Raw genomic sequence first — 576,716 nt, forward strand, 5'->3', positions numbered from 1 at the left:
TAATTCAGATTCCAAAACCAGGAAAAGACAACACAAAGAAAGAAAATTATAGGCCAATATCCCTGATGAATTTAGATGCTAAAATCCTCAACAAAATATTAGCAAACTGGATCCAGCAATATATGAAAAAAATCATACACCATGATCAAGTGGGATTTATTCTTGGGAGGCAAGGCTGGTACAATATTCGCAAATCAATCAATGTGATTCATCACATAAACAAAAGGAAGGAGAAAAACCACATGATAATTTCAATAGATGCAGAAAAAGTATTTGATAAAATCCAGCACCTATTCATGATCAAAATTCTCAGCAAAGTGGAAATACACGGAACATACCTCAACATGATAAAAGCCATCTATGACAAATGCACAGCCAACATCATACTCAACGGGCAAAAATTAAAAGCAATCCCCTTAAGATCAGGAACAAGGCAGGGGTGCCCCCTCTCACCACTCTTATTCAACATAGTTCTGTAAGTCCTAGCCACAGCAATCAGACAAGAAGAAGAAATAAAAGGCATCCAATTTTGAAAAGAAGAAATAAAACTATCATTATTTGCAGGTGATATGATATTGTATATAGAAAACCCTAGAGTCTCAGTCAAAAAACTACTAGACCTGATAAATGAATTCAGCAAGGTGGCAGGATATAAAATTAATACTCAGAAATCAGAGGCATTTTTATACACTAACAATGAACTGTCAGAAAGAGAATTTAAGGAAGCAATCTCCTTCACCATTGCAACCAAAAACATAAAGTACCTAGGAATAAATTTAACCAGGGAGATTAAAGACTTGTATTCAGAAAATTATAAAACATTGATAAAATAAATCAGAGAAGATACAAAAAAGTGGAAGCATATACCGTGCTCATGGTTAGGAAGAATAAACATAATTAAAATGTCTATATTACCCAAAGCAATTTATAAATTCAGTGCAATAGCAGTTAAAATTCCAATGACTTACTTCAAAGATATAGAACATATATTCTAAAAATTTATATGGAACAAAAAGAGAACACCAATAGCCTCAGCAATCTTGAAAAGGAAGAATAAATTGTGAGGTATCACACTTCCAGATATTAAGTTATACTACAAGGCCATTGTACTCAAAACAGCCTGGTACTGGCATAAGAACATGCATATAGATCAATGGAACAGAACTGAGAACCCAGAAATAAACCTACACTTTTATTGAAAACTGATATTTGACAAAGGAGGTAAAAGCATACATTGGAGTAAAGACAGCCTCTTCAACAAATGGTGTTGGGAAAATTGGACAGCTACCTGCAAAAAAATGAAAGTAAAGCACCAACTTATGCCATTCACAAAAATAAACTTAAAATGGATAAAAGACTTAAATGTAAGCTGTAAAATCATAAGCATCTAAGAAGAAAACATAGGCAGTAAGCTCTCTGACATCTCTTGCAGCAATATATTTGCCGATTTATCTCCACAAGCAAGTGAAATAAAAGACAGGATAAACAAATGGGACTATATCAAACTAAAAAGCTTTTGCACAGCTAAAGACAATAAGAACAGAATAAAAAGACAAAATACACAATGGGAGAATATATTTGACAATACGTCTGATAAGGAGTTAATAACCAAAATTTATAAAGAACTTGTAAATCTCAACACCAGGAAGACAAACAATCCAATCAAAAATGGGCAAAAGAAATGAATAGACACTTCTCCAAAGAGGACATACAGATGGCCAATAGGCATATGAAAAAATGCTCAACATCACTAATCATTAGAGAAATGTAAATTAAAACCACAATGAGATATCACCTCGCACCAGTCAGAATGGCGCTCATCAACAAAACAACACAGATTAAGTGCTGGCGAGGATGTGGAGAAAAGGGAACTCTCCTGCACTGCTGGTGGGAATGCAGACTGGTGCAGCCACTATGGAAAACAGTATGTAGATTCCTCAAAAAATTAAAAATCAAACTGCCTTTTGACCCAGCTATACCCCTTTTTGGAATATACCCCAAGAACACCATAGCACTGTTTGAAAAGAAGAAATGCACCCCCATGTTTATGGCAGCATTGTTCACAATAGTGAAGATCTGGAAACAGCCCAAGTGTCCGTCAGTGGACGAGTGAATTACAGAGGTTTGGCACATATATACTATGGAATACTACTCAGCCATAAGAAATGATGACATCGGATCATTTACAACAACATGGATGGACCTTGATAACATTTTACTGAGCGAAATAAGTAAATCAGGAAAAACTAAGAACTATATGATTCCATATATAGGTGGGACATAAAAATGAAACTCAGAGACATGGACAAGAGTGTGGGGGTTACGGGGTCGGGGGGGAGGGAAGGGAGGGGGTTGGGGGAGGGGAGGGGCACAAAGAAAACCAGTTAGAAGGTGATGGAAGACAATTTGACTTTGGGTGATGGGAATGCAGCATAATCAAATGTCAAAATATCCTAGAGATGTTTTCTCTGAACATATGTACCCTGATTTATCAATGTCACCCTATTAAAATTAATTTATAAAAAAAGCAAATGCATACAAAATGTCAAGCTGGTTGTTTTTTTTTAAGAGCAGCTCAATGATTTGGGGAGTTAATTACACAATACAGAGAACATAGGGGAAAAATACAAAATAGCACCTAACACCAATGTCAGGACTATCTCATGCTTATAACTGAGAATATTTAAAATTTTTGTGTTATTCACTTTGCTTTAGAGTGTACATTAAGCTATCAATTTAGTTTGAGATATACACACAATACACACACAATTGTATGAACCATACTTTTCATAAGGAACATCACATTTTAAAATATTGTAAACTGGCCCTAGCTGGATAGCTTGGTTGGTTAATTAGAGCATCATCTTGAAGCATAGAGGTTGCCGGTTCTGTCCCCTGTCAGAGCACATACAGGAGTAGATTGAGGTTCTTGTCTCTCTCTCCTCTCTTTTCCTCTCTCTAAAATCAACACAACACACATTATAAAAAATAAAATAAAATACTGTAAACTGAATATCAGCTGCTGATTTGATTTTGACTTAATGGAAACAGAGACCAACATTCAACTAGGAATGGTTATACTGATGCTAAAGCTCTCAAATGCACGTGTTCCTCTCCCCTTGTACTTACTTACACAGGCTGTGCATCATCTGGGGAGGATTCATTATGAGAAAAATGTCAACCATACCTCTAAGACAGGGGTTGGGAACTTTTTTGGCTGAGAGAGCCATGAACGCCACATATTTTAAAATGTAATTTCATGAGAGCCATACAACAACCCGTGTACCTTACGCATTATCTAATAAAAATTTGGTGTTGTCCCAGAGGACAGCTATGATTGGCTGCAGCCACCCACAACCATGAACATGAGTGGTAGGAAATGAATGGATTGTAATACATGAGAATGTTTTATATTTTTTAACATTATTATTTTTTTTATTAAAGATTTGTCTGCAAGCCAGATGCAGCTATTAAAAGAGCCAGATCTGGCTCGCGAGCGATAGGTTCCCGACCCCTGCTCTAAGACCTTACTAAGGAAGGAATTTAGGAGAACGCAAATTGGAAGGCATGACTTCTTGGTTTTTAAAAAAGTGATCTTGGCCCTGGCCGGTTGGCTCAGGGGTAGAGCGTCAGCCTGGCATGCAGGAGTCCCGGGTTCGATTCCTGGCCAGGGCACACAGGAAAGGCACCCATCTGCTTCTCCACCCCTCCCCTTCTCCTTCATCTCTGTCTCTCTCTTCCCCTCCCGCAGCCAGGGCTCCATTGGAGCAAAGTTGGTGCTGAGGATGGCTCCATGGCCTCTGACTCAGGCACTAGAATGGCTCTGGTTGCAACAAAGCAATGCCACAGATGGGCAGAGCATCGCCCCCTCGTGGGCATGCCGGTTGGATCCCGGTCGGGCGCATGCGGGAGTCTGTCTGACTGCCTCCCCATTTCCAACTTCAGAAAAATACAAAAAAAAAAAAGTGATCTTAACTTTTATTTCTATAAAAAAGTGTAATCCATTTTATTATAAATATATGTAAACTATTAATTTCACAGCTTCCCAGTAGAGTTCTGTATGTCTTTTTTACTAATTAACTTCTTTTAGTAGATCTGGCAGTGCAGGTCATCAGAAAATAAATTTTTTCATCTTTTATTTGTTTAAAAGTATCAATTTTACCTGACCAGGAGGTGGCGCAGTGCATAGAGCGTCGGACTGGGATGCTGAGGACCCAGGTTCGAGACCCTGAGGTTGCCAGCTTGAGCATGGGCTCATCTGGTTTGAGCAAAAGCTCACTAGCTTAGACCCAAGGTCGCTGGCTCCAGCAAGGGGTTACTCAGTCTGCTGAAGGCCCACAGTCAAGGCACATATGAGAAAGTAATCAATGAACAACTAAGGTGTCGCAATGTGCAACAACAACAAAGTATCAATTTTACCTTCATTTTTGAAGAATACTTTTGCTACAGATAGAATTCTAGATTGGCTGGGATTATTTCCCTTTACCATTTTTTTAAGGTTTTATTTATTGATTTGAGAGAGGGGGGAGGAAAGAAGAGAGTGAGAGAGCTCATAATTGATTCACTTTAGTTGTTCATTGATTGCTTCTCATATGTGCCTTGACCAGACAAGCCTGGGTTTCAAACAGACGACATCAGCATTCCAGGCCAATGCCGTATACACTGTGCTACCCCAGGTCAGGTTCTCTTTACCTTTAAAGATGCTAACACATTATCTTTTGGTCTCAATAATTCCTGATGAGAAGCTGGACATTCTTATTGTTTTCCTGGATGTAATATAGCCTTAGTCAGTTTTCCTTACCTTTGTTAGCAATTTGACTTGGAAGTGCCTTCATGTGATTTTCTTTGTATTTAACCTATTGTAGAATTATTGTATGTCTGTATGCTAATGTCATTAATTAATTTTAGAAAAATTCTCAGCCATTATCTCTTCAGATGTTTTCTGCTCTATTTAATTCCTTTTCTCCTTTCGTGACTCCATTCTAATATACATGGAACTGTTCAATATTGTTCTACACAACTCAGACACTTAGTTCATTTTTATTTTTACTCTTTTTCCTATTTGTATTTTCGTTAGGGTGATTTTTAATGACTTGTCTTCAAGTTGGCTGATGCTTGTGTCTGACCTGCCCTTTAAAATAATTCTTTATCTGTTATATCCTGTTTTTAATTTCTAATATCGGTTCGTTTTTATAGTTTCCCTCTCTCCAGGGAAATTCCTGTCTCTTAACATATGTTGTCCACTTTTTCCACTAAATCTTTTATATATTTAATTTAAATTATGGAGTCTGATTATGTTAATATATGGGACAGCTCTGTGTCTGGTTCTACTTCCTGCTTTCTCTCTTGACAATATATTTAATTTTCTTGATTAAATTTTTGTTGTTTTTCTCATCTCTTTTTTATTTTCAATCTTTATTATTGTCTTCCTTCTGCTAGCTTTAGATTTACTTTGTTCCCTTCCCTAGTTTCTTTCTTTTTTATTCTCAGTAGTAAGATGACATCACTTTTATCCTTTCCTAGTTTCTTTTTTCTTTTTTTTTTTTTTTTGTATTTTTTGTATTTTTCCAAAGTTAGAAGCGGGGAGGCAGTCAGACAGACTCCTGCATGCGCCTGACCAGGATCCACCCAGCATGCCCACCAGCAAGCGATGCTCTGCATATCTGGGGCGTTGCTCCATTGTGGCCAGAGCCATTCTAGCACCTGAGGTGGAGGCCATGGAGCTGTCCTCAGTGCCTAGGCCAACTTTGTTCCAATGGAGCCTTGGCTGAGGGAGGGGAAGAAAGAGATAGAGAGGAAGGAGATGGGGAAGGGTGGAGAAGCAGATGGGCACTTCTCTTGTGTTCCCTGACTGGGAATCGAACCTGAGACTTCCATATGCTGAGCCGATGCTCTACCACTGAGCCAACCAGTCAGGGCCTGCCCTTTCCTAGTTTCTTAAAGTGTATAGTTAAGTTATTGATATGAGATCTTTTGTTTTCCTCTGAGCACTGATTTTGCTGCATCCCATAAATTTCATGGTTTATTTATTTTTTTTATTTTAATCTATTTTATATATGGCAAAAGAGAGAAAGAGAGAGACAGACAGGGGCTGACAGACAGGAAGGAAACAGAGATGAGAAGCATCAACTAATAGTTGCAGCACCTTTGTTTTTTCTTATATGTGCCTTGATGGAGTGGGGGCTTCAGCTGAGCCAGTGACCCCTTGCTCAAGCCAGCAACATTGCATTTAAGCCATGGGGTCATGTAGTGATCCCATGCTCAAGCCAGCAACTTCTGTTAAAGCTGGCAACCCAGCACTCATGCCGAATGTGACTATGCTCAAGCCAGAGACCTCAGGGTTTCTAACCTGGTTCCTCACCATCCCAGGCTGATGCTCTATCCACTCTGCCACTGCCTGGTAAGGCTCACTTTAATTTTTTAATTAAAAAATGTTTTATTTAATATATTCTTATTCAATTTATTGGGGTGATATTTGTTAATAAATTTATACTGGTTTCAGGTGCACAATTCTACATCTATATATTTCATTGTGTGTTCACCCCAATGTTTTCATTTGTTTCAAGATATTTTCTAATTTCCCCTGTAGTTTCTTCTTTGATAGGTTGATTATTTTTTTGAATAATTTTATTTTTTTAATGGGGCGACATAAAAAAATCAGGATACATATATTCAAAGATAACATGTCCAGGTTATCTTGTCATTCAATTATGTTGCATACCCATCACCCAAAGTCAAATTGTCCTCTGTCACCTTCTATCTAGTTTTCTTTGTGCCCCTCCCACTCCCCTTTCCCTCTCCCTCTCCCCCCTCCCCCCATAACCACCACATTCTTATCAATGTCTCTTAGTTTTACTTTTATGTCCCACCTACGTATGGAATAATGCACTTCCTGGGTTTTTTCTGATTTACTTATTTCACTTCGTATCATGTTATCAAGATCTCACCATTTTGCTGTAAATGATCTGATGTCATCATTTCTTATGGCTGAGTAGTATTCTATAGTGTATATGTGCCACATCTTCTTTATCCAGTCATCTATTGATGGGCTTTTTGGTTGTTTCCATGTCCTGGCCACTGTAAACAATGCTGCAATGAACATGGGGCTGCATGTGTCTTTACATATCAATGTTTCTGAGTTGCTGGGGTATATACCCAGTAGAAGGATTGCTGGGTCATAAGGTAGTTCTATTTTCAGTTTTTGAGGAACCACCATACTTTCTTCCATAATGGTTGTACTACTTTACATTCCCACCAACAGTGTATGAGGGCTCCTTTTTCTCCACAGCCTCTCCAACATTTGCTATAACCTGTCTTGTTAATAATAGCTAATCTAACAGGTATGAGGTGGTATCTCATTGCAGTTTTGATTTGCATTTCTGTAATAACTAAAGAAGATGAACATCTTTTCATTTATCTGTTGGCCATTTGTATTTCTTCCTGGGAGAAGTGTCTGTTCATGTCCTCTTCCCATTTTTTTATTGGATTGTTTGTTTGTTTGTTGTTGAATTTTATGAGTTCTTTGTATATTTTGGATATTAGACCCTTATCTGAGCTGTTGTTTGAAAATATCATTTTCCATTTAGTTGGCTTTCTGTTTATTTTGTTATCAGTTTCTCTTGCTGAGCAAAAACTTCTTAGTCTGATGTAGTCCCATTCATTAATTTTTGCCTTCACTTCTTTTGCCTTTGGAGTCAAATTCATAAAATGCTCTTTAAAACCCAGGTCCATGAGTTTAAAACCTATGTCTTCTTCTATGTACTTTATTGTTTCAGATCTTATGTTTAGATCTTTGATCCATTTTGAGTTAATTTTAGTACAGGGGGACAAACTGTAGTCCAGTTTCATTCTTTTGCATGTGGCTTTCCAGTTTTCCCAGCACCATTTGTTGAAGAGGCTTTCTTTTCTCCATTGTGTGTTGTTGGCCCATTTATCAAAATTTATTTGACTACATTCACAGATACAGAAAATATGAGGGAATTTATCATCAGAAAACCCCCACTCCATGAATTACTAAAGGGGGTTCTCCAATCAGATACAAAGAACAAAAAAACAACAACAAAGCCACAAGTAAAAGCTCCAAGCTCCAAGAAGAACACAATAAAATCAAATTTAAACTGTGACAACAACAAAAAGAAAGGGGGGGAGAGGATGGAGATTAACAGTAGCAAAGGACGATGGAGTGCAAAAGTACTCACAAAATACTGCGCTACAATGAACAGGGTAGGAACCCTTTTCATTACTTAAAGGTAACCACCATTGAAAAAACCACCACAGAAGCACATGAGATAAAAAAGATAGCAACAGAGGAAAGATGTATGGAATACAACCAAATAAAAACAAAAGATAGAAAAACGAAAGAGAAGGATCAAACAAGACACAAAACTAACAGAAAGCAATATATAAAATGGCAATAGGGAACTCACGAGTGTTAATAATTACACTAAATGTAAACGGATTAAACTCAACAATAAAAAGGCACAGAGTAGCAGAATGGATTAAAAAAGAAAATCCAACTGTATGCTGCCTACAAGAAACTCATCTAAGTAACAAGAATAAAAACAAATTCAAAGTGAAAGGCTGGAAAACAATACTCCAAGCAAATAACATCCAAAAAAACCCAGGTGTAGCAATACTCATATCTGATAATGCTGACTACAAGACAGCAAAAGTACTCAGAGACAAAAATGGCCATTTCATAATGGCTAAAGGGACACTGAATCAAGAAGACATAACAATTCTTAATATATATGCACCAAACCAAGGAGCACCAAAATATATAAAACAGCTATTTATTGACCTTAAAACAAAACCTGACAAAAATACAATCATACTTGGAGACCTCAATACACCGCTGATGGATCTAGATCAGTCATTCAAACAGAGAATCAACAAAGATATAGTGGCCTTAAACAAAACACTAGAGAACCCGGATAGGATAGATATCTACACTACATTTCATCCCAACGTGACTGAGTATACTTTTTTCTCCAGTGTACATGAATCATTCTCAAGAATTGACCATATATTGGGCCACAAAAACAACATCAGCAAATTCAGAAAAACCGAAGTTGTACCAAGCATATTTTCTGATCATAAAGCCTTGAAACTAGAATTCATCTGCAAAAAAGAGAAAAAAAATCCCACAAAAATGTGGAAACTAAACAACATACTTTTAAAAAATGAATGGGTCAAAGAATAAATAAGTGCAGAGATCAAAAGATATATATAGACAAATGAAAATGACAATACGACATATCAGAATCTATGGGATGCAGCAAAAGCAGTGATAAGGAGAAGTTCATATCACTTCAGGCATATATGAACAAACAAGAGAGAGCCCAAGTGCACCACTTAACTTCACACCTTAAGGAACTAGAAAAAGAAGAACAAAGACAACCCAAAACCAGCCGAAGAAAGGAGATAATAAAAATCAGAGCAGAAATAAATGAAATAGAGAACAGAAAAACTATAGAAAAAATTAATAGAACAAGGAGCTGGTTCTTTGAAAAGACCAACAAAATTGACAAACCCTTGGCAAGACTTACCAAGGAAAAAAGAGAAAGAACTCATATAAACAAAATCCAAAATGAAAGAGGAGAAATACCACGGACACCGTAGATATACAAAGAATTATTGTAGAATACTATGAAAAACTTTATGCCACTAAATTCAACAACCTAGAAGAAATGGATAAATTCCTAGAACAATACAACCTTCCTAGACTGAGTCAAGAAGAAGCAGAAAGCCTAGACAGACCTATTAGTAGAGAAGAAATAGAAAAAACCATTAAAAACCTCCCCCAAAATAAAAGTCCAGGCCCTGACGGCTATACCAGTGAATTTTATCAAACATTCAAAGAAGACTTGGTTCCTATTCTACTCAAAGTCTTCCAAAAAATTGAAGAAGAAGCAATACTTCCAAACACATTTTATGAGGACAACATAACCCTCATCCCAAAACCAGGCAAGGATGGCACAAAAAAAGAAAACTACAGACCAATATCTCTAATGAATACAGATGCTAAAATACTAAACAAAATACTAGCAAATCGAATACAATAACATATTAAAAAAAATAATACATCATGATCAAGTGGGATTCATCCCAGAATCTCAAGGATGGTTCAACATACGTAAAACGGTTAACGTAATACACCATATCAACAAAACAAAGAACAAAAACCACATGATCTTATCAATAGATGCAGAAAAGGCTTTCGATAAAATACAACACAATTTTATGTTTAAGACTCTCAACAAAATGGGTATAGAAGGAAAATATCTCAACATGATAAAGGCCATATATGATAAACCATCAGCTAACATCATATTAAATGGCGCAAAACTGAAGTTTTCCCCCTTAAATCAGGAACAAGACAGGGTTGTCCCCTCTCTCCACTCTTATTTAATGTGGTACTAGAGGTTCTAGCCAGAGCAATCAGACAAGACAAAGAAATAAAAGGCATACATATCGGAAAAGAAGCAGTAAAGGTATCACTTTTTGCAGATGATATGATCCTATACATCGAAAACCCCAAAGAATCCACAAAAAGACTACAAGAAACTATAAGCCAATACAGTAAGGTCGAAGGTCGCAGGATACAAAATTAACATACAGAAGTCAATAGCCTTTCTATATGCCAACAATGCAACATTTGAGAATGAACTCAAAAGAATAATCCCCTTTACAATTGCAACAAAAAGAATAAACTACCTAGGAATAAACATAACAAAGAATGTAAAGGACTTATATAATGAAAACTATAAACCATTGTTAAGGGAAATTGAAAAAGATATAATGAGATGGAAGAATATACCTTGTTCTTGGTTAGGAAGAATAAATAAAATCAAGATGGCCATATTACCCAAAGCAATATACAAATTTAATGCAATTCCCATCAAAATTCCAATGACATTTTTTAAAGAAATAGAGCAAAAAATCATCAGATTTATATGAAACTATAAAAATCCCCGAATAGCCAAAGCAATCCTAAAAAAAAGAATGAAGCTGGGGGAATTACAATACCTGACTTCAAACTATATTATAGGGCCACAACAATCAAAACAGCATGGTATTGGCAGAAAAATAGATAATCAGACCAATGGAACAGAATAGAAAGTCCAGAAATAAAACCACATATATATAATCAAATAATTTTTGATAAAGGGGCCAACAACACACAATGGAGAAAAGAAAGCCTCTTCAACAAATGGTGCTGGGAAAACTGGAAAGCCACATGCAAAAGAATGTAACTGGACTACAGTTTGTCCCCCTGTACTAAAATTAACTCAAAATGGATCAAAGATCTAAACATAAGATCTGAAACAATTAAGTACATAGAAGAAGACATAGGTTTTAAACTCATGGACCTGGGTTTTAAAGAGCATTTTATGAATTTGACTCCAAAGGCAAAAGAAGTGAAGGCAAAAATTAATGAATGGGACTACATCAGACTAAGAAGTTTTTGCTTAGCAAGAGAAACTGATAACAAAATAAACAGAAAGCCAACTAAATGGAAAATGATATTTTCAAACAACAGCTCAGATAAGGGTCTAATATCCAAAATATACAAAGAACTCATAAAACTCAACAACAAACAAACAAACAATCCAATAAAAAAATGGGAAGAGGACATGAACAGACACTTCTCCCAGGAAGAAATACAAATGGCCAACAGATAAATGAAAAGATGTTCATCTTCTTTAGTTATTACAGAAATGCAAATCAAAACTGCAATGAGATACCATCTCACACCTGCTAGATTAGCTATTATTAACAAGACAGGTAATAGCAAATGTTGGAGAGGCTGTGGAGAAAAAGGAGCCCTCATACACTGTTGGTGGGAATGTAAAGTAGTACAACCATTATGGAAGAAAGTATGGTGGTTCCTCAAAAAACTGAAAATAGAACTACCTTATGACCCAGCAATCCCTCTACTGGGTATATATCCCCAAAACTCAGAAACATTGATATGTAAAGACACATGCAGCCCCATGTTCATTGCAGCATTGTTCACAGTGGCCAGGACATGGAAACAACCAAAAAGCCCATCAATAGATGACTGGATAAAGAAGATGTGGCACATATACACTATGGAATACTACTCAGCCATAAGAAATGATGACATCGGATCATTTACAGCAAAATGGTGGGATCTTGATAACATGATACGAAGTGAAATAAGTAAATCAGAAAAAACCAGGAAGTGCATTATTCCATACGTAGGTGGGACATAAAAGTAAAACTAAGAGACATTGATAAGAGTGTGGTGGTTACAGGGGGAGGGGAAAAAAAAACACTGTTAGAATTTATTTTCTAGCCCGGCGTTTCCCAACATGGGGCCCACACCCCACAGGGGGGCAATTCGATAGTTAAGGGGGGCAATTTGAAAATGGACTCGACACAACTTTAACTCTTTCGCCCTGGGCCATTTAAATGCAATGCTAGATATCGGTGCGAAATTTAACAAAAAATGCAATTCTTAAATAATTGCCGTAAATAATTATTAAGTATAATTTCGTTTGATGAGGCCAAAATATCAACTGGGTGGTTCCCCGGACATTTTAAAAACTCACTAAACAACGCAGTTATTCTCACCTAATTGGCCCATCGCAACTTCTGTAGTGTTTCACATCATTCAGTTGGTGTTAATTTGAAATAAGTGTCAGTCAAAACTGTTGTAAAAGCTCGTTGATTTAATAAATATACATATATATATATATTGTATAGATATAATTGGTAAGTATTTGATTTTATTTTTATCAATATTAAACTCTTTATTAAGTATTTCTTACATCAGGGCTAGAAAGCACTATTATTTTATAAATATTATTGGGGCTATAATAGTGCATGCACGACAATTTTAATTTTAGAAGCATAACTTTCCAGAAAATTTTGTCAAGTGGAAAAAATATAGATACCTTTTGATATGCAGTGTTAGTGTAGTAAATGTGTTATATACATTTAAATAAATATGAATTTTTAGTATGTGTTTACTCTATATCACATTGAATATATTTTAACACATATTTTAATATTAGTTTTTAATTTATCTTATTTTTTTTTTCTTATAGCCCATAGTAAAATGAGTGGTGCAAGCAAAAAAAAAACTCGTCAATATTCGGAGGAATATTTAAAATTTGTGTTCATACCCGCTGTTCACGATGAGCGGATTCCTTTTTGTCTTTTATGCCAGCAATGCTTGACCAACGAATCAATGAGACGAGGTCGTCTTGAGGCGCATTTGAAGGCGAAACATAGTGCTCATATTAATTCAGATTTGAGTTACTTTAAAACTTTAAAGAAAAATTTTGAATAAAGAACAACATTAAAGTCTCTATTTACTGCTCATACTTCAACTAATAATCGTGTTCTTGAGGCTAGTTATCAAATTTCTTTATTCATCGCTAAAACTGGAGAAAATCACACTATAGGAGAGAATTTAATAAAACCATCAATATCAGCATTTCTTAAAATGGTTCTTGAAAAAGATGACAAAGATATAAAAGCTATGTCACTCAGTAACAAAACTGTTAGCAGAAGAATAGACGAAATGAGTGAGGATATTAAAAAACAACTTATTGCCCTGGCCGGTTGGCCCAGCGGTAGAGCGTCGGCCTAGCGTGCGGAGGACCCGGGTTCGATTCCCGGCCAGGGCACATAGGAGAAGCGCCCATTTGCTTCTCCACCCCTCCGCCGCGCCTTCCTCTCTGTCTCTCTCTTCCCCTCCCGCAGCCAAGGCTCCATTGGGGCAAAGATGGCCCGGGTGCTGGGGATGGCTCTGTGGCCTCTGCCCCAGGCGCTAGAGTGGCTCTGGTCGCAACATGGCGACACCCAGGATGGGCAGAGCATCGCCCCCTGGTGGGCAGAGCGTCACCCCTGGTGGGCGTGCCGGTGGATCCTGGTCGGGCGCATGCGGGAGTCTGTCTGACTGTCTCTCCTTGTTTCCAGCTTCAGAAAAATGCAAAAAAAAAAAAAAAAGAAAAGAAAAGAAAAACAACTTATTGAAAAGCTGAAAACAAGAAAATTCTCCCTGCAAATGGATGAATCAACTTTGAGAGACAGTGAGGCAGTATTGATAACTTACGTAAGATATATTGATAAAGGACATTTTGCTGAAGAAATGTTGTTCTGTAAAAGATTAGAAAGCACCACTACCTCCAAAGATATATATAATAAGCTAAAAACCTACTTAGATGTCAATGATATACCAATGAAAAATATAACATCTTGTGCTGCAGATGGTGCTCCCAATATGATGGGCAAGAAAAATGTCTGCTTAAAATTGATGAAAGATGCGAATTCAGAAATGATTCTTGTGCATTGTGTTATTCATAGGGAAAACTTGGTAGCTAAAAACATCTCACCTGTTCTGAATGAAGTATTACATACAGTAATAAAGTGTGTTAATGCTATTAAAGCTAGTGCCAAATGTGAGCGTCTTTTCAAGCTATTCTGTGAAGAACAAAATGAAGACCATGTGAGACTTTTACTTCATACTGAAGTAAGATGGCTATCTAAAGGAAACTGTTTGAAAAGGTTTATGGAACTGTTTGATACTCTTAGTGATTTTTTAAGTGACAAACCTGAAATGAAGTATCTGTTAACAATAGATGGTAAAGCATTTGTGAGTTATTTAGCCGAAATCTTTGAAAAACTAAATATATTAAATAAGCAACTTCAAGGAACAAACAAAACTCTTGTCGATGCAAAAGCAAAGACATTTGGTTTCATTACCAATATTGAGTTATGTCAGAAACATATTAACAACAAAAACTTTAAACAGTTTCATTGGCTCCAAAAATGTGAAGTAACTGATACCGCTTTACTTGTTATTGTCAATCATTTGAATATTCTATCGGCTGATTTAAAAGAAAGATTTTCTGATTTAAAACAAATTGATTTCCCAACATGGATGATGCAGCCAATGTTAGTGGATTTGTCTGATATATCAAATATGCAGTATCAAGAAGAACTCGCAGAATTGCAAAATGATGAGTCAGTTAAAGCTTTATTTAATATCAAAGGAGTGATGGCATGGCTTTGTGAGGAAACAGAAATCAAATACCCAAATTCAACCAAATGTGCAAGAAAACTATTGCTACTGTTTCAATCTTCATTTTTAGCTGAATGTGGATTTAGTGTTGTAAATGATTTACTGGTAAAAAAAAGAAATCGGCTGGATATAACACAACGTGGAGACTTGAGACTAAAGCTAACCAAATTGGAACCTAATATAAAATCTCTGTGCACCAAACATCAAGCGCACGGATCACACTAAATTAAAATAATAAATTGATATAGAAAAATATGTATTAAAATTATTTGGAATTTAAATTTCTGTTTTTCATTATATGTTTGGAAATTTTACCTACTGTATTTTGTTAACAATTTCATAGTGATTTCTTCCTAGAACCTATCATTTTTTATTAAGTGAACAAACAATTTTTTAATGTTAAAAATTATGTATGTTACATGGGGGGGGGACATAAAAATTTTAGAAGGGTTAAGGTGGGGCATGGCACAAAAAATGTTGGGAAACACTGTTCTAGCCTGTCCTGTGGTGGCACAGTGGATAAAGCATCGACCTGGAACGCTGAAGTTACTTGTTTGAAACCCTGGGCTTGCCTGGTCAAGGCACACATGGGAGTTGATGCTTCCTGCTCCTTCCGCCTTCTCTCTCTCTCCTCTCTCTAAAAAATGAATAAAATCTAAAAATAGAAGTCCAAAAATAAAAAAATTTAATAAAAATTATTTGACTATATATATGTGGTTTTATTTCTGGGTTTTCTATTCTGTTCCATTGGTCTGAGTGTCTATTTTTTCTGCCAATACCATGCTGTTTTGATTGTTGTGGCTCTATAATATAGTTTGAAGTCAGGTATTGTAGTGCCCCTAGCTTCATTCTTTTTCTTTAGGATTGCTTTGGCTATTCGGGGATTTTTATACTTTCATATAAATCTGATGATTTTTTGCTCTATTTCTTTAAAAAATGTCATTGGAATTTTGATGGGAATTGCATTAAATTTGTATATTGCCTTGGGTAATATGGCCATCTTGATTTTATTTATTCTTCCTAACCAAGAACAAGGAATATTCTTCCATCTCATTATATCTTTTTCGATTTCCCTTAACAATGGTTTATAGTTTTCATTATATAAGTCCTTTACATTCTTTGTTATGTTTATTCCTAGGTAGTTTATTCTTTTTGTTGCAATCGTAAAGGGGATTATTCTTTTGAGTTCATTCTCAAATGTTGCATTGTTGGCATATAGAAAGGCTATTGACTTCTGTATGTTAATTTTGTATCCTGCGACCTTCGACCTTACTGTATTGGCTTATAGTTTCTTGTAGTCTTTTTGTGGATTCTTTGGGGTTTTCGATGTATAGGATCATATCATCTGCAAAAAGTGATACCTTTACTGCTTCTTTTCCGATATGTATGCCTTTTATTTCTTTGTCTTGTCTGATTGCTCTGGCTAGAACCTCTAGTACCACATTAAATAAGAGTGGAGAGAGGGGACAACCCTGTCTTGTTCCTGATTTAAGGGGGAAAACTTCAGTTTTGCGCCATTTAATATGATGTTAGCTGATGGTTTATCATATATGGCCTTTATCATGTTGAGATATTTTCCTTCTATACCCATTTTGTTGAGAGTCTTAAACATAAAATTGTGTTGTATTTTATCGAAAGCCTTTTCTGCATCTATTGATAAGATCATGTGGTTTTTGTTCTTTGTTTTGTTGATATGGTGTATTACGTTAACCGTTTTACGTATGTTGAACCATCCTTGAGATTCTGGGATGAATCCCACTTGATCATGATGTATTATTTTTTTTAATATGTTATTGTATTCGATTTGCTAGTATTTTGTTTAGTATTTTAGCATCTGTATTCATTAGAGATATTGGTCTGTAGTTTTCTTTTTTTGTGCCATCCTTGCCTGGTTTTGGGATGAGGGTTATGTTGTCCTCATAAAATGTGTTTGGAAGTATTGCTTCTTCTTCAATTTTTTGGAAGACTTTGAGTAGAATAGGAACCAAGTCTTCTTTGAATGTTTGATAAAATTCGCTGGTATAGCCGTCAGGGCCTGGACTTTTATTTTGGGGGAGGTTTTTAATGGTTTTTTCTATTTCTTCTCTACTAATAGGTCTGTCTAGGCTTTCTGCTTCTTCTTGACTCAGTCTAGGAAGGTTGTATTGTTCTAGGAATTTATCCATTTCTTCTAGGTTGTTGAATTTAGTGGCATAAAGTTTTTCATAGTATTCTACAATAATTCTTTGTATATCTACGGTGTCCGTGGTATTTCTCCTCTTTCATTTTGGATTTTGTTTATATGAGTTCTTTCTCTTTTTTCCTTGGTAAGTCTTGCCAAGGGTTTGTCAATTTTGTTGGTCTTTTCAAAGAACCAGCTCCTTGTTCTATTAATTTTTTCTATAGTTTTTCTGTTCTCTATTTCATTTATTTCTGCTCTGATTTTTATTATCTCCTTTCTTCGGCTGGTTTTGGGTTGTCTTTGTTCTTCTTTTTCTAGTTCCTTAAGGTGTGAAGTTAAGTGGTGCACTTGGGCTCTCTCTTGTTTGTTCATATATGCCTGAAGTGATATGAACTTCTCCTTATCACTGCTTTTGCTGCATCCCATAGACTCTAATATGTTGTATTATCATTTTCATTTGTTTGTATATATCTTTTGATCTCTGTGCTTATTTCTTCTTTGACTCATTCATTTTTTAAAAGTATGTTGTTTAGTTTCCACATTTTTGTGGGATTTTTTCCCTCTTTTTTGCAGATGAATTCTAGTTTCAAGGCTTTATGATCAAAAATATGCTTGGTACAACTTCGATTTTTCTGAATTTTCTGATGTTGTTTTTTTTGCCCAACATATAGTCAATTCTTGAGAATGATCCAAGTACACTGGAGAAAAATGTATACTCAGTCACTTTGGGATGAAATGTCCTGTAGATGTCTTATCATATCCAGGTGCTCTAGTGTTTTGTTTAAGGCCACTATGTCTTTGTTGATTCTCTGTTTGGATGACCAATCTAGATCCATCAGCAGTGTATTGAGGTCTTCAAGTATGACTGTATTTTTGTCAGTTTTTGTTTTAAGGTCAATAAGTAGCTGTCTTATATATTTTGGTGCTCCTTGGTTTGGTGCATATATATTAAGAATTGTTATGTCTTCTTGATTCAGTGTCCCTTTAGCCATTATGAAATGGCCATTTTTGTCTCTGAGTACTTTTGCTGTCTTGTAGTCAGCATTATCAGATATGAGTATTGCTATGCCTGGGTTTTTTTGGATGTTATTTGCTTGGAGTATTGTTTTCCAGCCTTTCACTTGAATTTGTTTTTATTCCTGTTACTTAGATGAGTTTCTTGTAGGCAGCATACAGTTGGATATTCTTTTTTAATCCATTCTGCTACTCTGTGCCTTTTTATTGGTGAGTTTAATCCGTTTACATTTAGTATAATTATTGACACTTGTGAGTTCCCTATTGCCATTTTATATATTGCTTCCTGTTAGTTTTGTGTTTTGTTTGATCCTTCTCTTTCATTTTTCTATCTTTTGTTTTTATTTGGTTGTATTCCATACATCTTTCCTCTGTTGCTATCTTTATCTCATGTGCTTCTGTGGTGGTTTTTTCAATGGTGGTTACCTTTAAGTAATAAAAAGGGTTCCTACCCTGTTCATTGTAGCGCACTATTTTGTGAGTACTTTTGCACTCCATCGTCCATTGCTACTGTTAATCTCCATCCTCTCCCCCCCTTTCTTTTTGTTGTTGTCACAGTTTAAATTTGATTTTATTGTGTTCTTCTTGGAGCTTGGAGCTTTTACTTGTGGCTTTGTTGTTGTTTTTTTGTTCTTTGTATCTGATTGGAGAACCCCCTTTAGTAATTCCTGGAGTGGGGGTTTTCTGATGATAAATTTCCTCATCTTTTCTCTATCTGTGAATGTTTTTATTTCTCCTTCATATTTGAAGGATAGCTTTGATGGGTATTGTATTTGTGGCTGAAAGTTTCTCTCTTTCAGGACTTTAAATATTGGGGTCCACTCTCTTCTAGCTGTTAGAGTTTCGTTGAGAAATCTGATGATAATCCAATGGGCTTTCCTTTATATGTTGTATTCTTCTTTTCCCTGGCTGCCTTGAGAATTTTTTCTTTGCCGTTGGTTTTTGCCAATTTCATTATGATGTGCCTTGGAGTAGGTTTGTTGGGGTTAAGAAAACTCGGAGGACTGTTTGCTTCTTGAATTTGAGGCTTTAGTTTTTTCCACAGGCTTGGGAAGTTCTCATCTATTATTTGTTTGAGTATGTTCTCCATTCCATTTTCTCTCTCTTCTCCCTCTGATATACCTATTATTCTTATGTTATTCTTTTTGATGGAGTCAGATAATTCCTGTAGGGCTATCTCATTTTTTAAAATTTTTGAGTCTTTTTCTTCTTCTCTCTGTTGTGCCTCAAGTTGCTTTTCTTCTATTTCACTAATCCTACCTTCTATCTGGCCTATTCTATTAGCTAAGCTTGTTACCTCGTTTTTCAGCTCGTGAATTGAGTTTTTCATCTCTGTTTGATTTGTTTTTATAGTTTCAATTTCTTTGGAAATATATTCTTTGTGTTCATTGAGTTGTTTTCTGAGCTCCCTAAATTGCCTTTGATTTCTTTTATATCTCTGAGTATTTTTAGGATTTCTTTTTTAAATTCTCTGTCGTTTAACTCCAAGGTTTCCAATATATTAAATTTTTTTCTCCATAGATTTTTCCTCATCTATCTCTGTTACCTCTCTTTCTTTTGTATTCATGATATTTGATTTTCTCTTCGTTAATGGCATCTGAGGGTGGTTTTGTTGATAGTATTAATGAGATTTAATAAAGAATAAAAAGTTAAAAAAATAAAAAATCAGAAAAAGTTGTTTTTTTAAAAAAATTAATAATTAAGTAAAGAAAAATAAAATAAAATAAAAATTTTTAAAAAAGGAAATTATTCCCCCCCTCCTTTTTTCCTCTCCTCTCCTCTTTCCTCTTTCTTGAGAAAATCTTGTGGTGGACTGTTAATTATATTGTACTAAATAGAACAAACAATGCCTGTAATGGAGGGCCTGAATTGGGGAGAAGTAATAAAGGGGCAAAAAAAAAAGAAAGAAAGAAAAAAAGGGGGTATGAACCCACAAAAAGCAAATAAGGAAAAAATTTGGGTCAAGAATAAAATGATTTGCTTTTAGGTATTGGTTGACTAAGAGTTATGATGAGAGGAATAAGAGGGAAACAGGAAAATGGGGGGACAAATTAAAAAATTACTATTGTATTTAGTGGAACAAGAACTAGATAAAATGGAGAGCCAGGGATGGGAGCACTGCTAGTGAGTTAAAAAGGTGAAGTAAAAACTCCCCAAAATGCCACAAACATAAGTTTGAGTTCCAGATAAGATAATTTGTTCGTTATTGAGGTTTGAATGAGAGGAGACGTAAAGGAGAAAGGAAGAAACTAATATAGAGGGAGAAAAGAAAGAGAGAAAGAGAAAAAAAAAAGAGGGAACCACTAAAAGAAGAAAAAAGAAAAAAGAGGAGATAAAGAGAGAGAGAGAGAGTTAAAGGTTTTGGAATGCAACCCTCATAGAGAGAAAGGAAGAGGAAAGAACAGATAATGGGAGATGTAACACTTATGGGTAGTGTAGTTCAAGGAGAGGAGAGAGTAAGACCGGCAGAGAATTAAATGACCAAATTGGAGGAGGAAAAAAAAATCAAGAATAAAGATAAGAGAAACAAACGAACAAATATAATAAAATGGGATAGGTTATAAAGTCTGCGGATTATTCTTGATTTTGAGAGGTTATCTTCTTGCTTTTTCTTTTCTCTCCCTCTTCCTGGTCAGTGACTCTGTAGCACGGGTTCTGCCCCTTTGGCACACTCAGGTAGAGGTTTGCAGTTGATAAGTCTCTATGGTGATGTCATATATTGTGCTTCAGTCTCGTTGGCAGTCGAGGCTCATTAGCATTTATAGGCTCCGCCAGTGAGAGAGTCCGTGTTCCTGGAGCCTCTCTCCTAGTCTTTCCTTCCTCAATTAGTAGCCTGATAACCCAGCTATGGGGTTGCTGCTGCCTCTGCCTGGATAGTAAGAGGCTCAAAGAGCTGGCAACTCCCCACTCTATTCCCATTCAGCACAGGGCTCTGGGTAAGGTTCAGTCAGTCACAGCTGCTAGCATAATCAGACAGGGTTTCCGCCCACTCAAAGACCTCTGGCTCTGCCACTCTGTCCGGTAACATGGGCGGGCACCCACTCCCAGGGTGCTTGGAGGAAACTCTTGCTCACTATCTGTGCACAGACCAGGATATCAGGCTGGCAGTCTCACACTCTGAGAGAAACCCCTGCACGCATGGAAAAGTTGCAGTGTTGGAATTGGCTCTCGCTCCCTCCCCGTGCGCAGCTTTTTCAGGGCACTGGGGGGGCCTGGAGATTCTGCTTTTGGTCCACACAGAGGCCTCTGACTCTGCCCCTCTGTGGGACAACACGGGTGCCCACTCCTAAGGTGCTCGGAGGAATCTCTTGCCCACTCTCCGTGCATGCCAACCAGGATATCAGGCTGGCCGCCTCACTCTTTGAGTGAAACCCCCGCCCGCACGGAAAAACTCCAGCATTGGAATTGGCTTTCACTCCCTCCCCATGCATGGCTTTTTCAGGGCGCTGGGGTGGCCCAGAGATTCCGCTTTTGACCCACACAAAGGCCTCTGCCTCTGCCTCTCTGGGGATAACACGGGCGTCCACTCCCGGGGCTTTCGAAGGAATCTCTCGCCCACTGTCTGCGCTCGCTGACCAGGAGATAGGGGAAAATGGCTGTCCCACTTGTCTTTCTTTGTCTGGATTTGGCACGAGTCTTAGCTTGTATTGCCTGGTTTGCCCCAGGCACAGTTTTTCCTCGGCTTGGATCTCCGTGCCACAGCCTGGTTCGGCCATTTGTGCCATGGCCTGGATCTATTCACCCCCTTTGCCTGCCTTAGTTTCTATATTCTCAGTTCCCAGTGAAAGCAGCCCTATTTAGGTTAGTGAGGAAGGCGGAGCATTTCTTACTCCCTATTTCCTTCGAGGTTTGATTATATATTTAGCCAATTTTTCGCTCGACCATACCTTTGGGTGTATTGCAAAACATCTAGAGGCTCCAAAGATAGATTTTTCTGTTTCTGGTTGAAGATCTTGCTGAGTTTTGGGGGAGATTTATCGGTACCACTTCCTACCACGCCATTACTCTGACGTCATCTCCGATATGTTGATTATTTAAAAATGTTGTTCAGATGCTGTTTCAGGACTTCTGTCACTTTTAATGCCCTTGAAAAAGTGGAATGTGAACTGTTCCAGCCATTCTTTTAATGTGTTACAGTGCTAGAAATTGTTGTCTAGCATATAAAACTATTCAGTTAGCTTAATTCCACTATGCTTCTGTAGTTGAGGATTTTGAATCATTAAGCATAAGTAAATGCTTGCCACTGATATGGTTCTATTTGGTTTTTTTTGTTTTGTTTTTGTATTTTTCTGAAGTTGGAAACGGGGAGGCAGTCAGACAGACTCTCACATGCGTCTGACTGGAATCCACCCGGCATGCCCACCAGGGGGCCATGCTCTGCCCATCTGGGGCATTGTTCTGTTGCAACCAGAGCCATTCTAGTGCCTGAGGCAGAGGCCATAGAGCCATCCTCAGCGCCCGGGCCAACTTTGCTCCAATGGAGCCCTGGCTGCGGGAAGGGAAGAGAGAGACAGAGAGGAAGGAGAGGAGGAGGGGTGGAGAAGCAGATGGGTGCCTCTCCTGTGTTCCCTGGCCGGGAATCGAACCTGGGACTCCTGCATGCCAGACCGATGCTCTACCACTGAGCCAACTGGCCAGGGCTGGTTCTATTTGTTTTTGTAAGCACCTATTGATACTAGATACTTCCCATCATAGAATGCTTAGGTTATAATTAAATTTTCCAATGATTATTAAATATAATAATGTGACAGTTTTTGAAATAAAAGTTTAAGACTTTTCAGAAGAGTACATTATGAAGGAATAAAACTGACATGCCATATGATTTTATTTGTCAATATACTGCCTCTCAATCTCATAACAGATCTTAACATGGGATTAATATATACAATAGTTGTCCCTTACCCATGGTTTCGCTTTCTTTGATTTTGCTTTCCATGGTTTCAGTATCCCATGGTCAACTGCTATCAGAAAATATTAAATGTAAAATTCCAGAAGTAAACAATTCATAGAATTTTAAAGTGTTCAATTTATACTTTATGAATTGTCCCATTTTCCTTCTGCTAAGAATTTACAGTTTTATTCTATTGTGATCGAACAAGATATTGGTATGGTTTCAATTGTTAAGAAATTATTGAGACTTGTTTTGTGGTAGGTGGGTAAATTAAAATGCCACAGTGCTCTATTACAAAAATTTAACAGCTTTTTCAGTTAGCATTTCCCTTCTTGTTATAAATTTTCATTATGTTTCAGAGTTCTGTAAAAGTTGATTCGGACAGTTTTGCCAATTTAATTATTTGAAAGAGGAACAGAGTTTTAAACCTCCCTACCCTGACATTTTCAGTCCTTTGCGATATTTTCATGCATTTTACATTTTATGTCATAAATCCCCAAAATACAGTTTCATTTTTTTGGTTAAAAGTCGATTCTCTATTAAAGAGATTAAAATGATAAGAAAAAAGTTTCATATTTTTACCCATGTAGTTACCATTTCCGGGAAGTCTCAATCTCTTGTTTTCATCTGGTATTATTTTCTTTCTTCTGCCCATAGGATTTCCTTTAGTGTGAGTACACTGGTGAGTTTAAGAAATTTGATTATGATGTGCCTTGAGATAGTTTTCTTCTTGTTTTTATTTTTTAAATTGTTGAGCTTCTTGAATCTGAAAATTTATAATTTTTAAAAAATTTGAAAAAACTTTAGCTATTACTTTAAATATTTTTGTTTTTTCTATCTTCTCTCATTCCAGTACTCTAATTGCACATATATTAGGCCACCTGAGGTTGTCCCACAGCTCTCTGAGGCTCTGTTAAGTTGTTTTATTTTTTCAGTCTTTTTACTCTCTGTGTGTTTATTTTGGGTAATTTTTATTGCTATGTCTTTAAGGTTAATAAATTTTCTTCTGCAATGTCTAATCTGCTGCTAATCTCTTTCATGATATTTTTAACTTTAGACATTGGTTTTTACATCTCCAAAAGTTTGTTTTTCTTTTTTGTATATTTTCTGTGTCCTGCATTCATATATTCCTGCTTTCCCCTATCTTCCTGATAATATGAATATATTGATAATAACAATGTTAATATCCTTGTCTACTTATTCTATCACCTACAAAATTTCTATGTCTATTTCAATTGTTTTTATTCTTCTTATGGGTAGTATGTCTGGTAGGTTGTTGTTGTTTTTTATCAGATGCCAGAAATTGTAAATTTTGCTCTGCTGGGTATAAATATTTTTGTATTTCTATAAAAATTATTAAACTTTCTAATAAAAATGCAGTTAATTAAAAACAGTTTTATTCTTTTGAGGCTTGCTTTTGAACTTGTTAAGTAGAAATAAGCAGCACTTAAACTAAGGTGAATTTTACCACACTATTGAAACTATTAGTCTAAGGCTTATTTTGCCTTTCTGAGGACTCTACCCAATGCTCCATGCATTCTGTTCTGCCTGGTACAACCATAGACTATTCCTGGCTCTTTGTGAGCTCTGGTGATTGTGTTCCCTTCAGATGGTTATCTCCCTAGCTTTGGGTAGTTTACTTACTCATATATGCTGATGAGCATTTAGCTAACTACTCAAGGTAGACCTTTTACATTTGTCCAGAACTTTTTCTTTGTGTAGCTCTTTCTTTCTGGTACTCTTCTCTGAGACTGCTAATTTCTATGACCTCTCCAGCTTCCCAATTCTGTCTGTTTAGCTTCAGGAAAACTCCAGGCTCTGCCTGGGTTCCTGCTCTCTGTATTGTAACCTGAAAGCTCTCTGAAGGAAGTAAGCTGGGGCAATTGTAGGGCTCATGTTTCTCCTCTCTCAGTGATCACAATCCTATACCACCTATTTGTCTGTGTTTAAATTTGTTTCAGGCAGGGGTAAGTCTGGTCCCTGATACTCCATCTTTCCAGAAGCAGAATTTCACCAAAGGTGCAATTCAGATCAGTGGAGGAAAAGATGAGTTATTCAATAAATAGTACCAACACATGTATTAAGCAGAGCTCTAATTTGCAGTTATAGAATCTCATTGAGATAATTTTAACAGAAAAGAAATGTATCAATATTAAGTAGGTTAAAATTCCTAGAAGGGTCCGAGAGTTAGGCTTTCAGCTAAAGCATTTGAAAACAAAATAGCCTTTCCAATCACTCAAAGTAGTGATTGCACCATTCTGGTGCTGGCACCACAGTTTGTGTTCTAGATGTGCTTTCTGCTGCTGGCTTCTCCATGTGTCTCTGCTGTGCCTCATCACCCTCTTCAGAAACTACATTTGGGCAGTACTGTCTCCTCATCATGCTCATTTCCAAATCTAAACCTCACTTGTGCATGCCTGATTGATGTAACCTAGGTCATGTGCTTCACTTCTTGCCACAAGAGGAGCTGAAGAATTGAGTTTGGGCTCAGAGTTTGAGGAGGTCTGGCACATAATATGAGAATATCCCCAATTATAGAAATGAGATTCAAATAACTCTGAGTGGTTATAAAGAGGGTAAATTTTCCCACAGCAAAAACTGGATAGTCATCTGAAAAAGAATAAGGTTGAATACCTACTTCACACCTTACACCAGGTCAAAGACTTAATTGGAAAAAATAAACCTGTGAAGGTACTAAAATAAAACTAAGAACAATTTTTAAATGTTATTATTATTTTTTGCACCTCTGTCTCTTCATCAAGTATATAACAGCTTACAGATCTATAATCTAAAATAAACAGCATTAAAACAGACAAATGAAATGCTAAAGACCTGTGAAATAAATGTAAATCCATCTTATTGGTTCTGCCTTAGGTGTAAACTGTGCTAGTAGGATCTACTGGGAGGTGTTTCAAAAAGTCTACAAAGCTTTGCCATTTATATGACAAAATATCCACAACTAATCAGCTGTGCTTCTGGGTACTATCCCTAGGTCTCTACTTTTGTCTTTAGTCTGTAAGAGCTTTCCTGGAGGGAAGGGGTTTTGTTTGTGGTGTTACTAACAGTGTTGCTGGAGGTTCTTAATTTCATTGGTGGAACAACAGACACAGGAGAGTTGTACAGTGGGAAGGAAAAGGTCTTTGACCATAAGCCCTAATTAGTGCCCTGGTTCCATCATCTACTAAATGATTGGGCACACCATTGGGCACATAATCTTTATGGTGCTCAGTTTCCTCACAAATAATATTGCTTCAGTAATATCTACAACACAGGGTTGTTCACGAGGACAAGATAAAAGAATGTATAATATAAATAATTATATATTTCATGAAATTTAAATATTCAAATATAATATTTTCATGAAAGGAGAAGTGTTTAGTTATGTATATGTATTCTACCACCACATTTATAAAATTATTTTAAAATTAAAAAATTAATTTTCAAATATTTAATATCCTTCAAAAAATGAGGGAAATTATTATTCTCATACATCAAAAAACATAGTTTGAATTGTGGAATTTGAACCATGTATATAAGCCATACACTTTTAACTATCTAGGGGCTCATAGTCGAATTAGTGAAAGAAATGAAAGGATTCAGAAATTTGAGATTGAGTGAACCGTTTTCACCATTGGTAAAGTTTTAGAGTCTGATAGCTTTTTAGAACTCCATCTCATTTGCCTAAAGTGAGGGAGGAATTCCCCCTCATTTCTCATTACAAAGTTCTGCTAAATTAAAACTAGGTTTATCTGTCCCATATTTGGGGAAACATGAGTTTCATCTTTGCAGCTCCTGGTTTAATAAAAGCTATATAGGGAAGTAATACCTGAACTTGCAAAGTTCAGAAAGTATCATGAAAAATGAACTACTCAATAGACCACTTTAATTTTTTTTTTCTAACAGAGAAGTTATGAACATCTCATATTATTGGCTTAATTCTTTGACTTAGCTAACTTGGCTATTAAGACCAACAATAAAGCAGGTTTGAGGATATGGTTGCCATGATGTAGCTCTAGAAAAGTCCCTTCACTGGTTCACTTGCCTGCCATGTGGCATCCTGAAAACCATCTTTCATACCACCACACACCTATTAGACTGGCCAAAATCCAAATCTCTGACATCCAAATATATGGAACAAAAGCAACTCTAATTCACTGCTGGTGGGTGTACAAAATGGCATAGCCACTCTGGAAGAGAGTTTCATAGTTTCTTATGAAACTATATATATACTTCCCATGGGATCTTAACATAAACCTGTAGTTCCCCAACCCCAATCTGATGTTTCTTTTTTGAATTTTATTTTTTAATTACAGTATACATTCAATATTATTTTAATTAGTTTCAAGTATACAGCATAGTGGTTAGATAATCATATAATTTATAAAGTGATCTCCCTGATATTTCAAGTACTCACCTGGCACACTACATAGTTATTATAATATTATTGACTATATTCTCTATGTTTTCCTTTATATCCCTGTGAATATTTTGTAACTGCCAATTTGTACTTCTTAATCTCGTCACACTTTTGACTTTGTCTTCCAACTCCTCTCCCTCTGGCAACTGTTAGTCAATTCTCTGTACCTATGAGTCTGTTTCTATTTTGCTTATTTTGTTCCTTAGATTCCACATATAAATGAAATCATATGGTACTTGTCTTTCTCTAATTGACTTTATTTCACTTATCATAATACCCTCTAGGTCCATCTATGGGGTCACATATGGTAAGATTTTATTCTTTTTATGGCCAAGTAATATTCCTTTGTGTATATGTACCACAGCTTTTTTTTTTTTTTTTTTTCATTTTTCTGAAGCTGGAAACAGGGAGAGACAGTCAGACAGACTCCCGCATGCACCCGACCGGGATCCACCCGGCACGCCCACCAGGGGCGACGCTCTGCCCACCAGGGGGCGATGCTCTGCCCATCCTGGGCGTCGCCATGTTGCGACCAGAGCCACTCTAGCGCCTGAGGCAGAGGCCACAGAGCCATCCCCAGCGCCCGGGCCATCTTTGCTCCAATGGAGCCTTGGCTGCGGGAGGGGAAGAGAGAGACAGAGAGGAAAGCGCGGCGGAGGGGTGGAGAAGCAAATGGGCACTTCTCCTGTGTGCCCTGGCCGGGAATCGAACCCGGGTCCTCCGCACGCTAGGCCGATGCTCTAACCACAGCTTTTTTATCCATTCATCTATTGATGGACACTTGGGTTGCTTCCATATCTTGGCTATTGTAAACAATGCTGCAATGAATATAGAGGTGCATATATTCTTTTGAATTTGTGTTTTATGTTTTTTCAGATATATGTCCAGAAGTGGAATTTCTGGGCCATAAAGCAGTTCCATTTTGATTTTATGATCTTGTTATGATATTTCAAAACCCCCAAATACTAGTTCCACCTCCAAAACCTGCCTAATTCTACTCACTTTTGAGACACAGTTCCAGTGCCACCTCTTTGAGCCTCCCAAGCTGGGCTGATCACTAAGCCTTCATTTTCCTGTTCTTAGAGTTCACAGAATTAGATGGATATGTGAGGCGGGGAGATAGTCAACAGAGAGGGTAGTGAATGCCATGATGGGAAGTACAGAGTACTGTCAGAGCTTCAGGCTTGTAGAGGAAGCGACACAGCAGCTGTTATCCAGGCAAAGGAGATGGAGAGAGAGTTTTAGACCATGGGAAGAGAATGTGCAAAAGCCTAAAAGTGTATCAGGCTCAAATGAAAAGTAATTTTTAAGCCATGTCAAAGAGTTTGGGTGTTATGCTTAGGATAAAGAGTAGCCACTAAAGGTTTAAGCAAGTTTAAGCAGACCTGAATTTGAAGAGCTCATTTCTATCAACTATATCATGAATTATAAAATGGAGGAGTTAAGAGTAGCAGCAGGGATATGAGTCAGGAGACTATTTCCTTAACTGAGATGAGAGATGATGATTGCTTAATCTAAGCTAGTGATGGCAGGTGAGTGGAAATGGAAGGATTTGGAAAATAATAAGAAATAATCCGCAGGACTTGGGGATACTTAGAGAGGAGCTAAAAGTATAGGAGGATTCCAGGAAAAGTCCCAGTTTTCTGGGATGAATGGTGACACTATCCATGAGATAGGAGACAGGTAAGAAAGCTGGGTTAGTGCAGATGTGAACTGGTTTAAGGACACAGTTTCATTTGTATATCTCAGGTACAGTGGAGTCATTCAACATTTAACAAAGATTTACCGAGCATGGCCTTGGCCAGGTTGGCCAGTGGATAGAGCATCAACCCAGCATGCCAAGGTAATGAGTTTGATCCCCGGTCAGGGCACATCTGAGAAGCAACCAATGCGTAAACAACTAAATGGAACAACAAAGTGGAACAATGAGTTGATTGCTCGCTCTCTCTCTCTCTTTCTCTCAATCTTTCCCACCTTCCTCTCTCTCTCTCTTTCTCTCTCTCTCTTAAATCAATGGAAATTTTTTTAAAAAATATTTACTGAGCATCTACTATGTGCCAGGCTCAATTCTAGGCACTGAGAATATTGTAATAAATAAAAGAGAAAAACTTTTGCCCTTCTGCAGAAGTGAATTAAGGTTGATTGAGGCCCCAGGCGCAGAAGAAAATATTGGGCTCTTTAAAAAGAGAGAGGCAGGAAAAATAAAACTACATATTAACCATATAGTTAAATAAATAAAATATATTATGTACTATTGATGTTAAAATTGCATATATGAAACCAAACTTGGTGTCATTAGAAAAAGGTGTGAAGTTGGGATTTTGTGGGGCCCTTCAGAAGTCTGAGCCCAGGCCATGTGCCCGGTGCGCCTGCCGTTAAATCCACCTCTGCCCTTCTGGAGCTTACATTCTAGTAGACAGACGGGGAAAAAATAAGTAAATTATTCCAAAGATCAGCAGACGATAAGTTCTCAGGAGAAAAAGAAAGCTAGAATAGGGTTTCAAGTGAAAAGGCGACATCTGGGCAAAGACCTGAGCATGTGAGCAAACAAGCCATGTGGGTAAGTGGGGAAAGAGTGTTCCTGGCAGAGGGACTGGCAAGTGCCGTGAGGCGTGTGCTGCATGAAGGCCAGAGCAGCTGCCCCAAGGTGAGTGAAGAGGAAAGAGGTCAAATGGGTAACAGAAGGAAGGCTGGCATTGGTCCTTGCAGGCACTGTGAGCACTTTGGATTTTAATCAAAGTGCAATGGGAATGTTTTTCAGACTAAGGTAGTCTAATATTTGTTTGTCCAGGGTCCTCCTTGGAGCAAGAGCAGACAGTGGGGGTCCAGTTAGGAGGATATTGCTTTGCTGTGGTTCAGGTGGGATGGGGCTTGGAGTATATATGTATTTTGAAGGCTTGGCTGGTGAATTGGATGTGAGGTGTGAGAGAAAGGAAGGAGTCAGGGATGCAACCTATGCTGATGTAACACCTCATTTTCTCACAGGGCTTTACTCAAAGATGCTCTACCTGAGTGACTTTCCCTCAGTGGCTGTGCTTGCTTGTGTGGTTCACCACAAAGTCTATTTTTGTGAGAATCTGAGCCTCATAGTGTCAATTGTGGCATCTTTAACATCAACACAAAAGAACTGACCCATGCTTTGTATCCTCTTAGCATGAGCCTCAAGAAGCATGTGCTTTCTGTGCTTATATGCTGCAAAATATTTGGAATTACACATAGCTCTTTTATTCTCCCTGAGTTTTCCCTTTCTCTTTCCTCTATAAAAGCCCCCACTCTCACATTGTTGAACTTGGGGATAACATATATTGGCAGAAGGAACGTGGATTACTTTAAAGCAGAAGCTTTAAGAACTAGCACATGAATCTCCACATGTCCTTTCCCTCTACCACATGGCTGACAATGTTCTATCCACATAGAGGCTGCTCTGTCAGCATAGACCTGGACTGAAAACAACACGGAGTAGACACAGCTTACTCAATAAACATGTAGCATGAAGGAGAAAAAAAAAACCTCTGTTGCTATAAACTATTGAGATTTGGGGCTCATTTGTTGCCATAACATAATCTAGCCTATCTTGACAGATGCACTCACCTAAGCAGGGTTGCTGAGATACTGAGGCTCATACCTAGGCAGCAATATGTAACAATTGCTTTTTTATACAAACACAAGAGTTGAAGCACACAGCAACTTAGGTAAGCAATTGATATTAACTTTTTGGATAATTCAATCTCATTTCTGTTTCACACTTCTGCTCCATCAGGGTGCTTATAAATGCCAGTGCAGTGTTGGAGCTGTAACACTATATTATGGACAACTGTGGATTCAACCTACAGCAGATTGAAAATATTTGGGAAAAAAGCTACATTTTTCCTAACGTGTATGATATGATTGGAGCTGTGACGGTTGTATCTGTAGCAAACATGTACAGACTTTTCTTTCCTGTCATTATTCCCTACAGCATAACAACAATATACATAGCATTTACATAGTATTAGGTGAAAGTAATTTAAGGATGATTTAAAGTACATCGGAGGTTATATGCAAATTATACTCTATTTTATATAAGAAACTTGAGCATTTGTGGACTTGATATTCTGGGGGCGGGGTCATAGAACTAATCCCCTGAGGACACCGAGGATGACTGTGCTTATAAGTTAGTAGATACAGATTGACAGAATGAGCTTCCTAATTTCCATCACTCCCCTGTTAAAAATTCTCCAGTGACGTCCATTGTACTCAGAATAAAACCCAAACCCTTACTATGGCATGCACAGCCTCTTGCATGGGACCTCTGCTACATCCTGGCACCATCCGTACCAGCCTTCGATTACTTTCTAGACACTAGACTGCCTCCATCCTAGAACCATGCCACTTGCAGTCAAGATCAGGACTCTCTTCTCCCAGATCTCCCCAAGATTGGCTTTTCCCATTCATTCATGAAGCTCTCAACTCAGCATTTATTTCTTTAAAGGGGCCTTCCCAGACAAGCACTTCTCTACACTCTCTCCTTTTCCCCCTTTGCTCACTAACACATTTATTTTATTTTTGGAATTTATCATACCTGAAATTATCCTACTGATTTATTTACTAGTTTATTATCTATTTCCACCTTCCTTCACACACCAGAGAGAGAGAAGAAATATGGTGTTTTTTGTTAACTGCAGACAACCTAGCCAAACCCTGCAAGAAAAGGACCCAGCACGTGATAAATACTCAATTGTGGAAATATTTTTAACATTTTAGTGTCTTGATATATATTGTCAAAATGCTTTCTAAAAAGTTGAATGACCTGCATGATTTCCCTGCACTCCTGATAATATTGAAAAAGATTCACAAATTCTGTTTTTGCTAATTTGAGTCCACTCTCTTTTTTTCTTGGTGAATCTGGTTAAAGGTTCATCGATCTTGTTTACCTTTTCAAAAAACCAGCTCCTGGTTTCATTGATTGTCTGTATTGTTTCTTTAGCCTCTATGTCATTTATTTCTGCTCTAATCTTTATTATTTCCTTCCTTCTACTAGCTCTGCGCTTTACTTGCTGTTCTTTTTCTAGTTCTTTTAGATGCAGAATTAAGTTGTTTATTTGAGCTTTTTCTAGCTTCTTAAGGTATGCCTGTAATGCTATGAACTTCCCTCTAAGGACTGCTTTTGCTGCGTCCCATAAATTTTGAGTTGATGTATACTCGTTATCATTTGTTTTTAGGAATTTTTAAATTTCTTCTTTGATCTCATTGCTAACCCATTCATTATTTAATAACATGCTATTTAGTTTCCAAGTGTTTGAGAATTTTTCAGTTTTTTTGTTGTGGTTGATTTCTAGTTTCATGTCATTGTGATCAGAGAAAGTGCTCAATATGATTTCAATCTTCTTAAATTTGTTGAGGCTGGTTTTGTGCCCTAATATGTGGTCTAGCCTAGAGAACGTACCATGAGCACTTGAAAAGAATGTATATTCTGCTGCTTTAGGGTGAAAGGTTCTGAAGATATCTATTAAATCGAGTTGATCTAGTATGTCCTTTAAGTCTGCTGTTTCTTTGTTAATTTTCTTTCTTGAGGATCTATCTAGTGATGTTAGTGGGGTATTGAAATCCCCTACTATTATAGTATTGCTGTTGATCTCGGCCTTTAAATCCATCAAAGTCTGTTTTATGTATTTAGGTGCTCCTATATTAGGTGCGTAGGTATTTATAACTGTTATATCTTCCTGTTGAATTGCTCCCTTTATCATTATGTAGTGACCTTCTTTATCTCTTACTATAGACTTTGTTTTAAAGCCCATTTTGTCTGATATAAGTATTGCTACCTCAGTTTTTTTTTCATTTCCATTTCCATGAAATTTTTTTTTCCATCCTTTTATCTTCAGTCTATGTGCATCTTTTGTTTTAAGGTGTGTCTCTTGTAGACAGCATATATATGGGTCCTATTTTCTTATCCACGCAGCTACCTTATGTCTTCTGATCAGATCATTTAATCCATTTATATTTAAGGTTATTATTGATACATAATTGTTTATTGCCATTTTATTCTTTAAAACTGTATTCCTCTTTTGCTATATTCTTTTTCTCCTTTGATCTGTTTACAACAGGCCCCTTAGCATTTCTTTTTCTTTTTTTTTTTTTTAAATAAATTTTTATTTTAATGGGGTGACATCAATAAATCAGGGTACATACATTCAAAGAAAACATTTCCAGGTTATTTTGTCATTTAGTTCTGTTGCATACCCATCACCCAAAGAGAGATCGTCCTCCGCCACCCTCCATCCAGTTCTCTCTGTACCCCTCCCCCTCCCCCTCCCCCTCTCCCTCCTTCCCTCCCCCCACCCCCCATAGCCACCACACTCCTGTCCATGCCTCTTAGTCTCGCTTTTATGTCCCACCAATGTATGGAATCCTGCAGTTCCTGTTTTTTTCTGATTTGCTTATTTCACCCCGCACAATGCTACCAAGACTCCACCATTCCTCTATAAGTGATCCGATGTCACCATTTCTCCTAGCTGAATAATATACCATGGTGTATATGTGCCCCATCTTCTTCATCCAGTCCTCTATTTTTTTTACAGTGATTAAAAGCCTTTAAGCAAACTCTTGGCCAATACAGCAAGAATCCCTAAAAGAGTAGTGTCCTTAACATGTTCCCCAAGTCCAAGTTGGCCCCATCACCATGCCAAATCCCTGAAAAATGCAACCCAACCACAGTTCAGTCTGTTAGGAGCTGTCACAGGGAGCAGGAGTCCAGGAAAGTTCCCCGCAGGAAAAGTCCGCATGGCACTGGAATTGTTGTCACCATTCTATACTTTGCAGCTCATGTCCAAGTCCCAATGACCACTGCTTCTAGCTGGTAATGATTCAGGTAGACTGGAAAAAGCCATTTGCAGCATGCGTGGATATGAAGCTTCTGTTCTCCTCTGCCTGGAGAGTTGAGACCAGGTTGCTTTTTCCTGGAGCTCTGTGACTGTGGCCTGGTAAAGAGAACCTTGGGATACACTAAGCTGGGTGGCAAAGGTAAATTCATAATACAAGTTGAAAAAAGGAGGAAAGAGAGCTCTAAATTAGGAGTAGGTCCCAGCCTGAAATATGAGTGGGGCATTGAGGTAGGAGGGATAAAGGAAACACTATATATTAAGCAAAGCAGCAGAAAATAGGACTATCAACACCCACAACAAAGATCTTTGAGGGAAGAATAAAAAACCTGACTATTCAGGCAAAACATAGTTAAGTGGCCCTTGTGCGAATGAGATCAGTTTACCTGCTTCTTGGAAGAAATACCCTAGGCTCGTCCACAGTGTCGTAGATGGGGCCGACGGCCCTGGGCACCTTCAGCCTTCAGTGGCAAATCCCAGCTTTCTGGGCAAGGTTAGGTCATAGGTGGCTGGAGCAGGACTGGAAGAGACTGAACCCTCCCTTAGAGGAGCGAGGGGGAAGCCCACCTTCCAGTGTCCCTGTTTCCTCACAGCAGAGCGTGTAAGCCTGGCAGGCTTTAGCTCAATGACCTTCCTTTCCACTATTGAAGCAGGACCCAGATGGCATCCTATGAGACCCCTTTGGGGCATTGGAGCCTTTAAGGGTGTATCCTAAAAGCTGGTAGTTCCCCTGATCTCTATTGGGCTTTTTGTGCCTCTAGGTATCTTAAAAGCCATTCTCAGAAGATCTCGCTGAGGGGTTTGAGGATCCCCATCTGCCTATATAAATCTTTTCCATATATCTGGAGTTGTTTGGAAAAAAGACAGAACAGTGTTATTAGCTAGATCTAATAAAGAAGGTAGTAGTTTGCAGGCGAAAAAGATTTGGTGTCTCCTGTTCATCAGCCTTCAAAAGAAATGTAAATTTTTTTTTTAAGTAAAAAGCATGATATGGTAGACCCGTCGGAGTCATTGGCCTGGTGTGCAGGATTCCCGGGTTCGATTCCTGGCCAGAGCACAAAGGAGGAGTGCCCATCTACCTCTCCACTCCTCCCTCTCTCCTTCCTCTTCGTTTCTCTCCTCCCGCCTGCAGCCAAGGCTCCACCAGAGCAAATCCACCCTGGGCACTAAGGATGGCCCCACGGCCTCTGCCCCAGTTGCTAGAATGGCTCGGGTTGCAACAGAGCAACACCCCAGATGGGCAGAGCATACCCCCGATAGGCATGCCAGGTGGATCCCAGTCAGGCGCATGCAGGAGTCTGCCTGACTGCCTCCCCATCCTCAGAAATATACAAAAAATAAATAAATAAAAGAAAAAATACTAAAAATAAAAAAAAATAAAAAAAATAATAATAATAAAAAAAAAAAGGGGAGGGGGCATTCCCTTGTGCTAAAGCTCCAGGGAGCATGGAGTGAGCTTGAGTATGTCCTATGAAACATGGAGCTCTATGTTTACATATAAGTCTTTGAAGAAGGAGGAACTGCTGAAGTAGTTTATCAGCATTTGTCCCTAAGACAGCAGTCTTTGTAGTGGGAACACCATACGTAAATATTTGCTGTCTGTCTATAGATTAAGGGGGAAATATGGCAAATGCTGAAAAGTCATGATCTTTGTGACCCTCCCCTCCCCCAATCCCCTCCCTCTCCTCCCCCCACCCTGTAACCCCAACACTGTTGTCCATGTCTCTGAGTCTCATCTTTATGTCCCACCTATGTATGGAAACATATAGTTCTTAGTTTTTTCTGATTTACTTCTTTCACTCAGTATAATGTTATCAAGGCCCATCCATGTTGTTGTAAAAGATCCTATGTCATCATTTCTTATGGCTGAGTAGTATTCCATAGTATATATATACCAAAGCTTTTTAATCCACTCGTCCTCTGATGGACACTTGGGCTGTTTCCAAATCTTTGCTATTATGAACAATGCTGCCATAAACATGGGGGTGCATTTCTTCTTTTGAAACAGTGCTATGGTGTTCTTGGGGTATATTCCTAACAGTGGTATAGCTGGGTCAAAAGGCAGTTCGATTTTTAATTTCTTGAGGAATCTCCATACTGTTTTCCACAGTGGCTGCACCAGTCTGCATTACCACCAGCAGTGCAGGAGGGTTCCCTTTTCTCCACATCCTCGCCAGCACTTACTCTGTGTTGTTTTATTGATGAGCGCCATTCTGACTGGTGTGAGGTGATGTCTGGCTGTGGTTTTAATTTGCATTTCTCTAATGATTAGTGATGTTGAACATTTTCTCATGCCTATTGGCCATCTGTGTGTCCTCTTTGGAGAAGTGTCTATTCATTTCTTTTGCCCATTTTTGGATTGGATTGTTTGTCTTCCTGGTATTAAGTTTTACAAGTTCTTTATAAATTTTGGTTATTAACCCCTTGTCAGACGCTATGTCAAATATATTCTCCCATTGTGTAGTTTGTCTTTTTATTCTGTTCTTATTGTCTTTAGCTGTGCAGAAGCTTTTTAGTTTGATAAAGTCCCATTTGTTTATCCTGTCTTTTATTTCACTTGCCTGTGGAGACAAATCAGCAAATATATTGCTGCGAGAGATGTCAGAGAGCTTACTGCCTGTTTTCTTCTAAGATGCTTATGGTTTCACGGCTTACATTCAAGTCTTTTAGCCATTTTGAGTTTATTTTTGTGAGTGGTGTAAGTTGGTGGTCTAGTTTCAATTTTTTGCAGGTAGCTGTCCAGTTTTCCCAACACCATTTGTTGAAGAAGCTGTCTTTACTCCATTGTGTTGTCTTACCTCCTTTGTCAAATATCAGTTGTCCATAGAGCTGTGGGTTTATTTCTGAGTTCTCTGTTCTGTTCCATTGATCTATGTGCCTGTTCTTATGCCAGTACCATGCTGTTTTGAGTACAATGGCCTTATAATATAACTTGATATCTGGAAGTGTGATACCTCCCACTTTTTTCTTCCTTTTCAGGATTGCTGAGGCTATTCGTGTTCTCTTTTGGTTCCATATAAATTTTTGGAATATGTGTTCTATGTCTTTGAAGTAAGTCATTGGTATTTTCATTGGTATTGCATTGAATTTATAAATTGCTTTGGGTAATATGGACATTTTAATGATGTTTATTCTTCCTAACCATGAGCACGGTATATGCCTCCACTTATTCGTATCTTCCCTGATTTCTTTTATCAATGTTTTATAATTTTCCGAGTACAAGCCTTTAATCTCCTTAGTTAGATTTATTCCTAGGTACTTTATTTTTTTTATTGCAATGGTAAAGGGGATTGATTCCCTGATTTCTCTTTCTGACAGTTCATTATTAGTGTATAAAAATGCCTCTGATTTCTGAGTGTTGATTTTATATCCTGCCACCTTGCCAAATTCTTTGATCAGGTCTAGTAGTTTTTTGACTGAGACTTTAGGGTTTTCTATATACAATATCATGTCATCTGCAAATAATGATAGTTTTACTTCTTCTTTTCCAATTTGGATGCCTTTTATTTCTTTTTTTGTCTGATTGCTGTGGCGAGGACTTCCAGAACTATGTTGAATAAGAGTGGTGAAAGGGGGCACCCCTGCCTTGTTCCTGATCTTAAGGGGATTGCTTTTAATTTTTGCCCATTGAGTATGATGTTGGCTGTGGGTTTGTCATAGATGGCCTTTATCATGTTGAGGTATGTTCCCTGTATTCCCACTTTGCTGAGAGTTTTGACCATGAATGGGTGCTGGACTTTATCAAATGCCTTTTCTGCATCTATTGAAATTATCATGTGGTTTTTCTCCTTTCTTTTGTTTATGTGATGAATCACATTGATTGATTTGTGAATATTGTACCAGCCTTGCCTCCCAAGAATAAATCCTACTTGATCATTGTGTATGATTTTTTCCATATATTGCTGGATCCGGTTTGCTAATATTTTGTTGAGGATTTTTGCATCTAAGTTCATCAGGGATATTGGCCTATATTTTCTTTTCTTGTGTTGTCTTTGCCTGGTTTTGGAATCAGAATTATGCTCACCTCATAAAAGGAGTTTGGAAGTCTTCCTTACTCTTGAATTTTTAGGAATAGCTTGAGAAGGATAGGAGTTAGTTCTTTTTTGAATATTTGGTAGAATTCACTTGTGAAGCCATCAGGCCCAGGACTTTTCTTTTTTGGGAGTTTTTTGATAGCTGTTTCAATCTCATTTGTTGTAATTGGTCTGTTTAGGTTTTCTGATTCTTCCAGATTGATTTTTGGAAGATTATATGATTCAAGGAATTTGTCCATTTCATCTAGGTTGTCTAGTTTTTTGGCGTACAGTTCTTCTTAGTATTTTCTTACAATATTTTGTATTTCTGTTGTGTCAGTTGTTATTTCTCCACTCTCATTTCTAATTTTATTTATTTGAGTCCTCTCTCTTTTTTTCTTGGTGAGTCTTGTTAAAGGTTCATCGATCTTGTTTACCTTTTCAAAGAACCAGCTCCTGGTTTCATTGATCCTCTGTATTGTTTCTTTAGCCTCTATGTCATTTAATTCTGCTCTGGTCTTTATTATTTCCTTCCTTCTACTAGCTCTGGGCTTTACTTGCTGTTCTTTTTCTAGTTCTTTTAGATGCAGGGTCAAGTTGTTTATTTGAGCTTTTTCTAGCTTCTTGAGGTATGCCTGTAATGCTATAAACTTCCCTCTCAGGACTGCTTTTGCTGTGTCCCATAAATTTTGAGTTGATGTATGTTCATTATCGTTTGTTTCTAGGAATTTTTTAATTTCTTCTTTGATCTCAATGTTAACCCATTCATTGTTTAATAACGTGCTATTTAGTTTCCAAGTATTTGAATGTTTTTCAATTTTTCTATTGTGGTTGATTTCTAGTTTAATGCCATTGTGATCAGAGAAAGTGCTCGATATGATTTCAATCTTCTTAAATTTGTTGAGCCCGCTTTTGTGCCCTAACATGTGGTCTATTCTAGAGAATGTACCATGAGCGCTTGAAAAGAATGTATATTCTGCTGCTTTAGGATGAAAGGTTCTGAAGATATCTATTAAATCGAGTTGATCTAATATGTCCTTTAAGTCTGCTGTTTCTTTGTTAATTTTCTTTCTTGAGGATCTATCTAATGATGTTAATGGGGTATTGAAATCTCCTACTATTATAGTATTGCTGTTGATCTCGCCCTTTAAGTCTATCAAAGTCTGCTTTATATATTTAGGTGCTCCTATATTAGGTGCGTAGATATTTATAATGGTTATATCTTCCTTTTGGATTGCTCCCTTTATCATTATGTAGTGACTTTCTTTATCTCTAACTATAGTTTTTGTTCTAAAGTCCATTTTGTCTGATATAAGTATTGCTACCCCAGCTTTTTTTTCATTTCCATTTGCGTGAAATATTTTTTTCCATCCTTTTATCTTCAGCCTGTGTGCATCTTTTGATTTAAGGTGTGTCTCTTGTAGACAGCATATGTATGGGTCCTGTTTTCTTATCCACGCAGCTACCCTATGTCTCTTGATCGGATCATTTAATCCATTAACATTTAAGGTTATTACTGATATGTAATTGTTTATTGCCATTTTTTTTCTTTAAAACTGTTTTTCTCTTTTGCTATATTCTTTTTTTCCTTTGACCTGTTTACAACAGGTCCCTTAGCATTTCTTGCAGCCTTGGTTTGGTTGCAGTGAAATCCTTGAGTTTTTTTTTGTCTGTAAAGCTTTTTATTTCTCCTTCAATTTTAAATGATAGCCTTGCTGGATAAAGTAGTCTTGGTTGTAGGTTCTTGTTCAGCATTACTTTGTATATTTCTTGCCATTCCCTTCTGGCCTCAAGTGTTTCTGTTGAGAAGTCAGAAGTCATACTTATGGGGGCTTTTTTGTAGGTGATAGTCTTTTTTTCTCTCGCAGCTTTTAATATTTTCTTTTTATCATTTAGCTTTGGTAATTTAATTATGATGTGTCTTGGTGTTGGTTTCTTTGGGTTTCTCCTTAATGGAGTTCTCTGTGCTTCCTGAACATGTGAGACATTTTCCTGCCTTAATTCGGGGAAGTTTTCCGCTATAATATGTTTGAACAAAGTCTCTATCCCTTGTTCTTTCTCTTCTTCTTCAGGAACCCCTATGATGCGGATGTTATTTCTCTTCATGTTGTCACATAGCTCTCTTAGAGTTTCCTCAGACTTTTTGAGTCTCTTTTCTTTTTTCTTCTCTGCTTCCGTGCCTTTATTTATTGTGTCCTCTAACTCACTGATTCGATTCTCTGCGTCATCCATCCTGCTTTTAATTCCTTCCATTGTATTCTTTATTTCAGATATTGTATTTGTCATTTCTGTCTGATTCTTTTGTATTATTTCAATGTCCTTTTTTATATTTATCTCTTTATTTAGGTTTTCGTAATGGCCATCTATGGTGGTTCTAATATCTTTGAGCATCCTAACAATCGTTATTTTAAACTCTGCATCTGGTAATTTGGTTATATCTGATTCACTTAGGTCCTTTTCTGGGGATTTCTCTTGGTTTATTTGTGTTGTATTTCTCTGCCTCCGCATTTTCTCTTCATGGGAGTGGCTGTGATCACATGCTCGGGTGCTCAAGGGTTGGTGGCCTTGGCCTTTGCCCCACCCCCGTGTGTGACGTTATGCTCGGTCCTGAGGGCACTGGCGAGCACCTTTGCTCAGCTGCGGGTCTCCACCTGTTTCCGAGCTTTCGCCCTGCCCTTGCAGGAGGATCCCACTCAAGGAACAGCTGCTAACCTTGGCTCTACCACCAGGCAGGGCTGCGTGCCCAAGCTCAGCTCCGTAGCGGAACTCCACCTCTTCTGGGCTTTTGGCTCCACCCCCGCGGGAGGAGCCGGCTACCAAGTCAGACAGCAAGCCTGAGTTGCACGGGCGGGGCAGAGATGTGTTCCTCTGCCCTTGCTCCGGGGCTGGTTTCTACCCTTTCCAGGTTTCCCGCCCTTCTCCTGGAGGCTGGATTACAGGCTGCCGGCAGCTGAGCTTGGCCGCTTTTGCACGCCCCCTTCTCCCTAGCCGGGCAAGATTGAGCTCACACCTGAGCCCAGTGGTGGCCAGCCAGCTTCCAACCCTGCCAGCAGAACCACGCTTTTGTCTCCCGCTGCCGCCCGCCCTCCGGCTCGCCCTCAGCCGCGTGGGTGGGGGCGTTGCAGCTCGGACCCTAAGACTCACTACTGTAGACCCGAAAGCTCCCTCCTTCTATGCGACTCTGCTCTGAATGCTGCGGGGGAGCTTGTTTGGCTGCTCTCCTGCTTCCCTTTGCTGGTATTGCTGTTTCCGGGGGAAATATTCACTTCAGCTTTGGGGAGTGACTCGTCCCAGGGGTTAGGGTGGCTATCTCCCAAAATGTTTCTCCCTGTGCCTCCTAGATTATACTCTCTTCCTGTTACTGTGGTCCTCTCCCCTCTCCCTCTGTCTCCAGGAGCCCCGGGTGAGTGGTTGTGAAAGAGATGTTCTGCGTGGTCCCTTTAAGAAGGATCCTGGATCTGAGAAATCAGACTCTCTCACAAACAGTATCCTGACTTGTTTCCAGCTAAATACTGTCCTTACGCCTCTTCTGGGCTCTGGGGCTGCAGGCTGGGGCTTTGTTCCTGGGGCTCAGGACCCTTTCCCCTCTGCTAAACTCACTTCCCGCCACGCGAGTCTCTCCCTGCTGCCGTTCGCTCCGAGGAGCTGGGCAACCCTCTCCGCATTTCCGCTTTTCCTACCAGTCTCTGTGTGGCTTCTTCCCCCTTAGCATTTCTTGCAGCCTTGATTTGGTTGTAGTGAATTCCTTGAGATTTTTTTGTCTGGAGAGCTTTTTATTTCTCCTTCAATTTTAAATGATAGCCTTGCTGGATAAAGTAGTCTTGGTTGTAGGCTCTTGTTTTGCATTACTTTGAATATTTCTTGACATTCCCTTCTGGCCTCAGTGTTTCTGTTGAGAAGTCGGAAGTCATCCTTATGGGGGCTCCTTTGTAGGTGATAGTCTTTTTTTCTCTAGCAGCTTTTAATATTTTCTTTTTATCACTTAGCTTTGGTATTTTAATTATGATGTGTCTTTGTGTAGATTTCTTTGTGTTTCTCTTTAATGAAGTTCTCTGTGCTTCTTGAACTTGTGAGATGTTTCCTGCCTTAATTGAGGGAAGTTTTCAGATATGATATGTTTGAACAAAGTCTCTATCCCTTGTTCTTTCTCTTCTTCTTCAGGAACCCCTATGATGCGGATGTTATTTCTCTTCATGTTGTCACATAGCTCTCTTAGAGTTTCCTCAGACTTTTTGAGTATCTTTTCTTTATTCTGCTCTGCTTCCGTGCTTTCATTTATCTTGTCCTCTAACTTGCTGATTCGATTCTCAGCTTCACCCATCCTGCTTTTAACTCCTTCCATTGTGTTCTTGATTTCTGATATTGTATTTGTCATTTCTGACTGATTCTTTTTTATTATTTCAATGTCCTTTTTTATATTTGCTATCTCTTTATTTAGGTGTTTGTAATGACCATTTATTGTTGTTCTAATATCTTTGAGCATCCTAACAATTGTTATTTTAAACTCTGCATCTGGTAATTTGGTTATATCTGACTCATTCAGGTCCTTTTCTGGGGATTTCTCTAGATTCATTTGTGCTGCATTTCTCTGCCTTCTCATTTTGTCTGTGTAAAAGAAGGTTTTGGCCATTGGAGTCCACTGGGTGTGTCCTCTGTGTTCCCTAGGTGTGGTCTGTCTGCCGGCCCGCACACCCTCTGCTGTTGCTACCTAAGGCATTCAGGTATGGGCGTTGCTAGTGCCTGCCCACTGGGGCTGTTCTGTGATTTCTGCCTCTCCTTCACCTGTTTTTGCTAATTTGCTAGTAACAAATTTGAATCTCATTGTACTAAATCAACTTTTCTTTGATTACTAGTAAAGCCAAATATTTCTTACCCTTTTTCCAAAAATTGTTAATCGTATCTTTTTTCCACTGATCAGTTAGGAAGTTTGTGTTTATAGTACTGATTCGTATGCCTTATTTACAATGAAAGGTAGAATTTTAAATATCTATTGAGAGCTTGAAATCTATTTTTAAAACATCTCACTGAGGCCCTAGCCGGTTGGCTCAGCAATAGAGCTTTGACCAGCTTGTGGATGTCCCAGGTTCAATTCTCTGTCAGAGCACACAGAAGAAGCAACCTTCTCCTTCTCCACCCCTCACCTCCCCCTTCTCTTTGTCTTTCTCTCTTTTCTTCCTTTAGCCATGGCTCCAGTAAAGTTGGCCCTGGGCACTGAGGATGGCTCCATGGATTCGCCTCAGGCACTAAAATAGCTCAGTTGACAAGCAACAGCACAGCAGGCCAGCAGGGAAGAGCATAGCCTGGTAGGGGGCTTGCAGGGTGGATCCCTGTTAGTAGGGGTGCATGTGGGAGTCTGTCTCTGCTTCTCACATAGTAAAAAAAAAAAAAAAAGAAAAAATTTTGATTCTAGTAGTTAGAATCTTCTCTCTTTTTTCTTGGTAAATCAGCTAAAGTTTTGTCAATTTTGTTGAGATTTAATAGGACCAAATTTTGGTTTAATTAATTTTCTATATTTTTTCTATTTTTAATTCATTAATTTCTGCTCTCATCTGCCTTTTGCTTGCTTTAAGTTTAGTTTAATTTTCCTTTTCTGATGTCTAAGATGGAACACATGGTTACAATTTGAGATCTTTCTTCTTCCTTAATATAGGTATTTACAACTATAAATTTTTCTCTAAGCACTACTTTAGCTGCATCCCATAAATTTTGGAATATTGTGTCTTAATTTTTATTCATCTCAAAGTATTGTCTAATTTCTCTTTTCATTTCTTCTTTGACTCATTGGTTATTTAGGAACATGTTCTTTAACTTCCAAATATTTGTGTGTTTCTCAATTTCTTTCTGTTTTTGATTTCTAACATCATTCCATTGTGGTAGGAGAACATTTAGATTATTTCTATCTTTTTAAATTTGTTGGGGTTTGTCTTATGGCCTAGCTAAAGTCTTCTCCTGGATAATGTTTTATATGCTCTTCGGAAGAAAGTATATTCTGGTGTTGTTGGGCTGTATTTCCTCCATTACAAAATTCAATGTGAATCTGTATGGTAGATAATTATTTCAATAATATTTCCATAACAACAACCTTATTCTCATAGTGACAGCCCCTCACTCCCAGCCACATGAACCTGCTATTTTTTTTTTTTTTTTTTTGCATTTTTCTGAAATGAGAAGTGGAGAGGCAGAGAGAAAGACTCCTGCATGCACCCTACTGGGATTCACCCAGCATACCCACCAGGAGAAGATGCTCTGCTCATCTGGGGAGTTGCTCCATTGCAACCAGAACCATTCTAGCACCTGAGGTGGAGGCCATGGAGCCATCCTCAGTGCCTGGGCCAACTTTGCTCCAATGGAGCCTTGGCTGTGGGAAGGGAAGAGAGAGATAGAGAGAAAGAAGAGGGGGAAGGGTAGAGAAGCAGATGGGCACTTATCCCTTGTGCTCTGGCCAAGAATAGAACCTGGGACTTTCACACATTGAGCCGATGCTCTACCACTGAGCTAACTGTCCAGGGTGAGCCTGACCTTCTTGAGACCTTGCACTTCTAGCCAACAGTGAGGTTATGTATTATAAGGTAAAGATTGGGTCAGCAATGGATACATGACCTAAGCCTAAACAATCAGAGGTTTTCCCTGGAATTTGTCTCATTAGAACTTAGAAAAAAGAGCTCTGTTTTCTCTATGATTGTATACTCTGTGGTGTAAGATTGAGGCTGCTCATAGCCATGTCCTTACCACATGGAGGAGCCAAAGCCAGCATGAAGAGGGGAGAAGAGACTTAAGCACAGGCAGAGAGTTCTGGCACAGTGTAAGTCTTGGATCCAGTTGAACCTTAGTCTAGAGTTACTCCTGCACTTTCTGCAGTCTTTATACTTGAGCCAATACATTTCCCCTGTGTGCCCAAGCTACTTTGAAAATTCTTGACTACTAAATCCTTGTAGATAAAAACCATTGTATTCATTTATGTCCCATGGCATCTAGACCAAGTGAGTCTGAAAAGCCTTTATACTGTATGATTCCAACTATATGACATTTTGGAAATAGTAACACTATCAAGACAATAAAAAGATAAGTAGCTGCAGGGAGAATGGCATTATGGGGAGGGATGAATAGGCAAAGCACAGAGGACTTTTGGGCAGTGAAATTATTCTGTATGATACTACAATGAAGAATACATTTCATTATATATTTGTCAAAACCTGTAGAATATAGAACAAGAGTGAACCCTAATGTGGACTATGAGTGATAATGATGAGTCAACATAAGTTCATGGATTTTAACAAATGTACCATCTGGTGTAGGATGTGGAGAGTGGCATTGGGTTCATGGCGAGGGGTGGAGGGGGGAATAGTGATATATGGCAACTCTCTGTACTTTCCATTCAATCTTATTGTGAGTCTAAAACTGCTCTGAAAAGTTAAGTTGATTAATAAGAAAAATATATGTGCAATAAATTAAAAATAAAAATTTTGAATTAAGAAATATATAGGTTTGTATATACATTTATTTATACAAGTGACAGTCCACTTTTAAGAGGGCTGATGTAGAAAAGAAGTAGCTGCACAATCAAACTACAATGCGTATGAACCTCAGTCTGTTCAATTTATTTTCTTTAAACCAACTTCCATTCTAACTCTAAGACCTAGTCCCTCCTACAAGTTGCATCATGGGCGCTGTTGGGCCCTCCACCTGCTGAGGTGTCACGGCATTCCAGAATGCTGATACAGAGCCCTAAGAGTCAGAGAAGCGTCTCTACTCTCCGGTTCTCACAGTTGCCCCTGTCTTCCTTATGTTCAAGCCTGTAATGTTTCCAAATATGATATCTTCTGGCTTCAAGGTTACTTGTGGAACCCTGGGATATTTTCTGAGGTTGGAAATTCCCTAATGGGGTCTCGGCCTCCCTCTTTTTCATACTCAATCATCCCCCTGAGGCTTGGCTACCATCTCATGAAAGCCTGGAGCAGAGTGAGAGTGACATCTCACAGATCCCAGACCTCCTTCTCATTCCACTCCATTTGAGTGTGGAAGGGAGGTCTTCTGTCTAATTCTCAAAGGCCCTGCCCTTGTGCACACTCATCATAATTTCTGCACTGGTGACCTATGTTGTCACAGCAGACATGCCTCTCTCTTAACACTGTCTTGGTGCTCTGCTTCAAGAAAAGTTTAGGTAGGAAGGACCCCACAGCAAGGTGATTCAAGCAAACTAGGAAAGGACTAGAAGGAAAAGGGTGTGAAAGAAGGTGAAAGAAAGAAAAACAATCCCTTCTACTTTTTCAACAGCTGATGGTGCCAGATAAGGACCAGGATGGACCCTGGGGCGCTGCCCTGAGAGGCAGGGTAGCAAATCCATCTGCCTCTTTTCAAAGATCCTCACCTGAAGCTACCCAAGAGACCTCAGGGCAGAGGGCAGAGATGGTTCTTCTGATGCTGCTGCCTTGCCAACCTCTTTCTTTTGACCCACTCTGAGAAATTCCTTGTTTCCACCCCTCCCACACACACCCAGAGCAGCAGGAGCCATGGGCTGCAGAGAAAGAGTTGCTTCCAAGCTAACACTCAAACTTTCTAGAGCTTTCTACAGACACACCCACCTTCAGATGCACTCTGGCAGGTGGCTCACTCCTCTGGTGGCCCCATCAGCACTCAGAATGCACTGAAACCCCAGACCTCACCTGCTTCTCTGCAGAGTTCCCGGCCTGGCATTCTTGAAGGTCCCCTGAGTGTGCAGCTCCAGGCCTTCAGCCATGGGGCAGAGGTGGAGAGTTACCCATTCTGCCCTTGAAGAGACTTGACTCAGATCCCAAGAGCCAGACCTGATGGGAAACAGTCATGCACACATTAACTGTGTGATTATTTATTGCTGGGTAAATAGACCAGCCTGAACTGTATCCCAGTCCACCCAACATAGCCTTGATGCTCCACATGCAGCTCTCCCAGATGTCTCCACAGAGTCACCTACGTTTTGATCTCTTCACTCATACTCACCCTAGTTCTTATGTCTGTGCATGAAATAGCAGTCTGAGAGGTTATAATGTGGTACTTTGACCTCTCATACTTATACCACCTCTATGATTTTTCCCATACATGCCTTCTTATGATTTACTAATTTTTCTTTACCATGAGATACTTTTATTTCTTTTTACCTAAATACAAGCCTACCTCATTTTTTTGTGCGTTTGACTCTGTTGAACTTCACAGGTGTTGCTTTTTTTTTTTTTTTTTACAAATTGAAGGCAAGACCCGCCATCAGCAAAAACATTGTAACTTGATTTGTTGTGACACTTACTTTATTGTGAGGGTCTAGAACAGTGGTAGTCAACCTGGTCCCTACCGTCCACTAGTGGGCGTTCCAGCTTTCATGGTGGGCGGTAGCATAGCAACCAAAGTATAAATAAAAAGATAGATTTAACTATAGTAAGTTGTTTTATAAAGATTTTTCTGCCAAACTTAGCAAAAATCTGACATAAAGTACTTGGTAAGTAATTATTATTATATGCTTTAACTTGCTGTAACTCTGCTTTATAAATTTTATAAAGTAAAGTTACTTTCCTACTTTATAAATCACCATTACTGTGGAACCGGTGGGCGGTTAGAAAGTTTTACTAACAGAGATACAAAAGTGGGTGGTAGGTATAAAAAGGTTGACTACCCCTGGTCTAGAACCTAACCTGCAATATCTCTGACACATGACTGTAGTGTTGTAAGGTATCAAAAGTTACAGAATTAATATTAATATTTTAGGAAGCTTAAAGAACCTTTTATTAATTTGGGCTAAGGCAGAGAGATTTTGTAGATGGGATTTCTATGCTTGTGTGATTAGCATAAAACCAGGATGGCCGATGGCATTGTATTGTAAATGCAGAGGGGAAGGAGAGTTGGATTCCCTGACCTCCCCCCACACCTATGAGGAAGTGAGTGAACAGCTAGCCAAGTACAGGAAGAGAAAGGATTAAATTAAACCTTTTCTTATATTGATGGGCCATTTACAGGCATTTGTCCCCATGGAAACTACCCCTCCCTTCCTGAAAGCGTGTAGTTAATGTATATATCTCTGAACAAAGGAATGACAGGTGAACACTAGAAAATATAGGAATATCTTTTAATATGTAGAGTGACATTTTTACTATTATGTTACCTTGTAAGTTTTAATGTGTAAAAATATTTTTTATGAATCCTATAGACAAATGTTATAAACTTGCTAATGAATTGTGTCCCATCCCCCTTCTTTTCCCAAACCTGTATAGGTAAAAACAAAGATTATAAGCTTATGTCATGATGTAAGGCTTTTCCCCTGCCCATATAACCAGCCCCTAGAATATTAATCGGACACATGATTTGGGACTGCTGCCCCATGTAAGATATATGCAGCCAGCATATTTAATAAATTTCCTCCTTTAATAAAACTCTTCAAAACTCATCTGGACTTGATGTCTCTATGAAAACCCGCAGAATTGAGGACTGGATACTTTACAACAGTACCAATTCTCATAAACAGAAGAAATATAAAAATAAATACATACCTGGTAATGGCACCATCTTCAACACAGAACTGCTAAAGTCACTCAGGGTGAAGAGAAAATTGAAATGGCACATAGGTGGTATCTTAGGTCAAGCAAGCAGGTCTGGAAGTGGCAACAACATTTATGTCTATGGTCCATTGTTTAGAATTCAGTCTTAAGGCTCCAACCGAAAGGCAAGTGGCCTGGGAAATGCAGTTTAGTTGTGTGCCCAGGTGATGGGGACCAAAATATAAACAGGGTATTTTTTTTATATAAATAAATTTTTATTTTAATGGGGTGACATCAATAGATCAGGGAACATATATTCAAAGAAAACATTTCCAGGTTATCTTGTCATTTAGTTCTGTTGCATACCCATCACCCAAAGAGAGATCGTCCTCCGTCACCCTCTATCCAATTTTCTTTGTACCCCTCCCCCTCCCCTTCCCCCTCTCCCCACTTCCCTCCCCCCACCCCCCGTAACCACCACACTCCTGTCCATGTCTCTTAGTCTCGCTTTTATGTCCCACCGATGTATGGGCTCCTGCAGTTCTTGTTTTTTTCTGATTCGCTTATTTCACTCCACATAATGTTATCAAGGTTCCACCATTCTGCTGTAAGTGATCCGATGTCATCGTTTCTTCTAGCTGAATAGTATACCATGGTGTATATGTGACCCATCTTCTTTATCCAGTCTTCTATTTTTTTTTACAGTGATTAAAAGCCTTTAAGCAAACTCTTGGCCAATGGATACAGCAAGAATCCATAAAAGAGTAGTGTCCTTAACATGTTCACCAAGTCCAAATTGGCCCCATCACCATGCCAAATCCCTGAAAAATGCAACCCAACCACAGTTCAGTCTGTTAGGAGCTGTCACAGGGAGCAGGAGTCCAGGAAAGGTCCACACAGGAAAAGTCTGCATGGCACTGGAATTGTTATCACCATTCTATACTTTGCAGCTCATGTCCAAGTCCCAATGACCACTGCTTCTAGCTGGTAATGATTCAGGTAGACTGGAAAAGCCATTTGTAGCATGTGTGGATATGGAGCTTCTGTTCTCCTCTGCCTGGAGAGTTGAGACCAGGTTGCTTTTCCCTGGAGCTCTGCGACTGTGGCATGGTAAAGAGAACCTTGGGATACACTAAGCTGGGTGGCAAAGGTAAATTCATAATACAAGTTGGCAAAAGGGGGAAAGAGAGCTCTAAATTAGGAGTAGGTCCCAGCCTGAAATATGAGTGGGATATTGAGGTAGGAGGGATAAAGGAAACACTATATATTAAGCAAAGCTGCAGAAAATAGGACTATCAACACCCACAACAGAGATCTTTGAGGGAAGAATAAAAAACCTGACTATTCAGGCAAAACATAGTTAAGTGGCCCTTGTGCAAATGAGATCAGTTACCTGCTTCTTGGAAGAAATACCCTAGGCTCATCCACAGTGTCATAGATGAGGCCGATGGCCCTGGGCACCTTCAGCCTTCAGTGGCAAACTCCAGCTTTCTGGGCAAGGTTAGGTCATAGGTGGCTGGAGCAGGGCTGGAAGAGACTGAACCCTCCCTTAGAGGAGCGAGGGGGAAGCCTACCTTCCAGTGTCCCTGTTTCCTCACAGCAGAAGCCTGTAAGCCTGGCAGGCTTTAGCTCAATGACCTTCCTTTCCACTATTGAAGCAGGACCCAGATGGCATCCTATGAGACCCCTTTGGGGCATTGGAGCCTTTAAGGGTGTATCCTAAAAGCTGGTAGTTCCCCTGATCTCTATTGGGCTTTTTGTGCCTCTAGGTATCTTAAAAGCCATGCTCAGAAGATCTCGCTGAGGGGTTTGAGGATCCCCATCCGCCTATATAAATCTTTTCCATATATCTGGAGCTATTTGGAGAAAGACAAAACAGTGTTATTAGCTGGATCTAATAAAGAAGATAGTAGTTTGCAGGCGAAAAAGATTTGGTGTCTCCTGTTCATCAGCCTTCAAAAGAAATGTAAATTTTTTTTTTAAGTAAAAAGCATGATATGGTAGACCCGTCGGAGTCATTGGCCTGGTGTGCAGGATTCCCGGGTTCGATTCCTGGCCAGAGCACACAGGAGAAGCACCCATCTACTTCTCCACCCCTCCCCCTCTCCCTAATCTCCATCTCTCACTTTCCCTCCCGCAGCCAAGGCTCCACCGGAGCACTAAGGATGGCCCCATGGCCTCCGCCCCAGTCTCTAGAATGGCTCTGGTTGTAACAGAGCAACACCTCAGATGGGCAGAGCATTCCCCCCTGGTAGGCATGCCAGGTGGATCCCGGTCAGGCGCATGCGGGAGTCTTTCTGACTGCCTCTCCATTTCCATCCTCAGAAAAATACAAATAAATAAATAAATAAAAGAAAAAATACAACCAAAAAAAAAAAAAAAAAAAGGCATTCCCTTGTGTTAAAGCTCCAGGGAGCATGGAGTGAGCTTGAGTATGTCCTATGAAACATGGGGCTCTATGTTGACACATAAGTCTTTGAAGAAGGAGGAACTGCTGAAATAGTTCATCAGTATTTGTCCCTAAGACAGCAGTCTTTATAGTGGAAACTCCATAAGTAAATATTTGCTGTCTGTCTATAGATTAAAGGGGGAATATGGCAAATGCTGAAAAGCCATGCTCTTTGTGCCCCTACCCTCCCCCAACCCCCTAAACAGGGTATTTTTAAAATTTGGATATATTGGGGACAGGTGTTGGGCCTAACCTTAACAAGGAGCTATACTTGATTTTCAAGCTTGCCCCACCCATGTACTTCAGAAGAGACTGGAAGCTAGTTTCTTATTGGTGTAAAGTTAGATTTGATGGTATGATGAGGGTTGTCTTTGAGTTGTCTTGGAAACAAATGAATTGCTAATGGACCACATTTTTTTCCCTGAATAAAGACAGATGCGCTTTTGGGAGCAGCCATGTTATGGACTGTTCGCTGTGCCAACCTCCCAAACCCATCTGTATGTATATATCTTTAAGTCTCTGTCTATCATTTATTCAATTTCATACCTTTTCTCGTTCGAGACCCTAGAATAGACTTGTCATGGCTGGACCGTGACAACTTCTGTCTTCCCCACTGGATTAGAACTCCTTGGGAATACAGTGGGGACATCAGCTTTCGTGCCTGTCAAGTGTCTGACTCACAATGAATGGTCACTGAATTTGGAGGACTGAAGACAGGCACCAGTGGGGCCTCACAGAGGCCATTGCTGGGGCCTATCTGCTCCCTCACCCCTCGCCTGCCTTGCTCATCAGAGGCAGCCACCACCTCTGCCCCCACTTCTCCATTCCGGCCTCCCAGAGTGCTGGTGCCCCTCCAGACTCTGGACACCGTCTGCCCCAGCTAAATCACACCGTATCACCCCGAGCGACCTGGCCACCCCTCATCAGCCACCTGGTGAGGTCACAGCCTCCTAATTTTTCCAAAACAGACCAATGCCATAGTGACCACAGTCGCATATGCAACCACTGTCAACTCAGCACAGTCCTAAGCGCATGGGGACCACTCTGAAGGCACAGACACAAACCAGGAAGCACCTGATGGGGCTGGAGACGCTTTCTTCTGAGAGGCACATACAGGAAGCATTTTTTTTTTCTCCTCCAAAGGTGTCTCTGCTTACCTCTCTGATCTCAGTCTCAGCCCCTTCTGTCCTCTGGCTCTCTGCCTTCTGCAGCCTCTCACCCTGGGGCCTGTGACAGAGGACTGTGCAGAGGACAGAGGTGGGGCACCTGACATGCTTCACTGCCCCCAGGCCCCAGCGGCTGAGTGCCCTAGCCCTCATCCCTTTTCCCCTGCCAGACCTGAGACCTGGTTACCTCTCCCCACCCCCATCCCTCACCTCCCTGCCTCTCATCAGTGTTATTTCCCAAAGTCCTGGCTTGTAGGGGCACCGGCTGGTCCAAGTGCCCCCAAAAGGTGATTGCAGAGCTGGTACCACAGAAGGCTCATGTCTTCAAAGTTTCCCTCGTCCTGCCTGGGTGAACAAGACCCTCATCCACCCCAGGAGGGCCGAGTTGCCCCCTTCAACCCCTTCCTCCTGGCGAGTGCTCTCGGGGTGGCTGCTCACCTGGCACTGGGCTGTGGCTCCTCAGCTGGTCGTGTCTCCAAGGGCAGAAGCACAAGCGGGGAGGCTGGGGTAGCTGCAGTGTGGTCCTCCCCAAGTGGGAGAGGGGAGCCCCCAGGGGGGAAGGCTGGCTCCCCCAGGGGCGGGGAGGAAGAGGTCAGGGGCCAGGGGCCAGGAAAGGTAGAGCTCGGAGAACTGGGCTCCCTGTGGCAGTGGCTGGCCCAGGGCAGGAGAGGGGATGGTGGAAAGGCAGGCTCTGGGGGTGAGGGGTGGGCAGCTCTTCTGGTCCAGAGTAGCTGGAAGAGTCCCTGGACTCTGTAGGGGATGTGAATGAAAGGCTAGGGGGATCTCAGCTCCCCTGAGATGAGAAGGGGTTCAAGGCATCCTCCTCCAAAGCCCACAGATGAGGCTGTTGGGAGCTGCCGGGCAGGGGCCCATGCCCCTCTCCTGCTGGCTCCTGACTCTGGGGCTCAGGAGCCTTAGGGCCTTCTCCTCTCTCCAGAGCCCCCCAGACCTGCTGACTCTGCAGAGCCGGGCTCTTGGAGGAAGAGAGTATGCGGACAGGACCCTCAGGGTAGCTGGTGAGCAGAGGTAAACAGGGCCCCGACACAGGGGGGCTGGCATCCCCCACTGGTTCTTCCAGGCTTGGCTCGCCCAGCAGGGTTCCAGAACAGCTGTCAGACTCTGACCCAGGCTTCCTGCAGTCCTCCTTGGCCTCCTGGAGACCAGCAACCAGCACATTTGGGGAAGTGTCTTCTCCTGTCTCTCCCCCTGCCACTCAGCCCCAGCATAGCCTTTCCCTCCACCTCTCCCTCCTCCTCCTCGTCTGGGTAATCTGAGGGTGTGGAGAGGTGGAGTGGCTTGGGAGGTGGCATGCTGGGCTGCAGCTTCTTGTCCAACATCCACTTGGGTTTGGGCTTGCACTCCAGCTCCAGCTGGGGAACCCCCTGCTTCCCCTGGAGGTTCACAGGTTCTGATGGCTCAGGCTTCTCCTGGGGAGGAGGCAGTTCATCAGACTCTCCCCGTATGATTGGTGAGGACATCTCAGCTGCAGGAGAAAGGCTGAGAGTTCCCAAGGCCAGGAACTCTCAAGTGTATCGAGCTCCTGCAAAAGCTGGCTTTGCCTCTGGAGACCTCCTCATCCTGGCCCTCAAGGGTGTCGTCCGGGCCAGGCAGCCTCTCCCACACACTGATCACTTCTGGGAGCTAAACAGAGATGTCGCACTGTCTGCTGGACTCTGGCCTGCTCCTCCTCCTGGGGCTGCCTGCTCCCTGTCTGCTTCAGAGTCTGAGGCTCGTGGGTGTAGCAAGGCTGACGTAGACAGCAGGCCGGCCCCTACAGACCCGAGAGACCCTGGGTCAGGGGCACTCAAACGCTGGTGGTCCAGACCCAAGTCCAGAGGAACCATAGACTCCAGCTACTCGCTTCTCCCACCTCTTCCTTCGCCCCCAGGGTCCTCCCGGAGCTCAGCTGCCTCCACTGTCACGGCCCTGGGGCCCGATTCTTGCAGTCCAGTCAACCCTGTTGCCTCCAGCCTCCCTCCTGCAGGGGCCAGGATCTCACTCCTGGCCTCTGGATGCAGTCTGCTGGCAGCAAAGACATTGAAGGTGTCGTCCAACTCAGGAAGGGCTTTTCCTGGGGAGGCCAGGGGGTGGGGCTGGCCCTTGAGGCACTGGGGAGTGTTGGGGACCGAAATATAAACAGAGTATAAGGTATTTTCCTCCAAGGAAGAAAGAAGGATGCTGCCACCAAGTGTGGACAAGCAAAAGCTTTATTTAGAGCACTCCTGGGCGGGGTTCACTGATCAGCAAGACAGGGGCCAGGGAAGTCACACAGCTTCTCCCGCCTGGGGGTGGGGGGTAATTTATAGCATTGGTAGGGTGGTGGTGGTGTGATAGGTCGTGGTGAAATTTCATTGGCTAACAAGACAGTTTCAAAATGCTCCTGGGCTGTTTCTTTTGGAGGTCATAGGCGTGGGTGGTTCCTCATGTGACCTTCCCCTATTGCCAACCGACCTCATATTTCAACCTTTTATGTTAGATAGAGGCACTGATATTCATCTGGCTACTTCCTGCTGGTTAGGGGCATCGTGGGGAAGGGAGGTTGGAAGATGGTGGCAAATTCCCTGTGGGAGGGACAGGAGTAACAGGAGGATCTGCAGGACCCAACGTTTTAGTGAGCCAGAGACGGGTGGAGCCCAGTGGTTCCAATTGCCAGTGGTCCTGTACGGGGGCAAGCTTGAGGCGGGAAGCATGGTACCAAGGTGTTTGCCTAGGAGCTTGGCTGCGGTAGGAGTAGTCAATATTACCGTATGGGGTCCCATCCACCTGGGCTGTAGGGAGCCGGGTTGGAGTTCCCTTAGAAGAACTTTGTCCCCTGGTTGGAGGGGGACCGCTGGAAGAACTTCACTTGGACCCCCTATGGGAGGGAAAGTCTGGTCTGCATGTTCCCTAAGAAGATGGCAGAGTAAAGACAGAAAGGGGAGGTATGTGGCAAGAGGAGGGGGGTTGACAGGTAAGTTGTGATTGATTAGGAATGATCTACCGTAAACCAGCTCAAAGAAGCTGAGTCCAGGGAGGTTTTGCGTGGTTGCTCTGATTCTGGTGAGTGCCAGGGGGAGGAGGTTTGGCCAGGAGAGTCTGGTCTCGATGGAGAGTTTAGTTAGTTGACCCTTTAGGATGCCATGGGCCCTTTCCACCACACCCAACGATTGAGGGTGATAGGGTATGTGGAGCTTCCAGGTGATGTTGAGAGAGATGGACCTGCTAGACTATTTGGGCAGTGAAGGCTGGGCCATTGTCTGACTGGATGGTAGTAGGCAGTCCAAATTGCGGGATGATGCGTTCAATGAAAATGGAGGCAACAGTGTCTGTCATTTCTCAAGAGGTGGGAAAGGCTTCTATCCATCCTAAAGACTTTCAAAAGTTAGGAGATAGTGGGGTTTTTTTGTGAGGGGGCATGTGAGTGAAGTCGCTTTGCCAATCTTGGCCTGGTAAGTGCCCCCTCAGCTGATGAGTAGGGAAGCGGGGGCGAAGACTCCCTTGCGTAGAGGTTTTGGAACAGATTGTGCATGCTGCGTGTACCTTTTCGATAGTCTGCTGGAGGCCTGGGAAGAAAAAGAGTGGTTGCAAGAACCAATAGAGAGCTTTTGGCCCTATGTGTAAGGAACAGTGGATATCAGAAAGGAGAGTTTCAGCCTGTCCTTTTGGTAAGGCAGTTCTATCTCCGAGAAATATCCATCCCTGGTTGCACACATCTCCACCCATTCCGAGGAGGGACTGTTCTTCCTCAGGAGTGTAGGAAGGTTTCAAGGAGGTGGAGAGAAACATGAAAGGAGTGGGGGAGGTCCCTGTGGTGAGGTTTCGAGCCGCTGTGTCAAGGGGTTTGGCTAAGAGAGCAAAATTGGGAATCCAGTGTCAAAAGAAGCCTATTAGACTGAGAAAGAAAGAATTTGATTTGCAGTGGTAGGTGGCTGGAGACTGTGGAGGGTCTGAGTTCGATCTAGAGTGAGACCTCAGGTGGTGGGGGTTAAGGCGATGCCCAGATAGACTACGGACTGAGAGTGAAGTTGAGCCTTAGTTGAGGAGACACAATATCCCTTTATGGCGAGGAAGTTAAGAAGGGTGGAGGTGCCTGCACTGCTGGTGGGAATGCAGACTGGTGCAGCCACTGTGGAAAACAGTATGGAGATTCCTCAAAAAACTGAAAATCGAACTGCCTTTTGACCCAGCTATCCCACTTTTAGGAATATACCCCAAGGACACCATAGAACGGCTCCAAATGGAGAAATGCACCCCCATGTTTGTGGCAGCATTGTTCACAATAGTGAAGATCTGGAAACAGCCCAAGTGTCCGTCAGAGGACGAGTGGATTAAAAAGCTTTGGTACATATATACTATGGAATACTACTCAGCCATAAGAAATGATGACATCGGATCATTTACAATAACATGGATGGACCTTGATAACATTATATGAAGCGAAATAAGTAAATCAGAAAAAAAACTAAGAACTATATGAAGCCATACATAGAAGGGACATAAAAATGAGACTCAGAGACATGAACAAGAATGTGATGGCAACAGGGATGGGGGGTGGGGGGAGGGGGGAGGGGGTGAAGAAGGAGAGAGAGGTTGGGGGAGGGGAGGGGCACAAAGAAAACCAGATAGAAGGTGACAGAAGACAATTTAACTTTGGGGGAGGGGTATACAGCACAATCAAATGTCAACATAATCTAGAGATGTTTTCTCTCAACATATGTACCCTGATTTATCAATGTCACTGCATTAAATTTAATAAATAAATTTTAAAAAATGTTTCAGAAACAGTGATAAATACCTGTTTAACTGTTGGTTGACAATAAGAATTCCCTTAAATGAATATTTTGAATGTTTACGATTTAAAAATGCATTTTAAGTTACATGGTGTTTTGCTGTCAACTTCATTTTTTAATAATTCAATTTTTCTGGAATAATCAAGTAGTATTCTAATAAAGTGCTTTAATAACAAAAAAAAACAAAAAAAAAAACAAAAAAGAAGGGTGGAGGTGTGTTTCCTTGAGGCAGGCAGGGAGGGGCTGCAGAGGAGTATCCATCTACATATTGCAAGAGAGTACTTGTCTCGAGATTGCATGCAGCTAGGTACCACGCTAGTGCCTGCCCAAACAGGTGTGGGCTGTCCCTAAATCCTTGGAGCAGGATGGTCCACGGAAGTTGTTGTGCTGCATTAGTGTCCAGGTCCATCCAGGTGAAGGCAAACAGAAAGTAAGAGTCAGGGTGTAGAGGAATGGTAAAGAAGGCATCCTTGAGGCCCTGGCCGGTTGGCTCAGCGGTAGAGCGTCGGCCTGGCGTGCGGGGGGCCCGGGTTCGATTCCCGACCAGGGCACACAGGAGAAGCGCCCATTTGCTTCTCCACGCCCCCCTCCTTCCTCTCTGTCTCGCTCTTCCCCTCCCGCAGCCAAGGCTCCATTGGAGCAAAGATGGCCCGGGCGCTGGGGATGGCTCCTTGGCCTCTGCCCCAGGCGCTAGAGTGGCTCTGGTTGCGGCAGAGCGACGCCCCGGAGGGGCAGAGCATCGCCCCCTGGTGGGCAGAGCATCGCCCCTGGTGGGCGTGCCGGGTGGATTCTGGTCGGCGCATGCGGGAGTCTGTCTGACTGTCTCTCCCGGTTTCCAGCTTCAGAAAAATAAAAAAAAATAAAAATAAAAAAAAGGCATCCTTGAGATCTAAGACCGTGAAGTGAGTGGTGTCAGAAGGAATGTGTGAAAGTAATATGTATGGATTAGGGACTGAATGGAGGGGGACAACCGCCTCATTAACTAGGCGTAAGTCTTGTATGAGGCGGTAGGCCCCTGAGGATTTTTGAACAGGAAGGATAGGGGTATTACAGGGGGAGTCCATAGGGATGAATAGGCCTTGATTTAAGAGGTGGGTAATTATGGGTTTAAGGCCCTGTCGATGATTTGCCAAAATGGGGAATTGGGGTCTAGATGGGAATTGGGAGGAATTCTTCAAGCGGATGTAATACAGGTGGGTGGTGGGTCGCTACCACTGGGGTCGAGGTGTCCCAAATTTGGGGGTTGACAATGTCTGGTGGAATAGGGGGAGTGATCGGGTTAGAGTGATCTGTGGTAGTGGGAGAGCTTTCAGCCAGGAGTGGTAGGAGTAGGTGGGAAGATGCTGTCAGGGATGCTGTCAGTTGGATAGTGGCTGCGAAGCTTTGTAGAATGTCCTGACTCAGGAGGGGTACAGGGCATGATGGCATAACTAAGGAGTGTGAAAAGGGGATTCCATTCAAACTGCACATCAGGGTGGTGTGCAAAGGGGAAAAAAAGGGGTCCCATCCACTCCTATAACCGAGACCTGTGAGGGAACTAAAGGTCCAGAGTGTGATGGCAAAACAGAGAAGGTAGCTCCCGTGTCCACAAGAAATGAGATGGACTTACCCGCTACCTGTAGCATCACCCTGGGCTCAGCGAGGGTGATGGGGGTCTTCAAATCCAGGCCGCATCAGTTGTCCATGAGACCGAGAAGTTCGAGCGATGGGCCTACCTGGCTGGCTTGGCCACCCATTTGAGAGGCTTGTCCTCCGTGTGGAGGCGCCAAAAAAGAGCCCGTTACCTGAAGGGGGCAATCGCTTCGCCAGTGGCCAGGCTGCTTGCAGTTAGGGCAGGGTTTAGTGGGTGGCCTCGGGCAGGGGCACTGCTGGGCCCAGTGACCCTCTTTGCCACATTTAAAGCAAGCTCCTGGTGGGGTTCCTCCTTGTGGCTCGGACTTGGGTCAGGCACCTCCTATGCCTTGCCCCTGTTGCTCTGCCGGCCTCAGGGCTGCCACAAGAGCCTGGGTTTGGAGCGTTACCTTCTGCTGCATGCGGACCTGGCGAGCAGACTCGGCCTTTTCTTCCCACCCATTAAAAACTTTAAATGCCATGTTCCTCAGGTCTCGGATAAGGGTTTGGGGGCCCTCTTCTGCCTTTTAAGTTTCTTCCAAATGTCCGGGGCCAGTTGGGAAATAAAGTGGGTGGCTAATACAGTGGCCTCGGCATTGGAGGCAGGGTCTAAATGAGTGTGGAGGATCATAGTGTCAGTGAGGCGGTTCAAAAAGGGCCGGGTTCTCCTCAGGTCCTTGAGTGATTTCTCTCAATTTATCATAGTTAACTACCTTTTGGGCTGCGCTCTGCATGCCAGCTATGAGGCATTCAATCATTTGGTCTCGTCGCCTCCTACCTGTTTGTCCCATCTGGTAATCCCAGTTGGGGTCCATGTCGGGGACCGCCTGTACCCCAACTGGCATTCAGTCGTTTGTGAGGTGAACCTGATCGGCATGAGTCCATGCCACCATCCAGATTCGGTCCCGTTCGTCGGGGGTAAGGGTAGAAGACATGATAACATAGAGATCATGCCAAGTGAGGTCATATGCCTGAGATATTGGAATTCCTTGGTATAGGCGGTAGGATTAGAAGAGTAGGATCCTAAACGCTTTTCGATTGCAGACAGATCAGAGAGGGAAAAAGGAACATAACCGAAACAACTCCTTCCACTCCAGTCACCCCGTGGAGAGGGAAGAGAAGGTTGTCTCCCTGTTGTGGCTCGGAGAGAGATCTGGTGTGAGCACTGACAGGGGAGGAGAGAGAGGGACTGGTATCTGTAGGCAAATGAGAAACAGGATCCGCCGAAGGGAGAGGAGGACAGTGATAGGGCGGAGGAGGTCATGCAGGAGGAAGAGAGAGTTCCTCAAGGGGGTCGGCGAAGGAGGAAAGGTCAGAAGCAGAGGGTTTAGCTGAGGTTTCTCTGGTTAAAAGGACCTGTGCCATAGAGCAGGCAGCACAGAGATTAGGACAGGAGTGCAAATACCAGAAGCCCTGAATGTAAGGGATCTCCAACCATTTCCCAGTTCTCTGGCAATAGTTTTGTAAATCAGTGAGGGTGTTAAAGTCGAAAGTTCCTTCAGGAGGCCACCTGGTCTGGCTATCCAGTGGGTACTGTGGCCTAGCCACAGTAGAAAAGAAGATTAGTTTCTTCTTCTTTAGGGAGGAATCTATGTTTGAAAGATTCCAGATAAGGCACCCTAGGGGTGTTTTTGAGCCAGGTTTAGAATCCTGTGCCCCCATGGCTGCCCTCAGCCTTGGGCTGATCAGAGATGAGAATTGGCATCCCACAACTCAATCTCTGGCCACCGGACAGTCAGGCAGAGTGGGAGTGTGCGGGATGTCTCCACAGGCACACACACACTCTGAAAGGGTAGGAGGTCCCTGATGCGGCTGCGATTATGGACAGGGAGTCTCGGAGTTGGAAAGAACTGAGGGGAGGCCGGAGGCAGGGGACTTACCACACCATGTGCTGAAGTGGGTAGGAGGTCAGAGGTCCCTGGTCTTCCTCAGAAGGAAAGGGGAGAGGAGCAGTCCTTGCGGGCTCAAGCTCCTCCTGGGTTTTGGCACCAAATGTAAGGTCTTTTCCACCGAGGAAGAAAGAAGGACATAGCCACCAAGTGTGGACAAGCAAAAGCTTTATTTAGAGAGCTCCCGGGTGAGGTTCACTGGTCCACAAGACAGGGGCCAGGGAAGTCATGCAGCTTCTCCCGCCTGGGAGGAGGGGGTAATTTATAGCGTTGGTAGGGTGGTGGTGGTGTGATAGGTCATGGTGAAACTTCATTGGCTGACAGTTTCAAAATGCTCCTGGGCCATTTCCTTTGGAGGTTATGGGCGTGAGTGGTTCCTCATGTGACCTTCCCCCATTGCCGACCGACCCCACACAGGGTATTTTTGCAATTTGGATATATCTAGGGGACAGAGGTGCTGGGCCCAACCCCCACCTCACCTGCCTAGTTAACAAAGAGCTATACCTGATTCTCGCTTGTCCCATCCATGTTCTCCGGAAGAGGCTGGAAGCTAGTTTCTTATTGGTGTGAAGTTAGATTTGAATGGTATGGTGGGCGTTGTCTTTGAGTTGTCTTGGAAGCAATTGAATTGCTAATGGACCATGTTTTTTTCCCTGAATAAAGACGAATATGTTTTTGGGAGCAGCCATGTTACAGCTCAGAAACAGTAGAGACTGTTCACTGTGCCATCCTTCCGAACCCATCTGTATGTATATATCTTTAAGTCTCTGTCTATTATTTATTCAATTTCATACCTTTTGCCATTCGAGACTCCATAATAGACTTGTCGCAGCTGGACCGCGACAATTGGCGCCCATATGTGTGGCCATCGAAAAAGGGAAAGAAGAAAGGTAATGGAACCCCCCAGAAGTGTGCACATGAAGTAAGTATAAAGCTTTTAGAGAGTGAAGCTTTTAAGTAGAGTTTGGGGGGAGAGTATAAAAATAAAGTAATTTGGGAGTAAATAACCATGGGACAAATAGGTTCAAAAGTGAGGGACCTTTTTCTTTTTGTACAAATGTTTTTATTTGAGAATAAGTTATTTGATTAGAATGAGGTAGAAACAGAGGAATGTAAATATGAGAAGAACTTGGAGTCTGAGAATAACTCAGGAGATGAGAATATCACGGCTGTGGCCATTTTAAACTTTGTGCCTCTGCTGCCCTCTGCTCCCAAGGTCTTTGTCTCAGACCCATGGAGATCCCTGCTCCAACAAGCTTTGGATCAAGCTCGAGATGCAGGGGGAAAAATGGAGGAATTCAGCAATATTAGGCAAGGTCCTGATGAGCAACATCAAGAATTTGTTTTATGGCTGATTCTGGAAGTTGAAAGAATAGTAGTAAAAAAAGAAGTTTATGTCAAAATATGTACTGATATTAGGCCTTCAAACATGAAAGGCTTTGCTTTTACCACAGATGTTAAGGCAAGAATTCCAGAGTATTTTGATAAAAGGCAAAACAAATGAAAAAAGGAAGGTCAGGAAAGTGCTGCTGCTCGTGGACCTTGTTTCCAATGCGGAGGTGTGGGACATTTTGCTAAAAGTTGCCCTACTCCCCCTGGATGTCAGCATCAGCCTCCCCTTCAAGGGCAGCCAGCTCCTAAAACTCCAGACCTTTGTGGATGCTGTAGGAGAGGGAAACATTGGGTGAATGAGTGTAAGTCTAAATATACTGCCAAAGGGCAGGTAATTCAGGGAAACGGACAATGGGGACCTCCCCGGCCCCATCAAACAATAGGGGCAATGTCGGTATTTCCTCAGCAAATTATGATTCCAGCAGGCCAAACATTGCCCAACTATCCTGGGCAACAATAGGCAGGGCAGGACTGGACCTCAGTCCCATCTCCCAATTCGTATTAACTCCAGCGATGAGACCTTAAGCTATACCCACTGAAATTTTGGGGCCACTTCCCAGTAACACAGTTGGACACTTATTAGGCAGAAGTAGTTTAACTATGAGAGAATATTTTATTCTCCCTGGAGTAATAGATTCAGATTATACAGGGGAAATTAAAGTAATGGCTCACACACTGAGGAATATAGTCATTATCTCCTCTGATATGAAAATTGCTCCATTAATTCTTTTAACTCTTTTTTTTTTTTTTTTCCATTTTTCTGAAGCTGGAAACGGGGAGAGACAGTCAGACAGACTCCCGCCTGCGCCCGACCGGGATCCACCCGGCACGCCCACCATGGGGCGACGCTCTGCCCACCAGGGGGCAATGCTCTGCCCATCCTGGGCGTCGCCATATTGCGACCAGAGCCACTCTAGCGCCTGGGGCAGAGGCCACAGAGCCATCCCCAGCGCCCGGGCCATCTTTGCTCCAATGGAGCCTTGGCTGCGGGAGGGGAAGAGAGAGACAGAGAGGAAAGTGCGGCGGAGGGGTGGAGAAGCAAATGGGCGCTTCTCCTGTGTGCCCTGGCCGGGAATCGAACCTGGGTCCTCCGCACGCTAGGCCGACGCTCTACCGCTGAGCCAACCGGCCAGGGCATTAACTCTTTTTAAGATAAGGCCAAACCCTGCAAAAGGGACCCTGAGAGAATTGAGGATTTGGCTCCACTGATGCTGCCTATTGGATTCAAAAAATAGGTCAGGAATGCCCTGAAATGGAATTAACAATATAAGGGTGTAAACTTAAAGAACTTTTAGATACTGGGGCTGATGTATCTGTGATTGCTAAGCTACATTGGCCTCCTTCCTGGCCCACTCATGCAGCAGCCACAGAATTACAAGGTATCAGGCAGAGTAAATTCCCTCAACAAAGCTTTAGTTTTTTACAGTGGGAAGATAAAGAAGGTCATTCTGGACTTTTTCAGCCTTATGTGCTCCCTGGATTGCCAGTTAATTTGTGGGGTAGAGATGTTTTCAAAAATATGGGAGCATTGCTTGTCAGTCCTAATAGTTTAGTCAGTACTCAAATGCTTGATCAGGGATTTTTGCCCACTAAGGGATTAGGGAAAGAACAGCAGGAAATTCTCACCCCCATAGAAGTGGCACCCACACTATTGATAGAAGGCATGGATTAGAATATCAAAATTTAGCATAGGGGCCTTGGTAACTCCTGCTACCCCAATAATGCATTGTGCAGACCCAAATACTTGGAAATCAGATAATCCTATCTGGGTAGACCCATAGCCCCTTTCTCAGGAGAAACTTAAGGCAGCTGCTCGATTGGTACAAGAGCAGTTACAGCTTGGGCACATTGAACCTTCTAATAGCCCATGGAATACGACTATATTTGTTATTAAAAAGAAATCAGGAAACTGGAGGCTATTACAAGATTTGAGAGCAATAAATAAGACTGGAAATTATGGGTCCTCTCCAGCTAGGACTCCCTTCTCCTACTGTCATTCCATGGAATTTTCACCTTGTAATTATTGACTTGAAGGATTGCTTTTTTACTATTCCTTTAAGCCCTCATGATTGCAAGCGTTTTGCATTCAGTGTTAATTTTCAGGCTCCAATGGACCAATACCAGTGGAGAGTTTTGCCTCAAGGTATGGCTAACAGTCCTACCTTGTGCCAAAAATATGTTGCTCAAGCTTTCTCTCCAGTATGAAGGCAGCACCCTAAGGCATACATAATTCATTATATGGATGATATTCTTATTGATCATTCAGATAAAGACACTGTGCTGACCATTTTGCAACAACTAGAATATTCTTTGAAAGAATCAGGACTTTATATATAGCTCTTGAAAAAGGTACAACAATCTTTGCCTTTCTCTTATTTAGGACAAATTATTAAGGGACAACAAATTTGCCCACAAAAATTAGAAATCAGGATGGATCATTTGCAAACTTTAAACAATTTCCAGAAATTATGAGGAGATATTAATTGGCTTAGACCTTCCTTGAAATTAACTACCGGGGAACCGAAGCCACTTTTTGATGTTCTTAGAGGCTCAGCTGAACCAGCTTCTCCTTGCCTACTTACAGCTGCGGGACCGCAAGCTTTAAAGATTGTAGAAAAAACCTTGCAACAAGCACAACTAAAACACATAAATCTTAAAGGCTCAATTGCCTTACTAATTTGTCCCTCGAGTTACACTCCAACGCGACTATTGTGACAAGCTTCAGGTCCTATTGAATGGATTCATTTAGCTGTTACTCCTAAGAAAGTTTTATCTCTGTATTTTGATCTTGTCGACTCCTTGATTATCAAGGGGGTAGGTGACTCTTACAGTTTATAGGTTTTGAGCCTCAAATTATTGTTGTTCCTTTTTCAAAGGATCAACAATAATGGCTCTGGGAAACTTCCACAAAATGGTAAATTGCTTTTGCAAATTTTACAGGCCAAATTGATTCTTACTACCCAGCTAATAAAATAGTTCAGTTTTCATTAATTACTACATTTGTCTTTCCTAAGACAATTGTTTATGACCCTATTCTTTTTTTTATTTATTATTCATTTTAGAAAGGAGAGGGGGGAGAGAGAGAAGGGGGAGAGGAGCAGGAAGCATCAACTCCCATATGTGCCTTGCCCAGGCAAGCCCAGGGTTTTGAACCAGCGACCTCAGCATTTCCAGGTCGACGCTTTATTCACTGCACCACCACAGGTCAGGCTATGAGCCCATTCTTGAAGCACCTACAGTCTTTACTGATGCATCCAGCTCAGGAATAGCAGGCTTAATAATTGATGGACAAGTTTATTTTATTTTATTTTATTTTTGTGTTGTCTGTTGTCATTTTTTAAATTAATTTTACTAGTGTGACATCAATAAATCAGGGTACATATGTTCAAAGAAAACATATCCAGGTTATCTTGTCAATCATTTATGTTGCATTTGCATACCCGTCACCCAAAGTCAGATTGTCCTCCGTCACCTTCTATTTAGTTTTCTTTGTGCTCTTCCCCCTCCCCCTTTTCCTCTGCCTCCCCCTCCCCCCAACCACCACACTCTTATCAATGACTCTTAGTCTCGTTTTTATGTCCCACCTACGTATGGAAAAATGCAGTTATTGGTTTTTTCTGATTTACTTATTTCACTTCATATAATGTTATCATGATCCCACCATTTTGTTGTAAATGATCCGATGTCATCATTTCTTATGGCTGAGTAGTATTCTATAGTGTATATGTGCCACATCTTCTTTATCCAGTCTTCTATTGAGGGCTTTTTGGTTGTTTCCATGTCTTGGCCACTAGGAACAATGCTGCAATGAACATGGGGCTGCATCTGTCTTCACGTATCAATGTTTCTGAGTTTTGGGGGTATATAACCAGTAGAGGGATTGCTGGGTCATAAGGTAGTTCTATTTTCAGTTTTTTTGAGGAACTACCATACCTTCTTCCATTATGGTTGTACTACTTTACATTCCCACCAACAGTGAATGAGGGTTCCTTTTTCTCCACAGCCTCTCCAACATTTGCTATTACCTGTCTTGTTAATAATAGCTAATCTAACAGGTGTGAGGTGGTATCTCATTGCAGTTTTGATTTGCATTTCTCTAATAACTAATGAAGATGAGCATCTTTTCATATATCTGTTGGCCATTTGTATTTCTTCCTGAGAAAAATGTCTGCTCATGTCCTCTTCCCATTTTTTATTGGATTGTTTGTTTGTTTGTTGTTGAGTTTTATGAGTCTTTCTATATTTTGGATATTAGGCCCTTATCTGAGCTGTTGTTTGAAAATATCATTTCCCATTTAGTTGGCTGTCTGTTTATTTTGTTGTCAGTTTCTCTTGCTGAGCAAAAACTTCTTCGCCTGATGTAGTCCCATTCATTTATTTTTGCCTTTACTTCCCTTGCCTTTGGAGTCAAATTCATAAAATGCTCTTTAAAACCCAGGTCCATGAGTTTAGAACCTATGTCTTCTTCTATGTACTTTATTGTTTCAGGTCTTATATTTACATCTTTGATCCATTTTGAATTAATTTTAGTACAAGGGGACAAACTGTAGTCGAGTTTCATTCTTTTGCATGTAGCTTTTGAGTTTTCCCAGCAACATTTGTTGAAGAGGCTTTCTTTTTTCCATTGTGTGTTGTTGGCCCCTTTATCAAAAATTATTTGACCATATATATGTGGTTTTATTTCTGGACTTTCTATTCTGTTCCATTGGTCTGAGTGTCTATTTTTCTGCCAATACCATGCTGTTTTGATTGTCGTGGCTCTATAATATAGTTTGAAGTCAGGAATTGTAATGCCCCCAGCTTCATTCTTTTTCTTTAGGATTGCTTTGGCTATTTGGGTTTTTTTATAGTTCCATATAAATCTGATGATTTTTTGTTCCATTTCTTTAAAAACTATCATTGGAATTTTGATGGGAATTGCATTAAATTTGTATATTGCTTTGGGTAATATAGCCATTTTGATTATATTCATTCTTCCTATCCAAGAGCAAGGAATATTCTTCCATCTCATTGTATCTTTTTTTATTTCCCTTAACAATGGTTTGTAGTTTTCATTATATAAGTCCTTTACATTCTTTGTTATGTTTATTCCTAGGTATTTTATTTTTTGCAATCGTGAAGGGGATTATTCTTTTGAGTTCGTTCTCAAATGTTTCATTGTTAGCATATAGAAAGGCTATGGACTTTTGTATGTTAATTTTGTAGCCTGCGACCTTACTGTATTGGCTTATTGTTTCTAGTAGTCTTTTTGTAGATTCTTTGGGATTTTCAATGTGTAGGATCATATCATCTGCAAAAAGTAATACCTTTACTTCTTCTTTTCCGATATGTATGCCTTTTATTTCTTTGTCTTGTCTGATTGCTCTGGCTAGAACCTCTACCACCACATTAAATAAGAGTGGACAACCCTGACTTGTTCCTGATTTAAGGGAGAAAGGCTTCAGTTTTGTGCCATTTAATATGATGTTAGCTGATGGTTTATCATATATGGCCTTTATCATGTTGAGATATTTTCCTTCTATACCCATTTTGTTGAGAGTCTTAAACATAAAATTGTGTTGTATTTTATCAAATGCCTTTTCTGCATCTATTGATAAGATCATGAGGTTTTTGTTCTTTGTTTTGTTGATATGGTGTATTACGTTAACCGTTTTACGTATGTTGAACCATCCTTGAGATTCTGGGATGAATCCCACTTGATCATGATGTATTATTTTTTTAATATGTTGTTGTATTCGATTTGCTAGTATTTTGTTTAGTATTTTAGCATCTGTATTCATTAGAGATATTGGTCTGTAGTTTTCTTTTTTTGTGCTGTCCTTGCCCGGTTTCAGTATGAGGGTTATGTTGGCCTCAGAAAACATATTGGGAAATATTGCTTCTTCTTCAATTTTTTGGAAGACTTTAAGTAGAATAGGAACTAAGTCTTCTTTGAATATTTGATAGAATTCACTAGTATAACCGTCTGGGTCTGGACTTTTATTTTTGGGTAGGTTTTTAATAGTTTTTTCTATTTCTTCCCTACTAATTGGTCTGTTTAGGCTTTCTGCTTCTTCTTGACTCAGTCTAGGAAGGTTGTATTGTTCTAGGAATTTATCCATTTCTTCTAGGTTGTTGAATTTAGTGGCATAAAGTTTTTCATAGTATTCTACAATAATTCTTTGTATATCTACGGTGTCCGTGGTGATTTCTCCTCTTTCATTTTGGATTTTGTTTATATGAGTTCTTTCTCTTTTTTCTTTGGTAAGTCTTGCCAAGGGTTTGTCAATTTTGTTGATCTTTTCAAAGAACCAGCTCCTTGTACTATTAATTTTTTCTATAGTTTTTCTGTTCTCTATTTTGTTTATTTCTGCTCTGATTTTTATTATCTCCTTTCTTCGGCTGGTTTTGGGTTGTCTTTGTTCTTCTTTTTCTAGTTCCTTAAGGTGTGAAGTTAAGTGGTTCACTTGGGCTCTCTCTTGTTTGTTCATATATGCCTGAAGTGATATGAACTTCCCTCATATCACTGCTATTGCTGCATCCCAGAGATTCTGATATGTTGTATTGTCATTTTCATTTGTCTATATATATCTTTTGATCTCTGCACTTATTTCTTCTTTGACCCATTCATTTTTTAAAAGTATGTTGTTTAGTTTGCACATTTTTGTGACGGTTTTTTTTCCTCTTTTTTCCAGTTGAATTCTAGTTTCAAGGCTTTATGATCAGAAAATATGCTTGGTATAACTTCGATTTTTCTGAATTTGCTGATGTTGTTTTTGTGGCCCAACATATGGTCAATTCTTGAGAATGATCCATATACACTGGAGAAAAATGTATACTCTAACTTTGGGAAGAAATGTCCTGTAGATGTCTATCATATCCAGGTGCTCTAGTGTTTTGTTTAAGGCCAATATATCTTTATTGATTCTCTGTTTAGATGACCAATCTAGAGCCATCAGCGGTGTATTGAGGCCTCCAAGTATGATTGTATTTTTGTCAGTTTTTGTTTTAAGGTCAATAAGTAGCTGTCTTATATATTTTGGTGCTCCTTAGTTTGGTGCACATATATTAAGAATTGTTATGTCTTCTTGATTCACCGTCCCCTTAGTCATTATGAAATGACCATTTTTGTCTTTGAGTACTTTTGCTGTCTTGTAGTCAGCATTATTAGATATGAGTATTGCTATGCCTGGGTTTTTTTTGGATGTTATTTGCTTGGAGTATTGTTTTCCAGCTTTTCACTTTGAATTTGTTTTTATCCTTGTTGCTTAGATGAGTTTCTTGTAGGCAGCATACAGTTGGATTTTCTTTTTTAATCTATTCTGCTACTCTGTGCCTTTTTATTGTTGAGTTTATTCCATTTACATTTAATGTAATTATTGACACTTGTGAATTCCCTATTGCCATTTTATACATTGCTTTCTGTTAGTTTTGTGTCTTGTTTGATTCTTCTCTTTCGTTTTTCTATCTTTTGTTTCTATTTGGTTTTATTCCATTCTTTTTTCCTCTGTTGCTATATTTTTTAAATCATGTGCTTCTGTGGTGGTTTTTTTAATGGTGGTTACCATTAAGTAACGAAAAGGTTTCCTACCCTGTTCATTGTAGTGCACTATCTCGTGAGTACTTTTGCACTCCATTGTCCTTTGCTACTGTTAATCTCCATCCTTTCCCCCCATTTTTTTGTTGTTGTCACAGTATAAATTTGGTTTTATTGTGTTCTTGGTGGAGCTTTTACTTTTGGTTTGGTTTTGTTTTGTTCTTTTTATCTGGTTGGAAAATCTTCTTTAGTAATTCTTGCAGTGGGGGTTTTCTGATGATAAATTCCCTCATCTTTTCTACATCTGTGAATGTTTTTATTTCTCCTTCATATTTGAAGAATAACTCTGATGAGTATAGTATTCGTGGCTGAAAGTTCCTCTCTTTCAGGACTTTAAATATTGGGGTCCACTCTCTTCTAGCTTGAAGAGTTTCTGTTGAGAAATCCAATGATAATCTAATGGGCCTTCCTTTATATGTTGTATTCTTCTTTTCCCTGGCTGCCTTGAGAATTTTTTATTTGTCATTGGTTTGTGCCAGTTTCATTATGATGTGCCTTGGAGTAGGTTTGTTGGGGTTAAGAAAACTCGAAGTTCTGTTTGCTTCTTGAATTTGAGGCTTTAGTTCTTTCCACAGGCTTGGGAAGTTCTCATCTATTATTTGTTTGAATATGTTCTGCATTCCATTTTCTCTCTCCTTTCTCTGATATACCTATTTTTCTTATTTATTCTTTTTGATAGAGTCAGACAATTCCTGTAGGGCTTTCTCATTTTTTTAATTTTTGAGTCTCTTTCTTCTTCTATTTGTTGTGCATCAAGTTGCTTGTCTTCTATTTCACTAATCCTACCTTCTATTTGGCCTGTTCTATTAGCTAAGCTTGTTACCTTGTTTTTCAGCTCATGAATTGAGTTTTTCATCTCTGTTTGATTTGTTTTTATAGTTTCAATTTCCTTGGTAATATATTCTTTGTGTTTGTATTTTGTTTTCTGAGCTCCCTCAATTGCCTTTCTGTGTTTTCTTGTATATCTCTGAGTATTTTTAGGATTTCTATTTTAAAATCTCTGTCATTTAGCTCCAAGGTTTCCAATATATTAATTTTTTTCTCCATAGATTTTTCCTCATCTATCTGTGCTACCTCTCTGTCTTTTGTATCCAGGATATTCTATTTCTTTTTCCTTAATGGCATCTGAGGTTGGTTTTGTTGATAGTATTAATGAGAATTAAGAAAGAATAAAAAGGTAAAAAAATAAAAATAAAAAAGAATAATAATTAAAAAATTATTCCCCCCCCCTTTTTTTCTCCTCTCCTCTCCCCTCCTTCTTGAGAAAATCTTGTGGTGAACTTGTGATGAAAAAAACCTGCCTATACTGGAGGGCCTGAGTTGGGGAGAAGTGATAAAGGTGCAAAAAAGGGGGGTATGGATCCACAAAATGCAAAAAAGGAAATAATTTGGGTCAAGATTAAAATGATTTGCTTTTAGGTGATGGTTGACTAAGAGATATGATGAGAGGAATAAGAGGGAAACAGGAAAAAGGGGGAAAAATTAAAAAATTACTATTGTATTTAGTGGAGCAAGAACTAGATAAAATGGAGAGCCAGGATTGAGAGCACTGCTAGTGAGTTTAAAAAACAAAGTAAAGAAACCCCAAAGTGCCACAAAGAAAAATTTGAGTCCCAGATAAAATAATTTGTTCATGATTGAGTATTGAATGAGAGGAAAAGTAAAGGAGAAAAGAAGAAACTAATATAGAGGGAGAAAAAAAATAAAAGAGGAAAACACAAAAAGAAGAAAAAAGAAGAAAAGGAGAGAGAGAGTGAGAGAGTTAAGGGTTTTGGAGTGCAACCCTCATAGAGAGAAAGGAAGAAGAAAGAAAAGATAATGGGAGATGTAACACTTATGGGTAGTGTAGTTCAAGGAGAGGAGAGAGTAAGACCGGCAGAGAATTAAACGACCAAATTGAAAGAGGAAGAAAATAATCAAGACAAGAAGATAAGAGAAACAAACGAACAAATATAATAAAATGGGATAGGTTATAAACTCTGTGGATTATTCTTGATTTTTAGAGGTTATCTTCTTGCTTTTTCTTTTCTCTCCCTCCTCCTGGTCGGTGACTCTGTACCCCAGGTTCTGCCCCTGTGTCACGCTTAGGTAGAGGTTTGCAGTTGATAAGTCTCTATGGTGATGTCATATATTGACCTTTAGTCTCGTTGGCAGTCGAGGCTCATTAGCATTTGCAGGCTCCACCAGTGAGAGAGTCCGTGTTCCCGGAACCTCTCTCCTAGTCTTTTCTTTCTGAATTAGTAGCCTGATGATCCAGCTATGGGGTTGCTGCTGCCTCTGTCTGGAGAGTAAGAGGCTCAAAGAGCTGGCAAATTCCCACTCTATTCCCACTCAGCACAGGGCTCTGGGTAAGGCTCAATCAGTCAGAGCCCCTAGCATAATCAGGTGGGGCTTCGGCCCACACAAAGACCTCTGACTCTGCCCCTCTGTCCAGGAATAGGGGCGCCCACTCCTGGGGGAATCTCTCGCCCACTCTCTGCGCTCACCAACCAGGAGATCAGGCCAGCCATCTCTCACTCCAGATGAGGTGCCCCGCCCACACGGAAAAGTTCCAGCATAGGGAGTTTCACTCCTGCTCTCTCCCTGCATGCTGCTTTTTGGGGTGCAGGGGCAACCTCAAGACTCCAGTTTCAGCCCACACAAAGGCCTCTGACTCTGCCCTTCTGTCCAGTAACACGGGCGCCCACTCCCGGGAGAATCTCTTGCCCAATCTCCGCGCTTGCAGACCAGGATATCAGGCTGGCTGCCTCTCACTCCGAGTGAGGTGCCCCACCTGCACGGAAAAATTCGAGCGTAGGGAATTTTGCTCCCGCTCTCTCCCCGCGCACTGCTTTTTGGGGTGCAGGGGCAACCCTGAGATTCCAGTTTCGGCCCACAGAAAGGCCTCTGACTCTGCCCCTCTGTCTGGGAACACGGGCGCCCACTCCCGGGGCTCTAGGAAGAATCTCTCCCCCACTATCTGCATGCGCCGACCTGGAGATTGGGGTGGATGGCTGTCCCAAGTGCCTTTCTTTGTCTGGATTTGGCATGAGCGTTAGCTTGTGTTGACTGTGTTGCCACAAGCACAGTTTTTCCTTGGCTTGGATGTCCGTGCCACAGTCTGGTTCGGACATTTGTGCCACAGTCTGGTTCTATTCACACCCTATGCCCGCCTTAGTTTCTACTCTCAGTTCCCAGTGAAAGCAGCCCTTATTTAGGTTAGTGAGGAAGACGGAGTGTTTCTTCTTCCTTATTTCCTTTGGGGTTGGTTATATATTTAGTCAATTTTTTGCTTGATCATACCTTCGTGTTTAGTGTGGAACTGCTGGAGGCTCCAAGGATAGATTTTTCTGTCTCTGGTTGAAGATTCTGTTGAATTTTGGGGGATATTTATTGGTATCACTCCTTACAGTGCCATTTTTCTGACGTCATGCTGATGGACAAGTTTATACTGAAACAGTCACCTTAAAATCTGCTCAAAGAGTAGAATTACATGTCATTATCATGGCTTTTCAGCATTTGCCATGTTCCTCCTTTATACAGACAGCAAATATTTATTTATGGTTGTTTCCACTATAGAGACTGCTGTCATAGGGACAACTGCTGATGAGGAACTATTTCATCAATTTCTCTTTCTTCAAAGACTTGTACGTCAACATAGAGCTCCATGTTTTATAGGTCATATTCGAGCTCACTCTATGCTCCCTGGAGTTTTAGCACAATGGAGTGCCTTTGTTGATCAAGCTACCAAAAAAACAAAATTATTAAAGCAACCATGACAGATCAAGCAATTTAGTCTCATACTATTCATCACCAGAACACTACAGCCCTGTGTAAACAGTTTTAACTTCCTCGGGAAGCAGCACAGCAGATTGTCAAATCCTGTCCAAGGTGTCCTATACTACAATCTGTCCCTTTGTTTGGGGTTAACCCTTGAGGACTCCTGCCAGGACAACTTTGGCAAATGGATGTTACTCATATACTTCATTTGGCAAATGGTCCTTTGTTCACGTTACAGTGGATACTTACTCTGGATTTATATAGTAGCCTCTGCCAGAACAGGAGAGGCTGCTAAGCATGTTATAGCTCACTGTTTGTATGCATTTTCTATTATTGGACTTCCTAAACTGACTAAAACTGACAATGCTGCTGCATATGTAGAAAAAGTATTTACTACATTTTGTCAGACTTTTGGACTTGACCTAAAGACGGGAATTCCTTACAATCCCCAGGGTCAAGGCATTGTAGAGCATATACATCAAACACTTAAAAATCAATTAGAAAAAATTAAAAAGGGAGAATTATACCCTCAAACTCCTGCAAATCTTCTTTGTCATGCTCTTTTTACTTTAAATTTTTTGAATACTGATGTACAGGGTCATCCAGCAGCTGAGAGACTCTGGAATCCTACAAGGAAAGTCTTCTCTGAAGTGCGATGGAGGGACCACTCACAGGAATCTGGCAAGGGCCAGACCCTGTTCTCTTATGGGGCCGAGGATATGTATGTGTTTTTCCTAGGTCTGCTGAGGCTCCTTGGTGGGTTCCTGAATGATTGGTGAGACACCATGATTCTGGATGAGAGACTCACTTCACAAGAGCAACTGTATAAGGCTTATTTTACTATGCTGTCATCCCTTTCTCTGTCAAACCTGTTATCCAGCTAATAATGCCATCCTGGAAAGAGGGCGGACAGGACGCCTGTTTAGATATGGCTAAACAGTGATCTCATAAGGCTGTCTAGAGATTTTTCGAGAGAGAGTTCTGTTTAGTTTTTTATCCTTATTACATTCCTATCAAAATAACCCTACATAAGATAAAGCAGGCCACATTCTAATCTCTAAAATCCCAGGTTTCATTCTTTTTTTTTTTTTTTTTTAAAGAATGTTTTTTATTTATTTATTTATTTATTTATTTATTTTACAGAGACAGAGAGAGAGAGTCAGAGTGGGGGATAGACAGGGACAGACAGACAGGAATGGAGAGATGAGAAGCATCAATCATTAGTTTTTCGTTGCATATTGCGACACCTTAGTTTTCATTGATTGCTTTCTCATATGTGCCTTGACCGTGGGCCTTCAGCAGACCGAATAACCCCTTGCTTGAGCCAACAACCTTGGGTCCAAGCTGGCGAGCTTTTTGCTCAAGCCAGATGAGCCCGCGCTCAAACTGGCAACCTCGGGGTCTCGAACCTGGGTCTTCTACATCCCAGTCTGACGCTCTATCCATTGCGCCACCGCCTGGTCAGGCCCAGGTTTCATTCTTGATTTGTGTAATTCTTGTTTCTGTTTAGTCCAAGGGTCAGGAACCTTTTTGGCTGAGAGAGCCATGTACATCACATATTTTAAAATGTAATTCCATGAGAGCCATACAACATGTTTAACACTAAATACAAGTAAATGTATGCATTTTATGAAAGACCAACACTTTTAAAGTACAATAAGTCTCTGAATTCTTTTTAATAACATTGTTATGCTGTTGCTAACCAATGATGAATAAAGTACTTCTTACCATTAATGCGACTTCTGGTGCTGCATGGTTTTGCTGATGGCTTTGTAGTTTGGTTGATACGTGGTGAGGTTAAGCTTCATGCAGGCGTTGAGACGTCCATCCATTAAACGTGATTATAGGTTGGTCTTAATGTTCTTTAGATGTGAAATGACTGCTCACATGCATACGCAGAGCCAAACATTGTCAGTACAGCAATACTCACACGCTGCAGTGTGTGGTATGTGACGGGAAGCACGTTCCAAGTTTTGACAATCAGCTGATCTGCGGGTTGAAGTTTTTCCATTTCTCCCCACTTGTGTTTGCTCGCCAACTCTGCTTGCTGTCATGCAAGTCTTTCCAAATCTTCATTAAGTGACTTGAACTTATTTACCCACATGTCTGAGGCCTTCAGGTCAGCAGCTTGTAGCTCAAAATCTCTGATAGAGACCCCGGGGATGTAACTCAGGTCAGCGCTCTTCACTGTACACTTGTGTGGATGGGTGATGAACTTAAAAAGACGAATGCGCTCATGAAATTCTCCAAAGTGCACTTTGAATGAATGCCGGAGATTAGATGTGAAGCCTGCTAGCTGCTGGAGATCAAGATGTTGAGCAGGGTCACTTGCTGTGCATGCATCTTTAAACTCTCCCAGTTTTTCAAAATGCAGTAAACGACCTGTTTCAATGTCGGCGATGAAGAGTTCCAGCTTGTTATCAAATGCAAACACTGCTTGTTGAAGGGATAAGACTGTATTTCCAATGCCTTGCATTTTCACATTGAGCTGGTTCAGATGTTCAGTCATGTCCACGAGATAGTAGAATTTCAGGAGCCAGTCAGTGTTAGCTAACTCAGGATGCTTGACGTTTTTCATTTCAAGAAAAGTCCGAATTTCACTCAGACAAGCCGCAAAATGGCTGAGCACCTTTCCTCTTGACAGCCAATGCACATTGCTGTGCAGAAGCAGACCAGGATAATTATTCCCAAGTTCATCCAGCAGTATTTTAAACTGGCGATCATTTAAAGCTTGGGCAACAATGAAGTTGACCACCCGAATGACCAGCGACATCACCTCACCAAGCTACTTGCCACACATCTGAGCACAAAGCGCCTCCTGATGTAGGATGCAGTGAAAACTTAGGATGAGTCTCTTTTCATGTTCACGAAGTAGCACTATGAATCCTCTGTTTTTCCCCACCAAGCATGGAGCACCATCAGTACACATCGAAATAAGTTTATCCATCAGTAGATTTTTTTCTTTAGCGAACTCAGTGAAAGACTTGAATAAATCTTTCCCTCTTGTTGTCTCTTTCATAGGCAAAACAGCAAGACTTTTCTCATGTAGTGTGTCATTGACAGCATACCTTGCAATCATGCTGAACTGGGATAAATGGCTTATGTCTCTTGATTCATCCAAAGCAAGAGAAAAGAATGGTGCATTTATGTCCTTCACTTGTGTTTCCTCAATTTGATTTGCCATCATGATGGTATGATCATGAACAGTTCTTGCTGACAAAGGCATGTCTTTTATTTGTTTGATTATCTTGTCTTTATCCGAAAAGTCATCAAAAAGTTCATTGGCAACATCAAGCATGAATGTTTTGGCATACACTCCATCTGTGAATGGCTTTCTGTTTCTCACAATTGCTAAAGCACCAGCAAAGCTAGCCAAATTCCAGTCACCCTGTTGGGTCCAAACATGGAGTTGCTGCTGACTAGCTTGCACTCTGCACAGTAGCTCTTGACATGCCTTCTTCCTGCTGTCCCCCACTGAATATTTCAATGCAAATATAATATGGCGTGTGTTGAAGTGCCGCTTTATATTTGACCATTTCATCGATGCAATTTTATCATTGCATATTAGACACACTGCAGAACCTTCTCTCTCCACAAAGATGAATTCCTCTGTCCATTCTTGCTGAAAAGTACAATACTACTCATCTTTTTCTCTTTTAGCCATCTTCTTCATCAAAAGGATTTCTGCAATTAGCTAGCTGACTACTTGATTAAAAGGAGGGAAGTTTACTTTCTGACCTCACAACAACCCGTGTACATTATGCATTATCCAATAAAAATTTGGTGTTTTCCTGGAGGATAGCTGTGATTGGCTCCAGTCACCACAACCATGAACATGAGCAGTAGGAAATGAATGGATTGTAATACATGAGAATGTTTTATATTTTTAACATTATTATTTTTTATTAAAGATTTGTCAGCAAGCCAGATGCAGTCATCAAAAGAGCCACATCTGGCTCGTGAGCCATAGGTTCCCAACCCCTGGTTTAATCTTTGTTTAATGTTGTCTAAATGTGACTTTTTAAGGCCTAAGTTAAGTTCTTGCATGCAAAAATTGGAAATGCCGGCTCTAATATTGAAAAAATAAAATATCATCCCTACAAATTTTTAATTTTAATTAGAATAAGTAAAGCATGCTCATTTAAATTTAAATAAAATGGAATGTGGATCCTAAAGACTTGCTAATTTGGCTGAACTGCTCCAAGCTGCAAACTGCAAGCTGCAAAGCTTGAAGCAGGGTGGATTTGCTTAATATAGGAAAATAATGAAAGCCACACTGGAATTTTCCAGCTTTAATGTGCTCTTTTAATTGCCTGTAACTTAATGGGGTAGAAATGTTTTGATAAGTATGGGAATATTACTTGAAAATGCATTTACAATATTTTGTTAGAAATTAACATAAAGACAAGTACTTTTTACAATCTTTGAAGCCAAGGTGTTATAAAATGTGCTCAGCAAATGCTTAATGGTCAATATTAAATAATATTGAAAAGGGAGGGAGTCATATCCTGGAACTCCTGCAAAATTTTTATCATGCTCTTTACTTAAAAAACATTTTTTGAATGCTGATGTACACGGTTATTCAGCTGTGGAGAGACTCTGGAATCCTACAAGAGATGCCAAACCTCTTTCTCTTGTAAATTTCTACCATCTTTTATTTGATCCAGCTAATAATGTTGTTTTGTCTTTTTCCAAATAGTTCCAGATATATGGAAAAAGTTTATGTAGGCAAATGAGGACCCTCAAACCCCTCAGCAAGATCTTCTGAGCATGGCTTTTAAGGTCTATAATGACCAACAGGAACAGAAAAGGCACACAGAGCCCAAAAGAGATCAGGCAAAATACCAGCTCTTGGCATACGCCCTTAAAGACTCCAATTCCCCAAAGGGGCCTCATAGGACTACATCAGGGCCCTACTTCAAGAGTGGAAAGGAAAATCATTGAGCTAAAGCCTGCTGGGCTTCTCGGCCCCCAGTAGGGTTATACCTTTGCTGTGGGAAAATGGGACATTGGAAGGTAAGCTGCCCCCTCGCTCCTCCAAGGGAGGGTTCAGTCTCTCCCAGCCCTGCTCCAGCCACCTGTGACCTAACCTTGTCCAGCCTGCTGGGACTTGCCACTGAAGGCTAAAGGTGCCCAGGGCCATCGGCCCCATCTAACATTACTGTGGACAAGCCTAGGATATTTCTTCCAAGTAACAGGTAAACTGGTCTTGTTTCTTATGGACATGAGGGCCACTTATTATGCCTTGCCTGGATATTCGGGGTTTTATTCATCCCTCAAAGATCTCCATTGTGGGTGCTGATAATCTTATTTTCTGCTGCTTTGTTTAATATATAGTGTCTCCCTGTTCCTCCTACATCAATTCCCCATGCCCATTTTAGGCTGGGACCTGCTCCTAATTTAGACAAATTTACCTCTGCCACCCAGCATAGTATATCCCAAGGTTCTCTTCACCACCTCATGGCTGCAGAGTTCCAAGGAAAGGTTCCCTGGGTTCATCTCTCCAGTTTAAAGAAAACAGAAACTCTGTCTCCATATGTGCTGCAGATGGCTTTTCCAGTCTACCTGAATCATTACCAGCTAGAGGCAGTGGTCATTGGGACTTGGACTCTACCTTCAAAGTGTGGAAATGTGACCACAACTCCAGTGCCTTGTGGACTTTTCCTGAATGTGTGTGACTCCAGCTCCTTGGGACAGTTCTCAGACTGAAGTGGGGTTGGGTTACATTGACAAATAATATGAAGCAGTGATGGTGTCAACATGGACTTGTTGAGATTACATTAACATGTTAAGGACATTTAAGACTAAGAATTTTATTTTAAATCCTGTTGTATTAGTTAAGACTTTGCTTGATAATCTAATAGGCTTTAATCACTTAATTGTATTAAGACACTTGTTATAGTATCTGTTAGCATTGGCTACTTTAATTTTGTTGTTTATTTTATATTTTTCCAGTCTGCCTCCAAATCGGAACATGGGAATTCAGATGTGTATGATCACAGCTCATGAATTGAAGTTTTAAAAAATACAAAAGAATGATCTGTTGGGGACCAAAATATAAACAAGGTATTTTTGCAATTTGGATATATCTAGGGGACAGAGGTGCTGGGCCCACCCTCACCTCACCTGCCTAGTTAACAAAGAGCTATACCTGATTCTCGCTTGTCCCACCTATGTTCTCTGGAAGAGATTGGAAGCTAGTTTCTTATTGGTGTAAAGTTAGATTTGAATGGTATGGTGGAGGTTGTCTTTGAGTTGTCTTGGAAACAACTGAATTGCTAATGGACCACGTTTTTTTCCCTGAATAAAGATGGATGCACTTTGGGGAGCAGCCATCTTATGGCTGAGGAACAGTAGAAACTGTTTGCTGTGCCATCCTCCCAAACCCATCTGTATGTATATATCTTTAAGTTCTGTCTATCATTTATTCAAATACATACCTTTCCCCATTCGAGACCCCGGAATAGACTTGTCATGGCTGGACCATGACACCCAGGAGCAGAAAACAAAGGGATTGGTGGCCACTTAACCAAACTTGGCCTCCTTACTGAGAAAAGCATTATAATAGGTCTCAGGGCTCCAAGGTTTGTCATTCTCTTAGTATTTGTAGCTCTCCAGACCTGTTTTCTCATTTGAAGGATGCAAAGAATAATACCAGCCTTGTCCATCCCACCAAGTATATTTATGAACTAGTAACATCAAGATATAGTTTATAAAAATTCTTGTGAAATTAAACTCTAAAGGGTTTAGCAAGGAGTTACTGTTACTTCTGCAAACTACTGAGGAGAATCTGAACATTCAAAGATCTCAGCAGTGTCTATTCAAATATTCCCATTTTAAGTCTCAGAATTCCACTCCTCTCCTTTGGGGCCCTGACTGTGAAGGCCTTATAGAAAGCCTTCACAAATGAGAATTCAGCACTCTCTGAGGCTCTACAGTTATGATTAAGTCCTCTGCTCTGTCTTCTCTTTCAGCTATGGAGTCTCCTTGAATACTGCCAAGGTGGCCTTCTGGCTTTCACATTTTACCATGAGTTGGTGAGTGACTGATTCCCTATGCTGGCCATTATCTCTCATTGATGATTCATTCTCTTAGCAATGGTCACCCAATTTCATAGTCACCATCCCCCTCATACCTCTCCATGGGATGATTGTGCTTGCTAGTGTGTCCCCTTTTATTGGTATCCCATCCCAGTGTACCACCAAGGAAAGTTTTAACAGTTGCCTAGCTGCAGCATGCCAGGACTGTTTGTATCCCACCAATGACTAATTTTGAGGTCCTTATTGCCAGCTAGCCAGCAAATGACTCATTTCCCAAATCTGTTTTTAAAGTTGGCTCCTTAGGACCCCCCGCCCCTTGCATTGACTATCCTAGAATGAGTTACCATTCTGAGATGGAGAGTTGAATACTGTCAGTCCATCTAGGGTTTATTGAAAACTGTTTGAGGCCTGACCTGTGGTGGCGCAGTGGATAAAGCGTCGACCTGGAAATGCTGAGGTCGCCGGTTCAAAACCCTGGGCTTGCCTGGTCAAGGCACATATGGGAGTTGATGCTTCCAGCTCCTCCCCCCTTCTCTCTCTCTCCTCTCTCTCCCTCTCTGTCTCTCTTTCTCCCTTTCTCTCCTCTCTAAAAAATGAATAAATAAAATAAAATTTAAAAAAAAGAAAACTGTTTGTGGGAAATGAACCTGTAAAGGAACGAGAAAAGCAGGACTGGGGAGAGAAAGAAAAGCTTCTCTGTGATGTGGCTGCAACTGAGGCCTCAGCACAACCCAGGAGGAACTCTAGAGTTGGAGTTCCCGTTTAGAATTGTCCCAAATTGAAGCAAGGGAAGCTGGCCTTTGCATCCCTACATCAGCAGCTCTGAGCTCCTCCCACCTTGGAGGCAGTTTCCCACCGCCAGGGCAATTCACACTGAATTCTGGTTAGCAGCTGGGAGTGGATGCATCCCCCAGAGAAAGCACAAGAGGGGAGCACCACAGTCTCCATATAACAAGGCTTCCAACCCTTGGTATGTATCTGCGTATGACCACTATTCTAGAACTCATGTCACTTTTTATGACAGTATTTCCTCCTTATGACCAAGAGACCCTAGAGGCTAGTGTTTCTTTTTCTAACTTCTGTACCTTTCTGGAGGAGGAGGACTTAGGAAATATGGTGGGATGTTCCTACACGCCACTTCAGAGCCATGGAAAGCTAAGTGAGGTTGTCACAGGACCTCTGTCCCTGGCATTCCATTTTTACTCTATGGCTCCCACCGCATGAAGACATGAGAAACTCCTGTGCATTAGCAGAATGCTGGAGTGAAAGGGCACAGAGCTCCTCTCTACTCAGATGTCCTAGCTTACTATATCTCTTTCTGTGCTGCCCAAATTGTAGCCACCAGCCACATGGAGGTATTCAAATTTAAATAAAATGTAATTTAATTTAAAACTCAGTACCTACATTTCAGGAGTTCAACAGTCACATGTGGCTAGTGGCTACTGCATCAGATGGTGCAAGTATAGAAGGTTTCGAACATTGCAGGAAGTTCCGTTGGACAGCACTCAACTATTGTTTTCCATTCTATTTTGATCTCATAGCGGTGGGAAAAGATACCTTCTCTTGTGAGAACTCCAACAGCCTCCAGTTTTCCTGCTTTTTCTCCAGCTGTGGTACAGAGAGTAGAGCATTGTGCTGGAGCACCAAGGGCGCCAGCTCTATCCTGGGGTCTCCCGCTGGATCCCAAGGGCACCAGCTTGATCCCAAGGTTGCAGGTTCAAGCCCCAATCAAAATACTTATAAGAAACAATCAGAATGTCGGCCTGGCGTGCAGGAGTCCCGGGTTCGATTCCCGGCCAGGGCACACAGGAGAAGCACCCATCTGCTTCTCCACCCCTCCCCCTCTCCTTCCTCTCTGTCTCTCTCTTCCCCTCCCACAGCTGAGGCTCCATTGGAGCAGAGTTGGCGCTGAGGATGGCTCCATGGCCTCTGCCTCAGGCCCTAGAATGGCTCTGGTCGCAACAGAGCAACGCCCCAGATGGGCAGAGCATCGCCCCCTGGCGGTCATGCAGGGTGGATCCCGGTCGGGCGCATGTAGGAGTCTGTCTACCTCCTCGTTTCCAACTTCAGAAAAATACAAAATAAATAAAAAAGAAGAAGCAATCAGTGAGTGCACAACTGCATGGGACAATGAGTTGATGTTTCTCTCTCTCTTTCTCATCTTCCCCCAAAACAAAACAACACAAAACACATCTCTTCCTTCAGCTTTCTCATTATTCTTCCCCTCCCATTATTTTCTCAGTGATATCTGTCATTAAACTGCTAGCTTTTCACCAGACTCATGAGAAGAGGAAGGGTTGGTCACATGGTGATTTATTAAAAGTGTCCTATAAAAATGCAATTCCTTTTACTATGTAGATAGCTATTAATGGATATTAACTAATATTTATTATTTGATCTGAATGTTAGATTTTACTGTTATGAAGCATGCATTTTTTTTTAAACCATAACTGAGTTCTGTTAAAAAGCAGGATTCTGGAACATTGATCTGGCATGTGAAAATCTGAGAAAAAAAAATCCATCTTATCCCAGTAATTGTTTCAGAGGGAACATCAGCTACTAATAAATCAGGAAATGTCTAACAGAGCAGGAGGGAGGTTTGAGAAGGAGGGAGGTTCTGCAGTCACTAAGTACACTGGAATGCCTGCTGTGGGCTCTCAGGAGCAGTTTTATGAAGACCATGCTCATCACACCACTGCATGTTCTTGTTCTCTCTTCTTGCATAGTGAGCGGAAAGATTCAAGAGAGATATGAAGAGGAAATGAAAAGGGCAGAAATAGACCCCACCCCCACCCCATGGAGCTGTAAGTAGGCAGTTAAATGTCTGCTCCGGGAGAGCAATCAGACCTGAATGTGAGCTCCCACAAGGAATTGTGATGTCAAGCATACCTCCTGCTATTGAATGCTGGAGATGTTCATATTCCTTAAAATGTACCATACTTTTTTTTTAATTATAAAAGTAACACATGCTCAGTTTAGGAAACATTTAAAATATAGATAAATATAAAAAAGAAAAGCAAATTTAATCTCTATCCAGAGATAAAGACTATTATAATTTCTTTCTGTTTCATTACACACACACACATTTTTATTTGAACATAATTGGGGATATACTATAAATACATTATTTTGGTCTTTTTCCCCATTTTACATTACATCATGAGTATTTTTCCATTTCATTAAAAATTGTTTAAAAATATCATTTTTAATGATCACCTAATGTCCTATCTTGTAGACACGCCATTATTTATTTAACCATCTTTCCATTATCAGACTTTTAAACACATTTTTCTCATAAATAGCAAGACAATAAACATTTGTGTACATTTGCCTATTATGGGACTTTGTGAGTGGAAATCCTAGATCAAAAAGCATAAATTTTTATAGTTTTTGATTTACCAAAACTCCAGTTGTAGACAAGTTTCAGCTGTTTTCCACAGGCAATGTGAGGCCCACACAAATCAAAGGATACCATTTTTCAATGTCTTGAAAATTCTAAGGTAGTTACAGAATGTGCCAATTACTGCTTTTTCAGCTCCAAATTCACCCTTTTGGATTGTTCTGTGAAAATGGGGCCAGGACCTTGGAACATTTTTCCTTTCCCTGTTGGTGTTAAAGTTTTGTCAGCAGAAGGTGCTGGAAAGACACTGCAGAAGGAAAGAGCTTTGCTTCCTGGTTCCAGTGTGCTTGTTAAACAGGCTCCTGCAGCAGGCTAGTTTCTCCACCCCAAGGCTTCACAGCACCCAAGATTACCAGATTACCCTGGCACCTTACTCGGACAGTTTTGTAGCAGTTATACCTCCCCATGGCAGCTTTCCCCAGCACCATAGAGGGTGATTCCTGGCAAGTTCTATAGTTGCAGTACCTTAGCAACCCTGCCATCCATCCTGTGTACCATGGCATGCTTAGGGGTGGCAGCTGTTCCTTGTATCTCTATTCCTATATCCATTGGAGTTCTCCTTGCTTCTTAGTAGCCAGTCCCTTATTACTCCAATCCATGATTGTTGTTCATAATTCTTTCTTTTCCTAATTTAAGTAGGTTTATTTATTTTTTATTTTTTTCTTTACAGGGACCCAGAGAGAGAGTCAGAGAGAGGGGTAGATAGGGACAGACAGACAGGAACGGAGATAGATGAGAAGCATCAATCATCAGTTTTTCGTTGCGACACCTTAGTTGTTCATTGATTGCTTTCTCATATGTGCCTTGACCGTGGGCCTTCAGCAGACCGAGTAACTCCTTGCTCGAGCCAGCGACCTTGGGTCCAAGCTGATGAGGTTTTTTTTTTTGTTTTTTTTTTTTTGCTCAAGCCAGATGAGCTCGTGCTCAAGCTAGCGACCTCAGGGTCTCGAACCTGGGTCCTCGGCATCCCAGTCTGATGCTCTGTCCACTGCACCACCGCCTGGTCAGGCTGTTCATAATTTTTTATATTGATATTAAACTTTCCCTGTTCAAATTAATGTATGAGCCTGACCTGTGATGGTGCAGTTGGTGGAACTTCAACCTGGAACGCTGAGGTCGGCAGTTCAAAGCCCTGGACTTGCCTCGTCAAGGCACATGCGGGAAGCAACTAGAGTGAATTGATGTTTCCCACTTCTCCCCCCCACACCCCGCCAAATCAATTTTAAAAATGAAAAAAAAAATGCTGTGTTGTTTCTCTTTTCTGATCTAACCCTAAATGATCTAGGGACTAGACTACCCTGATCTCTCTCATTGGTAATACAGCTGACCATTCAAGCCAGCCTGGACCTCAGCTTTGTCCCAGCCCCGAATATTCTATGTTATATGATTAAAAAATTGATAACCTGACTTAAATTTCCTTTTAATTTTTCAGGTTGGAAGCCTTGTTGGCATTTAATTTAGGAGGTGAAGTACAGGCACTATTGAACTATTGCTCTTCCTCTTTTCTGATGGCCTCTACTCGGCAGCAAGTTCAGTCAATTAGTCCTCCATTTCTTCTCTCCTTGTCTCCGTTGGTGTTTCCCTATTCCTCTTTCCCCATTTCAGGCATCTAGTCCTCAACACACAGCAATGCATTCTTGCTGTCACCAGATGATTCGCCTTTCTGCATATTGTTCCTCTACGCAAAATAGGTGACATCTCAGTTAACAGTCCACAGCCATGACCTTGGGTGATTAGTGAACTTGTGGACTAATGGAGGTCATTTGTTAAATATTCCCTTTCCACCAGCAAATGAGGCTGCCATACTCATTAGGCAAATAAGAGATGCCAAGGAAAACAGTTACTCTGCTCTGTTGGATGTAAAGGAAAATCCTCAGTTTAAGCATATTTGAACTGCTATTAATAATCAATTCCTCCCTCTCTGCTTGCTGGAAATCACATACATCCTTCAAGATCCTAATTTTATGTCACTGCTTCAGTAGTGCTTTCCCTCAGCTTATCAGTGGGAATGAGACTTCCCTCTGTCCCTGACAGTGTTATCCCCTGGTTGTAGACCAGCTCACAGTTCGTCTGAGTTAAAGTAAAATCTCCCACCAGATTGTGAATTCCTACCGAGAAGGTATCACATCTTGTTCATTTTTTGGTGACTTATAAGTGCCTTATTAGTGAATGTATGTTGCTATATTAATGGTAATAAAATCAATATTATACTAGAAACACACAGCAGGCAAGAACAACCAGAATAAGATGAACGCTAGACAAGTGCTTCTCAAACTTTAGCTTGATCAGAATCCCTTGGTGAGGGAAGGGGACTTGCTGAAACAGATTCCTGGGCCCACCCACAGAGTTTCTGGTTCAGTACATCTGAGCTAGAAAAATATGCATTTTTAACAAGTTCACAGGTAAGGTTGAACTGGTTGGGGACCTCATTTTGAGACCTCGTTCTCTCAAAATGTGCTTCTCTACTGCTCAGATCAACCCCAGGCGTGAGAAGACTCCCAAGGTGCCCTTTCCCCAGAGCAGCACCTGTTACAGAACAAGAAATTCCTGACACAGAACCTCAGTGAGAGACGCTTCATGGTTTTCTCTTAAGTCCAATTTTGTATCTAAAGCAGGAATCCTTTTGACCATCATGTGGTCCTCCCTACTTAAAATTTCCTCCTCACAATGAGTTGATGCTCTCTCTCTCTCTCCCTCCCTTCCTCCTTTTCTCTCTTCAAATCAATGGAGGAGTTTTTAAGAAAAATAATAAATAATTTAAGAAATAAAGGAATAATTTCCTTCTCTGTAAGAGTCCTATGTCCTCAGGTTTAATACTCTGTGAGTTGGACATGGACACCTGACTGCCTCTGACCAGCTCGGGACTGAAGATGATGTCAGCGGAGCAGCACTAGGGACTGTCGCCTGGGAAGCGGGCTCCTCTGGGAAACTTGTTTTGAAATTCTCACTCACCTATTCTCGAGTCATTCTATATCCCTAAAGGGCATAGTATTCTAACAGTCCTGGTTTAAACTTGGGTTTGACTTGAGGACTTCAATGAATTTTGGATGCTCGTGAAGAGCCAAGCACCTCCCATCCCTTCTCCCCACCCGAGGTAGCTTTTGGGGGGTTCTCTCCTCTGGTTCCTGCAGGGGGCGTCCCCGCTGCAGGCCAGTCAGGAGGAGTCCCTCTCTGCTCTGGGCGGGGTAGGTGGGACACGCGGGGTCAGAGACAGTCCTTGCTGGGGGAGAAATCGGGTCGCCCGCACTTTCTTCTCAGAGGGGGCAGACCGTGAGGCGCAGGCACTACAGAAGGGCCCCCTGCTTGGGCTTGGAATCGGAATTCTGGGTCCAGGTCTGACACTAGGTCCCTCTGCAACCTCAGGCAAGTTACTCACTTTCCCTGAAAGCTGGGGAAATTGCAGGATTAGTGTGGAGATTTAACAAGAAAATGCATTTTAAGTGCCTTCCATCAGCCGGGTACATAACAGTGTTCTAAATGATAGTTGCTATTCTTAAGATTGAATCCGTTGACTTCCATTTAAATTGAGCATTTTCTCATCTGATGGAGAGATGTTTGTTTGCAGGAAAGAGCCAAGACTCAGAATTTGCAATTAGAGGGGGAGATGTGGGTAAATGAGGAGGGGACTTAGCAGACTGGGGTGGTGGAAGCAACAAGAATTTAGTGAATACTGTGTGTCACCTGCTTTATAAATGCCATTCACTATACTCCTCAGAGCAAAGCAAAGGAAATACAAGAACACTGCACCTATTTTACAGATGGTTAGTGGTGGAGAGGTTCAATAACCTGCTCATGGCCAGCACATGGCAGAGATGGTGTTTTAACCCAGGAGTTGAAAAGCTGTGATGCTTCTCATAGTGGCATCCCGTGGAAGCCAGAACACTGAGGAAGCTCAGGGTAAGCGATACCTGGGGAAGGGCAAGGGGGACTCAGCAAGGGAACCTGGGGCTTGGATAACACTGTGCCCAGTGGGCTGCTTCACAAAGGCAATCCAAAGGCTGCCTAGCCCACACATAGCCCAGCAAGCCACCCTTCTCTGCCCATGAAATTATATCCCAGATCGCCTGGTAACTTTGAGTGAGGCAAAGTTTAATTTCTGGTGCCAGGTTATCCAACTTTGCACACAGCTCTGCCACTAACCACCTCTGTGCCCTTAGGCAAGTTACTTAACTGTTCTAGGCCTCAGTTTTCTTATCTGTTAAATAGGAGAATAATAATACCTCCTAGGATTGTCATGAGCTTAAATGAGTTATATTTGTGAGGCCCTTAGCACAGTGTTGGCAGAGGAAGCGTAGGCCAGGGCGATGGGGATGTATTTAACATGTTGAAGCTTGATTTGGCTTGGCTTAGCTTTGCTACGAGCCAGCCTGGCAATCTTGCGGAGCCATTTGCTGTCTCTGGTTAGCAGTTCCCTCCTCTATCAGGTAGTACCAGAATCCTTTTGCTAGTACTAGGGATCAGCACTGTTCTATGTATGCTCTTGAGATATAATCATATACCACTCCTGCCCACACTGGAAGATGGGTACTAATATTATCATTGTCCCCATTGAGGCTCTGAGAGGTGATGTAATGTGCCCAACATCACAGGGCTAGGAGGGGTAAAGCTAGGACTAAGAGGGTTTTTTGTTTTGTTTTGTTTTCAGGCGTGATCTCATGATGAAGCGCTGTAGGTAAAAATAACACAGTTTGGCTCAGGGTGGGGGAGGCAGAGAAGAGCCGGGGCCTGTGATATCTGCCGTCTCTCCTGTCCCCAACACCTCTAAGGACCCTCTAGCTCAGGAAACCGTGGAACACTTTCCCAATGCATCTTCTTTTACTTAGCCATGTATATAGGTTTCCTTCATCCTTATGCTCAGAGTAGACACTTGGCTCTGAAATAAAATACACTCGCTCCTGAATTGCTACTTTTCTTTAGATGATCTCTCCATCTGGAAGGCTCTGGTTCTCTGCCTCACCCAATTTAATAATAATTAGAATACTTAATATTCTTTTTAAAATTAACTCATTTAGGCCCTGGCCAGTTGGCTCAGTGGTAGAGCGACGGCCTGGCGTGCAGAAGTCCCGGGTTCGATTCCCGGCCAGGGCACACATGAGAAGCGCCCATTTGCTTCTCCACCCCTCCCCCTCTCCTTTCTCTCTGTCTCTCTCTTCCCCTCCCACAGCCGAGGCTCCATTGAAGCAAAGATGACCCGGGCGCTGGGGATGGCTCCTTGGCCTCTGCCCCAGGTGCTAGAGTGGCTCTGGTCGCAACAGAGCGATGCCCCGGAGGGGCAGAGCATCGCCCCCTGGTGGGCAGAGCGTCGCCCCTGGTGGCGTGCCGGGTGGATCCCGGTCGGGCGCATGCAGGAGTCTGTCTGACTGTCTCTCCCCGTTTCCAGCTTCAGAAAAATACAAAAAAAAAAAATTAACTCATTTATTTATTGGGGGGTGGGAGGAGCAGGAAACATCAACTCCCGTATGTGCCTTGACCAGGCAAGCCCAGGGTTTCGAACAGGCAACCTCAGCATATCCAGGTCAACGCTTTATCCACTGCGCCACCACAGGTCAGGCTAAATCTATCTTTTTATTTATACTTTGGTTGCTTCGCTATCACCCACCATGAAAGCTGGAACACCTATTAGTGGGCGGTAGGGACCAGGTTGACTACCACTGCTTTAGTGTGTCTCTATGTGTTTTCTCTTTTTCTAGCAGTCCTTGCACTTAGGGCCCAACCTACCCTAGTATGACATCATCTGAGCCACTTATATCTACAAGCCCCTATTTCCAGATAAGATCACCTCTGAGATCCTAGGTAGTTATGAATTCTGGAGGACATTATTCACCCCACTAAATTCCCACATGTCCCCATCCCAGCAGAGGGGTTGCTGCTGTTCTAGGATGGGTCCTGGTCCCTCACACAGAGCTATATGTACATGCACTGCAAAGTGGATGCTACACTTAGATTCCAAGAAACAGACTAGTCATTGAGACATCTTTGCAAGGCTCAAACATAATGTTGAATTGATCTAACTCTATCATTCAAGTGATGGTGGAAGGGAGTAGTAGCATTAGGGATAAAATGGAAAAGAAACAGTATAGTATGACCAATTTGGCACTCATTTCAGACATTTCTGTGTAAATCTTACAGTGCTGACAGGAAGGCTTCCCAATGATTTTTGAGAAAACATTGGATAGTGTTTAAAACATTTGTAAAAGTTCACCAAAGTCAGACTTGGAACCTGTTTAAATTCATCCAGGTGCAGGATTTGGATAAAATGTAAAGAAGACTGTCTTGGCTTGAAAGATTTTTAAATACTTGATTTTCGAGATGCTGCCTGAATGTTTGACATTTATAACTAAGACCTCTCTGCCTCCTGTGTTTTCTGAGACAATCCCCACTTCAAATATTTCACCCATTATGCAAGCAACAAAGGTATATTTGTCAGACTGCTGTCCCCATTTGGGGGTCTAGAAAAAAAAGTTGTCCCCCTTAACACTTAGTTAGTGTTTCATTGAATAAATTGGGTACCTACTATGTGCAGGCACTGGGAGCCAGTAGGGCTGTTTGGCATTCCTCAGGGAGCTCAGCCATTCTCTCCAACTGCATGATCAAAACTGGCGCCTGGCAATGCAGGAGCCTTCCGGGAACTTGGAAGGTGTGTGAGAATCAGGAGCAATGTTCCAATCTGAAAGTCAGGGGAGGCTTTCCTGGGAGAATGAATGGCCTGTCTGGGAAGAAGAAATGATAGGAGTTGACATGGTTTGTGGGCAGTCCCTCAAACTAACGCAGTTCTCCACTAACCAGGGGCTAGCAGGGCTGGGATGAAGGTTAACCAGGAGGAAGACTATCGGTGGCCAAGCTGCAGCGGAGGCTGTACTGAGCTTCCCCTGTGACCCACACCCCACCCTTTCCAGGGGCAGGGAAACCAAGGGCTAAGCTTTAGGGCTGGGCCATGGGGCAAGGCTTGGGTGAAAAAGAGGGGCGGCCAGCATCCAGGCCCAGCAAGCTTGGCTTTGCCACATGTGTCCCCATACCCCTCTTTCCGGAATGTTATAGAGTTAACTGCGCAACATTCTAAATGATCCAGTCTGGTCATATCTGTCTACCTAGATGGGCCTCTACAACCTCACCCCCACCCTAGTTTCCCATTTTGCCCCCACAACCACTGTCACCTAAAGTAGGGTAGCAAACCATGGTGGTTTGGTGGTATACCCAAATCACTAGGCAGGGCTTGTTAGAATGTGAATTTGGGGACCTTACTCTTCAAAGCTACAATATCTTTTGATTTTCATGGACCCTGGGTATGTCTCTCTCCCTCCATAAAAAGTATTAAAAATAGTACTGTACTACTTACTATATTGCCACAAAGCAGGGGTCCCCAAACTACGGCCCGCGGGCCACATGCGGCCCCCTGAGGCCATTTATCCGGCCCCCACCGCACTTCTGGAAGGGGCACCTGTTTCATTGGTGGTCAGTGAGAGGAGCATAGTTCCCATTGAAATACTGGTCAGTTTGTTGATTTAAATTTACTTGTTCTTTATTTTAAATATTGTATTTGTTCCCGTTTTGTTTTTTTACTTAAAAATAAGCTATGTGCAGTGTGCATAGGGATTTGTTCATAGTTTTTTTTATACTCCGGCCCTCCAACAGTCTGAGGGACAGAGAACTGGCCCCCTATGTAAAAAGTTTGGGGACCCCTGCCACGAAGCATAATCCAGGCTACATTATGTGCATTTATTTCTTCTCATTGTAAAAGAGATGAAAACCTTTTGGTAAGCCCTAAAATATTGAGTGCTTTGGGCTCTGTGCGTGCTGTGCTTGGGGGACATTATCAGCTCCGCCACCTCTGTGTGTGTTGGGGTGTGCTGCCGTGAAGGGAGTCATTAGGAGGGAGAGGTAGAAAAAGAACAGAAGATGAGAAGTAGCCAGATACACACCTGGTTTATTTCAGAACATGGACTAGAATAAAGGTTTGTAGATTTGGGGGGCTGGGGTGCAGGAAGAGTTGGCAATGACATCTCTGAGAGTCACAGTCCCTGGAACAATGCACGTATGCTCACATAAACCAATATTTACACAGGCTTTCTGGGGTCAACAAAGAGTCCCTAGGTCCAGGACAGCAACCTGTACCCTGGAAAAGAGAAGCAATTAGCCAAGACCCTCCCCTTCCCACTCCACAGGCTCCCTGCTCCTGGCTTCCAGAATTCAGGTCCAAACATTCAGCAGCTTTGTGGGTAATCAGGAGGTGGCCCCAGCTGTGACCTAACCACGACCACAGCTTCCATGGGGCAATGCAAGCTTGCTTCCACCACAGACTTCTAAAGGGCAATTACAGCACAACAGAGCTTGTAATTTGGGGGCTGGTTGTCCTGACAGTAGTCCACTTTAATGAGCTCAACAGTACAAACAGACAAAGTGGTCTTTTCTGGGCCTTTTCTTGTGGCCTGGTTCTGAGTTTAAATGTTCCCCACCTCTAAACCCAGGATTCTGAAAGTGTATTTCTTTACAGTAACGGGACTCTGGGTGGATTAATTAGAGTTTATGACAGTAATTCATCCAGCTTCCACAAAACCCACTTCTGCCTGGAAAGAAAAAGAAAAGGCTTTAATTAATTCTGAATTAAAATAACTAGAAAAAATATCTCTCCCATCTACCAAGCAGAGAAAGCAAACTGAAAATTAAGCTAACCGTAGAAACCAAAATTTCAACTTTCACATACTTGGCTAGTTCAAATTATTAACGTTGATCTAATATAGAAGTAACCATTTTAAACTAAATCAATTAAAATATAAAAGCAAACGTTATTTTGTTAAAATAATACCTGCTCATTGAATGAAAAGAATATAAATATCCAGAATAAATATGTGTGTGTATTCATTTAAGCTGTCATTTATGGATGTTCATTCTCAATTGTGATGAAATATGTAGATGTTGTAGTAGAAAAGCAGTGGAAATTTAGGGAGTGCTTCCTTTGTGTCTGCACAGGTACTTGCTACCTGCTGCATATGTATTACTTCACTTAATTTTTTTTTTTTTACAGAGACAGAGAGGGAGTCAGAGAGAGGGATCGATAGAGACAGACAGACAGGAACGAAGAGAGATGAGAAGCATCAATCGTTAGTTTTTCGCTGCGACACCTTAGTTGTTCATTGATTGCTTTCTCATATGTGCCTTGATCGCGGGCCTTCAGCAGACCGAGTAACCCCTTGCTCAAGCCAGCGACCTTGGGTCCAAGCTGGTGAGCTTTGCCTAAGCCAGATGAGCCCATGCTCAAGCTGGCAACCTCGAGGTCTCGAACCTGGGTCCTTCGCATTCCAGTCCGATGATCTATCCACTGCGCCACCACCTGGTCAGGCTACTTCACTTAATTTTATCTTGTCAACAACCCTGTGGGAAATTCTCATTTTGTGGATGAGAAACTGAGCTTCCAAAAGGTACAGCTTGTTGTTGTTTTTATTATTATTATTATTATTATTATTATTATTATTATTATTATTATCTTCTTAATCTCTTTTTTTGGATAGTCTAAAATTTATGTTTCCTGAAGGCTGGGGAATGAACCAGGTTACATCTAGTCCAGAAATATTCTGCTTGATGATCTTCACAGTTCTCACGTTTAAAGAGGAGAGAGCTACATACTTGTTTTTCCGGACTTGTCAGCTAGGTTTTCTGGAACAATGGCATTGAAGGAAATGTGAACTTCCTCTACATTTTTCAGTGGGACATTCCCCTGAAATCTAATCACCTCTCTCTCGGGCTTGACTAGAGGATCCTGAACCCTTTGAAAAGAAAGGATGTGCAGGGAGCTCTGCTCAGCATTTGTCCAGCCAGTTGTTCTGTTTGAGCCGCTATTTTTTTAAAAAATACCAGAGGCTGGGTGGCTTAAACAACAAACATTTCTTTCTCACAGTTTTGGAGGCAGAGAAGTCCAAGATCAAGATGCCAGCAGATTCTGTGTCTTGTGAGAACTTACCTCTCAGTTCATAGTCGGTTGTCATTTTGATGTGTCCTCACATGGTAGAAGGGTGGGGATCTCTCTGGAGTCTCTTTTTTTAAAAATATCTTTCTGTTTTTCAATTATAGTTGATATTCATTATTATTTTTTGTTAGTTTCAGGTATAGTGCATAATGGTTAAACATCTATATAACTTACAAAGTGATCATCCCGATAAATCTAGTATCCACCTGGCACTGTAGATAGTTATTACAGTATTATTGACTATATTCTCTGTGCTGTATTTTACATCCTTGTGACTATTTGGTAACTATCAATTTGTACTTCTTAATCCCTTCACCTTTTTCATCAATCCCCCCTGTGGGTCAAATAAGTTTGTAAATATGATATATATGTTTGCTCACTTATAGTTTGCATTGGGTGTGGGGGACAGGCTGTAAGCAGGCAAGGTCGATATAGCATGAGGCTCAGTTTTAAAACTAATCTTTTCCCCACACCCTTGACTGTTGCATGATAGGGGGTGGTGCACTCTTATGAGGAATCCCATTTGTGCCTCAGATAAGTGACTTTGTATCAGAGACTTCCTTATTTGTATATTGGATTAAAGGTTTTGATTTCTACACTATAAAATGGGGCAGAGGAGCCCATGCAGAAAGAGAGCAGAGAAAGGCCACGTGGAGGAGAGGAGAAGCATCCAAGATGGTGGAGTGCTGAAGGAGAAACCAGTTAGTGCAGAGAGAAGGAGATGGGAACAGAGGTGAATAAGGCTGGTAAAGTAGACACTTTTGGTTCTAGGAAACTCAGATAAGTCAGTGGCTTTGGGAGCCCTGAATGGAAAGGGAAGTGTTTTGCCATTGTGTGTATTTCTTGCCCGCTGGGTGCAAGCTAGGATTAAAGCTAATGGCCCACCAGTTCTTGGCTCCATTGTTTCATTACTGTCTGTCCGAATCAAATGCGAACCTGCATGGGTCAGGTGGCTGTGATGGTGGCTGTGGCTACTGGCCTTACACCCCCCCAACCTCCCTTCCATCCTGCAACTGTCAGTTTGTTCTCTGAATTTACAAATCTGCTTTTCTTTTTTCATTTAATTTTGTTCTTTAGATTCCATATATAAGAGAAATCATATGGCATCAGTCTTTCTCTGACTCATTTTACTTAGCATAATACCTTCTAGGTCCATCCATGTTGTCACAAATGATAAGATTTCATTCTTTTTTTATGGCTGAGTGATATTTCATTGTATACGTGTACCACTCATTCTTTATCCAATCGTCTGTGAATGGGCACTTGGCTTTCTTCCATACTTGGTTATTGTAAATACGTAATGCTGCAGTGAGCATAAGGGATGCATCTATCTTTTCAAATTAGCATTTTGGATTTCTTTGGATAGATACCCAGAAGTAGAATTACTGGGTCAAAAGGCAGTTCTATTTTTAATTTCTTGAGGAATCTCCATACTGTTTTCCATAGTGGCTGCACCTATCTTCATTCCAACCTACAGAGCACAGTGTTCCCTTTTTTCCACATCCTCGTCAACACTTGTTGTTTGTTGATTTATCAAGGATATCCATTCTGACAGGTGTGAGATGATATCTCATTGTGGATTTAATTTGCACTTCTCTGATTAGTGATGTTGAGCATCTTTTCCTATGTCTATTGGTCATCTGCATGTTCTCTTTGGAGAAATGTCTACTCAGGTCCTCTGTCCATTTTCAATTGGACTGTTCGTTTTCTTAATGGTAAATTATATAAGTTCTTTGCAAAATGCGGATATTAACTCCTATCAAGTGTATCATTAATCAGTATCTTCTCCCAGCTGGTAGGTTGTCTTTTTGTTTTGTTGATGGTTTCCTTTGTTGTATAACAACTTTTTAGTTTAGTCTTTCTTTTGTTTCTCTTGCCTGAGGAGATATATCAGAAAAACTATTTCCATCTGTTGGTCAAATAAGTTTGTAAATATGATGTATATATTTGCTTGCTTATAGTTTGCATTGGGGCTGGGCAATGCCAGCTATAGTGGTCTGGTCCGTGAGGTTGCAGGTTGCCTTCCTGATTGGGAGGGGCCATTGTCTCGCTAATGTTGACTGAAGGGAGATTCTGCCCCACCACTGAGAGGTGCAGGAGGATGTCTTTCTTGTCTCCTCCCTGATCCCTTGCCTTCCATGGAAAAAGCAGGTTTTCTGCTTTTCCCTTGGCTTTTCTTGTGGCTTGCCTGTCTTGGTGAGACATCAATAAACAGAATGGCCACCATCCTCCAACTCCACCGTTTCTTTACCTTCTGCCTGAATTCAATGAGAACCCACATGTGAATGGCCATGATGGCGGTGGCGGCCCCTGGCCTTACATCATAACTTTATTTTTAGTCTGTGTGTGTGTATTTCAATCTTAAAAAGGTCTCTTATAGACATCCTATATGTGGGTCTTGTCTTATTATCTATTCAGCTACCTTATATCTTTTGATTGAAGTATTTAATTCATTTACATTTAGGCAATTATTGATAGGTAAATAGTTATTGTAATTTTATTATCCATATTTATGGCCCTTTTCCCCCTTTTACTTCTAAAAGAAGTCCCTTTAACATTTCTTGTAATACTGGTTTAGTAGTGATGAACCCTTTTAGCTTTTTCTTGTCTGGAATGCTCTTTACTTCTTCAATTTTAAATGATAGCCTGGCTAGGTAGAGTAACCTTGGTTGTAGGTCCATGATTCTCATCACTTTGAGTATGTCATCCTAATCCCTTCTGGCCTGCAAAGTTTCTGTTGAGAAATCAGTTGACAGTCTTATGGGAACTCTCTTTTAGGTCACTAACTGTCCCAAAAGCTCATTCATTCAATACTTGTTGAGTTCCAACCAAGTATCAGGTACTAATTGATGGATGCTTGGGATCCATTGCAAAATAAAACCAAGCAGGAGCCTGCCTTTGTATGGTTTCTATTCCAGAACAGAGCCCTGGAGACAGACAACTTCTTGCAAATATTAAATGGTAGTTTATTCCTCCACCCCATATTTGTGTCTTCCCGTCAGAATTCCAAAGATATTTTTTTAACCCAAGTTTCAGCCATGGCATTTATTTAAATGCAAATATGGAAGGTTTTTTTTCTTTAAGTGAGGAAAAGGGAAATAGAGAGGCAGATTACCACATGCGCGCCAACTGGGATCCATCCAGCAACCGCCTTCTAGAACTGATGCTTGAATCAATCAAGCTATCCTCAGCGCCTTGGGCTGACACTCAAACCAATGGAGCCACTGGCTATGAGAGGGGAAGAGAGAGGACAGCAGAAAAGGGAGGGAATCAAAGCAAATTGTCTCATGTGTGCCCTGACCAGGGATCAAACCCAGGATGTCTGCAAACCGGCCCAATGCTCTATCCACTGAGCAAACCGGCTAAGGCTGAGATTTTTTTTAAAAATCAACTTTATTGATATGTGATTTTCATGTAATAAAATTTATATACTAAAAAAATTTTTTTGACAGAGACAGTGAGAGAGACAGAGAGAGGGACAGATAGGGACAGACAGGCAGGAAGGAAGAGAGAAGTGAGAAGCATCAATTCTTCATTCTGGCTCCTTAGTTCATTGATTGCTTTCTCATATGTGCCTTGACTGGAGGACTACAGCAGACTGAGTGACCCCTTGCTCAAGCCAGTGACTTTGGGCTTCAAGCCAGCTACATTTGGGCTCAAGCCAGTGACCATGGGGTCATGTCTATGATCCCATGCTCAAGCTGGTGACCCCACACTCAAGCTGGTGAACCTGCACTCAAGCCAGTGACCTCGGGGTTTTGAACCTGGGTCTTCTGCATCCTAGTCCAATGCTCTATCCACTACACCACTGCTTGGTCTGGCAAAATTTATATATTTTAAGTGTATGGTTTGTTGAGTTTTTTTAATAATTGTATACACTATGCAGTCTCCACCACAATATACATAGAGAAAACACTTTTATCACCTCCAAAACTTTCCTTTTGCCCTGTCCCAGTCAATCTTCTCTCACTACCCTACCCAAAAACCAAACTGCTTTCTATCATTGTATCATTTTGTCTTCCTTAGAGTTTCTTTCTTTCTTTCTTTCTTTCTTTCTTTCTTTCTTTCTTTCTTTCTTTCTTTCTTTCTTTCTTTCTTTCTTTCTCTTTCTTTCTTTCTTTCTTTCTTTCTTTCTTTCTTTCTTTCTTTCTTTCTTTCTTTCTTCTTCTTCTCCTTCTTTTTCTTCTTCACAAGACAGACAGGAAGGGAGAGGGAGTAGAAGCATCAACTCATACTTGTAACACTTTAGTTGTTAATTGACAGCATCTTATAAGTACCTGGGATGGGGGGCTCCAGCCGAGCTGGTGACCCCTTGCTCAAGCCAGCAACTTTGGGCTTCAAGCCAGTGACCTTTAGGCTCAACCCAGCAACCATGGGATCATGTGTATGATTGCATGGCTCAAGTCAGAGACCCTTTGCTCAAACTGGTGAGCCCACACTCAAGATAGATAGATGAACTTGCACTCAAGCCTGTGACCTTCAGTTTGGAACCTGGGACTTCAGCATCCCAGGTTGATGCTCTATCCACTGTGCCACCACCTGGTCAGGCCTTAGAGTTTCTTATAAATGAATCACATACATAGTATGTAATCTTTTCTTTCTCAGTATAAAATTTTTGAGATACATCTATGCTGTTGCATATATCAGCAGTTTATTCCTTTTCATTAATAAATAGTATTCCAGGTCATTTCAGTGAATACGAGAAAACCATTGAGTGGGTTAGGAATAAGAGCTCTGTGATTCCTCATAGGTATTTAATGAGTCAGCTTCATAGTTTAAATTTTGTTGCTCAATTCATGCTAACCTACTGAGGTTGAATGGATGCCCCATTTCAAAACCCAATCTCAGAAAACTAAGAGGACTCTTCAACCAAGGAACACTGAAGAAGCCACACCGAGACTGGTAAGAAAAGTGGAAACATGGAGAGGGCTGCCCAGCTCCCCAGAGCGAATGGCAGCAGGGAGAGACTCGCGTGGTGGGAAGTGAGTTTAGCAGAGGGGAAAGGGTCCTGAGCCCCAGGAACAAAGCCCCAGCCTGAAGCCCCAGAGCCCAGAAGAGGCGTAAGGACAGTATTTAGATGGAAACAAGTCAGGATACTGTTTGTGAGAAAGAGTCTGATTTCTCAGACCCAGGATCCTTCTTAAAGGGACCACGCAGAACATCTCTCTCACAACCACTCACCCAGGGCTCCTGGGGACGGGGAGAGAGGAGAGAACCAGAGTAACAGGAAGAGAGTGTAATCTAGGAGGCACAGGGAGAAACATTTTGGGAGATAGCCACCCTAACCCCTGGGACAAGTCACTCCCCAAAGCTGAAGTGAATATTTCCCCCAGAAACAGCAATACCAGCAAAGGGAAGCAGGAGAGCAGCCAAACAAGCTCCCTCGCTGCACTCAGAGCAGTCACATAGAAGGAGGGAGCTTTTGGGTCTACAGTAGTGAGTCTTAGGGTCCGAGCTGCAACGCCCCCACCCATGCAGCTGAGGGCGCGCCGGAGGGCGGGCGGCAGCGGGAGAAAAAAGCGCGGTTCTGCTGGCAGGGATGGAAGCCAGCTGGCCACCACTGGGCTCAGGTGTGAGCTCAATCTTGACCGGCTGGGGAGAAGGGGGCGTGCAAAAGCGGTCAAGCTCAGCTGCCAGCAGCCTGTAATCTAGCCTGCGGGAGAAGGGCGGGAACCCCAGAAAGAATGGAGACCAGCCCCTGAGAAAGGGCAGAGGAGCACAGCCTTGCCCCGCCGTGCAACCCAGGCTTGTGGTCTGACTTGGTAGCCGGCTCCTCCCATGGGGGTGGAGCCAAAAGCCCAGAAGAGGCGGAGTTCCGCTACTGAGCTGAGCTTGGGCACGCAGTCCTGCCCTGCGGTAGAGCCAAGGCTAGCAGCTGTTCCTTGAGTGGTTTCCTCCTGCAAGAGCAGAGTGAAAGCCCGGAAACAGGTGGAGACCCACAGCTGAGCAAAGGTGCTCGCCAGTGCCCTCAGGACCGAGCATAACGTCACACACAGGGGCGGGCAAAGGCCAAGGCCACCAACGCTTGTGCACCCGAGCGCGTGATCACAGCCACTCCCATGAAGAGGAAATGTGGAGGCAGAGAAATACAACACAAATAAACCAAGAGAAATCCCCAGAAAAGGACCTAAGTGAATCAGATATAACCAAATTACCAGATGCAGAGTTTAAAATAATGATTGTTAGGATGCTCAAAGATAATAGAACAACCATAGATGGCCATTACGAAAACCTAAATAAAGAGATAACAAAAGAAAAAAGGACATTGAAATAATAAAAAAGAATCAGTCAGAAATGACAAATACAATATCTGAAATAAAGAATATAATGGAAGGAGTTAAAAGGATGGATGAAGCAGAGAATCGAATCAGCGAGTTAGAGGACACGATAAATAAAGGCACAGAAGTAGAGCAGAAAAAAGAAACGATACTCAAAAAGTCTGAGGAAACTCTAAGAGAGCTCTGTGACAACATGAAGAGAAAGAACATCTGCATCATAGGGGTTCCTGAAGAAGAAGAGAAAGAACAAGGGATAGAGACTTTGTTCACACATATCATAGTGGAAAACTTCCCCCAATTAAGGCAGGAAAACATTTCACATGTTCAGGAAGCACAGAGAACTCCATTAAGGAGAAACCCAAAGAAACCAACACCAAGACACATCATAATTAAAATACCAAAGCTAAATGATAAAAAGAAAATATTAAAAGCTGCTAGAGAAAAAAAGACTATCACCTACAAAGGAGCCCCCATAAGGATGACTTCTGACTTCTCAACAGAAACACTTGAGGCCAGAAGGGAATGGCAAGAAATATTCAAAGTAATGCAGAACAAGAACCTACAACCAAGACTACTTTATCCAGCAAGGCTATCATTTAAAATTGAAGGAGAAATAAAAAGCTTTACAGACAAAAAAAACCTCAAGGAATTCACTGCAACCAAACCAAGGCTGCAAGAAATGCTAAGGGACCTGTTGTAAACAGATCAAAGGAAAAAAAGAATATAGCAAAAGAGGAATACAGTTTTAAAGAAAAAAAATGGCAATAAACAATTACATATCAGTAATAACCTTAAATGTTAATGGATTAAATGATCTGATCAAGAGACATAGGGTAGCTGCGTGGATAAGAAAACAGGACCCATACATATGCTGTCTACAAGAGACACACCTTAAATCAAAAGATGCACACAGATTGAAGATAAAAGGATGGAAAAAAAAATTTCACGCAAATGGAAATGAAAAAAAAGCTGGGGTAGCAATACTTATATCAGACAAAATGGACTTTAAAACAAAGACCATAGTTAGAGATAAAGAAGGTCACTACATAATAATAAAGGGAGCAATCCAAAAGGAAGATATAACCATTATAAATATCTACGCACCTAATATAGGAGTACCTAAATATATAAAGCAGACTTTGATGGACTTAAAGGGCGAGATCAACAGCAATACTATAATAGTAGGGGATTTCAATACCCCATTAACATCATTGGATAGATCCTCAAGAAAGAAAATTAACAAAGAAATAGCAGACTTAAAGGACATATTAGATCAACTCGATTTAATAGATATCTTCAGAACCTTTCACCCTAAAACAGCAGAATATACATTCTTTTCAAGTGCTCATGGTACATTCTCTAGAATAGACCACATGTTAGGGCACAAAAGGGGTCTCAACAAATTTAAGAAGACTGAAATCATATCGAGTATTTTCTCTGATCACAATGGCATTAAACTAGAAATCAATCACAATAGAAAAATTGGAAAACATTCAAACACTTGGAAACTAAATAGCATGTTATTAAATAACGAATGGGTTAACATTGAGATCAAAGAAGAAATTTAAAAATTCCTAGAAACAAACGATATTGAGCATACATCAACTCAAAATTTATGGGACACAGCAAAAGCAGTCCTGAGAGGGAAGTTTATAGCATTACAGGCATATCTCAAGAAGCTAGAAAAAGCTCAAATAAACAACTTAACCCTGCATCTAAAAGAACTAGAAAAAGAACAGCAAGTAAAGCCCAGAGCTAGTAGAAGGAAGGAAATAATAAACATCAGAGCAGAAATAAATGACATAGAGGCTAAAGAAACTAGGAGCTGATTCTTTGAAAAGGTAAACAAGATCAATGAACCTTTAATGAGACTCACCAAGAAAAAAAGAGAGAGGACTCAAATAAATAAAATTAGAAACGAGAGTGGAGAAATAACAACTGACACAACAGAAATACAAAATATTGTAAGAAAATACTAAGAAGAACTGTACGCCAAAAAACTAGACAACCTAGATAAAATAGACAAATTCCTTGAATCATATAATCTTCCAAAAATCAATCTGGAAGAATCAGAAAACCTAAACAGACCAATTACAACAAATGAGATTGAAACAGCTATCAAAAAACTCCAAAAAAGGAAAAGTCCTGGGCCTGATGGCTTCACAAGTGAATTCTACCAAATATTCAAAGAAGAACTAACTCCTATCCTTCTCAAGCTATTTCAAAAAATACAAGAGGAAGGAAGACTTCCAAAATCCTTTTATGAGGCGAGCATAATTCTGATTCCAAAACCAGGCAAAGACAACACAAAAAAAGAAAATATAGGCCAATATCCCTGATGAACTTAGATGCTAAAATGCTCAACAAAATATTAGCAAACCGGATCCAGCAATATATGAAAAAAATCATACACCATGATCAAGTGGGATTTATTCTTGGGAGGCAAGGCTGGTACAATATTCGCAAATCAATCAATGTGATTCATCACATAAACAAAAGAAAGGAGAAAAACCACATGATAATTTCAATAGATGCAGAAAAAGCATTTGATAAAATCCAGCACCCATTCATGATCAAAACTCTCAGCAAAGAGGGAATACAGGGAACATACCTCAACATGATAAAGGCCATCTATGACAAACCCACAGCCAACATCAAACTCAATGGGCAAAAATTAAAAGCAATCCCCTTAAGATCAGGAACAAGGCAGGGGTGCCCCCTTTCACCACTCTTATTCAACATAGTTCTGGAAGTCCTAGCCACAGCAATCAGACAAGAAAAATAAATAAAAGGCATTCGAATTGGAAAAGAAGAAGTAAAACTATCATTATTTGCAGATGATATGATATTGTATATAGAAAACCCTAAAGTCTCAGTCAAAAAACTACTAGACCTGATAAATGAATTCAGCAAGGTGGCAGGATATAAAATCAACACTCAGAATTCAGAAGCATTTTTATACACTAATAATGAACTGTCAGAAAGAGAAATCAAGGAATCAATCCCCTTTATCATTGCAACCAAAAAAATAAAGTACCTAGGAATAAATCTAACCAAGGAGATTAAAGACTTGTACTTGGATATTATAAAACATTGATAAAAGAAATCAGGGAAGATACGAATAAGTGGAGGCATATACCATGCTCATGGTTAGGAAGAATAAATATCATTAAAATGTCTATATTACCCAAAGCAATTTATAAATTCAATGCAATACTGATTAAAATACCAATGACTTACTTCAAAGATATAGAACACATATTCTAAAAATTTATATGGAACCAAAAGAGAACATGAATAGCCTCAGCAATCTTGAAAAAGAAGAATAAAGCGGGAGGTATTACATTTCCGGATATCAAGTTATATTATAAGGCCATTGTACTCAAAACAGCATGGTACTGGCATAAGAACAGGCACATAGATCAATGGAACAGAACAGAGAACTCAGAAATAAACCCACAGCTCTATGGACAACTGATATTTGACAAAGGAGGTAAGGGCATACAATGGAGTAAAGACAGCCTCTTCAACAAATGGTGTTGGGAAAATTGGACAACTACCTGCAAAAAAATGAAACTAGACCACCAACTTACACCACTCACAAAAATAAACTCAAAATGGCTAAAAGACTTAAATGTAAGCCATGAAACCATAAGCATCTTAGAAAAAAGCATAGGCAGTAAGCTCTCTGACATCTCTCACAGCAATATATTTGCTGATTTGTCTCCACAGGCAAGTGAAATAAAAGACAGGATAAACAAATGGAACTTTATCATACTAAAAAGCTTCTGCACAGCTAAAGACAATAAGAACAGAATAAAAAGACAAACTACACAATGGGAGAATATATTTGACATTGCGTCTGATAGGGGTTAATAACCAAAATTTATAAAGAACTTGTAAAACTTAATACCAGGAAGACAAACAATCCAATCCAAAAATGGGCAAAAGAGGCCCTGGCCGGTTGGCTCAGTGGTAGAGCGTCGGCCTGGCGTGCAGAAGTCCCGGGTTCGATTCCCGGCCAGGGCACACAGGAGAAGCGCCCATCTGTTTCTCCACCCCTCCCCCTCTCCGTCCTCTCTGTCTCTCTTTTCCCCTCCCGCAGCCGAGGCTCCATTGGAGCAAAGATGGCCCGGGCGCTGGGGATGGCTCCTCGGCCTCTGCCCCAGGCGCTAGAGTGGCTCTGGTCGCAACAAAGCGACCCCCCAGAGGGGCAGAGCATCGCCCCCTGGTGGGCAGAGCATCGCCCCCTGGTGGGCAGAGCGTCGCCCCCTGGTGGGCGTGCCGGGTGGATCCCGGTCAGGCGCATGCGGGAACTGTCTGACTGTCTCTCCCCGTTTCCAGCTTCAGAAAAATACAAAAAAAAAAAAAATGGGCAAAAGAAATGAATAGACACTTCTCCAAAGAGGACACACAGATGGCCAATAGGCATATGAAAAAATGTTCAACATCACTAATCATTAGAGAAATGCAAATTAAAACCACAATGAGATATCACCTCACACCAGTCAGAATGGCGCTCATCAATAAAACAACACAGAATAAGTGCTGGCGAGGATGTGGAGAAAAGGGAACCCTCCTGCACTGCTGGTGGGAATGCAGACTGGTACAGCCACTGTGGAAAACAGTATGGATATTCCTCAAGAAATTAAAAATAGAACTGCCTTTTGACCCAGCTATACCACTGTTAGGAATATACCCCAAGAACACCATAGCACTGTTTGAAAAGAAGAAATGCACCCCCATGTTTATGGCAGCATTGTTCACAATAGCAAAGATCTGGAAACAGCCCAAGTGTCCATCAGAGGATGAGTGGATTAAAAAGCTTTGGTATATATATACTATGGAATACTACTCAGCCATAAGAAATGATGACATAGGATCTTTTACAACAACATGAATGGGCCTTGATAACATTATACTGAGCGAAAGAAGTAAATCAGAAAAAACTAATAACTATATGATTTCATACATAGGTGGGACATAAAGATGAGACTCAGAGACATGGACAACAGTGTTGGGGTTACAGGGTGGGGGGAGGAGAGGGAGGGGCACAAAGAGCATGGCTTTTCAGCATTTGCCATATTCCCCCTTTAATCTATAGACAGCAAATATTTACTAATGATGTTTCCACTCTAAAGACTGCTATCTTAGGGACAAATGCTGATGAACTATTTCAGCAGTTCCTCCTTCTTCAAAGACTTACATGTTAACATAGAGCTCCATGTTTCATAGGACATACTCAAACTCACTCCATGCTCCCTGGAGCTTTAGCACAAGGGAATGCCCTTTTTTTTTTTCTTTTCTCTCTCTCTCTTTTTTTTTTTTTTATTCTCTTTTTGTTGTTGTTGTTGTATTTTTTCTTTTACTTATTTATTTATTTTTTGTATTTTCCTGAAGATGGAAATGGGGAGGCAGTCAGACAGACTCCCGCATGCGCCTGACCGGGATCCGCCTGGCATGCCTACCGGGGGGGGGGGGGGAATGCTCTGCCCATCTGGGGTGTTGCTCTGTTGCAACCAGAGCCATTCTAGCACTTGAGGCAGAGGCCATGGGGCCATCCTTAGTGCCCGGGGTGGCTTTGCTCTGGTGGAGCCTTGGCTGTGGGAGGGGAAGAGAGAGACAGAGAGGAAGGAGAGGGGGAGGGGTGGAGAAGTAGATGGGCGCTTCTTCTGTGTGCTTTGACTGGGAATCGAACCCGGGAATCCTGCACACCAGGCCAACGCTCTACCACTGAGCAAACTGGCCAGGGCCTAGGAATGCCCTTGTTGATCAAGCTACCCAAAAGAAAATTATATGGAGCAACCATGACAGACCAAGCAAGTCAGTCTCATACTATTCATCACCAGAACGCTGCAGCCCGGTGTAAACAGTTTCAACTTTCCCGGGAAGCAGCACAGCAGATTGGGAAATCCTGTCCAAGGGGTCCTATACTGCCCCTTCATTTGGAGTTAACCCTCAAGGACCCTACCAGGACAACTTTGGCAGATGGATGTTACTCATATACCTTCATCTGGCAAACAGTCATATGTCCACATTACAGTAGATACATATTCCGGATCTATAGTAACCTCTGTCAGAACAGGAGAGGCTGCTAAGCATGTAATAGCTCTTTGTCTGTATGCATTGTTCTATTATTGGATTTCCTAAACTGGCTAAATTGAAAATGCTCCTGCATATGGAGCAAAAGCATTTACTGTATTTTGTCATGCTTACAATCTTTAAAGTTAAGGTATTATTAAAGTGTACTCAGCAAACATTTTAAGGTCAATTTAAAAAAAATTTTTAAAAGGGGGTAGTCATATCCTAGAACTCCTACGGGTCTACCATATCATGCTTTTTACTTAAAAAAAAAAAATTTACATTTCTTTTGAAGGCTGATGAACAGGAGACACCAAATCTTTTTCGCCTGCAAACTACTACCTTCTTTATTAGATCCAGCTAATAACACTGTTTTGTCTTTCTCCAAATAGCTCCAGATATATGGAAAAGATTTATATAGGCAGATGGGGATCCTCAAACCCCTCAGCGAGATCTTCTGAGCATGGCTTTTAAGATACCTAGAGGCAGAAAAAAGCCCAATAGAGATCAGGGGAACTACCAGCTTTTAGGATACACCCTTAAAGGCTCCAATGCCCCAAAGGGGTGTCATAGGACACCATCTGGGTCCTGCTTCAATAGTGGAAAGGAAGGTCATTGAGCTAAAGCCTGCCAGGCTTACATGCCTCTGCTGTGAGGAAACAGGGACACTGGAAAGTAGGCTTCCCTCTCGCTCCTCTAAGGGAGGGTTCAGTCTCTTCCAGCCCTGCTCCAGCCACCTATGACCTAACCTTGCCCAGAAAGCTGGGGTTTGCCACTGAAGGCTGAAGGTGCCCAGGGCCATCGACCCCATCTACGACACTGTGGATGAGCCTAGGGTATTTCTTCCAAGAAGCAGGTAAACTGATCTCATTTGCACAAGGGCCACTTAACTATGTTTTGCCTGAATAGTCAAGTTTTTTATTCTTCCCTCAAAGATCTCTGTTGTGGGTGTTGATAGTCCTATTTTCTGCTGCTTTGCTTAATATATAGTGTTTCCTTTATCCCTCCTATCTCAATGCCTCACTCATATTTCAGGCTGGGACCTACTCCTAATTTAGAGCTCTCTTTCCCCCTTTTGCCAACTTCTATTATGAATCTACCTTTGCCACCCAGCTTAGTGTATCCCAAGGTTCTCCTTACCATGCCACAGTCGCAGAGCTCCAGGGAAGAGCAACCTGGTCTCAACTCTCCAGGCAGAGGAGAACAGAAGCTCCATATCCACGCATGCTACAAATGGCTTTTCCAGTCTACCTGAATCAATACCAGCTAGAAGCAGTGGTCACTGGGACTTGGACATGAGCTGCAAAGTATAGAATGGTGACAACAATTCCAGTGCCATGAGGACTTTTCCTGGATGTGGACTTTTCTGGACTCCTGCTCCCTGTTACAGCTCCTAACAGACTGAACTGTGGTTGGGTTGCATTTTTCAGGGATTTGGCATGGTGATGGGGCCAACTTGGACTTGGTGAACATGTTAAGGACACTACTCTTTTATGGATTCTTGCTGTATTGGCCAAGAGTTTGCTTAAAGGCTTTTAATCACTGTAAAAAAAAATAGAAGACTGGATAAAGAAGATGGGGCACATATACACCATGGTATACTATTCAGCTAGAAGAAATGATGACATCGGATCACTTACAGCAGAATGGTGGAATCTTGATAACAGTATGCAGAGTGAAATAAGTGAATCAGAAAAAAACAAGAACTGCAGGATTCCATACATTGGTGGGACATAAAAACGAGACTAAGAGGCCCTGGCCGGTTGGCTCAGCAGTAGAGCGTCGGCCTGGCGTGCGGGGGACCCGGGTTCGATTCCCGGCCAGGGCACATAGGAGAAGCGCCCATTTGCTTCTCCACCCCCCCCCCTTCCTCTCTGTCTCTCTCTTCCCCTCCTGCAGCCAAGGCTCCATTGGAGCAAAGATGGCCCGGGCGCTGGGGATGGCTCCTTGGCCTCTGCCCCAGGCGCTAGAGTGGCTCTGGTCGCGGCAGAGCGATGCCCCGGAGGGGCAGAGCATCGCCCCCTGGTGGGCAGAGCGTCGCCCCCTGGTGGGCAGAGCGTTGCCCCTGGTGGGCGTGCCGGGTGGATCCCGGTCAGGCGCATGCGGGAGTCTGTCTGACTGTCTCTCCCCATTTCCAGCTTCAGAGAAAATACAAAAAAAAATAAAAATAAAAAAAAATAAAAAAAACGAGACTAAGAGACATGGACAGGAGTGGGGTGGTTATGGGGGGTGGGGGGAGGGAAGGAGGGAGAGGGAGAGAGGGAGGGGGAGGGGGAGGGGGAGGGGGAGGGGTCAATTGCTCTTTGGGTGATGCGTATGCAACAGAACTAAATGACAAGATAACCTGGAAATGTTTTCTTTGAATATATGTACCCTGATTTATTGATGTCACCCCATTATAATAAAAAAATTATTTATAAAAATAAATAAATAAATAAATAAATAGATAGATAGATAGATAGATAGTATTCCATAGATTGGATATATTACATTTTGTTTGTTTATTTTCTGTTGATGGTCATTTGGGTTGTTCACTTTTTTAACAGATACAAATAATGTTGCTATGGACATTCATGTACAAGTCTTGTGTTATCATGTTTTATTTCTCTTAGGTAAATTCCCAGAAGCAGAATTGTTAGGCCATGTGGTAAAAACAGTTTTAAAAAATAAAGATGGATATTTTATGTGTATGTTTCATTTCATAAATGAAACTTTAAAACATGTTGGCAATTTATAAAAGCTGCCAACCTGTTTTCCAAACTGGTTACATCATTTCTCATTCCCATCAACATTATATGAGTTCCAGTTGGACTCACGCTGGGATCTGGGTCGGGTGTGTGGGTGTGTCTTAGGATTTGTTCTGGGCCTCCTGAAGAGCTGTCAAAGGACCCAAAAGAGCAAGTGGCCACCGAGAGGTTTGGCACCAAATATATACTATTATATATATCCCAGAGTACAAGGACTGGAGAGGTAGGATGAGACTGAGGGCAGCAGTGGCATGATAGTAAATGGGGAAGGTGAGAGCGGCTCATAAACTAATGTCACATGCGACACTTGTGATGTCACCTTACGGGACAAACAGTTCATTCATCCTGCTGCCCCTTCACTGTAGCGGCCCTAGCCCGGGCCAGACTGTGCCCACAGTCCCTGCACCGCAGCGCCTCAGTCCGTACACCCGGCCCAGCCAGCGCGACCTCCGTACACACCTGTCTCCTCTCTGCACCAAGAAACACATGAGCAGAGGACGCCTCAGTGTTTGTCCTAGCCATTGGACGACCCTTCGAGGTCTTTTACCAAAGTGGCCTTTACACCTCCCCTTGTGCCCTCCTGGCGACCAAGCCAGAGTGGTGTAATTGAAGAGGCGTATGTTAAGCGCCTCTGCTTTCGTCTTTCTTGGGGCATTGACCTTTCTCAGCAGCTCCACCATCGCACAAGCAAAACTTGTCAGAAGTAGGTCCGTGCACACTGATTGTTGAAAAGAGATCCCACGCGGTTCCATTTTACCGTCCCCACAATTGGTACTCCAGACCCCGTGGAGCTCATTTTGAAATACGTGGCTCACTATTTCTTGACAGATTGCAAGCAAAGGGAAAGATATTGCTTTTCATTATGTTGACAGTAAGATATCAAAAATCCAAAGACTGACTCTTTTTATTGAAGTATAATTTACATTCAGTAACATTCATCCTTTTCAGTATATGTTTTTATGATTTTTGAAAAATGCTTAAAGTCATGTAACTATCACCAAAATCAAGATAAAAAACTGTTCATTCACCCTCCCCAAATTCCCTTCTCCTTAGTAGTTCATTTCCTCAGCCCTTGGCAACCACTAGTCTGTTTTATGTTCCTATAGTTTTGCCTTTTCTAGGATATCATGTAACTGGAATTATATAGGATGTAGTCTTTTGAGTCTAGCTTATTTTACATAGCACAATACAGTTGAGATTCATCCATGTGTCAGTAGTATTGTTAATTAGTCTTCTACTGTTACTTTTCATTATACTGAGCCTCCGTTGATGTTCACAAAATGGAATCACTGGGGGCAAGCAAGGGATAGCAGTGGACAGAACATAACAGTGATGCCTGCTTTTAGAATGCAGGACAAATGTTTCATCAAATATGTAGATTGACTTTTGGAATACATTTCTAAAAACTATATAACCTGAATTATGGTTTTTTGCATAATGAATTGTTTATACTAGACTACTAGCTGTGATTTTCAAACTATTTCTTTTATAAATAATTATGAAATAAATCTCTTTTCAAGTTCAACATTTTCTTAGAAAATCTTATGTTCTATAAGATTCTTTTCATCTTTCTCTCTTTTTTAATGCAGCATTGTCATATATTTATAAAAATTGTGAGCGAAGAGGAAAATGGATCTTCTGTTGCTCCTCTTGCTTGCTAGCACTTGGTGCTATCAGTCTTTTTCATTTTAGCCTCCTCATGGATAGGATGAATAGCTCATTCTGGTTTAAGTTGACTTTCCCAGGCACTGTTTTAAATACTTTATTAACTTACTTCTCACAACAACCTTATAAAATATATACTATTAATTATAATCCCCACTTAATATATGAGAAAACAGAGACACAGAAAAGTTTATTAGTTTGCCCAAGCTTATGGCACATGTATTAAGTGGCAGAGCTAGGGTTCAATCCAGGCATTCTGCCACATGAAGTGAGACTCATAATCCCATTGCTACACGAGCTTCCCAAGAAGTTCTTGGATCCCACTATGGGTGGCCATTTAAAAGAAGGTTTGGAAACAGCAGCCATTCACCTGAAGAGAGAAAGTGTTGCCTAAGATAAAGCTTAATAGCCTAAAGATAGAAGTATGCAGACTCATACACAAGGAAGTAGAAGAAGCTGCAGCTGCCAGCCCACAGTTGGGGGCAGGGCCAGGATGAGAGCCAAGGGACCCCAGTCTCCATCTCTGTTTCCCTGCTGAGCCCTGCCAAAGAGCAATGTGGCAGCTCTGCTTTCAACAGACAGCACATGGTCACCCCTCACCCACCCCTTTCCACTGTTTGAATATTGTCAGTGCCTGGGGAAGGGTTCTGTCTGACTCAGTAACAGTAACTGTTTTAAGAACCTGTGGTGTATCGGGAAATACTATACTGCAGCCTTGAATCTTATTTTTGGAAACAGATGGAGTATAAATCATAAATGAACACACGTGCCAATCCTATAAGGGACAACTAAAGAAAACACAAAACCCTACAATGATATCAAGTTTCCAATGTATCCACCTCTGATTCTGTGATACTCAAGGAATAGGACAGAGCAGTGGCTCCTTGACTTTTGAATTTCAAATACAAGTGAAGTTTTAAAAATAATTACTGAAGGAAGCCCTGGCCGGTCGGCTCAGCGGTAGAGCGTCGGCCTAGCGTGCGGAGGACCCGGGTTCGATTTCCGGCCAGGGCACATAGGAGAAGTGCCCATTTGCTTCTCCACCCCTCCGCCGCGCTTTCCTCTCTGTCTCTCTCTTCCCCTCCCGCAGCCAAGGCTCCATTGGAGCAAAGATGGCCCGGGCGCTGGGCATGGCTCTGTGGCCTCTGCCTCAGGCGCTAGAGTGGCTCTGGTCGCAATATGGCGACGCCCAGGATGGGCAGAGCATCGCCCCCTGGGAGGCAGAGCACCGCCCCTGGTGGGCGTGCCGGGTGGATCCCAGCCGGGCGCATGCGGGAGTCTGTCTGACTGTCTCTCCCTGTTTCCAGCTTCAGAAAAATGGAAGAAAAAAAAAAAATAATTACTGAAGGAAATGATATAGTTTGGTAGCTTTCTACTTTGCCAAGAAATACATTAATAAAACAACAACCACTAATTTCTATCACCATTATGTCATAAAAGAAAGGACATATTAACAAACCCAAAAGTAAAAAAGACCATCTCAGAATGAGATAGTCTTTTAGATGGAATACATTAGCTTATGAACAATTCAGTACATTGTCTTGATTCTTCTCACCAAAAATGTTATCATTGCCAGGTGCTGATTCCCAGAAACTACTGGAAAAGTAGAAAGTTTATGGTATGAAGAATCAGAGAAATAAGTTCAAATCCCACTTCTGTTACCACACCTGACATTTTATATAGCATTCTGGTTATCTATCTATTGCTGTGTAACAAACTACCCCAAAACTGAATGGTCAAAACAACAATATTATTACACTTATGCATTCTATGGATCAGAAATTTAGACAGGGCAGAGTGGGATTACATGTCTGCTTCAGTATATATGAAAACTAAAATAAGAAGACTCAAATGGCTGGGAATGACTCCAATGACTAAGGGCTAAAAACATCTAGAGGCTTCTTCCCTAACATGCCAGTTGCTTGAAGTCTGGGCTCAGCTGAGACTGTCAACTGGAGTACTTACATGTGATCGCTCCATGTGATTTGGGCTTTCTCATAGCATGTGGCTTCAGTGTAGTCACAGTTCTTTTAATAAGCTAAGTGGCTTATTGCTCCAAGAATGAGTAAAACATAAGGAAGAACATGGCTTATTTATTTTTTTATTTTTTTACAGAGACAGAAAGAGTCAGAGAGAGGGATAGATAGGGACAGACAGGAACGAAGAGAGATGAGAAGCATCAATTATCAGTTTTTCGTTGCGACACCTTAGTTGTTTATTGATTGCTCTCTCATATGTGCCTTAACTGTGGGCCTTCAGCAGACTGAGTAACCCCTTGCTCAAGCCAGCGACCTTGGGTCCAAGCTAGTGAGCTTTTGCTCAAACCAAATGAGCCGCACTCAAGCTGGTGACCACAGGGTCTCGAACCTGGGTCCTCTGCATCCCAATCCGACGCTCTATCCACTGCGCCACCACCTGGTCAGGCAGAACATGGTTTTTTATATGTGGCCTTGGAAGTCGCATGATATAACTTCTTCTGTAAAATATTGGTTGACTCATTCACATTTTCACTTAGATTCAATAGGATGGGACATAGGCCACACCTCCTGATGGGAGACATATCAAAGAATTTGCAGCCATTTAGAAATATTTTTAAATTAAATTGTTTGGTTAATAACATTATAAAAATTTCGGGTACACAAAATTATAATTTCACATCTTGCACCCAAATGTGTGCTCTCACCCAAAGTCTATTTTCCTTCTGTTGCTATATACTTGACCCTCTTTATCTACCATTCTGTTGTCTGTGTATATGAGTTTGTTCTTGTTAGTTACCTTTTCTTTCATTTTCCATCTGACTTATTTCACTCAGCATAATAATCTCATGATCCTCACTCCCAAAGAAACCTCAAGATCTACCCATGTTGTCACAAATGGCAATATTTCATCTTTTATGGCTAAATAGTATTCTGTTGTATATATGTGCCACATCTTCTTATTCAGTTATCTGTCAGTAGATAGTTAGGTTGTTTCCATGTCTTGGCTATTGTAAATAATGCTGCAGTGAACATAAAGGTGCATATGTCTTTACAAATAATTATTTTCATATTTTTAGGTAAATATCCAGAAGAGGAATTGCTCGATCATATTGTAGTTCTATTTTTAATTTTATGAGAAACCTTCATACTGTGTTCCTTAGTTGCAGCCATATTTTAAAACCACTATATTGAATTTATCACACTTGATCTTCACAATAACAACACAAGTTGTATACTATTTTCTCCATTTTATAGAAGAAAAAACTGAGGTTCATAAAGACCATAAAATTCACCCCAAACTAGTAAAATACTGAGCTAATATCTGGCTCCCTACATCTTCCTATGTTCATGGCCTCTCAGGTGAGCCTTTAAGTCAACAGACCATCCTCTCACCAAGCAAATGAAGGAGCTGCAGGTACCTAACACTGCTCAAAGAGAGGCCAGGAACCTGCTTTCCACCTTGTTTGGTATATTCCCTAAATCAGCTCTCCAGGCCCCTAGCTCTAACTCTTGTTCTTTGGTTCCTATGATGCCCTTTGAGCTCAGTGATGGGTTTTGCCTCTCTGAGTTTTAACTATATGTTTGTCATCAGGGAGCTTGCCCTCACTTGTAACTGCCTTAAGCAGGCTGAATCATGGGGATTGATTCATTTGTCTTGCACCTGTTGTTAAAAGATTTGGACAGCCTAAGACATTCAACAGTAAATGAGACAGGTATGATAAGTCAGCAATGTCAGCTGGGCCATTCCTTTCTGAGGTCCCTAAGGAATTGGGCTGGCCAAGGGCACAGGGCCCTGTAGTCAGAGTAATTTATTTCTCTTGTTTGCAAGTGCCAGAAGCCCACCCTATGTTCATAGGAGCTAAGAGAGGGCTGCAGCAGCATCAGAAAATATGTCTCATACAACCATGTCCAAAGGCAGGAAAGAAAGAGCAAGGACCTCTGGCATTTTTAACAATGAAGAAATGCTTCCCAGAAGCTCCCTTCCCCCAAACTTTCCCTTACATTTCAGAGACCACAACAGGGTCACCCAAACAAATCCCTGGCAAAGGGAAATCAATGTACTCTGACTGGCTTGACACATTCATGATTTTTTTTCCTCAGGGGCTGTGCCACCTGAGAAAATGAGAGGCAGAAGTAGGAGCCTAGGGAGTGAATTCATGGGAATATATCAGCTACGGCAGAAAGCGGGTCCTTGGCCTCTCTTCAAGCAATGTTAGGCACCTGAGGCAGGCAAAATGAGTAGACAAATAAACACATCCTAAATGAAACAACAAGAGAAAACTAAAAAAAAAAAAAATTCAACAAAATTGAGGCAAGAAATCTACTAGCTACAGAGTCCAAAACACTGGGTATAAGGAGGCTCAAAGAACTTAGAAGAAAAAAAAAATGACTCAGTAAAAACACAAAGAGATAGAAACCATTAAAAAAATCAGACAGAAATAAGAAATACAATAACTGAAATGAATAATACATTAGATGGACTCAACTACAGCAATGATGGGCAATCTTTTGAGCTTGGTGTGTCAAAATTCGCCAAAAAACTGATTATAACTCGGGTGGTGTGTTACTTCGAGAAAAAAACCATAATTTCACAATATTTATAGTTTAATAACAAAAATGTATAATTATAATATCTAACTTTATTTAATAAATCAAAAAAATTATTTAACTTACCTGCTTAGTGACTTCTTTGTTCATCTGTCAGTGGGTTTCTTTTGTTGGTCTTGATATTATTTAACTTGGATGCCGTGAACTAAGATAAGTGAGGGGGAGGGAGAATTCTTTAACTAACCTGCCTATTAGTGACTTTTTTGTTGCTGAATTTCACTGGCTAAATCTTCAATTGAAGGTTGGTATTTTGTACACTTCAAACCCAAGCAAGCGCTACTAACTTCATCTGTCAATCTGTTTCTTTTGTTGGTTTTGATATTATTTAACGCTGAGAATAAGGTCTCACAAAAGTACGTAGAGGAAAAAATTGTGAGTAAAGCCATTGTTATATTTTTCAGGGTGCTAAAAGTGTCTGGTAATCAGTTCCAGGCACTCCAAATTTCCTGTTCGTAGTGGCACTCCTCTTGATTCTCCAGGCGGCACCTTTCCAGATTCTCAAGCTTTGACCTCAAGTCGACAAACACCTGAGCCCAGATGCTGTCTTGAAATTCTGCAAGTTGCATCTTATGTAAATTGAGATGGCTGCCGCTATTTCTAATGGTGGGAAATGGCACCCATAGCACAGGCCCTGGCCTCTCCCAGCCTCCCCCTCACTTATCTCAGTAATGATGGTCAATTAGAAATCCACGACACCCCAGAACAGTAGATTGGATGATGGTTGCTGTGGTTATGTGGCTGCTGGTAATGGTGATCACAGGCCCCCAGAGATGTGTCCCCCACGGCATTCTGCTGCTCCCTGCTCTGCTGGCCAGAAGTGAGGTCAAAGATTCCCTAACGGCCTAACCGGAAGTCTCAGAACTAGATGCTCTGTGCCGGAATTCTGTTGTTTTGGCCTACAGACCTCCGGCACAGAGTGTCTACACTATAGCAAATGTTTTATCCTCGGCTACTGCACCTGGCCATACAGTAGCCGATGATGAAACGTCCTTTTCGGCATGCGGCCCCATACTTCTCTGCTATGTGGCCGCATGTCATCGAAAATGGCTGCGCATGTCAGTGCTGACATGTGTGTCATAGGTTCACCATCACAGAACTACAGATTAAATGAAGCAGGTAATTGAATCAGCAGTTAGGAAAACAAGATAGTGAAAAACATCCGATTGAAATGGCAAAAAGAAAACAAATTTAAAATAATGAAGACAGTCTAAGGGATCTCAGAGACAACATCAAGCATAAAAACCATGGGTCCCCAAACTATGGCCCGCGGGCCGCATGTGGCCCGCTGAGGCCATTTATCTGGCCCCTGCCACACTTCCGGAAGGAGCACCTTTTCATTGGTGGTCAGTGAGAGGAGCATAGTTCCCATTGAAATACTGGTCAGTTTGTTGATTTAAATTTACTTGTTCTTTATTTTAAATATTGTATTTGTTCCCATTTTGTTTTGTTTTTTTCTTTAAAATAAGATATGTGCAGTGTGCATAAGGATTTGTTCATAGTTTTTTTTTATAGTCCGGCCTTCCAATGGTCTGAGGGACAGTAAACTGGTCCCCTGTGTAAAAAGTTTGGGGACCCCTGATAAAAACATTTGCATCATAGGAGTACCAGAATGAAAAGAGAGAGAACAAGGGATTGAGAACCTATTTTAAGAAATAATGGCCTGACCTGTGGTGGCACAGTGGATAAAGCCTCGCTCAACCTGGAAATGCTGAGGTTGCCGGTTCGAAACCCTGGGCTTGCCCGGTCAAAGCACATATGGGAGTTGAAGCTTCCTGCTCCTCCCCCTTCTCTCCCTCCCTCTCTCTCTCTCTCTCTCCTCTAAAATGAATAAATAAATAAAAATAATTTAAAAAAAAAGAAATAATGATGGAAAACATTTCTAACCTGGTGAAGAAAATAGACATACAAGCCCAGGAAGCACAGAAAGTTCCAAACAAGATGAATCCAAAGAGGCCTACACCAAGGCTATCAAAGTTAAAATGCCAAAGGTTAAAGATGAAGAAAGAATCTTAAAAATATTAAGAGAAAAGCAGTTAGTTACATACAAGGGAGCTCCCATAAGACTGTCAGCTGATTTCTCAACAGAAATTTTGCAGGCCAGAGTGATTGGCACAAAATATTTAAAGTGATAAGCAAGGGTCTAAAATAAAGGTCACTCTACCCAGTAAGGCTATCATTTATAATCAAAGGAGAGATAAAAACCTTCCCAAAGGCAAGAAAAAGCTAAAGGAGTTCATTACCACTAAACCACAATTACAAAAAATGTTAAAGGAACTTCCTAAGGAAGAAGAAGAAAAAGAAGAAAGGAGAGCAACAACAACAATATCAAGACCAAGAAGAAGAAGAGATAAAAATATGAATAATAAAATAGCAATAATTATACACCTATTGATAAGTATATTAAATGTAAAGGGATTAAATTCTCTAATAAAAAGATATAAGGTTGCTGAATGGAGAAGAAAACAAGACCCATACATACACTGCCAACAGGAGATCCACTCCAGATCAGAAGACATGTGAAGATTAAAAGTAAAAGGATAGAAAAAGATATTTCATGCAAGTGGAAACAAACAAAAAAAAATCTGGGTAGCAATACTTATACCAAAAAAAAGAAAAAAAATAGACAGTGAAGGACATTATATAATAATAAAATTATCAATCCAAAAATAAAATATGAACCTTGTAGATATTTACACACCCAACATAGGAGCACCTAAATATGTATAGCAAATATTAACAAATATGAAGAGAGAGATCAAAAGTAATACAATCATAGTAGGGGACTTTAACACCCCACTAATATGAATCCATAAATTATACAGACAGAAATCAACAAGAAAACAGTAAATAGCCTTAAATGACACATTATACCACAGGAATTTAATTGATATACTTTTAGAACATTTTACTCCAAACCACCATGCATTATTTTCTATCACAAATGGAACATTTTTCAGGATAGGCCATATGTTAGGCCACAAAACAAGTACCAATAAATTTAAGATTGAAATCACACCGAGCATCTCCTACCACAATGGTGTGAAACTGAAAATGATTAACAGAAAACAACAACAAAAAATACACAAATATATGGAAGCTAAGTAACATGCTAATAAACAATGAATGGCTTGACAATGAGATCAAAAGATACACTGAGACAAATTCTAATGAAAACACAACCCCAAATCTAAAAGACATGACCAAAGCAGTTCTAAAAAAGTAATTCATAGCAATACAGCTCTACCTCAAAAATACATAAACAAACAAATAAATAAATAAATAAAACAAATGAGACTACATCAAACTAAAAAGTTTTTGCACAACAAATAAACCATCAAGAAAATGAAAAGACAATCTGCTGAATAGTAGATACATCTGATAAGGGTTAAGATTATATAAAAAACTCATTCAACTTAGCACCAAAAAGACAACCCCAATAAAAAATGGGCAAAGAATCTGAAAAGACATTTCTCCAAAGAAGACATACCAGTGGTCAACAGATGTAGGAAAAGATGTTCAACATCACTAATCATCAGAAAAATGCAAATTAAAACCACAATGTGCAACATCTCAGATCTGTCAGAATGACTATCATTAATAAATCAACAAACAAGTGTTAAAGAGTGGAGAAAAGGTAACCTTGGTATAATATTAGTGGGAACATAAGTTGGTGCAGCTACAAAGGAAAGCAGTATAGAGATTCTTTTAAAAAGTAAAGATGGAACTACCTTATGACCTGGCAATTCCACTTTTAAAGTATTTATTTGAAGAAATCCAAAATACTAATTCAAACAAATTTATGCATCAAATTCATTGCAGCATTATCTACTATGGAAGCAACCTAAGTGCCCATCAATGGGCAATTGGATAAAGAATATGTGTTACATATACACAATGGAATACTACTCAATCATGAAAAAAGAATGAAATCTCACCATGTATGACAACATGAATGAACATAGAGGGCATTATGCTAAGTGAAATAAGTCAGACAGAGAAAGACAAATATCATATGATTTCACTTATATGTGGAATCTAAAAAACAAAACCAACCAGCCAACTAGAAATTTGACTCATAAATAAAGAGAACAATGTCTGCTTGCTAGATGGGATGGGAGTTGGAAGAATTAAGAAGTACAAATTTGTAGTTACCAAATAGTCACAGCACTGTAAATGACAGCATAGGAAATATAGTCAATAATGTTGAAATAACTATGTATGGTGTAAAGTGGATACTTGATGACTTATCAGGGGATCACATCAAAAATAAAATACACATCTAATAATTATGCTGTACACATGCAACTAATATAAAATAATATTAAATGTCAACTACCTGACCGGTGGTGGCGCAGTGAATAGAGCAATGTCCTGGGGCACTGGGGTGCTAGGTTCAAAATCCTGAGGTCGCCGGCTTGAGCATGGGCTCATAGACATAATCCTATGATCACTGGCTTGAGCCTAAAAGTTGCTGACTTGTGCAAGGGGTCACTGGCTTGACTTGAGCCCCCCAGTAAAAGTACATATAAAAAGCAATCTATGAACAACTAAAGTGACACAATTATAAGTTGATATTTCTCATCTCTCTCCCTTCCTGTCTCTAAATAAATAAATAAATAAATAAATAAAATTGAATGTTAACTGTAATTGAAAAAAGTCTTTTTTTTTTTTTTTACAGAGACAGACAGACAGGAATGAAGAGAGATGAGAAGCATCAATCATTAGTTTTTTGTTGCGCATTGCAACACCTTAATTGTTCATTGATTGCTTTCTCATACGTGCCTTGACTGCGGGCCTTCAGCATACCGAGTAACCCCTTGCTCGAGCCAGCAACCTTGGGCTCAAGCTGGTGAGCTTTTGCTCAAACCAGATGAGCCCTCGCTCAAGCTGGCCACCTCGGGGTCTCAAACCTGGGTCTTCCGCATCCCAGTCCCACACTGCATCCACTGCACCACTGCCTGGTCAGATGAAAAAAGTCTTTTGAAAGAAAAAAAATATCCCCCAAAACGACATAGTCTTACCATTTGTTACAACATGCATGGACCAACATGCATGGGTATTGTGCTAAGTGAAGTAAGTCAGACAGAGAAAGATATATATATATATATATATATATATATATATACATATATGCATATATATGTATCATATATGTATATATGATTCCACTTAAATGTAGAATCTATAAAACAAAATAAATAAGCAAACAAAATTTAAAAAAACTCATGAGATACAGAAAACAGACTGATGGTTGTCAGGTGAGATGGGGTTAGGGGGCCAAGTGAAAAAGATAAAAGAATTAAGAAGTACAAATTGGCAGTAACAAACCAGTCACGAGGATGTAAAGTACAGCATAGGGAATATAGTCAATAATATTATAATAAATTGACATCATCTATATGGTGTCAGGTTAGTACTAAATTTATTTGGAAGATCACTTTATACATGATATAAGCGTCTAATCATTGTGCTGTATATTTGAAACTAAGATAATATTGAATGTCAACTTTAATTGAAAAATTTTTTAAAATGTAATGCCAAGATCCTTGCTAAAATAAATACGTTGTCTAAGTAAGGTGCAAAATAAGTGAGGGAACTCATTAAAAATGTGTACTTTTAATGTAAGGATAATTATAAAACTCAGAAGCTATATAAAATACATAAATATGACCATATAAAACTTTTTAACAGTTCAAAAAAAAAGAAAATGGCAAGAACAATCTTCAAAAGAAAAAAATAGCAAATTGAAAAACAAACAAAACCCCCCCCAAAACCATTTTCAATGTTGACTGAAAGGCTTATTTTTTAATATATAAAAATTTAAGCCAATCAATAAAAGACCAATTAAAAAACATAGCTACTGAGCTTCACATAGTACATACATCATAAAATTTTTTTCTAATTTTTAAAATTAGCTTTCCTGAAGTCTAATGTAGATACAGTAAAATTCACCAGTTTTGTTTTGACAAAGATTTATGGTTATACAATTATGATACAGAATTTTCCCACCATACATAAATTACTTCTTACCATTTCTCAGCCATTTCTCTTTCCCCATACCTTGCATCTGAGAAACATTGATATACTTTCTGTCATAATGATAGAGTCATTATGCAGAAGCAGGTACAACTTGTAGAGCAAAACATTTTGTTATGACCCTGGCCGGTTGGCTCAGTGGTAGAGTGTCAGCCTCGCGTGCAGAAGTTCCCGGGTTCGATTCCTGGCCAGGGCACACAGGAGAAGCACCCATCTGCTTCTCCACCCCTCCCCCTCTCCTTCCTCTCTGTCTCTCTCTTCCCCTCCCGCAGCCAAGGCTCCATTGGAGCAAAGATGACCCGGGCACTGGGGATGGCTCCTTGGCCTCTGCCCCAAGCGCTAGAGTGGCTCTGGTCGCAACAGAGCGATGCCCCAGAGGGGCAGAGCGTCGCCCCTGGTGGACGTGCCGGGTGGATCCTGGTCGGGCGCATGCGGGAGTCTGTCTGACTCTGTCTCTCCCCGTTTCCAGCTTCAGAAAAAATACAAAAAAAAAAAAACATTTTGTTATGTACAGAATATCATGTAAATGGAATTACACAGTGTAAGTCCTATGTATCTGACTTCTGACACTTAGCATAATACTTTTGAGATTCGTCCATGTTGTTGTAATTATCAGTTGTTTGTTCCTTTTTAATGCTCTTTAGTATTACACTGGATATAATACTAAATAAAGGGGATGTTGTCCTCCTTACCTTGGGGGATACACTCTAAGACCCTCAGTGGATGCCTGAAGCCATGGATAGTACTGAATCCTAGATATACTTTGTTTTTTCTATACATACATACATATATACATACATGCAGACATGCATGCAGACATACATACATACATTTTCTCTTAAAGGAAGCACTTTTCCAAAATTGTTGTACCATTTTACATCCCCTCCAGAAGTGCATGAGAGTTCTAGTTGCTCTACTTCCTTGGCAGAACTGAGTATGGTCAATTTTTTTAATTTTAGCCATTCTCATAGATGTACAATGGTATCTCATTGTGGTTTCAAGTTGTACTTCCCTAACAATGTTAAACATCATTTTCATGTCTTTTTTTATTTGCATTTATATATTTTCTTTAGTGAAATAGCTGTTACAATATTGTATATTTTAAAATCTTTATCTGCTAATTTTGTTATTTCTGTCATTTCTTGATCTGTTTTTATTGATTGATTATTTTCCCTGCTTATGAGTCATGTTCTTTTTATATTTATACCTGCTAATTTTTGTTTGCATGTTGGACATTGTGAATTTTACTCTTGAGTACTGGATTTTATTGTTATTCATTAACTAGTAATGAACTGTTTTTTTCTAGAGCATAGTTTAAGTTACTTGGGGATATGCTTTATCCTTTTGAGTCTTGCTTCTGAGCTGTGTTAAGGTAGATCCAGATCAGTTTTTAATCTAGAGCTAATTTTGCCCCAATACTAAGTACTAAGTCCTCTTTTGAGGGCTTTATCCAATGTTTCTCCATATTTTATGAGGTCTCTCCATTTTGGCTGATGTGAAAACAAAATATTCCCAGTTCTGTGTGAGCTCTAGGAAATATTTGGTATACTACTTTCTGTCACTGGCCTCCTAGAATTTCATCCATTCATGCTCTGAACAGTAGTCAGCTAAAGACTTGAGCGGCTCCTTCTAAATCTCTGAAGCTCTTTCTATGCCATGGTCTCTGATACTCCGCTTCACAAATTCTAGCTGTTTCGGTTTTACTGAACTCTGATCTCTGTCTCCTGAACTTTGTGAGATTGTTGGGCTCTATTTGGGTTCCTTTTCTGCAGTGATATCTGGAAACTGCTTTGAGACAACAATCTCATGCTGCCTGTTGTCCAATGCTTGAAAACAGTTGCTGGATGTACTTTTTGTTTGGTTTTTTTTTTTTTCTAGTTGTTTATAAAGGGGGCAAAATTCCCATGGCAGTTAGTGCTTCATGGATGAAAGTGAAAGTCTCTTTTACCTATTTTCAACTTTAAATATCCTAAGGGAAAACTTTGGCTCAGCTTATTTCCAGTGATCACTCAGGAACCAATCAAGGTAGTAAACAACATTTGAGAAAATGACACTTTTTAAGATTGGAGTGCGGTAAGAATCATTCCCCCATACAAAATGGAGAGGACTTCCCAGGAGAAAGGGGAAAGGATGCCAGCAAAAACAGATAATAAACATCCATTATAAATAGCAGTTCATGTGAAAAAGAACTTCAAGTGAACCAACTAATAGGGCTGTAAGAATCCCATTGTCTAGAGAAGGCTGTATCTATTTCCAGGGTGAAGGACAAGCTGGAGGTGGTCTAGAATGGAGAGTTGTTATATCTGTAACAGTTACACTGAAAGAGATAAAGTGAAATAAAAAATCTAGTTTCTTCTCTTTTTGTTCTTTTCTCAACTCTGTCCAATTGAACTTGCTTTGTGGAACACATTTTTCCCCAACCCTGAGTGATCCCTGGGTTTTCTGTTCCTCTTCAGGTAACAGAAAGACCTCCAGATGTTTAAATCCCAGGTAGTTTCATTTCATTAATCAAAATGTCCAGTTCTGAAAAATAAATAGTCAAACCTGAGAATTCCACTTATAAAAATAGGGGACATGCTACAGGAGAGAAACAGCATGTATAGATAGAGCTTCTCTATTTTTCCACTAAGAGGATCTCTTTGAACCACAAAAGTCCATTCCCCAAGATTATTAACAGCATTGTCTGACCTTCTCCTGGAAATGCAGTGGGGGAGAGGGGAGGTCTCTGGAAGGTCCTGTTTGTTTGATACTATACTGATCTGCCTGGTAGGTATTCCAAGCTATTTTCTGTGAGGTATTGTTTTAACCATATTAGCTTGGGTAAGGTATGGTGAGGCTAGATACAGATGACAAGAAAGAAACCAGAAAGTTTTAGTTTCGTTACACTTACAGTTCTCTGGTCAGAATACGAGGCCACTCAGGGTAAACAGTGGGGTGGGTTACAAGCAGCGGGAGAGAGGGTAACTGTGGTTTGTGCAGGAAGAAAAGGGAGAGAAAGGACAAACAGTCTGATTAGCTAATCTGAATAATCTCAGTGGGCTCTAGGACATAGGGGCTGTTTCCGCTTGTCTGGTACTGGACCCTTGGCTGATTAGAGCTGGTGTTTAGTGGCCTGGATTTGACAGCCTGATAGACAGGTGGTTGGGGGAGGGGACCTAATTGGCTGACTAAGAAGGGGAACTGACCCGCACTTAGCCAGGGCCTCAAAACTGGGTCAAGATGGCATTTAAAATAGTATTACAGGTATTTTATGAGTTTTAGAGACCCCTTATCATAGAGGATGTCTCATCTGCAGTCCCCTTATTGTGGTATATTTCCAGCCCCTTTCTGCCAAGTCTGAGGTCTCCTTGCATCTTCTAGGAAACTGTCTTGGGCAGGATTCCTTTAAAGAATGCTTCAAGCTAGCTCCCTCCTGTGCCTCTCACATCTGACACTGAATTATACATAATTTGAGCTTCAGCAGAGAAGAATAGTGCTCTTAGAGAACACCAGAGAGGGAGGTGAGGAAGGCAACAGCAGAGTTGAGGACCAGGGGACAAAGGTTTTCAGAGTATAAGGAAATAATGTACAAGGACTACATATAATAAGGGCCAGGACTGAGGAGAGTGAAGCACTTGCCTCAGGGGAAAATTTAAGGGAGTGTCAGTAATCAAGATAAATAAATTATATATATACATATATATATATATATATATATATATATATATATATATATATATAAAATTTAAGGGAGTGTCAGTAATCAAGATAAATAAATTATATATATATATATAATTTAAGGGAGTGTCAGTAATCAAGATAAATAAATTATATATATAAAACAAAAAGTGTGTATAGGATGCACATTTTCTCATTTGCGTAGGGCTCCAAGATGGCTCAGGACTCAGGACACTGGTACTGTGCATAGCAACTTCTAGCTTCCACCTGGCCAGATTGTACCTCAGGCAATTTCACACCAAAATGCTAGAGCAGCCCCCTATGAAAGGTCTGAACCTGGAGAAAGGTGAGGCATGGAGTATAGTATGCACAGGGAAGAGGGAACAGCACATATGTAAGTCCAAAGTGCCTTAAGTAAAAAGAGCTACAAAGATGCTTGGGGAATGATGGTAGCAGTGAGTTTGGAGGTGGAGACCGGATCAAGTACGGACTCTAGAATTTTCATTAGGGGAGACACATGCCCATATTTGTTTCTTACGCATAAGAAACAAACGAGTGGGGGGGGACATATTGGAGGAGTCAAGACTGGTAAGTCTCTTATGAGGCTAGTGCGCTGTATCTGAGTAACTCAGTCCCAATCAGAACAGGTAGACAGGCTCCCAAGGTCCAGGTCCACGCCTCAGTCTTCCCACCATAACACTGAGGGTGGGGCGACACCGCGTCTCTGCCTTGCCAATTGAGCCACCTCAGGGTTCCACTTGAGTGGCTGGTGCCCCAGGACGCGCGGAGGAACCGCCGGAGATCAGCGGCGGGCCAGGGCAAGGGGGCGGGGCGGGTCAGGCTAGTGCCCGAACCGCTCGCCGCCCAATCGCCGCGGGCCCCCCGAGCCCCAGGGGCTGGGGCCGCCGCCGCCGCAGCGTGCCGCGGCTGCGCCGACGCGCGATCACCGGGGAGCGCGGCGGGCTCGCTCAGTCTGGCGGCGGCGGCCGTGCGCGAACGGACGTGCCCGGAGCGCCGCAGCCGCCCCGCCGCCCGCAGCCGCCCCGCCGCCCGGGCCGCGCCGCCCGCCCGCTCGCCCGCCCGCCATGGTGTCATGGATCATCTCCAGGCTGGTGGTGTAAGTGGCCTTCTTCCCCGTGTCCCTTCCTTCCCCTCTTCTCCGCCCCGGCCCCGGGTGCATTCGCCCCCGGCGCTGCGGCTATTAATACCCGGCGCCGCTAATTTTAGTAGGTACAGTAGCTGCTGAGGTCGCCGGCGAGCGGGCGGCGCGGGACGCGGCTGCTGCCGTGCGGTGCCCGGCCCGGGCGCGGGGACTGGCGGGCGGGGCCGCGGGGCTGAGGTGCACCGGGCCTCCGCTGGGGGCTCGTCTCTCCGCACCCCTGCCGCTTTGTTCCCGAGTTGGTAGGATTTGCAGAGGCCCCGTATGGGTGCGCCGCGGGGACACGCGTCTCTGTCCTTCGGCAGAAATTCTGGCTAGGGTCGGCTGTCGCCGCGCCCCGCCGGCCGCCACGCTTTTGTCAAGCGAAAATGACAGAGCCCAGACGAGCTTGGGGCGCTGCCTGGAGGGGTCAGCGCAGAGAAGGGTGGCGAGATGGAGGCGGGGCTCCCAGTGGGATTGAAAACACTCCTTTTTAGGTTTCTCAAATTGACAGCGGCAAACGCAAGTCGCCCATGTCTGATTCCTTTGGCAGAGGGTTTGGGGGGCGAGCAGGCATCTCAAGGAAATTCAAGGGGAATTTCCAAGTGACAGCCACCTGGGTGGTGGCGGTGACACCTCCCAGGCCTTGCAGGAGAGCACAGAGTCATCTTGGGTGAGGCCTGTGTGAAGTCATTGGGTGTGGGCCTAGCGGTCTTTCTTTTCTGTCAAGCCCCAGAGCTGAAGAGCTCCGTCCCCCGTGGGTTTATTCCTCTTTGCAGATAGACATGGCTGTTCCAGTTCTCTTTCCCTAATCATTTTCATCTGAGTTGGGACAGATTTTGACACCTGCTCAGGAGAACCAGGGCTGAAATTGGTCTGGGGAGCGGAGGCGAAGGTGTGCCTCAGGCTTTCTCTTTGTCTGAGAAAGAGGGGATCTGTACTCCCCTTGATCAGCCACCATTACTCCCTACGTTTTTCAACATTTTCCGTTTCCTACAGTTCTTTACTGATTTTCAAAGAAGTAGTCAGGGGAAGGCTTCTGAAGTCTTTCTCAGCATTGTCTCCGTGGCCACCATTCTGGGCTTTCCTACCAAAGCCAGAGTGTGTGTGCCTCTCAGCCCCCAGGTCTTTCATTCCATGCAGGCCTGCACAGCTGTTGCTGACTGCTGGGGGCTTGTGCTGTACCTCAAGGTGGCATGTTAAATATTTAAGAGATCTCTGCGGTCAGAACTGGCATGAATAATACAGGGGAAAATCTGGCACGCCTTGCCCCACCTTCATGCCTGTCCAAAGCCTATCTTGCCTTTCAGGGTGGTATTTTCTCTCCTAAAGTAATGCTGTGATCTTCATATTTGCCAATGGCTCCTGGGAGGGCTTCTGGTGGGGCCGGAGAATTTAAGTCAGCCTGGCTAGAGGGCTCACTCTCTGGAGATCCTGTTGGGCTGGGGAGTGTGGGCTTGTGGTCTGGGGTCCATGTGACCACTTTTAATTTTATTCACTTACCCCCAACTATACAAGACAGTTGAGGGGTGGAGTTAAAGGTATATATTTAGGAGACGTCTCAGGGACTTGTTTTTACTTTCTAAAACAACCACACTTCAAAGAACTTAAATAATCATGAGAACTGCCTTTCAAGTCAGCCTAAGACCCTCTCAAGTGAAAGTTTATGGGATTCAGGATTGTTATTCCCACTGTCAACTCCAAAAGTTCAGAGATACTACCTATCCCTCCAATTCCTAGTTCTCCATAGAAATTCAACATGGAAGTGTCGGTTTGGAATTATTAAAACCACTATAAGCAGTAGCTGTTTCATGTAAATAATACCTGTTCATTATAGGGAAATTATAAAATATAGGTAAATAAACTGAAAATCATCCAAATTTTTACCACACAGACATAGCTAATGAGGATTTTGAGAGATATATTCTTCAAGATGGTTTTTCCTATGCATATATACACATTTATATTTGTAATTGAAGGAAATTATTGACTAACCTGAAATTTCCATTTACCTCTAGCAAGGAGTAGGAATACCACATTAGGAGTCCCAAAACCCTTGGTTCATATCCCAGTTCTGCTTCTTGACAACAAATTGCAGTTTACAGGAGATGCTAGTTTTCAGGCTAGTTCATCTCATGTTGCTATTGCAAAGATTTCGATGATATACAATATATAAATTTCTAAGCACCATGAAGAGCAATAAACCATTGATTATTTCTTCTTCTGTCCTACCAGGTACCTAAGAGTGTATAAGAGTTCTGGAATGGGGTTCTCAGGGTTAATTTATTTCTGTGGTTTTCAAACTGGCTTCCCTGAGGGCCACTCAGCTCTGGGCTCCCCAGCCCTGATTCAGCACAAACAACTCCCCTTTTGTTTTATATACTGTGGTTCTAGATAAAATAGAATTTACAAAATATATAGGTTTTACCACTAATAAAAACCACTGCTTTTGCTCTTCCCTTTCATTTGTAAAACTGCAGAGGGAATGTGCCTTGCCTGAGAACACTAGGTGAGCTGGTAAAGAAACAGGCTCTGGATTTTGGTCCAATACCCCCTTCACTGCCTGGCCTTGACATTCATCCTAAATTGATCTCTTTCAAGCTTCCAAGACCTCTGATATGGAGTACTATGATTTTGGTTCACAAGTCCCATTTCTAGTAAGCAATCTTTCATGGTTTTATAAGCCTCTATCACATCAAATAATATATAAGGAAGACCTTTCACTATGTTCTAAGGATGGAGAGGTATGTCTTCCTTCTAATCAGAGGCCATAAGACAAGCTGATGGCATCTAGGGACAGCCAACTGGTGCTTGTGGATGTTTGTGTTGCCATTGCTGTGAGCATTTTTAGGTCAATAATTGCAGCTTATTTCCTTCTCCAACCCCTTGCTCCCTTACAGAGCTCTTTTTTGAAGTACTTAACCCCTGAGTGCACTTAGTAAAGGTTGGATGTGTTGAAGGAAATCGAGGTCCTGGGATAAGCAGGGGAGTTGGCTAGTGTTATCCCTAGGAATTATAAGTCAGTGGGCATCAGGACAGGCTTGTGCCTACTGGGCAGAGGTCTTGGAGTGAAAACCAATTTAAGATGCTTTCTAGCAAGCTGTCTTCCTCCTAACTTCCTTGGCTTAGCCTAAGAAGAATTAATGAAGTGATACTAAATGCAGTAGCAAGGTGGGCTTTGTTAGAACTTGGTTGATATCTGCATGGAACATGGGAGCTCATTTAGGACTGGGCTACTTGCCTTCTTTAAAAGACTTTGTTTTCTTCACAGACAACTCAAGACCTAGGCAGGAATGAATTTCAACTGGGGAGAGTATGTTCATGTGCACTGCAGGGGGATACAGAGGTTGCCCTATGCCTTCTTTGGAGAATGCTCTATTTTAAAGCATTTATTCCAAGGAGCCTAGGTGATGCCTCACTGTCTTTGGGCAGAATTTTGGCCAAGGCCCAGAGTGTTTAATCCAGAGCAGCCCCCCGCTGCTGGGATTAGTAGACAAAAACTCCAATTCACTGCATGGGGAAAAAGAGAGTCCCACTTTAACAAATTTTCTAAATAACTTAGCTATGCAGAAAAAAAACAACAACGTATTTCCACATTGTGCATCTTTTAAAAATGTTAGTTTTTAGAAAGTACAGTGTGATATTTAAAACAGAAACTTAGTTTGGTGCTGAAGATCTGGCTAAGTGATAGGGCTGTGATTGGAGCATAAAGTCTGTGTTCCCTGGGTCAGTGATGTACAAGTAGAGCACATTGGAAGGAATGTGGGTTGTCCTCAAGATGTTCCCCAATTGTTGCAAAACAAATGGGAAAAAAAGAAAAGACCATAAATTCTCAAACATAAGCTTGCCTTGTCTTGGGGCCTGCTTTTAAAAAGTAGAATGCAGAAAAATGATCCTGTTATTGGAGGGTTCAGGTTGGTTGGGGAGTTATTTCCTGACCCTGTGATGTGGTATAGAGTAGGAGCTGGGTAAATGTTTAAGTTGAATTGTGAGTGGAAAGATGTTGGGCTTGAAGCATCATTGGGTTCTAGCCCTGTGCTGGTCTGACCCAACATCAGAGTCCTCAGGCCACCGTGTCCTGGGGCCTACCTCCCTGTCTATAAGACATGAGTGTTAGCTGGCATTACTTTGGAAATCTTAAGACTGTTAGTTTTAAGAGCCGTTGCTCCTGTGGGCCCATCCTTTCCCCCTCCTCCTCAGCTGGCTCCAGTGCACCGTGTTTATTTATAAACAGGAGTAGTTTCCTCAAGGAAGTGAAAAATGCCAGCTTAGTCTGACAGGCAGTGGCACAGTGGATAGAGTGTTAGACTGGGAAGCGGAGGACCCAGGTTCAAAACCCCGAGGTCACTGGCTTGAGCACAGGCTCTGGTTTGAGCAAGGCTCACCAGGTTGAGCCTAAGGTCGCTGGCTTGAGCAAGGGGTCACTCGGTCTGCTGTAGCCCCCTGATCAAGGCACATGAGAAAGCAATCAATGAACAACTAAGGTGCCACAACGAAGAGTTGATGCTTCTCATCTCTCTCCCTTCCTGTCTGTTCCTATCTGTCCCTCTCTTTGTCTCTCTCTGTCGCAAAAAAAAAAAAAAAAAAAAGAAGAAAATGCCAACTTAGATTTTTCCTGTTATGCTTTCCTGTTCTTTATTTAGTAATCCTGCTTGCCTGCTGGGAAGTAGCTTTTAAGCACTTCTTCCTGCCGTGTCTTATTGGAAGGTTAGCTGACAAGTGAGGGTCTCACCTGATTGTTATTGGCTCAGCCCTCCCCTTCCTGCTGAAGCGAGAACTATCTCCTTTGGAAAGTGTATTATTTGGTGGGAGGAAGAGCACTGAGGGTTCATTGGTCCTCTGTAGCCACCTAGTGAGGCTGTCATTTTGTATTGTGTATGTGGTTTGTGTTTATATGTTTTCCAAGGGGGTTCCAGAGGCTGGAGCAAGGGGAGACTTCGCCACACAGCAGTCATTGTACCTTTGGAATTTTACTGCAAGGGTGAGCCATGCACATGCTCATCCAGCTACCAGGATTCTTCGTGTCTGTGGGAATTTTTCTGAGAACCAACAAGAGCTCAAAGGGGTTTGCGTTTGGTCTATGAGGATGTTTTCTTTTCAATTCTGGGCTTTGGATGGCCCTGATGGAATGGAAGACGGATGGTTATATACATATAGTTTGTTCTGAACTTTCCCATCTCATCAGCCCTCACACAGAAGCACATTGTTTTCCCTGTGGGTTATTTTAGTCTCACCCAGGGGCTTTCCTGGGATTATAGAGAGAAAGGAAATATACATAAAGAACCAATTTTTTGGCACACAGTAAGAGTGTCTGAAGGAACATTGGTAGGTAATCTGGTATAGGCCTTCAAGCTTGATGTGCATGCCTAGACCAGGGATGGCAAGTGAGTTTCATCTCCTGTTTGAGAGGAGGCTGCCTGGGATACTGTCTTGAGGAGCAGGACGCTGGGTTGGGCTCAGTAGAGGAGTCCCACGAGTGATCATATAGGGAAGATGGTAATGGGGGCACACATGTTGGTTCAGTATTTGCTCCTGCAGACTTAGCCTACTCCCAGTCAGAGAAGGTCTGCACCACTGTGGGAGTTTTATACATTTCCCTAATTGATAAACAGAGAGCAGCTTCCTTGATCTGAGTTAACATCTCCTCCTGACATTTGCCCCTACCAGGCCTTGTTAGTCACCTGGCAGTTCTAGGCCAAATGTGCCTCCTTGATGCCAGCATAGGGAGCTGTCCAGCCTAGTGGCTCTCTAGTCTGACTCTTTTCTCTGAGGACAATCATGCATATACCACATTTTCCCTTTCTCCTTTGCCTTTCATTAGTCACAGCTCAGTTCAGTTATTCCTTGGCTTTCTCTTGTATAGTAATGCATTCACATCCCTTTTCTCTCCTTGTATGGGTCTGCAGATGGTACTCTGGGCTTCAAAACGAGTTTGCCAGCTCCTTCCCCATCCTACTTTCTGTCACTCATGCAAAGGAGTGGACATGCGACCCTACACATTTTTCTGGCCACAGAGAGTATTGGGCCAGAAGTGGATATGTGGCCCAGACTGAGTCACTAGATCTTTCCCTAGAGTTTCTTGATTTGAAGCTGGAAGAGAATAGCTTTGCCTACAGAGCCCAGAGCCGGAAAGGTGTGAAGGTGGGGCTGCCAGTGGCCAAACCTCCTGGCATATGAAGAGAGCCTGTAGACAAGAGGGATGAATATGACAAAGCAGAGACAAGTAGAGATGAGACATGGGCAGAGAGAGAAGGAAGCTGGCAGAGCCTTGATTCTAGTTAGTCAGTCTCCAGTTCCTGCCACTTCTCCTTTGATGCCTTGGGCTGTTCTGTGTTCTCGAAGGAAAGCCTTGACTAGTTTATATTAAATATGTATTATAGTGGTAAGGATGGACTGGGTTATGCTGCAGTAACAACTCCCAAATCCCAGTGGCTGAAGACAGCAAAGGTTTGTTCTTGCTTTATTCTGCCTGTTCTCTGTGAGTTGGCAGAGATACTCTGTTCGTTATGATCATTAGAGTCCCAGGCCGACTGAGTCTCCTTTGTCTCGGGGTGCTGTCATTACCACAGAAGCCACCAGGATTCACTGTGGTAGGGAAACAAAATGGGAATCATTCACTCTCTTGAGTACTCTAACTAGAAGTGACACATGTCACTTCTGCTCACATTTCACTGGCCAAAGAAAATAATATGGCCAAGCCTGAATTAAAGTGGATGGATAATTAAAGTTTTACTAAACATCTGTGAATAGCCCCAGTGACCACCATATATACTGCTCTCAAAAAGTAGGGGATATTTCAAAATGAGTATGAAGCTATAAAATAGCCCCTCGTTTTTGTGAGCAGTATACATTGTATGGATGAATCCTAACCATCTTTGCAAACCTCTAAATTTCATTTCTTTCGCTAAAGGTGTAAAATGAAATATTTCCACTCTTGCAACTGGGAGAGTCCTAACACACTCAACCTTTTTACATTAGAAAAATCTCTTACTCCCCTTTAACTTCTTTTCTTTATTCTGTTTGTGCATATTAAAAGGAGGTCTTAATTTTGGAAAGAAATGAGCAGTTGTAAAAAGCTGATGCTGTTCCGTGGCTAAGCCCTTGAAGGTGCCCTGTGATTTTTATTATTTTCTCTATGTTTGTCTCCATCTGTCTTTCTCCATGAAACCTCCCTTGGGCCCCCAACTGAAGAATGACTCTGTCCTCTGGGTCTCCAGAGTGTCATAGTCACTTTGTACCTTGTGATGTGGTGGTTTGTGCATTTTACCTCCCGTTAAGGACCTCCCGTTAAGGACCTCCCGTTAAGGACCTCCTGTTAAGGATCTCCCGTTAAGGACCCATTTTGCAAGGGTGTAAATTGGTACTGTTTCTTTGTCTCTCTCACAGTTCTTTAGGTGTAGTAGATGCCCAGTGAGTACATGTTGTGTCACCCTACTCAGCTTGTATTCTGTGTACCAGCAACAGTGGCATCACTAGGAGCTAGTCAGGAATGCAGATTCCTGGGCCCCACCCAAGACCTAATGAATCTATCTGCATTTTAACAACATCCTGTGAAGCTTGAGAAGCGCTGAGTCAGGTGCCATGAGTCAGGTGCCATCATAGCCTCAGTGAAATGAAAAGACAGGGACTTGCCTAAGGTCCCCATTATTGGCTGTAGAATCTCTCTGATTCTGAGAGGTTCCAACCCTGACTTTTTGTGAGTTCTGAATGGCATAATCAGACTCCACCAACTCACTGTCCAACCAAGAGCCTCTCACAGATGGGCTACCTAATTGTGATCTGTGTAAAATTTAAGTTTTGCCTCAGTTGGGATTTAGACCTGTGGTAAAATCTGTCAGACAGAATATTGAGCGAGAGGTCCATGCTACTCAGAGGGCAGTGGGGCACAACCCACCTTGAGAAAGAGGCACTGTGAAACGGTCAGCCCATGCCAGGGACTCACAGTGGGTGTGCAGGAACATGGAAGGACTTTTACTCATGGGAACATGAGGCTGAGAACCCCTGCTCCCCATGTGTCCATCCTTAGAGGTCTCCGTCTTCAGCAGCATCTAGATCTTCAGGCCAGGCCCTGTAAGCTGTGGAATTTATAGTCTTACCAATGAATCCTCTCAGCTCTACCTTCAAAATCCTCCCCATCTAGCTGACTCCCACCCCCACTGCCACTGCCCTGTCCATCCTCAAATTATTGCTTTCCTGGGCCATTTCAGAACCTTCCTAATTCTTCTCCCTGCTTCCACTCCTGTTCCTGCAGTGATTTGTTTAGAACATAAGCTACATCATATCTTTCACCTGCTATTCAAAAACTGTCCAAAGACCTCACATCACGCTAAGAATAAAATTCAGACTCATTCTCATTCTCAAGAAGAGTGAACAAAGCATGGCCCCGGCTCCCTGACCTGACCTCACTTTGCATTGCTCTTTCCACCCTCCAGCAGTGCCATTATCCTCACTGTTCCTGAATGGCAAACTTGCAGTTTTCTCTGCTGGAATGCATTCTCCTGGTAGCTTATGGCCGTCTTCCTCTTTCCCTGTAGGTCTCTGCTCACGGGTCATTGTTTCAGGAGGGGCCTTCTCTGACCACCCTCTCCAAAATACATCCCCCTGCCCTGTTCTCTCATCACTCCCTGAAACTGTGCTTTTAATTCATTTGCTTACTTGTTTATGATGTCTCTATACTAGGGTTTGATCTCCATGACTTTTAAGATTTTACCCTGTTCACAGCTGTTTTCTCAATGCCTAGAGCAGGTCTAAGTTCATAGTAGGTGTTTAAAAATTTTTGTGAAATTTGATGACTTAGTATTCCCCTTAGGGTTAGAAGATTATTTTTAATTTATAGAAACTTGGTTTGTGACCATGGCAAATAACCTCTCTTAGCCTCAATTTTCTCATCTGTGAAATGAAAGATTTGATTTCTGTTTCGAACAATATAGTCTGTAAGCCCTCCCATAATAAAACTGCATTTTAAAACTTCTCAAATGTTGGGGAGAAATGTAACAATGATCCCCTTAAAGTGTATAGTTGAGTTAAATAAAAGAATTTTCCAGGAGACAAAACAGAGATGGAATCATTTTGCAAGGCTGTAAACTGGTACTGTAGCAGCTGCCTAACCGAACACCCTGAATTTTAGCTAAAACAACAGCCATTTTTTTTATCATCTCCCCTGGCTCTGTGGGTGAGGAATTTGGACAGGACATGGCACACAAAGCTCACCTCTGCTCCATGATATCTGGGTCTCAACCAAGATGAGGCAGATATCAGTGGCAGGCTGGGCATCCCTTTCATGTGTTCCAAGGCCTCTCCATATGGACTTTCCATGTGATTTCTCCAGCATGGAAGCCTCAGGGTAGTCGAATGTCTTATGTGGTGGCTTAGGACTCCAAGAGTGAGTGTCCAAGAAGCATCAGTAGAAACTGCAAGACTTTTTATGACCTGGTCTCGGGTACCCCAGGGTGATACTTATGCTGCATTCTGTTGACCAAGCAAGCCATTAAGGCCATCTTAGATTGGAGAGGAGGGCGTTAGACCTCTTCTTTCAATACAAGGGTGAACATATAATATACAGGCATCTTTATAATATCAAACTCTGGAGGATTGGCCCAACTTGGTTTTAATAGCTACAGAGAGCAAAGAGGGGCCTTGGGCCTATGGAAGTAATAAGTCAGAGCTGAAAGTTTGCATAAAGCTGAGAATTGAAGCACTATTCCTCACTATAGTCCTGAGTAGAAGGATAGACTCACAAGCACGGAGATATGACAGAAAAGCTTGTCTGTCTCGCCCTGGATTACTGATGGGGGGAAATCTTTCTTGGGAATTTAAAACTAATCCATCGACCTGCCCTTATATGGGTTTAGCGCAGGGGTCCCCAAACTACGGCCCGCGGGCCGCATGTGGCCCCCTGAGGCCATTTATCCGGCCCCCACCGCACTTCCAGAAGGGGCACCTCTTTCATTGGTGGTCAATGAGAGGAGCATAGTTCCCATTGAAATACTGGTTGGTTTGTTGATTTAAATTTACTTGTTCTTTATTTTAAATATTGTATTTGTTCCCGTTTTGTTTTTTTACTTTAAAATAAGATATGTGCAGTGTGCATAGGGATTTGTTCATAGTTTTTTTTTTTTATAGTCCGGCCCTCCAACGGTCTGAGGGACAGTGAACTGGCCCCCTGTGTAAAAAGTTTGGGGACCTCTGGTTTAGCGTTTAAATTAATACATCTTGCATGGTCTGAGTACCCTCACAGCTGAGAGATTCACATAAAAATTTGTCCTGGGCCATTGTTAATTCCTGGAGCATCTGGCAGAAACTATTCTAGTCTCTCTAAAAGGTTTCAATGCATATATGAAATTAGTCCCAAAGAACATGAATTCACATTCCAAAACACATGAAATAACCTCCATAATCATAAGATAACAAACACTGTAGGCAGCAGGATTAGCCCCACACCCAAACTAAATAACATACATATATTATTTTATATATAATATATAAAATAACTATTACTTAGAGATCATAGAATAAGTCTTTTTAAAATGAAAAAAATAAAGGAAAGAATTGAAAATATAAGAAGACAGCAAATCCTGGGGTAAAATGGGCAGAGGAATTGACCCATTAGAAAAGAAGCAATTCTAAGAGTAAAAAATGAACTGTTGAAATTAAAACCCCAATGGATAGTTTAAAATGAGGAGGGGTAGAACCCTGAGGGGGTGATGTTTTCCATGCAGCTTCTTTTAGCTAGAAGGGATCTTAGTGATTTCAGGCTGTTGTTAGACCAGGAAGACGGGACCAGTCTATCCTGTCTAGGCTAGGCCAAGACTTGAGGCCAAGTCTCTAGTTTCTAAAGTGTTTGGATGTGGGTTGGACTAGGTAACTAGAAAACACATATTTTGCTTGATTGAAGGAAAAGGTTTCCAGTAATTGGTGCTAATGTGAGTAATGAGCTCCTGGCTTTGAACCGTAAGAACTTCCAACTCTAAACTCATTATTTTAATCTTTTCTCTCATAATGGTTGAGTAAGAGAGGTGAGAGTTATTGGAACGATTCTCTTTTTCAGTGGTTCATTTATTGATTCACTGCTTACTTATTGACAATTTACTTACTGCCAGGCACTACAGCGGCACCAGGGAAATAAAGATGAATGAGTTTCAGTTCCATCTTTGAGAAGTTATGAGGTTACATAGCTAGTCAGTGGAAAGCTTAGACTTGAAGTCAGGGTTCTTCCTGCCTGGCTAGTGCTCTTTCCATTGGGTGGGTATTTTGTGGGTATGTGTGAATGACTTTTCTGGCTTTGGTTGGAAATTGCTCAGAGGAACCCTTTCAGCAAGGGAAGTGGTACACTGACATGAAAAGATTAAACTGCTGCATCTCTCTGCCTGGGGGACACTGTGGCATCCAGTGCTGGAAGAAAGGAGAAAGTAAAGCAGATATCCTGAGTGAAAACAATGTGGGACAAAGAGATATGTGAGTTTGAGCACCCTTACCTATTGTATTAGTTGACTATTGCTGCTATAAGAGATAACCACAAACTTAGTGGCTTAAAACAACACATATTTAGTCTCTTACAGTTCTGGGGGCCTTAAGTCTGAAATGAGTTTTGGGGGGACTAAAATCAAGGTGTTTGCAGGACTGTTGCCTTCTGGAAGCTCCAGAAGGAGAATCCATTCCTTGCCTCTTCCAGCTTCTGGTACCTATCAACATTCCTTGGCTTGTGGCTGCATCACTGTAGTCTCTGCTTCTATAGTCATTTTGTCTTTCTTCTCTTCTGTCTTCATAGCTTCCTATACTTTTTTTTTAAACAAGGACACTTGTGATTACATTTAAGACCCACCTGAATAATCCCCATCTCAAAATCCTTAATTTAATTACATCTGTAAAGTCCTATATATAATATATCTTTTTTTTTTTTGCCACATAAAATAACATTTATAGGTTCCAGGGTTTCTGGGGGTTCCTGGATATCTTTGGGGGCCTTCATTCAGCCTACCAAACCCACAGCTGATGGCCTTACTGCCAACACATTGAGGGGAGTTCATCTAAGAACAGCTTAGAGAAAGGAGAACACTGCAGTGTTCTAATATTTTATTTTATTTTATCTCCATTTCTGGACTCTTCTTGATTTGTAAAAATTAATTATTGAGTCTGACAATCGATCATCATTGGCACCAATTCAGTGCTAACAGGAATCCCCAAGTTGAGGTACAGTGAAGAAGGAAATTATTTTGTGAAGGCAGCTCAGCTGTGATTCAGCATGGCTGTGGAACAGCTCAATAGTATTACAGCACAATTATGAAGCATCACAGCTGTGGAACAGAACACCTGGGGGGCAGTCCTGGGGTGAGGTGCCCCTGCTCTGCTCCACTCTGCTCTGCCCTGGTCTGATCTTCTGCACTCCATTCTGCTCTGGTCTAACAAGACTTCTTTGATGGTTCAGCTCCAGAAAGAGAAAAGTCTTCTTTCTTCACTGAAAAGGTAAAGTGCACTCCTCATGCCAAAGGGGAGCTGACTTACATAGAGAGAAGTCTCGCCTCTGGTCCCTGACTGGTCCGTCTGTCTTCATGTAAATGAGAACTCCAAATTCTCACAGCTTGATTGATCCAAAAGCACTGTTCTGATTGGTCAGAGTGGAGCTGCTCTGACTGGTTGGTGAAGATGCTAATGAAGATATAGCTGCTCAGCTCTGATTGGACAGGTAAAGTCTCAGTCCTGTTTGTTGAAATATGATTCCAGGAACTCCTTTAGAAGGGTTGGCTCCAAAGACAGCAACACTGTGCAGGCAGGCAGTTCAATGTGGGAGGCAGGCAGTTTAGTGCAAGACTCTCCCTAAATCCTGGCTTCTGTGAGAGTCCCCTGTTTAGAAATAGCTACTAGGCTCTGTTTTTAAATTTGAGCCCACTTAGCCACCAGTGCTCCTTCTTGGTAGGTATCTTTTTTCTCCGGATCTGCAAGTCCAAGTCAATAGTTAAGACAACAAAGAAATGGTCAGTGTATAATGGACTATAATAGCCTAACCACTCAGTTTAAGAAATAGCGCATTACCTTCATTATATCAACATACCACTGTTTAAGGGCATTTGGGCTCTTTCTAGATTTTTGTTTTTCTCTTTTGCTCTTAAAAAGAGTTCTACAATGAACATTCTTATACGCATGTGTTTCCTGGTGCTAGGAATGGAATGGCTGAGGCATAGGGTATATGTATCTTTCACTTGACCAAATAACATAAATGAAGTTTCCAGGGATGTGTGGCTCTGTTTCTGGGCTCTTTATTCTGTTCCATTAATCAGTTTGACCCTGTACCAGGACCACACTGTCTTACTTATCATAACTCTGAAAATTCTTGATATCTGGCCTGGCAAGTCCCCTCCACATTTTGTTCTTCGTAAACTGTTTTCCAAAAAATATTTTTCTCTGCAAAATATACAATTTCAGTTGTACTCTGTCTTTACCATCACTTGATATTGTCACAGTTTAGAATTTTTGCCAGTCTGGTGGGTACAAAATGGAACCCTATTATGGTTTTAATTTGCATTTCCCTGAGTACTAATGAGATTGAGCATCATTTATATGTTTATTGCTCATTTATGTTCTCTCTTCTGTGAAGAGCCTGTTCATGACTTGCCAGTTTTTCTCTTGTCCTTACCTTACTGATTTGTAGTTCTTCAAATAGTCTGGGTGCTAATCCTCTCACACTTACATGTTATAAATGTCTTCAAGTCTGTGGTTTATTTTTTCATTCTCTTTATGTCATATTTTGGGAACAGAAGTTCTAAATATTAATGCAATGGATTTATTAATCTTTTCACTTTTAGTTTATACTTTTTGTGTCTTTGGAAAACCTTAACAACCTGAAAATCTGCATATATTCTCTTGTATTGCTCCTAGCAATTTTATAGTTTTGCAATTCAATTTAATTTATTAATCCATCTTGAAGTGATTTTCCTATGTATGTTGTGAAGTAGGATTCCAGAATATTTTTACATAAGAAAAATGAGTTGTCCTCGCACCATTTATACAATTTATCCTTTCTCTTTAGATCTATCTGCACTGCTCAGTCCTGTAATAAATTTTCTTTCTGTAGATGCCTGAGTCTATTTCTGGGCTCTTGGTTTTGTTCTGTTGAACAGTTTGGCCCTGCAGTGGTACACTGTCTTAATTACATAGCTTTATGAAATTCTTCATGTCTGCATGTCAAGTGCCCCCGCTTTCGAAAGTGCCTGAGCGCTTTTCTCTTCCATATACATGTTTAGAGTTATCTTAGAATTATGTGTTACCACACATGGACACACGCTCACCCAAAAATCTGTAGGCAGTTTGACTGAAATAACATTGAATGTATGGGACAATAGAAAATTGATGTTCTTAAGAGAGCGAGTGTTCTGATCCATAAACATGTTATTTATCTCTATTTATTTAGCCCTTCTTTAATGGTTTTTAATAAAATTTTATAATTTTTTTCTGTAAATTTCTTGTGCCTTATGTTCAACTTATTCCAAGCTATTTGGTATTTGTTGATGCCATGTATTTGGTATCTTATTAAAATTTTCAGAAGACTGCAGTCTTGCTAATCTGTAGATTCTTTTGGGCTTCTCCAACAAATAGTCATGTCATCTGAGAATAGGATAGTGTTGTGTCTTTCTAGTAACTATTTCTTTATTCCCCTTCCTTCCGCTTACTGCCTGGTTATGATTTCTAGTGTAAAGTGACTAAAAAGGGCAAAGGTAGACATTCTTGCCTTACTCCTGATTTAAGAAAGAATGCTTCAACATTTTCCAATAAAGCATTACGCTTACTGTAGAATTTCAGAAATGTAGTTTATCACTCTGTTTTCTTCTCTTCCTAGTTTGTTAAGTTTCTATAATGAATGATATAGTATTTTATCTGATGCCTCCATTGAGATGATAACTTTTGTGGGTTTTTTTGTTTTTTGGTTTTTTTTTGCCTTTAATCTGTTAAGTGGAAAATTATATTAGTTAGTTTATCATTAACCAACTTTGCCTTCCTAGATAAACTCAATTTGGTCATATATTTGTTTTTGTTTTGTTGTTGTTGGAACAATCCTAAATTTAATTTGTTAACATTTAGGTATTTTTAAAAGCTGTGTTTATGAGGAGCATTGAATGTATTGTCTTTGTCTATTTTTGTATCAAGATTATGCTCATCTAATAAACTAAGTTGGGGTGTATCCTTTTTTCCTGTACTACTCTGGAATAGTTTGTGTAAAATGGGATTTCTTTCTTGCATGTAAACCAGATTAATTTGGCGAGGAAATAAAGCATCAAGGCCAGGTACTTTTTCTGGGGGAAGATTTTAAACTACTGATTTTATTTCTTTAATGGTTATATATTTTCTCTGTTTTCTTAAGTCAATATAAGCTTAGGAGTTCATTTATAATATCTTAGTTATTTTTCAAATTTGTTGGGTTCCTTATTAAATCATTTACATCCAAGTACACAATTTTTATATTAAGGATTCATGTTTAAAACTCTTGTAAAGTTAATGTCTTTCACTCAGATATATCAAATGTCAGTGAAAGACCAGTGTGACTTCATTAGATACGTTTAGTGTATTTAGAATGTGTAAGTTTGTGCTTTGAACTATATGTACTTAAATAGTGTAAAATTGCATTATTAAAAAATTGTGTTGATAGTTGTAACATTGTTTCTGCACCTCATTTCTTCTGCTCTCATTTTAGCTCTCTTATTAAATGTGTGTTCTTACTCTGTCTTCCATCTCTCTTCATTTTTTATATCTGATTTCTTTTTGTGTTTCTACTGTATTATAGTCATAATTTTCATGTCTGTCTCATTGGCTATGTCTAATCAGCTGCTGAAAATAGTCACTGATTTTAAAATTTCAATTATATTTTATAAATTTTATTTAGTTCTGTTCTAAAGCTGGTCATATTTTATGGTCTCTGTTCCTTCCACATATTTTTAATTAACTCTTATTCTTGTAACATGTTAAACATTTACTTTATATTCTGAGTCTGATAATTCTAGTATCTAAACTCTTTTTGAAGGTCTAAATCAATGATCTCTTGCTGCTTTTGGCTTTTAATCAGAGTACACTTTATGTTTTACAATTTAAAAGTTAATTACTTAATTATTTATTTGACAGTAAGCTTATATTCCCTGAAACTTTATTCTTTGAGACCTGGGTTCAAAGTAGGTTCCTCCAGAGATTTACATTGGTTTCTCCAGGATGTCTAGGGACACTACCAATATTAGACTACTAGAAAGTAAATTCTGGTGATATTTTTATTTGAGTACTCAGATAATGTGAATTTGGACTGCTCACTTGTGTGAGGACAGACTAGTGGTTACAGACTCAGGGCAAACACTGTTTTCTTTCCACCGCCATCATGGCTAAAGGAGCATTTCCTTTTCTGTATCTTTTGGCATGGCAGCAGGCTTAGCTCTAAAGTTACTTTTTTACATCTTTGGGGTCTGTATTAGATTTCTAGGGCTTCTGTAGTAAAGTATCACAAACTGGGTAGCTTAAAACAACAGAAAATTATTTCTTACAGTTATGAGTGCTTCAAGTCCAAAATCAGTACCTTGGCAGAACTCTGCCTACTCTGAAGTTCTGCAGGACAACGTATTCCTTGACTTTCTCTTAGCTTCTGTGGTCGTTGGCAGTCCTTGGCCTTTCTTGGCTTGTAGATGCATCCTTACAGTTTCTCCTTATGTGGTCACATGGTTTTCTACCTGTGTCTTTGTCTCTTTTTCTCTTCTTATGAGGATACTGGTTATATTGGGTTAGGGCCCACTGTAATGCCCTCATCTTAACTTGATTATGATCACAGAGACTCTATATCCAAGGAAGTAAGATGACATTCAGAGGTATTGGGGGTCAGGACTTCAATGTAGTATCTTCTTAAGGAACACAATTCAATCCATAACAGGATCCAGGCTTTATAGAGGGATGTCCTGTGCTGGTGTTACTCACAATGTGATCTGCAGACTCTCAGCATCACTTCACCTGGGAATTTATTAGAAATTTAAATTTTCAAGGCCCCTCACCCCAAACCTACTGAATGAAAATACCTGTAGGTGGGACCTAGGGATCTGTGTACTAATAAACTCTCCAGGCTTTCTGGTGCAGCTGAAGAAGTTTCAGAAGCATTGCCTTAGACTTTGTCTCCTGTAGTTGACACCCATTATACCTTGTCATCAATGCTTGAACTCAATGCTTCAGTTCACCCAGTGCCCTTAATTTACTTTTCTGAGGACCCTGTTTCAATGGGTTTTTTGGCCTATAAGCCACCTTTACATTGATATAGTATAACGGTATGTTTTTTTAAATTCTTTAAATTAATTACATTTTTTATTTTGGAAACTTTGAAACCCACAGAAACAGTTGAGAGGAAAATAACAATGAATAGCTACCATATTTCCTCATGTATAAGACGCGCCCTATCCCGAAAAATTGGGGGTCTAAAAACTGGGTCCATCTTATACAGTGGTTGTAGAATTTTAAAAAAAATTTTTTAAATTATTCATTTTAGAGAAGAGAGACACTGAGAGAGAGAGAGAGAGAGAGAGAGAGAAGAGGGGGAGGAGCAGAAAGCATCAACTCCCATATGTGCCTTGACCAGACAAGTACAGGGTTTTGAACTGGCAACCTCAGCGTTACAAATCAACGCTGTTGTAGATTTTTTTACTTGCATTTCCTGCTTTTTTGACAATGATGAAGAGTTGTATGAATTTTATAATGAATAAAACTTGATTTCAATAACTTTATGTAATTTTTTTTCAAATTTTGAGCCCCAAAATTAAGGTGCATCTTATATATGGGAGCATCTTATACATGGGGAAATACGGTATATTATTCTTACCTTGGTATACCACCCCCAACTATTTCACCATAAATGTACATATTTCCCTCTTGTATAAACATCTGAAAGTAGGTTGCAGACATCTTGTTACTTCACTCCTAATACTTAAGCATGTCACTCAAGGACAAGATTATACCAGTGGTTTTCAAACTTGTTGGTTCCAGGACCCCTTTATAGTCTAAATATATTAAAGATCCCAAAAAAACTTTTGTTTATGTGGCTTAATATCTTTCAACACTTACCCTATTAAAAATAAAAATGGGGACATTTTGAAATATATATCTGTTGATTAATTTAAAATAACAATAAAAACTCTTTACATGTGGAAATAAATACCATATATTTTACTAAAAATAAAAAAATTTTATAGAACAAAATAAAATAGCAAGAAGAGGGCATCATACATTTTTGCAAGTCTCTTTTATTTCAAGATTAATTGTAATGTGGAGTCTGAAACCTAATTAATAAAGTTTGATCCATCTTACACTTTGAATGGATCTTTTATCCATGTATGATTTTGTAGCGTCATGCATTGGTCATTTGGAAATAATTGGTTCTTCACCAAATTAAACACAAATCTTCTAAATGTTTATACATTTCATTACACAGTATCCAAAACTCCCATTCATTAATATTGCCATCACTTATAAGTGTTGGAACCCTGTTGAGTTCATAGTGGTGGATACCGATTTTCCAAAATTCTAATCTTTGCTTATGGTCTCAAATTTTGTCTTTGGCAACAAACACTATTTGCTTTTCTTGAATTAATGTGCTCATTTCATTTATTTTCTAGAAAATGCTTACCAGATACCCAGGTTTGAATAACCATATTTGACATTCATTTAAGTAAGAGTAGTGTTGCATAAAAAAAAAAGTGAATAATCAGCACACAACTCAACACAATTGATTTTCCTCAAGACAACTATCATACTTCAGTGTGCAGCGGCACTTTATGCGTACTTCCCATTTCATCACAGAATATTAAAAACACTGGTATGAAGGGTTGATTTTAATAAAATTGATGATTTTTTACTGCACCATCAGTGCCATTCTTAAATGAAACAGGCATTTCTCCTACTGCAAATGAAACAGGCATTTCTCCTACTGCAAGAATACAGTGACTACTGGTGAGTTTAGTGCCATAGCCTTGATTTGTACAAAGGCACAGCAGCCTTAACCTCATTATTTTTGCACTATCAGTGTAAATTCAACACAGTGAAAAAGACAAATGTCTTAGTATTATTACTATTAAAATTGTTTTTAACCTCATGGACCCTCTTCAACGGTTCCAGGAAATCCCTGAAAGGCTTTTGGGTCTCCGAGGAGTCCGTGAATCATATTTTGAGAACTACATACTCTTCTGTACGATCAAGAACCATTACCTCACCTAAGAAAATCAACTCTCATTCAACCACTTCAACCTGTGGTCCACAGTCAAATGAACCACAAATTTAGAAAAGATCTTTTACTGTTTTTCTTTTCTGTTTGTTTTTATTTGGATCCGGTTAAAGTTCACACATTGGATTTGGCTGTTACGTCTTTTGACCACTCTAGAACAGCCTCGCTCCTGCCCCTGACTTTATGAAGAGTCTAGGCTATCTGTGGTGCAGAATGTTCTGGATTTGTCAGACTTGTCTTTGTGATTAGTTTCAGATCAAGCATTATGCTGCCTTTTGTCAGGAGAACAGAAGGTCAGGCTGTCCCATAATTGGAAATATTAAACTTGACCACTGGGTTAAAGGTTTACAATTTCTTGAAATCTAGAAATTTTAGTTTAAATGGGAGAGTAATTTGGACTCTTGTCTGATACTGTTGGAAACCATGATCTCCTTTTGATTCTTCCTTGTTGAAATTTTTAAGTATTTTATATATCAGTTAGAATGCTTTGGTTCCAAGAAGAAAAAAACCTACAGCTCATGTCCTGTTCCCCCAAGCTGAAACAAAAAGTTAAGTCTATTTTACTGTAATACAACTAAGTTCTTTGTTGACACATCTATACCCTATGTCTCATGTTGTAACTGGCAGTTTGTATACATTTTTTCACTTAGTATGATTTGCATTTTACAGGTGAGCGAAATGAGTTTAGAAAGGTTAAGGAACTAAGGAATTTGCCCAACTCTTAAATGTTAGAGCTGTCGGGTCTGCCTGATTGCACAGCCTTGGCTCTGTCTTTGAGTGTTGCTGAGTCCCCAGTCACCATGCAAGGATCGTTAGCCGTGGAAAGCAGTGAGACAGTAAGGGTCCAGTGCTTCTGCAAGCAATAAGACTCATGAAAATTCAAAAGTTCTGTGGTCTGGATAGGCTGCGTGAAAGAGGAGTAAATGGTCTTCTAACTGCAGTTTGGACTTCCTGCGGCAGGGAGGGAGACATGTTCCTGGCAGCATGAGGTTAGGTGGAAGGGCGAGAATGTGCCAGTTGTATGTGAAGGACCAGATGAGCTTGAGTTGAGAATTAATATAGTGCCGTCTTGGGACTTCAGGTGAGAAAGGTAGATCTCAGGTCAAGTCAAGTCACAGAGATTTGATTTTAGGCAAGGGTGAACCAATGAAGGTTTTTATATGGGATACCAATGTGAAAGCAGTGCATAGATGAACGGTTTAAAGTAACAGGTATGGAACCAATCTTGGCAGGGGGAATGGAAAGAAAGGACTGAATTAGTAAATCAGTAGAATAGAAATAATTGATACGACCTTGAATTGCACATGTGTAGAATTGGAAGGAATTTTGAAATCATCTAATTTCATCTTATCCTGGTGCAAGGAGGGACTCCTTTGGTAAGATCTGTGACAGCTGTGCACTGAGTCTCACTTCCAGTGTAGGGTAGCAGAACCGTTTATTATATTGCTGTTAGTTTCTAAAACCAACTGAAAGGGTGAGAGTTACTCAGCCTCTGCACTGGGGTGAATAGTGTCCACCCAAAACTCATGGTCACCAGAGAACTCAGAATGTGACCTTCTTTGGGAATATGGTCTTTGCAAATGTAATCAAGTAATAATTAGTTTATACCAAATTAGGATTAACTCCAATCCAGTGGCTGTGTCCTTATAAGAAGAAGGAAATTTGGACACACACTGAGACGTGCAGGGAACTACCATGTGACAGTTGAGGCATTTTGGAATGATGTCGTTACCGGCCAACGAACACCAAGGATTTCTGAAAATCACTAGAAACTAGAAAAAGGCAAGAAGGATTCTCCCTTAGAGCCTTTAGAGGGAGCATGGTCCCTCCAAATCACACATTGTTTCCTTGAAATCACACATTGATTTCACATTTTTAGCCTCTAGTACTGTGAGAGGATAAGTTTGTTGTTTTAAGCCATCAAGTTTGTGGTACTTTGTTGCCGCAGCCCCAGGAAACTAATACAGTTCCCATTATCCTGAAAAATTCCTGTAAGGAAATAATGCTGCCAGCATGATTTGTGCTTAGAGAATCTGTGTGGGCTCAGGTTATTGTCTTTTTCCTTTCTAGCATTCACAATATTTATTAATTCTCTCTAGAATTTTGCATTATGTTCAGAGCCCTCCAAATATAGTTCTTTTTAATTTTTTTATTTTTCAATTACAACTGACATTCTATATTAAATGTTATTAAATTTATTGGGTGACATTGGTTAATAAGATTATGCAAATTTCAATTGTATAATTCTATAATACAAGCGTGCGGAGGACCCGGGTTCGATTCCCGGCCAGGGCACATAGGAGAAGCGCTCATTTGCTTCTCCACCCCTCCGCCGCGCCTTCCTCTCTGTCTCTCTCTTCCCCTCCCGCAGCCAAGGCTCCATTGGAGCAAAGATGGCCCGGGCACTGGGGATGGCTCTGTGGCCTCTGCCTCAGGCGCTAGAGTGGCTCTGGTCGCAACATGGCGACGCCCAGGATGGGCAGAGCATCGCCCCCTGGTGGGCAGAGCGTCGCCCCATGGTGGGCAGAGCGTCGCCCCATGGTGGGTGTGCCGGGTGATCCCGGTCGGGCGCATGCGGGAGTCTGTCTGACTGTCTCTCCCTGTTTCCAGCTTCAGAAAAATGCAAAAAAAAAAAAAAAAAAATTTCTATAATACATCATCTGCATATTGCATTGTATGTTCACCAGCCAAAGTCAAGTCTCCTTCTGTCACCATGTATTTGACCCTCTTTACCCTCTTGTATCTCTACCCCTTCCTCTCTGGTAACTAACATACTGTCGTCTGTGTCTGTGAGCTTTTTGTTTGTTTATTCATTTGTTGCTTTCTTTTTCATATCCCACATATGAATGAAATCATATGGTTCTTGTCTTTTTCCATCTGACTTATTTTGCTTAATATGATAGTCTTAACATCCAACTATCTTGTTGCAAATGGCAGTATTTTATCCTTTCTTATTGCTATGTTGTGTTCCACTCTATATATGTACCACTTCTTTATCCAGTCATCCATTGAAAGACATTTAGGTTGTTTCCTGTATTGGCCACCATGAATAATGCTGCAGTGAACATAGAGGTGCATGTCCTAACAAATAAATATTTTTAAATTTTTCTGGTAGATAACAAGAAGAAGGATTGCCAGGTCATATGGTTCTTAATTTTTTGATGAATGTCTGTACTGTTTTCCATAGTAGTTGAACCAATTTACATTCCCACCAGTAGTGTATGAGAATTATTTTTCCCCCACGAGCTCTAAAAAACTTGTTACTTCTTGTCTTCTTGATAATAGCCATTTTAATAGGTCTAAGGTGGTATATCATGTGGTTTTGATTTGCATTTCCCTTATAGTTAGTGAAGTTGAGTATCTTTGCATACATCTGTTGGCCATTTGTATGTGTCTGTTCAGTTTTACTACTCATTTTTAATTGGATTGTTGTTTTTTGTGTGTTCTATATATTTTGGGTTTTAGCCCTTTATGAGAGAAGATGTTTGCAAATATCTTCTCCCATTTGGTTTGTTGCCTTTTTGTTTTGTTGATAGTTTATTTTGCTGTGCAGAAGCTTTATAGTTTAATAGTCTCGTTCATTTATTTTTACTTTTACTTTTTGTGCTTTTGGGGTCAAATTAATAAAATCCTCTCAAAGACCAAAGTCCATAAGTTTATTATATATATTTTCTTCTAATTTTATTGTTTCAGGTCTTACATTTAGGTCTTTGATTTCTTTGTGTGTGTGTGTGTGTGTGCGCGCGCGCACACGCGCACGCACATGCACACCAGAGACAGAGAGACAGAGAGAGGGACAGATAGGGACAGACAGACAGGAAGGGAGAGAGATGATAAGCATCGATTCTTCGTTGCACCACCTTAGTTATTCATTGATTGCTTTCTCATATGTGCCTTTACCTGGGGGCTACTGTAGACCCAGTGATCCCTTGCTCAAGCCGGCAACCTCGGGCTCAAGCTGGTGAGCCTTGCTCAAACCAGATGAGCCCACGTTCAAGCTGGAGACCTCTGGGTTTTGAACCTGGGTCTTCTGCATCCCAGTTCAATGCTCTATCCACTGCACCACCACCTAATCAGGCAGGTCTTTGATTTCTTTTGAGTTAATTTTTTGTGTATGCTGACAAATAGTATAATTTCATTATTTTTTATATGGCTTTCCAATTTTCCCAGCACCATTTATTGAAGAGACATTCTTTTCTTCAATGTATGTTTTTGGCTTTTTGTCAAAAATTATTTTCCCATATATATCTGGGTTTATTTCCGGGCTTCAATTCTATTCCATTAGTCTGTGTGTCTGCTTTTCTGCCAATACCATGCTGTTTTGATTATTGTTGCTTTGTATAGTATAATTTGATATTCTCAGCTTTGTTGGGGGTGTTTTTCTCCCTAAGGATTGCTTTTGCTATTTGGGGTCTTTTGTGGCTCAGTACAAATCTGTTGATTTTTTTTTTTTTTTTTTGGTTCTGTTTATTTGAAAAATCCCATTGGGAATTGTATTAAATCTGTATATTGCTTTGCCTGATATGGCCATTTGAACTATGTTGACTCTTCCAGTCCTTGAACATGGAATATCTTTCCATTTCTTTGTTTCTTCTTCAATTTTTTTTTCTTTTCCCTTTTTACAGAGACAGAGAGTCAGAGAGAGGGATAGACAGGGACAGACAGACAGGAACGGAGAGAGATGAGAAGCATCAATTATCAGTTTTTTGTTGTGACACCTTAGTTGTTCATTGATTGCTTTCTCATATGTGCCTTGACTGTGAGCCTTCAGCAGACGGAGTAACCCCTTGCTCGAGCCAGAGACCTTGGGTCCAAGCTGGTGAGCTTTGCTCAAACCAGATGAGCCCGTGCTCAAGCTAGGGACCTCGGGGTCTCGAACCTGGGTCCTCCACTTCCCAGTCTGACGCTCTATCCATTGCGCCACCGCCTGGTCAGCCTTCAATTTTTTTTATTATTAATATTTCCTTCTTTTCCAAGTGAAAGGAGGGGAGACAGAGAAACAGACTCCCTCATGCAACCCTAACAGGGATCTACCCAATAACCCTCATCTGGAGTCGATGCTCTGCCCATCTGGGGCCATGCCTGCAACCAAGCTATTTTTAGCAATTGAGGCAGAAGCTCCACAGAGCCATCCTCAGCACCCAGAGCTGATGCACTCAAATGAATCAAGCCATGGCTGTGGGAGGGGAAGAGAGAGAGAGAGACAGAGAGAGAGAAGGGGAGCGGGAGGGGTGGATGGTGCCTCTCCTGTGTTCTCTGACTAGGAATCAAACCTGGGACATCCACACACCGGCTGATGCTCTACCACTGAGCCAACCGGCCAGGGCAAATTTCTTTTAATAATGTCTTGTAGTTTTCAGTATATAGGTCCTTCGTGTCCTTTGTTAATTTTATTCTTTTGGATGCAGTTGCAAAAGGAGTTGTTTTTTTCATTTCTTTTTCTGAAATTTCATTGTTAGTATACAGGAACATAATGGATTTTTGTACATTAACTTGTACTCTGCAACTTTACTGTATTTGTTTATTATTTCTATAGGTTTTTTGGTGGAGTCTTTAGGGTTTTCTATATAAAGAATCATGTCATCTCTAAAAAGTGACAATTTTATTTCTTCATTCCCAAGTTGGATGCCTTCTATTTCTTTCTCTTGTGTGATAGCTCTGGCTAGGACTTCTGGTACTAGGGTGAGAGTGGACACCCTTGTCTTGTTCCTGATTTTAAAGGAAAAAATTTCAGTTTTTCACCATTGAGTATGGTATTAGCTAAGGGCTTTTCATATATGGCTTTTATTATGTTGAAGTACTTTTCTCCTATACCCATTTTATTGAGTGTTTTAATCATAAATGGAAGTTGTATCTTGTAAAATGCTTTTTCTGTGTCTATTGATATGATCATATGGTTTTTATCCTTCATTTTGTTAATGTGGTATATCATTTTGATCAATTTGCATCTGTTGAACTATCCTTGTACCCTGGAATGAAACCATTTGATCAAGATGTGTTATCTTTTTAATGTACTGTATCTGATTACTAGTATTCTGTTTAAGATTTTTACATCTATATTCACCAGAGATATTGGTCTGTAATTTTGTTTGTGTGTATTATCCTTGCCAGGTTTTGGTATTAAGGTAATGTTGGCCTTATTATGAGTTAGAAATTATTACCTCTTCTTCAATCCTTTGGAAGAGTTTTAGAAAAATAGGTATTAGATTTTCTTTGACTGTTTGGTAGAACTTACCACCGAAGCCATCTGGTCATGGACTTGTACTTTATGGGAAATGTTTGATGATTGTTGTCTAGGAAGGCTATATATATCTAGGAAGTTATGCATTTCTACTAGGTTATTGAATTCCGTGGCATGTAGTCTTCTTAGATTTCTTTTATATTTGTATTCCTTTGAATTTCTGTAGTATCCATTGTAACTTTTCTTACACTTCTGTTTTGTCTAAGTCTTTTTTTTCCCTTAGTGAGTGTAGCCAAAGGGTTGTCAATTTATTTATCTTTTCAAAGAACCAGCTCTTTGTTGTATTAATTTTTTCTGTTGTCTTTTTGTTCTCTATTTTGTTCAATTCTTCTCTAATTTTTATTATTTCCATACTTCTGTTGACTTAGGGCTTAAATTTTTCTTCTTTTTCTAGTGTTCAAGGTGAAATATTAGATTGTTTATTTGAGATTTTTCTTGTTTCTTGAGGTAGGCTATAATGATATAAATTATACATGCTATCTATAGATTGCTTTGGGAGATATAGACATTTTAACAATATTAATTCCTCTTATTCATGAGCATAGTCTATGCTTTCAATTACTTATATCTTCAGTTGTTTTCCTCAATATCTTATAGTTTTCTGAGTATAGATCTTTTACTTCCTTGGTTAAATTTATTCCTAGGTATTTTTTATGTGATTTTAGGTGGAATTCTTTTCTTAATTTCTCTTTCTGATAGTTCTTATTGGTGTATAAGAATGCAGCCAGTTTCTGAATATTTTGTATCCTGCTACTTTACTGAATTCACTTATTAATTGTAACATTTTTTGGTGGAATATTAGTGTTCTCTATATATAGTATCATGTCATCTGCCATTATGTAGTTCTAAGTGACTTTATTTTTTATTGATTCCCATGACCATGACTGCATATGTTATGAGCTTTCCATACCTTGACTTGAGTCATTGCTTCGCCCCTCTCAAGCTATATCCCACCCATCTTTTTCTTTTTCTTAAGTGAGAAGCGGGGAGGCAGAGTGACAGACTCCCACATGTGTCCTGACCAGGATCTTCTCGGCAAGCCCCCTACCTGGCAATGCTCTGCTCATTCAGGGCCATTGCTCTGTTGCTTGGCAACCAAGCTATTTTAGTGCCTAAGGTGAGGCTGTGGAGCCATCCTCAGCACCCAGGGCCAACTTACTCAAACTGAGCTGTGGCTGTGGGAGGAGAAAAGAGAGAGAAAGAAAAGGGGGAAGGGTGGAGAAGTAGTTGGTCACTTCTCCTGTGTGCCCTGACCAGGAATTGAACCCAGGACATCAACACACTGGGCCAACGCTCTACCACTTAGCCACTGGCCAGGGCCAAAAAATAAATAAATGAAGACTCAGCTTTGCCCTCATATGCATGTCTGTCTGTCTATCTCTTTCAGCATAAAATTCTGTCTCTATTTCTCTGTGTTCCATTCTCCTTTCTCTCTCTGCAAACATCATTTCTGCTGTAGTGAGCATTTGGCCAGATGTGACCACCCCATAGCTGCTAGTTTACAGTCTTTGTTTTCAGTAACCTGCAGACTTCTCAGTCCTGATTCTAAATTCCTGGGTGGGAGGTCTGAGAGGCCCATGTTGGGCTCAGCATTGAGCAAATAAGTTCTAGCAGGAGGCAGGGTTCTTGGTACACGCCCTGGGGTGGGGCTGGTGGTCCGCATGAGAGAGGGGAATGGTGGCATGGCTGTGCCAAACTCTGTTTGTTCCACAGTGTACCGTTTTCATCTTCAGTTGTGTGATCTGTGGGGAAAATGGTTTTTTTCTTTCATAATGAACTTAGCAGAGGCCTCCAGCAATGATGTGGCTGCTTTCAGAGGGAGGCCTGAAGAGTCCCAGGGGGTGTTTGTGTGCACTAATTATTAGAAACTCTTGTTGTTGGGGATGAGTTTGTTGGTACAGAGAGGGTGGATGTGATTCTTTTTTTGGTGTATGTGTATGGGGGTGGTGACTAGAGAGTCTTTAAAGTCATTCCTCCTACCCTGAGAGTTTGTGGTCACAAATGAGACAAGGGTGTGGGCATCCAGGCCTAAAGGACAGGTTCTTGGCTTGGAAGGGAGAGAAGGACATTGCAGTGGTTCCTTCTTAGCCAGAGGGGTTCCTTCTTTCATGGAAGTAGTGCTGTGCTAAATTTAAATATGTTCATCACTCTGCCATGAAATCCAGGGTTTGGTGGCTAATGGTTTTACAGGAATCAATTCTTTGTTATATTGAAATATTTATAAGTCCTGAGACACCACAGAACATATGGGTGTATGAGTGTCCTTTTTTAAAAAACAAACAAACAACTGTTTATTTTCCATCAGCTATATTTCCATTCTGTTAGGAGTTCATGGAGAACAGCTTAAGACCATTCAGTGGTCATTCTCACCCATTCTGTGGTCTGAGCAGTGGGGATGCAGACCAGTCTTCAGTGGCAAGCACAGTGCTCCAGGCTTCAGCAGGGAACTACTGGACAGGCACAGAGGGCACCTGCACACCTTCGGACCAGTCTGTGGCCTCAGGCTGAGCAGCAGTGAACTCAGGAGCAGGAGCCTGGAGCTGGAGCCGAGAGCTGGAGCGGTCAATTCATCCTGAAATTCTTCCTTGGTCACAGCCTTTTCAGCAATGGCTTGCTCTTCCTTTTTCATCTTTTCAGGATCTCTGTAGAAGTAGAGATCAGGCATGACCTTCCATGGGTGTTCACAGGAGATGGTGCCATGCATGCATAGAACTTCCTGGGCCAGCGTCCACCACATCAGACCCACTGAGTGAGCCCCCCTGTTTTTTGTTGGGGTTTTTTGTGTGGGGTTTTTTTTTTTTTTGGTATTTTTCCGAAGCTGGAAATGGGGAGAGACAGTCAGACAGACTTCCGCATGCGCCCGACCGGGATCCACCCGGCATGCCCACCAGGGGGCGATGCTCTGCCCACCAGGGGGCGATGCTCTGCCCCTCCGGGGCGTCGCTCTGCCGCAACCAGAGCCACTCTAGCGCCTGGGGCAGAGGCCAAGGAGCCATCCCCAGCGCCTGGGCCATCTTTGCTCCAATGGGGCCTTGCGCGGGAGGGGAAGAGAGAGACAGAGAGGAAGGAGAGGGGGAGGGGTGGAGAAGCAGATGGGCGCTTCTTCTGTGTGCCCTGGCTGGGAATCGAACCCGGGACTTCTGCACGCCAGGCTGACGCTCTACCACTGAGCCAACCGGCCAGGGCCACGAGCCCCCCTGTTGTTGCAAGGGATGGCAATGTCCACATAGCACAGAGCAGAGCCTGTGTTACACAGAGCGATAGCAGGCAGGTTAACAGAAGACACCTCTGTGAGAGGCTGGGATCAGTAACCACCAGAGTTCTCGGCTCTTGGAAGGCTGCCTGAATCTGGTCAGTGAAGGTCTCAGGAGTGAAGCTTCAATAACAGGAGTGGCTCCAGTGGCAGCAAACTTCAGCACAGCTCACAGGCCAGCATTCCTGGACGATGTGACACTGATATCAGCGGGGTTTCCAATGACAGCAATGGCACGAACTGCCAGCAGAAGCTTCTTCCAGGTTCTCCTCAGGTTTATGACGCAGACACCGTCGCCTTTTCTTTTGTAGATGTACTGTTCCATTTGGAAGTCAAGGTTGGTGCCACCTATGTGGCTTCCTGCTGCAAGGAATTTGAGGACATCTACCTTCACTTGCAGGACATCAAGGACTCTGGACATTGTGGAAATTTCCCTTTAAGTTACGTGGGACCTGAGAACAACACCATATGGGCCCCTCTCTGGGTAGCGAGGAAAGTCTGTGTCTTTACAACCTTTCTTGGAGGGGAACCTTCAACTCACGAGTTCCCTCCACTGCTTCTCTAACCTCCTCTTCTCCCTGAGCCATTCATTCATTCCTTCATGCATTCATTCAGTCAGTCAGTCATATTTAGCATATACCTACTATGTGGCAAGCACTGTGCTTCGGTAGAGTTTTTACTACTTTGTATTTTCAGTCACCAGCTTTGCCACTTTCCTCTTTTGCTTTCCTTCCTGCCCTCAGCCTTTGGCTGGATGCTTGCAGAATGTGCTCTGGGGAGGGATAACAGGTCTGCTTGTGCTGGTCTCCCTCCCTGGAATGCCTCCTGGCTCCCCTTCCTCCCCAGTCTGCTAACACCCTGCTGCTCTTTTAAGACCTGCTGGAGAACTCCCTGTAAGAAGATGTCACTGATTTAAAAGCAGATGTGATAGTCAGTCTGAGTGTTGTCTAGCTAGACTTGAATTTGGTGATGTCTGGGACTGTCACACTCATCTTTATATCATGACAGTGGTGAGTAAGGGACTGAATGCAACTGTGGGCAATACAATAGGGGAGAAAAGAAAGGATAAAGAAGAAAATTAATATCAGTCATAATTCAGTTACCCAGAAATGCATTCTGGAGGGATCCTTAAGACTTTGTGAATACAAAAATTTTATGTGGTTGAAGTTACTGTGCCTTTTGCTTTTCCATTAACATTAATATATTAGTTTTGTGTCCAAAGAACAGGATTTTAATGACCTTTTTAAATCATATAGTCAATTTTTTTATATTTGGATATTTATTTCAATTTTTTTACATTATAAAAAAGCCATGGAATGCATTTGTGCATTCATCTTTGCCTCTGATGATTTCTTCTGGATGGATTCCCAGGAGTATAGTTACTAGGTCAGAGGGTAGCAATGCTGTTAAGATTTGAGAAACAATGGCCTCCTGCCTCCCAGAAAGGTTGTACCGATCTCTGCTTCTATCTGCAGTTTTTTGGCAGTTGGGTTTATAAATTCTTAAGGAAGATGGAGGTGAAGGCCCCCTAACTGGCTATAGCCTCAGTCTGTAGGGAGCAGCAGCTTTCCTGTGTTTGGAGCCAGGGCTTGGAGAAAAGCCTGCTCCACTGAGGCTGACAGTGTGGCATTCAGAGACAAGGGCCAGCGCTATCAGCACTGCTGTCCTTTCCCCGGGAAGGAGTCCGGGGACTCCGGGAGCCGCCCAGAGAGACCGCCCAGCTTTCCGAAGCAGGGAGGAGGAGAAGCTGCACTGCATTAGCCACACATCCATTAGTGAGGAATTCAGGCTTTGAGAAGAGCACCTGCTTTATAAAGCCTAACGGGAATGAAAGGAAAACAGAGTGGATGAAGCATTTGTTGCTGTGACTGTCCGGGGAGGTCAGTACGGTGCACTGATGCATGGGGTCTCCTGGCCAAGTAAGCCCAGGAGCAAATGTGGGTTCCAAGAGGTCAGTCATTTGCTTGATAGGGAATCAGACCTGCCTGGAAACTGAACTTGCAGCCTCTTGAACGTGTACATCTGTTGAAGTGTCAAGTATACTGTTGGTATTGTGTATTTATACTTCTGGAATTGATGCTGTTTAAAGGACACTCGGAAAATAAAACAAAATCATTCCCAATAGAATTCTTATTTCCAAGCTGGGTTGTATGTAGTGAGGATGAGCTCATAAATTATGTTTTACAATTGACTTTATTGTCACTTAGTAAATCAAAAAATATTAAGATATTTAATATGAATAAGATTTAATACTGGTATTAAAATGTTTTAATAATCTGGTCCCTTTAAAACTCCTTTTTTTACTTAATCCTTAAAATAGGAACTGTTGTTTCTTATTTTTGTAGATGAGGAAACTGAAACTGAGAGAAGTTTAATAACTTAATCAAAGGCATAACACCAGTCGGTGGTAGAACTGAGATGAGAATCTATGTCTGTCTGCTCCAGAGCCCCCGTCCTTCTCAGTGTCCAGGATGCTGTTACTTCTGGCCCTGGTACAGCTGGAAGAAGGGGCGCTGTTGGGGCGCCATTGTGTACTCCCGGGGAAGGGAGGGCTGCTGCCTTAGGAAAACCTGCTGTGGTTTCTACTAGGCCAGATCTGCTCAGAGAAGCACTTAGAGCTGGCTTCAAGGGGACAGATGGAGACATTGGACAGCTTCCAGCCTCTCTGGCCTTAGACCCTCACTGTGGGTACTTTTGTTAGGTGGGGTAATGTGAATTCTTATACAAACATATACTTTTGGTTGCCACCTATTCACTCCTGGGCACTGCTCAACTGGATTTCTGGTTGTCTCAGCTCAGGAATTAGATCCTAACCTTTTGGTACCATCATAAATTGGGTTTGTTAGTGGTACTGAGCTGTGAAGGGCTTTGTGCCCATAGATGCATGATCTACCATCAGAGTGGCCTCAGCAGCCCCGGTAGACATGAGTTCAGGTTGGAGAGGAGAAGGTTAAGGGGCATCAGTTGTCAGTCTGAAGACCTGTGTCTTAGCCAAGGACTCTAACCTTTTTTTGTTTTTGTTGCATGAACCGGATAGATAAAGCCATGTGGACTTTGCATAATCCAAAGGGGAATTGCTCATTGTGAAGAGACAGGGAGTTGCGGCTGGATTCCATGGGGAGGCTAGAACCAAGATGGGAAGCTGTTAGGAAGCCTGCTGTTCTCACATCCTCTTCTTCCCCCAGGTCTTGGTCTTCCTTCTCTGCTTCTCTGGTTTTATCTGCTTTATTTTCTGTGTGTGTGTGTGTGTGTGTGTGTGTGTGTGTGTGTCTGTCTGTCTGTCTGTCTGTCTATGTCTGTTGTTCTCTCTGATTCTGTCTCTTCAGACTTCTGCTTTTCTTGCATATGGAGACAAACATGGGCACCCACAGTAGCAGGCCCTAATCCTGAGTTTATATCTCTTTAGTCAAGTATCCAACAGGAATGACTAACTCAAGTTTGTCAGCCCTAATTCCAGCCTCTGGAGAAGAGAACCTTACTGTTCAGCGTCAGAGAAGTTCATATTGCATGAGCCTGGCTGCTGGGGCCCACCTCAGCTGTTGGAGAGGGGAAGTTTTCAGAGGGAAGGAGGAGGGCTGGATGGACATTACTATCATTGGGAAATAGAGTGAGCAGACCAGTTTGGCTAATGAGACAGAATTTGGATCAAACCAAGGAATGGAAGCTCCCAGGTAACATTTCAGGTCAGTAGAAAAAAAGAACTCCTTGTACGTGGTCCAGAGTGGACCAGATTGCTTTGGGTAATAGTGAACTCTTTGTGTGCAAGGGGTTAAAGTTGGCACACCCCCCAAAGGCCATGCTCAGCTGGTGGCTACTGAGAGTGAATCAGAATGGCCTTCAGGGTCCCATGTAGCCATGACAGTCTGCCTCTGAGCTGCTGCTGCCTTTACTGCAGGTCCATCGCCTGGGCTTTCTACACATAGAAAAAGGTTGGAGGGACATATCCAGTACAGCAGTATCTTAACTACTGTTACTGCTAAGTGGTTGGATTATGGGTGAGTTTGATTTTTGTTTTGTTATTTTTTTGTAGAATAGTTCTCCGTTATTCATGATTTTGCTTCCTGCAGTTTCAGTTGTCCATAGTCAACTGCAATCCAAATATTTAAATGGAAAATTCCAGAAATAAACAATTTATAAGTTTTAAATTGTACACTGTTCTGAGTAGTGTGATGAAATCTCACACCATCCCATTCACTCCCACCAGGAATGCAAATCATTTCTTTGTCCAGAATATCTGTGCTGTGCATATGTGTTAATGTCACAGTATCGCAGTGCTTGTGCTCAAGTGACCCTTATTTTACTTAATAACGGGCCCAAAGTGCAAGAGCAATGATGCTAGCAATTTGGAAATGCCAAAGAGAAGCCATAAAGTGCTTCTTTTAAACAAAAAGGTATGAATACATAGGGAAAAACATAGTCTGTATAGGGCAAGGGTTCCCAAACTACGGCCCACGGGCCGCATGTGGCCCCCTGAGGCCATTTATCCGGCCCCCGCCGTACTTCTGGAAGGGGCACCTCTTTCATTGGTGGTCAGTGAGAGGAGCATAGTTCCCATTGAAATACTGGTCAGTTTGTTGATTTAAATTTACTTGTTCTTTATTTTAAATATTGTATTTATTTCAGTTTTGTCTTTTTACTTTAAAATAAGATATGTGCAGTGTGCATAGGGATTTGTTCATAGTTTTTTTTATAGTCCAGCCCTCCAACGGTCTGAGGCACAGTGAACTGGCCCCCTGTGAAAAAAGTTTGGGGACCCCTGGTATAGGGTTTGGTATTATCCCCAGTTACGGTCATCCACTGTGGGTCTTAGAACATATCCCTGTGGATAAGGACAGACTATTGTATTTAAGACTTTTCTAAAATAAGTATGAACACATTATATTTATGTTAACAGTAAGCAAGCAAACTCAGTGACTCAGTTTCACTAGGCCAATATGTATTGAGTGTCTACTCTGGGTGGCTCTATGGCTGTACAAGATGAAAAACATGGTCCTTGCCCTCAAGGAACTTATGGACTAGTGGAAGAGGGGGCATAATATAGCCACACATAAGTCAGGCTGACAAGAGGCTATATTAAATGCTAATAGAATGTTACAAAGTATGTGGAAGGCATATATATATATATATATATATATATATATATATATATCCCTCCTTCCAAGACGCTCAGGGTAGGTTTTCATGAAGAGAGTTAACCTTGGATCTGGGTCTAGATCAGTGGTTCTCAACCAGGAAGACTGTCCCCAGGGAACATTTGGCAGTGTTTGGAGACATTTTTGATTTTCACACCTGGGATGGGGGAACGCTGCAGGCATCTAGTGGGTGGAGCCCAGGGCTGCTGCTGAACTTCCTACAAGGCCCCTCCCTGACAAAGAATTATCTGGCCCCAAGTAGTGCCAAGGCTTCAAATCCAGTACATTAGAAGTTTGCATGGGATTTTGGCAAGAGATGGGGAAAAAGCATTCCAAGTGAATAGAATGATGACAGAGCACAGGGGCAAAAACACATGAAGTGTGCACAAACTGTGGCAGGCATGTTAAGCTGGTGGGGTGGGCTGTGGCTAGGTGGGGCATGCCCTCAGTGCAAAGGTTAGCAGTCTGGATGCTTTTTCGGGGGCAGTAGGGAGCCATGGAAGTCTTGAGCTGTGGAATGGCTCCAGCAAGGATGATGTCAGTTCTTGCTACCCTGGCTCTGCTTCATTGCTTGCTTGTCTGCACATCCACAGGAACTAAAACATACCTGTATTTTCCTGTTTTCCAGCCCATTCATTCTTTGTTTTCCACCTATCCAAAGGAAAGCTGTGTCAGCACTCTGCCTTGCTGACTCATGATTTCCATCTGCTGGTGACAAAGGGATACAGCAAAATAAATAAATAAATAAATAAATAAATAAATAAATAAATAAATAGACAAATAAATAAATATTAACCCCATTTGACCACTCTACTGCTGCTGCAATTCCCAGGACTATACCACGGAGATGATGACTGTCTATGTCTGTCCTAATGGCCTTGCAACAGCTTTGTTTGCTTTTCTTATCACTGCCATTTGGGTGTTTGCTAACATCCTCACGCTATCTCAGGATGCAGAGTATATTTGGGGGCGGGGGAAAGGGGGAACAGTTCACACTCAGCAGTATCCACTCAGTGCAAGTAGCTGAGCAGAGTCCAGGGCTGGGTCTGGGTGAGACTGAAGTCATGGGATGAAAGAATGCCTGAGCTGGGGCGAGGGGTGCCCCAGAACTCAACAAGGTGCTCTCCCCATCTGTTCACCACTGGCTCACCAGCAATAGAAAAGTGCTTAACACAGACTATACCAGGTCAGGATGCTATTCAGTAGATTGGTATTTTCTGAATGAAAAAAATGGGACTGCCTAGCTCAGGGTGAGGGTGAGGGCGAGGGTGATGACTCAAGATTACAGCTGCAGTTGGGATCAGATCTGAGCCTAGAACCAGGGTTCCTGACCCCCAGGTGGGGGTCCTTCCCCTGTGCCACATTCCTCCTTCAGTGCACAGGGACCCAGAGATGTCATTCTAGGCCCTGGCTGATCTATGTCTTCTCCCAGGCCAGGCACCTTTACCCAGGACCCTCTGCTCTAATCTCTCCTGTTCCTTGAATTCTACCACTCCCCAAGCCAACCAGCCGTCTAACCAATAAACCAACCAGCCAACCACCTCTTCTTCTCTACCTACTGCCATGGCAAAGGCCCTGTAGAACTATCTGCACTGAAGTATGGGAGTCTTCCAGTTACTTCAGTTAGACCCCCAGAGGTATCTCCAGGGATGCCTGAGCCCATACATTTCTCCACAGACCAGTGTGGTGGGGGTGGGAGGTAAGATAATATAGGTGCTGAAGTTATGGCCAAACTCTACTGTTCATAGTAAAGCCTTCTTGGGTCAAATGCACGTAGACCAAGGGAGTGGTGTGAACCTGTCAGTCATTTTCTTTCTTTATTTTGGGAGGGACCCAAACTTGACCTCATGTGTCCTCTGAGCCTCTCCAGAACCGTCTGGAAAAAGGCATTTCCCTGATGCCACATATCCAGAATCAAGGAGTGAATTGGGGGTAGGATACTTTTTATGATTCCACTGAAACAGTGGAACCACTTCCCACACCTCTGAAAGACATTCGTGTTGGAAACGTTAGTGCTCTTTTCCCCACTCCAGCCCCCAGGGAGAAGCTGCTTTGTAGGCAGTGGCTGTCCTGGACCTCCTAGCTATGGGCACAGCTGGGTCTTACAGACACAAGTGGTGGACCCAGCTTTACCCTGGGACAGGTCAAATAACTCCCACAATGGTGTCACCCTCCTGGTTGTGGGACACTACAGACCATGCTCTCCTACTCAGAGCCTTCCCCATAGGGACAATAATTTCACAAATATGTGCAACATTTTCATTTTCAAAGTATTTTACCGTATATTATTCCATTTGACCTTCCTACCAGCACCTGTGGGAACATCTTCCTGTGCAGAGAAAATAAAACAAATGAGGCTCCTGGCTACTTATACAGGGACCCTTCTATGTTCTGTGTACAGCACAGATCAGCACTGAGGTCCTCAAGCTCCTAGGCTGCTGAAGTTGTCCCTCCTTCTGTGTGCAGCTTAGGGTTCAAACGGCTTTACAGCCAGGCCATGTGCCCCCCTAACAGGCCTGAGCAACTCTGTGGACAAGGAGGGCCTCAGGGTGCTGTGAGTATAGAAGTAGATCAAGTGGGTGGTTTGTAGCACAGTGCCCAGCCTGGAGCAGGGCCTGGGTCTGTGGGTCAGATGGGCATGTGGGTGATTCTGAGGGACAAGGGGGAGTCTACGACCCAGTGTTATTGACACAGTTTCTCACTCTTTCATTTGTTTTCAGCAGAACCAAAGCTTGTTACAGTTTGCATGAGTCTTGGTTAAATAGGTTTATGTAAAAGACCATTGTTTTTCAACCACCAGTCTGTGGACCAGTCCACCAGAAATTTCATGCTGCTCTGAGCAAGAGTTAACCACCCTGATGTTGTATGAATATTATAGGCCCAATGATCTTAGTTGAATTTTCTTATGCTCAAGGTGATTTTTGCCTTAATGGTCCCCAAAATAATTCTTCTATTTTCACCAGTCCCCATGGTTGCTGACTTGAGCCCAAAGTTGCTGGCTTGAGCTCAAGATCACTGGCTCGAGCCCAAGGTCGCTGGCTTGAACAAAGGGTCACTGGCTCGGATAGAGCCCCCCAGTCAAAGCACATATGAGAAGCAATCAACAAACAACTAAAGTGCTACAACTCTGAGTTGATGCTTCTCATCTCTCTACCTTTCTGTTTCTCTCTTGCTCTCTAAAAACAAAACAACAACTAAAGTGAGACCATCACTGATTTAGCACCTATGCTTTGAAATCTCACATTCTTGTTCAGCCTTGCCATGGATTTGTTATGTGATCTTAGCCCAATTATTAAGTTCTCTGATTCTTATTTTCAATCTGTGAAATGGAGATTATAATCATGCCTAGTGTATAGAGTTTTTGCATATGCACCTAAAGCCATGCCCAGTTCCCTGTGAGAGTAATAGTTGATACCAGTTATTATGTGATGTTAACATTTACCCCCCGAACTGTGAAGCTTTCTTTCTTGGTGACCTAGTTTGTTTCTTGGATAACTGGACATCCCTCACTAGGACATTCCCTTCCTTGTGCCCACCCTGTGATCATGGCCACGTGGGACTCACAGATGAGGAGAATGTGTATTGTTTTCACTCTGAAACAAACACATTTCCTTGTATCCCCATCCTTGATGCCAGTTCCTTCTGTTATTCAGTCTTGGAATTTCCTCTCCTTCTTAGTGACCTAGTTTTATCCATTCTCTCCAAATCTGCAAAAGCAGATGGCACATTTGTTCAAGAGTAATTCTCATTCTTTGGTGAATGAGAGGGATGTCTTTATTTCTTAACAACGAAAACTGTTCTATTTCCACTTCTTAACTTTCAAGCAGTATTCTACTGGACCCTTCAGAGCAGTACCAAGGGTTACCTTTCCAGCTCTAAGAAAAGTTATTGCCCAAATCAGGGTACATACCTCATTCATAAATAAAATGTTCTGGAGATTCTCCTCTCGAAATTGAAATTTCGCTCACTGGAGGAAGCTGGCTATTTTCCAGCTTGCTTTCTTTTCTCCAGCTTTTGTGGTCTAATCAGGGAGGCATTCTGGGCAGGCGCCAGACAGCCCCGCTTCAGTCTTTGTTCTTCCATGAGCAAGTGAGTTGGGTCTGGCCAGTGTTTGCCTTCCTCTGGCTCCTCCTGCTCTTCGGTGAGATGACAACAGTGATTTTATTAGCTGCCCAAGCCTTTCTGCTGACAAGCCCAGGGTCTGCAATTGTGTTCCCTTCTTACGAGCCATACAATTATTTTTAACCAAGCTGCTTCAGATTCTCTCTGGAATAAATCAAGGTATAAAAAAAATAAACAAAATTTCAGTATCAGGAACATACTTAGTAGTGTAACTTCTGCACAGAACATAATATACAGCATTTTCCCCTATCCAACCAGAACCATTTAAAACATACATATTTGCATATCCAACCAGAACCATTTAAAAGATACATATTTGCATTGCTCATTAATTTTCACTCATTTTCTATCATCGTGTCTTCTATAATGAATTGAGATGGGTTTACAATGCCTTCTAAAATTGGTAAATTTGATTTTGCTTGAAATTTTTGGTAAATTAAATAAATCACTTTGTACTATAAAATAGAACAGATATAATTGAAAGACTATATATTGTTTTCTTATAAATTTGTTAGCATAAAGTTTTTATGGATTAAATGAACTATTGGCCTATACTAATTAAATTCTAAGAAAATTATAAAATTTTAAAGTATGGATGATTTTGAATACTCATATGAAGATTTGGGGGGGGTCATAAAAATCATTTATTTTATTTTAATTGTGGTAAAAAAACATAATAAAATATACTATCTTAACCACTTTTACAGTTTAGTGGTATTAAGTATATTACATTGTTGTGGAACCAATACCCAGAATTTTTTCATCTTGCAAAATTAAAAATTGAAACTCTGTAGTCATTAAACACTACCACCCAACTCCCCTTCCCCCAGCCCCTGGCAACCACCATTTCACTTCCTATTTCTCTGAACTTATCTAGAGAAGTATCTAGGTAAACAGTAGACTTATATGAGTAGATTGACTCATATAAGTGTAGTTATACAATATTTATCTTTTTGGCTCATTTCCTCAAGGTTCATTCATGTTGTAGCATGTATTAAGGTTTCTTTCCTTTGTAAGGCTGAATTTTATACACACACACATACATATATCACATTTTGTGTATTCATTCCTCTATTAATGGACACTTGAGTTACTGCTTTCTCTCAGCTATTGTGAATAATGCTGCTATGTACATGGGTGTATAAATATTTCTTTAAGACAGAACTATTTTTAAATTTTGGCTGAATTCTACTCTGTGAACTTGGGTGATTTTAACCATCAATAAATCAGTAACTCAATATACAAGACCAACCTCATTTGGCAGTATTTGTTCATATGGTATCATAGGACTGTAAGCACAAGAGATGCAGCCTCAGTCTAGCTGAGTGACAGGGTTAGAAGAACCTGAGTTCATACTTGGGCAGGTATGTCTGCCACAGGCCCACATTCCTGCTGCAAGGGAAGCAGGAAAAGAGAGCATCCATCATTTTCAGCATCAGTTACCTAAGGTGAAAACTTCCATACACAAGGTGTGGGGGGAGGTCATTGTTATGCAGGGAGCCAGAAGAATGATAAAGGCTTGCTACACAAGCTTACCATCATCTAGAATTTTCACATCCCATTAGGTCACAGCTTTTCTACCTGCCTAGAATGGCTTGGTGTGGCTGAGGAGATCACACCATGACACATGTGTTTAGGGTGGTAAACATGTAGTGTAGGACTACCAAATTTCTGATACAGGGTGTCTTTGGGTTATGACACAGTTTCATTCCTACGACAGTGACATAACTTGAATTTTAGTGTTAATCAAAACACATCCTAGCCTAAGTCACTTACTTATCCTAACACAGTTGTAAAATCATAATCCAGAACATACAAACAAAACACAGGCCACGTTACTGCATATTTTTCCACATGTGCAATCATTTGCCCATGTAGTCCTTAAGTACGACACTAACAGTGTAAGCTGAAATACTCACATCTCAACTTTTTAAAGTTTTTATGGGAGTGAGCATTGTAAACTCGAAATGTCATATGTCGAGACTGTTGTAACCCAAGGACCCTGTGTACTTGTGTGATCACTGGAAACCTGAGAGAACGTCTGCACTCTGTCCATGCTGGCTCCCCTCCATGGGTTATCTTCTCTACCTCTGTCTCCTAGAACCAGGCCTTGCCTTTTTCTAGGACCCCCATGAACCTGACTCCTTGGAAGCCCATCAGTCTTTCTTTTTCAATCTGTTCTTGTATTTGTGTTTAGGGGTGGATCTAGGTTTTATGGGGCCTGGAGCTTTTACAGAGAACAGGAGCTTTTTCAGAAACAGTCATAAAGAAGAATTTGGTGAAGATGTTGGTGGGATCCCACAGCTTGAACTCCTTTAGCTTCACTGTAAATCTACTTCTGCTCGTATTCATTCTTTCTTTTTCCCATTTAAAAAAGTGGGGTATAGTTTGCAAACAGTGGAATTTACCCTTTCAATTGAGTACTTCTGTGAGCTTTGATAAATGTATAGTTATGTAACCACTATCCATATAAACATGGAACAGTTCCTTCATATCCAAAAGTTTCCCCATGCCGTTTTTTTATTATGAGAGAGGGAGAGAGAAAGACACGCTCGCGCGCACACACACACACAAAGTGAGAGAGGTGAGAAGCATCAACTTGTAAGTGTAGCACTTTAGTAGTTCATTGATTGCTTCTCATATGTGCCTTGACCAGGGGGCACCAGCTGACCCAGTAACCCCTTGCTCAAGCCAGCAATCTTGGGCTTCAAGCTAGCAACCTTTGGGCTCAAGCCAGTGACGTGGGATCATGTCGATGATCGTACGCTCAAGCCAGCTACCCCATGCTCAAGCTGGTGACCTTGGGGTTTTGAACCTGGGTTCTCAGCATCTCAGGTCAGTGCTCTATCCACTGTGCCACCACTGGTCAGGCCCCCATGCCCTTTTGTAGTCAGTTTCTCTCCCCACCCCAGCCTCTGACAATATATCTGTTTTCTATCTGTATAGTTTTATCTTTTTAAAAGAATATCATATAAGTGGAGTCATGCAGCATGTGCCCCTTCTAGTCTGGCTTCTTTCACTTAGCATGATACATTGGTATTTCATCCATGTCACTGCATTATTCCCCACCCTGTGCCTAGCACTGGAGCTGCTGAGATGGGGAAGGACCAGTCCCCGCCCTCGGAGAGTTCCTAGTCTAATGGAGGAGGCACTTGGGCCCATCATCAGAGGCTTTACCTCAATACTTAGTACACAAAGCTTTGCCCTACTGTTATCTTATTCTGATACACCAGGTACCCCAACTCCTTTATGAGCACCCTGAGGATAGAGTCTCTGGCCTTCTTGAGGTATCACATTGGGTTGGAAAGAGCAAGGAATTTGAAGACAGGCAGGCTGTTTGGATACAGCTCACCCACTGAGCAACTCTGTGATCTTATGTTGGACTCAGTTTTGGCACTGAATAGGTACTGAATAAATATCTATTGAATGAATGAATGTAACCCACTGAAGTCCCGATCCCTCCTGTGTGAAAAGAGGATATAGTCATGACTTCACCTGACTGCTGTGAGGATCAGTGCCCAGTATGGCACCTGATGGGCATAAGTAGAGGTCTGACTGTTCCCCCTCACCTTCTGTGGAGCCCTAAGATACCTTCTGCAAAAAGGCACAGGCACATTGTGCTGAGCTCCAAGCTGGCTGGGCAGGATGACACTGGCACCTGCAATGTGGGAGCCAGGAAGGCATGAGCTGAGCAGACAAGTGCCCAGAAAACCCCCCAGGTACCTCACAGATACCCAGCAGGCACCACCCTCCACAAGTCCAGTGCAAAGAGCCAATTACACGTATTGCCCCGCCACTTTCTTTAATGGTGCAGTTCTTTCCCCTTACCAAATACTGTCTATTCCTTGTAGGGGGCTTTGGAGGAAGTCTACCAGAAGAAAACCATAGCCTTTTCCCAGGGGACTGTCTGACTGCAGTTGGGTCTCTGGCTCTCAGACCCTGGGAGAGGGTATGGGCTGGGAGGTGGGCAGCCATAGGGCAGTCATTGTCAAGGAATCTGTTCTCTTCCTTCAAAACACATTCACAGGACTCAACACAGTGGGTATGATTTTTAGTTATCTGTTTGTTAGCTGTGCTCCCTACCACAGCACCAAGGATACGCAGTATATGCTCAACAAATATTTAATGATTGAATGAAAAATATTTTCTGGTTAAAAGAACTGGCATTTGGAGAAGGTAAGGGAATTACTGTTTGTCATTCATCTACAATGTTTCTGGGATTTAACAGTTTTACCTGTAGTCTCCTTGTTTAACCTGCATAATAGCTGCTGAAGGTGGGTGTTTTTAGTCTGTATCCTCAAGGAAACCAGCTCAGGATGGTTGAGAAATGCTCCCTCAGTCCCACAGCTAGTCCAGTGATAGAGCAGGCTAATGCCAAAGCTCAGCATCTGGATTTCTTAAGAATAGAAATTTCTACAATTTAGACTTTAAAAAATATTCAGACTGATACTTGAGCAGGATTTGAGTGGGTTGGATTGCAGAGTTTAAAGCTTAACAGCATGAGCTGAAAATTTGTAGAATGTTTGCTCCATTTTGTGCAAAAGCACACAAGTTGGGTTTGGAGGTACTTCTGTAATTCAATTTAAAGTGGGTTTTTGCCGCACAGATTACACACAGCTCTAAATAAGCAATAACACCCCCCCACACACACACACACCGCCTCTGTGCTAAGAGAGGAGAATGGTTGTGGACTTGGGGCAGGTGGCCTGAGTTTGAACCTTATTGGATAATGGAAAGGCCTTTGGCAGGTCCCTGGACAGTCTGAGTCTGTTTCTCATTTGTTATCTAGGAAAGTAACCCCAGTTATCTGAGAGGGCTGTGGTGTGGATCAAATGAGCAAATAAGCTAATGAAATGTTTGTAAGGGAGTTACCCCAGGAAGAGCTTTATAGTGTCAGCTGTCCCAAATCTTCTGATAGGCATAGGGGCCTGAAATGCCCTGGGAAAGGAAAGACTGCAGAGAGAGGTGAGCAGGATCACATGCCAAAGCGAGAATAAAAGGGTGTGGCTTGTTTCTGCTCTGCAGAGATCTGCCGAGAAACAGCCTTGTTTGTGTAAATAGTTTATGCACTTGGAAGTCTGTAATTATAGTGTAACTGGTCTCAGTAAATATATAATGTGAGCCAGAGTGGAGTCCTCTTAGTCAAAGAAGCATGCAGCTCTTCGTCCTTCTGTCTGGTCCTCATTCATTCATTCATTCATTTGCTCATGTGTGGATTACTGCAGTCCAGTCAAGAAGGCAGTGGAGTCAGATGGACCTAGGTTCAAGTGTGGCCTCCTATTTCATTTCATTAACTCCTAGTTTCCTTATCTGCAATGATATCTGTCTCAGGATTATATGAAGATTAGAAGTGATCATGCCTGTAAAGAAGTTGGTACAGTTCCTGGGACATAGGAGCACTCAGTAAATAAATAGTACCTTAAAATCATCATAATATAATCACCAAGGAGCCAATATGCACAGTCGGCCAGTTCTGCTGTTTTCATATTTTCTGCTTCTGGCTTTTTATAAGGTCATAGTGGGAGAGTAGAAGCTGAGGCCCAAATGTTGGGACCCATGGCAGCCAAATCCCAGGTTTGAGCTGTGTGCACAGCCTGCACCTCTTTCCCAGTTATGCTTCTGGATAACCACTGTAAGGATGGTCCCTGCAGCACTGTGACAGAGGTCAGGCTTGCTCAGGGGCGTTTAGAACCCAGACCCACAGCATATCTGAAGATAGTCTTATCAGGGCTTGAGCATTAACAGGCCCTGGAAGTGCATATGTTTACAGTGTACCTTTGTTTTGTCACACATGGACCCTCTGATACCAGAAGTTGTCTCAGAGCTTGGAGGCTGATGCCTAGGTCACCTTTATCGATTTTTGGAGACACACACACACTCACTCATGACTCTGAATTCTTCCAAATGCTTTTTTTTAAAGGTCAGGTTGAGATATTAGTAAAATTAGTAATTATTCACTCCTGAAATTTATATTGTGAGTTAAGGATTCAATTTAGTAAAATTCACTCCTTAGTGTGATTTTTTTTATTAGGTGTTTGAATTCTGAAGTTTGATAAATGTATACAGTTGTGTAATCACCACCACAAGATGCAGGACAATTCCATCATTTCCTAAAATTCCTTCACTCTCCTTTATGATCAGCCTTTCTTACCATCTCCGAGCTCTGGCAACCGCTGATCTGTTTTTTGTATCTGTAAATTTTCTCTTTACAGAGTAACATGTAAATGGAATCACAAAACATGTTAACTCAGGTTTGGAATCCTTCACTTAGTATGATGCCTCTGAGACTCCAAATGCTTTGATGGCAGCAAGATTTAGTGGTTCTGAGATCAACATGGAAAATCAGTAGCATTCCTATATACCGTATAACCAATAGAAAATCTAACTTTATGAATTTATAGTTTCACCAAAAAACTTCTGAAGTACCTGGGGTAGACCATGTACAAGATCTTTACGAAGAAATGTATAACTTATTGTGAAGAGATGTTAAAGAATGCTAAGAAATGGGAGAAGAGATTGTGTTCATAAGGAGAAAACCTGATGCTGTAAACATGGCGATTCTTCCTAAGTAAATCTATAAATTTAGTGCAATTCTAATCAAAATCCAAATAAGGTTTTCCCTGGAATTTGACAAGGTATCATGAAATTCATATTGAAAAACAAAGGGCCAAGAATAGGTAAGATAATTTTAAGAATATCAGAATTTATTATAAAGCTATACAAATGAAGGGGATTGTCTAGACAGTGGACCGGTGGAACAAAATGGACAGCTGAAATAATACCTACACACATTGGAAAACTTTGTATGTGATGGGTGGAGCTGCAAACCAATGGGAAAGGATTCAGCATTTATTACTGGGACAATTGGGATCCATATAGAAAAGAAAAAAAATTGAATCCTTAACTCACAGCATAAATTTCAGCTGAATTAAAACCTAATAGTGAAAAGCAAATGTTTAAAACTTTTATGAGAAAATACATGTGAGTAAGATTTCCTCAAGATAAAAAAACAAGCTATAAAAGAAAAGATTAATAAAAACATGGTGGAAATGATTAATACCAAAATCAAGATTGTTGGGGAAAGAGTGAGTGGAATGTATCAGGAAAGAGTACGTTGGAGATTTCAAATATACCTGTCATGTTTTCAAGTTTTTATGTTAAAATTATAGCATGTTTATTGGAATGTCAGCAGGAACTCAAGAATCAGGAAGCATCCTTCTGTTAGAGTAGCAGAAATGGTCTTGGAAGTTGATTCTCACAGACAGTGATAAAAAACAATTGATTCATAAGCTTTTAGAAAACCCTTCAGAGTACCAGAATTAGAAATTATATATTTTTATTGTATTAAGAACAAAAAGCACAAAATGTAATCAGTATATATTTTAATGCCTTTTAATGCTCAGGAAGCAGCATGCCTCTGTGAATTGGAAGACTTTTTGTGCAAGTTCATTTTTCTGGATATGGCTGACCATTTCTTAAAAATTATGAACTGGAACATACACACACAGAAAGGATCATAGAACATACGAGCACAATGTAATATACATTTGTAATTATTAAACCAAATTCTGCATAACTACCACACAAGGCAAGAAATTCAGCATTCCAGAAGCCCACATGTGGTATACCATTTCTTAAATTCAATTTTTTTTTGTCACAGTATGAAAACCAAATAGTCCTGTTATTTTTCTTATATTAAAAAGATTAATTTTAAAAATTTTGCTAGCATTGATTTAAAACTTTTTCAACATTACTTTGAATTGGGAGCTGTTGTCTGACACTAGCGTGCCTGTGAAGACTGTGAGAAATACTCTGTTTCATGGTTTATGGAGTTTAGGCTCAGTTAGCAATCACAGTGCCATAGCTTGTCACTGAGCGCCTAGCTAGTGATCACTCCTCTGTGGGCACTGGGGAACGGTGACTATGAACGCTACCCTGCCTCAGTGACTGCAAGTGATGTCACAGCTACAGTTAACTCATGCAAGTAATACCTCTCTTCTCTGGTCCAGGGCTTCAGGAGGTTAGTAAGTAGCTTCAGAGTTGTGTTTTCCCTGACTTTGACCAGTGGGGCAGGTGTGTGATCTTAGCCATTTTGGATTGTTCCCCCCGCCCCTATCTGAGTATTTGCTGTTTTGCCTGGGACATTGGCATTTTTTTTAACTCTCTGGTTAGATTGCCCTTAGTGGTCAGGTGAAGAGTCCATGGCCCAAGGACTGGGAGACGGCACAGTGCAGCAGGGGCTCTTTTCCTCAGTGCTGTCAACACTTTGGGCTGGATCATTCTCTCTTTGGGGCTGTCCTGTGCACTGTGGGAGGTTGAGCAGCATCCCTGGCCTCTACCTATTAGATGCCAGTAGCACTCTCTCAGTTGTGGCAAAGTGTTTTAGGCATTGTCCAAATGGCTTCCAGGAAACTAAATCATTCTTATGTGGGAACCACTGCCTTAGAGAATAGTGTTCACATGAGACTGACAGCTCCTTCTCTCTATGCAGCTCTGAGGAAGTTGGGGAGGCAACCTGGATGAAGGCTTTAACTTGGAGCAAAAGGAGAGAGGCTGGGCAAAGATAGGAGAGATGTGACAGGCAGATAAATGGAGCCAGTAAGTTAGGGGCGGAGGCTTCAGGGTAACAGTAAATGACAGTGGAGAAGGGAGGGTGGGCGCAGAGCTCAGAAGTGGGAAGTGCAGTGTGAGGCTCCATCCAGAGATAACTGATAGCTGGGAGGTGTGTGTTAGCACTGAGCCTAGTCACCTCCCAGAGGCACTCACACCTCCTTCCTCCCCTCTGCTGGGGCTGATGGTGAGCATTAAGTAGTTGTAGAGCCTCCTAAGTATTTTACTGCTTTCCTCCTGACCTGTAGAGAGTTTTGTGAATCTATCAGTGAGCTAAGCTCCTTGGAGAGAGATTGCAATTCTTTCTTCATTCACTCAACAGACATTTTTTTAGTACCCGCTTGGTCAGGGGCTGTGAGGCCCTAGGGACCTCACTAATTACCTAGGACTGTGTCATCTGGGTGGGGAGGCTGACTCAGCCGGCACAGTAGCCCAGGAGAAGACAGCCCGACTTCAGGATGCCCCGGGTTCACATCCCAGCTCTCTCCTCCTGGCTGTTGCCTCCTGGGCCTTAGTGTCCTCATCTGTGAAATGGACTAGAATTCCTACTCCATATGGGTGTTGGAAGGATTGAGTGAGAGAATGTATACAGTGCGTGGAGTGGTCCCTGGCATTAGTAGTACTCAGTGATATTAATATTATTAGTCTTAATATTTTGTTAGTACTACTACATAAGAGCTATAATAGACAAAGAATGTCACAAAAAATTCTGAGGAACAAGTGATCAGAGACTCAGAAGAAGTGACTTTTGAGATGGATCTTAAAGGAATTTTATTGGGAATAAAAGCTGTGGGTTATGGGAAGATTGTGCACCAAGATTCAGGCAGGACAGAGCAGGTGGGAAGGCACAGCTGTGAGTGAGTAAGCATGGCTCGCCGGGGGAGAGCTGCTCGTTGTGAGAGCCCAAGGCTGGCAGGGAAGGCGCTGGGGCCGGTGGGCAAGGGCCTTGCGAGGGTACTTGGTCTGCATGATCGTAGGTCCCCAGCTCTTTGGCTTGGACTTGCTTCGTTTGTTATTTCTTTTCTTCAAAACAGATTTAGAAGAACTTGCTACGTTAATCCCATGCTCTCTTTCCTGGGCGGTGAAACGCTAAGTGTGCTCCTTTACCTGCCAGGGTCATTGAGATTTCAGGGACTGGAAAAGGAAATTTGTCTTGCTCTCCCTACGCTGTCAGGTAGGGGACACCGGCAACCACCTCAGGAGTCCAGCAGATGGAGCACAGTCCTCCTTGTCTGTGTGCCCTGAGACTTCCCAGTTCTGTGACCACGCAGAGCTGCGGCTGCTCATGGAAGTTTAGAGGAGCAAAGCAAGCGGCTGTTGAGTTGCTGTGGACTTTGCACCTGTCTCTCTCCTGCCGGTCACGCGCTGCCTCGGGCAGGGGTTGGACACCTTCCTGGGAGATGTGGCTGCTACAGGGCATCTATGCGAGAGAAGCCATGGCGTGTGGCCCAAGGCTGTGCTGAATCAACCATTGCCGGCTGGCATCCCCCTGGCTGCTGAGACCTCAATCCCAAGGCCATGAATGTGCCCTGGACGGCTCCGCCCTTCACTTCACCACTCTGCAGCTCCACACAGTGAACACCGTGTCCTTATTGAGAATTTGCCAGGCTCGGGGGGTGCAGTTATGAAAGGGACAGACACCATCCCTGGCTCTGTGGGACATGTCGTGTGGCAGAGGCAGACATTGAGTATACCACTGCAAGTGGTATGGGTAAGGGCTAAGACGGGGCTGTTGTGCATGTGGCATGGGGAGAAGAGCCTAATTCTCAGGGGGTGATACGGTCAGGACCGGCCTCAGCAGGAAAGCAGACTCTCTCTGATTATCTGAGAATGCTTGGGAGGGGGCAGGGTGGAAGGGCTGGGTAGACACCCTCCTGTAACTGAACCCTGCAGGCTTCCCCCGGACGTGCCCTCTGCCTGCCTGGTGCCTTCCTTCTCTTTCTTAAATTTCTTTCCTCCTATTTGAGTTTTACTTTTCCCCCTTCCTTTCAGATATTCATTGTCCCCTTTGCTGGCTTACCTGGCTCCCCACACATAATAATCCCAGGCTTCACAAAGGATGGCCTTGCTCTCCAAGTCAGTGGACAGTGGTAGTAAAAAGTCAGGCTTGGAGGAGGCCATCCTGGCTCGGTCCCCAGCAGACATCAGCCAGTCTTCGGATGCCTTAGTCCTCAGTGCTCATGGAACGTTAGACAAGCAAGTGGCTGACCACTCTGTACATTGCTGTCCTGTCTGCGAAAGAGGTTCCTGTGACCAAGGCAGACTGAGGACTGACCGGATGGATGCCTGTGACGCACTGAGGGCAAGGGCTGTGTGAGTCAAGGTTATAAGCCCCCACCCCTTTCAGCATCTTCAGACTGATTTGGTTCAGTTAACTTTGTTTTTCCCTGGCAGCCTGATGAATATAGAATGTCAGGGTGTAACCTGGCCACAGTGCTGTGGGAAGACTGACCACTGCTTGGTAAATTTCATCTGCACTGTGAGTTTTCTGTACGGCCTCTCAATACTGAGTACAGAGCCAGGGCTTTGGGCTTCCCAGGTGTGGGGCAGGGACCCTGGAAGCTCTCTGTCTGTGGGTTGTCACAGGAGATTTTGGCTCCTGTGGGGTGGGGGATAAGCACACCTCCTATACCCTCAGTTTGTACCTGCATTGACACGTTGGTGTGGCACTCTCTGTCAGGTAAAAGCAATAGGCTCGCTCTTCTAGCTTAAAGATCCTGTGATTCACACATTTAGAAATATCCATTGAGCATCTACTATGTGGGAGGTACAGCTCCTATGTGTTGAATGACACAGCTGTTCTGTGCCCTGGAGGCACTTACAGTACGTGGGGAGATCCTGTCAGTGTCACCCAAACAGTAGTAAAAGAGCTCCGTGCTCACGTGCACCCTGGGCTGTGAGAGTTCTGTGGAGCATTGACCTCGTCGGAAGGTCAGGGGAGGTTTCCGTGAACAAGTCATGATGGAGCTGGGGTCTGATGAACAGGCATTAGGAACCAGACAAAGAAGAGGGAAGGAAGGTTGGTGGAGGGATGGTGGAGGGTTGGTGCAGGGTGGAGAGAAAGAGGTCAGGTAGAGCTATGCCACACAGGTCCTTAGAGGCAGGGCTGAGAGTCAGATTCTTTAATGACCCAGTGCAGCACTGGGCATGGATCAGTGAGAGCCAGTGCCCACACAGTCACGCTGGTATTATTTTTGCTTCATCTTAAAAGCAGTTAGAAGCAGTTTAATGCAGGGTGGGGATGTGTGTGGCAGGAGGGGGGTTGGCTTGAATGGGTTTACAGTTAAAAAGCTGATCTGACTGCCGAATGCTGAAATCAAGTATGAGAGGAGTGAAATTTGAAGAAACTTTCATGGCAAAGGAAGCCCAACGTGTGGTTGGGCTTTGTAGAGCATCACAGGGCAATCAGCAGCAGGAAAGTCTGACTTGAATTTTAGGGGTCTTAAAATGCTCAGGTTGGCTTCCCACACCCACCCCATTTTTGGCTTCCATGACCCAAATCATCCTTCCATGTTGCCAAACTGGAGGTTGTGGAGCTGTAACAGGAGGTTCCTAAGCACATCCCAGCCAGGAGCGAAAGACTTTCAGAGCATTCGTAAAAAATAACTCAAGCTCACAGCATTTTCTGTAGCTTAGAGAACTGTTCCTGGCATTGAAAACAGACATTTTCCATCAAATAGAATGAATGAAAATGACATTCTCTTTCTCTCTCTCTCTTCCCTTCAGGCTTATATTTGGCACCCTTTACCCTGCATATTATTCCTATAAGGCTGTGAAATCGAAGGACATTAAAGAATATGTAAGTAGCACCCTTTTGGTAGGGGAAACTGGGTGTGAACTGGTGGAGTAGGTGGGTGCTCTCTTTGATGTGGGTGCTGGCAGCAGGGCCTAGGAGGCCCTTTATCACTATTCTTCTCATGAGACTCCCCTGTCTGACTTCCTCTTTAGAACCAGACTGTAGAAGCAGGAAAGCAGGGAGGCACGGCAAAAGGAAATGGTACCTGGAATCAGAGGTCCCCCGGGCTGCCATATGCCAGTGGATGGCCTTGAATAACTGACCTCACCTCTCTGAGCCTCAGTTTCTTTGTCTGGAAAACACTGTAGACTGCAAAGCAGTGTGGTTGAGAGTCAGTCTGGCACCAGGGGCTGGAGTCCAGCAGACCTGGTTCAACTCCTGGGTCCGTGACTTAGGCTCTGGACCCACTCCAGTTCGATTTAAGCCCTGTGGTTTTATTAGCTTTTCAGGGGCAGGAGTTGTTCCTTATCCTATGACTATTTCCGTACAGCACCTAGCAGAGGGCTGAACATGTGGGAAGGGCCTCCTTGGTACTTACTGGTTTGGAGGATGTGTTACTGTTGGGTGATTTAGGAGCTGGTGTCATGGCCCTAGATGCACTGGGCACCTCTGGATGGGAGAACTGTCAGACCACTCCTGTTTGATAATGACCTGCAGGGGTTGGTTGTGAGGAAAGGAGAGCTACCCAGGTCAAAGTACACAAGAACCTGAAGTCAAGACCTGGCTCTGACATTGAGTTGATGCAATGCTGGGCAAGAAGCTTGACTTCTGAGAGCTTCCTATTCTTCAGATGAGCTGTGAGGTGAATAACAACAATCCTGGCCCCCGGGTTTGTGAGAGACAATGGGCCTCTGCTCTCCCTCTTTTACTCAGAAGGTGTCACTGGGCCAGTTTAGCCCAGGCAATGACATAATTCAGAGTGGGTTTGGAAAGTCATTCTTTTCTTCCTCAGATTTCTTAGAATGTCTTTGTGATGAAATCTGCAGCTCATCTGCAACCAGAAGTCACCCCACCCTCGGTTCCCAAAACTGCTTGCCCTGGCTTGCATTTGCTACCAAGCGTGGGGTCAGAGGGGTAGGCTCTCCCCGGAGACTGGGAACCTCAGAGTGAGGACTGTAAATAGCTGTTAAGTTGTAAGCACAGAACCCCATGACTCTCGGTTGATTTGGCACCAGGGTTAAGCATTAGACAGCCTCTCTCAGGTGCTCCTTCCAGCCTAGGCTGGAGGAAAGCTGTGCCGGGCGAGGACGCAAACTGGGGTCACCATGGTTCAAGGTCTGATCAGCTCAATTCTGTCAGCTCATCTCAGAGAGATCAAATCCTGGTAGATTGTTTTGCTCTGACTAATCCCACAGGAGTCCAGTTTATAACTAGAATGGCAATTCATAAATATAGAGTGAAAAATATAACTGACAAGCAGAGTAGCTGTTTGTGCTGCCAGGTGACACACGCTTTCCCCAGCAGACAAAGGTCAAGAGTCAAGATTAGATGGTGTCTAGGTAAATGGAACTGGAAGAAAGAAGCCGAATAGCTTTAGGGGGGTGCTGGCACGCTCACACTGCACACTCACTTATCCCCTTGTTTTGACCATAGACCCATTTGTCCTAGAGAGAAACCTGGGAATTTCCTTATGCTCCTGCTTCACCCTCATCCTCCAACCGGGTACATGCACCTGGTTGGTGACTGTGTCCCTTCATCTCGGTCCTCCCTCATCATCTTTCAGGCCAGGTTTCTCCTTTTCTGCTGCCGCTCTTAAATGAGGTTCTCACCATGGCTCCCCTGGAATATAGCAGTAGCCTGCATTAATTTCTTATTGCTATGCTAACAAATGACCATGAACTTAGTGGCTCAAACCAGCACAAGCTCTAGGGAAGAATCCACTTCCTTGCCTTTTTCAGTACCCGAAGGCCTCCTATACTCTTTGGCTGGAGCCTCCTTCTCCATCTGCAGTCAGCAGTACTGACCCCCAACTTCTATAGTCATGTCTCTCTCTGGCCAAAGCCAGGAAAGGGTCTCCACATTTAAGTGTCTGTGTGATTACATTGGCTCCACCTGGAAAATACAGGATGCTCTTTCCATCTGAAAGTTCTCCTTGATAGTCAGGATCAGCTGCCCCATCAAAGCCCATCAGTCCCCTTGTTGCCTATTCCCTAGTGGTATGGTGGTCCTGAAACGGCCAGATGACAATCTAGTCCCTGCTTCTGCTTCTTTGGAGTCATTCATATCCCACTGGAAGTATCCATCCTCCAGGTACTAAAATTATTAAAGAGCAGAACCCTAAAGTTTAGGGTTGAGAAGCAGAAATGCTGTGAGTCAGACCAGTGAATCTTGATCTTTAACTTACATATGAATAAACAGAGGATTTCATTAAAATACAGATTCTGATCCATTAGGTCTGGGGTGAGTCCTGGGATTCTGTAGTTTTAACAAGCTCCTTGATGATTCCAGTGGTGCTAGTCAAATACAAGCTGCAAATGTCTGTGTTCTGGGGGTGCATTCACATCATTCCAAAATGTGATCACGCCTCAACACCTGACTCTTAGTCGTCCTGCCCAGTTCCTCATTGTGCTGCCAAATCCTTACCTGGTATTTTAAACTGTACTTAGATTTTGTTTTAATCGGGTATGGTAAGACATTCAGACACAGAAATAACTGTCATGAGGAAGAAATTTTTACTTACTGCTCCTTAAAAGTAGGAGGCACATCACACCACAAGGGTCACACAGAGAAGCACCAGGGTTGGTCAGGAGGTGGGAAGAGGGAGGGGCATAGGTGGGCAACAGCCTCTATTGTGGTTTCTGTAGGGAAGTCACAGTAAGGCAGCGTATAGGATTGGCTAGTTGGAATAATTTCAGCAGGCTGTATAGGGTGTGGGGGCTGCCCCTCAGCTCCTGGTACTTGGCCCTGGAGTTACTGGGGCTGGGGAATGTTGGCTCACCCTGGGAGAGCTCCACAAAGGAGGTCTTTTGGAGTATAGGCTCTAGATTGGTCAGTTTCCATATGAAAAGTATACTCTAGGGCAGGTCTTTTGCTCTTTCTAAGAATTGACTAGTTGTGGGAGGAAGTCTCTCCCCAGTCTTCAAGGCCTCAGATGCCAGAGCATCACGAAACAGAAAATAAGAAAATGAAGTTAGTACACCTGATGACAGTGTAAATGTGTTATCACAGAACAGTTCTCTTTCCAGGCTAAGTGCACTACTCAGAGATCTGTCTGCAAGAGAGTGTCACTTCCTACTTATCTCAGGGCCAGGCTGTCCACTGTAGCTCCTGCCAGCAGATGGTGCAGAGTATTCTGTAAACTAGGCTCAAATTGTTGCTTTCTCAGTCATTTTGCACAGGAAATTCCCTGTGAGGTTACAGCAGGGTCCAGTTGCAAGAAGGAATATGAAAGGCTCAAGAAATAGTGTGCCAGGCATAGGGCAGGATCAAAGGTGAGGTGAAGCTAAAGAGGAGGCTAAGCCTGCTGCCTTCATGGCCATGGGTGAGGCCTCTTGCAGGCTTCCAGGAGCCCTGGGGCCATGGTATTATATGCTGTGGTGTCTCAGCCCATCTCTGTGGCTCATGGATGGTGTCTAGGCTCTGCTTCCCACTCTCTGGCTATAACTTAGGATCACAACTTTTCCCTATGTCCTCATGCTTGGATCCTGCCCCTAATCAGTCCAGAGAGACTCTTAGCCCTGCTGTCAACTATCTATTCCAGAATTGCTCCTGGTCATTTACCTCTCAAATTGGCCACAGCTCCCTCTCTATTCTAGAAGCTGTCCCGCCCATGCTCTGCTCATCTTGTAGGGAGTTTTGGATAAATTCCCTTGAACCTGGCAAGTTGTGTTTCATACCTTGGAAAAAAATAGCCATCATTTGGCTTCTGTACGGTATGATGGGAAAGAACATTTCCTGGTCATCTATTTGTGGTTTCCACATCTGAGCCGCCAGTATTTCATTTACCCTGAGAGACTCAGTGACTCATTCTCAGTTGGCTTTTTTTGCATAAAATATTTTAAAGTGTAGGAGTCCATGATGGAAACTTCTTTAAGCTAACATTTCTTTCTCATTTTTTATTTTAGAGAGAGGAAAGAGACAAGGGGGTATGAATAGTGGGAAGCATCAACTTGTAGTAGTAGTTGCTTCTCGTATGTTCCTTGACTAGGCAAGCACAGGGTTTTACACCAGCAACCTCAGCATGCCAGGTCGATGCTCTATCCACTGCACCACAGGTCTGGCTAAGCTAACATTGCAAGCCCTCTCTGCCATGCCTTCGTCTTTGGCCACAGCCCCAATCTCCCTTATGAGATTTGTTTGCTCTTGCCTTGCCAGAGGCCTGTTGGGCGTTCCTCTTAGATGTCTCCTGGGCCCTCAGACTGCCCTCAGCTTCATGGAGGTCTGCCTTTTCACCCTAAGTTGCCTCTTTCCTTACTTTCTTGCTGGTGTGAGAGGCTCCATGTCATACCATGCCCTGAATTCATCAGGCCCCTTTCCTCCCATGTGCACCCATCCATCCATTCAGCAGGTACTTCTGGGGAGCATCTGTTGCCTTGAACGTATTCCAGACCAGTATTTCTCAAAGTATGTTTCTTCTCAACCTTTATGAAGCTATCCTTTCTTTCCCATCCACAATGCCAACATTCTAATCTAGTCATTCAAAACATGTTTATTGAGTACTACTATGTCCTGGGAACTGTTTTAGGTACTAGAGATATAATGATGTTCAAAAAGTACTGGTTTTCACTCTCAGGGAACTTATAATATAGTAAGAAAAACATAGGAATAAACATATTTTCAAAGCAAAATGATAATTGTTATGACAGGGAGCATATATGACATTATGGGAGGAAGAAAAGAGGGGACTTACCCACACTTTGGACACTTCCTGGAGGAAATGACATTTAAGCTGAGATCTGAGGGCTGAAATCTGGTAGCAAAAGAAGACGCACTGTCCAGGGAACTGAAAGAGGTTCTTTATAACTAGAGTGGAAAATTTAAGAAGGTGTGGGTGAGAAGGAAAGCTTTTTATGGAGGTAATTAGGGTCCAGTTTATGCAAGGACTTGTATGCCAATTTAAGGAATTTGGACTTTGTCTTAACAGTAAGAAACCATTGAAGACCTTAAGCTAGGAAGGAGCATTATTAAATTTGGATATAACAAGATTATTCTGACTGGAATATGGAAGACATATTGGGAAGGAGGCAGAGATATAGAGACCAAGCAAAAAGCTGTAGTTCTATTCTAGACAGGAGATGTTGGTGGTCTGAAGTGAGAAAACAGTAGAGAGGGTGGAGAAGAAAAGATAGGTTCAACATAAATAAGAGGGTGGAAGTGACAGAACTTGTGAATTAGTTGGCTGTGTCATGTGAGGAGTACAGAGTTTTACCCAGGGAAAGTGTCTACTGTAGAGTTTAGAAGAGAATGTCTAGAACAAAGTCCTAGGCGGGAATTGATGGGCCAGAGAAGTAGCCAGAAGCTCAAGAGGAAATCCAGTAGTTGTGTTGGGGGAACTTTCCTGCTAAAAAGAGAATTTAAAAAATGAGGAAAGTCTAAGGGACCTCTGGGACAACATCAAGCATAACAACATCTGCATCATAGGGATACAGAAAGGAGAAGAGAGTGAGCAAGAACTTGAGAACCTGTTTGAAGAAATACTGAATGAGGCCTGTGGAGCCAATGCTTGCAGCCATCCCACAAGAGGGCTCCTCCTGCAAGGGCAGGGCAAAAGCCTGGAATCAGGCGGAGACCTGCAGCTGAGCAAAGGTGCTCACCCCTTCCCTCAGGGCCGAGCATAATGCCACCTGCAGGGGTGGGGTGAAGGACAAGGCCATCAAGGCTTGTACACCCAAGCACGTGATCACAGCCACTCCCGTGAAGGAAAGGCAGAAACCACAGCAACAACCCCAGTGGCAGGCACCGGCAATGCCCATACCAGAACACCCTAGGCAGCAACAGCAGAGGGGATGGCAGGCCTGCAGACAGACCACACCTAGGGAACACAGAGGACACACCCAGTGGACTCCAGTGGCCAAAACCTTCTTCTACACAGACAAAATGAGAAGGCAGAGAAATGCAACACAAATGAATCAAGAGAAATCCCCAAAAAGAACCTGAATGAGTCAGATATAACCAAACTAACAGATGCAGAGTTTAAAATAACGATTGTTAGGATGCTCAAAGATCTTAGAACAACAATAGATAGTCATTACGAACACCTAAATAAAGAGATAACAAATATAAAAAAGGACATTGAAATAATAAAAAAGAATCAGTCAGAAATGACAAATACAATATCAAAAATGAACACAGTGGAAGGAATTAAAAGCAGGATGGATGAAACTGAGAATCGAATCAGCGAGTTAGAGAACAAGATAAATAAAGGCATGGAAGTAGAGCAGAAAAAAGAAAAGAGACTCAAAAAGTCTGAGGAAACTCTAAGAGAGCTCTGTGACAAAATGAAGAGAAATAACATCCGCATCATAGGGGTTCCTGAAGAAGAAGAGAAAGAACAAGGGATAGAGACTTTGTTCAAACATATCATAGTGGAAAACTTCCCCCAATTAAGGCAGGAAAACATCTCACAAGTTCAAGAAGCACAGAGAACTCCATTAAAGAGAAACCCAAAGAAATCTACACAAAGACACATCATAATTAAAATACCAAAACTAAGTGATAAAGAGAAAATATTAAAAGCTGCTAGAGAAAAAAAGGCTATCACCTACAAAGGATCCTCCATAAGGATGACTTCCAACTTCTCAACAGAAACACTTGAGGCCACAAGGGAATGGCAAGAAATATTCAAAGTAATGCAGAACAAGAGCCTACAACCAAGACTACATTATCCAGCAAGGCTATCGTTTAAAATTGAAGGAGAAATAAAAAGCTTTACAGACAAAAAAAAACTCAAAGAATTCACTACAACGAAACCAAGGCTGCAAAAAATGCTAAGGGGCCTGTTGTAAACAGATCAAAGGAGAAAAAGAATATAGCAAAAGAGGAATACAGTTTTAAAGACTAAAATGGCAATAAACAATTACATATCAATAATAACCTTAAATGTAAATGGATTAAATGACCCGTTCAAAAGACATAGGGTAGCTGCATAGATAAGAATACAGGACCCATACATATGCTGTCTACAAGAGACACACCTTAAAACAAAAGATGCACACAGACTGAAGATAAAAAGATGGAAAGAAATATTTCACGCAAATGGAAATGAAAAAAAAGCTGGGGTAGCAATACTTATATCAGATAAAATGAACTTTAAAACAAAAACTATAGTAAGAGATAAAGAAGGTCACTACCTAATGATAAAGGGAGCAATCCAACAGGAAGATATAACCGTTATAAATATCTATGCACCTAATATAAGAGCACCTAAATATATAAAGCAGACTTTGATGGATTTAAAGGGCGAGATCAACAGCAATACTCTAATAGTAGGGGATTTCAATACCCCACTAACATCACTAGATAGATCCTCAAGAAAGAAAATTAATAAAGAAACAGCAGACTTAAAGGACATATTAGATCAACTCAATTTAATAGATATCTTCAGAACCTTTCACCCTAAAGCAGCAGACTATACATTCTTTTCAAGTGCTCATGGTACATTCTCTAGGATAGACCACATGTTAGGGCACAAAAGTGGTCTCAACAAATTTAAGAAGATTGAAATCATATCGAGCACTTTCTCTGATCACAATGGCATGAAACTAGAAATCAACCACAACAGAAAAACTGAAAAATACTCAAGCACTTGGAAACTAAATAGCATGTTATTAAATAATGAATGGATTAACAATGAGATCAAAGAAGAAATTTTAAAAATCCTAGAAATGAATGATAACGAGCATACATCAACTCAAAATTTATGGGACACAGCAAAAGCAGTCCTGAGAGGGAAGTTCAGAGCATTACAGGTATACCTCAAGAAGCTAGAAAAAGCTCAAATAAACAACTTGACCCTACATCTAAAAGAACTGGAAAAAGAACAGCAAGTAAAGCCCAGAGCTAGTAGAAGGAAGGAAATAATAAAGATCAGAGCAGAAATAAATGACATAGAGGCTAAATAAGCAATACAGAGGATCAATGAAACCAGAAGCTAGTTCTTTGAAAAGGTAAACAAGATCGATGAACCTTTAACCAGACTCACCAAGAAAAAAAGAAAGAGGACTCAAATAAAATTAGAAATGAGAGTGAAGAAATAACAACTGACACAAAAGAAATACAAAATATTATAAGAAAATACTATGAAGAACTGTACAACAAAAAACTAGACAACCTAGATGAAATGAACAAATTCCTTGAAACATATAATCCTCCAAAAATTAATCTGGAAGAATTAGGAAACCTAAACAGACCAATTATAACAAATAAGATTGAAACAGTTATCAAAAAACTCCCCAAAAAGAAAAGTCCTGGGCCTGATGGCTTCACAAGTGAATTCTACCAAATATTCAAAGAAGAACTAACTCCTATCCTTCTCAAGCTATTTCAAAAAATTCAAGAGGAAGGAAGACTTCCAAGCTCCTTTTATGAGGCGAGCATAATTCTGATTCCAAAACCAGGCAAAGACAACACAAAAAAAAGAAAATTATAGGCCAATATCCCTGATGAATTTAGATGCTAAAATCCTCAACAAAATATTAGCAAACCGTATCCAACAATATATGAAAAAAATCATACACCATGATCAAGTGAGATTTATTCTTGGGAGGCAAGGCTGGTACAATATTCGCAAATCAATCAATGTGATTCATCACATAAACAAAAGGAAGGAGAAAAACCACATGATAATTTCAATAGATGCAGAAAAAGCATTTGATAAAATTCAGCACCCATTCATGGTCAAAATTCTCAGCAAAGTGGGAATACAGGGAACATACCTCAACATGATAAAGGCTATCTACAACATACCCACAGCCAACATCATACTCAATGGGCAAAAATTAAAAGTCCCCTTAAGATCAGAAACAAGGCAGGGATGCCCCCTTTCACCACTCTTATTCAATATAGTTCTGGAAGTCCTAGCCACAGCAATCAGACAAGAAAAAGAAATAAAAGGCATCCAAATTGGAAAAGAAGAAGTAAAACTATCATTATTTGCAGATGATATGATATTGTATATAGAAAACCCCAAAGTCTCAGTAAAAAAACTACTAGACCTGATAAATGAATTCAGCAAGGTGGCAGGATATAAAATTAATACTCAGAAATCAGAGGCATTTTTATACACTAAAAATGAACTGTCAGAAAGAGAAATTAAGGAAGCAATCCCCTTTACCATTGCAACCAAAAAAATAAAGTACCTAGGAATAAATTTAACCGGGGAGATTAAAGACTTGTACTTGGAAAATTATAAAACATTGATAAAAGAAATCAGGGAAGATACAAACAAGTGGAAGCATATACCATGCTCATGGTTAGGAAGAATAAACATCATTAAAATGTCTATATTACCCAAAGCAATTTATAAATTCAATGCAATACCGATTAAATACCAATGACTTACTTCAAAGATATAGAACACATATTCCAAAAATTTATATGGAACCAAAAGAGAACACAAATAGCCTCAGCAATCTTGAAAAGAAGAATAAAGTGGGAGGTATCACGCTTCTGGATATCAAGTTATACTATAAGGCCATTGTATGCTAAACAGCCTGGTACTGGCATAAGAACAGGCATATAGATCAATGGAACAGAACTGAGAACCCAGAAATAAACCCACACTTTTATGGACAACTAATATTTGACAAAGGAGGTAAGAGCATACAATGGAGTAAAGACAGCCTCTTTAACAAATGGTGTTGGGAAAATTGGACAGCTACCTGCAAAAAAATGAAACTAGACCACCAACTTACACCATTCACAAAAATAAACTCAAAATGGATAAAAGACTTAAATTTAAACCATCAAACCATAATCATCTTAGAAGAAAACATAGGCAGTAAGCTCTCCGACATCTCTCACAGTGATATATTTGCTGATTTATCTCCATGGGCAAGTGAAATAAAAGACAGGATAAACAAATGGGACTTTATCAAACTAAAAAGCTTCTGCACAGCTAAAGACAATAAGAACAGAATAAAAAGACAAACTACACAATGGGAGAATATATTTGACAATACGTCTGATAAGGGGTTAATAACCAAAATTTATAAAGAACTTGTAAAACTCAATACCAGGAAGACAAACAATCTGATCCAAAAATGGGCAAAAGAAATGAATAGACACTTCTCCAAAGAGGACATACAGATGGCCAATAGGCATATGAAAAAATGCTCAACATCACTAATCATTAGAGAAATGCAAATTAAAACCACAATGAGACATCACCTCACACCAGTCAGAATGGCGCTCATCAACAAAACAACACAGAATAAGTGCTGGCGAGGATGTGGAGAAAAGGGAACTCTCCTGCACTGCTGGTGGGAATGCAGACTGGTGCAGCCACCATGGAAAACAGTATGGAGATTCCTCAAGAAATTAAAAATTGAACTGCCTTTTGACCCAGCTATACCACTTTTAGAAATGTACCCTAAGAACACCATAGCACTGTTTGTTTATGGCATGTTTATGGCAGCATTGTTCACAATAGTGAAAATCTGGAAATAGCCCAAGTGTCCAACAGTGTACCAGTGGATTAAAAAGCTTTGGTACATATATACTATGGAATACTACTCAGCCATAAGAAATGATGACATTGGATCATTTACAAAAACATGGATGGACCTTGATAACATTTTACTGAGCGAAGTAAGTAAATCAGAAAAAACTAAAAACTGTATGATTCCATACATAGGTGGGACATAAAAATGAGATTCAGCGACATGGACAAGAGTGTGGGGGTTATGGGGTGGGGGGGAGGAGAGGTTGGGGGAGGGGAGGAGCACAGAGAAAACCAGTTAGAAGGCAACAGAAGACAATTGGACTTTGGGTGATAGGAATGCAGCATAATCAAATGTCAAAATAACCTAGAGATGTTTTTTCTGAACATATGTACCCTGATTTATCAATGTCACCCCATTAAAAGAAAAAAAAGAAAAAAAAGAAATACTGAATGAAAACTTTCCTAACTGTTGAAGGAAAAAGTCATACAAGTTTAGGAATCACATAGAATCCCAATCAAGATGAACCCAAAGAGGCCCACATTAAGGCACATCATAATTAAAATGGCAAATGTTAAAGATAAAGAATCTTAAAGAGTAGCAAGGGAAAGATAGTTACCTACAAGGAAGCCCCGATAGGGTTGTCAGCTGATTTCTCAACAGAAACACTTCAGACCAGAAGGGATTGGCATGAAATATTCAAAGTGATGAAAAGCAAAAACCTACAACCAAGATTTCTCTATCCAGCAAGATGATAATTTAAAGTTGAAGGTAAAATAATGAGCTTCCTAAACCAATTAAAAAAAAAAAAAGAAACCCAAAGGAGTTCACTACCACCAAACCAGTATTGCAAGAAATGTTAAAGGCCTGCTTTTCCTTGATAGAGGATTGGATAAAGATGTGGTACATATATAAAATGGAATACTATTCAGCCATAAGAAATGATGATATCTTGGCCCTGGCTGGTTGGCTCAGTGGTAGAGCATCAACCTGGCATGTGGAAGTCCTGGGTTCAATTCCCGGCGGGCGCACACAGGAGAAGCGCCTGTCTGCTTCTCCACCTTTCCCTCTCTCTTTTCTTTCTCTTTCTCTCTTCCCCTCCCACAGCCAAGGCTCCATTGGAGCAAAGTTGTCCCAGGCCCTAAGGATGGCTCTATGGTGTCCTCCTCAGGCACTAGAATGGCTCCAATTGCAATGGAGCAAACACCCCAGATGGGCAGAGCATTGCCCCCTAGTGAGCTTGCCGAGTGGATTCCAGTTGGGCACATGCAGGAGTCTGTCTCTCTGCCTCCCTGCTTCTCACTTCAGAAAAATACAAAAGAAAAAGAAATGATGATATCTTGCCATTTATGACAACATGGATGGACCTTGAGAACATTATGCTAAGTGAAATAAGTAAATCAGAAAAAGCTAAGAACTATATGATTTCACAACAGGTGGGATATAAAACTGAGACTCATGGACATATGAGTGAAGTGGTTACCAGAGGGGGGTGTAAAGAGTGACAAGTATATAGTGATGAAAAATTACTTGACTTTGGGTGATGGGCGTACAACGCAACCAATGGTTCAAATGCTGTAGAGATGTTTACCTGAATGCTATGTGTTCTTGTGGACCCATGTCACCTCATTAAATTTAATTTCTGGAAAAAAAAATAAACAACCTGCTTTAAGAAGAAGAAAGAAAAAAAGAAGCATACAAAGAGGGAAACATAGATATAAAGAATAAAATATCACAAATAAATTAGTACCCATCAATGATAACTTTAAATGTTAATGCTCGAGTCAAAAGACATAGGGTAGACTGACCAGTGGGGGAGCAGTGGATAGAATGTAGACTTGGGACACTGAAGTCCCAGATTTGAAACCCTGAGGTTGCCACTTTGAGCACAGGCTCACCAGCTTGAGATTGAGATCATAGATATGACCCTGTGGTTGCTGGCTCAAGCCCAAAGGCCACGGGCTTGAAGCCCATGGTCACTGGCTTGAGCAAGTGGTGACTGGCTCAACTGGAACCCCCCCCCCCCCCGTCAAGGCATATATTAAAAGCAATCAGTGAACAACCAAAGTGACTCAACTACAAGTTGATGCTCCTCATCTCTCTCCCTTCTGGTCTCTCTCTTTATCTCTCTCTCTCACACACATACAGACACACACACCTGCACACACAAGACATAGGGTAGCTGACTGGATAAGAAAACATGACACATATATATAGTGATATGGTGTCTATAAAACACCCACCTGAGAACAAAAGATGCACACAGTCTGAAAAAGAAGGGATGGAAAAAATATTTTATGCAGATGGAAACAAACAACAAAAAGCTGGGATAGCAATACTTATATCAGACAACATAGACTTTAAAACAAAGGCTATAGGCATGACTGCTTGTGGCACAATGGACAGAGCGTCTACCTGGGACACTGAGGACCCAAATTTGAAACCCTGAGGTCACCAGCTTGAGCACAGACTCATCTGGCTTGAGCATGGGATTATTGACATGATCCCATGGTTGCTGGCTTGAGCTCAAAGTCTCTGGCTTGAGCAAGGGGTCACTGGCTTGAGCCCAAGGTCACTGGCTTGAGCAAGGGGTCACTGGCTTGGCTGCAGCCCCTCAGTCAAGCATGTATGAGAAGTGGTCAATGAACAACTAAGGTGCTGCAACTATAAGTTGATGCTTCTCATCTCTCTCCCTTCATTTCTCTCTCTTTCTTTCTCTGTCTCTCTCACACAAGAAAACAAAAACAAAACAAAACAAAAAAGGCTATCACAAGGGATAAAGGAGGATGCTACTTAATGATTATGGGAGCAATTCAACAAGAGAATATAACCCTTATAAACATTTATGCACCAGCTTAGGGGCACCTAAATATATAAAGCAAATCCTGGTAAATATAAAGGGAGAGATCAACAGTAATGGATCAACATGTTAGGACGTAAAACAAGTCTCAATAAATTTAAGAAGATTGAGGCCCTGGCCGGTTGGCTCAGTGGTAGAGCGTCGGCCTGGCGTGCAGAAGTCCCAGGTTCGATTCCCGGCCAGGGCACAGAGGAGAAGTGCCCATCTGCTTCTCCACCCCTCCCCCTCCTTCCTCTCTGTCTCTCTCTTCCCCTCCCGCAGCCGAGGCTCCATTGGAGCAAAAAGATGGCCCAGACGCTGGGGATGGCTCCTTGGCCTCTGCCCCAGGCACCGGAGCAACGCCCCAGAGGGGCAGAGCATCGCCCCCTGGTGGGCAGAGCGTCGCCCCTGGTGGGTGTGCCAGGTGGATCCCGGTCGGTCGCATGCGGGAGTCTGTCTGACTGTCTCTCCCTGTTTCCAGCTTCAGAAAAATACCAAAAAAAAAAAAATTTAAGAAGATTGAAATCATATCAAGCGTCTTCTCTGATCATAATGGTATGAAACTAGAAATCAATCACACGAATAAAACTGAAAAACACTCAAACACATGGAGGCTAAATAATGAGTTATTAAAGAATGAATGGGTTAACAATGAGATCAAGGAAGAAATCAAAAGCCAGCTGGAAACAAATGAAATTGAACACACAACAACCCAAAATCTATTGGACACAGCAAAAGGGAAAATTCATAGCATTACAGGCCTACCTCAAGAAGCAAGAAAAATTTCAAATAAACACTTTAACCCTACACCTATAAGAACTAGAAAAAGAACAACAAACAACACCCAGAGTAAGTAAAAAAGGAAATAATAAAGATTAGAACAGAAATAAATGACATTGAGACTAAAAAAAAAAAATACAAAAGTTTAGTGAGACCAAGAGAGCTGGTTCTTTGAAAAAGTAACCTCACATGCACCCTGACTGGGATCAACCTGGCAACCCCCATCTGGGGTTGATGCTGAGATCAACCAAGCTATTTTTAAAAACTTAGGTGGATGCTCGGACCAACCGAGCTATCCTCAGCACCCTGGTCAACACTTGAACCATTTGAGCCACTGGCTGCAAGAGGGGAAGAGAGAGAGAAGGGGGAAAGGAGGGGAAGAGAAGCAGATGGGTCACTTCTCATGTGTGCCCTGACCAGGGATCGAACCCGGAATGTCCACATGCTGGGCCGTCAGGACTTAAAGTCTAATTTAAATAAATGCCTGTGCACCCAGTTTATGAGCCTGCACATTCCCAATACACTGCAGTGACCTTACCTGTTTCAGTCCGTCACCTGCCTCTCCCTAAGGTAACCATGATCCTGAATTATCATTCTCTTTATTTTTACAAACTAAGGTTTTACCAAATATCTGTGAATCTCAATATATTGTTTAGTCTTGCTTGTTTTTGAATAAAAGGTCTCTTTAAAAAAAAAGAAAGAAAGAAAGAAAGAAAGAAAGAAAGAAAGAAAGAAAGAAAGAAAGAAAGAAAGAAAAAGAAAAAGAAAGAAAGAAAATATACACTCCCTATGTTCATTGCAGCATTATTTATTTACAATAGCCAAGATTGGGAAACCGTCCAAGTGTCCAGCAGTAGATGAGTGGATAAAAAAAGCTGTGGTACTTTTACACATTGGAATACTACTTGACTGTAAAAAATAAGAAAATCTTACCTGGCATGTGGTGGTGCAGTAGATAAAGTATCAACCTGGAATGCTGAGATCACCAGTTGAAAACCCTGGGCTTGCCTGGTCAAGGCACATATACAAGCAACCAATGAACAACTCAAGTGAAGTAACTATGAGTTGATACATCTCACTCCATCCCCTCTCCTCTCTCTGTAAAATCAATAAGTAAAATCTTAAAAAAATAAATAAAATGCCCTCTATGTTGATTAACGTTTAAAAAGAAATTAAAAAATCTTTTGCAACAGCATGGATGGACCTGGAAATTATTGTGCTAAGTGAAATAAGTCAGTCAGAGAAAGACATACCATAAGATCTCACTTAAATGTGGAATCAACAAAATAATTTAACAACAACAAAAATAGAAACAGAAGCATTAGATGCATATAACAGACTGATAGCTGTCAGAGGGGAGGAAGGTTGGGGGCCGAGTGAAAAAGGTGAAGGGATTAAACAAAAAAACCAAAAAAAAGAAAAGAAAAAAATATATATGACAACAGTATGGTGATAGCCAGAGAAGAAGGGGGATAAGTGGAGACAGAAAGAGACTTGACTTTGGGTGGTGAGTGTACAATGCAGAATGCAGATGATGTTTTATTGAGTTGTACACTTAAAACCTGTTTGGTTTTATTAACCTGTGTCACCCCAATGAATTCAATAAAATTATATTAAAAAAAGAAATCCTGTTTCTTTTCTCATTGTATCCAGCTTCTCCTTAGATTCTTTAATATATCTATACTCTTTTTTTTTAAATGATGCTTAACCTACCCTTTTCTCCTAGGATAAGTGTCTTGTTAAGTGCTGACAAAAAAAATAGCTTTCATAACAAAAACTTTGTTAATAAGTTGCTGTCTACCTATTACCTGTTTATCTGCTTTGATGAGTCTTCTGTTCAGGTCTTTTTCTTGTTTTATAATTGGATTGTTTATTTTTTATTGTTGAGTTTTAAGAATTCTTTGTATGTTTTGGATACATTATCATATATAAATATTTTCTATCTATATCTATATATAATATCTTCTCCCATTCTGTGGCTTGTCTTTGTATTCTCTCAAGTGTGTTTTCTACAGAGCAAAAGTTTTTAATTTTAATGAATTCCACTTAACAGTTTTTTTCTTCCTTGGGTCATATGTTGCTATTATAGTCAAAAACTCATTGCCAAGCCCAAGGTCATCTATGTGTTCTCCCATGTTATTTAGAAATATTACAGTTTTCATCATGCATTTAGGCCTACGATCCATTTTGATTTAATTTTTGTGAAAGATGTCAGACCAGTGCCTGGATTCATTCATTCATTTACTCATCTACTTATGCATTTACTGACATACTATTGGTTGGTTGACTGATTTCATGTGATGTCCAGTTGTTCCATCATCATTTGTTAAAAAGACTATCCTTTCTCCACTGAATTGTCTTTGCTCTTTTTTCAAAACGATTAGTTGATTATATTTATGGAGTTTATTTCTGTGCTCTCTATTCTAATATTAGATCTATTTTTCTATTCTTTCAATAACATTGTCTTGATTTATTATAGTTTCATAGTAAGTCTTGAAGTCGGGCAGTATCAGGCCTACAACTTTGTTCTTCATTATTGTGTAGGCTATCCTTGATCTTTTATCTTCCCATTTGAACTCTGAAATCAGTTTGTTGGAGTCCACAAAAGAATTTGCTGGCATTTCAATTTGGATTCTGTTGCTCTATAGATCAAATTGAGAAGAACTGACATCTTGACAATATGGAGTCTTCCTACTTATACACATGGAATATCTCTCCATTTATTTAGGTCTTTGATTTCTTTCATCAGAATTTTATAGTTTTCCTTATGTAGACCTTTTACCTATTAGAAATATATATATATATATATATATATATATATATATATATATATATATATGATTATTAGATATATTCCTGAGTAACTCATTTTTCTGGTGTTACTGTTAATGGTATTATTATTTATTTATTATTTTTCTGAAGTAAGAAGCAAGGAGGCAGAGAGACAGACTCCCGCATGCACCTGACTGGGATCTACCCAGCATGTCCACCAGGGGGCGATGCTCTGCCCATCTGGGACGTTGCTCCATTGCAACCAGAGCCATTCTAGCGCCTGAGGTAGAGACCATGGAGCCGTCCTCAGCGCCCAGGCCAACTCTGCTCCAATGAAGCCTTGGTTGGGGGAGGGGAAGAGAAAGATAGAGAGGAAGGAGAGGGGGGAAGAGTGGAGAAGCAGATGGGTACTTCTCCTGTGTGCCCTGGCCGGGAATTGAACCTGGGGCTTCCACACCCTGGGCGGACGCTCTACCTATTTTTTTAATTTTAAGTTTCAGTTTTTATTTTTGGCATATAGTAAGTAATTTGTATTTTATATATTATCCTAGTATCCTGCAACCTTGCTGTCATTACTTATTAGTTCCAGGAGTTTTTTTGTCAATTCTTTTGGATTTTTTTACATAAACAGTTAAGCCATCTGCAAATAAAGACAGTTTTATATGTTTCTTTTCAGTCTGTATACTAGTATTTCATTTCTTGTGTTATTGCATGACTTGGGACTTCCAGTGTGTTTACTGAATAGGAGTGATAAAAGAGACATCTTTGCCTTGTTCCTCATCTTAAGGGGGAAACTATTTGGTTTCTCACCATTAAGTATGATATTAGTTGTAGGGTTTTTGTGGATGTTCTTTATCAGGTTGAAGAGATTTCCCTCTTTCTAATTTGCTGAGAGGTTTTTTTTTAGTCATAAATGGGCATTGCATTTATTAATTATTGATTCCATATCTTTAATAGGTACGGGCCCTTTCCACATTTTTAACTGGGCTATTTGTCTTTTCAGAGAGTTGTAAGAGTTCTTTATATATTTGGATACAAGTACCTTATCTGATACTGATTAAAAATATTTTTCTCCCCTTTTGCATGTTGTTTTTTCACATTCTATTAATTAATTAATTAATTAAATTTTAAGTGAGAGGAGGGGAGATAGACTTCTGTATGCGCCATGACTGGGATCCACCCGGAAACCTCTATCTAGGGTTGATGCTTGAATCAGCCAAGCTATTTTTAGTGCCTAAGCCCGATGCTCAGGCCAACTGAGCTATCCTCAATGCCCAGGTCCAATGCTTGAACCATTCAAGCCACAGGCTGTGAGAGGGGAAGAGAGAAAAGGATAGAGAAGCAGATAGTCACTTCTCATGTGTGCCCTAACTGGAAATTGAACCCTGGACATCTACATGCCAGGCCAGTTCTCTAACCACTGAGCCAAATGGCCAGGGCCTCTTTTCATATTCTTAATGGCATCCTTTGAAGTACAAAAGTTTTAAATTTTTGTAGTCTTATTTATCTATTTTTTTTTCTTTTGATGTTTGTGCTTTTGGTTTCATATCTAAGAAATTGTTGACTAACTCAAGGTCACTTCTATGTTCTCTCTTTTTTTAAAAAAAATTTTTTTTGATTTATTGATTTTAGAGAGAGAGGAAAGGAGAGAGAGATTTGTTCTACTAATTTATGCATTCATTGGTTGATTCTTGTATGTTCCTTGATCGGGGATTGAACCCACAACCTTGACATTTTGAGATGATGCTCTAAGCAACTGAGCTTCCTGGCTAAGACCTATGTTCTCTTGTAAGAGTTCTTCTTAGGTCTCTGACTTATTTTGACTAAGTTCTTAGTGTAAGTTATAAATCCAATTTTATTTTTTCACATCTGGATATATCCAGTTGTTTCAACACAGTTAATACTTTTTAAAGTCTTTGGGTGCTAATTCTAACAGTTAGGTCATCTGTGGATCTATTTCTATTGACCAATTTTTGTGGAAGATTTTACATTAAAGAGTAGTCTGATGAGTTCATGTTTTAGGAAGATTAGTGTGGGGATGGTTTGTAGGCTGCATTGGTGAGGGGAAAGCTAAGAGACAAGGGAAACTGGGATCCCTTGCAGTAATTCAGGAGAAAGGGGACCACGGCCTCAACTGGAAGAGAGAGGCAGTGCAAATGAATGGTCATGTGGGACAAATTTTTAAAAAGATCCAGTTACTGCAAGAGGCTGTGGGGTTTTCCACAGGAAGGGATTCTTAGGTGGCCAGTAACATTACCAGCATTCCATCCCAGAGAGTCTGGCCTTGTTAAAACTCATTCCAGGTGTGTCTCTTTGAAGGTCTGGAGAGTTTACTCACCTGATATTGGTCTTAGAAAAATGACCTCGCTGAATCCTGAGTCATCCCTGGTCTGCAGGTCTTCCTGGCTCACCTGAGGGCTGTTGAAGGTCACCCAGGATCTACATCAATCTTGAGCCTGGGTCAGTTGTGGAATAGCCTGTTTGCTGGAGTGGAACTAGACATAAGCTGGGAAAGATTGGAAGGGCGGGTTAGACATGCAGGAAGCAGTGCCTGGACATACCTCACATGCTCTGTCTGGGCCTTTTCTTCTTGACATCAGGCAGTCATTTATGCTTGACTTTCTCTACTAGCTCTGCTGCTCTTTTGTTCAACAGGTCAAATGGATGATGTACTGGATTATATTTGCACTTTTCACCACAGCAGAGACATTCACTGACATCTTCCTTTGTTGGTAAGTGCTACAAGAATTGAGACTTTTAAAGGGAGAATGTTGCCTAGTGTCAGGGGAGAGGTAGAAAAGGTCTAATAGCAGACCTTTAGAACTGTAGAACAGAGGAGCAGGAGCAAGAATTTTAACTGGGCTGTTTTTAATAAATTAGTCTGTAGAGTTGTTCTTCAAGGAAATATTTATTGACTGATCTTATAAGAGCAGATTTTGTTCTTATATAATTGTGGGCAAGATAAACACAATTTCTTAGTTAATGGATTTGGTAAGGAAGCATTTCTATATTAAAAAAAGAAGGAAAGAAAGAAAAATGCACAAAAGTGTGCAATAGAACTGAGTTTCCCTTCCGCAGAATTCACTCTCACTGTAACTGCTATTCACAGTTGTATATACTGTAGTTTTAAAAACGTATGTATATGTATATATGCATATAAACATAAATAGATCTATGTTTAATGGTCACATAGAATTTCATGGTATCAATGGGCCATAATTTATTTAATCCCCTTTTGAAAACCATGTTTTTCTCTTAAAATAATGAAGCTATTATATACAGCAATGGAGCAAATAAAAATGATAAGCTAGTTCTATGTATTGGTAATGTACCTCCTTAGGTGAAAGGAACTGTGAATAATATAGTATCCTGTTTCCATTTAAAGGGACCGAGTTTGTCTGTATGTATGTGAATGTATACTAACAGTGATGTGGAAAGTACCTGTCAGTTAACCAGTGTTCTTTTCCCATGGGGTTATTTCATCGTCGGTTTGGCTTCACATTTGCTGTGTTGTATGAATGTTTTACCATGATCAAATATCATGAGAAAAAGTAATAGCTATTTCTATTTTAGAGAAAGAAGTTCTTACCCAAAAAGAATCAGTATGGGCCCTGGCCAGTTGGCTCAGCGGTAGAGCGTCGGCCTAGCGTGCGGAGGACCCGGGTTCGATTCCCGGCCAGGGCACATAGGAGAAGCGCCCATTTGCTTCTCCACCCCTCTGCCACGCCCTCCTCTCTGTCTCTCTCTTCCCCTCCCGCAGCCAAGGCTCCATTGGAGCAAAGATGGCCCGGGCGCTGGGGTTGGCTCTGTGGTCTCTGCCTCAGGCGCTAGAGTGGCTCTGGTCGCAACATGGCGACACCCAGGATGGGCAGAGCATCGTCCCCTGGTGGGCAGAGCGTCGCCCCTGGTGGGCGTGCCGGGTGGATCCCGGTCGGGCGCATGCGGGAGTCTGTCTGACTGTCTCTCCCTGTTTCCAGCATCAGAAAAATGCAAAAAAAAAAAAAAAAGTTAAAAAAAAAAAAAAAAAGAATCATTATGAACTTACCCTGCAGGCTGTCCTAGGCCAAGGACCAGACCTAAACACCACTCCACTGAATCCTGTTTTGGATCAATGGCCTTAGTAGGTAATTTTCCCCCTGAAGGAGCCTGGCGTTCATCTTCTCTGGGAGAAATAGACATCTCCGCTATTGTGGTCTCTGGGTTACCTAATTTAATATGCTTGTACCATCCTGCCTTGCCCTGTGCCCAGGTACACGACTTAGGACAGGGCCAAGTGTCTGGGAGTGGAGAAAAGCCTACCGAGCCAGCCTTTGTCTTTCCCAGGCTTCAGCAGCTAGCCCAGGAGCCAGACCCCACTTCAGGCAGACCTACATTGGGCGGTCCCTCTATGTCCCATGAAGATAAGGTAACAGGCCAGGGCCAATGAGGACTATGTAGTTGATGAAGCAGTGTGGCCAGCTCACGTCCTCCAGCTTTCCCTCTTTTTTTTTTTTTTTTTTTTTTTTTTTTTAAATAAATTTTTATTAATGGTAATGGGATGACATTAATAAATCAGGGTACATATATTCAAAGAAAACATGTCTAGGTTATTTTGTCATTAAATTATGTTGCATACCCCTCGCCCAAAGTCAGATTGTCCTTCGCCACCCTCTATCTAGTTCTCTGTGCCCCTCCCCCTCCCCCTAACTCTCCCCCTGTCCTCCCTCCCCCCACCCCTGGTAACCACCACACTCTTGTCCATGTCTCTTAGTCTCATTTTTATGTTCCACCAATGTATGGAATCATGTAGTTCTTGTTTTTTTCTGATTTACTTATTTCACTCCTTATAATGTTATCAAGATCCCACCATTTTGCTGTAAATGATCTGATGTCATCGTTTCTTATGGCTGAGTAGTATTCCATAGTGTATATGTGCCACATCTTCTTTATCCAGTCTTCTATTGAAGGGCTTTTAGGTTGTTTCCATGTCTTGGCCACTGTGAACAGTGCTGCAATGAACATGGGGCTACATGTGTCTTCACGTATCAATGTTTCTGAGGTTTTGGGGTATATACCCAGTAGAGGGATTGCTGGGTCATAAGGTAGTTCTATTTGCAGTTTTTTGAGGAACCACCATACTTTCCTCCATAATGGTTGTACTACCTTACAGTCCCACCAACAGTGAATGAGGGTTCCTTTTTCTCCACAGCCTCTCCAACATTTGCTATTACCTGTCTTGTTGATCATAGCTAATCTAACAGGGGTGAGGTGGTATCTCATTGTAGTTTTGATTTGCATTTCCCTAATAACTAATGAAGCTGAGCATTTTTTCATATATCTGTTGGCCATTTGTATCTCTTCCTGGGAGAAGTGTCTATTCATGTCTTCTTCCCATTTTTTTATTGGATTGTTTGTTTGTTTGTTGTTGAGTTTTATGAGTTCTTTGTAAATTTTGGAAATTAGGCCCTTATCTGAGCTGTTGTTTGAAAATATCATTTCCCATTTAGTTGGCTGTCTGTTTATTTTTATATCAGTTTCTCTTGCTGAGCAAAAACTTTTTATTCTGATGTAGTCCCATTCATTTATCTTTGCCTTCACTTCTCTTGCCATTGGAGTCAAGTTCATAAAATGTTCTTTAAAACCCAGGTCCATGAGTTTAGTACCTATGTCTTCTTCTATGTACTTTATTGTTTCAGGTCTTATATTTAGGTCTTTGATCCATTTTGAATTAATTTTAGTACACGGGGACAGGCTGTAGTCGAGTTTCATTCTTTTGCATGTGGCTTTCCAGTTTTCCCAACACCATTTGTTGAAGAGGCTTTCTTTTCTCCATTGTGTGTTGTTGGCCCCTTTATCAAAGATTATTTGACCATATATATGTGGTTTTATTTCTGGGCTTTCTATTCTGTTCCATTGGTCTGAGTGTCTATTTTTCTGCCAATACCATGCTGTTTTGATTATTGTGGCCCTATAATATAGTTTAAAGTCAGGTATTGTAATGCCCCCAGCTTCATTCTTTTTCCTTAGGATTGTTTTGGCTATTCGGGGTTTTTTATAGTTCCATATAAATCTGATGATTTTTTGTTCCATTTCTTTAAAAAATCTCATAGGGATTTTGATGGGAATTGCATTAAATTTGTATATTGCTTTGGGTAATATGGCCATTTTGATTATATTTATTCTTCCTATCCAAGAACAAGGAATATTTTTCCATCTCATTGTATCTTTTTCGATTTCCCTTAACAATGCTTTGTAATTTTCATTATATAGGTCCTTTACATTCTTTGTTATGTTTATTCCTAGGTATTTTATTTTTTTTGTTGCAATCGTGAAGGGGATTATTTTTTTGAGTTCGTTTTCTAATATTTCATTGTTGGCATAGAGAAAGGCTGTGGACTTCTGTATGTTAATTTTGTATCCTGCGACCTTACTGTATTGGTTTATTGTTTCTAATAATCTTTTTGTGGAGTCCTTCGGGTTTTCGATGTATAGGATCATATCATCAGCAAAAAGTGATACCTTTACTTCTTCTTTTCCAATATGGATGCCTTTTATTTCTTTGTCTTGTCTGATTGCTCTGGCCAGAACTTCTAGCACCACGTTAAATAAGAGTGGAGAGAGTGGACAACCCTGTCTTGTCCCTGATTTAAGGTAGAAAGTCCTCAGTTTTATGCCATTTAAAATGATGTTGGCTGATGGTTTATCATATATGGCCTTTATCATGTTGAGATATTTTCCTTCTATACCCATTTTGTTGAGAGTCTTAAACATAAAATTATGTTGTATTTTATCAAAAGCCTTTTCTGCATCTATTGATAAGATCATGTGGTTTTTGTTCTTTGTTTTGTTGATATGGTGTATTACGTTAACCGTTTTGCGTATGTTGAACCATCCTTGAGATTCTGGGATGAATCCCACTTGATCATGATGTATTATTTTTTTAATATGTTGTTGTATTCGGTTTGCCAGTATTTTGTTTAGAATTTTAGCATCTGTATTCATTAGAGATATTGGTCTGTAGTTTTCTTTCTTTGTGCCATCCTTGCCAGGTTTTGGTATGAGGGTTATGTTGGCCTCATAAAATGTGTTTGGAAGTATTGCTTCTTCTTCAATTTTTTGGAAGACTTTGAGTAGAATAGGAACCAAGTCTTCTTTGAATGTTTGATAGAATTCACTAGTATAACCGTCTGGGCCTGGACTTTTATTTTTGGGGAGGTTTTTAATAGTTTTTTCTATTTCCTCTCTGCTGATTGGTCTGTTTAGGCTTTCTGCTTCTTCATGACTCAGTCTAGGAAGGTTGTATTGTTCTAGGAATTTATCCATTTCTTCTAGATTGTTGTATTTGGTGGCATATAATTTTTCATAGTATTCTACAATAATTCTTTGTATATCTATGATGTCTGTGGTGATCTCTCCTCTTTCATTTTGGATTTTATTTATTTGAGTCCTGTGCCTTTTTTCCTTGGTGAGTCTTGCCAAGGGTTTGTCAATTTTGTTGATCTTTTCAAAGAACCAGCTCCTTGTTTTATTGATTTTTTCTATAGTTTTTCTGTTCTCTATTTCATTTATTTCTGCTCTGATTTTTATTATCTCCTTTCTTCGGCTGGTTTTGGGTTGTCTTTGTTCTTCTTTTTCTAGTTCCTTAAGGTGTGAAGTTAAGTGGTTTACTTCGGCTCTCTCTTGTTTGTTCATATAGGCCTGAAGTGATATGAACTTTCCTCTTATTACTGCTTTTGCTGCATCCCAGAGATTCTGATATGTCGTATTTTCATTTTCATTTGTCTGTATGTATCTTTTGATCTCTGCGCTTATTTCTTCTTTGACCCATTCATTTTTTAGAAGTATGTTGTTTAGTTTCCACATTTTTGTGGGTTTTTCCCCCTCTTTTTTGCAGTTGAATTCTAGTTTCAAGGCTTTATGATCAGAAAATATGCTTGGTACAATTTCAATTTTTCTAAATTTGCTGATATTGTCTTTGTGGCCCAACATATGGTCAATTCTTGAGAATGTTCCATGTACACTAGAGAAAAATGTATACTCTGTCGCTTTGGGATGAAGTGTCCTGTAGATGTCTATCATATCCAGGTGTTCTAGTATTTCATTCAAGGCCACTATATATTGATTCTCTGTTTGGATGACCGATCTAGAGCCGTCAGCGGAGTATTGAGGTCTCCAAGTATGATTGTATTTTTGTTAGTTTTTGTTTTAAGGTCAATAAGTAGCTGTCTTATATATTTTGGTGCTCCTTGGTTTGGTGCATATATATTAAGGATTGTTATGTCTTCTTGATTCAGTGTCCCCTTAATCATTATGAAGTGACCATTTTTGTCTCTGAGTACTTTTTCTGTCTTGTAGTCAGCATTATCAGATATGAGTATTGCTACACCTGCTTTTTTTTGGGTGTTGTTTGCTTGGAGTATTGTTTTCCAGCCTTTCACTTTGAATTTGTTTTTATCCTTGTTGCTTAGATGTGTTTCTTGTAGGCAGCATATAGTTGGATTTTCTTTTTTAATCCATTCTGCTACTCTGTGTCTTTTTATTGGTAAGTTTAATCCATTTACATTTAGTGTAATTATTGACACTTGTGGGTTCCCTACTGCCATTTTATAAATTGCTTTCTGTTAGTTTTGTATCTAGTTTGATTCTTCTCTTTTGTTTTTCTATCATTTGTTTCTGTTTGTTTGTGTTCCATACTTCTTTCCTCTGTTGCTACCTTTTTTAAGTCATGTGTTTTTGTGGTGGTTTTTTCTAGGGTGGTTACCATTAAGTAATGAAAAGGGTACCTACCATATTCATTGTAGTACCCTATCTTATAAGTATTTCTGCACTTCATCGTCCTTTGCTACTGTTAATCTCCATTCTCTCCCCCCCTTTTTTTTTTCCTTTGTTGTCACAGTTTAAGTTTGGTTTTATTGTGTTCTTGGTGGAGCTGTTACTTGTGGTGTTGTTTTCTTTTGTTCTTTGAATCTGGTTGGAATACCCCCTTTAGTATTTCCTGGAGTGGGGGCTTTCTCGTGATAAATTCTCTCATCTTTTCTGTATTTGTGAATGTTTTTATATCTCCTTCATACTTGAAGGATAGCTTTGATGGGTATAGTATTCTTGGCTGAAAGTTCCTCTCTTTCAGGGCTTTAAATATTGGGGTCCACTCTCTTCTAGCTTGTAGAGTTTCTGCTGAGAAATCTGATGATAATCTAATAGGCCTTCCTTTATATGTTGTACTCTTTTTTTCCCTGGCTGCCTTGAGAATTTTTTCTTTGTCATTGGTTTGTGTCATCTTTATTATGATGTGCCTTGGAGTGGGTTTGTTGGGGTTAAGAAAACTCGGTGTTCTGTTTGCTTCTTGAATTTGAGGCTTTAGTTCTTTCCACAGGCTTGGGAAGTTCTCGTCTATTATTTGTTTGAGTATATTCTCTATTCCATTTTCTTTCTCTTCTCCCTCTGATATACCTATTATTCTTATGTTATTCTTTCTGATGGAGTCAGATAATTCCTGTAGGGCTTTCTCGTTTTTTATTATTTTTGAGTCTCTTTCTTCTTCTCTCTGTTGTGCCTCAAGTTGTTTGTCTTCTATTTCACTAATCCTATCTTCAATCTGGGTTGTTCTGCTAGCTAAGCTTGTTACCTCGTTTTTCAGCTCGTGAATTGAGTTTTTCATTTCTGTTTGATTTGTTTTTATAGTTTCAATTTCCTTGGTAATATATTCTTTGTGTTCATTGAGTTGTTTTCTGATCTCCCTATATTGCCTTTCCGTGTTTTCTTGTATATCTCTGAGTATTTTTAAGATTTCTATTTTAAATTCTCTGTCATTTAGCTCCAAGGCTTCCAATATGTTAAGTCTTTTCTCCATAGATTTTTCCACATCTATTTGTGTTACCTCTCTTTCTTTTGTATCCATAATATTCGATTTCCTCTTTCTTATTGGCATCTGAGGGTGGTCTTGTTGATAGCACTAATTAGAATTAATAAAGAGTAAAAAGTAAAAAACAAAAACAAAAACAAAAACACAAAAACAAAAACAAAAACAAAAAAAAACAAAAAACAAAAAAAAACAAAGGGTAAAACACCCCACAAAAAAAAGCAGTAATAATTTATTATTTCCCCCTTTTTTTTTCTTTGTTCTCCTTCCCTCCTCTCCCCTCCTCAGGGAAATATCGTGCCTATAATGGAGGGCCTGGTTTGCGGTGAAGAGTTCAAGGGGGCAAAAAATAAAAAAATAAATAAAAAAAATAAAAAAAATAAAAAAAAAAGGAAGAAAATCTTAGACAAGCATAAGTTGATCTGCCTGTGGGTGACGGTCAACCAAGAGATATAATGAGAGGGACAAGAGGGAACCAGAAAAAAGGACAAAAAAAGGAATAATAAAGAAGAAAAAATAAAAATAATAAGTAAAAATACGTTGTATTAAGTGGGGCAAAGACCAAATACAATGGAGACCTTGGGTTGGGAGGACCCAAAATGCCACAAAAACAAACCAACCAGAAAAAAACAAAAACAAAACCGAAAAAGAAAAACAAAGCCAAAAAAAACCTTGAGTCCCAAATTAACTAATTTGTTCGTGATTGAGGATTAAATGGGAGGAAAGTAAAACGAGAAAAGAAAAAACGAATAGAAAGGAAAAAATAAGAAAAAGAGAAAAACGAAGGAAGAAATAAAAAAGGAGGAGAAAAAAACAAAATAAGGCAAAAAAAAAACAAAAGAGGAGAGAGTGAGAATTAAGTGTCCTGGAGTATAACCCCAAAGGAGGGTGAGGATGAAGAAGAGAAATAAAATGTAACACTTATGGGTAGTGTAGTTCAAGAAAAGGGAAGCATAAGATGGGCAGAGAATAGAAGGACTGAGGTGGAGGAAATAAAGGCAATAAGATAGAAGGAACAAACAACAACAACAACAAAAACAAAACAAACAAACAAACAAAAAAACAGTGGAACAAGCTGCAAAGTCTGTGGATTTTTCCTGATTTTGAGATGTCAACCTCTTCCTCCTTCTCCTCTCTCCCTCTTCCCGGTCGGCGACTCTGCACCCCAGGCCCTGCCCCTGCGCCACACCCAGGCAGGGACTTGCAGTTGATGGGGTTCTATGGCAATGCCACACAATTGGCTTTAGTCATGCTGGTAGTCAAGGCCTGCCGGCGTCTGCAGGGTCTAACGATGAGAGAGTTCGCCTTCGTGGATTCTCTCTCCCAGTCCCCCCCTCCCAAACCAGCAGCCTGGCGATCCAGCCACAAGGCTGCCACTGCTTCTGCCTGGGGAGTAAGAGGCTCAAAGAGCTGGGAAATCCCCACTCTATCCCCACTCAGTGCAAGGCTCTGGGAAGGGCTCTGACAGTCAGGGCCTCCAGTGTAATCAGGCGGGGGTGGGAGTCAATTGTTGTCAAGGTGATTGTTCAGCGCCTAGCATTCCGTTGGACCTCTCAACCCAGGCTTTCCACACTTTGTAGCCTGTTTTGGCCGGTAAGAAGAGACACTAGTCTCTGCTTGCGACTAGTGTGGTATAGATCTTATTATCTGCCAAGTCCTTCTTGTTAGTGTTTATCCCTGAATATGGAGGCTCTATCAATCAGAAGTTGCCCCCGCCCCTTTAGCGAGAGGCACCAAAAAATATCACGCCTCTTGTCTTGGGTCGGTGAACTGAGAGAGATCTTATCAATTAGAACCGAGGTTGCGCAGATTTCACGGGTTAAGTTAATTTTAGTAATTGGGTCGCAGCTGTGCTCCCGAAGGTATTTCAGGCTGCCTGTGCGCGCCCCTCCCCCAACGCTTGATTGTTAGCTTGAATGGCTGGGTGAGGTGCCCCGCCCGCGGAGAGAATCTCCCAAGTAGGGAATACCGCCCTGGGGCCTCTCCCGCTCCCCGTGCGCGGGCCGCTGGGAACGTTAGCGGTGCTCGGTCTGCAATGCTCGGTCTGCAACCAGACCGGGTGCGCGCCAGCGGCTGCTCGCCACTCACTCTGCAACCGATCCGCTGCTCGCGGCGGCGGCGGCGGCGGCAGCGGCGGCGGCGGCGGCGGCGGCTGGCGGCGGCTTCCGAGTGCGGGATGACTTACCACAGGCGCACTTTCTCGCGGCTTGAATGAACATCCCTGCGGTAGCTTCCTCCACACCCTCGTCTCTCAGATTCGAGTGATAACAGTCCTTTTGCTTTCAGTTTGCTCCGAAGATAAATTTTCCTGTTTCTAGTTGATAAATTTGTTGTGATTTTGGGGAGATCTGTCGGACGCGCTGCTCACGGCGCCATTTCCGTGACGTCCCCAGCTTTCCCTCTTAACGATGTTCCCTGTCTGGTCCTGGGTGGCCTTCTGCTGTCTTCCTGTTCCTTCTCATGAACATCAGGGGGATAGTGTTTGTCATGTGAGCTCTTTCCCAGCAATATTGGTGTTTCAGTCTTGCTGCTTCTGGCTAAATGGAAATTCTGTCTGATGATGGATATGTCCCTCCCTGGTGGCTGGACTGTGTCCTCATCCATGGCCCTGGAATTTAGAGTTTGATACCTAATAAATGTTCAACAACCATTTGTGGGGTTGAGTTGATTATGATTTGGGGAGGTGAAATTAGTTTTCTATTACTGCTGCAAAAAAATGGTCACAAATTCAGCGGCAATTTATTATATCATAGTTTCGGCAAGTTATAAGTCCACATAGACTCAACTGTGTCCTCTGTTCAGGTGCTCACAAGGCCAAAACCAGGGTGTCGGCCAGCCTAATCTCCTATCTGCAGGCTCAGGGGAGGTTCCGCTTCCAGGGTGTGGGCCAGCCTAAGCTCCTATCTGCAGGCTCAGGGGAGGTTTCACTTCCAGGGTGTGGGCCAGCCTAAGCTCCTATCTGCAGGCTCAGGAGAGGTTCCACTTCCAGGGTGTGGGCCAGCCTAAGCTCCTATCTGCAGGCTCAGGGGAGGTTCCACTTCCAGGGTGTGGGCCAGCCTAAGCTCCTATCTGCAGGCTCAGGGGAGGTTCTACTTCCAGGGTGTGGGCCAGCCTAAGCTCCTATCTGCAGGCTCAGGGGAGGTTCCGCTTCCAGGGTGTGGGCCAGCCTAAGCACCTATCTGCAGGCTCAGAGGAGGTTCTACTTCCAGGGTGTGGGCCAGCCTAAGCTCCTATCTGCAGGCTCAGGGGTGGTTCTACTTCCAGGGTGTGGGCCAGCCTAAATTCCTATCTGCAGGCTCGAGAGGTTCCCCTTTCAGGGTCATTCAGGTTGTTGGCAAAATTTGGTTCTGTGAGACTGCAGCTCGTTTCCTCCACATGAGCCACCCCTTCATCTTCCTGCCAATTGGCATGTCAAATCCTTCTCATGCTTCGAATGCCTTCTGCTATGAGTCAGAGAAGGATCTCTGCTTTTGTTTTTTAAAGATCATGTCATTAGATTGAATCTACCCCAATAATTCTATATAATCTAAAGTCATCTGTTAATTACACCTGTAAAATTCTTTTCTGCCATTTTAAAAAAAGAAAAGTACTTATAGAAATAACACCAGGATGAGCAAGTCACGGGACCAGAATTTTGCCTACTCCAGGCTACAGGAGAGCATCTGATACCTGGTGCATTTGGAGCATGTGGAGGTCAAATCACCCTCTTTCCTGATGCATGTGGAGACCTCATCTGGCCCCTCTGAGCTGGAACTGTCCGGGTAGTTTCTGAGTGATGAGTGAGGGCCCCTTGCCCCTCTCCTGGCCCCCTGAGCTTCACTTCTTCAGGAGAGGTGCATTCTGGGAACCTTTCCTGTCTGCTTTAGCCCATAGCCTGGTCATGCCTGCTGCCTCACTCTCTCTCTCTTTCTGCCAGTCTGCACTATTACAGGGGACAGTCTTCTCGGGGAGTCCTTTCTCTCCCACTTCCCTCTCACCCTGGGAATCAGACAGAGCCCTGTGTCCTTCCAGGGACATGGACACCAGCTCAGTAGCCCTCATTTCTCTTTATAATAAAAGAAAGGAAAGCTTCTGTCCTAAAATGGATCTTTTGGCTCCCCAGAATCACGGCATCTTCAACTTGTGCTCATATCCAGGGTTGAGGACCGCCCCTTATGTTTCCCTCTCACGCTTCCCTTTCCCCGTTTCCCTCTGCCCACCCCTGCCCTGGGCAGTGCCTTCTTCACAGTTAACTTCTTAAAGACTTTCTATCTTGATAAAAACAGCAATTGTACATGGTCACAGAAGAGGTAGAATGGTGGCTTGTTTCACAATCTGTGTAGGTGATTTCATTTAGCCTTTTAAAAATTATAAAATACTGCATGCACATGGCAAAATAAAATGGAAACAATCAAGTTCCCTCCTCTCTCAGTCTCCCCCCCCCCAGAGGTACTACTGTTAAAAGTTATTTGTGTTTTCTTCCAGAAATTTTCTATACACATTGATTGCATATATTTCTGACAGCTTCATCACCTGTCCAGCCCTCTTAGAAAACATTTACCCCTCTGAAGTGAAGGGGTTATATTGGAAAGGTGGGCCCTGGGCAGCCTAGTGCTGTGCAGATGCTCAGAAGCTGTGGAGGAAATGTGGTGGGAGCATCTGGACTTCTCTTCTCAAACTCATCCTAGAGGGCAGGACCATTCAAGGGCATTCCTCCCAGAATGAGCAGGGTCCTTCTCCTCTTCTTGGGTGAAGGCTGGGATGTGGTAAGTTGGTTGGACTCAGACTTGATTGGTGGTGATTTTGTTGATAGAGCCAAGAGACCCCAAGGTCTCTGGGAGACATAGGGTCTGAGTGGCTCAACCTGGAGACCCCATTGATTCATGTGTGGCAAGAGCTGGCCTGGTGTGATGATTCCTGAGGTAGTTTGAGCAAGTCCCCACATCTTCCTGTTAAGTGTGTGTGTGTGTGTGTGTGTGTGTGTGTGTGTGTGTGTGTGTGTGTCCGTGTCCAGGGAGGAGGGGAGCAAAGTCTAGAGGGGAGTATAGAAAGCTACTGTGTGTATGGTGGTGTTAGGAGACTCATATACACCCACATGGTGATATTTCTTGGCCTTAATCTGCTTCTGGAAGGGTACCCAAGACACTGATGATGTTTATTCTTTAGGAGAAGGGACTAGAGGTCTGGGTTGGGGAAGAAGACTGTTGTATGTGTTTTTGTACATTTAGAATTTTTTAACTATATGCATGTATTACCTATTTTTAATACTTTTTACTTACTAAACAAAAGGGTGCAGTCTGACAGATCCTCTTGGGATTATCTGTGTATCTTGTGTTGAGGCCTGAGCTTGCCAGATTCGTTGGCTTTCCCCTGGCTTCTGGAAAATATATACTTGTTTTCAAGACAAAATTTCCTCCCTCATTGATCACTAGAGTGTTCCAATGTGGGAGAAGCATGCCACTGCTCCTCCAGCCCCTTCCCTGTTCAGGCCCTGATGTTTAACTGTCTTGCGTTACAGCGTCCTCTGGTTGCCGAGCAAGTGTTCAGGAGGAGGACCCGGAGACTTGATGAGGAAAGCAGTGATTTGAGCTGCTGATTTGGGGTCATGTGAGAGTTAAAGGGCTCTGAAGTGACTTGCTAGAAATTGCTGTCTTATCTGGGGAGGAGGCCTGGAAGGGATTTACTGTTCTGATTCCTCAAACTAGCGCAGATGTCATTTTCCCTCAGCATTGCGTTGTCAGGGCACGCAATATGTTTTAATCAGGGTGGTAAGACACATAGACACACAAATAACTGTCATGGTGGAAGAAGTTTGTTACACTCACAGATCCCCGGGGACAGAGGCACAGCAGGACCACACGGGGATCACTGAGGCGAGCTGAGAAGCAGAGACAGGAAATGTGGAGGAGAGCTGTGTTGTGGTGTCCATGGAAGGAACAAGTAAGGCAGGGTGAGCAAGTTTAGAAGTGGCTAGTCTGAATAATTTCAGTGGGATCTGGGGTGTGGTGTCTGGGCTGCCCCAGGTTGTCTGGTACCTGACCCTCTGACCCTGGAATAATTAGGGCAGGTGGGTAGTAACCTAGAGGGTGAGAGCCCAGTGAAGGAGTCAGTTGGGGTTTTGGGCTCTGGACTGGTTGGTTTGCATATGAAAGGAGTATTTGCAGGTGAGTTGTTTACTCTCTCTCTAGGAATTGGCTAACGCTGGGAAGGGCAGTCTCTTCTGAGTCAGCAATGCCCCAAGATGTCAAAGCATCAGAATAGAGAATATATAAAAGACATGGTTAATCCACATCGGGACAGCCAAACATGGTTGCACAGGTTGTTCATAGCACAAGATAGCCAGCCAAGGGGGAGAGTGGGGCTGACATTCAGATGAGACCTGTTTGTAATTGACATGCTTACAGGACTGCCTCCAGTTGAAGGGGCTGGCTTTTTCCAGTGCTTACCAGCATACCCTGTGGATTAGGAGAGGCCTGTATGAGCACTTGTCTCAAGTTGCTGTCTATATTATTTATGACTATTTTCTTAATCTCCGTGTCCCTCCCTGGACTGTCAAGTCCAGGGATGTCAGAATCTGGGCTGTTTCCCACTAGACTGGGAGCTCTAAAAGGGCAGGGACCAGGTCTGCTTTGCTCACCACTGTCTCCTCAGTGCTCAGCACCGGCTGCCTGGGGTGGGTACTGGGTAAGTGCTTATGGGGTGAATGAATGAAGTGCAGGACTTCAAACTCCAGAATTGCATGTTGCCTGTGCCCCAAATTCTTTCTTCTTTTGGCTCCAAAAAGATAAACTCTGTTTGCCTGCTCTTGAGGATGAGTAGCATCCTTTTCCTGACAAGATGAAGGCTACCGTCCCTGCCTCTTTTTGGGCTGAGAAGACTGCCAAGAAGAGGGGGCTTTTATTCTCATAAAAGATTCTTTGTCTGCTCTGCCCTGCTGTATGTCCTCCGGGGGCTGTGCCTTCCTGGCCACCAGTGAAGAGTGAGTAACTGGGCAGGCGACACAGGTGTGGCCTGAGCCTGCAGCCTACATGTGCATAGCCATGCAGGAAGTGCCAGCTGTTGCCAGGCGCAGTGTAGGGGGATTGCTGGAGAGAGAACCTGGGTTCCTGGCTTGCTTTGGCAACAAAAGAAACACAAACCAGCTTTCACAGGCGGCCTTGGGCTCTGGGGTGGGCGAAGGAGGAATGTGGGGCCTTGCAGCTCTGTGCAGGCAGGACAGGTCTGCACTGAGTCTTACCCTTCTCAGGCCCAGGGCAGGGCTACCAGGAAGCTAACGGGCATGTGTGTTTCTCCTCTCTCTCCAGGTTCCCATTCTATTATGAACTAAAAATAGCATTTGTAGCCTGGCTGCTGTCTCCCTACACAAAGGGCTCCAGCCTCCTGTACAGGAAGTTTGTACATCCCACGCTGTCTTCAAAAGAAAAGGTAACTTATGCTGCTCTGCCTTTTCACTCCTTCCAGCGAGTGAAACATTTAAAAAGTGATAAATAAAATAGGCCGATTATTTTATTGCAGGAGACCCTTGGTTGGCTCTTATTTGTCCCCAACAACTTGTTCCTTCTAGTCTTTTTGTTTTTAAGTCTATTTTTCTGACATGTTTAGAAATAGTTGTGAAGTTCTCAAAAAGATATTTGTCATTATTTATTGTAAAATATTTCCATAAGTTGAAACAAAAGACAGAAAAGATTCACTCATAATTCAGCTGCCCAAACTGAACTTACTTTTATCATTTTTAGCCCCTGTCCTTTTGCAGATGTGATTTTTATATAACTATTAAAAAAATACTTTTAAAACTTAACGTAGTAGGGAAACTGAAGCATTGAGAGATTAAATGACTTGAACTGGTGCCTAGGTAGCTACTAACAGAGACTGGAATGTAATATATAGTAGTAATGTAGTACAATATTTGCTTTATTGTTCAATGAGAAGATGTATGCCACCAATGTAGTACCTGTTATTTTGGCAATTATCAGTTGGTAAGTATTAATGAGAATAGTCATAATAACTTGCTTCATGCTCTTTACCTTTTTTGTTTGTTTTGCTTCAAAGTACTTCACAAACATCCTTAAAATGAAAATGTAGATTTATCTAATGTCAGAGGTGGAAAACATAAGACAGGGAGAGCCTGACTTGTGGTAGGGCAGTGGATAAGGCATCGACCTGGAATGCTGAGGTCACCGGTTCGAAACCCTGGGCTTGCCCTGTCAAGGCAGATATGAGAAGCAATGATGAGTTGATGCTTCCCACTCCTTGCCCCACTCCCTGCCTTTCTCTTTCTCTCTCTCTTCTCTCTCTAAAATCAGTATATAAAATCTTAAAAAAAAGGAAAAGACGGAGAGATTGCAGGAAAGGAGCAACAATAAAAATTCAGGTAAGAAATACAACATATCTTTTGAAAAGAAATTTAATTCTAAGCTACTTAGAAGATAATGGCACTATGTATAAAATTACTTTTGTTTAACATTTCCACTGAACCTAATTTGTCATTCTTGCTTTTAATGAATTGTTCTATTTTTTAAAGATATTCCATACAATAATGAATGCAAAGTCCATTAAAATATGCATACCTCTATCTTGCTAATTTGTGTTTGTTTGTTTGTTTCCTGAAGTGAGAAGCAGAGAGGTAGAGAGACAGATTCCCACATGCGTCTGACTGGGATCCACGTGGCACACCCACTAGGGGGCGATGCTGTGCCCATCTGCAACGTTGCTTCATTGCAACCGGAGCCATTCTAGTGCTTGAGACAGAGGCCATGGTGCCATCCTCAGCTCCTGGACCAGCTTTGCTCCAATGGAGCCTTGGCTGCAGGAGGAGAAGAGAGAGACAGAAAGAAAGGAGAGGGGGAAGGGTGGAAAAGCAGATGGGCACTTCTTCTGTGCACCCTGGCTAGGAATCAAACCTGGGACTTCCACACACCGGCTGACGCTCTACCACTGAGCCAACAAGCCAGGGCTTCTTGCTAATTTGATGACTTCTTTTTTATGCATACTAGTTTATAAACCTTTCTTCAAAATGAAAATTTTAAGTGCACAAAAAACCTCAAAAATTTTAACATAGATATGATATTTGTATTCTGAAATTATAGATGTTTGCATGTGATTTATTTTTTCTTGGTCTTTATAATGATTCATGAACACCACCATGAATGGAGTTTAGTTTCGTCTTTTGACTCATCATTTTGACTTATTCTAAATCATCATTTTGACTTATTCTTTTGATTTAGAATAAATTCCCGAGAGTGGTATTATTGGTTCCAAACTGTATAATTCATTAATTATGTGGCTTTCTAAACTGATTAGGTGATAGGATTCTTTAACAGAAAATAGGAACACTATAGGTACCCTGAACTGAAAGTTGAATACTTTGGACTTCTAAGGGAAGGTTTGGGGGAACATATCAATGGGATGAGCAGGCTACTATAGACATTTCTAAGAATCCCTTTAGGAGCCTGACCAGGCAGTGGTGCAGTGGATAGATTGTTGGACTGGGATGTGGAGGACCCAGGTTCAAGACCCCAAGGTCACCAGCTTGAGCGCGGGTTCATCTGGTTTAAGTAAGGCTCACCAGCTTGAGCCCAAGGTTGCTAGCTCGATCAAGGGGGTCACTCGGTCTGCTGTAGCCCCTTGCCCCCCCCCCAGGTCAAGGAACATATGAGAAAGCAATCAATGAACAACTAAGAAACCGCAATGAAGAATTGATGTTTCTCATCTCTCTCCCTTCCTGTCTGTCTGTCCCTATCTGTCCCTCTCTCTGACTCTCCCTGTCTCTGCCACAAAAAGAAAAAAAATCCCTTTAGGAGCTACAACATAGTACTTGCTGTCTCAGAAGGGTAGATTTTGAGGACTGGCAATCCATTTCTTGACCTGGTTATCAAATTCCTTTCCCTAAAAGCTGTGCTTACCTTGAAGGTGTCACTGTAATTTCCATTGAAATGAAGGTGAATGACTCTTAAGAGCTGCCAAGAATCATTTCCAGAGTCAGTCAGGGGTCACATGAAGACTCATGTGGTGACATCCCGGGAAAGTTGAAATATGGAATGAGCCTGAGGTTAACTGCTCACCTGCGTACCTCAAAGCAAAGGAAATGCACTAATATGCTAAACTTCAAAGGAGAATAAGTCCAAATGCATTGTCTTATTGAGCTTTGAGATGAGCTACTGTGATTACACAACAGCTGTTATATATTACAAAACAACCCCAAACAAACTAATGAAAGGAATAAGCCAGAGTTGATTTGAATTTGAACTAAATCAATATTTTACTTAGTTTTGGTTCCTGAAGTCAACTTCGGTCTTCTTTCCCACCTTACCTTTACCTTGCAGTATGATGCTGGGTGACTTCTGATTTGTCTTTCTTTCATTATCTGCAAAATGATCTCCCTTATCTACAAAAATAATACCTATTTTTAGCAGTATCCTAATCCCTCCCATCGATATACTCATGGGGAAGTAATTGCATATAGTATGAAATAGCTGTACAGTAATAGAATTTTAGAGCTGCAGGAGCCTAGCCCCCAGAGATAAGGGAGATCTCAGTGGTTCTCACTATGGAAACCAGCCACTCTGTCAGGTGCTTCGTTGGAACAACCTCATGTAATCCTCACTGTCCTCCACAATTTAGGTGCTATCACTGTCCCCATTTTTCAGGAGACAGGACTGTGTGTAGAGGCTGCTTGCCAAGATCTGGCCACCAGTTAGTGGCAGGTCTGAGGTTAAACACTTTATTCTTGGCTTTCTCTGTACCCCAAGGTCCTTCAGTGTCTTAGAGAGTGTCTGTGTGTAGAATGGCAGGATAGTCCACAGTCAGGACCCCTGGCGCCTCCCTGGAGTGTTAGAGAGTCGACTATAGGAACAACCCTAAGGTGCTGCTTGGACAAAATCTTCCTGGGTCAGTGAGTTGATGTTTTTCCAGAATTTTCTTTCCCATTCCCCTGTACTCCTCTGTCTCTCTCCCCCACATCCTATCTACACACACACCCCCAATGTGCCTATGATTTCAGTCCCAGCAAGAATCGGTCACTGGACAAGGTGCCAAGAACAGCCCTCAGGAGGAGGGAGAAAGCACAGAGATCTAGCTGAACCTTCCAACTCAGTGTGTCTCTGTTTTTTCTTTTACAGGAAATTGATGATTGCCTGGTCCAAGCAAAAGACCGAAGTTATGATGCCCTTGTGCACTTTGGGAAGCGAGGCTTGAACGTGGCAGCCACAGCAGCAGTGATGGCTGCCTCCAAGGTACTGTGCTGGGCCCTGACCACGGCTGCATGAGCTTCTCGATCCCCCCAGCCTGCCCTGCTCATCACCTATGTACCTTGCGCAGGACAAGCTAAGGACCAGTCAGTGGTTCCTCATCCTTTTGGGGTCCCCTTGAGAATCTGATGGAAAAAATGGTGACTCTTGCTCCCAGAAAATTGCACACTCACATGCGCCTGCGCGCGCATGCACGCACACACACACACACAGTGTGCGTAATATTAACAGGTTCCTAGAACCCCTGCAGCTCCTCTATGCATCCTAGGTTAATGTCCTCTAAATTACTTGGAGCTTAGGCCAAGGAGCAATAGGAGAGGGAAGGGGACGGAGGGACAGCTTCTCTGCAGCTTCCCAGGGTGCACTGGGAGAGTCACCTAAACTCCAAACAGACAGATGGAAAGACTGAGTGAGCGGACTGACTCCACGCTCAGGTGGCCCAGCAGATCCAGGGGAAGGGACCCAGGCTCGCAGAGGAAGTTGAGTGGCTCAAACATGGAGAGTGATGATATGTGTAACAGCAGCGACTAGAGCTGGAGGAGATCTGAAATAAACACTGGTCTTGGGAGATATTGTGATGTCAGCTTCCCTTCTCTTTTCCGTACAGCCCTGTTCACAAGTCCTCTTAGTTTCTCCTCACATCACATTCTCCTTGTCGTTGTGTCCATCTCATTATGTGCTCAGCCCTGAAAAATTAAATTTATAGATGTTTACTCTTGGAATAAATTTAGCAGATTGCCCTTGTTTTCCTGGTGATGACCCCTTGCCCCAAATCCACATGCGGAGTCGGAATCTACAGTGTACTGGGGTGGAGGAGAAGCAGTAAGGCTACTGTCTGGGAAATGCTATAGATGGGAGGTGAGTCTTATTAACAAAGGGAAGCTGTAAATCCTAGGTGGCGAGGGGAGGGTTCACAGGCAAAAGGAGGGAGAGCTGTGAAAGGCTTTGTAGAGGGCAATTAATACAGGTCTTGGTGCTCCAATCAAGTCTGGGAGGGAGGAGAAACAAAAGGCTGGTTTCTATTTCTGAAAAGGACCAGCTGCCTCTGCAACACAGAACTTCAGACAGCTGATACTTGCGGGAACTTGCCCACCTGAGTACAGTAGCTGCAGGCAAGAGGATGGGTTCCACCGAACGTCTTCAGAGGGGACAATCCACTTTGGTGTCCCAAGAAATTATTCAGGATTTACAAAGAGCAGTGATCATTCTGATCTTCCAGGATCTTTCTGTTTGAGGTGCAACCATTTGATGCTTTTATTTTTAAGCCTTAAGAAAAGAGGACTCAGAATTGCTAAATTCATCAGGCCAGTTTTACAACTTAGAGCCACAGACACCTTCCCTTAGCCCCTCTCTCCACCCTCATCTCCTCTGCCTGGAGAAAGATTGGCTGCTTGCTCAGCGCAGACACAGCACAAACGTGGTGTAGCTATCAGGGTGGCTCAGTGCAGGTCACCTGTCCACGCAGCCACGTGTGTATAAATTTTATTCCAATAGTAATTTTGTAGGGCCATCCTTTCCAAGTCTGCTTCAAGCTGGAGCCTCCATTGTCTTGATACCATCTTGGCCAATCCTTGCCAGCTGCTCTGGCCACCTGGGAAAGCCCAGGACCTACTCCTAACTAATCTGAAGGAAACTCCAGACAGTCTGAAACTTCTCAGGAAATAACTTTCCATCAGCTCTTTCCAGATGAACCAAAGCAGTGAGGGATGCCCGCTTCCTGCTGAAAGGGTTTCAGATGAGAACATTTTCTGCCTTGGGATGTCTTGTTTTCCTCTCTAAATATAAATATCATGAGAGAAGAAACAAGTCTTCTCTTTCAAAAATACAGCCCTCAATTTTTGAAACAGATTTGTACTAAAAAGAAGAAGTCTGACCAGGCGGTGGCACAGTGGATTGAGCGTCAGACTGGGACGTGGAGGACCCAGGTTTAAGGTTGAGCGTGGGCTCATCTGGTTTGAGCAAAGCTCACCAGCTTGAGCCCAAGGTCGCTGGCTCAAGCAAGGGGTCACTTGCTCTGCTGTAGCCTCCCCTCTTCCTCGTCACATATATGACACATACAACAAAGCAATCAATGAACACCTAAGATGCCGCAATGAAGAATTCATGCTTCTCATCTCTCTCCCTTCCTATCTGTCTGTTCCTATCTATCCCTCTCTCTGACTCTCTGTCTGTCACACACACACACACACACACACACACACACACACACACACACACACATGCACGCACATGCACACATGCACAAAAATTCAATTTCTCAGTTGTACCAACCCCATTTCCAGTCCTCAGAAGGCACCATGGCTGGTGGCTGGCCCTGGTGTGGAACGTTCTATTCTGTCCTCACAGAAGGTTCTCTCGGGCACCAGTGCCCCAAGCCTGTTGTTCAGGCACCCGGGTTTTCCTTCTCCTTGTTTTTACCCCTTTGCCTGCAGTGCTCTCTGTCTTGGCAAGGACTCTCACTTTTCCGCTTAGCACTTTGGGACCTCTGTGTGTGAGATTCGCTAGGAGAATAGGGATATGGAAACTCAGCCTTATAGCATCCCCTGTGGTGTGGCTTTCCTTTCTTCATCCTCTGCCCTGGTCTGGTCCTGCTTTCTTCCACACTGTGACCGCCACTGCTGACTGGCCAGCTGACACTCAGGCACTTTGCCTGCAATGCAATGCAGTCAGCAGCCACCAGGGTCCAGCCAAGTCTGGATATAACCCTAGCATCTGCACAGCTAGGGCCACAGAGATAAATTAGAGTGTTTTCTCATTCATTTTTTTGTTTGTTTGTTTGTTTGTTTGTTTTCAATTTTCCTTTAAAAATAAACTCTACAAAACAATTCAGCATAAATAGTTAAAAAAATTTTTTAAATCCTCTCTCGCCTGACCAGGCGGTGGCACAGTGGATAGAACATCGGGCTGGGATGCAGAGGACACAGATTCAAAACTCCAAGGTCTCTGGCTTGAGCAAGGGGTCACTCACCCTGCTGTAGCCCCCTGTCGAGGTACATATGAGAATGTAATTAATGAACAAATAAGGTGCTGCAACAAAGAATTGATGTTTCTCATCTCTCTCCCTTCCTGTCTGTCCCTATTTGTCCCTCTCTCTGACTCTCTGTCTCTGTAAAAAAAAAAAAAAAAAAAAAAAAAAAGGCTTCTCTCTCTGATCCTTCTCTCTTATCCATCACTGCTTTATCTAAATCTCTTGCTTGAATAAAACGCTGTCAAACCACCATGGAACTTTATTTCTGGAACCAGGAGCTCATTCTGGGAAGCTCATAAGCCTAGTGACTTGAGGCTTCTGACCACACTGGAATCATCTGCCCTTGCCTTTGTTTTTTCCCTAGCAAAAAACTACCTGTTTACAATTAATCAAAGGGCAGGTATTGCTTTTCTTTTCATAAAACCTCCCTCGACTAGCGTGCGGAGGACCCGGGTTCGATTCCCGGCCAGGGCACATAGGAGAAGCGCCCATTTGCTTCTCCACCCCTCCGCCGCGCTTTCCTCTCTGTCTCTCTCTTCCCCTCCCGCAGCCGAGGCTCCATTGGAGCAAAGATAGCCCGGGCGCTGGGGATGGCTCCTTGGCCTCTGCCTCAGGCGCTAGAGTGGCTCTGGTCGCAACATGGCGACGCCCAGGATGGGCAGAGCATCGCCCCCTGGTGGGCAGAGCGTCGCCCCTGGTGGGCGTGCCGGGTGGATCCCGGTCGGGCGCATGTGGGAGTCTGTCTGACTGTCTCTCCCTGTTTCCAGCTTCAGAAAAATGGAAAAAAAAAAAAAAAACAACAACAACAACAAAAAAAAAAACAAAAAAAAAACCTCCCTCGAGCTTAGAAGTTATTTCCAAGGTAGAAGAGAATACTGTCGTCCCCTCCAGGTCCTCATGTCTCACGTCTGTAGTTTCGCATGCCCGTCTGCTGGATGCAAGCGGCCGAGGACTACGGGGAGCTTCATGCCCATCTCTGCCCCTCAGAGGAGCCTGTCCCACCTCGGGACTAGCTTACATCAAGTTAACCTTCTTCTGTTTTAGCTGAAGACTATGTCATTAAGTTAATATTTCGAATTCTCCATGGCAGCTGCTTTTAAACCCCAAGATTATCTAAACTGTTATGGGCAACTTGCTGGAAAAGTTTGGAAGTATTTCCTACCCTCAAGTCTTAGCTTTCCAAAACACATTGAAGCAGAACCAAGCAGACTTTAGACCAGTGTGCTTCTGCCACACTGGTCTTTGTCACTCAATACCTCATCATTCTGGGTCCCTTACCCCTAAAAGTGTCTGCTTGGAATGTTACTTCACCTCACTCCACTTGGTGGGTGGGTAGGCGGATTACACCACACAGAGCCCCAGCCTCACAAGCAGCTGGGAGTGAGGGCTTGGACTCACCCGGAGTTGCTGGTCGGGTGTTACACACCCTCCCTGTTCCATGTTTCCCTGTGGAGATAATGTGTAGCCATATACATCAAGGGTTCTAGTCCTGCCTGCCTGACCTAGGAGGTCTGAGAAAGCATGTTTATGATTACATGTATTGGGGAGCGTTACCAGAAAGGGGACCTGCCCTCTGGGTCTGCCTAGGGCTAGCTGGTAATGTGTGGGTTCCTGACTTCATGCAGGAAAAATTTCACAACACAAGTCCAGGTGATTTTGAGAGGACATTTATTAAAGTGGGGGACAGTGAAACAAAGGAAGGACTTAGGATAGAATAAGTGACAAGAGAGAGCCTAGAGGGTGCTCTGCTTGAGCTCCCTAGAAACTCTATGGGAAAGAAGTGAGCCGAGGTGCGCTGCCCTTAGCTCACTGGAGAGTCAGAGGAAATGGGGCCTTGGGGACAGGTTCCCGGGGTTGGCCCAGAACAACCTGCCCGTTACTCCCCTGGTGCACATCTCATGGGCACTTAGCAGTTAGAAGAAAGGAAGTGAAAAGTTCCTGCCTGAGAAGGGGCGTGGTGTGCTGGGTCTTTGTTTTGAGGGGTGTTATCTCTCTTCTGCCGGAGTCCTAGGGGAGGGCCCCAGCAGAACACTCATAGCTTTCCAGGTGTGGCCTTCAACACGTTGATTCCTCAAAATGAGTGGATAGGGGAGTTTGGGATTGTTCTTTGATCGGCTTTACTGCTTTACTTTTATCTTGGTCTGGCTCTAATTGGGATTTGTTATTTGTTCTCCTGACTTCATCTGTCCTTGGTTTGGCTGGCACAAATGGCACTAATTGGGTCTCTGTCCTCTATCTCCCTGACTGGGGTGATCTAAGCTATTTATTCTCTGGTCAGAGAGAAGTATAAAAAACTGTTTTCAAGTGTCCTTGGTTAGGGAAGATAAAGCTTACAATTCACTAGCTGCCTGTAAATTGGTCAAATTGTTTGGCCTTGTTTAATCTTGTCTCCGATACCGCCTTCACTTGCCCAGGATTTTCCTAGCTCCTCACTGTCCTGCCGAAGGATGAGCTGTTTCCTTGCTGTGGTGATGCGGCAGCTTCTTGGTTACCACTTTCCTGACTCTTCTCTCCTGCTCGCTCCCTTCGTCCTCCCCTCACTCCCCGAGGGTCGGGTGGGATTTCTCGTCCTTGCTCTCCTCTCCCTCCAGGGCCACCTCGTTTCCCTCACCTACAGCTGCCACCCAATGCCCCTGCTTCCCAGACCGGCTTCTCTGCCTGGGTCTCAAGTCCAGTGTTCCTGGTCTCTGCCGAACAGCTCCTTCCCTGTCCCCTTGGTTCCTCCTGTCAGCATTTCCCCAGCTCCAGATCTGCCCTCTCCTGTGTCCCCCATTTCTGGTGACAATGAACATCATCTTCTCAGGCCCCAGGCTCTAAATCTCTGTTGCCTTCAATGCTCCTCCTTCCTCCCACTGACTTTTCAAGTCCTGCCATTTGACATCCCTTCCCTCCCTCCAGGCCTCTTCTCACCCCCCCACCCCCACCCCACCCCCGTCTAGCTTGGACCATTGCAGTAGCTACCCAAGTGCTCGACTGCTTCTCTCTTTCCCTTAGAGGCCTGGGCAGTCAGACCCTCCCACTGTGCACTATTTCTAGAATTTTCTCCTTCCTGCTCATATTGGTCTTTCATCTGCCCCTATTTCTGCCTGTTTGAAATTCTGTCCACCCTTCAAAGTCAAATGCTGCTGCCTCTATAGAAATCTTCCCTGATTGCAGGTGGAACTGGTCTCTCTTACTCTTATAGTCATTTATATTCATGTCTTCTCATCCTCAGTAGGTATCAGTAAATGTTAAGGAATGAAATACCATTGTACCTATTTTTAGCTGTCCTGCCCAGTAGCATGATACCTCATGTCGAGTGGCTTTGTAGATAAGCAGACTGGGGTTGAAATCCCAGCTCCCCTCTTGCTGATGCACCTCTGTGAGCCTCTGCTTCTTCACCTGCAAAATGGGCGTGATAAGAGTGCCTCCCACCAAATGGTTACGAGACGATGCATGTAAAGACTTCACAGGACACAGAGTTTATACCAAATGAGTAATAAAGGTTACCTGTTACTGTACTCACGTTGGTTTGATCTCTGAAGCTGATCACTGTCTTCCGTTCACTTTTGGACAGAATAAAAGAAATGAGTCCAGTGTGCCATTGGGTGGGTATTTGCAGTTCAAACTGTCCTGGAAGAGGCCGAGTTTCCCCATCTGCGTGGATCTCGGCTCTCTTGTCCCAGTCCGCCCTGCCTGTGCTGTCTCCCTGGGCAAGCCACTCTCCTGCCCTAGGAGAGGAGGACTATCAAACCATGGGTCCTAGCATAGGCATGAACTTCAGATGCCATCTTCCACAACGCCTTGCTTCACAGGGGCGGACGCTGAGGCCCGGATGCAGAGTGGCTGGCCTAAGGCCCCACAGCCCCGCTGGGGTCAGACAGAGACTTTCCAGGTCCCAGTCCTGCATCCCACGTGTCACTCTGAGCAACCCTAGGCCCCACGCCCTCCACCCACGCTGGACTGGCAGCCTCTGGCCACTTTAGACTTGGATTACACCACCAGACCCCGAGGGTTGTGGCTGAGTGCCTGGGAGATGAGCTCTGCCACTGAGAACTTAGTCAGCCGTAGCCTGGGATGGTGTAAGTTGGCTGCCCGCTCTTCGGACCACTTTGTGTCAAACACCTCTGGGAGTCAGGAGGGTACATCCAGAGTCAGAGCCTCCAGCAGCGCTGCCCCGCAGGCCCCCTCTTTGCCTTGACGCAAGGCTGGGCAGCATGAAATGCAGAGGTGGCACCGACCTATGAAGGAGTATAGATCACAATGAAATAATTTCTTTATCACTTAGATAATGTGGGCACATTTGTAAATGCATCTATAACCATATCTCCACTTTTCACAAATGGCTGAGCCAATCTGTTGTGTGGGTGCCCCCCCTTCGTCCTTTCTTTCCTCTCACTGTCCCTTTCCAACAACAGGCTCTCTGTGTCACCTGCTGTGGGAGGAAGAGAGATCTGCTAGCACAGTAGCCTCCCCTCAGGGCCTTCACCCAAAGGGAAGCAGGGGACAGGTGAAGCCTGCAGCTGAGACAGTTCATCTCAGTGGTGGACTTCTATATGCAGGGCTGGGACGGCCACTGCGTGTGGAGAGCCCTTCCTAACCCTGAAATCCCGCCACCTGGGAGCTGGCCTGCCTCAGAAGACCGGGCCCTGATCCAGTTCACCGACGGGACTCATCTGTGCCCCGTGGTTACTCAGCACAGTCCCGCCTTGCCACCCGGCCTGCTGCTTAGCTCAGCAGCCGCCTTTGGCACCTCAGGCTCAGCCTGTTCCAAACTAGAAGCACCAACCCAGCCTTCCCTGATGGTTAATGTTTTTTTTGCATTTCGTCTCCCATTAAGGGCACTTCCCAGAAGGGAGGCTAGGGATGGTCTTTACTGCAGACGTCCGTCTGTGTGCCGGCTGCGCCCGAGGGAGGGGAGAGCAAACACCAGGCCAGTCTCAGAGTGTGCTGCACAGTGCACCCAGGACAGTCACCTTATTCTGAAGCCCGCTTTCTCCCCAGTGCTCACTGCTTAAAACCCTCCGCGGCACTCCCGTCAAAGTTCACATGTCGGCAGCCCCAGGGCACGTTCTCCAGGCTTGTCTCATCATCACTGGCACCAGAACACCTGCTCAGATGGGTTCTGTCCCAGTTTCCCCAGAGCACCTCAGGTTTTCCACTCACATGTTGGCCCAAACCACTCACCAGCCACAGTCTCCTTCCCATCTTTCTGATGATGCAGTCCTGGCCTCGCTCTGGTGAGGGCTCTTGTACGAGGCCTCCCCTGGGGTGTTTCAGCCAATAGTAGAGTCTCTCACTTCCATGCATTTCTCTCACACACTTTGCTATCTTTGTCATTTGCTGCCTTGTGCGCTTTTATGTCTTAATGCCCCAGCTAGACGGTGAGTTCCTTGGGAGCAGGAATTGTAGCATGTTCTATGTGCATATTTGTTCCTCTGCAGGGCTTCACACAGAGCTCTGACAGCATCAGTGTTGCTGAGGGAGTGAATGAATGAGGCAGTGAATGAGTGAATGAGTGAATGGGGAAATGTGTGAGTGAGTATAGGAGGCAAGGGCCGCACGGCTCCCTTCAACCCTGTTTTGTAGGCTTGGTGCCCATAGCATTTTTTTCCCCCTTTATCAGGTGGCTCGACTCTTTCATTTTATCTTCTCTTTGGACCTCAGAGAAGGGCAGGTAACCCCGTTGAGAGGTGTGACTAACTCCAAACTGATCCAGTGGGATAAAGAGGCCAGCAGCCTCCTCAGCCCACTAGCGCATGGTCTGCATCAGAGCCAGGTGCCTGTCCCGCTGGCACCTGTGTGTGTGCATGTGTGTTAACTCCAGAGCAGCTCCCACTTCACCGTCCTTGCAGAGCCCCTTAGTGTATTAATTTGGCAGCACCTAACTTATGGTTATGTTCTTCTTCCTTTCTTTCTTTGATGCCTGGAAAATGAATTCAGTTTGAGGATTAATGCTATTGTGGAGAGAAATTCTCTCTCTTTCTCTTTTGTGTGTTAATCCGATTTTATGTCACAAACTAGGCCCCTTTTCCCCCCAGCATGTTGGGAGGGGGCTGCCTGGCACTGCTATGGGGAGCTATGGCAGTGACTCTGTCGTGAGGTGGCTGCACCGTGGGGACGCAGAAGGAAGTGCTAACTCTTTGAATTACTTGTGGGAAATGTGGCTGTGCCGATGGCTTTGCTGTCAATTGCCTGCCGCCCTAAAACCGTTTGTCTTTATTCTCCTTGGCATCCTTTGCGGATATTAGATACATATGAGGTGAGATGGGCTAAAATTTGTCTCTGCCGCATCATTCCCTGTGGCATGGTATATCCCTTTGGAAAAGAGACCTCGTCGTGAGCTTGCAACCACGCCTAACTGCTGGGTTGAATCCGGGCTCCATGGGCCGTCAAGCAGACATTCCATGGGTGGCAAACTGTTTTACTTGGAATACCAGGCTATTAGAGGTCTGGGGTTTCCCTCAACACAACGCTCTCCATGACGAAGCAAACATCACAACATACAGAATTTGCTGTGTGTCGGCTACATGACTTTCTTATTTCTTACAAACTGGGGGAAGATTTAGAAATAAGAATCTCAGATCAGTAGAAAACTTAGTGACACAGTTTACCTCTTGAAGTTCAATTTTCTAAGAGTTTTATCTAGGAAAGAAAGATTAAAATAACCAGGAACATCATTGCCTTTGCTCCCAAGATACTTCTGTGGAATTCCGCGGTTCCATGGATCACGGCTGAGAGAGCACGGGGCTGCATTGTGTTGTTGTGCCCAGGAAACAGCAAGTTGGGTCTGTTGGAGCAAACGACATGTCAACAAGCAGTCTCAACACAGCTGGGTAGACAATGCTTATGACACTGGGGAGCAAAGAGCTCAAGAGTCCAATGATATAAATAGGAGATTCGTTTTCATGGGCAGCTGAGGATGCTGGCCCATGATGCTGGGCTGTGTGGGGTTCTTCCAGGGAAGGACGCTAGGACATTGCTGACTTTGCTGTGACAGGTGCAGGGTCAGGAGCCCAGATGTTACTCAAAAAGGCTGACCTTAGTTCATGAAGTAACCCCAAAAGTATTAGCTTTTCCTGTGGCTCATTCTAAATGGAGGAAACTGATACAAGACATTAAAAAGCACAAACACACACATGCTCGTGCTCTCATGCACACACAAACACAAGAACTTTTTCACTATCATCAGAGTTTACCGTATTTCCCCATATATAAGATGCACCCATTTTCAAAAAATTTGGGGTATAAAAACTGGGTGCGTCTTATACTGTGCTTGTGGCATTTCAAATGCCATAGATGGAACTGAGGAAGAGGCAATATATGAAGACAGTGATTCGTCATCAGACACAGATGAGGACAAGCTAATGGATGAGAGTTTTGACAGTGATGAGGAGTTGTATGAATTTTATGGTAAATAAAACTTGAGTTCAATAACTATATGTAATACATTTTTTTTTCTTTCTCTTTTTCTTCCTCTGAAGCTGGAAACGGGGAGAGACAGTCAGACAGACTCCTGCATGCGCCCGACCGGGATCCACCCGGCACGCCCACCAGGGGCCACGCTCTGCCCACCAGGGGGCGATGCTCTGCCCCCCCCCCGGGCGTCGCTCTGCTGTGACCAGAGCCACTCCAGCGCCTGGGGCAGCGACCAAGAAGCCATCCCCAGCGCCCGGGCCATCCCTGCTCCAATGGAGCCTCGGCTGCAGGAGGGGAAGAGAGAGACAGAGAGGAAGGAGGGGGGGGTGGAGAAGCAAATGGGCGCCTCTCCCATGTGCCCTGGCCAGGAATCGAACCCGGGTCCCCCACACGCCAGGCCGACGCTCCACCGCTGAGCCAACCAGCCAGGGCCAATACTTTTTTTTTTCAAATTTTGGGCCCCAAAATTAAGGTGCCTCTTATACATGGGAGCGTGTTATACATGGGGAAATACAGTAGTTTGTCAAGGCCCCAGAAGCAGAATTGAAGGGAGGCTCTCAGGAGGGCAGATACGTCACAGTTTCTGGAGAGACCACTTTTTCCTTCTCAGCTGTTTTTTTATTTTGTTTTTATTTTTAAATAGTTCCATGTCTTTTCATTTTTTTGTCTAGATGGCATTTCTGAGCATCATGCAACCTCTGTATTTACAAAATGGGGTCCTCAGGGTGATCTTGGGAGAGCGCTGTGAGTGTTGGTAAAAAAGAAATTGTAGTGACTTCTCAATGGTTAATACATGTTTACGGTACGAAATTCCAAAAGTACAGAAGAGCACAGTCCACGCAGGGTAAGCCTCATTCCCCTTCCTGCCCTCCACTGACATGGTTCTTTTAAAAGAAACCCTATAACCTTTCAGCAGGCACCGCCCTAACCCCTTCATCTGGCTGTTAACACACTATAACTTGGATCCTCATCTCCTTAGCAGACAAAACTTCAAAGACCTCATCTGGGGTGGAATGAAGTGGCAGCGCTGAGTGGTGACAGCTACTCAGAGACAGACTTCTCTTTCCACCTGGTTCCCGTGTTCACCCTCCCCCACCCCAAGTCTTCCAAGCCCAGATCAACTGCAGTCTTCCCCGATGCCTTTCCTCTCAGATGCTCCTCTGTCCTCGGGCATCTTTTTTTTTTTTTTTTTTCTTAATTTTTCCAAAGCTGGAAACGGGGAGAGACAGTCAGACAGACTCCCGCATGCACCCGACCGGGATCCACCCGGCACGCCCACCAGGGGCGAAGCTCTGCCCACCAGGGGGCGATGCTCTGCCCCTCCGGGGCGTCGCTCTGCCGCAACCAGAGCCACTCTAGCGCCTGGGGCAGAGGCCAAGGAGCCATCCCCAGCGCCCGGGCCATCTCCGCTCCAATGGAGCCTCTCTTCCCCTCCCAGTGGGAGGGGAAGAGAGAGACAGAGAGGAAGGAGGGGGGGGTGGAGAAGCAAATGGGCGCTTCTCCTATGTGCCCTGGCCGGGAATCGAACCCGGGTCCCCCGCACGCCAGGCCGATGCTCCACCGCTGAGCCAACCGGCCAGGGCCTCGGGCATCTTTGATATATTCCTTGTGGACAAAGCCCGACTCCCCGTTCAGTAGGATGCTCCTTTGGGTCTGGGACCCTGGCTGAGGCATTGAGTTGGGGTGGGGAGATCCTGCTGCCATATTTTACTCAGAAGCTTGCTCAATACATGGCCATATGTTCATTTTTTCAATTCCTTGACTCCTAAGGTGTATCAGGTAGAGTGGTAGATGCCAGGGCTGCAATAGCAAATAAACAATCCAGAGGGGAAGGCAAACAAACAAAGAAGGCAAATAGTTGGATATAATTGCATGGAGTAAAACAAGGAAGTACAGACCGCGCTGAGAGCACAGGACAGGCAGCTGAGATGGTTGGAGAAAGCATCTCCGAGATGTGTAGCCATATTGCATTGACTAAAGTGCTATGTCTCCTAAGACACATCATTATCTTCTGTACCACTAAGAAAGAAAATAGTGCAGTTAAATTAGGACATAAAGCTTTTTAACTTGAAATTTTTACTTCTACTGGCCTATACCTGTGGTGGCACAGTGGATCAAGCATTGACCTGGAACGCTGAGGTCACTGGTTCGAAACCCTGGGCTTGCCTGGGTAAGGTACATATGGGAGTTGATGCTTCCTGCTCTCTCTCTCTCTCTCTTTCTCTCTCTCTCTCTCTCTCTCTCTTCTCTAAAATGAATGAATAAATAAAAATAAAGTGATTGGCTTTAAAAAAAAACATTCAGGCCCTGGCCGGTTGGCTCAGTGGTAGAGCGTTGGCCTGGCGTGCAGAAGTCCCAGGTTCGATTCCCGGTCAGGGCACACAGGAGAAGCGCCCATTTGCTTCTCCACCCCTCACCCTCTCCTTCCTCTCTGTCTCTCTCTTCCCCTCCCGCAGCCAAGGCTCCATTGGAGCAAAGATGGCCCGGGCGCTGGGGATGGCTCCTTGGCCTCTGCCCCAGGCGCTAGAGTGGCTCTGGTCGTGACAGAGCGACACCCCAGAGGGGCAGAGCATCGCCCCTGGTGGGCGTGCCAAGTGGATCCCAGTCGGGCGCATGCGGGAGTCTGTCTGACTGTCTCTCCCCGTTTCCAGCTTCAGAAAAATACAAAAAAAAAAAAAAAAAAAAAAAAAACCCATTCAGGTTTTTATTATAAAAAAATTTTTTTTTACTTCTACTTATTGAAAAGACTCTTAGACTTATTTAGACATAGGTTTTTTTATGTGTCACTTTTGCATATACATTGAAAGGAACATATAAATACAGTAAATTGGTTGAGGGTTTCTTAACCTCACTTCTTTGCTTTCACAATCTGACTCTTCTGAACCAGGTTCAACCCAGCTCATTGGTGGCCGGTCATGACCACACTGCATCACTCTCCCTACATCCCAGAGCATGGCGACACAAAGCTATTGTCTTGGGAATTTCAGTACTGCCGCTAATGGCCACTCTGCCAGTTTAGATGCTGCCACTTTCTTTATCTTACCAGAAGGCATCGGTGAAAAGTTAGACAACCTGGACTCATATTCCTTCTTCAAGTGATTCTTAATTGGTCTGTTTATTGAACACTCAGGGGTTTCAGTGGTTCGGTCACAGCAGGGGAAATAACAACCAAGTGCATTCGTGTGTGGGGTGTGTGGGCAGTGTGACAGAGATGTCAAGGCAGCAGCAATTGTAAGGCCTACCCCCGTTTCAGAGTTGAGAAACATACATCTTAGAATTGATGAAAATCATTTACAAGTAGTTAGAAGTAAATGGGTTCTGTCACTATTCCAGTGACCCAGTGATATCAGGGCTCTGAGTGGATGTCTCAGTTAGTCTCCTTGTCACAAGATGGCAGCTACGTCACTCAAAGGCAGAAGGCCAAGAGCAGGGTCGAGCCTTTCTCCTGCTTATCAGGAAGAGGAAAGCTGACCTGTGATAGCACAATGGATAGAGCATTGACCTCGGATGCTGAGGTCTCAAGTTCGAAACCCTGAGGTCGCCAACTTGAGCGCAGGATCATTGACATGATCCCAGGGTCACTGCCTTGAGCCCAAAGGTCGCTGACTTAAAGCCCAAGGTCACTCACTGGCTTGAGCAAAAGGTCAGTGGCTCTGCTGGAGCCCCCCAGAAAAGGCACGTATGAGAAGCAGTCAATGAACAACTAAAGTGACATAACTACAAGTTAATGCTTCTCATCTCTCTCCTCCTTCTCTCTATCCCTTCCTTTCTCTCTCACATTAATTAAAAAAAAAAAATAGGAAGAGAAAATAACTTCCCCAGAAATCCCTTAGCAGATTTCCCCTTACCTTTCATTGGGCAGGGCTGCATTATACAGCCAGCCATGGCTACAAGGGAGGTTGGGAAATCTGGTTTTTCTCATCATTTCAAGAATGGAGTTGGGACCCCAGTAAATTCAATTTTAAAAAAGAATGGGGTTGGAAATGACTTTTGGCTGGTCAACTAACAGTATATCCCACAGTGGTCAAATTAATTTGGGGTGCACTGAGTTAACCCAAAATACTGCAGGACTTCTCATGTCTTTGAATGTGGTAATGTGGTTCATGGAATTATGGAGACTGTGGTATTAAGCTTTTCCAGACTTAGGGAATCCACATTTATTTTTCTAAAATAAAGAACCTGGTTTTGCAAAATACCAGCAAACAACCCTGTTTGTTTCCAGAAAAATAAAATCAAGGTTCTCTAGAGCAGAGCTGCAGTGGCAGTGTGGGATGGGGTTTTGAGTAGAGACAGCAGGGCTGAGAGGTTTACAAGTGAAAGACAGGCTGAGTTTAGCCATCTCAGGTTCTTCCGATGAGTACAGCTCATTTGTTTTAGAGAGCCGCGTGTCCCTGCTGCTGTGGTTCCCTCTGAGACAGACGAGGTTGATACTGAGCTATTATTATCTCCTCCTTTTCCCTGACGTCTGCCGTTTCCAGTCTTCATGATGCTAGTGATATTGGAGCTAGGCTGGCTGGCTTCCGTGAGGAGAACTGAGGGCTTTGCTAGAATGGACACGTGGGATGCCTGCTGCCACTGTCCTGCAGATCCCTTGCTGAGCATTTACAAGAGCTGGCTGACTCATTGATGGAATTCATTCTTGATCATTTATTTGGGCTTGGGATCATGAAGCCCTTCCTTGTACTTTTGGTCAGAATTACCTTTTTTTTTTTTATTTCAACAGCAACTCATGTGTCTTAGGCAACAGCAGCACTCATCACAAGTGACATTTCTGACCTGTGGTGGCGCAGTGGATAAAGCGTCGACCTGGAAATGCTGAGGTCGCCGGTTCGAAACCCTGGGCTTGCCTGGTCAAGGCACATATGGGAGTTGATGCTTCCAGCTCCTCCCCCCTGTCTCTCTCTCTCTCCTCTCTAAAATGAATAAATAAAAAGAAAAAAAAACAAGTGACATTTGTGGAACACTACTGTGCATTGGGCTTTGTTGTGAATATCTTTCATGGTCATAATCTCATTTAATCCTCACCCCCATTTGCCACATGGATGCTCTTCTGCAAGTGAGCATTGTGAGGCTGAGAGAGGTTAGAGCACCCATCTTTTGGTGTTAAGACTAGAATTTGAATCCAGGTGTGGCTCTAGAACTTCTATTCTTCACTTCTGTAGCTTCTGGTATGGCATTTCTTTGTTATTGGTACATTTGTCTATTTATATTTTGTCAGACATCAGCTGTGTTTTTGGTATTTTGTAATAACAACTAGCACACTGTCTTGCCCTTGATAAGGAAGTTCTTGATAAATAATTGTTGACCAGATAAATGAATAAATGGGAGGATGAATGAAAGAGAGAATCAGGAGTGGTTTTCCTGAATGTTAACCTAACTTCAGATTACTCCATTATAATTGTCAGAATATTTTCTCTCTCTTTTCAGAACCAGCTTTTGTTCTTTAGTCATCTGATTTCTTCTGCATTCTAGATATCTAGACTGTTTCTGAGTAAAATAATCACGAATCGTTGGCTGGTAAATTTGGAGGGGATTACACTGGGCAGCTGGTCCTTCCCTCGTGTTCTTGGCAAAGATCACCCAGTTGTTAATGTCTAGAAGGTGAAGCCTCAGATCCCTTATCCACCACTGTTCCAGAGCAGAGTCTGAGGCAACTAGGGTGCTTTCTGTCTTTTTTCACATAATGTCCTCCTGAACCCCTTTGCCTGGATTTATAATCCTAATTGTATATATTTGATTATTTGAACAGTTTTCTTTTCGTTGGTATTAGTTTCTTGGAGGTATTGTTTTTATATCTTTGGCAGGCGGAGAGCTTCTCTTTTCCTATTTCACCACATCTGCTTTATTCTGACATGTCTTCTACCCCTGTCTGCAAGCTTCGCAGTCCCCTCCCCTCTGAGGACCTCATTCCATGTTTGTGCCTTTGTCTGGCTCTTTTGTTAAGGTCACTGCGGTGAATTGCTATACTTTGGTGGCCTATTTTATGACTATTTTTTTTATTATGAAAGTTGAAAAAATTCCCCACAGCCTTCTGCCTCTCTGAAAGTCTCTTCCAATGATTGTGGGTTTCATCGGTCCCTGTGGCCCTGGCCCCAGCACTCTTGTTAGCTGTTCTCGTTGATTTTGTGCTGATTAGTTGTATCAGTTATGGGTTTTTTAATTAAATTTACTGGAGAGACACTGACCAATAGGGTCATACAAGTTTCAAGTGTACATTTCTATGATATATCATCTGAATATACAACGTGGGCCGACCACCCAGAGTCGGATCATCTTCCATCACCATGTGGTTGATCCTTTACCCTTGACAGCCTCCCACCTCCTTCCTTCTGGTAACCACTATACTGTTGTGTGTGTCTATGAGTTTCAGTTTTATATCCCATGTATGGTTCTTAGCTTTTCCTGTCTAACTTATTTTGCTTAGCCTGATATTCTCGTGGTCTACCCATGTTGTGGCAAATGGCAGGCAGTACTTCATCTTTTCTTATGGCTGAGTAGTATTCCATAATATATATGTACCACATCTTCTTTATCAATCTATTGAAGAACACTTTGGTTGTCTCCATGTCTTGGCCACCATAAATAATGCTGCAGTGAGCCTGACCAGGCAATGGCACAGTAGATACAGCGTCAAACTTGGTTGCAAAGGACCCAGGTTTGAAAGCCCGAGGTTGCTAGCTTGAGCGCGGGCTCACCAGCTTGAGCGCAGGGTTGCTGGCTTGAGTATGGGATTACAGACATGACCCCATGGTCTCTGGCTTGAGCCCAAAGGTCGCTTGCTTGAAGCCCAAGGTTGCTGTCTTAAGCAAGGGGTCACTCCGTCTGCTGGAGCCCCCCAGTCAAGGCACAGGTGAGAAAGCAATCAATGTACAACTAAGGTGCCGCAACAAAGAATTGATGCTTCTCATCTCTCTTTCTTCCAGTCTGTCTGTCCCTATCTGTCCCTCTCTTCGTCTCTGTCTCTGTCCCTCTCACTGCTAAAAAATGATGATGATAATGTAATAATAATAATTATAATAATAATAATAATAATGCTGCAGCGAACATATGGGGATGCATATATCTTTGCAAATAAATGCTTCAAGTTTTCGGGTAGATACCCAGAAGAGGGATTGCTGAGTCTGTTATGTTTGTTGTGCCTTATTGACCCCAAGTCCTCCAGCCCTTTAGATCCCTTCTTTCCTCATTATGCAAATAAAATGTCTCTTTCCTATTCCCCACTGTCCCATGTACCTGTGGGAAGTCTGATGCCCTCCAGTATTTCTGAAGATGCCTGCAGTTCATTGGTTTGCTTGGTGGTCACTTGCCTATCACCTTTCATTTAAATCCCAGCCCAGTTCTCAACAACTACAGTCCCCTACCAGCCTGCCCCCTTCTCAAGTCTCCTTCTCCCCCAAACATGGGTCTCCCTCTGCAGCCCCTGAGGCACACCAAGTACCTCCCTGTCCCTGAGCCTCTGTGATGGTCCTTTCATGGTACAGATTCTTTCATCCAGACAGTGAAGACTGTCCCTTTCAGAACTCTAATGGATTGAGCTTGCTTTCTGAACAAAAGAACAATTTCCTCCTGAGATGAATTATGTGGCTCCCTCAGAATACAAAATGGTGACAGTCAGCAGGGTTTTTTTTAACATCATATTTTCTCTCCTGATTCATTCCCTATGGGTATTTTATGAAGCTCAAATGATACAGTGGGAATACATGTGCTCCATAAACAGTGACGTGAGCAGATAAAAGAAATTGCTGTTGTCATGCATTTAGAAATACTGCCTTTATCTCATTTCCTCTGAAAAGAGTAAGGGCTAGCACATAGATTATTAGGTTCTGATTTTCTGACCAGATTCTTTGTCCTGGGCTCTGGGGATAACGTAGCTCCACGAGAACTTGATTTCTGTAAAGCCAGAGAAGCAGCAGACAAGCCTCAGAGAGCAGAAGCCACAGGCAGCAGTCGTGTCCTTGGCCCTGCGCCTCTCCGAGGCTCTAGCTCATTATCCAGTGCAACATCTAGCAGTTAATCTCAACCTTTGTTGTCTCGTGGCACACATAAACTTGTTACTAAAATTCTACAACACACAAAAAAAATATGTTTTGCTGATCTGACAAAAAAATTGGTATAATTTTGATTCATTCACAGTGGAGGGCTATTGTTGTGTTGGCTGTTGCCATTATTTTATTTGACAATTGAAAAGAAAAGACATCAGCGCCCCTGACTAAAGAGTCAGGTATTATATTGACTAAATAGTCAGTAAAAATTCTCGGGGTGCAGCAACGTGCCTGCCATGGGACACCAGTTGAAAACCACTGATCTAGAGGCATCTGAAGGGGAAGAAGGAGCTGGGAGCCACAGGAACAATTGCTGAACCCCACAGGAGGCCCTGGCACATTCCTGACCTTGACCCTCAGTGCTTCCAGGAAGTAGACTGGGCACCTGGCCCTCTACAGAGTTCTTCCAGGTCTTGTTTTCCACCTTGCTGACTGTCAGAGCTTCCTGTTGGCTTTTGTCATGCACCCCCCACTACTGCCTATGGTCTGTGGGTCTGGCCTCTGATGTGTGCCCCCTCCTGTGTTGTGTCCAGGGACAGGGTGCCTTATCCGAGAGACTCCGGAGCTTCAGCATGCAGGACCTCACCACCATTAGGGGAGATGGTGCCCCTGCTCCCTCAGGCCCGCCCACAGCGGGGGCTGGGCAGGCCAGCAGTAAGCACGGGCAGCCTAAGATGTCCCGGAGTGCTTCTGAGAGCGCTGGCAGCTCAGGTACGTGTCACCTCACTTCCCCTCCTTCCACCTCCCAGGTCTCCCTGTCATCGAGGGGGCCCAGTCCACTGTGTGGCATGTAGCTTGGCCCTTCCCCATGGACTTGACCCCAATGCCTCATTCATCATACCGTGCCAAGCCAGCCCAGGGGCAGAGCAGCACTTGGGCCAAGATGGGAAGCTGGCCTGTGGACTCTGATTGGGGCGGGTTTAGGTCACCTGAACCAAAAGGTCCCACCTCCTTCATCTGAATGTCTGGGCATTGGGGATGGTTGGGTGGTAGTACCTGGACCGGACCTTGAGGCAACACGCACAGTGAACTGGGCCAGGCAGTTTGCTCTGTTCTCTTCCTCTCTGACCCCTCACTCCTATGAGGGCTTTCCTGTCTTGAGCCCCTGAGCAGCACCTCCCACCTCCCCAGGGCCGTGGCTCTCTTGGTTCCTTTTCCCTGCATGGTTGTTTCCTGTCCTCTCTCTCAATCTACCCTCTCCTCCCATTTCTGAGCCCCCATTCACCATGCACACCTCGCCACTCATGCCTCTGAGATCTAACTTCTGGGGAAACTAAAGCTTTTTGGAAACCAGGCACCTACAGAGTCTGCCTCTGGTTGTCAGGCTTCTGATAAGAGGTTGCCTTATTGGGATTGGCCTGGGGACATTGCAGAGCCCTGGGTCCATCTGCAGTGAGTCATCAAGTCTGGGGTGAGACCCGGATGTGTGATCCTGTCGATGTGCAGCCGCGTTTGAGACCCACCGACGTTCAATCCTTCAGTAGTTTCAGGCTGGTGGAGGGGAAGGGCATGGACTAGGGGGTGACCCATGGCCCAGGACCCTCAGTTTCCCAGACCATTCCCTCGGCTCTCAGGAACTGAGTTCTGCTCTTGCTAACAGAGGGTTAATGGTGACGGGGCTGTAGGAGACAGCTGGAGGCTGCCAGCTCTGCCCCTCAGCCGTGGTGGGAAAGCAAGCCTCAGGGTGCGAACTGGGCCACTGATTTGGAATCGGTGGCTGTGATTTGTGCCCGGTGGCTGTCCTTTCCTTAAATGTACAAACAGGGACATCCAGGCCACCTGGACCCTGACTGGGAGGCAAGCCTGGAGGGAGCACCTTGGCCCCAAGTCCCAGGGACCCCACCTAACTTTGGAGGCCTGAGACATAACTGGGAGAGAAGGAGCACCCCGAGAATGGTCACTCACACCCCCTCCAGGGAAGGCTGAACAGCTCAGAGCCAGGCTGGCAGCCATCAATTTCCTCACCTCTCAGAATAGCCCCTTTCACCCCAGCCCCAGGTTTGAAGTTGCAGTTGAAAAGGAGGTGTTTTAACCCTGGCAGGGTTGGGAGGTGAGGCCATGGCTACGGTGTGGAGGTCCACCCAAGGGAAAGGTTGTCTCCTGGGGAACCCATCCTAGGAGAACTTGGAATGGAATCCCAAAGGCCAGGCAGGGAGGGACCTCAGCGATCATTTAGTTTAACCCTCTGATTTTACCAATGAAGAGACAAAGGCCCAGGAAAGGGAACTCTCACCAGGGTCACCTGCTGGAGGTGTTCTCCCATGGCCTCCTGACTCCTGGGCCAGTGCCTTCTGTTTACTCACTCATTGGCCATCCAGGCTTCCCTGAGCCCTGCAGCCTCTGACCTGCAGCACACTTGCCCAGAAACAGGGATGTGAAGTGGAATTAGGTATCGCCTCCCACCCTTGATCAGCTCATTGGCTATTGAGCCTCAGCTTGCAAGAAAAAAGGGCCCCAGTTCTGTGAGGCTCAGAGGGCAGAGAAAGAACCAGTGAGGTAAAGCTCCAAGGGGGACCTACTTACTGGCTCTGTGACTTGGGCAAGGTGTTTGCTCCCTCCACACCTCTGCCTCCTCATCTGGACATGAGGAATGGCAGTTCCCATTTGTGAGGTTGTTATGAGGATTCAAGTGAAACAATCCATGTAAAAGTGCTTAGAGTCACACTGGCACTCTGTGTAGTAGCTGCTGTTATTGTTCTTGTTGTTGTTATTTAATTCTCCTACAGAAGCTCTCTATAATAAGAAGGTGTCCAGGAGAAAAATGGGCTGCCTTGTGAAGTAGTGAGGTCCCTGACATAGGAAGGGCCCAAACCAAAGCTGAATACTCATGCACCATGTGGCTCTCTGGAGGGAGCCCTGATCTGGCCACACACTCCTTCTCCCTCTTAGAGTCTGTGTTGTCATTGTCGAGGTGAAGCAAGCAAGGAAGAGGCTCAGAGAGGTCCTGCACTGGGCCAAGGCCACACAGCACAGGAATCCAGGCCTCCTGCCTAGACCTCACTTTGGTGGCTTATTCAGGGCGGCCCTGGAACTGGGGAAGTGAGCAGTCTGGTGGGATCTGAAAGGCAATGGAAGGGTCCCTGGGATGAACATCTCCCCAAACCAGCCCCAGGTAGAGAAGAGTTTGGTACAATTTGTGTTGGCTCCGCCACCTCCTTTAGCAGTGCAGTGCTCTGGCACGCCGCAGGGAGGCAGTGGGGAGTGCTGGTGCAGGCCAAGCGGGCGGCCTACGTGGAGAACCAAAGAACCCCAGGGGCTGCAGCAGGACCCTCTCTCCTCACTGCCTTCCCTTGGCCTCTGCACCTGTGGTTTCAGGAGAGAGAATGGAGGTGTCGACCCAGCAGGGAGGACAGAGGCCCTGCAGCTTTCGTCCCAGCTGTCCTGGGACCTAAAACAAAAATTAGAAAGACAGGTGAAGATGGCCTGAGCATAGCACAGAGCACCCAGACCAGGGCCATCATAACCCCTGAGGTGAGGGGTGGGGTATCTGGGAGGAAGTCTGGCAAAAAGGGCCCAGCCTCACAGGCTAGCATGCCTTCCCAGCCCCCCCCCCGCCGTGGGCGTAGCCAGGCTTCCGTCCTGGCTGGGTGACACTAGACCTGTGCAGAGACTGCGAGGCAGATATCTATGAGTATCACCACATTTGTTCCCACTGGGCCTAGATTGAGCCTCAGAACCTTTCTCAGGATGATAGCCCAGGAGGTCACTACCAGATGATTTGACCTTGGCACAGAAGATGAGCCCAAGCCCCTTAGGCCTTCTCCTCTGAAAAGAAAGAGCACGACAATCCCTGTTGAGCCTATGTCTTAGGGTTGTAAAGAGAGCAAACAATTTGCAACCCCTGGACAGGGAGCAGGAGTTAAAGGCGGCTTAGGAGGAGACAGGTGAAAGGTGCGGCCACACCCCATGCCGTTGTTTGCAGCCATCGGGAACAGAGTTCCAGCATGCAGACTGATCGAGCATGGACACATGATGCCTGGTGAACAAAGTACAAAGCAGAGTGAGATATTGGTGACAAGTTGTGTAAAATAAAAATATACGCCATTGTGCAGAATAACAATGTGGAGTTTGCAAGAACGCATTGCTCTCCTTACAGATGAACTGGGAGGGATTTTGTCAGACACCATCTGTTGAAAGACATTGGACACCATGAAGGGTACAAAGGGGGTTGAAAGAATGATCCTTGCCTTCCATGAACTTGGAGACACTCAACATGCATTTAATGAACACTTGCTATGTTATGTACCAAGGCCTGGATGTACCCCAAAACCAATGGAATGTGCAAAGCAGCAAATTAAGCTTTTGACCAAATGGCCAGAACTAAGCACTTTAGGGAGGTCAGAGGTCAGTCTGAGGTTTCACAGAGGTCATCTGCACTGGAAGGTGTAGAAAGGAGGAACATCTGCTCAGGAGTGGTTGGAGTTATTTCTCAGGGGAAATTTTGACCCCAACCCCCGCTTTCCTTAGGGCTACAGGATGTAAGAACTGACCTCTGGGCCAGGCAAGGGCATTTCCCTAGCACCCAAGAGGAAGCTGAGTCTGGAATGATCTCCTCCCTTACCTTGGTGTCTCTATAGAGACCCACATTCCCGGGACCCCTATACTGAACACACAGGGATCCCCACACTTTCTGGGGCCTCCCTGTTTGCCTGGGGCTGGTTCCTGTCAAGAGGGGGACATCACTGATGGTGCCCCCCGTCCCCACAGTGTGTACCTGCTGCTCCACCTGCAGGACCAGAAAAGGTGAGTAAGCAGCCAGCTCTGCAGTGTGCTGGGCTCTCACCTCCAGAGGAGGCTCTAACCAGGAGCTGGCACCTGACCTGGGGCTCCCTTTCAGCGGCTGGGCTGAGGGGGGAGGGGTTAGGAGGTTAACTCCTTAAAATAGCAAACCTGTGTGATCTTATGGTGTCTGCAGGCTAAGGATTTGGAAGTGGCTTAACTAGGTAGTTCTGGCTCAGCCTCTCTCAAGAGTTGTAGTCAAGATGTCAGCAGCTGGTTCTGTCCCCGTCCGGGCACACACAGGAACATCTCGACTTTGCTATCTCTCTCTCCTTGCCTCTCTCTTAAAAAAAGAAAAAAAAAAGGTTGTCAGGGCTGTAGTCATCTGAAGGCTAGACTGAGAGGATAGGGGACCCACTTCCAAGAAGGCTTTCTCATGGCTCTTGGCTACAGGCTTCAGTTCCTTACCACATGGGCCTGTCTAATGCTGTTGAGTGTCCTTACAACGTGGCAGCTGCTTTAACCCCGAGTGACTGGAGAAGAGAGAGAGAGAGAGAGCATGCAGGAAGTCATGGCACCTGTGAGAACATGGTCTTTGAAATTGCACACCACCACATCTACTTTATACTGTTTGTTGGAAGTGTATCATTGAGTTCAGCCCACACTGGGGGAGGAGACCTGATCTCCACTTCCTGAAGGGAAGAGTATGAAAGAATGTGTGGGGATGTTTTAAAGCCACTCCAGAGCCATATTTCCTTGTGCTCTGGGATGAGGACTTGGGAACACACCCAGGGCCTCTGAAGTGGCGGAGCCCGCTGCCACCAAGGGAGCCCTGGTCCTGCTTTGCCACTTACAAGTTGAGTACCATGTGTGAATCACCTAACCACTCAGCTTCAGTTTCCTCATCTTAAAATAGAGACAGCTCCCACTTCCCACCCCCTGTGCTGCTATGAAATGGCTGAGGAAGGGCGTTTGGAGGGATGATGATGATGATTACAACCCAGAGTGGCTTGGAAACCTCAGGGGGAGGGCGTGAGCCTGGAGTCTCCAGGTCCAGCACAGGGACTCCTGCTGCAGCGCTGCTGTGTGAGTGACAGCTTGGTGGAGCCCCACCTCCAACCTGCTGTTAGCCATGTTGCTCTCTTCTGACCTGCCTCTGCTGTTTCCCTGACCTTAAGTAGACCAGCCCCACTCTCCTTTCACGCCACAGAGGGCGCCCCCAGGGGCAGGCCCCGGCTTGCAGGTGCCTGCTGGTGTGAGGGGGGCACGCGTCATGTACACAGTGCCCGTTGCTACCATGCCACCAGCCCTGACACGGTCGAGCCATGGCAGGTCCCTCCCACGTCTGTGGAGAGCAGGGGGACATGAAGCTGTCTTATAAGAAGAGCCCTGCTTTCCCTATAGTTTTTATTTACTTATTTATTTTTATGAAGTAAGAAGTGGAGACACTTTATGAGCCAATAAAGGAGGCTGCCACAGCACCTCCGAGTCACAGGACAAAAAAAAAAAAGAAGTGGGGAGGCGGAGAGATAGACTCCTACATGCGCCTATCTGGAAACCACCCGGCACGCTCACTAGGCGGCAATGCTCTGCCCATCTGGGGCTTTGCTCCAGTCGAGCCTTGGCTGCGGGAGGGGAAGAGAGAGACAGAGAGGAAGGAGAGGGGGAGGGGTGGAGAAGCAGATGGCTGCTCTCCTGTGTGCCCTGTCCGGGAATTGAACCTGGGACTCCCGCACGCCAGGCTGATGTTCTACCACTGAGCCAACCGGCCAGGGCTAGTTTTTCATTCTTAAGGCTTCTCAATGCCAACAGGTTTTTAGATCTGTAGAATACTTGGGGGTCTTGGGGGCCATAAGCCCAGTGTGAACTGACAGCCAAGGAATCGTGAGCAGGAGGACAGTGGAGACCATCCTCCCACCCTGGCTGTGGCTCTGACTAGCCGTGTGTCCCATGGGGGCCTCCTGATCCAATCGGAAATGGAAGGGATATATATATATATATATATATATATATATATATATATATATATATATATATATATACACACACACACACACACACACACACACACATATATGTGTGTGTGTGTATGTGTGTGTGTGTGTGTGTGTGTGTGTGTGTGTATATATATATAATTAGTAAGTTGTGCACCTAAAACTAATACAATGTAACCTGTCAGTTATCTCTCAGGAAGGGAGGGAGGATGGGCTGCGGCAGCAGCTTCCCACGCTAGGGGCTGGTCTTGGGCCTGGCGGATGTACCAGTTCTCAGGCACCTCCAGGCAGTCCCAGTGGCCTCAGGCAACTAGTTATTGCTCTCAATTCACCATTTAAAATTTTGAATTTTTAAATACCAGCGGCCATTCAGAAAGCCTTCAATTTTGAGATGATGTAACTTAGGGACCAGAGAGAGTGAGGCTGCCTTCTGCTCCGTTTTTCCTCAAGGGACTGCCCTGTGCTGCTTCCTGGGAAGCCCTTGCCTCCCATGACACCTGGTGGTTTCACAATGAGAGGCCACATGGAAATAGGATTGCAGAGGATTTTAGGAATTTAGTAGAGTTTGCTCTGCAAAAGAGCTGTGGGGACAGAGCGGGTCATTGGGTGAAGGGCAGCACAGTGAGCTCAGAGGTGGCCTCAGGCTGGGAGGGCCTTGCTCAGGCTCGTGGTCTGGGGGCCTTTGTCCCAGCTCTCCCTTTTTTCATGTTCTCTTAACATCCAGTGCCCCTGGTCCTACTTGCTCCCAAAGTATGCTCACAAAGCACCGCTATGACTCCTCTATCCCACTCCCCTCCGACTGCAGAGAAGCCCGCCACCCTCCGGCCTCAGCCCTCCTCTGTGCAGTGCTGGGGGTGGGCCAGAGGCCCCTGCGCCCTTCCAGCTCCTGGTAACTCCAACGTGGAGGGTGCTGGGTGGGAAGTGTCAGCAGATGATGTCAGTGGAGGTTTGTTTTCCAGCTCTCACGGTGATGTCCTGAGCGGGGATTTCAGGGGGTCGCGGATATCTTTGGTCAGAGGGCCGTCTTGGTCTCCAGAACTGATTTTGATCTGCATCTCAGATTCCAGGAAAATGTTTTCTCCTCACTTCTCCATTCCTGCCCCTCCATCAGTTAATTCCCTATAGTCTTCTGCCTCTCTCTCTTTTTCTGTGTTTCTACTCTATTGTGCCTACCTCCCTTCCTCCCCTCTTTTCTCTCCACCTACCTTGATGGAATAAAGAACTGAACTCTCTAGTTTTGCTTGGAATGAGTCATAGAGGTAGATTTTTTTTTTAAAAAAAATCAAGTGTGTGGAACATTGTTTATGAAAGCAAAGTTATCTCTATCCTCTCAATTGGGGGTAGGGGGAGGTGGTTTACCTGAGTGTGGCCTGGGCAGTGTTTTCCCTCGGGCTGGGGTGGGGGCAGCAGGAGCTGTCCAAGGTTAATGTGTGTCTGTGCATGCAGGCGTATGTGCATGCATGCTCACACAGGTGTGTGAGTGTCATCTCCAAAGATCCTTCCTTAACAGAATATTCTTTTCTTCCTCCTCGGTGGCTGTTGGACGTGGATGTAAGTGTTCCGGACAGGTGTGCCCTTCCCCATACACGGTTACTGACTTCCTTTAATGCTCCTGCTCACGTGTGCTGTGTGGGGTGTGTTTGCTGACCAGGGCTGGTTCTGCTACCTGCTGGGGTGGGGGTTCCTAGGGCTCAGCGCCGATGGTCTGCTGGGTCTCTAAGGGCTGGAACCCTGTCTCCGCAGACAGAAGAGGGAGCTGCCTCCCTGCTGCTGTTGTCCTGCAATGTTTGCTAATCCAGTCGGCCAAGGCCACAATCCAATCCCTACTCAAGACAAGAGTGGGCCTGACCTGTGGTGGCGCAGTGGATAAAGCATTGACCTGGAAATGCTGAGGTCGCCGGTTCAAAACCCTGGGCTTGACTGGTCAAGGCACATATGGGAGTTGATGCTTCCAGCTCCTCCCCCCGTCTCTCTCCCTCTCTCTCTCTCCTCTCCTCTCTAAAAATGAATAAATAAAATTAAAAAAAAAAAAAAGATTAAAAAAAAAAAAAAAAGACAAGAGTGGGACCCCAGCCTCAGGCACTGTGGTGGCGGCCCTCCCTGCACACTCCAGACCTGACCGCCACCACCTGAGGTTTGCAGGTGGTTGTGGCCATGACCTTCCACAAGAGACTGTCCTGTGTCAGTTGTCACTGGAGCCATCAGAGCACTAAGACGTAGGTAGCAATGCCCTGCTCAACCACTGCCCTCATCCTCATCCTGCTGCACCCTTAGTGGGACCGTGTTCTGCGGGGTTTATTTATTTATAGTATTCCCTGTTCCAAAAAGAATGTAAGTCTTCTTGCAGAAATATAGATGACAGGTCAAACCAAAATGAGAAAAATGAAGCTTGGAGGAAAGGGGATAGGCAGGTGAGATGGAGGCAGAGGCTAGAAATCTTAAATGCATGCCATAAAGTTGTGAACTGTCAGAGAGGCGGGACATCCTCGCAGCCAGAGCAAAGAGGGAACACAGTTCAGAGATTCAGTGTCACGATAGCCAACCAGAGGCTCGGAGGCTCAGCCTGTCCAGAACGTTTACTCATGGCTCCTGTGAGTAAGGCTGAATATTACAAACAGCATTCCTGGCAGAAACTTTCAGTGAACAGTGATCAGTAGGGTTCTCTCTTCAGTGGGTTCTCTCCATTGCTTCCATCTGAGGCCACTCTGGCCCCCAGGCTGCCCAGACTAGCCTCCTTTGCTCCCAGCCTCTGTTAAGTTGAACACTAGCTTTCTCTTCCTGCCTGTATATGGGTTTCCCTTGACCTATAACTCTTAGTTGCCAGAAGGTCACTTTTTTTTTTACCCTGTAGTCTTTGCATGTTCAGTAGAGAACAAATTCAAAGCCATATTGGTTTAGGTCCTGAGATGGTGGTGGTGGTGGTAGTTGTTACTGTTATTTTGATAACGTGTGATTTCATTGTTCAGTCTCCGTGACTCCAGCCTAGGCGAGTAGGCTGACTTGTTGGATGCTCGAGGATCTTGCTGTCACTTCTGGACTGCCTTCTGAGCCCCAGAGCCATCAGCACAGGGAACCTGGACTGAGATTTAGAGGCAACTGTATATGCAGAGGCAGAGACTCACACTGGCCCCTCCGCCTGCTCCCAGGAGGCAGGATTGCTGGCTGGGACAGAGCTGGCCAGGCCGCTTCTGTACTGTCTTCTCTGATCTGAGGACTTTTGTCTTTTTTTCCTCCCTCAAGCAGGAGGTATCTGTGTCCAGAAGGAATCTCCTTATGGCTGGCTACCAAGTTCTGATTTGGGACAAGAGCCGAGCTCTCTGAGATGATGTCAGTATCCTACCTCGTTTAGTGGCTGAGTGGCCTCTGTGTGCTCTACCCTGGGTCAGTGCACAGAGGGACCAAGGGAAGATCTGCCATGGTCCCCAACCTCATGATGCTCTCTGTTGGGCTGAGGCAATGAGACTGACAGGGCACGCAGCACAAGCCCTGTGGTTCAGGTGCCAAATGCTGTCAGTGTGAGGGAGTGGAGAGTGCTGGGAAGGACCAGAGTAGTCAGGGAGGCTCCTGGACTTGCCAGTCTTCCTATTCAACACCATGAAGGGTGCTGCTGATTTGGGCTGGGGAAGGGACCAGAGTATAACCTAATTCTGAGTAAACAGGCCAGGAGATGCACAGAGCAAATAAAATAAAATAAATCAAATGAATGTTAATGATCTCAGGCTTGACCCTTACTAAGGTGCAGCTCTCTGAGCAGGTTCCTCGACTACAATTGAACATTGAAATTCGTGGTTAGACAGCTATGCTCTCGTGCTGCCACCTGCTGGCTGTGGGGGAGTACAGCAGTAACTGTGGAAGTGGCTCCGCAGAGTTCAGTTGTTAGTTTTACTTAACCCACACCTGGTGCTTTTATAGAGTTCCCTTTTGGTGGAGAGAACACATTTTGTAGCTGAATATGTTTTCAGGAGCAGTAGTAGGGTATCCGAGAAAGAGCTCTGGTTTCTATCTGCAGACCTCAGGTGATCTGACCAGATGATCTGAGAGCCCCTTACTTTGCATTCTGTGATTCTAGGTAAAAACAAAATATTTAAATATAGAAAGATATATCTGTGAATGTCAGATAGGCTGGATATGGGCAGGAAATATTTTCTATCTCGACAAAGATAGGACTATCTGGCCAGCTGGCATGAAATATGCTTGGCATTGAACATTTGAAAAAATGTTGTGTATTCATGATGGAGCTTTCCTTGCAGGTTAGTCAAGGCAGACTAAATAGGAATCCTGCTGCTGTTTTTGAGAAGACTACTACTAGATTCTCCTTCCACTAGGTTCCTTTCTTCTATAGGACTTGGCCTTTGAAATGAAAATCTGACACAGCTTAGCTTAAGGGTCTCTATGAAGCTTCCTGGCATTTTACATGCTGTCTTTTAAAGAATGCTTGGAGCTGAATGTGCAAGTGTAGTCACTGTCCCGTTGCTTCTATGTGGAGAAACCGTGCTATTCCCTTCTTGAGATTACTGCAACTCTCGTTTTTAAAGGAGACGCCCCTACCCCCAGCATCCTTCTGGTGTGGTGTACCAGTCTAAGCAGCAGGGTTTGACATATCTCAGTTAAGCAGCATCTTGCTTCTCCCAGGGAAGCGGCAGCCCTGGTTACCTTGGTAGCCTAGCAGTGGATTCTAAGCCTGTGCTTGCTCCTGTGCATGGTGTGTGGTCAGTCTTAGAGTTGTACCCACACAATCCTGGACCCCCCTGCAAGATCCCCAGAGGATACTGGCTGCCTTGTCTGGCTGAGGAGCCTCGGTTGTCCTAACAGGACTGACGTTCTTGCTGTGTGCCTAACCTTGCCCTTGCCTGCCCTCCCGTGCTCCTTTGTACACTGACGCCCCCTTGCCGTACTTTGTCTCCTCTGTGTAGATTGTAAATGGACATTAAGTGGTTGAGGGAGATGTGAATGAGGGTGGTGTGAAGGCATGGGAGCCCCACCAGGTCCAAAACCCATTGGCCTTTTCTGACGAGGAGGAGGAAGACCTGCTGGATTTCATGTACAAGTATAAGGCACCTCGAAAGACGGAGTTCCCCCTGGAGGTACATGGTGTCTGGGGCTGTGGGTTGAAACAGGTGTTGTACAAGCGCTTTGCCCTGGAGGTCTGGGTGTCCTGGAGCCATCTCTTGGGCACACAACACTGCCTGAGCACCTGGGCTGGGAGGATCTCCCTCTATCAAATAGGCAGGCCAGGCCACTAGGTAGCATCCAGTTACTACCCAAGGGGCGAAAAAAGATCCTAGTAATTTAATTTAGAAACAGGAGATGGGATATAATCTCTAAAAAATTGTTTTTTCAGTTGATTTCTAACCTCTAAGAGTGAAAAGTAACCCAAATGAATTTGGGGGGAAAAAAAATTCACATGCTATTTAACAGGATTTTATAAATATATTAGCTTATTTATTACTGTGTCTCCAAGACACAGCATAGTGCCTGGTACAAGGTAGATATTCATAAAATGTCATTAAAGGGGCACAACCCTTTCAAATGACCCAAAACAATACACTTAATGTACGTGCTGTTGCTAGTTGTAGATGTGGATGGAGTTTTGCAGTACGAGGGCCAAGCCTGGAGCCTCAGCGGCCCCTGCTCTGTGATGTCACCAGCCTTGGGCTCAGCTGCAGGGGCAGCAGAATTGGGGAACTGAGAATCTTCCTCTCTACCCCCTCATGTCACCTCTCCTATTCCCCATCTGCTGAATACTATGGCCTGAGAATCTGTCTGAGGCAAGTTGGAGTCCCCTGTCCCAGAGGAAAGACCCCATAGACCCAGATGGTGGTCCGAGTCCCCATTCACACCAGGACTGTCGTTATGAGCCCTGCAGTATACAGGATTTCTTTCCAAGGTGGGACACTCACGGGTCAATTTTGAAGTTAAAGGTTTTGGTAAAATAAGTTCTGGGTTTGTATACTGCCAGAGGAGTCCATTACAGCTTGGGCAGCCCCAATATGGGGAGAGGGCTACAGGGAAGATGCCAGAATCATTCCAGGGCCAAGGGTGTGTGCTGGTTGGGTTTTGTTTTTTTAAAGCGGCACAAGCTGCTTTCCTGTTCAACAGCCTGAGGCAGATTACTAAACCATAGTTTCCCTGGTCTTCCCACTTGCAAAGGTGCAGTGGGCCCTGTCCCCCACGTCCCCCTGGGCACTGAGCAACCCTGGGAAATGGTGGTGAGCACAGACCTGCCCTCAGGAAGTTCAAGTTGGTGGGGAAACCGAGCAAGCACACCTGCCCTAGGTGCAGAATCCTGCTTTGTCCTCCAATGTGCAAGCCACTGTGAGAACAAAGGTGACAACCGTGGCTGTGTGTGACCAGGCCGTGCGGGAGGGCTTCAGGAGTGACTTTTGAGCTGGGTCATAAAGAGGACTAGAACTACAAGACTGAAGGAGTAGAGGTGTGAAAGGACAGAGTGTGAGTAAAGAGGTTGAGCACAGAGAAGTAGACAGGGGTTGAAGGCAGGTTGGGGTCCTTGTTGAATGAACCCTCTCAAGTCTGAGGCTAGGAGAAAACTCTTCATATTTAAAGGCAGTGTTTCCCTTTGTTGTGTGGTTTGCCATGAATTAAAGGGTTTTAATTCCAGAAAGAGGACTGGAAATTGGTGATGGAGATTTTAAGCCCGTATTAAGAAACAAGAGTCCTGTTCCCAAAGGAAGTAACCATGGCAAGGGTGAGAAGGGGTGGCGGGGCTTTCTCTCTGCTGAATCACTTAAGATCATTTTGCCCCCAAGGCAGAAACAAGAAAGATTTGTCATCCTTGTATAAGCGTAGCTGGAGATCAGGGATTAGGAGAACATGAAGAGGGGCTGCTGGCCTTCCCAACTGGCTCAGTTTCCTGGTGACGCTTGGAAAGTGACTCTGATTCTGTTGTGGAAACTCGCAGTCAGCCACCAGCCCCAACATGTGGCCAAAAGACTAGATGTCTCAACACAAACCCATCCAGGTGCTGTCCTCAAAAGATTCTGCATTTATGGCAAACTGAAGGGTGCCTTTTTCTGTTTTCTCTGCCAGGCACCTCCTAGAATCCTTAGATCTCGCTTCAGGAAGAAGAGTACCTCATCCTCAGCCACTGAAACCACGTGAGTGAGATGAGCCAACATCACCGGATACACAGAATGTGTCTTCTCTGCCTTAAAGAGCTATTCACTGACGTAGACATCTGCAAGCTGGTGTGCTTTGAGTGTGCAGCCTCACAGACATAGCCAGTCCTCTCTCCCTCTTCCACTTTTAGAATATTGTTTTTTCCTTTTATTTCACCGGGGAGAGGCTAAAAGGAAGGTAGTGAGTGTGTGTGGGGTGTGTGACCCGTAAATCCTCTGAGGTTAGTAATTCTCCATGATTGGATTGTCATGCCAGACAGCAGGGCGTTTCTAGAACTAAAGGAGAGTCGCCCCCACACCGCTGAGATGTACATATGTAATTTATTTGTTGCATACTTCATTTTTTAGTCCTGTAAATGCAAACAAAGCAATTTTTTTAAAACTTTTTTGTTGTTTTTGGTACTAATACTTTGGACTACAGTGTACATATTATGGCTTTTGACTTCATATAATGGACGTGCAAGGGCTGCCAGAGGTTCTGCTAATGTAAGAAATCTGCAAAAACAGAAGTGTATTTGTTTTTGATTCTGGAGAATGTCTTAGATTGTGCTTAGAAAGCTTCCAAATACAACTCCAATACAACATCCCTTTTCCTGCAGCACAACGGTCCGTGACAATTGTTAGTCAGTGTATCAGAGGGGTAGAATGAAGAGAGAAGATACTTCAGTGACAGAGGTGAGCGTGATGAGGTCAGGGACACAGCCTAGAATAGGAGAGCCACAGGAAGTGTGTCTTCCCCTGGGATTCAGGAAGAGGAGCTTCAAAACCCTCTCGGAGGTTTACCCTTTGCCTTGGGCAGGTGGCTCACCCTTGGTAAAACTTCCTGGGGATGTGGACTCACAGAGCTGTTGAGAGGAATCATTTTGAATGCATCAGAAGTTCTTGACAAATGGCTATTTCTCCTTATAGTAACTTGTGCTGTGACTAATTTCCCCAGGTAGAGGAGCCTACAATCTCAGCACCTCTTCTAGAGAACACTGAGCAAAAATCAACCAACCAACCAAACCATCACAAAGCCTAGCACCATGTTTTGTCTCAGATATGCTATAAAATACATCTGAGACACTTGTGTCAACACAATCAGAATGCTGGCTCCCAGGACTGTAGAGGTTGAGAGCTTGGTGGATATGATTGCCGTCAGCTCCATGCGCAGCTGCGGCTGACGCCCTCCTGCTCCCTTTTCAGCTGTACAGAATGGAAACCACAGGGAAGTGGCACACTCGGACACTCCAGGTCTTAATGGGCATGTCATGCAAGCCCAGATCACATAGTAGAATAAAGCAGCATCTAAGGGGACTCCCTACCTAGACCGAGATTTTGTTAGAAGAGACAAATCTGGATGAAATAGCAGTTTAGTCCGAGGGAGCCGCTCCCTCCTTGGAGAGCTGACCCTAAAGCAGGACTGTGTACTTGTGCTTTGAGCTGTTTCCTTTCAGTGTAGTGCATGCAGTGGTTCCAGCCTGTTGTTTATAATACTCAGACTGTGTTTGTTCATAGATGTGCCCCGAAGACTAGAGCATTAGTGTTATGTCCCGCATAGAACTTACTGTCCGGCAGCTGTCAGCAGCCCATCAGACTGTCCCACCCCCCAAGCTGTGCAGCTGTAAGTGGTCCTGGCTGATGACACGGTGGCTGGATCTCGGCCACCTCAGAAGGGTTCTATTTGAAGTTGATTGTTGCCAGATATGCGTATTTAAATCCCTTCTTCCCATGATTACTCTGAAGGTGACTTTGTAATTTACAAAAGGACTTAGGAAAATAAACCTGAAAGCAAATTTGTGATTCCGAGGACAAAGCCAAGCCTGTTCACTGTCTGTACCTCACACCCGCTAATCCCTACACCTGGTTAGGGAAGAGTCTGTTTCCTTTAAGCTCACTGGATTGTTTCAGAGGAAAAATATACGCTTTTGTACATATACCTGTTAGTTGGGAATACCCAGGATTATCAGAAACAAGTGCATAAAAAGCTAATTTAAGCAGCTGTATAGCAACTTTTTTTGCCAAAATAATAAAAATGCCTGTAGAAGCAGAGATTAAAATTCTATTGTGATCAAGCTAGACTTTCACTATTTTACAATGGAAAGTTTTAATGAGAACAGACTATCCAGTTGCACTCAACTATGCCAAAAACAAGTTTGAAGCACTCTACTCTCAGACTTGCTGTTAACTTCTCATTCAAGATTTAAAAATAGAAAGGTATCCAAACTGCTGTCTTAATATAAATGTAACTACTTTTCCTTCAGGTGTTGATAAGGGAGTTGGTTTCTCTCTTAAAAACACTCACTGTACAACTGAGAGCATCTGTCATGTTTCTGGCAAAACGTGTTTACTTATCCAACAGGCTTTTATATTTGTGTGTGGACTGACATAAAATGTGAATGCCTCAAAGTGTACATGTAGTGGTGTGGTGTTCTGTCTAGAGGATATAACGAAATATTTCCAATTTGCTGATATACAGACACAAGCTGTTTACAAAATGCTAGCTCAAAAGTCTGTAATCTTCATGTAATAACTTTTGGTTATTAGCTATGAACACCTGATCTGTTTCTGAGGTTAGGTGTGGTGTTAAACTTATAAACTGAAGAGAGAAGTCATAATCCCTACTGGCTTTGTGTGAATAGCTTGTTCATTTTGCTGGCCTCTGAAATGCGTGTTCTCCGCAGTAAACTGTCCATGTCTTTGATAACAGTGCTTGTCCACCATGACCACCACTGAGCACCTTCCTAGTTCTGTACTCGCAGTGTTTGAAGTGGTAAAGGATGTGCTTCGTTCTCAAACAGCTGGCACACTGGACCGGGACTGTGCACTCCTCCCCTAGTTTAGTTCTGTGGGCCCAAAAGAACGATCTGTAATAAAATAGCAAACCGGACTGTGTGAATCAAGGGTGTAAAATCACAGGATTCCAGAGGCTGAAGTTCTGCCGTTTTATTATAATGCTTGATATATATCTTGAATAAAGTCTTAACATTTTTCTTTTAAAAATACCTTTGTAATGTTGGGCTTATGAGGAAAAAGAAAATACTTTTAAAGAACATGTGGAATTTAGCAAGGATTGGAAGCTTAATTCTCAATCCCTAACTGACTGGGTTCCCGGTGATCTGGCCCCGTATCTACTGCAAAAAATTGCTGCAAGGAAAAAACTTAGTGGTATCCGTGTTTAGAAAACCAGCTGACCACATAAATGTTAATCTGGCAGTGTTTGCTTCACGTTTGTCAAGGTCACCAGTGGAAATGTTAGCTGTGAAATCGGGGTGCCAGCTCATCTGGAAGGCAGCTTTAATGCTGCACGCCAGACTTTGGGTCTGTCTTCTTGGAACCCGTTTCCTCCTCTGTAAGTGGGGAGAGCGTGTGCAGGTCAGAGGAAGGCAGTGTGGCAGTGCGCTGCAGGTGCGTACCCGACATCACTGCGACCTGGCCTGTCACATACAGAACGGCACACAAACTTCCCTGGGTGGCTGCAGAGACTTGGAAACTCAAAATCTGAAGTATCAAAATGAAACACTCATTTTCTTTGCCTTTATAGTCTCACATTGCACGTGGTTGACACGAGCACTGTCAGATAAAGCGGCAGCAGGAACAAAAGTCAGAAGACTGGAAGAGGACGAGATGGAAAGGCTGGGGATCCAGCGTCAACAAAACTGAGGATGACCAGGATAAGAAGTGACAATTATAAAATTTAATAGCTGACTTGGCAGTGTCATGAAGAAGTATTCAGTATTTATAATGCTAGATTACAGTCACATTTGATGTTGATATGAATTTTCATATATTGTTAGAAGACTCAGGAAAATACACAGAATTTCAAGGAGTTAGACCTTATCAGCTTGATTTGTCAGCTGTATTTTGGGTTATTTCTTCTGTAAGCTTCAGTTTCTTCAAATATAAACCAGGGATAAATAACATCTCTTTGCAAAGTTGGTATGAGAATTAGCAGCTTTGTAGACATATGCTCATCCTATGCTAGGACACAGGTTTTCAATAAATTATACTTCTGTATATATGTAGATGTCATTTAGGTAGACTCTCTAATGAAAGATGTTTTGTTGTCAAACTATAAAATCAGTTTGATGATAAGCCCTGCTACCCACAAAACAAAAATCACACATATGAAAGTTCCCTTTCCCCTAAATTGTGTACCTGCCAGCTCTTCCATTTCAGTTCAGTCCGTCTCTGGAGGGGTGCTGAGGCCTGCCTGCTAGTCCTTGTCTGTACCTCCCATCCCAGGCCTAGAGGGGAAGCCAGAGTGCTCCAAGACCACAGCGGCCAAGACCCTTGTCCATATCTGCCTTAGAGAAGTCAAGGCAGGGTCTTCCTCCTCAATGCCTTCAGGCACCGAGTTCCCTCCCACGCCAGAGGGCAGGAGCTGGGGGGGCATGATGGGGATTCTTGTCAGGGGTTGACTTCTGCCATCTCCACAAGTCTGAGGGAGTGAGAACCCAGCGACACGGAATGCCGCTCAATGCTTCAGGATCTCACCTCGTCTCAGATCAAATGTCTGTTCTTTATTAACTGGTCTCAAAAATAAGATACACTTGGCCTTCCAGTTTTAGAACTCTCTATTGTCACCCCTTTTCCTTTTAACGAACAAATGCACTGACTTCAAAGAATTCCTCTAACACCCCTAGTACGACATGACACAGAATTTCAACTTGGTTATCTTTCCCTTATTCTGTTAATAGAAGACCTTCATCTTATCATCATCTATTATTATATTAAAGAATCTGAGGCAGTAATTGAGGCATACTTTTATGTAATAATGGTTTTTCAACCAGGTAAAGGACTGTTTGAAAATGCTTTCCAGATGATTGTGTCAGGAGTTGAGACCCTGTTCTGGACTAGCTTTTCCTGAGTTCTCTTACCTGACCCACTTCCAATGAATGCTTAAGTCTTGTTTCATTTCTAAAATGATTGGGATGACTTCTTCTCCTATACTTTCTACAGTTATCTTTGAAAAAATTTATCCTCACAATTAAAAATAAGAAAGCTCAAGTGGATAAACTAACTTTTTAAAAATACAGTTTCTTTCAACACCTGGGTAAAGTTTTGATTGTCATTTGTATAGCCACTCCTGTGTCATGAATGGGCACACTGATATACTATTTCATCTACTCTTCTCTCTATAAAATATCCTGTTCCAATAAACTGAGAACTGTGAGGGACAGAGTGAACCTAGTACACTAGATGTGCACTGTTGCCCCATGCTCACCTCTAAGTGAAGCTTCCCAGACGAACCTGCCAACACAACCCAGAGTCAGGGTGGGCTCCTGCCCTAAGGAACAGCCAATCCTTACGCTGTCTGGTGACCTGAGATGAAACCTGGCCAGCTAAGAGTTTCTTAGTAATTAGAGATAGGAGCTGAGGGTCATGACATATAAATGAACCTCAAAGGGCAAGCTAGAGTGATTATGAGAAAGTAGAAACTAAGCAAAAGCTGTGGATTAGACAGGCTGGTGAGCAGAGAGAGAGATAGAGCCTGCAGATTTAAAGAGAACCGAATCACATGTATGACAGATCCCAAGCCTACAGATCCATTTCCTGCTGCTGAGGCTGCGGGAAGTGCCTTGAATCGGGCTCACCATACAATTTGTGCTCTTCCTGAGGTCTGAGAGTTAATTCTAAGTGGGAGACGTAGGTGGTGTGGTGATTCCTGAGTTCCCAGGCAAGTATCCTTAAAAAGGAAGTCACACGGCTTGAACTAACTAACTTTGGAGTCCTTTTATGTCTTTCCTAACTTGAGATTTCTTGTAACTAAATAAGCCTAATTGGAACTAGTTAAGCCATTACCACTTGTTAAAAGTTCTCAGGAATTTTAAACTTTTATTTCCCTGAATAAACCTGGGAATATTTAATTCACTAAATTTTAAAACTCTGATAAGTTTAATGCTGGTACTGTATGTTTCCATTATCAGCTGGTACAACTTATATCAAGCTTTATTCTTATTCGTGTTTGCAAGGACATCATACATACAAACATACAAAGTCAATAAAATTTCTGATCTATACTTTCAGGTTTGTTCGATCATGATACTTCTGATAAGGATCATCAGCATACCAGTTTCTCCTCTTCCAGAAAGATGTCGTCATTTTATCTAAGAGTTTACTCTGGGTTTTATTGCAGAACACAAATTCCCTCAGGCGTCTTTTTCTTGCAGCTGTCTTCTTCCATAATTTTTTCTTGTAACCAGCCTGTTAGATAATATTACAAGTACTTTAAAACATTATATTATATAGGAAACAACAAACAGCTTTACTACTACTCATGGTATATAGGCCCAATGGGAAAAAGACCAGACTTTCATAGTAGCTGGTATATTTCTCAGAAAGATGTGATTCTTAGTGGGGGTTAGATACAGAAAGCATGTGTGGTTTGAAGAAGAAATATTAATAATTTACCGTATTTTATTAAATATTTTAACACCATTTGGTTCAGAATATTTTTTTCTTATTTTCCTCCTTAAAACCCTAGGTGTGTCTTATGGTCAGGTGTATCTTATGGAGCAAAAAATACAGTAATATCTTGAAAAAATTTTTTAATTAAAACCACAGAGCCTAACTAGGTGGTAGCACAGTGAATAAAGCATTGACCCGGGGACACTGAGGATTCAGGTTCAAAACCCCAAGGTTGCTGGCTTGAGCACAGGGTCACCAGCTTGAGTGTGGGATCCCAAAGGTCGCTGGCTTGAAGACAAAGGACACTGGCTGGAGCTCAGGGTCGCTGGCTTGAGCAAGGGGTTACAGGATGGGCTAGAACCCCCTGGTCAAGGCACGTATGAAAAACCCACAGAAAATTAAGCTAAATACATCTTTGTGTCTGGTGAAGTACAGGGTAAAGACAGATAATAATTTACTTTGTAATAATTCCTTATTATCTCTTTAATAATCTTCAATGACAACATACTACCATTCTCATTTTAGTGGATACTATGTCAACCTGGTACACTGAGGACCCAGGTTCAAAGTCCAAGGTCACCAGCTTGAGCGCAGGCTCACCAGCTTGAGGGTGGGGCCACTGGCTCTGCTTGAGCCCTCCAGTCAAGGCACACACGAGAAGCAATCAATGAACAACTAAAGTGACACAACTACAAATTAATGCTTATCTCTCCCCCTTCCGCCCCCTCAAAAAGAAAAAAAAGAGTTCTCAGGCACTACTACACTACTTTTTTCCCTAATTTGGAGGATGATAGAGTACTGGCTAAGTTTATAACATTTATATTCATTTAAAGGAGCTAAGTATTGTAAGGGCCAAGAGTCCCAGTTCTCAAATATATTACTTCAATTATTCTTTCCACACACTAGGGCCCAATTTCTATAGTAAGTGCTTTTGTAAGGAATAATGAATACAGTAAAACTATTACTAAGAGTGGTGATGGAAGGGTTAACCCATATGTTAAACCAGAACTGCCTTATATACCACCCATGCAGTACTAATTTTGAAGAATTTTTGAAGGAAGAAAAAATTAGATTGAATATAAAAACTATAATATTATCATAGCCTGTTTAAACTAGAAGAGACTGCAGGTGCCACTCAAGTTGATATCTGACTAAAACCACATAGTAAACAACCGGGGAGGTGAGATAGAACCCATGCTATTTGTAAGAGTACTTTTAAGTAAGGGTCCTTTTAAGCCAGGCACTCTTTAGGGTACCACACCAGCTGAACAAAATCATAGCTCTCTGCTGAGAAGGTGCACTGGGTTTCTGACCTGCTTCAGTGTCATCACTGTGATCAGCAAGTTCTGTATTACAGTAATGCTCAGAAATAAGGAAAGACTATTTAAGAGTTCTGATTTTAATCCTTTGAGTTGTACAAATGTTCATGTACATCCTCGTGCCTCCTGACCATCCAGAGTACGATGAATTTATTTTAAAAATGTGTAAGGCAACATTAAAAAACGGCAACTGTATGTTCTTCTTGTTTCCATAAATTGGTTATCAAACAAACATGATTTTAAGTTAATAAAACTGGAACTAGAACTAATTTCATTTTTTGAAAAAAAACTCACTCTGAGGTGTCAGCGAGCATGAAAAAAACTCATTACTCAAAGGGCTAAAAAGCCAGAGATTAGATTTTTACTATTGTGATTACAATTTAAAACTGAAAGGTTTAAATCAAAATCCCTATATTTGTGTAATAATTTTCTAGTTTGCAAGCCAAACTGGGTCCCTATGGCTCTCTGACTTACAGACAGCTATTTGCTGTCCTGGCCATCACCACCAGTATCCTTTGAAAATTATCCTGTGAAATGTAGCAATGTGAAAATGCCTGAAAACATTTTAGACAATCTCCAGGTTCAGAAATGGAAGGAGAGAATAAACAAAAATTGGGACAGTTGGGTGAAACTGTCCCACAGAAAAAACTTTGTTTTTATATATTAGTGTCAATTAACCTGCCCTGATTTTTTGTTTTCCTCTTGAAATTAGATTTTACTGAAACAGACCATTCTGCATATGCAATACTTTTGGGGGCCTGAATGGGGACTAGGTAGTACTACTACTGGAGAATTTGGTCAGGTCCTTTACAACAACATGAGGGCTTCAGGGCCCATAAACAGGACATGGGAAGGAAGGCAAAGGAAACATTTTATCTGGGGTCAGATAAGGACCTGCAAATAATTGGTATGATAAAAGGGAGTGTAAATGTTTCCAATGGTCCAAAACTCCCCAAATTCAGAATTATTAGCTCAACTAATTAGTTCACCTACTAATGGGGTACATGAGCTCTAGTGACTAGAGTAGGAATACCCCAGAGTTGTTCCAGCAGAGAAATGAGTGGAGGGTTTCAACCAACCTATTCACGTACACATTAGAAATGCTTATGACAGGGGATAACCCTTTCACACAATCAAAGTCCGACCAATTGTCTATTTCATTTTTACAGGGAAACAACTTTTGATCTCTGAAGAATCATTGGTTAACTTCCAAGTAGTAAAAGGGAATTAGGATTTGAATAGTTATCAAAACTCAAAAGTGGTTTTTACAAAAGTTTGGACTTTTAGTGCTTTCTAATTATCAACTACTCTGTTTCCATTAGTAAGGATATGAATGAAAAGGACCACAGGCAAGCTCACAACCCTCTGTGGGAGAGGACAGGGCAGTAATAATCTGTCAGAGTCCCCTTAGAGGCTGTGCTCTATGGCCAGAGTACATGTGAGAGTTCTGTCTGATATGGTCCCAATTACACTCACCAACAGAGAAAAAACTTTATTAAAAAGAAAAAAAAGAAAAAAAGGTGGCCCTGGTCAGGAAGCTAGGTTGGTTAGGGCGTCATCCCAATATGCCAAGGTTAAAAGTTTGATCCCTGGTCAGGGGACATGTGAGAATCAACCAATGAATGCATAAATAAGCGGAACAACAAATCAATGTTTCTCTCTCTCTCTCAAATCAATTAAAATTAAAAAAAAAGTGAATGTGGAGTTAATGTTCTGCTATAGAGTAACGGACCTGACCCGGCCTGACATGTCGTGGCGCAGTGGATAGAGCCTGGAATACTGAGGTTGCCAGCTCAGGACCTCGGGCTTGCCCAGTCAAGGTACAGATGAGAAGCAACTATGAATTGATGCTCTCAGACCTGGCCGCACAGCTCCATTGGTTAGAGTATCAGCCTAAAGCACAGAGGTTGCCAGTTCAATCCCTGGTCAGGGCACATACTAGGAACAGATTGATATTCCTCTCCCTATCTCTGTCTTTCTCTCCCCTAACCCCCTTCTCTGGCTAAAATCAGTAAAATAAATAAATAAATAAAAAGAATTGATGTTTTCACCCCTCCCCCCACCTTCCTCTCTTGAAAATCAATAAATAAAATCTAAAAAAGAAAAAAAAAGCTTCCTGGAGAATCCACTACAAGATAGGCTAAAAAGCAATTCAGTCCCCAAATCTGAGTGACGTGAGCCTCCACACAAGTTATTACACATTGGGGTTTCACAGGGCTTCTGGTAATCACTAAATAAGCCAGACATGTAAGAGACCTGAGACGAACCTGTCCTACACTGAAGACTCACCATTGTGAATACTCTTTCCTGAATGTTTAAACACATTTTCTTCACACGGACCCACCTACAGGGCGTGATGCCTGTCAAGCCAGTGCTTACGCACCACAGAGCACTGTGAAAGCTACTGCTATGACGGGAGGAAGGTGTCAGTAGCAGGCTGCATTCTGCTTCGTTTTCAAGTGCTCATACTTCTTTTCAATCAGGTACAGAGTGAAGACTCACCTTCCTCCTTAGCCAGAGGCCAGAATGAAGCCGAAGAAACCTGTAGATGACAGCTTTCACGGTCTTTCTCTTGCCTTTTCGCGAACTGAAGTATGTGACAGTTCTGACTGGTAGCTTCAGGACATTTGGAAGCAAGGGGGCCACTCTAAAATATATTTTTAAAATTTTAACTCAGCAATAAGAGTGGTTAAAGGATAAAATGCATTTCCATACTTAGAAACGAGTAAAGCAGCTTCAATGGGACACAGCTGACTTTTAATATACATTGTGACTTCAAATGACCCAGGACACTGCATAAATAAGAACAGCAACTATCGCCAGCTTGCTGGCCAGTCTGAAATCCTCCCCCATGAGAGAGTTAAGATATTTAAATCATCTAATTTTTAATCCACCGCCCACTAGATTATCACCTCCTAAGGACTTCAACTTGTTTATTTTTGTATCCTTTCTGCCAAGTACAGTGCTCAGCACCCAGGTGCGCTTAACTAAATATCAGCTGACTGAATGAACAGGACATGCAGCCCCCACCCCCCCGTGAGCTGAGCATCTTGTTCCCCCTCCACTTTGGCCGACAGCTTCCATCCAGGACAACACTTCTAGGCCGTCGGAAGTGTGCTGTTGACAGTCCTTGCTGCTGGCACACAGGCATACATATTCTCCCACTCCATCAGGCAAAGTCTATATAATAAACTGTAGGTACACAAAGTACCATCTACTTCTACTTCACGTCTTTGCAGGCATGAATATTTTAGAATTTTTTTCCAAGCCATCATGCCTACTGAAATATTACTATACCTGTTGAGGATTGTTGTAGAATGCCCACATGTCAGGTTTCTGACGGACATAATAAGTCTGGGAGCAGAGGAAACAACTGAAGTCTGACTATAGCAAAAACGTCGGGTGGACAGTATAGAACTAAGACAGCCACTCTTGGCACAGTTTCGATAGACTGAAGATGTCAAAATATTCAGGGGCCGTAAGATTCCTGTAAAGATAAAGAAACATATATGCTTAACATAGTACTCTAAAATATGCATCCAGATATTTAAAATTAAGTAACTGAAAAATTTTAAAAGCAATTAAGGGTTATACATTATTAATGTGTCCTGAAGATCAGACTCACCTGTGGAGCTTTTTACCAACTTTACTGAGCGGTAACTTACATATCACAAAATTACCCATTTGTGCACAACTCAATGCTTCTTAGTAAATTTAGAGTTGTGAAACCATCACCACCATCCAGTCTGATGCATTCTAGTTCAATGTTCAACAGTATGGAACAAAATATACTGTATGTAACATTCCTTCCCACCGGCCAGATCTTATGCTCTGATGATAGATCTCCTGCACACAGTGCAATGGCAGAGGCACGGAAGCTTGACAACTCCCTGGAGACACTAGAGTGGCGAGAGAAGGCTATATAAACAAAACAGAAGAGGTACGTGAACTCTTTTTTTTATTTTTTTTTTATTTTTTTTTTATTTTTCTGAAGCTGGAAACGGGGAGAGACAGTCAGACAGACTCCTGCATGCGCCCGACCGGGATCCACCCGGCGCACCCACCAGGGGCGACGCTCTGCCCACCAGGGGGCGATGCTCTGCCCATCTAGGGCATCGCTCTGCTGCGACCAGAGCCACTCTAGCGCCTGGGGCAGAGGCCACAGAGCCATCCCCAGTGCCCAGGCCATCTTTGCTCCAATGGAGCCTCGGCTGCAGGAGGAGAAGAGAGAGACAGAGAGGAAGGAGGGGGTGGGGGTGGAGAAGCAAATGGGCGCTTCTCCTATGTGCCCTGGCCAGGAATCGAACCCGGGTCCCCCGCACACCAGGCCGACGTTCTACCGCTGAGCCAACCGGCCAGGGCCAGGTACGTGAACTCTTGTCTAGAAAATGGACAGGCCATGGGAGGAGGAGGTACACAGTCTGGGTGGGGTGAAAAAACATATGCCCATACAAGGAGGCTGAAACAAATGCATGTCTGGAGTGGAGACTGGACCTGCCACAGAGGCCGAGCACTGCTTGCCAGACTGTATCGGAATCGCCAGGGAGTAGTGGGAAGAAGTGGTAGGAAGGCAGGTTATGAAGGCCTAGATGTGTGGATGAACACAGACCTCTTTATCCCTCACAAGACGGCCAGACTAAGAGTCCACATGTGTAAAGCACAATCACGCATGGATACTAACTCCACTCATTGATTCTGACTGAGTCTAATGTTCTAGGGACTCAAGAATGTACATGCTAACAAAGCTCCACAGGATGGCAATGTCCTAGAATTGGATTGTGGTGATGCTTGCACAACTCCCTAAACTTACTAAAACTCATCAAACTGTACACACAAATCAGGTAATTTATTTTTAACACACCATCAATGTTTACTGTTCAACTCTCCCCAACAGGCCAGTGCTAGGACTGAGGGGCTAGGCCTCTATGAGAAGCAGGTCTGGGGGCCCAGGGTGACCATTTTAATGAACCCTGGGGTCTTGTGATGGTCCCAAGGCCGGTTGGTCCTCCCCCTAGACTTTCCAGGTCCAGAAGTCCTGTGAGGTCCTAGGATATCTCAGACGCAGGAGAGCTGCCTTCGTGGAGGAAAAAGACATGTGGGACAGGCCACGTGATGTCTCAGAACCTGCCAATTCCATCATCAGCATGTGACAGGAGGGGAAACAGAGGCAGGAGGGTAGAACCCAGAAGTAAGAGTGACATGGGGTTTGAAGGTGAGGAATGGAGGACCAGCATCTTTCAGGACCTGAGCCAAAAGTAAGAGAGGGAGACCTCCAGGTACTTTCTCCTGGCTCTGGAAGAGGGAGCAGGGGAAGAGTTGGGGTTCTGGTCAGTCAGGGTGAGTCCTGAGCAGCTCCATCCCCCAGGAAGGGTATCTGTAAGGCAGCCATGCTTGAGAGGGCCTGACCAGGTCTTATAGGCCCCCACCCCACTATGCCCTGGAGGGGAGACAGAGAGGGGTCAATAGCCTCATCCCTGAGGGCCCTCACTGAGCCCTTTTTGGTCACCTTCTGGTTCTTTAGCATCACATAGGTGATGAACGCTCCCACAAACAGGTGCAGCAGGAGGCTGGCAACTAGTAGAATGGCAATAGCATAGGCTCAGGGCAGGAAATACTCTACTACTACTAGCTCTATTACATACATAGCTGTGTGGCCATGGGTAAGTTATACTCTCTGTGTCCAGTTTACTTAAATTTAAATTAAATTTTATCACAGGGGGTGGTGTAGAGAAAATTAAATTAGATAAAACATGAAGTGTTAGGAAGAGCGCATGGCACAGTGAATAGAACGTTGAACTGGAATGCAGAGGACCCAGGTTTGAAACCCTGAGGTTGCTGGCTTGAGCGTGGGGTCTCTGGCTTGAACGTGGGATCAGTGACATGACCCGATGGTTGCTGGCTTGAGCCCAAGGTCAGTGGCTTGAAGCCCAAGGTCGCTGGCTTGCACTTTCCTTGCTATAGCCCCCCCCCCCAGTCAAGGCACATATGAGAAAGCAATCAATGAACAACTAAGGAGCCACAACAAAGAATTGATGCTTCTCATCTCTCTCTCTCTTCCTGTCTGTCCCTATCTGTCCCTCTCTCTCTTTCAAAAAAAAGAATAAAGACATAGGGAAAACATTTAATAAATGTTAACAGAAGATAATGAAGAGCTGAGGAATGCTTAACAAAGACGGTGTAATGTTAACAGGTGGCAGAAGGAAAATGGAACACTTAAAACACTTATTTTGCTTTTTTTGTGTTCTCCATCAAAGACAAGTTTTCAAACTGGAAAAAAAATAGCATCAATATTGAGTTAGCTGAAATCAAGATTCAGGAGACTGATTGGAAAGCCCTTACACCAGGCCCTTGTAAGTCAGATTCTCTACTTAGTGCAGGTGTTCAAGCTCCAGGTACAATAAATTATATCTCAAAGAACTGAAAATATTCACAGATATAAGTATACTTTGAAAAATTAAGTGAAAGAGCAAGATTATAGACAAGAAAATGTACCAATTTTCACGGGTCATGAGAGCTTGATATATCAGTTAAAAAACAAACAACAATAAAAAAACTCTCAGAAATTCTTGGAAACCAAGCCTGAAGAAAGTGAGAAGATAGAAACCAGAACATAAATGGTAAACCACAGGCTCATCTGTAGAAAAAAAAATTTGTTAAAATGGATAAATAGGAAGTGTGCAGAATAAAATATTTATATATTGTCAACTGGAAGTGAACTGTTCCTTAAAAAGAACTTAATTTAATTTTTTGATACAGTCACTAGCCTTGAAAATCATGAAAATGTCTAGATAGTGTATCCTGACTTTAGGAAAGCATGTGAAAAGATTTGTTTACATCCTACAGAAATTCAGAAATGTAGGCAGCAATATTTTAGTTAGATAAATCCCAAGCTGACTGGGAATTATCTCCAAATTAGTCAATTACTGCTCTCCCAAGGAAAGTCTATTCCAGGCTCCCTAACCGACTCCCTTCCCCCCATTATTATGAAGGTCCTGAAGTTGCATAAGGCATGTTTATGAAATCTGCATAAAAAAACAGGCTAGGAACTATAGCTTAAAAACATATATTTGTGAAAAAATAGACTATATGAACTCAAAGTGATCTCAGAAAGAGGAAAAAAAATCAAAATTAACATGAATTAGAGATGGGCACAGAGGTTAAAAGAGGACTACTGGGCCTGACCGGGCGGTGGCATAGTGGATAGAGCGTTGGACTGGGATGGGGAAGACCCAGGTTCCAGACCCTGAGGTCGCCAGCTTGAGCGAGGGCTCATCTGGTTTGAGCAAAAGCTCACCAGCTTGAGCCCAAGGTCACTGGCTCAAGCAAGGGGTTACCCAGTCTGCTGAAGGCCCGCGGTCAAGGCACATATGAGAAGGCAATCAATGAACAATTAAGGTGTTGCAATGCACAATGAAAAACTAATGATTGATGCTTCTCATCCCTCCGTTCCTGTCTGTCTGTCCCTATCTATCCCTCTCTCTGACTCTCTCTGTGTCTCTGTAGAAAAAAAAAAAAAAGAGGACTACTGGAGTAACAAATGAAATTAGGGAAGGGCACAGAGGTTAAAAGAGGACTACTGGAGTAACAAATGAAATTAGGGGTGGGCACAGAGATTAAAAGAGAGCTACTGGAGCAACAGGAAGAAGGAGAACCTGGCCTGAGAGCAGACCCTGGGAAAATGATTGAGGGGCTTTGTCCATCATACCCTCTCATGAACCAACTGTGTAATTTAGCTTGTAAAAACCAAACAGAGCCTGACCAGGCAGTGGCGCAGTGGATAGAGCATTGGACTGGGATGCAGAGGACCCAGGTTCGAGACCCTGAGGTCGCCAGCTTGAGCGCGGGCTCATCTGGTTTGAGCGTAGGCTCATCTGGTTTGAGCAGGAGCCCACCAGCTTGAACCCAAGGTCGCTGGCTCCAGCAAGGGGTTACTCAGTCTGCTGAAGGCCCACAGACAAGGCACATATGAGAAAGCAATCAATGAACAACTAAGGTGTTGCAACGCGCAATGAAAAACTAATGATTGATGCTTTTCATCTCTCTCCATTCCTGTCTGTCTGTCCCTGTCTATCCCTCTCTCTGACTCACTCTCTGTCTCTGTAAAAAATAAATAAATAAAATAAAAAAATAAAAATTAAAAAAAAAACCAGAGTCAAACTCAGATTGTGTTTGACAAAAGGGCAGCACACAAATCGAGTACAGTTAACTGTGCCTTCAGTCTTCTTCCTGTTCGGGCATTTGAACACAGACCAGCTTTCTCTAAACACACTCTTGTATGGAGAACACAGACTCTTTACAAAGGAGGTGACACAAAACTAGAGTTTTAAAGTAGTAAAAGAAGGCAGGAAGGCAGGTGGCGCAGTGGATAGAGTGTCTGACTGGGATGCAGAGGACCCAGGTTCGAGACCCCGAGGTTGCCTTCCTGAACATGGGCTCACCAGCTTGAGTGTGGGGTCACTGGCTTGAGCCCAAAGTTCACTGGCTTGAAACCAAGATCACTGGCTTGAGCAAGGGGTCACTCGCTCTGCTGGAGCCGCCCCATCAAAACACATATGAGAAAGCAATCACTGAACTAAGGTTCCGTAACAAATTAATGCTTCTCATCTCTCTCCCTTCCAGTCTGTCTGTCCCTATATGTCCCTCTCTCTTTCACAAAAAAAAACAAAAAGGCAGAAGGAACAGGAAAAGCACTGGTGAAGAGGTAAAAATGGTGTAGTTTTGGGGAATTAAAAATAGCCCCATGTAGCAGGAATCAACGGAATGGGGGAGGGAACAGGGAAGTGAGTGTGATATTGTCTAAAGTAGTGATCTTCAAGCTTTTTTGACCCCATACCTTCTAAAGAAATTCTGAAAAATTATGTACCCCCTTTCATAAAATTTTACATAGTATCTAATATTCTAAATAGTTTAAATTGTCAAAAAGGATAGGTAATTTCTAGTATATATAAAATATTGACTTAAAAATAAGCTGTCACATCACTTTTTTTTTTAATTGATTTTAGTCATAGAGGAAAGGAGAGAGACAGGAACATCTCTATCTGTTCCTCTATGTGCCCTGACCCGGGATCGAACCAGCAACCTCTCTGCTTCAGACTAATGCTATAATCAAAGGAGCCATCTGGCCAGGGCACTGTCACATCACTTTTAATGTTTTCAGTAGAATCTACATATTATAGTGAGTTGATAGCCACCTACATTATCTACTTAAAAAACACAAGGACAGGCCTGACCTGTGGTGGCACAGTAGATAAAGCATCAACCTGGAAATGCTGAGGTCGCTGGTTCAAAACCCTGGGCTTGCCTGGTCAAGGCACATATGGGAGTTGATGCTTCCTGCTCCTCCCCCCCTTCTCTCTCCATCTCTCTCTCCTTTCTAAAATGAATAAATAAAATAAAATAAAAATATTTAAAAAAAAACACAAGGACAATAAATTCAATAACAATAAGAACTTCATTTCATCAAAAGCTTCTTTTAATAAACTAAAATAGCAAGCCAAAGTGGGAGACATATTAAATGAGAAATATGGAAACATATTAAATGAGAAAGTCCACATATCCAGAATATACAAAGAACTAGAAATCAGTAAGACAACTCAATAGGGCCTGACCAGGCAGTGGTGCAGTGGATAGAGCATCGGACTGGGATGCAGAGGACCCAGGTTCGAAACCCCCAGGTCACTGGCTTGAGTGCGGGCTCATCTGGTTTGAGCAAAAGCTCACCAGCTTGAACCCAAGGTCACTGGCTTGAGCAAAGAGTTAGTCTGCTGAAGGCCCGCGGTCAAGGCACATATGAGAAGGCAATCAATGAAAAACTAACGTGTTGCAACGCTCAATGAAAAACTAATGATTGATGTTTCTCATCTCTCTCCGTTCCTGTCTGTCCCTGTCTATCCCTCTCTCTGACTCTCTCTGTCTCTGTAAATAAATAAATAAATAAATAATAAAAATACTCTACATAGGCCCTGGCTGGGTAGCTCAGCTAGTGAGATCATCATCCCCATAAGCCAAGGGTGCAGTTAGATCCCTGGTCAGAGCACATAAAACAATCAACCAATAAATACATAAGTAAGTGGAACAACAAATCTGTTTCTCTTTCTCTCTCTCTCCTTCCCTTCCTCCTTTCTCTAAAATCATACAATAAAAAAATACCCCATGTAGCCTGACCAGGTGGTGGTGCAGTTAATAGAGGTGGCACAATGGGTAGAGCCTCGGACTGGGACACGAAGGATCCAAGTTCAAAACCCCAAGGTCGCCGGTTTGAGCGCGGCTTCATTCTGCTTGAGCCAGGCTCACCAGCTTGAGCACGGAATCACTGGCTTCAGTGCAAAGATCGCTGGCTTGAAGCCAAGGTCACTGGCATGAGCAAGGGGTCACTCGCTCTGCTGTAGTTCCCCCCACCCCCATCAAGGCACATATGAGAAAGCAATCAATGAACAACTAAGAAGCCACAACAAAGAGCTGCAACGAAGAACTAATGCTTCTCATCTCTCCCTTCTTGTCCGTCTGTCTCTCTCTCTCTCTCTCTCTCTCTCTCACACACACACACACACACACACACAATACCCCATGTAAACAAGCTCTTCTGTAAATTGAAAATTTTACATCGTAGCTTTTTCTATTTCTTCCAGAGAATTTTATCTAATTTATTTTATAAAATAATTTACTGTAATCATATTTAAATGATCTTTTTGCAAAAATCCTTAGGCTAAATTAAGTTACCTTTAGTCCTGTCATCTCTCTCAGTCAAGAAATCCTTTACACTGCCCCTGTGCTAGGGGCTGGGTGAACAAAACAGCCACATTCCTTGTACTTGTGTGAATCTCACAGACAAAATTACTACCGGCCGGGCCGGGCAAGGCGCTTAGAGTGCGGCAGCTCATTTAGTCCTCGGGTAGATGGTATCTCCATTTTACAGCTGCAGAATCTTAAGTTCCGAGAAATTAAATACCTTTTTTCAAAGTCAAAAGGTCGAGAGTGGTGAGTCCCAGCCCCTTGCCCCACTTCGCCCGTGTCCTGGTTTATTTACCAAGGAGGGCGGAATAGGACACGGAAAGGAAGAGAAACTTTTGAGACAACCGGATGCGCGAGGGTCCAAGAATTTAGGAACAACACTGGGCCTCAAATAACTACGACCCCATCCCCACCCCCAGCTCTTTTATGTTAACCCCCGGCTAAATACCCACCCCTTCCCATCCTGTGTCAGTCCCAACTTCTGTGAGGGCGAAAACAGAGCGCATTACTTGCCCACTGACCCAACGCTACTCGCATCACACCAGTAATAGCCGGGGCCGCCATCTTGCCAGTTCGCGCTACGGCAATCGCATTGGGTCTAAAAGGTTCAGGGCAAAGGTGCATCAAAGAAGGGGGGAAAATTAAATGGTAAAGTCAATCGTGTGTGTGTGTGTGTGTGTGTGTGTGTGTGTGTGTGTGTGTGTGTGTGTGTGTGTGTGTGTGTGTGTGTGTGTGAGAGAGAGAGAGAGAGAGACAGAGACAGAGAGAGGAAGAGACAAAGAGAAGGATAGACAGGGACAGACAGGAATGGAGAGAGATGAGAAGTATCAGTTCTTCTTTGTGGCACCTTAGTTGTTCATTGATTGCTTTTTCATATGTACCTTGACTGGGGAACTCCAGCAGAGCGAGTGACCCCTTGCTCAAGCCAGCGACCTTGGGCTCAAGCTGGTGAACCTTGCTCAAACCAGTGAGCCCGTGCTCAAGACTGCGATCTCAGGGTTTCGAACCTGGGTCCTCCACATCCCAGTCCGACGCTCTATCCACTGTGCCACCACCACATGGTTTGGTTAACAATCAAGTCAATCTTCAATGAATGTCTTATATATACCAGGCTGTCCTTCACCACTGTAAAACAAGCACACTGCTCACAAAAATTAGAGGATCAGGGAATGGGCAGATACTCCAGTACAGTACTTTCAGCCTTTTGTATGGTGCATTTTCACCAATGAAATAAAAGTTGGTTTTGCATCTCATTTGTGTAATTGAACAACTTTCTTTGACTTGTCATTGTCTTGTTTAATAAAAAATAATGACAGTGGTAGAGCATTGGCCTGGTGTGCATAAGTCCCAGGTGCGATTCCCAGCCAGGGCACACAGGAGAAGCGCCCATCTGCTTCTCCACCCCTTCCCCTCTCCTTCCTCTCTGTCTCTCTCTTCCCCTCCTGCAGCGAGGCTCCATTGGAGCAAAGATGGCCCGGGCGCTGGGGATGGCTCCTTGGCCTCTGCCCCAGGCGCTAGAGTGGCTCTGGTCGCAACAGAGCGACACCCCCCTCCCCCGGAGGGGCAGAGCATCGCCCCCTGGTGGGCAGAGCGTCACCCCCTGGTGGGCGTGCCAGGTGGATCCCGGTCGGGCGCATGCGGGAGTCGGTCTGTCTCTCCCCGTTTCCAGCTTCAGAAAAATACCAAAAAAAAAAAAAAAAAAATGAATTGCTTCTATTTTTTTTTGATATTTTTCTGAAGTTGGAAATGGAGAGGCAGTCAGACTCCCGCATGCGCCCGACCAGGATCCACCCGGCATGCCCACCAGGGGGCGATGTTCTGCCCATCTGGGGCATCGCTCTGTTGCAACCAGAGCCATTCTAGCGCTTGAGGTGGAGGCCATAGAGCCATCCTCAGCGCCCAGGCCAACTTTGCTCCAATGGAGCCTTGGCTGCGGGAGGGGAAGAGAGAGACAGAGAGGAAGGAGAGGGGGACGGGTGGAGAAGCAGATGGGCGCTTCTCCTGTGTGCCCTGGCCGGGAATCGTACCTGGGACTCCTGCACGCCAAGCCGACGCTCTACCACTGAGCCAACCAGCCAGGGCTGAAATGCTTCTATTTTTTTTTTTATTGCTTCACATTCATTTTGAAATATCCCTAATTTTTGTGAGCAGTATACTTCCAGAGGCTGTGTTCCTTGGCTTGTGGCCTCCTTCCATCTTCAAAGACCATAATTGTACCACTCTGACTTCTGTATCCATTATTATATCTCCTTTTCTGAGTGACCCTCCTGCCCCTCTCTTTCACTCATCAGGATCTGTGTGATTACATTGGACCAACATAGATAATCCAGGGTAGATACCCCATCTCAAGATTCTTTTTTTTTTTTTTTTTTTTTTTTTTTGTATTTTTCCGAAGCTGGAAATGGGGAGAGACAGTCAGACAGACTCCCACATGCGCCCGACCGGGATCCACCCGGCACGCCCACCAGGGGCGACGCTCTGCCCACCAGGGGGCGATGCTCTGCCCCTCTGGGGCGTCGCTCTGCCGCGACCAGAGCCACTCTAGCGCCTGGGGCAGAGGCCAAGGAGCCATCCCCAGCACCCGGGCCATCTTTGCTCCAATGGAGCCTTGGCTGCGGGAGGGGAAGAGAGAGACAGAGAGGAAGGAGGGGGGCGGGGTGGAGAAGCAAACGGGCACTTCTCCTATGTGCCCTGGCCGGGAATCGAACCCGGGTCCCCCGCACGCCAGTCCGACGCTCTACCGCTGAGCCAACCGGCCAGGGCCCATCTCAAGATTCTTAATCACACTTGCAAAGGTTTTCTTTCCTTGTTTTGTTCATTTTTGTCATTTAAAGCAATATATCCTCAGGTTCCAGGGATTAGGAGAGAGTGTACATATTTGGGGATAATTATTCTGCCTATCACACATTATTTTAAAACAAGAATAAACCTATTACGTTAATATATCGTGGGGCAGCTCTGTTAGGCTTGCTTAAGGGGTTACCAGCAGCAAGCACTTTGCCTGATTAGTACACAAGTGCGTGGCTGCGCCACGTGTATATGGCCTATATAAGGCTATGGGTGCTTGCCCTCAAGAGAGATGAGGGATTGAGGATCTGCCAAATGCCTGGCTGCCACTGTGAGGGGCCATTTTACTGTTTGTTTGCCTGAGAAGCGGTTTTCCCTGCCTGTGTTCTTGTCTGCCGTTTTGAGACTTTATTAAACGGTTATGGACCGACACTTTCTGGCTCTGCAGTTTCTCTACTGTCCGCCCGAATCCAATGTGAACCTTTCTGGCCTCAGCCACCAACATTACACATATTTTTATAAAAAATAACTATTCCAAGATAAGAAAAAATTAGTGAGAAGAGTGGAAATGTTTAACCTTTTTGCAAAGCTCTTTACTGTTTGGTTTAATAGAAAGCTGAATTTTGAAATTTGCTTGTGCATTCAATTTACTGTGATATCTGGAAAACTCTACAAGATAATGAATGAAAACAGCAATTAATAACCTTAATATTATGAAGTTTCTTTTGATTTTATAGACCCTCTGAGAGGGTCTGAGGCTCCCCAGGGATCCCAGATCACTCCTTTGAGGACTACCAAGATGGTTATCCTTCAGTTTCTCTGGGTTATAGGGAATATATGAGTGATGAGCTTGGACTGCTATTGTTGCTGTCTTGATCTCATACCTACAATGGCCAGTTTAAGCATAGAAACCCGCATGTGCTGGAAAAGTATTCTGGGACATTTCATAAAGGCTTTTTGAAATGGCAGTGAGTCACTGCAGTTTTTGAACACAGATGTTGATAGAGTAATATAGTGTTATAGTAATTAAATGTATAGAATTATAGAAAAATATAGATGATATATAGAAATAAGTTAGGATATAATATTAAAAGCCATTAAGGCAAGTGAATAAGGATATACTCTCTGGGTGGGAAGTAATCTAGTATGTACAGATATGCAGAGGTGGATTAAGGTTGGTTGAGGCCCCGGACACAGAAGAAAATATTGGGCCCCTTAAATAAAAGAGACAGGGAGGCCCTGGCCAGTTGACTCAATGGTGGAGCATCGGCCTGGCGTGCAGGAGTCCCCGGTTCAATTCCCGGCCAGGGCACACAGGGGAGGTGCCCATCTGCTTCTCCACCCCTCCCCCTCTCCATCTCTATCTTTCTCTTCCCCTCCCACAGCTGAGGCTCCATTGGAACAAAGTTGGCCCAGGCGCTGAGGATGGCTCCATGCCCTCCGCCTCAGGTGCTGGAATGGCTCTGGTTGCAACAGAGCAGCGCCCCAGATGGGCGGAGCATCCCCTCCTGGTGGGCATGCTGGGTGGGTCCCGGTCGGGCGCATGCAGGAGTCTGTCTGACTGCCTCCCCGTTTCCAACTTCAGAAAAATACAAAAAAAAAAAAAAGAGAGAGAGACAGGGAAAATAAAAATACATGTTAACCATATTTTTATTTATTTATTTTTTGTAACCATATTTTTAAATAAATAAAAAATATTATGTACTATTATGTTAAAATTGCACATATGAAACCAAACTTGGTGTCATTAGAAATAAGTGTAAAGTTGGGGTCTTACAGGGCCCTTCAGAAGTCGGGGCCCAGGGCGCATGCCTGGTGTGCTTGCTGTTAAATCCACCTCTGCAGATATAATAGGCAGACTATGCCTTTTGTGCAGGGCTCATTGTGTGTGTGTGTGAAGTTATATACAGATAAGAAGAGGCTTGATATGACAACTCTGTAATATTGACATAAAAAAGGGTTCCTTTCCAGGAACTCCCAAAAAGTGGCTTGAAGTGATAATCCTGTAGACTGACATCTGTTAGAAGACCTATGCCAGAAAAAGGTACTAAAGCTGAAGGGTCCCCCTGCTGCAGTCAGTTGTCCACACTGCTCTGACCAAAGATAGCCAAGACGACCACGCTGAGAGGTCCCCATTAAGCGGTACCCAGGCACGACAAAAGGATTTGTGCGTAATAAACTGCCTGTGTGATTCTTGAAACGAACCTGTGTGTCAGTCATGTCTTTCTCCTTGTGGCAATTGGTCTCGGTACCAATAAGTAGAATTTCTCATAGCTGTCTCAAGAGTAGTCTCGAAGAGGCTGTGAGCCCTGCTGTTAAGCAGGAGTGTCCTACTACACAGTAACGTTGAATCGGGGACGCCTGATCGAAGTAGAGCTCGGGCTCTACTGGGACAGATGTAATTTGAATTTCTGATTTATTTTAGGAGAGTACATTTAAAGCCATAAATTGCATGTGGAGGAGGAGGATTAGGGACTTGGTTAAATGTTGTGGTTTGAGATTGTGAAGCTAGAGCTGTTAATAATGTTCAGGCTCAAGGTGCGGCTGTGCCACACATAGCTGGAGCAGACTGAAATTGCCTATTGGCAATGAGACTTTTGTGACCAAGGTGTTAGAAAAGTCATCACGCTAGCATCACCAAACATGACAACAGTGGGCAAGGATGGAGTGGGGAAACTGCAATTCAATTGCTAAAATTACTAAACAAGATAGGAGACTGCACTGGGGGCTATTAGGTGATGGTGATATGGACAGTGTGATTACTGAAATACATTGAACATATACAAACATAAGTAATTATTTAATTTTAGATAATTTTCAAATCTATTTCTCTCTTTTATGAATGGAATTAGTAGCCTTGTCTACCTCTAGGAAGAATACCATACTGTGATAAATTATCTAGTTAACATGAAAGTACTTTGGAAACACGATATACAATTTATTTAGCTTCTATGATATTGAACTAATAGTATTGAATACTGCGTTCAATATTTAACTTGCTATACCTTGATTATAGATTCGGTGTAATATTTTGAACAGTCTTTCTGCACTGACCTCATCTTCCAACCCATCCGTAGATTGGCCAAATAATTTATTTTCTTTCTTTCTTTCAAGTGACGGGTGGGGGGAGGTAGAAAGACTCCTGCATGCACCCAGACTGGGATCCACCTGGCCACCCCGTCTGGGGCCTCATGCTTGAATTAGCCAACTGACCAACCAATCAAAACACTGGCTGCAAGAGGGGAAGAGTGAGAGAAGGGGGAGAGGGAGGGAAGAGAAGCAAATGGTCGCTTCTCATGTGTGCCATAACAGGGGATGGAACCCAGGACATCTGCATGTTGGGCCTACACCTATCCATTGAGCCAAATGGCCAGGGCCCAAATTATATTTCTAAAACAAAAACTTGGTGAAGGCTGTGCAGTTTAATCTGGAAGTAGAAACTGCGAAACCTGAAGAATACGGGTTCCTATCCTCACTTTACTATTTTTAAGGTGACCAATTGTCCTCCTTTAGGGAGGACAGTCTTTCTTTTGTAAGTTCCGTCCTCCCTTGAAAAGTGTCCTCCTACATGTCCTCCTTTTTGATATTGGAAAACTAATCTGTAAATGTCCGTATTCCATCGATGGAGAGTTGATCCATTGCGTGTGATGTGATGTATTTGTATCTAAATGAGTACTTTTTCTTACAGTTATTAAAAATTAATAGGCATGTAAGCATAATTACAATATAAAATATTACAAATGGTTTTTTAAGGATGTAGTCTTTTTTTAAAATTAATTAATTAATTAATTTATTCATTTTAGAGAAGAGAGGGAGAGACAGAGAGAGAGAGAGAGAGAGAGAGAGGAGAGACAGAGAGAGAGAAGCGGGGAGGAGCAGGAAGCATCAACTCCCATATGTGCCTTGACCAGGCAAGCCCAGGGTTTTGAACCGGCGACCTCAGCACTTCCAGGTCGACGCTTTACCCACTCCGCCACCACAGGTCAGGCTACAAATGTTTTTTATTGTTTTTCTTTTTTGTATTTTTCTGAAGTTGGAAACGGGGAGGCAGTCAGTCAGACTCCTGCATGTGCCCGACCGGGATCCACCCAGCACGCCCACCAGGGGGCGATGCTCTGCCCATCTGGGGCTTCGCTCTGCCGCAATCAGAGCCATTCTAGCGCTTGAGGCAGAGACCCTGGAACTGTCCTCAGCGCCTGGAGCCAACTTTGCTCCAATGGAACCTTGGCTGTGGGAGGGGAAGAGAGCAATGGAGAGGAATGAGAGGGGGAAGGGTGGAGAAGCAGATGGGCGCTTCTCTTAAGTGCCCGCTTCTCTTAAGTGCCCTGACCAGGGAATCGAACCCGGGACTTCCACACGCTGGGCCGATGCTCTGCTCAGCCAACAGGCTAGGGCTTACAATTGTTTTTATTATACATTTATCATATTATAGTATATTATTGTTGCAATGAATAAAATGTTTCTTTTATTTACGATATTGTTTTCTTCAATTTATTTTTGTCTTTTTCATTGTAAAAAAGTTGGTCACTTTACTATTTATTAAGTTACATGAACGACACATTAGGCACAAAGGTCCTTCCAGTGTTTGTTCACCCAGTCTCCCGCAATCGGGAAGACTCCTGAAGGGCTGTCAAGAGAAACCAAAGCGCAAGCCAAGACAACACAGATTTGGCCAAACCCATTCCTTCCCAGGAACTATCCCCTCTGACAGAGACAGGTGAGAGGCTTTCTTCCTCGACGTTTCCGAAGAGTCACGCCTACCCGTTTTTGGAGCGGATCGAAGAGTGGGGTTCAGATACCCTTCCTCCCCTCCCATTCACCTAGTAATCCCGAACTCGGACTCTAGGTGCCGACCAGAATCCAGAGCGAGCCCCGAAAAGATATATCACCCCTTCCGCCAACGGGAGGCCCAACCTCTGAGAGCTGTCTGGGCGGGGACTAGAAAATGGGATGCGCATGCGCAGTGGCGTTAATGCCCTACGGTACGCCTGGCGCAGGGAAGCGGCACGGACGCACGCACACACGTACGCCCGCACGCCCGTCCGCCCTCCTCTACTCGGGCCGCTCCGCAGCTCCAGCACATATCAGCAGCGTTGTCTACCCGGCCGAGATGCTGCGGGTCTGTCAGTTATCCGGCGTGACCTCCGCCGCCCAGGTGAGCGCGGGGACGCAGGGAGGGAGCGTGTGTTGAAGCTGACTCCAGGTAACCGAGGGAAAATGGGGAGGCTTTCTCTGTGCCTAGCGCCCGGGAGAGAGGTGTGTCTCAGGGCCGCTCTCATCGCGAGGGGCTCTGCCCGGCCTGTCAAGCAGTTAATTCGGGGGTCTGCAGGACTAGGACCCCTGGAGGGTTTTTGCTGAAGCGCGATGGGGTGCTGAAAGGGAAAGGTGGCTGGGCGGTAGACGCAGGACTGGAGGCACCACCTCGGAGAAATATCATCCAATCGGCCCCGCGCTGCCCGGGTCAAGGACCAATCGTGGCTCCTGGCGCCAGGTCGCCGGTTGTGCTTGTGATAGGTTTCGTGCAGCCAGTGGTTGAAGGTCGTGGGGGAGAACTACAATTCCCAGGAGGAAATGCAGAGCCTTGGCTTGTTGCATATTTAATGAGGTGCATGAATTATTGAGAGTTCGCGTTTTAGGGGCCAAGTTTGTAATTATTCGGAAGAGATTTCTTTCTTTTTGTAGCTGAGACCACCTCTGAGCGATTCTTAACCTAAACAAAAATAAAAGATTGTACTTCATGGACTTCAAACTTTTGGTACTTGAAGAAGGACAGGAGTCATGACCTTGTGCTCATTTCTGAGATTAGCCTGAGGATCTGTGTCGACAGGTGCTGGGACAAGGTGCAGACATCCCAGGAGCCTCGACACCCAGTTGCTTTTATTTCATCATAATTATCAAAGTAACTTCCTAAAATTAATAAATCTATTTCCATTGATCACAATTTTCAGAGTGTCGATATTTTGGCAAATGTATTTTTGTAAAACAGGTACTATGACTCAAGCAGTAATTGAATAAAATCACTAGAAGCCAGACTTTCCCAGTTTCCTTACCTCCCCATTTCCTTGTTAGGGTAGGAGAAGCAGCCTCTTCCATAGGAAAATAGTGTCTGTGTTAGTTTCTATTGCTACATCACAAATACCACAAATTTAGCATCTTAAAACAACACCCATTTTATTATCTTACAGTTTCTAGACATGAATGATCTGGGTTCTCTCAGTGTCACACAGGCTGCAATCTAGGTGTTGGCTGTTTGAGGTTTTCTTTAAAGTTCATGCAGTTTGTTGGCAGAATTTTTTTTTTTTTTTTACAGAGACAGAGAGTCAGAGAGGGATAGATAGGGACAGACAGACAGGAATGAAGAGAGATGAGAAGCATCAATCATCAGTTTTTCGTTGTGACACCTTGGTTTTTCATTGATTGCTTTCTCATATGTGCCTTGACCGCGGGCCTTCAGCAGAACGAGTAACCCTTTGCTCAAGCCAGCGACCTTGGATACAAGCTGGTGAGCTTTGCTCAAACTAGATGAGCCCGCGCTCAAACTGGCGACCTTGGGGTCTCAAACCTGGGTCCTCGGCATCCCAGTCTGACGCTTTGTCCACTGCACCACCACCTGGTCAGGCTGTTGGCAGAATTTAGTCCCTTGCAACTGTCGGACTGAAGCTCCTGTTTTCTTGTCAACTCTCGCCTAGATTTTGTTATAGGATGCTTGAAGTTTTCTTGCCACTAGATCCTCAGAGGCAGTTCATGACATGGATGTTTGCTTTCTTGTAGGCTACTAGGAGCTTGTCTCTGACTTCAGAAGCTCTCTTACCCTGGCCAAATAGCTCAGTTGGTTAGAGCATTGTCCTGATGTGCAAAGGTTGTGGGTTTGATTCCCGGTCAGAGCACATACAGGAACAGATTAATGTTTCTGTCTGTCTCCTTTCCTTTTCTCTTTCTCTAAAATCAATCAATTTAAAAAAATTTAAAAAGCTTTCTTAACTTCCCTGTTTCCAATCTGTAGACCCAGATTTCAAGGGTTTCAATTATTAGGCCAGTCCACCTGGATAATTATGTCTACAAAATCTTTTTTGCCGTGCAACCGTAAACATGCGCTTAATTAACAGCAGGGGCCTTGGCCGGGTGGCTTAGTGGATAAATCGTCCTGCCATGCCGAAGTCTCTGGTTCATTCCCCAATCAGGGCAGTAGGAGAAGCAGTCAGTGAGTATACAAGTAAACGGAACAACGAGTTGATGCTTCTCTCTCTGGTCAATAAACCTTAAAAAAAAAATTAGAGGGTGGAGATCACAGGGGCCTTCTTAGAATCCGGCCTACCATAGTACACAAGTGAGACTAGGAGAATGAAGAAAGTACAGTTATCTTTCAGGGCAGAATTGTTGAAGTTTATCTTTGGAGCCCTCCTTTCATGGTACACTTTTCCTAATTCTGTCCTCAGATTACATTATGGTTGTCACTGATTTGTTCCCTCTTTCTGCCCGAAAGTCCAAAATTATTTTTTTCTTTCTTGCCTTTATCAAAATATTTTCTACTTAGTGGGTTCCTAATTAGGATATTAGGAGAAAACAGATTAAGACTTCATACTAAAATGTGGACATTTTTCTGGTTCGCAGTCAAGATTTCTTATCTTCCTAAAATTGCTATCTTAAAAAAATTTAAAAACAAATATTATAAAATTCATTGGTTTACTCTTACTGTCTCCGCAATCATTCTATAACATTTGATACTGTAGCTTTGTAAAACTATTTTTGTTCTTCTGGCTTTTCTCATGTAGTATCTTAGGGCTCATCTTACCCTTTTTCTCTCTCCCATTTTCCTTTGTTAAGTGTGCTTCCATGTACCTCTAGATATACCCCCAAGGTTCATATGCTCTCCCTCTCTCTTTTAAATTAAGACCTAATTTGTTTGAGCAGCTTTAGGTTCACAGAAAAATTGAGTGGCAGGTACAGAGATTTCCCATAAACCCTAAGCCACCACAAACGCATAGCCTCCTGCATTATTGACATCCCCTACCAGAGTGGTACAGTCGTTAAAACTGGTGAACCTACATTGGCATATCATAATCACCCAAACTCCATAGCTTACATGTGTTTCACTTTTAAGTGTTGTACATTCTATGGGTTTGGACAAATGTGTGATGACATTATCCATCATTATGACATAATGCAGAATATTTTCACCATCCCAAAAATCTTGTCTTCTAGCTGTTCATCACTCCCCTAGCCCAAGCTCCACCCCCTGGAAACCACTGATCTTTTATTGTCTCCATAGTTTTTCCTTTTCCAGAATGTCATCTAAATGGACTCATATAATGGGTAGGAATGACTTCTTTCACTTAATAATATGCATTTAAGGTTTTTCCTTGCGTTTTTGTGGCTTGATAGCTCATTTATTTTTAGTGCTGAATAATATCCCATTGTCTGGATGTACCTCAGTTTATCCACTCACCTACTGAAGGACATTGTGGTTGCTTCCAAGTTTTGGCAGTTATAAATAAAGCTACTCTAAACACTCATGTGCAGGTTTTTGTGTGGACGTAAGTTTTCAACTCCTTTGGGTATATACCAAGGAGCAAGCGCAATGGCTAAATTGTATGGTGAGACTGTGTTTAGTAAGAAACTGCCAAATTGTCTTCCAAAGTGGTTGTATTATTTTGCATTCTCAGCAGCAATGAATAAGGGTTTTTCTTCCATGTCCCTGCCAGCATTCGGTGGTGTCAGTATTCGGGATTCTGGCCATTCTGATAGATGCATAGTGATATCTTATTGTTGTTCCATCTCTTTATGTGCTATTGGGCTTACATCAGTTCTCAGAACTTCAATCCCTAAGCAGATGACTCTCTAGCCCCCGGCGGGGGTTGAACGACCAAAACACAGGGGTCGCCTAAAGCCATCGGAAATACATATATATTTTATATATTTTTTTTCTTTTTCTGAAGCTGGAAACGGGGAGAGACAGTCAGACAGACTCCCACATGCGCCCGACCGGGATCCACCCGGCACGCCCACCAGGGGCAATGCTCTGCCCACCAGGGGGCGATGCTCTGCCCCTCCGGGGCGTCGCTCTGCCGCAACCAGAGCCACTCTAGCGCCTGGGGCAGAGGCCAAGGAGCCATCCCCAGCGCCCAGGCCATCTTTGCTCCAATGGAGCCTTGGCTGCGGGAGGGGAAGAGAGAGACAGAGAGGAAGGAGGGGGGGGGGTGGAGAAGCAAATGGGCGCTTCTCCTATATGCCCTGGCCGGGAATCGAACCCGGGTCCCCCGCACGCCAGGCCGAAGCTCTACCACTGAGCCAACCGGCCAGGGCCTGGAAATACATATTTTATTTAAAAATGTATTGTATAATAAATATGTATTTCTGATGGCTTTAGGCGACCCCTGTGTTTTGGTCGTTCGACCCCCGCCCAGGGTCGAAAATACATATTTTATTTCCGATGGCTTTAGATGACCGCTGCTCTCGCGTCTTTTGATCTTTGTAACCAAATTTCAAAATTCTTTTTACTTTTTCAAACCTCATCTTAAATGTCTTCCTGCTTTTACTATTGCCATCCTAGATTCAGTTCTTTACATAGTAGTTAATAGAGGGTTTTTTGTTTTTTTTTTAAGAATTTCTTTTTAAATTATTTTTTATTACACTTTTTATTTTTTTATTTTTTTGCAGAGGCAGAGAGTGAGTCAGAGGGATAGACAGAGACAGACAGACAGGAACGGAGAGAGATGAGAGGCATCAATCATTAGTTTTTCGTTGCGCGTTGCAACACCTTAGTTGTTCATTGATTGCTTTCTCATATGTGCCTTGACCGTGGGCCTTCAGCAGACCGAGTAACCCCTTGCTGGAGCCAGCGACCTTGGATTCAAGCTGGTGAGCTTTTGCTCAAACCAGATGAGCCCGCGCTCAAGCTGGCGACCTCGGGATCTCGAACCTGGGTCTTCTGCATCCCAGTCTGACACTCTATCCACTGTGCCACCGCCTGGTCAGGCAATAGAGGTTTTTTAAAAATTATTTTTATTTATTTATTCATTTTAGAGGAGAGAGATAGAGAGAGAAGGGGGGAGGAGCTGGAAGCATCAACTCCCACATGTACCTTGACCAGGCAAGCCCAGGGTTTTGAACCAGCAACCTCAGCATTCCAGGTCGACACTTTACCCACTGCGCCACCACAGGTCAGGCAATAGAGGGTTTTTTTAAAGCACACTAGATCATGTCATGCCCTTTAGTGACATCCCATCAAATTCAGAATAAAATCTAAACTCGACCATACCCACCAGGTCCTTCATGATCTGGCTCTTTGGATATCTTCATTTTTCTACTCTGCCTCAGTCTGTTCTTCTGCCATCTCTATCGCATACCTCATTGCCTTTTATTTGCTGTTTCTTTTAACCTGAAATCTTCCTACACATCTTTGCTTAGCTCACTTCTTTCACTGAGATATTTTCTCAAATATCACCTTTCCTTCAGAGAGGTCTTCCCTATCTAAAACAGACCTAATTACTCTCCTTCCTTGCATCACTCTGAACTTACCATTGCCCCACTTTTGTTTTACTTTGTAGCTCTTGCCATTACCTGACCTAACTGTATTTCCCATATTAAAATGTATTTACTGTGTATTTCCCATATTAAAATGTGTGTATTACAAAAGGACTGTGTCCATATTTTTATTTATTTATTTATTTTTTTTTTTAATTTTTCTGAAGCTGGAAATGGGGAGAGACAGTCAGACAGACTCCCGCATGCGCCCGACCGGGATCCACCCGGCACGCCCACCAGGGGCGATGCTCTGCCCCTCCGGGGTGTTGCTCTGCCGCGACCAGAGCCACTCGAGTGCCTGGGACAGAGGCCAAGGAGCCATCCCTAGCGCCTGGGCCATCTTTGCTCCAATGGAGCCTTGGCTGCGGGAGGGGAAGAGAGAGACAGAGAGGAAGGAGGGGGGGGGGTGGAGAAGCAAATGGGCGCTTCTCCTATGTGCCCTGGCCGGGAATTGAACCCGGGTCCCCCGCACACCAGGCCGACGCTCTACCGCCGAGCCAACCAGCCAGGGCCTGTGTCCATATTTTTTACTGCTGTATTTCCAGTGCTAACAGTAGTCCCTGGCTCCTAACAGATGCTCAGGAAGTATTTGTGATGTTTGTATGAAAGAACAAATGTGTTCTGTGAGTTTTTCTTAATCTCTGTAAGTGGATGTGACCTCCCTTTCAACCCCCATAGGTTTTAGAATCTTTGATTCTCTCCAGAGGAGAACCAGTAGGATATGTATATAAGTTAGAAAGAAAGATTGATTTGTTATAAGTAATTGGCTTATGCAGTTTTGTAGGGCGCTGCCAAGTTCAATGTCTGGCTTGATATGCAGAGACCCAAGAGAGCCTGTGGTGCTCTTTCAGTCTGAAGGCAGGTAACCCCAAGGCCCAGGAGAGCTGGTGGTGCTGTTTGAGTCCGAAGCCTGGAGAATTTCTTTTCACCTGGGGATGCTGGTCTTTTTGCTTTATTCTAGCCTTCAACTGCTTGCATGAGGCCTACCCACATTATGGAAAGCAAACTACTTTACCACAGTTCACTGATATAAACGTTAATCTCATTCAAAACCCCCTTCCAAGTTGACATGTAAAATTAATCATCACAGATAGTATCTAACTTATGCTTTATGTCAGGACTCATCAACCTTAAATTCTTTACATGTGGATATTCAGCAGAAATGAATTGTTCTCATTTGTGTTTTCTTTTTCAGAAATGTGCTTCAGAGCTTTGGGCCTTCCTTAGTTTGTTTCCCAGATCCAATGCCATCCGTCTTCTTTAGCCCACTCCCATACTGCATCACTTTGCCCAGCCCTTTTTAAGGTGGGCATTGGGTTTGGAAGATCAATGTAGCCCTCTCCCAAGTTATAGGTTTGGTAGTGGTCATCTGCATATGCAGTAATGTTATCTGCTTATCACTTAAACGAAGAGAAAAAAAATTATTGTTCTTGAGGACTGACGAAGCCAGTTTATTTAAGACCAATTTTGATAGCAAAGCTAGTTATTATTGAACTTGTGTGTGGACATTATTAGCTGTCATCTTCTAGAGAACTCTTTCTTTCAGTTAGGTTTATAAAACTGTTAATGAAAATGTCTACTAAGCATATGTGATAGAAAGTAGTTTAGTGTGTCATGCAGCCTGCTGTTTGCTCCTGCCCACACTAGAATCTTTTTCTTTTCTCTAGACCAGTGGCTTTCAGACTGTTTTGAAATAAATTTTACATTATAACTTAGAACACACAAGTAAGACTGTATAAGTAACATATAATATATATTCATACATATATGCAATAAAAACTAAAGTATCAAGTTTTATCTTTTGCCATACTGATTAACATAAGCCATTTCCATTTCCTAACTGAACAGCAGTTTTTCTTCTAGACAGAGTGTGTTTATACTGGGAGAAAATACTGCTGCAGTGTCAAACTTACTGTATTTAATTGTATGATATGTATATTTTTAACCTTAATGCATGACTCTTACAAAATATTTTAAGTTAACTGTAGAAAAGTTGAAATTGTTGCGTAGTACTGCATTTCAAATGTGGAACTGGCTGTTAATTTCTGGATGTCTTTTGTTTGTGTGGGAGGAATCCTTATGACAAACTCACTGAAACATTGTCATTGCAGCAACCAGCAAGTCTAGAGGGGAAACCTGGAACCTCCAGATAAGGTTTATATGAGGGGACTTTAATTATAGTCTTCATTTCCAGGTTGTAATGCTGGATTGTGGTAACTTTTTTCTTTTTGGATTTTTATTTACTATTTTTATTTTTTAAATTAAATTTATTGGGTTGATATCACAGAGACAATGACTACTTGGAGTAGCAAACCTGTCGTTTGGTTCCTGTTCCTCAAACGAGACACTGCTTGTCATGGTGGCAATGACTACTTGGAGACCAGAGGAATGCACCGAGGGGCCGAGAGGAGGCAACAGTCTGGTCAGCAGATTGAAGGACTAAATCCCCATCCCCAGCCTTACTCAGAATTTATTGGCCAGTTTGAAAAACACAAGAAATCAGAAAGAAGAAGTTCTCAGGGGTGAAGTAAAGTGCAAGGAACATGCTGACTCCTAATCTCTGTTCTGAGAGCCTAACCATTTTTTGGTTACTAAATTTTATCCTGTTGTTTTGCTGCCTCCAGCGCGCACTGTTTCCAGTACAGGGTCAGAGAGGCCCCTGGACTCTCGTCTGCTCAGTGCTTTCACCCTAAGGTGCCTCACTGTCTCTAATTGTTATCCTAACTCTTCATGTTTTCACAGCATGTTCCCACAGGTTGACACTGATTAACATACAGGTTTCAGATGCCCAATTCTAGAACGTACCTCATGGCTACTTTTTATATGTTCAGTTTAGTTTGGTATAGTTAAGGAAAAGATGATCTGGGCAAGGACATTACATGGGAACTGTACATTTTATCTTGCCGTTTTTTAGTTTATTTTTCTTAAGTCATGTTTCTAAAGGTTAGAAGCAGCAATAATAACCTTATAACATTTATTATAGGGTTACGTATAAATATATATCAAGGTAAATTATTTTGAAATAGATTGTCCTTTCTCCATCATACATTATTACTAATGAAAAGGAATTCCAGAACTAAGAATTGTCCAATATTTTGTGTGTTAAAGTGGGATACTTAATCTTATTTAGGATAGAAATAAAGAGGCAGTGTAGCTTGGTGCTTGAGAAAGAGAACTCTGGAGGCAGACTTTGGATTTTTTTTTTAATTATTGATTTTTTAGAAGGGGGAAGGGAAAGAGAGGGAAGAGAGAGAATAAGAAGCATCAACTCATAGTTGCTTCACTTTAGTTGTGCATTGATTGCTTCTCATAGAGACCTTAGATTTAGCAGTGGTTTCTTAGATATGATTCCAAAAGAACAAAAGATAAATTGGATTTTATCAAAATTAAATTTTTTTTCTTTTGTATTTTTCTGAAGTGAGGAGGCAGAGACAGACTCCACCATGTGCAGGTGCCCGACCAGGATCCACCCGGCATGTCCACTAGGGGGCGATCTCTGTCCTTCTGAGGCATTGTTCCTTTGCAACCAGAGCCATTCTAGCACCTGCGGTGGAGGCCATGGAGCCATCCTCAGCATCTGGGCCAACTTTGCTCCAATGGGCCTTGGCTGTGGGAGGGGAAGAGAGAGACAGAGAGGAAGGAGAGGGGGAGGGGTGGAGAAGCAGATGGGCGCTTCTCCTGTGTACCCTGACTGGGAATCAAACCTGGGACATCCACACACCGGGTGATGCACTATCACTGACCCAACCGACTAGAGCCAAAATTAAAATTTTTATGCATCGAAGGACTCTGAAGACAGTGAAAAGAATGGAGATGTTTTCAAATCATATATCTGATAAGGGTATAGTATCTAGAATATGTAAAGGATTCCTACAGCTCAACTATAAAAAGGCAGCCCAGATAAATATGGGCAAAAGACTTGGATAGACATTCATCCAAAGAAGATACATAAATGGTGAACAAACACATGAAAAGATGCACTCACGAGGACGATTATAGTAAAAAAAAGAAACACAACAAGTGTTGGTGAGAATGTGGAGAAATTGGAGCCCTCATACACTGCTGGGGAATGTAAAATAGTGGAGTTAAACATAGAATTATCACATGACCCTGCAATTCCACCCAAATGAATTGAAGACAGGTGTTCAAACAAAAACTTGCAGATGAATAATCAGATGGAGACAACCCAGATATCCAACTGATGTCTGGCTAAACAAAATATGGTATATCTGTATGATAAAGTATTACATTCAACCATAAAAGAAATTAAATACTTGCTACATGCATGATATATGTGATATATGTTAGAACATGGATAAACATTGAAAACATTCCAAGTGAAAGAAGCCAGGAATAAAAAGGCCACAGTAGATTTCATTTATGCAAAATGTACAAAATAGCCAAATCTGTAGAGCCAGAAAATACATAGTAGTTGCCAAGGACTAGAGAGGGGGAAAAGGAGAGACTGCTTAGTTGGTGCAGGAATTTCCTTAGTGACGAAAATGTTTTAGGATCAGGGCGGTGATTGTTGTATAGTAGTGTGAATGTACTGAATTGTACATTTTCAAAATGGTGAATTTTACTACATACAGAAAAAAGCTGCCAGGTATTTGCAGATGGCCTGAGGGAGAGGAAAGTAGACATTTGTGTTTGTGTGTGTGTATAATTAATATAAAATGGTGATATGTATTGAAGTGGCATTTATTGGCCAAAGATGGGTCAATTTCAGTTTTCTTTTTTTCTTTCCTTCTCCTCCCTTCCCTCCCCTGCACTTCCCTCCTCACCCCTCCCCTCTCCTCTTCACCCCATCCCATGTGCACTGCAGTGGGAATCCACAGGCTGAAACCAACACTCGAACCAACTGAGCCACTGGCTGCAGAAGGGGAAGAGAAGCAGATGGTTGCTTCTCCCGTGTGCCCTGACCAGGGATCAAACCTGGGACTTGAGCACGTTGGGCCAATGCTCTATCCATTGAGCAAACTGGCTAGGGCCTTAAGTTTTCAAAAGGATAACAATTGCAACTGGTTAAAATCCATCAAAAGTGTTCAGATTCATGAGTTCAAAGCCCTTCCCTGATAGCTTGGTTGGTTAGAGTGTCATCCCGAAGCACAAAGGTTGGCCAGTTCGATCCCCAATCAGGGCACATACAGGAACAGATCATTGTTCCTGTCTCTCTCTCTGTCTCTCTCCCCCCCCTTAATAAAAATTAAAAAAAAAAAGAAAAAAAGATCATGTTCTGGTTAGCTGTAGTTATATAAACCACCACGATCTTGAGGTAAAATAACATTTATTTATTTATTGTCTCAATTGTGGGGGTTGCCTGGGTTTAGCCGGGCTCTTTCAGGAGGTTGTAGTCAGACAGTGGCTAGGAATAGAGACATCTTAAGGGCTTCCTCACTCTTGTGTCTGGCAGTTGATACTGACTACAGCTGACACCTCAGCTGGGACTGTTGGCTGGAACACCTACATGCAGCGTCTATGTGTCTGGGCTTCCTCACACTTTGGCAGGGTTTCCAAGAGCAGCTTGATAACAGAGCCAGGCAGAGGCTGAATCCCCCTTTATGTTCTGGTGTTAGAAGTCACAGAGGGTCACTTTCACTGTCTTCTTAATTAGTAAATTAGTAACAAACTCCTGACCTTGTTCAAGAGAAGAGAACTCACTTTGGAGGAATGGCAAATTCTGGAAGAGCATGTGGTACAGGAATTATTGCAGTCAATTTTGGATAATACACTCTGCCCTCTAACCACAATTTACATACCTTTCATGTGCAAATACTGTACATTGACAGCCTTCCTCAAAACCCTTAAAAAATCTCATCCCATCACAGCATCAGGCTTAGACTAAAGGACCAAGATCTTGTCATCTAAATTAGATTTATTTTTATATTTTTGCAACTAAGACATTTTGGATGTGGATGTGGTCCCTAGGGTATAGCTCCCAAAGCACTTTCTTTTCAGTCTAAAGACCTGTCAACTAAAGAGTTAAGTTCCCCATATAAAAAACATATACCAGGTGGGGCAAAAGTAGGTTTTAGTTCTTTGTATGGAAAATAATACAATAATAATTCAAGAATACTCTGGCCTGACTGATGGTGGCACAGTGAATAGAGCATCAACCTGGGATGCTGAGGTCCCAAATTTGAAACATTGAGGTCGTTGGCTTGAGTCCAAAGGTTGCTGACTTGAAGCTCAAGGTTGCTGGTTTGAGCAAGGGGTCACTGACTCAGCTGGAGCCCTCAGTCAAGGCACATCTGAGAAAGCAATCAGTGAACAACTAAAGTGACGCAATTATGAGTTGATGATTTTCATCTTTCTCCCTTTTTGTCTGTCCTTGTCTCCCCCTCTCTCTTTCATGAGTGCATTAAAAAAAAATGAAATTAATGTAAATAGGTTCTCAAATTCTAGTGTCGAGCTCCACAGAATGGAGTTGTTGACATGAAAGGGGGTGCAGTTCTGTTTAAAACTTCAGTAGGAAAACACCCTTTTCTGTTAAATGCAGTTAAGAAATGTTGAGAATTCTACACTATAGGTAATAATTGAAATACTTTTAAAGTATCAACTATATAGCTGCATTACATGATGTAAAATATCTAGTTTGTTGTTCTGTTTTTTTCCCAAATACCTAATACGTTAATTTGATGTTTAACTTTAGGGTTTGGCAAATAGAGTGTAAATTGCATCTATAATTCAGAGTAATTTCATGTGTCCTCTGATCATGTGATTTATTTTTCAAACTTAAGATAATTCTAAAAGAAAGTTTATTTCTGATATTCCTTGGATGCAATTTCATTAAGGAACCTAAAGAAATTTTTCCCCCTTGACTTCCTGAAGTTTGATTTTGTGCTTGATATAAAGAGAGGTTTTACTTATGAATGCAATAAATTTGAAATTTCAGAATGATAGCTCTAAATGGCTTTAAGTTTATCAAAACCTTTCCCAAATAGTACTACTTGCATGTGCATTTATTTGTTTCAGTGGATCCGCATATTGTTAAGAAACATTTGAGTTTATGTGCTTTACTTTAATCAAATCCCAAAACATTGCCCTGATTATTTACTTTTGTGTAAAGATAGACTAATTATGTGGAGATAAAGATTTACTTGATTATTTATAATGTTAAAGTAATTTATACAATAGTATAAAATAAGTTTACAAAGTAAAATACTCTATTGTTCTTTTTCTTGTCAATTAAGGAAGCATATGGCAAATCCCAATTATATCTAAGAAATAATTAACACATAACATTTAAAAATGCTAATTGATCATAGTCTGATAATCTTTTTTTATCTTAAAAGTTATTTCTTGTGAGACTTGCTGTGCAGGAAACATCACTGTTGTTTTTGTTTGTTTGTTTGTTTGTTTTTGGTGAGAAGAGGGGAGCTAGACTCCCACAGGCGCCCTGACTGGGATCCACCTGGCAACCCCATCTAGGGCCTATGCGAGTACCAAGCTTTTTTTTTAGTGCCTGAGACTGATGCACTTCTATGGAGCTATCTTCAGCACCCAGGGCCACATTTGAACCAATCGAGCCACTGGCTGCAGGAGTGGAAGAGAAAGAAAGGGGAGGGGAGGGGAAGCAGATGCTTTTCCTGTTTGCCCTAATCAGTGATCAAACCCAGAATGTCCATACACTGATCTGATGCTCTATCCACGGAGCCACCAGCCAGGGCCAAAACATCACTGTTTTTAAGGGTCTGTAAATATGTTTTATGGTAAATTAATTTCTAAAAGTAATAAAATAACTTCTTTAATGAAGACATTTGTAAAAAAAAGTATTACTTTTTGAGTTACCAATCCTAAAAGCTCCCCAAATTCCTTTAACTATATTAGCTGTGATGTTTTCTTCTTCCTCTCTAGAGTTGTCTCTGTGGGAAGTTTATCCTCCGTCCGTTACGACCATGCCGCAGATACTCTACTGCAGGCAGTTCTGGGTATGTAGTATGTTCCTTCTAAAAAGGCATTTAACTGTGTGCTGAGAGAGAGAGAGAATGAGAGAGACTGTGTTTTCCTTGAATATGGGAATAGCTGCTTTAAAACCTTTTTTGTTAAGGGGTATGAACACTGGAGGTTTACTGTAATATCTTTGGAGCATTACTTATTTGTAGGTGGAAGTTTGTTATGATGCTCTTTTTGGTCCTTTGATAATTGAATGGTGTTCAAGGTAGATGCTCCATCCCCCTATACCCCACCTACTATTTTCCATTCTATGGCAAGTAGATCTATATCCGGAACTTAGCACATTGTAATTTAAAAAGTATCTGTTAGTTCTATTTGATACTTGTTTTACCTTACTTTTATAAAAGGTTTCTTTTATTTTATTTACATTTATTTTATTTATTTTAGTTGATTAAGGGAAGAGGAGCTTTGAAAGTTAGTGATATTTGGGGGGGATCAAAGGAAATCTCGATTGTGAACATCTTGAAATTTAGGTGTTAAAGGGTAGATTGCTTCATATCTACTTATCTTAGCTATTACTTAGCTATTACTGTATTCAAATTTTTTTTAGTTATCCATAAATAAATATGATTTCCTATTGTGGACATGTTGAAGAACATCAGGGAACAGTGATGTGCAGCCATGCTCATAGATGTTGCTGCTGGGATCTGAATCAGTGTTAGAGGTCTGGGAGTAGGTTTAGGTTTAGGTGAGCCAAGAAATATAAATGTGTCTCCTGTTCTTTCACTTAGGTTGTCTCCTGGCAAGATCGCTGGAGCTGGTCTTCTGTTTGTTGGTGGAGGTATCGGTGGCACTGTCCTGTATGCCAAGTGGGATTCCCATTTCCGGGAAAGTGTGGAGAAAACCATACCTTACTCGGACAAACTCTTTGAGGTGGTTATTGGTCCCCCACCTTATAATGTTCCATTGTCAAAAAAGCCGGTAAGCATTTTACATATTATTCCAATTTACCCTACGGAATACTTATAAAAGCAGGTTATTTTCACCTTGAAAGTATCTTGCGGCCCTGGCTGGTTGGCTCAGTGGTAGAGCGTCGGCCTGGCATGGGGGGCGGAGGTAGAGTTCAGGCTGTTAGCAGTGGCTACTTGAGTGTGCTGGATGGGAAGGGAGCCATTTGGAGACACATTAAAGCCATTAATGTATCTTGATTTTATTTTGCTTGTTATAGTGAGTATGCATTTCATGACTTAAAGGAGTAATAAAAATTTAATAAAAAAAATACATACATGTTTAATTTCTGGTAGTGACAAAGTTTAGGACCATTTCTGTTTTGTTCGAGAACTCATCTTTGGAATATCTGTCCTGCTGCCTGCCAAGTTCTGGCAAGAAGTGGGACAGCATAGGTGGTAAATGAAAATATTACTCAGTAATTTTCTCCAACCCATCATCTGGGAGTCCTGTTAATGAACAGTGCCTTCAAGTAAAGGCAGTTAATAATTGAGAACATGACAATGGGATTATGCATTTTAGTATGTAGTTGCATGAGTCCTGGAGATTAAAGATATAAAAAGCTAATTTTCATTTCTCTCAGAGCCTGTAAAAATCATTTGTTTCTAACAATGTATACAGAAAACAGCATAATTTGATTTAGGAAGCAGAGGGAAATAGCCTTCTTCATGTTGTATGTGTAAAAAGAGTGGTGTTTACAGGAGAAGTCATATATCACATACTTTATTAATTGCCTTAAGAGGTCCTTGTTACTACTAACATGGGTTGATCCTTTGGAATGAAAATTTGGGGCTACATTCTTCTAGTATGAAGATTTCTCTTTCTGTGGTTAATAAACTTACGTTGTAAAGTGTGAACTTTATGGTAAAAGCTTGAAAGACTTGACTTTTGAAATAATACACATTGCTGTATTTACCTTTTTATTTTATTTTTTTTCTCCTTTTTGTATTTTTCTGAAGCTGGAAATGATGAGGCAGTCAGACAGACTCCCACATGCACCCGACCGGGATCCACCCAGCATGCCCACCAGGGGGCGATGCTCTGCCCATCCGGGGCGTCGCTCTGCTGCAACCAGAGCCATTCTAGCACCTGAGGCAGAGGCCACAGAGCCATCCTCAGCGCCCAGGCCAGCTTTGCTCCAATGGAGCCTTGGCTGCGGGAGGGGAAGAGAGAGACAGAGAGGAAGGAGAGGGGGAGGGGTGGAGAAGCAGATGGGCGCTTCTCCTGTATGCCCTGGCCGGAAATCGAACCCGGGACCTCCGCACGCCAGGCCGACGCTCTACCACTGAGCCAACTGGGCAGGGCCTGTATTTACCTTTTTAAATAGAGTATTGCCTGACTTATGGTGGCGCAGTGGATAAAGCGTCGACCTGGAAATGCTGAGGTCGCCAGTTCAAAACCATGGGCTTGCCTGGTCAAGGCACATATGGGAGTTGATGCTTCCAGCTCCTCCCCTCTTCTTTCTCTCTGTCTCTCTCTCTCCTCTCTAAAAATGAATAAATAAAATAAAAATTAAAAAAAAAAGTATTGCATTCAAAATGTTAAATGTTTTTTATTCCCCAGATTGAGTCTGGTCCACTAAGAATCTCAAGTGTATCAGAGGTAATGAAGGAATCTAAGCAGCCTGCCTCACAACTCCAAAAACAAAAGGGAGACACTCCAGCTACAACAGGTACCTCTATTTAGAATCACACTTTTGAAGTATAGCTGAATGAATTGTTTTAATGTATTTGTACTCATGGTTAAGATGCTGGCCATTCCTCATGAAGGACCCATCTGGTCCCTAGCTGTGTCCCGGGGAAGGATTATTCTCACCTACTTTGGCTCTCATTTTTAGGGGTTAAGAGAGATATGGAATTGGGCTTTATTTTGAACAGCTACTGAGTGAGAGTAATGGCAAAAGTTGTCTTGTCTGCAAGAGGCTTTGTATTTTCCTTTGACGCCTAGATATTTCCCTTCTTTAGATTTTAAGATTTATTCTCTTTCCCACACCTTTTTTTTGTTTCCTGTCCAGTAGTTTTATTCTCCTCTCTTCTTAGTGATAAAAGTCTCTGATCTAGTCTAGACCTGTAGATTTTTTTTGCCTTCATGATTTTTCAGTAATCCTACCCTAGTTTACAGCACTGAACCTAACTCCAACCTGTTCAGTAATACACTTGAACTTCATATGTTTCTCCTGAGTCACTTCTGTCCTCAATTAAATCAGCTGACTTTCTTTCATTTGACAAATACTATTCTGCCAAGAATTCTTCTAGGCACTGGGGATATAGCAATGAACAAAGTAGTAAAAGCTAACAAACTCTGGGAATATTCCTTATTGGGATGAGAGAAGGGAAATCATATATTACATATGTAAGTAAAATAATATACGATGTTAGTCAGTGATAAGTGTGGGAGGGAATATTGTACTTTTAATGGAGTAAAGGAAGTCTCACCTGCAAGGTTTCATTTGAGCTAAGGCTACAGAGATAAAGTGTCTCATAAAAGGCTGATGGGGAGAGGCATCCCAGTCAGAGCTAGTGCAGAGGCCTGACATTTTCTAGCAAGGAGCGAATGAAGCTGGAGGGGAGCCAGCGAACACTAGCAAATGAGGTCAGAGAGGGAGCAAAAAGCCTGTTGGGGCAGTCCTGGAGGGCACCGTAAGAGAATTGTGCTTTAAATTCTGAGTGCGATGGGAAGTCCTTGGGAGGTTTCTGAACCAGCGGATTGATATCTGACTTTTATTTTAATAAAATTACTACTGTGGAGAATACATAAGGGACCAGAGGCAGAAGAAGGAGACAGTTAATGGGTTTTGTGATAATCCAGCTTTAGCTTTTAAATGAGACCTTCGGTTTATTTAAAAAAAAAAAGTTTTTCTTCCTTTTGTTGCTGTTTTCCCTCTAGTATTACTCATTTTCTTTTCAACACTTTATAATACTTTACTTATGTTATGAGCTCTTGTGTTTTTTCACCCTTCCTATCTTTAAAAATATGTCTGAAATAATTTTAACTGGATTTTGTTCTTCACTATCTTCATTGTGAACTTTTTGTGTTTAAATTGTCATCTTCTTCCTTTAAATTTTCATCTTCTTGCTCACATCTTGTTTTATCTCTGACACTCTTCAATTAAAATTTTTTTGGCTAATTACTTTCTTTTGTGTTCCTTCTTCATTACAGGCTCCATTTTCCTTTTTTCCATGTTATGTAAATATTATGTCCACTTCTTTCTGACATGTTTGGATTTAGTACCACTTAGTACTGTCACTAGAAGCCTTGCCTGAGGAATAATGAAGGTTGAAATGCAGGTGGATGCTGACGAGATTCTTTTCTCTGGTGTTTCCCAGCTGTTGCCCATCTTATGTGGGTTTGTGTATGTGGTGGACAGTCCCCGTCTATTTGTGTGTTTGAACAGTGGCAGCACATGCCTCTGTGTCTTTAAGGAGTCAGACATGAATGATAGTCGTAGTAGATTCCTGTGTGTTTCTCTGTTACCTCAGGAAACTATTACTACCGTGAGTAACATATATTTATAGCACCTACAGAGGCAGCTCAAATTATTTCTGCAGCAGGTGAGACACTGTCGGTCCCAGCCCCTGCCGTTCAGCATGAGGAATCTATAAAAACTGATCACCCTCAAATTGGTGAAGGAAAACCCAAGCCTGCAACTTCAGGTAGTTTAATTATTTATATTTGTGGTGTTATAAATGATACACTCATCAGCACTATTTAATGCCTAGAAAACCTGTAGACACTATGTAAGTATGCATTTATACTGATTTTAAGTCTGAAGACTTGCTTAGGTAATTTTTGCAATTTCAAAATCTAAAGAAATCTTTGAAAACAAGGGGTTTAAGAACTGATCCTTATTTCTTTATGTTGGAGTCATTGCGTGATGCTCTTGGTTGATGTAACTGGCAAGTGTCAACGATGGTATTTTTATATCCCTGTGCGCTGTTGAAATTCTGTGCTGAAATTTGATTTCCTCTTTACTTTTGCTGCAAGAGGAAACATCCTCAACTTCTGTAAGGGAGCGACCACCCGAAGAAGTTGCAGCTCGTCTTGCCCAACAAGAAAAGCAAGAACAAGTTAAGCTTGAGTGTATGTAAACCAGATGGCTTCCTAAGTACTTTGGGTCATCCCTGTTAGTTGCTCTCTTCTCCAACCATCGGCATAAACTTCTCACCTATCAGCTAGCTGGGGTTTCTTTTGTTCTTTAGTGGCATTGCACTATTCACCACCTGTATTTCATCATTTGTGCTCTTTCCTTCCAAACTTCTCTTACCCAGGTGACAAGAGCTGTTCTTAGTGTACTGTTGGGGAGAACACCGAATGATACATGTACTTCTCCCATTTGTTTTTCTTTTTCTTTCTTTCTTTTTTTTTGTATTTTTTTCTGAAGCTAGAAATGGGGAGGCAGTCAGACAGACTCCTGCATGTGCCTGACCGGGATCCACCCGCATGCCCACCAGGGGGCGATGCTCTGCTCATCCGGGGCGTTGCACTGTTGTATCCAGAGCCATTCTAGTGCCTGAGGCAGAGGCCACAGAGCCATCCTCAGTGCCCAGGCCAACTTTGCTCCAATGGAGCCTTGGCTGCGGGAGGGGAAGAGAGAGACAGAGAGGAAGGAGAGGGGGAGGGGTGGAGAAGCAGATGGGCGCCTCTCCTGTGTGCCCTGGCCGGGAATTGAACCCAGGACTCCTGCACGCCAGGCTGACGCTCTACCACTGAGCCAACCGGCCAGGGCCACTTCCCCCATTTGTTTTTATTATGTTTAGTGCTAAAGGTTCTTTATATACTCTGGTTAACAGAAATTGTTTGTTTGCAATTGCTTGAGTCTTTTTTTTCCTTTTCTTTTTTAAATTACAGTTGACGTTCAATATTACATTGGTTTCAGGTATATAGCATAGTGGTTATAGACATTTATATAATTTACTAAGTGATTTCCCCCCCCAATAAATCTAGAATCCACGTAGCACCATACACAGTTATTATAATATTATTGACTGTATTCCCCATGCTGTACTTTACATCCCCATGCCTATTCTGTAACTACCAATTTGTACTTTTTAACCCCTTTACCTTTTTCAGTAAGCCCCCCGAGCCCTCCCATCTGGCAACCACCATTTTGTTCTCTGTATCTACATGTCTGTTTCTGTTTTTTTTACTTTCTTTTTTTAGATTCCATATATAAATGAAATCATACGGTATTTATCTTTGTCTGACTTATTTCACTAAGTATAATGCATTCTAGGTCCATCCATGCTGTCACAGATAGTAAGATTTCATTCTTTTTTATGGCTAAGAGTCCATTGTATATATGTATCCTGTCCTTTTTTTTACTCTTTATCCAGTCATCTTTTGATGGACACTTAGCTAGCTTCCATATCTTAGCTATTATAACTTATACTGCAGTGAGCATAGGGATGCATATAGCTTTTCAAATTAGTGCTTTGGATTTCTTCAGGTAATACCCAGAAGTGGAATTACTGGATCATACGGTAGTTTTTGGTTTTTGTTTTGTTTTGTTTTTGAGGTAACTCCATACTGTTTTCCACAGTGGCTGCCACCATTGCAGTCCCAACAGTGCATTAAGGTTCTATTTTCTCCACATCCTCAACAGCACTTGTTGTTGATTTATTGATGATAGCCATTCTGACAGGTGTAAAGTGATATCTCATTATGGTTTTAATTTGCATTTCTCTGATTATTAGTGATTTTGAGCATCTTTTTATATGTCTCTTGGCAATCTGTATGTCCTCTTTGGAGAAATATCTATTCAAGTCCTGCCTGTTTTTTAATTGGATTGTTTTATTTTTAATTTTTTCTGTTGATTTTGGGGGAGAAGGGGGAGAAAGAGGAGCATCAACTAGTTGTTCCACTTGGTTGTGCACTCATTGATTACTTGTTCATGCCCTGACTGGGATCGAACTCGTAACCTTGGTGCACCAGGATGACACTTTATCCACTGTGCCACCTGGCCAGGGCCTGGATTGTTTGTTTTTTTGGTGTTAAGTTGTATGGCCTAAGAGTCTTTTAGTTGTTAAACTCCTGAGTTTATTTGTGCAGGTTGAAGGGGCTCACACTCCGGTTTAGTACACAGCCTCTGGACTCACTGCAGTAGTCCTCTTGTCTGACATGGGGGGGGGGGGGGAGTTCCACACAGTTCTGCATTACAGCTATCTGAAACAAAGTTTTGTTTTACATTTCAATTTTGTTTTCTGATGGTCTAAAAAAAGATAATAGATGTATAAAAATGTGTTTTCCTGTCTTAAATAAGGTACAGGGAACATAATTTATTGTACTGTGCTGCAATATATTGATGCCTCTGAACTCAGGATCTTATCTGTTACCACTTAATTTTCTCCCAAACTTTAATTAAAAAATGTATGTATAAAAATTTCATCGAGAATCAAAGCACAAAAAAATCAAGTTGAACTACATCAAACTAAAAAAAATTCTGTACAACAAAAGAAATAGTCAATGAAATGAAAAGGTAACCCGCCCAGGGAACGAGAGAAAACATACTGCTCACAAAAATTAGGGGATATTTCAAAATGAATATGAAGCGATAAAATATCCCCTAATTTTTGTTAGTATATTTGCAGACCATATATTTGATAGGGGGTTTAATATTTAAAATATATATGGAACTCATACAACTCGGTATCCCTCCCCCCAAAAAAGCACACTGAGTAGGATTCTGAAGAGGGTTTCGACCTAGTGGTCTGATCTCCTGGAGTCTGAGTGTCTCTGTAAAGTAGTTACTGTTATTTTGTGCTGGAATTCCCATCATTAATTCACAAGTATTCCTTTGTAGGCTCTATTCCGTGTTTTCCATCAATCCTCAGTCTCATATTTATGTCTTGGTATTTTCTTAGTATTAGCCTTCTCCTTTCATCTGGTGTTGCAGAGAGTGTGTGCTTCATCAGGTTTCACTTATGCTGTTTATACTTTTGCTAAAAATTGCCTTTTGTTTTTATCTCATGTGCCAAATGTATTTTTCTTTTGGTCATCTGATATCTGATAAATTGATATTCTCACTGGCCTTCTTTCTTCAGATGTTCTTTTTCCCATTTTAGTATTATATCTAAAATCATTCCTTGCTTACTTAAAAAATTATGTAGGTTTCTTTTTTATTCTTGAAGCAGCATATAGCAATGTGATCTTGAATACTAGTGTCTGCTGTTTTTTGAGTTCTTTGTGGAAAAGTACTGTCTGTTTCCAAGCTATCTTTTCTTTTTCTGTTTGCATGTTTTCTTTTTTCTTCTTTTTACTACGTGAGAGTAGGGGAGACAGAGAGACATACACCTGCATGCACTCCAACCGGGATCCACCGGTAATCCAATCAAGCCACTGGCTGCGAGAAGGGAGGAGACAGAAAAGGGGTAGTGGGAAGGATAGAGAAGTAGATGGTTGCTTCTCACTTGTGCCCTGACCAGGGATCAAACCTGAGATGTCTGCATGTCAGGCCAACGCTCTATCCACTGAGCCATTTGGCCAGGCCCTGTTTGCATGTTTTCTTGCTTGTCTTTTTGTCTTTTTCTTTCTTTTGTCTGTCTGTAATCTTCCTATATCTTGGTGATACAGATAATTTACTGTGAGTAACCCCTTCCTGCTGAGGAGTTGAAAATGCTTACCTCTTTTTTCCTGTGGATATATATGATACTTAAAATAAAAAATGGCTATGCTGAGTTTATAGTCTCTCATAGGTAAAGGGACTAACTATAGTGCCCTAAATCTTGTTCCTCCCATTTAAAGTAAATGATAGCCTTCTTAAAGCACGTTTTTCCTACTAAAATATGAAACGTTTTTTTAAGTTTATTGATTGTAGAGAGAGAGAGACAGAAACATCTATCTGTCCCTGTGTGTGTGCCCTGACCGGGTATCGAACCCGCAACCTTTGTGTATCAGGATGAGCTCTAACCAACCAAACCAGCCGGCCAGGATACCAAAATATTTTATTTGGAAAAAAATATAGATGTATATAAAAGTAAAAACAGGATAATGAACCCCCACAGATCTATTATCCAGATTCAATAATTACTAATATTTTATTGTACTTTTATTTTTTTTAATTTTTTTTTTTTTTAACAGAGACAGAGAGAGTCAGAGGGATAGAAAGGGACAGACAGACAGGAACAGAGAGAGATGACAAGCATCAATCATCAGTTTTTCGTTGCGACACCTTAGTTGTTCATTGATTGCTTTCTCATATGTGCCTTGACCGTGGGCCTTCAGCAGACCAAGTGACCCCTTGCTCGAGCCAGCGAACTTGGGTCCACGCTGGTGAGCTATTGCTCAAACCAGATGAGCCTGTGCTCAAACTGGCAACCTTGGGGTCTCGAACCTGGGTCTTTCCGCATCCCAGTCCGACGCTCTATCCACTGCGCCACCGCCTGGTCAGGCTATTGTACTTTTAAATGAAACTTTGATTCTCTAAATCTGTGTTTTTTGTCACTTTAACATTTGGGGGGAAATGCAATGGAAAACTAAGCAGAAGAAGAGTGAAAGTTTAAAATAAAGTTATTTCTGGGGGGATCTATTTTTTAACTGTTCTTTTTACTTTAGCTCTAGCCAAGAGCTTAGAAGAAGCTCTGAGCCAAACTGCTCACGTCACTCAGCAGGCCATTGTAGCCCAGAATGCTGCAGTCCAGGCCGTCAACGCCCACTCCAACATATTGAAAGCAGCCATGGACAATTCTGAGGTGAGCCAAAGAGTGACTACACTTGTTGTATTTAAGAAACTGACTTCTTCCGCCTAGTATGGGCTTTCTCTTACTAAATACAGATAATCGAACATAATTGTCTTAAAAAAAAACAGAGAAAGAAAAACCTCTAAATGTTCTTTGTTTTTGTTTTTTTCTTTAGTGAGAGAAAGAGACAGACACGGGGTCAATGGCTCAGTTGGAGCCCCCCGGTAAGAGCACATATAAGAAGTAATCAATGAACTAAAGGGGAAAGGAGATAGACAGACTCCTGCATGTGCCTTGTTGGGATCCACCCAGCAACCCCATCTGAGGGTGATGCTCTGCTTGTCTGTGGCCATGCTCACAACCGAGCTGTTTTTTTGTTTACAACTGTTTTTTTTAAGGGCGTGTTTTTTATTTTATTTTTTATTTATTCATTTTAGAGAGGAGAGAGAGAGGGAGGGGGAGAGAGAGAGAGAGAGAGATAGGGGGAGGAGCTGGAAGCATCAATCCCATATGTGCCTTGATCAGGCAAGCCCAGGGTTTCAAACCGGTGACCTCAGCATTTCCAGGTCGACGCTTTATCCACTGCGCCACCACAGGTCAGGCCACAACCGAGCTGTTTTTATCACCTGTGGCAGAGGGTCCATGGAGCCATCCTCAGTGCCCAGGGCCAACTCACTTGCATCAATTGAGCCATGGCTGCCAGAAGGGAGGAGACAGAGAGAGAGAGAGAGAGAGAAGTGGAGGGGCTGGGGTTGAGAAGCAGATGGTTGCTTTTTCTGAGTGTCCTGACTGGGAATCAAGCCCAGGATATCCACACACTGGGTAGAGCCAGGGCCTACAGTATCATTTTAAGCATTTAAAACTGGTATTCTGAGAAGCTTTCTCAGATTGCCGCAGTGGTCCAGTGACAAGATTCAGGGACTTGGTTCTTTAAACTTTCCATTGATAACACTGGGGAACAAAATTTTTGTTGCAGCCACAAAAACACTTGTTCTTACCTAATTTGAGTGTGCTGATCTCAAATCTGACATTAGTTTTTCTCTGTAAGCTACAGTTTTTTTGCAATTCAAGATTTTAGGTTTTCATCTTATTGTAAAATTTTCAACATTTAGTTTAACATAATGAAGTAGAATGTTTTCTTGGGTATCATCTTTGAAAATATAATTTATATAATGTAGTAAATACGTTAATAAACTAAAAGATATGATTGCATCAGAATTTGTCTACAATTTCAAAATAGAACATATTAAAACACTTATTTTAATCATAAAATTTGCGCAAAACTTATTTAAATTCTATTCAGGCAAAAATTTGTGTTTGTAGCTCTTGCATTTGTGTACTTGTTGAGGACAGTCTCGTTTGATGCTCCAGCAGTAGTCTGCTCATCACTAACAGCTCCAAGATTTTCAGGAGACTTATCAGGGTGACTGTTCAGGAAGTGAATCTTAATTCTCATGTTACACCCAATGTTGTGGAAAGCCAACAGCATCCTTTGAACCAGAAGTTCATAGTTTTCTGCTTTTTTGTTGTCGAGGAAGTTCTTTGTAACTGCCACAAAAGACTGCCATGCTGCTTTCTCCTCCTTATTCATCTTCCCGGCAAATTCTTCATCACGTGTGATGGTTCAAATTTGAGTTCCATCCAATACACCTACTTTTATCTTCTCGAAAGACAAGGCAGGACAAGCAGAAATAATATGTTGAAAGCATTCACTTTCTCTATTCAGAGCCTGAACAAACTGCTTCATTAAGCCAAGTTTGATGTGAAGTGGGGGAAAAATCCTGTCTCAATTAACTACAGGTTCATTCACAATATTTTGCATCCCTACTCCAGAGCTTCACGTTTTAGCCACTCCTTCTGTGTCCAGTGTTTCTCCCGAGCTCCGCTGTCCCACAAACACAGAAAGCAAGGATACTTCGTGAAACCTCTCTGTTGTCCTAGCAGAAAACTTACCATTTTAAGATCCACACAAATGATCCAGTTATGCTCCTCATACTTCAGAAAGTCGAGGACAATTTTTATGTCATTCTTACTAAGTCATTCAATTCAGGTCGTCTAAACAGCTGAGGGGTTAATGACTGCTTGGCATCATAAGAAGACCCTTCAGATTCTACAACCATTTCCTCATACATCTTATCAAAATACACTTAGAAGAAGTAAAACCATTGAAAACTGGAACCGGGAGTGTCTCAGAGTGTGGGATAGGTCGTATTGCTGAAGGAATATTAGGATTTACGATCATATGCCGTTTTTTCTTGCCGATGCCCTTTGTATGGATCAGACAGAAATAACAGTCACTGCTGTGGTCCTTAGGTTCACACCAAACCATGGAAATACCAAAAGGCATTCCTTTGCATTTTCCTTTTGTCCAGTCACGAAGCATTTCCTCACAATTATGACACACAATATGAGGATCCCAATTCTTGTCTTGATCGCCAAAGGGAACTTGAAAATAGGCAACATATGCACGTGTCACAAATGATGAAATATTGCGCCTTTGACGTTGAAGTGTGTAACAGCCACATATATAACAGAAGGTGTCAGGACTATTCTTACATTTACGCCTACTCGAAGAAGCCATGATTCAATCTTAAAACAAAATTAGAGGGTGTTTTTATCAGATAATAATTTTTTACGTTAAAAACAACTACAATTATGTAAAAGTGATGTTTGTAAAACATTAATTGCCTTGTGGTTATGTTCAATCCAAGAGTCGTGGCCCGTTAACTCCAATTTAAAAACCAATGCATGTCATTAACTGTAACAAAAAGAAATTAAAATTGCATAAAAACTAGAGCATCCACCAAAAAACGGATTTCAGATTTGGAATCAGAGATGCAGAAATATATAGAAACAGTTCTAAAACCTCATGCAACAGAAAATGAAAAAAAATTTGTTCCCCAGTGTAATAGATGTACCTTTAAAATGGAAACCATGCTAGATGTCACTGGGAACATAATGTGGAGAATTGGTTTCGAATGACCAAAACGGGAGGCATTATTTTACTAAGCTGTCCTCCCCAAACAGCAGGCCTAGGACTACAGACGCAAACTATTTTAGTTTTTCTAACAAGGGAAGATAACAAATTGGGCATCCATGGCCCAAGACTCCTTACAGAGATGTTGATAGTGTTCTGGGTGTGCAGCAGCCCCTGCAGTGGCCCTTGTAGGGCAATTTGAAATGTAATTATTGAACCAATTCAGTTATTTTTTTCCTAAATAACAGTATTTTGTTCTCTGATAATTTAGTTTACATCCCTAGGGTCCTAGCACAATGTACTTGCAAGAGAAGCCATAAGGTAATTTTGCTTCATATCTGCACAGAACACATTCACTTTAAACTATGCACTTGGCAAAAGGAAAAAGGGGAAAAGCATAAAATCATTAACAGTTAATTTTAAAATAATTGAAGATAGTTCAGACAATGCCAAATAACATTCCACTTTCTGTGCATGTGATGCAGAATGGGGGGAGGATGGGAGCTGGGTCATCGGTGCCTTCAGCGATCTGGGTTCTTGAATCTCCTGTGGTGTGCGTGCCTTGCTGCATTGAGTGTGATTACAGTGTTACCAGTGAGGGTGGGGAGTTATGGTGTGTTTCTTAAATATGAGCCAACTCTGCTTCGTTGAAGAAGTGACAATCAGTTCCAGTGTTTGAGGAAAACTTTGATGGACCTGCATAAGAAATTTTCAAGGGAAACTTATTTATATATGTTTTATCTATCTATATATATTATATAATGCACATTCTACAAAATTCAGGTTGCGAAAGTTGACATTAGTGGGTTTTCACCATATGGATTAGAGAATGTCATTCTTTAGGATAATGTTTTAGAGGAGTAAGGACCTTACAAATATGTAAACTTTTTGCTTATTCTTAAACTATGATATTTGGTAGGCAGACCTGCCAGTTAAGAGAAGTTTAAGGACCAGTGCTTTGTTGAAGAATGATTTAATCAACAAATATAATTTGTGATAAGTTTTTTTCTTATTAACTTTTTCTGCTTCATGTTTTCTTTTGAAACTCTAGTAAGAATGCTCATATGCACAGAAACAACAGCCTGTTAAAATTTTGTGTGTGGAAACAGTGGCTGGTTAATGGGAAATGGGTCATGGATTTCTTTGAGCCTCACCATGCATTGTACATTTATTTATTTATTTACTTATTTACTTATTTAATTTAATTTTTTTTGTGTGGCAGAGACAGAGAGAGTCAGAGAGAGGGACAGATAGGAACAGACAGACAGGAAGGGAGAGAGATGAGAAACATTGATTCTTCATTGTGGTTTCCTTAGTTCATTGATTGCTTTCTCGTATGCGCCTTGACCGTGGGGCTACAGCAGACCGAGTGACCCCTTGCTCAAGCCAGCGACCTTGGGTCCAAGCTGGTGAGCCTTGCTCAAACCAGATGAGCCCGCGCTCAAGCTGTCAACCTCGGGGCATCACCATGCTCTATAGATGAAGAGTTCCTGCTCTGGCCCTGGCCAGGTAGGTAGCTCAGTTGTTTGAGCACTGTCCCAATACACCCAAGGTTAAGGGTTTGCTCCCTGGTCAGGGCACATACAAGAATCAATAAAATCAATAAATTTAAAAAAAGAATTTCTTCTCTGAATAATTATTGTATATAACTTTTTACCTTTGACTTTAATGTCACATGTTTCTGTTTTTGGTCATGTTGGCCTATCATATGACAATAATAGCAGTTATTCATTTTTTATACAATTCAAATGTTTTGGGGCACTAAGATTTGGCTTCTTTTATTTTTTAAAAATTAATTTATTTCAGCCTGACCAAGTGGTAGCACAGTGGATAGAGAGTTGGCCTGGGACACTAAGGACCTGTATTCGAAACCTTGAGTTTGCCAGTTTGAGTTTGACCCTCAAACCTTGGGGTCATCTGGCTTGAGAGTGGGGTCATAGATATGACCCTATGGTTGCTGGCTTGAGCCCAAAGGTCACTGGCTTAGTTGCTGCCCCCCTTCCTCTGGTCAAAGTATATATGATATAAGAAAGCAATCGAACAAAAGTGCTGCAACTACGAATTGATGCTTCTCATCTCTCTCCCTTCCTGTCTGTCCTTTTCTGTCCCTCCTTGCTTAAAAAATATTAATTTTTCAGTTATAATTGACATACAATTTATATTAGTTTTATTTTAGTTGTACAGCATACTGATTATACATTTATATACTTTACAAAATGAGATATATCTAGTAATGAAAACTTTGTGTTTAGATTGCAGGTGAGAAGAAGTCAGCTCAGTGGCGCACAGTGGAGGGTGCATTGAAGGAACGCAGAAAGGCAGTAGATGAGGCTGCTGATGCCCTTCTCAAAGCCAAGTAATTACTCATGGACTTTAACAAGTAATTAGGGCCTCCTGGTTGCTTTCTTTGGGCTGGGTTTTCTTTGTATTGTCTGTATAGGTAGAGGAAGCAGAGAACCCCTTTTGTCCTTCTCTGCCTATTCTTTTTTATTTTTTTATTTTTCTGAAGCTGGAAACGGGGAGGCAGTCAGACAGACTCCCGCATGCGCCCAACCGGGATCCACCCGGCACGCCCATCAAGGGGCGATGCTCTGCCCATCCAGGGCGTCGCTCTGTCGCCTGGGGCAGAGGCCAAGGAGCCATCCCCAGCACCCGGGCCATCTTTTTGCTCCAGTGGAGCCTCGGCTGCAGGGAGGGGAAGAGAGAGACAGAGAGGAAGGAGGGGGGGTGGAGAAGCAGATGGGCGCTTCTCCTTGTGTGCCCTGGCCGGGAATCGAACCCGGGACTCCTGCATGCCAGGCCGACGCTCTACCACTGAGCCAACTGTCCAGGGCCCCCTCTCTGCCTATTCTTGGTTGTATTGGTATTAGGAACACTGAGGTGTAAAAAGGAGAGAAGGAATGAAATGTAATTAGGCCAAAATAAATTTGACAGAAACCTTTGTAAGAGATCTTGTATAAAAAGCAGTTTTTCTTTGGATTGTTGCTTAGGTAATGCTTCACTACAGATTTACTGACTTCTGCCATAATTTCAAGATGTTTCTTAGATGGTTTGAGTAGTTTTATTAGAATTTAGAGAGTATCTCACAATCTCTTTGCCTTAATTACTAAAGTACATATTCATAATATAATGGATTAGTTCTATGCCACCTTGCCCTTGATTTCTGGAAGTTGGCTAACACTAGGCTCAGACATGCAAACCAAGTTCAAGATCAACCTCTGATGATGGAAACATACATTTGAATAAAGGTTCTCATTAACATAATAGAATCATTATATGTCATTCAGAATTTTGTTATCTTCCTTAAGATATTTATTATCGATAGAGAAAGGGAAGCCTTCTAATAACATCAGCATATCTTTTAGACTTCAGGCATTATGCTCACATCACCCTAGACCAGGGGTCTCAAACTCGCGGCCCGTGGGCCGCATGCGGCCCACCGAACAATTTTGTGCGTCCCGCAGACTAATCCACGAAGTTCAAAATATTTTGGATAAAATTAAGTAAGCCTAGGGGCCTACTTGTATTTTTCATTTCTCTAGCATCCTAGCTAGATATTAGCTTAGTTAACAGCAGTTGTGATGCGAACTACAGTTTCTGGTCGTTTTGTGACACTGAGTAAACTGCATGTACGATTGTGCTTGTTGTACTGATTTTTTTTTGTTTTCAACTGCAGTGAGAAAAGTGTTGCGTAACAGTTGCCTTTTGTAGACCTAGTGCGGCCCGCCGAACGGCTGTGATCTTGCTCTGCGGCCCACATGCTGAGTTGAGTTTGAGACCCCTGCCCTAGACCATGAGTCAGGGCTCTGAGTCTATGTTTTGTGGTGGGCAAACCACAGTCCATCTGACCTGTGAAACATTCTGAATAGGGAGGGCTCCCTGACACCCAGCTACCAGCTTAGTGAGCTCTTTGGCCTCCCGCCTTGCTTTTGCCTTCTTTACCCTCATTGGTAGAGGAGTCAGTATAGTCCTTGCAAAAACTGCCATTTATTCAGTGTTCTTCATGTGGCAGGCCCTCTGCCAGGTACTTCTTGTGAATTGCCTCTGATCCTTTGCTGTGCGTGCGGCAAAGGAGAGGCTGATCTGGGATCTGAAGGCAGGTCTGCCTGGTTTGGGAGTTCTAGTCTTTTCCTCTACACCACGCCACTTCCCTGGCTCACGCTAACCTGGCTTCTGACCGTGGTGTCTTTAGTTGTTGGCAAGGACAGCTTTGAGAAAAAGCATTGAGTAATTTTTTTCAAATTATTATTTTTTAATTATATTTGTTTATAAGCTTTAAACAATTGTATGTTGCATTAACTTTAAACTCTTTATAATAAAGTTGGCAAGGAATAATACTAAGTTTTTGTTTTGTTTTATTGGTTTTCAGAGAAGAATTGGAGAAGATGAAAAGTGTAATTGAAAATGCAAAGAAAGAAGAGGTTGCTGGGGCCAAATTACATATCACTGCTGCCGAAGGAAGACTTCACAACATGATTGTTGATCTGGATAATGTGGTCCAGAAGGTGTGTTTTTTAGTTTGTTTACAAGTACTTTTTACTTTTAAATATAGTTCTTTAGCCAAAGGATTTTAAGTAAATTCCTACCATTTCTCTCCCTTTTCCCCTGCAAAGACTATTAGTTGTTACAAATTTTAAAAATTTGAGTTGGACTCAAAGTTGATTGTTCAGTATTGTTGATACATTTTATAATAGGTAACATTTTTGGTCACGGTATTACCACTTACAAAAATTTCCATTTTATAGCAGATCGTCTGCACTTATGATCTGTATGAGAATTTGCGTAGAATTAGAAGGAAACAAAATTAAGGCTTATTGTTTATTTTTCCTGAGCTTTATATTTGTGTAACTCTATGTTTATGTCACTTATTTTTTGGAACGTGTATGTTACTTTTTGTTCTAACCACATAGCCCTTGCCTTTGTTCAGGTTAAAGCAGCTCAGTCTGAGGCTAAGATTGTGTCCCAGTACCATGAGCTTGTGGTCCAGGCCCGAGATGACTTTAAGCGAGAACTGGACAGTGTTACTCCAGAAGTCTTGCCAGGGTGGAAGGGGATGAGTAAGTACAACTGAAGTGTTGGCACTTCTGTTTTAATTTTTTAACAACTGATCAACTAAACTTGCTTCAGCTCCATCTTCTAGCCCTGTGGCATGCAGGTTTCATCTGGTGTACAGTGCAGTGTTGTCAGCATTTTATTCCGATGACACTCTGTGACAGAACTCTCATGATTTTAGCCATAGTGAACCCAAGTCCCAGCCAGTGTTTGATTCCTAATGTATGATTCCATCCTGGGCTTTGCTACTCAAAAAACAAAAAGTTTTTGTTTGTTTTTTTGTATTTTTCTGAAGCTGGAAACGGGGAGAGACAGTCAGACAGACTCCCGCATGCGCCGGACCAGGATCCACCCGGCACGCCCACCAGGGGCGACGCTCTGCCCACCAGGGGGCAATGCTCTGCCCCTCCGGGGCGTCGCTCTGCCGCGACCAGAGCCACTCTAGCGCCTGGGGCAGAGGCCAAGGAGCCATCCCCAGCACCCAGGCGATCTTTGCTCCAATGGAGCCTTGGCTGCGGGAGGGGAAGAGAGAGACAGAGAGGAAAGGGGGGGGGGGTGGAGAAGCAAATGGGCGCTTCTCCTATATGCCCTGGCCTGGAATTGAACCCGGGTCCCCTGCACACCAGGCCGACGCTCTACCGCTGAGCCAACCGGCCAGGGCCTTGTTTGTTTTTTTTTGATATCCAAATAAGTGAGGATGACAACCTTGATTCTATTAGAATATTATATATATTATTTAGAAGCTATGGTACTTTAAAAATATTCATAATGACTTACTGGAGGCCTCTCGCTGCTCTGGGTGATGCTGCAGTCGAAAGGAGGTGGCTGTTGGCTTGCGTGTGGCTCAGGCTGCGGGGAACTTGGATGGCTGAGCAACTACTCATGTCCCTGCAGGGATTGGTCTTGTTTTCCTGAAGTGCTATGAGGGTGGTAAGAATTAGAGGTGACCAGTCTCAACGGAATCAAAATACTATTCAGATGTCAGTGCCTGTTAGAAACTGAGCATCCGGTAGGATCTGAGGATCGGGTGTTACAGGAGGCCTCTCTGGGCCGAAGGTATCAGGGTTGCATCACGGAACCATGGCTGGTCTAAGGAGCTAAGGGAATAAAGACCAGTGCAGAAATTTTATCTGCACATGGCAAAAAGCAGAGTGAAGGCTTTCAACAAAACCCCCCAAAAAACAAAACAAAACAAAACCTCATGCCCTGGCCTAGTAGCTCAGTTGGACTATTGTCCTGATATGCCAAGGCTTGATTCCTGGTCAGGGCACATGCGAGAATCAGCCAACGGATCATGGATGGGGGGAACAACAGGTTGATGCTTCTCTCTCTCTCTCTCTCTCTCTCTCTCTCTCTCTCTCTCTCTTTCCCCTTTCCCTTTGCCCCTTCCCCAGTCTCTTTCTAGAATTCAGTTGATTGGCTTAAGAAGGAGATATCAGACTCAAGTCAAAGAAAAGATATAAAAGCAGGGTTTATAAGAGATTGAAGTGGAGAAACATGCAAAGTTCAGTCTCAAAAGAGCGACCCTTGTTTGCACAGCGGGCAGAAAGGGCAGTGTGGACAGGCTGTATCTGGGCAGGTTTTGGTGAGCCACATCTGCTCTGTTTCCTGCATCAGAATCTCCAAGGGCTCTGCTTCACTGAGGTAAAAACTAAAGGTAGTTGTCACCCCAGAGACCTCCCCTCTTCCATCTTACTCCGGGAGTCACTCGACCCTTTTGAAATTCCTATTTGCTGGTTTTGTGTTTGTTTTAACTCTCTCTGTTAGGCATAAATGTGACACTGGAGGCCAGTACAGAGACTAGGCTGGCTGGAGTAAGTGCAGGAGGTAGACAGGGCAGGACTGGCTGTGTCTGCAGTTACTTGTGAGGGCTATCCCTGGGAATTTGCGTTCTCATTTGAAATACTTGTCTTTGGTCTTCTCACTAGGCTAAATCCTACTGATTTTTGCATCCCAGCCTCAGGAGTTTTCAAATTTTTAAAAACTCTTTGCTGATTTTGAAAACACCCATTGTAAAACATGAGAACATTTAAGTAGTTCCCAATGCAGGCATTTTTGGCTCCCCCAGAAGGACATTTGGCAATGATTGAAGACATTTCTATTTGTCACATTGGGGGTTGCTACTGGCACCTAGTGGGTACAGGCCAGAGATGCTGCTAAACGCCCTGCAGTACACAGACCAACCCAAGGAAGAGTGATCTGGCCAGAATGCAGTACTAATGAAGTTGGAAAACCTGGCATTAAAGAAGTGTGTACAAAGTGAAAGTCCCCTACAGTGCCATCTCTGAATTATTTTTTTACATAACCTCCATTTAATGTTTTATTAATTTTTAAAATAGATTATATATTCACATAATAACAAAATTTTAAAGGGACAGATGTCATCTGGTCAAGTTTCCCTTTTCGGAACACAGCCACCCGGCTCCTTTGTCTGTTACTGGTCCCTTGTGCAGCTCTGGAGATGTGAAGTGCTCTGTGATCACGCCTGCCCTGAGAGAGATCCTTGCCTCTGAGAGCTGAACTCATTAAGACCTACACCAAACTGTTAGTGCTGCACTATATTACCAGTTATTTTGCTCTTATTAGTCTTATTTTCCTAAGTTAGAACTGTCTTGGTGATTTAATGTCTGATATTTTCTTTGTGCTCTCCATAGCTGAGCATGGTGTCAAACATAATAGCTAACATTATTAAGCATTATTACTTTTTTAAAATTTTTAATTGATTTAGAGAGGAAGGAAGACAAACATTAATTTATTATTCAACTTATTTATGACTTCACTGGCTTGTATACACCCTGACCCAGATCGAACCCACAACCTTGGCATATCAGGATGATGTTCTAACCAATTTAGCTACTCCCAGGCCACAGCTGGGGCATCATTTTATGTCTAGCACTGTGTTCTAATTTCTTCACATTAATTATTTAAATTTCATTATAGCCCTATGAGGTAAGTGTTGTTATTACGCCCATTTTACAGATGTGAAAATTGAGACAGAGGTTAAGTAATTGCCCAAGGTTGGGAATAGGGCCAGGATTTTCTTCTTACCCACTAGCCTTGTTGTTCTCTGCTTGATTGGTTTGTTCTGGCAGCATAGAACCCCTTTTCAGGTTGTGGAGGAGTGATATGATTGTAATGAGGAGGAAAATTCATTTTTATGAGATTGAGGTTGTAGGGAGGGATACATAAGGAAAGGAAGCTAGTTAAAAGCTCCTGGAGTAATCTGAGGGTATGTGATATGGGTCACCTACTGTGTGTGCCAGGGGCACTGAAAAGGAAGACTGGGAAGGAAACCATCATTGTAATCATTTAGATTGATTCCTTGAACCATAAGTTACAGTATCTAGTGAAGTTGACTATGTATACTTCCTGATCCAGCAGTTCAACTCCTAGATATATGGTCTAGCACAGTGGTCCCCAACCCCCGGGCCATGGACACATACTGGTCCGCAGAGAAAGAATAAATAACTTACATTAGTTCCGTTTTTTTTATATTTAAGTCTGAACGATGTTTTATTTTTAAAAAATGACCAGATTCCCTCTGTTACATCCCTCTAAGACTCACTCTTGACGCTTGTCTCGGTCACGTGATACATTTATCCGTCCCACCCTAAAGGCTGGTCCATGAAAATATTTTCTGACATTAAACCGGTCCATGGCCCAAAAAAGGTTGGGGATCACTGGTCTAGCAGACTCACATGGGTGCCAAAAGAGAGTCGTCAGAATGTTCACAGCAGCACTAGTTCAAGAGCAGAAAAGTCAGAAGCAGCTCAGCATTCTCACACATGGCAGCACAAATGAATGAGCCAGATGTTGAGAGAGATGAAAAGTTGCAGAAAATTACCACTTACACCACTTATGTGAAGCTTAAGAACATGCATGCAAAATAGAACCATATATTGTTTAAGGATGCATACATATGTAAAGTATAACAAAATGATTGATGGGACACCCACAGTGGCTGAAGAGAGGATGGACCATTAGGAAGTGTGCTGTTGCCAGGGTGAGAGAGTAGGGTGCAAGGTGTAAATTGTCAGTGTTCCCAGGGGACACTTCCTTCACTGCTTAGAGACTAGTGTATATAGCCATATTTATATCCCATGTTAGACTGACGTGTTTTCTTCTTGTCCATCTTTGGTAGTTTTTCCTTTAACACTGGGACAGATTTCTGGTTGAATACCAGATTAAGTGGTTGAAATTAAGAACTGTTTTGATGAAAAATACCTGTCTTTGTACTTTTGGATCCAAGGGTCATACCTAGAATGTTAAGAAGCTCATACTGAGGCAGGAGACTGACTGCTAATTAGTTTATTTTACTTTATTTTAATTTAATTTTTCTCCATTGATTTGAAAGAAAGGAAGGGGGGAGAAAGAGAGAGAGAGAGTGGAAGGGAGAGAAAGAAGCATCAACTTGTTCCACTTAGTTGTGTACCCAGTGATTGCTTCTTGTATGTGCCCTTACCAAGGCTCAAACCACTGACCGCAGGGTCAAGCCAGTGACCCCAGTATCAGACCAGCGACCTCAGCACTCTGTAACAATGCCCTAGCCACTGCACCACAAGCCAGGGCTTTTAGTTTAATTTGTACAGGTTAAACTCAAATTTAATGTCAGTTCACTGTTTTCAGATTTTCAAAGAAAGATTAATTTTGTAATTATTTGAGATGTTAGGAGAAGCCCGCTACTGAGAACAGTCAAGATTGCGTCAGTGAAATACTCTATGAATTAATGCAGATGAAGGGCGTAAGCGAGAGTTATAGGTTCTATGTAAAAACTAAATTGATTGGTTTAGCAAAAATAGAGATGAGTACCTAAAAATGAATTTAAAATCAATGACTCTCATTTTCTAAAATGTTAGGATTTGCCTTGATTTATATTGTTTTACAATCCTTTAAAATTTCAGGAAATAAACTATTATTTTGCTTCCCAATATTAAAATATGCCTTTTCCACTGATTTCTTATTTCTTCTTGTTTCCTTTTGGATATTTCTATTTAGTTATTAATGATAACTGAAATATATATATTATTTTTAAAAACTGTTTTGTTTTCCTTTGTAGCTGTTTCTGACCTAGGTGAGTAATTATGTGTCTTTTATATTTAAAGGCTTTTGTTTTGAGTCTTGGAAGATTGAAGTCTTTTTGTTTTCCCTGAGATTCTGATACTAAACCACCTGAATAATTATAGAATTATGCTGCATGTGATCAGTCTGATTTGGATGCCTTTCACATCCATGTTCTCTCGTCTACAAAAATCATTTCACCAAGTGATTGGGAACCTGTAGATGTGTGTGTGTTTAATTTTTTATTTTGTAAAATTTAAAAAAATTTTATTGATTTTAGAGAGGGAATAAGGGAGCGAGAGAGAGGGACAGGAACATCTATCTGTTCCTATATGCGCCCTGACCAGGGATTGTATCGACAACCTCTGCACTTTGCGATGTCCAACTGAGCTATCCAGCCAGGGCTATTTTGTAAAATTTTAAACAATGAAAAGTAGGAAGAAAACTATAATGAACTCCTATGGACCAATCACTCAACTTCAGCAAATATCAACACACGGCTGGTTTTGTCTCGTTTATTTTCACAGCTTATTAAGAAGCAGATTCCAAATATTATATCCTCCTATTACTTGTAAATATTTTAAGTATTTGTTTAAAAAATTATTTTGATACCATTTTCACATGTAAAACAATAATCCCTAAAATCAAATGTCTATTAAGTGTTCAAATATTTCCAATTATTTTATAGAATGCGTTTTTTCCCATTATTTAATTTTTTTTTTTTTTTTTTGCATTTTTCTGAAGTTGGAAACGGGGAGGCAGTCAGACAGACTCCCGCATGCGCCTGACCAGGATCCACCTGACATGCCCACCAGGGGGCGATGCTCTGCCCATCCGGGGCGTCGCTCTGCCGCAGTCAGAGCCATTCTAGCGCCTGAGGCAGAGGCCACAGAGCCATCCTCAGCGCCCGGGCAAACTTTTGCTCCAATGGAGCCTTGGCTGCGGAAGGGGAAGAGCGAGACAGAAGAAGGATAGGGGGAGGGGTGGAGAAGCAGATGGGCGCTTCTCCTGTGTGCTCTGGCCGGGAATCGAACCCAGGACTCCTGCACGCCAGGCCGACACTCTGCCACTGAGCTAACCGGCCAGGGCCTTTCTCATTATTTTATTCAAGTCAACATCCAGAGGAGCTACACATGTTGAATTTGGTCAGTAAACCTCTTATCCCCACTTTGTTTTTCAGTCTATTTAATACAGAGTTGAGTAATTTATCATATAGTATTTCTCACATTATATTTTGCTGTTAGAACCATAACTCTTCATCTCTGGTAATATATTATTGCAACACTTCTGGCCCTGGTTGGATAGCTCAGTTGTTTGGAGTCTCATCCCAAAGTGGAGGTTGCTGGTTTAATCCCCAGTCAGGGCACATTAGGAGCAGACTGATGTTCCTGTCTCTCTCTCCCTCACTCCCCTCCTCTCTCTCTCTAAAATCAATAGAATAAACAGTAAAAACAAAAACAAACAAACAAACAAAAACTTCTATAGTGTGAAATTAGGGTGGGGGGACAGTGTTTAAGCTTAAATATTGGGGCATGAGTATTTTTATAAACTCCACTAGTGACTCTGGTGGACAGTTCCAGTTGCAGATCTGTCCTAGATAATATCTTATGTTATACAAACTCTTACTAGGGGAAAGTCTGAGAGGCAAAATTATGGTGCGTTATTAAGCCAATTTATAATTAGTTCAGATTAAATGTACTGATTTGGGTTCCTGGAAAAGAACTGACTACATACTTGAAATTCTACCAAAATTACTTTTTTTGGGATTGAAAACACCTTGGTTGTTGGCCATGAACTTTGAATTTCTAATTGCACTGAAGAATCTAAACCTCTTTTCAAATGTTAGCTACTCTTTGCTTTTCTTTACAGCTGATAAATTTTATAATGAATTGAAACAAATTGCCCTGTAGATACAGTTTTGGTGAAATAATTATTTCATTGAATAAAATGTTAATTATAATTAACATTTTTTTTAATTTAATTTTTTGGGGGGTATTTTTTCAAAGTTAGAAGTGGGGAGGCAGTCAGACAGACTCCTACATACGTCCAGCCAGGATCCACCCAGCATGCCCACCAGGGGGCGATGCTCTGCCCATCTGGGACATTGCTCCATTGTGGCTGGAACCCTTCTAGCACCTGAGGTGGAGGCCATGGAGCCATCCTCAGCGCCTGGGCCAACTTTGCACCAGTAGAGTCTTGGCTGTGGGAGGGGAAGAGAGAGACAGAGAGTAAGGTGAGGGGGAAGGGTGGAGAAGCAGATGGGCACTTCTCCTGTGTGCCCTGACTGGGAATTGAACCCGGGACTTCCACAAGCCAGGAAACGCTCTACTGCTGAGCAAACCAACCAGGGTCATAATTAACATTTTAATGTGGTTTTCTGTTTAGCTGACAAGCTGTCTACTGATGATCTAAACTCCCTGGTTGCTCATGCGCATCGCCGCATTGACCAGCTCAACAGAGAGCTGGCGGAACAGAAGGCCACAGAGAAGCAGCACATTGCCTTGGCCTTGGAGAAGCAGAAGCTGGAGGAAAAACGGGCATTTGACTCTGCGGTGGCAAAAGCATTGGAACATCACAGGAGTGAGATACAGGCTGAACAAGACAGAAAGGTAGAATGGGAACGAATGCCTAGCATTTAAAGTGAATCTAACTTGATTATCTACTTCTAGAGATAATACCAGCAGTCACTGACTTAAATACTAGATGTAAGTCATCCCCCCCACCTCTTGAATAGGGAGCTTTGGCCCTTGTTCTAGTCAGAACTTCTAGGGAAGGATTAACTTGCCAGAGTTCCTTCATGCTGAGCATGTGCACAAGTGTAGGAAAGTAACAAGCTCCTGGTGTCTGGATTGTTTGGCGTATCTTGTCCCAGTGAGCCTCTGCCCCTTAAAGCAGTGCTGAAAAAATCTCTGTGGGGGCCTGAGTGTATTTTCCTCTGCCAGTGTTTTCAAGTAGGTGGCAGTTTAGAATGGATAGGATTGCTCTGTATTCTTCTGTCTGGGCGCATCTGTGTTGAATATTGTCTGTAGGCTGATCAGGAGCCTGACTCCCATCCTCCCTCCATGTCTTTGGCTGCACAGTGACCACTCCCTCCTTGTTAAGACTCCTCCTTCCCTCTTCCGCCAGGACACCATGTTCTTCTGGCTTTCCTCCCACCTGCTGGCCACTCCTTGTCCTCCTCCTTTGCCCACCTCTTAAACGCTGGCATTGGTGTTGAAACCCATCCATCTAAACTGTCTCCAAGTGCTCTTAACTAGTCTGTGGCTTTTTTAAAATTTTTTTTTACAGAGACAGAGAGAGAGAGGGATAGACAGGGACAGACAGACAGGAACGGAGAGAGATGAGAAGCATCAATCATCAGTTTTTCGTTGCGACACCTTAGTTGTTCATTGATTGCTTTCTCATATGTGCCTTGACCGTGGGCCTTCAGCAGACCAAGTAACCCCTTGCTTGAGCCAGCAACCTTGGGTCCAAGCTGGTGAGCTTTTGTTCAAACCAGATGAGCCTGCTCTCAAGGTGGTGACCTCCGGATCTCGAACCTGGGTCCTCCGCATCCCAGTCTGACGCTCTACCCATTGCGCCACCGCCTGGTCAGGCACTAGTCTGTGGCTTTGAAGTGTGTTCCTGTCACTTGAGACATTGCTAGCTCTGACATCTGCCTCGGCTTCTCATTGCCTAGCACAGGGGTCCCCAAACTTTTTACACAAGGGGCCAGTTCACTGTCCTTCAGACCGTTGGAGGGCCGGACTATAAAAAAAAACTATGAACAAATCCCTATGCACACTGTACATATCTTATTTTAAAGTAAAAAAACAAAACGGGAACAAATACAATATTTAAAATAAAGAACAAGTAAATTTAAATCAACAAACTGACCAATATTTCAATGGGAACTATGCTCCTCTCACTGACCACCAATGAAAGAGGTGCCCCTTCTGGAAGTGCAGCGGGGGCTGGATAAATGGCCTCAGGGGGCCGCATGCGGCCCGCGGGCCGTAGTTTGGGACCCCTGGCTAGTAGCTGACTTGATGTCTCAGACTGTATTTTCATTAGTCATTTCCAACTCAGCATATTCAAAACGAATTTCTTGATTTTCTCCCTCTGGTCTCCTAGCCCTCCTTTAGCTTTTTTCTTTCTAAATAAACCTCCATCTACCCAGTTGCTCAAACAAGAAATCCTGCTTTGTCATTTCTCCATCATCTTGCACATTCAGACCATTGACACAGCTGACCAGTTCTGGATCTAAAGTAAATCCCAAATCTTCACTTTCCTCTTTGTCCATTCCCAGCATCTTAGTCCAGAATGTCATCTTAACAGGTCCCATGTCTTCATACCCATCTCTCTATGTCGCATGGTCCTTATAAAACGATTGGACACTAGGTGCTGAAAACCCTGGCCACTGCATTCAGTATAGCCTGTACCAAAAGGCCTCTTGAGCTTATTCCTGTTTGCTGTGAGCAAGGCTTCCCTTATTTACCTGGAGCCCTGTTTTTTAGGGGGCGGGGGAGGAATGGTACCCTGGCTACTTCTTTTTTGGAGAGATCTTTGCTCTGACTGGTACATTGTTCTGGTTCCTCTATTTAAACCTTAGTTGTAAGCTTAGATATCACCTCAGTAAGGCCATTTCTATCCCTTCACTCTAAAGGAGAAACTCTGTATTCCTTTCTTTCATATTCCCCCATGTATTTCTTAAAAATAAGTATCACAGTCTAGTCCAGTGGTTCTCAAGCTTTTTGAAGTTGGGGCACATTTACAATCCTACAAATAATTGTAGGTGCACTATATACAAATTTCTGAGAGATGTGTTATAATACATTTTTATGTTACATTTTTTGAGTTATGCTTTTTAGAATTTGTAAAAAGGAGGGGTTAAAAATAAAAGACAAGAGTTATCTTTATATATATATAGATAGATACATTCATAGTAAGATTTAGTAAATTCGGCAGGTCCCAGCACGAATGTGTTAAGTTTTTCCATTCTTATGTTTATGAGAAACATGAGCCTGATGTGTCCTAGTGATTCTTTCAATGTTTGGGCATATATTTGAAAGGCAAACTCTCATTTCCTCGTCAATACATTGAAGAATTCTTCTTTTTACTCTTGTGTTGAGTGCAGAAAACCCCCAACATACATATCATCTTAACTTTACACCAAATAAAGGATAGAAGAAACTTGCCTCCAGTCTTTCTGGGGAACATGGGGGGGTAGTGTAAACAATCCAGCACCACAGCTTAACAGCCTTTTGCAACCTACTCAGACAAGTGAGGTGGGGGGTTGGGCATACTGTCAGCTACAGCCAATTCCCCACACCTCTGTCCCCCAAAAATCTAAACTCCAAAAACCCTGTTGGAGTTTTGATCCCCCAAAGGCACATATTTCTCTGGAATACCATAGGGTGCACCTGGAAATCTTCCAGGGCACGAGTGCGCCCCGGCACACACTCTGAGAACCAGTGGTCTAAGATCTCTGTTTTGTTTGCCTGGTTATATCCAACTATGTAGTAGGCACTGCCTAGTACAGGGCTCATACTTAATAGATATTTATGTGCTAAGAGATTATTTTTTAGAGAGATGGACAGACAGGAAGGGAGAGAGATAAGCATCAACTCATAGTAGTGGCATTTTATTTTTTTTGTGACAGAGAGAGGGACAGATAGGGACAGACAGGAAGGGAGAGAGATGAGAAGCATCAGTTCTTCCTTGTGGCACCTTAGTTGTTCATTGATTGCTTTCTCATATGTGCCTTGACCGTGGGGCTACAGCAGACCGAGTAACCCCTTGCTCAAGCCAGCGACCTTGGGTCCAAGCTGGTGAGCCTTGCTCAAACCAGATGAGCCTGCGCTCAAGCTGGCGACGTCGGGGTCTCGAACCTGGGTCCTCTGCATCCCAGTTCAACACTCTGTCCACTATGCCACCACCTGGTCAGGCTAATCTAATTTTTGCCACAGCTGTGTGACCCTATTTCAGTCTGCCTCATAGAAGTAGAAGGCATGTGGAGGCATGTGTGGCACATCCTAGGGGACCAGGACAGGAGGTTGCCGTCATCGTTGCTACTAGTGTTCTCTTTTTCTACAAACACACATGAGGATTGGGAACTAATCGTTCTTGTTTGGTTTTGCAGGTGGAGGAAGTCAGAGATGCCATGGAAAATGAAATGAGAACCCAGCTTCGCCGGCAGGCTGCTGCCCACACTGATCACTTACAAGATGTCCTCAGGGTACAAGAACAGGAACTGAAACAGGAATTTGAGCAGGTAAAGCATTAACTCCCTTTCAGCCTCCTGCCTCCTTTCCGTTAATAGCAGTCTCCTTTCCTTTTAACACGCTTTGTGTGTCATTCCCTCTGAGGACTCGGAAGACTGAGGGAAGAGTGCTTGTGTCTCTTTGCAAAACTGGTCCTTTTTACGTAAAGGTGTGCCTGTGTGTTCTTGCTCAGATGTGTTTTGTATTTCTCTCCTGTCATTTAGAGCCTTTGAAGTTTTAAGGAGGGTTGGTACATGTGGGATTTCAGGAATGCAAATAATACTTGACATAATTTATGAGTGACTTCATTCAGCCAGTGTATTTTTGTGAGGTGCCAGCCTGTGCCAGGCAGTGCCTCCTAGATGCCTACTGGTTGCATGCTGCATGAGACAGACTGTCAGAGACGAGTAAACAAAAGAAACATCTCAGATTGTGGTACTTGTTTTCTTTTGTTGTTTTTAGATTTTTTTATTGATTTTACAGAGAGAGGAGAGGGTATGGGAAGCGAGAAGTATCAACTCAGTTGCTTCACTTTAGTTGTTCACTGATTGCTTGACATATATACCTTGACTGGGCAAGCCCAGGGTTTCAAACTGGTGACCTCAAGCATTCCAGGTCAACGATCTATCTACTGTGCCAGCACAGGTCAGGCTGTGGACTTGTTTTTCAGAAAATAAAGAGGGCTCTGTGAGAATTGACCCTGCTTTATCTGCATAAACTCCTGTGGGTTATGTGGTAGTTCCTAGATTTTTATATCTGAGGAAACTTCCAAGAAAGGTTCAGTTTGGAAATCATCAGGGTATCTTTAATCATAATTAGTTCCTACTCAGCAAGTCATTTTTAATATACTAACTTATTTTGTCTCACGAGAGTGAGATTTTCCATGCAAGAAAATCTTCCAGAAAATTGAAATTTATGCCCATATCAAAGGCATTTTACTTTAAATTCTGTTTCAAGGGCATTTTTCTGAAAAACATAAAATGAATACATAATCTCTTAAAGAAGATATTGAATATAACTGAATTTAGTTATTTGGCTTTGCATGACAGTACAGAAGTTGGTATTTTCTCATTTTAATAGCCTTTTTTTTTTTTTTAGTGAGGGGGAAAGATGAGAGGCATCAACTGGCAGTTGCAGCACCTTAGTTGTTCACTGATTACTTCTCATACGGGCCTTGATCAGGGGGCTCCAGCTGAGCCAGATGAGCCCGCGCTCAAGCCAGTGAGCTCGGGGTTTTCAACCTGGGATGTCAGAGAACCTGGTCAGTGCTTTGTCCATTGTGCCACCACCATTCAGGCTTAACAGCCTTCTTTAAAATAAAATTTTTTCTTCTCCTGTTAGTCTGCCTCCTCTAATATTAGATTTCATTAGTAAATTTGTAGAAAGTTACACATTAAATATGAGTTTCAGGAAATTTTGAATCCATATACATAATACAGGCATTTCATGACAGTTGTTTGAGGTTTTAAAGGATCTCTGCTTCTGGAAGGGAGTAGCAGGGAGACTTTAGTGTCCTGAAGGTTGACAAGTGTTGAGGTGGCGTCACTTGTTTCTGGACACTTTTACTTCAGGACCTGTCTGAGAAACTCGCTGAGCAAGAACTGCAGTTTCGCCGGCTCAGTCAGGAGCAAGTTGACAACTTTACCCTGGATATAAACACTGCCTATGCCAGACTGCGAGGGATCGAACAGGCTGTTCAGAGTGAGTACATGGAGCTTGTAGATGACATTAGTCAGTCCAGCTTTTTTTTTTTTTTTTTTTAATTTATTCATCTTTAGAGAGGAGAGGGAGAGACAGAGAGAGAAGGGGGGAGGAGCTGGAAGCATCAACTCCCATATGTGCCTTGACCAGGCAAGCCCAGGGTTTTGAACTGGAGACCTCAGCATTTCCAGGTTGACGCTTTATCCACTGCGCCACCACAGGTCAGGCAAGTCCAGCTTCTTACTACAACTTCCTGTTATAAGGAGAATGGGATACCTGCATGGACATTAGGGTGCAGTTGCTGAAGTCACTCTAATAAACGATTCATTTCTTGGAAAATTGGCTGTCAATGGTTGTCTGCAGGTGCTGATCTGCTGATATCCTGCCCACCAAATGGACAGTAGTTATGCTGAGGCCTCTTGCCACATTGAAAGGGGAATGTCCTAACAATGAAGGTGTTGATAGGGGTTTCTTTGGGGTGTTATGGAATCCTTTAGTCAGATAAAGATAAAAAGTAGTCCATTAACTATTTGGAGTCTTCCATCCCTTTTCAGGAAGTTTCTGATGGCCTTAGCATAAGTCTTAGTCTTATCTAAATATTCCCTTCTCAAACATTTCTACAGATAAATATATCTGAATTAGAAGCCATGCATTGTCCTAGATGTCAGAGAGAGAAGGGAGACTCGGTTGTGCGTATGCACAAACATTCTCTTGGTTTTCTCCATGCCATTAGGAAGAAAAGGTCCTCATCAGATTATGTCATGGCCTGTTGCCTCATTTGAAGAGGCCAGCTAGGAAAGAACACTCCAGAAATACGAGGTGGGCTAGGGCTGGGAAATGCTCTTTGCGGCCCTTTCACATGTAGATTTATCTTAGTGAAGGTGCGTCAGTTCTCTGCATGTATAAGGACAAATAGTCGAATGGAAAGGAAAATGTTTTTCTTTGCCTGTTTTCTTCATAGGTCATGCAGTTGCTGAAGAGGAGGCCAGAAAAGCCCACCAGCTCTGGCTGTCGGTGGAGGCACTGAAGTACAGCATGAGGACGGGCTCTGCAGACCTGCCCACTGTCCCGCTGGGTAGTGCAGTCGAGGCCATCAGAGCCACCTGCTCTGATAGTGAATTTGCCCAGGCTTTAACTGCAGCCATCCCTCCAGAGTCACTGACCCGGGGGGTGTACAGTGAAGAGACCCTTCGAGTCCATTTCTATGCTGTCCAGAAACTGGCCCGAAGGGTAGCAATGATTGATGAAACCAGAAATAGCTTATACCAGTACTTCCTCTCCTACTTGCAGTCCCTGCTCCTATTCCCGCCTCAGCAGCTGAAGCCACCAGTAGAGCTCTGCCCTGAGGATACAAACACGTTTAAGTTATTGTCGTATGCCTCCTATTGCATTGAGCATGGTGATCTGGAGCTGGCAGCGAAGTTTGTCAACCAGCTGAAGGGGGAGTCCAGACGAGTGGCACAGGACTGGCTGAAGGAAGCCCGAATGACTCTAGAAACTAAACAGATAGTGGACATCCTTACAGCATATGCCAGCGCTGTGGGAATAGGAACCACTCAGGTGCAGCAAGAGTAAAGTCTAGGAAGCTTGTAATGGCCCAGTTCATGTCAGAGGAAATCAGTAATACCTGAAGGGTTTTCAGCAGGCTCCCAGAATTGTCTAGAAAGGAGCAGCTTACAAATGCTGTTTTAAATGTTAACACCTGTTGCATTTATATTATTTCCATTTGCTGTCATGTCTGAGCTCCAGGAGTACTTTCTTTGCAACTTGTGTAACATTTTTCCTTTTTCAGGTTTTACTGATCAGGTTTGTGAGCCAATCAAAATAATGTTTCTGATCCTTGTTACTATTGATTTTGCCCTTAGAGAAAACTGAATAAAACAAAAGATAAAAACTGTGTAGCTATCCCTTTCAAAAAGTACCATTTCTAGCTGTGTACAGAAAATTTCCTTGAGAAGCAGAACAGAAAAGAGTAGTTGTACACTCCATTTCCAGGCTGTGAATTGGGTCCCACAAGTCCAAGGGTTGTTCTTGGCTTTGAAGGTTGTGGTGAACCAATTCCTGCTGGTCAAACTTGAGTGCTATACAAACCAAAATGCCAAATGTTGACATTTGGAGATGTTTCAGTGACTGCAGGGTACTGGGAATAGTATGTATCCCACTTTTTTGATCGCTACCAGAGAGAATACTTATTTTGGGACTGCATGCATGCACACACACACACACACAATTTGAGACTTTCTTAGTTTTCCTCTCTGAAGATGAGGATAACTGTGAACTCATAAATTCCAACAAAAATTAGTGTTAGGAAGAATACTCATAGTACTTTTGTGGAGTAAACGATAAATGAGTTTGTTAATGTTTACACAATATGGCAAAGATATTGAGGAGACAGTTTTGTTTGATTTATCTGTAAATCATGAAAAACAGGAGGCTCTGCATTTCTGCAAGTATGCCGGCCTGACTTTGGATTGTTACATTCAGGTCCACGTGACACTTGACCGTGTCTTTTGATTTGGGGGATCTATGGGTGGATTTTGGCCCGAGTTCACGTCACTCTTACATTCCTAAATGGATTCTGTGTGATGCCCTGAATTTCTGCAGGTACTCTTGGCACCTGTGGGCTATTAAGATTTTGTGAGAAGTGTTGTGAGAACATCCCAAACTTAGGTTTTCTTGGGAATCAACTCTCCCGTGACCTTTATGCTTCTTGGACATTCTTAGTTTGCAAGAGTAAATCTTGCTGAGCTCTGTGCACTTTTCTTGAGCTTGATTATCCTAGTTCTTTTACAGACCATGGCTGTGCAGGTCGGTGAACAGCATGCTTCATGGGTTCCTTCACTGCCCACTTCATGTGTCTTACATGTGACCATTCTATGCCTAGCACACTGCCTTTTATCACCAATATAAGAGACCCATTTCTCTGGTCAACAGCCACTCTGCCCATCCATGCTAGTGACTGCTATGTCTCAGCATGTCCTAGTTCAATGTTTCTCAAACATTTTTGGCTATAACCAACACTAAGTAAAAGAATTCACATCATGATCAGTTACACTAATATGCGTGCATCTAGATGCATATTTCTATTGCATTGGAAAACATCAAAAACTTATTTTATTAAATATCAAATGTTCTCTTGAAGCCAAAACCTGCTAAATTCCTAATTCCCATACACAGGTAATCTCTGAGGCAGCACCGAAGTTTCTGCACACAATAGACTTGTCTTTGCCCTTCATTCTGGGAGTCCTGACTCCCATTCCTCATCTGATGCTCTGATTTCTCCTGTTCCTTTTTGATAAGTTACTCAGTAAGTTTCATTCCCCAGTTCCAATTTACAAAAGGCCATCATGTGATTCGTTTTTACATATGGTTGCTTTACATGGCATTCACACTGGTGCCTCAACTCTGGCCCTTTAAAACAGTACATCCCCTTTTACTGCTCCAAAGCTTTCCAAACTTGGTTCTAGTCTGAATTGGGTCTCAAGTATAAATCAAATCTTTCTCCTATCATTTTTTTTAAATGTTCAACTGAATCAACTTAATATAATTGTTTCCTATGTAAACAGCTGAGAAATGTTACGACTGTTCTATGAGTGTTTTTTTTTTTACAGGGACAGAGTGTCAGAGAGAGGGATAGATAGGGACAGACAGACAGGAACAGAGAGAGATGAGAAGCATCAATCATTAAATCATTAGTTTTTCGTTGCGACACCTTAGTTGTTCATTGACTGCTTTCTCATATGTGCCTTGACCGCGGGCCTTCAGCATACCAAATAACCCCTTGCTCGAGACAATGACCTTAGGTCCAAGCCCGTGAGCCTTTTGCTCAAACCAGATGAGCCCGTGCTCAAGCTTGCGACCTTGGGGTCTCAAACCTGGGTCTTACACATCCCAGTCTGACGCTGTATCTACTGCGCCACCACCTGGTCAGGCTCTATGAGTGTTCTTTAAAAATGAGGGATCCTATTATATCACCAAGAAGCCACTCATTTAGTAAGTGCCTTTTAGGATTCAGTACCTGAGTTATAAAAGTGTAAAGAGAAGCTAAAAGCAAAAATTGCTAGGTTACTAACTTTGGCAACCCCCCCCCCCCCCAAAAAAAAGAACATCTTTTACTATCAGAGGCTATTTAATTACTTGGTAAAATGTCTAAATGTGAGAGAATGAATAGTTGAATGCAGTTATTTGCCCAGAGAGGGTTTGAAATATCTGTAGCACAGTTAAACACACACAGCTGCATCCTCCACAAATGACATGTCAGTTCAGATGGACTTTCCCCAGCAACTGCATAGCTGCAAAGCACCACGGTGAGATTCACATAGGGCCTGGCAAGGGCGAATGCACCATTCTCAGCAAGTCCATGGCCAAGAGAGGCATTTGCAGGTGCCAAAGAAAGGGGAAGGGGAAGGGGAAGGGGCTGGGTTAACAGAAGTTGCAAGGTAGTTCTTGGAATTCGTAAAGCAAGATCAAATGGCTAACCTGTCCAATCTGTCATTTTGCTCATTTGCTTTGCTATGTCAAGAGGCCAGTTGAGCAATGCACATGAATGCTTAAGTAGCTAACTACTGTGTACCACAGCCCCTTGTCTTAAAATGACATTCTAGAAGAAAACACAAACCAATACAGAGGTTTTGGAGGACATATGAATGGTTCCTGGCCTAGTGAGGATGGTGAATGGAGATGGATACAGACAACACAATATAGCAGCCCATGAATGACAATGCTGGAAGGTAAGGATGAAGGTGCTCATCTGCGAACTCCTGGGATGCCTCATTGCCTGCGCATCAGTTGAGCAAAAGCAGCCTGTGGTGGAGCATCCTGTGCAAAGGGCAGAATGCTCCTGCAAACCTCCCAAGTCATGTCAGCTTCCAAAACGATCTGAAAATAATGGTAAGAGACAAATGCTAGGCACAGAGGTTCCTGACCAACTTAATCACGAGCAACACAATCATGTCAAGACATTTCAATCGGCCTGACCAGGCAGTGGCACATGAATAGAGCATCGGCCCGGGATGCTGAGGACCCAGGTTTGAAACCCGGCCTGAATGCAGGCTCATCCACCTTGAGCACAGGGTCACCAGCTTGAGCTCAGGATCACAGACATGACCCATGGTTGCTGGCTTGAGCGAGGGGTCACCGGCCCAGCTGGAGCCCCCCAGGTCAAGGCACGTATGAGAAAGCAATCCATGAACTAAGTTGCCACAACTATGAGTGGATGCTTCTCATCTCCCTTCCTGTGTCTCGCAAAAAAATAAATAAAATTAATCCTTTTGTCAGCCCAAGCACTCAGACACTAAGTACAGCATAACCAGAGGTGCCAGCAGACAAAGATGGGAGAGAGGGAGATGATACACTCTCATGCAAGCCCCCAGTCCAGTGCAGAGACAATGGCAGAGTCTAAGTAAAACACTGGAACTGGAAACGCATACACGTGTCTACTATTCAGTATTTATTTAGTCTTCATTTCCAGTGGTGTGGCCTAAACTCCTGCCATTGTCCTCTACTCAAGTCTAACGTGTAGTTTTTACCAGAAATAAATACCCCTGTAACTGGGATACTACTGACCCAATAGCAACTGTGATGTAACTATGAAAGCCTCCTTTAGACACCTTCCCTAAGAACAGAAAGGACCAGCATCACGGCATCAGTCAATAGCAGCTGAGGTTCAGAGTGGGAGGATGACACTGATTGCAGCAGTGAGACAGCGGCTGACACCGCAGTGCGTGGGGCTCATGCTGACGTCAGGGCCACGCGCCGTACCCTGTGCATCCATGAACTGAAGGTGGGAGTGCTGCTGTCTACACCACCAACCTTGGACGGATGGCTCAGTGTGTACCCAATAAGGAATTAAACCTTCAAATAAGTCAGTGTTGTATCAGATGTAGTTCAAAGTTTACCAAATCTGTATTCTCATTTTATTCCTAAATGGTTAAGTATTAGCCCCTCAGGCTAAGCCACAGCTGCTCCTGACTGGCCCACTTTCATTTGCCTTCGCTGATGTCGCTGTCGCTGTCACCGGCCAGTGCAGTCGGGCGTCCCAGGGCCTCCCTGTAAGGAAGAGAAACTGGAGTTACCTGTGCTTCAGTCTTGGGGACAGGAAATCTTGCAGCGTCACTAAACTATCAACAAAGGAAAGGTTCCAAAAGCCAGATCTACAGGCCTCCCTGACTTGTGTAACATGAAATAAATCAATACATCCTGCTTTCCGCAAAGAAAGGAAATTCAGGGGGTAGATTTAAATCTGATCATTTGAACAGTTTGCTCTACTTTTATAACCTTCCTTCATGGTGACAATACAAGCAGCCACTTACTTCTGCTCTGGGCTAAGCGCGAAGTCCGCCAGCACTCTCTGGGCGAGGCCCTCACAGACAGGCAGGCTGAAGGCCCTCGCCAGCCTGACCACCTCAATGGCCTGCGGAGGGCTGTGGGATGCTTTTGCGCTGTCCAGAAACTCACTCAGCAATTCATTTCTGTAAAAGGAAGGCAAATTGGCAACCTTCCTCTACTAAAAGCCCTTAACCCCCAGACACAGGTTTACATGGAATCTGGCACTTTAGAACATTTAGTCAAAGTCCTCAAGTGTGGCTCTGGAGGTCAAGTTACATAAAGTCTAAACCTTAAAGAGCCAAAGAGAAAAGGAACACTGGCTCAGTACACCCTCACTGGTCATTTGGTCAGTGTCCCCGGAGCTGTGATCACAGGACATACCAACCAGTGCCTGCCTCAGCTGCCCTAGACCAGTGGTTTTCAACCTTTTTACACTTGGGGACCGGTGAATAGAATTATTTCGGGCACCGCTAAGGCAGAAATCCCCCAGCATACGCGAATTCAACTAAAATCACTGGGTCTACAGCTTCATAAAACATCAGGGTGCTTAACTCTTTCTCGGACCAGCTCAAAATTTCTGGTGGACCAGTTTGTGGACCAGTGGTTGAAAGACAGTGCCCTTGATGGTGCGTGTGGCTGTCCCTGAGAAAAGAGCCCAGGCACTGTGGCTGAAGCGTGTGAAAAATTCCCAACCACCCCCAGAGAAGACAGAAGCCCATGCAGCTAGTTCCAGGACATAGCAGGCAGCCTGTTAACATCAACTTACCTAGGGATCTTATTATGCTTCCTGAAAAGCCCCAACATTTTCCTGTTCAACATGAGAGAGGAGAAGATTATGAACACTAATAGAACCAAAGGCAATCCATCCAATGACCACAGCTGTTCTCCTCTTAGATGCAGAGATTATAGCGGGAGCTCCGGAAGATGCCCATCGCTGAACTCCACTGCCTCCCAGCACTGTCTCTGCACCAGTCCCTTTGGGTGCTCAAGCCCCTCCTCCTAACCTCCACATGTGTACAAGTCTCACAGGCAAATCCCGTTTGCTGTCAGGGTTGAGAACTGCTGGGCAGATCATTTTAAGAGGTTCACTGCATTCCTCCCAGGGAGAGACTATATATCCCAGGGGCAGTCAGAAGATCGAGTATGACTGCTTTCCTGTTACCATCCAGTGTGAGCTCAGAGTGCCTTAAAACCATGTTATGAAGAACAGGCTCAGAATGAGGCATCAGTCTCATGCATGTGCTCGCCGTCACCCTGCCACATGCAGGACTAAGGAGAGGCACATACATTCAGCTCCCATGACTCAGCTGAGGTCCGTACCCCTGCGCCAATCATCACAGCCTGATTCGTAACAAGTGTCTCAACCTGCCTGGGAACACATCGAGCACCGGATGTTTCTAACACTAGCAGCATAGCTGGTTGTGTGACTCACACTCCTAAAACCCATGAGGCAGCAGGCTATCCCCAGCTTTTCCTGGAGATAGTGAACAACTATTTTGGACAATTTTATATTCAAATTAAGTTACTTTCTTGTGCTAAAGAAGCCATGCACGAGTACGCCCCACTCATTGACTCTCAGAACATTCATATCCTAACAAGACACGGCAGAACTGGTCTTCTTTTGCAGATTCCTCTGCTTTTAGAAAAGTGAGTAGGCAGGTCTCCACCCACAAACGCCAGAAATTAGTGTGGCACAAAGTAAAGGCGGGTTCTAGTCAAGGCCGTGTTAAGTACATTCCAGTAAATGCCAGTTTCCTGATATCCCAATACGCAGCCCATACTTCAAGCTGGGGGGTGGGGGGAGCACCCACAAATGAAATTCTTGAATAAATCAAACACTAGAACACTTTCAAAAATAAAATTCTTTGATCATTTTATTCTACTTAAGTGGACTGATAAGTGACTTACTTGCCCAAATACAGAAAACATAAAGGTCACTAATGGAAAGAAAGTTAGTTCATTGAACAATGTCCTCTCCTAAATCATGTACAGTGGTTTTCTTCCAAACTCTACTTTTCAGTTTTTTTGGAAGTTTCCATAGAAAACTCATTTGTCTACTGATAAACTACACAACACACAGTCAAATTTGAGACTCTAAGGACCAGGGTAAATGTCCTCTGAGGTCCTAATTCATACATACTGAGATGGTGCACTCACCAAGCTTCCTGGGCTCTCCCAGCCCGCAGGAAGAGGAGAGCTATACAGTTCAGAGGCTTGGCTGGCCAGTCGGGAGCAGTCTGCCTGGTGTCTGGACTCTCGTAAGTAGCCTTGATGTCAGCAGCACAGTCGGCAAACGCCACCTGAAGCTGAGAGGCCGCACGAGTCAGCACAGCTGCTAACTGACTTTATGAAAATTTAAGTTTCAGCGACTCCATAGATTATTCAACATTTCTGAGCAATGCATTTTACCACTTGCAAACACACATGTAGCACACAAGTAACACAGTAAACACTAAATCAGGCGTCCCCAAACTACGGCCTGCGGACCGCATGCGGCCCCCTGAAGCCATTTATCCGGCCCCCGCCACACTTCCAGAAGGGGCACCTCTTTCATTGGTGGCCAGTGAGAGGAGCACTGTATGTAGCAGCCCTCCAACGGTCTGAGGGACAGTGAACTGGCCCCCTGTGTAAAAAGTTTGGGGACCCCTCCCTAAATCATCCTGCCCTGGAGTAAACTATGAATTTTCTTTTTAGGTAGGAATTTTATTTTAATGCAAGCTGCTATTGTCAGGACAGAAAGAAGCTATTTTCATATTGCTTGCTTTGGACTACAGGAATAAGAATGTCTAAAGAAATGGTATTCTGCTAATGGCTGGATATGTTTCGATGTATTAATATAACTTAAATCCGGATTTAGGCCTGATCTGTGGTGGTGCAGTGGATAAAGCATCGACCTGGAATGCTGAGGTCGCTGGTTCAAAACCCTGGGCTTGCCTGGTCAAGGCACATATGGGAGTTGATGCTTCCTGCTCCTCCCTTCTCTCTCTCTCTTTCTCTCTCTCTCTCTCCTCTCTAAAATGAAAAAATAAAATCTTAAAAAAAAATCCGGATTTAGGTGGCAGAATTCTCCATAATGACAGATGAACCAGGAAATTACCCTGACAGGGCCCCCGCTACTAGAACACACATTGGTTAGTATACATCTAATGATGCTAATGAGCTTGAGCATCAATACAACCTACCTCTGGCGGATGGTGGTCCCGTGCCATAAGCATCAGAATCTCTTCTTTCAATTCACTGCGAAAAGTGTGACCATATTCTTTACTATCTTGAAACAAAAAAGGAATGTAGTGAGAAGTCACCATCACCAGGTAAGCAAAATCTTCTTTGGCTCAAACAGGTTGCTGATGTTACCTATTCTAGGCTTATTTCAGGCTTCCAGAAACCCAGCAGGACCATTTGTGGTAAAAACAGATAAAAGAGCAGCAGAAGCCACTGCCCACTTCCAGCCAAGGGTTACATAGCACACACTGCACTGGAGCGCCACCAGCTGTAAGTGTAAGGTGCTGTTTACAGCATGTGAGCATTGCCAGTGACCTGTGGTACAGAACCGCTAGTGCGTGAAGCAGCAGGCAGGGCAGGGCTCTGATCTCAGTGCTCAGACATGGAAACCTGAGGCAGAGAAACTGCCATCATCAGTCACCTAGTGGAAAGATATAGCATCTTCTGCAGCCAATTTACATACACACATCACACACACACACACAAATGACTGGCTAGCAACTGAACCACAGAGATAAACATGGCAGAGAGGAACAGGCTTTGGGGTTTGAGGTCTGCATTTATACTTATACAATATGATTAGAACTGATTCTAATCTTCTCTTTGTCAAACCACACAACAGATGCATAACACTTAGCTTTTTTCTATTGCTAAATAACTAATTTAGGCCATTTGAAATTTTTACTCATGCAACTTAATATGCAACACAAACATGTAGGTCATCTTAAAGTAGACCTCAATATAATTAATTTAGTCAAAAATGGAAGTTTTCGCCTGACCAGGCGGTGGCGCAGTGGATAGAGTGTCGGACTGGGATATGGAGGACCCAGGTTTGAGACCCCGAGGTTGCCAGCTTGAGTGCGGGCTTATCTGGTTTGAGCACAGCTCACCAGCTTGAACCCAAGGTCGCTGGCTTCAAGGGGTTACTTGGTCTGCTGAAGGCCCACGGTCAAGGCACATATGAGAAAGCAATCAATGAACAACTAAGGTGTCACAATGAAAAACTGATTGATGCTTCTTCTCATCTCTCTCTGTTCCTGTCTGTTTGTCCCTATCTATCCCTCTCTCTTTCTGTCTCTGTAAAAAAAAAAAGAAAAAAAAAGTTTTCAACGTTAATATGTTAGTATGTTTCTTTATCAAAATGTAGGACAGCTTGGCCTGTGGTGGTACAGTTGATTAAGTGGCATCTTGGAACACTAAGGCTGTCAGTTTGAAACCCCAGGCCTGCTTGGTCAAGGCACATATATATAAGAAGCAACCACAAGTTGATGATTCCTGTTCGTCCCCCATCTCTCTCTCTCTCTCTCCTTACTCTAAAATCAGTAAATAAAATCTTTAAAAAAATAAAAAATGGAAGCCCTGGTCGATTGGCTCAGTGGTAGAGCATCGGCCCAGCGTATGGATGTCCCGGGTTCGATTCCCGGCCAGGGCACACAGGAGAAGCGCCCATCTGCTTCTCCACTGTTCCCATGCCTTCTCTCTCTCCCTCCTGTAGGCAAGGCTGAATTGGTTCAAGTGAACTGGTCCGGGCGCTGAGGATGGCTCCGTACCCTCTGCCTCAGGCGCTAGATATCACTAGGTTACCGGAGCAATGGCCCGATGGGCAGAGCATCGCCCAGTAGAGGGCTAACCGGGTCAGGGTGCAGGTGGGCATCTCTATCTCTGCCTCTCCACCTGTCACTTCATAAAGAGGACAGCAAGGTGAGATAGGCCTGGACACATAAGCGTAAACTGACCTTTCCAAATCTGAGGAATCACTTCTAGCCTGTTTGCCACATCCAATGCTTGGAGAAGATCTATCAATGTTTGGGAATGGGGAAAGAAGACCTGATTTAAAAGAAATACAAATATATTTTAAAAATATTAATCAGCAAAGATTCCAAAACAGATATATACAACACTATGTGATAAACAATGAGTCATCTTACTGAAGGTATCAGGTCCTTATACCATTTCAAGGTGATGTCAATTTGTTCCATAAGACAAAGCAAATTGAAGAACTTGGAACTATAATGAAGGAAAAATGCATGTTTAGTCTAAAAACCCTTAATGGAAATAATTAAATTACAGCATAGTTATATGAGGATGTATTATACAGAATTAAAAACCATTTAAAAGTTATAAATAATTTCAAGTTACACGAGCCCGTGCTAACCCACGAGGCATGAACTGCTTTCTGGACTTCCCAGTTAATAGCTTCTGACCCTCACTGGTCATTTGTGGGTACACTCCCGGCTCACGGTGAGTACACAATATAGATCATACTGATTTCAAAGCACTGAATGTGAAGAAAGGATTTGGGCACACAGGAGACAATCGCCACACACCTATAATGAGCTGACTCCCCAAGTTCTCCTTTTTATCTGCCTAAAAGCAAATCCACTTAAGTCTCATGGTGCTCCAGCACCTGCATGTCTAATAACAAAAGAGACTGTGATAAAAACTTTAGGGACCCTCGCTGCTATAAATTTACAAATAAAAAATAGGAGGGCTTACAGGAAAAACATATGTGGATTTAATGTGTTACAAAGAAACTCAGTCTGGCAAATCAGTTTTTCTATTGCTTAAACTTCCCAGGGTTCCGTTAGCATGGACTGCTAAGTCAGGGGCCTGTGCCTGGGATCAGAGAAAAGGGAGGGCCCCCAATAGCCTCCCACTGGCAGAATCAACTAACAGCTGTGGGAAGGTGCTCAATGCCCAACACACTTACTAGTAGTAATTTCGTCGATGATCGTGTCCAATGAATTTCCGGTTGTCTCCAGTGTTTAAAAGGCCATGTACTTGGTAAGCAAGCTCTAGATCTTTGAGAGAGGAGCACTGAAAATTTGTAGGAAATAAACATCACTTTTAGAGATTTTTTTTTTTTTTTTTTTTTTGTATTTTTCTGAAGCTGGAAATGGGGAGAGACAGTCAGACAGACTCCCGCATGCGCCCGACCGGGATCCACCCGGCACGCCCACCAAGGGCGATGCTCTGCCGCGACCAGAGCCACTCTAGCGCCTGGGGCAGAGGCCAAGGAGCCATCCCCAGCGCCCGGGCCATCTTTGCTCCAATGGAGCCTTGGCTGCGGGAGGGGAAGAGAGAGACAGAGAGGAAGGAGGGGGGTGGGGTGGAGAAGTAAATGGGCGCTTCTCCTATGTGCCCTGGCCGGGAACCGAACCCGGGTCCCCCGCACGCCAGGCCAACGCTCTACCGCTGAGCCAACCGGCCAGGGCCACTTTTAGAGATTTTTAACAGTGGCTCATTACATAAAAAAATAAGTATAGTCACTTATCGATATATTTATGCTGATTCAACATATTACTGGTTAACATCAAATGAGATACATGAAATCGAGGGGAAAAAAGCAAAACAAAACCGCAAGTTCTGTGAAATTTAAAGCAAAATTATTCTGATCTAATAATTATATCTTTAAAAATATATCCTACAAGAACCTTGCTGACATGCACAAAGGCAGAATAGAATGCTCACTCCAGCATCAGTGTACAAGCAAAAAGCCCATGAAATAGCTCCAAGCTCCAAAATCAGCCACAGGAGAGGAAGTACTGAAATTGTAGCAATATTGTACTGCTCTCTATAAACAAATACCATGGCAATGTGTCTGGGTGCATATATGAATGCCCAGAGGGAAAGGCCTGGAAGGGTATGCACTAAACTGCAAAGCAGAATCCTTAGGGAGCAGCATTTGCTCATTCATTCTGAAGCTGCTTGAAGTTTTTCCAATATTATGTGATAAAAAACCAAAATTAGTAATAACTGCCATCAATTTAAAAAGTTACCAATAGCCTGACCAGGAGGTGGCGCAGAGGATACAGCGTCGGACTGGGATGTGGAAGGACCCAGGTTCGAGACCCCGAGGTCTCCAGCTTGGGTGCAGACTCATCTGGTTTGAGCAAAGCTCACCAGCTTGGACCCAAGGTCGCTGGCTCAAGCAAGGGGTTACTCGGTCTGCTGAAGGCCCGCGGTCAAGGCACATATGAGAAAGCAATCAATGAACAACTAAGGTGTTGCAACGCGCAATGAAAAACTAATGATTGATGCTTCTCATCTCTCTCCATTCCTGTCTGTCTGTCCCTGTCTATTCCTCTCTCTGACTCACTCTCTGTCTCTGTAAAAAATAAATAAATAAAAAATTTAAAAAGTTACTAATAGACAGATACAAAATACTCTTAAAAACCTTATGTGGGCCTGACCTGTGGTGGCGCAGTGGATAAAGCGCCAACCTGGAAATGCTGAGGTCGCCAGTTCGAAACTCTGGGCTTGCCTGGTCAAGGCACATATGGGAGTTGATGCTTCCAGTTCCTCCCCCCCTTCTCTCTCTCTATCTCTCCTCTCTCTCTCTCTCTCTTTCTCCCTCTCCTCTCTAAAATGAATAAATTAGAAAAAAAAACCTTATGTGGGCCCTGGCCGGTTGGCTCAGCAGTGGAGCGTCGGCCTGGCGTGCAAGGGACCCGGGTTCGATTCCTGGCCAGGGCACATAGGAGAGGCGCCCATTTGCTTCTCCACCCCCCCCCCCTTCCTCTCTGTCTCTCTCTTCCCCTCCCGCAGCTAAGGCTCCATTGGAGCAAAGATGGCCCGGGTGCTGGGGATGGCTCCTTGGCCTCTGCCCCGGGCGCTAGAGTGGCTCTGGTCGTGGCAGAGTGACTCCCCGGAGGGGCAGAGCGTCGCCCCTGGTGGGTGTGCTGGGTGGATCCCAGTCGGGCACATGCGGGAGTCTGTCTGACTGTCTCTCCCCGTTTCCAGCTTCAGAAAGATGCAAAAAAACAAACCTTATGTGAACAAAGGTATGAAAAAAGAGAAAAGACAACGTATAAAATAAACAAAGGGTAGAGATATTATATGATTTAGTATGGATTTTAGAGAAAGAAAAAAAAGAGGCCAAAGACATCAACAGAGAGGAAGTGAAGAACCAGGCCAAGGATGCTGCCCGCTCCCAATTCAGATACATTCAGGAAATGGGTAAAAGAAGTCACACACAATGGTACTTACAACTCTAATAGCCGACTGAAAAAACATATCTGAAAATCAAAGTTCACAAGGGCCTTGGTTACTCTCGACAAAATAAATTTTCAAGTCAGTAACATTAAATACCCTGGCAACAATCCCAAGTAATGTGTAAGATAAAACTAAAGGAATAAAAACTCAAGCAGAGAGGAAGTACAGAGCAAAGTGCTACAGACATTCTGGCTTCCTCCGAATAATCACCGAAAAGATTACCAAACTAAATTAATCCCTGTCCTCACAACAAGGCCTCTAAATGACTGGCAGTTATGAAACAAGCTCTGTACATACCATCATCCGGGTCCCGTGGGGAAAATTTCTTTCCCTTTAGCTCGTTCATGATATCATAGATCAGGAGAGATGATCCTTTTGAAGGGCCTTCTGCAGACCAAAAATGCAAATGGATTTTATCGTGAGTCCACTTCCTGTACCACCCATCAAGTGCATGGCACCTAGTACGAAGGCCCCATTTCTGTCTCTGGCACTGAGCCTGGCATTAGGGCCGGCAAGGGCACATGCTGCTAAAGGAACTAAGGCACTTTAGAGTGAAGCTCTGTTAGATCTGGGACAGCCTTTGTCTATGTGCTCCCGATAGGACTTCTGCCTTCTTTCTTAGTCCTTCGCAGTGCAATATTCACTGAACGGGAGACAGATGGACACACACAAAACACACCCTCACCAAGTGTACATGGTTTTGGCTAGTGATCATTTTGTGTTCCCTTTAATTATAATCAGGATGAGAAGTCCAAGAAAACTGTACAATTGATGGGTATGTGCAGTTCTTTAAAATCACATAACCTGAGTACTAGTAGGTCAGAAACGCACCTACAATTTAGATTCAATATTTCAAAATACACCACATGCTGTCCACATGTTAGCGATAATAGTTTCAATGACAGCACAGGTATGTTTTTAGAATTTCCTCAAGCATGTTTCCACTTGCTAGCAGTCTTATATACATATAATACATATATGTATTATTTCTTTGTTACTTTAGGCTTTCTCCTTTGGGTAAATTCCTAGAAATTATCATTTAATTTATATACACAAGACAAACTTAAAAAAAAAAAAAAAGACGGTGACACTCCTCCTTTCACTGCCCGCACGGTCATGCGTGTTGCTTAGGAAGCACTGAGGACCGCTGATTTTGGTTAGCAGCTGAACCAAAGTGAGATGTGAGGGTAGAGGAATGAGGAGGCTTCGGGCTCAGTTCCACTATAAGGTCACTAAGGTGGAGTAAAAGTAGAAGATACAATTATTGTGGAAACTGTTTACCTATATCCAAGACAAAGTCAGTTACCTGTTTCCCCACCCTAAAAGATATCAAACTTCCTTATAGGTGAGGATGTAGATTTTCTTAAGAGCCCTCTAAAATAGAGACAACCAAGTTCTTCTGTTGTTTTCATACATAAAGTCTAGTCTATTGCAGGACCAAAGGATAAGAGTTGTCATTTCTAAACCCAGAGGGCTCTTTCTCAAGTTGAAGCAAATGAATAAGAACTATGTGCCTCCAACCACGGAACAAAACACTGAACACAATTCATGTAGTTATTACACCCTGAGAGGATCATTGAGTAACGCGGCAGACCCCTCTGACAGAGCTATACATGGCAAAGGTGAAATTTCACTAGGTGAACCCTGCTTCAGAGTCCATTCTATGGAGCATAGCTCCCAACAGGGACTGGCTGACCTAGAAGTAGGTGAAAAATGGAACCTCAAGGTTCTGGCACAGATTTCAAAATGAGGTCAAGGTTACTATGGGACAGCACTATCCAACAACTTCCTGCAAAGATAGAAATATTCTATACCTGAATCCGTGAACAGAATAGCCAGCAGTCACATGTGGCTACTGAGCACTAATTTAACAATGGAATTTTAAATTTTATTTAACTTTAATTAAATAGCCATAAGTGGTAGAGGCAATTGCATTGGAGAGCCAAAGGAACTCCCAACTAAAGCACTTTCCATAATCCAATCACCCACTAATGGACATATAGTTTGTTTTCAACACTTTCACAATTTTAAATATTGAAAACCATATTTCTGATTATTTCTAATTGCATACCAACACTGTGAGTATATTTAATACACCCACTCCTCCTGCTCAAGTTTTAAATCATAAACTTACTACCTTCAAAAATACATTTTTGCTCAGACTATAGATTAATCTGTGAATTCTCTACTCTTAATTCATATGCATGAAGTAGCCTACAATAATTAATCATATAAACTTAAGGGTGTTGGTCAATTTTCTACATAAAGAGAACAATGTCATACATACCATGTTGATAAAACATTTGAATAATATAGTGATATGTTGCAAGTGAAGGCTCTTGAATTACCAGGTGCATAGAAAAAAAAAAAGAAGTTTTAATCAAACACAGCTATCCAATATATAGCTTACTGAATTACATTGAAATAAATACATGTTGATACTCGTATTTAAATAAAAGATGATACATTTCTATTCCTTTGAACAGACATTTCTCAGCTCACCTGATTAAGATAAAGGTGGAAAGGTGTCATAAAGACTGAATCACTTTTAGAAAGCCCAGACACCCACTACTAAAATGTTGTATCTGACATATTTGTATTCTGACCATTTAAGAAGACTACTGCATACCAATATGAAATGATTCCCAAAACAACCTTCAAAAAATTCATTACTAAAAAATAAACAAAACATTAGGCACACACTTTGGTTTAAACACCCGATTATGCTAGAAAATGTCACAGGACTTAAAACTAACTAAATGTAAGTGAACAATTCTCTATAACGGGGTCCGCAAACTTTATACACAGAGGGCCAGTTCACTGTCCCTCAGACCGTTGGAGGGCCGGACTATAAAAAAAAACTATGAACAAATCCCTATGCACACTGCACATATCTTATTTTAAAGTAAAAAAACAAAACAGGAACAAATACAATATTTAAAATAAAGAACAAGTAAATTTAAATCAACAAACTGACCAGTATTTCAATGGGAACTATGCTCTTCTCACTGACCACCAATGAAAGAGGTGCCCCTTCTGGAAGTGCGGCGGGGGCCGGATAAATGGACTCAGGGGGCCACAGTTTGGGGACCCCTGCTCTATAAAATCAAGAGAGGCACCAAAAAAAGCACCTAAAACACTAAAAGAACGCTGCAGTTTGCTATGAAGAACACAAAGGTAATAAAGGCACGCCCACCGTGAAAGGCACGATGTTATACATGCTAAGCGGAAAGGAACTTGCCAACCTATTTTATAACTAGGGAGAAGGAATTCAGTTTCTTTCTTAACTATCGGGACCTGGAACTGCTCAGCACGGCCTGGGTCTTACGAGAGGGATGAGGATGCGCCCTTACCTATCCCGATGGCTTTCATTTCACGTAAGGTCTGCAAGGCAGGCAATTTTCCAAATGTATAAAATCTTCTAAGACATTTCAGAATGGTATTAAAAGTCTGTAGATTTGGTTTCACCTTCTGTGCAACCATTTGTTTCAGCAGCTCCTAGTTGAATTAAAGGCAAGAAGTATTTTTTAAGCTTGGGTAGACAATCTGTCCAATAAACACCTAACTATTCTATACTAAAACCAAACAAAGAAACCACTTAGCTTTTTTGGCTCTGTTTATTTTATTTTACTTATTTGTTTATTTATTTTTTGTATTTTTCTGAAGTTGGAAATGGGGAGGCAGTCAGACAGACTCCCGCATGCGCCCGACCAGGATCCACCCGACATGCCCACCAGGGGGCGATGCTCTGCCCATCTGGGGAGTTGCTCTGTTGCAACCAGAGCCATTCTAGCACCTGAGGCAGAGGCCATGGAGCCATCCTCAGCACCCAGTCCAACTTTGCTCCAATGGAGCCTTGGCTGTGGGAGGGGAAGAGAGAGACAGAGAGGAAGGAGAGGGGGAAGGGTGGAGAAGCAGATGGGTGCCTTTCCTGTGTGCCCTGGCCGGGAGTCGAACCTGGGACTCCTGCACGCCAGGCCGATGCTCTACCACTGAGCCAACCGGCCAGGGCCTTGGTTCTGTTTAAAGCAGGTTAAAATATCCCTAATTTAAGAATTACCTATGACACAGTAGGACCGTGACTCTGCTTTTTAGAGAAGCCCCTTTGTTCAGTCACCCCACCCCAACTGCTCAGCAGGGGTCCCCAAACTTTTTACACAGAGGGCCAGTTCACTGTCCCTCAGACCGTTGGAGGGCCACCACATACAGTGTTCCTCTCACTGACCACCAATGAAAGAGGTGGCCCTTCCGGAAGTGCGGTGGGGGCCGGATAAATGGCCTCAGGGGGCTGCATGCGGCCCGTGGGCCGTAGTTTGGGGACGCCTGGCTCAAGGTATCTGTTTTGCACTCTGCCTAGTTACTCTGAGACTCAAGCAAAAAAGAAGACTAAACTGAATTATGCATTTTTCCTTTTTTAAAATGAGTTGTATGGTGTAAAACACATTTCTATTCTTAAATTACTTTAATCCAACAATTTCAATTTTATTAAACTTACCTGATAAGATAACTGAACAGAGCAAGCCGGTCTTGCTGAATTTCACCTGTATGCTCTGGGCCAAGTAATCAACTCCTCACACATCAGCACAGCTAAACTACAGAGCTGCCCTGACCATGCTGAGTAAGTGCTGTCCCCATCCCACGTATTTCTATTCTAGTAAAAGATATTGCAGGCCTATTAAAAGACAATACAAGGGTTCCTCCTTACCAATATATTATTCCATTTTTCATCAAATTTCTCATTTGTCATCGCTGTTGCTTCAATCAACGAATTGAAAGTGTGTACATCGGCTATAAGAGAAAAAAACTACTTTAACAAAAACTGGTGTTGCAAATTAGCCCTACAGGCCTCAATTTAAGGTAAAGAGATAATGTACACATGGCTCCTGGCTCGATACAATGTGTCCACAAAAGCAGAGACTCTTCTCTGGATACCACTCCTGTTTCCATCATCAATACCCCAGGAAAGGATGAAACGTGAGCCGATGACTGAGGCAACACCTAAAGGTTCTATAGATTCCCAAAAGAAATGAAAAGAGAGAGAGGAGAGTCCACTCAACACACTTACCACGGAGTCTGTTGTTTAACAGCTCGGCATACAAGTTTAATGCCTGTGTAGGGGGAGCTCGGTGCTGGAAGAGGGAAAAAATAAAAACTAAACAATCAAATGTGTTCATTTAAGAAATATTTGCACATTTCCTGTCCTAAGGTTTAACACTACAGTAGTAAACAAAGCAGACATGCTTCCATTCTCACGAAGCTTATGCTCTGGCGCAGTGGTTCTTTACAAGGGGCAATTAGCTCCCAGGTGACATTCAGGGCGAAGCCCAGGGAGCACAACACCCACGCTAACGCAATAGACAGCCCACAACTGAGTATCTGGCTCACTGTCAACAGTTCTGAGATGGAGACACCTGGACTTTAGTGAAAATTATAGATAAAATAGAAATACAAATACAAATAAAACAGACACTACCTTCACCATTCCCCGGATCATTGTGCAATAGGAATGAGCGTTCTTCTCTGGCATCAGAACAAAGATTCTCTCAGCATTGTTGTTTGCTCTACACACGAGAGTAAGCGTGAACCAAGGGAGAAAGGAGAAACAAACAAAAAGTTTACAGTGTTCCAGGAACTGTGCCAAGTGCTTTCTGCATATGATTTCAAACAATTTTTCCACTCAGAGAGGAGATATGAGGTTATCATCATTCTGAAAATGAGAAAAGCTAAGGCTCAAAGACCTTAAGTTGCCCAGGGCTTTGCAGTTAAATGGCAGAACCAGGACCGAAAGGTAATTTTTATGAATAGTGAGATGTACTCACGTGCCACATAATGGTTAGCAACAGACCACATATATGACAGAGATCTCAAAAGACTATAATGAGCTGAAAAATCCCTAGTGCCTAGTGACATCACAGCACCCGCATCACTCCTGTGTCTGCAATAGTGGTATGAACAGACCCGTGCGTGGCCAGTATGTACAGCACGTACAATTCCAGCAGTAGCTGTGCCACCCAGGCTCGTGTAAGGAAGTGCGCTCTGCGATGTTTGCACAGGATGAAATCACCTAAGGAGGCATTTCTCAGAATGTGTTCCCTTTGTTAAGTCACATATGACTATATACAAGGAATTGGACAAAAAGCAGCCTGTACAAGTGTCCAGAGTGAAGTCTGCCCCTCCTCCTTCATCAGATACAATTTCCCAAAAGCAACCAGTTTCTCCCAAAGCTTTTCAGTCCCATTACTGCACACGTACATGTCATAATCTACCTAGTTTTGCTACTTTCTTTTTTATTTTTTACTTACTGCTTTTAGAGAAAGGAACAGAAAGATAAAGATATACAGAGAGAAATATCAATGTGTTGTTCTACTTATTTATGCCATCACTGGCTGATTCTTGTATGTGTCCTGACCAGGGATCAAATTTGCAACGTAGGCATATCAGGATGACACTCTAACCAACTGAGCTACCTGGCCAGGGTACTACTCTCCTTTCTTAAAAAATAAAATAAAATAAAGGTACCATGTAATACAGACTATGCTGTACCTCGAGTCTCCCTCTCACCAGTAAGTCTCAGAAATTGCAAAGAACCAAAATGGTATTCCAAAGTCCATACTCTTCACCACTACATGAAATTATTAACATCTCCTAAAGAACTGTCATCAGTAATTCTATTCAATTTATCACTTCAAAGGAGACTTTAGATATTTATGGTAGCTTTCCTTCTCCAGACACCCACATAACGCGCCTTCCTTTTATTTAGACACTTTTGTTCAGTTAATTTAAATTCTCAAATGTTAAATAATATTCACCATTTGTTTGGCAGTGCTGAACTACACTCTAGTGCAGTGGTTCTCAAACTTTGAAGTCAGGGTGCATTTAAAATCCTACAAAAAATTGTAGGTGCACTATATACAAATTTCTGAGAAATACGTTATAATAATTAAGTCAAATTTTTTTTTTAAAGATGATCTCTTTTGGCCCTGGCCGGTTTGCTCAGTGGTAGAGCGTCGGCCTGGCATGCAGGAGTCCCGGGTTCGATTCCCGGCCAGGACACAAAGGAGAAGCGCCCATCTGCTTCTCCACCCCTCCCCCCCCCTCCTTCCTCTCTCTCTCTTCCCCTCCCGCAGCCAAGGCTCCATTGGAGCAAAGTTGGCCCGGGCGCTGAGGATGGCTCCATGACCTCTGCCTCAGGCGCTAGAATGGTTCTGGTTGCAACAGAGCATTGCCCCAGATGGGCAGAGCATTGCCCCCTGGTCAACACTTTATCCACTGCGCCACCAGAGGTCAGGCTAAAAAACATTTTTATGTTACATTTTTTGAGTTATGCTTTTTAGAATTCATAAAAAAGGGGTTAAATATAAAAAAAAGACAAAAAAGTTCTTTTATATAATATATATATAGAGAGAGACATTCTTAGTAAGATCTAGTAAATTCGGCAGGTCCCAGCACGAATGTGTTTTTTCATTCTTGTGTTTATGAGAAACATGAGCCTGATGTGTCCTAGCGATTTCTTCAATGTTTGGGCATATTTTTGAAAGGCAAACTCTTATTTCCTCGTCAATACATTGAAGAATTCCTGTCTTTTTACTCTTGTGTTGAGTGCAGAAAACCTCTACCATACAGATCATCTTAACTTTATACCAAACAAAGGATAGAAGAAACTTGCCTCCAGTCTTTCCGGGGAACATGAGGGGTACTGTAAACCAGTGGTCCCCAACCCCCAGGCCAAAGAATAAATAACTTACATTATTTCCATTTTATTTATATTTAAGTCTGAACGATGTTTTATTTTTAAAAAATGATCAGATTCCCTCCGTTACATTCGTCTAAGACTCGCTCTTGACGCTTGTCTCGGTCATGTGATATATTTATCCATCCCACTCTAAAGGCCGGTCCATGAAAATATTTTCTGACATTAAACCGGTCCGTGGCCCAAAAAAGGTTGGGGACCACTGATGTAAACAATCCAGCACCACAGTTTAACAGCCTTTTGCAACCTAATCAGGCAAGTGAGGTGGGGGGTTGGGCAGACTGTCAGCTACAGCCAATTCCCCACACCTCTGTCCCCCCAAAATCTACACTCCAAAAACCCTGTATGTCTTCTGGTCCCCAAAAGGACATATTTCTCTGGAATACCATTGGGCACACCTAGAAATCTTCTAGGGCGCACCAGTGCATCCTAGCACACACTCTGAGAACCACTGCTCTAGTGTATGTGTACTCTTTTTACACAAACAGAAGTATCCTATCTTTCAGATTTAGAAGTCTGTGCTGCAAGGGAAGTTACTGATGAACTAACAAAGTAACTGCACACTGGGAAGGGTCCACAGAGTCAAGTGGGGGAAAAGTCAAGAGTGAGCGTTTAGCTCAGAGCAGGGGTTTCAACCGCCAGTCTGCCAGATATTTCCTGTCTGTCCGTGAAAAGAGTGTATATATGACACCAGGATAGTTAATTCTTTCACGGACCAGCACGGAATTTCTGGTGGACCAACATCTGAAAAATCACTGGCTTAGAGCACAACATTCTTATGAAATGATGAGAGTGTACATGAATATCAATTGGGACATTTATATTGCCCACTAAAAACAAATGATATTTTTGAACATTAAAGGATCATATCTTCTTCATAAGGTGATAGGGAACATACCATGCCCCACAGAAAACTAATATAACATTCTAATTATGGGCAACATACCTCCATGTAACTCCAAGCTGATGACCAGCCTTCCTAGATTTCTCAGTCTTTTCTTCTGTGGCCTCTTCCTGAAATGAATCATCATCAACAAAAATAAAGCAAAAGATGATGAAAAAATGCAATCTCCTAATTAGATGACTGAAAATCAAGAAAGCAAAGGAAACTTCAGAAAAGCAAAGGAAATACAGATGTAGCAGAATGCAATGAGGAAACCCAGTACGTTTACTAAGAAATGTTCATTTCTGCCCTGGTTGGCAGTGCAGTGCAGAGCGCTGTCCCAGGGAGCCAAGGTCTCCAGTTCAAACCCAGGGTCACCAGCTTGACCCTGAGGTCACTGGGTCAAGCCCTGGTCAGGGCACGTATGAAAAGCAATCAAGGTGCACAAGTAGAACAACATCAATGAGAAAAAATGTTAATTTCTTAAGCATAAATTAGCTCATTTACAGATGAAAAGTAATGTGGGCCCTTAAAGCAACAGACAGCCTGGATAAGAGATGACATCAGTACCCCACATGGGACCCAGATCCAGAAACTAGAAACTCAAACAACACAGCCTGTTTCCTCAGAAGCTACATATGGCTTCATCCGACAGAACTACTGTTCACTATTAGGGCGAGAGCAAGAAAAAGTGACACATCTGGGTATAGACTATAGCTGAGTCTAATACTAACCTAATACAAGCAAAAGCTCAAGTTTTTCTTTATAAGATTACATTTTGTCCTTTATTATAATTGAGCGCTAGGGTGAGGCTGGTGTAGAGCAAGACAGGGTCAGTTAGAACCGCACAGGTCAGCACTGGCTCTGCAGCTGGGGCTGGAAGGACAGAGGGCCACCCAGGCCCGGGAACCCAGGGGACACTCTGGAAGACAAGGTGTGACTGCAACCTTGTACTGCCCATGTACTTTATTTGTTTATTTTTTGAGAGAGAAATGGAGAGATGGGGGGAGAGGAGTAGAAGGACGAGGGCGGGAGGAAGGAGGAAAAAGGAGGGAGAGTGGGAGGGAGGGACAGAGAGGGAGAGGGGGGAGAAAGAAAAGAGAGAGAGAGAGAGAGAGAGAGAGAGAAGAAAGCGCCAACCCTCTGTTCCACTTAGTTGTGCACCAACTGACTGCTTTTCCTATGTGCTATGACCGCGGTTTAAACCAGCAACCTCAGTGCTCTGGGAGGCTGCTCTATTTACTGAGCCCCCTGCCAGGGCTGCCTATGCACTTTAAAAACTATATATAAATAATCCACATTTAGTGGAGAAAAACTAGAAAAGACAAACTGAAAGAAAAACACTTCTGATTCCATCACCCAGAGAGAAACACTTAAGTTTTTGGTATTTTTCCTCCTACATAGGAAAACTTTAATAAAAATGGAATATAGTTATATATTATTATTTAGCCTATTTTCCCACTTATCAATATTTTCCCATACTCAAATAGGCCTACATTAATTAGTACTCTCAATCACAACACTATTTCCATAATCCAATCACCCACTAATGGACATATAGTTTGTTTTCAACACTTTCACAATTTTAAATATTGAAAACCATACATTTGTTGTTTACAGGAGCCAAAAGGTTTCCTTGAGATCTTTTCCTAGACATCAAGCGCCCAGGTTGAGAGAGGCTACGATGCAGTCACGACAGGCCAGCCCTGGCGCGATGTACTCTGAACCCAGCAGGTGAGCTCAGTCCTGTGCCCAGCCAGCAGGTCTTTCCCTGTCTGCTCCGCATCACATCATCACTGTAAGTGACAACAACATCGGGACTGCAAACAGTCTGGTCAAAGCTCTCCACGTAATGTGGTAGGCAAGGTCAAAACATTTTTAAAGGCAAGATCAAAATAATTGTTTAGAACTCTCCCTTCCTCCACACCACTTTTATCAAAGCTACAGAACCACACATTTCAGAACAAATCTGTTCCTCTAACACATGACACAGAGCCCACCTCACTCTGAGATGTTACTACCAAAAAAAACCTTTAAAAAAACCAGGGCCGCCTGACCGGGTGGTGGCGCAGTGGACAGAGCATCAGACTGGGATGCGGAGGACCCAGGTTCGAGACCCCGAGGTCCCCAGCTTGAGCACAGGCTCATCTGGTTTGAGCAAAGCTCACCAGCTTGGACCCAAGGTCACACCCAAAGTCACTGGCTTGAGCAAGGGGTCACTTGGTCTGCTGTAGCCCCACGGTCAAGGCACATATGAGAAAGCAATCAACGAACAACTAAAGTGCCACAACCAAAAACTGATGATTGATGCTTCTCATCTCTCTGTGTTCCTGTCTGTCTGTCCCTATCTATCCCTCTCTCTGACTCTCGCTCTGTCTCTGAAAATAAAAACAAAAAACCATTGTCAAAAATCATTACCAACTCTTCTGACTTTTCACTTTGTTGAAAATGATAATCAGCTGAGGGCTCTTGGTCACCATAGTAGCACAATAAATCCAAGAGACTATTAGTTGTTTCCAGAGATACAGTGGTTCCTGTGTGTAGAACAGAAAAAGGAAAAGAAACCTTGAAACATCAAAGAACTAAGGCCCATTAGATTAAAAGTCTTCACTTTTCCTATGAGCTTTGACCTTCAGGGCACATATTTACAATGGATACACTCCACTCACTTCAACATAAACACCTAGATAGATACAGACAGGGACACAATCCTGACTAATCCCCTAGTTCGACTAAAACATTAAGATGCAAGATAAAGTTTGACCCCGTGCTCACTTATTTCATGTACTCATACCGCAGACACACTATCTCATGGTTTCTCACTACCATCTCCCAAAGAAACACTCTGTAAATTTGTCACATAGTTACCTTGGCTCCAGTTCCACTTGTACAAACACAAACAGGACTGTTTCACTTGGATCCAGGCCCCCACTGAAATACTTGCCCAGAAATACTAGCTAGCACAAACGTCTACAGTGGTACCTTGAAATACGAGCAGACCAACATACTAAAAAAAAAATTTTTAAGATACGAGCTGCGACTTGGTCAGTATTTTGTTCAAGATCCGAGCAAAATTCCGCGATATGGGTCGTGATTCGGGAAGCTGCCACTAGTTGGCGCGTTGGCACACGGGTCCAGAATCGGCAGCACAACACCAGCATCTTGTTCTTTCTCACGTGTTACCCGCAGAATCAAGTCGAATTTCGTGCGCTGTTCTTGTTCTTGCATCATTTTTGCATTTTTTACTAACTTGTTTTGTGTGCTATCATGGCGCCAAAGGAAGTGAGTGTAAAGGACAGTGGTGAGAAGAAGAGAATGATGTCAATAGAAGTAAAGCAAGAAATAATAGAAAAACATGAGCATGGTGTATGAGTGATTGAACTGGCAAGGCTGTATGACCACAACACATCTACAATTTGTACCATCCTTAAACAAAGGGATGCCATCAAAAGCACAAATCCAGTGAAAGGAACTACAATTCTGTCCCAATTAAGGACAAATATCCATGAAGAAATGGAGAAACTTCTGCTGGTGTGGGTGAAATAGAAAGAGCTGGCAGGAGATAGTGACGTGGACTGTAATATGTGAAAAGCATGTATTATTTATGGTGACTTGAAGAAGAAAGAACCATCAACCTCAACAGAGGCAGAAGATACATTTAAGGTAAGTCATGGCTAGTTTGAAAATTTCAAGAAGAGATCTGGCATCCACTCAGTGGTGAGGCATGATGAAGCTGTGAGAGCTGGCGTTAAGGCAGCTGAGTAGTACATCAGACGTTTTGCTGCACTTATCTCAAAGGAAGGCTACATCCCCCAACAAGTGTTCAACTGTGAAGAAACAGGATTGTTTTGGAAAAAAATGCCCCGGAGGACTTTCATCACCGCAGAGGAGAAGCTGCCAGGCCATAAACCCACGAAGGACCGTCTGACCCTTGCATTGTGTGCAAATGCTAGCGGTGACTGTAAAGTAAAGCCACTGCTAGTGTGTCATTCCAAAAATCCTCGAGCCTTTAAGACTCACAAGATTCTTAAAGAGAAACTGCAGGTTACGTGGCGCGCCAATGCTAGGGCATGGGTTACGTGGCAGTTTTTTATTGAATGGGTAAATCTCATCTCTGGTCCTACAATGAAGAAATATCTTCAAGAAAATAAACTCCCGATAAAAGCATTACTAATCCTTGATAATGCTCCAGCCCACCCACCTGGTCTTGAAGATGACATTCTTGATGAATTCAAATTTGTCAAAGTCCTCTACCTCCCACCCAACACGACTTCAATCTTGCAACCTATGGATCAGCAGGTCATTTCCAACTTTAAAAAGCTTTACACAAAGCACTTGTTCCGCCGCTGCTTTGAAGTAACTGAGAATACAAATCTATCCCTTCAAGAGTTTTGGAAAGATCACTATAACATCATCATATGTTTACGTATTATTGACTTGTCATGGCAAGGGGTTACAAGAACCTTGAACTCCGCATGGAAAAAGTTATGGCCTGATGTTGTTGCAGACAGGGACTTTGAAGGATTCGAACCAGAGACCAAGACCGAGGTAGACGCATTGGAGGAGACTGTGTCCCTCGGAAAGTCGATGGGTCTGGAGGTAGATGAGGGTGACGTAAATGAGCTCGTCAAGGAACATGAGGAGGAACTCTCAACTGAGGAGTTGAAGGAGCTACAGATGATGCAACATACGTAGCTTCTGTAAGAGATTAGTAGTGAGGAGGAGGTAGAGTCGGAGGAAGTGATTTCTACAACTGAAATTAAAGACATGCTGGCAACGTTGGAGAAACTTTCAAGTTTCATTGAAAAGAAACACTCAGAAAAAGTTTCAACTGGTCGTGCTTCAGCACTTTTTAACGACACTTGTTTGTCACATTTCTATAACATTTTAAAAGGCAGGTAAAAGCAAACCTCCTTGGACAGAATTTTATTCAAAAGTCCTGCAAGTGAAAGCGCCGAAAGTGCAGCCAAAAAGGCAAAAACAGGTGATGATTAAATGAAAAATATGTAATGTTAAGCTTAGGTTAAGTTTAAAGTTAAGAAAGTGCATTTTAAGTTTTTGTAGTTTCATTTTAAGTAAAGAAAATGCAGTTTTAGTTTTGTTTAAAGTAAAGAAAATGCAGTTTTAGTTTACATTTAGTGTTAAGAAAGTGCAGTTTTAGTTTACGTGTCTACAGTGCCTGCATCCCTTCCTCCCTCCCTCCTCCTCCGCCATTCACCTGTTAGCTGCACTCGTCTGTCTCCAAGGTAAGAAAACAGTACTAAATAACACTTTTTTATTTCATATATTTTGTTATGCATTGGTAAAGTATACATGTGTGTTTCTTAATTAATTTAGGACGGTTTGGGGATGTTTCACAGGGCTGGAACGGATTAAATCTATTTCAGTTATTTTAAATGGGAGAAATTTGTTTGATATACGAGTTGACTGACATCAAGCGCGGGTACAGAATGAATTAAACTTGTATCTCAAGGTACCACTGTAATTATAACAGCCTCTTAAAAACTGTTGCTCAAAACAGTATGTTCCCATCATGACTATTAAAATGGAGAAAAGAGAAAAGAAAGATTTATGAGATATAATTTAGTTTAAAAAAAAGTAACTGGCCCTGGCTGGAGAGCTCTGTTGGTCAGAGCATTGCCCCAATACACCAAGTTTGTGTGTTCAATCCACGATCGGGGCACACGAGTCAACCAATGAATGCATAAATGGGTGGAACAACAAATGAATGTTTCTTTCCCTCTCTCTTCCTCTAAAGATCACTAAATAAAAAAAAAAATTTTAAACAGTTATCTGCATTTTTCTAAAGAAAATATATTAGTAATAAAAATGCTCATCAGGAAATGTAAAAGCCCAGATAAGAGCAGAGCAGAGCACAGCAGATGGGTGTAGAGCAGTGGTCCCCAACTTTTTTGGGCCACAGACCAGTTTAATATCAGAAAATATTTTCACGGACCGGCCTTTAGGGTAGGACGGATAAATGTATCACGTGACCAAGACAAGCGTCAAGAGTGAGTTTTAGATGGATGTAACAGAGGGAATCTGGTCATTTTTTAAAAATAAAACATCGTTCAAACTTAAATATAAATAAAACGGAACTAATATAAGTTATTTATTCTTTCTCTGCGGACCGGTACCAAATGGCCCATGGACCGTTACCGGTCCGCGGCCCGGGGGTTGGGGACCACTGGTGTAGAATATCACCTGACCGGGTCTTATCACCGCAGAACTGTGATTCTCAAAATGTGCTTCATAATCAGTTAACATTAAATAAATGTTAATGCTTACACAAAATGAAATCTTATCACATAATTACAGGATGTTATATAATGACATAAATTACAGAACTTTTTTTGTGTGAGAGAGGGACAGATGGGGACAGATAGGAAGGGAGAGACATGAGAAGGTTCAAGTCTTCACTGCAGCAACTTAGTTGTTCACTAATTGCTTTCTTTTATGTACTTTGATGAGATGTGCTATAGCAGAGCAAGTGACCCCTTGCTCAAGCCAGTGACCTTGGTCTCAAATTGGTGAGCCTGTGCTCAAGCCAGCAACCTTGGGGTCATGTCTATGATCCCACACTGAAGCCAGTGACCGCACACTCAAGCTGGCGACCTTGGGGTTTCAAAGCTGGCAACCTTAAGGTCTCAAATCTGGGTCCTCTGGGTCCCAGTCCGACACTCTACCCACTGCACCGCCGTCTAGTCAGGCTGTGTTTGGTTGCTTTATATACTACATCACTGACCAGCATGCCAGATTCCATAAACTTAAAACAGTACACCCCTAGAGGCTCATTCATCCAGATCAAATTCAGAGAGCCACAGGACTTTAGAGACAAAAGCTCTGAGGAATTGGGTGACTTCTTCAAGGCGACAGAGCTAATTAGAACCAGAAACAGTGCCCAGGCCTCTGATCCAATACTTCACTGCCCTTCCTTTTTCAAGTATTTATTTGTCTGTTTTATGTCTTCCAGACATACTCACAGAGTACAGCACACCTGGATACGGTATGTACACCCTTTAAGTTAAACAGAAGCTAAGGGAGAATGGCTATATAATTCTCTGCCTGTGGTATGCAGCACAAGGGCACAATAAACAGGAAAGCTGCTACTCCATCTTGCTTGTAATGTTAAAGTGAAGCTAAAGCAGAACATGAAATATAATTAGATATCAAAAATACAAACAGTCATCAAACAGCATACATACAATAATAACACTTGCAATTTTTACTCACAACTATTGGGATCTATAACTGTGGCTCACTTCTAAGCCCATGCTCCCAGAGGCGCTTTAAATGAAGTCAGTCACCTGCTTGTAAGAGCTGATCAAACATGTCCACTGAAGCTTTCACTTTTTTAAGCTTGATTCGTTCCTTCAGGGCAGCTTCACTTATATCTTCAATCTGAGGTTCAAAGTACTCAGGCATTAAACACTAGGAAAAGAAGATGGCTGAAATTACTATAGACAGGGAAAGACGAAAAGATAATGGAGTAGGACAAAATTTTTATCACCAATATACCAAAGTAAAACGTCACTGCTCCAATTCACATTTCATGTATCAAACACCATTTATCATTTTAGCATGAATATCTTTGTAAGGAATACAAGTTTAAGTAAATTATCGAAAGAAACCCTCTCCAGTTCCAAAAACAAGACTATTTAACCATCTCCTAGCTTGGGGGAAAAAAAATTGAAAAGTATACAAACACAAATATCTAATCCATATCTGAAGAATTCCACTTCCAATTAAATTTCCCAACTTCAAGCCAAACTTATTATTTTCCCTGCTAAAACCACCCATTCTCCCTCCCTTCCTCCCAACCTTGGTTAGAATCAGAACACACTTGCTTTCCAAAGGCAGGAAACTTTCACCCTTGATGCTTTGACTCTAAACATTTAATGTCACCAAGGTATGCTGATTTTACCTCACTCAGTAATTTATTCAAATACTTAGTGAATACTACGTCACACCAGATATCGAGGATATAGTTATGTAAGTCATTCTCTACCCTCCAGGTGCTCACACTCTAATGGAAAAAGGAAACAAGGGAATGATTATGAAACCATGTGAATGGTACACAGCATAAGAGATCTCAGAGGTGTGAGAGTGCACCTGCCATGGAGACAGGGAACCCTGGAAGGCTTCAGGCAGAAGTGAGCTAAGCACAAGAGTAACTATTAGTCAAAAACATAAAGCGGAAAGGGTCGGCCGGCCGACAGTCACTCTATAGCTGCCACTGCGTTTAGGATTTCAGTATTTTCACCTACATAATCGCATCGGCTTCCTAACTTGTCTCTAGGAGGCACTACTTGAGAAGCAGCAGTGTGTGTTCTGAGAAGCAGGGAGATGTGACAGGGAGTGCTTCTGGACAAGTCTGAGGTTATATTTCTACTAAAACACTCAGGAGAGCAGAGGCACATCTGTTTTGCTCACACAACACTAACAATACTAAGCTTGGCTAACACAGCGGACAGAGACACTGCTCACTCCTCATGACTACAGAACAAAGAGAGAGCTGGAAATACAATCTGGAGTTCAGTGTACAGAATCTAGACCAGATATATGTACAAGAATGCCAAGGGGAGTACAAGGGTTGCACAAGAAGGATTTACACAGGAAAAACAGAAAATGACTGAGCATGAAACCTCACACAGATTTCAACACTTAAGAAGTAGATGGAAAAAGCTATTAAAGGAACTGAAAAGGAACAGTGAAGCAGGTAAAGATCTAAAAGTAAGGTGTCAGATGCCAAACAGGAAAAATAAGATGAGCCAATACATGCTAAAGGAGTTAAAAGAGAAAGGGGTTAGTATTGTGAGCACACATAACTACACATTAAAACACTTTTACCCAACTATTAGCCATGAAAGCTTAGTTTAATTTGGTTTTATTTAAAATAGTATTGCCCCGGCCAGTTGGCTCAGTGTTAGATTATCAACCTGGCGTGTGGAAGTCCCAGGTTCGATTCCCGGCCAGGGCAGGGCACACAGGAGAAGCGCCAATCTGCATCTCCACTCCTCCCCCTCTCTTTACTCTCTCGCTCTCTTCTCCTGCAGCCATGGCTCGATTGGTTCAAATGCATCGGCCCCAGGCGCTGAGGATTGCTCTGTGGCGCTTACGCCTCAGGTGCTAAAAAGAGCTCAGTTGCGAGCATGGGCCCCAGATGGGCAGAGCATCAGACCCAAATGGGGGTCACCGGGTGGATCTCCATTGGGGTGCATGCAGGAGTCTATCTCCTTTCATTTAAAAAATAAGTAAATAAGTAAGTAATAAATAAATATAGTATTATCTGAAAGTTGCAATTATCTCTCCTTACCGGTATATGAGGTTCAGCTATGTCCTTCTGAAAATATTTAGGATGTAAATTAATAATAAACTTTGCTGCATTCTCCCCAGACTTCTTTGCCAATAAAAATGAACGCTATATAAATAAAAAATACAGATATAAATTGGTATTTACATATAATTTAGATTCAAGAGATCAAAGTTACTTAGCAAGAATTATTATTCACCCCTTAAAACAAATACAACAATACACAGAATCCTAATCAGAAGTTAAAGTACATAATATTAATATATGTACACCACTGCTGAGCATGACATAATTTCAGGTTATGTCTTATACACACATTGAGGTACACTGAAAACACTGCCATTAAACCAAGTAGATTGCTCCCGTGTGAAAGGGCCCTATATGGTAAAAACTACCCCCTTCCACCGCTAAGGCCTAAAACTTTTTGATAAAGGTAGTAAAGGATTCAAAAGTTTACCAATTTAGGTTTTTACAACTAAGTTAAATTACATATGCACTCTTATACCCAAACCAGTAAGAAAAAACAGTACTAGAAAAGACATATGAAAGTACTCACGGACTCCACAGACGATGTGGGTATGAGATACGGATCATCCTGAAATGTGTATGGGGCAGCTGTGGTATCCTGTGGAGAAAACAGTCTTTTCAGCTAAATTTTTATTAAGATACTCTTGTGAGTTTCAGTGATCTCCAAAAAAATTTATGAAATAAATTTGAATATGTAAGTAACACAAATGTGGAAATATGTACATTCATATTTGCATATATATATGTATAGGTATGTATGTGTGTGTGTTTGTGTGTAGAGAGAGAGAGAGAGACTAATACCTAGTATTCTCTCAGCTCTGTAAGACTTGCTTATTAATTATGTACAACTTAAACAACTGCTCAAACCCCCATGACTGTTAAGATTTGAGTCTGCTATCCGTAAGGATTATTGTTGTTTATAATTATGTAAAAATCCTCTAAATTAACTAGTCTGGCACCAGTTTGAGTGCTTCTTTCAAAGCATGGCTACTGACCATCCAAGTCTCTCCTCCAAGTGGAGACCACAAGGCCCTCCCATGAGCTGGAAACAAGCAACAGCTTCTCCGTGTCCTGTCCAAGGTCCTAGACTTCCTTCAGCTCTCCAGCACCACCAGGGGCTCACTTAGAACTGTCCCCAAATCACTTCCTCCACTCCTCTCCCTTTCCCCAGAGCACCCTTTCCTGGGCCTTATGAAACAGAGGTCTATTCTGTTCCATATTCGTTCAATGTCCTGAATCTCTTCTGATTGTCGCCTTGATGCCTTCTCTTGCTGACATGAATTTTCTTGAGGGCTGGGGTGGAAAGTGCTCTCAAAGGCAGCTGCTTATACGAAGGCCTGCAGGCAGTATTTTTGGGGGGTTCTAGCTTCCTGCTGTCACTTTCAAAACTCATATTCCTTCAGACTCCACTTTTTTTTATTATTATTATAGGAAAGGTGAGTGGCAGCTGAAATATTATGGTGACCTGACCATTCAAAGTCTCTCCAGATTGCTCTCACATGCAGTTGGAGACTGCAGACTCCTCTCTGAGGCACATCTCATGTGGCTATGCCACTCACGAGGGAAGGATGAGTGTTGAAAATCTCAATGTCTTGCTAGTGCAGAGATACAGTCTAAAATTCTTCCTCAGAGCCTGACCAGGTGGTGGCACAGTGGATAGAGTGTTGGACTGGGATGCGGAGGACCCAGGTTCGAGACCCCGAGGTTGCCAGCTTGAGCGTGGGCTCATCTGGCTTGAGCAAAGCTAACCAGCTTGGACCCAAGGTTGCTGGCTCGAGCAAAGAATCACTCAGTCTACTGTAGCCCCACGGTCAAGGCACATATGAGAAAGCAATCAATGAACAACTAAGGTGTCATAACGAAAAACTGATGATTGTTGCTTCTCATCTCTCTCCGTTCCTGTCTGTCTGTCCATCCCTCTCTCTGACTCTGTCTCTGTAAAAAAAATTAAAATAAAAAATAAATAAAATTCTTCCTCATAAACCGTTAGGGTATATTAGTACACATTTGGCCCAACACCCCATTAGGTTTGACATCAACAAGAGAAGAATAATTCTGGAAATCTGTGATAATGGCCTTGAGGAGGGTCAAGATTCACATAGATATTGCAGCGAAAGAAAGGACCTAATTATTTTAGACATTTCCCCACAGTTGAAATAAAAAATGTAGTTTCCATCTAATGAAAAATGCAATCAACCAGAACGTGCCATTGGTGAGGCATTTACCAAGCTTTGAGTTTCTCTCAGAGCACAAGCTCTATTCAACAGAGCCAATTAGTGACAGATAAGCCACTAAGACAGTTGTAGTAAGATAAAACATCCAGCATTTTTTTTTTTTTGTATTTTTCTGAAGCTGGAAATGGGGAGAGACAGTCAGACAGACTCCCGCATGCCCACCAGGGGTGATGCTCTGCCCACCAGGGGACGATGCTCTGCTCCTCCGGGGCATCGCTCTGCCGCGACCAGAGCCACTCGAGCGCCTGGGGCAGAGGCCAAGGAGCCATCCCCAGCGCCCGTTCCATCTTTGCTCCAATGGAGCCTTGGCTGCGGGAGGGGAAGAGAGAGACAGAGAGGAAGGAGTGGGGGTGTGGAGAAGCAAATGGGCGCTTCTCTTATGTGCCCTGGCAGGGAATCGAACCCGGGTCCCCCGCACGCCAGGCCGACGCTCTACCACTGAGCCAACCGGCCAGGGCAAAACATCCAGCATTTACTGAGCATTTCCCTTGTGCTAGACACTGTCCTAAACCCTTTCATGTGTACTAACTTATTTCCCACCAAAGCCTTGAGGTTTGGTGCTATAATTAATCCTCATTTTATAGATAAGGGAACAAAAGCATCAAGAGATAAAATAACTTTGTGATAAAGATCACAAAAAGAAGAGTAGAAGGGGAGGAGGGAGTGAGGGAGAGAGGGAGAGAGGGAGAGAGGGAGAGAGGGAGAGGGAGAAGAAGAAAAAAGGAGAGAGAAGGGGAGAGAGGTGCAGAGAGAGGAGAGAGCGGGAGAGGGGGAGAGAGGGAGAGAGAGAGGAAGAGAGGGAGGAGGAGAGAGGGAGAGAGAGGGGGAGAGAGAGAGGGAGAGAGAGGGGGAGAGGGGGAGAGAGGGAAACTGGGAAAAGGGGAGGGGGGAGAGAGGGGGAGAGAAGGGGAGAGAGAGAAAGGGAGAGAGGGAAAGGGGGAGATGGGGAGAGAGGGAGGGGAGAGAGAGCATCACTTTTTGTTTCACTTAAATTGTTCATTCAATGGCTGCTTTCCACATGTGCCCAGACTGGCAATTGAACCCACAACCTTGGTGTTTTGTGACGACACTCTGAGCTAAGCGGCAGGGCCAGGACCCATATTCTTAATCACTTTAACTTTTCCAGCATGGTAGGTACACTACTGCTCAGCTAGTCTACAAATTACTTGCATTATAGCATCACACCCAAACCATCCGCCAGGTACATGCATTTCAACAAGCTGTTCAGAGGATTAGGTTTAAGCATCACTGGTATAGCATAAAATTATTCAATTTGGAGAGAAAAGACATGCAACCTTATAAATCAAGGCTTTAACATCCCAACCAGCCCTGAGTCATAAAATCTAATACCTTTAGATTCTTTGTCACATGAAGAGCCTGGATTAGATAATTTCTAAGAAACTTTCTAGATCCACATCAGTTTAATCATGAATAACAAAGAGGTATGAACATTAAGTATATTATTACCTGAGTTAGATACAGAAACCTGAAATCCCTACTTACCCTGTTTACTGTGGATGCAAGTGCCTGAAGAACGGCCACTTTATCCCTAGAATGAGAATCACAAGTTAACCCTCACCAGGGCTTTCACACTCACAAAATGAACACGTGATTCTACTCTCAGAATAAACCGGCCAATAATGAAGTTTAGGTCTCAAGTAAGCCAATTCTTCTATCTCAAAATCACTAGAACATGAAGGGGAGGGGAGTAAAGAAAATGATTTGACTTTGGGTGATGGGCACACAATGCAATCAACAGTTCAAATGCTGTAGAGACGTTTACCTGAAACTTATGTACTCTATTTGATCAATGTCACTCCATTAAATTTCTAAATAAAAAAATTTTTAAAGGAAAAAAAAGAACTACTAGAATAATAAGAGAACACTAATTCTTTTACCTAGATGGGGTTATACATGTTCCTACCATGCCTTGCCTACCCTCTATGCCTATCAGCCAAGGTGAGGAACTTCCATCTCATCTCATAAAATTCTATCTATCCTGAATCTTATCTCCTACTCATTTTCCTATACACTTTCACTCTCGCTTTCCTTTCTGGACTGCTCTTGCCTTCATTATCTAAATTGGTGGCCCCTAATTCAACTATATATAGAATAAATCACATGCTATACCCTACTGCATCAGAGCCTCCGGGCTCCGTGGAGAGCACTACTACTAAATTCCTAGATGATTCTGCTGTACCCTCCCGGTTTTGAACGACCACTCAACTACATAACCTTCAGGCTGCCTGTCTGTTGTGCCTATGGGAACAGACCTTCACTCAACTACTGGAAAAAGTTTCATGGGAATAATTGATAAGATAATTTGGTTTCAAACGTTCTGACTCCTGTTAGATTTTATGTGCTTCATTTCCAAAAGGGAAATAAAGAGTAAATTTAATAAAGCAAAAGAATTTTTCTAAACAAACTTTAACATGTATACAACAGAAGTCATCTGAGAAAAACAAAGAACACACAGGAAATTTTATATTACATGAAGGCTGAGTAATCCCTGACGTATATAGCATCTATTCGGTTTTCTATCCATTTTTAAAAGTCACATTCATACAACTTCAGCAAGAGACAAGACGTTCTTTCATCTTTGAGCATTCCCTAACAAAATTTGCACATTTAAGTCTTACCAACTGAGCACATCTTCGTACTAAATAAACTGAAAAAAATTATGTCATTCAGATTACTCTAGTTTTTTTTTAAAGGGTTTTTAAAAAAATAAACAATCTCAGTAAATACAGTATCCTTAAAAGCTAAATTAGAACATTACAGATTATGCTAAGAGTATGGTTTCATCTTATAACCCTTTCCAACTTCATTGGGAATATGGTGTTTGTATTGCTAGAATTTTACATATACATATCACCATAAAAACTGTACACTGTCATTCTGTATATGTGCTTTCTAAGTTTGACTGCATTATCCATGTTACAAACAGAAATCTAATAAATTCCTTTAAATGTCTTAGTGTATAACCATTTTTATTATTTACCTAGTTACTGATGGGCACTCAAGCTGGTTCAACTTGTTATTATCCCCAAGTTATGAAGAACTTTCTCATACATGTCTCTGGCTATATATTCAGTTGTTCCTCTAGAATGTCTAACCAGTAAGGTATGCACATTCTGAGAAGCAATTCTGCCAATTTCCCTCCAAAGTATTGTTTCAACTGACTGCCCTATCAACAAATTTATTTGAGCACCCATTTCTCCACATCCTCTCCTTGCCAATCTTCCAAGTCTGAAAGCATACATTCCCCAGCCTGGATTTCAGAGACTTTCTATAAAAGAAGCTCTATCAAGCATTTTTTCTGCAAGGGGCCAGACAATGAACATTTTTTTTTTTTTTTTTGTATTTCTCTGAAGCTGGAAACGGGGAAAGACAGTCAGACAGACTCCCGCATGCGCCCGACCGGGATCCACCGGGCAGGCCCACCAGGGGGCAACGCTCTGCCCACCAGGGGCGATGCTCTGCCCCTCCAGGGCGTCGCTCTGTCGCGACCAGAGCCACTCTAGCACCTGGGGCAGAGGCCAAGGAGCCATCCCCAGTGCCCGGGCCATCTTTGCTCCAATGGAGCCTTGGCTGCGGGAGGGGAAGAGAGAGACAGAAGGAAGGAGAGGGGGAGGGGTGGAGAAGCAGATGGGCGCTTCTCCTGTGTGCCCTGGCTGGGAATCGAACCCAGGACTTCTGTACGCCAGGCCGACACTCTACCACTGAGCCAACCAGCCAGGGCACAGACAGTGAACATTTTAGGCTTTATGGGCTACAGGGACTCTGGTGCATGCCTTCAGTTCTGCCAGTGTAGCATAAGGCCAGCCAGGTAATATTCATCACCAAGTGAGGCTGTATTCCAAAAATTTTAACTGGCACTGAAATTTGAATTTCATATAATTTTCATATGTAATAATATATATAGTCTTTTGACTTTTTATCTTAAAGTAAAAACAAACAAACAAAAAAACAAACAAGGCCCTGGCCAGTTAGCTCAGCGGATAGTGTCCACCCGGCATGCAGATGTCCCGGGTTCTATCCCTGCTCAGGGCACACATGAGAAGTGACTCTCTGCTGCTCTTCCCTCTCCTCTCCCCCTCTCACAGTCAGTGGCTCAACTGGTTCAAGCTGAGGACAGCTCAGTTGATTTGTGCACTGAACCCAGATGGGGGTTGCTACATGGATCCCGGTCAGGGTACATGTGGGAGCCTATCTCTCTATCTCCTTTCCTCTCACTTAAAAATTTTTTTAAAATAATAATTTTTAAATGTAGAAACTATTCTTGGCTCATGGAAATTGGCCTTAGTTTGCTGACCAATGTCAATGCTTTGCATCAACTATATACCTACTGCCCCTATTCTAACACAGCATCTTTCACAGGCCTGGCTGCGTGGCCTCCTGACACGTCAGAATCACATTCTCTGAATCTGTGGGTCTCATACTTAACGGTTCAGGAGAATTACTCGCAAGAGTCTGCATTTTAAACAAAATTCCCAGGTGATTCTGATGTTAATTAAATAATCTTATCCATTTTAAGTTACAGGTAAATTACAATGCTTTTTTTTTTTTTTTTTTTTTTTCATTTTTCTGAAGCTGGAAACGGGGAGAGACAGTCAGACAGACTCCCGCATGCGCCCGACCGGGATCCACCCGGCACGCCCACCATGGGGCGACGCTCTGCCCACCAGGGGGCGATGCTCTGCCCATCCTGGGCGTCGCCATATTGCAACCAGAGCCACTCTAGCGCCTGGGGCAGAGGCCACAGAGCCATCCCCAGCGCCCGGGCCATCTTTGCTCCAATGGAGCCTTGGCTGCGGGAGGGGAAGAGAGAGACAGAGAGGAAAGTGCGGCGGAGGGGTGGAGAAGCAAATGGGCGCTTCTCCTGTGTGCCCTGGCCGGGAATCGAACCCGGGTCCTCCGCACGCTAGGCCGACGCTCTACCGCTGAGCCAACCGGCCAGGGCTACAATGCTTTTCAATAAAACTCACCTTGGTTATTACAATACAATCATTCCTAATTTATATCATATCCTGTTGCCTCTAATAATGTATATAAGCTATGTACACATGTAATATGAGATACAAAGTATAAAATATGAATGGACTGCCCTGACCAGGCGGTGGCACAGTGGATAGAGCATCGAACTGGGATGCGGATGACCCAGGTTTGAGACCCCGAGGTCACCAGCTTGAGCGCGGGCTCATCTGGTTTGAGCAAAGCTCACCTGCTTGGACCCAAGGTCGCTGGCTAGAGCAAGGGATTGCTTGGCCTGCTGAAGGCCCGCGGTCAAGGCACATATGAGAAAGCAATCAATGAACAGCTAAGATGTCACAACGAAAAACTGATGATTGATGCTTCTCATCTCTCTCCGTTCCCGTCTGTCTGTCCCTATCTATCCCTCTATAAATAAAAATAAATAAATATTTTAAAAAATAAGAATGGACTGGACTGGATCATAAGTCATCTGAGAGTATCCTCCAAAAGCTCCTTTTCACATTCCCTGTAGTGTATGTAGTACCTTCCTCAAGGACAGAGGCTGATAAAATGCTTTGGATTTAAATGCTATTAAGGAAAATGACTCATTCGTGGATACATTTATTCCTACTCTTATTTTGTTTTCTGATTCTAAGGCCAAGGAAGACAGAAATGATCCCGAATATATAAAACACCACACAGTAATTAAAAATTAAAAGCAGAGTACAGAACAGTACATTTACCAAATAAATTCTACTAAACTATATGTATACATATAATTTATATAAAAAATGCTATACCCCAGATCTTTAAAATAATAGCTATCATCGACTGAGCTCAAAAATGTGGCAGGCACAAATCAAATGCTTATTTAATCCTTTGAGGTAGGTACACTTATCCACATTTCACTACAGCATAGAGATTAAATAACTTGCCTCTGAGGAGTGGGATTTTTAGTAATCGTTTCCTTTTTCCATGTTCATTTTATCCAGGCCATCTTTTGGCAATAGTCATTAATACTTTTGTAGTTTAAGAAAGCTTTTTTTTTTTTGGCCACACCAGGTGGTGGCACAGTGTTTAGAGCACTGACCTGGGACCCTGAGGACCCAGGTTCAAAACCCCGAGGTCACTGGCTTGACCCCAGGCTCACCAGCTTAAGCGCAGGATCAGAGACATGAGCCCATGGTCGCTGGCTTGAGCACAAAGATCGCTGGCTTGAAGCCCAAGATTGCTGGCTTGAGTAAAGGGTCACTGGCTTGGCAGGAGCCCCATGGTCAAGGCACGTATGAGAAAGCAATCAATAAACAGGTGCTGCAACTATGACTTGATGCTTCTCATCTCTCTCCCTTCCTGCCTGTTTGTCCCTATTTGTCCCTCTTTCTGTCTCTCTCTCTCACACACACATACACACACACACACACACACACACATAATTAACTTTAGTCTTCAAGTCATACTCAGAAAAGATGTGGCTTTTTGAGGGGGCCTTTAAACATATTCAATAATATCATTAATATAAGAATTTTTGTGAAGTTTTAGTTCTTCCATACCCAACAAGTATCGACCACATAAGGCAGTTTGTTCAAGGATTTACCCAGTAGGTTAAAAAAGCTAAATTTTGCAGTCCACATCATTTATTTTATTTTTCCTCACTAAAGACCATTAAGGTAATACTTTGGCCCTGGCCGGTTGGCTCAGTGGTAGAGCGTTGGCCTGGCGTGCAGGAGTCCCAGGTTCGATTCCCGGCCAGGGCACACAGGAGAAGCACCCATCTGCTTCTCCACCCCTCCCCCTCTCCTTCCTTTCTGTCTCTCTCTTCCCCTCCCGCAGCCAAGGCTCCATTGGAGCAAAGTTGGCCCAGGTGCTGAGGATGGCTCTGTGGCCTCTGCCTCAGGCGCTAGAATGGCTCTGGTTGCAATAGAGTGGCACCCCAGATGGGCAGAGTACTGCCCCCTGGTGGGCGTGCCAGGTGGATCCCGGTCGGGCGCATGCGGGAGTCTGACTGCCTCCCTGTTTCCAACTTCAGAAAAATACAGAAAACAAACAAACAAAAAAGATAATACTTTGGTTTAATCTCCCAACCATATGAGAACTTCCTTTAAAAACAATTTTCTAAAGAACAAAAAATTATGCTCATGATTAATCACAATAACATAAATATTTTTTTTAATAAATGTTACCTTTATTATTCAACTTTTTTTCTTTTTGTGGGAGACAGAGAGTCAGAGAGAGGGACAGATAGGGACAGACAGGAAGGGAGAGAGATGAGAAACATCAATTCTTCATTGCGGTTCCTTAGTTGTTCATTGATTGATTTCTCATATGTGCCTTGACCGGGGACTACAGCTGAGCCAGCGACCTTGGGCTCAAGCTGGTGAACCTTGCTCAAACCAGATGAGCCCGCACTCAAGCTGGAGACCTTGGGGTCTCGAACCTGAGTCCTCCACATCCCAGTCCGAGCACTATCCACTACGCCACCGCCTGGTCAGGCAATAACATAAATATTAACCCAAACTTAGTTCAGGAAGTCTTCTGTTAAGTACCGTATTTCCCCATGTATAAGGTAATCCCATGTATATGACGCACCTTAATTTTGGGGCCCAAAATTTGGGGAAAAAAAAGTATTACATAAAATTATTGAACTCAAGTTTTATTCATCATAAAATTCATACAACTCCTTATCACTGTCAGAACTCCCATACATTAGCTTGTCCTCATCTGTGTCTGATGACGAACCACTGTCTTCAAAGAGTGCAAAAACAAGTGCAAAAAAGCGGAAAATGCAGTAAAAAACTACAACCACTGTGTAAGATGCACCCAGTTTATAGATCCCAAATTTTTCGGAAAAAGTGTGACTTATACATGGAGAAATAAAGTAAATCTCACTCCCCATTCTCTTACTACTTCCCACCTTCCTCCTTTATACTGCTCACAAAAATTAGGAGATATTTTATAGCTAGCTTCATATTCATTTTTGAAATATTACCTAATTTTTGTGAGCAGTATATATTCTTAAACTCCCAAGTTTTTCCTCCCTACACTGTCCCCTCCCCAAGAATGCTCTCCATTGTTCTTCATGTCACTGAATCCTTACCTAAAAAAGTTTTGCTAAAAAAAAAAAAAAAAAGTTTTGCTCTTGGCCCTGGCCGGATGGCTCAGTGGTAGAGTGTCAGCCTGGCATGCAGGAGTCCCGGGTTAGATTCCCGGCCAGGGCACACAGGAGAAGCACTCATCAGCTTCTCCACCCCCCTCCTTCCTCTCTGTCTCTCTCTTCCCCTCCCGCAGCCAAGGCTCCATTGGAGCAAAGGTGGCCCGGGCACTGAGGATGGCTCTGTGGCCTCTGCCTCAGGCGCTAGAAAGGTTCTGGTTACAGCAGAGCAATGCCCCAGATGGGCAGAGCATCGCCCCCTGGTGGGCATGCCGGTAGATCCCGGTCAGGCGCATGTGGGAGTCTGTCAGACTGCCTCTCTGTTTCCAACTTCAGAAAAATAAAAAAAGTTTTGCTCTTAATAAGCACTAAGTCACCTGATGAATTAAACAGACTAAATACTCACCAAGTTTTCCTTTTCGGAATGACCACTTCTTCAGTCCCTTAATGTGAAAAATAAAATAAAGTGAGTCAATTTCCCAGTACTACTACTGCAAAGTACTATGTGTTAATATAAAAATGGAATTATTTCAATATATTCCTATATACCTGTTACATCAGCTCCTTCAACCTTTGGGAGGGCTGCACTTTCAGAAAAAAATCTGCAAAAAATAAGAGCCCTAAAGTTAACACTCAGTAGTGAAGTTCCCCCCTCACCTCCACCTATGTGTATTTTGAGCCCATATTTTCCAATTACCATGGATCAAAATGAAGGGATTAATTAATTCATGCCAACATACACTGAAAAGATATGGCCTCAACACCAAGTTCAAAAACATTAAAAATAGATACAGATATGGAAACAATATGGTCAAATTTTTAAACCAAGCAATGCCATTAAAGTCAGAGAAAGAAAGTAAAAATTTAATAGCACTTAAACAACTGAACAGCTGATTTGAAATATCAGGGACTTTCAACTTTGGGACTCTGAAACACTTAAGAGGGACAATTCAATGAGCTAATTTTATATAGATAATGCCTTAATAAAAATTAAAAGTATCTAATTAAAGCAACTCTGGCAAATTATGAAGATCACTACCTTTCAATCACTTTCTTCAACTCTCAGGAAAGTACCAATTATGTATGTCCTAATTTAAACCTGGAAATGCTGATTTTTTTTTAATGCAAAATATAGAATCACTGACCCATGACTGAGTTTAAAAATTTTCTGATCACACTAAAACATAGTCAACATATCACACAGATGATGTGCACTATTATTTTATGTATTCCCTTCCTAAATGGCATTGGTACCATTCCGAAAAATTTCACAATGTGATTAGAAAATTACTTCCTCTACTGGTATCTGGTCTCGGGCATCTCCCCCCCCCCCCCCAAAGCATCTTTTTATTTATTCTTTTTTTTTTTTTTTTTTTTAGAGAGGAGAGGGAGAGACAGAGAGAGAGAGAGAGAGAGAGAGAGAGAGAGAGAGAGAGACAGAGAGGAGAGACAGAGAGAGAGAAGGTGGGGAGGAACTGGAAGCATCAACTCCCGTATGTGCCTTGACCAGGCAAGCCCAGGGTTTCGAACCGGCGACCTCAACATTTCCAGGTCAATGCTTTATCCAGTGCGCCACCACAGGTCGGGCCCAAGCATCTTTTTAAAACAATACTTCTCTAAGGACCAACTCTTTCAAATCATGCTGGAGGATTTTTATATTCAAATACACAGATCACTGTTGTCTTTGACTAGAAAATTCTGAGATGTCTTAATTAAACTAAAACAGATCGGAATGAAAGATACAAAAAGGGGTAACACTCAAAAACCACCCTTAATTTGTAAAAATCTTAAGAGTTCTCCCCGTTCTTTCTGGATCAGTGAAAATCAAAGCAAGTCATTTCTTAAAATTTGGGATGAGATTGGTAACAGACACACTAACTAGAATGCTGCTCCATGATGAGGGGATCTTGGTCCAGCCCACAGTTCTAACTCCTCGGTAGGCCAGCTAACCAATAAATACCTTCCTAATAAATACATTTTGATTTCGCTTACAGGGACGCGGATTCCGCACGCTGATTAACGCAAACACGCGGCTACGAGAGGGCGCATGCGCATCTGCATCATCGTGTCTCGTTCCAGAGCGCTCACGAAAGAGGGGATACATAGGATAGGGTTGACTCTTGAGTCTTCCTCTTAGGTTCCCCAAGCTTCTCTTACCTGCAACTAGGGGCCCATCCACTTGAACCTGCCCGCCGACCCATTACCGGCAAGCAAAGCCTGCAGTGGCCCCTCAGCCAGCGAACAGAAGAGCCCACCGCCATCTTTGACTTTTTTCGCATTGCACGATGGGAAAGCATGCCCTCCACCTACTGGATCAGCAAGGGAGGTTTTAGCTCCCCACTTTAGCTCCCTATTGGCCGTTGGAGCCGTCTTTCCGCGGCGACGCCCTTCAGCCTTTCCCTCCAAAGGCGCTCTTTGATTGGCCGCTGCTAGCCGGGGCCTGGGATGTGGGCGCCCGGTCGGATCAGCTTCTGCAGGGTCGCTTTGGGCTGTGCAGCTGCCCACTATGGATGGAAAGTTCGAGTCCGGTACCGGATGAGAAGTTGCTGTAGCCGAGATGCCTTCTGACTTTTTCCCCAGGTGGGGACTGAGTCTTTCGAGCTTCTGGAGGAGCCTCTGGGCAGCATCTATGCCCCGCGGTCACACTCCCAGTCCACCGCAACCTGGTCCGGGTGCGCGACGGGTCAGGGCCTCGAGCCGAGGCGTGCTCACGGCCCGGCGACTCGGTCCCCTCCGGCGGATGATTCGCTGACCCAGCGAGTCGGCCGCCTGCTGCCCTGTCGGGGATGGAACGAGGACTTGCGGGGAGAGCCGGGTGCCCGGGAAACGCTGTCATCTGCTGGAGCAGGCGGCCGTTGGGAGGCTCTACGTCCCCGGAGCATGCACCAGCCTCCGCTGCGACCTCGGCTAAGGGTCTCGGCACCCGAGCCCAGGAGCCGCCGAGCGCTTGGTTCTCTTGGACCAGCTGGGGCTTTCTGAGGCACCGTGATAGTCCTTGTCTTCTGGGAACCCAGGCAGGGCGTCGCTAACAAGACCTAGGCCGGAGGCGGGGATCGAACCCAGAGCCTGGACGTGAGGCCGGGTCTAGAGGCTGGAAGGGGCAGTTCCCACGCCGCGGGCCGCCACATGCGCTCGAGTCCCAGCACAGGCTCTGGCCCCGGCTGCTTCCAACGCGGAGGAAAGGGACTTGGTTAGGAAAAGGGCAAAGAGGCCTGGCTGAAGTGATCCTGGGCTTGCCTGGGGTTGGGGGCAGTGGAGGCGGACAGTAAAGAAGAAAGGAAATGTACAAAGGTGGGTGCGGTGGGGTTTTTTAGTTGTGTTGTTGTTTGGTGACCGTGATGGTAGACAAACTTGTTCCAGCAAGGCGGTGCTCTGAGCCCCGCTGATAATTAAGGAACTGTGTTCTTGAGTCTTCGGAGAGAATATCCCCACTATTTTAAAACAGGACTTTATTTAAAAAATAAACTATCTCAGCATGTAGGTGTCTGAGGTGAGACGGCCTATTCCTGCCAGGGTAGGGTGCCACCTAGGGCAAGACTGTCAGGGGAACCTTTGCCTGAACTTGAGTGATCCTTCATTGGCTGTCCCCCCTGGGGGCTGTAGGCACTCATTAAGGCTTAGGCTCACCTCCTCCCTTCTTTCCCTGTGACAATTACCCCTGCTGGGACTGACTCTTGCCCACTTCTTTGGCCACCCCAGGTAGGATCCTTATAAGTCAGTCCGCCCTATGGTCCTTTAATACTTCTCTGGTTATTTGGTCTCCTTAACCTCTGGATGCACCTTTTGAGTGAAAGGGCTGATCTTTCTTTGCCCCATCCACTGTCTCCATCTTAACGCTGAGGTGGGGCTAGACATACAGTACTGTGCTGAATAAAGATCTGTAGGGAGGTTTTTCTGCTGGCACCTGTTCAGGGACATACAGTCAACACAACAGACATTGATCAAGGACTTCCAAGTGGTCTGAGCCCTTTGCTGTGATCACTGCTGGAGCCATAAATGCACGTTTGAGACTCCTCTGTTCCCGCAGCCATTGCTGGTATCTCTTTGGCACTGCTCTAGAAGGCAGTGACAGAGTTTGCTTTCAAAGCACCTCTCTTCCCGCATAGTGACCTGCATAAAAAAGCACAGTGCATGTGATTCATCCATGTTAAGGAACACCTCTTCTCCCCCAAGCCTGTTCCCAATCACACTGCTCCCAGCTGTGCAGATGGCCCAAACTGCCCTGTTGACTCCTAAGAAACCTGGGAGTCACTGGTACTTCCCTTCCTTTCTCTCACTTTCTTAATATGGCCAGAGGTCCAGTGTTCTCATCTCTTAAACCGCTCTCAAATCCACTGGTCTCTGCTGCCGGGATCCTAGACCAGGCTCCCATCTATCTCCTGAGCCACTGTGGAAGCCTTGTCATAGGTCTCACTGCTTCCACTTTCAATCTTCCCTCTTCCTCATGGCAGAGTACCGGTGCAGGTCTGGTAAGTGACTCCCCCTTCTCCCACAAACTTAAACATCCTCCAGTGGCTTCCTTTGCTTCTGAAATAAAGACTTCACTTTTGAAGGGGCCCCAAAGGCCTGAATGACCCACCCATGCTGACCTCTTTTCCCCACCAGTGCACCACCCTCAAACCTTCCTTTTCACCACATGGACTGCTTTCAGCCCCTGGAACCATGAGTGGTTCATAATCCAGGGTCCATTCTTAGAGCCCACACCAGGACACGACGCTCAGTCCCCAGCCAGCCTCACCACCTTGCAAGAATCGGCACCAAGATCTTTCCTTATTCCCTGGAGGCACCCAAATCCTTCCTTTAATCCTTCAAGGATCTCCCTGTGCAGGAGGGCAGGGAGGCAATGGCACTGAGCAGTGTCAGAGGGTGGAGACAGCTTGTCTCAATGGCGTTCGGTCTGTGATCATCTTTCTCCCCATAAGATGATGACAATAGCCAGGTATTGTTCCAGCCTTTTTGTATGTTATGTAATTTTCACAACAACCTTGTGAGACAGGTACAGTTATCCCTTATATCAGGGGTCCCCAAACTACGGCCCGCGGGCCACATGCGGCCCCCTGAGGCCATTTATCCGGCCCCCACCGCACTTCTGGAAGGGGCACCTGTTTCATTGGTGGTCAGTGAGAGGAGCATAGTTCCCATTGAAATACTGGTCAGTTTGTTGATTTAAATTTACTTGTTCTTTATTTTAAATATTGTATTTGTTCCCGTTTTGTTTTTTTACTTAAAAATAAGATATGTGCAGTGTGCATAGGGATTTGTTCATAGTTTTTTTTTTATACTCCAGTCCTTCAACAGTCTGAGGGACAGAGAACTGGCCCCCTATGTAAAAAGTTTGGGGACCCCTGCCTTATATTATTGGTAAGAAAACTGCAGCACACAGATGAACTAACTTCCTAGGCATTCTGGCTCCAGAGTCAATGTTTGTTTGCTTATTGTCAACGTTTTTATTATGGGGATTTCCAAACATAAAAAAGTGGAGACTGTTGACAGTGATTCCTATGCACTAGTCACTCGGCTTCAATAATTACCAATGAAAGACTAGCCTCATTGAATCTATACGTACAACCAATAAAATAAGTGAATGATTTTATTATTGTTATTATTATTTTTAAAGGTTTTATTTATTGACCCTGGCCAGTTTGCTCAGTGGATACAGCGCTGGCTTAGCATGCAGATGCCCCAAGTTCGATCTCTAGTCAGGGCACACATGAGAAGTGACTATCTGCTTCTCTCCCCTTTCCTTTCCCCATTCTCTCTCTTCCCCTCTCACAGCCAGTGGCTCAATTGGTTCAAGTGTGGCCCTGGGTGCTGAGCAGAGCTCAGTTGATCTGAGCACATAAGCCTCAGGCACTGAAAATAGCTCAGTACTCAAGCATCAGCTCCAGATGGTGTTGCTGGGTGGATCCCGGCAGGGCACATGTGGGAGTCTGTCTCACTATCTCCCCTCCTCTCACTTTTAAAAGAAAAAGTTAAAATTTTATTTATTGACATTTTTAGAAAAGAGAGAGAGAGGAAGGAAGGAAAGGAAAGGAAAACAGGAAGAAAGGAAAGAAAGAAGGAAGGAAATAAAAGTGAGGGTGGGGATAGGAGTGGGAAGCATCAACTCAGGAGTGGGAAACAACTCGTAGTTACTTCTCGCATGTACCTTGACCCAGCAAGCCTAGGATTTGAACCTGTGACCTCAGCATTCCAGGTCAATGCACAACCACAGGTCAGGCAACGAATGAATTATTTTAAAGCAAAACCCAGGTATCACATCATTTCCTTGTACCTGCTAGTAAGTATTTCTTTAAAAAAAATAAGGACTTTTTTTGTCAGTTGTTTAAAATTTTTTAAATTTTAGAGTAAGTTTAGATTTACAGAAGTCAAAAAGAACAATTCTTGTATAACCCTCATCCAGTTTCCCCTGATGTTATCATCTTATATTTCCATGGTATAGTTGGTAAAACTCAGAAACCAACCTTGAAACATTAGAATTTCCCTCATTCTTAATGTGGCCGAAGGTATCTCTGTGATATTACGGATGTGTTCCTCTGTTCCCTGTAAACTTGAGGCCATGCTTTTAACCTCTGCCCCATATTGCCTTCCGAAGGGGGAAAGATGACAAGACAGCACCCGGGGAAGCTCTGTGACCTGACTGTGCTCCCTCTTCTCCTCCTGTACAGCTCATTTCCTGTCTTGAACCTGCTCTTCTCTTCAGACCTGACACCATTTTTGGCACGTTGGGCCCCCTCGACAGTAAACAAACACATGCTTTTTTCCATTTGTGTTGTAGTCTCTGCACAGATAAATTTTAAAAAAACTTTCTTAATTCTTTGGAGTTCTCACTTATCTGCCAAGATAACTGGGGATAGGGGTGGGCTGTGGTATGCTGGGCTCTGAAATTGCCTATGGTGGCATAGCATATGGGTTGCATAGGGCTCCCCTGGGGTATGGTGAGCTTGCTGGGCAGGAAAATGCACTCTTTGCTCCAGGGTGGATAGGTTTGTGTGGCTGAGATTTGAGAGACATTAGGGAAGTTTCTCATATAGTGTACCTGAAGTAAGTTCTAAAACGAAAGTGACTTGTAAGTAATTATGTGTTTTAGTGCAGTGGTCCCCAACCTTTTTTGGGCCATGGACCGGTTTAATGTCAAAAAATATTTTCATCGACAGGCCTTTAGGGTGGAATGGATAAATGTATCACGTGACCGAGACAAGCATCAAGAGTGAGTCTTAGACGGATGTGACAGAGGGAATCTGGTCATTTTTTAAAAATAAAACATCATTCAGACTTAAATATAAATAAAACGGAAATAATGTAAGTTATTTATTCTTTCTCTGTGGACCAGTACCAAATGGCCCATGGACCGGTACCGGTCTGCGGCCCGGGGGCTGGGGACAGAGGAGCCACTGAGCCATTTCACCCGCAGGTGTTGTAAAGTACCAAAGGCTACAGAATTAATATTAATATTTTAGGAGGCTTGGAGAACATTTTATTAATTTGGATTAAGGTGTGCAAAGAAATTGTGAGAATAGTCTCTGTACTGTGTGATTGGCATAACCAGGATGGCCCTTGGCATTGTATTGTAAATGCAAGGGGAGGAAAACATGGATTCCCAGACATTCCACCACACCTGTGGGGAAAGGGGTGAATGGCTAGCAGGAAGAGAAAAGCCAAAATAAACCTTTTCTTATAGCAATGAGTCATTTGCGGGCATTTGTCCCCACCGGAAACTACCTCTCCTATGTAAATGTGTGTGTGACTCTGGACAAAGAGATAGCAGATAAACACTAGATAATATAGGAATGCCTTTAATATGTAAAGAGACATCTTTCTACCATTGTGTTGGCTTGTAAACTTTGTTTTCCCCAAAATAATGTATAACTTGCAAATTGAACGTAGTCCTATGATGTTAAAGGACATATGACTATAACCAATAGTGGTAAGGGGCTCCTAATTGCAATTTTTGCTTCTGTACTTCCCACTTACAAAACTATAAAAACTAAGTAGAACAAAGGGCCAGCGTGCTTGCTCTCCGTCAGATTTCTGTCGGAGCTGCCGCTGCTTGGCCAAGCTAAACAATAAAGCTTTGGTGTGTAAACTACGGACCTTATTTCTGTCTTTCATGTTTTGGGTCCCTCCGAATTTGGATTAACAGGGACCACTGTTTTAGTCATTTATGTCCCATAGACTAGAGCAGGGGTCCCCAAACTACGACCCGTGGGCTCCATGTGGCTTCTTGAGGCCATTTATCCTGCCCCGCCGTACTTCCGGAAGGGGCACCTCTTTTATTGGTGGTCAGTGAGAGGAGCACATTGACCATCTCATTAGCCAAAAGCAGGCCCATAGTTCCCATTGAAATACTGGTCAGTTTGTTGATTTAAATTTACTTGTTCTTTATTTTAAATATGTTGGGCAGATAAAATGTATTATGCTCACTTTGTTAAAAATGGCACTGCCCACGTGAGGCCGTCGCCCAGGTGATATTAATGTGTGTTGCGAATCCTTGTAGCCTGGGGCTTGGTTTTGGGATTAAGCCTTTCCCACCCTTTTTGATGTGGGGTGGTACAATCCAATCATGCCTCAGAGAAGTGACTTTGTATTAGAGACTTCCCTATTTTATATATTGGATTAGAGGTTGTGAAGCTACACTATAAAGTGGGGGCAGAAGGTGTAAAGCCAGTAGGCACGGCCACTACTGCAGCAGCCTGGCCAGTGCAGGTTCGCATTGGATTCGGACAGTCGGTAAAGAAACAACGGAGCCAAGAACTGATGGGCCTTCATCTTTAATTCTAGCTTGCACCCGGCGGGCAAGTAAAAACACACACTGGGCTCCAAAACCCAATCACATTCAGTGCTCACAAAGCTACTGATTTATCCGAGTTTCCTAGAATCAAAGGTTTCTAGCTCACCAGACTTATTCTCCTCAGTTCCCCATCTCCTTCCTTCTCCAGCATCAAACTGCACAAACTTGCATCTCACTCAGCACTCCGCCATCTTGGCTGCTTCTCCTAGCCACATGGCCTCTTTCTGCTCTCTGCTCTGCTCCCTCTGCTCTCTCATGCTAGTCATCCCAGGAACCAAGAGAGCAAGCTCCCGCTCCGTCCCCATTTTATAGTGTAGCAATCCAAACTCTTAATCCAATATTCAAAATAGGGAAGTCTCTAATACAAAGTCACTTCTCTGAGGCGTGATTGGATTGTACCGCCCTACACCAAAAAGGGTAGGAAAGGCTTAATCCCAAAACCAAGCCCCAGGCTACAACGATCCTGCCTGCCCCCAACACACATTAATATCACCTGGGCAACGGCCTCGTGAGCATTGCCATCTTTAACAAAGTGAGCATAATACATTTTATCTGCCCAACACTAGGAAACTCGGATAAGTCAGTGGCTTTGTGAGCACTGAATGTGAGTGGGTTTTGGAGCCCAGTGTATGTTTTTACTTGCCCCCCGGGTGCAAGCTAGGATTAAAGAAAATGGCCTATCAGTTTTTGGCTCCATTGTTTTTTTACCGACTGTCCGAATCCAATGCGAACCTGCATGGGCTGGGCTGCTCTGATGGTGGTCCTGGCCATGGCCACTGGCTTTACAAATATTGTATTTGTTCCTGTTTTGTTTTTTTACTTTAAAATAAGACATGTGCAGTGTACATAGGGATTTGTTCATAGTTTTTTTTATAGTCTGGCCCTCCAACAGTCTGAGGGACAGTGAACTGGCCCCCTGTGTAAAACGTTTGGGGACCCCTGGACTATAGAATGACTATTTCCCACTGCTGTGGAAAGGGTCAGTCCCTTGTTCAGTGGCTCTCAACCTCTGCTGCACATTACTCACCTGGGCAGGTTATTAAACAGACACTGAAGCCTGGAGCCCACCCCAGGCCAATAGAATTTGGACCTCTGGGGTCCAGATGGTTTTTGGAATACCCAGGTGATTCACTGCACAGCCTGGCACAGCCTTTCTTCCTTTGGGCTAGTGTAAGGCCAGGAGCCGCCATCGTGGCCATTCACATGCAGGTTCCCATTGGATTCGGGCAGACGATAAAGAAATGGCGGAGTCAGAGGACGGGGGGCCATCCTATTTATTGGTGTCTCACCAAGACAGGCAAACCACAAAAGAAGACAAGGGAAAAGCAGAAAACCAGCTCTTCCCATGAAGGGCAAGGGATCAGGGAAGCCCCTGCAATTGTGATAGCAGGAACTGTGTGTCCAAGCTCCTGGTCTGTCCCACTTTATAGTGTAGAAAACCAAAATCCCTTAATCCAATATACAAACAAGGAAGTCCCCGATACAAAGTCACCCATCCAAGGCATAATTGGATTCCTCATGAGAGTGCACCACCCAGATAATACAATCATTCAAGGGTGTGGGGAAAAGCTTAGTCCCAAAACCAAACCCCAGGCTACAACGACCTGGCCTGCCTATAGCCTGTCCCCCACACCCAATATAAGTCACAAGCGAGCAAACATATATATCACATTTACAAACTTATTTGACCAACAGCTAGGTTCAGTGAGTATTTCATTCCTAAGGGCAGTGATTTAGAGATCTGGGTACAGGAGGAGTGTAGGTGCCTTCACAGACCATTGCCCTCAGCTGCTGCTCCCCAGGCCGGATCTGCCCCAGTGGCGGTGGAGGTGGGAAGGCCCTGCCCCAGGGGCGGTGGAGGTGGGAAGGAAGCATATACTGCAGGCTCCAGCCCCTGCACAGAATTAGCTGACTCATCTTTCTTGTGAAAGGCTCTGGAAGGAATCAATTGACTGACTCATTCTTCAGGTCAAGAAAAAGGGAAAAAATATCCACTGATCACTGATTGGGTCAAGAGGGGGCAAAAATTTTTGGGGGGTGAGGGGAAGGCCATACATTTTAAACTATTGAGAAAATAAAAGTTAATTAGACTGAAACAAGCAGAACCTTCCCTGCCATTCACCGGGCCCAGAGAACAGGCATTAGTAATGCAGTAACAAAGAAAGGACCCGCTGCTTATAGACAGTGTCCCAACAACCCACCTCTTGAGTTACCACTCTTCGATACTCACTGAGAAATCAGTTTCCCAGACCTCTGGGGTCTCTTTTATAAGGACACTGATAGCACTCAGAAGGGCCGTGCTCTCAGATCCACCCGCCTCCTAAAGGCACACCTTAGGCATTAGGATTTAACCTGTGAACAGTGAAGGGACACAAATATTCAGGCTGTAGTAATAACCACAGTATAGTTATTATATGCAGGAAATTTAATATGGAATCAATACTTTTATTAATCTATGACCTACATTTTTGTCAGTTGTCTCAATAATGTCCTTGAGAGCATCATCCCCCACCCTTCCCATCCAGGATTCAGTCCAGAATCATGCAATACATTTAGTTGTCTCTTTAGTTTCCTTTAATGTGGATCAGTTCCTATTCTTCCTTTGTCTTTATAACATTGACATATTTGATGAATAGGCCAGTTATTTCATGGAATGTTCCTCAATTTGGGTTTGTCTGATTAGATTTAGTCGTTCCAGAATACTACGAGAGCGATACGGTGAACTTGTCAAGGTGTCATATCCAGAGGCACACAGTTCCCTCCCATCTGCCTGTCCTGATCCTTTTAACATGTCCCCATCATTTGTGGAGGAGGGGGCACTTTATTACTTTCTGGCACAAGAAAATGCACCAGTCATATGTGGTACCTTTCCTGCCCAGCCCCTGAATTAGCTGCTTCTTAAGGAACCCTGATTCATTTTAGTGGACAGAATCCGGGTGTCATTCTGTCTCTTTGCTACCCATTCACTGTTTGTCGGCTCTACTTATTTCCTTATCTATGAATTGGAATCATCCTCTTTATACGCCTGTCACACCATCATAAGCATTTTTCCACATCATAAATGTCTGAAGACAAGTAATTCACTGCAGAGTGTTCAGACTCCCTTCACGTTTACAAATAATGTAACAGTGAGCATCCTCAGCATATAATATGCCTCTGACCAAACCTCTGAATGTCTCTGATTATTTCCTTAGACTAAATTATTAGAGGAGAAATTTTGTCAGGACAACAGTGTGGTCATCATGGTTTAGGCCATTTGAGTTGTAAGAGGTTAGAGAAGCAGCTATTTTTGTTAGGAATGGTGCTGAATCTTGAACCTGTATGGAAGGGCAGCACCTCAGTAGAGGCGGAAGCAGGAGGTAGAGAGCGACTCCAAGAAGGCATGCTATGGTGAGCAGATATGGTGGCAGCGTGGGGCCTGGTGTGTGCAGGGGACTTTGAGGTGACCCGGAACCTACTATAGGCCCTTAATCAGGAAGGGGAAGGAGCAGAAGTTGGCTGCAGGATCTGAGCAAAGGGACGAAGTATGGAGGCTTCCATTTCCTGCACTATGCAGAGGACGGTGCTAGGAGGGCTGTGGGGTCCTGGGAGGATCTGGGGCAGAGCCTGGCAGTGTCACGAGGCATGAGCCCCCAGCATTTGCAGCTTTTCTCTTTGTCCCCTAGCTTGGCACCCTCCTCCTCTTGAGCTTGGCTTTGCCAAGCTGGCCCTGCCCTCCACATCAGCCTTGCTACACCCACGAGCCTCAGACTCTGAAGCAGACAGGGAGCAGGCAGCCCCAGGAGGAGGAGCAGGCCAGAGTCCAGCAGACAGTGCGACATCTCTGTTTAGCTCCCAGAAGTGATCAGTGTGTGGGAGAGGCTGCCTGGCCCAGATGACGCTCTTGAGGACCAGGATGAGGAGGTCTCCAGAGGCAAAGCCAGCTTTTGCAGGAGCTCGATACACTTGAGAGTTCCTGGCCTTGGGAACTCTCAGCCTTTCTCCTGCAGCTGAGATGTCCTCACCAATCATACGGGGAGAGTCTGATGAACTGCCTCCTCCCCAGGAGAAGCCTGAGCCATCAGAACCTGTGAACCTCCAGGGGAAGCAGGGGGTTCCCCAGCTGGAGCTGGAGTCCAAGCCCAAACCCAAGTGGATGTTGGACAAGGAGCTGCAGCCCAGCATGCCACCTCCCAAGCCACTCCACCTCTCCACACCCTCAGATTACCCAGACGAGGAGGAGGAGGGAGAGGAGGAGGGAAAGGCTTCGGTGGGGCTGAGTGGCAGGGGGCAGAGACAGAGAAGAAGACACTTCCCCAAATGTGCTGGTTGCTGGTCTCCAGGAGGCCAAGGAGGACTGCAGGAAGCCTGGGTCAGAGTCTGACAGCTGTTCTGGAACCCTGCTGGGCGAGCCAAGCCTGGAAGAACCAGTGGGGGATGCCAACCCCCCTGTGTCGGGGCCCTGTTTACCTCTGCTCACCAGCTACCCTGAGGGTCCTGTCCCCATACTCTCTTCCTCCAAGAGCCCGGTTCTGCAGAGTCAGCAGGTCTGGGGGGCTCTGGAGAGAGGAGAAGGCCCTAAGGCTCCTGAGCCCCAGAGCCAGGAGCCAGCAGGAGAGGGGCATGGGCCCCTGCCCGGCAGCTCCCAACAGCCTCATCTGTGGGCTTTGGAGGAGGATGCCTTGAACCCCTTCTCATCTCAGGGGAGCTGAGATCCCCCTAGCCTTCCATCCACATCCCCTACAGAGTCCAGGGACTCTTCCAGCTACTCTGGACCAGAAGAGCTGCCCACCCCTCACCCCCAGAGCCTGCCTTTCCACCGCCCCCTCTCCTGCCCTGGGCCAGCCACTGCCACAGGGAGCCCAGTTCTCCGAGCTCTACCTTTCCTGGCCCCTGGCCCCTGACCTCTTCCTCCCCGCCCCTGGGGGAGCCAGCCTTCCCCCCTGGGGGCTCCCCCACCCCACTTGGGGAGGACCACACTGCAGCTACCCCAGCCTCCCTGCTTGTGCTTCTGCCCTTGGAGACATGACCAGCTGAGGAGCCACAGCCCAGTCCCAGGTGAGCAGCCACCCTGAGAGCACTCACCAGGAGGAAGAGGTTGAAGGGGGCAACTCAGCCCTCCTGGGGTGGATGAGGGTCTTGTTCACCCAGGCAGGACGAGGGAAACTTTGAAGACATGAGCCTTCTGTGGTACCAGCTCTGCAATCACCTTTTGGGGGCACTTGGACCAGCAGGTGCCCCTACAAGCCAGGACTTTGGGAAATAACACTGATGAGAGGCAGGGAGGTGAGGAATGGGGTGGGGAGAGGTAACCAGGTCTCAGGTCTGGCAGGGGAAAAGGGATGAGGGCTAGGGCACTCAGCCGCTGGGGCCTGGGGGCAGTGAAGCTCTTCAGGTGCCCCACCTCTGTCCTCTGCACAGTCCTCTGTCACAGGCCCCAGGGTGGGAGGCTGCAGAAGGCAGAGAGCCAGAGGACAGGAGGGGCTGAGACTGAGATCAGAGAGGAAAGCAGAGACACCTTTGGAGGAGAAAAAAAAAAATGCTCCCTGTATGTGTCTCTCAGAAGAAAGCGTCTCCAGCCCCATCAGTTGCTTCCTGGTTTGTGTCTGTGCCTTCAGAGTGGTCCCCATGCGCTTAGGACTGTGCTGAGTTGACAGTGGTTTCATATGCAACTGTGGTCACTATGGCATTGGTCTGTTTTGGAAAAATTAGGAGGCTGTGACCTCACCAGGTGGTTGATGAGGGGTGGCCAGGTCGCTTGAGGTGATACGGTGTGATTTAGCTGGGGCAGACGGTGTCCAGAGTCTGGAGGGGCACCAGCACTCTGGGAGGCCGGAATGGAGAAGTGGGGGCAGAGGTGGTGGCTGCCTCTGATGAGCAAGGCAGGCGAGGGGTGAGGGAGCAGATAGGCCCCAGCACTGGCCTCTGTGAGGCCCCACTGGTGCCTGTCTTCAGTCCTCCAAATTCAGTGACCATTCATTGTGAGTCAGACACTTGACAGGCACGAAAGCTGATGTCCCCACTGTATTCCCAAGGAGTTCTAATCCAGTGGGGAAGACAGAAGTTGTCACGGTCCAGCCATGACAAGTCTATTCTAGGGTCTCGAATGAGAAAAGGTATGAAATTGAATAAATGATAAGAGACTTAAAGATATATACATACAGATGGGTTTGGGAGGTTGGCACGGCGAATAGTCTCTACTGTTCCTGAGCCATAACATGGCTTCTCCCAAAAGCACATTCGTCTTTATTTGGGGGGGGGGACAACGTGCCCCATTAACAATTCAATTGTTTCCAAGACAACTCAAAGACAACCCCCACCATGCCATTCAAATTTAACTTTACACCAATAAGAAACTAGCTTCCAGCCTCTTCCGGAGAACATGGGTGGGACAAGCAAGAATCAGGTATAGCTCCTTGTTAACTAGGCAGGTGAGGTGGGGGTTGGGCCCAGCACCTCTGTCCCCTAGATATATCCAAATTGCAAAAATATCCTGTTTATATTTCAGTCCCCAACAGATCCTTCTTTCGTATTTTTTAAAACTTCAATTCATGTGCTGTGATCATACTCATCTGAATTCCAATGTTCTGATTTGGAGGCAGACTGGAAAAATCTAAAATAAACAACAAAATTAGAATAGCCAATGCTAACAGATACTATAACAAGTGTCCTAATACAATTAAGTGATTAAAGCCTATTAGATTATCAAGCAAAGTCTTAAGTAATACAACAGGATCTAAAATAAAATTCTTACAGTCTTAAATGTCCTTAACATGTTAATGTAATTTCACCAAGTCCATGTTGACACCATCACTGCTTCATATTATTTGTAAATGTAACCCAACCCCACTTCAGTCTGAGAACTGTCCCAAGGAGTCGGAGTCACACACATTCAGGAAAAGTCCACAAGGCTCTGGTGTTATGGTCACATTTCCACACTTTGCAGCTAGAGTCCAAGTCCCAATGACCACTGCTTCTAGCTGGTAATGATTCAGGTAGACTGGAAAAACCATCTGCAGCATGTGTGGAGACATAGTTTCTGTTTTCTTTAAACTAGAGAGGTGAACCCAGGATGACTTTCCCTGGAGCTCTGCAGTGGGGTGGTAAAGAGAACCTTGGGATATACTATGCTGGGTGGCAGAGGTAAATTTGTCTAAATTAGGAGCAGGTCCCAACCTAAAATAGGCATGGGGCATTGAGGCAGGAGGAATAAAGTAGACACTATATATTAAACAAAGCAGCATAAAATAAGACTCAACACCCACAACAGAGATCTTTGAGGGATGAATAAAAACCCAAATATTCAGGCAACACATAGTAAGTGGCCCTTGTATCCATAAGAAATGAGATCTGTGTACGTGCTACTTGGAAGAAATATCCTAGGCTCATCCACAGTGATGTGAGATGAGGCCAATGGACCTGGGCACCTTTAGCCTTCAGTGGCAAGTCCCAGCAGGTGGGCAAGATTAGGTCACAGGTGGCTGGAGCAGGGCTGGAAGAGACTGAACCCTCCCTTAGAGGAGCGAGGGGGCAGCTTATCTTACAGTGTCCCTTTTGCCCAACAATAAAGGGCTCCTGGTGGGAGTGAGAAGCCTGGCAGGCTTTATATATATATATATATATATATATATATATATATATATATATATATATATATATATATATATATATATATATTTTATTCATTTTAGAGAGGAGAGGGAGAGACAGTGAGAGAGAAGGAGGGGAGGAGCTGGAAGCATCAACTCCCATATGTGCCTTGACCAGGCAAGCCCAGGGTTTTGAACTGGCGACCTCAGCACTTCCAGGTCGATGCTTTATCCCACTGTGCCACCACAGGTCAGGCCGGCTGGCTTTAGCTTAATGATCTCCCTTTCCACTCTTGAAGCAGGGTCCTGATGGAGTCCTATGAGGCCCCTTCGGGGTGTTAGAGCCTTTAAGGGCGTATGCCAAGAGCTGGTATTTTGCCCGATCTCTTTTGGGCTTTGTCTGCCTTATGGTCATTATAGATCTTAAAAGCCATGCTCGGAAGATCTTGCTGAGAGGTTTGAGGGTCCTCATCTGCCTATATAAACTTTTTCCATATATCTGGAGCTCTTTGGAAAAAGATAAAACAGCGTAATTAGCTGGATCAAAGAAAAGAGGGTAGACGTTTGCAGGAGAAAGAGGTTTGGCGTCTCCGGAACATCAACATCCAAAAGAAATTTTTTAAAGTAAAAGCATGATAAGGTAGATTTGCAGGAGTACCAGGATATGACTCCCCCCCCCCTTTTAAATATTATTTACAATTGACCTTTAAGCATTTGTTGAGCACACTTTATAATATTTTGATTTCAAAGATTGTAAGAAATACATGTCTTTATGTTAACTTCTAACAAAATATAGTAAATGCATTTTCAAGCAATATTCCAATACTTACTAAAACATTTCCTTAACATTAATTAACAGGCAATTTAAAGAGTATATATTTAAGCCGGAAAATTCCAGTGTGACTTTCATTATTCTCCTATAGTAAAAAAAAATCTTGCCCTGGCTGGTTGGCTCAGTGGTAGAGCATCGGCCTAGTGTGCAGGTGTCCCGGGTTCGATTCCTGGCTAGGACACACAGGAGAAGCACCCATCTGCTTCTCCAACCCTCCCCCTCTCCTTCCTCTCTCTCTCTCTCTTCCCCTCCTGCAGCCAGGGCTCCACTGGAGCAAAGTTGGCCCGGGCGCTGAGGATGGCTCCATGGCTTCTGCCTCAGGCGCTAGAGTGGCTCTGGTCGCAACAGAGCGACACCCCAGATGGGCAGAGCATCGCCCCCTGGTGGGCATGCCGGGTGGATCCCGGTCAGGCGCGTGCGGGAGTCTGACTGCCTCCCCGTTTCCAACTTCAGAAAAATACAAAAAAAAAAAAACCTTTACACTTTTATTATGTGAACTATGCTGCTTCAAGCCTTTCAGCTTGCTGCTTGCAGCTTGGAACAGCCTGGCTAACTTAGCAAGTCTTTAGCATCCACATTCCTTTTTTTTTTTTTAAATTTAAATCAGCATGCTTTACTTATTCCAATTGAAATTATATATTTGTAGGGATAAAATCATTTTATTTTTTCAATATTAGAGCTGGCATTTCCAATTTTTGTATGCAAGAACTTAATTCAGGACTTAAAAACAGACACATTTAGACATTAAACAAAAACTTCACACACAATCACACAAATGAAGAGTGAAACCCAGGATTTTAGAGATTTGTGACCTGCTTGATTTTACATAAGGCTATTTTAATAGGAACATAATAAAGATAAATACCAAACAGAAATCTCTCTTGAAAAACTCAAGACGGCCGTATGAGATCTCTGTTTAGCAACATCCAAACAGGCGCCCCCTTCACCCTCTTTCCAGGCATGGAACAGGAAAGAAATAAAATGATCTAAAACATTAAAGAAAATTAGATAATAATACAACTTTCAAAAACATCCCAGTCTTCTCAACATTCTCCACAGAGAAAGGGATGAGAGCATAGTGAAATAGCCGTGTACAATTGCTCTTGTGAAGTGAGTCTCTCATCCAGAATCATGGTGTCTCACCAATCATTCAGGAACCCACTGAGGAGCTTCAGCAGACCTAAGAAAAACACACACATATCCTCGGCCCCATAAGAGAACAGGATCTGGCCCTTGCCAGATTCCTGTGAGCGGTCCCTCCATCGCACTTCAGGGAAGGCTTTCCTTATAGGATTCCAGAGTCTCTCAGCTGCTGGATGACCCTGTATATCAGTAATCAAAAAATTTAAAGTAAAAAGAGCATGACAAAGAAGATTTGCAGGAGTTCAAGGGTATAATTCCCCTTTATAAATTTTTTCTAATTGATTTTTAAGCCTTTGATGCGCACGTTCTACAAAGCCTTGACCCTGGGGATTATAAGGAATTCCCGTCTTTAGGTCAAGTCCAAAAGTCTGACAAAATGTAGTAAATGCTTTTTCTACACATGCAGGAGCATTGTCAGTTTTAACCAGTTTAGGAAGTCCAATAATAGAAAATGCATACAAACAATGAGCTATAACATGCTTAGCAGCCTCTCCTGTTCTGGCAGAGGCTACTATAAATCCAGAATAAGTATCCACTGTAAAGAGGACAAAGGACTGTTTGCCAAATGAAGGTGTATGAGTAACATCCATTTGCTAAAGTTGTCCTGGTAGGAGTCTCGAGGGTTAACTCCAAATGAAGGGGCAGATTGTAGTATAGGACACCTTGGACAGGATTTAACAATCTGCCATTCTGCTTCCTGAGAAAGTTGAAACTTTACACAGGGCTGCAGTGTTCTGGTGATGTGGTGATGAATAGTATGAGACTGAATTGCTTGATCTGTCATGGTTGCTCCAATAATTTTCTTTTGGGTAGCTTGATCAACAAGGGCATTCCCTTGTGCTAAAGCTCCAGGGAGCATGGAGTGAGCTCGAATATGTCATGTCCTATAAAACATGGAGTTCTATGTTGACGTACAAGTCTTTGAAGAAGGAGAAATTGCTGAAATAGTTCCTCATCAGCAGTTTTCCCTAAGACAGCAGTCTCTATAGTGGAGACAACCATAAGTAAATATTTGCTGTCTGTATACAGCTTAAAGGAAGAACATGGCAAGTGCTGAAAAGCCATGATAATGGCATGTAATTCTACTCTTTGAGCTGATTTTTTTTTTTTCAGAGACAGAGAGGGAGTCAGAGAGAGGGATAGACAGGAACGCAGAGAGATGAGAAGCATCAATCATCAGTTTTTTGTTGCGACACTTTAGTTGTTCATTGACTGCTTTCTCATATGTGCCTTGACCACGGGCCTTCAACAGACCGGGTAACCCCTTGCCAGAGCCAGCGACCTTGGGTCCAGGCTGGGAGTTTTGCTCAACCAGATGAGCCCACGCTCAAGCTGGCAACCTCGGGGTCTCGAACCTGGGTCCTCTGCATCCCAGTCCGACACTTTATCTACTGCACCACCACCTGGTCAGGCTCTTTGAGCTGATTTTAAGGCAACTGTTTCAGTATAAACTTGTCCATTGATTATTAAGCCTGCTATTTCTGAACTGGACCCATCAGTAAAGACTGTAGGTGCTTCAGGAATGGGTTCATTAACAATTGTCTTAGGAAAGACAAATGTAGTAATTAATGAAAATTGAACTATTTTATCAGCTGGGTAGTGAGAATCAATTTGGCCTGTAAAATTTGCAAAAGCAATTTGCCATTTTGTGGAAGTTTCCCAGAGCCATTGTTGTTGATCCTTTGAAAAAGGAACAATAATTTGAGGCTCAAAACCTATAAACTGTAAAAGTCGCCTATGCCCCTTGATAATCAAGGAGATGACAAGATCAAAATATGGAGATAAAACTTTCTTAGGAGTAACAGTTAAATGAATCCATTCAATAGGACCTGAAGTTTGGCACAATAGTCCCGTTGGAGTGTTAATTCGAGAGACAAATTAGTAAGGCAATTAATTCTTCAGGATTTATGCATTTTAGTTGTGCTTGTTGCAAGGCTTTTTCTACAAGCTTTAAAGCTTGCTGTCCTGCAGCTGTAAGTACCCGAGGAGAAGCTGGTTCAGTCAAGCCTCTAAGAACATCAGAAAGTGGCTTCAGTTCCCTGGTATTTAATTTCAAGGAAGGTCTAAGCCAATTAATATCTCCTAATAATTTCTGAAAATAATTTAAAGTTTACAAATGATCCGTCCTGATTTCTAATTTTTGTGGATGAATTTTTTGTCCCTTAACAATTTGTCCTAAATAAGAGAAAGGCAAAGATTGCTGTACCTTTTCAGGAGCTATATAAAGTCCTGATTATTTCAAAGAATATTCTAGTTGTTGCAAAATGGTCAGCACAGTGTCTTTATCTGGATGAGCAATAAGAATATCATCCATATAATGAATTATGTATGCCTTAGGGTGCTGCCTTTGTACTGAAGAGATAGCTTGAGCAACATATATTTGGCACAAGGTAGGACTGTTAGCCATACCTTGAGGCAAAACTCTTTACTGGTATTGCTCCATTGGAGCCTGGAAATTAAGTGAAGGAACACTGAATGCAAAACGCTTGCAAAAATGAGAGTTTAAAGGAATAGTAAAAAAGCAATCCTTTAAGTCAATAATTACAAGGTGAAAATCCCATGGAATGGCAGTAGGAGAAGGCAGTCCTAGCTGGAGAGGACCCATAATTTACATAGTCTTATTTATTGCTCTCAAATCTTGTAATAGCCTCCAGTTTCCTGATTTCTTTTTTTAAAAATTTTTTATTTATTCATTTTAGAGAGGAGAGGGAGAGACAGAGAGAGGAGAGACAGAGAAAGAGAAGAGGGGAGGAGCTGGAAGCATCAACTCCCGTATGTGCCTTGAGCAGGCAAGCCCAGGGTTTCGAACCGGCAACCTCAGCATTTCCAGGTCGACGCTTTATCCACTGCACCACCACAGGTCAGGCTCCTGATTTCTTTTAATGACAAATATAGGTGTATTTCATAGGCTATTAGAAGGTTCAATGTGCCCAAGCTGTACTGCTCTTATACCAATCAAGCAGCTGCCTTAAGTTTCTCCTGAGAAAGAGGTCATTGGTCTACCCATACAGGATTTTCTGATTTCCAAGTAATTGGGTCTGCACAATGCATTATTGAGGTAGCAGGAGTTACCAAGGCCCCTATGCTAAATTTTTATATCCTAATCCATGCCTTCTGGTATTGGGGGCCACATCTAAGGGTGTGAGAGTTCCCCTCTGTTCTTTCCCTAATCCCTAGTGGGCAAAAATCCCTGATCAAGCATTTGAGTACTGACTAAACTATTAGGACTGAAAACCAATGCTCCCATATATTTTTTTTTATTAATTCATTGTTTACATAGATTCTAATGTCACCCATGTTCCCCAGTAAACCTGCCCTGTCTCCCTCCCCGTAACACCTTCCCCCCTTCCCTCCAGGATTTGCTTTCCTGCTCTCGTCCCATCCTATCACCCTATCATCCCCTTTCCCTCTGTCCACTTTCCTTCTGGATCCTTGATCCCGCCTCTGTCTCCATTCCTCTCCTCAGTTCATATTGTTTGTTGGATTCCTCAAATGAGTGAGGTCATATATTTTTCTTTCTTTGCCTGGCTTATTTCACTTAACATAATAGTTTCCAGGTCCATCCATGTTGTCGCAAAAGTTAAGATTTCCTTCTTTTTCATGGCCCCATAGTTATCTATTGTGTATATGTACCACTGCTTTTTAATCCAATCGTCCACTGATGGACATTTGGGCTGTTTCCAGGTCTTGGCTATTGTAAACAATGCTGCCATATACATGGGGGTGCATTTCTCCTTTTCAAACTGTGCTATGTTATTCTTGGGGTATATTCCTAAAAGTGGGATGGCTGGGTCAAAAGGCAGTCAATTTTTAATTTTTTGAGGAATCTCCATACTGTTTTCTACAATGGCTGCAACAGTCTGCATTCCCACCAGCAGTACAGGAGGGTTCCCTTTTCTCCACATTCTCACCAGCACTTACTCTGTGTTGTTTTGTTGATGAGTGATCAACTGGTGTGAGGTGATATCTCATTGGGGTTTTAGTGACTAGTGATGTTGAACATTTTTTCATATGCCTATTGGCCATCTGCATGTCCTCTTTGGAGAAGTGTCTATTCATCTCTTTTGCCCATTTTTTTGATTGGACTGTTTATCTTCCTGGTGTTGAGTTTTACAAGTTCTTTATAAATTTTGGTTATTAACCCCTTATCAGATGTATTGTGGAATGTTTTCCCATTGTGTGGTTTGTCTTTTTATTTTGTTCATATTGTCTTTAGCTGTGCAAAAGCTTTTTAGTTTGATATAGTCCCATTTGTTATCCTGTCCTATATTTCCCTTGTGCGTAGAGATAAATCAGCAAATATATTGCTGCGAGTGATGTTGGAGAGCTTATTGCCTATGTTTTCCTCTAGGATGCTTAGGGTTTCATGACTTACATTTAAGTCTTTTACCCATTTTGAGTTTATTTTTGTGAATGGTGTGAGTTGGTGGTCTAGTTTCATTTTTTTTGCAGGTAGCTGTCCAATTTTCCCAGCACCATTTGTTCAAGAGACTGTATTTACTTCACTGATGTTATCACCACCCTTGTCAAATATCAATTGCTCATAAAGGTACGAGTTTATTTCTGGGTTCTCTGTTCTTTTCCATTGATCTATATGCCTGTTCTTATGCCAGTACCAAGCTGTTTTGAGTACAATGGCCTTGTAATATAACTTGATGTCCAGAAGTGTGATACCACCCACTTTGTTCTTTTTCAAGGTTGCTGAGGCCATTTGTGTTAGTTTTTGGTTCCATACGAGTTTTTGGAATATTTGCTCTATATCGTTGAAGTATGTCCTTGGCATTTTAATAGGAATTGCATTGAATTTATAAATTACTTGGGTAATATGAACATTTTAATGATGTTTATTCTTCCTAGCCATGAACACGGTATATGCTTCCACCTGTTTGTATCTTCCTTGATTTCTTTTATTCATGTTTTATTATTTTCCAAGTACAAGTCTTTAATCTCCTTGGTTAAATTTACTCCTAGGTATTTTATTTTTTTGTTGCAATAGTGAAGGGGATTGTTTTAATTTCTCTTTCAGACAGATCATTGTTGGTGTATAAAAATGCCTCTGATTTCTGAGTATTAATTTTATATCCTGCCACCTTGCTGAATTCATTTATCAGGTCCAGTAGTTTTTTGACTGAGACTTTAGGGTTTTCTAGGTATGGTATCATATCATCAGCAGATAGTTTTACTTCTTCTTTTCCAATTTGAATGCCTTGTATTTCTTCTTCTTGTCTGATTGCTGTGGCTAGGACTTCCAGAACTATATTGAATAAGAGTGTTGAAAGGGGGCACACCTGCCTTGTTCCTGATCTTAAGGGGATTGCTTTTAACTTTTGCCTATTGAGTATGATGTTGGCTATGGGCCTGTCATAGATGGCCTTTATCATGTTGAAATATGTTCCGTGTATTCCAACTGTGCTGAGAGTTTTGATCATAAATGGGTGCTAGATTTTATCAAATGCTTTTTCTGCATCTATTGATATTTTATGTGTGTTTTGTCCTTCCCTTTATTTATGTGATGAATCACATTGATTGATTTGCAAACATTGTACCTGCCTTGCCTCCCAAGAATAAATCCCACTTTATCATGATGTATGATTTTTTTCATGTTTTGCTGGATCCAAATTGCTAATATTTTGTTGAGAATTTTAGCATCTAAATTCATCAGGGATATTGGCTTATAGTTTTCTTTCTTTGTGTTGTCTTTGCCTGGTTTTGGAATCAGAATTATGCTCGCCTCATAAAAGGAGCTCGGAAGTTATCCCTCCTCTTGAATTTTTTGAAATAGCTTGAGTAGGATAGGAGTTAGTTCTTCTTTGAATGTTTGGTAGAATTTGCCTGTGATGCCATCTGGCCCAGGGCTTTTGTTTGTTGGGAGTTTTTTTATAACTATTTTGAGTTGTTGTATGCTCATTTTCATTTGTTTGAGGAAAATTTTTTATTTCTTCCTTGATCTCATTGTTGACTCAGTCGTTGTTTAATAACTTGCTGTTTAGTTTACAAGTGTTTGAGTGTTTTTCAGTTTTCCTATTGTAGTTGATCTCTACCTTCATGCCATTGTGGTCAGAGAAGATGCTTGATATGGTTTCAATCTTCTTAAATTTGAGACTTGTTTTATGCCCTAATATGTGGTCTATCCTAGAGAATGTACCATGAACCCTTGAAAAGAATGTATATTCTGCTACTTTAGGGTGGAAGGTTCTGAAGATATCTATTAAATCCAGTTGATCTAGTGTATCCCTTAATTCTGTTGTTTCTTTGTTAATTTTCTTTCTTGAGGATCTATCCATTGATGTTAGTGGGGTATTGAAATCCCCTACTATTATAGTATTGCTGTTGATCTCTCCCTTTATGTCAATCAAAATCTGCTTTATAGGCCCTGGCCGGTTGGCTCAGTGGTAGAGCATCGGCCTGGCATGCAGGAGTACCGGGTTCAATTCCCGGCCAAGGCACACAGGAGAAGCGCCCATCTGCTTCTCCATCCCTCTCCCTCTCCTTCTTTTCTGTCTCTCTTTTCCTCTCCCGCAGCCGAGCCTCCATCGGAGCAAAGTTGGCCCGGGCACTGAGGATGGCTCCATGGCCTCTGCCTCAGGCGCTAGAATGGCTCTGGTTGAGAATTTTAGCATCTAAATTCATGGTCACAACAAAGCGATGCCCCAGATGGGCAGAACATCGCCCCTTGGTGAGCATGCTGGGTGGATCCCGGTCGGGTGCATAAAGGAGTCTGTCTGACTGTCTCCCCGTTTCCAACTTCAGAAAAATACAAAAAAAAAATCTGCTTTATATATTTATTTGCTCCTATATTAGGTACATATATATTTATAATTGTTATCTCTTCCTGTTGGATTGCTCCCTTTATCATTATGTTGCGACCTTCTTTATCCCTTACTATAGTCTTTGTTTTAAAGTCTATTTTGTCAGATATAAATATTGCTACCCAAGCTTTTTTTTCATTTCCATTTGCATGAAATACTTTTATTTCCATCCTTTTACTTTCAGTCTATGTGTATCTTTTGTTTTGAGGTGCATCTCCTGTAGACACCATATGTACGGGTCCTGTTTTCTTATCCATTCAGCTACCCTATGTCTTTTGATTGGGGCATTTAAACCATTTACATTTAAGGTTATTATTGATATGTAGTTGTTTATTGCCATTTTATTCTTTAAAGTTATATTCCTGTTTTACTATATTCTTTTCCCCCTTTGTTCTGTTTACAACAGGACCCTTAACATTTTTTGCAGCATTGGTTTAGTTGTAATGAATTCCTTGTTTGTTTTTTTTGTCTGGGAAGCTTTTTATTTCTCCTTCAATTTTAAATGATAGCCTTTTGGATAAAGAAGTCTTGGTTTTAGGCTCTTGTTCTGCATTACTTTGGATATGTCTTGGCATTTCCTTCTGGCCTCAAGTGTTTCTGTTGAGAAGTCAGATGTCATCTTGGGGGCTCCTTTGTAGGTGATAGCCTTTTTATCTCTAGCAGCTTTTTTATTTTTTATTTTTTTATTTTTATTTTTGAAGGTAGAAACGGGGAGAGACAGTCAGACAGACTCCCGCATACGCCCAACCGGGATCCACCCGGCACGCCCACCAGGGGCTGACGCTCTGCCCACCAGGGGGCGATGCTCTGCCCCTCTGGGGCGTCACTTTGCCACGACCAGAGCCACTTTAGCGCCTGGGGCAGAGGCCAAGGAGCCATCCCCAGTGCCCGGGCCATCTTTGCTCCAATAGAGTCTTGGCTGCGGGAGGGGAAGAGAGAGACAGAGAGGAAGGAGAGGGGGAGGGGTGGAGAAGTAGATGGGCACTTCTCCTGTGTGCCCTGGCTGGGAATCGAACCCGGGACTTTTGCACGCCAGGCTGACGCTCTACCACTGAGCCAACTGGCCAGGGCCTCTCTAGCAGCTTTTAATATTTTCTCTTTATCTCTTAACTTTGGTATTTTAATTATGATGTGTGTTGGTGTAGATTTTTTTGAGTTTCTCTTTAATGGAATTCTCTGTGCTTCTTGAACTTGTATGACTTTTTCCTGCATTAAGTTAGGAAAGTTGTTACCTATGATTTCATTGAACAATGTCTCTAACACTTGTTCTTTCTCTTTTTCTTTAGGAACCCCTATAATGCAGATGTTGTTTCACTTTAGGTTGTCACAGAGTTCTCTTAGAGTTTCCTCAGATTTTCTCAGTCTCTTTTTTATTTTGCTGCTCCACTTCTGTGCTTTCACTTACCTTGTCCTCTAAGTTGCTGAATCGATCCACTTCATCCAGCCTGCTTTTAATTTCTTCCAGTGTATTCTTCATTTTTGATATTGTGTTTGTCATTTCTGTCTGGTTCTTTATGATTTCCGTGTCCTTTTTGATGCTTTTAGTATCTTTATTGAAGTGTTTATTAAGTCCTTCCATTGAAGCTTTGAGATCTTTAAGCATCCTAAAACTCATTTTTTATACTCTGCATCTGGTAATTTGATTATTTCAGATTCATCCAAAACTTTATCAGAGCCTGACCAGGTGGTGGTGCAGTGGATAGAGCGTCGGACTGGGATGCGGAAGGACCCAGGTTCGAGACCCCGAGGTCGCCAGCTTGAGCGCGGGCTCATCTGGCTTGAGCGAAGAGCTCACTAGCTTAGACCCAAGGTTGCTGGCTCCAGCAGGGGGTTACTCGGTCTGCTGAAGGCCCATGGTCAAGGCACATGTGAGAAAGCAATCAATGAACAACTAAGAAGTTGTAACATGCAATGAGAAACTGATGATTGATGCTTCTCATCTCTCTCCATTCCTGTCTATCTGTCCCTGTCTATCTCTGCCTCTGTAAAAAAAACCAAAAAACAAAAACCCAAAAAACTTTTTCAGAGAATTTATCTTGTTGAAGCATATGACTTATGCTTCTCTGCCTATCCATTATTCTCTATGACTTGTAGGCTTCTTCCAGCTGTGATGCCCTTACCTAGTAGAGCCTCTTTGAAGCCTTGATTTGTTTGTTTTCTTAACTCAGTGGCAGTCTTGTTTACTGATCTCAGCAGGGGGCTTATTTGTAGCTGTATCCAGAAATGTGGTGGGTGTAACCTGAGACTCTGAAGGTCTGGTCTGACAGCTTCTCTCTGGGGGTGGGGTGCTTTCTCAGTTTCAGTAGGTGAAGGTGTATCTCAGATATCCATGGAGACCTGAGTTACTACCCATCCTCCCCACTTCCTTTTTCAGCTGTATATTGTTGCTCTGATTGGAGCTTGAGAGCTTTCTGGACTTGGGTCATCCAGAACCACTTTAGGCTTTGCTTTGTTAAGGGTTCAACTTCTCCCCAAGCTATGGCCACCTCTGCACTGGATGATTCAGCTTCTCATGTCATCCCATGCATTCTCTGCCCATCACCATCTGTCTCTCTCTCCCCACTTTCCTTTTGGAAGATAAGCCAGCCCTCTCAGCACACTTCGTTCCCAGGTCCCCAGGCAAGTGGCTGTGAGCGATATTTTCTGCTCTTCTCCGTATAATGAGAGCCCTTCTGGGATCTCAGTCTCACCCCACCTTCACTCCTGGAAGCAGGGGAGACCCCCATTGTGGCTCGGAGCTCCCTACCCGACTTGGTGTGGTTTCTTCTTTGCTCCTTAGTTTTTGAGACCTGTTCTTTTAAACCAAAGTTGTTTTTTCATGCTGATTGTTCCTAAATTAATTTGTAATCCAGTTTGGTGATGTGAACTGGGAGCCTGTGAGTCTGCCTACTCCACTGCCATCTTGGTTCCTCTGCAATGCTCCCATATTTTTAATAACATCTCTACTCCACAAACTGGCAATCCATGGAGCACACAAGGCTGAAAAAGTCCAGAATGACCTTCCTTATATTCCCATTGTAAAAAACTAGAGCTTTGTTGGGGGAATTTACTCTGCCCTTTATGTTGTAGTTCTGTGGCTGCTGCATAAGTGGGCCAGGAAGGAGACCAATGTAGCTTAGCAATAACAGATATATCCGCTCCAGTATCTAAAAGTCCTTTAAATTTACACCTTTTTATTGTTAGTTCCATTTAAGGGCATTCCTGACCTATTTTTTTTAATGCAGTAGGCAGCATCAGTGGAGCCAAATCCTCGATTCTCTTGGGGTCCCTTCTGCAGGGTTTGACCTTGTCTTAAAAGAGTTAAAAGGATTAATTGAGCAATTTTCATGTCAGGGGAGATAGTGACTATATTCCTCAGAGTGTGAGTCATTACTTTAATTTCCCCTGTATAATCTGAATCTATTACTCAGGGAGAACAAAATATTCTCTTATAGTTAAACTACTTCTGCCTAATAAGAGTCCTACTGTGTTAGTGGGAAGTGGCCCCAAAATTGCAGTGGGTATAGTTTGAGGTCCCATCACTGGAGTTAATACAAATTGTGAGGTGGGACTGAGGTCAGTCCTGCGCTCCTGTTGTTGCCCAGGATAGTTGGGCAATGTTTGGCCTGCTGGAATCATAATTTGCTGAGGAAACACTGACATCACCCCTATTGTTTGATGGGGCCAGGGAGGGCCCCATTGTCCGTTTTCCTGAATTACCTGCCCTTCGGCAGTATATTTAGACTTACACTCATTCACCCAATGTTTCCCTCTCCTACAACGTGGGCAGAAGTCCGGAGCCTTAGGGGCTGGCTGTCCATGAGGGAGAGGCCAAGACTGATATCCGGGGAAGCAGGGCAGTTTCTAGCAAAGTGCCCCAAACCCCTGCATTGGAAAGAAGATCCATGGGCAGAAGTACTTCCATGACCTTCCTTCTTTTGTTTGTCCTGCCTTTTATTAAAGTATCATCCTGGAAGTCTTGCCTTAATGTCTGCGGTAAAAGCAAGACCTTGCATGTATGAAGTCCTAACATCAGCACATATTTTGATATAGTCCTCTATCTCTCCCTTCTTGCGGTGAGGCCAAAGTGCAGCCTGACAAGCTGAATTAGCATTTTCATACACTAACTGCTTTATCAAAATCTTTCCTACATTTTTATCCTCTACTATTCTTACGACTGCTTGAATTAGCCATGAAATAAATTCTTGAAATTGCTCATCTGTGCATTGTCTAATTTTACCAAATTCTTCTGTTTTGGCCCCTGGAGTAGACAGGCATTTCCATTCCTTTGTGGCTATCTGATTAATTATATTATTAGTAGTTAGTTGATACTCTAATTGAGTTGCCATATAGGCATATTGTCCTTCTCCAGTTAACATATCTATAGTAACAGCAACTTCCTCTTGCTGATTTCTCTCATCCTGCTCCATGGCCTTTTCATGAAAGTCTGACTTCCACAGCAAATAATCACCCCTGGAGAGACAAGCACGAGTAATCGCCTTTCAGTTATTTGGGGGAAGAGCCTTTGCACTAATAGCATCTAATAAACCAAGTGTAAAAGGGACAGTAGGCCCATACTGAGCACAAGCAAGTTTAAGTTCTTTCAGAGTTTTAAAAGGTAAAGGTTTATGTTCTCGCACTAGTTTCCCCTTATCGTCCTGTCTTTCTACAACAGGAAAACAGGTAAGGCCATTTATTGTTTACCCTATATTTCGAGCCTGCTCTATAGATTGTTGGAACAGGGATTTCCCAGATTTTGAGCTATAGACTCTGGTATCAGCACGATAAGGGTACGGAAGAGTAGAGGGTAGAACATAGAAAGGAGACAAGGGCGGTGGAAGCCCCACGGTTAAGGCAGCCATAGCCACAAAATTTTTATCCCCCCCAAGTCATCCTCAGACTCCAAGTTGTTCTCATATTCACATCCCTTCATTTCCAGCTCACCCAGATACTCTTCAGACAACGATTCATCATCATATGGAAACATTTCTACAAAAAGGTCCCTTATTTTTTATCCTAGCTGTCCCATAATTTATTACTTCCAACTATACTCTCCCCAAAAACTCACTGTGCATACTTGGGAGTTTCGTCACCTGCCTTTAGTTTAGTTTCTTGTACCCAGGCCCCACGTTGGGCACCACTTGCTGCAAAACAGCGTGGCCAGTAATTCCAGGTCCTGAGGGAGAACGGTGAGGAATTAAGAAAATAGACTCACCGAGAAAAGATGATGGAATCGGGAGGCCTCTGTAATGCTGCTGGCAATATCAGAGAGAGTGAGCCCCCAGTCCTTGCTTTATTATATAGCATAGACAATTAAAGCCTTTAATCCAATAAACAAATGGGGAAGTCTCTGATACAAAGCCACTCATTTGAGGCATAAATTGGATTCCTCATAAGAGTGCACCACCCTACATCATGCAACAATCAAGGGTGTGGAGAAAAGCTTAGTGTGAAAATATCTTAGTATTAAAAGATCTTAGTATTAAGAGAGTGGGAAATGCTCAGTCCCAAACCAAGCCTTAGGCTACAACGACCCTGCAAACCCACAGCACATCTCCCACATACATGCCCAGGAGAGGCTGGGTGAGAAGGAAGGAGAGGTGGGGATGACAGGGTGGCAGCCAGGCCTACACAAGGTGAAAGGAGGGTGTTTCAGGCTGGTGTAGATGCTGAGGGGAAACCAAGTGTCCCAGTTTGGCGAGCCCTTTCCTGGTTTTAGCACAGCAAGTCCCACATCCTGGGAATCCCCACAGTCCTGGGAAAATCAGGAAACTGGGAGGGTTGGTCACACACCTGCCCCCTACAATACAGAAGAGTTGGGAGGGAGGATGGGTGGAGGGGGACGGCCCTGGCAAAGACTGGGTATAGGTGCACAGAAGTTTGTAGGAGGCCTCTGCCGTCCCTGTGAAGGGGCAAGGCCGCCTGGCAGTGGAATCAGGAAGGGGCAGGTGGTGGGTTGCTGAGGAATGCTGAGCGCAGCTGCCCTAAGCCCTGGGTTAGGTAGGGCAGCCACCACCAAGTGGTGGTCTCTGTCCAGCAGACCTGTGTCCCTTCTCCTTGTGTCACCCATCCCTCCCCATAATGCATCTCTTGTCTGTCTCCGCAGTCCCCATCCTGTGAAGCCCCTCAGTGCTGCCCCTGTGGAGAGCACCCCCGACAGAAAGCAGCCCTGCTCCAGTCTGAGCACAGCGCTGAGCAGTGGGCTAGAGAAGCTCAAGATGTCACATTGGGCAGTGTTCAGCCTGTGGCTCCAGCCTCCCAGGCTGGCCAGACCGTGAACAGCAAGAGGCTGAAGGTGAGGCCTAGCAGGATGCCACAGGGGATCAGACCAGACTTGTGCTATGGAGAGAGGTCAGGTGTCCTGAGGTCAGAAACAGGTTGCTGGACGGGGTGGAGCAAGGAGCAGGCCTGGTCACACACGCCAGAGCCCTGAAGCCAGATAGGCCATTTCTGGCATTGGAGACAGATGCCTGTGGGCCAGGGGCCTGTGGGGGTGCAACTGGGGTGTCAGTGGACAGGAAGGCAGGTATGCCTGAGGGTGCCCTGCTCACTCATTCCGTCTGACCTTAGGATGTGGGTTTGCTGGACATGTCAGCCAAGTACTACCACCTGACCCATGATGAGCTAATCAGCCTGCTCCTGCAGTGGGAGCGGGAGCTGAGCCAGCGGGATGAGCAGTGCAGGAGCTGGAGGGCTATACTGACCAGCGGGACGAGCAGTGCAGGAGCTGGAGGGCTATACTGACCAGCGGGACGAGCAGTGCAGGAGCTGGAGGGCTATACTGACCAGCGGGACGAGCAGTGCAGGAGCTGGAGGGCTATACTGACCAGCGGGACGAGCACGTGCAGGAGCTGGAGGGCTATACTGACCAGCGGGACGAGCAGTGCAGGAGCTGGAGGGCTATACTGACCAGCGGGAAGAGCAGTGCAGGAGCTGGAGAGCTATACTGACCAGCAGACGAGCACGTGCAGGAGCTGGAGAGCTATAGTGACCAGCGGGAAGAGCAGTGCAGGAGCTGGAGAGCTATACTGACCAGCGGGACGAGCACGTGCAGGAGCTGGAGAGCTATACTGACCAGCGGGACGAGCACGTGCAGGAGCTGGAGAGCTATAGTGACCAGCGGGACGAGCAGTGCAGGAGCTGGAGGGCTATACTGACCAGCGGGACGAGCAGTGCAGGAGCTGGAGGGCTATACTGACCAGCGGGACGAGCAGTGCAGGAGCTGGAGGGCTATACTGACCAGCGGGACGAGCAGTGCAGGAGCTGGAGGGCTATACTGACCAGCGGGACGAGCAGTGCAGGAGCTGGAGGGCTATACTGACCAGCGGGACGAGCACGTGCAGGAGCTGGAGGGCTATACTGACCAGCGGGACGAGCAGTGCAGGAGCTGGAGGGCTATACTGACCAGCGGGACGAGCACGTGCAGGAGCTGGAGAGCTATACTGACCAGCGGGAAGAGCAGTGCAGGAGCTGGAGAGCTATAGTGACCAGCGGGAAGAGCAGTGCAGGAGCTGGAGAGCTATACTGACCAGCGGGACGAGCATGTGCAGGAGCTGGAGAGCTATACTGACCAGCGGGACGAGCACGTGCAGGAGCTGGAGAGCTATAGTGACCAGCGGGAAGAGCAGTGCAGGAGCTGGAGAGCTATACTGACCAGCGGGACGAGCACGTGCAGGAGCTGGAGAGCTATACTGACCAGCGGGAAGAGCACGTGCAGGAGCTGGAGGGCTATACTGACCAGCGGGACGAGCACGTGCAGGAGCTGGAGGGCTATAGTGACCAGCGGGAAGAGCAGTGCAGGAGCTGGAGGGCTATACTGACTAGCGGGACGAGCACGTGCAGGAGCTGGAGGGCTATACTGACCAGCGGGATGAGCACGTGCAGGAGCTGGAGAGCTATACTGACCAGCGGGACGAGCAGTGCAGGAGCTGGGGAGCTATATATATATATATATATATATATATATATATATATATATATTTTTTTTTTTTTTTTTTTTTTTTTTTTTTTGTATTTTTCTGAAGCTGGAAATGGGGAAAGACAGTCAGACCGACTCCCGCATGCGCCTGACCGGGATCTACCCAGCACGCCCACCAGGGGCGATGCTCTGCCCACCAGGGGGCAATGCTTTGCCCATCCTGGGCATCGCTATGTTGTGACCAGAGCTACTTTAGCGCCTGAGGCAGAGGCCACAGAGCCATCCCCAGCGCCCGGGCCATCTTTGCTCCAATGGAGCCTCGCTGTGGGAGGGGAAGAGAGAGACAGAGAGGAAGGAGAGGGGGAGGGGTGGAGAAGCAGATGGGCGCTTCTCCTGTGTGCCCTGGCCGGGAATCGAACCCGGGACTTCTGCATGCCAGGCCGACGCTCCACCACTGAGCCAACCGGCCAGGGCTGGGGAGCTATATTGACTGGCTGCTGGGTGCCGATCATGGAGACCTCGCTCACACTGCTGCAGATCCCTCCTGCCCCCTCCCTCCCAGTAGCTCTCCTCACTTCCACCTCCCAGGAGGGTTGGCGTGATGCCACTGCCCAAACAGGACTTACATCCTTTCTATTCCTGTTGAACTCACTCTCACCTGGGGTGGCTGTCACCCCTTGCTCCCCCTCCTTCCTGCCTCAACTGGGGCTGCTGGGAGGAGGGCCTTTGGACTCTCATTGGAGGTGGGTCTTACCCAATTGCCTATTTTCATACTCCTTCCAAAAATTGGAAGAGAGCATTTACTCAAGACAGAGTAGGGGTGAGCTGCAATCTGATGTACCTGAGACATCCTTTAGTATACCATGGATAGTCAGCCGTTTCTTCCACAGCTAAACCCTTGTCCTCGCCATCTCCCTCCAGCCCTGCTGGGCTCCTAGTGTTACTAGGGCTGTAGCAGGGACCAAGGTGCCCATGTGCCTGTAAGTTACAGGCAACCAGTGCACTTATTCTTCAGCCTCACATCAGTTCTCCCAAGAGCAAGAACCCATGTGGTCCAACGTCACATCTGCCATGTCCTGAATTTGTCTGTCTGCAGTTGTTTGTGGAGCGAATGTGGTGTGGATGGAGGGAGATGATGTCCATTCTGTAGGTCACTCCCTGCCCTCCTCTTCTGACCTTTCCATGAGTTAATGTGTGAATGTGTGGAGAGCTGGGACATATGTGGGGATATCACCACCTCACCCCCTCCAAGGTATGGGCCCTCCACGCCTCGGAGCTTTGGGTTGTTTATGTTGGGGGATCGAGCCTCCATTCCTGTTCTCGTTGCCTGTCCAGATGCTTAAACTCTGTGCCGCTACAGGGTTTGAACTTTTGGAAACTGATTAAAATGTGCCTTTTGTGGGTGGGATTAAGAGCCTCTGGATGTAGACCTTGCCCCCTGTTAGGCACCTGTCTCCCTTCCTGTTGAGCACACGGGGCTGGATCTGGCAGGACCGTAGGAACGGAAATGGAGGACGGGCAACCCTGTTGTGTGCTCTGCCCTCCCCCAGATTTAATTTTAGGTAAGGGTCGGGCCAAGCTGCTGCTGCTCCCTTACCCTACCCGCTGTCTTCTTTTACTCCCTCAACACTAACTGAGGGGGATCCTGAGGCAAAAATAACAGTCTGGTAGTGGGAGGTGCCTCTCTGCCTATACACAGGAAAAAGGCCTGACCAGGCGGTGGCGCAGTGGATAGAACGTCGGACTGGGATGCGGAGGACCCAGGTTCGAGACCCCGAGGTCATCAGCTTGAGCGCGGGCTCATCTGGTTTGAGCAAAAAGCTCACCAGCTTGAACTCAAGGTCTCTGGCTTGAAAAAGGGGTTATTTGGTCTGCTGAAGCCCCATGGTCAAGGCTCATATGAGAAAGCAATCAATGAACAACTAAAGTGTCACAACAAAAAACTAATGATTGATGCTTCTCATCTCTCTCCAACTCTGTCTGACTGTCCCCATCTATCCCTCTCTCTGTCTCTGTAAAAAAAAAAAAAAAAAAAAAAAAGGAAAAAGTCTTTGTTGTCCTCCCATCCATCCACGACCTGCTGTCCCAGCCTGTCCCTTCTTGCCTTTTGCCCCATAGCCTTGACTGACTTGGCTGCAGTGCACTGTGAAGCGAAGTGTCTGTCCTTTGGCCCAGCCCTGTTTGCTACCAGAAAAACAGGCTTCCCCATGGAATCTGCAGGGGATGTTTGGGGGCTGGGACACCCTACCTTAGCAAACTTGAGGGATGTGGAGAAGCTGAAGGAGGCCAGCTTTGGCTCGGTGAGGAAGTGAGAGCTCTTCTGGGATCGCTTGTTCTCCATGAGCTTACCTGAGGGTCAATCTCTGGGATCAGGCAGAAAGCTTTGGAAGGAGATTTGCTGTGGAGGATATCTTCTGCCGGGAGGGGGGAGAGGCGCCCCACATATGGGGGAGAGTCCCTGTAATGATATCTATCTTAAGGACCATTCATCAAAGCTGAGGGAACTGTCCACAGGGAGTCACTGGGGGTTGGATGGGTATGTCTTCTTGGGGAAGGGGTCACTCCTCTACTAGGTATCCCTCTGGGCTCTATGTGGGCCAGTCCTGACTCTGACTTTCCACTCATCCTCGATTCTGGGCCTCCAGAATGCCCAGGTCAGAGATGTCTTTGAAAGAACCTGAAAGTGAAGCCCAAGGTTCTTGTTGGGTGTTTCTGCTCCTGGCCAACAGTTGGAAGAGAGCTGCAGGTGGGGTGGGCAGGGAGCAGGCACAGTTCTGCTTTGTCGTTTGTCTTTCTTGTTGTAACTTCTGTTTATCAAGAGCTTGTGCTCCATGTTTCGAGCACTTTATGAAGAATAAAAAGTTCACAGACTGCAGGTGGCTCTGTTGTGTTCCTGGTTTGATGAGCATGTGAAGCAGGCTTCCTGGGGGAGAAGGCAGGTGATGAGGTTCTAGGATGACACTGCCCCTGTCCTAACATCAGGGCAGCAGTGCAGTGTTGCCCAGTGGCCTGGATCAGTCCTTTTTCACTCCCAGATACCACATTTATTGAGTACTGTGGGGAATACAGCGGGTAAAAGACTTGATTCCCATTCCCAAGCCTAGCAGGGAGAGAGAAGATACAAATCCAAGATACAAATGGTTCTTCATGGCTAGCTAGAATCTCTCCAGCTTACAGAAAGCCTGGCTGCCACAGATCATGCACTGTTCAGAAACACATGGGCAGGCATGAGCCAACCCTGCTGCACCTCACCACAAGACTAAGGTGACCCAAAGTGGGGTTCCCTATGGTCAAAACCAAGTATTTCTACTGTCCTCTTCTATGAAACCGGCAGCTCGCCTAACCCCAGTATGTTTGTTATCCCTGCTGGTACCTTGCTCTACAATCTGCGGTACGCTGCCTTACCTAAGGTCCTTGTAGTGCTGGGTAAACCCCACTGAACCCCACTCCCAGTTCTCTTCCCACCCAGGGATTAGGCCCAGGAGGGATCTGCCTTGGCAAAAGGAAGTGGAGGCTACCAGGGCTTTAAGGTCCCCCCACCCCACCACGTTTACCTCATCCAACAAATATTTGAGTCCCTGCAGTGAGTTCTCCCATGCCTGGCACTGAGGACTCGGCTATGAATCAAAATGTCACAACTCCTGCCCTGTGAACCTCACAGGACAGATACTGAAAACCATAAATAATTATAAATGCAAGGGCAGCAAAAGAGATGTGCTGGGTGCTACAGGAGCTTGTAGTGGGTTTCATGAAAGTAAGTGACGGATTGGGAAACAGGGTTTAGGCTGAGGCCATAGGTGAGCCAGAGTGAAGGGAAGATAAAAAGTTTTCTGGGTACATAATGTTCCAGGGTCAGGGGCGGGACGTACACAGCCTGCTCAAGGAACTGTCAGGATGGCTGTAGAGCACAAGGCGAGAAGTAGGGTGGGTCTTTTGAAAAAACTACCTTAATATTCCCCAGTACAACTTCCTGCAGAAAGCCTTCTACAATTATTCCGCTGCAGTCATTATCCATCTGGTCCAGGTTTGGACCAGCTTGAATAAGGCTCTTCTGTGGTGCAGCTCCAGAAGCGACGCCCACCGCAGCAACTAAAACTTCTAGAGCGGTGTTTCCCAACGTGTGGCCCACGCCCCACAGGGGGGCAATTAAATAGTTAAGGGGGACAATTTGAAAATGGACTCGACACGACTTTAACTCTTTCGCCCTGGGCCATTTAAATGCAATGCTAGATATCGGTGCCAAATTTAACAAAAAATGCAATTCTTAAATAATTGCGGTAAATAATTATTAAGTATAATTTTGTTTGACGAGACCAAAATATCAACTGGGTGATTGGCGTCCTCAAGTAAACTTCGTACTGGGTTCACCGCGGAGCGTGCCGTCTGCCGTGGGGAACCCCAGACGTTTTAAAAACTCGCTAAACAACGCAGTTATTCTCACCTAATTGGCCCATCGCAACTTCTGTAGTGTTTCACATCATTCAGTTGGTGTTAATTTGAAATAAGTGTCAGTCAAAACTGTTGTAAATGCTCGTTGATTTAATAAATATACATATATATATTGTATAGATATAATTGGTAGGTATTTGATTTTATTTTTATCAATATTAAACTCTTTATTAAGTACTTCTTGCATCGGGGCTAGAAAGCAATAATATTTTATAAATATTATTGGGGCTATAATAGTGCATGCACGACAATTTTAATTTTAGAAGCATAACTTTCCGGAAAATTTTGTCAAGTGAAAAAAATATAGATACCTTTTGATTTGCGGTGGTAGTGTAGTAAATGTGTTATATACATTTAAATAAATATGAATTTTTAGTATACGTTTACTCTATGTCACATTGAATATATTTTAACACATATTTTAATATTAGTTTTTAACTGATCTTATTTTTATTTCTTATAGCCCATAGTAAAATGAGTGGTGCAAGCAAGAAAAAAACTCGTCAATATTCGGAGGAATATTTAAAATTTGGGTTCATACCCGCTGTTCACGATGAGCGGATTCCTTTTTGTCTTTTATGCCAGCAATGCTTGACCAACGAATCAATGGAACGAGGTCGTCTTGAGGCGCATTTGAAGGCGAAACATAGTGCTCATATTAATTCAGATTTGAGTTACTTTAAAACTTTAAAGAAAAATTTTGAAATTTTGAAAAAAGAACAACATTAAAGTCTCTATTTACTGCTCATACTTCAACTAATAATCGTGTTCTTGAGGCTAGTTATCAAATTTCTTTATTTATCGCTAAAACTGGAGAAAATCACACTATAGGAGAGAATTTAATAAAACCGTCAATATCAGCATTTCTTAAAACAGTTCTTGAAAAAGATGACAAAGATGTAAAAGCTATGCCACTCAGTAACAATACTGTTAGCAGAAGAATAGACGAAATGAGTGAGGATATTGAAAAACAACTTATTGAAAAGCTGAAAACAAGAAAATTCTCCTTGCAAATGGATGAATCAACTTTGAGAGACAGTGAGGCAGTATTGATAACTTACGTAAGATATATTGATACAGGACATTTTGCTGAAGAAATGTTGTTCTGTAAAAGATTAGAAAGCACCACTACTTCTAAAGATATATATAATAAGCTAAAAAACTACTTAGATGTCAATGATATACCAATGAAAAATATAACATCTTGTGCTGCAGATGGTGCTCCCAATATGATGGGCAAGAAAAATGGCTGCTTAAAATTGATGAAAGATGCGAATCCAGAAATGATTCTTGTGCATTGTGTTATTCATAGGGAAAAGTTGGTAGCTAAAAACATCTTACCTGTTCTGAATGAAGTATTACATACAGTAATAAAGTGTGTTAATGCTATTAAAGCTAGTGCCAAATGTGAGCGTCTTTTCAAGCTATTTTGTGAAGAACAAAATGAAGACCATGTGAGACTTTTACTTCATACTGAAGTAAGATGGCTATCTAAAGGAAACTGTTTGAAAAGATTTATGGAACTGTTTGATACTCTTAGTGATTTTTTAAGCGACAAACCTGAAATGAAGTATCTGTTAACAATAGATGGTAAAGCATTTGTGAGTTATTTAGCCGATATCTTTGAAAAACTAAATATATTAAATAAGCAACTTCAAGGAACAAATAAAACTCTTGTCGATGCAAAAGCAAAGATATTTGGTTTCATTACCAATATTGAGTTATGTCAGAAACATATTAACAACAAAAACTTTAAACAGTTTCATTGGCTCCAAAAATGTGAAGTAACTGATACCGCTTTACTTGTTATTGTCAATCATTTGAATATTCTATCGGCTGATTTAAAAGAAAGATTTTCTGATTTAAAACAAATTGATTTCCCAACATGGATGATGTAGCCAATGTTAGTGGATTTGTCTGATATATCAAATATGCAGTATCAAGAAGAACTCGCAGAATTGCAAAATGATGAGTCAGTTAAAGCTTTATTTAATATCAAAGGAGCGATGGCATGGCTTTGTGAGGAAACAGAAATCAAATACCCAAATTCAACCAAATGTGCAAGAAAACTATTGCTACTGTTTCCATCTTCATTTTTAGCTGAATGTGGATTTAGTGCTGTAAATGATTTACTGGTAAAAAAAAGAAATCGGCTGGATATAACACAATGTGGAGACTTGAGACTAAAGCTAACCAAATTGGAACCTAATATTAAATCTCTGTGCAGCAAGCATCAAGCGCAAGGATCACACTAAATTAAAATAATAAATTAATATAGAAAAATCTGTATTAAAATTATTTGGAATTTAAATTTGTTTTTCATTATATGTTTTGAAATTTTACTTACTGTTTTGTTAACAATTTCATAGTGATTTCTTCCTAGAACCTATCATTTATGTTTAAGTGAACAAATCAATTTTTTTTTTAAATTTTTTATTTATTCATTTTTAGAGAGGAGAGAGAGAGGTAGAGAGAAGGGGGGAGGAGCTGGAAGCATCAACTCCCATATGTGCCTTGACCAGGCAAGCCCAGGGTTTCGAACCGGCGACCTCAGCATTTCCAGGTCGACGCTTTATCCACTGCGCCACCACAGGTCAGGCCAAATCAATTTTTTAATGTTAAAAATTATGTATGTTACATAGGGGGGGACATAAAAATTTTAGAAAGGTTAAGGTGGGGCATGGCACAAAAAAAGTTGGGAAACACTGTTCTAGAGGCTGGTAACCAGCGAGGGTTAGCCCCGTGGTCCCCTTATTCCTGACCTTAGAATCATGCAGACACACTCTTCTGGACTGTGCGTCTGCTTAACAGACACACCGCAGTCTAGAGTTGTCCAGCCTCGTGACAAGGCAAACTACACTCCCCACAACCCCTTGCGCCCCAGGCTCGCTGCGGTTGCTTCTGGGCAGTCAGGAGAGGCAGCTGTGGCGGGGGGTCCACGTGGGACATTTTAAAGGGGTCGCAGAGTGGGGGCGTCAGTGGCCAAGGCGGATACAGCGACCACAGTATCGGCGGGAGCGGCGAATGCCACTAGCGACTCGCCCGATGCACCTCCTTTCCAGCTGGGCAAACCCCGCTCCCAGCATGTGAGGACTGGGTTGTGGTCTGAGGGTCACCGGGTGGCACAGGGAGGGCGAGCGAACTCCTCTCCAAAATCCTCTTTAGCCCTAGGGTCTCCGACCCGCAAACACCCTGGAGCCTGCAGCTACTGGATCAGGGATCTCAGCCACAGCCACTCCTGATCCATTGGTCAGCAGAGTGGGCGAGCACCGGGGAAAGTGGGCGGGAATAGCTCGGCTATTGGCTGAGACGTAACAAGACGAAAGCAATCATAAAATAGGTTTCAAGCTCATGGTTAGAAAGACTTCGTTATGAAAGTTAAGTGGTCAGTATGCCTCAATTGCCTCGAATAAATTTCCTAAAATTATCATTTCAATACCACATGTTGTCGATTGTTTTCAAAATAAGAGGGCTAGTGAGAATCGTGAGAGTATTTTTCTTCCCTCCCTAGAGCGGAAATGACCTCGTCCACGTAAATCTCATCCCAGGCAGCGTCTCGCGCGCGCAAGCGCAATTTAAATCACGTGGTGGCTGCAGGCTGGTAGCTGTGTTAAGACTTTACTGGAGGTGATTAGAAGTTTTCTCTGGGTGTCAGAACTCCAAACTAACCAGGAGGATGTTGGGCTCAAAGAGCATGCCGTGGAGGCGGCTGAAGAGCATTTCCTTTGGGATGTATTCAGCCGAAGAGCTCAAGTAAGTAGCTGATGGGAAGCGTGCGGGGCTTGACGCTGTAGTTCTCGCTTTTATAAACTACTATTCCCGAAGGGTCTTGCTCTCAGTTTACCTTATGAGTCCGTTGCTGTAGGGCGCATGACCTACTGGGACCTGTAGTTCCGGGAGCATCTTGGGCTGCCGTTCATTACCTGGAACACGCAGGTGCCTGGAAAGGGTTTGCGCTGGAGAGGAGGGTATTCCAAAAAAGTCACACCCACCCCTCTTCTCGTTAGCTAACCAGCGTTTGTGAAATCACAGTAATGTTTCTGAAGAGGTTAGTTAAGCACATAGTCTCGTTTATAAAATGATTATCCTTCACGTCTTAGTTCAGGCTACAGCTTCTCTTTGCTAGGACTCCCTGTATTCTCCGCTAGTTACTAAATCAAGGGTACTCTGATAAGTCCTCATTTTGATCACGGTAGCACTTGACAGTCTTGACCACACTCTTGAAATTTTCCGCTCTTCCGGGGCCTTATTGTCTAAAGGTTCTGTTTCTGTGACAAGTATTTCTTCCTTCCTTACTCGATCAATTTATCAACCCACTAATATTTATTTTTTTAATTTTTAAAAAATTTTATTGATTGATTTTAGAGAGAGAGGAAAGGAGGGAAAAGAGAGAACATCGATTTGTTGCTTCATCCATTTATGCATCCGTTGGTTGATTCTTTATGTGCCCTGTCCAGAGATTGAACCTGCAACCTTTCCTTATGCAGAGGACACTCTAACCAACTGAGATACCTGCCAGGGCAACCCATTAATACATATTTATTGACCTTTTCGGGTTTTTTGTTTTGTTTTTAATTTTTTTTTATTTTTCAACTACAGTTGACATACAGTATTATATTAGTCTCATGTATGCATTTATGTGACTTATGAAATGTAAGGTAAGTCTAGTACCCATCTGACACCATATACAGTTATCACAGTATTATTGACTCTATTCTCTCTCTCTCTCTTTTTTTTTTACAGGGACAGAGAGAGTCAGAGAGAGGGATAGAGATGGACAGACAGACAGGAATGGAGAGAGATGAGAAGAATCAATCATTAGTTTTTCGTTGCGACACCTTAGTTGCTCTTTGATTGCTTTCTCGTATTTGGCTTGACCGCAGGCCTTCAGCAGACCGAGTAACCCCTTGCTCGAGCCAGCGACCTTGGGTCCAAGCTAGTGAGCTTTGCTCAAACCAGATGAGCCCGCGCTCAAGCTGGTGACCTTGGGGTCTTGAACCTGGGTCCTCCTCATCCCAGTCCAATGCCCTATTCACTGCACCACTGCCTGGTCAGGCTATTGACTCTATTCTCTATGATGTACTTTACATCACTGTGACTGTTTTTATAACTGGCAATTTTTACATCTTAATCCCTTCCCTCCTTTAACCCATCTCCCAAACTCCCTACTATAGCCACTTTTGGATTATTTAATTGATAAAATCCATATTCTAGAGTCAGAATTGATCTTTCAGTTTTTGTCAGGCAGTATGCTGGCTATTAGTTGCATGTTGGTGAACAAGGTCATTGCATTCATGGCTTATATTCAAATGTGTTTCAGGCTCGTTAGCTGATTCTTTTTTTCCTTAAATCTTGGTGTTCCTCGAGGTTCTGTTCTGGTCCTTTGCCTTTCTTGTCCTAAATGTAATCCTTTTGATTTCATGACAATTTTACCGCTTTCATGATTGATATTCTCAAATTTAAGTCTCCAGCCAAAATTTATTTTCATGATTTTTCAGACTGATCTATTCAGCTGTTTTCTGGACATCTTTACTTGAATTTTACACAGAGAACTTCAATTCATATACCAAAAAATCAACATGTACCCCTTGGGATGGGGCTTGATCCTCTGAAAGGCTATCTACTCTAGTGCAAAATGGGTGTTATTTTGTGACTGGAAAGTAATTCTAGACCTGTCTTTCCTGACAGCTGATTTAGTTATTGGGCTCTTACTGTGTGTCCTACATAACTATTCATTCTGTACCCTCCTTTTCACTACTGTTGCTACTATCTTAAGTCACTCCCTCATCTCTTGTTTGAAATGTCTTTGCACCTCACATCTGTTCCATTCATCCTTCACATTGCTGTCAAATTTATTCTTCCAAAGTATAAATGTGATTATGCCACTCTTAATATCCTCCAGAGGCACTGCATTTCTCTCAGGTAAAGGATACTTTTTTAGCTTAGCCTACAAGTCTTCCCATGATCAGGCCAATGCAGATGTTAGCTATAGCATTATCTTTCCCCTAGCCCTACTAAACCACTTGCTCATTCCAGAACCTGCTATCAGGTTTTAACATCTGGACCTTTTGTCATACTGTTTTCTCTGCATGCAGTGTTCTCTACTTACCTCCGTCTCTCTTCCCCCATTCCTCAGCAGACACCTGGAGAGTATCTCTGCCACTCTTAAGGTTCAGCTCAACCTCATTTTCAAGATTTTTACCAGTTGTTTACCATGGGGGGGGGGTGTCAGTCACATTTTGTGCTTATTTATATGTTTGCTTTCCTCCAATGCCTTGAGCTTCCTGTATGACTCTTTTCCATTCTCTTATCCTCAACTCTGGTTGAGTGAATGGATGAATAAACTTCTGAGTGCAAATTCTGGTAATACCTGGAACAGCATGCTCGCCCAGAAATTCCCATTGTATCATCATCCACCACAGATACAATTTCATACAAAGGCAAAGTGTTTTACTTTGCTTGAATTAAGAAAATAATAATTGTGGAGCTTTCAAACAGGAAACCTCATGAGCAAATTTATACTCATTACAGACATTGTAAACCTATGTGTGAATAGGGTTGGAGAAATTTAAATAATTATGCTACCTTTTATTGTGCTGGTTTCCACTAACTTCCCATCTCACTTGGAGTAAAAGCCAAGTCCTTAAAATAGCCTGAAATGGCCTGTTACTTCTGTGAACTTACCTCTATTCCAGCCATCCTGGCTTCGTTGCTGTTTCCAGACCATCATTGACACACATCCACCCGGTACCTTTGCACTCCCAGCTTCTTTCTCCTGTATAGCCTTCTGCCCAGGTGACTGCATGACTTACTTCCCCATATCCTTCAGGCCTTTGATCAAGTATAATACACCCTTCTTATTTTTTTTTAAATTTATTCAATGAGAGAAGAGGAGGCAGACTCCCACATGCCTGGGGTTCCACCCAGCAAGCCCATTAGGTGATAATGTTCTGCCCACCTGGGGTGTTTCTCTGTTGCTCAGCAACCAAGCTCTTCTTAGCGCCTGAGGCAGAGGCCATAGAGCCATCCTCAGCACATCCTCAGCCATTCTCGCTCCAATCGATCCATGGCTGCAGGAGTAGAAGAGAGAGAGAAGTGAGAAGGGGAAGGGGTGGAGAACCTGATGGTCACTTCTCCTGTGTGTCCTGACCAGGAATTGAATCCAGGACTTCCACACCCTCAGCTGACACTCTACCACTTAGTACCTCCTTCTCAGTATGAGTTCTCTGACTTCTGGCCCACCCTGCCATCCTTCCCCTTTCCTGCTTTACTTTTCTCCACTTTCTGCCATTTAACAGACTATATTATTTATTTTGGTTTTGTCTGCCTGCCTTTCTCCAGTAGAATGCAGGGCCCTTGAGTACAGAGATCCTTGTCTGCTGTTCTTGCCAAAGTACAGTGTGTCCATAAAATCATGATGTACTTTTTTTATTTTATTTTGTTTTTTTCTTATTTTTCTGAAGTTGGAAACGGAGAGGCAATCGGACAGACTCCCGCATGCGTCCGACCGGGATCTACCCGGCACGCCTACCAAGGGGTGATGCTCTGCCCATCTGGGGCGTCGCTCCGTTGCAATCAGAGCCATTCTAGTGCCTGAGGCAGAGGCCACAGAACCATCCTCAGTACCCGGGCCAACTTTGCTCCAATGGAGCCTTGGCTGTGGGAGGGGAAGAGAGAGACAGAAAGGAAGGAGAGGGGGAGAGGTGGAGAAACAGATGGGCGCTTCTCCTGTGTGCCCTGGCCAGGAATTGAACCTGGTACTCCTGCATGCCAGGCTGACGCTCTACCACTGAGCCAACCGGCCAGGGCATGGTGCACTTTTGACCGGTCACAGGAAAGCAACAAAAGACAATAGAAACGTGAAATCTGCACCAAATAAAAGGAAAACTTTCCCAGTTTCATACCTATTCAGTGCAGTTCGATGTGGGCTCACGAACAGATTTTTTAGGGCTCCTTAGGTAGCTATCCGGTATAGCCTCTACAGACTCGTCACTGACTGATGGCCTACCAGAACGGGGTTTCTCCACCAAACTGCCAGTTTCCTTCAACTGCTTATCCCACCGAGTAATGTTATTCCTATGTGGTGGTGCTTCATTATAAACGCGCCAATATTCACATTGCACTTTGGTCACGGATTTGAATTTAGTGAGCCACAGAACACACTGAACTTTCCTCTGTACCGTCCATATCTCGACTGGCATGGCCATGGGCTGCTCCGCTGTATACATGGTGTTACGTCATCTGCGCATGCGCACATGCTGCCACATCATCCTACAGAAACTGGGAGGGTTTTCCTTTTATTTGGTGCAGATTTCACATTTCTATTGTCTTGTTGCTTTCCTGTGACTGGTCAAAAGTGCACCATGACTTTACAGACACACTGTATGCCTGGCATTTAGTAAGTACTCAATAGGTGTTTGTCGGCTGCATGCGTGAGGGATGAGGGAGCTCTCTGTTGGGCACTTGACATTTTCAGTTCTCACTACAACCATTTATGGTGCTGTCTCCAGTTATAGGAGAGGAAACATGTCTAGAGAATAATGTGACTCTAGGAAGTGGCAGAAGTCATCCTCAAACCCAAGTCTGTTAGTCTTGAGCTCATTTCTCTTCATTGGACTCCTTGCTGGTTGTCCTTCCTCTCCGTCCTGTTTCTACCATTATGAGAGGTACTTTCTCCTTTCCTCTAGCAAGAGAGAGGAACTTTGTTCCCAGCACTGTATTTTATATACATTATCTTCTACTCACCATAATGAAGCTTCTGCACTGACCAATTTTAGGTGAGAAGAAAAGCTAAGTAGTTTGCCCAAGGTGTTCCAGTTCGAGGTTGCAGTGGGACTCCAGGTTAGTGCTAAGAGACTACACACAACGGAGTTAGGTTGAATTTCTCATGTAATTAGCTTACTTGCAGCAAAGTGAGCATGTAGACAAGAGCCACATCAACAGTCCTCCATGTAGCCTCTCTGGCCCTCAGAGTGAGATCGATCTTGCAAAGTAGGATCTTCTGGGTCTGTTCTTAGTTTTTGATGTACCACCATCATTTTACCCTTAGTTCATAAGTCACCGTTCAGGAAGAACTCAACAGTGTCTTCAGGCTTCATGAAGGGAATGTTTACATCGGTAGGGGCTCTCCTCCTGGTTAGTCCCACTCTCAGGTTGCTGAGGGCAGGAGAGTGGGGTTCGTGGCCTGTCCTGAACAGTGACTACGGCTAGCTTTCCAGTGTTCTGGAAAACCCAGGTCCCTGTCCTCTGTCCTAGTGGCAGCTGTTGTAGAGCTCCGGTCTTCTCACCCCAAAACATGTGTTTCCAAAGAGCTGCTTCTGCCCTGCCAGGCCCCTAGTTGTGAAAGGAGTGTTATGTTGTAGCAGCAAGGGGAGTGAGAAGACTGACAACAGCCTTTCTTAGGTCAGGTGAGTTGTCAGGTTGGGCATTTGTATCTTGGAGACCATATCCACCCTAGCTGTCTTATGAGAGCCAAGGTCTGCCTCACCACAGAGAAAGACTGAGGATGAGGACAAAAAAGTACATTCAGTTTTGGATGTGAGCTATTTATGTGGCCTTTATAAGCACAGGATATAATTCATCTGCCAGTTAGCATAGGCTGTCCTGGCCCGTCCTGCCCACTGTTTTCCCATCGTTGCAGGTTTTAGGCAAGGGAAGTGAAGCACCAGCTTACAGAACATGATAGAAGACTCAGTGGCGAAAGACTTTGCACCAAGATCTAATTAGTTTGTGTTTTGCCTTACGCAGTAAATGTTTTCCTTATTTATAGTTTCAGTTAAGTTTTGGAGCTCTGTGTAAAATGGTTGAGAAGGAAATACAGATGTATGTTATCCAGCTCTGAAGGAGAAGGACTTAGCCTAAAGATAGTGGAAGAAAGCACCATGGAAAAGAACTTCTCATTTAAAATTTTAAACTCATTGAAAAATTTTGAACTATGCAAATAGTACCATTAAGAAAGTGAAAAGACAAGAATAGAAGAAAATATTTACAAATATATATCTGAATAGGACTTGTATACAGAATATATAAAGCTTTCTTATAGTTCAATGTTAAGAAAGAAAATAACCCAATCAAAAAATGGGTAAAGGTTTTGAATAGACATTTCTCCAAAGAGGATATACAGTGGGCCAGTAGGCACAAGAAGAGATGCTCAACATCATTGCTATCAGGGAAATTCAAGTCAAAACCACAGTGAGGTGTTACATCACACCTACCAGAATCAAAAAGTCAGCAGAATGTGCAGGTGAGGATGTGGAGAAATTGGAGCCCTAATGCATTGCTAGTGGGAATGTAAAATGGTGCTGCTCCTTTAGAACGGTTTGACAGTTCCTCAACTAAACACAGAGAGACCTACCGTATGACCCAGCACTTCCATTCCTAGGTAGATAGCCAAGAGAAATGAAAACACATCCACATAAAAGCTCATACGCCATGTTCCTCTATCACATTATTCATAACAGCCAAACTGTAGAACTAGTTCAAATGTCCATGAACAGATGGTTGGAAAAATAAAATACGGCTTATCCATACCATGGACTATTACTTGGCAATTATAGTCCAGAATCATACTACACTGTGGATGAACCTTAAAAATGTGCAAAGTAAAAGAAGGCAGTTACATGAAACCACATGTTGTGTTATTCTATTTATGTGAAATATTCAGAAAAGGCAAATTTCTAGAGACAAAATGTTGGGTAGTCATTGCCTAGGATGGTGAAGGAGGTGGAGAGGACGGAGGGTGATGCTAATGGTACAGTGATTCTTTTACTGGGTGTGAGCATCTAAAATTAGGTTGTGGTTATTATTGCAGGACTCTGGATATACTGAAAAACACTTGAGTGTACACTTTAGATGGCTGCCCTATATGGTATACAAACCTGTTAAAGAATTTATAAATCTCCACATATGAAAAATGACAAGGCAAATTATAAACTAGGAAAGATATTTGCCACCATATTAGTAAAGGTTAATGTTCTCATGTAGAACAATAATGAAGACAGTAAGAGTTTAGTTAAAAAATAAGTAAAGGGGCCTGGCCGGTTGGCTCAGTGGTAGAGCGTCGGCCCGGCGTGCGGAAGTCCTGGGTTCGATTCCCGGCCAGGGCACACAGGAGAAGCGCCCATCTGTTTCTCCACCCCTCCCCCTCTCTTTCCTCTCTTGTCTCTCTTTCCCCCTCCTGCAGCCAGGGCTCCATTGGAGCAGGGATGGCCCGGGCACTGGGGATGGCTCCATGGCCTCTGCCTCAGGCGCTGGAGTGGCTCTGGTCTCAGCGGAGCGGCGCCCTGGATGGGCAGAGCATCGCCCCCTGGTGGGCTGCCAGGTGGATCCTGGTTGGGCGCGTGTGGGAGTCTGTCTGGCTGCCTCCCCGTTTCCAGCTGCAGGGGGATGCAAAAAAAAAAAAATAAATAAAATAAGTAAAGGACCAAGACAACATAAAAATATACATATAGCCTGACCAGGTGGTGGTGCAATGGATAGAGCATCGGACTGGGATGCAGAGGACCCAGGTTCGAGACTCCCGTGGTCGCCAGCTTGAGCGCGGGCTCATTTGGTTTGAGCAAAAGCCCACCAGCATGAATGCAAGGTTGCTGGCTCCAACAAGGGGTTACTCGGTCTGCTGAAGGCCCGTGGTCAAGGCACATATGAGAAAGCAATCAATGAACAACTAAGGTGTTGCAATGTGCAATGAAAAACTAATGATTGATGCTTCTCATCTCTCTCTGTTCCTGTCTGTCCCTGTCTATCCCTCTCTCTGACTCACTCTGTCTCTGTAAAAAAAAAAAAAAAAAAAAAAAAAAAAAAAAGGCCCTGGTCAGTTGGCTCAGTGGTAGAGCGTCGGCCTGGTGTGCAGGAGTCCCCGGTTCGATTCCCGGCCAGGGCACACAGGAGAGGTGCCCATCTGCTTCTCCACCCCTCCCCCTCTCCTTCCTCTTTGTCTCTCTCTTCCCCTCCTGCAGCCAAGGCTCCATTGGAGCAAAGGTTGGCCGGGGCGCTGAAGGTGGCTCCATGGCCTCTGCCTTAGTCACTAGAATGGCCCTGGTTGCAATAAAGCAACGCCCCAGATGGGTGGAGCATTGCCTCCTGGTGGGCATGCCAGGTGGATCCCAGTGGGGCGCATGCGGGAGTCTGTCTGACTGCCTCCCCTATATATATACATATATTCCTGGCCAGTGATGGTACAGTGGATAAAGAGTCAACCTGGAATGCTGAGGTCCCCGGTTTGAAACCCAAGGTCACTAGCTTGAGTGATGGAATCGTCCACGTGATTCCCTAAGCTTGCCAGCTTGAGCCCAAAGGTTACTGGCATGAAAAGCCCAAGATGGCTGGCTTGAGCCAAACATGGGTCATGCCATGACACTGACATGATCCAGGTCAAGGCATGTAGGAGAAACAATCAATACACAACTAAAGTAAAAGCAACTATGAGTTGATGCTTCTCATCCTCTCTCTCCCTTCCCTTCCTGTGTGTGGGTGTCTCTCAAAAAAAGAACCCCCAAAGAACTGTAATGAAAAGTTAATTAACATAGCAATTGGGTAGCATTTCTTTTTCCCTCTTAAATATAGAAAGATTTTTAAGGGCTAAGGCTCCATGCTGGCTGAGACAACCTGCTGTGAGGCCATCTTGTCTGGAATGCAAGGTGCCAGGATAAATCCAAAGGTTCAGGATGATTTGCACCCTTTGGTTCATGGATTCCATTCCACAGAAGAAATAATTATATTTTTAGGAAATAGAAATTTGAATTATTCTATGCAAAAATCTTTAGCTAGATAATTATCTAAGTTTAGTTATAATAGTTTGGTTAAATGAATTGTATTAACTTCTACATAATGAAAGATTTTGCAACTCTTAAGTTATGTTACCAAAGCATTTTTAATGATGTGAAAACACTCATTTAATGCTAAATGAAAATGGATATGTGCAATACTAGAAATACCAAGTGATTTCATTTAACATTTTTAAAAAATGTACCCACAGGACAAAAGTCTACGAATGTTCTCTAAGTTGTGAGGTTTGACTGATTTCTTAGTCTATATCTTTATTATCTAAATCAGAAAAAATGTTAAGAAACAAACTTGGCATGAATGTAATTTTGGTAAAAGTAGCTAGGCATCCTATGTGAGACCCCTTAAAATCAACATCAAGTACTGTGATGAAATCTTTAATAATGCAGGTTACGTTTCTCTAAGGTTTGTATATTTGTGTTTGGTGTACCTCAATTTACTATTTCTGCCTACAGGGATAATTGGGTCACCTCTGCTTTATTGAACTATGTGTGCTTTAGAGTTAGTCTGGCCCATGTCCTCCCTGCTCCCCCACCCCTGCACCCTCTCCTTCCTCAGCTTTCTGGCTGTGTCACCTCGTTTAACTCACCTAACTGCTCAGAGCCTGTTTCCTCTTCTGAAAAATGCATGTGGTGATGCCTATCTCAGAGGATTCAAGTGAGTTAGTAGTTGCTTAACTCCTTTTTTTTTTTTTTTTTTTTTCTGAAGCTGGAAACGGGGAGAGACAGTCAGACAGACTCCTGCATGCACCCAACCGGGATCCACCCGGCATGCCCACCAGGGGCGACGCTCTGCCCACCAGGGGGCGATGCTCTGCCCCTCCGGGGCGTCGCTCTGCCGCGACCAGAGCCACTCTAGCTCCTGGGGCAGAGGCCAAGGAGCCATCCCCAGCGCCCGGGCCATCTTTGTTCCAATGGAGCCTTGGCTGCGGGAGGGGAAGACAGAGACAGAGAGGAAGGAGGGGGGGAGTGGAGAAGCAAATGGGCGCTTCTCCTGTGTGTCCTGGCCGGGAATCGAACCCAGTTCCCCCGCACGCCAGGCCGACGCTCTACCACTGAGCCAACCGGCCAGGGCCTGCTTAACTCCTTTTTAAAATAACCTTCCAGTGTATTCAGTTAGTACAAGATTTGCATTAAATCTGTTTTTTAATGATTTTATCACCCATATTCATTCAGCATATATTTACTTATTGTGCACAGTGTCCTTGCTAAGAACTCTGCTGCAGCCGTGAGCAAAGCAGACAGTCTGCCTTCTGGAGCTATCAGCGTGTCTGGGGAAATAAATCATTCCTCAGAAGAGGAAATGTCCGGGAAGTCGAGTAATCTTAGTTTTCCCTTGGTCTTTTCTATCTGCTTAGGAAATTAAGTGTGAAATCCATTACGAACCCTCGGTACCTGGACAGCCTGGGAAACCCGTCGGTCAACGGCCTGTACGATTTAGCTCTGGGCCCTCCGGATTCCAAAGAGGTGTGCTCCACCTGTGTGCAGGACTTCAACAACTGCTCCGGCCACCTGGGCCACGTCGAGCTCCCGCTCACGGTGTACAATCCTCTCCTCTTCGATGTACGTTCTGCCCTGGGCTGCCCTGGATACGTGGGTCAAAGGGCTGCTGGTGGGATTTGTGAGGCCACCCTCTCCCCACAGGAGGGGCTGAGGAGGTTAGCTCCGGAAACTTTGAGTGCCAGTGCTCTTTACCATGAGTTTTTAAACCTTGAGGAGCCGAATCTAGTATATTCACCTTGGCCTCAAGCCCTAACTAAATGAATCTCAGTTTGATTACAGTTGAGAAGAGCCACAGCTTGGTTCTGTTGGCAGAAGGGGAAGAAAGCGTTCTTCCATCCCCTGCACCTTTTGTTTCAGGGCTTAGCACCCTTCAGAAATCTAGGCTGAGCCACCCTGGCAATAGAGGTATCTTTGGAGTCCTGTAAGCCTCCCTGAACTCTTCAGGTGACTAGGTTCTGGCTTGGTGGCAGAAGGAGCAGAGCCCCAGAAGACCCAAGGGTGAGCTAAGAATGAAGCTCCTGGCTAGAGTTCTACTTGTGCATTTTCAATGCTTTGTATTAGTTAACCTAGTCCCCAAGGTTTGTTTTAAGCCATGCAGATGACAGCATACATGGACCTGAATTTTGTCTGTTAATTGTATCAAGGAAAGAGAATTGTCTCAGGTAAATACTAAATGTTTGACTAAACTTAGTATTCAGCACTTAGTTAAATAAAATGAAGGTATTTCCCTAACTTAGACCCAAAGTAAATTTCAGATTTTAGTGAATTAAAAAGAAATCAGAGAAAATATGGAGGAACACTTATCTAGTTCTTAGTATCATAAAGGTCTTTCTAGGTGTAAAGGGGAAGTGAAATTCTGACGGGAATAAACTGACTCCATAGAAACAAGAATCAGAAGTACATTGAACATCACCTGCCTACTAAGCTTCTTTCTTTTTTTTTAAACTATTTTTTTTTTTTTGAAGACTTTATTTATTCATTTTAGAGAGGTGAGAGAGAGGGAGAGAGGGAAGGGGGAGGAGCAGGAAGCATCAACTCCCATATGTGCCTTGACCAGCAAGCCCAGGGTTTTGAACCAGCAACCTCAGCATTCCAGGTTGATACTTTATCCACTGCGCCACCACAGGTCAGGCAAGCTTCTTTCTAATACTCTGCTTCTTTTCATTTTTTCTCTTCAGAAACTCTACCTGCTGCTCCGGGGCTCCTGTTTAAACTGCCACATGCTGACTTGCCCCCGGGCAGTGGTTCACCTCCTAGTCTGCCAGCTGAGAGTTCTGGAAGTTGGAGCCCTTCAAGCAGTGTACGAGCTGGAGAGAATTCTGAACAGGGTAGGTGGTGGTGGCTGTCATGGAAATCCCGGAAGCCACGGTGTGGGGGAAGAGGTGTTTTGCACACTCTTCCTGAGAATAGTCAGCGGAGGGTTTGGTCTTCATATCTTGTCACTGGGTACCCCTGCTAGGTGTGGAAACATGAAGTCAAGGAAGTATTTGAGATGCATTAATGAAAACACATAAACCCATTGGGGAGCTCTTTTACCCTGGACTCAGGATCCAGTCAAGATCCATGCATTACTTTGGACTGCTACATCTTTGAGGTCTTTCTCTCTCTCTCTCTCTTTTTTTTTTTTTTTCAGAGACAGAGAGAGAGTCAGAGAGAGGGACAGATAGGGACAGACAGGAAGGGAGAGAGATGAGAAGCATCAATCATTAGTTTTTTGTTGCAACACCTTAGTTGTTCATCGATTGCTTTCTCATATGTGCCTTGACTGCGGGCCTTCAGCAGACCGAATAACCCCTTGCTCGAGCCAGCGACCTTGGGTCCAAGCTGGTGAGCTTTGCTCAAACCAGATGAGCCCACGGTCAAGCTGGTGACCTCGGGGTCTTGAACCTGGGTCCTATCCCAGTCCGACGCTCTGTCCACTGCTCCACCGCCTGGTCAAGCTTTGTGGTCTCTTAATGTAGGATGTTTTAGTACAGAAAATTCTTTTTTATGATACTGATTTTTGTTTTGGAGACCTTAACATTTTGTAGAAGTTCTTACATCCTGGATTTGTCTGATTATTTCCTCTCTAGAATCACATCTTGGTAAGAATACAATCTCTGCTATATAGGATACTTTGTAGGATACTTTGCATTGGCCTCTTTTTAGGCCAACAGTTCTGTTGCATTGTTCTACTGTTGGTAATGCTTAGTTTAATTACTTGAATAAGATGGTGATCACCAGACCTCTCTATTGTAGAGCCTTTTTGTGTGTGTATGATTAATAATTGCTTCAGATTTTCTGGTGCATGGGAGGATGTGACAGCAGGAACAGAAGAGTGGCTGCATACAGGGAGGGGGATTGGTCAAGTAAGTACATGTAGTAAGGATAGTGACGGCCAGATTTTAAATCTTTTTTTGTTGTTGTTGTTGTTTTTTACAGAGACAGAGAGAGAGTCAGAGAGAGGGATCGATAGGGACAGACAGATAGGAACGGAGAGAAGCATCAATCATTAGTTTTTTGTTGGGACACCTTAGTTGTTCATTGATTGCTCTCTCATATGTGCCCTGACCGCGGGCCTTCAGCAGACCGAGTAACTCCTTGCTCAAGCCAGTGACCTTGGGTCCAAGCTGGTGAGCTTTGCTCAAACCAGATGAGCCTGCGTTCAAGCTGGCGAGCTTGGGGTCTCGAACCTGGGTCCTCCGCATCCCAGTCTGACACTCTATCCACTGCGCCACCGCCTGGTCAGGCCTGACGGCCAGATTTTAAACTACCAAAGGAGTGAATAAGTTATAAATATATGAATGAGAGAAGACCCAGAAATAATCCTATAGTGTTGAGATGGAATTAAAAGTATCGGTGTGCGGGGTGTGTGTATGTGTGTGTGTGTGTGTATGCACATATATTCTCTAGTGCTGTCTCTGAGAGGGTCTTGGAGTGCTGTTAGTGATGAGCACACCTAGTTTCTGTGTTTTGGCTTCTAAATACCATTCTCCACTAGAAGGGCTCTTTGGATAACTGGCTGATTCTAGGATAGGGCTGATGCAGAAAGTATAAGGTGAAACTGGAATATCATGTACCAGAGAGCAAGTGTATTCAAAGAATGCTGAGGACATGTCAAAATGACACAGGGGCCATCTGGGAGGGCTCACACTGGCCACTCTAGAGCAGTTTGAGCATCAGAATAAATAATGATATTATAACCCAGTGAATAAAGTGGGATCCATGAAACCATGAGCTCATATTGATATGTGAATGAATGAACTGAAAGTTTTAAGTAACAGGCCACTTAAACAGTATCCAAGTACTGCCCCCACACAAATAATCTTTTTTATTTTACAAAAAGGAGGGAAAGAGTAACTTTACAGTGGAGAAGTCTCTGGGGCTCCTGTTTAAACTGCCACATGCTGCCCTGGCCGGTTGGCTTAGCGGTAGGGCGTTGGCCTGGCGTGCGGGGACCCGGGTTCGATTCCCGGCCAGGGCACATAGGAGAAGCGCCCATTTCTCCACCCCCCCTCCTTCCTCTCTGTCTCTCTCTTCCCCTCCCGCAGCCAAGGCTTCATTGGAGCAAAGATGGCCCGGGCGCTGGGGATGGCTCCTTGGCCTCTGCCCCAGGCGGCAGAGCGAGGCCCCGGAGGGGCAGAGCATCGCCCCCTGGTGGGCAGTGCGTCGCCCCTGGTGGGCATGCCGGGTGGATCCCGGTCGGGCGCATGCGGGAGTCTGTCTGTCTCTCCCCCGTTTCCAGCTTCAGAAAAATACAAAAACAACAACAACAACAAAAAAAAACCCAAAAACTGCTACATGCTGACTTGCCCCAGGCAGTGATTCAACTCCTAGTCTGCCAGCTGAAAGTTCTGGAAGTCGGAGCCCTTCAGGCAGTGCATGAGCAGTGACGTGGACCTCCTAACTCAGGGATCAAAGTGAACATCATCTGACTCAACAAATTGAAATTGTGGCCCCATGATAAGATATGGTGAGAAGGGCAGAGTGTTGCTTCTGCCAGGTGCACCCTCTGACGCTAATCTCAAGGAGACATCACACACACCAGATTTAACCGCCTTTAATTCTTCAGAGTGTTAATGTCTTTAAAGTTAGACTAGGCAACTGATGGGGACTAAAGAGACATGACAAGTAAATGCAACAGGTGGCTCTGAACTGGGTATTTTTGCTATAAAGGACATTATTAGAGAGTCAGCAAAACTTGAATGGTGTCTGAGGATTAGGTGGTAGTAATTTATTAATGTTAATTTACTGTTTTTGATTATTGTATTGTGGTCTTTTTTTAATATAGTGAGAGAGAAAGAGGGATAGACAGACAGGATGGGAAAGAGATGAGAAGCATCAATTCTTTGTTGCAGTACCTTAGTCGTTCATTGATTGCATTCTCATTTGTGCCTTGATGGGGGTGGGGGGGTGAGGGTGGGGCTTCAACTGAGCCAGTGACCCGTTGCTCAAACCAGCGACCTTGGACTTCAAGCCAGCAACCTTTGGGCTTAAGCCGATGACCTCAGGGTTTCAAACCTGGGTTCTCAGCATCCCAGGCCAACGCTGTATCCTCTGTGCCACTGCCTGGTCAGGCTCTGGTCCTATTAGAGAGTGTCCTTGTTTGTAGAAAATGTTCACCCAAGAATCTGGTCATGATAGGACATTAGGCCAGGAACTTATTCTCAGATTGTTCAAGGGGAAGAGGTTTGTTGTATGTACTTGCATTTTCTCTGTGAGTTTGAGATATGTCAGTATAAAAATAAATTATATTTTAAAAACCAATTAAGGAAACAGTTCAACATATCACCAGTAAGTATTAATGTTTGCTGAACTTCTGTAAAGTTCTTATCAGATTAAGGAAACTTTTCTATCTCTATTTTGCTAAGATGGCTGAATGTTGAATTTTATAAAAAACTTTTTCTGTACCCACTGAAAGTTTCAGATAATTTTTCTAACAAGGTCACATGGTAAATTACTCAATTTTTTTTGTGTGTGTGTGTGTGTGTATAAATTTTTATTATTATTTTTTAAAGATTTTATTTATTCATTATAGAGAGGGGGGAGAGAGAGAGAGAGAGAGAGAGAGAGAGAGAGAGAGAGAGAAGGGAGGGAGGAGCTGGAAGCATCAACTCCCATATGTGCCTTGACCAGGCAAGCCCAGGGTTTTGAACCGGCAACCTTAGCGTTTCCAGATTGACGCTTTATCCACTGCGCCACCACAGGTCAGGCCTCAATTTCTTTTATCATGTTAAAGTAACTTTCGATTCTTGGTTCTCGATAATTTACCTTTTCAATATGTTGCTGGATTTGATTTCCTAATACTTTGCTTAGGATTTTGCACCTTTGATCATGAGTGACAGTGGTTTGTAAACTTCCTTTCTCATATTGTCCTTTTGAGTTTGGTTACCTAGATTGCGTTGGCCTCACGAACTGAGTTAGAGACTTTGCTCTATCTTTAAAGTGCTCTGAGAGAGTTTGTGTGTGACTGGAGCCAGTACACCAGCAGGGGGTTGCCAGACTATTTCTCTTCAGTGGGTCTTCTCACAGCCAGCCAAGGTCTGGTCTTTGGCTCTCCACATCGAGAACAAAAGTATGAGATTACACCAGTGGACTTCTTATTGCTTCTGCCATGTACTCGGTGGTCTGGGACTGTCATAGTCCAGGTTCAAAGCCGATGGCTTGCCGGGCTGGCTGCCAGGCAATTGGAATCCAGGTGGTTCTGCTCAAGAGCTGGCTGTTTCCAACAGTGTAGCCCTTGGAGTTTCCAACGTCCTGTGTTTGTGGGGTACGATGTGGGAGGGAAGGTATCCTGTTAGATTATTGTCCTTGCACTAACTCTAGGCTTTGATTTCTGTCCCCTTCGTCATTTGAGGCCTCCAAAATGAAAAGTTCAAAACTCCTGAGTTGGAAAATGTGTTCGAGGCCAGTGTCGCTGTGTGTGACAGCTCCGGGAGCATCGTGGAGTGTGTTGGCGTCTTCCCCAGAGAGACGGGGCTGCACCGAGGGCTGCCTTGTGGTGCTGCTGATCATACTCTTGCTTTACTTTGACAATCTGGTTTTTCTCTCTGTTTTTCAGTTTCTGGAAGAAAACGCTGATCCTACTGCCTTTGAAATCCAGGAAGAATTAGAGCAACATACAACCAAAATTGTACAGAACAACCTCCTGGGATCCCAAGGCTCACATGTGCGTTATCTTGCTCTTCCCGCAACACTCGGTTTTCAGCATTCATTCATAGACACCTTCAGTTTCCTGTCAGTGACCTGCATTTGAATCCCAGCTTGGCCTTTTATGAGGCCTGTGACCTTGCAAGTTGTGTAACTGTTCCTGAGCCACTATGTCATCATATTTGAGGACTGCCTACAGGACTGACAAGAATATTAGTTGAAATTAGGTAGTTTAGGTCCAGCCTCCAGCAAAGTTCTGGCTTACAGTCTCACTTTGAGAATGAGGTTCTCGTTCTACTCTTCTTTCTCTCTGTAACACTGTAAACTACTGCTGCCTCCCTCTTCCTGTTCCCCCATAGCATCTGTGTCTTAACTTGTTCAGTGAATGAATGGTGTCAATAATCAGCCTGCCGGACTGACTTGAAATCTGATTCATGTCATGCCCAAGTTTTATACCAAAGATTCTGACTGAGGTGGTTTGAGTTGGTGCCCACGTGGGTCTCATTTGCAGCTCAACGCAGAACCACTCATATAGCTTAACTTTGGATGTACTTTCTCTGAACCCTGAGGTCCATCCGAGGGATGCACAGGGATGGTCCACCACCTGCATCCAGGAAGAGTTATTTTAAATTAAAGTTAGAGGAAACTACCACTTATTAAGTAGTCACTTCGTTCCAAGCCTGCCCTTCCTGCCACTGCCCGCCCCACTTATGATCTCTTTTCTTTAGTGTAATGGCTTAGTGATGTTGTTACCTTTTTATAAACTTGCATGTTATGAATGAGGAAACTTAAGGAAAGAAGTCAATCTAATTGTGACTTTTTGTGACAGCAGAGCTTGGCTGTATTAGGGTTCTGTGGAAATTTTTGTTTAAGAGAAGAGGTGGTTTCCTCTGATGTTTCAAAAAAAGGTGAAAAAAATCACAGATGAATCCATACTACATTCTCTTCAGAAGGCACTGAGGCTCCCCACCTTGTTTTAACAGGTGAAAAACGTCTGTGAGAGCAGGAGCAAGCTCATCACTTACTTCTGGAGGACACACATGGGTGCCAAGCGGTGTCCCCACTGCAAGTGAGTGTCAGAGCTCTTGCCTGTCCCTGTCCTCCAGTGAGAAGCCTCTGGCCAATCACTCATGGCTGTTAGTAAATGTCCTGTTGAAAAAAAAAATACAACCAAAAAATAAATATGCTATTGGTTTTTCCTCTCCTCAATCACAACTGTCCTCCTGTCCAGGACCGGGCGGTCCATTATCCGAAAGGAACACAACAGCAAACTGACAGTCATGTATCCTGCCATGGTGCACCGGAAGGCCAACCAGAAGGCTGACCCGAAGGACTCAGAGCCTCTGGGTAAGCAGGTGGGCCCTGGGAGGTCCTCAGCTGCATTTCTCTGGTGTGGCCATCACGTGTTCCAGACTTCTATGCCTCATTGCTCAGTTGCATGTTTGTGATGGGCAAGTGGTGGAGTTGTGTTCAGGCCCTTTGGGGCTGGAAGGGACCCTTGAGAGTGCCCAGCCTTGGCCTCTCACAGCTGGACTGGGCTGCACTATGAGGCAGTTCCCTGTGGGCTGAACAAGGTACCTCTTGCTACAGGTGGTGGTTTTCTGAAAGATTTTTTTAGGAAAAAGTTAAGTAATATACTTAGCCAATATTTGGTTGTTTTTTGTTTGTTTGTTTTGTTTTTTTAGAGAGAGACAAAGAGAGAGTCAGAGAGAGGGACAGACAGACAGGAACAGAGAGAGATGAGAAGCATCAATCATTAGTTTTCGTTGCGACACCTTAGTTGTTCATTGATTGCTTTCTCATATGTGCCTTCACCGTGGGCCTTCAGCAGACCGAGTAACCCCCTGCTTGAGCTAGCGGCCTTGGGTCCAAGCTGGTGAGCCTTGCTCAAACCAGATGAGCCCATGCTCAAGCTGGCTTCCTCGGGGTCTCGAACCTTGGTCCTCCACATCCCAGTCCGACGCTCCATCCACTGCGCCACTGCCTGGTCAGGCTATTTGTTTATTGTCAAAACAAATATGGATTTATTTTGATGTAAAATATAGGTAAGTTTTTTCTTTTTAGTTCATAGATTTCATTCTCAAATTTTTAGAATAAAAATACACAAAGTTAAGAAAGCCCAGATCACATATCATTATTATTTTTTTAAGAATATTAATGGTTTTACTTTTTTTTTTTTTTTTTTTTTTTTTTTTACAGGGACAGAGAGAGAGTCAGAGAGAGGGATAGATAGGGACAGACAGGAACAGAGAGAGATGAGAAGCATCAATCATCAGCCCTTGGCTGCGACACCGTAGCTGCCCATCGATTGCTCCCTCATGTGCCCCGACCGCGGGCCTTCAGCAGACCGAGTAACCCCTTGCTTGAGCCAGCGACCCTGGGTCCAAGCTGGCGAGCTTTTTTGCTCCAGCCAGATGAGCCCGCGCTCAAGCCTGTGACCCCAGGGACTCAAACCCAGGTCCTCTGCATCCCAGTCCGACACTGCATCCACTGTGCCACCGCCTGGTCAGGCTGGTTTTATAAAATTCAAAGCATATGAAAAATTTGGGGAGCAGAGCAGAAATACAACAATTAGTCAAATAGCTATCCAATTATTGCAGCACCACTTACTGATCAATCTACTTTTTCCCCCACTGATTTTTCTTTAATTAATTTATTGTGTTTACATAGAGTCTAGTGTTTCCCCGAATATATCCTACCCTCCCCCGTGTTCCCTTATACATCCCTCCCATCCAGTCACCCTATCATTCCCTTTTCCTCTGTCAACTTTCTTTCTGGATCCTTTATCCTGCCTCTGTCTCTGTTCCGCTCCTCAGTTCATATTGTTCGTCGGATTCCTCAAATGAGTGAGGTCATATGATATTTTTTTTTCTCTGCCTGGCTTATTTCACTTAACATAATAGTTTCCAGGTCCATATATGTTGTCACAAAAAGTAGTATTTCCTTCTTTTTTATGGCCCCATAGTATTTCATTGTATATATGTACCACAATTTTTTAATCCACTCGTCCACTGACGGCCACTTGGGCTGTTTCCAGATCTTTGCTAGTGTGAACAATGCTGCCATAAACATGGGGGTGCATTTCTCCTTTTGAATCGTTGATGTAGTATTCTTGGGATATATTCCGAAAAGTGGGATGGATGGGTCAAAAGGCAGTTCGATTTTTAAGTTTTTGAGGAATCTCCATACTGTTTTCCACAGTGGCTGCACCAGTCTGCATTCCCACCAGCTGTGCGGGAGGGTTCCCTTTTCTCCACATCCTCACCAGCACTTATTCTGTGTTGTTTTGTTGATAGCCATTCTTACTGGTGTGAGGTGATATCTCATTGTAGTTTTAATTTGCATTTTTCTAATGATTAGTGATGTTGAGCATTTTTTCATATGCCTATTGGCCATCTGTGTGTCCTCTTTGGAGAAGTATCTATTCATTTCTTTTGCCCGTTTTTTGATTGGATTGTTTATCTTCCTGGTGTTGATTTTTACAAGTTCTTTATAAATTTTGGCTATTAACCCCTTATCAGATGTATTATGGAATATGTTCTCCCATTGTGTGGTTTGTCTTTTCATTTTGTTCATATTGTCTTTAGCTGTGCAAAAGCTTTTTGGTTTGATATAGTCCCATTTGTTTATCCTGTCCTTTATTTCACTTGCCCATGGAGATATATTAGCAAATATATTGCTGTGAGTGATGGAGAGCTTATTGCCTGTGTTTTCCTCTAGGATGCTTATGGTTTCACTACTTACATTTAAGTCTTTTACCCATTTTGAGTTTATTTTTGGGAATGGTGTAAGTTAGTGGTCTAGTTTTATTTTTTTGCAGGTAGCTGTCCAAGTTTCCCAACATCATTTGTTAAAGAGACTGTCTTTTACTCCATTGTATGCTATTACCACCCTTGTCAAATATTAATTGTTCATAAAGGTGTGGGTTTATTTCTGGGTTCTCTGTTCTGTTCCATTGATCTGTGTGCCTGTTCTTTTTTTTTTTTTTTATTCATTGTTTTTTAGAGAGGAGAGAGACAGAGAGAGAAGGTGGGGAGGAGCTGGAAGCATCAACTTCCATATGTGCTTTGACCAGGCAAGCCCAGGGTTTCGAACCGGTGACCTCAGCATTTCCAGGTTGACGCTTTATCCACTGCGCCACCACAGGTCAGGCCTGTGTGCCTGTTCTTATGCCAGTACCAAGAACATTGTTTTGAGTACAATGGCCTTGTAGTATAACTTGATGTCCGGGAGTGTGATACCACCCACTTTATTCTTCTTTTTCAAGATTGCTGAGGCTATTCGTGTTCTTTTTTGGTTTCCTATGAATTTTTGGAATATTTCTTCTATATCTTTGAAATATATCCTTGGTATTTTAATAGGAATTGCATTGAATTTATAAATTGCTTTGGGTAATATAGACATTTTAATGATGTTTATTTTTCCTATCCATGAACACGGTATGTGCTTCCACTTGTTTGTATCTTCCTTGGCTGCTTTTACCAATGTTTTATCATTTTTCAAGTACAAGTCTTTAACCTCCTTGGTTAAATTTACTCCTAGGTATTTTATTTTTTTGGTTGCAATAGTGAAGAGGATTGAATCCTTAATTTCTCTTTCAGACAGATCATTGTTGGTGTATAAAAATGCCTCTGATTTCTGAGTATTAATTTTAAATCCTGCCACCTTGCTGAATTCATTTATCAGGTCCAGTAGTTTTTTGACTGAGACTTTATGGTTTTCTATGTACGGTATCATATCATCAGCAAATAATGATAGTTTTACTTCTTGTTTTCCAATTTGGATGCCTTTTATTTCTTCTTGTCTGATTGCTGTGGCTAGAACTTCCAGAACTATGTTGAATAAGAGTAGTGAAAGGGGGCACATCTGCCTTGTTCCTGATCTTAAGGGGATTGCTTTTAACTTTTGCCCATTGAGTATGATGTTGCCTGTGGGTTTGTCATAGATGGCCTTTATCATGTTGAGGTATGTTTCGTGTATTCCCACTTTGCAGAGAGTTTTGATCATAAATGGGTGCTGGATTTTATCGAATGCTTTTTCAGCATCTATTGATACTATTATGTGGTTTTTGTTCTTCCTTTTGTTTATGTGATGAATCACATTGATTGATATGCAAACATTGTACCAGCCTTGCCTCCCCAGAATAAATCCTACTTGATCATGATGTATGATTTTTTTCAGGTATTGTTGGATCAGGTTTGCTAATTTTAGCATCTAAATTCATCAGGGATATTGGCCTATAGTTTTCTTTCTTTGTGTTGTCTTTGCCTGGTTTTGGAATCAGAATTATGCTCGCCTCATAAAAGGAGCTTGGAAGTTTTCCCTCCTCTTGAATTTTTTGAAATAGCTTGAGTAGGACAGGAGTTCTTCTTTGAATGTTTGGTAGAATTTGCCTGTGATGCCATCTGGCCCAGGGTTTTTGTTTGTTGTGAGGTTTTTTGTTTTTTTGTTTTTACAGAGAGAGGGATAGATAGGGACAGACAGACAAGAATGGAAAGAGATGAGAAGCATCACTTCTTTGTTGTGGCTCCTTAGTCGTTCAATGATTGCTCTCTCATACGTGCCTTGACCGGGGAGCTACAGCAGACCAAGCGACCCCTTGCTCGAGCCAGCGACCCTATGCTCAAGCCAGTGAGCCTTGCTCAAACCAAACGAGCCCGTGCTCAAGCCAGCAAATTCAGGTCTCGAACCTGGGTCCTCCGCATCCCAGTCTGAAGCTCCATCAACTGCGCCACCACCTGGTCAGGCTGTTGTGAGTTTTTTTGTTTTTTGGGTTTTTTTTGTATTTTTCTGAAGCTAGAAACCGGGAGAGACAGTCAGACAGACTCCCGCATGCGCCCAACCGGGATCCACCTGGCACGCCCACCAGGGGGCAATGCTCTGCCCCTCCGGGGCGTCGCTCTGCCGCGACCAGAGCCACTCTAGCACCTGGGGCAGAGGCCAAGGAGCCATCCCCAGCGCCCGGGCCATCTTTGCTCCAGTGGAGCCTCGGCTGCGGGAGGGGAAGAGAGAGACAGAGAGGAAGGAGAGGGGGAGGGGTGGAGAAGCAAATGAGCGCTTCTCCTGTGTGCCCTGGCCGGGAATCGAACCCGGGACTTCTACATGCCAGGCCAACGCTCTACCACTGAGCCAACCGGCCAGGGCCTTGTTGTGAGTTTTTTATTTTTATTTTTATTTTTTATTTTTTTGCATTTTTCCAAAGCTGGAAACGGGTAGGCAGTCAGACAGACTCCCGCATGCGCCTGACCGGGATCCACCCGGCATGCCCACCAGGGGGAGATGCTCTGCCCATCTGGGGCGTCGCTCTGTTGCATCCAGAGCCATCCTAGTGCCTGAGGCAGAGGCCACAGAGCCATCCTCAGCACCCGGGCCATCCTTGCTCTAATGGAGCCTTGGCTGCGGGAGGGGAAGAGAGAGACAGATAGGAAGGAGAGGGGGAGGAGTGGAGAAGCAGATGGGCGCGTCTCCTGTGTGCCCTGGCTGGGAATCGAACCTGGGACTCCTGCATGCCAGGCCGACGCTCTACCACTGAGCCAACCGGCCAGGGCCTTGTTGTGAGTTCTTTGATAACTGTTTTGATCTCATTTGTTGTAATTGGTCTATTTAGGTTTTCTTATTCTTCCAGATTGATTTTTGAAAGATTACATTTTTCAAGGAATTTTTCCATTTCAGCTAGGTTGTCTAATTTTTGGCATACAGTTCTTCATAGTATTTTCTTACAATCCTTTGTATTACTGCCGTGTCAGTTGTTACTTCTGCACCCTCATTTCTAATTTTATGTATTTGAATCCTTTCTCTTTTTTTCTTGGTGAGCCTGGGTAAGGGTTCATCGATCTTCTTTACTTTTTCAAAGAACCAGCTCTTGGTTTCATTGATTCTCTGTATTGTTTTTTTAGTCTCTATGTCATTTGTTTCTGCTCTAATCTTTAATATTTCTTTCCTTCTACTTTCTCTAGGCTTTACTTGCTGTTCTTTTTCTATTTCTTTTAGTTGCAGAGTTAAGTTGTTTATTTGAGCTTTTTGTAGCTTCTCAAGGTTTGCCTGTAATGCTATGAACTTCCTTCTCAGGACTGCTTTTGCTGTGTCCCATAAATTCTGAGTTGTTATATGTTCATTTTCATTTGTTTCAAGGAAATTTTTTATTTCTTTCTTGATCTCATTGTTGACCCATTGTTATTTAATAACATGCTGTTCAGTTTCCCAGTGTTTGAATGTTTTTCAGTTTTTCTGTTGTAGTTGATTTCTAGTTTCATGTCATTGTGATCAGAGAAGATGCTTGATACGGTTTCAGTCTTATTAAATTTGTTGAGACTTGTTTTATGCCCTAACATGTGGTCTATCCTAGAGAATGTACCATGAGCACTTGAAAAGAATGTATATTCTGCTGCTTTAGGGTGGAAGGTTCTGAAGATATCTATTAAATCCAGTTGATCTAGTTTGTCCCTTAATTCTGCTGTTTCTTTATTAATTTTTTTTCTTGAGGATCTATCCATTGATGTAAGTGGGGTATTGAAATCCCCTACTATTATAGTATTGCTGTTGATCTCTCCCTTTATGTCCATCAAAATCTGCTATTTATACAGTGTATCCGTAAAGTCATGGTGCACTTTTGATCGGTCACAGGAAAGCAACAAAAGACGATAGAAATGTGAAATCTGCACCAAATAAAAGGAAAACCCTCCTATTTTCTGTAGGATGATGCGGCAGCATGTGCATATACGCAGATTATGACGTAACACTGTATATACAGCAGAGCAGCCCATGGCCATGACAGTCGAGATGTGGACAGTACAGAGGAAAGTTCAGTGTGTTTTGTGGCTCGCTAAATTTGAATTCGTGACCCAAGTGCAACGTGAATATCGGCGTGTTTATAATGAAGCACCACCACATAGGAATAACATTACTTGGTGGGATAAGCAGTTGAAGGAAACCGGCACTTTGGTGGAGAAACCCCGTTCTGGTAGACCATCAGTCAGTGACAAGTCTTTAGAGGCTATACTGGATAGCTACCTAAGAAGCCCTAAAAAATCTGTGCATGAGCCCACATCGAACTGCACTGAATAGGTATGAAACTGGGAGAGTTTTCCTTTTATTTGGTACAGATTTCACATTTCTATTGTCTTTTGTTGTTTTCCTTTGACCGGTCAAAAGTGCACCATGACTTTGCGGACACACTGTATTTAGGCGCTCCTATCTTAGGTGCATATATATTTATAATGGTTATCTCTTTCTGTTGGATTGCTCCCTTTATCATTATGTAGTGACCTTCTTTATCCCTTACTATAGTCTTTGTTTTAAAGTCTATTTTGTCAGATATAAATATTGCTACCTAATTTTTTTTTCATTTCCATATGCATGGAATATTTTTTTCATCCTTTTACTTTCAGTCTATGTGTATCTTTTGTTTTGAGGTGGGTCTCTTGTAGACAGTATTTGTACAGGTCCTGTTATCCATGCAGCTATCTTATGTCTTTTGATTGGAGCATTTAATCCATTTACATTTAAGGTTATTATTGATATGTAGTTGTTTATTGCCATTTTTTTCTTTAAATCTATATTCCTCTTTTACTATATATATATATATATATATATATATATATATATATATATATATATATCCCCCCACTTTTGTTTTGTTTACAACAGGCCCCTTAATATTTCTTGTAGCATTGGTTTGATTGTGATAAATTCCTTGATTTTTTTTGTTGGGAAGCTTTTTATTTCTTCTTCAATTTTAAATGATAGTCTTGCTGGATAAAGAAGTCTTGGTTGTAGGTTTGTAGGTTCTTGTTCTGCATTACTTTGAATATTTCTTGCCAATCCCTTCTGGCATCCAGTGTTTCTGTTGAGAAGTCAGATGTCATTATGATGGCTATTCCTTTGTAGGTGATTTTTAAAAAAAATATTTATTTTTATTTTATTTATTCATTTTAGAAAGGAGAGAGAGAGGGAGAGAGAGAGAGAAATAGAGAGAGAGAAGGGGGAGGAGCAGGAAGCATCAACCCCCACATGTGCCTTGACCAGGCAAGCCCAGGGTCTCGAACCAGCGACCTCAGCACTTCTAAGTCGACGCCCTATCCACTGCGCCACCACAGGTCAGGCCTTTGTAGGTGATTGACTGTTTTTCTCTTACAGCTTTTTATTATTCTTTATTTCTTAGCTTTGGTATTTTGATTATGTTATGTCTTGGTGTGGGTCTCTGTGGTTTTTTTTTTCCTAAGGATTTTTTTAAAATTTATAAATAAATTTTTATTAATTTTAATGGGGTGACATTAATAAATCAGGGTACATATATTCAAAGAAAACATGTCCAGGTTATCTTGTCCTTCAATTAGGTTGCATACCCATCACCCAAAGTCAGATTGTCCTCTGTCACCTTCTATCTAGTTTTCTTTGTGCCCCTCCCCCCCTCTGTGTTCTTTTTTAATGGTGTTCTCTCTTCTTGAGCTTGTGTGACTCTTTCCTGCATCAATTTAGGGAAAATTTCAGTTATAATTTCTTCAAAGAACTTCTCTAGTTCTTGTTCTTTCTCTTCTCCTTCAAGAACCCCTATTATGCGGATAATGTTTCTTCTCGTGTTGTCACATAGCTCTCCTAAAGTTTCCTCAGACTTTTTGACCCTGATTTTCTGTTTCTGTGCTTTCTCTTATCTTGTCCTCTTAAGTCTCGGATTCAATCCTCTGCTTCATCCAGCCTGCTTTTAATTCCTTCTGGTGTAGTCTTCATTTCTGATATTATGTTTGTTGTTTCTGTCTGGTTCTTTATGATTTCCATGTCCTTTTTGATGCTTACAATTTTTTTATTCAGGTGTTCATTAAGTCCATCCATTGTAGCTTTGAGATCCTTAAGCATCCTAACAATCACTATTTTATACTCTGCATCTAGTAATTTGATTACTTTTGATTCATCCAGGACTTTTTCTGAGGATTTATCTTGTTGAAGCATATGACTTATTCTTCTCTGCCTTCCTATTATGTATGACTTGTAGGCTTCTCAGTTGTGGTGTTCTTACCTGGTAGAGCCACTTTCAAGTCTTGATTTATTTGTTTTCAGTTTTCTTAACTGGGTGGTAATCTTGTTTACTGATCTCAGCAGGGGGCTTAGTTGAAACTGTATCTTGGAATGCAGTGGGTGTAACCTCTGAGACAGAAGGTGTCATCTGCCAGCTACTCTCCAGGGGTGGGGTGCTTTCTCAGCTTCAGTAGGGGGAGGTGTATCTCATATCTCCATGGAGACCTGAGTTACTGCTCCTCCTCCTCACTTCCGGTTTTTCAGCTGTGTCTTTTTGCACTGATTGGAGCTGGAGAGTTTTGGGGAGGTGGGTCACCTGGAACCACTTTAGGCTTGTGCTGTGTTGAGGGATCAACCCCTCCCCCAGCTATGGCCACCTCTGCACTGGATGAGTCAGCTTCTCAGGTCATCCCATACATTCCTCTGCCCCTGACTGTCTCTCTCTTCCCACTTCCCTTTTGGAAGACAAGCCAGTCCTCTCAGTCCACCTCATTCCCAGGTCTCCAGGCAAGTGGCTGTGAGCGATATTTTCTGCTCTTTTCCTTGTAATGAGAGCCCTTTTGGGCTCTCAGCCTCACTGTCCCTTCGCTCCTGGAAGCAGGGGAGCCCCCACCGCACCTCTGCACTCCCTACCAGGCTCGGTGTGGCTTCTTCTTTGCTCCTTGGTTTTTGAGACCTCTTCTTTTAATCCAAAGTTGGTTTTTCACGCTGACTGTTCCTAAATTAATTTGTAATCCAGTTTGGTGATGTGAGCTGGGAGTCTGTGCGTCTGCCTACTCCGCTGCCATCTTGGTATTTCCAAATGTAGGTAAGTTGTTTTTTTTTTTCTTTTCTTTTCTGAAGCTGGAAATGAGGAGAGACAGTCAGACAGACTCCCACATGCGCCTGACCGGGATCCACCCGGCATGCCCATCAGGGGGCGATGCTCTGCCCCCCAGGGGGCGATGCTCTGCCCCTCTGCGGTGTCGCTCTGTTGCGACCAGAGCCACTCTAGCGCCTGGGGCAGAGTCCAAGGAGCCATCCCCAGCGCCCGGGCCATCTTTGCTCCAATGGAGCCTCGGCTGTGGGAGGGGAAGAGAGAGACAGAGAGGAAGGAGAGGGGGAGGGGTGGAGAAGCAAATGGGCGCTTCTCCTGTGTGCCCTGGCCGGGAATCGAACCCGGGACTTCCGCACACCAGGCCGATGCTCTACCACTAAGCCAACCGTCCAGGGCCCAAATGTAGGTAAGTTTTAAAGAATACCTAAGAGTGGTCAAAGAACATTAGCACCTCCTGCAGACTGCTCGTGGCTGCCCGCTCACTGCCTGGGATTGAGTGTCCCTTCTGCTTCACCCTGCCCTTGGGGTACTTACATTTTTTAAGGTGCCCAATATTTTCTTCTGCACCTGGGGCCTCAACCAACCTCAATCTGCCTCTGGTGCCTACAGTATAGTACATGCTCTCGATAGATGTTAACGGACCATTCTTTTTTTTCTTTTTTAACAGACAGAGAGAGAGAGTCAGAGAGAGGGATAGACAGGGACAGACAGACAGGAACGGAGAGATGAGAAGCATCAATCATTAGTTTTTTGTCACGCGTTGCGACACCTTAGTTGTTCATTGATTGCTTTCTCATATGTGCCTTGACCGCGGGCCTTCAGCAGACCGAGTAACCCCTTGCTCGAGCCAGCGACCTTGGGTCCAAGCTGGTGAGCTTTGCTCAAACCAGATGAGCTCACGCTCAAGCTGGCGACCTTGGGGTTTTGAACCTGGGTCCTTGGCATCCCAGTCCGACGCTCTATCCACTGCGCCACCGCCTGGTCAGGCAACGGACCATTCTTATTGGATGGTTAATGTGCCAGGGTGGGCAAAGCATCACCTGTGATTGGCACTCGCTCTGCTACTTATTCTGAGTAGGTCTAGCAGTGACACAGTCTTATTACAGAAGGCCGCTTCCTGGAACTTCAGTTTCCAACTTGATATAGTGGTGGTAATAAAAGCCCTTTCCCGGAGTTTAGGAAATTTCATGTGTGAAAGTCTATAGCAGTTGTGACTAAACTTGATTCCAGATTTCTCCCTCGAGATACATAATCTATTTCACATTTGAGGACTCTGGCAAGGAGTAGAGTAAATGTCTTGGACTATTTGGGCTATTATAACAAAATACTGTAGACTGGGTGCACATAAACAACATTTGTTTATTTCCCACAGTTTTGGTGTCTGGGAAGTCCAAGATAGGGGTGCTGGGAAGTTGAGTGTATATTAAGGGCCCAATTCCTCGCTGATAGCCCACTTCTCCCTATAACCTCACATTGCAGAAAGGGGCATGGGAGCTCCCTGGGCTTTTTTTTTTTTTTTTTTTTCTTTTTCATTTCTCCGAAGCTGGAAACGGGGAGGCAGTCAGACAGACTTCCGCATGCGCCCGACCGGGATCCACCTGGCATACCCACCAGGGGGCGACGCTCTGCCCCTCTGGGGTGTTGCTCTGTTGCGTCCAGAGCCATTACAGCGCCTGAGGCAGAGGCCAGGGAGCCATCCCCTGCGCCCGGGCCATCTTTGCTCCAATGGAGCCTTGGCTGCGGGAGGGGAAGAGAGAGACAGAGAGGAAGGAGAGGGGGAGGGGTGGAGAAGCAAATGGACACCTCTCCTGTGTGCCCTGCCCAGGAATCGAACCCGGGACTCCCGCACGCCAGGCCGACGCTCTACCGCTGAGCCAACCAGCCAGGGCCTCCCTGGGCTCTTTTATACAGGCATCAGTACCATTCATGAGATTCCGTCCTGGTGACCTAAATCACCCTCAAAGGACCACCTTCTAATACCATCACCTTGGAAGTTAGGATTTCAACTCATGAAATTTGTAGCATTTAGACCAGGGGTCTCAAACTCAACTCAGCATGTGGGCCGCAGAGCAAGATCACAGCCGTTCGGCGGGCTGCACTAGGTCTACAAAAGGCAACTGTTACGCAACACTTTTCTCACTGTAGTTGAAAACAAAAAAATATCAGTACAACAAGCACAATCCGGGCCACATGTGGCCCACGGGCCGCGAGTTTGAGACCCCTGATTTAGACCACTGCAGTAGCAAATTGGTTTATTACTTGAAAAAAAATCTTTTACTTTAGATTAAGTTTAGATTTATAGAAGGATTGCAAAGTTAGTACAAAGTTCCCATATACTTTTTATTTGGTTTGCTCTAATGTAGCATCTTAGATCTCCATGGTGCATTTGTAAAAACTAAGAAATTAATGTTGGTATACTACTTTTTTTTTTTTTTTTGGATTTTTCTGAAGCTGGAAATGGGGAGAGACAGACAGACTCCCGCATGCGCCCGACCAGGATCCACTGGCACGCCCACCAGGGGCCACGCTCTGCCCACCAGGGGGCGATGTTCTGCCCCTCCGGGGCGTCGCTCTGCCGCGACCAGAGCCACTCTAGCGCCTGGGGCAAGGGCCAAGGAGCCATCCCCAGCGCCCGGGCCATCTTTGCTCCAATGGAGCCTTGGGTGCGGGAGGGCAAGAGAGAGACAGAGAGGAAGGAGGTGGGGGGGGAAGCAAATGGGCGCTTCTCCTATGTGCCCTGGCCGGTAATCGAACCCGGGTCCCCCGCACACCAGGCCGATGCTCTACCGCTGAGCCAACCGGCCAGGGCCTATAAATAGTTCTTAAAACAATTTTTAAGGCTGGGAATTACTGCTCTATTCTTTAGTGCGCTTTAGAAAATGTTCACAAATTGAGAACAACTATGGTCAGAATTCTAGGTCAGAATTTCTTTGGGGCAAATAACCTGCAGTTAAGTGGCTTTTCAGTGTCTTTGTCAGATTTGTTCTTTGAAGTAATATTTCACTGCAACTGCGAGAATATGATGTTGCCAACCAAAAGTCTGCATTGGAATCAAGCCAACAGTGTCTTCCATGAGTCTCTGATTGGATTTTTAGTATTTTACTAGCATTTATTTTGGGGCATTCAGCCTCATGCTAAGAAACATTTGGCGGCTAAGCACAGTGCCAAGGTGCCACAAGGAGACCATGTGGCTTCCGTTCTCAGAGGAGGCTACAAGAGTCATAGGTCAGTAAGTCCAGGGAGCAAGTGATGTAGAATCAGGTGAACTAGGGCCTGGCCATATTCCTGATACCAAAGAGAGCCACGTAGTGACTGTGCCTCAGTGGTCCCCACAAAGAGATCTTCCTGGAAGCTTATGGAATGCTAAACAGCCTCCAGAGGGCTCCTTAGGCCCCACAGTTCACACTAGCTTTTTAAAATGAGAATTCTTGTAACCAAGATGCTCCACCTACTGTGACCCAGTCTTCCCCAAGTTATTTGACCTTCCAACCCCCTTTTGCACGTGGCAGATCTTAGAGCTAAATAAAACACATGGTAGGGATGTTCTGAACTCCCGTCGAGGCAGATTTCATTTTGGCAGAGGTGCAACCCATGTGAGGTGGTGCTTCCTGCAGGTCTCCTCTGATTGGACAACCACAGCCTGCCTTCAGAAGGTGAAACTGATGGGGGCACTTCTCATGGCGACAGGCCTGGGACAGGAGCTGGAGAGCACTGCCTGCTCCAGCTGATCCTCCTCAGCCTTTCAAGCCTGTTTAATAGGAAATACAGCTCAGATAGTTGTTTCTAAAAATACCCTCAAGTTGTTCTTTAGGTTAATGGGGTCTTTTTTCTTCTTCTGAACTTACCATGCTTTGTTTATTCCTGAATAACCAAAACAGTCAAAGCCCCTTTATTGCACACCCCCACTTTCTTCAGTTGCATTAACTGGTTGAAATGCTTTTAAAGGAATCAAAATGTTAAATGTGCAGCCTCCTTGACCTAGTAGTTTTGCTTCTATGACTGTCCTGAGACTACCCACAGTGTTGTTTAAAATTGGAAATGGCTTACATTCCTATTAATAGAGAATAGTTAACTAAAGATGGTATATCTGGTCATTGTTATCCAAGTGACTGATTTCTCTAAGAACTTGTGATAACACATCCTCTGCAAATGGTAAGAAAACTAATTGGAGTTGGAATAAAGCTGCATTTTACAATTATAGACAAAGGCAAAAAAAAATGAGGTTAAGTATAATCTTAGGATCTTTTAAACGTGTACTCAAGCCAGTGACTATGGATGGAGTTCCTGCCCTGATAAGTACATAAAAAGGGAAAATTGAGTAATATTTCATTTCCATAAATGTGTCCTATAAGAGGTTGATAGTTTTGAGCCTAGACGGTCACATTACTTACACCTTTGTTAGCCATCTGAGTGCCTGGAGCCTCTTGAATGCAGCCCAGCTCTGACTTCTGACCGACCCTGGGTTAGCTGATCGTGCCCCAGAGTGATCTTGCTTGGTATGAAAAGCCAAAACCAATCCGCTCCTTACACAACAGCATGACATATGTGTTTATACCCCTAAAAATGTTTGTGCTTATTTATCAATTCTATTTCTGTGAACCTGTCTCATAAAAGCCATGTGCATGCAGTTATTTATCATAATGTTACTTGTAATAGTAAAAAACCAAGGTTGACCCACATGTCCAAGTGTGGGAATATGGTTAAAGCACTTATGAAAATATCTTCTCTGCAGAATATCATGCAGCTACTAAAAATTACTGTCAGGCCTGACCAGGCGGTGGCACAGTGGATAGATCATCGGACTGGGAAGCAGAAGGACCCAGGTTCGAGACCCCGAGGTCACCAGCTTGAACGTGGGCTCATCTGGTTTGAGCAAAGCTCACCAGCTTGGACCCAAGGTTGCTGGCTTGAGCAAGGGGTTACTCAGTCTGCTGAAGGCCCTCGGTCAAGGCACATATGAAAAAGCAATCAATGAACAACTAAGGTATCGCAATGCACAACGAAAAACTAACGATTGATGCTTCTCATCTCTTCGTCCCTGTCTATCCCTCTCTCTGACTTTCTCTCTGTCTCTGTAAAAATTACTGTCAGGCAAAACCTCTGTGGTAATACGTAGGCATGCTCATAAGAGGACACTGAATGAACAAAGTAGTATGCAGAGTAAATCCACAGTTAACATCACAGTGATATAACATTTTGTTTAAACCGAAGGACTGCAAAAGAATATATAAATGTGATAATAGTGATGTAATATCATGTAGTGGTGGGTGATTTTTTTCTTTTGCTCTATTGATTTTATATGTAGTTATATTGTTTTCATGACTTTAGAAATTAGATTAAGGGAGAAATTATTCAGAGCTAAGAATATGTTGTCCTAGAGTTTGATTTTTTTTGATTAATTTTAATGGGGTGACATTGATAAAGTTTGATTTTTATGATCAAATTGCAGGCTTAGCAGGGTGGGGAGAAAATTGATAAGTGTCATTACAAAAGGCGTACCTGGAATTGATCTTTGCTTTGATTCCCCTCTGCTGCAGGAATTGAAGACGCTCTGATGGGGAAGCGAGGGTACCTGACACCCATCAGTGCACGGGAGCATCTTAGTGCCCTTTGGAAGAATGAAGGTGCTAAAGAAATAACTCTTGATCTTCCCCTGGCTTTGATTTCCTGGACTCAGTTACGCTGCCTTATTATTTTTGTTTTTCAAAGTTGTAGTTATTGTAGATCTCTCCTGAAATCAGTTCACAGGTTTGGGTCTGGCTTCAGGGTTCACTGTCATTGATGCCTTATAGAGGGGAGGTGTCATACCTCGAACAACGAAGGTTTCCATGGAAATTCCTTCTGTGAATCAAAAGGGAATTCTAATATGTATTTTAAAGTAGGATTTTTATGTTTTAATTCCCTTCTTTTTTTTTTTTTTTTTTTGTATTTTTCTGAAGCTGGAAATGGGGAGAGACAATCAGACAGACTCCCGCATGCGCCCGACCGGGATCCACCCGGCACGCCCACCAGGGGCGACGCTCTGCCCACCAGGGGGCGATGCTCTGCCCCTCCGGGGCGTCGCTCTGCCACAACCAGAGCCACTCCAGCGCCTGGGGCAGAGGCCAAGGAGCCATCCCCAGCACCCGGGCCATCCTTGCTCCAATGGAGCCTCGGCTGCGGGAGGGGAAGAGAGAGACAGAGAGGAAGGGGGGAGTGGAGAAGCAAATGGGCACTTCTCCTATGTGCCCTGGCCGGGAATCGAACCCGGGTTCCCCGCACGCCAGGCCAACGCTCTACCGCTGAGCCAACCGGCCAGGGCCTAATTCCCTTCTTAAAGGAAAATCCTTCATTCCCTTTTGAGTGTCTAACAAGAGCTATGCAGTGTATCCACGGGCACGTTACCCACCTTCTGAGAGTATATCCAGAACCGTGGATGTGACCATTGTGTAAGGGCAGGCACTTACAAACGAGAATATTGCTAAAGGTATAAGTTATGTCGGGGGTAAAGAACACTCAAATAGTGTGGTGGCTTGTGTGGCTGGCCCTAACGCGTTTTATCCTCTGTAGCATTTTTTTTTTTTGTATTTTTCTGAAGCTGGAAACAGGGAGGCAGTCAGACTCCCGCATGCGCCCGACCGGGATCCACCCGGCACGCCCACCAGGGGGTGATGCTCTGCCCATCCGGGGCGTCGCTCTGTCGCGACCAGAGCCACTCTAGCACCTGGGGCAGAGGCCAAGGAGCCATCCCCAGCGCCCGGGCCATCTCTTGCTCCAGTGGAGCCTCAGCTGCGGGAGGAGAAGAGAGAGACAGAGAGGAAGGAGAGGGGGAGGGGTGGAGAAGCAGATGGGCGCTTCTCCTGTGTGCCCTGGCCGGGAATCGAACCTGGGACTCCTGCACGCCAGGCCGATGCTCTACCACTGAGCCAACCAGCCAGGGCTGTAGCATTTTTATAAGGTCACTGTAAACTTAAAACAATCACTTGAAATCTGTAGAGTAATACCTCTTGGCAGCATCAGTGTGAGTGGTTTTTCTGTGTTTAAGAAGGCTAACTTTTTTTTGACTTGATTTTTTTTTCTTTCCATATTTCAAATACATGTTTTATAAATACCAAAGTAATTGTGTATGTGTGTGTATAAGTCTGAAACAAGTGACAGTCTTCATTTCCCACCCCTGCCCATTGCGGCCTGGGCTAATCACTATCGTCCCTGTAGTGCCCATCCTTACACCGTCCTCTCATCTGCATGTAGCCTCTTAATACCCAGAGGCTTTTTTGTCGTTTTCTTTTTTTTTTTCTTTTTCTTTTCCAAGTGAGAGGAGGGGAGATAGAGAGACAAACTCCTGCATGTGCCCTGACGGGGAACCACCCAGCAACCCCGTCTGGGACTGATGCTCTACCCATCTGGGGCCATGCTCGCAACCAAGCTATTTTTAGTGCCTGAGGTGGAGACTCCAGGGAACCATCCTCAGCACCTGGGGCTGATACCATGGAACTAATCAAGCCATGGCTGCGGGAGGTGCAAAGAAAGAGGGGGGTAGGGATGGAGAAGAGATGGTCACTTCTGTGTGCCCTGATTAGGAATTAAACCTGGGACAACCACATGCCAGGCCAATACTCTTTACCACTGAGCCAACTGGCCAAGGGCTTTCTCATTTTCATAAAGAAAAATGAGATCCTAATCTACATATTGTCTCATATACTGGGTTTTTTCTTTTTTCACTTAGTAAAAGATTTTATGCACACATGCTATAACGTAGACTTAAATGATCATTTTGGTTCATTTCAAATACAGGATTCTTTCTGAATTTCCTTTTTTCGGGACTGGAAGATGTTGGCATGGAGTCTAGATTCAGTCCCACTATGTTCTTTCTGGATTTCTTGGTGGTGCCACCCTCAAGGTAATGGCCTTTAATTGACTTTATTTTGCTTGAAACAAGCATCTTAAGTGATGCTTGTTTGATGATGTGGAAAAGGATGGAAGGGCCAAGGGCCCTGAGAAATAGCAGTTTTGCCCCCAGGTTGCACATGATGGGAGTATTTTCCTCTCCATCTGTCCTGAATACAGCAGGAATGTTGCTTGTTCTTTGAGTGTGGTGGGATTTGTGTTGTGTAAAGTAGGGGAGGGTGAGAGGCTGAAGAACATGACCCTTCCCCCACACAAATTGTTCACTGACTCCATGTGTCCCCCTGCAGGTACCGTCCTGTCAATCGCCTGGGGGACCAGATGTTTACCAATGGCCAGACGGTGAACTTGCAGGCTGTCATGAAGGACGTGGTTCTGATCCGAAAGCTTCTGGCGTTGATGGCCCAAGAACAGGAACTGCCATGTGAGGTGGCAGCACCTGCCACAGATGAGGTCGGGGCTGTCTTGGAGCTGATGTTATAAATACACATGCTTAGTTCTGACTTTCTGCAGTGGGCGAGAATGCTGTGGTATGGGGGTACAGGCTGAGAATTGTGTAGAGGTGCCTGTGGGCTGTCAGTTGGGGGAAGTGTAAGTACTATCAGGAGCAAAGCATGGTCTGAGCACTGAAAAGTCTGAGTTGACACCCATGACCTTGGTTGAGTTGCTTTGATTTTGTGGGCTCATCTCTGTAACATGGGTAGGGTTTATCATGAGATTTTACACCTAGGCTGTTGTGGCCACCTGCCCTTGGCAGCTCTAGAAAAAGAGGTCTCTTCTCTTGGGCTCTAAGAATGTTTCTCCTGGATTACAGTATTAGATCCTGAATCACCTAGCTCTGTTTTTGGCTCATTAGTATCTCTAGGGTTGGGGTCAAGAAGGTAGTGTTGTAGATTCTAGGAATTTCCCAGAATAGGATTGTTAGGTTTGGGGCCTCGATTTTCTCATAAAAGATGGAGCCTGAATTCAGTTTTCCGATTTCAGCAAGCATTTCTCGAGCCCTTCACTGTGCCAAGTCTTTTTTTTTTTTTTGTATTTTTCTGAAGCTGGAAACAGGGAGAGACAGTCAGACAGACTCCCGCATGCGCCCGACCGGGATCCACCCGACACGCCCACCAGGGGGCGATGCTCTGCCCCTCCGGGGTGTTGCTCTGTTGCGTCCAGAGCCATTACAGCGCCTGAGGCAGAGGCCACAGAGCCATCCCCAGCACCCGGGCCATCTTTGCTCCAATGGAGCCTCGCTGCGGGAGGGGAAGAGAGAGACAGAGAGGAAGGAGAGGGGGAGGGGTGGAGAAGCAGATGGGCGCTTCTCCTATGTGCCCTGGCTGGGAATTGAACCTGGGTCCCCCGCACGCCAGGCCGACGCTCTACCGCTGAGCCAACCGGCCAGGGCCCCAAGTCTTTTTTTAAAATTTATTTATTTTTAAATTTTTATTTTATTTTATTTTATTTTTACAGAGACAGAGAGTCAGAGAGGTATAGACAAGGACAGACAGACAGGAACAGAGAGATGAGAAGCATCAATCATGAGTTTCTCATTGCGCATTGCAACACCTTAGTTGTTCAGATTGCTTTCTTATATGTGCCTTGACCATGGGCCTTCAGCAGACTGAGTAACCCCTTGCTCGAGCCAGCGACCTTGGGTCCAAGCTGGTGAGCTTTGCTCAAGCCAAATGAGCCAGCGCTCAAGCTGGCAACCTCGGGGTCTCGAACCTGGGTCTTCCGCATCCCAGTCCGATGCTGTATCCACTGCGTCACCGCCTGGTCAGGCTGTGCCAGGTCTTTAGTGCCTATAAAGAAGGTTTGTTGAGGTCACTGAAATCCTTCCCAGCTCTGAGATGCCCGTTGTCTGGACGCAGTTAGGAAGGGCTTTCTCATGCTTAAGTGTACTTACTGTACTGGCTTGAGTGTACTGCTGGGATAGTCCTGCTACCAACTAGGCCCGACACCAGGTGGCGTCAGTTACTTGTCCTAGGCACTCACATTCTGGGTTACCCAGCCTTTCTGCTTGGGGCTTTCTTTAATTTTGCCTAAGTTTTCTTAGCTGCAGTGTAGGTGTGCTTGTAAGAATCCTCATTATGAGAGGAATCTGCCATCTTCAAGCCCTTGTCCAGTTTGGAGGAGAAAGCCATGGATGAGCCAAGTCCAGTGACCAGGGAGAAGAACTTTATGTTGATATAAGTCCCTTAAAAATAAGGCAGCCCTTTGTCAAAAAGAAAAAAATAAGTAAATAAAAGCTGAGTGTCTGAAGAAATAAACAGTACCCTCTCTGATTCCGAAGGTCCTTTTTACCTGAAGTCACAGTGCCCTCTTTCTACCTGATTAATAGGATGTGTTAGTTCTTCCCCAACTTGCTTCCCACGTTCCATTCCCATGGCCATCCTCCCATGACTCGTGATTGCCTGGCGTGGGCCAGGCGCTGTTCTAGGCACTGAGAATACCCAGTGAGGCAGTCTCTCCTTCATAAGTAATCACATGACCCTGAGTCAGGTCATGCCACTGCAGTGAGTTAGGCTGACAGGGCCCCGTCATCATACAGGTGACCATCTCTCCCTGCTTCAGCCAGAGCAGAAAATACATCTGCCCTTCCTATAACTAAGGAAGACCCTCTTTTCCTCAGGTCGAAGACAAGCGTACTTCCATCATTAGTGGGTTCCACAACATTCTCATTTACCGCATCTTCACCCACCCTCCCACCCCCCTCCACCCACCCTCCCACCCCCCTCCTCCAACACACTGATGGGCTTCTTCTCTCATCTGACCCATACTGAGGGACATGGGACCATCTGTCTGTCTCCTGTGCCATACCCAGCTAGACGGGGCCAGTTGGTGGCTGGACAGTGTCAGTAGGTGGTGCTGTAAAGCTTAAGGCCTCAGGGCCTGTCTCCTAGGCAGGTAGGGGGAAGTGGAGGAGGCAGAGCCAGGGACAGAAAAGGATTGGTTGAATATTCCAATGATGCTTGGAAATCAGCCAGTCACTTGACAGATTCTGTTTGGGGACCCACATCCTAATTGATGACATGGAAAGTTGTATGGCAATCATTTTTCCTTTTAAGAAATTTTCTTTTTTTTTGTATTTTTCTGAAGCTAGAAATGGGGAGAGACAGTCAGACAGACTCCCGCATGCACCCGACCGGGATCCACCCAGCACGCCCACCAGGGGCGATGCTCTGCCCCTCCGGGGCGTCACTCTGCCGCTACCAGAGCTACTCTAGCGTCTGGGGTAGAGGCCAAGGAGCCATCCCCAGCGCCCGGGCCATCTTTGCTCCAATGGAGCCTTGGCTGCGGGAGGGGAAGAGAGAGACAGAGAAGAAGGAGGGGGGAGGTAGAGAAGCAAATGGGCGCTTCTCCTGTGTGCCCTGGCCGGGAATCGAACCCGGGTTCCCCACACGCCAGGCCGACGCTCTACCGCTGAGCCAACCGGCCAGGGCCTTAAGAAATTTTCCATCTGCATTTTTATAAGCGCTTTGGATCAAGTTTTTCCAAGACCATATAAATAAAGTTGACACTCCATATGAGAATTTTTATCTGGCAAGATAACAGTTTCATAAAAAGTATAGATGTGGAAGAATTTCAAGGGTTGCCTTAAAAATTAGATATTGAAGGACTTCAGCACCTGATGCTAATAGTTTGATGAAATAAGCTACCATGTTGGAGAAGCCCACATGGCAAATAATTAAAGGTGGCCTCTGGTCAACAGCTGACTAGGAACTGAGGCACTCAGCCTGGCAGCCCTTGAGAAACTGAATTCTGCCAACAACCCTGTCAGCTGAGAGTTAGTTCCTTCCCCAGCGAACCTTCAGATAAGAGCTCAGCACTGGCTGGCGGCATCACAGCCCAGAGACACTGAAATGGGAAAGCCAGTCCCTGACACACAAACTGTGAGATAATAAATGTGTGTTGATGGAAAAGAAAAGAAAGGAGCCTGCTTATAAATTAATTTTACTACTGGAAAGAGATGGGCTGGGAAATACGTAATGGGGCTGATGTTTAGTTGATGCATACTGACACTAGGATGTGCAAGAAGTAAAACCAAGCCTGGGTTTTTTTGAGGTTTTCCATTGTGCCTGTTTTCTTGGTTGTTTTGCCAGGAAAAGGACTCTTCGGTTGTGATGGACCAATCCTTCCTGAGTATGCTTCCAGGCCAGTCCCTCACAGACAAGCTGTACAACATCTGGGTTCGCCTTCAAAGCCATGTCAATATCGTATTTGATAGCGAGATGGACAAATTAATGGTGGAAAAGTACCCTGGCATTAGACAGGTGAGCAGTAAGTTGGAACTCCATTGCTAGCTGAAGGGTTAATTAATAAACATTTCTGTTGAAACAAAATAATCAACATACTTGATTTTTTTAATGCTTTCTTTGGATCACCTCTTCCCCCATAAAGATCCTGGAGAAGAAGGACGGCTTATTCCGAAAGCACATGATGGGAAAGCGAGTGGACTACGCAGCCCGTTCTGTCATCTGCCCAGACATGTACATCAACACCAACGAAATAGGAATCCCCATGGTGTGTGCGGAGGGCTTCGTGTGCTACTGTTGGGTGGCAGGTGGGGGTGTTGAGGGCTGGGGCAAGGTGGGTGGCAGATTGAGGTGACTTAGGTGGGGACAGCTTCTGCCTCGTCCTGGATCAGTTGTTTGGAGGGGATGCGAGGCTGTGCGGTGGCGTTGCTCTCCTTGAGAGTCTGCAGACACCTACCTTTGAGGAGACCCTCTTCCAGGGAAGCAGGGAGCTGATGGCAGCGTGTTCCACAACCTTGCCTGCATGTCTTCCTTCTGCCCATCTTAGCCTGGTTTTTACACGTTCCTAGTTGAAGTGGCTACATGGCAGAGATGAGCCAGAGGGAAAGGGGGATTTCCATCCCATGTACTCCCTGGTGTCGGGATCAGGAATGTGTCGCCATGGTTGCCAGGGAGAGGGAGGAGAAAACTGTCAGAGAGGATGCAATGGTCAGTACTCTCATTCCTCCCGGTTCCTCTGGGTAGCGGTTAGCCATCCACCCATTAGTGTCTCCTTGGGGAGCCAGCCTCCTTTTTCACTTACCCTCTGGTTCAAGCTGTGGTGCTCATTAGCAGCAGCCCTTTAATCGGCTTCCTTCTTAATGGGCCTTGAGGTCAGTGTTATGAAGATGGTTTAATTCCCTCCGTGGAGCCTCATTTCCTTCTGCTGCTCTCGGGGGAGTCCTGGGAGTGAGCAGAGCTCAGCTGCTCTGATGGCCCTGCCTGCCCACTGCCTCCTCTCAGGCACCTTTGGCTTCCTCAGTAAGGGCATGACGAACCAGGGACAAGAGACAGTACACTGAGTCCTGTGCCTGGTGCCTCTTGGGAACCATAGGGCTTTGCACCCGGAAGCTGGGTCAGGAGGTAGGGAACGGCATTGTGAAGCCGGTGGTGATCTTCGTGAGTCTGAGGCCTTGAGGGGAGAGGCCCATGAGCTGTTTGTTGCTTTCTCTGTACAAGGGGCAGGGGTTGCCCCTGTTGGCTTTGGCCTCATGGTGCCTAGAGTGTCCCCAGCTTTGGGAGAGAGAGTTGGTGTTGCCTCTCTTACCACTTTCAGAGGTGTCAGGTCTTTCTTTCTTGGGTCAGATCTGGGTTTATTTGGTAATAGCTTGGCCTGAGGGGACTCTGAAATTACCCCTTGGCCACCTCCAGTCTGCCCCAGGTCTCAGGACAGTGGTAGCCCAGCATTGTCACTAGATGGCCATGAGGAGCAGAGCATGTGGAACTGGCTCTTGGTCTCTTGTGGTACATCCTTTCCCGAGGGCCCTGTGGAGAGGGGTTTCAGGAGTGAAGGAAGTGGAATACATTTGCAGACTCAGCAGGGAACCTCCACGTAGACTAGCCGGGAGCATCCCCATGAAGTTCACATTCCTGTGGTGGGGACACATAAACACAGGAGCACCCCCCCCCCCCCCCCCCAGACAATCCATGCTCAGCGTGTCTGCAAAAGCGGAACCAGCTGCAGGGAGGGCGTGCAGGGTGGGCCAACGGGACAGTCCTCACAAAATGCTGCTGGAGCAGAGAACTAGACAGATTCCACAAGGTTGTTTGCATAGGACTTTTCAGACCACTGTGTTTATTATGTGCAGTTAGGAGCATCAGAGAGTTTAGAACATTCAGTAGCTTGGAAACTCATTTAACTGGGGAGCTTGTTTTCCTTGGCGCATACATCGTGCAGGTCGGTGTTCAGTAGGCGCTGTGTTTTCTCATGTGTCAGAGGCCAAAGTGTCTTTAGGTGCCACCTTGATCACAGTGGCTGTCGGAACTGCCGAGGAGAGAGGTTCTGGTGCCACATCTGGGGTCAGGGCATGGGTCGCCATCAGCTGGTGATGTCTGCTGGGCTGTGGTGGTACTTGAGGGCAGGCATTTGCCACTTCTCTCACTTCTGTGTTCCCTTTGGAGCCCATAATCTACTGGCAGATGAGGAAATGAAGTGTTAGAATGGGTTAAAAAAATTCTAGTGTGTAAACTGTGATGATACTTGGAATATTCACTCCAGACTGCTGGAGAAGGAGACCCAGTTGGTTCCCTGGAGACGCAAGTGTGGGAAAATGGCTCTGTGGAGAAGACGGCAGGATGTCACTTTCCTCCCTGAAGACCTTTTTGGCTAAGACCGCACCTCTATGTCTTCAGGAAAAAGTCATACAGCTTGTTGAGACAGATTTTGGGTCCACCCTGAATTTTTATATTTACTCCTTTTTTCCAGGTGTTTGCCACAAAACTGACCTACCCCCAGCCAGTGACCCCGTGGAATGTTCAGGAACTGAGGCAAGCAGTGATCAACGGCCCCAATAAACACCCGGGAGCGTCCATGGTCATCAACGAGGATGGCAGCCGCACAGCCTTGAGCGCTGTGGACCTCACCCAACGGGAAGCCGTGGCCAAACAGCTCCTGACACCAGCCACGGGGACACCAAAGCCCCAGGGGACAAAAATTGTAAGCAGTGGGCAGATTTAGATTTGATCAGTGACTGCTGGCCATTGGCTGTGGCTCCAGGGAGGGCTGTGGCAGGAACGCTGTGTGAGCTGTTTCTGCCTCCCCCAGATGAAGCTTCTCCCTCAGGTGGGTGTCCTAGGGCCTTGGCACCGTGAGTGAGGCTTCATGTGGCTGTCTTACGCCATGCCACACAGGGCTGGGCACACATCAGGAGTTCCAGAGGCTCTTGAATAATAACTTAGTTGTGGTCCTGGGCAGGAGGATTTGCTGCCCTTGCCCAGGGATTTTCAAAGGGTGGCCCTCAGATTGACAACGGCAGCAGCAGCATCCCTGGAGCTTGTGAGAAATACACATTCACCTACTCACCTACTGAACAAGGGCCTCTGGGGAATGTGACCCAGGCATTTCTGTTTTTTGGGTTTCTTTTGTTTTTTTTTTGTGGCAGAGAGAGTCAGAAAGAGGGACAGATAGGGACAGACAGACAGACAGGAAGGGAGAGATGAGAAACATCAATTCTTAGTTGTGGCTCCTTAGTTGTTCATTGATTGCTTTCTCATATGTGCCTTGACCAGGGGGCTACAGCAGACTGAGTGACCCCTTGCTCAAGCCAGCAACCTTGGTCCAAGCTGGTGAGCTTTGTTCAAACCAGATGAGCCCGCCCTCAATCTGGCAACTTCAGGGTCTGGAACCTGGGTCCTCGGCATCCATGTTTGACACTCTATCCACTGCGCCACCGCCTGGTCAGGCAGGCGTTTGTGTTTTAACAAGTGCTGTGGAGGTTTCCTCTGCGTGCTAAAGTTGAGAACTTCCCCAAAGGAAGACTATTCTATGTCAGTGATAACTAGTAACTGACAGGTTTCATCTGCTGCTTCAGGTTTGATGATCACTAGTGGTACTGTGTTGAGGGGTCTGAGCCTCACCTGGGCTCCACTCACAAGAGTATGTGATTGATTAGCAATGTTGTCTGAGAGCATGAGTCAGCGGGTGATAGCGTTTAAATAGATTCAGTTTGGGTTTAATTTCCGATTGATGGCTGAGTCACGGAGTGACTGCGTTTTCTTCACCTGTCTGCACCTTTGTGACCTCTCCTTGCTCTCTAACACATTTACACCCAGTGGCTGCCCAGGTCTTTAGCAGTGGGTTTGAGTATTACCGTTTCCTCAGCCATGGAAGAACTTGGGAGGAGAAGCAGGAACAGGAAGCGCTCTTGGCCTCGCTGCGAGCCCGTTGGTTTCCAGTGGTCTTCGTGGTGGCCGGTCGTCCTGCTTGCTCTCCTGTGGTTTCATCTTTGGTGGGAGGGGACATGTGCAGAAACAAGTCGCCTGCTGTTTGCTAGGAGCTGTGTGAGAGGTGAAGAGAGGTCAAGGTGTATCTCACTTAACTCACAGTGAACTCAAGTCAGACATGGGAAGCAGCCGCAATAGGAAACTTGAGGAGAAAAATAGAGGGAAGCCGAGTGGGGTCCAGTGGGACTGCGTGAGGGCCCACAGCCTGCCATGTGCTGCACTTTGCCAGTCACCAAGGACAAGACCCCGCCACCCTGGGTTTACAGTGTCACTCCCAGGGGATGAGACTGGAAATGCGTGACCCACCATTGAGTGCTGTGGCAGACACAATAGGGGATAACAGCGGAGGTCAGTGACTGTGTACCTGAGCTCGAGAAGAAGGGCTAGTGTTGCAGGGTGGGTTCGGAGCTGTCGGGAGGCAGGTGAGAGCTACAAGGGAGCCCATGAACATAGAGGGTGTTTCAGAGAACCATGGGGACTTGCGGTAGATGGGGTCAGCATGAAAAAGGGAGAGCAGGTGGGAAGGTAGCATGGCTTACAGAACAGGAGAACGGGAGGGCCCTGGAAGGAGGCGTCTGGCCTTCTAAACCAAGGCGACGGTAGGGAATATAAGATCCCATCTTCTGTAAAAGGTAGGAATGTGGAACTTAGATTAGGGGGCCACAGAATTAAGAAATGAGAATATCAGTGTCAGACTCTTTAACCTCAAAGTGCCATGGAGAGAGAAAAGGGGGCAGGAGAATTGGGAAGCGGAGGACGAAGAGAGTGACAGGCTGGCTTGCTGCTTTGGTGTCTGCGCCTGTCCTCCCCCACGTGGTGAGGGGCTCTGCCAGGTCAACACCAGCTGCTGGGTATCTGTATCCTCCAGGGGCGCCTACTAGTGTCTGTGGAGTTAAATATGAATTTCAAGAAGAGTGAGGAAAGAGAGGGAAGGCGCAGCAGTGAAGGTCACCCGTGACCCAGGAGACCAGTTTGACAAAGGGACAGGAACCAGTGCCTTGTGAGGCAGCAAGGGCAGTAGCTTAGGGCCTTTGAAAGAAAAAAGTAGCAGTATGTGTGTGTGGGGGGGTGTTCCGACCTTACTGGGGTGTGAGGGCGAGGCAGCTGCACAAGAGCTTCAGTGGCCTCGTATCTATAGGGTTGGAGATGAGCGGGGTGAGGGAGCAGGGGGGCCTCGAGGGAAGGTGGTCTCACTGCCACCCGTTGGTCAGTTCACAGGATACAACTGAAACGAGTTCTGAGCAGCAGTGACGTTGTGTGAGGTCAGCCCAGGTGCTTGTCCTCCTGCTGAAGTTCAGATCCTGAGCACCTTGTCCCTGCTCTCTCTCCAGCCTCTGCAGGGCTCACCCTTCCCACTCCAGCCATCCCCAGGATGCAGGGCTTCCTCCCCTTGGGGCCTTGTATGTGCTGTCCCTGGGCCCTCCCCTGCGCTCCTGGCTAACTCCTGCTCATCCTTCAATTCTCAGCAAGGTCCTCATTCCTCCAGGGCAGGGATCCACAGATGTTTTCAGCAAAGGGCTAGCTAGTAAATACTTGAAGCTTTGGGGTCCATACAGTCTGTCGCAACAATCTGACCCTGTTGTAGCATCAGGCCGCCACAAGTAGTACATAAACAAAAGGGTGTGCTGTGTTCTCAGAAAAACCTTATTTACAAACACAAGTAGCTCACCTTCGGACTGTAGTTTGCCCTCTCAAAACTTGTATGCTGCCCTCCCATTTGTTCCCACACACCCTTATCATCCCATGGCTCACTGCTTAGTGTTGTCACTGTGTATGTACCCATCTGTCCACCGCTGAGTTCCTCACTCTAATGTGAACAAGGGCAAGATGCCCTGCTCACTGCTCAGGAAACCCCCGTGGAGCGGATGGACCCAGGTTGAGGTTTGGGAGGCGCTGAGGCGTGAGGGACCGCGTTGAACCTAAAGTGGCGCAGGGGCAAAGACAGGAAGGCATTTGTTGAAAGAAAAGTAGTTCTTACATTCTGACCTCGGGACTCAGGATGATTATCTTTGGTCTCCAAAATCTCAGTAATGTCATATGCAATACAGACACGTCTCATCAGATACACATGCACTTACCATTTATTTCTCACTTGTAAAGGAAGACATTGGTTGATGGAGTTGTGTATAAATCAGGACCAGGCTAGAGCGCTGGGTGAAGTGACAGGTCCAGGTGAGGATGAGAGAGGGGTTAGAGAAAAGGGGTAAAGACAACAGAAAGACCTGTTTCCTGGGAGGTGTGGAATCTCGACTCCTTCCTGTGTGGGCCTTGGGAGTGGCGGGGGAAGTGGCCAGCATGGCTGAATTGTGCTTCTCAGCCCAGCAGTCTGCCAGAAGCTGATTTTGGCTCTGGGTCTGCCTCTGAAAACTCTGACCGGGGCACTAGGGCACACTAATTTTCACTGAAGTATTTATTTAGAGACAAGAGAAAGGAAGGGCCTTAGGTTTGGGTTGGCGAGGGCAACACCCTGTGCTCCAGGGTTTCTGTTTGGGTTGGCCGGTGCCTGCCAGTCTGGCCTGCATGCCTTCCCAGCTGTGGGGTTTGCTTATTCTAGAGGATGTGTTAAATTTGTGAGACTGAGATCCAAGGCCCAGCCTGGGGTTTTGGGCCAGGGCCACAGGTCCGGCAGTGTCTCCCTTGAGAGCCTAAAGAAATAAAGACCTTGAAAGTCAGCTCAGGCTTTGTGACGTGCCCTGGGAAGATGCTCATGGGAATTCACAGAATCCAGGTCTCCCGGGAAACATGGATATGGGGCAGGGAGGCTAAGGTTTGAATTCCCTGGGGAACAGAAAGACTGACTGCGCCCATTGCTTTTGGGCCAGCCTTTCAAAATGTGAGGGCTTTGCTTCCTGCCCTCAGCCCAGAGGAGGATGGGGGGGGGGGCGCGTGAGATGGGGACCAGCTCTTAGCAACCTCTAGCCTCTGTCTTTCTCCAGCATCCTGACGCAGCTTCATAAATAGGGACAACATCAGAACATATTAGTCTTGTAGTAATTCACTGTTTGGCCAGCCTGTTATTTGCCGGGATTGAGAGGAGTCTCTGAGTCTCCGAGTCTCCGTGTTCCCCTGGGCTGCTAAGGGGCATGGGGCATGCAGATTAGCTGGAGTGTCAATTGCCTTTATTCAGTTGTATTCTGAAGTAGCATTTATATGCATCATTTTGGAAGCTCAGTAGTTAATATAACATAACATAAGTTAAAGGGCAGTAAAAAGCTTAGTGAGCCTTAATTAAAGTCAGCTTTGTCAAGAGAGCTGTTCTGTCACAGGAGGACATGACCAGTAACATTGGTGATGGAAAAGAACGTGAAATGTAGTTATCTTTAAGGGGTAAAATTACTTGTGGTGTTTTTTTTTTAACTGAATTTATTGGGGTAACAAACTTTTTTGTCTTTATTTTATGTTTTTCCCCCACAATGAATGTATCACTTGTGCAGTAGTTTTTTTGTTTTGTTTTGTTTTTTGTTTTTTGTGAAAGAGACAGAGAGAGGGACAGATAGGGACAGACAGGCAGGAAGGGAGAGAAATGAGAAGTATCAATTCTTTTTTTTTACAGGAACAAGAGAGAGAGAGGGATAGATAGGGACAGACAGGGAGAGAGATGAGAAGCATCAATCATCAGTTTTTCATTGCGACACCTTAGTTGTTCATTGATTGCTTTTTCATATGTGCCTTCACTGTGGGACTATAGCAGACTGAGTAACCCCTTGCTCGAGTCAGCAACCTTGGGTCAAAGCTAGTGAGCTTTTTTTTTTTTCCTCAAGCCAGATGAGCCTGCGCTCAAGCTGGCGACCTCAGGGTCTCGAACCTGGGTCCTTCTGCATCCCAATCCGACGCTTTATCCACTACGCCACCGCCTGGTCAGTGAGAAGCATCAGTTCTTTGTTGCAGCTCCTTAGTTGTTCATTGATTGCTTTCTCATATGTGCCTTGACCAGGGGGCTACAGCAGACCGAGTAACCCCTTGCTCAAGCCAGGGACCTTGGGCTCAAGCTGGTGAGCCTTGCTCAAACCAGATGAGCCTGCGCTCAAGCTGGCGACCTCAGGGTTTCAAACCTGAGTCCTCTGCATCCCAGTCTGAAACTCTATCCACTGCGCCACTACCTGGTCAGGCAGTTCTTGATTTCTTTAAAACTAGTTGAAGAGCTTTTAAAAAAAATTTTACAGAAGTATATACACACTCCTTGTCACATGAACAACACTAAGATATACAGGATATACACTGTGTTCGTAAAGTCATGGTGCACTTTTGACTGGTCACAGGAAAGCAACAAAAGATGATCGAAATGTGAAATCTGCACCAAATAAAAGGAAAACCCTCCCAGTTTCATACCTATTCAGTGCAGTTCGATGTGGGCTCCATTTGTTGCCCTACACACATCCAAACGATAGTGAAGTTCTTGCCACACACGGGTAAGGACTTCTGGTGTAACAGAGTGAATAACTTCTGTGATTCTCTATTTTAAGTGATTAATGTCGTGGTGCTTTGTTATAAACGCGCCGATATTCACGTTGCACTTTGGTCACAGATTCGAATTTAGTGAGCCACAGAACATACTGAACTTTCCTCTGTACCGTCCACATTTCGACTGGCATGGCCGTGGACTACTCCGCTGTATACACGGTGTTACGTCATCATCTGCACATGTGCACATGCTGCCACATCATCCTACAGGAACTGGGAGGGTTTTCCTTTTATTTGGTGCAGATTTCACATTTCTATGGTCTTTTGTTGCTTTCCTGTGACCAGTCAAAAGTGCACCATGACTTTACGGACACACTGTATAAAGGTAACAATAATAATAACGTAATGATGATATGTGCCTGTGAGGAGACCATAGTTACATCTTGAGGAAGATCTAAGCTCCCCTTTTCCTTGTGTATATAAACAGTACAGCCCGGTCTGTGGTGGTGTAGTAAATAGAGCCTTGACCTGGAGTGCTAAGGTCACTGGTTTGGAACCTCTGGCTTGCCCAGTCAAGGCACATAAAATCAGCAAGCAACGAACAACTAAAGTGAAGCAACTACAAATCAATACTTTTTGTCCTCCCCCTCCTTTCTGTGTAAAATCAATAAAGTCTTTAAAAAATAATAAAAATAAGCAGTACAAAGTTGGGTTGGGTTTTAAATTGCCTTATTCTTTCACTGTTGATGGCACCTAGATATTTTTTTTTACTGGAATACATTATTGCAATCTCTTCAGGACTAGTATAGATTTAACCCAACCTTTCTCTTCATTGTGTATTATTCCCTAGTACATGCCATGACTGACTTATTAGTGCCCTTTGTGGGCCAGCTAGATTGTTTCCAGTTTGTGCCACTGTAAACAGTGCTACATAAACATAATGTTTATAGAACCTTGCACTCGCACCCTTCTTCTGAAAGGCTAAAAGGAAGTGAGTTTTAAATGTTCTAGAATCTGTTATCAAATTACTTTCCCAAAAGTAATTTGTATGGCAATTTAAACTTTTTATTAGTTTTTTGAGTTTTCAGAGGGCTTGGAACTGGGAATTGAGTACCCTGTGTCCCATCCTGGCTCTACTATGTGAGGTTAGGCAAGGTACAGTATTTCCAAAATGTGTAGTTTATACTTAGAATAACGTACTTACCTGTAAGTGTTGGCGGGAGGAGGGATTCTAGAGGTCTGCCAGCTCCTTCCAGGCCCAGGCATTTTATGATTACACACAGATATGCTGTCTTCAGATGTGTTCATTTCTTTCTTCAGAATAATTCTCTGAGGAATTCAAGGCTCCAGAAAGGCCATGTGTCTTGAAAGAAGACAGAGATGACTAGACAGAGGCCTTGTCTGTTGTTTGTACCTCTAAGCCCAGAGCCTGGATGGGGCTATGCTGGACTAGTAGCTATTTCTCAAAGTACTAAGGGGCTTAGAACTATTTCTCAAATACTTTTTAAATTTTGCTCCAAACTAAAAATTCCCCTTTTATTTAATTGAATAAAGCATGAGACAGAAGCCACACTTGGCCAGGCTCAGGTGAGCTGTTGGAATAGTATCAACAGTAATGATGCTGAGTTGCCGCCGATCACCCCTTTATTCTGCACTCTGCCCCCAGGTGTGCCGACATGTGAAGAATGGGGACATTCTCCTACTGAACCGACAGCCCACCCTGCACAGGCCTTCCATCCAGGCACACCACGCTCGCATCCTGCCAGAAGAGAAAGTCCTACGGCTCCACTATGCCAACTGCAAGGCCTATAATGCTGACTTTGATGGAGACGAGATGAACGCCCACTTCCCCCAGAGTGAGCTGGGCCGGGCTGAGGCCTACGTCCTAGCCTGCACGGATCAGCAGTACCTTGTTCCCAAGGTAAGTCTGACCTTGAGGCCAATCCACAGTCATCACCGGCACAACTTGGCACTTTAGATCTGATCCCTCTCTGGCTTTGCAGTTAGTGGGCAGCTGCAGGGCCGAAGCATGTGGAAGAGGGTCCTGGTTTCTTCCAGGTGGGGCTTTCAGCCTTCTAGTTGCTTAGGGCCAGGCAAATGTTCCTGATTTGCTGCCTGCCTCTTAAAAGTGGAAATGATAAGGGTCATCACCAAAAACTGAGTTTAGTAGCTACATAATAGGTCTTGTTCTCCAGAATTATGTTTGAATCCTACAGTTTATTACCCATGGCAAGGATTAGAATCCCAACTGTGTTGGTCCCCATGGTTCTCAGATGACTTTGATCCTTTGAATTCTGATATGCATAAATTTTAAGAGACAACTTACCTCCAAGGGCCCAAATGAGATCCCCCTGCAGGCCACATTCCTTCTCTCTCTGAGGCTGGTCTCAGAGTCAGACCTATGTGGTTGTGGCCGTCCAGAGAACATGCATGAAGGATGCAGCTTCCTTTCCCTGGCCTGGCCAGGTGACCCATTCCAATTAAGTGGCGGGGCCCGAGTCAGCGTGCTCACGGGAGGATCAGTGGGGAAAGGGCAAGTCCCCAGTACCCCGCTAGGAGCGGTGTCACAGTTCACCACAGGAACACTACCAGAGAGCAGCAGATGGTTAAGTTTTGGTTGGCAGAGTGACCTCTGGACATTAACTGCATGGGGAGTTGGGGTGTTCTGAAGTTCTCCATCCAGTGAACGTGAATATTCTATACTTGATTTTATTTGAAAGGTGCTTCATGCTTAGCTGTGTGCTGCAAAGGGCAGGCCTGTTTAATCCAGTTGTGCCTTGTCACATGCTTGCACACCTGAGAGTTCCAGGTCATAAGACATACAGAACATAGTTGAATAAGCTTATATCAACCAAATAATTTTTTAAAATTTTATTTTCTAATCAAAGTTGACATAAAATGCTATATTAATTGCAGGTGTACAACATAGGGCTTAGACATTTATATACCTTACGAAGCGCACACCCCAATAAGTACCCAGTTGACACTATATATACATAGTTACTATGTTACTGACTATATTCCCTGTGCTATACTTTAAATCTCTTTGACTCTTTTTATAACTGCAATCTTTACTTCTTAGATTCTTTGACCTTTTCCAACCATCCCTTCCCTCTAACCCAGGGATAGTCAACCTTTTTATACCTACCACCCACTTTTGTATCTCTGTTAGTAAAATTTTCTAACCACCCACCGGTTCCACAGTAATGGTGATTTATAAAGTAGGGAAGTAACTTTACTTTATAAAATTTATAAAGCAGAGTTACAGCAAGTTAAAGCATATAATAATAATTACTTACCAAGTACTTTATGTCGGATTTTCGCTAAGTTTGGCAGAATAAATCTTTATAAAACAACTTACTATAGTTAAATCTCTTTTTATTTATACTTTGGTTGCTCCGCTACCACCCACTATAAAAGCTGGAATGCCCACTAGTGGGCGGTAGGGACCAGGTTGACTACCACTGCTCTAACCCATCTGGCAATCATTAATTTGTTCTCTATATCTGTGAGTATGTTTGTTTTGTTTGTTTTGTTTTTTATATTCCGCTTATAAGCAAAAACATTTGGTAATTTGTCTTTCTTTGCCTGACTTTTGTAACTTAGTATAATACTCTTGAGGCCATCCATGTTGTTGCAAATGGTAAGATTTTATTCATTTTATGGCCAAGTAATTCCATTGTGTGTGTGTGTGTGTGTGTGTGTGTGTATCTACCACAACTTGTTTGTTTTAGCAAGTGAGCAACAGAGAGATGAGAAGCATCAACCTGTAGTTGTAGCACTTTAGTTGGTCATTGATTGCTTCTCATACGTGCCTTGACCAGGGGACTCCAGCCAAGCCAGTGACCCCACACTCAAGCTGGTGAGCTTGTGCTCAAGCCGGCGACCGTGGGGTTTCTCACCTGGGACCTTCAGCGTCCCAGGTCAGTGCTCTATCCACTGCGCCACCACTGGTCAGGCTATCACAACTTTTTTATCCATTCATCTATTGATAGGTACTTGGGTGCTTCATGTCTTGGCTATTAGAAATAATGCTGCAGTAAACATAGGGGTGCATATATCTTTTCAAATTCGTGTTTTGGGTTGCTTTGGATATATACCCAGAAGGGGAATTTCTGGGTTATTAGGCAGTTTCATTTTTAGTTTTTTTAAGGAACCTCCATACTGCTTTCAGTAGTGGCTTCATCAATTTGAAGTCCCACCAACACTGCACAAGGGTTCCCTTTTCTCCACATAGTCATTTGTTGTGTGTTGATTTATTAATGGTAGCCAATCTGACAGGTGTGAGGTGATATCTTGTGGTGGTTTTAATTTGTATTTCTCTGATGATTAGTGATGTTGAGCATCTTTTCATATGTCTATTGGCCGTTTGTATGTCCTCTTTGGAGAAGTATCTATTGAGGCCCTCTGCCCATTTTCTAATTGGATTGTTTATTTTTTTGGTATTGAATTGTATGAGTTCTTTATCAATTTTAGATATAAACCCCTTATCGGTATCATTGGTGAATATGTTTTCCCATTCATAGGGTTGTCTTTTTATTTTGTTGATTTCCTTTGCTGTGCAAAAACCTTTTAGTTTGATGTAGTCTCATTTATTTATTTTTTCTTTTGTTTTCCTTGCCCAAGGAGACATATAAAAAATATTAGTAAGAAATGTCAGAAAGTTTACTGCCTATATTTTCTTCTAGGAGTTTATGATTTTGAGCCTTATATTTAAGTCCTTTTATTTTTTTAAAGATTTTATTTACTGATTTTTTTTACTGTCTTAACTCTGTATATTCTTGTCTATTTTAGCATAGGTTAATTGACCATATAGTAACAGCTTATTTCTGTACTATTTATTCTGTTCCATTGACCCGTGGGTCTGTTTTTATGGCAGTTCAATGCTGTTCTGATTACTGTGGCCTTGTAATATAGTGTGATAGCAGTTGGCTGTTTCCCACTTTGTTCTTTCTCAAGATTGCTGTGGTGATTCGCAGTCTTTGTGATTCCATGTGAATTTTTGGAATATTTGTTTTAGTTCTGTGAAATATGGCATTGGTATCTTGATAGGGCATGTGTTGAATTTATAGATTGCTTTGGGTAGTATGGATATTTCAATGATGTTAATTTTTCTGATCCATGAACATACTGTATGCTTCCACTTGATTTCTTTCTTTACTGTCTTATAATTTTGTGAGTACAGGTCTTTTACCTCTTTGGTTACATATATTTTTAAGTTTTCTTTCTTTTTTTAAATTTTTTTTATTTTTTATTTTTATTGAATCCAGAGAGAGGAAGGGGGGTAAGGGGGAGACAGAAGCATCGATCTGTTTCTGTATGTGCCCCAGCCAAGGACTGAACCAGCCACCTCTGCATTGCAAGACAATGCTCCAGCCAAGCAAGCCGTCCAGCCAGGACAAGTTTTCTTTCTTTTGATGCAGTTATAAATGGGAGTGTTTTCTCAGTTTCTCTTTGGTGTTCATTATTGATGTATAAAAATACAACCTATGTCTGAATATTTTTGTATTCTGCTACTTAACTGAACTTATTTTTCAGTGAAATCCTCAGGGTTCTCTCTATATAATATAATATGATGCCAATTGCAAATAATGACAGTTTTACTTCTTCCTTTTGGATTGCCATTTATTACTTTTTCTTGTTTGATTGCTATGGCTAGGACTTCCAGTACTACCTTGAATAAGAGTGGTGAAAGTGGACATCCTTTTCTTGTTCCTGATCTTAAGGATAACACTTTTATCTTTTCCCCTGTTGAGTATGATGTTAGCTGTGAGTTTGTCATATGTGGTCTTTATTATGTTGTAAAATCACTGTAGTTTTTACTCAACCCTCCATGTTTATGTTTTTGTCATTGTTTTTTAGTACTTTGTGTATGTGTGTGTGTAACTTAATTTATTGTAATTATACATGATCGTCCTACTTTTGTCCTTTAACCTTTGTAATAGCTTTACAATTGGTTGAATAAATTAATTTCTTAACAAATAAGTGATGCAAATAGGGAATGATCTGAGGGTTCACTTCTCTTTCAGTCAGTATATCTAGTCTTAGGCAAAGAGCTTTTGATTCTAGATATATATCATTCCCTAGTGTAAATGCCAAGAAGTAGAATCCTTATTTTTACTAATGGTTATAAAAACACGTTTTGAAGTATTTTGGTGGGAATATTCTAAGAGGACTAGAAGAACTAGTTTTTTTAAACTAGGAAAACCACTTTTTGTAGTGTTTTTGTTATATTTTTTCTTTTTTGTGGGGGGAGGAACAGACAGGGACAAACAAATAGGAAAGGAGAAAGATGAGAAGCATCAATTCTTCATTGCAGCACCTTAGTTGTTCATTGATTGCTTTCTCATATATGCCTTGACCAGTAGGCTCCAGCCGAGCCAGTGACCCCTTGCTCCAGCCGGTGACCTTGGGCTCAAGTCAGTGACCCATGCTCAAGCTGGTGAGCCTGCACTTAAGCTGGTGGCCTTGGGTTTTTGAACCTGGGTCCTCAACATTCCAGGCCTATGCTGTATCCGCTGTACCATCACATAGTCAGGCAGTATATTTTTTTTTGTTTCCATTTCTCTTCGTTCATTTTTTATTTGTTTTACATTTCTAGCTGCTCTTCCTTAACTAACCATAGTGCATACGCAAAGTATTTTGGGTTGTTCGTATGTATATAATAGAGTTGTGTATTTTCTTCTTATGTAAAATAGGAAATGAATGGAACTTTCTTTTCCGGTAAACTGTTAAACTTCTTTTCTTTGTGGACTAATTTTTTTCTTTTATTTTTATTGTATTTATTAAGGGCCAGTGCTTTGTGGAAATTGCTTTTAACAAGACTTAAGAATAGTTTTCTGACTTCTACTTAGCTAGAAGATTCAAGTCATAGAAGACCCTAATTCTCTAAGCATCCTGACCAAAGACATTAAATCATTTTGCTGTGATATTAAGTAGAGTAGGATAGCTAAAAAGTATGTGGGTTTTTGATTTAGAGATGGACATTTTGATCCTAAGCAGGATTTAGGATATTAAGAATCATAAATTGACCCTTAGTAAATTTCTTTAATCAGCATTTCTTCCTAGAATTCATGATTATTGCACTGAAAGCAGTTTAGCCATTAAGGTAATTTTCTAGTCATGTAGAAATCTGGACAGACAGAGAAGGCATGGAGTAGATCACATAACTTGTAATTATGTTCTTTAAAGGAAGAAAACAAAAAGAAAAAATCTGTATCTGCCTCCAAAGATTGTGGGATGAGTCAAATGCATAACACTGGTTTGGGTTTTCCCCCAAGCAAAATAAGACATCTTTGGAACAAAATGCAAAATTTGATTTTTATTCAGATTAGTAACTCAGAACCTTCATAAGAAGGGCTGTGTGCTTTATCTGATCTTGCCTGACACACAGCATCTATTCAGCCCATTTGTATTAATTAGCTTTGAGTTTACACAGAAACATTGTCATAGTATTTAGACTGTCTGACAAGTATCCTTGTTAGCTTTTGAATTAGTATGTGTGGTTTAATTCCTGGAACTTCTCCAAGGCTGCATTTGTGAGTTCCTTTAGCCCTAGTTCTTAAACATGGCCATAATCTTCCATCTTATTTAACAAATAATCAAAGGATAGCTATCTTTAGATCCAAGGCACAGATCTTTCGCAAGTTCCCATAAACATTGAAGAGTTTGCAAAAATAACTGCTTCTAAAAGAGTGTCAGTGACCACAACTATTTTTACTTTAGTGTGCCTTATATTACCATGAGCACAGACCTGTAGATAAGGATCAGAAAAACTGTAACAGGTGTCAAAGGAAATTAATATACCCACCAAAACTGGGCTTTTATAAAAGCCCTAGTTTGAACATATGGTTGATAACAGCCCTTTCTAAGGTCCCACCATGACCATGTGCTAAACACCCTTATGTGGACATACTTTCTACAGTCACATATGGGACTTCTCATGACCCCATCAAGGAACCTTTGCCTAAACCCCTGCCTCCCTGCACTAACTCCAAGTCACTCCTCAGGCCTTGCTGTCATACTGCCCCTCGGAGAGGTGTTCCTGACCATCCTCCTACCTCAAATCTAGATGATGAGCCATTCTGCTATTTTCTTCTTCTTTTTTTTTTAAGGTGAGAGGAGGAGGGGAGGTAGCAAGGCAGACTCCTGCATGTTCCCTGGCCAGGATCTACCCAGCAACCTCATCTAGGGCCATTGCTTGAGTGCTAAGCTATTTTTAGCATCTGAGGCTAATGCGCTCCAAGGAAACTATCTTCAGTGCCCAAGGCTGTGCCACACTCAAACCAATCAAGACACTGGCTGCAGAAGGGCAAGAGGGAGGGAAGGGAGCAAGAGGTGGGGAGAAGAAGATGGTCACTTCTCCTGTGTACCCTGACCAGGAATTGAACCTGGGACATCCATAAGTCAGGCCAGTGCTATCCACTGAGCCACCGGTGAGGGCATCCATTCTGCTATTTTCATCCATGTCATTTAAAACTTTTTGTGTCAATGTATATATCCAGTCATTTGTTTACTGTCCAGTTCTTCCTCATCATAAGGGATTGTGTCTGTATGGACCACTGAAGTAGACTGAAGGTCTAACAGAGTGCTTAGGCAATATAGTAGGCTCCCAAAAACTATTTGTTGAATGGATGACCAATTTAGAGGAGAACCAGGCCAGAAATGTGTGAAAAATACTAAAGCATAAAACCAAAATATAAAAACAGGAACATAATCAGAGCAGCCAGCCCAAATTTATGCATAAATGCCAAAAATATGCTGGAGTAACTAGAAGCAGATGGGATTACGGAGGAAAAGCTTGGGGAAATGGATGAATTTGAAGCAGTTTTTTTTTTTTTTTTTTTTGGTCTTTTTCAAAAGAGAGAAAGAATGGAGGGAGGAGATGCATCAACTGATAGTTCCTTTCACTTTAGTTATACATTTCATGTACAAGCCTTGGCCAAGGCTGTGTGCCAGTGACCCCTTGCTCAAACTAGTGACCTTGGGTTTTTCAGCGACCTTTGGGCTCAAGCTGGTGAGCTTTGGGATTGTGTGGACAATCCCCCTGCTCAAGCCACCTTGGGGCTTTGAACTGACGACCTCAGCATTCCACTGCACCACCACCTGTCAGGGCTGAAGCAGTTTTGATATATATGAAGCATTTGCTGTGGGCAAATGGCAAAGGTGGAATCCAGTTAGGAAGTCCTGGTCATGTGCTTTGGGTGGTAATTTGCTATCAAAATGGGAGGCCTAGGCACCAGCCTCCTGAGTCTGTGGGAAGGACAGCACAGGACTAGAAGGCAGGGCTGTTCCTAGTAGGCGGCTTCTAAGCAGGTGATTAGGAATTAGAATGTGACTTAAAATTTATCTTTGTTCTTTGTCCCTTGTCTGTTTTGATTTGTAGGATGGCCAGCCTTTGGCAGGCTTGATCCAAGATTACATGGTTTCGGGTGCAAATATGACCACTCGAGGTTGCTTTTTCACCCGGGAGCAGTATATGGAACTGGTATACCGCGGACTCACAGACAAAGTGGGACATGTGAAACTCTTCCCTCCTGCTGTCCTGAAGCCTTTTCCACTGTGGACAGGAAAGCAGGTAATGGAGAAAACAACCAGAGTATATATCAGAAGGAAACCGGCCACTCATAAAAGGTTTCATTCCCAGGAGAGCCAGAGGCAGAGAAATAAATCAAACAATAGTGTGACTTTCTCTTTGACGGCTCCTGGGTCTGGGAGGTTTCAAGGGAGTATATACTAAGAGTAGGCTGCATGGTTTCTATCCTTTGCTTCTAACTTAAACTCAATGTTTCGTAATCCAAATATGGTGGCCATAGGCAGTAGTGTGGTAGTAGTGATGGTAATATTTGTTGGGAAGGGCCTAGTGCTTTGCTGAGTGCATTAGATATGTTACCTTATTTAATCCTCATAACAACCTGCACTGCAGAGACCACTTTTATCACCATTTAGCTGTTGAGGATATTGAGGCTTAGAGGAGTTAAATGATATGCCTGAGCCTAGAGGAGACAGCTGGGATTCAAACCCAGGATTTTCTGACTCCCAAAGCACCACACTATACTTCCCTTTAAACTAATAAAAATAATAGTATATGTAGGGCCAAATAATAAAGTGCAGTGAAATATGTGTTTCTGCTGTTGGCTGGGTCTCCAGGTTCATCCTTAAGGCCGAACTACTAATTAGCTATATGATCTTGGCCCTCTGGACCTTGGTTCTTTATCTATAAAACAAAGGCCTTCTGGTTGATGATCTCTGAGTCTGTGGACCTGGGACTTGACTTGTTTTTGGTTGTTAAACCAGCCTTAAATTCCTGGATATTCTTTACTTGGTTGTGAGGCATTACTTTGTCTGTATATTACTGAATTAATCAAAGTTTAGTTTAGACCTTTTTTTTTTTTTTTTGGTATGTGTTCATGAGGGATATTGAGCTATAGTTTTCTTCTCTTGTAATATTTTTGCCTGGTTTTGGTACCAGAGGTTACTTTATAGTTGGCTTTATAGAATGAGTTGGGAAGTGGTTCCTCTTTAGTTTTCTGTAAGAGTTTGTGTAGTACTGGGTTTTTTTTCCTTAAATGTTTGGTAGAATTCATTAGTGAAGCCATCTGGACCTGGAGTTTTCTTTATATAAAGGTATTTAAACTAAAATTTTTATTTCTCTAACACATAGAGTGCAATTCAGGTTATTTCTTGAATGAGCTTTAGTACTTTGTTTCTCAAGGAATTTCTCCCTTTTGTCTAAGTTGTTGAATTAATAGGCATAAAGTTATTCATAATATTCCTGTACCATCCTTTTCTTTCAGTACAATCTGTAGGTGGGTTTCCTTTCTCATTTCTGTTTTGGGTAATTTATGTCTTTTCTCCTGATCTATTAGCCTAGAGGTTTATTGGTTATATTGCTCTCAAAGAACCAGCTTTCGTAGATGTTTTCTATTTCATTGTTTTGCTTTGATCTTTATTATTTCCTTTCCTCTGTTTTTATTGGGTTTTATTTGTTTTGTTTTGTTTTTTCTAGCTATGTGAGGTTGAAGTATTTTCTTTCTTTCTTTATCAATTGATTTTAGTGAGAGAAGGGAGGGAGGGAGAGAGAAAGGACCATCAATTCATTTCTGTATGTGCCTTGACCAGGGATTGAACCAGCAACCTCTGTGCTTTGGGGCAATGCTCTCACCAACGAGCTATCTTGCCAGGGCGAAGCTTTTCCTTTTTTTTTTAATTTTTTTATTATTTTTTATTCACTTTAGAGAGGAGAGGGAGAGACAGAAGGAGAGAGAGAGAGGAGAGACAGAGAGAGAGAAGGGGGGGAGGAGCTGGAAGCATCAACTCCCATATGTGCCTTGACCAGGCAAGCCCAGGGTTTCCAACTGGCGACCTCAGCATTTCCAGGTTGACGCTTTATCCACTGCGCCACCACAGGTCAGGCACTTTTCCTTTTTTTTTAATACAAGCGTTTTATGTATAAATTTCCCCCTAAGTTTAAGTAACATCCCACAGGTTACGATATGTTGTATTTTCATTTACTTCAAACTACTTTCTAATTTTTCTTTTGATTATTTTTAACACATAAGTTATTTAGAAGTCCATTGGTTTCAAAATATTTAGGGAATTTCTAGATATCTTTGTTAAAGATTTTCAATTCAATTTTGTTGTGGCCAAAGAAGATACTTGAGTGACTTGACCCTTTAAAATTTATTGAGATTTTTTGTGTGGCTTCAGTTATGTTCTATCTTGGTAAATATTCAGTGAATCCTTAAAAATAATATATAATCTGGCCTGGCCAAATGACTCAGAAGGTTAAAAAATTATCCCAGTGCACAAAAGTTTTGGGCTCAATCCCCAGTCAGGGCACACACAGGAACAGATTGATGTTTCTGCCCCTCTCTCTCTCTTTCTTTCTATAATCAATAAATAAAATAAAATAATGTATAATCTACTTTCGTTGGTTGGACTGCTCTGTAAATGTCAATTAGTTTCAGTTGATAGATAGTTCAAGTTTGCTATATCCTTGCCAATCACTGTCCTTCATTGCCTGATGCCCATTGTCTTGAAAATTGTTTCATATTCTTGTCTACTTTTGTTGTTTCTGTTGGGAGAGTGAATCAGGTAATCATTGCTCCATCCTGCTGGAAATGGAAATGGACTTAACAGAATATACAGGGAATTCAGATGTTTCAGATTAAAATCTATCATATGATAGTTTATTTCAACGAATTGGTAAGCTTTTTCTGAAAAAGCCAGATAGCAAATATTTTAGGCTATGCTGGCTATGCAATCTCTGTTACAACTACTCAGCTCTGTCATTATGAGATGAAGACAGCCATGGACAGCACATAAGTGAGTGAGCATAGCTGTTATCCAATTAACTTTATTTACAAAAAGAGGTGGTGGGCCAGGTTTGGGCTATAGTTTGCCTACTCCTGTTTTAGTTAGTTGGCTATATGTATTTGTACACTTTATTATTCCTATTTATATTATTTTTTTATTTTTAATTTAATTTATATTATTTTTAATATTCCTACTTATATATCTTTATTTTATAAGCCATCTCAAGTTATCTTGGAAGTGAATGGATTATAAATCTTAATAATTTAGTGTCCAGAATTTGTTAGAAATTTAAACATAAGCAGTGTGTTTGAAATGAAACCAAATAGTAGGCAAAGAATATACAGGAGTGGGCAAAAGTAGGTTAATAATAATAATAATAAATAATACAATCATAAATAATAATACAAGAGTAAACTGTGTTCCACTTACAGCTATAAACCTACTTCCACTGACTCTTGTTAATTTAGAGCCATATGTTCATTTCCTTCTATCTGGAATCCAGCCTAAGGAAACAATCTGAAATGAAGAAAAAGCAGTCCATTACACCATGGCTTATAGTGGTAGGAAATCAGAAAAACCTAGATATTACAGATTGGAGCTAAGTAGATTGTGGAACATCCAAGTTGTTAAGACATTATGTATATATACTGTTCACAAAAATTAGGGGATATTTTATTGCTTCATATTTATTTTGAAACATCCCCTAATATTTGTGAGTTGGTCCTGGCTGGTTGGCTTAGTTGGTTAAGAGCGTCATCACGAATTGACAAGGTGACAGGTTTGATCCTCAGTCAGGGTACACACAGAAAGCAACCAAAGAATGCACAGCTGAGTGGAACAACCAATGAATGCTTCCTTTTCCCCTCCCTTTTTTCTCCCTTCCTCTCTCTGTCTCTCAAAAAAATCAATAAAAATTAAGCCCTGGCCAGATAGCTTGGTTGGTTGAAGCATTGCCCGGAAAGCGGAGGTTGCCAGTTCTATTCCCTGGTCAGGGCACACACAGGAGCAGCTCGATGTTACTGTCTCTCTCTTTGCCCCTCTTTCTCTCTCTCAAAAAAAGATACTTTATAGTTTTGTTTTGTTTTATTTTGTTTTTGTATTTTTCTGAAGTGAGAAGTGGGGAGGCAGAGAAATAGACTCTCACATGCGCCCAACCGGGATCCACCCAGCAAGCCCACTAGCGGGAGATACTCTGCCCATCTGGAGCATTGTTCTGTTGCAGCCAGAGCCATTCTAAATGCTTGAGGTGGAGACCATGGAGCCATCCTCAGCGCTTGGGCCAACTTTGCTCCAATGGAGCCTTGGCTGCAGGAGGGGAAGAGAGAGATAGAGAGGCAGAAGAGGGGAGGGGTGGAGAAGCAGATGGGCGCTTCTCCTGTGTGCCCTGGCTGGGAATCGAACCTGGGACTTCCACCCGCCAGGCTGATGCTCTACTACTGAGCCAGCTGGCCAGGGCTATTATATAGTTTTTAAAAATAGTTTTTTGCCTGACCAGGTGGTGGCACAGCTTGAGCACGGAGTTGCTGGCGTGAGCATGGGATCATATACATCAGTGGTTCCCAACCTTTTTTGGGCCACGGACCGGTTTAATGTCAGAAAATATTTTCACGGACCGGCCTTTAGGGTGGGATGGATAAATGTATCACGTGACCGAGACAAGCGTCAAGAGTGAGTCTTAGATGGATGTAACAGAGGGAATCTGGTCATTTAAAAAAAATAAAATATTGTTCAGACTTAAATATAAATAAAACGAAAATAATGTAAGTTATTTATTCTTTCTCTGCGAACCGGTACCAAATGGCCCACGGACCGGTACCGGTCCACAGCCCGGGGATTGGGGACCACTGATATACATGACCCCATGATTGCTGGCTTGAGCCCAAACATCACTGGCTTGAGCAAGGAGTCATTCGCTCTGCTGTAACCCTCCCTGCCCCCCATCAAGGCATGTATGAGAAAGCAATCAGTGAACAACTAAGGTGCCACAACGAAGAATTGATGCTTCTCATCTCTCTCCCTTCCTGTCTGTCTATCCCTATCTGTCCCCTCTGTCTCTCTTGCTTTAAAAAAATAGTTTTGGCCCTGGCTGGTTGGCTCAGCGGTGGAGCGTCGGCCTGGCATGCGGGGGACCCGAGTTCAATTCCCGGGCAGGGCACATAGGAGAGGTGCCCATTTGCTTCTCCACCCCCACCCCCTCCTTCCTCTCTGTCTCTCTCTTCTCCTCACGCAGCCGAGGCTCCATTGGAGCAAGGATGGCCTGGGCGCTGGGGATGGCTCCTTGGCCTCTGCCCCAGGCGCTGGAGTGGCTCTGGTCGCGGCAGGGCGATGCCCCGGAGGGGCAGAGCATCGCCCCCTGGTGGGCAGAGCATCGCCCCTGGTGGGTGTGCTGGGTGGATCCCGGTCGGGCGCATGCGGGAGTCTGTCTGACTGTCTCTCCCCGTTTCCAGCTTCTAAAAAATAGAAAAAATAAAAGAAAAAAAAAAGTTTTAAAATGTCATGCAGCAATCTGGAAAATTCTCTGACAGAATGTTGAAAGAAGAAATAAACTCCCCAATTCAGTGCACAATCACAATTGCAACCATGTTACAAATTATATGAGAAGAAGTTTGGCATAAAAAAGATCAAAATAATAAAATAATTTGGTTCATGTTAGGACTTTTTTTTAAATTTTATAATATTTCAGGCTATAATTATTACTTTGTTATTAAATAAAATTAGAAAATAGGCCCAGGATTTTACTTCTGTAACAGTTGAGAATTTTCCATGTTTTTGAGAGGTTGGTGCAGGCTGTTACTTCTTTGCAAATAGGTGAAAAGGGGAAGAGTGACTGAACTGAAAAAGAATTTCTCTAAAGAATCAGTCTAGTCTGTGGAGAGAAGCCGTATTTAGAAGCAGGAGATAAGGAACTTAGTGTGGGCAGTTTATTTGTACTGCCCCAGAAAATGAAGTCCTAGGCTGTCTCTCCAGGGCATTTCATGTAGCACCTTGAGTGCTTTTCTTTCCACTTAAGAATCTGAGGTTTCTCATTATCTGTCGCAGGAGCACGTAAAGAAAGGGTTTGCTGGTCATTGCAGATGTCCAGTGTACAGCTCTATGTAGGTTCCGAATGCCTTGCCCTGACCAGATAGCTTGTTTGGTTAGAGCATCATCTTGAAGCACAGAAGTTGAAGGTCCTTGGTCAGGGCACATACAAAACATATTGATGATGTTCCTGTCTCTTTCTCTCTCTCTCCCTTCCTTTCTTTAAAATCAAGTACACCTTTGTAAATTATCTCCTTCCTGGATCAGAAAGTAGAGGACTACCAGCCCTCCCGGAACACCTAGGCCCCTCTCAGTTTCTATCCCTTCCCAAAGGTAGCCACTAACCTGACTTCTAACACTACAGGTAAGTTCCATCTTTTCCTGAACTTTATATAAATGGAATATACAGTAAATCATATCTTTCTGTGAGTGACTGTGACTCATGTTGTTACGTATAGCGGTGGTTTATTTATTTTCATTGCTGTATATAGCAGTGGTCCCCAAACCCCGGGCCGCGGACCGGTATTGGTCCGTGGGCCATTTGGTACCGGTCCGCAGAGAAAGAATAAATAACTTACATTATTTCCTTTTTATTTATATTTAAGTCTGAACGATGTTTTATTTTTTATTTTTTTATTTTTTATTTTTTATTTTTTTGTATTTTTCCGAAGCTGGAAACGGGGAGAGACAGTCAGACAGACTCCCGCATGCGCCCGACCGGGATCCACCTGGCACGCCCACCAGGGGCGATGCTCTGCCCACCAGGGGGCGATGCTCTGCCCCTCCAGGGCATTGCTCTGCCGCGACCATAGCCACTCTAGCGCCTGGGGCAGAGGCCAAGGAGCCATCCCCAGCGCCTGGGCCATCTTTGCTCCAATGGAGCCTTGGCTGCGGGAGGGGAAGAGAGACAGAGAGGAAGGGGGGGGGGGTGGAGAAGCAAATGGGCGCCTCTCCTATGTGCCCTGGCCAGGAATCGAACCCGGGTCCCCCGCACGCCAGGCCGACACTCTACCGCTGAGCCAACCGGCCAGGGCCCGATGTTTTATTTTTTAAAAATGACCAGATTCCCTCTGTTACATCCATCTAAGACTCATTCTTGACGCTTGTCTCAGTCACGTGATACATTTATCTGTCCCACCCTAAAGGCCGGTCCGTGAAAATATTTTCTGACATTAAACCGGTCCGTGGCCCAAAAAAGGTTGGAGACCACTACTGTATAGTATTCCATTATATGAATATACCATTATACATTTATCTGTGTTATTATTGATGGACATTTGGGTTGTCTTCATTTGATTATTACAAATAGGGCTACTGTGAACATTCTTGTATGTGTCTTTTGTTGACAATTATATATGCATTTTGATGGGTACATAAATACCAAGGAATTAAATTTCTTGGGTTGTAAGATCTGTGTTCAACTTTAATAGTTTAATAAACAGTTTTCCAAAGTGCTTGCAGTGCCCTGGCCGGTTGGCTCAGTGGTAGAGCGTCGGCCTGGCGTGCAGGGGTCCCGGGTTCGATTCCCGGCCAGGGCACACAGGAGAAGCGCCCATCTGCTTCTCCACCCCTCCCCCTCTCCTTCCTCTCTGTCTCTCTCTTCCCCTCCCACAGCGAGGCTCCATTGGAGCAAAGATGGCCCGGGCGCTAGGGATGGCTCCTTGGCCTCTGCCCCAGGCGCTGGAGTGGCTCTGGTCTCGGCAGAGCGATGCCCCGGAGGGGCAGAGCATCGCCCCCTGGTGGGCAGAGCTTCCGCCCCTGGTGGGCGTGCCGGGTGGATCCCGGTCGGGCGCATGCGGGAGTCTGTCTGACTGTCTCTCCCCGTTTCCAGCTTCAGAAAAATACAAAAAATAAAAAAATAAAAAACAAAACAAAACAAAACAAAAAAAACAAAGTGCTTGCAGCAGTTGACACTTCCATCAGCAGGACCTGAGTTCTGGTTGCTTCTCATCCTCAGCAGATACTTGTTTGTTCATTTGTATCCAGTTGTTTAATTTTAGCTTTCCAGATGGGCATGTAGTGGCATCTTATTGTGGTTTTAATTTGCATTATCTTAATGACAAGTGATGTTAAGCAGCTTTTCAAATGTTATTGACCATTTGGATATCATCTTTTGTGAAGTGCTATTCAACCACCGCTATACGTAATAACATGAGTCACAGTCACTCACAGAAAGATATGATTTACTGTATATTCCATTTATATAAAGTTCAGGAAAAGATGGAACTTACCTGTAGTGTTAGAAGTCAGGTTAGTGGCTACCTTTGGGGAGGGATAGAAACTGAGAGGGGCCTAGGTGTTCCGGGAGGGCTGGTGGTCCTCTACTTTCTGATCCAGGAGGTAATTTACAAAGGTGTACTTGATTTTAAAGAAAGGAAGGGAGAGAGAGAGAAAGAGACAGGAACATCATCAATATGTTTTGTTTTGCCTGTTTATTTGCCTGTTTTCTATTCTATGCCTTTTTGGGTGTTTTTTTATTTATTTTTGGTAGGTAAGAGTCTATTATATATTCAGGTATAAGACTATTGCCCAAGATAGAGGGTGGGGCAAAAGTAGGTTCACAGTTGCTCATATGGAAAATAATACAATAATTAGTAAATAATAATACAAGAATAAACACTGTTTCTCGTACTCACGGCTGTAAGCCTACTTTTGCTCACTTTGTGTGTATTGCATATGTCATATCTTCTACTTGCTGACGAGCCTTTTTGCCCTTTTACTTAATGCTATTTTCTAATTACCAGAATTTTTTCACTTTATATAACATAATTCATCAATCTTTGCCTTTTATGGCCAGTTTTATATAAGAACTATTTGCCCCAAGGTCATGAAGTTACCCCCTGTGTATTGTCTGGTAGCTTTATTGTTTTATTTTTCACACCTTGGTCTACTGGAGTTGATTTTTATGGATTCATATAATGTAAGGTGGAAGTAAGGGTTCCTTTTTCTCTCAGTTGATGTAACATGTGCTGGAAACAGTTTTCCATTCCTCTTTAGTATCTCCTGTGGCATAAACCAGCTATTCTCACATGTGTGGGTCTGTCTCAGACTCTGTTCAGTTCCATTGGTCTATTTGATTGCATTGCACTGTACCACATTGTCTTAATTATTGTAGCTTGGTAATAAATCTTGGTTTCTGATAGTAAGTTTCCAGCTTTGTTCTTTCAAGAATGACCTGAATATTCTTGGCCCTGTGTATTTTCATATGAATTTTAAAGTCTCTGTCCTCAGATGGTTGGATGCATGTGTTTCTTTTACCTTTCCTGTCCTGACTGTCTAGCCTGGCTGTCCCCCTGCATACATGGCATTTTAGTTGAGGTGCAGCTTGTGGTCAGCATCCCAGGAAAGTCTCATCCTCCTGCCTTTACTCCCTTACCTGCCAATGCAGGTCTTATGGAGAACCTGGCTCATGACCTTTCTGCTCTTCTTTTTCTGAGATAACAAGGAGTATTTATTGTCAACTCTTTGTAAAGATGCTGTTGCCAGTTGTCCCCCTGCTCCTGGTACACATGCACGAAAAGACAGCTACTCTCATAACTGCCCTGACTCCATTGTGAACATGTCACAAGGCTATGTTGTGGGACCCGGCATTGGCACAGAGAGCTACTGATGCCAGCTGATGGCTCCCGGCCCTCCCTAGCCCTCAGGGCCTATGATACCAGCCTGTCTGCCCTGCCTGCTATGTCTTTGGGAATTGTGCTTTTGGCCTCTCTGGAGGTGGCCCATGGGTATCCCTAGGTTGAGCTCCCCTCACTTGGGTTCGCTATGGAGTAGCTTTTTAAGAAATTGCCTCTTCTGGCTTCCTGTTAGCAGCCACTTGTTTAGTGGATGGCCACATTGATGGGCCTTTGGGGCAGGGGATGGACTCCCTGACCTTTCATTACCCATAATTAATTCCAATCACATAAATTTATTTCTGGTATTAGCTCTGTAAAAGCTAATTGTGTGAAGCCATCAGGTTGCTGGTAGTCACATGATGATTGTGTCCTGTGATGTCCTCACACAGAGACTTTGCCACATGGTGCTCCCCACGCAGGTCATTTTAAAAACCACTTCTAAAACGCTGGTCCTTCTTGTCACTTAGGAGGCCAGTTCTCTATGGCATTTATTTAGCCTCAAAGTCTAGACCAGGAACATATTTGAAACAAGTGATCCTATGAAAAATTAAATCAAAGCATGCCACTGCTGTGTTCAAAATCTACCAAATAGGTCCTGGCTGTGTAGCTCATTTTGTTAGAGCATCATCCTGATACACCAAGGTTACAGGTTCAATTCTCAGGGCACATACAAGAATCAACCAATGAATGCATAAATAAGCAGAGCAACAAATCGATGTTTCTCTCTTTCTTGCTCTTTTTCTCTCTCATTTTCTCTTCCTGCCTTCCTCTCCCTCTTTTCCACCCTTTTTCTCTCCCTTTCTCCCCCTTCCTTTCTCTCTAAAAGATTAATAAATAAATAAAAAATTTTAAAATCTACCAAATAGCTTTCCTTCTCACTCAAACTAAAAGCCTCAGCCTGAAATGCATGATCTGATCTCTGCAGGGCTCCTTCCTCACTGCCTTCTTGGTGTGAGGTCTTCTCTACCCATCTCACTTAAAACCCCCAAAACTCCCTCCTTTGTTCTCTTCTGGGTCCTCCTTCCCTGCTTTATTTTCCTCCAAAGCATGGGTCCTCCTTGGGAATGAGGCTCCACTGAAGGCAGAGACTGTTTTATTTACAGCTCTTACCAGCGCCTGGCTCATAGTAAGCACTCCATGTGTGATTGCTGGGTGATGCCTTATCACAACTCTCCAGATGAGCAGTGCTAGAGCTAAGAGAGCAAGGACAGCAAGTCACGTCCCTACAGCACACGCCAGCTAGTTTGTGCTTCAGCGGGCACCAGAGCACCCCCTTGTCCCCAGAGCTACCCTGCAGCTGCTTCTCAGTCACACTTCTCGGGTCCTCTCTCTGTGGAGCTTGTCAGAGGAAAAGGTCTCGATTCTTAGTCTTTGCATCTTTTCCGTCTTTTGACCAGGAAATCACAGCAGTCCAGTGGGAGAACAGGTTTTTAAATTAGATTACATTCAGTATTATTCTATATTAGTTTCAGATGCACAGCATAGTGGTTAGACAATCATGTACTTCACAGAGTGGCTCCCCCCATATGTCAGGTACTCACTTGGCCCCATGCATAGTTATTATTATATCATCGACTGTATTTCCTATGCTTTGCTTTACAGCCCTGTGACTATTCTGTAACTACCAATTTATACTTTTCAATCCCTTCATCTTTTTCTCTCAGTCTCCCCAAGCCCTATCCCTTCTGCCAGCTGCCAGTCTGATATCTGTATCTGTGAGTCTCTTTCTGTTTTGTTTCTTATTTTCTTCTGTGGGAGGACATTTTTGACTACGTAATAATTGTCATTGATGTTGATGGCCTGGCCTGAGGGCAGGGAAGGGTGCTCTGAGAAGTGGTCTTCAACCCCTGCAGTCCTGGCCTGCGGCCTGTCGAGCAGACTCCCCCAATGGAGCAGTGTTACGAGCCCCACATACTCGAATCTCTTTATTATGACCCCAAAGCAATTACTCATTCTTCTCTCCTTCCTTTGGTCTGTTCAAGAACTTAGTGTTTTTAAAGGTCTGGGGGATTGTTCACTTCATAGGAATTATTTTAAGGAATAAAGGTCCCCATGAAGTTCTTAGTAATATATATTTGTTTCCACGCCTAAGCTCCCTCTTAAGTCATGTAAGCAGAATAGTAAGAACCAAGATCAACTTGTCCCAGAAGTGGAACCGTTCGCTTTTCTTGTTAACTACAGAGCATGCCAATGGGTTGTCTGGCTTTTCAGGATGAACAGGGACAGCATGTCCTAAAGGGAAAGGCCATCCTTTCTTTCTGCCATCAACTCTGCTTTCCTTTTCTTTCCAGGTTGTGTCCACACTGCTCATTAATATAATCCCAGAGGAGCACATCCCACTGAATTTAACAGGAAAAGCAAAGATCAGCGGGAAAGCCTGGGTGAAGGAGTCTCCGCGGCCCGTCCCTGGCTTTAACCCTGAATCCATGTGCGAGTCCCAGGTATGGCTGCCCATTCATTTCCATTGGAGACCACGAGTCCTGGGCTTAGACAAATTGATATAAAACAGAGACAGGCCTGACCGGGCGGTGGCGCAGTGGATAGAGTGTCGGACTAGGATGCGGAAGACCCAGGTTTGAGACCCCGAGGTCGCCAGCTTGAGCAAGGGCTCATCTGGTTTGAGCAAAAGCTCACCAGCTTGAGCCCAAGGTTGCTGGTTCGAGCAAGGGGTTACTCAGTCTGCTGAAGGCCCGCGGTCAAGGCACGTATGAGAAGGCAATCAGTGAACAATTAAGGTGTTGGAATGTGCAACAAAAAACTAATGATTGATGCTTCTCATCTCTCCGTTCCTGTCTGTCCCTCTCTCTGACTCTCTGTCTCTGTAAAAAATAAAATAAAATAAAACAGAGACAGAGAAAAGCAGGTACACGTACAGAAACAGGTGCTGTAAATCATAAGAGAGAGTTGTGCCCAAGTTAGTGTAGACTTTTGGTTTTAGAAAGTATCAGAATTGATTGCTAGCATTTGACCCTCAGCATAAATCTTGCAACCAGCTTGGGAAGGCTTCGACAGCAGAAGGCCTCTGGGCTGGACTCTGCAAAGCCTAGAAATACAGAACCTGTGTTTTCCCTCGAGACCCCTGTTGGCTGAAGATGATGGAGCTGCTATGAGGTTCCTTAGGGGCCAGGGTGGTCAGACCTGGGCACTGCTCTGCTGCCTGAGAGCAAGAGTGTGGGCTGCACTAAAGATCTCCCGGCCCCTGCGTGTTTGTGGGGAGTATCTCCAAGTCCCCAGCCACAGTGCTTTGTCACCAGGCCTGACAGACATTCCCTTAGAACTGAAGCTGACCCTTTCCTTTCCCTGTATAGATCACATGCAACATTTTTCAACCAGAAATCCTTTTATTTAGCTTCTAATTCATTAACCCCACTTTGTGAAGGTACAAAGGCCTTCAAATACGTTGGAAAGGTTATGTTGTTCTAACTCCCAGGGTACAAGGAAGGGGGAGTACCGAGGCCAAGGTCACGGTTAGGAAATTTAGACTCTAAATGTTCTCATTTCTAGTCACAAAGTCTTTGTCGGGGTGTCTGACCTCAAGTCAGTATGATGGGTTGGTGGGGATTGGAGGACATATGAATGCACTAGGATGTCTGTATGTGGTGTAGTCCCTGAAAGACTGTTTTTTAGTGGTCTGTATGTGTTATCTCCTTTATTTAAAAAAAATTGTCTACCTCTTTCCATCAAGGAGTTGAGGTAGGTTACAGTGGAGGGACAGATACAATAAGGTTAATAAAACATGGAGTAAAGGGAGGGGTGGCTCACAGGAAGCATCACCTCCAGCCCAGCATTGGTGCTCGTCGTCCCCTCTACAGGTGATAATCAGGGAAGGGGAGCTGCTCTGCGGGGTGCTGGACAAAGCGCACTATGGGAGCTCCGCCTACGGCCTGGTCCACTGCTGCTATGAAATCTACGGGGGGGAGACCAGCGGCAAGGTTCTCACCTGCCTGGCCCGCCTCTTCACCGCCTACCTACAGCTCTACAGGGGCTTCACATTGGGTGAGTGCTGGGTGAGCGGCTCCTGCGCCCCCTCTCCTGGCTGACATGCCAACCAGGCTGTCTCCCAGCTCTCCTAGCGGCCTCCTGGGGAGCAGCCAGGCTACTTCTGCAGGGACATCCTCATTGGACAGTTCTCACCACCCCTCTCCTACCACCAGTGTTTCTTCACCACCTACAGCACAAAGTGACCCCTCGGTCTCCATTTCTGTTCTGTCTGCTTCTAGACTCCCCTCCCCCCTGACAGTGTTCTGTCCCTGAGTCTGAGTTTTCACACTCAGGTCCATTCTCTCGGGAAAGGGTCTTCCCTATTGTTAGACCTGCCAAGCTGCCCAGCACAGAGGGGCGTCAGTGCTAGCGAAAGTGTCGTGTTGGGGCAGGCCTGTCAGGGTAGGAAGAGGAACTACCTTGCTTCCTCCCTGGAAGGGAAAGCACACTGTTTTAGGAAGTTGGCTTTGAGAAAGAAAACAAGTAAGCTAATACTTCTGTGCGCTGGATAGCACTGAGGTCAGACTGGCCAGGGCCTCAGCCATGGCTAGGCTAACTCCTGCTGTGCATCTCCGAGTGCAGTGTGGAGGCCAGACCCTTCTTTGGTGGTCCTATGAGGAGGACGGTGAGCACGAGCTGTAGTGAGTGCGGGGATTGTCAAGTTGGCGACACCAGTAAGAGCAGAAGTAAGACTGCTTGTGGACGTGCTGCAGCAGACACGGTGAGACCGCACAGTGGAGCCAGTGTGGTCATAGGCCTGCCACGGGGCCACAACAGCTGTGTAATATATATTAATTGTGGAAAAGTTCAAATAAATACAGACATGAAAATAACTTAAAGTCACCTAGCATTCAGTTGCCAGAGCTAACCACCAATATCGATTTGATGCACATATTTCTAGACTTTCTGAGTGCAAGCACATTCAGAAAAAAATAGGATTCTGTACTACATGCTACACTGCTCACAAAAATTAGGGCATCCGGATAAAAATAATAAACAATAAATAAATTAAAAAAAAAACTAGGGGATCAGGGAACATGCAGATACTCCAGTACATTCAGCCTTTTGTATAGTGCATTTTCACTAATGAAATAAAAGTTGGTTTTGCATCTCTTTTGCAAAATTGAACAACTTTCTTTGACTTGTTTGCTTTTCTGATGTTCCTGTTTAATAAGAAAAATCAAATGCTGCTTTTTTTAATTGCTTCATATTTCATTTTGAAATATCCCCAAATTTTTGTGAGCAGTATATTTTGTAATCGCCTGTCCCCCATTTCCAAATGTATTTGTAAATGTCCTTTTGGGTAAACTGATAGAAATCCACATCCTTAGGTCTGTGGCTACAAATTATTCCAGTTGTGTAGATACCCTATAGTGTATTTAACCAATTCCTCTTGGTAGGCATTTAGGCCATTTCCTGGTTTTCACTTTACTGCTGGGATGAACACTCTTGAGAACAAATATCTGTAAAAAGCGATAAGTAGAGGATCTCCCACCCATGATGAGTCTCAAACCTCAGCTCCTCTTAGCACAAAGTACAGAGAGAAACTGGCCTGAGTGCAGAGAGCATCTTGTTTCTGCCAGGCTGAGAGGGAGCAGGGCCAAGCTGGACACAGAGCTCTGAGGGAAGGGCAGGCTAGAGATGTTGCCCTCACTGCCACTTCCCAGAAAGGCCAGGGAAGGGACAACAAGGTGGCCTGGAGCTGACCCCGTGGAAGGACCCACTCTTGTGGCTATGGCTTCCTTTCAGAGGGATATTTCTTTCCCTCCCGCTCACATACAGTCTTCAGAGGCCCTCAAGCTTCCAGACCATTGCGTTGGGGATTCAAGATATCGTAGGCCAGCTTTTGAATAGTGCAGCCATGGTTTTCCTTCCCACTCAGGTTTGTCCAAGGGACTTTTTACTCTAGTAACACTTAGCAGGGGTCTCCAAACTTTTTACACAGGGGGCCAGTTCACTGTCCCTCAGACCATTGGAGGGCTGCCAAATACAGTGGTCCTCTCACTGACCACTAATGAAAGAGGTGCCCCTTCTAGAAGTGCAGTGGGGGCTGGATAAATGGCCTCAGGGGGCCGCATTGCAGCCCGTGGGCTGCAGTTTGGGGACGCCTGACTTAGAGATACAGACAGAAAATAGGTGATTAAAAAATGAAGTAGAAAGATGTCCTGCCCAAGGTGAGGAATTCCTTAACCCTATGGAGTACAAAGATTGGCTTACCTGATATGACCCAGGCTTTCATCCTGGGGAAGAGCCTGTTACAGTGGTCCCTGTCACTCAGGCTCGAGTGTGTCTCTGTGTGTGCCTGCACACCCGTCCTCACAACTATATTGGTGGTCCCTATAACAACTGACTTCTGGGAATCAAAAGTGGGTGTTCTCCTTCCCTTCCTAAACTCAGTTTTTCATCCAAAACCTCTTCACCTGTCACCTATTCATGCAACATGTATTTATTGAGTGGAGGCAACCAGTGCCAAAGAGCACAGTTTGGACTTGGACCTGGATTTACTTTTTACCTTTGTAACTTTGGGCTAGTAGCTCAAGTTTGAGCCTTAGTTTTGTCATTTGTAAAATGGAAATTATAATGCTTGGCTTTTTATTATTATTATTATTATTATTATTATTTTATTTATTTATTTTAGAGAGGTGGGGGGGATAGAGAGAGAAGGAGGGAGAAGCAGGAAGCATCAATTCCCATATGTGCCTTGACCAGGCAAGCCCGGAGTTTTAAACCACTGACCTTAGTGTTCCAGGTCGACACTTGATCCACTGTTCCACCACAGGTCAGGCTGCTTGGCCTTACACTTAACAGATGGTAGCAATCTCTTAAGGATGTTAATATCATCATTATTATTCAATTGCTTCCTGGATATGTGACACTATGTTCCATGCCCTGACCTCACTGAGTTCAGATCCTGGTAAGAAGCCAGTCCCCATCCCATCTGAGCTTGTCTGTCTCACTTCACAGGTGTGGAAGACATTTTGGTTAAGCGAAAGGCAGATGTCAGGAGACACAAGATCATTGACGAGTCCACCCACTGCGGGCCCCGGGTGAGAGGGGCCTGGGTGGCTGTGGCCTGCCATGGAGGGTCTGCTTTCCTAAAGCGTGAAACCTGCCCCTTCCTCATTTTGCTGCTGCCACTGACCTGTTCATTTTCTCATTCCAGGCTGTCAGGGTTGCGTTAAACCTGCCAGAAACCTCATCACGTGATGAGGTCCAAGGGAAATGGCAGGATGCCCATCTGGGCCAAGACCAGAGGGATTTTAACATGATCGATCTGAAGTTCAAGGAGGAAGTAAACCATTACAGTAATGAGATTAACAAGGTTAGTCTGGCAGTGAGCACACTTATCACCGCCATTTTGAATGCTGGTTTTTAAAAAGTTACATTCTGCTTCTCACTTGGGGCCCATTAGAGGAGTTTGACTGTTGAACAGCTGACTTGGTAGGAAGTACAGAGTTCATTGCTGTGAAGAGCTACAGTCACTCCCTCACCTAATTGCCGTCTGAAAGGTCTTTTTTAATGCTGAGCAGGAATGTTTTGTACTTTTTTTTAATGTTTGTATTTTGGGCTGACTACATTAAAGGAAACTGAAGAAAGAAAACCTTCCCTGTGGTACCCCAGCCAGGTGGGAGGAGTGGAGTGAGGAACAGAAAGAAGCACCACTGACACTCATACAGCGGAGCCAGGGGCGGGGGGGTACAGAGTAGGGGAGGCCTGGGTTTAAATCCTCGCTCTGCTGTGTGCTAGCTATGTGCTTGCCATGTGAACTTGGGCAAGTGATGGAGCCAGTTTAGGCCTTGATTCCACAGCTGGAGGCAGGGCGTTAGGAGCACCCACCTCATTGTGTGCTGAGGGGATTAAGGACCTAACCTATGTATGCTCTTGGCATGGCAGGAGCACTGTGGAAGTCTTCCCGAGTCTCTGCTTTTCAATGAGCCAGTTCCCATGCAATTAAGAAAGGAGAGGGGAAAAATAAAAAAGAAAGGAGAGGGAAGTCCCTGCGTGAGTCAAGACCACATCCAGTGTCCTTCCGTCTCCTAGTCCCAGTGCTAGGGCTTCCAGTCTTTTTTTTATAGAGACAATCAGAGAGAGGGACAGATAGGGACAGACAGGAAGGGAGAGGGATAAGAATCACCAATTTTTCGTTGTGGCACTTTAGTTGTTCATTGATTGCTTTCTAATTGTGCCTTGACTGGGGGGTTACAGCAGACTGAGTGACCCCTTGCTTGAGCCAGCGACCTTGGGTCCAAGCTGGTGAGCCTTGCTCAAACCAGATGAGCCTGCGCTCAAGCTGGCGACCTCGGGGGTCTCAAACCTGGGCCCTCCACGTCCCAGACTGATGCTCTATCCACTGCGCCACCGCCTGGTCAGGTGGGCTTCCAGTCTTGTGGCTTGAAGCGGCCAGCCTGACCCTCGCCCTGCCTCCTGAACTTGAGGCCCTGCCTAAGAAGGAAGGGAAGCGACAAGGCCAACACTCAGCTGAAGTTGATGTTTGACTGGCTTTCAGCAGCCCTTAGGCTGCCAGAAACACATCTCTCATTTGTACAAGTTCGTCCTTGAGCGGTTTTGTTCAGTGGAGTTTCCACAACACTCCCCTGAGAACCGGGAGACTTGGCCTCCATTGTTGCCTGGGAATGCTGGGTTGGGGACGTTGTCCCAGAGACATCTCTCAGTGTTACTTTGAACCCCCTAGCTCACCATTTCCACCCACTCTGCCTCTCCTGTGTTGCCCTGGGTCTCTGCAACTCTAGGCAGAGGTTTAAATAGATACATAGTCCCTCCCAGCGTCTCCCCAGGTGCCACCTGGGGTTTTGCCTACTTGCACTAGCCCTGGGGCCAAGGCAAGGCTCACGTGGTGCTTCGGCAGCATGTTGGGGAGTGTGCACATGGTCGGGATATTGGTCATCATGACCAGGCCACGGCTGTGCTCTGTTGGGGGATTCACAAGGGCATCCCCTCCAGTTTTATTTTTAACCAGCTGCTTTCTAGAATCACAACTACATTTGCTGGCGCCTTTGCTCCTCCTTTTTTGCTGCTGTTTGCCAGTGACAGGAACCTCAGGCTTCCTGACAGGTGCTGTTAAGAACAGCACAGGAGGCCAGTGTTAGACTTCTAGGGGTTCTAGCAAGCAGGTTAATGCCAGATGAGACGACTTACTTCAGGTGGGGTTTGGTGCTTATTTCTGAATAAATGGTGTGAGTTTGTTTCTTCACATTCTGGTTTACCTTTCAAACCTGGGGTTTTAGAAGGGGTGAAGTCACTGATTGGTGCGTTTTAATCCACAGGTGTGCATGCCTTTTGGCCTGCATAGACAGTTCCCAGAGAACAATTTGCAGATGATGGTGCAGTCTGGAGCCAAAGGTTCTACTGTGAACACCATGCAGGTGGGAGCAAAGGTGGACTGGCCATGTGTCAGAGAGTGGGGTGATTGCAAGCGGTAGTGTTTAGATTTGTTTCTGATTTTAAAAGGATCCATGTTCGTGTAAAATGCAGTAAGTACTTATCAAAGCATGTAGAAATCAGTACAGGAGCCTATCACTGTCAACAACAATGGTTTAAACAAACGTAGCTTTAAGTATCCAGTTATGTATAATACAGGTAGGTATCGTAATATTACATACTTTATCACTGTATTATGGATATTCACATTATATATAAACACAGTCTGTGTGTGTGTAATCATAGCTGAGACCCTGCAGTTTCGCATGATCTGCTTTTTTTCATTTAGTATATTACATTTTTTTAAGTATTGTCCTAGAGGTTTCTGTCTCTTGATTTGAAGTCCATTGTCTCCTCAGATACCTCAGTGCTAGGGCAGCATTTTCACAAATCTTAACAACTTTTTTTTTTTTATCTTGATGACCTTCAGAGGGTCTTAAGTACCATCTCATTGTTTGGTGACTCAGAGCAGTAGGAATGGGCTGACAAGGCTGATGGCCGTCAGGAAGCCACTCTCCCCTACACCTCCACCCTAATATGTATAGGCAGTATTCTCTTTTGGCCTTAGAATTTAAGGAACACAATAAATTACTTCTTCCTATAGGCCTCAGTTTCTCCCTAGGACCAGCACTTAGTTTCCTTCCAGGTATATGTGATCATTTTGAAACACGGCTTCCTTTATAGCCCATTTAAACTGACACCAAATGTAGAAAGTCTCCAGTCAACAAAAAGAGAACGCAGTTATTTTCTTGGAGTACAAGTTTCCCTAGTTCAGTTACAGATCTAGGTTGGCCTTTCGGAACTCAGTTAACGTGCAGCTTCTTTGGAAGAGCAAGCTGTCCCTCTCCTGCTAGGACAAAGCGTTAGTTAACACATGTTGATCTTGGGTTTCCCTTCCCCCAGATCTCATGCCTGCTGGGCCAGATTGAATTGGAAGGTCGGAGACCCCCACTGATGGCGTCTGGCAAGTCCCTGCCCTGCTTTGAGCCTTATGAATTCACCCCCAGAGCCGGCGGCTTCGTAACGGGCAGATTCCTCACCGGCATTAAGCCTCCTGTGCGTATTTTGATATTTCCTTTTGACTTTTCTCCTCACTTCTAGGCTCAGTAGTAGGAGGCCTTTGACTTTCCCCAAACAACTTTGAGTATAGACAATCAAATAATAAATACCAAGCCATTTGCTGCTTATCCACTAGACCCTGTGGCCCATGAGGACCATAAGGACACAACCATGTCGTGTCCATCGCTGTGCTGCCAGAGTCTAGTAGGTGCCCGGCACATGGTGGGAGCTCTGAATGCTGTAAGACCAGTCCCAGTTCCGCCTCTCACTGCCGTGTGCCCTCGCTCAGCCAGTTTTTACCTGCACTTGATGGCTGTGGGAAGGGGAGGCCCCTCACTGGGATGCTCTCCGTTGCCTGAGGGACCTTCACGTAGGTTCAGTTTACAGTGCCCCCCAGCAGAACTTGCATGACTCCTCCACCAAGGAAAATTGACTAGCTGTAGCAAATGTCTTAATGTTCCCTTGGTCAACAACAGAATTCTCCATTTTCCCCTCAAATCTGTCAGAAATGGCTTTTTGAATATTAATAACTTCTGTTCCATGGCCTAGTCCATTTCTGCAAGGATGGCTCTTACGGTCAGATAACTTAGGACCAGGTTGTGAACAGGACTGACCCTTTGTTCCTAGGCTACCAGCTGCTCCAGGGGAATGTAAAACTGCAGGTAGACACGTGGCCCCTTCCCTGGGACCTGTTACTGCTCATGCACTCTGCTCTCGGGCAGGATAGCAGTCACCACCGGGGTAGGCAGAAGTCACGGGACCACTGGAGCTGCCGGGCCTGGGCGGTCAGGCGGGGCTGCTGGCAGCTGTTCAGGCGCGCGCTGTCCTCACTGCCACCTCTGGGGCCGGGGTCCCGCTTGTCCTGTAGGAGTTCTTCTTCCACTGCATGGCGGGGCGAGAGGGCCTGGTGGACACCGCCGTGAAAACCAGCCGCTCCGGCTACCTCCAGCGGTAAGAAGCGCCTTCTCTGCCATCTTTAGATGGGGTCAGTGTCCCATTACCATTCATACTGGTCATCTCTCACATTTTCAGTGACAAGTCACTTAGAATTTCTTTGGGTGAAAAAACTTTAAAATGTCCACGGTTGTCCTGAGACAGAAAGGAGTAGCTAACCTTCCTCCCACTAAAGGGTTAATAGCACATGAACTAGAGGTTTAGACAAAAGCCCCTGCTCTCTGAGGGGAGTTACGGGTATGGGAAGGTCTCGGTGGTGATGAGCTGTCCTCACCCTGGGCGGGCTAAGTGGTCCAGGACAGCGCTGAGCGGATGCCAGGCCAAGCCCTGTCTGTAAGTCATGATGGATGCAGGTATCACTTTGGGGTTCGCCCTCCTGGACCTACTTATTTTCTCATCTCTGGGAGGGAGGAAAACACGTAGCCCCACTGCCGGGCCTGTCTGAGCAGGCGGGGGAATGCAGCTTGCATCTGAAGAAGGTCCCACTTCAGTGCCCGGCAGACAGGGTGGCAGGGCCTGTGCTCCAGCCTCCCTCCCTGGGGATGCAGCCTGCATGGCTCTACCTTGGGGAGCTTTTGGTAATGGTTTTCCATGAGCCCAGAGACTTGGTGCTGGTAGAAATGGTGGTGGGAAGTGGAGGACACAGCCGATAAATTCCCACACCTGGTTTTAAGCTACGTCTCGGAGCTCAGCTGACTGCTGGCGAGAAGGTGCAGCTCCTTCCCTTCTGCCCCTTGGAGGTCTGCCCATCAGCTCCAGTTTTCTCCTTTCTCCTGCTGCTTAGCTCCAGGTTCCCCAAAGCCACAGCCCGTGGGGTGGCCTGTCAGTGAGGAGCTCATCTGCTGAGCTGGCTGCTCTCAGTACAGTGGGATGCGCTCCTCTCTAGGGGGCACTGACCACCTGACCAGTTCCTTCCATTAGCAGGGGTGACACCCCACCTCCATCCTTTTAACTCATTCAAGAATATATATATATATACAATATATATATTGTAGAAAAAGTTAGGAAATAAATGATCAACTAAGCCTGGAGGTGGGTGTCCCTGCAGCCATTTGAGTGCAGGTGGGAGAGAGGAGAGTGTTGGGATCCTGGCTGGAGTGGAAGAGCAGCAGCCATTGGGTCCGAGGGCACAGGCATGCGCAGGACCTATCTGCTGGGGAGGCTCATGGCAGAGAAACCAAGAGCAGTGCTTCAGATAGGATGGCTTGGTGGAGGCCAGTGCAGCGGTGCCGGAGGGCCGGGCTGCCTCCAGCGGCTGGCAGTGGGAAGGAAGGAACGGCTGTGGCAGAGTCGTGGGGCAGCTGGCTGAAATGCAGGAATAAGAGGCAGGGCACGTCGGACACTGCTGAGTGTGCAGACCTCCGTGGCAACACAGTGACAGAAGCAAGGCATGCAGAGGGGCGAGGACATGTGGGTGGTGTGAGGTGGCAGCAGCAGAATATTCAGGTAGACACGTTCAGTGTGTACCCTTCGAGACCAGACCTGGAGTTGGGGAGAGACCTGGAGACGCAGCCTTGAGGAGCCGTTGCTGGGCTGAGAGGCGGGGCCCTTTGCCATGGGCAGAGCAGGGCAGGGGGCTGGCGGCCACATGGCAGCGGAAGTGGGTGCTCAGCATCAGCTTTGCTGAGTAGACTTGGTGCCAACAAGACAGCAGTGACTAACACCAAGCTCTGTCCTTGGAGCTTGGGGGAACAGTGGCTTTAGGGCATCTCCTCTTAAAGTGGCAGGAGGAGAAACCAAGGCAGAGTGGTAGTCAGAGACAAGGTAAGGGGCCAGGACCGGGGGCAGAAAGGGAGAAGTTGAGGGAGACAGCTGACCCCTGGGAGAAGCAAGGGAAAGGAGTGCTGGGTTAGGGCTGTTACATCAGCATTTAGTTCCTAATGTCCTCAGTGTCCTTGACTGACAGCATCTCTGAACTGACAGTGAGAAGCCCTGGGTGGGGAGATGGCCCCACTGCTTTGCCTGCCTGTGGAGCTGAGGACGCTGGTCCCTGGGGAGCTCCGCAGTGCAGCAGGGAAGGCTTGGGCAGGAGCTGGGAGCCAGCGTCCAGCAGTAGCAGCCAGCCCTAGGCACGTGGCTGCAGCCCCTATCTGGGCGATGCTGTAGCTCAGAGACCGGGGCCTTGGCAGGGAGGGGGTTCTGTCCTGGATCTTAGCTAGGCTATAGAACTGTAGTCCCCGTTCCACCTCCCACTGCCTCCCTCCCCTGCCCTGGGAGGCGGTGAGCTCGGCTGGCCCTGAGCCAGGTCTCCATGCAGGTGCGTCATCAAGCACCTGGAGGGTCTTGTCGTCCAGTATGATCTGACAGTCCGCGATAGCGATGGCAGTGTGGTGCAGTTCCTGTACGGGGAGGACGGCCTGGACATCCCCAAGACGCAGTTCTTACAGCCCAAGCAGTTCCCCTTCCTCGCCAGCAACTATGAAGTAAGTGCCAGACCCCCAGCAGCCAGTGGTGGTGGCCCTGCGCAGTGCCACGGGCCTTGCACTCCAAGCTTTGCCACCCAGTTAAAAAGTAGAACAGGGGCCCTGGCTGGTTGGCTCAGCGGTAGAGCGTCGGCCTGGTGTGTGGATGTCCCAGGTTCAATTCCCAGCCAGGGCACACAGGAGACGCACCCATCTGCTTCTCTACCCTTCTCTTACATTCCTCTCCTACAGTCATGGCTTGAATGGTTCAAGCAAGTTGGCCCCAGGTGCTGAGGATGGTTCCATGGCCTCGCCTTAGTCACTAAAATAGCTTGGTTGCCAAGCAACAGAGCAGCAGCCCCAGATGGGCAGAGCATTGCCCTGTAGTGGGCTTGCCAATTGGATCCCAGCCCGGGGACTTGCAGGAATCTGTCTCTCTGCCTCCCTGCGTCCCCTCTTCTCAGTTAATTTTTTAAAAGGTAGAATGGAAAGAGTTTTTAAAGCAGCAGTCAATGCTGAGAAACAGTTTTCATTTCTATGTCCTGCGTGTGGACTGAGATGTCAGACAGCACGGCCCCTCCAGAGCAACAGCTGCTGTTGAGGGGCATTTGCCATGTGCAGGCCCTAGCTGAAGCACACTGTGGACACTGGGTCTCCCCCTCACTGTTACCTGAGGAAAGAGGCATTGCTTCCTCTGCCTGTTTTACAGCTGAGGCAGCTGAGGATCAGAGCCTAAGTGACCGGTGAGTGGCAGAGACAGCGTTTGGACCCAGACCCATGGCATAATCTCGAGGTTTCATGTTATACCTCACTGGCCCAGGAGTGACTGTACTACTGACCAAGCAGTCACCTCCTTTTACTGGGTGGGGAACAGAAACTGATGTGGCCTTCCCGGGGTCATGCAGCAGATGGATGAGCTAGGACTGTGCGTGGTGCTAGCCCTTTCAGTACTGGCACTTGTTCCAGAGCTTTGGGTCCTCACTTCCCCTTTCCTCCTAGAAACTCCCTGTTCTGAAGGGGCTCTGTGTGTGCCGTTCTCTCCCCGAGCTGCTGGGACCACCGGCTTCCAAGCAGTTTACACAGAGTGAGGCCCCACTTAGTAGCGGGTGCTCAGCCCCCTGTTAGTTGTCGAGCAGCTCCACACAGGTTGTCTTGATCTTCTGAGGTTGTATGACGTGGCCCTTGGGTCACACCCTCATTTCTTTGGTCTTATTTGTGGTTTGATTGTTTATTTAGGTAATAATGAAATCGAAGCATCTCCATGAAGTTTTATCCAGAGCAGATCCCCAAAAAGCTCTCCGCCACTTCAGAGCCATCAAAAAGTGGCAAAGCAAGCATTCCAGCGCCCCACAGAGAAGAGGTGCCTTCCTGAGTTTCTCCCAGAAAACACAGGCAGTTGTGAAAGCCTTGGACCTCCAGGGTGTGAACCAGCATGGCCGCAGCCCCGGGACTCACCAGGTGACTCGGGGGGCTAGACCTCCAGTGCCCAGTGTGTGTAGGCCTGTCGGGGTGAGGGAATGGGAGGTTGTTTTCCTAATTGAAGGTGTAGTAATGAAATCCGCTTCATTCACCATCAGCAATCCCAGTTTAAGGAGGGCTCTCCACAAAGGTGTGGGGTGCTGAGGAACTGTTCATTGGTTCCTCAGCACCCCAGGCATGAAAGGGGTGGGAGGGACTGTGGGCAGAGGCTCCTTAGAGAGGGTGGGAGGTGAATGCCTGGTTTACTCTCCCACTTTCCCCTCTGCTGCTGGGGCCTCCCGTTGGCCAAACAACAGGGAAGCCAGAGGCAGGGAAGCACTTTGGAGCAATTACTGTGGGGCAGCTTTGGGGCACAGGGTGTGTGGAAGCCCAGACAGGGCCGGACGGATCACCTGGCTCATGGTGACTGTGTCCTGAAGCCTAGGAGGGCCCTGGCTTTGCCTCCTAAATGGCATTGATATTACTAGTGCCCTGTTTATTCTAAAAGAATCCTAGTCTGGACATTCTTACCTGGTCACCCTGCCTGTGCTTGAGTGGGCCAGGACAAAGAGCTCACCAAGTCGTAGTCAGGTGCTGAGCCCTGGGATGGATCTGGCCTCACCCTGCCCTCTATGTCGAGCTGGTTTTCTCATTGCAGCCAGGGTTCTGTCTCTCTCCCTGACTCTCATTTGAAGCCAGTGCCTTTCGTGCTTCTTATCCTGATGGATGACCCAGGAAAGAAGCCCATTTCTGGTGTCCTCCATGTGGCTGAGCCCCCGCCTTCATTTCAGATGTTGACTATGTGGGCGGAGTTAGATGAGCACAGCCGAAGGAAATACCAGAAGAAGGCGGCTCCTTGTCCTGACCCCAGCCTGTCCGTCTGGCGCCCAGACATCTACTTTGCGTCAGTGTCGGAAACATTTGAAGAAAAGGTGGATGATTACAGTCGCGAGTGGGCATCTCAAGCAGAGAAGAGTTATGAGAAATCAGAGCTTTCTGTCGACAGGTACTGACAGATGTTTTGCTGGGCATGTGCAGAGGGCCAGTCCTTCCCGCCCACTCCAGGAGGGGAGGCAAAGGGCTGTAGGACAGAGACAAGAGGTGGCCAGGAGCTGATATTCCCATGTGGGCTGAGATGGAGAAGACAGCTCTGCTGGGACAGAGGCTTGCAGAATTGACTTCTCCCTTCAGTTCAGTATGATGGGTGTGGCTAATTGACAGGGAATCCAATTGCCATTCAGTGGCTGCGAACTCCGTGACCAAGAACAAATCATTCACTGCCTCATGACACCATGTCCTAGCCTTTGTGAAGGGTTGGATCTCATTACCCAGTGTTCCTTTGAGCTTTGGGCTTTGAAGCCTTAAGGAAGAATGACCACATGTTGTCTTCAGTTTGGACTCATTCACCAAAAACCGGGAAAATGTTTTTTCCTGTGGTCTAGTTGGGTGGGAAGCCAGGTATGAACCAGCACTGAGTCTCAGCGGGTTAAAACATCAAATGTGCCCCAAGGAATGCCTGCTGGGGGCTGGTCTTGGGGTCTGTTGGCGGTTCTTCCCACTCCGCTCACTAAGCCTGGCCTGTGGAGCTGGAAGACCGAGGTCACCTGCTAGGTGCCTGGAGAGGTTGGCAGGTCCAGGGACTGTGGCAGGGAGATGGGACTCATAGAGGCGAGGAGCAAAGACAAATACTGGAGAAGAGGGCCAGAGCTCTCTCTTTTGCCCCTTCAAGTGGGTTCTCCAGCCAGGCCTCAGAGCGGCTCAGACGGAGTAAGTCAGAGTGGTTAGCACAGCTGCCAGCAGGGCCTTCCTTACAAGAGGAAGTCCTGATCCTCCCGCCCCTGCACCTGCTTCCCTGCCGCTCAGGGTGTGACATTTATTCTCAGAGGGACCTTGCCACTCCTCCCTCCAGCTGCACTTTATCAGGGGCAGGGAGAGGTTAGCCTGGGGAGCATCACATGGATGTGGAGGCCAAGGTGGGATAGCAACTCTGCATCAGGGATGCTTTTAAGGGACCTGTTAGCAAGCAGCTAGCTCTGGGTGCAACTCCGGAGTTGTAGAAGTATTTGAAGGTTATTTCTGACAGGGATACTGATGTGCACTCAAACCTCACTGGTTTGAAGTAATTAGGAGAAAAGACATGACCAGTTTAGAAAAAGTCTGAATTCTAAAAAGAACTTGCATAGAAACAGAGTTTTACTGCTTTCTTCTGCATTCACACATTTGTCCACTTGGTCTCCACCTGCTGAGCCCTTCCGCATTCCAGGTGTGGGGTGCTGCAGTATTCCCGTGGCTGTGGTGATGGGAAGAAGGGCTAGTAATTACAAAATTATAATGTGTGTGTGCCCACACTTCCCGTATGGCAGCTGTTGCACTCTTCAAGGAAATAAACATTCCTGCCACCTGTCCCCCCATATTCCCATAATTGCTTTGTGAACCTCTTCCTAGTCTGTACAGCAGGGGCTTTAAGCCCTCTCCAAACTGTCACAATTAGTGGGGGAAAGAATCACTGAAGGAAAATGTGAGTAGTAAGCTGAGACATTCACACTACTTAGGAGGTTTGTAACTGGCAGAGTGGATGCGCGACATTCTCAGGGAGAACAGTCCAGACATGGACATCTAGACCTTTAGCCACCATCCAGCTGGGACATTTCAGGGTCACCTGTAGGTGTTTAAGAATTAGAGGGTTATTTGTTAGGGAAGAAAGAGAAAGAGGGGATAGTTCCCTGCACCCTGGTTTCGTGTGGTGTGGACCCCCAGCAGCCAGATGGGTGGTGTCCGTGCCCCTGACCTCTGCCACCCCTGCCCCATGTCCAGGTTGAGGACACTGCTGCAGCTGAAGTGGCAGCGTTCGCTGTGTGACCCAGGTGAGGCGGTGGGCCTGCTGGCTGCCCAGAGCATCGGGGAACCCTCCACGCAGATGACCCTGAACACCTTCCACTTTGCTGGCAGAGGCGAGATGAACGTCACCCTGGGCATTCCGAGGTGGGCTAGGAGGGTGCATGGGGTCTGTCCTAGCCCACTCCTGGGGAAGAACTCATTTAGTTAGAGTGTGCCTGCATGACTAAAAGGCAGGATTCATCCAAGTGAGGATCAGGGCTGGGATTTCCAGAACCCGGCTTTTCTGTACAGTTATGGCTGGCCTCTCAGCATCTGCATTCATCCCTCTGCCAACTTCTGTATTCAGGTTACCTGGGATGCTTGTAACACTTCACATTTTTCAGGACTTAGGAAGATATTCACAAGTCCCATGCAGGTCACCTGGTTGCCCAGCTCTGGGTACCATCCACCTAGAATGTGACCCACAATGGCCCTGGCCCTGCAGATAACTGTATGGATCCTACAGGATCATGGCCAATGGGCAAGAGGAAAGAAGGGGAGTCAGAGGCACCCACAGTCGGTACCTGGCCCTGCCACTTTATCAGACAGGTTCCTGAGCTTCCTTAACCTCAGGATCCTCGCCTGTAGGGGGACCATTTTACCCTGCAGTCAGGCTGTGCAGGCTGACTGAGCTCACGGGCAAGTCCCAGGCATGTGCCTGCACACAGTAGGAGCGGTGCAGACACCAGTTCCCTTTCATTCATTCAGTGAGCTCATAGTAAGTAACCACTGTGTGCAAGGCACAGGTGATGGGAAAGGAGGACAAGACAGTCTTGTCCTGAGGAGCCACCCTCCAGGGGAGGAAACTGACAGGAGAGTCCCGTGCTGTCACACGCGGGCCAGAGCTGGGACTCTGATTCAGCACATTTCCCTGCAAGAGCCCAAAGTCTCTCAGATCACAAAGAGCTCTGACAAGAAGGGCCTCACACAAAGAGGAATCTGGGTGCCTCATGATCAAATGTGCCTTGTTCTGTGACAGGTTGAGGGAGATTCTCATGGTAGCCAGCATCAACATCAAGACACCCATGATGAGTGTGCCTGTGATCAACACCAAAAGAGCACTGAAGAGGGTGAAGAGCCTGAAGAGGCAGCTCACCCGGGTGTGCTTGGGGGAGGTAAATTCTTAGCCCTGTTGCAGACGGGACAAGGCATTTTCCTGGGTCCTCCAGTCCGTGAAGAATAGCTTTGCTGGCTGCTTAGACCCTGGGCTCAGGCTCCCACCAGTGAGAGGGACGCTCTGTCTACCAGGTGCGGAGTAGAGATGGATCAGGAGGCGTTAAAAGCCATTATTAGGCTGCAGCATTCTCATGTGTCTGGGTTAGCTTGCCAGCCCTGCTGGTGCCCACTTTCCACAGCCTTGGACCATTCTCTGGGGGTGACCTGTAGGCAGTGGGAGTTTCTTTGGGGTTTTGGCAGTAGTCCCAGTCCGTCCTCCCAAGCCCTCGGGTTTCCCATAACTCACCTGTAATGCCCTGGTACCTAGGCAAGTTGGTTCTCCGTGTATCTGGTTCTAGGTGTTGCAGAAAGTCGATGTCGAGGAGTCCTTCTGGATGGGAGAGAAACAGAACAAGTTCCGGGTATACCAGCTGCGGTTTCAGTTCCTGCCTCACACGTGTTACCAGCAGGAGAAGTGCTTGAGACCTGAAGACATCCTGCACTTCATGGAAACAAGGTCAGGGCTCGGGTCGTTCTGTCGTCTAACTTTGTCATACATCTTGAGCCCTCCTGGCTGCAGGACTCCTGGAGTCAGGGTTCATTTGCCCAATTAATTCTTCACAGGAAGTGCTTAGGAAAACAGCAGGCCCTACAGCCTAATCTGGAAACTGCATCCCTACCTACTCTGACCTGTTACAAATTGACTTCACTGATCACACACCACTTCCTAAACCCTGTTCTCTCTGGTTGATGAATCTTGTCTTCTTGGGTCTGCAGGCTTTCACACATGGAAAGTGTGTCTTAAAGAGCTAAGCCCCGTCACAGCAGTGCTGCTGTGATGTCAGACCAGCACTCAGTGTTGCTTTTTGGCATGATGTGATTCCAGGCAGCATAGTATAGTTCTTTTTTTTTTTTTTTTTAATTTTTTTTTTTTTTTAATTTTATTTATTCATTTTTAGAGAGGAGAGAGACAGAGAAAGAGAAGGGGGGAGGAGCTGGAAGCATCAACTCCCATATGTGCCTTGACCAGGCAAGCCCAGGGTTTCAAACTGGCGACCTCAGCATTTCCAGGTCGACGCTTTATTCACTGCGCCACCACAGGTCAGGCCAGTATAGTTCTTGATATATTTATTTCCCGTCAATGAGTGGTACACTTATGGCTTGCTGCTCTTAAATACCAGTTCTATACCTGTGGTTACCTCCAGCTTCTTAGAGAAATTCTGGTTGCCTTCTGGTAGGGAGAATGAACATCCTTTTTCTCTCGAGTTCAAGTCACTATTGGACATTTGAAAGTACAGGCTACAATGCTGAGTATACAGGAATGGGAAAGTGGGTATATTGGGGACAAGCCAGGAAGAACCAGTGGAGCACTTTAGACTTGCCAGCTGACCCCAGATCGTGGAACACAAACTCAGATGGCTACAGGGCCTGGCAGGTGACAGACAGTGAAGCTGTCGGGAAGCCCCTGGCCGACAAGAGTGCAGAACCTGCCTCCGGGGATGGAATGTGGGCTGGGGTAGCCAGGTCTGCTGACTAAAAAAAAAGGGAAGAAAGTCCCCTTCCTCAATCTTTTTTCTGTCTTTGGTTGTTTGATTACTTGCTTTTGCTTTTATAAATAAATCTTAATTTTTAAACATCTGCAATTAATTCTTATCTTCTGAAAAGCCTGGTAAGGCCCAAAGAGATCCTATGTGTTGGCAGGATTTGGCCATGGACCACTGCCCTCTGCCACTAACCTAGGCCACCTGTCAGGTCTTTTTTAGCTGCTCAGACAGGGGCAACCAATGGCAGATAGAGGCAGAAAGTCCACTGCAGTCTGTTGACCCACAGACCTTTACTGAGTGACGCCCACTCAGAGTCCAGTCGCAAGGCAGCGTGGCCAGGAGAGTGACTCTCCTGCCATCGGCCCTCTCTCCTCTCATTTGAGGATGTGAGCTGGCTTCAGGCTGGCCTTCTAAGCAGGTGGCCTTTAGGACAGTGGGTATTGGGATAGATGAGCTTGGATATGAACTCAGCCCTTTGGATGGGGGTCACTGGCCAGGCAGATCCTGTCCCTGTTTAAGTGAGCCTGGGGACGTTGTTGCTGGCTGGGCCTCGGGAACACCTGCATTGCTGGCTGCCTGCCTGCCTGCCTGGGTAAAGGTTTGTTCTGTCAGATGGGCCCTGTACTCTCGTGGTGCTGGGCCATGTCACAGCAAATCTATCTCTGCACCCGCCTGCCAGATTGTTTACTAACAGGAAAGAGCTTAACTCCCGAGGGCCCTGATGTTTGTGCCGGACAGGCAGCACTTTTCTGGAAAATGGGAATTAGGATCACATGGCCTCTTGAGAATTATCAAGAGAAGTGGAGATGGCTGATCTGCCCCATTTCCAGTCATCTGAGGCCTGCCAAGCAGGTGGGTCTATGTGAGTCACGCACCAGGCTACGCATGGAGTTCTTTTTACTTGCCTTATCATGAGAAGATGAAAATCCTTCACTTTTTAAAAATTTATTTTTGATGCGGGTCACCCCTTGCTTTTTCCTAGCAGTGAAATACTTTTTCAACTTGTGTTTTGCTTGTGCACTTCAGAAGCTGTGATGAGCAAAGCCGTGTATAGTAGCTCTCCATGGAGCTCCCCTGTGACTTGAGCGAATGGGACTGAAGCTGGAAAAGGGGCCGCATGTGAATAGGGACTGGTTTGGTTACCCCTGTCTGGTCTGGCAGCTGAGCGGCCACTTCAAGGTCTCTTACAGACCACGGGAAGTGTAGTGTGCTTGCAGGAGAGTATCTCTCCATAAGCTTTTCCTCCTTCCTTCTCTCCCCTCTCTCTCCCCTCTCCCCCTCCCCCTCTTTATGTTCTCTCCCCCTCTCTCCCATTCCTCCTCTCTCCCCCTTTCTCTCCCCCCTCTCCTCTCTCTCCCCTCTCCCCCCTCTTCCCCCTCCTTCCCACCCTTTTCTCTTCTCCTTCTCTTCCCTTCTCTCCCAGCTGTGGGAGCATGACACTCTTCTGGAATTCAGGTGTAATTGACATACAATACTACTATATTAGTTTCAGGTGTGCAACATAGTGAGTGGACATTTGTGTGAATTGTGAAATGGTCACAGTAAGTCCAGTTACCATATGTCACCTCACAAATTTAATACAATATTTTTAACTGTATTCCTCAGGCTGTATACTACAACCCCATGACTTAGTTAATTGATTTATTTTTTAATTTAATTTATTGTGTTTACATAGATTTTAGTGTCACCCCAAATACATCCCCCCTCCCCCGTATGACTTAATTTATTTTATAAGTGTAAGTTTGTACTTCTTAATCCCCTTCACCCATTAAACTACCCCCCCTTCCTGCCCCCTTCTCTTCTGGTAACACCCATCTGTTCTGTGAGTCAGGGTTTACTGTGTTTTTTTAGATTCACAGATACTGAAAGCATACAGTATTTGTCTTTCTCTGGCTTATTTTGCTCAGCACAATACCCTCTAGGCCCATCCTTGTTATCCTAGATAGCAAGGTTTCATTCTTTTTTATATGTATTTTTGAATCAGTGTTTTGGATTTCTTCAGATAGATACTCAGTGGTGGAATTGTTGGGTTATAAGGTAGTTTAATTTTTAATTTTTTGAGGAACCTCCTTATTATTTCCCATTGTGGCTGCACCAATTTATATTTCTACAATGGTTCTTAAGACTAGTTTGACACAGATAGGAAATAAATAAACAACAACACAGTGACACTTCCCCAGACGGAAACACATAACTATTTAAGGTCCCCTAGATATTTGTATTGGCACCTGTCACTTTGAATACCTGTGCAAATATCTGGAAGGTGGGCTGAGGTGGTGAAGTGGAAAGAGCATTGAACCAGGCAGGGGCTTACGGTCTGGCCTCCGGCCACCAGCCATGAAATGCCCACGTTGGCCATCTGCAGTTACTGCTTCTGTGACTCTGACTGAAAACAGCTGGCGGGGGAGCTAGTGCCAGGCGCTTTCGGAAACAGCCAGGGGTCATATTCTCTGTTTATAATTATTTATGTGGAATGGGAGCTTTCTCTGCAGCCTGCCCTGTTCCCTTTCAGTTGCCACATTCTGACAAATAGCACAACCTTCCCGAGCAGTCACTGTGGGCCTTCTGTTCTCTTGCTCTTGGCAAAATCACAGAAGGGCAGACTACCTCCGGGAGAACTCTCACACACTGGTAACATGTCACACCTACACGGACAGGTGTTCAGTCTTTTTATTCACCTCTTGTGTTCTGCATCAGTTCTGGTCACCAAAGAGACAGGCAAGGTAGAAGGGATTCCCAGCTGGGGAGATTAGGGAGGCTCTCTTGGGGGACGTAGTCTGCACTTAGACCCAGTGCTGGAGTGGGGCGGGGTGGGGTAGGGAATGCAGCTGCGTTGAGTGAGGAGCTGGGAGAAGTACTAGCAGGGCAGGTGGCTTGAGCATGAGCCCACAGCATGCACAGAGGTGGGTGGGAGCAGATGTGTAATTAAGGACAGTTGTGAGGGGAAGAGCCTCAGATGGTGACATTGCCACAAAGTAACCACCTGATAAGTCAGAGCAGCTGCCCCACCGCAGAGGGAGATGATGAGCAGCTCTGGCCTGCAGGCCTGGTGCTTCCACGACTGGCCCATCTCTTTACTTCCTCCACTCTGGGTAGGAAGGTAGGCATGAGTTGGGAGTGGAGATCCTCCTCTCGTGTCCAGTGGGACAGGATCTAGAATCCGAGCCCGCCCTTTCACAAACATCTTTCCTGCTCCCGCTTCCCAGTTGGATTGTATCTTTCTAAAATCAAGCCTGGACCCTGGCCAGTTGGCTCAGTAGTAGAGTGTCAGCCTGGCATGTGGATATCCTAGGTTCGTCAGGGCACATAGGAGAGATGACCATCTTCTGCTTCTCCAAGCCTCCCCCTCCCCCTCTCTCTCCCTCTCTTTCTTTCCCTCTCTTTTCCCCTCCCACATGGTTCGAGTGCATCGACCCTGATGCACTGAGGATGGCTCCAGGGAGCTTCTGCCTCAGATGCTAAAAATAGCTCTGTTGCAAGCACGGCCCCAAATGGGCACAGCATCGGCCCCAGATGGGGGTTGCCAGGTAGATCCTGGTGGGGGTGCATGCAGGGAGTCTGTCTCTCTATCTCCCCTCCTCTCACTTGGAAAAGAAGAAAATAAATAAATAGATAAATAAAACTAATAATAAAGTCAAACCTGACCCCCCCCCCCCCCCCCCCCCCCCGCCAATCTAGTCTGCTTATCCCTGTCCCCAGTGTCTACTGACTAAGCTTTTCCCCAGATTAGTAGGTAAGGAGCCTTTTTTCTGCCAAGGGCAGAAAAGCTAGAAAAACCACATACCAACTTTTAAAGGTTTTAAAAAACAATGAGGGGCCCTGGCTGGTTTGCTCAGTGGTAGAGCGTCAGCCTGGCGTGCGGAAGTCCCGCGTTCGATTCCCGGCCAGGGCACACAGGAGAAACGCCCATCTGCTTCTCCACCCCTCCCCTCTCCTTCCTCTCTGTCTCTCTCTTCCCCTCCCGCAGCAAGGCTCCATTGGAGCAAAGATGGCCCGGGCGCTGGGGATGGCTCCATGGCCTCTGCCCCAGGCACTAGAATGGCTCTGGTTGCAGCAGAGCAACGCCCCAAGATGGGCAGAGCATCGCCCCCTGGTGGGCATGCCGGGTGGATCTCGGTCGGGCACATGCGGGAGTCTGAATGCCTCCCCGTTTTCAGCTTCAGAAAAATACAAAAAAACAAACAAACAAAAACAATGAGGGTATGTGGCAGTTCTTTTGTTTATAATGAGCAAAATAGTAACATTTGACCTGCCTGCTTCTCAAGGGTCTAACACCTGTCTTTCATCCTTGCTTTGCCCCAGGGCACATGCTGGGCACATTAAAGGCTCAGAATATAGGGTGGGGCCTGAGCTGGAGGCGCCTGCTACCTCACATAAGTAAAGCTGTCCAGTCTGGTGTGCTGTCAGAGCCTGATGAAGCAGACAGGCAAGAGATTGCATGAACAAAGAAGCAGGGGGACAGGGTGGGCCTAAAGATACCTCAGGAGGAAGGGGCTAGGGGTCAGGAAAGACCCCAGGCTGTGCTTGAATCTGTTCTTTTGAATTGGTTTGGTTCTAATCTGATGACAGAATTTTTTGCCACAAACTGAGTTATTGCTGCCTTTGAGATTTCTATCTTAGTTCTTTCATCAAATTGTCGGGCACCCCCCCCCCCCAGGAGACAGTAGTTACCAGGCCAAGCAGTGCCACTCTGCAGTGCAGCAGGCAGGTGTACACCCAGGGGTCCTGTTCCTGGCTGGGCTCCCCTCTCCTACTGTGGATTCTGCTGATCTCTAGGCGACAGCCACACCTGCACCAACAGGTGCTGTTCATGGAGCACCCACTCTGCCAGGCCTGTGACAAGCACCGAACACAGCGTGATTGCTGACCCTTAAAATAAGACTGTTAACACCCACATTTTTTTTTTTTGTATTTTGTAACTAGTAGTTCATAATCTTTTTTTTTTAATTTTTATTAATTTTAATGGGGTGACATCAATAAATCAGGGTACATATATTCAAAGAAAACATGTCCAGGTTATCTTGTCATTCAGTTATGTTGCATACCCATCACCCAAAGTCAGATTGTCCTCTGTCACCGTCTATCTAGTTTTCTTTGTGCCCCTCCCCCTCCCCCTTTCTCTCCTTCCCTCCCCCCCTTTCCCCCCCCCTCCCCCCGTTACCACCACACTCTTGTCCATGTCTCTTGGTCTCGTTTTTATGTCCCACCAATGTATGAAATCATGCAGTTCTTGGTTTTTTCTGATTTACTTATTTCACTTCGTATAATGTTATCAAGATCCCACCATTTTATTGTAAATGATCCGATGTCATCATTTCTTATGGCTGAGTAGTATACCATAGTGTATATGTGCCACATCTTCTTTATCCAGTCTTCTATTTTTTTTTTTTTACAGTGATTAAGGCCTTTAAGCAAGCTCTTGGCCAATACAGCAAGAGTCCATAAAAGAGTAGTGTTAACATGTTCACCAGGTCCAAGTTGGCACCAACACCATTCTAAATCCCTGCAAATGCAACCCAACCCCAGTTCAGTCTGTTGGGAGCTGTCACAAGGAGCAGGAGTCCAGGAAAAGTCCACCTCCAGGAAAAGTCCGCATGGCACTGAAATTGTTGTCACAATTCTATACTTTGCAGCTCACGTCCAAGTCCCAATGACCACTGCTTCTAGCTGGTAATGATTCAGGTAGACTGGAAAAGCCATCTGCAGCATGTGTGGATATGGAGCTTCTGTTCTCCTCTGCCTGGAGAGATGAGACCAGGTTGCTTTTCCCTGGAGCTCTGCAACTGTGGACACCCACATTTTGCAGACAGAGAGTTCAAGCTTAAGAGACTGTCGTGCTCAAAGCCATGCTCCCCACGAGTGGCTGAGTGCAGACTCAGACCAGGCCTGTCTGGCTGTGCAGCAGTGTCCTTTCTGACATGCTGTACATTCAGAACCAGCAAGAGGGAAACCATGAGCTGATGGGAGAGGCCAGGTCTCGGTGTGGGAATCCCCAGCCTGACCCCACCTGTGTGGGTGTGAGCCCTCGGGCAGAACATCCTCCCCATGCAAGGGGAGAGATGCTTTTTTTTTTTTTTTTTTAAATTTTATTTATTTATTTTTTACAGAGACAGAGAGAGAGTCAGAGAGAGGGATAGACAGGGACACACAGGAACGAAGAGAGATGAGAAGCATCAATCATTAGTTTTTCATTGTGCTTTGCAACACCTTAGTTCATTGATTGCTCTCTCATATGTGCCTTGACCGTGGGCCTTCAGCAGACCGAGTAGCCCCTTGCTGGAGCCAGCGACCTTGGGTTCAAGCTGGTGGGCTTTTACTCAAACCAGATGAGCCCATGCTCAAGCTGGCGCCCTCAGGGTCTCGAACCTGGGTCCTCTGCAACCCAGTCCGATGCTCTATCCACTGCGCCACCGCCTGGTCAGGCAGAAGAGATACTTTTACTGAATGGGAGTCTGCGTGGTTTTCTTCTTGCTTTAGGTTCTTTAAAATTCTGATGGAATCCATCAGAAAGAAGAATAACAAAGCGTCGGCTTTCAGAAGAGTGAACACTCGAAGAGCTACCCAACGGGATCTAGACAGTGCTGGGGAGTCGGGAAGGAATCGGGTGAGTGAGTCCCCCCGGGGGTGCTGGGAGACTGGCACAGGGAGGGTCCCGGGGCTGGAAAGTGCACAGGGTGGTGGCTGCTTCAGTCGTCTTTCCTGGGAAGGGTGCGTGACTGTTCTCAGTGCTCCTCAGCCCCTTGCTGGTGTCAGCCCCTTGCTGGTGTGGGCCACCCTCTGCACTCACCTTAGCATTTATCTGCTGGGCTGAGAGCCAAGAAGCAACATTGACCTCTTGAGCATGGTGGGCTGCGCTGGGGAGGTAGTGTGGGCAACAGGGCATTTATCCGTCTGCTCTCAAGGACCCTTCCGGAAGTGCTATTTTATCTGAGGATGGATGCAAAGTAATGGTACCTGCTGGGCTTCTGGAAGTTCTTTTTCTGTTTCATTTTTCTTTGCCTTTGACTTACTGAGGCCCACAGGGTACTGGCAGGGACCAGAGAGGCATTGTGAATCAGGGAAGTTAGATTTAGTGACAAAAAAGGAAGGAGCCAAGGAAAAGCCGTTGAAGGCACAATAGCCCAGGACTGTTACTACCTCATCTGCCAGGGGACCGTGGCAGTGTGGGGGAGGTCCCCGAGTGTCATCATCTGAGTCAGCCATCAGGGTGGCAGGAGGCTGTGCCGATGCAACTAGTCTACTTAGGTGGGGATGCAGTAAAGACTGTCCCTGTCCTGGCCTGCTCTGTGACCTCAGCTGTGTCACCTCCCCTCTCTGGGCCTGTCTCTTCATCTCTTAAATGAGGGGACTGGCCTAGGCCAGAGAGAATTCTGAGTCTCCTGCCATGGATGTATACCAGTTGGCTAACTCAAGCGCAAATGGGCATGGGCTGTCTTTGAAAGGCTGCCCGGTCCTTATTATTAAATCACCCAGAAAGAGACTAAGAAACTAGGAGCCAGGGCCAGAAAGAGAAAGGCGTAAGTATTTTGGTTCTTAAAGTATTCAATATTACATCAAGATAACCCTTTCTCTATGTCTCCACCTGCAACAGAAATATTTGGAACAATATTTTGGACCATCTTCTTTTAATGACTTGGAAAGTCTTTGCACTTTTTTGTAGTTTTAAAAAATGCAGATTTTTGCAGGTGGTACTGATAAAAATGAAGACTGCAGAGGAGGTGGACTTGGGGCTAACACTGCATACTGGGTGGACGTCTTGGGCTGGGTGTTTGGTAGATGGCCGGTAGGTGAAGGGCAGGTGGCTGGGCGGGTGAGAGAGTGGATGAGTAAGTGGATAGGTCGGTGGGTGGATAGATGGATGCGCCAGGCATTAGGTATCGGAGCTAATCATTTTCACCTTGTCCTTACCACAGGGAGAGCAGGAAGGGGATGAGGAGGAGGAGCACATTGTGGATGCTGAAGCTGAGGAGGGGGATGCTGATGCCTCTGATGTCAAACGCAAGGAGAAGCAAGAAGAGGAGGTTAGGGGACTCTGGCTGGGACAGAGAGGCTGTGGTCATGCCCCTCCTTCTCTGTCGTATCTAAGGGATCATCCCCTGACTCCGAGCTGCTCCTTTCTGCTGGACCCCGTCAGAGCCTTGAAGCCAGACCAGCCTGCCCAGCACGCCTCTCAGCTGAGAGGATGGTGTTCACGGGCAGGCTTTAGGCAGGGTACCATCCCCAGCTGCCCTTTTGGTCTGGCTATCCCTGGGTTTGAAGGACCCAGCGGCCTTTGGCAAGGAAATGAAGTTAGGTTACCTCCTGTCCTTACCATAAAGTATAATACCTCTCTCTCCTTTGCCAGACCAGTCCTCTGCTGTCATGGTGGCTGCAAGGACAAAGGGCAGGTTAGAGGGGCTGAGGGAGCTCTCAGGAAAGAGCTCAAGGTGAGGTTGAGGCAGGGGCATGGGCACTGGGGGCTGGCATTCCAGGGGAGGGAGGCAGGCAGCCCAGGCCACGTGGAGCAGGTGTGTACGGGTGGGCTGGTCCGATGAGGCTCTGCAGGCAAAGCCCAGAGAGATGGTGGGGCCCCAGCGACACAGCCTGTGCTCCATCCCTGCCAGGTCGACTATGACAGTGAGGAGCCAGAGGTGGAGGGGGAGGAGAACGATGACGAGGATGTGCCAGAGGAGGGAAATGTCCGTGGGGAAGGCACCCACGGGGCCCAGGAGCAGGATGAAGAGGTGGGCTCAGGCCCGGAGGAGAACTTGCCCCCTGTTCCACCCTTGAGACAACCCCGGAAAGCCTCCTGCAGCCAGGAGCCCCAGGGAGTGGAGGCCATGGAGCGCCGGGTGCAGGCTGTATGTGAGTCCCACCCATTCATAGAGGACTACCAGTATGACACCGAGGAGAGCCTGTGGTGCCAGGTCAGTGGGGTCAGTGCCACAGCAGCACTGGGGTGGTGGGCTGGGCAACTGAGGGGTCTGCTGCTCAATGCTTTCCTACACAGGTGGGGCGGCCTTTGGGGCCATGAGAGTTAATTGCTGTCTTTTTGATCCCAGATTTCTTAAATTCATTTTTATTTTTTTTTTAATTTTTTTTTTAATTTTTTTTCTGAAGCTGGAAATGGGGAGAGACAGTCCGGCAGACTCCCGCATGCGCCCGACCGGGATCCACCCGGCACGCCCACCAGGGGGCGACGCTCTGCCCACCAGGGGGCGATGCTCTGCCCCACTGGGGCGTCGCTCTGCCGTGACCAGAGCTACTCTAGCGCCTGGGGCAGAGGCCAAGGAGCCATCCCCAGTGCCCGGGCCATCTTTGCTCCAATGGAGCCTTGGCTGTGGGAGGGGAAGAGAGAGACAGAGAGGAAGGAGGGGGAGGCCGGGGTGGAGAAGCAAATGGGCGCTTCTCCTATGTGCCCTGGCCGGGAATTGAACCCGGGTCCCCCGCACGCCAGGCCGACACTCTACCGCTGAGCCAACCGGCCAGGGCTCATTCTTTTTTTTATTGAGAGGCAGGGAGGCAGACAGACAAACTCCCTCATATGTCCATATGGGAATCACCCCCACAACCCCCTATGGGGCCACTGCTCTGTTGTTCAGGCAACCGAGCTATTTTAGTGCCTGAGGCGAAGCCATGAAGTCATCCTTAGTAACCAGGGCCAACTTGCTCAAACCATATGAGCCATGGCTGCGGGAGGGGAAGAGAGAGAGAAAGAAAGTGAGAGAAGGGGAAGGGGACAGGTGGAGAAGCAGATGGTTGCTTTTCCTATGTGCCCTGACCGGGAATTGAACCTGGGACTTCCACTTGCTGGGCCAGTGCTCTACCACTGAGCCAACCCGCCATAATGTGATAGCTGTGGTCCCTGTGCCACAAATGACAACCTCACACATTTGACCTCACACATATCCCTAGAGGGCCATTTCTCTCTGGTTTTTCTTTTGTTATTATTTTTTTTTAAGTGAGAGGAGGGGAGATAGACTCCCACGTGCACCCCAGCTGGTATCCACCTGGCATCCCTCACTTAGGGCCGGTGTTCGAATCAACCAAGCTGCTGGCTGCAAGAGAGGAAGAGAGAGAGAGAAGGGGGAGAGGGAGAGGGAGAGGAAGAGAAGATGGTCTCTTCTCATGTGTGCCCTGATCAGGGATCAAACCTGGGACGTCCGCACGCCAGACTGATGCTCTATCCCCTGAGCCGCCGACCAGGACCTCTCTTTGGTTTTTCAAGAAGAGTGTATATGGGGTCTGACCTGCCAGACCCTGTATATATATATGGGATATATGGGTACTTTCAGACATGTCGCCTCATTCAGTCCTTAGTACAACAGATTGTTAAACATATGCAAGTTGTGGTGGAGGCAAGCAGGACTGCGGCGTTTCTTACGTCTGTAGCCCCTGGTCTCTAGCTTGGGGAAGACGTAGATCCCTCACAGGCTGGGTTTGGATGCCTAGATATCTACAGAGTGTTTTTTTTGTGCTTTGACCTGGTGGCTCAGTGTTTCCCCAACAGCAGTGTAGATAAGAGACATTGACCAGAATTACACACAAAGCCATGTGCTTTATGCAGTGTGGTCATTAAAAGGATATCAAGCAATGTTGAGTGATGTGGTTTTCAGCATTCTTACACCTGTGGGAACATTGCTCCGCCATTCTCACCTCAGTTGGGTGACAAGACGGGTTTGGAGGAGAACCCTGGCACCCAGTCGGCGTGGCCTATGCCCCCTTTGCTGGGCTAGGGGTCGCCGTCTCCCTTAGCCCAACTCTTTCTTCTCTTGCAGGTGACAGTGAAGCTGCCGCTAATAAAGATTAACTTTGACATGAGCTCCCTCGTGTTATCCTTGGCCCAAAGTACTGTCGTCTATGCAACCAAGGGCATCACGAAATGCCTCCTGAATGAAACCACCAACAAGAAGAATGAAAAAGAGCTTATCTTAAACACAGAAGGAATCAACCTTCCAGAGCTGTTCAAGTACTCTGAGGTACGCGTCCCTCTCCAGGTCGTCTCTGGCCCGGGACAGGTCCTCACATTGTCTCAGCCTCACAGCACTTGGAGGTGAGACTCTGGCGCTTTACTCTGGCCCTTTCTGAGCTGCTGGTGCTTCCAGCCCAGTGTCCCCAAACCAAGTTTGCATGACCTGGCCCCCCAGTTGGGGACCTATAATGCATGTGAGCCTAGTTTGGCTTGCAGTACAGAAATCTGCTTAACTTGAACCCTGAGTTTCCCCAAAAATTTCAATAGAAGTGCTTTATTTCAATAGAAATGCTTTTCCTTGAAACTAAATTCTTCCCAAAGTACAGTTGTAAGAAATGGTTTGCTGAGTTGCTGGCCTGGGAGCTGCTCACTTTATCTGGCAAAGGAGGCCCAGGCCCAGCCCCACGCCTGGCGCTGGCAGAGGCGTGAGCTCCTGTCCCTCCTGCTCCACTGGCACTGTGTCCTTTCCTGAGCTCTCTCGGTTCCTCCCTCTTCTCCCACTTCGCTGAGTCCCCACGGCCTCTGAGATTCAGTCCTGTGCACAGGTGTTTCCCCATTAAATACTAAGGAACTGGACCCTCTAACCCCCTGGTTGGCAAACTGCAGCTTGTGAGCCACATGCGGCTCTTTGGCCCCTTGAGTGTGGCTCTTCCACAAAATACCATGTGCGGGCGCTACTTCGATAAGGAATGTACCTGCCTATATATTGATAATTTAAGTTTAAAAAATTTGGCTCTCAAAAGAAATTTCAATCGTTACTGATGATAATTTGGCTCTGTTCACTAATGAGTTTGCCAAACACTGTTCTAACCCACTGTCCTCTAGTCCGCACCAGCCGCAAAGCTGTCATGCCTCACACACGTCTCCCCCCACAACATCTGCCCATGGAGCCCCTCCTGCCCTAAAGCCTTACACCAAACTCTCCTCCAGAGGACAGAGTAGATGGTCCATGCCTTCTGAGAGTCAGCCACTAGGAGGGCGAGCTCTGTTTTTTTTTTGTGGAGTTTGTTTAAACAAGGCCAGACAAGCCACCAGGATGTCCGAGGTCTGTAGGGATTACCTGCCATAGCATGGAGCCACCTTGGGCCCCCCAAGGATGCTGAACTGGACCCTGGCGAGGCCCAGGTTACACCTGTATTGCTGGCCCATCCCTGCTGCACATGTGCTGGGTAGGGTTTTGTGACTCTGTTAGGAAACTTTCTTCACCTATCAAGGGTCTCCTTGATCCTGCGAAACAGGTCTTTCTGTTAAATGGACAAAACCAGTGGTCCCCAACCCCCGGGCCACGGCTGGGACCAGTCCATGGGCCATTTGGTACCGGTTCGCAGAGAAAAAATAAATAACTTACATTATTTCCGTTTTATTTATATTTTAAGTCTGAACAATGTTTTATTTTTTAAAAATGACCAGATTCCCTCCGTTACATCCGTCTAAGACTCGACGCTTATCTCAGTCACGTGATACATTTATCCGTGCCACCTTAAAGGCCGGTCCGTGAAAATATTTTCTGACATTAAACTGGTTTGTGGCCCAAAAAAGATTGGAGACCACTAGACAAAATAAAACAAAAAATACCTTTCATTTTAAAGCGAGTACCCAGTCATCTCTCAGCTCTGCTAATGGAGAGACAGACCTTGGGGCCTGACCAGCATCCTGTCAGCAGCTCTGCCTACACTGTTTCAGTAACCCTGGGCCACACTGCCACCACTTTGTCATCAGTTGTGCTCAACTCCCAGACAGAGAGGGCATGTAGCCCGGGGGACATGCCCGTGGAGGGGAGCAGAAGGCCAGGCCCTCCAAATCAGTCCCTCCTGCTTCCCCCAGGTTCTGGACCTGCGCCGCCTCTATTCCAACGACATCCACGCGATGGCCAGCACATACGGCATTGAGGCTGCGCTGCGGGTGATCGAGAAGGAGATCAAGGATGTGTTTGCCGTGTACGGTAAGAGACACTGCAGCCAGCCGTCGGGACATTCCTGGGTGTCAGTCCAGCAGTGTCGGAAACTGAATTTTGGGTGCAGTGAGCGTGTAGCCTTTAGGAGATCCTGCCAATGACCATGGAGTAGGGCTGCTTATGTTTCAGTCTTGTGTGGCGAGTCCCATCCCCCAGAGCCAGTACTTGTTTCTCATCTACTGGGCCCTGTCCAGCCCTCAGGGTTTCAGTTCCCAAGAGAAACAGTGCTGCTGGTTCTCCTGTCTCCCTTCCCCTGTCTGAAACCTGTTTCCTGTGTCGCTGGATGGCAGATAGTGAAAGGGATGAGGGAGGGGCTGCCCGTGTGGTTCGGGGAGGAGATAGGTGATGGAGCTGGGAGTGGAGCCCTGGGGCTGACTTGTGCCAGGTGGCACTGCCCCGGTGGTCCCCTTGTCACTGCTTAATCCTTCTTGGTGTTGATGCCCATGTGACAGGCATTGCAGTCGATCCCCGCCATCTTTCCCTGGTCGCTGACTACATGTGCTTCGAGGGTGTTTACAAGCCACTGAACCGCTTTGGGATCCGGTCAAACTCGTCGCCTCTGCAGCAGATGACCTTTGAAACCAGCTTTCAGTTCCTGAAGCAGGCCACCATGATGGGTTAGTGTGCAGGCAGGTCTCCTGAATCTGCTCTGGGAAAATGGCCTTGTTCCTCGGGTACATGTCTACACACCTTCCGTATGGGTGAGATCTCACTGTAGGAAGCGGCTGGGGAGGAAAGCATCTCTGTCTTGAAGGAAAGGGCAGAGAGCCTTCCCCCCTGTCACAGGAGCAGGAGCAGTGCTGCCTCATGATGCAATCTCAGTCAGCCTACGAGACAGTGGAGTGCTCCTTGTGGCCTCCAAGGGCCCCATCCGCCCCTCACATCAGCCCCAGCCTCTCCCTCAACCACCTAACAAGTGCTCTGTGTCTCCCAGGGTCCCATGACGAGCTGAGGTCCCCTTCCGCCTGCCTCGTGGTTGGGAAGGTCGTCAGGGGCGGGACAGGCCTGTTCGAGCTCAAGCAGCCCCTGAGATAGCAGCCATCACAGCTCCGTCTACCTGACCTGAAGGATGGCCCAGATGACCCAGGCAAGGGCCTGCCCTGGCCTGGCCCAACCCGACCTGCCCTTCCCACAACAGGACCGGAGACCAGAATCCCGCTGGTTTGAAGGAACAGTGCAGAGCACAGCAGCGATGGCCTTGGGGCTGCACCAGCTTCCCCAGGAAGTGGCAGCATTGATCACCCTTGCCCCTGTAAACCAGGTTCACCAAATCTTCCTTGTCCTTCCCAGGGGGCAGGGCCTTCCCTGTGCTGCAGGAGACTTCAGAGGTGACATCCCTGGCCCTGTCAGTGTGGGAAGGTGAGACCATTTGCTGTGAGCACCAGTGACTGCAGACAGGATTCCTGGGGTCTTTGGAGCAGGAACCAAATTCCTACTGTCCACAGCTTGTTCTGGCTGCACCTGAGGGGGCAGAATGCTCAATGACACCACCCAAGGCGCTTTCCCTGGGCCAAGCACAGGTGTCACAGACCTCTACCCACCCATCTTTGCTTTGGGCAGGGCCCTGGCCCTGCTGGCCCATGCCACATGTCTTAGACCAGACGAGCCCTGTTCTGGGGTTGGTCTCTCCAGGGCCCTGCAGCTCAGCCCCACACACAAAGCCTCGAGTCGCCATCCGGGCTGCACTGTTTGAACGATTGCTTCGCTGCTTTTCCCTCGCTCTGCTCTGAGCCCAGCGTTGAGGCCCAGGTCCCTTTGCAGACCCTCCTCCGTCTGGCCTCCTCTGATCTCTGCCACCACAGCCAGGGGCCCTGGCATGAACCAAAAAGTCAGAGGACTTGTACAAAGGCTTTGTAAAACCAGAGGCTGTTTCTATTTTTGTCTAATGTTATTCCAGCTCAGACTGAGTAATAAACATCACTGGAACTAGCTATTGGAGGGGAAAAATTTAAATCTTGGATTTTTTTGCTTTTATTCTTTCCTTGGTTTGTGGTTTCTGTATTTGTGATTTGAGAGCTCAGGACTGGAATTTCTCAGCACAGTCACATATTTGGTCCTCTTCCTGTTCTTGGCAGAAGGCCGGGGGGCTCAGCCCCCACAGCGTCCCCCTCTCCCCCTAGCCTGCCCCTGCAGCATCTCCCTTCCAAAGCCAGAACCAGTGGGAAGGAGCTGCATGTATCTGGGGTGGGAAGGGAGGCCTTGCTTGGGGAAAGGGGCCACACTGCCTCCTCTAAATACGTGACAGACCCAGCCTGGGCGTCCTATGCCCACACTGGGAAAAACCTGGCAGAAACAGGGTTCACCAGGGCTGGGGTACAGAGGGATACCATCAGCTTCCAAGGGCACAGGAAGAAGGGTCCCCGTGGAACCCTGCACTGCAGCGTAAACTGCATCTGGAGCGAGGGGGCCACTGCACTGCTTAACTTCTACTCGTCCCGGAAGTGTGGGAGCCGGTCCTCCGAGGAGGTCACTGGTTGGACAGATGTTCATGGGTGCATGGCCCCAAGGCTGGGCATAAACACAGATCAGCTCAGCCCCACACAGGCCCTGAGGGCACAAAGGTGAAGGGGCAAGCCCAGAATACAGACAGGGCGAAACTGCACACTGAAGCCAGGCCTCTGACCTGTGTCCAGAGTGAGGGGATGGCTCCCTGTCCATCTTGTCCAGTCCATCCACGTGTTTCCTGTTTATGTGAGTCTCCCAGAACGCCCCTTCTACCTGGCTTGTAAGCAAGCACTCCCGAGCTTTCCCTTCGTGGCCAGGAATCCCACTGTGCTCCCTGGCAGGATTACACGCCCACTTCAGGTTGGAAGCCTTTGCGGGAGGCCTCCTTGCTGTTGAAGGTGGCAGAGTCTTTGGGATATTCTCCATATTATAAACGCTCTTTCCCTGAGGGCACACTTGATTTTTTTGAATGAGACAAGTGGATTCAAGCCCAAGCTCATGAAGAAGATGATCGATCAAGTGCGTCACAGACTTCGCTGAAGCTGGGGTTCTTTAGGAACCCTGAGGCGTGTAGCCAGCCTCTTCTTGGGTGTCCTCCCCGCCTCACCCTCTCCCGTGTCCACATCCGACCTACTTCCTTGCTTGTATCAGTTAATGTTTTGTCTCCCTTTTCTGAGTTCTCCTCAGAAACACTACCAGCATGACTGCAAGGACCCCTGTGAGTCTCTGAAACACTTTCTATCTGAATCAGAAGGAAAATAGGAGCACCTGAAGCACCTTGTCCCAAGCCCGATCCAGAACTTGAATTTTCCCTTCTCTCTACTATCCCCTACCCTCAAATATATGCAGAATACAGGGGTGGGCAAAAGTAGATTATAGTTGTGAGCATGCAAATTTTATTTTTGCATATTACTTACTAATTATTGTATTATCTTCCCCCTCTCCAGTTACATAGGTTCCTCCCAGTCCTTTCTGGGCTCTTTCCCACTATTGTGTGGATAAACCACTTTCTGCGAAAGTGTTGGCTCCTGCTTGTGTGCCCGTTCCAGGCTGTGGGGGGTTTGTTTTTTTTTAATATTGCCTTTCAATGGAATTAGGTGGTTACATTGTTCTGTAACCTTCACTGCCCTCTGTCCACAGAACTCTTCATCTTGCCAAACTGTAACTCCCCATTCCCCTGCCCTGCCAGCCACCTTCTACTTCTGCCTCATGTAAGGAGAAAGTAGAATGATATAGTATTTGTCCTTTTGTCCTTGGCTTACTTTGCTTAGCATGACCTCCTTGTCCGTGTCGCAAGTGTCAGAATTTTCTTCCTAAGGCTGAATAATGAATGTCCCTTTGTACGTATTATATCTATTTTGTTCATCCATTTATCCATTTATGGACATAGGTTGCTTCCACCTTTTAGATATTGTGAGTACTGCTGTGAACATGGATGTATAAATATCTCTTGAAGTCCCTGCTTCCAATACTTTTGAGTTTAGACCCAGAGATGGAATTGTTGGATTGGGGGGGGGGGTGTCAGTTCTACTTTTAATATATTGAGGAGCTGCCATATTATTTTGCACAGTGGTATACCATTTTACATCCCACCAGCAGAGCATGGCACCAATGTCTGATTTTTCCACCCCTGCGCCAATACATCCTGTTTCTCTACATAAATATATATGTAAATTATATATAGGCACCGTCCTAAGGGATGTGAGGTAACATTGTGGATTAGATTTGGGTGGTTTTAATCAGGTGTTGGAACCTGATGGTCTGCACCGACAGACAGGGAGGAACTTCTTCAGGATTGACACCACCTTGCCAGTCTTAAATTTTGAGTTTATAATTGAATTAAGGACTGTAAAGGTCTAAAAAAATGCTCTTGAAAAAGGGAAGACTGGTACATACTTGAAAGACTGGTTAGGACTGGTGACAGGTCATCCGTCAGTGCAGACTGCTGAGTGGGCCGACCCTGGACGGCGGGGTGAGTGAGGCCCTGGCTGCCTGGGGTTGGTCGTGTGGTTCAGGTGATGGAGTTGCTGGGCCCACCACTGATTTTATCTCTCCTGTCTCGTTTACACAGGGCTCTTACTTCAGTCACAACCACCGAACTAGGAACAGTCAGAAAAGTCAAAATTCCTATGCCATCAAGTGCTAAAGTCCACTGAGTACAAAGGTTCTTGGCCCTGGCCGGTTGGCTTAGTGGTAGAGCGTCGGCCTGGCATGCAGGAGTCCCGGGTTCGATTCCCGGCCAGGGCACACAGGAGAAGTGCCCATCTGCTTCTCCACCCCTCCCCCTCTCCTTCCTCTCTGTCTCTCTCTTCCCCTCCTGCAGCCAAGGTTCCATTGGAGCAAAGTTGACCCGGGCGCTGGGGATGGCTCTGTGGCCTCTGCCTCAGGTGCTAGAATGGCTCTGGTTGCAACAGAGCGATGCCCCAGATGGGCAGAGCATCGCCCCCTGGTGGGCATGCCAGGTGGATCCTGGTCGGGTGCATGCGGGAGTCTGTCTGACTGCCTCCCTGTTTCTGGCTTCAGAAAAATATAAAAAAATAAAATAAAATAAAAAAATAAAAAAAAACAAAGGTTCTTAACTGCGATGTAAACATCTTGGGAGCTTTTTTTGTTTTTAACTGATTCCATGATTCCATGGCCCCTCTGCCAGAGAGTCTCATTTAGTAGGTCGGGCGTGGCCTGGGTGTGGCTGAGGCATTGGAAGAGCACCAGGAGAGCCTGCTGTGCAGCAGCGTTGAGAATCACTGACTGGATGAAAGCCCGCCTTGGGCCGGGTCACGTCACTTCCTGTCTGTGTGATGGCTTAAGGAGTGACTCATTGTCACTTGTTTCCCCACTGAGATCTTAAGGTCTGATCTCTGCCCTCAAAAAGGAGTGAACGTGTGGTAAAGCACTCAGGAGCCACAGCAGCTGCCTGCCAGGGGACAATTGGGTTCAAAGGTGCCCCATCAGTTCTTCCTGTGGGTTTGGCAAAGAAAGGTGTGGTGCTTCCAGCCAGGAAGCAGGAGGCCCACGGCTCCTCCAGCCAAGGAGGGGGCTGTTTGTTCAGCCTGAATTTTCCTGCCAGCCCTGTTCCTGCAAAGGGGTGGGGGACACTTCACCAGAAGTATTTCTTAGAAGCCACTCTGAGTATTTTCCCTTTAAAAAGTTAAGCTTTAATTAATAATGAAGATTGTGCCTCAAGTCCTTTGCGCAGCACCTGTTTCCTCCATGAGTGGCAATCAGGGAGCTTACTCAGTTCAGAACTTCCAGCTCTGATCTGTTCACAGACCCGGGGAAAGGCCAGAAGCTGGTTCCAGGGAACAAGGCTGAGCACATCTATTCATTTGGCTGCACTCCAGTGTCATGAGCTGCTCAGGTGACTGCTCTTGAGCAAGTCACAAAATGGGTTCAAGGTCAGGGGTCTGGAAGGCACATTCCAACCTAAACATCCTGACTGTTTCCCCGCAGCCCCTCCCTCACCCACACTGTAGCCACCCAACCCTGATGCCCACTGCCCAGGCACCCAGAGCTGGAGGAGGAACACGGCCCTACGCAGACAAGCCAACAGGAAATTCAGCCTCACTGTGATGAGGGTGAAGGTTGAGGCACCCAGCAGACCTATGAACAGGCACCACCCCTGCCCCAGCCCACACTTTGGGGTAGGACCATGTTTGCTCAGCTGGCTGTAGCGGGGCTTTGCAGGGAGGGCCAGGAATTGAGAAAGACTTGAGTTCAGGCATGACTGCCCCTACTCACGTGCCCACTTTCACACCACTGTGCCACCTTCCCCCCTAAATATAGGCGAGGCTGCTTTGTGGTTCAGCCAAAGTGCTGCCGTCTTTAGGTCTTTGCACGATGCAGTCAGCCTTGCTCAGGTGGTCTGGTGGCGCTGCAGGATGCTACCTTCTGGTTGCTGCCTAGCAGTGTCACCCCTGGGGCTAAGCAACCCTGGGGCTGTGCCCTCACATGTGACAGTTTCCAACACTACAGAACTTAGCTGGACTACAGTAAATATTTCTTCCCTAACAATGATTCTTGTGTGGAAACACGATCCTGATGTTCTCCAAACATTCAACAAGTTAAATGGACTTGGGTGAACAGCTAGATGTGTTTCAGGCAAGAGACAACTCTGAAATCAGACACCTTAACTGACAATGCGACTCTTAGAAAGTGATTTGGCCTCTCTGTGCCTTACTTTCCTTATCTGTAAAGTGGTGGTTAAAATTAAATGTGTTCATAAAATGATCCACTATTTAAGTTCTCAACTGGGACCAAATTGCACCCTGGACATTGGGCAATGTCTGGAGACATCTTTCGCTGTCACAGTTGGAGGTGGGGCTCCTGTCATGTGGGGAGAGGCCAGGGATGCTGCTATACACCCTACGGTACCTAAGACAGCTCCCTGAAGTAAGGAATTATCTAGCCCCAAATATCAGTGGTGCCGCCACTGGGAGACCCTGCCACGTACATGTGTGGGGGTTAACATTGCTTCACAAATGGAATCATTTACATTTTAGCCACTGATAGGTAGATAGGTAAACACTTGACATCTCACTGTTACTTTCATTTCAATTTCCTACTAATAATTCTGAAAATCTTTTCATAACGTTTATGGGTTATTCTGATTTGCACTTCTGAGAAGTGTCTATTTATATTCTTTGCCCATTTTTCTACTAGTTTATTTCCATTGACCTTTACTATTAAGTTTAAATAACTCATTTACAGGCCAATAACTGAACTGCTGGCCAGGCTGGGCCGTGCTCACCCTAGACTCTGGTTAGGGCTGCTGCCGCATCTTCTGAGGTACATAGACCGATTGGAAGAGCAAATTTCCCATTACAGCCCTGGGCTCCTTGTGGCCACTGCTCCACTCGGTGAACAAGTGTTGATTCCCAGGTCAACAACAGCTCACCAAGTGCAGGCTCTGGGCAAGTCCCTTCGCATGTCAATTCATCAAAATCTCACAATGTGGCTAGGGGGTGCAGATACACCCTTCCCTTCCCAGTAACTTGCCCCAGACTCAAGCAACAGTGGAGGCTCGAGGATTTTGAAGTCAGGCTGCTGGCCCAAGTCTGGGCTCCAGTCTCCTCACTGCACCACCTCTCTGCCCAGGGAAGGAAGGGGCTTTCTCATCAGAGGCTGCCTGCATGGCACGTGGCAGGTTGATGGGAGGCACCCAGTGCCTCCCCAGGCCAGGGCCGAGGAGCAGGCCAAGCAGTGCAGTGGGTAGGGCCTGACCGACTGCGTCACCAGAGGAATCTGAGAACCTAGGGGCAGCCCTTCTCTGCGGAGACTGGTCAAGTTACAAAGGACTACTTGAGTCCAGCTCAGGAGGGACAGCAGGACTGCTGGTTGGGCATCTGGCAGCTCACAAGAGCTGGAATTGGAATAGATAAATGACATGCCACCACCTTGAGAAAACAAGACCCCCAGCCTCTGGCCCAAATAAAGTAGAGGTAAATTCTGAAGGGTCGAAAAAAAGGTCACAAGGGCCTGACTAACTCACAGAGGAATCCCAAGCTGGGGCCAGCCCCTCACTGTGGAGGAGACTGGCAAAGTCACCCAGGACTTCTGTGATACTACCTCATCAAATCCCCACACCCCACAGGGTGCATCCCACTGGCTGAGGAAATAGATCCAGAGAGGGAGGCAGCAGAAGCCCGGGCCGGGCGTCCCTGTGGGAGCGGTGCCTCTGCGTGGTGTACCTCCTGGTGTTCTCGTGGGTTCTGATGACTCAGGGTGGCAAGCCTTGGGTTCCACTGATCAGATTGGTCAGCAATTGCCTTTGATAATAGGAAGGAGAAGAGATATGAGACCCAGGTCAGTAAGACCCAGGGAGGGGAGGGACACAGGAGTCTGGATGGGTCTATGGGAAGGTGAATTGCAGGGCTCATCAGAGATCACATTGGGACATGACATTGGAGCAAAGGAGACATTCAACAACTTGGCCATCTAAGGGCCAAGGGCTGGCTGTTCCCAGTGCCCACAGGCCTTCTGCCCCTACTCACTGAGCTGCTCAGCCTGCTTTCCAGCCCTGCCTCTGCAGGGACCAGGCTTCCCACTGTGTCAGGTGCCTCTCCCACGAAGTAACTCTTCATCCAGCGTCTTGCAGCCCGGGGACCACCCAGCCCCAAGGGGAAGGTTGCCCCTGCTTTGTGCAGTGCCCAGGTCTCTCACAGGGTCTGGCAGGCTGCCCTGGCCCCTTTCCCAGGACATGGTATTTTCTCTCCACTGGACAGCTGACTCACCCAGACTCCTCTGCATCCGGTCACACCACCGGCCTTGGGCCCCTGGCAGCCAACCGCTGTCTGGTCAGCCCAGCCCAGACTCTGTGCTGTAATAATGAATGTTGGACAAAGGAGGAAGGAGAGAAGCAAGAAAGGGAGGGAAGTGGAAAGAAAGGATGGAGGGAACTCATGTGTCTGTGGTCTTCAACGGGAGCGTACTTTTTCTCCTCCATTTTCTGGCGCAGAGGTTCTCAAAGTGGGGACCCCAGGACCAGCACCACAGCATCATTGTAGGACTTGTGGGAACAGAACTCAGTCGCTACCACAGGCTTCTTGAATCAGAAAGTTAGGTGGGGCCTGACGTGGCGCAGTGGATAAAACACCAACCTGGAACGCTGAGGTTGCTTCTTTGAAACCCTGGGCTTGCCTGGTCAAGGCACATAAGGGAGTTGATGCTTCCTGCTCCTGCCCCTCCCTTCTCTCTCTGTCTCTTTTTCTCTTCTCTCTAAAATAAATAAAATCTTTTAAAATTTTTTTCAAAAAAAGAAGGAAAAAAAGAAAGTTGGGGCGGGTCCGTTCTCTTAACAAACTCTCTGGGGAATCCTCACTTGCTCTAGTCTGAGAACCACTGTTCCAGAACCTTCCTTATGAAGTGTTCTTACCTCTGTTGTCCTCTTTTTTTTTTTAAAGCTATTTTAGCCCCAGGGCTCTTCTGACCTTGTTGAAATAGCCTCAGGTACCCCTTCAGCCTTCCAAGTCTGTAGCTCCTGCAGTGCCCCGAGGGCAGTCTGGACCGATGACCAGCTGGCGGCTACAGCAGGCGGCCTTAGGAGGAGTATCACCAGCATCTCTGTGTCCCTAACATTCATTCGTTCATCTGAACCTTCCAACAATATATGAGGTTGAAGGCCAGCTCCTCAATTTTACTTTTTTTTTTTTTGTGAGAGACAGGAAGGGAGAGAGATGAAAAGCATCAACTTGTAGTTGTGGCACTTTAGTTGTTCATTAACTGCTTCTCATATGTTGATTGCTTCTCATATGTGCCTTGACCCCGGTGGGGGTGGGGGTGGGGAGATCCAGCCAAGCCAGTGACCCCTTGCTCAAACCAGCGACCCTGGGCTCAAACCAGAGATCTTGGGCTGCAAGCTGGTGACCTTTGGGCTCAAGCCAGCGGCCATAGGATCATGATGATCCCACACTCAAGCCGGGCGACTCCATGCTCAAGCTGGTGAGCCTGTACTCAAGCCAGATGAGCCTGTGGTCAAGCCGGTGACCTCGGGGTTTTGAACCTGGGACCTCAATATCCCAGGTCGATGGTCTGTTCACTGTGCCACCACCAGTCAGGCAGCTCCTCAGTTTTATAGATGAACAAAAGGAAGGTTCAAAGGGGTTAATAGCTATGGTACCTCAAGAATTTCCTAACTCCTTGCAGGGCAAGCTATGTGCATGTGAAACAGCTGAATAACAAGGCAGAGAGCCTTCCTGTACCTGGGCAGGGTGGGGTAGGTGGGGGCTCCTGCAGCGCCTCCTTCCTCCATAGCAGGTGAGGGGCAACTAGGACATCCTGTAGGGACACCTGGTAGGGCGGGGCATCCTCTACGGTGATGGTGTGTAGCATTTTCCTCTGGACTCCAAAAAGATTCACCAGCACCTCTGGCCCATGTAAAAACCTTTATGTTAAAAATTTCTCTTTAAAAAAAAAATTCTCTTGATCCAGCAGTCCCACTTCTGGAGATATATATAAAAGAATTCAAAACAGAGACTCAAAAAGATATTTGCATACTCATGTTCATAGCAGCATTAGTCACAATGCCAAAAATAAGGAAACAACCCAAATATTCACCAATAGATGAATAAATAAATTAAATGGAGTACATAGATACAATGGAATTTTATTTGGCCATAAAAAGGAATGGTGTTTTAATGAGTGCTAAAATGTGGATGATCATTGAAGACATTTTGCTAAGTAAGATAAACCAGACACAAAAGGATAAATACTGTATGATTCCACTTATCTGAGGTTCCTAGAGTAGTCAGATTCATAGAGACGGAAAACAGAAAGGTGGGTGCCAGGGGCTGGGAGGAGGAGGAAGGGAGAGTGTTTAATGGGTACAGAGTTTTGAAAGATGGAAAAGTACCAGTGACGGATGGTGGTGATGGTTGCACAACAATGTGCATGTACTTACTGCCACTGAACCATGCATTTTAAAATGGCTAAAATGGTAAGTTTTATGTATTATTTTATCACAATAAAAATTGCAATCCATTAATGATTCCCCTCCACACACACACACACAAAACAAATTCTCTGAATGTTGGGACCCTATCCAGGGAAACAACAGCATATAGACTATTCCACAAACACCCTACACAGCCATGCAACCTTTATGACCCCACCGTAGGGTGGGAGAGGCAGCCCTGGACATGGGGTTTGATTTCCTAGGCTCCCACTTTCTGGCTCTCTGACCTTATGTAAGACCCTCCATCTCCTGTTTCATAAAATGGACTGATAATATCTTGGAGTTCAGTGAAGGCCAAGTAGGAAACGATCTGAAAGCTTCTAGCATGTAATAGATGCTCAAACAGTGGTAGTTATTTATAGTGTTTCTTCAGCTTGGAATGTTCTCCCCTTTCTCTACAGGGTAAACTCCTGTTTACCCTTCAAAGCCCAGCCAGCTCAAGTCCCACCTTTTCCATGAAGCCTGTGGTAGCCTGCAGGATCATTCATCAATATCAGCTTTATCTCCCTCACTGATGTTGGGCACAGACATTCAAGTTCAATGCTTGGAAGAGCCATTTAGTGCCTTGCCACTTCTTTTGCCCTGGTCAAGTCAGTGGCACTGCTCTATGACATAGCTGCTCTGGCTGCCTGGCTTCTGGGAGCAAAGCCTTAGCAACTCACAGTGGGCATGTAGCATGAATAAGAAACAACCCTTTGTAATTTAAACCTCTGAGATTTTGGGGTCACTTACTTCCTCTGTATAACCCAGCTTTGGGCCAATCAAAGTGTGTTTTTCTTTCTGCAGCCTTGGCATCCCCTGGGAACTTATTAGAGATGCACATTCTTCATTGTTTCTTGAGGTGATAAGTAAAGAGCTGAATGTGGTTTCTCTTTCATAAAGGTGCTCAGTGGCTGTTATTTTCTCCCCATCCTTCTGAGGCTTCTACAGAAGACTGCTTCTTGCCTACTCAAAAGCCACTCTTCCTTTCTCTTTCTGAGAATTCAGATATGGAGTGGGGTGCGGGGGAGAAGTGGCAAAGTGCTCAGGTTAAAATTTTCAGTCTCCCAGACTCCCTTGCAGCTAGGGGCAGTCACATGACCCACTTTTTCTCTGACCCTGAGGAAGTTACTGAGTGGGGCTTCAGGAAAGGTGATAGGACCAGGTGGCAAGTGCATGTGGCACTGAGCCTTGCCCTTCCATGTTGTTGTGAGTTGGGGGCACAGAGAGAGAGATCAGCAGACGAAACCATTATGGATTAGCAAAGCACCACCACTTGCTCAGGCAAATGGCCCCGAGTTCGCGCTGTGTCCTACTTTTAGTCACAAGACTTCAAAAAGTTTGTTTACTGAGAAATTGGCATAACATCAAGCATAACTTTTACTTAAAGATAAATGGAGTACACCTGCATGATAGCTTAATAATAACATAATATCAAAAGGCATTAATTGCTATTGCTTCTATGGTTTTCACAACATTCCTCTCTTTATCTCAAGGAATAACCTTGAAAGGAACAGAAATCTTATGAGAATGTTTTACTGAGAAAAAGCCCAGCAACTGCCTTCAGTCACATAGACCTGTTTCAGTGACCTGCCTTCAAGTCACAAAACAATTCTCTTGGCAAAATATTCTTTTCTTGTTGACTGTGTTCCCATCCAAGGCCATGCAATGGGTTATTCCACTACATTTTCCCCTTTTTGTTTATGCTGAATGTTATGAAGCATCACAGAAAACACAGCCTTCTGTCATTCATTCCTTATTTCTCTTGCTTTGCTTTGATTTGTCGACAGACTACATATAAAAGAAAACATAGAATTAATATTATTATAAAATGTCCTACAGTGGATTCTCAAATCCTTTAATATATTCAATAGGATTTAATTGTGATAAATTATCTATTAATTCCTTCAATATAGGTTGACATGTTAGAATTTCTAATATTCTTTGAAAAGCTTCATGAATATGTCTTTTTAATTTAATAATTTCTTTAGTTACATTATTATGATTTAACAAATGCTTTTTAACATTTTTCTAATGGAAATAAGTATAATTTTAAGAAATAGGGCTAACACAAAAAGTAGTTACATTCTAATCATATCTTAGTTTAATTTGTCTTTGCAGGCTAACAATTTGATTTTTTAACATAATCATAGTTTGTTCTAAATCATTAACTTTAGTATTAATGTTACTATTTATACGTTATTGAGAAGTCCACAGTTCAGAATCTTCATGCCATTTTTGTACAAAGTCCATAGTCTGAATACTTTGATGTAATGTAACTCCAGATACAGCAGCCATGGTGGTTATAGCTATTAGTTCCATAATAATGGTTATGATCAGTCCAACTAGTTTCTTGGTTCGCTTCAAGGACTTAATAAGATGTTGTAACAGCATCATGGAAGGGGAACCCTGCCACATTTGATGCATCTGTACTGGGATTTAGACTCCTGTTTAGGTTCTTAAAATGTAAAGACTTTGACTATTTTTATGAAAAAGAATAGAAGAATTAATACATGTATAAAAAGCACACTTATTGCAAGTTATTGAATAATTTTCAGCTGTCTATTTGGTTTCACCTATAATAAATATATAAAGCAATCTAACATAAGCAGATATAAAATGTGATTTATTTTTTTTAAAGATTAACATAATATGATTAGAAGGATAATGTTTCCAGATTTTTTCCTTCTACACTGACATGTTTAAGTGCTGTGGCTACTTTCCACAAATGATATTGTATAGGGCCAAATTTTATATGAGGAGCTCAAGGTGACATCCCTCCTCTATGCTATATGATAGTATGATTACTTTGACCATTAGCTGTAATTAAACCATTGTTTTTATGTCACCTTAAATCAGCACCCTGCCCTTTAACTTGGGTGGAGTTATGAGGGCTTTAACCTATGACGTTTTATGTACAGATGTATTATTTTTAAATTTATATTCTTGTAACAATCTTTTTTTTTCATTTTCTTTACTGTTATTTTTGACAATAGAGAGCCATGCTTGAGCTTCTGTGTTTAAACAATGTGGCTCATGTCCTATACATATAGGTAATTCCTCAACTCCTGTTGTATGATTTTTTAATTTTACGCCTTCCAAAAGTGTTAAGAGACCTCTATTATTAAAAGGTTCTAGAAGCTAATTAGAGTATTAACAAAAATAGGAAAGGCACTATTTTCCTAATGAATAGCTCTATTTAATGGAGGATTAGGGACATATGTTTAATAACTAAAATTTTCAGCTCTACTTACCAGAATTGTTATTAAAGCAATTATTGCTAAAAACAGGTTAGTAGCATTTTTTTTCTTTTCTAGTAGCTTGTAGCTTTTTTTTTTTTTTACCATTAAAGGTCAGTTTTTTAAGTTGACCCCAACTTGGTATTTTAGCTTTTTCAGTACCAAGCAGCAGCACCTTTAAGATTCTTCTTTTGAAATTCATTTCTTCCATCTCAGCAATGGGCAGATATGGAAAGAATCTATTGTTCTTATTCATGTTGTTAGTTTAATTCTGTGAGTAGGACTCCAAAGGACTTCACCAGATTCTGCAATGACAAGGAAATCCTCTTCCCCAATGTTGTATTACACTAGGTACCTATTGATTCAATTCACTTTTTTTTTTTTTTGTATTTCTCTGAAGCTGGAAGCGGGGAGAGACAGTCAGACAGACTCCCGCATGCGCCCGACTGGGATCCACCCGGCACGCCCACCAGGGGCGACGCTCTGCCTACCAGGGGGCGATGCTCTGCCCCTCCAGGGTGTCGCTCTGCCGCTACCAGAGCCACTCTAGCGCCTGGGGCAGAGGCCAAGGAGCCATCCCCAGCGCCCAGGCCATCTTTGCTCCAATGGAGCCTTGGCTGCGGGAGGGGAAAAGAGAGACAGAGAGGAAGAAGGGGGGGGGGTGGAGAAGCAAATGGGCACTTCTCCTATGTTCCCTGGCCGGGAATTGAACCCGGGTCCCCCGCACGCCAGGCCGACGCTCTACCGCTGAGCCAACCAGCCAGGGCCGATTCAATTCACTTTTATAATGCACAGGTTGATTAATCTTAGAACTGTTATTTTTTGTCCAGTGTCTGTTTGTAGCAGTCAAATTATCTTCTCCTGTATTTAACAAATTTAAAGTAAATAAAGCTTTGTGTAACATAATTCTAGGGGATAATCTCCTTTCTTCTCCTCTCTTTTGTTTAAGTAACATATTTTTAGAGTGTAATTACTGAGTTCAATAATTGCTTGCTTTTGCGGATTATATGGAATTCTAGTAGTATATTTAATATTCTAAAATGCTAAGAATTGTTGAAATTTAGTAGATGTATAGGCAGGACTATTGTCAGTTTTAATTGTTTTAGGAATGCCTATAACATTAAAGCTTTAATAAGATGTTGAATGACACAATTAGCCTTTTCTCTAGGCAAAGGTGTGGCCTATAAAAAGGAAGAATAAATGTTAATAAAACCTTTTATTAACATTTTATAGTTTTTTTTAAAAGAAGAAATTCGAGTAATATTTATTTGTTATAGGTTATTACTGTGTTGTCCTCTATGATTCATTCTTTTTGGTAATGGAGGAGCATTTATAATACTATACTGAGGAGAATTTTTAACATTATTCTGAGCTTCTTGCCTGGTTATTTTAAATTTTTGCATAAAATCTTTTTTATTTGTATGAGTCTTTGTATAAAATTTAGTAGCTATTTTTATTGATCTAATGAGTAATTGATTAACTTCATTTCTGTAGTAGACATAGGTCCTGGTAAAGCTGTATGAAAATAAATGTGAGTTATATAGATAGTCAAATTTCATTCTTACAATAAAAGTTGTAACTTTTGAAACAATTTGTGTAATTTAGAACCATTATTTGAAATGTAAACAGTTTTTATAAGTTTAACTCTATGTTCTACATATTGTGAATTAGCAACAATGTTAATAGGAGAGGATGTTTGAATTTTACTTTCAGCAACAATTAAATTATACTGATTTATGGTTTCAGAAGCATTTTTAAGGATGACTGAACGTTCAGTATTATTTTTATAAGCTATTTTTTTATTTATTTTATTTTTATTTTATTTATTCATTTTTAGAGAGGGGAGAGAGAGACAGAGAAGGAGAGAGAGACAGAGAGAGAGAGAGAGAGAGAAGGGGGGAGGAGCTGGAAGCATCAACTCCCATATGTGCCTTGACCAGGCAAGCCCAGGGTTTCGAACCGGCGACCTCAGCATTTCCAGGTCGACGCTTTATCCACTGCGCCACCACAGGTCAGGCTATTTTTATAAGCTATTAATATGTCATTTATATAATGGATTATTAAAGATTGAGGATATTTTTAACGAATTCTTTTTCTAAAGGTTGATTTACATAATGTTGATACAGTGTTGGGCTATTCAACATTGCTTATGGAAGTAATATAAACTTAGTAAGAATAGTTAGTTCTGCTTATTGTTATAGACACAACAACTAGCATTGTTAGACATAGAGTCAAAGATGTTTTTTGAAGTCTTAGTCTTAATTAAAACATTTTTTGCCTCCTGGGTAAGTTTATTTAATTGTCAAATCTCCCTTTTTTCTATTTCCAACTTATGCCGAGGCTTCAATTTTCTGGAAGGTATTTACTGGTCTCCCGTATTTGTGGAGATAAGAGTAAATTCTCACCCCTACATTTTGCCTACATTGTTGTTGTAAATTAGCAAACTGTCTATTTAAAAAGTTCATCTTGTGTAATATTAATAAGAAGGTTAGCATTAGCATTTTGATTAGCTTGAATACAAGCTTGATTCTCCTATTAAGTCATAAATTGTAATTCTTTCGCTTTTGAAAGAACAGTCTGAGCTAACATTTCTAAATTTTTTGAAATAAAACATTCAGAGTCTATGAAGGAGGATAGCAGTTCCTGCATATAAAGACAGTTAGTTTAATACTGGGAGCAAGCTGTTTTTAACTCTTTAAGAGCTTTGACAGAAATTTGGTCATAGTGAGTATAAAAAACTTGTCAGAAAGTTTAGACTGTAATTTAAAAAGTTGCTCTTTTAATTATTTATAAGATAAATGTTTTTCTTTATTAGAGGCCAAATGACCCTTGTTATTTTCCTATTGTAAAAGAAACCTTAGAGCTTTGTTAGGGACTTTCCCTAAGCCATGCAGCTTAGTGACTACTACCTAAGTGGCCTAAAAAGAAAACTAATGTTGCTTAGTAATAACAGATGCATTAGCTTCTATATTTAAGTCTTTTGTATTGTTAAGTCTATTATAGGGCATTAGAGGAACTAAATTCCCGCTTTCCTCAGTGCCTCCTTTTCCAGGATGTTGCCTTACAAGCAGCTAACCATCTGAAGCAGCTTGAGATAAATTCTTAAAATGACTTAATTTTATTTAATTCCTTAGTTTTACAAATTTGAGCATATTTTACACATAAACAAGATAATTTTCAACACAGAAACACAAGTATAACATATAACTTTAATTAATTCTAATACTTGAATTCTTATTTGATTTCAAACTTTGAATATACCTTACAATGTATTAATATGTAATTAATATATATTTATTAATATGTATTAGCATATTAGTAAGTCTTAAGCTTTTATATTCTATTTAATTGAAATTATTAAGTCTTAAGCTTTTATATTCTATTTAATTTAAATTTAAATGCTCCTTATAATTTCTAATTTTAAAGCAAAAAATATATGGATGAAACTATTTTTTCAATATAAAAGCCGGTATTTTTAATTTTTGTATGTAAACACTTAATTTAGGCCTTAAAAATTACATTTTAGACAACATTAAACAAAAACTAAACAGAAATTAGAATCAGACAAACCAGACCAGACAAACCAAATCCGGGATTTCAGAGCAGTCAGACTAGAAAGATGCCTGCCTGATTTTGATCAGGGCATTTTCTGACAGAGGGATTGATGATGGGTGAGACTAAACAAAATTTTCCCAAGAAAATTCTCTTGGCAGCTGCTAGAATATTTTTTATAGTCAGATCCAACACATGTCCCCCGCCTCAGTTTTCAGGCAAAGAATAAGAAAGAAACAAAATGATAGCTCAGAGGATTATAGCTAAAACACCAAAGAAAATCAGTATTTATTTCTTTTATTATTACAAAGACTAGAGAATTCTAAGGACTTCATATGTCCTAATTCTAATTGAATTTGTACCAACTGATGTAAAGCTGCAAGCTTTTCTTCCTTGTGTCTAACTCCAGTGATTTGCATCCAGGCTTTAAGACAAGCGATTTAATTTTAGAGCTATAACAGCATCAGTATAACCAGTTTGTTATCCCACAGCTGCATAAGCACCAATGCGGATGAGCATTTCAAAAGTAGCTTCTGGGGGATTATTTCTGGTGTTCATGCGAGATATTCGAAGAGCCTCCTCTTTCCACCAAGATTTGAATTGTAAATATTGTCCTGGTTTCAAAACCATACTAGCAAGTAAATCCCAATCCAAAGGAATGATTAAATGATCATTACAATAGGAAGACATAAGGCCTTGAACATATGGGGACTGAAGTCCATACGTAGTAACAAATTATTTGACTAGCTTTGAGAAAGTAAATTCAAATTGGTCAAATTGGATATTATGCCCTCCCCCAGGATCTGGAGCATTAAGAGGAAAAGGCTGTTGAATAATTGGAAAAATAGATGCAGAAAAATTATTAGAGTTAGATTCTAAATCATCATGACACACAAGCACCTGTTGCATTTCAGAGATTTCAGGGAATTGAAAAATCCTTCCCCTGCCAGTACCAATTAATTTTTGACCTTGAATTGGAGGAGCTGTAGGCTTATATATGTTTTGCTTTTGAACAGGATAAGCAATACACTGATTTCCAATCTCCTGTTGTTCCAGTGTAAGTTGTAATTTATTTAATAAATGTTTTAGACAGGCAACATCATCCATAGGGGCTCCCTCATTTTTTAAGAAAGAAGGATGAAAGTCTGTGGATGGCTGAATTTCATTAACATTATCAGTAACTTCAGAAGCAGAGACAGTATTGTCCAAATCATTATTCTGTTCAGTCTGTACTGAATCAAGTCCTTCAGGCTCATTATAAATAACCTCACTCAATTCTTTAACAGAATCTCCATCTGATGGCAAAGGGCCAAGGGCTGTAGCAATAAGATTATAAGCAGCCCACATTTCAGCATTAAGCGGATCTTCGTGCTGATGAGCATAGGGTAAAGATTTTCCTACTTGTTGCCAAACATTCAAATTCAATTGATTATGATGTTCAGGAGTATACCAATAACAATGTTTCTGAATAGCATTTAAAAGACCTGAATTCCAGACCCTTTTAAAAGGGATTTTAAAACTTGTACATAATTGTCCAATAATGAATGGGAATTTCCCATGACTTTGCTAGTTTTCCCAAAAGTTTCGTGTACACAGCACGTCCAACTTACCCTTTTGGGGTTCTGCCTGTTCCTAATCTCCTCTTAAGGCCCTACGGTAGGCACCAAATGTTTTTGTGAGTCAGGGGCACAGAGAGAGAGATCAGCAGACGAAATCATCAAGGAATAGCAAAGGACCATCGCTCGCTCAGGCAAATGGCCCTGAGTTTGCACTGTGTCCTACTTTTATTCACAAGACTTCAAAAAGTTTGTTTACTGAGAAATTGGCATAACATCAAGCATAACTTTTACTTAAAGATACATGGAGTACACCTGCATGATAGCTTAATAATAATATAATATCAAAAGGCATTAATTACTATTGCTTCTATGGTTTCCACAACATTCCTCTCTTTATCTCAAGGGATAACCTTGGAAAGTACAGAAATCTTATGAGAATGTTTTACTGAGAAAAAAGCCCAGCAGCTGCCTTCAGTCACATAGACCTGTTTCAGTGACCCGCCTTCAAGTCACAAAACAATTCTCTTGGCAAAACATTTTTTTCTTGTTGGCTGTGTTCCCATCCAAGGCCATGCAATGGGTTATTCCACTACACTTCCCCTTTCTTCCTGCCTGTTTTTTTGGACATGATAGTGAATTGCTGTGAAGTGGCCCCAAAGACTCAGGCTTCTCTGTATTTATGCCCTTGAAAAGTTGCCATTCACATTGAATCTGGACTCAACTGTCCCTATCTCTGATCAATATAATGTGGGTGCAGTGAGGGTCAGGGACTTCTGCTCTGCTCGGAACCTGGGACCTGTCTAGTCTGAGAAGTTGACTTCCCTATGAAAGAGCATATCTCCCCCCTCCTTCCTCTCTGTCTCTCTCTTCCCCTCCCGCAGCCAAGGCTCCATTGGAGCAAAGATGGCCCGGGCGCTGGGGATGGCTCCTTGGCCTCTGCCCCAGGCACTAGAGTGGCTCTGGTCACGGCAGAGTGACGCCCCGGAGGGGCAGAGCATTGCCCCCTGGTGGGCAGAGCGTCACCCCTGGTGGGCATGCTGGGTGGATCCCGGTCGGGCACATGCGGGAGTCTGTCTGACTGTCTCTCCCCGTTTCCAGCTTCAGAAAAAAAAAAAAAAAAGAGCATATCTCTGTCAAAGGAAAGGCCATCCATCATCCAGGTCAGAAACTAGGGAATCACCTCACCTCCTTCTCTTTATTTTTAGCACCAATTGGTCTGAAACAGGCCCAACTCCTTGCATGGCCCAAATCCACCCCAGCATTGATCCATGGGGCAGCCATCTACCGATCTTTCACCTCCCCACCTACCTGTCCTGCATCAAGCCTCGCACATATCTGTCAGAATGATCTTTCTAAACACAGATCTGAAGCTCATTCACCAATACTTTTATATTAAGTCCCAAGGCCCTGGCACGGCCTACACATTTATATGCGATATGGTGTCTGCCTTCCTCTCCATCCACTCACCTCTCTAAATACCATGAGTCCTGGACATACCATGCTGCTCTCTGTTTCTGATACATACTATATATTAATTCTTTCATGCCTTTGTTCCAGGGATAACAAACGTCATCCCTCATGTTGACTCAGTGTCTTAGGTAACTCAGGCTGCTGTAACAGAAACTATAAGACTGGATGGTTTCAGCCACAGAAATTTATTTCTCACAGTTATGGAGGCTCAAAGTCCAAGGTCAAGGTGCTAACAGGGTGGGTTTCATCCTGATGCTTCTTTTCTTGGCTTATAGGCAGCCACCATCTCACTGGGTGCTCATATGATATATGCACACAGGGAGAGAGGGAGTGAGCTCTTCCTATAAGGACACTAACCCTCTTTTTTTTTGTATTTTTCCAAAGTTAGAAGCAGGGACACAGTCAGATAGACTCCCACATGTGCCTGACCTGGATCCACCAGCATGCCCACCAGGGGGCGATGCTCGGCCCCTCTGGGGCATTGCTCCCCTGCAATCAGAGCCATTCTAGTGCCTGAGGTGGAGGCTATGGAGCCATCCTCAGCACCCAGGCCAACTTTGCTCCAATGGAACCTTGGCTGCGGGAGGGGAAGAGAGAGACAGAGAGGAAGGAGAGGGGGAGGGGTGGAGAAGCAGATGGGCACTTCTCCTGTGTGTCCTGACCTGGAATCAAAGCCCGGATTTTCACATGCTGGGCAGGATGAGGGTCTTCTGGATCACAGCTAGCCCTTGCTGCCAACGTCCCCTGGAGCAACTAAGGCCTTTGCCCTTCCTGTTGCCATACCATTCCTGTGCCCCAAGTCACCCCAGGGCTTTCATCCCTACCTTCTGGCTGCCATCACTTTGAATGAAAAGCAAATAGGTTCTGTGGCCTTGGTAGAGCAATAGAGGGATTGATTTGCCTTCTGATGGGAGATGGGGCTCAGGAAAGTTGAGAGCAGGCAAGGGTGAATGTGATGGGAAGGTGGGTGCTATGTCTAAAGGGAAGTGTATTCAAATCTCAAGTCTACCTGTTAAAATACAGCTCATGACTGTGAGGCTGTGTCTGTGTGTATGTATGGGCCTGCTTCTTCCTCTGCCTGTCACCCTGTTTCCATGCTGAGCCTTGCTGCCTCAACCAGTAATTAGGTTGCCGAGTGGCTAAGCCCCATGAACTGCTGCACATGGACATTTCGCCCTGGCCCACTCCTGCTCTGGGCCTGCTCTGGCCTCTCCCCACTGGGCAGATTCTCAGCCAATGCCATGCCTACCCTGTCAGCTTAGCTCCTGCCCATGAAGAGCTGGAGGCCTGTGTTAGCAGCAGGACCATCGTGTGGTTGGGAAGGCCAGAAGCAATGACAGGTCTGCTTGGTGACCAGAGATAAGCTTTCCAGGTGGGAAGGGCCGGTGAGCAGGCTCGGGGCCATGTGCTCCCGTTTAGGCCTTATATCGCCCTGTTTGCCTGCAGAGGAGAGTGGGAGCGGGGCTGGGGCTTTGAGGCAGGGGGAGGAGCCTAGATATGAAAGGGTAGTTGGAGCTGCACTGCACAGCAAAGAGATGGACCAGGCATCTTCTCTGTGGGCTCTGCAGCCTTGAGAATGGAGCGAGGGCTTTCTGTAACTGGTGCACTTGGGCTCTGTCTCCTTACCAAGGGTGCTGTCTCCCATAGTCACTGTGTACTATGTGCAGGGTCTGGGGGGCCCCAGGGAGAGAAGGAAGAGAGTGTACTATGTGCAGGGTCTGGGGGGCCCCAGGGCTTGGCCTCCAGTGACCTTCCCAAGACTGCAGAAAACCTGTGGTCACTTCCCAGGCCCCTCACAGGCCTTCCTAAGAGACTCAGCCAGAGGGGGTTGGCCTTTCCATTTCCTCAGCATCTTCCTGGAGGTCCCACCAGGCCAACCAAGAAAACCTTCAAGCCCCTGGGAGTGGAGTCAGGAGGGAAGGGAAGACATCCGTGGCCCTGTGCGTGGTGGAAAGTGGCCTCCCTGCAGAGTGCCTTGTGCCCTGAGAAGTGCTCTGAGGAGTGGCCAGGTCTATGCTCAAAGCCCCTGTCCCACTAGAAGAAACCTGGGTGGCTCACACTCTAGCAGGCTACTTACTCCCCAACAAAGTCATTCGTCTAATGTTTATTGCATTGTACAAATGGAATCTTTTCACATCCCTTTTCTGCCCACTTTATGTCTTCTACAGTGAGCTTTCAGATGGGGGCCAGGGCTGTGCAGTCTGGGAAACCCCACCACCTGCTCAGCAGCCCTTGCTAACAGCCCTAGTTTTAACCAGGCTGCAGTACACCAGCCTCTGATTAGTCCAAGCCTAAGTAGCAGCCCCAATCCCTTTGCTGGTGACTGGCCAGAACTTGGCCAATGACAAGTGACTTCTAAGAAAACATACTTTTTCATATATGGGGGACAGCTGTCCTTGTCCTTTTCTCTCTACTGTTCACAGTCCTGTGAGCTGTGGAGCTGGGGCAGCCATTGTGCAGACACTGGAAAGAGCAAGAACCACAGGAGGCTGACCTTTGACCCTGACATAGTTGAACTTGTAGTGACCAATTTTAATTCTGTATTGTATGTTAAAGTATATATGTTGTCATCAGTCTCACATTTTACAACAAGGCCAGTGCCTTTCACTGTGTGTCTTAGTTTAGGAAATTCTGTATAGCCCTCATTTATAAGTTGAATAGATGAGAGTGAGATCAGTGATGCCAAGAGAAGTTAATTATCACATGATAATCAAATGTTATTAGAACATACATATTCTGGTCTCAAGCTGTAAGTCAATAATTCCTAGAATGATTACAGCAAACTTTTTATTTTAGGAAAACTTCCTGATCTTCTTAAGAAGTTAATTAAATTTAGAAACTGAATTTTATAATGAAAGTATAAAAAAAGGTATGGTAACAGGTAAGTAAATATTTGCTAACATTTTTATTGAAGTAAAATTAGTACATAACGTTATATTAGTTTCAGGGGTACGACATTATAATTTGATACAAAGTGATTCCCATCATAAGTCTAGTTACCATCCATCACCATCACACATTTTGCCCACCCCCAAGTCCCCTTTCCCTCTGGCAATCAACAATCTGTTCTCTGTATCTATGAGTTTGTCTTTGTTAGCTTTTATTTATTCATTTGTTTTTTAGATTCTACATATAAGTGAGATCATAAGGTACTTCTCTTTCTCCATCTGACTTATTTCACTTAGTGTAATACTCATATGTTCCATCCACATTGTTGCAAATGGCAGTATTTCCTTCTTTTTTATGGCTAAATAGTATTGTATTGTATGTATTCTACATTCCTTTATCCATTTGTACATTGATAGACATTTAGGTTGCACCCATATCTTGGTTATTGTAAATAATGCTGCAATGAATATAGGGGTACAATAGCTGAATCATATGGTAGTTCCTTGTTAATATTTTGAGGAATCTCCACACTGTTTTCCACAGTGGCTGCACCAATTCCTTCCCAATCAGCAGTGCTTGAGGGTTCCCTTTTCTCCATATCGTCTCCAAAACTTCGTATTTCTTATCTTTTTTCAATATCAATTTTAAACAGGTTGAATTCACATCTCACTATGGTTTTTATTTGCATTTCTCTGGTAATTAGTAAGGATGAACACCTTTTCATGTGTCATTGGGCCATCTCTATGTCTTCTTTAGAAAATGTCTAGTCAGATTCTCTGCCCATTTTTAGTTGGGTTATTTGTTTTATTGTCGTTGAATTGTATGAATTCTTGATATATATTATATTTTAGATATGAACCTCTTATAGGATATATGATTTACAAATATCTTCTCCCATTTGGTATGTTGCCTTGTCATTTTGCTGATGCTTTCCTTCACTGTATGGAAACTGCGTAGCTTAATACAATCCTATTCGTTTAATTTTGCTTTGGTGTCAGATCTAAAAAAGCATCCTATGACTGATGTTAAGGAGCTTATCGCCTATGTTTTCTTCTAGAAATGTTATGGTTTCAGGTCTTACATTCAGGTGTTTAATTCATTTTGAGTTAATTTTTGTGTCTGATGTAAGATAGTAGTCTATTTTCATTCTTTTGTAGGTGGCTGCTCAGTTTTCCCAGCACCATTTATTAAAAGGACTGTCCTTTCCGCATTGTGTATTCTTGATCTCTATAGCATAAATTAACAGTCCAAACATGTGGGTTTATTCTGGGCTCTCAATTCTGTTCCATTGATCTGTGTGTCTGGCTGTATGACAATACCAACTGCTCTGATTACTATACATTCTAATATAGTTTTAAATCAGGGAGTGTGAAATCTCCAACTTAGTTTTTCTTTCTCAAGATTGCTTTGACTATTCAGGATCTTTTGTGGTTGCATACAAATTTTAAAATTATTTGTTCTATTTCTGTAAAAAATGTCATTGGAATTTTAACAGGGTAGATTGCTTTAGGTAGTATGGACATTTTAACAATATTATTTCTTCCAATCCATGAGCACAGAATATATCACCATTTGTTTGTGTGAAAACTATAAAGTATTCATGAATACTTTATAGTTTTCTTTTCCTTATTTTATTTTAAAAAATTTTATTTATTTTATTTTTATTTTTTATACTTTTATTTATAGTTTCCAGTGTTGCAGCTTTTTTATCTTCTTGATTAAGTCTATTCCTAGGTATTTTATTCTTTTTGATGCAATTGTAAATAGAATTGTCTTCTTACTTTCTTCATTGTTAGGGTATAGAAACTGATTTCTGCATGTTAATTTTGTGTTTTGTAACTTTACTGAATTTATTTTTAATTCTAATAAGCTTTTGATGGAGTCTTTAGGGTTTTCTATATATATTATACTAACATATAATCCACAAATAGTGACAGTTTTACTTTTTTTAAATTTTGATGTCTCATTCCTTTTTTTAAGGTTTCATTTATTGATTTTACAGAGAAGGGGGGGAGCAAGAAGTATCAACTCATAGTTGCTTCACTTTAGTTGTTCACTGATTGCTCGTCCTATGTGCCTTGATGGGGCAAGCCCAGGGTTTCAAATCAGTGACCTCAGTGTTTCAGGTTGACACTTTATTCACTGCACCACCACAAGTCAGGCAAGGATCACTTTTATTTCTTTATCTTGCCTTATAGTTGTGACTAAGACTTTCAATACTACATCTGTTGAATAAAAGTGGCAAAGGTAGGCATCTTTGTCTTGTTCCTGATCTTAAAGAAAAAGCTTTCAGCTGTTCACCATTGAGTATATTAGCTGTGGATTTTGTCATATATGACCTTTTTTTTGTTGAGATACATTTCCTCTATATCCACTTTGTTGAGAGGTTTTTTTTTGTGTATCATAAATGATGTTGAATTTTATAAAATGCTTTTTCTGCATTGATTGAGATAATCATATAATTTTATCCTTCATTCTGTTAATGTGGTATATAATGTTGATTAATTTGCAGAAGTTGAACCATCCTTGAATCCTTGGAATAAGTCCCACTTAATCATGGTGTATGATCCTTTTAATGTATTGCTGATTTCAGTTTTCTGATATTTTGTTGAGGATTTTTTCATCTATGGTCATAAAGGATATTGGCCTGTTATTTTCTTTCTTTGTTTGTTTCTTTTAAAAAAAATTTATTTCTTTATTTTTCTCTATCCTTGTCTGGTTTTGGTATCAGGGTAATGCTGACTTTATAAAATGAGTTTGGAAGTGTTCCCTCCTCTTCATTTTTTCAGAAGACCTTGACAAGGATAGGTATTAAATCTTCTCTGGATGTTTTGTAGATTTCATCAGTGAAGGCATCCTGTCCTGGACTTTTGTTTTTTGGGAATTTTTTTAATATTACTGATTCAATGTCCTTACTAATCAGTCTATTCAGATTTTCTGTTCCTTCACAGTTCAGTCTTGGAAGATTGCATATTTCTAAGAATGTACTGATTTCCTCCAGGTTGTCCATAATTCGTTATTGTATAATTGTTCCTGCTAGTCTTTTTATCAGCTTTTGTATTTCTGTGGTATCTGTTGTAACTTCTCTTTCATTTCTGATTTTATTTATTTGAGCCTTTTCTCCTTTTTTCTTGGTGAGTCTAGATAAAGACTTAAAATTTTTTTTTAATCTTTCCAGCAACATAGCTCTTAGTTTCATTAATTATTTCTATTTTTTGTCTCTATTTTATTTATTTCCACTCTGATTTTTTTTAACTTCCTTTCTTTTACTAAGTTTGGACTTTGTTTTTCTTTTTCAAGTTCCTTTAGGTGTAAAATTAGATTTGAGATTTTAAAAAATAAAATTATTTAAGATTTTTTTTTGAAATGGGCATATATCAATATAAACTTCGCTCTTAGGACTGGTTTTACTGTATTGCTAAAATTTTTTTTTTTTTTTCTTTTTCTGAAGCTGGAAACGGGGAGAGACAGTCAGACAGACTCCCGCATGCGCCCGACCAGGATCCACCCGGCACGCCCACCAGGAGCGAAGCTCTGCCCACCAGGGGGCGATGCTCTGCCCCTCCGGGGCGTCGCTCTGCTGCGACCAGAGCCACTCTAGCGCCTGGGGCAGAGGCCAAGGAGCCATCTTTGCTCCAATGGAGCCTTGGCTGCGGGAGGGGAAGAGAGACACAGAGAAGAAGGAGGGGGTGGGGGTGGAGAAGCAAATGGGCGCTTCTCCTATGTGCCCTGGCCGGGAATTGAACCCAGGTCCCCTGCACGCCAGGCCGACGCTCTACCGCTGAGCCAACCGGCCAGGGCCTGTATTGCTAAAATTTTTAAATGTTTTATTTTCATTTTCTTTTGTCTCAAGGTAGTTTTTAAAATTTTTTAAAATCATATTTTTATTAATTTTAACGCAGTGACATTGATAAATCAGGGTACATATGTTCCGAGAAAACATCTCCAGATTATTTTGACCTTTGATTATGCTGCATACCCCTCACTCAAAGTCAAATCGTCCTCCGTCACCTTCTATCTGGTTTTCTTCGTGCCCCTACCCTCCCCCCCACTCCTTCCCTCTCCCTCCTCGCCCTTTCCCCACCCCTCCACCCCACGCCCTGTTACCATCACATTCTTGTCCATGTCTCTAAGTCTCATTTCTATGTCCCATCCATGCATTGGTTCATATAGTTCTTAGTTTTTTTTCTAATTTACTTGTTTCACTCCGTATAATGTTATCAAGGTCCATCCATGTTATTGTAAATGATCCGATGTCATCATTTCTTATGGCCGAGTAGTATTCCATAGTATATATGTACCAAAGTTTTTTATTCCACTCGTCCTCTGACGGAACTTGGGCTGTTTCCAGATCTTCGCTATTGTGAACAATGCTGCTATAAACATGGGGGTGCATTTCTCCTTCTGGAACCATTCTATGGTGTCCTTGGGGTATATTCCTAAAAGTGAGATGGCTGGGTCAAAAGGCAGTTCGATTTTCAATTTTTTGAGGAATCTCCATACTGTTTTCCACAGAGGCTGCACCAGTCTGCATTCCCACCAGCAATGCAGGAGGGTTCCCTTTTCTCCACATCCTCGCCAGCACTTATTCTGTGTTGTTTTGTTGATGAGCGCCATTCTAACCGGTGTGAGGTGATATCTCATTGTGGTTTTAATTTGCATTTCTCTAATGATTAATGATGTTGAGAATTTTTTCATATGCCTATTGGCCATCTGTATATCCTCTTTGGAGAAGTATCTATTCATTTCTTTTGATTGGATTGTTTGTCTTCCTGGTGTTGAGATTTACAAGTTCTTTATAAATTTTGGTTATTAACCCCTTATCAGACATACTGTCAAATATGTTCTCCCATTGTGTAGTTTGTCTTTTAATTCTGTTCTTATTGTCTTTGGCCGTGCAAAAGCTTTTTAATTTGATATAGTCCCATTTGTTTATCCTGTCTTTTATTTCCCTTGCCCGTGGAGATAAATCAGCAAATATATCACTGCGAGAGATGTCAGAGAGCTTACTGCCTATGTGTTCTTCTAAGATGCTTATGGTTTCATGCCTTACATTTAAGTCTTTTATCCATTTTGAGTTTATTTTTGTGAATGGTGTAAGTTGGTGGTCTAGTTTCATTTTTTTGCAGGTTGCTGTCCAATTTTCCCAACACCATTTGTTGAAGAGGCTGTCTTTACTCCATTGTATTTCCTTACCTCCTTTGTCAAATATCAGTTGTCCATAGAGCTTTGGGTTTATTTCTGGGTTCTCTGTTTTGTTCCATTGATCAACGTGCCTGTTCTTATGCCAGTACCAGGCTGTTTTGAGTACCATGGCCTTGTAGTATAGCTTGATATCAGGAAGTGTGATACCTCCCCCTTTATTCTTCTTTTTTAAGATTGCTGAGGCTATTCGTGTTCTCTTTTGGTTCCATATAAATTTTTGGAATATGTGATCTATATCTTTAAAGTATGTCACAGGTATTTTAATTGGTATTGCATTGAATTTATAAATTACTTTGGGTAATATAGACATTTTAATGATGTTTATTCTTCCTAACCATGAGCATGGTATATGCTTCCACTTGTTTGTATCTTCCTTGATTCTTTTATCAATGTTTTATAATTTTCCGAGTACAAGTCTTTAGTCTCCTTGGTTAAATGTACTTCTAGGTACTTTATTTTTTTGGTTGCAATAGTGAAGGGGATTGATTCCTTAATTTCTCTTTCTGATTGTTCATTGTTGGTGTATAAAAATGCCTCTGATTTCTGAGTATTAATTTTATATCCTGCCGCCTTGCTGAATTCATTTATCAGGTGCAGTAGTTTTTTGACTGAGACTTTAGGGTTTTCTATATACAATATCATGTCATCTGCAAATAATGATAGTTTTACTTCTTCTTTTCCAATTTGAATGCCTTGTATTTCTTCTTCTTGTCTGATTGCTGTGGCTAGGACTTCCAGGACTATGTTGAATAAGAGCGGTGAAAGGGGGCACCCCTGCCTTGTTCCTGATCTTAAGGGGATTGCTTTTAATTTTTCCCCATTGAGTATGATGTTGGCTGTGGGTTTGTCATAGATGGCTTTTATCATGTTGAGGTATGTTTCCTGTATTCCCACTTTGCTGAGAGTTTTGATCATGAATGGGTGCTGGATTTTATCAAATGGTTTTTCTGCATCTATTGAAATTATCATGTGGTTTTTCTCCTTCCTTTCATTTATGTGATGAATAACATTGATAGATTTGCAAATATTGTACCAGCCTTGCCTCCCCAGAATAAATCCCACTTGATCATGGTGTATGATATTTTCCATATATTCTTGGATCCGGTTTGCTAATATTTTGTTGAGGATTTTAGCATCTATATTCATCAGGGATATTGGCCTATAATTTTCTTTCTTTGTGTTGTCTTTGCCTGGTTTTGGAATCAGAATTATGCTCGCCTCATAAAAGGAGCTTGGAAGTCTTCCTTCCTCTTGAATTTTTCGAAATAGGAGGATAGGAGTTAGTTCTTCTTTGAATATTTGGTAGAATTCACTTGTGAAGCCATCAGGCCCAGGACTTTTCTTTGTTGGGAGTTTTTTGATAACTGTTTTGATCTCATTTGGTGTAATCGGTCTGTTTAGGTTTTCTGATTCTTCCAGACTGATTTTTGGAAGATTATATGTTTCAAGGAATTTGTCCATTTCATCTAGGTTGTCTAGTTTTTTGGCATACAGTTCTTCATAGTATTTTCTCACAATCCTTTGTATTTCTGTTGTGTCAGTTGTTATTTCTCCCCTCTCATTTCTAATTTTATTTATTTAAGTCCTCTCTCTCTTTTTCTTGGTGAGTCTAGTTAAAGGTTCATCCATCTTGTTTACTTTTCCAGTAAACAAGAAAACAAAACCAGCTCCTAGTTTCATTGATCCTCTGTATTGTTTCTTTTTTTCTTTCTTTTTTTTTTTTACAGAGGCAGAGATAGACAGGGACAGACAAACAGGAACAGAGAGAGATGAGAAGCATCAATCATCAGTTTCTCGTTGCACATTGCGACTTCTTAGTTGTTCATTGATTGCTCTCCCACACGTGCCCCGACCGTGGGTCTTCAGCAGACTGAGTAACCCCCTGCTGGAGCCAGCGACCTTGGGTCCAAGCTGGTAAGCTCTCTGCTCAAGCCAGATGAGCCCGTGCTCAAGCTGGCGACCTCGGAGTCCCGAACCTGGGTCCTTCCGCATCCCAGTCTGACGCTCTATCCACTGTGCCACCACCTGGTCAGGCTGTATTGTTTCTTTAGTCTCTATGTCATTTATTTCTGCTCTGATCTTTATTATTTCCTTCCTTCTACTACATTTACTCTTTAGTTGCTGTTCTTTTTCTAGTTCTTTTAGATGCAAGGTTAAGTTGTTTATTTGAGCTTTTTCTAGCTTCTTAAAGTGTGCCTGTAGTGCTATGAACTTCCCTCTCAGTACTGCTTTTGCTATGTCCCATAAATTTTGAGTTGTTGTATGCTCATTATCATTTGTTTCTAGGAATTTTTTTTATTTCTTCTTTGATCTCATTCTTAATCCATTTGTTATTTAACAACCTGCTTTTTAGTTTCCATGTGTTTGAGAATTTTTGAGCTTTTCTGTTGTGGTTGATTACTAGTTTCATGCCATTGTGATCAGAGAAAGTGTTTGATATGATTTCAATCTTCTCAAATTTGTTGAGACCACTTTTGTGCCCTAACATGTGGTCTATCCTAGAGAATGTACCATGAGCACTTGAAAAGAATGTATATTCTGCTGCTTTAGGGTGAAAGGTTCTGTAGATATCTATTAAATCGAGTTGATCTAGTGTGTCCTTTAAGTCTGCTGTTTCTTTGTTAATTTTCTTTCTTGAGGATCTATCTAGTGATGTTAGTGGGGTATTAAAATCCCCTACTATTATAGTGTTGCTGTTGATCTCGCTCTTTATATCCATCAAAGTCTGCTTTATATATTTAGGTGCTCCTATATTAGGTGCGTAGATATTTATAATGGTTATATCTTCCTGTTGGATTGCTCCCTTTATCATTATGTAGTGGCCTTCTTTATCTCTTACTATATTCTTTGTTTTAGAGTTCATTTTGTCTGATATAAGTATTGCTACCCCAGCTTTTTTTTCATTTCCATTTGCATGAAATGGTTTTTTTCATCCTTTTACTTTCAACCTATGTGCATCTTTTGTTTTAAGGTGTGTCTCTTGTAGACAGCATATGTATGGGTCCTGTTTTCTTATCCATGCAGCTACCCTATGTCTTTTGATTGGATCATTTAATCCATTTACATTTAGGGTTATTATTGACACGTAATTGTTTATTGCCATTTTATTCTTTAAAGCTGTATTTCTCTTTTGCTATATTCTTTTCCCACTTTGGTCTGTTTATACCATGCCCCTTAACATTTCCTGCAGCATTGGTTTGGCTGTAATGAATTCCTTGAGTTTTTTTTTTTTTGTCTGGGAAACTTTTTATTTCTCCTTCAATTCATATCATCCACAAATAATGATAGTTTTACTTCTTCTTTTCCAATTTGAATGCCTTTTATTTCTTCTTTGATCTCATTGTTAACCCATTTGTTATTAAATAACATGCTATTTAGTTTTCAAGTGTTTCAATGTTTTTCAGTTTTTCTGTTGTGGTTGATTTCTAGTTTCATGCCATTGTGATCAGAGAAAATGCTTTATATGATTTCAATCTTCTTAAATTTGTTGAGACCGCTTTTGTGCCCTAACATGTGGTCTATCCTAGAGAATGTACCATGAGCACTTGAAAAGAATGTATATTCTGCTGCTTTAAGGTGAAAGGTTCTGAAGATATCTATTAAATCTGGTTGATCTAGTGTGTCCTTTTTCTGCTGTTTCTTTGTTAATTTTATTTCTTTTGAATCTATCTAGTGATGTTAGTGGGGTATTAAAATCCTCTACTATTATAATATTGTTGTTGATCTCGCCCTTTATATCCATCAAAGTCTGCTTTATATATTTAGGTGCTCCTATATTAGGTGTGGAGATATTTATAATGGTTATATCTTCCTGTTTGATTGCTCCCTTTATCATTATGTAGTGACTTTCTTTATCTCTTATTATAGCCTTTGTTTTAAATTCCATTTTGTCTAAGTATTGCTACCCCAGCTGTTTTTTGTTTTTTTTTTTTAAATTTGGTGTCATTCTTTTTTTTTTTTTTTTTTTTTTTTAACAGAGGCAGAGATAGACAGGGACAGACAGACAGGAACGGAGAGAGATGAGAAGCATCAATCATCAGTTTCTCGTTGCGCGTTGCGACTTCTTAGTTGTTCATTGATTGCTTTCTCACATGTGCCTTGACCGCGGGCCTTCAGCAGACTGAGTAACCCCTTGCTGGAGCCAGCGACCTTGGGTCCAAGCTGGTGAGCTCTTTGCTTAAGCCAGATGAGCCCGCGCTCAAGCTGGCGACCTCGGGGTCTCGAACCTGGGTCCTTCCGCATCCCAGTCCGACGCTCTATCCACTGCGCCACCACCTGGTCAGGCCCCAGCTGTTTTTTCATTTCCATTTGTGTGAAACATTTTTTTCCATCCTTTTACCTTCAGTCTATGTGCATCTTTTGTTTTAAGGTGTGTCTCTTTTAGCTAGCATAAGTATGGGTTCTGTTTTCTTATCCATGCAGCTCCCCTATGTCTTTTGATTGGATCATTTAATCCATTTACATTTAAGGTTATTATTGATATGTAGTTGTTTATTGCCATTTTATTTTTTAAAGCTGTATTTCTCTTTTGCTATATTCTTTTCCCCCTTTGATCTGTTCATAACAGGCCCCCCTTTTTTTTATTACTTTTATGAAGATTTATTAGAACAGGAGGCGAGAGAACAGAAGAATATGGGTGTTGACATTCCCATATCACTTGAGGAACTATTTGTCCAGCTCATCTTTTGTCATGAAAGTGAAGTTGTTTAACTAGTTACTTCTGTACTAATTACAATCTAATGAGGGTATGGGGTCAGTAAACTTCCTATGAAGTCCCCAGAGAGCTGGGGTATTACCTGTGTAAGAGCTATGAATATGGAGACACAATTTACTGCTAATGATTCACTCACTCTCCTTGCAAACAAAGGGCTTCTCCCTTGAGTGTGTCCTCTGTTGTCTGAGGAGAGTTAACTTCTGTAAAACACCTTGCTCTCACTCCCTGCAAACATAGGGCTTCTCCCCTGAGTGTATCCTCTGGTGTCTGAAGATACTTAACTTCTGTGAAAAGCATCATTCTCACTCCCTGCAAACATAGGGCTTCTCCCCTGTGTGTTCTCTGGTGCGTGATGAGATGTGATTTTTGTGTAAAGCCTCTCTTACACTCCCTGCAAACATAGGGCTTCTCTCCTGAGTGTGTTCTCTGGTGTGTGATGAGATCTGACTTTTCTGTAAAGCATCGCTCACACTCCCAGCAAACATAGGGCTTCTCCCCTGAGTGTATCCTCTGCTGCCTGAAGAGACTTGACTTCTGTGAAAAGCATTGTTCACACTCCCTGCAAACAAAGGGCTTCTGCCCTGAGTGTGTTCTCTGGTGTCTGAGGAGGTCTGTCTCTTTTGTAAAGCCTCACTCACACTCCGTGCAAACGTAGTTCTTCTCCCCTGAGTGTGTTCTCTGGTTTTTGAGGAGATGTGACCCATTATCAAAGCCTTGCTGACAATCTCCATGCTTTTTTTTTTTTTTGCTTTTTTTTTTCTTTTTCTGAAGCTGGAAACGGGGAGAGACAGTCAGACAGACTCCCGCATGTGCCCGACCGGGATCCACCCAGCACGCCCACCAGGGGTGATGCTCTGCTCCTTTGGGGCATCACTCTGTCGCAACCAGAGCCACTCTAGCACCTGGGGCAGAGGCAAAGGAGCCATCCCCAGTGCCCGGGCCATCTTTGCTCCAATGGAGCCTTGGCTGCGGGAGGGGAAGAGATAGACAGAGAGGAAGGAGGCGGGGAGAAGCAAATGGGCGCTTCTCCTATGTGCCCTGGCCGGGAATCGAACCCGGGTCCCCTGCACACCAGGCTGACGCTCTACCGCTGAGCCAACCAGCCAGGGCCAATCTCCATGCTTGATAGCTACATTTGTTGACATTACTACTCTCACAGACAGTTTTTCTGTGTCCACTGAATTCCTGTTTTGGCCTCTGATCAGTGCTTTCTGTATCATACTCTCTTGCTTACTAGAGCTTCCCATGTGTCCTTTGGTAGGTTTGAAAAAGACCCTTGAAATTCTCCTTGGCTTGTTTTTTTTTTAATAAAATGTTTGTACTTCTTTTTGACCTTTTGAACTTCAGCTTTCCCATCCTTGTTGTGTGTATCAGTATGTTACTGCTGCTGATTTGCATCCTCTGGGTAAGGATCCTTTGATTGGAGGGGTTTTCTTGTAGATGTTCCTGGGAGAATATCAGAGGGGTGATTGCATTCCACATGTTGACTGAGGAATTTCTGACTTGAGAAGGCCAGAGAGAAAGAAGAACATGGGTGTATCTCTGCCTCTGGTTCTCTAGCTGCTGAGAGCTCTCTCTTCTGCTTGCTTCCACAATTGATGCCCAGCTTCTGGCCATACTCATCACTGTACCAGACTAGCAGCTCACAGTCTGTCTTAATGAGCTGGCAAGTTTGATAGAAAATCTGCATAACAGGTCCCTTAACATGTCTTGCAGCATTGGTTTGGATGTAATAAATTCCTTGAGTTTTCTTTTTTTTTTTTTTTTTTTTTTGTCTGGGAAGCTTTTTATTTTTCCTTCAATTTTAAATGATAACCTTGCTGTTTAAAGAAGTCTTGGGAGGAGACAAGATGGCGCTGGAGTAGGCAGACATACCAGCATCTACCTCCCAGAACCAAAGTGGATTAAAAACTAATTTTATGAACTATCATCTGGAAAAAACAACTTTGGACTAAACTAAAAGGACTCTTCAACCAAGGAACACTGAAGAAGCCACACCAAGACTGGTAGGAAAAGCGGAAATGCGGAAACGTGGAAACGCGGAGAGGGCTGCCCAGCTCCTCAGAGCGAATGGCAGCGGGGAGAGACTCGTGTGGTGGGAAGTGAGTTTAGCAGAGGGGAAAGGGTCGTGAGCCCCAGGAACAAAGCCCAAGCCTGCAGCCCCAGAGCCCAGAAGAGGCGTAAGGACAGTATTTAGCTGGAAACAATTCAGGATACTGTTTGTGAGAGAGTCTGATTTCTCAGACCCAGGATCCTTCTTAAAGGGACCGCGCAGAACATCTCTCTCAAAAACAATCACCTGGGGCTCCTGGGGACGGGGGGAGAGAGGAGAGGACCACAGTAACAGGAAGAGAGTGTAATCTAGGAGGCACAGGGAGAAACATTTTGGGAGATAGCCACCTTAGCCCCTGGGACGAGTCACTCCCCAAAGCCGAAGTGAATATTTTCCCCGGAAACAGCAATACCAGCAAAGGGAAGCAGGAGAGCAGCCAAACAAGCTCCCCCACGGCATTCAGAGCAGAGTCACATAGAAGGAGGGAGCTTTCAGGTCTACAGTAGTGAGTCTTAGGGACCAAGCTGCAACGCCCCCACCCACGCGGCTGAGGGCGCACCGGAGAGCGGGCGGCAGCGGGAGACAAAAGCGCGGTTCTGCTGGCAGGGGCGGAAGCTGGCTGGCCACCACTGGGTTCATGTGTGCGCTCAATCTTGCCGGGCTGGGGAGAGGGGGGCGTGCAAAAGTGGTCAAGCTCAGCTGCTGGCAGCCTGTAATCCAGCTTCTGGGAGAAGGGCGGGAACCCCGGAAAGGGTGGAAACCAGCCCCAGAGCAAGGGCAGAGGAGCACAGCCCTGCCCCGCCCATGCAACCCAGGCTTGCGGTCTAACTTGGTAGCCAGCTCCTCCCGCGGGGGTGGAGCCAAAAGCCCAGAAGAGGCGGAGTTCCGCTATGGAGCTGAGCTTGGGCACGCAGCCCTGCCTGGCGGTAGAGTCAAGGGTAGCAGCTGTTCCTTGAGTGGGATCCTCCTGCAAGGGCAGGGCGAAAGCTCGGAAACAGGTGGAGACCCGCAGCTGAGCAAAGGTGCTCGCCAGTGCCCTCAGGACCGAGCATAACGTCACACACGGGGGCGGGGCAAAGGCCAAGGCCACCAACCTTTGTGCACCCGAGCACGTGATCACAGCCACTCCCGTGAAGAGAAAATGCAGAGGCAGAGAAATACAACACAAATAAACCAAGAGAAATCCCCAGAAAAGGACCTAAGTGAATCAGATATAACCAAATTACCAGATGCAGAGTTTAAAATAATGATTGTTAGGATGCTCAAAGATATTAGAACAACCATAGATGGCCATTACAAAAACCTAAATAAAGAGATAACAAATATAAAAAAGGAAATTGAAATAATAAAAAAGAATCAGACAGAAATGACAAATACAATATCTGAAATAAAGAATACAATGGAAGGAATTAAAAGCAGGATGGATGAAGCAGAGAATCGAATCAGTGAGTTAGAGGACACAATAAATAAAGGCACGGAAGCAGAGCAGAAAAAAGAAGAGACTCAAAAAGTCTGAGGAAACTCTAAGAGAGCTCTGTGACAACATGAAGAGAAATAACATCCGCATCATAGGGGTTCCTGAAGAAGAAGAGAAATAACAAGGGATAGAGACTTTGTTCAAACATATTATAGAGGAAAACTTCCCCCAATTAAGGCAGGAAAACATTTCACATGTTTAGGAAGCACAGAGAACTCCATTAAGGAGAAACCCAAAGAAACCAACACCAAGACACATCATAATTAAATTACCAAAGTTAAAAGATAAAGAGAAAATATTAAAAGCTGCTAGAGAAAAAAAGACTATCACCTACAAAGGAGCCCCCATAAGGATGACTTCTGACTTCTCAACAGAAACACTTGAGGCCAGAAGGGAATGGCAAGAAATATTCAAAGTAATGCAGAACAAGACCTACAACCAAGACTACTTTATCCAGCAAGGCTATCATTTAAAATTGAAGGAGAAATAAAAAGCTTTACAGACAAAAAACGAACAAACAAACAAACAAAAAAAACTCAAGGAATTCACTGCAACAAAACCAAGGCTGCAAGAAATGCTAAGGGACCTGTTGTAAACAGATCAAAGGAAAAAAAGAATATAGCAAAAGAGAAATACAGTTTTAAAGAAAAAAATAGCAATAAACAATTACATATCAGTAATAACCTTAAATGTTAATGGATTAAATGATCCGATCAAGAGACACAGGGTAGCTGCGTGGATAAGAAAACAGGACCCATACATATGCTGTCTACAAGAGACACACCTTAAATCAAAAGATGCACACAGACTGAAGATAAAAGGTTGGAAAAAAATATTTCACGCAAATGGAAATGAAAAAAAAGCTGGGGTAGCAATACTTATATCAGACAAAATGGACTTTAAAACAAAGACCATAGTTAGAGATAAAGAAGGTCACTACATAATGATAAAGGGAGCAATCCAAAAGGAAGATATAACCATTATAAATATCTACGCACCTAATATAGGAGCACCTAAATATATAAAGCAGACTTTGATGGACTTAAAGGGCGAGATCAACAGCAATACTATAATAGTAGGGGATTTCAATACCCCATTAACATCATTAGATAGATCCTCAAGAAAGAAAATTAACAAAGAAATAGCAGACTTAAAGGACATATTAGATCAACTCGATTTAATAGATATCTTCAGAACCTTTCACCCTAAAACAGCAGAATATACATTCTTTTCAAGCGCTCATGTACATTCTCTAGAATAGACCACATGTTAGGGCACAAAAGCGGGCTCAACAAATTTAAGAAGATTGAAATCATATCAAGCACTTTCTCTGATCACAATTGCATTAAACTAGAAATCAACCACAATAGAAAAATTGAAAAACATTCAAATACTTGGAAACTAAATAGCACGTTATTAAACAATGAATGGGTTAACATTGAGATCAAAGAAGAAATTTAAAAATTCCTAGAAACAAACGATAATGAGCATACATCAACTCAAAATTTATGGGACACAGCAAAAGCAGTCCTGAGAGGGAAGTTTATAGCATTACAGGCATACCTTAAGAAGCTAGAAAAAGCTCAAATAAACAACTTAACCCTGCATCTAAAAGAACTAGAAAAAGAACAGCAAGTAAAGCCCAGAGCTAGTAGAAGGAAGGAAATAATAAAGATCAGAGCAGAAATAAATGACATAGAGGCTAAAGAAACAATACAGAGGATCAATGAAACCAGGAGCTGGTTCTTTGAAAAGGTAAACAAGATCGATGAACCTTTAACGAGACTCATCAAGAAAAAAAGAGAGAGGACTCAAATAAATAAAATTAGAAATGAGAGGGGAGAAATAACAACTGACACAACAGAAATACAAAATATTGTAAGAAAATACTATGAAGAACTGTACTCCAAAAAACTAGACAACCTAGATGAAATGGACAAATTCCTTGAATCATATAATCTTCCAAAAATCAATCTGGAAGAATCAGAAAACCTAAACAGAGCAATTACAACAAATGAGATGGAAACAGCTATAAAAAAATTCCCAAAAAAGAAAAGTCCTGGGCCTGATGGCTTCACAAGTGAATTCTACCAAATATTCAAAGAACTAACTCCTATCCTTCTCAAGCTATTTCAAAAAATTCAAGAGGAAGGAAGACTTCCAAGCTCCTTTTATGAGGTGAGCATAATTCTGATTCCAAAACCAGGCAAAGACAACACAAAAAAAGAAAATTATAGGCCAATATCCCTGATGAACTTAGATGCAAAAATCCTCAACAAAATATTAGCAAACCGGATCCAGCAATATATGGAAAAAATCATACACCATGATCAAGTGGGATTTATTCTGGGGAGGCAAGGCTGGTACAATATTCTCAAATCAATCATGTGATTCATCACATAAACAAAAGAAAGAAGAAAAACCACATGATAATTTCAATAGATGCAGAAAAACCATTTGATAAAGTCCAGCACCCATTCATGATCAAAACTCTCAGCAAAGTGGGAATACAGGGAACATACCTCAACATGATAAAGGCCATCTATGACAAACCCACAGCCAACATCATACTCAATGGGCAAAAATTAAAAGCAATCCCCTTAAGATCAGGAACAAGGCAGGGGTGCTCCCTTTCACCACTCTTATTCAACATAGTCCTGGAAGTCCTAGCCACAGCAATCAGACAAGAAGAAGAAATACAAGGCATTCAAATTGGAAAAGAAGAAGTAAAACTATCATTATTTGCAGATGACATGATATTGTATATAGAAAACCCTAAAGTCTCAGTCAAAAAACTACTAGACCTGATAAATGAATTTGGCAAGGTGGCAGGATATAAAATCAATACTCAGAAATCAGAGGCATTTTTATACATTAATAATGAACTGTCAGAAAGAGAAATCAAGGAATCAATCCCCTTTACCATTGCAACCAAAAAAATAAAGTACCTAGGAATAAATCTAACCAAGGAGATTAAAGACTTGTATTCGAAAAATTATAAAACATTGATAAAAGAAATCAGGGAAGATACGAATAAGTGGAGGCATATACCGTGCTCATGGTTAGGAAGAATAAACATCATTAAAATGTCTATATTACCCAAAGCAATTTATAAATTCAATGCAATACCAATTAAAATACCAATGACTTACTTCAAAGACATAGAACACATATTCCAAAAATTTATATGGAACCAAAAGAGAACACGAATAGCCTCAGCAATCTTGAAAAGGAAGAAAAAAGTGGGAGGTATCACAATTCCAGATATCAAGTTATATTATAAGGCCATTGTACTCAAAACAGCATGGTACTGGCATAAGAACAGGCACATAGATCAATTGAACAGAACAGAGAACTCAGAAATAAACCCACAGCTCTATGGACAACTGATATTTGACAAAGGAGGTAAGACAATACAATAGAGTAAAGACAGCCTCTTCAACAAATGGTGTTGGGAAAACTGGACAGCTACCTGCAAAAAAATGAAACTAGACCACCAACTTACACCACTCACAAAAATAAACTCAAAATGGATAAAAGACTTGAATGTAAGCCGTGAAACCATAAGCATCTTAGAAGAAAACATAGGCAGTAAGCTCTCTGACATCTCTCGCAGCAATATATTTGCTGATTTATCTCCACAGGCAAGTGAAATAAAAGACAGGATAAACAAATGGGACTTTATCAAACTAAAAAGCTTCTGCATAGCTAAAGACAATAAGAACAGAATAAAAAGACAAACTACACAATGGGAGAATATATTTGACATAGCGTCTGATAAGGGGTTAATAACCAAAATTTATAAAGAACTTGTAAAACTTAATACCAGGAAGACAAACAATCCAATCCAAAAATGGGCAAAAGAAATGAATAGACACTTCTCCAAAGAGGACACACAGATGGCCAACAGGCATATGAAAAAATGTTCAACATCACTAATGATTAGAGAAATGCAAATTAAAACCACAATGAGATATCACCTCACACCAGTCAGAATGGCGCTCATCAATAAAACAACACAGAATAAGTGCTGGCGAGGATGTGAAGAAAAGGGAACCCTCCTGCACTGCTGGTGGGAAGGCAGACTGGTGCAGCCACTGTGGAAAACAGTATGGAGATTCCTCAAGAAATTAAAAATCGAACTGCCTTTTGACCCAGCTATACCACTGTTAGGAATATACCCCAAGAACACCATAGCACTGTTTGAAAAGAAGAAATGCACCCCCATGTTTATGCATTGTTCACAATAGCAAAGATTTGGAAACAGCCCAAGTGTCCATCAGAGGACGAGTGGATTAAAAAGCTTTGGTACATATATACTATGGAATACTACTTAGCCATAAGAAATGATGACATAGAATCTTTTACAACAACATGGATGGGCCTTGATAACATTATACTGAGTGAATGAAGTAAATCAGAAAAAACTATGAACTATACGATTCCATACATAGGTGGGACATAAAAATGAGACTCAGAGACATGAACAACAGTGTTGGGGTTAAAGGGTGGGGGGAGGAGAGGGAGGGGCACAAAGATCATGGCCATATTCCCCCCTTAATCTATAGACAGACAGCAAATATTTATGTATGGTGTTCCCACTATAAAGACTGCTGTCTTAGGGACAAATGCTGATAAACTATTTCAGCAGTTCCTCCTTCTTCAAAGACTTATATGTCAACATAGAGCTCCATGTTTCATGGGACATACTCAAGCTCACTCCATGCTCCCTGGAGCTTTAGCACAAGGGAATGCACACCCCCCTTTTTTTAGTATTTTTTCTTTTCTTTTATTTATTTATTTATTTTTTGTATTTTTCTGAGGATGGAGATGGAGAGGCAGTCTGACAGACTCCTGCATGCACCTGACTGCGATCCACCTGGCATGCTTACCAGAGGGGAATGCTCTGCCCATCTGGGGTGTTGCTCTGTTACAACCGGAGCCATTCTAGCGACTGGGGCGGAGGCCATGGGGCCATCCTTACTGCCTGGGGTGGCTTTGCTCTGGTGGAGCCTTGGCTGCAGGCAGGAGGAAAGAGACGAAGAGGAAGGAGAGGGGGAGGGGTGGAGAGGTAGATGGGCACTTCTCCTGTATGCTCTGGCCAGGAATCGAACCCGGGAATCCTGCACACCAGGCCAATGAGTCCAACGGGTCTACCATATCATGCTTTTCACTTAAAAAAAAAATTTACATTTCTTTTGAATGCTGATGAACAGGAGACACCAAATCTTTTTCGCCTGCAAACTACTACCTTCTTTATTAGATCTAGCTAATAACACTGTTTTGTCTTTCCAAATAGCTCCAGATATATGGAAAAGATTTATATAGGCAGATGGGGATCCTCAAACCCCTCAGCGAGATCTTCTGAGCATGGCTTTTAAGATACCTAGAGGCAGAAAAAGCCCAATAGAGATCAGGGGGACCTACCAGCTTTTAGGATACACCCTTAAAGGCTCCAACACCCCAAAGGGGTCTCATAGGATGCCATCTGGGTCCTGCTTCAATAGTGGAAAGGAAGGTCATTGAGCTATAAAGCCTGCCAGGCTTACACGCCTCTGCTGTGAGGAAACAGGGACACTGGAAGGTGGGCTTCCCCCTCGCTCCTCTAAGGGAGGGTTCAGTCTCTTCCAGCCCTGCTCCAGCCACCTATGACCTAACCTTGCCCAGAAAGCTGGGGTTTGCCACTGAAGGCTAAAGGTGCCCAGGGCCATCGGCCCCATCTATGACACTGTGGACGAGCCTAGGGTATTTCTTCCAAGAAGCAGGTAAACTGATCTCATTTGCACAAGGGCCACTTAACTATGTTTTGCCTGAATAGTCAGATTTTTTATTCTTCCCTCAAAGATCTCTGTTGTGGGTGTTGATAGTCCTATTTTCTGCTGCTTTGCTTAATATATAGTGTTTCCTTTATCCCTCCTACCTCAATGCCCCACTAATATTTCAGGCTGGGACCTACTCCTAATTTAGAGCTCTCTTTCCTCCTTTTGCCAACTTGTATTATGAATTTACCTTTGTCACCCAGCTTAGTGTATCCCAAGGTTCTCTTTACCATCCCACAGTCACAGAGCTCCAGGGAAAAGCAACCTGGTCTCAACTCTCCAGGCAGAGGAGAACAGAAACTCCATATCCACGCATGCTGCAAATGGCTTTTTCCAGTCTACCTGAATCATTACCAGCTAGAAGCAGTGGTCATTGGGACTTTGGACAAGAGCTGCAAAGTATAGAATGGTGACAACAATTCCAGTGCCATGCGGACTTTTCCTGTGGGGAACTTTCCTGGACTCCTGCTCCCTGTGACAGCTCCTAACAGACTGAACTGTGGTTGGGTTGCATTTTTCAGGGATTTGGCATGGTGATGGGGCCAACTTGGACTTGGTGAACATGTTAAGGACACTACTCTGTTATGGATTCTTGCTGTATTGGCCAAGAGTTTGCTTAAAGGATTTCAATCACTGTAAAAAAAATAGAAGACTGGATGAAGAAGATGGGGCACATATACACCATGATATACTATTCAGCTAGGAGAAATGATGACATCAGATCACTTACAGCGGAATGGTGGAGTCTTGGTAGCATTGTGCGGGATGAAATAAGCGAATCAGAAAAAAACAGGAACTGCAGGATTCCATACATTGGTGGGACATAAAAGCGAGACTAAGAGGCATGGACAGGAGTGTGGTGGTTACGGGGGGTGGGGGGAGGGAAGGAGGGAGAGGGGGAGGGGGAGGGGTACAGAGAGAACTGGATGGAGGGTGGTGGAGGATGATCTCTCTTCAGGTGATGGTATGCAATAGAACTAAATGACAAGATAACCTGGAAATGTTTTCTTTGAATGTATGTACCCTGATTTATTGATGTCACACCATTAAAATAAAAATTTGTTTATTAAAAAAAAAGAAGTCTTGGTTGTAAATTCTTGTTCTGCATTACTTTGACTATTTCTTGCCATTCCCTTCTGGCCTCAAGTGTTTCTGTTGAGAAGTCAGATGTCATTCTTATGGGGGTTCCTTTGTAGGTGATAGCCTTTTTTTCTCTAGCAGCTTTTAATATTTTCTCTTTATCTCTTAGCTTTGGTATTTTAATTATGATGTGTCTTGGTGTAGATTTATTTGGGTTTCTCTTTAATGGAATTCTCTGTGATTCTTGAATTTGTGTGACTTTTTCCTGCATCAATTTAGGGAAGTTTTCAGTTATGATTTGATTGAACAAAATCTCTATCCCTTGTTCTTTCTCTTCTTCTTCAGTAACCCCTATGATGTGGTTGTTATTTCTCTTCATGTTGTCACAGAGCTCTCTTAGAGTTTCCTCAGACATTTTGAGTCTCTTTTCTTTTTTCTGCTTTGCTTTCGTGCCTTCATTTATCTTGTCCTCTATCTCGCTGATTCACTCCTCAGCTTCATCCATCCTGCTTTTAATTTCTTCCATTGTGTTCTTCATTTCTGATATTGTATTTGTCATTTCTGACTGATTCTTTTTTATTATTTCAATGTCCTTTTTTTATACTTGCTATCTCTTTATTTAGGTGTTTGTTATGTCCATCTATTGTTGTTCTAAGGTCTTTGAGCATCCTAACAATCATTATTCTAAACTCTGCATCTGGTAATTTGGTTATATCTGATTCACTTAGGTCCTTTTCTGGGGATTTCTCTTGATTCATTTGGGTTGCATTTCTCTGCCTTCCCATTTTGTCTGTGTGTAAGAAAGGTGTGGCCACTGGAGTCCAATGGGTGTGGCCTTTGTGTTCCCTAGGTGTGGTCTGTCTTCAGGCCCGCCACCTCCTCTGCTGCTGCCTCAGGCATTTGGGTGTGGGCATTGCCAGCATCCGCCCGCTGTGGCTGTTGCTGCGATTGCCACCTTTCCTTCACAGGAGGGGCTGTGTTCACATGCCCAGGTCTACAAGCCACTGCATAGCAGGCAGGGTTGCGCATCTGTACTCAGCTGCGGGTCTCTGCCTGTTCCTGGGCTTTTGCCCTACCCCTGCGGGTGGAGCTGCGCTCATGGGTTGGGCCGTAATCCTGAGCACCATGGCCACTTAACCTTTGACTCAAGCTTATAGATGAGAAAACCAAGGGCCCCACATTGGTCTGTGAAGAGGGAGGCAGCTGGCACTATCATGTAATCAAACCAGAAAATTGAGAGTCCTGGAGAAGAGATGACAGTACCTTAAGCCACAGATCTCCCCTCGGCTCCTCTGGGGGAGAGTTGGCCACACATATGCACAGGGAAAACACAGAGGGATAGCCACATGGGCAAGCACAGACACTGTAATTGATGTATGCACTCAGATAGCCTTCCCTCAACTCTTCCTCCTTGACTTCTGAGTGCTCCTCTTCTGAATGGTAGTTCAATGTGAGGAGTCACTTCTGGCTGAGTCGGCAGGGAAGCCCTTCCTGGAAGGTGGGATTTGAACTGTGTATTGAAGAATAGATAGAGAGCATGGGGAGTGAGGGTTGGCAGGTCAGTGAGGAGCCAGATTTGTCAGGAGTGGGCAATTGCTGGAATGGGGGCATAGACCAGAAAGTTGAGTTGGGACTAACTACAGAAGCCTCGATTGTCAGGCTGAAGCATGCAGGCACTTCCGCAGCAAGCCATGGAGTACTTTTGATCTGAGACTTGACATGCACAGGTCTTCATTAAGCCAAGACAACTTTGACAGTGAGCTGGAACAGACTGAACAAGAGAGACCAGAGACAGAGAAGTCTGCCATAGGCTATTGTCATGGTCAAAGCCCACAGTGAGATGTGTATGAGCCAACTAGAAAAGGAAAGGAAAAGACAAGAGTTTCTGATGACCAATTCTATTGAATTAGGGAGTGAAAAACACAAAGAAGTTGACATTTAAAAAATGCTTGACCGGTGTTGCTATAGTGGCTTGAGCATTGACCCAAGACCCTGAGGGCCCTGGTTTGAAACTCCAAGGTAGCCAGCTAGAATGTGGGCTCATTGGCTTGAGCGTGGGCTTGTCAGCTTGAGTGTGAGGTCACCAACTTGAGTGTAGGATCATCAACATGATCTCAAGGTCACTGGCTTGAGCCTAAAGTCACTGTGAACAAGAAGTCTCTGGCTCAGCTTGAGCCCCTGGAGTCAAGGCATGTATGGGAAGCAATCAATGAACAACTAAAGTGAGGCAAATACTGGTTGATGCTTCTCATCTCTCTCTTTCCCCCTCTCATTTCCTTCTTCTCTCTCTCTCTAAAACAAACAACAAAAAATTTAGGCTATAAAAATTGTCTTTGTTCACAGCCTATATGATGCTCACTTTTAGGCAGCTGTGTTCTAAGAAAGAGAGGGGCCCTAATTAAATTGGTAGCATATTTTCAACTCTTTTATGTGTCTTTCAGTACAATGGAGAGTTTCTTACAAAAGCAGTAATTACATCCCATGCAACTGTATTATTTTTTACTTCTAGCAGAATTCTGGGTGTCTTCTCAGTTCTGCATATCTTATTTTTGGTGTATCTCAAAGAGCTTCTAGCTTTTCATCCATTCCAGCAGGAACCAGAGTGGGAGTGAGGCAAGGAGACAAAGCTGTCTTCTCCCTTGGTCTTACTATATTATCAAAGTGCCACCAGGAAAGAGAGGGCCACTCATTACAAGTCCATTTTTGGAGAGAATAAAATGAATGGACTATTCAGGAAGATGTGGGCAAGATGAGAGCAAACCAACAAGGATAATAATTCTAGGATAGTAACTGTGGAGAGTGATCACCATGTAAGCTTAACTGGACAGGGAGAGCAGTGGTCACAGAACCCAGAGAGAGCTGTAGTTGAAGAATGAGCTGCTGAAAAGTGGCTGTGGCTGTCAGTATGGGAACCAGATGCATGGCGCCAGCCCATTGCTCACAGGCAAGGAATTAGAAGTTACTGCCCTGCCGGCCCTCTTGTTCTATGCAATTTCCTGCTGGTGCTCACTATGGGCTGGACTCAACCAAATCCAGAAGATGAGAAAGTTCAAATGACATAGTACCTTCAGGTCAGCTCCTAGGGACAGAGCAAGTAGAGAAGAAAGAGAAGTGGACTTAGAGGACAAGTGGAATATTCAGCGTGTTGATACTGACATACAAACCAAAGTAGCAACAGAACCGCCTATCATTTGCTGAGCACTAAGCAAGGACCTTACATGAGGAAATGATGGAAAACATTGCCTGGGCTTTGAGTGATTGGGAAAGATAAGGCTGGTCCACAGGGGTCAGTCTGGCCCCCAGGCTCAGAGAAACGGGTGCCCCAGGGCATGCGAAGGCAACTGGAAGAGAAAAACTGCAAGTTCTTTGTTGGGTTCCTGGTTTTGAGGCAGGGTAGTAAGAAGCTAGAAAAACTCCTTGGCAAGTAGAATGAGGAAACTGAGACAAATAGCTGAACAGACTGGCCAAGCAATTTACAACCAGATACAGTGTCACCTCCCTAAAGATAACATGTAGGCCTCAATTTTATTTTAGCTCCAGGCCTGAGGTACAAGGCCATGACCAGCTACAATGACAAATGACCCCCTGTCCTGGGGGTAACTAATATGAATATTCTATAGGAATCCTCCCATGAGACCACCCCTCAACTCCCAGTCTTTAAAAATTCTCAAAGCAAAAGACTCAATGCTTTTCCCCCAGGGAGCATGCCTGTGCTTTTCCTTTCCCCATTTCCTTCTTCTCCCTTGCTCAACAGGCATGTGTCCTAAATTCTAAGCATTCCCAAAGGACTCGCAACTAGGGAAGCAGTGGGCAGCAGCAGCTCGTCCTGGGCTGACCCCTTGAATCTGTCTCCAAGGCCCGCTTTTCTCTGACTTCCCAGAGAGCCGAAGCAGCCCCACCTAAGCCCTCCTGTTGTTTCCTCTCTTCTAAGCCCTTCCTTGCTTCATTGTCCCCAATTTTAATAAATGTACCCTCAAAATCACCTGGACTAGTGAAATTTTTTCCACCTGGAGTCAAAAGCCCTCATACTACCAGCTGGCCCTAGACAGAAGGGAAGGGCAGGGTCCCTTGTCTGGTAAGTTTCACTTCTCTGAGAGGCCTCATGTTTGTTTTCATGAAAGTCCCTTGACTCCATACGGAAAATTTCCCTTTGACATAAGACAGCTTGGAGAAGTTTCTATTTCTTGCAACCAAAACAACTTTGGGTATACTTCATTGGAAACAAAAGAAACTTGAACACACTTAATTTCATTTAATCCCCATAACAACCCTGAAAGGTAGGCATCCTTAGTCCCATTTTTATTTTATTTTATTTATTCATTTTTAGAGAAGACAGAGAGAGGGAGAGAGAGAGACAGAGAGAGAGAGAAGGGGGGAGGAGCTGGAAGCATCAATTCCCATATGTGCCTTGACCAGGTAAGCCCAGGGTTTCGAACCGGTGACCTCAGCATTTCCAGGTCGACACTTTATCCACTGCACCACCACAGGTCAGGCCTTAGTCCCATTTTAAAGATGAGAATATTCTAGGTCCAAGTAAGATTAGGTAAACTTCAAGGGAGTTGGAACTCATACTTGGGTCTGCCTGACTCCAACACTCTGGAATTTTCTAGGACTCCACAAGCTACAAGGCTGCCCCGAGCCAATTTCCAAAACCAGAACTGAACTCTGTCCTTACCCAACGCACCCCTGCAGGGAACTGGCCTGTCTCAGCTTGCCAGCAGTTCTGCTGAAGAGGTGGTGGCATGGCCGCCTAGTGCCAAAATGTTTGGCAGAGGGCAAAAAAGAAACCAACCTTGAATTTGTAAAAGTGCAGTCAAGTTTTTTTCAAATACTACAAAAGCAGTATATCTGTAAATTCTGTTATTACTCGTTAAATCCACAAACAGGGTTGACTGCACATTGAAACACCTTTGCACTCTGAATATCCAGTACAGTACCCTAGCTCTGCAGGAAGACTGGGTTGTTGGAGAAGGTGAGCCCCCACCCCTGCAGCCCCCAGGAGCCGGGGGTGGGGCTCGCAGCTTGCCCCCTCCCCAACTCCTCCATCCTAAGGCCCACACCCTGTCAGGTTTCCCACCTCAGAGCAGGAAGGTGAGGTGAGGAGATGTCTCTGCTAACGCCTAACCCACAGTGATCAGGAGATGAAAAGACTCAGAAATACTGTGTTTAATTTAAGGCAGACCCAGCCCGCCTTAACCAGGCTGCAATTTTACTTAGAATAACCAGTTTGTTTTTCTTGGACATTCCAGGAACTAACTGGCCACCCTCTGTTAAATCCTCAAAGGAATGTTAAGGGGGGCCCTTAATGGAGCCATACGTTGACTACAGTTCAACTGTTTACTGTCTCATTCTCCTTTAAACCAGGAATTTCAGGCCAGTCGGCCCTCTCTGGGGGTCAACTTGAGGGCCCTCCTTTTGTTTCTTGTGTCCCTCTTCCCCTCCCCCACACCTAACTTGGTGCCCAGAGTTCTGGGGGTAAAAGGTTGCCATGTAGATAATAATAGTGCATGATCCATCATCTGTCTACGTGATCTGTTTACCAAGTGCTCTCTGTGTACCCGGCTAAACACTGCTATTTATTAACTGGTCAAGTCCTTAGAATATCCCGTGAAGGTGTGTAGAAATTTTTGTATTGCTCTTTTTTTACAGATGGTGAAACTGAGGCTGAAGGAAGTTACATAACTTGTCCCAGGTCATCCAGCTGTAATCGGAGCCCCCCAGCTCTGGGTGCAAAGCACAGATCAGTCCCTCCCTCTGGAGCCCGATGGGATTTGGATGCTTTGCTTCAAGGCAGGTGCCCTTGTTGGCCACACTGGTGTCTTTGAAAGAAGTGCTCTGGGGGCATCTGGGTGACTGTTGGTGGGACGGGGTGCTATAATCACAAGACCTTCCTTCTAGTTGTCAACACCTCTACTTTGATTGGGTTGAGTTGGGAGTTTCCAACCCCTGTGGGTTTTGCTGCTTGCAGGGGCTCTTGTGACTATCAAGTCTGCTCAAAGCAGGAAGAAACAGTGCACAGGGTGAAGTCAGCTGGAGCCAGGGCAGGTTCCTGGGCTCTGGGCTGGCGCTGTGATCTCAGACAAGCCCCTCCCCCTCACCTTACCTTCTTCTCTACAAAATGGTAACTGGGGATGGAGATGGAGAGGGCACAGGGCTTAAATTCCTCAGGCCTCTTTTGGGCCTAATGTGCTCTGATTTACTCTGCATCGGGATCTTTGGCTCCAGGAGACATGAGAGGGAGGTGTAGGAGGAGGGATTCCAGGGAGCATGTCTGGGAAAGTTTCCAGGACTTGAGAGAGGAGAAAAGAATGGGTGGGGCTTGCAGCGAACCAGGGATTGGGTGGCTCTGAGTCTAGTTCTAGAGACATGCCTGGCCTTCCTCCTTGAGGGTAGGAAGACACAGCAGATGGCACTTGGGGCATAGGCTGCCTCCAACAGAAAACAGGTTGTCTTCTCTTCAGTTTCGAAAGGGAGACTGCTGGGCTGGGAACTGACTACCTTGGGTGCCCCTCTCTGCCTGGTGTCCCCTGCCCCCTCAGGGAAGCTCAGGAATGAGCTCTCTGTTCTCACTAAAAGGGCTGCCTTTGATTTCCAGGGGAGTAGGCAAGGCAGGATGAGCGATAGACAGAGGCAGGTGAAACTGGTTATGCCCCAGGCTGGGTCAGCAAGAGGAAAGCTGTTGCTGCTGGTGAGGTGGGGCTAGGAGCCACCAGCTTGCTTGTGAGGGGCGGATAAGGGGCCTCTCTGGAAGGACAGGCTCAGGGAACAATGAACTTAGTGTTAGAGGCCTGGGCTGTTGCTTTCCTTCTCTGCTCCCAAGAGAGGTTTCCATGGCATCCGGATCCGGACTTGGCCACTAGTGTCAGTGGAGACATTGTGTGGGAGTCCTTGAGTCCCCGCCTTGCCCCTGGGGGATGGGGAACCATCTGCTCTGGCCCTGCAAATGCCCCATAGTCTCCAGGGGCTTCCCAAGCCCACCCACACCCTCTGATCCAGAAAGGGTGGGGATTTGGGGTCTTTCCTGGGCGGGCACTGTACGAGGTCCCCATTTAGGCCTGCATTCTTCAGGAGTTGCCCCTCTGGGGGAGGGGAGCGGACAGGTGACACATTCCCCTTTTGTGCATTTTCCCCAAACCTAAGCCAATAAATTAACATTCCTCTCTCCTGATTCATCTGTAGGAATGGTAAGTTTTGGTGCTAAGTTTGGAGAAAGTTTAGAGAAATGGGAGGCATTTTACAAGTTACAAACCATGAGGACATGTCACTCACTATTTTTGTTTTTGTTCTCTTTTTGTAACCAAAGAACACAAGTCAGCTAATGGTGAATGCTATCATCAAAAGGAAAGAATGCTTTGGCAGTGACAGGGGTGGGGGTGGGAGTGGGGTGAGGGGAGGCTTTGTAGGAGGGCTGGAATCTAAGTTGGAATTGGAGCTGGATAGCAGCAGGAAGGGATGGATGAGTGAAGACATAGATGTGGGAATGTCTAGGGCCGTGAGGGCAAACCTATGACACGCGTGTCAGCACTGACACACATAGCCATTTTCAATGACACGCGGCCGCATCGGCCACAAAGCAGAGAAGTATGGGGCTGCATGCCAAGAAGGACGTTTCATCCTCGGCTCCTGCACAGCCAGGTGCAGTAGCCGAAGATAAAACATTTGCTGTAGTGTAGACTCTCTGTGCTGGAGGTCTGTAGGCCAAAACAACAGAACTCTGGCACAGAGCGTCTAGTTCTGGGACTTCCGGTTAGGCCATTACGGGATTTGACCTCACTTCCAGCCGGCGGAGCAGGGAGCAGCAGAATGCCGCAGAGGACGCATCTCTGGGGGCCCTGTGATCACCATTACCAGCAACCATCATCCAATCTACTGTTCTGGGGTGTCGTGATTTCTAATTGACCGTCATTACTGAGATAAGTGAGGTGGAGGCTGGGAGAGGCGAGGGCCTGTGCTATGGGTGCCGTTTCTTGCCATTAGAAATAGCAGCAGCCATCTTAATTTACATAAGATGCAACTTGCAGAATTTCAAGACAGCATCTGGTCTCAGGTGTTTGTCGACTTGAAGTCAAAGCTTGAGAATCTGGAAAGGTGCCGCTTGGAGAATCAAGAGGAGTGCCACTACGAACAGGAAATTTGGAGTACCTGGAACCGATTACCAGACACTTTTAGCGCCCTGAAAAATATAGCAATGACTTTACTCACATTTTCCCCTCTACGTACTTTTGTGAGACCTTATTCTCAGTGTTAAATAATATCAAAACCAACAAAAGAAACAGATTGACAGATGAAGTTAATACCAACCTTCAATTGAAGATTTAGCCAGTGAAATTCAGCAACAGAAGAGTCACTAATAGGCAGGTTAGTTAAAGAATTCCTCCTCCCCCTCACTTATCTTAGTTCACAGCACCCCACACAAGTTAAATAATATCAAGACCAACAAAAGAAACTGACTGACAGATGAACAATGAAGTAACTAAGCAGGTAAGTTAAATAATTAGTTTTTGGTTTATTAAATACAGTTATATATTACAATTATACATTTTTGTTATTTAAACTATACATATCGCGAAATTATGTTTTTTTTCTTGAAGTGACACACCACCCGAGTTATGCTCGGTTTTTTGGTAAATTTTGACACACCAAGCTCAAAAGATTGCCCTTCACTGGTCTAGGGAATTGTGGGGTGTCAGTCCACAGTAATGGGAGAGGAGGTTTTGACAGGTCACAGGACCCTGGATTAGATTTAGAGGTTTAGTCTTTGTCTAGCAGGTAGGAGAGACCCCTGAAGGTGTTGGGAGTCATCATTTCATTAAAATGGGGCCTCAGAAAGCCCACTCTGCCAGAGAGCTCCAACCAGTAGCGGTGCTCTCACACAGCTGTCACGAAATGGCTGATGGAGAAAGCAATCTTAGCCTTCATTTTCCCCAGTGAAATGTCAACACTGTATGACCCTGTGTCCTGCCATATCCCCCACAGCACTGGCGAATGCTGTTGGGTGAGTGTGGGGGGTGAACTGGGGAGGGGAGCCCAGATAAGGAATAATGGAAGTGGAGGCTGTGGAGGGAAATGGAGGGCAGTGGGAAAGACACAGGCTGGAGTGGGCTTGGTAAAGACCCATTTTACCAATGAAGAAACTAAGGCTCAGATAGATAATACTAGATCTGGCTTTGCCTCTTGACAAATGTCTTTTTCCTTTTGGAGACCCTGAGTGCCAGGTAAGCAATTCCCCAGAAGGATGAAAATGCAGAAGCATGGGGTAGGGTAGGGGAAGGGTGTGGAGGATCTCCCCCCCACCCCCCACCCCCCATGTCCCTGAAGAAGACGCAGGACTCAACCAGGTCAGAGGGAAGGACCTGTTCAAAGCACACACAGTACTAATGTGTCATCCTTCTTCCTACCCTGTGTGGTGGGTTCCCCGGGAAAGACAGTGAGATGGAGATAAGTGAGCAGGAAGTTCACTGTGTGCCCTGCAGTTAATGCCTGGGTGGGAGTGGGGGTGAAGGAAAATGCAGGAGTGGGTAGTAGGAGAGATTGGGCAACACTGCCATCTCCACAAAGGCTTCAGTCAACCCCAGGAGGAGCTGCCGAGCAGGGCTAGCCTCTGAGAGCTGTCTTGGGTGGGGTCAAGAAGGCTGGCAGTTAGGGAATGAGGCCCTTCAGTCCTGGAGGCAGTTCACTTGCAGTTCAAGTGGAACCAGTGTCTCCACCAAATACAACTTCCCTCTGAGCTTTAGAGGCCACACTCTTGAGAGGGAGAATGGGACTGACCCAGTACATCTTCCTGAGCCAGACTGAAGGCCACTGACCACGGACTGGCTGTGTTTGAGAGAGCCATGAGGAGTCTCAATGCTAGAAATTCTTATTTTAAATGAGCATATGTAACTTTTGTACTCAGGAAAAAATACATTTAAATTGTAAAAAAATTATGACTTTTATTTGTCCATGTATACAGCTGTGTGTTGTGAGGAAGAAGGTGAGAGGTGATAAGTGCATGATGCAGAAACAGGCTATGGGACAAGCTGTAGCAGACATGTCTGGCCATGTGCAAATCTGTCATTGCTAAATCTGTCACCTGAGTGGGCTACTTTCACTTTCAGCAACAGGGATGGCCCACAGATGCAATGTTGAGCAGACGCTAGACACAAATGGGTACATCCTGTGTGGTTCCATTCATGTGAGGTTCAAAGACAGGAAACTGGAGGTTACTTTGGCAGGGTGGAGTTTTCCTGGAAGGAAGCAGAGGGAACCATCTAGGGTGATAGAAATATTCTATGTATTTTTTAAATTTATTCTTTACAAAGATTAAAGGGATGAACATAATCTTTATTTTTATATTATTAATTTTAATGGGGTGACATTGATAAATCAGGGTACATAGATTCAGAGAAAACATCTCCAGGTTATTTTGACATTTGACTATGTTGTGTATCCATCACCCAAAGTCAAATTGTCTTCTGTCACCTTCTATCCATTCTACGTATTAATCAGGGCATTGTTGATCTGGGGGTGTATATATGTAAAAAAACCTTTAGACCATACTCTTAATGTGTGTGGTCTTTTTATATGTAACACTTATTTTTTTTTAAGGAAAAAAAAGGAATTTTTCTCCTGAAGTTGCTTGCATTTCAGTGGGGATCTAGGCCAATAAAGGCATTAGCTCTAATGGTCGATTTTGTATTTTTCTGGAGGGTCAAGCTTGCTTTGTAGACACCTTCTCAGCTATGGTTTCCATTTTGTCAGCTCTCTCAATTGTGCCTCTGATTCTCCTAGTTACCAGACCACTCAAGTCCTGACCCATATGCTAGAGACTATTTGTAGGGATTATTCAAGAAGAACTTCCTCTTGACTCAGCAGGACTCACATCTCATGCCCGCAGAAGGGAATCCTGGCTGAGCACTGGGCTCCCTGGGTGCCCAAGCCTTGTGAAGACCTGTGCATCCCCTGGGCCCTCTTCTTACTTTTAAAGATTTTGTTCCAATGGCACATCAAATACATTAAACATGTCCCACTCTGAGTGTTATATAGCTATCTATCTATATATACATATATATACTCACATATATGTGTCTTTATATTTTTATTGTAAAATATCATATTTTAAGTGGTTTTAATAATTTTGCTTTTTTAAAATAATAAGATATGAGCAATATGTGTTATTTCTTGGCAATTTCCATACAGTCTTGCAAAGGAAGAACTGTTACTTCCAATTCATTTTCAAATGTAATAAAATTTATATAAATATTAAATCTATTAATGGATGAAGTTGGCATAATGTTTCACTTGTAAGCATTTAATTAAACATTTATTCATTTTGATTATGCAGTGTTTTTGTACATTTTGGAATAAATTCTTTTTTCCATAGAACTCAGATTTTTCTTGTGGGAATGGCCAGTTGATAAGGTAAGTCTATCTGGAAGGTTACCTGTTGGGCCAGGTGGGTGGACTTAGCCAGGGCAGTGAGGATGGACAGGAGAGCCCACAGTGTGTACAGGAAAGGGTGTGGGCTGTGGGTAGTGAGCATGGGATGGTCTTAGAGAACAAGTGGTAATCTTTTAGCAACTGATAAGTACCATCTTTTCTGGCCTGTGGTGATGCAGAGAAAATCAAGTTCAACAGACTCTTGGAATCATGGTGTTCTATTGAATCTGACCAAAATATGAGTCTGATGAGTCATTTTTAATGTCCTCTCATAAAAAAAAATGTCTTCTCATGTGTTAGGTCTTTATGAACTGATGAGAAAGATGTCCCAGACAGGGTCAAGTGAAAGAGGCATATCTTACCTCACAATGCGATCCTGCAGTGTGTGTGTGTGTGTGTGTGTGTGTATACAGGTGTGCAAACACAGACAAAATCTGAGAGAATATACCAAGGGCTAGAAACACTGATTGCATCTGGAAAGTGGAGTTATGGGAAGAAATACCACCTTCTAAGTCGCCCTTATCTGCAATGTTATATTTTTTACAATGAGTATGCACATCCATCTCTTCATTTACAGCATAGATGAGTCCTGAAATGCATCGGTCCTTTCAAAATGTTTGCCTGGAGCCTGACCAGGCGGTGGCACAGTGGAAGGTCCCTGGCTTGAAGCCCAAGGTCACTGGCTTGAGCCCAAGATCTCTGACTTGAGCAAGGGGTCACTCGCTCTGCTGTAACCCCCCAGTCAAGGCACATATGAGAAAACAGTCAAGAACAAGCAATCAATGAACAACTAAGATGCCACAAGGAAGAAGGTGATGCTTCTCATCTATCTCCCTTCCTGTCTGTCTGTTTCTATCTGTCCCTCTCTCTGTCTCTGTCAAAAAATAAATAAATGTTTACTTGGAAACTTCAGATGAAGTTCCTCATAAAAAAATAAAGAAAACACTAGTGATATGATCCTGTAAATTGAAAACAGTATGTCAGGAATGTCCTTTTTGTCATCTTTTAAATGGCAACAGTAAATAACTCATATAAACGTATATTAATAATTATTCAAGAAACAAACAAAAAGCCACCTGGCAGAGACTAGTTAAGCTGCAGGTGGCTTTGGCTTACAACCATTAACTGTGTTTCTTCTTTTACTCCATTTTAGAAAAACTTGTTTCCAAGATGTTAGTCTTTCAGCAACACTTCTGTCTTTATTCTTTCAACAATCTTGATGAGAAGAAATTTGATTGAACAGTGAGGCTAGAGATCACTTCTTTAATGCTCAGCTTCATTAGTTATTAGGGAAATGCAAATCAAAACTACAATGAGATACCACCTCACCCCTGTTAGATTAGCTATTATCAACAAGACGGGTAATAGCAAATGTTGGAGAGGCTGTGGAGAAAAAGGAACCCTCATTCACTGTTGGTGGGACTGTAAAGTAGTACAACCATTATGGAGGAAAGTATGGTGGTTCCTCAAAAAACTGCAAATAGAACTACCTTATGACCCAGCAATCCCTCTACTGGGTATATACCCCAAAACCTCAGAAACATTGATACGTGAAGACACATGTAGCCCCATGTTCATTGCAGCACTGTTCACAGTGGCCAAGACATAGAAACAACCAAAAAGCCCTTCAATAGAAGACTGGATAAAGAAGATGTGGCACATATACACTATGGAATACTACTCAGCCATAAGAAATGATGACATCAGATCATTTACAGCAAAATGGTGGGATCTTGATAACATTATAAGGAGTGAAATAAGTAAATCAGAAAAAAACAAGAACTACATGATTCCATACATTGGTGGAACATAAAAATGAGACTAAGAGACATGGACAAGTGTGTGGTGGTTACCAGGGGTGGGGGGAGGGAGGACAGGGGGAGAGTTAGGGGGAGGGGGAGGGGCACAGAGAACTAGATAGAGGGTGGCGAAGGACAATCTGACTTTGGGCGAGGGGTATGCAACATAATTTAATGACAAGGTAACCTAGACATGTTTTCTTTGAATATATGTACCCTGATTTATTAATGTCATCCCATTACCATTAATAAAAATTTATTTAAAAAAAAATAATAAATAAATAAATAAATAAAAAAAAATAAAAGAAATTACACACGAAAAAAAAAAAAAAAAGATCACTTCTTTAAGGGGTGACAATTTGTGATGATAAAGCTGTGGCCACTTGTTCATCGGGGACTTCATGAGGGTATCAACTGGTATTTTCTAATCATGACATTCTTACAAAGTGACTGCACCCGCCATCCCTCACAGAAATACATGTTACAAGTGTCATTCAAGGCCCCCTGCAAGACACAGCCTCAGGCTGAGTGGGAGCCCAGGACTGGATGAGAGGATACTTGGCACCCTGCTGTGAATCTGCTCATCAGGTAATATTTCTGAACTTAATCATCAGGGCGGGACCCTGAAAAAGAAGACACGCAGATTAGTCCAAAACAAGCTGTGTGTATTTTATAATTTTATTTATTTTTGACAGAGCCAGAGCCAGAGAGAGGGACAGATAGGGACAGACAGACAGGAAGGGAGAGAGATGAGAAGCATCAACTTGTAGTTGCTACACTTCAGTTGTTCATTGATTGCGTTCTCATCTGTGCCTTGACTGGGGGCTACAGCAGAGCGAGTGACCCCTTGCTGAAGCCAGCAACTTTTGGGCTCAAACCAGCAACCTCTGGGTTTTGAACCTGGGTCCTCTGCATCCCAGTCTGATGCTCTATCCACTGCACCATTGCCTGGTCAGGCCAAGCTGTGTGTATTTTAAAGGAATTCATTTCTTTAGCAAATCTTTCTAAAATGTGTAGAAATTAATCTTGAGTAAATCAATTAATCAGAAAAAGTCCTACACATAAAATTTTCAAAGGAGAGGCACAGGCTCTGGGGGGTCCACCTTTTCAACAGTTGATTTGCTTTTTTATTTATTCAGCATAGGCTGCAAAGAGAGGGGCTGTGTAAAGGCAAGCTGTGGTTTTAAAGGACTCATGGTCCAGTACCATGTTTCCCAGGCTCTGAGCACACTCTTCATGTTTTGTGCCATATCTGAGTACCATGTATACTATTATTTAGTATTTTTTTTTAGAGCAATTGACTTATTTTCCCTCAATAAATTTGTTTCTGAGCAAGTCTATATATAGTCATATATAGTCATATATCATGGACTGAATGTCTGTGTCACTCTATAATTCACATGTTGAACTCTAACCCCAGAGTCATGGTTTTCTGAGGTGGGGCCTTTGGGAGATAATTAGGTTATGAGGGTGATGTCCTCATGACGGGACTGGTGCCCTCACTGGGGCAGCCCTTGCAAGCTTTCCTGCTCTTTTTCTGCCATGTGAGGATACAATGAGAAACTGGCCCTCTGCAACCTGGCAGAGGCCCCTCACCTGACTACACCTTGCTGCCACCCTGACTTTAGCTTCCAGAACTGTAAGAAATCAACTTGTGTTGAGAAAGAAGGGGAAGGCAGGAAGAAACGAAAAGAATACAAGGGAAAGGAGCCAGCAGGGGCAATCGAGTCAGCCAGTGATAAATTATCTACATCCTATAGTTCTCTAAATCGGTGCTTAGAGTCACTTACACTACAAAGCAAGAATGGCAGGATCTGTATGTAGCTATGACCAGTGATCTGGGAACCCCTTCCTCCTTGCTTACCCCACTGAAACTCCCCTTCCTGTCTTCTTCAGTCCTGGGAAACCTTAAACAAAAAAAATCACCTGCTCATTGCTTAGATACTGTAAAGGTTATAACCTGTAAGAAAGTCAACCTCAGGGAGCTCATGTTTTGGAGCTACAAGTCCCCACATGCTCCACCAGCTTTAATAAATTCTTCCTTCATTGATTAAGTTATCTGAGTGTCTATCTTCCATAGGGTTGCTTCCTGTTACAATGTTGCTAATATACCACTTCTTTTATGGTATTTTATCTTATCAGCATGAACTGACTAAGTCAGTCTCACTGTGAATTTATGGGTGGAATGTAATAGTCATATGTTTTTCTAACACACATTAAAATAAATACTAAACTAGTAAAATGTTCAAAATGCTTCTCTGCATATATCCTAATGGTGTCTCGTGTATCAGCCATGGTGTGAGCCTCACTCAGAGACCACTGACTTTGGAGAAGGGATTCAGCACGCAGGGTAAGTGTTAATAACGGCAGCCTACGGCGGGGCCAGCCTCAGGGTAAGACTGTAGCAGGAAGTGACCTGATAGAGGATAAGACACTAGGATAACTTGATCAGAGGAAAGAGAATTTATTAAAAGCCGGCAGAGCATGCAGGGTTAGTAGCGAATAGCCCTTCATTTTTAATAATTTTGTCTTTGAGTTTGTATTTTCTAAGTGAAATCCAATGGGACAATGAAACATGTGTGGGTGGTTTGGAGGCTCAGTTTACACACCCTTATATCTCCTGCCACCTCCTCAGGACATGATCTTGGCTGCCCACTCCCCACACCCACCATGTCCCTGGCTCTCCCAGCTTCCTACCCTCCCTGTGCCCAGTAACAACCATTGCTCTCTGCCCTGGCTGGAGGGGCCTGGGCTCGTAGGCCCTGCTGTGTCTTAGGAGAGGGCACGACAGTAGCCCCACTCAGTCCTGGGCTAGGGGCAAACCTCTTACTCTCCCCTGATCCAGGTACCTAGCACATCCCAGACCACAGGCTGCAATCCCCTTGGGGATCACCTGTCCACTGTGGGTCAGATGCAGGCCCATGGGAAGTGGTGATGCCTGGCCCAACATGCTGATAAGGCAGCTGTGGTGGGAGGGGAATCCTGCAGCCAGTGGTTTTAGTAACCTTAATGGTACCTTTTCTTCTTTTTTGAATCAGGGGCCCTGTATTTTTGTTTTGTTCTGAGCCCATAAATTATTTAATGGGTCCTAACCCGAAGCATCACCTGGGAAGTCTCACTGGGACTGGACAGGTACATTTCTGGGAGGCACTGAAGGATATCGCCTGGTGGCCTGAGGCTCCAGGGAAGTTTCAAGGAGATGTGGTCACTGTGTTGAGTCTCCGATTCAGAGAGGACTGGAGAGAGAGATACTTTGAGGAAAGGAACAGAAGTGGGAACTCAGGGTCTGCCTGGGGGCCTGCAAGGGTCAGGTCTGGCGGGAGCAGAGGTCAGGAACAGGAAACCTGGGAGGTGGCTCAGGAAGTGGGCTGGCTCAGGTCAAGTGACGCTGGAGGCTGGGTTTGTTTGTAAACAACAGGAAGACAGTTATGATTAGGGGTGCAGTAGGTGTGGGAGATATTGTGGTGGTGGCAGCGAGAGAGGCCCAAGAAAGGGACTCGAAGGCTGGGAAAGGGTTGAGTGTCAATATCAATAAGTAACACTTTCCTTTACAAACCTCAAGAAGCCAGGGACTGAATCTCGGGCAGATGTCACTCTTTGAGACGAGAATGAGGCAGGGCGGGTGTGTGGAGAGTACCAAGCAGGAAAAAGGCCAGACATGAGATATCCAAGCCAAGAAAAGAGGATCCATTGTCTCCAGACTTTTAGATCACACACCTATAAGACATTTTGGGGCACATACCCTAACATATATATTTTTATGTGGGCTTAAGTTATACACTTGCACAATTCTATTATGGTTGTTATACAACTAAAGCAAAAAACAGTTGTCCTTTTTTTTCCTCTTTTTTGCAGTTGAATTCTAGTTTCAAGGCTTTATGATTAGAAAATATGCTTGGTACAACTTCAATTTTTCTGAATTTGCTGATGTTGTTTTTGTGGCCCAACATATGGTCAATTCTTTAGAATGATCCATGTACACTGGAGAAAAATGTATACTCAGTCACTTTGGGATGAAATGTCCTGTAGATGTCTATCATATCCAGGTGCTCTAGTGTTTTATTTAAGGCCACTATATGTTTGTTGATTCTCTGTTTGGATGACCGATCTAGAGCCATCAGTGGTGTATTGAGGTCTCCAAGTATGATTGTATTTTTGTCAGTTTTTGTTTTAAGGTCAATAAGTAGCTGTCTTATATATTTTGGTGCTCCTTGGTTTGGTGCATATATATTAAGAATTGTTATGTCTTCTTGATTCAGTGTCCCCTTAACCATTATGAAATGGCCATTTTTGTCTCTGAGTACTTTTGCTGTCTTGTAGTCAGCATTATCAGATATGAGTATTGCTACGCCTGCTTTTTTTTTATGTTATTTGCTTGGAGTATTGTTTTCCAGCCTTTCACTTTGAATTTGTTTTTATCCTTGTTACTTAGATGAGTTTCCTGTAGGCAGCATACAGTTGGATTTTCTTTTTTAATCCATTCTGCTACTCTGTGCCTTTTTATTGGTGAGTTTAATCCGTTTACATTTAGTGTAATTATTGACACTTGTGAGTTCCCTATTGCCATTTTCTATCTTGATTTCTGTTAGTTTTGTGTCTTGTTTGATCTTTCTCTTTCATTTTTCTATCTTTTGTTTTTATTTGGTTGTATTCCATACATCTTTCCTCTGTTGCTATCTTTTTTAAATCATGTGCTTCTGTGGTGGTTTTTTCAATGGTGGTTACCTTTAAGTAATGAAAAGGGTTCCTACCCTGTTCATTGTAGCGCACTATTTTGTGAGTACTTTTGCACTCCATCGTCCTTTGCTACTGTTAATCTCCATCTTCTCCCCCCCTTTCTTTTTGTTGTTGTCACAGTTTAAATTTGGTTTTATTGTGTTCTTCTTGGAGCTTTTACTTGTGGCTCTGTTTTTTTTTTGTTCTTTGTATCTGATTGGAGAACCCCCTTTAGTAATTCCTGGAGTGGGGATTTTCTGATGATAAATTCCCTCATCTTTTCTGTATCTGTGAATGTTTTTATTTCTCCTTCATATTTGAAGGATAGCTTTGATGGGTATAGTATTCGTGGCTGAAAGTTCCTCTCTTTCAGGGCTTTAAATATTGGGGTCCACTCTCTTCTAGCTTGTAGAGTGTCTGCTGAGAAATCTGATGATAATCTAATGGGCCTTCCTTTATATGTTGTATTCTTCTTTTCCCTGGCTGCCTTGAGAATTTTTTCTTTGCTGTTGGTTTGTGCCAATTTCATTATGATATGCCTTGGAGTAGGTTTGTTGGGGTTAAGAAAACTCGGAGTTCTGTTTGCTTCTTGAACTTGAGGCTTTAGTTCTTTCCACAGGCTTGGGAAGTTCTCATCTATTATTTGTTTGAGTATGTTCTCCATTCCATTTTCTCTGTTTGTGCCAATTTCATTATGATATGCCTTGGAGTAGGTTTGTTGGGGTTAAGAAAACTCGGAGTTCTGTTTGCTTCTTGAACTTGAGGCTTTAGTTCTTTCCACAGGCTTGGGAAGTTCTCATCTATTATTTGTTTGAGTATGTTCTCCATTCCATTTTCTCTCTCTTCTCCCACTGATATACCTATTATTCTTATGTTATTCTTTTTGATGGAGTCAGATAATTCTTGTAGGGCTATCTCATTTTTTTTAATTTTTGAGTCTCTTTCTTCTTCTCTCTGTTGTGCCTCAAGTTGCTTGTCTTCTATTTCACTAATCCTCTCTTCTATCTGACCTGTTCTATTAGCTAAGCTTGTTACTTCGTTTTTCAGCTCGTGAATTGAGTTTTTCATCTCTGTTTGATTTGTTTTTATAGTTTCAATTTCCTTGGATATATATTCTTTGTGTTCATTGAGTTGTTTTCTGAGCTCCCTAAATTGCCTTTCTGTGTTTTCTTGTATATCTGGGAGGATTTTTAGGATTTCTTTTTTTTTTTTTTTTTCATTTTTCTGAAGCTGGAAACAGGGAGAGACAGTCAGACAGACTCCCGCATGCGCCCGACCGGGATCCACCCGGCACGCCCACCAGGGGCGATGCTCTGCCCACCAGGGGGCGATGCTCTGCCCATCCTGGGCGTCGCCATGTTGCGACCAGAGCCACTCCAGCGCCTGAGGCAGAGGCCACAGAGCCATCCCCAGCGCCTGGGCCATCCTTGCTCCAATGGAGCCTTGGCTGCGGGAGGAGAAGAGAGAGACAGAGAGGAAAGCGCGGCGGAGGGGTGGAGAAGCAAATGGGCGCTTCTCCTGTGTGCCCTGGCCAGGAATCGAACCCGGGTCCTCCGCACGCTAGGCCAACGCTCTACCGCTGAGCCAACCGGCCAGGGCTGAGCCAACCGGCCAGGGCAGGATTTCTATCTTGAATTCTCTGTCATTTAGCTCCAAGGTTTCCAATATATTAAATTTTTTCTCCATAGATTTTTCCTCATCTAGCTGTGTTACCTCTCTTTCTTTTGTATCCATGATATTCGATTTTCTCTTCCTTAATGACATCTGAGGGTGGTTTTGTTGATAGTATTAATGAGATTTAATAAAGAATAAAAAGTTAAAAAAATAAAAACTCGAAAAGAGTTGTTTTTTTTTTTTTAAATTAATAATGAAATAAAGAAAAATAAAATAAAATAAAAATTTTAAAAAAAGGAAATTATTCTCCCCCTCCTTTTTTCCTCTCCTCTCCTCTCTCCTCTTTCTTGAGAAAATCTTGTGGTGAACTGTGAATTGTAACAAACAATGCCTGTAATGGAGGGCCTGAATTGGGGAAAAGTAATAAAGCAGCAAAAAAAAGAAAAAAAAAAAGAAAAAAGAAAAAAGAAGGGGGTATGGACCCACAAAAAGCAAATAAGGAAAAAATTTGGGTCAAGAATAAAATGATTTGCTTTTAGGTGTTGGTTGACTAAGAGTTATGATGAGAGGAATAAGAGGGAAACAGAAAAATGGGGGGACAAATTAAAAAATTACTATTGTATTTAGTGGAACAAGAACTAGATAAAATGGAGAGCCAGGGATGGGAGCACTGCTAGTGAGTTAAAAAGGTGAAGTAAAAACCCCCCAAAATGCCACAAACATAAGTTTGAGTCCCAGATAAGATAATTTGTTTGTTATTGAGGTTTGAATGAGAGGAGATGTAAAGGAGAAAGGAAGAAACTAATATAGAGGGAGAAAAGAAAGAGAGAGAGAGAGAGAAAAAAGAGGGAACCACTAAAAGAAGAAAAAAGAAAAAAGAGGAGAGAGAGAGAGAGAGAGAGAGAGAGAGAGTTAAGGGTTTTGGAGTGCAACCCTCATAGAGAGAAAGGAAGAGGAAAGAAAAGATAATGGGAGATGTAACACTTATGGGTAGTGTAGTTCAAGGAGAGGAGAGAGTAAGACCAGCAGAGAGTTAATCGGCCAAATTGGAGGAGGAAAGAAAGTATCAAGAATGAAGATAAGAGAAACAAACGAACAAATATAATAAAATGGGATAGGTTATAAAGTCTGCAGATTATTCTTGATTTTGAGAGGTTATCTTCTTGCTTTTTCTTTTCTCTCCCTCTTCCTGGTCGGTGACTCTGTACCCCGGGTTCTGCCCCTTTGGCACACTCAGGTAGAGGTTTGCAGTTGATAAGTCTCTATGGCAATGTCATGTATTGTGCTTTAATCTCGTTGGCAGTCGAGGCTTATTAGCATTTATAGGCTCCGACAGTGAGAGAGTCCGTGTTCCTGGAGCCTTTCTCCTAGTCTTTCCTTCCTCAATTAGTAGCCTGATAACCCAGCTATGGGGTTGCTGCTGCCTCTGCCTGGATAGTAAGAGGCTCAAAGAGCTGGCAAATCCCCACTCTATTTCCACTCAGCACAGGGCTCTGGATAAGGCTCAGTCAGTCAGAGCTGCTAGCATAATCAAGCGGGGTTTCCGCCCACTCAAAGAGTTCTGGCTCTGCCACTCTGTCCGGTAACACAGGCGGGCGCCCACTTCCGGGGCACTTGGAGGAAACTCTCGCTCACTATCTGCGTGCGCAGACCAGGATATCCGGCCAGCAGTCTCACGCTCTGAGTGAAACCCCCAACCGCATGGAAAAGTTCCAGCGTTGGAATTGGCTCTCGCTCCGTCCCCGTGCGTGGCTTTTGCAAGGCGCTGGGGCGGCCCGAGATTCTGCTTTGGCCCACACAAAGGCCCCTGACTCTGCCCCTCTGTGCGATAACATGGGCGCGCACTGCCGAGGCACTCGGAGGAATCTCTCGCTATCTGCGTGCGCAGACCAGGATATCAGGCCGGCCGGGTTTCCCTCTGAGTGAATCCCCTACCAGCACGGAAAAGTTCCACCATTGGAATTAGTTCTCTCTCCCTCCCTTGCACGGCTTTCCCAGGGCGCTGGGGCTGCCCAGAGATTCTGCTTTCGGCCCACACAAAGGCCTCTGACTCTGCCTCTCTGTGGGGTAACACGGGCACCCACTCCTGGGGCTTTGGAAGAAATCTCTCACAGACTATCTGCGCGCGCCGACCAGGAGATCGGGTAAAATGGCTGCCCCGCTTGTCTTTCTTTGTCTGGGTTTGGCGCGAGTGTTAGCTTGTATTGCCCGGGTTGCCACAGGAACAGTTTTTCCTCGGCTTGGATCTCCGTGCCACAGCCTGGTTCGGCTGTTTGTGCTGCGGCCTGGATCTATTCACCCCCTTTGCCCGCCTCAGTTTCTATATTCACATATCCCAGAGAAAGCCGCCCTGTTTAGGTTAGTGAGGAAGGCGGAGCATTTCTTACTCCCTATTTCCTTCGGGGTTTGGTTATATATTTAGCCAATTTTTTGCTCGACCATACCTTTGGGTGTATTGCGAAACATCTGGAGGCTCCAAGGATAGGTTTTTCTGTTTCTGGTTGAAGATCTTGTTGAGTTTTGTGGGAGATTTATCGGTATCGCTTCCTACCCCGCCATTACTCTGATGTCATCTCCCAACAGTTGTCCTTTTAAACGAACAACTAAAATTGAGGGTACAGAGAAGTTCCAGTCTGGAACCTGGTGTTACACCAGGAAGGCCTCCTGCCGGGATCTACGAGCTCAGTGTAACTTAGCACGGTCCTACCAGATCTTCTCAAGGGAACAGGGTCTGGGCTTCTGGGCGGTTAGTGCTTAAATGTAAGTAGAAGGGGTTGTGCAGAATTGTGCATGTGAGGGGTGGGAGCAGCAAGTGTTGACTCAGTTGAGTGTTAGGGAAGTATCTGGGCAGGAGCCTCAGGGAGTCCCTATAGCACACTGTGGGCAGAAAGTGTTACTTCCAGGGCATTATGAGGATGCTGGGAAGTCTAGTAATGCCCGAGGTCACTCAGCTTGCTCCAGGATTTGGGCCCAGGTTTGGCTGACTGTAGAGCCCATCTGGGCTACAGGGCCATACCACCTCCCTTGTTAAATCTGGGTCAGGCCTGTCTTTCTGAAAGACCAAGCTGTTAGGGTTGAGGTCCATTGTCACAACAGGGCTGGTCATTCTGGATGGGGCAGAGAACCGAAGCGGACACTGTTGGCCCTGTCTTCATGTGCCTAGGGCATCTGCTCTCAGGCCATGACCTCCATCTCAGGGTTTTGTCCTGGGTGCATGGGAAGCTGGGGGAAATTGGAAGACAAATGTCCCTCTCCCTCTTCCTTTTCTTGGGACGTCTCTGAGGTATCCCCCGCCCTTTCCCAGAGGTGCCCAGCTGAGCCTCAGAGGCTCGTAGTGGTGACCTACTTAGGAAGCAATTGCTTTCGCTTCCTCCTATCCCACTGTTCCTTCCCTCTCTCACTTCCTACTCCTGGAATCATTTCTCCATCAAACTACTTGCACATAAATCCTTGTCTTGAGTCTGCTTCTGGGGAACCTGATTTAAGCAGGTCCATCGGGGAGGGGAGCCTTGTCTCAGGGGATATATTATTGGCTTGCTTATCCCATTCACTCTGCCTAGGCCTTGGCAGACTTTATCAATCAATCTTGGCATTCAGTGCTTTCCACCAGGCACCTCAGGCCACTATTAACAATCAGTTGGAGCTGACAAGTGAGTTGAAATCTATTTGCCTGGGACAGAGTCTAAGTGAGGCCACTACAAGGGAATAGTCCCCCTCTCTTCCTGCCCTTACAGCAAAGTGAGCCAAAGCCAGGTTAGCAGAGAAGGTGGGGAGGACAGAGGGGGGGCTTCTTCACTGCTGCAGAACATGCTCTCCATGCAGCTCTGGTGACAAGTCCCAGCAGGCCATAAGAAAGAAAAATAACAAAGTTAATATTATTTTTTTGTTTTTCTAGTTTTTTTTTTACTTTAAATAATTTTTATTTTTCAGTTATAGTTGACAAAAATATTACATTAGTTTCAGGTATCCACTCCAGTAATTAGACATTATATAACTTACTAAGTGATCATCCCAATAAATTTAGTACCTATCTGACACCATAGTTATTATAATATTATTGACAATATTCCCTATTTGTACTCTATATCCCATGACCATTCAAAAACTATTTGTACTTCTTAGTCCCTCACCTTTTTCACCCGTCCCTTACTCCCCCTCTCATCTTAAAGAAGACCCATTTGCATTTCATATAATATTTGGTGGTGATAAACTCCTCTAGCTTTTTCTTGTCTGGGAAAATATTTATTGTCTTTTGATTCTAAATGATACCTTTGCTGGATGGCGTAATCTTGATTGTAGGCCCTTGCTTTTCATCACTTTGAATATTTCTTGCCAATCCTTTCTGGTCAGCAAAGTTTCTGTTGAGAAATTAAGTGACAGTCTCATGGGAGCTCCCTTGGAGAAAACTAACTGCTTTTCTCTTGCTCCTTTTAAGATTCTCTCTTTATCTTCAACCTTTGGCATTTTAATTATGATGTGTCTTGGTGTGGGCCTCTTTGAGTTTATCTTGTTTGGGACTCTATGTGCCTCCTGGATTTGTATGTCTATTTTCTTCACCAGGTTAGGAAAATTTTCTGTCATTATTTTTTCACATGAGATTTCAATTTCTTGCTGTCTCTCTTCTCCTTCTGGCATCCCCATCATGGGAATGTGGTTATACTTGAAGTTGTCCCAGAGGCTCCTTATGATATCCTCATTTTTTTAAATTCTTTTTTTTGCTATTCTTATTGCTGTTTTCTGCTTTCTTATCTTCAAAATCTCTGATTTGATCCTCTGCTTCATCTACTCCACTGTTGCTTCCCTATAGTATGTCTTCACTCCTGGCTGGTTCTTTCTTTTTCTCTTTCTTTCTTTCTTTCTTTCTTTCTTTCTTTCTTTCTTTCTTTCTTTCTTTCTTTTCAGAGACAGAGAGAGAGTCAGAGAGAGGGGTAGATAGGAACAGACAGACAGGAATGAAGGGAGATGAGAAGCATTAATAATTAGTTTTTTTGTTGCGACACCTTAGTTGTTCATTGATTGCTTTCTCATATGTGCCTTGACCGTGGGACTTCAGCAGACCAAGTAACCCCTTGCTTGAGCCAGTGACCTTGGGTCTAAGCTGGTGAGCTTTGCTCAAACCAGATGAGCCTGCGCTCAAGCTGGCGACCTCAGGGTCTTGAACTTGGGTCCTCCACATCCTAGTCTGACATTCTATGCACTGTGCCACTGCCTGGTCAGGCCTGTCTGGTTCTTTTTTTATATTTTCTAGTTCTGCTTTTCCTATCTCTTTGTTTATTCTTTCTTTATTTATTTTCCTATCTTTTTGTTGAAGTTATCACTAAGTCTATTATTCTTGGTGTTTTGAACTCTGTATCTGACCAATAACTTGTCTCCATTTTGTTTAGTTATTTTTCTGGAATTTCATCCTGTTCTTTCATTTGGGACATGTGTCTTTGTCTCTTCATTTTGGCAAACCTCCCTGTGTTTGTTTCTATATATAAGGAAGAGCTGTTATGTCTCTCCAGGGCTTGGTAGAGTGGCCTTATGTAGTAGGTGTTCTATACGGTCCAGTACACAGTCTTCCTGATCACCCAAGCTGGTTGCTTCAGGTATGCCACCCCTCTCACTTCCTTTTTCTGTGTAGGTTGTGTACACTCTTATGTTGTAATTGAGCCTTGATTGCTGTTGGCACATCAGTGGAAGGCATTTGCCTCTGGCAGGTTGATCACCTGCCAGAACTGGCTATGACCACTGACCACTGTGAAGAATCAGCTGTACAAGAGCCCACACACAGAATAGGACTTACTTCAACAGGGCTTTTGAGTATGTCACTTGTGGAGGTGGTTCTGGAACCTCCTGGGAAGTATATGCTAAGGTCAGCTGCCACCTGTGTCCTGTCAGGGGCCACCTGGCATGAGCTACAAAATTATCTGCAGATGGCTGCTATTTATGCTGGGTTTGGATGTGCTCAGGAGAGGCCAAACTGTGAATCAAGGCTTCAAGGCTGGCTGCCACCAAAGTGTCAGGCTACAGCCACTTAGCAAAAGGTACAGACAATCTGAGGCCAGGTACTGCTTGTTTGAGAGATTTTAAGAAAGTATAAAGAATGAGCCAAGACAGGCCATTCATACTGAAAAATTACAGGAAATATAGAAGCTTGGATGGGCCTGCAAGTTGGGAGGGGTGGTGCCTCAAAGAATCACTAGGGTGAGGAAAATCGTGTGAGCCAGGTTGATGAAGACTCAGATATGGTGCTGCCTGCCAGCTCTATGGGAGGAGGGCTCAGAAAAGAAACAATGGCTTCTGCCAGCATTTCTGTCTAGGACAGGGGTCAGGAAACTTTTTGGCTGAGAGAGCCATGACGCCACATATTTTAAAATGTAATTCCGTGAGAGCCATACAACCACCCATGTACATTACACATTATCCAATAAAAATTTGGTGTTGTCCCAGAGGACAGCTGTGATTGGTCCAGCCACCTGCAACCATGAACATGAGCGGTAGGAAATGAATGGATTGTAATACATGAGAATGTTTTATATTTTTTAACGTTACTATTTTTTTTTATTAAAGATTTGTTGGCGAGCCAGTTGCAGCCATCAAAAGAGCCACATCTGGCTCATGAGCCATGGGTTCCCGACCCCTGGTCTAGGAGAAACCTGTCCCTCCAGTTCTTTCCTGATGCCAGACACTTCAGTTTTCCCCCATATGTCCCTGGTGCTTTTCAAGCTGCTGCCTCAGTGCTGAAGCTCAGAGGGAGTGAGTGCAAGTAAGCCCATTTGTAGGCCCTTTAAGAGAAAAGCCTGGGACTCCAGAAGCCTTCCATCTCACTCAGCTTCAGTCCCCACTGGTTTTTACAGGTAGAAGTTATAGAGACTTTTCTTCCTGGCACTAGAACCCTGGGCTGGGGAGCCTGGTGTGGAGCTGCTGGGACCCTTGATCCTCAGGGGGAACCTTGGCAGCAGAGATATCCCTCCTAATTTTTTTACTGCCACTCATGAGTGTCAGTAAGACCAGCCTGTTCTGCTTCTCTGCCCCTTCTACCAGTCTTGATGTGGCAAATTCTTTATATTTTTAGTTGTAGGACTTCCATTCAGCTAGATTTCTGGTTGATGAAATCAGCTAGTGATTCTGAATGATGGTTGTTCTGTAGTTTAGATGTAACTTTGATGTGATTGTGGGAAGATATGAGTACCATGTTTCTCTATGCTGCCATCCTGGTTACCCCCAATACCACTTACTAAGTGCCTGAGAAACCAGGCTGTGTGCCTTTTATGGTGCCATTGCTACTTCTCATTAGCACCATGCCAGCTATTCTCCCAGGGCTCACTAGGCCACAGAGCATCAGATGCAATTGGAGGGCATTCTGCTGCCACAGCCAGTGCTCTTCCCACCACCAGCGCTGCCCAGCATACAACACGGGGCCTCAAAATCTGGCTCCAAATTTACCAAACCAGTATTATTTGGCATCATACATGTAGTGAATGTACATCTTAGCTTGTCCAAAGTGGTCTGACTCTCAAGAATTTTATTCTTCTGAGTTAAGCATCAGGGCCTAGAAATATAGAGTCTTTGCCAGTTGTCTAGATAGACACAACTGTATGTCAGAAATCATCTGTCAGACTATGTGTGTCCTGATTTTTCAACATAGAGACCCTGATCATCCTAATGACTGTGCCAGACCTCCAGAAGTACTGGCTGCTGGTACGAGGTGGTTAGGACTCTACACATGGGAATTCAAGGGGGCATTATTTACCGATGTGAATATTTCTGAGTCACTGGCTTTGGTTAGGTCTTTGAGTCAGAGACTCCTTATTTAGAAAGTGGGGTTATCTGCACCTTGGGAACAGAGCTGCTTCCTTTTTAGAAAACACTATGGAAACATCTAGCACATTTGCAAGCCTTCTCTATGTCTAAAACATTTCTGAGAAGTGCGACCACTTTCATTTGTTTGTTTTTCAAGTGTTTCTTAAAAAGGAGTGAGGCTTCTGCATTTCCATGCGATTTAAGTTTATTTGCATTCAGTCTGGGTTGTAAGAAACGCTGTTTCTTTTGTGGTTCCTCTGCTTGGAACATGCAACCTGGTCAGGTGGAGCTCTTACAAGAAGCTGCCAGCACTCACCAGACCTGGACTATCACCACAGAAGCCTTCTCTCAGTCTCCCCTCCTGCCCTCCTGAATGGCAAGTCCCAATACCCAGTTCTATGTAGACCCAGATTTTGCCCTTTTAAGTACAAGAAATCTGTCCCAGCATCGCACATGTAAGGCACATACGTAAATTCTCCCTGTAATGGAGATGGAGCGATCAAGCTGGGTGTCCCCAAGAGCTGAAGGGAAGAGGGCTGGGGGCTCCTGGAACATCAAGTTCCCTCTGGTTGGGGCTGTGCCAGCTCTTCTGGACAATGCTGTCTCGAGGTATTGCTTCACTTCCACCTGGTGTTCCATCCAACTCCCAGTCTCAGATGACAGAGTTTGAAGTCTTGGCTTTGACATGATGAAAATCTTGGTTTTACCTCTTCTGTAAATGAGAATTCTATGGTCTTCCTCTTAAAGTTGAAGTGGGACTAAATAAAATGAAAAAACACAAGGAGTTCTCACAATGTGGCTTGCCCTCAAATGAATGGACATCCCAGAAGGGGAGGCCAATGGCATGTGTAACTGCCTCAGTGTCTCCATCTGTAAATAGATAGTTATATTTTTCCCATGGGTGTTTTTGTGAAATGCAAATAGAATATTCTACATAGAAGCCCTTACCCAGTAAATGGAGGTAATTCCTTATTACTGACGATTGCTCAAGAAGCTCTGTTGTCATACCTGATACCGTGAGATTTCTGAGTTATCAATTCACAGGAAAACAAATGGCTAGCGAGCACCAACTGAGTGTGAAAGACTAGGGATCAGAAATGAAGGTGAGCCTGACCAGTGGTGGTGCAGTGGATAGAGCGTCGACCTAGGATGCTGAGGTCCCAGGTTTGAAACCCTGAGGTTGCCAGCTTAAGCGCAGGCTTGCCAGCTTGAGCATGGGATCGTTGACATGATCCCAAGGTTGCTGATTTGAGCCCAAAGGTCTCTGGCTTGAAATCCAAGGTTGCTGGTTTGAACTTAAGGTTGCTGGTTTGAACTTAAGGTTGCTGTCTTAAGAAAGGGGTCACTGGCTTGGCTTGAGCCCCTTGGGTCAAGACATGTATGAGAAGTAATCAATGAACAACTAAAGTGCCACAACTATAACTTGATGCTTCTCATCTCTCTCCCTGTCTCTCTCTCTCTCTCTCTAAAAAGAGAGAAAGAAAGAAACGAAGGTGGGAGATGAGACACCATCGTGTCTTTTTACATTTCATTTATTGATTTGAGAGAGAAAGCCGGGGATGGGAGGAGAGAGAGAAACATCAACTCGTAGTTGCTTCTCGTATGCACCTTGATTGGGCAAGCCAGGAGGTTTCAAACCAGTGAGCTCAGCATTCCAGATTGTTGCTTTATCTCTTGAGTCACCAAGGTTAGGCAAGATACCATGGTGTTTTTCAGGAGCTCACAGCCCAGAGGATGAAGACAGATTGGTCCCTGTCATTAGTAAATGATAAGAGAAGGTGTATAAAATGTAGTGCAGGCACAGGGGAGGGGCCTGGCTGGCTGGTCTGGTAGGAGCTGGGCAAACTTCCCAAGGGAGACCCTTGCACTGGAGTGATGGGCTTAAATTTGTCAGGCAGAAGAGGAGTTAAGATTCTGAATACAGGGAAGAGAGTGACAAGGATACCCAAGCAGGGAGCCACCTGGAAAGGTGTGGAAAAGCTTGGTGGCTTAGCACATAAGGCAAAAGGTGAGCCTGGAGAGGAGGCAGGTTTGGCTTTTGCTCCAACACCCTGGTAGAACAACAAAAAACCTGCCTTCCCTGTTCCCTATTTGTCTAGTGTCTGGTGTTGCTTTTCCGAGGGGAAAGAGTAAAGCAGGGCTTGACGTGGGGCAAGAAGACAGGGGTAGAGGTTTGAATTCCATACATGGTGATCAGAGAAGTGTCTCTGATAAGGTGACATCTAAGGTAAGAGGGCAAGCGTGTGACTTTCTGGGGAAAATTGTCTTAAGAAGAGGGAGCTACAAAGTACAAAAATCCCAAAGTAGAAATGTGCTGGCTACCCCCCAGAGCAGGACCAGTGTGGCTGAAGTGGAAGGATGTGTAGAAGCAGAGAGGTCAGTGGATGGTAGAGACCAGATAGGCCTGGGGGCCACTGTGAGGATTTGGGTTTTTACTCTATAGAAGAGGAGAAGCCACAGGAGCATTTTGAGCAAAGAAAGAGTTTGATTTGGCTTGAGTTTTTAAAAGTTTACTTCAGTTGCTTGATGGAGAGGGAATGGTAAGGATGAGGGAGGAGACAAGGAGACCTGTTAGGAGGCTACTGAAATAATCCGGATGAGAAAGAATGGTGGCTTGGATATATTAGAAGCAGCAGTAAGAAATACTGGGTTCTGATGTATTTTGAAGGTAAATCAATATGACCTATTGCATGCTTCCTTTCTACCTCTCATGCCCAGAGGGTGAAGGAGCTCACAGCCCAGAGGATGAAGACAGATTGGTCCCTGTCATTAGTAAATGATAAGAGAAAGTGTATAAAGTGTAGTGCAGGCACAGGTGAGGGGCCTGGCTGGCTTTTCCACACCTTTCCAGGTGGCTCCCTGCTTGGGTATCCTTGTCACTCTCTTCCCTGTATTCAGAATCTTAACTCCTCTTCTGCCTGACAAGCTCAAGCCTATCACTCCAGTGCAAGGGTCTAACTTGGGAAGTTTGCCCAGCTCCTACCAGACCAGCCAGCCAGGCCCCTCCCCTGTGCCTGCACTACACTTTATACACCTTCTCTTATCATTTACTAACGACAGGGACCAATCTGTCTTCATCCTCTGGGCTGTGAGCTCCTTCATCCTCTGACCATGAGAGGTAGAAAGGAAGCAAGGATAACCCTGAGGTGTGTTTGCCTGAGCATCTGGAATTACCCTTTTTGGAGATACAGATGATCAGGAGGAGCACAGTGCAGGGATAGAGGTGTTAGATGTGGTTTGGCCATCAAGTAGTGAGACATTCAAGTAGAAAGGTCAAATTGTAAGTTGAAGATACAAGTTTGGAGTTTGAGGTAGAGGTCTATGCTGGAGCTCTTACTCTAAGAGTTATTTGGTTCTTAAGATGGGATGAGATTAGTAAGGCATGATAGGGAAAAGGTCCAAGGCTGAATATTTAGGGTCAGAGACCTGTAAGGAGCAGCACCAGAGGTGAT

At 43.6% G+C, this 576,716-nt stretch overlaps 5 protein-coding genes, 3 non-coding genes and 2 pseudogenes across 36 annotated transcripts; 5 read left to right on the top strand and 5 right to left on the bottom strand.

Moving 5' to 3' along the window:
* The first annotated feature begins 121,434 nt into the window (after window positions 1–121,434).
* On the top strand, window positions 121,435–121,511 carry TRNAA-CGC (transfer RNA alanine (anticodon CGC)). Its single transcript has one exon. It is a non-coding gene; the product is annotated as a tRNA-Ala (tRNA).
* A 4,297-nt stretch (window positions 121,512–125,808) lies between these two features.
* On the top strand, window positions 125,809–251,205 carry REEP1 (receptor accessory protein 1). 13 transcript variants are annotated; one of them, XM_066377765.1, is made up of 11 exons: window positions 125,809–126,089; window positions 176,420–176,492; window positions 196,134–196,210; window positions 210,600–210,720; window positions 214,413–214,526; window positions 223,115–223,267; window positions 233,483–233,660; window positions 237,657–237,692; window positions 244,595–244,746; window positions 246,710–246,777; window positions 247,736–249,782. In XM_066377765.1, the coding sequence occupies exons 1-11, from the start codon at window positions 126,058–126,060 to the stop codon at window positions 247,737–247,739; spliced, it is 1,008 nt and encodes a 335-aa protein (XP_066233862.1). In that variant the 5' UTR covers window positions 125,809–126,057; the 3' UTR covers window positions 247,740–249,782. The 13 variants fall into 13 exon arrangements, 11 of the variants coding, with proteins under 11 accessions (XP_066233862.1, XP_066233861.1, XP_066233863.1 ...); XM_066377764.1 differs by having other exon boundaries at window positions 249,488–249,782; XM_066377763.1 differs by lacking the exon at window positions 247,736–249,782 and adding an exon at window positions 250,322–251,205 and having other exon boundaries at window positions 125,810–126,089.
* Window positions 153,920–155,250, bottom strand: LOC136397843 (small ribosomal subunit protein uS2-like; annotated as a pseudogene).
* Window positions 251,206–252,711: 1,506 nt separating the features above from the next.
* Window positions 252,712–265,823, bottom strand: MRPL35 (mitochondrial ribosomal protein L35). Of its 3 annotated transcripts, none has more exons than XM_066377776.1 (4): window positions 265,760–265,823; window positions 257,805–257,994; window positions 257,010–257,154; window positions 252,712–252,984 (listed from the first exon to the last, which is right to left on the bottom strand). In XM_066377776.1, exons 1-4 carry the CDS (start codon window positions 265,800–265,802, stop codon window positions 252,796–252,798), a joined length of 567 nt encoding a protein of 188 aa, XP_066233873.1. In that variant the 5' UTR covers window positions 265,803–265,823; the 3' UTR covers window positions 252,712–252,795. The 3 variants fall into 3 exon arrangements, with proteins under 3 accessions (XP_066233873.1, XP_066233874.1, XP_066233872.1); XM_066377777.1 differs by having other exon boundaries at window positions 265,691–265,814; XM_066377775.1 differs by having other exon boundaries at window positions 265,748–265,810.
* Window positions 265,824–273,013: 7,190 nt separating this feature from the next.
* Window positions 273,014–319,055, top strand: IMMT (inner membrane mitochondrial protein). 12 transcript variants are annotated; one of them, XM_066377781.1, is made up of 15 exons: window positions 273,016–273,180; window positions 286,407–286,480; window positions 287,237–287,426; window positions 289,017–289,125; window positions 290,969–291,106; window positions 291,438–291,533; window positions 296,004–296,140; window positions 301,358–301,461; window positions 303,475–303,610; window positions 304,033–304,162; window positions 309,214–309,228; window positions 311,601–311,824; window positions 315,337–315,468; window positions 317,029–317,158; window positions 318,120–319,055. In XM_066377781.1, exons 1-15 carry the CDS (start codon window positions 273,136–273,138, stop codon window positions 318,731–318,733), a joined length of 2,274 nt encoding a protein of 757 aa, XP_066233878.1. In that variant the 5' UTR covers window positions 273,016–273,135; the 3' UTR covers window positions 318,734–319,055. The 12 variants fall into 12 exon arrangements, with proteins under 12 accessions (XP_066233888.1, XP_066233889.1, XP_066233879.1 ...); XM_066377783.1 differs by having other exon boundaries at window positions 291,002–291,106; XM_066377784.1 differs by having other exon boundaries at window positions 291,005–291,106.
* On the bottom strand, window positions 318,671–362,312 carry PTCD3 (pentatricopeptide repeat domain 3). Of its 3 annotated transcripts, XR_010750356.1 has the most exons (25): window positions 362,189–362,312; window positions 360,581–360,633; window positions 360,438–360,474; window positions 353,413–353,458; window positions 350,205–350,273; window positions 349,652–349,756; window positions 347,643–347,766; window positions 342,754–342,869; window positions 340,399–340,466; window positions 337,176–337,263; window positions 336,768–336,831; window positions 336,408–336,490; window positions 335,056–335,200; window positions 333,990–334,040; window positions 332,000–332,089; window positions 331,697–331,725; window positions 329,418–329,524; window positions 328,636–328,714; window positions 328,444–328,534; window positions 326,668–326,753; window positions 325,643–325,791; window positions 324,252–324,293; window positions 323,470–323,628; window positions 323,056–323,206; window positions 318,671–322,036 (listed from the first exon to the last, which is right to left on the bottom strand). XR_010750356.1 is itself a non-coding variant. In XM_066377794.1 (24 exons), exons 1-24 carry the CDS (start codon window positions 362,308–362,310, stop codon window positions 323,140–323,142), a joined length of 2,070 nt encoding a protein of 689 aa, XP_066233891.1. In that variant the 5' UTR covers window positions 362,311–362,312; the 3' UTR covers window positions 323,049–323,139. The 3 variants fall into 3 exon arrangements, 2 of the variants coding, with proteins under 2 accessions (XP_066233891.1, XP_066233892.1); XM_066377794.1 differs by lacking the exon at window positions 318,671–322,036 and having other exon boundaries at window positions 323,049–323,206; XM_066377795.1 differs by lacking the exons at window positions 318,671–322,036; window positions 323,470–323,628 and having other exon boundaries at window positions 323,049–323,206.
* Window positions 324,693–324,829, bottom strand: LOC136401675 (small nucleolar RNA SNORD94). The gene has a single exon (XR_010750689.1). It is a non-coding gene; the product is annotated as a small nucleolar RNA SNORD94 (small nucleolar RNA).
* Window positions 351,099–351,229, bottom strand: LOC136401585 (small nucleolar RNA SNORA44). Its single transcript, XR_010750610.1, has one exon. It is a non-coding gene; the product is annotated as a small nucleolar RNA SNORA44 (small nucleolar RNA).
* A 163-nt stretch (window positions 362,313–362,475) lies between the features above and the next one.
* On the top strand, window positions 362,476–382,914 carry LOC136400689 (uncharacterized; annotated as a pseudogene).
* An 18,193-nt stretch (window positions 382,915–401,107) lies between these two features.
* On the top strand, window positions 401,108–503,955 carry POLR1A (RNA polymerase I subunit A). Of its 2 annotated transcripts, XM_066377779.1 has the most exons (34): window positions 401,108–401,273; window positions 411,661–411,865; window positions 412,984–413,133; window positions 417,846–417,953; window positions 418,918–419,003; window positions 419,166–419,281; window positions 434,300–434,386; window positions 436,536–436,641; window positions 436,937–437,099; window positions 440,738–440,908; window positions 441,036–441,158; window positions 443,355–443,585; window positions 450,939–451,193; window positions 458,658–458,849; window positions 470,520–470,669; window positions 472,041–472,224; window positions 475,174–475,256; window positions 475,373–475,531; window positions 477,495–477,593; window positions 478,552–478,704; window positions 479,576–479,658; window positions 481,919–482,084; window positions 483,300–483,521; window positions 484,313–484,527; window positions 486,336–486,503; window positions 487,378–487,513; window positions 487,913–488,070; window positions 495,575–495,701; window positions 497,011–497,118; window positions 497,701–498,003; window positions 499,855–500,055; window positions 501,873–501,990; window positions 502,455–502,619; window positions 502,937–503,955. In XM_066377779.1, the coding sequence occupies exons 1-34, from the start codon at window positions 401,197–401,199 to the stop codon at window positions 503,035–503,037; spliced, it is 5,169 nt and encodes a 1,722-aa protein (XP_066233876.1). In that variant the 5' UTR covers window positions 401,108–401,196; the 3' UTR covers window positions 503,038–503,955. The 2 variants fall into 2 exon arrangements, with proteins under 2 accessions (XP_066233876.1, XP_066233877.1); XM_066377780.1 differs by lacking the exon at window positions 434,300–434,386.
* The last annotated feature ends 72,761 nt before the right edge of the window (window positions 503,956–576,716 follow it).

This window comes from Saccopteryx leptura, chromosome 3 (assembly GCF_036850995.1).
Source record: "Saccopteryx leptura isolate mSacLep1 chromosome 3, mSacLep1_pri_phased_curated, whole genome shotgun sequence".
NCBI classification, from domain to species: domain Eukaryota; kingdom Metazoa; phylum Chordata; class Mammalia; order Chiroptera; family Emballonuridae; genus Saccopteryx; species Saccopteryx leptura.

Excerpts from the sequence above, each read along its gene's own strand:
- REEP1 (XM_066377763.1), top strand. The coding sequence starts at position 126,058 with ATGGTGTCATGGATCATCTCCAGGCTGGTGGT. Across the intron at positions 126,090-176,419 it reads ATCATCTCCAGGCTGGTGGT|GCTTATATTTGGCACCCTTT; the intron begins GTAAGTGGCCTT and ends TCTTCCCTTCAG. Across the intron at positions 244,747-246,709 it reads AGACGGAGTTCCCCCTGGAG|GCACCTCCTAGAATCCTTAG; the intron begins GTACATGGTGTC and ends TTTCTCTGCCAG.
- MRPL35 (XM_066377775.1), bottom strand. The coding sequence starts at position 265,802 with ATGGCGGCCCCGGCTATTACTGGTGTGATGCGAGTAGCGTTGGGTCAG. Across the intron at positions 257,995-265,747 it reads AGCGTTGGGTCAGTGGGCAA|GAATCTTACGGCCCCTGAAT; the intron begins GTAATGCGCTCT and ends TTATCTTTACAG. Across the intron at positions 252,985-257,009 it reads GCCTCTGGCTAAGGAGGAAG|GCTGGTTACAAGAAAAAATT; the intron begins GTGAGTCTTCAC and ends ATTATCTAACAG.
- POLR1A (XM_066377779.1), top strand. The coding sequence starts at position 401,197 with ATGTTGGGCTCAAAGAGCATGCCGTGGAGGCGGCTGAAGAGCATTTCC. Across the intron at positions 401,274-411,660 it reads TATTCAGCCGAAGAGCTCAA|GAAATTAAGTGTGAAATCCA; the intron begins GTAAGTAGCTGA and ends CTATCTGCTTAG. Across the intron at positions 497,119-497,700 it reads AGGAGAAGCAAGAAGAGGAG|GTCGACTATGACAGTGAGGA; the intron begins GTTAGGGGACTC and ends CATCCCTGCCAG.
- PTCD3 (XM_066377794.1), bottom strand. The coding sequence starts at position 362,310 with ATGCGAAAAAAGTCAAAGATGGCGGTGGGCTCTTCTGTTCGCTGGCTG. Across the intron at positions 324,294-325,642 it reads GGGAGAGCCCAGGAAGCTTG|GAAAATGTTGGGGCTTTTCA; the intron begins GTGAGTGCACCA and ends CATGTTGAACAG. Across the intron at positions 323,629-324,251 it reads AAGCATAATAAGATCCCTAG|AAATGAATTGCTGAGTGAGT; the intron begins GTAAGTTGATGT and ends TTCCTTTTACAG.
- IMMT (XM_066377781.1), top strand. The coding sequence starts at position 273,136 with ATGCTGCGGGTCTGTCAGTTATCCGGCGTGACCTCCGCCGCCCAG. Across the intron at positions 286,481-287,236 it reads TCTACTGCAGGCAGTTCTGG|GTTGTCTCCTGGCAAGATCG; the intron begins GTATGTAGTATG and ends TCTTTCACTTAG. Across the intron at positions 289,126-290,968 it reads AGACACTCCAGCTACAACAG|CACCTACAGAGGCAGCTCAA; the intron begins GTACCTCTATTT and ends ATATATTTATAG.